At 40.4% G+C, this 497710-nt stretch overlaps 11 protein-coding genes across 21 annotated transcripts; 7 read left to right on the top strand and 4 right to left on the bottom strand.

The window, feature by feature from the left end:
* The first annotated feature begins 40512 nt into the window (after window positions 1-40512).
* On the top strand, window positions 40513-41601 carry LOC146652174 (uncharacterized). The gene has a single exon (XM_085382220.1). The coding sequence runs from the start codon at window positions 40582-40584 to the stop codon at window positions 41593-41595; it is 1014 nt and encodes a 337-aa protein (XP_085238346.1). The 5' UTR covers window positions 40513-40581; the 3' UTR covers window positions 41596-41601.
* A 32317-nt stretch (window positions 41602-73918) lies between these two features.
* sash1a (SAM and SH3 domain containing 1a) lies at window positions 73919-248398 on the top strand. Of its 4 annotated transcripts, none has more exons than XM_085383033.1 (20): window positions 73919-75415; window positions 205251-205379; window positions 215487-215537; window positions 215738-215787; window positions 220258-220298; window positions 221170-221259; window positions 221350-221462; window positions 222552-222650; window positions 227415-227550; window positions 227825-228801; window positions 231348-231422; window positions 231616-231759; window positions 233350-233482; window positions 234273-234442; window positions 235393-235602; window positions 237645-237795; window positions 238621-238749; window positions 242796-243814; window positions 245200-245331; window positions 245715-248398. In XM_085383033.1, exons 1-20 carry the CDS (start codon window positions 74915-74917, stop codon window positions 245973-245975), a joined length of 4611 nt encoding a protein of 1536 aa, XP_085239159.1. In that variant the 5' UTR covers window positions 73919-74914; the 3' UTR covers window positions 245976-248398. The 4 variants fall into 4 exon arrangements, with proteins under 4 accessions (XP_085239159.1, XP_085239160.1, XP_085239161.1 ...); XM_085383034.1 differs by having other exon boundaries at window positions 73928-75415; window positions 227825-228246; window positions 245715-248395; XM_085383036.1 differs by lacking the exon at window positions 73919-75415 and adding an exon at window positions 195417-196079 and having other exon boundaries at window positions 227825-228246; window positions 245715-248392.
* Window positions 117476-120751, top strand: LOC146652173 (retrovirus-related Pol polyprotein from type-1 retrotransposable element R1). The gene has a single exon (XM_085383037.1). It carries the CDS (start codon window positions 117805-117807, stop codon window positions 120637-120639), a length of 2835 nt encoding a protein of 944 aa, XP_085239163.1. The 5' UTR covers window positions 117476-117804; the 3' UTR covers window positions 120640-120751.
* Window positions 248399-252001: 3603 nt separating the features above from the next.
* On the top strand, window positions 252002-309338 carry usta (uronyl 2-sulfotransferase a). Of its 2 annotated transcripts, XM_085383301.1 has the most exons (9): window positions 252002-252478; window positions 276136-276252; window positions 282104-282147; window positions 287092-287247; window positions 296209-296288; window positions 296402-296555; window positions 305531-305628; window positions 305744-305901; window positions 306764-309338. In XM_085383301.1, the coding sequence occupies exons 1-9, from the start codon at window positions 252250-252252 to the stop codon at window positions 307054-307056; spliced, it is 1329 nt and encodes a 442-aa protein (XP_085239427.1). In that variant the 5' UTR covers window positions 252002-252249; the 3' UTR covers window positions 307057-309338. The 2 variants fall into 2 exon arrangements, with proteins under 2 accessions (XP_085239427.1, XP_085239428.1); XM_085383302.1 differs by lacking the exon at window positions 276136-276252 and having other exon boundaries at window positions 252004-252478.
* A 239-nt stretch (window positions 309339-309577) lies between these two features.
* On the bottom strand, window positions 309578-329710 carry slc22a16 (solute carrier family 22 member 16). Of its 2 annotated transcripts, XR_014907725.1 has the most exons (9): window positions 329539-329710; window positions 318877-319353; window positions 317876-317993; window positions 315126-315687; window positions 313666-313793; window positions 312351-312460; window positions 311885-311984; window positions 311515-311746; window positions 309578-310209 (listed from the first exon to the last, which is right to left on the bottom strand). XR_014907725.1 is itself a non-coding variant. In XM_085383300.1 (8 exons), the coding sequence occupies exons 1-8, from the start codon at window positions 329580-329582 to the stop codon at window positions 311579-311581; spliced, it is 1707 nt and encodes a 568-aa protein (XP_085239426.1). In that variant the 5' UTR covers window positions 329583-329709; the 3' UTR covers window positions 309578-311578. The 2 variants fall into 2 exon arrangements, 1 of the variants encoding a protein (XP_085239426.1); XM_085383300.1 differs by having other exon boundaries at window positions 309578-311746; window positions 329539-329709.
* A 4482-nt stretch (window positions 329711-334192) lies between these two features.
* On the top strand, window positions 334193-380288 carry mettl24 (methyltransferase like 24). The gene is made up of 5 exons (XM_085381568.1): window positions 334193-334812; window positions 357874-357972; window positions 363100-363233; window positions 373586-373811; window positions 379314-380288. The coding sequence occupies exons 1-5, from the start codon at window positions 334471-334473 to the stop codon at window positions 379656-379658; spliced, it is 1146 nt and encodes a 381-aa protein (XP_085237694.1). The 5' UTR covers window positions 334193-334470; the 3' UTR covers window positions 379659-380288.
* Window positions 367935-369725, bottom strand: LOC146652169 (zinc finger MYM-type protein 1-like). Its single transcript, XM_085383207.1, has one exon. The coding sequence runs from the start codon at window positions 369720-369722 to the stop codon at window positions 367950-367952; it is 1773 nt and encodes a 590-aa protein (XP_085239333.1). The 5' UTR covers window positions 369723-369725; the 3' UTR covers window positions 367935-367949.
* A 254-nt stretch (window positions 380289-380542) lies between the features above and the next one.
* On the bottom strand, window positions 380543-397755 carry cdc40 (cell division cycle 40 homolog (S. cerevisiae)). The gene is made up of 15 exons (XM_085381567.1): window positions 397538-397755; window positions 397037-397123; window positions 395943-396072; window positions 395766-395852; window positions 395504-395643; window positions 395048-395144; window positions 392949-393088; window positions 391959-392033; window positions 391725-391770; window positions 390289-390390; window positions 389036-389151; window positions 387880-388013; window positions 385321-385397; window positions 381690-381834; window positions 380543-381130 (listed from the first exon to the last, which is right to left on the bottom strand). The coding sequence occupies exons 1-15, from the start codon at window positions 397727-397729 to the stop codon at window positions 380953-380955; spliced, it is 1746 nt and encodes a 581-aa protein (XP_085237693.1). The 5' UTR covers window positions 397730-397755; the 3' UTR covers window positions 380543-380952.
* Window positions 397756-398265: 510 nt separating this feature from the next.
* wasf1 (WASP family member 1) lies at window positions 398266-465388 on the top strand. 6 transcript variants are annotated; one of them, XM_085381509.1, is made up of 12 exons: window positions 398362-398739; window positions 416088-416181; window positions 433094-433248; window positions 434688-434822; window positions 444157-444310; window positions 448852-448969; window positions 453731-453814; window positions 457244-457300; window positions 458015-458178; window positions 460229-460408; window positions 462402-462970; window positions 463696-465388. In XM_085381509.1, exons 3-12 carry the CDS (start codon window positions 433116-433118, stop codon window positions 463851-463853), a joined length of 1752 nt encoding a protein of 583 aa, XP_085237635.1. In that variant the 5' UTR covers window positions 398362-398739; window positions 416088-416181; window positions 433094-433115; the 3' UTR covers window positions 463854-465388. The 6 variants fall into 6 exon arrangements, with proteins under 6 accessions (XP_085237636.1, XP_085237635.1, XP_085237634.1 ...); XM_085381510.1 differs by lacking the exons at window positions 398362-398739; window positions 416088-416181 and adding an exon at window positions 398266-398353; XM_085381508.1 differs by lacking the exon at window positions 416088-416181 and having other exon boundaries at window positions 398363-398739.
* Window positions 465389-467189: 1801 nt separating this feature from the next.
* On the bottom strand, window positions 467190-478470 carry kif25 (kinesin family member 25). Its single transcript, XM_085382990.1, has 15 exons — window positions 478163-478470; window positions 477950-478015; window positions 476227-476349; window positions 474566-474707; window positions 473487-473590; window positions 473316-473401; window positions 473179-473218; window positions 473031-473098; window positions 472862-472936; window positions 472533-472679; window positions 472238-472414; window positions 470337-470491; window positions 469997-470242; window positions 468343-468498; window positions 467190-468156 (listed from the first exon to the last, which is right to left on the bottom strand). Exons 1-15 carry the CDS (start codon window positions 478229-478231, stop codon window positions 468005-468007), a joined length of 1806 nt encoding a protein of 601 aa, XP_085239116.1. The 5' UTR covers window positions 478232-478470; the 3' UTR covers window positions 467190-468004.
* A 126-nt stretch (window positions 478471-478596) lies between these two features.
* ccdc167 (coiled-coil domain containing 167) lies at window positions 478597-481356 on the top strand. The gene is made up of 4 exons (XM_085382991.1): window positions 478597-478753; window positions 478931-479025; window positions 479816-479868; window positions 480339-481356. Exons 1-4 carry the CDS (start codon window positions 478703-478705, stop codon window positions 480455-480457), a joined length of 318 nt encoding a protein of 105 aa, XP_085239117.1. The 5' UTR covers window positions 478597-478702; the 3' UTR covers window positions 480458-481356.
* Window positions 481357-497710: the final 16354 nt, after the last annotated feature.

The raw sequence follows: 497710 nt of genomic DNA, 5'->3' as shown, positions 1-497710 counted from the left end.
CTCGTAAGTAATTTAATAATAATAATAATAATGGATTGGGTTTATATAGCGCTTTCCAAGGCACCCAAAGCGCTGTACGATACCACTATTCATTCACTCCCACATTCACACACTGGTGGAGGCAGCTACGGTTGTAGCCAGGCTGCCATATCGTGCCATCGGCCCCTCTGGCCAACACCAGTAGGCGGTAGGGTAGATCTATCATATGACACTATATTGTCCAATATCATATGGCATTATATTATATTATAATATGTTATATTATATCCCCTTTCACATTAGAGCCACAACAGGACCCACAAGAACATGGGAACAAGTAAAAGTGGAATACAGGAGTATTCTACAGAATGGTAATATTTATCTCTTAGATTGCTTTTCGTCTCTTGGCAAGGTAATACTGGCCTGTAATACTCTGTTAGTTTGTTCATAACAGCAACCAAGAAAAGGGCAGAGGAAAAAAAGACAGGTGGTGGTCCTGCACCCCCTCGTCAACAAGTTGGTTAAGTAAATAATACCCTCACGGGAATATCGATATCTCTCAATGAGCACACTGTCGCGCTGAGCTAAAGGATCCTGTCTATCCCGCAATATACGCTGAATTCTGAGGACTCTCCTTATCAATCTTGCACCTTCCGCAATGGGTTGGTCGCGTATACGGACAGGACATGGCTGCGACAGGCTTCCCAAATCCACCTTCGCTTTTATAGCCGTGGTCTCTCATCTTGATTACACGAAGTAATTTACAATTACTACTCTGAAATATGAATTACATCTGTAATAATCACATACATGTAATAGAATGTTAATAGTTCATTTCCCTTTTTTAGGAAATGACCTGTATGTATCTGTGTGACATCAATAAAAGGATCAAGTGCTGCATTATCTTTAGTTACACTGATAATATTTATTTATGGTGAAACAGTGGTGGAATATCGCTGTTGCTTTCGTATAAATGAAGCGGACATACCTGCGTGGCCGCGATCTAATCCTGTTTACATAAAGTAAACCTGCTCCCGAGCAGGTTTACGCTTACGGCTCTGTTGCTATGACAGCAAGTCCCGGATGAGCTTCGGGGAACCGAACGATCCAGGATCACGCAAAATCGTCAACAATCTAATCCAGCTAACTTACTTAGCGAGGTACGAAGAACAGGCCCCTGGATGACACAGAGAACAAACAATCCAAACCACTATCAGGAAATTGTAAGACTTCAAACATAAATTCTCACAAAAACTAAGGATACTCTTATCTAAGAATAAGGAGTTGCAGCATGGGTCGAAAATCAAGCACCATGACAAATACTCACAGGTATCTGATAGGTGTCACCAGAGCTAGTTCCCAAACTAAACATCTTTGATATTTGAGGTGTTTGTGTTTCTGGCATATTCAACATCTGCAAAACAACGTGGCTTGTGTGTGCAATTTGTGTGCTTGATTTTACTAATCTTACTGGGCTGCCCAAGAAGACTTTAAAAAATAGTCTTATTTACTCTTCAAATTACTATTTAAAGAGCTGCCTTGCTGCAATTACGTCCAGTTAAGGGATATTGTAACATTAGCTGCGTCTCTCAATCACACTGAATGTGCTTGGAAACAAAATAAATGAACAAAAAATTAAGTGACATAATCGTGTTTCATTTGAACATTTTAATATGTTATATTTATCTTACACATGATTTTCTTAAAATGTATGATAATAATAAGCTCCAGGATGGACCCTGTGGTTAGACTTCTTTAACGAACACCAACTGTCATCCTTTAATGTGGAATCGCTGTTGTTTGTACACAGAGAGTCTTTCTACTTCTATTTGCTTGAGTAGCACACAGGGTCTAATTAACATGTCTGGTCAGTAAATTGCCTTGTTCTCCCACCACAGCAGTGATTTAAAAAGCAAAAAAAAAAGAAAAGCCAGAATGAACCGACTCAGCTGCTCAGCATACTGGCTGCACAAACAAGGAAGATGGTCTCGAGCATAAAAGCACTCCATAAAACACAAACCACTAAATACACAGCTAAGTCCCGTTTCCTCGTTTAATTTTCCTTTGTGTCATTTGAGATTACACAAGATAATCATTTAATGTGCAGTTTAAGAAAACGAGGTGCTATGCACAACAGATTAGCAGTTTGTGGCGATGGATGCGTGCATGTGTCTCTGGCAAAGGGTATTCCCACCACTGGAATTTTCACAAAATTAGGCACCTCATTTTGGAATTTTTAAATGACTGCCTGGCAGCTGCTGGTGTTTCCAAGGCAACTGTGTGAATCTGAATGGTCGCTGTCAGCGAGGAAAATTGAGTGCTGCCACAGGGATACGTTTTACCCTGTGAGAGTTTACGTTAAATGTGGGTCAATCATAAGCTTCTATTAAGTCTTCACCCTGGTGAGGCATATTAATTTGAATTTTGCTTGCCTCGTCTGTATTCCATTAAGAGTCGTGCGCTGCGTGCTGGTTTGAGATGCAGTGTAACATGTGATGAATGTGTGGCAGTTTGAAGCAAGGGAGAAATAAAGATCTTTCACTGCTTGCGGGCTAATGGAAGCAGATGTCATCCTGCACTTTGCTTGCCTTTTGAGTTCTATTGTTGTTATTATTATTTTGATCAGGCAGCTCATTTAACGAGGATTTTTATGGGCTATACAAGGAATGAACAGTAATTAAGTAAAAAAAATGACAATAGTTTGTATTAAAGCATCCTTCCAGAACATGCAAATAGGGATTTTATTCAAAATTGTTAGTGCTTTATTTATAGCTGTAGTGTGACAGCAGTGTGAATTTATCTCATCTTAAAATTAAACAGTACAAAGCATCAGATTATAAGACTTATAGGTTTAAAATTCCAATTAGCTATAGGTTTGGCTAATTTACTACCCAAACTGTCATTCAGATTATCAGCCCGGAGCACGAAGTCACACTTCTGTGACTGGCTGTTTTTCAATTTGTGTGTGCTCAAATGATCTAAGCTACTGATTCATTTATATGGTTAGGTTCAAATATAGTATAACTTTCACCAAAACATATTCAAGTTACTTTTAAATAATGAACATGGGTTTAAAGTACAAGTTCTGGGCAAAGTGAGGTAAGTTTTGAGGAACTGAGCTTGATTACCGCCCAATTTTTTTCAGAGGACCAAAGCTAATTGGACAATACATTTAAAAGCTGCTTCATGTGGTAAAATGTCTGAAGTTCAATCCAGCTGTAGCATTTTCATTTGAAAACAGTGATTATGAACCCACTCCATGCAATTAAAGGAGCTCTCAGTGCAAGTGAATCAGGCCACGCTTGGACTAAAACAAATCAAAATCTCTTTCAGGAAATCAAGCCCACTGAAGAAATTAGGCAAGCATGTGATTATTCAAGTCCAGCATAAAGCATAGACTTCATCAAAGACCCTATAAAGGTCCAAAACAGGCTAGACAACTTCTTGGACAGCTCATGGACAGATGAATGTCATATCGATCTGCTCCTGAATTCCGGAAAGAAAATGTGGAAAGGGTTCACAGGTGCTGATCAAAAGCAAATCTCATCTGTAACCTAGTTGGTGTCAATGGTGCTGGTTTAAAAGTGTTTAATGATTATGTGACAGAAGCAGCTGGGTTTATAAAATGATGGTTTCAGCTCAGATTCAGCCAAAGTTGAATAAAGAGGGCTTCACAGTGCAGATGGCCAGTGACCCAAAATATACTGCAAAATCAAGTCAGGAACTGTTTTTTTTTTCTTCTAACTTAATCAAGCTTTATTTCACTTGTTGAAGACCAAATTAAAGTTGGAAAGAGCAGGGCAGCTGCAGTCAAGCCTTGGTTCGGCTTCACAGCGCAGGAAATGTATTGTTTACAATGCCTGTGAGCCCCAGATTTTAATCAGTCGCTGTATTCAAAGGATTAAAAGTGAGCATTTTATTTATTAGTATGCTAATTAATGCAGTTTGAACCTCTGAAAATGTGCATAAAATATATATAATTCCTAAATGCAATTCCCCCTAATCATGTATTTTTGTTCAACCTGTTGATTTAACGCTGAACGCCTGTGCTTCTGTTGTGCATTGAATGGTTTGCTTCATCAATTGTGGTCACGTACAGAAGCCTTGGGTAATATCTCTCATAGAATAAACTACTCTGTAAAGTACAGACAGGCTTCTCGCTCTGTAAAAAAGCCACTTATGTGATGTTTGCAATAAGCAATATTCAGCTGTAATGCCCTGTCTTTAACCAGAGATGGCGAACCAATAACTAACAGTGCCATTTGTTTTATAGTTGTGCCATTATTATCATATCTCTGTGAGAAGTATTGTCAAATAAAGCGAGTGCTGATTCACAGCGTTTTGGCAAATGCATTAAAGTATACTGAGATAAGTTATCAGACTGACGTTCTCATCCAACTTTTAGTGAAATTTGGCCCACTTGTCTTGACTTTGCACTTGCATTTGGCTTTATAGTCTTTTTTTTTTTCTATTCGAACATCTCACTGCTCCTCAGCCCAATCAGCAAAGACAACAAATCCTAGACAAATGGAGGGTAGAATAGGGTGGCTCTTTGCCCGATGCATGAAACCTAGAGTCCTGTGGAGGAGAGGACAGAAACTAGTGTGACACTAATTGACATAATGACTCTATCACACACTTGATATGGACCATGAGTACATAACAGCTGCTAGAATTACTTATCGTGCAGCTGCATATGTAACAAGTAACTAGAAATGTGCACGTACACTGAGGTTTCTTTCAAATTTTTCTCTTGGGGGAGCATGCCAGCAGATTCACTTGCTGTGGTTTCACGTCAACACAATAGTATGACCCTTTATTTATTTATTTTAATACCCCCTTTTTTGCATCCCTGCTCAATGAGCATGGCTGTATGCCATTAACTGTAAATTGGGTCGGGCATATGTACCAGCTCTTAGACACAATATTTACTGTCTCATAATTTGCATCTAAATGCATGTTGTTGTTGTTTTTTATTATTATTGTAGTAGCATATAGTAGGGCATTGTTCATGGAATGCATAATTTCATCTAGAAATAAAAATGCTTACCACTCATCCAGAAAGCACAATTGTATATTGTATCATTCTTAAGCCACAGAGAAAGGCCTCAATAAATGAAAAACACTGAGGGGAAAAACACAATTGTAAGAATTAAAAAAACAAAACAAAAACCAAGAAGCTTGTTTTGCTGTTGAGATGTTGCCATCCTGTTTTGTGTATTGAATATGTGCAGGATTTGTTCACTTATGCATGTCCTAAAACTTAGTATGTGTAGAAACATTTGCATGTGTCACAGATGCACAAGTCTGCAACTATCATCCTACACATTGGTCTGTGAACTAGGGTTATTAGTGCAGTAGAAACTGTCTGCATCCCAAACACGATTACTACCAGATTTCAACTGAAACGTAACTTTGGAAATATTAATTAAAATGAAATTCAAGGAATTTAAAGTCACTTAAAATCTATATTTAATTGAAAATTCCACATAAACACAATTCACAGCTGCACTGGGGAATTTGGAGCCTATCCCAGCTGTCATATGTCAAGAGGCAGGGTACACTAGCAGGTAAATATTAATGAATTCCCCAACTTTTTGGAAGCAGGTTTGCTCATCTCAAGCCTTTGAGTTTATTGATCATTGCAAGTTAAACTTTATGGTTACATGCATTCTTGAAAACAAAATTCCCATTGATTCAGCCTCGCATAGATGCCAAACTAGGACCATCATTATTTCCACCAATTCTTTTCAAAGGGCCTACTTGTGGGGTGGAATTTCAGCACAGTGAAATTCAGTATTTCCAACAGATTCAAATATTGTTGAAAAACTGTGTTTTGCAACGTGGCGAGATCTGCTGACAGAAGAAATGCTGGTTTTGTGGTTGCATCATTGCCTATAAAATTGTACCGAGACTCCGAGTCTACATCTCAATCTGTTGGAGTGACCTGAAATAGCCCGAGGATGTGTGACAACCACTGAACCCTGGCCCAGTTCAACCATTATTGGATCTGAATGGAGCCACAAAGAAGATGAATCTGAAAGCATAATGGCTCCGGGATGTAACAAACACATAGAGAAGAAAGAAGGGAGATAAATGTTTTAAAAGACCAAATTAGATCAATGGGGTGGTTTGTTAAAAAATGAAAGCAACGGATTGAGGAAAGCGCCACGATTCTTACATCTTATTCTACTTTGTAATTACTGCCTGTTTCCCTCACACATAATACGAGTTTTGACCTCATTCAAGGGAGAGGCTGCAGTTGACACAGTTGGCGGCTTACAACTTGAATCAAACAAAAGAAAGAGAAGACTATGTGTGTGTGAAACAGAGGAAACAATGCCTCCAAAGTAGGAAAACCCTTAAATATATGGCAGTGCACTTCCCTGCAGCTGCCTGGCAGCTGTCCACATCAACATGAGTGGTGGAAACCAGTGCTCAGATCTGAAGGAATTTTCTTGATCACTAATAAAAGCTGCAAACGTTGTGCTACCTAATCATTCTTTTCTTAACATTATTTAAATGCATCTTATTTCTATAAAGAAAATACTACAGCTAGTGGAGGTTAGCATGTGTTAACCTTTAGTTGACCTCAGAGTCACTTGGTTAATCTGTTGTTTTCAAGCATCATAATTTGCTGGACCCAAACTGCCCTACTTTTTGTCCGTGGTAAAGCAGCTCCTCATTAGCCAAAAGGCTACTACACAAACTAATTATAACTTACTTATAATTAACTGTTATGCTCAGTCTTGCCTCAGCGTAACATTTGGGGAAACCATACACCGGCTGTTACAAAACAGCACGAGCTCAGTTTCATTTTCCCTCCTTATTTCACTTAATTATTAAAATCCTTGCTGGTTCGCGTTGAGAATCCATTTGCACAAATTAAAGCAGGTATAAATAAGCTACAATAGAGGAAAAAAATACCACTAACTATCTATCCCACTTGCCTCCTCATCACTGACAACAGCCATTTTCCATTCTCATAAATGCTTCCTAAATGGATCATGCAAATCAGGCTATAAATTAGCGGGAGGGATCATGATGATGTGTTATCCATCTGTGGCATTGCATGTCCCTGATCCCACGTCTATAATTGACGATCACTGTCACTGTACCGCATTTTTAAATGAGGTTCAGAGTTGGCCCCAGTTGCATAAATTAATACACATGCTGTTACCTAATTGCTCTGATTAGCATGAGCTATGTGGCAAAGCAGCGACGCTAATCATAGCAGAAAGTCTGTGCTGACTCAATTCAGTAAAATTATCATCAGTGGTTAAATATTAGACAAAGTGGTAAATGTTTACTGCCTTCCTATAATGTATCACACCATCTTTTGTCTTAGAATGGGATAGAATAGTGCTTTGTTGTCATTGTACATGTACAACGAAATTGTGGGTGCTCCACACAAACTGTGCTGCAATAAAATATAAATAGTAGTCAGCAGCAATGAAAAGCAAACAGGAAAAAGGGATATACACAAAACTAGAGAAATATATACAAATTTAAGGAAAAGACACAGATTAGAGAACAAGTTGCAAAGTGCAAAGATTGGTGGGGTGTGGGGGGGATAGTGTTTGTTAACGGTCCGAATAACCCAGGGGAAGAAGCTGTTTATGAGCCTGGAGGTGTGGGACCTGATGTGGGAGTCACAGACCAGAGGACAGTGGGTCAAACATGTGGTGGGCCTGCCTCCAGGGGTGGCAGAGGGTGAGGTGGGGGCCGAGTCAGACTGATTGAGGCAGGTTGGTGAGGAAGTCTCAAGGAGCAGGTGGCAGGGAATCTGAAGGCGGTCCAGTATGGTGGTGAGGATGTCTGGGATTATGGTGTTGACCCCGGAGCTGTAGTCCACGAAGAGCATTCTCATGTAGCTCTTCCTGTTCTGCAGGTGCTTCAGCGCTCTGTGAAGGGTGATGGCATCCTCTGTCGACTGATTTGCTCTGTATACGCAAACTAGTGGGGGTCAAGGGAGGGTGGTAGACAGTCTTTGATGTGCTGAGACCAAATGCGCTCAAAACACTTCAGACGTGAGGGCTATAGGTCTGTAGTCATTGAGGCTGTCTATTCAAGTCTTTTTGGGGATGGGAATGATAGTGGAGGCCTTCAGACAGGTGGGAATGGTGGCATCAGTCAGGGAGAGGTTGAACAGCCTGGTGAGGATTCCTGCCAGTTTGCGTACGCAAGCTTTAACCACAGTCTCTGGGCTGGCAGCTCTCCTGAGGTTCACTGCTCCTAGTCTTCTCTTGACCTCGTGTTCCTGGAGGGAGGGAGGGGGGCTTGGATCAAGGAAACCCTGTATTGTCCTCCTGTAGGCCTCCTTTGCCTGTTTGATGCCCCTCCTCAGATTGACTCTGGCAGTGCTGTACAGAGAGCTGTCACTCAGCCCTGGAGGCTGAGTTCTAATCGGAGCCTGTACTTCACTCCTCATCCAAGGTGTTCGGTTAGGAAAAACCCGTATGGTTTAAGTCACTGTCACATTCTCTACTCAGCACACATAGCAAAGGACAGGATGATTGAAAGTCTCCAGGTCCTGTGTTTAAAAACAGTGATTTACATTTGCATCAAACAGTGGCTTGAACTATAATTACATTTACATGAGAAATAGAGAAGAAAAAATGTAAATCTGCCCAATTCCTAATAAACAAAAGTTTCATTATATACAGTCAATAAAAGTTATGTTTATAAGTAATTGATAGTAGTATTAATATCTAATGACCCAATTCCTTCCTTTTTTTCAGTTATTCTAATGTATTTGTAGATATATTTTCCATATACCCTGTATTTTTGTTTGTTTTTGTGAAATAGTAAAAATAAAGAAGTTTGACAACTTTATTTAGTATTAATATTACTTGGGGATTTAAATTGAAGGTCAACTGATCAGCTGCTTTAATGCCAAAGTGAACTAACCGGTTTTGTTTTTAATTTTATGGTATATTTTCTATTTAAACATTTTGTCCTGAATGATATCAGTACAGAAATCCAATTACTGGTGATAATAACTTTATTTTGCCAAATTTTCGAGATAAACTAGATTGTGTTACCACTATATAGGCAGTTATTGAGTAATGTGGATTTGATAGCATCTTAAAAGAAACCTGCACTGCAAACAGGAGCAATTAATTACAGACACAAAGGACTGTCGATTAGCAGCAAATCCACTGATATACTGGCCCTGATTACTTATCTCATATATAAGCTACTTTCATTATTGTCACGATCCTGGGTCTTAGGACCCAGTGTTTTGAGTTTTAGTTCATTTTGATGTTTATAGTATGTTAAGCTCATCAGGTCTCCTATGTTCATTTGCTTATTAGTTCCCTCTTGTGTTTTCAACCCCTGTGAAGTCTCCCTTGCCCTTCGTGTGTTTCATGTCTGTTGTCTTATGTTGTCATGTCTGCCTCTCATGTTTCCTGTTTCATTTTGGAGAGATCTCGTGTTTTTATATTATGGATTATGTTTTGAGTCCTTTGTGGTACTGTTTCGTGTTTCCCTAGATCTGTTATGGTTATCTTAGGTTTTGCTCTTTGGCTTTGTCATATGGCTTCCCTGTGTTCCATGTTATGTCTCCCCTGTTGCTGTTAAGTTTGCATGTTTAGAATTCAGTCAGTGTGTTTCCTGTTTTACTTTGTAGGTCCATGCCTCATGTGAGTGTTTCTAGTTTTGCGTCTCTGTCTCGTCCAGCCTGATTGCTCCCCTTCTGTGTCTCATTCCCTCGTTATCCCTCTGTGTATTTAAGCCTTGTGTTTCTCTTTGTCAGTGTCGTAGTCTCCATCATAGCTGTGTGATTTTTCCCTGTGGCTCTTTGTGCTTTAGTTTTCCCAGTTTAGTTTATTTTGTATTGTTTTTCGTGTCCCACTTCACGCCAGCAATAAAGCTGTGTTTTTTGAGTTTACCTTTTGTCTCTGTGAGTTTGCGTTTGGGTCCTCTCCTGCCTGCCACACAGCCGAAACATGACAATTATACTCTGTATGTGTTATTTTAAACACATCCTGACCTGCTCAGACGTGACCAGCTGACAGACAGAAGAGGAAGTTGATATTGGCTCAATTTAATGTTACAAATTAATCTAAAGCAACTTTGCAATTCATAAATTACTTTTTACATCAAAGAAATTCAGCCGAAACCCTTCAGCCAGAGTAGAATGGACCAATGAATAAATTTTCATGGGAATAAAGCAGATACAGCAATATCATGAGTGGTCCATGTCTGCTTCTTTAGCTGAACCCTTGCTAATGCATGACTCTCTTATTGATGGTATCAGTTCATGCATACCTTCAGTAATTCATTCAAAGTCTTTTCTCTGGTGCAGAAGCTAGACCATGTTTTGCTAGCTTAACATGCTACTGAAGTGCAGCTATGACATTAAATGACTAGGGATTCTGTGGTTAGTGGATAAAGATGGAAGCTCATCACCAGGCCTATCAAAACCACCCCAACAGATCAGACATAAGCCGGTTGTTAGGTGTAAAGTTCGTTAAGGTGACTGTTAAATAAAGCTAGAGGTGCAGTTCTACAGTTAGCCGCTACTATGTCAACATCTCTCACACAACCATAAAATACATTTCATGCAAAGCTATCCCAGGCCTTATTTTATAGGTTTGCATTAACAGATTACTCATAATATGTAGTGTAAATATGCTAAAAATGCAGTGTTAGATCAGAACAACATACCTAATATCTAAAATAAAACAATAGTACACCAAAATGAACAGTCATAGTTGGACTACTGTAAATGTAGGACACACATGTGCAAACCTGAAATATTGTTGGTTTGTTACAATGGTAACTAACCACAAAGTATGAGCGAGTGCCTGAGTGCTAAATGAGACATTGACCCGTGTTTTGGGTAAATTTGCCAGTCATGGGGTCATTACATATCATATGATATTATTGCACGGAGACAGTAATAACAGCTGGTGAAGCCTTTGTTCATCAAATCCACCATGAAAGATTCAATTTCACCATCCCGTGTCATCAGTGAGGAACATGCTCCAGCTTCCTCTATCACAGCAAGACACAAACCCAGCTTTTGTGCTCAGTTGCAGAAAGGGAGCGATCAACACCCTAACCCATTGTGCTGTGATGCCAATCCAAAGATGTGCATTTCGGTATGTGCGCGTGTGACATTCGCCCGATTAAATTCAGCCATGACCCAACAAGCAGAATCCAGCAGCTGCAGACATCAGCAGCTGGGCAAGACAGCAAATTTCACTGACAGCAGGAATGAGCTGACAAGGGCCAACTCTGTGTTTATAGACAAGACATACACCATAATCCAACTCACATGAGACAGCTGAAAGATAAGGAGAGAAATAGCAGATGGCAGTTCTCTATTACAAAAACTTCACAAATAGAGAATTTGTTTTGCGCCAGGGATGTCATGTTACTATAATATTGGAATGGATGCTGAAGTTTGAAGTTCATTTGATAAGAATCGGTCCTGGCTGACGCCGTATTTCCAAGGGGTTAGAAAAATTAGTAATGATAATAGAACAGACCTTAAATTAATATAAGTCAATTAAAAGTAAAAGCAGATAAAATAAGAAATAAATAGATAATGATATATTAGCACGGTTGCCATACAGCAAGAAGGCCCTGAGTTCAGCGCCCCCCGTGACCCTGAAAAGAAGTGAATGGATGGATAATTTAGGAGATTAAAAAAAGAGTGATTTTTGGCAAATAACATTCAGCTAAAAAAATAAATAAATCAAAAGATGACTCCTTTAATTACATCATTTTAGTTGTATTCAAGTTGGCATCACCACATTTTTTAACCTTCTAATTTTCTTTGAGTGCAAAAGTGTCTTTTTAAAGAAAATTTACATATGAAGTGTTGGAGCACTCGTGTCAGACAAACAGTTATTCTTTAAAAGGACTTTCTACGGCTGCCTGATGCGCCGGTGCTCTTTTCCCCAGCGAAAAATCAGACATGCAAGCTGTCAAACGTTCAATACAAAAATGACAACCCGCACTGTACCTTAAAACTCATGTGTTGGTTCCTTTCTCTGACAAACACTCTCACCCGAGATTTTCTTTTCTTTTTTCGGTCCGCCTGCCTGGAAGGAACTGCCAGCGGTGCCAAAGAGCTTCACAGTGATTTGAATGCCTCTTTCCTTTAGAAATGTAATTTGGATAGACAGGTTTTATTTTTTAGGTTTTTTTTTAGTCATGTAAAAAAAAAAAACACATCAAAAATTAAAAAAATAACCAAGTTTTGAAGCGATGCCAGCACACATATAGTTTGTCAAGTTGTTCGATGTTCGAAGTGGCAGAAGTAACACATAAAAGGCACTTTCATATGATGTAAGAGCATTTTTTTGTAGTTAAAAAAGTGTTTATTTTGCCCCATGTGTTCAAGACTTATACATATTCACAGTTTTTACATGGTTTTCCTAATTAAATAAACTTTGTTGCTTAATTTTAGCAACAATTAAACAAGACGGACTGTTCTGTAATTAAATACTACTGGGCAATATTGTTGAACTGATGTCTCTGTGACACTATCGCCGACCTACTGTATACAGTACCCTTAAAAGAGGCTTTTTACAGAGAAAAGATGACAATTTGGTGATGTTCAGCCTGGTTTAATCGAAACTCATTCTCAGTTTTTAACAAAGCCGCTTGAACCATTATTAAATAAATAGAAGTGTTACACTGGGCCTGCCAAAACTGTGTTTTAGGTACCAGCATGTTAAAGAGGCCTGCTACCCATCACTATTTTATCACTTAAGTGTTGAGACTGCACTCATGAATGTTTCTTGTTTTATGAGAACTGAAAATGTCCTTTCAGCAAGACATCCAAAGTTATTTTTGTTATCTTTGGAGGAATGTAATGGAAATGTAAGACTATGCTGCTTCTCTGTGTCAAGTTAACCACACTGAATGAAAAGCTCCACATTGTCTTGTTTTCTATCTATCTATCTTTTAGATATACCACATGTTGATGTACGAGTTTATTACGCAGTGATTTCTGTGGCAGATATAAAACAAAAATTCTAGGCTTGCAATCCTTTTTTGGCAAAAACTGTGCAGACTGCTATCTGACTGCTATCATGCAGGCTGCACTGACGTTTAACCACCTTGCAAAGGACAACCTGTCAAAAACAGATTCTTCATGTTTGTTTGCAAAAATCTAAATGTAAATATCAGCCAGGCTAAAGGCAGACGGTTGCAAAACTTACACAGTACATTTGGGTTCATTATGAGGTCATCCCCCCAAGGCTGAGGGATTACATTTTGAGGTATTAGCGTGATCAATTTCTGTCAGCCTGGATTTGTACAACCATTTCTCACCATTGAGAAATCAAATAGGAAGCTTTTATCAAATAATTGCTCCACACTGAATCCCCTGTTTCCTACAGTGGTTCTGTGTTCCAACTTATTAAAGATGCCTGAGTTGTGTGTCAAAGCACAATGTCATTTTGAATGCTGCACAAATATTTTCATCACCATCTCCGGATAGAACTTCAAATGAGGAAGAAATATTTTTAATTTCTTCCTCCTTTTAACTGTACAGTAAGTTCTGGTATCTGCCGAGTACTCTGGATTATGAAATTGTTTAATTAAAACAGACAAAATGTAAAGGAGACTATCACATTTCAAGCCCAAGCTGAACACAGCTGCAAACACAAAAAGAAGCATGTTTTTCCATGTCCAAATGCCTCTCCCTGGAGAGCGTTTTGTTAGCATGGGTTGTGCGTGTGCACAAAGGTCTGATTCTCCTTCTGATGTTGTATTGAGGTCGAGACGCTTACGCTTACAAATTGTACATATTGCACCTGTACATGCACCTGAAAATACATCAGTGGTTCATGTTTTTGGCAAATTAAATTATTGTTATTGCTCCAGTAATGTAATTTTAGCCAATGACAAGGCCATTGAGTTTCTGGAGAATGCAATGGGATTGTTGCTACAGCTGGACTTAACCTGTTGCATTGCTGCATTGCATTACTTTCCATTGTGTGCTGTACTTGTCTAACAAAGTTGAAGGGACTTTACTTTGAAAATCTGAGATATTATTTTAGCATTGTGATAATTGTGTAAAATATACAATTAACAAGAGATTTTATTTAACATAATTAAAGCATTGCAGTGACGTCCAACAAATAATTGCAGGCTTTTATTTGATAAACAAACAAAAATAAACAAGCAAAACATTCAGTTTCCCCAGGCTTTTATTTATAAAATTCCACATTTTTTTTTGTACAGTATACCGTTCTTTCAATGAGAACAGTGTACTTTATTTTGAAAATCTAACATACATTAGCATGTTTATTGCCTACTTTTTCATCAGTATAAATGTGTGAGGAAGAGGCAGACAAGAGCAGCTTTAAATTGTTTATATACTTGTGTCTAGGTATATAAACAAGTACATATGTGTATATTTTTTTACAGCTTCAACATTATATATACTTGCTTTCTTTTGTCCATACAGTCAGAGACACTGACAGACAGATGATAAGTTGCTTTATGTCAATTTCAGGGAATGCGCTTACAATGCTTGTGCTTGTCATTCTCACAGAAAACAGAGTATTAGATGTGAACACACATGACAGGTATCAACCAATCACAGAGAGGGAGAGAGAGAATCAACCCGGATGATAATATTGAAAAGAATCGGTGTGTTAGGCTGTCAATTTGAATACGTCTATAAAAAAAATACATAAATACATTTTTATAAAACCCCAAATCCCTAAAGCTGTTAAATTTATTCATCAAAGTAATAACTACTTACATGCCAGTGTCTTTCTCAACTAAAGCGCTCCCTGATAAGAATAGAATTCCCATTGTTACAACTAAATTAATTTTAATTCTGAATCCTAACCCCTTGATATAAATTTTTTTTATTTTTTTAACTGTGTCAGTCTTCCCATTTATGTTATGGTTTTTAATTTAAGCTTTATAAAAGCTGACATTTTAATCGCTATTAGGTTTTGAAAAAGGAGATAGAATTCTCCAGTGAGCAGCAGTGTAAAGAAAAAGAGAGTACTGCAATACTTGTTGGGGTGAATTTGAAATTATAGTACAACAATGGCATGTTTTTACTGGGGACGAGTAGACAATGATTGTCTTGACTATCTGAGCAGTTCCTTTGTTGCCTCCCTTTCCACCCAATAACTGTAGTTCTTATTGTTCACTTGACAGACTTACAGATAGTTTTGCATCAACTCGTTCTGAAACAGAAGCCATCTCTGAAATGTGGTCCAAGGTCACATTTCATAAACCTCCATCCAGCACTGGGTAAAATGTTCAACATAGAGCACAAATGTCTAATTTGCATGATTCATTTAGACATTTAGACATGTATGAGAGCAGAAGAACAATACACAGACTTATAATTAACTTGGTTGTGAATTACACATTGGATAAATTGCTGTCAGTCATTCCAAGGCTATGAAGTTTTCACGAATCCAAATGCTGTTTCGTGCAGAAGAAGATATAAAGAATAGAAACGGGAGATTATCTTGAAGAGACAAGATGGTAAAATTTATATTGTCTTCAGCAAATTCAAGTCAGCATAAGTAAATACTGTGATCCTATATTTTAACCATGCTGGTGTTGTATGAATATAGCTATTTAGATCTCATGTTTTGTGTTTAAAAAGAATACACGTTAAGTTGCTCATTAGTAGGCCTAGGAGAAGATCTTATACTTATTTAAAATGTTGTAATTGCAGCTTTTAGCTAATTTTCTGTGAGTTGAGGTATCTGTTGGTTATTATTATTTGTTTAGTACAAGGATAAAAGCAACACAAAAAATTCAACACAAAGGCTTTTTATTGCAAAATGTACTGAAAACCTGTACTGCCTCTTTATAACTGGAAATCCAACCTTGCCCTGTCCATGAATAGCAGCAGTGGATCCATGGCTCAGCTGGCTTGTGCTTTCTTCCTGGATTAGTGCTGAGGTAAGCAGACTGGCTCTTTACTGGCCCATATTCACTGGGGAGAAAGTTTTAGCCTGTGTGAAGAGCTCATGCTGGGAGACACACACACACACCCACATAAACTGCTCATTTATAATCGTTTCTCTAGGGACACTATTTAGAGAAACAGATAGTTAATCATTACCAGAAGTGTTGATGCTTGTGGGACTTGTGTTTGTGGGACTGTCTGCACTCTGTGTGCGTACACGCAGAGCTCCTGTTAGCACTGTTAAATGTGTTTCCAGACCTTCCTTGTCAGTGATTTATCCTGATCAGCCAAAAAATAAAATAAATCACTTACTTCTGTGTTATAACTATGCTACGCATATACTAACCACAAACCCTTTTGTAACCTTATGGCATAACCTGACATGAACCAACACAGCGCACACAGGTATAAATGCTGCCAGTGGCACTTGCGTGGGCTCTACTTTTCAAAAGCATAATTAAGGGATTACACTTAAATGTTTCACAATCTTAATAACAGTGTTGGAGTAGTTACTCAAAAAAAGTCATGTATCACACATAACTTGTTACTTTTCATAAAAGTAATGAATACAAAAATTATTTGCTGAAGAAAGTAATTTATCACCCTACTTGTTATATTACTTTCTCGTTACTCAGTAAAATAACCTGAAATGTGTTGTCTCATAATTACCAGTTAACAATATAAACCTATAGGCTACAACGAAACCCTATCCTAATGGGGACACATCACACTTTTGTTCTATGTGCAATAAAAATAAAAGTAATGTTACTCCACTCTTAAAGGCTGTAGACCACTGTATGTATGGTAATGGATATACAGTAATGTGTTACTTTGTAACCCTTTACACCCAACACTGGTCAGTAAATACATCAATGTTACTATCTGATAGTCAAAAAAACTGTACAAAGAATCCTAAATATTAGCCTAAACATTTCAAATCAAATACATATTGTCAAGAACAATGTTGCTTAGCCAGTTAGTCAGGTTAGTCAGTCAACTCTCTTATTTACATGTTTTAAAATAAAAAATCATGTTAAAAACACATTTTCTTAAGAGCCTTAATGAAAATGTATAAGCTAAAAGTGCTCCAAAGTTTTCATGTGACGTGTTTAAAAACTTTTTGACAGTCATATTAATTTGAGAAGCCTTTTGGTGACAAAAAAACTATCCAGATGCTATATTAGTTCTTGAAAAGCGTGTCTATTTAACAGATGTAGAAGCACGACCGTGCGCATACACGCAGGGAGTTACATCAGAGCTGATGTGTGAAGAGGAGCACCTTCTAATGTGTTGATTTTTGCACATCTGATGCTATAATAGAGCTGTAACATCACATTCTCTGCTGTTGCATAACTAGTGTTAATGCGTTTTATTTTCTCATGCCTCTTTTGCGCTCGGTGTTGCCTTTAATATAGAAGCACACTGAGAAACATGATGTAGTGTAAAAGAAAGGGAAAATATATTGATTCAAGTATATATTTATATTCTTTCCATTTTCTGAAAAACTTATTTAGCAGGAATTTATTATAGCCTACCCTTATGGAATGAATTATGGTCCCAAGACCTTTCTCTTTCATTCCATGGTTCATCTTTTTTTTGTAATGACTGATGTATGTGTAATGGAAATGCAAACTCTGCCAGCAAATATTATTGGCTTTCCTTACCTGAACTACTACTGGACTTTCAATATTAACTGGGAGAGTTTTTATTCCATTGCGTGATTTGTAAGGTAAAGGTAAGAGTTTTTACATGTATTAAAATTATAAGTTTAAGCATTGTTGGACACATGAGAATAATAGAAGCACATAAGATATATAGTATAACTCTTCCTGGTCTTACTGATTGATGACTTGTCCAGGGTGTACCCAGTCTCTCGCCTGGTGATGGCTAAGATAGCTCAACTAACCCTGACCCTAAATGGGATAAGTAGAATAAAATGGAAGAATAGTTGGTTATAACACAATATATTCAAATTCACATATATAATACTGTGCAAAAGTGTTGAACCACCACTCAGTTGTTTATATTTTGCCTCCAAATAGCAAGTCTCCCTTCTTGCTTTTTAAAGTGGTGTTAAAGAGTAGTTCTCCAGGGCAGTGTTGTGTCTACACATAACAAACAACTTAGCAAATAATCAATTTTCAATTCTGTATCTTTAGGCATTTTGTTACTAGCAGCCTATTGAAGGAAGACAATTTGTTCTCTCTTGTTTAGCTAATACGGTTTGTCAGGCATAACATAGTTTTTTTTGGCAGCAACACCCTGAATGAGCTATTAGCCAAAAATGTGGCATATCTCAGCATGGTCTGCTGTGTATCCTTAAAGATTTGAGGCTAATAGACAAGTGGAGGATAAAGGGAAATGTGGGAGGCCTAAAAAACTATCTCCAGCATATGAATTGTTTCTATAAAAAAAAAGAAAAAAGAAGAAAAAACTGAGGGGAATATCCAGCAAAAACCTGACACAAGACTTGAGAAATACACTTGGGCCTTACGCTAATCCATCTACTGTTTGCCAGAGGCTCATCAGAGATGGTCTCAATGGAAGGGCGGCTATGAAGAAACCATTCTTAAGGAAGGGAAACAAGGAGAAAAGGCTGGGGTATGTCAAATTACACAAGAATTGGACTGAAAATATGTGGCAGTAGGTTTTATGGAGTGATAAATTCCAAATTTGCTTCAACATTATTTAAGCAGTGTGGCATCATCTTGACAAAGACACACCAAAAGGCAGCCAACATCCAAGAAAGAGCTTAGAGTCCTTCAAGAAACCTGGAGAACTATTCCTGAAGACTAAAGAAATTACAAAAAAGTAGTACAAAATGTTTTTGTCTTTCATTTCCACGTCTGTGGGGACGGTTTTCAATAAATTTCCACACCTATTTCACATTTTCCTGGAAATCTAAAGAAATTAGGGGTGATTTAAGACTTTTGCACAACACAGTAACTTCAACCATTCAATAAAAAATCAGTCCAAATATAAATGATGTTATAAAAATACAGATCTCTGTATTGGCACTGTCAGTCACTAGACTACATAGTGCACTCTGTGTTCAAACATTGCCATTATATAGTCTTCTAAAGCGCTGAGCTTACACATACCTCTGAATCTCTGTCGTGCTGAGAGCATTTTACAAACTAGTATACTTAAATTCTTCTGCCATCAAGATCATATCCAGTCAGCACTTTTACTTTCAAGATGAATATCTCCCTGACTTGGGGATTTCAAAGACTCAAGACAGAATAACGACAGGTAGGATGAGAAGGATAAAGAGCTCAAGCTTAAGAATAGGGAGTGGGAGCAAAGGGATAACAAGGCAAAGGGCATTTCGCCGGCCAAACGGCTGGTTGAGCAAGAACAGATAGTGTGGCTGTGGCTCAGAGGGCGCACAAAGCATTTTTGAAAGCATTTTGTCATGTAGAGTGCCCAGAGAAAGGAGTTCCATAAATCTCTTTGATATATTAAAGTATAGATATATCTGCCACCATGCTATTGAACCTTGTGCACATGCTTCAGTGCAACATCCTGACCAATTTTTATGGTTTCCACCTCAGCCACTATAAAGTAGATGATTGGCTGTTTGGTGGAAGGGCTGGGACAATCCAGCATCTTCGGCATAATTAAATGTATATTAAGCACCTTGGGAAAACTGTTGTTGTCAGCTGGCACTCTATAAATAGGAATGAGTTGAATTAAGTTGATTTTAGCCACCATCTTTATACCCCTTTGAGATGTAATCAGCAGACTGCCGTGCTGCTCTCCTGTTGGAAAAGAACCAATTTTAAGTACATAACTTGGATATTACAGCCTTTTAAGGCTAAACCAGGATGAAACCTACTTAAAATTAAGGTAAAGGCTCTTAGATATGGAGGGCCTTAGGTGCCAAAATGAATTAACTTCCCCAAAAATCAACTACAACTAATTGTTTGAATAATAACTCGGGCCGGGAGCAAAGTGCAAATGACTCCTGTTTTAAAGACCTCACGGTGGTTGTGTGTAAGTATCTGTATTTATTTTAAAATCCTTTTACTTCTCAAGAATGTATAACCCATTTCTTAGGTCCCGTGGCATGAGTTTTTCTAGGTAGCAAGACAAGGTTTTAATTTTCTAGTTTTCTGTATTCAAGGTTTATTGAACACTTCTAAAGCATATTAAAATCACAGTAAAGTGTGCAGAAGCTACTATACAAAAAGACTTTGGCCAGTTGGTGCGATTAGAACCACGTCAGTCAGTCAACTTGCTAAGAATGAGCACCAGTGGTCCAAAAAAAATCCTGACATTAATATCCCGTAGAAAGGCATGCAGTGACCCCCTCTCTTTCTGTTACACAGCCATTCCTCAGCTGCACCACATAGTGCAAAGAACACATGCCTCTGCTGTGTCCCGGTGTCATATACATCTATACCTACTACATATTAATTACACTTGTGCACACTGTTTGGTACCAGATGTACATTTTTTGCATTTGCATTTCAATCACAAGGCTAAAACCAGTTCCATATTCTGCACTAATCCCAGTATAGACTATGTATGCTTCCCCGTCCAGCTGCTGCAGTTGTCCAGCCATCCATGCAATGGATCTGTCTCTGCTCCTTGGATGAGAATGCCACGAAAAGAAGTCTATATTTAGACTGAAAACATAAATGAAATAAACGAGACCCACAGCTATTTAGATGTGAAACTGTATTGCATGTTACTTCTCCATTTATTGCCACAGCAAATTTCCCCCTCATAACAAGTCGGAATTCTGCACTGACTTAACTAAATGTGATCTAAAAATTGAGGCCTCGGCTCTGTGACTGATTCAAATTGGTGTTTCTGATGGGCCAAAGAGATGTATTTGTATTGCTTGTTTGCTATGCCAGTGTAATGGGCATAGCAATTAAGCCCATCTGCTGACTTTGGGAGCGAGATCTGGTAAATGGAGAGCTTGTCAGTCAGTCAAGGCTTACAGTAGGACACGACCATTCATGCTCACATACAGGTCTACCCAATAGTTCCTATGTTTTATATTTTATGCACATTCACTTGCTTCTGATAAGAGTGTTTTTATGTACTGCATAGTAAATGTCATAAAACATTTTTATTTTTGTTTCATATATGTATATTTTATATATAATTTTTAATTATTCATAATATGATAGTATGTGATAGTGCCACCAATGCCATTGAGAGGGCACTGATGCTGCTAAACACTAAACTAAATGACTAATGTGTGCTGATATAGCTAGTAAATGGAAAATTAATTTTTAAAGACATCAGATTTTTTTTTGCGTACATTTATCACATACAGTTTACTTACTTTGCAGTCGGACGCGATTACTCACAGGCTATGCAGTGACACCCTGAGCGCTGAGTAACCTTAATGAATCTTCTGATGCACAAACAAAAGAGCACATGAAAAAATGGAAATGTTGCTTACAGATGATTTGATTTGAGTTCCCTGTGTTTATTATTCCGTCGCCAGAAAGGTTATTGTATTCAAATGGCCTAGATGTTACGCCTAATAATATTAGCAGGGGCGACACACACACACACACACACACACACACACACACACACACACACACACACACACACACACACACACACACACACACACACACACACAGAGCACCAACTGTAGCCTACGGACGTTGCAGTTGCTCATTGCATGAGCCACTAACAACAATTAATCCCACCACTTCAGTTCCCTCCAAAAAAATTACATGCTTGTATTATTTTGATGTACTGTAACATACTAGCTTTCCGTACTTCCTTGTTCTGAAAATGAGGCATCTGACTCAGAATGTGCTTTCATCTAAGAAGACTGTTTATGTTGGTGATGTCACTTTCAATTGCACTGCCTTTCCCTCTGCAATTATCTACGGCTGTGGCCTTTGTTTCTGTGTTTAATTCCTCCATTCATTTGAATCAGACCTCCGTCTGCTGCTTTCTGCAGAGTCCTTATTGAAGAAAATGAATGGATTGGAGGTTTTAATTAGGAAAGAACAGACATTGGATTAGGTCACCATTAGTCTTTTCCTGTCTGCCCTACCATTTCTTACTGCTGTAAATAGAGCTCGGTGAAATGGCCCAAAAATGTAATCTTTTTTTTTTTCCTTTGTCACATGATGATTTATGACTTCAGTTAGGTTCAGTCATTTTACAGTGAGTCTTTATACAGCATTACTCTTTTTTGGGTGGAGGCTCAGAATCAATTGGACCAACTAACTTAATTTTAAACATAAGGATTGCTTTTAATACTTGGATAAAAATCCTTTCACTCAGTGAATACTTGGACGGCACCGCATGCACTTCCATTGAGATAGATTAGATTCTTTAGTTCTTCGAAATCGTTCACTGTCTTTCTGAGAACAATGTGTTTTCTTTAGCCTAATGATGGCCTCACGCACTTGCATCACCATTTCTTTGGGCTTTCAGATTTTAGTGCGGCAAAAGAAGCCGCAGGCGCCAACCTGCTCGCTGCTGGTTTAGTCAGTCCTTCAGCTCACAAACGTTATCAGGATCAAACCAGAGGAAAGACCGACTTGACCGGCTTAAAATTACAATGAAAGACTATAAAAAGTTTATTAAAAACCTGGAATCAGCTTCAGATATTTCTACTTCACCTTCAAGAATGGGGGGTTATACAGTTTAGAAGCCATGGAACCAGGCCTCAACTGGCCACCAAACTTTTGAGTGTCAAACAAATTTTCAGCCTCTGAAAACGGGGGAGTGTTTCTGTTCTATTTTCACCGTTTAAATTTTAAACTGTTATGCTATTTCTGCTAATGCCAGCTATATCTTTTGGTGCTCATAACTTTTATGCTTTTTAAAATATTAAGCTTTTGAACATCTCTACTCGTCATATCTCCTAAACCGTGGACTCCAGAGACATGAGCCTTGTGCCAATATATCTTCAGACACTCACAGCGAAATAATTTTTTGATACCGCTTACCCATGAATTACGTTTGTTTCAGGATAGGAAATCTATCCTCTGAGATTTCAAACTCTGGAATTAAAGCCGTTTTTTCTATCGTCGTATCTTTCTTTGGGATGAATGCCGGTTTGGCTCACTGAGATTAGCGGGCACCCTGATGCGGAAACGGGTGGTTTGAATCCCACTCGTTGCCACATGTCTTTCCCACTCTTGCACCTTCTGCTTTCTTGTCGCTCTTCAGTGTAACCTTTCAAAAAAAGTCATCTTCAGCAGATAGTTCTACTTCTTCAGCTGTTTTCGGCGCACGATTTCTGCTACATAGCATTCACCCCACATTCTCGCAGGAAATGCAACTTTTTCTAGTGTCTATTGGATGTTTAGATGATATCAGGTCTAGCCTACTTTGAGTAGTTTCTACAATTGTCTATAAGATGAGAGGCTCTAATTTATCATCACTTTCAAATTCACTTTCCCCCGTTGCAGCTGTCACTTTAATGACTACCATTCCTTAAAGACTATCCTTAAACACTAAGTATTATTTGGTACAGGAGTTTCTTTTATTTTTCAGTTTTGTTGTCATTCTGTTTTTGTTCATGGGTTAATTGGGGTTATCATACAGATGCTTTGACTTCATCCAAAGCCTTTTCATTTCAAGGAAAAACGTAATTATCTCTTGAAAAACATTTATTGTGTTTCCTGGAGAAAAATAATCCTGCAGAACTTTGAACTCTAACCACCTCTGCAGAGACCTGGAACACCATGTTTGGCGCTGTTTATTTGTTTTGACAGCAGTGGAGATGTTTGGGGTCATAGATGTGGGCCAGACCCTCCACTCACATCCTAAAAATGTTAGCTAGATAACCCCTTCTCCTGACCTCTGCTTGTCAAAAGCTTTTAGTGTTGCTTATTTGCAAACGCATGCCCGCTGAAGATATTCGCTGTGCACAAACGGCCGGGACCAGAGGCTTATTTGTGTATGAGACAGAGTTGAAAAGTTCAGCTTAAAGACACGACCTTAACTAACACTGTTATTATTTAAAGGGAGGTTAAAACAGTGCAGTTGTACAATGCAGTCTGGGAAGAAGCCAATCAATATACAGAGATCCGCCTGTAGATCCGCCACGTGGATGCCATCTAACGCTGCCAAAAATGGAAGGATAACGCTGTTCAGTTGTGAGACAAATTGTTTATACTGATGGCATAAATACACTATAAACCTTAACAAAATGCTCCTTTCACTCAACTTCTTGTGTGTATTCTTTTGGACCAAATAAGAAAATCTTAACCACAAGTCAGAAAGTATTTCATTATTGTTATCATGGGTCATGTCTGGTTCTTTGCCTACTCAGTGTTTAGAGGGGAGCCAGACAGCCGATTTACATTCCAGCTTGATTCACTGTGAACTAAAAAGGCAGTAAAGGTCAAAATCAGCTATCTGGAGCTCCCAATGTGTTAGCAGGAATTTGCCTTTTACAAGTTCCTTCAAAAGTATAGACTCTTTAGACGTCTCCCTCTTCGTTGAATGAAAAGTAAACTCTGATAGCTGACTGTATATTTGTAAGGGCAGATGTACGCAGGGATTTTTAAATGAATGATTATCGCTGCCCCCGATTAACCCCCATTTTATGTGAGTGAGTGGTTTTTGTTCAGTTTCATGTTTCAGAGGTTCAGTTGTGTGGTCCTGTAAAGAGCTCTCACCAGTCTTATCTGGCAGGTTAAGTAAACACAACAAGACAGTTTGGAAAGTTTATGTGAGTGGGCTAAAAAGGTGACCTTGTTTCCTCTGGCTCTAGTTCAGATTTTTAGGACTGTGTTTATAGCTACACGGTATATTAATCCTTTAGTAGAAACCTTGGTATCATCTGCCAACTCATTATGCACAGAGCTCCCAGAAGAGATTGTCCCTTGTTTTTATGCATGCTGTTCAGCTGTGATTGTTTACTTTCTTTGTTGGGACATTCCCACCTGAGCACACACAAGCACTTTAATACCAATGTATTCCATACAGATAGGAACGAGAAAGCGTTATATCATTTAAAAGCCAAAAATCAAACATGGTTTGGTCTACATGAGACTGCAGACTGCAAACTGCAACGATAATACCTTTCGCATATTTAAGTGATGAAAATTCTCTAATCCTGTAAATAAAAGCTACTTTTATTTTATATTAACCCAACATTCTCAAAAAGAAGCACTCCAAAGGGACGTGTGACTGCCTGAACAATGAGGCTGGCAGAGCTTGTCTGCTCATTCATTTTATCATATAGCCCGGATAAAATAAATGGACAGACAAGTTGAATTACATCCTTTAGGAAATGGGCTCAGAGATTATTAAGGGAACAGGATGGGTCATGTTATCTGTAATGTTATCAGTTAAATGTTCAGCAGAGCTGATGTCTGATTAATGAGTTTCAGGAAATATTGCCAGCTGGGTCTGGGACGTTAAGATAATCAGATTTCTGCAGTAAGCATCCAAAAATCTGTTGATGGGAAGGAAAGTTAAAGAAAACTTGAGATATGTGTATATATATATATATATATATATATATATATATATATAGTAGCACGGAGGGAGATTAGCCAACTAACGGAGTTGCAGAAAGGTGCGACAAAGAAGGTGCATAAGAAATACAGCAAGCTGTCCATACCTGAGGCCTTAGAAACTGCCAAGCAAAGACTCACAGCCTTGGCCAGCCGCTTGAGAAGGTACACCAGAGAGATAGAAGGCAGGAGAATAAACCAGCTGTTCTCCACAGAACCAGCAAAGGTGTACTCTCAGTGGCAAGGGAACAATAAGAGAACAGCACCACCAAGGCTGGAGACCGAGCAATACTGGAAGAGCATATGGGAGAAGGACGCAACCCATAACGGCAATGCTCAGTGGCTAGTGGATCTGAGGGCAGACCACAGCAACCTCCCCGAACAGGATCCAGTAACCATCACAGTGGCAGATATCCAAGAAAGGGTCTCCAGTATGAAGAGTTGGACAGCACCAGGGCCCGACATGGTTCACGCCTACTGGCTAAAGAAGCTGACTGCACTCCACGAGCGTCTAGCAGCACAAATGAACCAGCTGCTAGTTAACGAGAGACACCCGGAATGGCTAACCGAAGGTCGGACGGTCCTGATCCCCAAGGACCCCAAGAAGGGACCGGTCCCCTCCAACTACCGACCAATAACCTGCCTCAGTACTACATGGAAGCTCCTGTCAGGCATCATATCGGCTAAGATGAACAGGCACATGGGTCAATACATGAGCGGGACACAGAAAGGAATTGGCAAGAATACCAGAGGCGCAAAACACCAGCTACTGGTAGACAGAACAGTCAGCCGAGACTGCAAGACCAGACTGACCAACCTGTGCACTGCCTGGATTGATTACAAGAAGGCCTATGACTCAATGCCCCACAGCTGGATACTGGAATGCCTAGAATTGTACAAGATCAATGGGACCCTAAGAGCCTTCATCAGGAACTCAATGGGGATGTGGCGTACAACACTAGAGGCCAACTCCAAGCCCATAGCACAAGTCACCATCAAGTGCGGGATCTACCAAGGAGATGCTCTGTCCCCACTGCTGTTCTGCATAGGCCTGAACCCCCTCAGTGAGATCATTAACAAGACTGGCTACGGATACCGACTACGGAACGGAGCAGTTGTCAGCCACCTCCTGTACATGGATGACATCAAGCTGTATGCCAAGAGTGAACGAGACATCGATTCACTGATCCACACTACCAGGCTATACAGCAATGACATTGGAATGTCGTTCGGACTGGAGAAGTGTAGTCGGATGGTAACAAAGAGAGGGAAGGTAGTCAGAACTGAGGGGATTGAACTACCAGAAGGCAACATTGCAGACATAGAGGACAGTTACAAGTACCTGGGGATCCCGCAGGCAAATGGGAACCATGAAGAGGCCGCTAGAAAGGCTGCAACCACCAAGTACCTGCAGAGGGTCAGGCAAGTCCTGAGGAGTCAGCTGAATGGTAAGAACAAGATCCGGGCCATCAACACATACGCCCTGCCCGTGATCAGGTACCCTGCTGGGGTAATAGGCTGGCCAAAGGAGGAGATAGAAGCCACTGACATAAAGACAAGAAAGCTCCTTACCATGCATGGAGGGTTTCACCCCAAGTCCAGCACCCTGAGGCTGTACGCTAAGCGGAAGGAAGGGGGCCGGGGACTGGTGAGTGTCAGCACCACAGTCCAGGATGAGACAACGAACATCCAAGAATACATTGGGAAGATGGCCCCAACTGACCGAGTGCTCAGTGAATACCTCAGGCAGCAGAAACCCAAGAAAGAGGAGGGAGACGAGGAACCATCATGGAAGGACAGGCCCCTGCACGGTATGTACCACCGGCAGATAGAGGGGGTGGCTGATATCCAGAAATCCTACCAGTGGCTGGACAAAGCTGGACTGAAAGACAGCACAGAGGCACTAATCATGGCAGCACAAGAACAAGCTCTGAGCACAAGATCCATAGAGGCTGGGGTCTATCACACCAGGCAAGACCCCAGGTGCAGGCTGTGTAAAGATGCCCCAGAGACAATCCAGCACATAACAGCAGGGTGCAAGATGCTAGCAGGCAAGGCATACATGGAACGCCATAACCAAGTGGCCGGCATAGTGTACAGGAACATCTGTGCCGAGTATAACCTGGAAGTCCCGAGGTCAAAATGGGAGATGCCCCCAAGGGTGGTGGAGAATGACCGAGCTAAGATCCTGTGGGACTTCCAGATACAGACGGACAAAATGGTGGTGGCTAACCAACCGGACATAGTGGTGGTAGACAAACAGAAGAAGACGGCCGTAGTGATCGATGTAGCGGTTCCGAATGACAGCAATATCAGGAAGAAGGAACACGAGAAGCTGGAGAAATACCAAGGGCTCAGAGAAGAGCTCGAGAGGATGTGGAGGGTGAAGGTAACGGTGGTCCCCGTGGTAATCGGAGCACTAGGTGCGGTGACTCCCAAGCTAGGCGAGTGGCTCCAGCAGATCCCGGGAACAACATCGGAGATCTCTGTCCAGAAGAGCGCAGTCCTGGGAACAGCTAAGATACTGCGCAGGACCCTCAAGCTCCCAGGCCTCTGGTAGAGGACCCGAGCTTGAAGGATAAACCGCCCGCAGGGGCGTGCTGGGTGTTTTTTTTTTTTTTTTAATATATATATATATATATATACACATATCTCAAGTTTTATATGAGTTATATAGTGGATCAGTCCTTAAGACCATTCCTATAGCACTTAATGTGTCTACATTAATGTGGCAGCACCACAAGGTGATTGCTTTTGTAATAGTAAAACATATGAGGAATTGCAAATTCATATTAGTATAATTTGCTTTTTATGTGCATGCATAGTTGAATCCAGCTATTTGTCCTCCTTTGGGTACTTGTTTATATACTCCATAACTCAAATACTTCTGAAACAGGAATATTGTTAAATGTGGGTTTCCTGGTCTCCCGCAGACCACTGAGCAGTCACCAGCTCTGTGCCCCTTATTTAAAGCGTTAAATCACATTTACATACTGGCTAACTGGAGCTACATGGCTCTCATGGTAATTTCTCTCTCTATATATAGGAAAACACAAATTCTGTTTTCACAAACAGATGCTCGCAAACTTTTATTTCCATTATTGATAAGTTGGAGATGAAATACATGTGAAATGTTACCTGGCACACAATGAGTACCCTTCATGCATCTCGGTATCCCAATTTCTATCCCGACAGATTCTATTCTATTCCATGTTATTGGGAGAAGCTGAGCACCTTGGACATTTGCAGAGTAGAGCCGCTGCTCAAGTCTGGGCACTTCCCACCGCTTTTCTAGGTACACACAACCCAAAGATATTATATCTTCCAAGACCTGGGAATGCTTTAGGATACATTTGAAGGACTAGGAAAGCTTTGCTGAGAATAAGACTGTCTGGAATGCCACTCCCCTAACCTAAATTTACACACACACACACACACACACACACACACACACACACACACACACACACACACACACACACACACACACACACACACACACACACACACACACACAGAGGAATGCAGCTGAGCCTCTTTGAGCACCAACAGCTGTAATGGTGTGATAAGGTAGCAAAAATCCAACGCTGGGTTTTATTTCTTTAGGCATGGTCAGAATCCCAGTGTGACAGAGGTTTTTGCACTGCAGAGTTACATGGCTACCAAGCCCATATTTATCATTCCTCAAACCTTTGTGTCCTTCTAAATGGAGACCAGTAACATTGGCTGAAATATTTTCCACAGGGCCTCCAATCAAAGAACATCTAGATAAGAGACAGGAAAGAAAGAGAGAACGATGTAGGGAAAATAGTGTGTTAAAAAATCCTGACGAAGGCCCATTTCCATTTCCACCACGGTGACAGTGATCTATGTTTCCTAGCGGGCAATACAGTTTTTCTCCTTCTGTCCTTTATCTCAGATAGACTATACAGATAGTGAATACATCAGTTCACGGAATGAAGGATGAGCCCCCACCCCTACACCACCTGAAAAAAACCCCCACACTGAGCCACTGCTGCTCTGGCAATGCTCTGGACGATTATGGACCGAGCTTGCCACACCCACCTACTGATTCAAGGTTTGACACATAACTACTATACAATAAGGCCTCGGCGTAATGCCGAGAAAGGCCATTTGATAGTAGCTTTGATCAGAAATACATATTACTGTAAGCATATACGAGTTGCATTCATAAAAAGTTAACAAAAAATAATTTAACCATGTTAGCTTTTCTTAAAGCAATTGGAGAATTTTCTTGAAAGTAGATATCACTTTTTACTTTGCGGCACACTCGGGAGGTAGAGGATACAACAAGCTTTAATCTGTGTGATTTGTTTATGTCTTCAACCTGTCAGGGCTGTTACTAGCTGTTATTAAAATAATAAAGGTGACATACTTTTGAAGATCATTCAGATGTAGATAAAACAACTGCAGGTGGGATGTGGGATGATCAAAAGTGTCAGTGTATGACAAAACATCAAAATGCTGGGTACTTTGTTGTACAGATGCTAGATCCACAATGTCACGACGTAAACGGTTATTCTTCAAGTTCCTTTTGCTATTTTTACATCTATTAATGAACTGATATGTTAATGAGGGGGGAAAAGGGGAATTTCAGTAACTTAATGTGGTGGTGCTTCCTAAAACCTTGTATTATCTCAACTGAGCTTTCAAGTAAATGTTTCAGAAGCATTTTTTGCCATAAAACCTCAGTCACCTCATGTTTGACCTGTGCAAAAGTAGTGCCATAATTTCCTCTTGACGCAACATGTAATTTTCTAGTTTACCCGACATAAGAGGTGCCAGCCTCTTATGGAACATTAAGCTATATGCTAGCGATTAAATAGCAGTACCCTGCAGGGTCAAACTCCAAGATAGCTGTAATTACACAAATATTTCACTGGACACATATGTTTTTATGAAAGACATGCACACACAAAGATGCACAGGAAACACAGTGCTTCCTTGCAAGTGTCAAGCCTCCCTGTCTCAATCTTAGGCCTTAATGTTCCTCCAATTACCGCCAATTACCGCTCTCACCACCGGCGGATAGCAAAAAGATTAACACTGAAATGCCAAAGTCATTGGGCTGCTTATTGAATGCAACACTCTTCTATCCCGGCGTGCTGTTCTTATATTGATTTTCAAAAGGCGACGCTGCTTATCCATGAAGGCAACATGGTGGCATATATTAGAGCCATTTGAGCCAATTAGAGTGATGTATGTCTCGGCAGCCAGTGGTGCCATAGTCAGCGACACACTTGAATGAAGACGCCCTCCGTCATTTTTCAGAGTAATTAGAAAAACATCACATGCCATGAGTAGAGTATGCACAGACACACAAATACCAAGGGAGAAAGAGAGACGACTAACGGCAAACACGATTTAATTTTGATTTATGCTGCAGATTTTGCCCGAATAACTCGCATCACTTATCTTCATTTAGAGAGGATAGACATCTTATTTACAAGTCAAATCATGGATGATTTACCTGGCAATATTTAGCAAGAGTACCTCCACAGCTAGTTGAGTTAGAACACCAAGCTTTACATCACATCTGTAGACCTGCAGCTGCAGGTCCCTGGAAGTTGCAGTACAGACTAAAAGGAGTTTAACTCAAGCAGCCAAGCTTGCTGGGCCTATTTCAGAGAAAATTAGGGTGTGTAACAGTTGTGTGTGCGTGTGGTACATACATCCTATTTTTCTCTTCAGTGCTTCCCTTGACATGATCATTTTTGCCCACTTAAATCCTCACCTACAGTGTCATACACAAACAGCAGCTCGCTGCTACATCCCTGTGTTCTTTATGCATGGCTGTGCATACGCACATGTGTGTATACTCAGGGTGAGCTGGTCAGGTCAGTCGCCTGAAACCACTGCAGAATGATAAGTACACACATGAAGATAGTGGAAAGGCAGAAAGGTGGGACTGGTGGTGAAGTCAAAACCAAGGATTGCTGTGTAAGATCCCAACAGGAAATAAAAGCAGGTACTAGAGTTCTAGGCAAATTTGGTACATGTCAAGACCGCGGCACTAGAATGACAAAAACTACACCTGTACCTGTATGTTTCTTTCACTGATTGGTCTCTATAGACTCAGGAACAGGAGGATCATCAACAGATCCAAGAGGAGGATAGACAGAAGCCAACTATGGAACTGGCTAAGGAACAGGGAATGCCTTGGTTGACCTACCTGGAAACAGATTTTGAAACATGGCAAGTATTGACAAGCCCAGAAACAGAGGACTTGTTAGTCTATCCAGGTAAAGCAGACGGTTCAGCCGAGCAGCTGAGGTTAGAATAAACCCAACAGGCCAACTCAGGGGGACTTAACAGAGTGATGTGAAGGCTTATGGTAACCACACGTATCTGGTATGCTGGCAGGGGGGCTCATTGCTTTGGTATAAAAACAGACAGGAGGCTAGTAGGCCAGTTTGTTTCCAAGTTATCAGGGAGATTAACTTGGAGTTAGTGAGCCAAAGGCTGGCAGACATATGAGCTGAAACAGGCACAGAAATAGCAGGCTGGAATATGGACAGTGGTCTGCTAAAGGCCTGTTACCTCATCTTAAGATTAGCAACCTCAAATGATTTGTCATCTATGGAGTGGCATGGTTCTCTGTTCAGTGTCGGCGTGGTGCTTTAGAATATAATGCATAGGGCTCAAACCCACTAGACTACTGGACTTGAGTCAAGGCCTGGAGTGATAGAGTAACAAGACAGCATTTAAAACACACAGCTTAAAAAGAAACACACAGGAAAGAGTCTATTTTCAAAATAAAATGGGCAATAACACTAAGAATGATCACACTAATTCAGCTAGACAATATACACCCAGGCCTAACACCACAATTGCAACTTCATCTACTTTTGTGAAGATTTCAGTAGTGTGTAACGCTGTACTTTAAGAGTGGTGTACATATAATGACCGTGTTGGATTAGAGTTGTCTGTGTCTGTATCCTCAAATAATAAACATGCATAAAGAGAGAGAAGACAAGAGGAACGGACACATGAAAATAATGTGGAACAAAAGCAGGCCCCTCATATGATGAGTGGACCTGTGTTTTCTATGAATAACAAATTGAATTAGAGCAATGTCCTCAGCTCTAATAGGGTATCTGTGTCCTGTTATATCTATTTACCTGTATCTGGTTCTGTTTTACTGCTTATAGAACTTGAGGCTACTTGGTACTGCTTTTATCAGCCTCAGGTCAAACTGCTGGATATTAAGGTTAACTGGAAAGTTGCTGTTTTTTTTTTAAGAGCTACAGTCCTGGAAGTTTACATTAATTTCTACAAATGATATTTATATCCTTAGATCCTTTATATCCTTAGAGTAGTTCTAAACAGGTTCCAGCTGTTGCTGTAAATGTAACTTGCGGCTGTTGTCCTCTTAATGCAAGAGGTCTTTAAGTGATAGAGGACAGGAGCAGGATCTTTCTGTATGAAATTAGAAAAATATAACAACTTTAATATACTGGCTTCATACTATATGTGCAAAGTTACTGCCCCTCCATGTGCATAGGCATGGGTTTTAATTCCCCCTTATTTTTTCCCCACCATTTTTAAGCTCTCATGACTTCTTAGGTGAAATAACCTAGCCACATGAATTTTTTAGTATTGAGAATACATTTAGGCCCTTACCAGCTGAAACATCTAGTGTTCCAGTGGTTGGTTCTATTACTCTCTGTCATAGACATGAGTTTAGCTATGGAAACTATGGTATATCCCTTGTTATTGCTGAAAGTTGCTAAAGTTTTGCATAGCCTCATTAAATATGGTGTGGTTATTCTACAGAAAAATCCAGCTGAATCTGAGAGTGTCAGGTGGGAGGTATCTCATTAATTTTTGTCATGGAATTGCCCATTTGACAACCCATCCATCCATCCATCCATCCAATTGCTCACTAGTGCTTATCTGGATGGTAGCAGCCTAAGTAGAGATGTCCAGACCCCTCCCTCTCAAAAGCCACACTTCCATCTCAGTTGGGTGAAGACTGAGGCATTTTCAAGCCAGCTAAGAGGTGTAATCGCTCTTCAGCATGTCATGGGTCTACCTCAGGTCAGTCTCTCAGTAGAACACGACTGAAACACCTCATCCAGGAGGCCCCGAGGATACACTGATGTCAAGAAACAGTGGTTCTAATCTGAGACCCTCCTGAATGACTGAGCTCATCGACCTGTCTTTAAGGGTGACCCCAGACGCCCTATGGAAGTAGCTCATTTTCACTGCCTGTATCTGCAATTTCATTCTTTCGCTTACTAACCACACAGGTCACGGCCTCAGATGAAGGTGGGAACATAAATATACCGATAAATCATCAGCTTGTCTTTCACGTTCAGCTCTCTCTTCAATATCACCGCAGACAGAGCACTAATCCATCTGTCAGTCTCCCCCTCCACGCTGCAATCACTTATGAATAAGACCCTGAGATACCTGAAATCAGTGGGCACAGCATCTTTTTGCAGGTAAGAAACATGGCCTCAGATATGGACGTTTTCATTCCCATCCTAGCTGATATTTTCTCCTTTAACCTCACCGCGTCACCTCTCTCGTTTGAAAGAATTGGTTCAAATGACAAAAACTGACTAGTATTTTCTTAAAAATGTAATTTATTTGATAACTCATAGAGCTGCAACCAACCCTACAGTAACCCTTTTTCTTCATTGTCCTCGTTCTCACTGCAGTTGGTTGTTGAAAACCAGCAACCCTCGTAATCCACTGGGTCTTCTTCATTTGCTTTACTGCCAAGATTATATAAAAGGCTTGCATTATCAGCATGTTATATTTGGAGTATTTTTACTACTTTTCCTGTCTGTCAGACTGTTATTACTAAGATTAACCTGACATTGTTATAGTATATTGCTCTCATTTAGTGATTTGTGTCATTTTTGCAACACTGATACTTCGATTAATCTTTTGAAACAACAAAGTCACACAAGACCGCAAAGCAACACGGGGCTTTAGAGCAAATTTTAACATCTCATATGCAATGTTAAAAATCACATTGTTGCTGTAACTGTGGTGGATCATAAATTTGATTAGTTTTGAAGTTGTACATCTCTGTTCCTTATATTTCATGTGATGCCCTTATTAATGTTTTATTTGTTGCTTTGACTGTTTTCGAATAGAATATGCAGTGGGAATATAGAGGGAGATAAGCAGTGAAAGTTTTGCCTGGGTTGATTGTGCGTCGATCCATTGTTAATGCCTCAGGGCTCCAGTAGGTGGGTTCGCGCGCTGCCTCCTTCACTCAATACAGACGAGTGAGAGTGAGAGCTGCGTGTCTGTGCCGTTCTTTCACCTCTCCTCACTATTTCCCCTGTTTAAGGTAACTGTCATGCACAAATCTGTATAAATGTGTGTTACTGTTGATTATTACATTGTTATCATTGTTCATTGTAGCGGAAGATGTGAATTGCAGACTATTTTGCTGAGAAGTTCCAGTTAATCTCTGTTGCTGCGTATGCTAGTTTTCGCTATTGCTCCGCCATATTGTGTGAAGATTTTTCTGTTATTATCTGTATAAGTTAACTACTGGAAGACATGCAGTACTTAAAGTATTATTTCATTGCTGTGGAAAGTTAGTGACTGTGTCAGCTAACACGTGCGAGTTAAAAAGATGTTTTTGCCTAATGCTACAGTTCATGTTATCTAAAGTATTCTCATCAGCTAATGCAGCGAACAATAGTGACTTAGTTTGGATACAGTTGTCCTGAGACTGAGTGCATCCATAAGAATATTGTTTTGGTTGTATTGCTTCTGAAACTCAATACAGACGAGTGAGAGTGAGAGCTGCGTGTCTGTGCCGTTCTTTCACCTCTCCTCACTATTTCTCCTGTTTAAGGGCACAACATTTGGAGGCACCGCTGGGATGATTGATTCGAGGACCATCCCTGACCTGTAAGAGAAATCCTCTCGTTGATCATCCCCCCCAGACGACCCAGGTATCAGAAAGGAGCATAGTAAAGCAGCAGAGACATCGCTAGACCTACGTTGGTATCTGTATCCTGAAGTGAAAAAGTGGCCACTAGGGGGCAGTAAAAGCCAACTAAGTCTGATCATTTCTCAACTGACTGCTTGTGCTAACTCCTCTGACAACATGGAGTCTGAATTAGAAAAGCTTCAGCTGGAGATTAAAGGAACACTGTATCAACTGACTTTAGAGCAGCTGACTAAATTATGTGATGTACTTCAAATCTCAGGACCAGGAAAAGAGTTTGTGATTAATAGAACGCGCAGTCAGCTAGTCTCGCATTTAGTTAAGCACCTTGAACGCACCGAGCTGGCTACCCGAGAGGATGAAGGTATGTCAGAACTTCTTAATGTCCAGGACATTATAAGTGACATACAAATGGATAAAAAACAAGGTGTGAATGAAACAGTGGATCCAGCTGTTCAGGACCAGGAAAGTAGCCAGGAGGAGTTAGAGACATTAAGACTGCTCTTACAACAAAAAGAGGGTGAAATGCATGACTTGATGAGGAATAGCATGAATCCTGCCTTAAGTCCTCGCACCCCAGTGAGAAACATTGTTCCAACAGCACCAAACAGTTCCATGTGGCGCAAAGATTTTAAGATATCAGGCCAAATAGGAGAGCCGGGGCAAAAAGACAGGCTAACATTCTCCAGTCTGGCCAGACAAATTGAAAGCGGGATCAATAGAGGCTACCCAGAATCAGAAATCACTGATGCTGTAATTCGTGCTATCACGCCAGGCTTGCAGCTAAGGAGTTATCTTGAAGGAAAAGAAAACCTCACATTACCTGCTCTTAGGAGAATCCTCAGGTCTCATTACCAGGAGAAAGGTGCCACAGAGTTATACAAACAACTTACCTCTGAGGTTCAGAGTAGTAAAGAGACACCCCAAAATTTCTTGATCAGGACAATGGACTTGAGACAGAAAATCCTGTTTGCTTCTCAGGAAGTTGAGTCCAGTCTGAAGTATGATCCAGCACTAGTCCAGAGCCTTTTTATGCATACTGTCCTGACTGGTCTTCAGAATGACAATATTAAAAGTGACCTGCAACCTTACCTCCTGCAAACAAATACTTCAGATGAGTTGTTGCTCGAGAAGGTAAATATTGCAGTCGCAAATGAAAAGGAAAGACAGGACAAAAAGAAACATGCTGCTCCATCACGAGTAACAGCTGTAAATACTGTCCAGTCTAATGATTCCCCAGTGGGAAAGAGAAGCACAGCTCAAGAGAAACCAGCCCCTCCACCCCCTGATCTTCTAACAGAAATAAAGGAAATGCGTGCTGACATGGTGCTGCTGAAAGACTTGAGGGCTGAAGTTTCCCAAATCAGAGAAACCATTCAAAAGACAACCCCAGCACCTCAGCAGCCTTTCCCCATTAAGGCTGAACAAAACTGCATGCCATTTTACCACCAGCACCCTCCTGCAGCAGCACAGGAATACCACTCAGCATATGGACCTGGGCATGTGCATGGGACAGCACAGTTTCAACAAAGATTCGCACCACAGCGATATTATCCCTCACCAAGTCACCGTCCCAGATGTTTTGCATGTGTGCAGGCAGGTGAGGCATATTGCCAGCATTGTTTTAGGTGTGGGAGTAGTGAGCATTTCCGTGCAGGTTGTAAAGCACCTAGACTGACAAAATCAGATAAAGGGAGCCCTTTAAACTAAGGGAGGTTGCTCCCACGGGACATGGGGCAACCGACAGCATTGAAAAGTCCCAATATTGTGCTAACTGTGAGGGAAAGGAAGAGAGTATGAAGTTAAAATGTTGTTCTGTTTGTAAAATAACATTGTACTGCTCAAAAGACTGTCAAGAGACACACTGGTCTGTGCACAGAAGGTACTGTAAGCCACATACATGTTCATCTATTAAGAAACAGGAAACACAGTCAAGTTGCAAACCAAAGTGTAGGAAAAGAAGTAATCCAGTGAAGACGCCTACTGTAAAAGAGCTTGTAGGAGAGAAATGTCTCATTCAGTGCTTTCTGCACAACCAAAGAATCCAGGCACTTTGGGACACAGGTTCACAAATTTGTGCTGTAGATGCGGCCTGGAAACAGACCCATTTGCCTGATGTCCAACTAAGAGATATAGCAGAACTAGTAGACCCACTTGAACCACTGCAACTTGAAGCAGCCAATGGGACGGAAATACCATATATTGGTTGGCTCGAGGTAAGCTTCAGACTTGCTGCTAATGATAAAGATCTGCTAATACCTGTGTTAGTGTTAAAAGGCAACCAACAGTCATGCCCCATAATTGGCTTCAATGTGATTTCACACCTAGTTGCAAACAGAGTACAGGATAAGACAAACAATAAGAATAAAGAGAAACTCATGAAAACAGTAAAAGTAGCTTTTCCTCACCTCAGAAAGAGTAGGGCAAGAGCTTTTGTTAATGCAGTGACAGTGGGACAGCCATGTGAGCACAGTGTAAGAACAACAAATGAGAGAGTTGAAGTGCCTAAACAGAGCTCCGTCCAAATAGAGTGTCGAGTGCAAGCCCCACCTTTCAAAGAAGATAGAACCCTGATCTTCGAGCCTCATGAGAACCCACAGTGGCCTGAAGGACTCGAGTTCTGTGATACCCTTGTTTTAGTAAAGACTGGTATGACACCAAAAATTGTCATTAGTGTACAAAATCCCACCAGCCATGACATCACACTGCCAAGTAGGACTGTTATTGGAACTGTGCAGTCTGTTGCATCAATATATCCTACTAATGTATTCAAAACTGACTGCCTCCCTACTGCATCAGTCCGTCCCATCCAGGCTAAGAGCTCAGGTGAGAACACACCTAAAAGTGAACAATGGGACCCACCTGTCGACTTGACTCACCTGAATGACCACCAGAGACAAGCTGTTAGTCAGATGTTAAGAGAAGAGTCAGAGTCATTCTCTAAATCTGATGACGACATAGGCTGTGTTGAAAACTTGCAAATGAACATTTCGTTGAAAGATAATGAGCCAGTCACACGGACTTATCTCTCTGTACCAAAACCCTTGTATCAGGAAATGAAAAACTACCTACAGGACCTAATAGCTCAGGGGTGGGTGGAAAAATCAAACTCATCTTACTCCTCTCCAGTAGTCTGTGTGAGGAAAAAAGACGGTACATTGCGCTTGTGTATTGACTACCGAGAGCTGAATAGGAAGACTCACCCAGACCGCCACCCTATTCCCAGAGTACAAGACATCATGGACAACTTAGGTGGCAACACTCTCTTTTCTCTACTGGACCAGGGTAAAGCATACCACCAGGGGTTCATGGGCAAAGACAGTAAACACCTAACAGCTTTTGTGACCCCCTGGGGCCTGTATGAGTGGGTCAGAATCCCATTTGGACTGATGAATGCTCCGGCAGCATTTCAACGCTGCATGGAGGAGTGCTTAGAAGGGTTAAGGGATGAAATATGTGTGCCTTACCTCGATGATGTCCTTGTCTTTAGCAGAACGTTTGAGGATCATGTTGAGGATGTCAGGAAAGTGCTGCGCCGACTCAGGGAGTACAGAATCAAACTCAAACCAAGGAAGTGTGACCTGTTTAGGACAGAAGTGAGGTACCTTGGCAGGACTGTGTCAGCAGAGGGAAGCAGGATAGACCCCGCAGACACTGCTGCTGTAACAGCTTTGAAAAACAAACGGCCAGGTACTGTTGGTGAACTAAGAGCAATGTTGGGCCTACTAAGTTATTACAGACAATACATCAAGGATTTTGCCAGAATTGCAAATCCTCTGTATGACTTGCTCAAGGGACCTGCAGATGCTGAAACCCAGCGAAACACAAGATTAAAGTGGCAAACAAAGCGAAACAGGTGTAGTGTCCCTTCGAGTACACCTATTGAGTGGACCGACATGCACCAGTTAGCACTAGAGCAGCTGATAGACTGTCTAACTCAGCCCCCTGTTCTAGGCTTTCCAGAATTTTCACAGCCATTCACCCTTCACACTGATGCGTCAAACCAGGGATTAGGTGCCGTGTTGTACCAAAAGCAGAATGGAAAGCTTCGTGTGATTGCTTATGGTTCCCGCACTTTAACTGCAGCTGAGAAGAATTACCATCTGCATTCAGGCAAGTTAGAGTTTCTTGCTCTCAAGTGGGCTATCACAGAAAAATTCCGTGATTACCTATATTATGCACCATTCTTCACCGTGTACACCGACAATAATCCACTTACCTATGTACTGTCCACTGCCAAACTGAATGCAACAGGGTGTCGATGGGTAGCAGAACTGGCAGATTTTCACTTCACAATTAAATATCGCCCTGGTAAAGAAAATGTGGACGCAGACAGCCTCTCCAGGATGCCGGTAGACATGGAAACGTTTATGAATGAATGCACAGAGGAAATGGCATACGATGTAATTGGAGCAACCACACAGGCAGTGGAAAGGCAGGATGACTCCAATGTGTCATGGTCCATGGGTGTCTCAGTCAGGTGTTCAGCCATGGCCACAGATGTTTCCATCATTCCACTGACAAAAGGCCAGATCAAACAGGACCAGAGAAGTGATCCGACTATTGGACCTGTAACTCAGTGTAAACTAACACAGGAAAAACCATCACGTTCAGAACTAAGAAAACTCAGCCCACAGGTCATATGTCTCCTGAGGGAGTGGAACAAATTGGAGATGGATGAGAATGGGATCTTGCACAGAAAAACAGCAAACAGAAAACAGTTGGTCCTACCAGAAATACACAAAAGTACTGTACTAAAGGAGCTACATGATGAAATGGGCCATCAAGGTGTAGAGAGAACATTGTCACTGATACGGGACCGGTTTTACTGGCCCTATATGCAACGGGAAGTAGAGGATTATGTGACCAGAAGGTGTGTTTGCATAAAACAGAAGAAGCCGTGTTATGAGAGCAAAGCACCACTGACTAATATTGTCACTACTCACCCATTTGAACTTGTCTCAATTGATTTCCTGCACCTTGACAAGTGCAAAGGGGGTTATGAATACATCCTTGTAGTCATTGACCATTTCACACGCTTCGCCCAAGCGTATGCCACAACTTCCAAATCAGGTAAAACGGCTGCAGACAAAATCTTTAATGACTATGCTTTAAGATTTGGCTTTCCAGCACGAATACATCATGATCAAGGTGCTGAATTTGAAAATCATCTGTTTACACAACTGAAAAACTACTGTGGAGTTGCTGGGTCCAGGACTACTCCCTACCATCCCCAAGGGAATGGACAAGTGGAGCGGTTTAATAGGACACTACTCCAGATGCTGAAAACACTCTCAGAGAGTCAGAAAACTAACTGGAAGGACTCTCTTAACAAACTGATTTATGCCTATAATTGTACCCGCAGCGAGGTAACTGGATTTTCCCCTTTTTACTTGTTATATGGACGCTCCCCACGATTGCCAATCGACATGCTGTTCAGCTTGACCTCAGAACAAGGAGATGGCAATCATCATGACTACATGGTAAAATGGAAACAAGGCATGGAAGAAGCATATGAGATCACGAGAGAAAATGCTCATAAAGCAGCTGTAAGAAGTAAAAGACATTATGACAGCAAGGTGAAGAGCTCAGTATTACAGCCAGGTGATCGTGTTTTAATAAGGAACATGACACCTCGAGGAGGTCCAGGCAAGCTGAGGAACCACTGGGAGGATGTGGTTCACACAGTCGTTCGTCAGGTCAGCAGAGATATCCCAGTTTATGAACTCAGACCTGAGAAAGCAAAAGGGAGATCAAGGATATTGCATCGCAATCTTCTTCTGCCATGTGACCATCTGCCTGTTGAAACTGAAGTGCGACCACGAACAAGAAAAAGAGCCGTGGAGACAAGTGAGGAAGTGGAACAAGCTGAGGAAGAGGATGACGATGATGAGTACTATCCAGTGTCATCTCAGCAGCCATTTGAGCCACTTTACCCTCCGACACTGAATCCTATGAGCACTGATGAACCAGCCAAACACCTTCAAACAGTGGAAAACATGTCATCTGAGCCAGAGAATGAACATGAAGTACTGAACCAATGTGAACAACTACCCGACCAAGAGGAAAATTATGTCGAGGAACCATCAGTGGAGGAACCTGTTCCTGCACCTGTTCCAGACAAACACAGCAGGACCTGTGAGCAAGAGCATCAGCGACCGAGTAGAGAGCGCAAGCCACCAAAGATCTTCACATATGATCGGCTTGGTTCACCAGCTTGTTATAACCTGAGAACACCATCACATCATACACACTTCATGGTTCCACGGACTGTTCAGGCATACTGCCACTGATAACTGTATGGACTTGAGTGAAAAGAAACATTGTGATCACACACGAAACACATTACTGAACAGAGACAATGTACTTACACTCCACACCAACCACAAGGAAATGGACTGTTTAACACAGAATTCATATTCAAAGTGACTTTTGGACATTGAACTGATTCATATTGTGCTTGCAGCTTAACAGACACATCCAAAGCACACCACATGGCTACGGCCACTTGTATCACTCTCATGGACATTTGTCAAAGGAGAGAGTGACTGCTTTGACAAGCTGCACTAAAATGACTTTGTTCTCAAGCCAGCAGCAGACTGTGTTAATGTAACTGCATGGACACTGTAATTCCTACAGACTGTATGAGAACACTGAAAGACTTTGGGTAATAACCCACACTAAAGAATGTATGAAAAGAGTTCCAGCTTGTGAAACTATTTTTGTAGAGTACATATAAGGTACAAGAAACAATTATAGTATGCAATGGTTTATTGTATGTGGTTTTGGTGATATTAATGGTCATAACTCCACGTTTGTGCTAAATGTTAAACATTTGGATGTTGAGGACAACATCTATTCTGAGGGGGAGTATGTGGTGGATCATAAATTTGATTAGTTTTGAAGTTGTACATCTCTGTTCCTTATATTTCATGTGATGCCCTTATTAATGTTTTATTTGTTGCTTTGACTGTTTTCGAATAGAATATGCAGTGGGAATATAGAGGGAGATAAGCAGTGAAAGTTTTGCCTGGGTTGATTGTGCGTCGATCCATTGTTAATGCCTCAGGGCTCCAGTAGGTGGGTTCGCGCGCTGCCTCCTTCACTCAATACAGACGAGTGAGAGTGAGAGCTGCGTGTCTGTGCCGTTCTTTCACCTCTCCTCACTATTTCCCCTGTTTAAGGTAACTGTCATGCACAAATCTGTATAAATGTGTGTTACTGTTGATTATTACATTGTTATCATTGTTCATTGTAGCGGAAGATGTGAATTGCAGACTATTTTGCTGAGAAGTTCCAGTTAATCTCTGTTGCTGCGTATGCTAGTTTTCGCTATTGCTCCGCCATATTGTGTGAAGATTTTTCTGTTATTATCTGTATAAGTTAACTACTGGAAGACATGCAGTACTTAAAGTATTATTTCATTGCTGTGGAAAGTTAGTGACTGTGTCAGCTAACACGTGCGAGTTAAAAAGATGTTTTTGCCTAATGCTACAGTTCATGTTATCTAAAGTATTCTCATCAGCTAATGCAGCGAACAATAGTGACTTAGTTTGGATACAGTTGTCCTGAGACTGAGTGCATCCATAAGAATATTGTTTTGGTTGTATTGCTTCTGAAACTCAATACAGACGAGTGAGAGTGAGAGCTGCGTGTCTGTGCCGTTCTTTCACCTCTCCTCACTATTTCTCCTGTTTAAGGGCACAACATAACTACCCTCTATTAATAAGTCTAGAGGTATACATCTATTGGGCACAGATGCAGGACCTGACTCTCAGACCTGCACAAAATCCTTCTAATAAGCTATAGCTTTTTAAAGGAGATAATATTCATTTTTATCACAAATGTTACTAGATATTAATGTCAATTTATGTTTTTTTAACATTATTGTTGATTTTCCCTTAATGTAAGTAAATTCAAAAATCCACTTTGAAATTCACTGCCTTGCTCCGTGCTCCTTCATGCTCTTCTTAACCTAGACAGACCTTGTGTCTCTTAAAACAGAACACCAAAAGAGCTTTTAATCATTGGTAATTGAAGACCCTGCTGGGAGTAAATGAGCCTTAATCTGACAGCTGAGTGCATACCATTAGCACCAGGGGCTTAGGCATTTGGATGGCACATTCAGTGCGATGCAGATAGAAGCAGGATTTATAGAAGTGTCAGTAACTGTGCAGCTGTGTTCGCAAGTTCCTCCACTTGTTTTGTAGGATTTCTCCCTGTGGGAATTTTACCTCAGGCTTAACCTACTTGTTTTTATGCAACTCTGTCCTCAGATGCACTTCTGTAATTTAACTGGTAAGATTGTAAAACAGATCTTTCTGTTGATCTACCTCATAAATCACATCTCATAATTTAGATTCTCCGTTTCCTTCACTCTCCATGGAAAAAAAATACATACATATATTCAGATAATGCATTTTCAGTTCAGAAGTTGTACCTATCTATTTTCCCCACATGCACGGTATGAAGGAAAAAATCTTTCTGACTTGCATCCAATTTGGCTGATAAGCTCAGGCTGTTTTTTTTCCTCAGATGAGAACTGTCCCTCAGTCAACTTAGGAAGCAGTGGGATTGAAGAGCAAGTGTGAATTAAAAGATAAGATAAAATTCATACGATAATGTTTATTTCATTTTCAAAACATTTTAAAAAGGTCATGACAAAGACAAACCTGTTATATCTGAAATGATAACATATCTGAAGTAGAGGTTAAAATATGGACAAGTTTACCTGGTACATAACTAATAATAGAAAACAAAATTCACTGATCACATATAGTAAATTCATATAAACACCTCGATCTCTTAGGTTGGTTTTCCTCAAGCCTGTAATGGAAATAAGAGTGGCAACACTTGCAACATGTAAGTGTGCTTGCTTGCTTGCTTGGTTCCACATGGCTGCTTGTGTTGGGGTAAAAGCTTTACAACAAAAAATGGTCATTTTTGCTATTTTTTGTCAAGTTCCATGTGACAAAGTAAAAACAGCTCCTCGATGGATTCCTCGAAGGTTAACTGGAGCTGCTGGGAAATGGAGACTTAAAAGAAAGGACACTCTGTGCGTGAGAAGTGAATTGTAGTGTATTTGCACATATAAAGAATGAATGAATACGCTACTGTTCAGCTGATCATCTCTTTAATCCCATTGTAGCAATAGGTACAAAATGATACGTATTTCTGATGATATCCAGCACCTACTGTTGGTAGAAATCAGCTTTCAAACCACTCAGGTAAGGCCAGATTTATTGAACCTTGAGAAGATGTTGTTAGGCTCTCTGTGGAGACTCGGCAGTCCCTAATATGCAAGCAGGACAAAATGAAATGCAAACAATTTGACCATAATGATGTTTTATAAGGTTAAGGGTAAATAGCCTAAATAGAGCCTAAATATAAAGAGAAAGCTTTTATGTTTTATGTAGAATGATTCGTTTTGCATTTTAGTCTTAGGATTCTGCCTGACTGGATAGGATTTTATTTAAAAGATAAAAACAGTTTCTGAAATTTTACAGTTGTTGAGCTAATACAAGAAAACATTTTGTGTTTTACTGAAAGCTACACTGCTTTGTTGGAGGCAGTAAAGCACAAAAAGCTAGGGTGGATTTGAGTGACAAAGACCTTTGAACATAAAGAAAAGAAAAGAAACAACAAATTGTGTAATGGTTTTATAATTATTGATTTATGTAAGTAATACGAACCATGCAACAGACTGGTGAGCTGTCCATGGTGTACCCTGACTCTTGGCCTATGAGAGCTGGGTTAAGGACCAACCCCACTGCAACCCTGAACTGGATAACCAGAAGATAATGGATGGATGGATGGATGGATGGATATTGATATTTTCAGTTTGGTAAAGAAAAAAAAGTCAAAACAATTTCCTCCCTCTCCATGACTTCTGCAGCCCCCGTAGTGTTGGAGGTTCTGACCTGGCGGTGGATTAGCAGGTTCTTAGTCAGCTCGACTACAGTTTGGGATTGACTTGGTACTCTGACCCATCCTCTTACTGCTAATTGGTTAACCCTCTAATCCAGTTCGCAGTCAGCTATAACACCCATTCAAAGGCAGCTTGACTGTTTGGCTAAAGCTCAGCGTGCTACACCAAGAAACTGCTGGCAGTCAGACTCAGTGTCAGTTCATTAACAATGAGTAGTGAGAATACACAGATACTTGGTTGACATATTTGTGTGGGAGGACTGTTATAAACAGTAAACTTGTACTCGGATTAAGTGACAGATGGAAATGTGGAGCCTGTGTAATGACTTCTTTTGAAGTCAGATCACCTTCTCTGATCTTTCAGATCTGTTATCCAGATCCTGTGATTATTGTTCAAGACATCAATATATAAACTTTGATTTTTATTCTACTCATACTTTATTTTTAGAAAATCATTAAAACACAAAAGCTGTTGAAAGAAATGCATTTTGTTTAGAACATGAAGAAAAGTCATTTTTAAGCACTCCATATTAGAACATTCCTATTATAGTTTTGGTGGGAAAGATTTTGCAGGATACAGACATTTAATAAGAAACTTACATAAGTGAAACACAGGATGGAACCTGTTATGATCGAGTTCACTCAGCTATCTAAAAATGCAAACAAATGTAGTATATAAGGGTTTTACTTGGCAGAATTCTGTCAAAAATGAAATTAATACTTCCATCCATTTAGAGAACAATTAAAGCTGCAGAAGATCAACATCTGGAATGCAGCTCTCGTATTGCAGTTCTCACATCTCTGTGGTACAGGCTTACCGCCAAACAAACAAAGGCACATGTGTTTACTCTTCATATGAACTAAAGCTTTAAGGTGAAAACAGAAGGGAATTCCTGCTTCAATAGTTTTAGCTATTGAAGCAATTTTGTAGAGCGTAGAGTGTTTTTAGAGCAGTAGATTTGTTGTGTATAGTAATATACTGTCCTCACATTTTATATGCAGCTTTTCTAGACTTATTCACTCTCAAAGTACTTTAGACTGCAATCTTAAGAGTTTAACAATGCAGAAGTATTCTATACAACTCACCTATTGCACATCCACAGCTAATTTAGAATCATCAGTTAACTCCACGTGGATGTCTTCGAAAAACAGGGAAAACAAACTCCACACAGACAGGTCTGAGCCAGGGTTTGAACCAGAAACCGTCTTGTTGTGAGGCAACAGTGCTAACCACTCCAACAGTAGGTTTTTGGAGTTGAGAAGGTTATAGATCAGCACTGCCATTATCAGCACTGACAGTCTTATTGTTGGAAATGTGCATGGCTATTTACATAGTGAAAACTATGAAAAACTGTTGTGTTTTCTGAAGCAGGTTAACAATAATGTGTTCGCCTCCAGCAATAATAAAGAGAAAAGCAGAAAAGGGAGAATGAGGCTAACACTGACAGCTGAAATAGATAAAGTCATAATTGGCTTACAAAAGACACCCTTGATGAACTGATTAGCAAGAAAAGACATCAGAAGTAATGGGATGGCCGTCTTTGAGCCAAAACCCCAAGTGTAAGAAATCACACTGGACAGGTAATCTTAATGAAGATAAACCAGTTGCTCGGGGGTCTTAATTACTTCATGTGTAATCTTGTTGTATTGCCATGCACAATCTGCCAGTCTTTCAATTTATACTAACAGCATTCTGCTCAAGGAGAACAAGATACCATATGTGCATGTTGAAGCTGTCAACTCAAATCGAAAAGATCTGAGCAACTGAGTTCTCCTTTCTCTCCATTTGTGTCAGGTATTTCCCCCCTATGGCAAAATGGAACAAATGCTAAGGCAAATTGATCCAACTAATGAAATGGCTGTGCCGGAGACTGAGGTCATAAGCACCCATCAGAATTACAGATTTGCTTATACTACAAGGCAGGAACGATGGCTGAATAAGAGGGGGATAAATGAGTGGTCAAGGACTAATTAATTGATCTGATGAGTTGTGCAACATAGCTGTGTGTGTGCGCAAGTGTGTTTCCATGGCCATTTGGATGCAAGTCTCTGGCCCAAATGTAGGTATGATGGCTGATGGGATAGATTTGTGAGAGGGGAAGTTACAGTAAGTGGTTCCTTAATGGACAGCTGTGGCCTCATCTGTCAACTCTGGACAGAACCTTTAACTGAGGCATGACATGGACTCACACACATGCACCGTGTTGTTTGAAATGTCCTCTTTTTGGATGTGCTGACACAGCTATTCAATTAACCAATTTTTCAGTGACTACCAGTTCTGATCATTGATTACTCTGGTCAGTTATTTGACTAAAATGCCAATTGTTCAGTGGATTGAAGCTTGTTAAATGTGTGTTTGCTTCTTTACTCTGGTTCATGTCATCATACATTTATTGTATTTTCATTTTGGAATATTTTATAATATAAATAATTTGTCATCTTAATTTTAATTAGAGTGCATTTATAAACTTGACTTTCTGTTCTGTCAAGATGAAATTATTTTATCAAAACATGAGCAATAATGGTGCAAGTTGACCTAAACCCAACCCATAAAATCAGCTTCATTAATATTAATGACAATATCTGTAATCTATATCAGACACTGGCAACTTGATAACTACTTCCTGGCTTCCAAGCCAGTGAGAACAGGATTAAGATAAGGAGCATTATTGGTTTATCTTTACTTAACCAAACTGTTTTGCACCTTGTGTCTCTTGGGCACAGTGTTTGAAAGCTATGCCGTTTGCTCTGCCCCATAATGGAACATTCCATTAGCAAGTATGTCGTATGCCCCTTTGTCTCTTTTTGTTTGTGCATGTTTGTATGTCAAGAGTTGAAATAAAACTCGAGTGAAATAAAACTGTGCTGATAAATGTGCCTCCTGCAGACCCCCCAAGGTGCATTAAAGTGCTGCTCTACCAGGAGACCATTTGTCTCTGAGTGGTAAATACACAGTGGAGGCAGAGAAGCAATGGCACGGCAAGCTGTGTGGTCTCTGTCTCTGCTGGGGAAACTGTGCATGAGGTGGGAGGTGTTTTTTTTATTGTGGTGTGTGAGTGTGAGCCTATTTGGCTGTATGTTCACAGATTCTCACTTTCTAATTTTCTCTACTGAATAATGTGCTTCATTTGAATCCAAGGTCACGCTGCTTCTATTAAAACAGAGTCAAATATCTGGAGCCTGGTCAATATTAGCTGGAATTAAAAGAATTCAAATGTCAGGGGGTGAAACGGATTTCAGACTGTAACCTATTCTCCGTAGACGTGGTTTAATGTGGTAAACATCTGTCCTGGCTCCACTGAGCACAAGCTCTCAGTCATAGTATTGCTCATAAAAAGCAGAATAGCTTTCTTTCATGTGAGGTCAGGAATCCAATGTTTAGACTTTTAATTTCTATTAATATTGACAGCACATGTTTCTGCACTGACTATGAAACTACAAGCAGCAAATGATTATTTTTGCTTAGTACTTAGACAGGAAGCTGCAGGAAATCACCACCCTCACTCTAGACCAGGGGTGCCCAATCCCGGTCCTCGAGAGCTACCGTCCTGCAGCTTTTAGATGCATCCTTGTTCCCACACACCTGAATCAAATGAATGGCTTGTTATCAGGCCTTTGCCAAACATGATGGCATGCTGAAGAGATCAAACCATTTGATTCAGCTGTGTTGGAGTAGGGATGCATCTAAAAGCTGCAGGATAGTAGCTCTCGAGGACCGGGATTGGGCACCCCTGCTCTAGACCAACTTAAACTGTAACATAATTGAAATAATAATGTAATATTTATCTATATTTTTATCTTTATAACTCTTCACACAGAGCCGCACTAGTTCCCTTGCTTCTATGAAAATATACTGAGCTAAGCTAACTGTCTTGGAGCTGCAAGATCATGTTTAACAGATTTGGAGGCCTGTTATTAATTTTATTCAGCTCCTGCCAAGAAAGCCAGTTCTCTCTGCTTCTGCTCCCTGTGTTAAGCAGCCTTAACTCCTGTGTTGTGTTTCCTATATGCTACGTCAGGCCTTTACACTTGCTTGTTTGCATATCTCCCTGCCTTCAGTTTTATCTCCAGTATCTCGTCTACTTGGTTGAGGTGACTGACTTGGCCATTGGAGTATATCTCATTTCTTTGCCTTGAGAAACTCTTGGATTGCTTTTTCTTTGGATCATTATCCATTTGCACTGTGAAGTGGTGTTCGATCAGTTTTGCTGCATTTGGCTGAATCTGAGCAGAGAGTATAGCTGTGTACATTTCACAAGTCATTCTGTTACTTTTATCAGCAGTCACATCATCAATAAACACTAGTGGCCCGGTTCCACTGGCAGCAACATTGCCTCCATGTCTGACAGATAATGTGGTATGCATCTCTCCTTCTCCATACTTTTCTCTTCCCATCATTTTGCTGCAGGTTAATCTTAGATTTGAAATGTCCAAAGAAATTATTTTTCAGCACTTCGCAGAACCTTTTAGATATTTTGTGATAAAGTCTAATCTGGCCTCCTTGCTCTTGTATGTAACCAGTGGTTTGCACCTTGCTGTAAACCATCTATAGATCCATTCATTCATAGCAGACTTTGACAATAATATGCCTAACTCATTGAGCGTTTTCTTGACTTTGTTAGATGTTGCGAAGTAGTTTTTTCTGAGTTACTGAAAGGATTCTATCATTATCCTTTTTAGTCTTTCAGCCCTTTTGGTGTTACTGAGCTGGGCAGTGCATTCACTCTTTTTAAGAATGTACCAGATTGGCAATTTCTAAAGGGTTTTCTTACAGTAAGTTACAGTAAAAAGCTATAAGATAAAAAATTCAACGCTCTGAATAAACTTCAGACATTATCTCTGCTTTATTTGTCAAGGGATCAGGCCTCACCTGTCTATAATAAACTGTGTGTCTGCACTGAATCCACTTTGGTGGTGTACAGAGGTAACATTTATAAAGTTTGACCTTTTCTTATTAAATAAATTATTTGTTTGCCATACCAATCACTTATTATTAATGTGCACTGATGTGCAGAATCAGACCCACCAATGATGATTATGATGAAATCCTGCAAGTAACCTAACCTTTAGTAATTTCTCCATCATATTGTTTTGGTGCTACTAATAAATCTTTGTTTCCTTGGGAAACTTTAGTTCTTAGTACAATTTTACCTAATTGCTGTTCTTCAAATTATCATCACATGTCTAATGACATATTTTCCAAAATCAGAAGTAAACCATGACAGCTAATGGACAAACTTGATCCTGTGGGTCATTACTGTATAGCAAGAAGCTACTCAACAAGCTTTGCACACCACACTCGGAGACCCTCGCACAAACATACACACGCTTCTAATAATAATAGGGTGCGACTCCTGAGGAATGTGTCCATGCAAGCAAAAACACTCTGCTGCTGGTTTGGCAGAAACATACTTCCAAGACTTTTAATTTGCCCTCCTACTATTTTCTCCCTCTTGTGCAATCAGGGTTTTGTGCATTTCTATGTATAGCAGGAGACAAGACAACGAGCAGAGCCTATTTATTTACCAGTTGTTTCTTTCAGGGGTTGTTGGTGCTTGACTGGGAGAAGCACTCTGGAGACAGTGCTGACTAAAGCAGACATGGTGTGTGGATTCAGCTTAGCTGTAGCCAGGATTCTGTCAGTGGCAAAACCACAATACAAAATGAGTCCTTGTTTTCTAATAACAGTAGAATGCTGCAGAATAAAAGAACAGATAAAGTCCATGTAGCTGCAATATCAGCACACGGCTCGAATACTGTGTAATACTTCACAGAGTATGCTAATCTATGAAAGGCATGTTTAAACAAAGACTAATATTAAATCCAGGGACAAAAATGGGAGCCAAAATCCACTTTGTCTATTCAGGGAGTGCTCATGATATGTCATTGTCCCAAGGCCACCCATTTGACCCTTCTGTAGCCACAACACAATTGTTAACCCTGCCACACCTTTCCATACCGCACACATGGAAATGGGCGGATATACAGAAGAATTTAGGTTTGTGTATAATTCACCTAACTGTAACATTATTTTCCTTTCCTGTCAGAATGAGAGGGGGAAATACTTTTAGTTGTGTTACACCCCCAGATGAAAACAGACTTTCTTTCCTTTCATTTTCGAGCTTGGACAAGGAAAATTCATTCTTGTCAGTTCAGTTCAATGCTTTTTGTATTGAGAGTAGCGCAATTTATTGGAAAGGAGTGTGCTGTCAGAAAATGACAAATTGCTCAAAATATGCTCCAAAATATGCTATTACATTGTCAATTTCCTGTCCAGTCGTGGTGTTTTTGAGCTGTGGTGAAAATGGGCCCGGACAGTTTAATTTGTCTGGTCTACTCCTCATCAGTTTTTATGGGCAGCTTTTATATTGTTTGTCTGTTTGTCTTTTTTTTTTCTAGCTTCTATCTCATAGATGTTTTCAGCATGCATCCTTTCTTTGGGCCGTGGTCGGCTGCACACATCAACACCTTTGAGCTGTCCTGTGTAAAAACAGCTTGGGACTGAGCATTCAAGGCCATTGCAAGTGTAGCTTAATGATAGTTGTTGAGAGAGAGGAGACCATTACCCCACCACTCTAACCACCCAGGTTGTTTCAAAATGGGCTTTTGGGATGGGGAACTCTGAACCTAGGGATCTTTCACATTGTGGCATGAATCCATAAATTGTTTTTTATATCACTGGAACAACACAGCGAAATATACCTTTGTTTGTACAAGTTCTTTTTTTTGGCATAAAGTGTATAATACCTTAAATGTAAAGCAATAACACAAAAACATTACTTGCTACATTACTTGCTTATGTGACTTTCAAACTGCTCAGTCAAAATACAGGTGAGGAAACTAGCTAGCTAGCTAGCAAAAAATAATGCTAAACTCAGTTGAGATAAATTGTAGCATTTGGGTATTATTTAAATGCTTAAATAATACCTTAAATGTAAAGGAATACTTCAAAAAACAAACAAACACTTGCTTGTGAGACTTGTGAAGTGCTCAATCAAAATAAAGACAGGAAACTAGCTAACTTAAAAAAAACAAAACAGCTAAGCCTGGTAGAGATAAACTGTAAATTATAAACTCGTTTTATTCAACAGTCAGGTAAATTCAGGTTTTCGTATTCTATATTGTACTTACCAAAACGTAGCTAATTCTCATTAGCAATGCTTCTTCACTAGAGAAGATCTATCAGCTTAACCTCGTATGACTCATTTTAATCACAGCTTATGTAGCACAGTGGCCTTTGCCCACCATCACTGCTCTCACCACAACCACAGAGGTCCCAACTCCTTTCTCTTAGTGGTCGTTTATCATTCAGACAAAAACTAATGGCCTGTGCTCTTCCATTGTCTGCTGCACTGAGGAATTCTGGGAACTTTCTCCCGTCCCAGTCATCATGCTCAGCAGGACAGGTGCTGGCGTTAGCTTAAAGCTAGCTGAATCATTATGATCAATAATCCATTAATAGCGTTAATGTACTTGTTGTTGGCCTCGGGGTAAGTGCAGGTAACTGAAGAGCAGCGGTGCACAATGGAGTTAGAAAGCTTGTGGAGTGAAAGGTGCTGAGTAGTGCAAGATATATGATGTGTCCTAAAATCAGATGTACTGATGACACTGCAGCTGGAAGTCCACTTAACATTAAAAGACTACTGAAATCGTCTTATGGTGTGTTCACACCGAACGCGATATACGCGGACAGAGCGTCAGGTTTACATGTAAAGTCAATGAGAAAGCGTGATGACCCGCGATTGCGGCTCCCGTAACGGTGTGTTCACACGCGTTCGGTGTGAACACACCGTTAGAGAGTATCAGTAGAGAATTTGAAGGCATAAAGAAGGTTTAGAAGTAAAATAAAATCTAAAACTTGTAACCTACAATATTAGTCTGTTTTTTGTTTTTTGTTTTTTTAAAAAGGTTTGTTGTTGTTGTCTTGGTTGAGTATAGAGTCTGAGTGCTCTTATGAGTTGCTATAAATGTTGAAACATGTCTTATCACACATCACACATAACTGGTTGAGGTTCAGAATCTAACTGATTTATTATAAAACATGCTTTTCTGTTGTTTTTATTCTTTTGATTAATACACAGCATCTCAATTTGTGTAAGGATGTGTTTATTAACGATGCTCATTAGGATTATCCCAGTTTTCTGTTGATAACCATTTTTGATAACCATTTTGATACCTTCTATGGGTTAAATAGAAGTAAAGCTGATTTGCATTGCGGAACTTCTTGAGTCCTAGAGTTTGGTCTAGAAGGTAAATGTCTTTTTTTGGCACCCGCTACATCACAATTTCTGATTTTCCCCTATTCTTATTTTGCATAATTACCATGCTGTTTCAACTGGTCATGATGCTTGCTCAGAGTTGGGATCCCAGCTCTGTCTCCACAAAGTGGGACAACAATTGTAGTCACGGTAGGGACATAAAGCACGAGATGTTCGCCGCTTTTGGACATACGCCGTGGTAAACCACAACTAGTGCACTCCTGAGTTCTTGGCATTTTTGTAGCCCTCCTTGTGTCTTCCTGACGTCATGCCCAGGCAGTGTTGAATGCCATCTGTTGTCATTGAGGCAGGAAAATCTTTAGGAGTCCAGTGCATGTCCCGCACCCAGCCTCTTTTAGGCACTGCAGGTAAAACCACAGTGTATGGTCATGTATCAACAGGTATTTATAATTCAGTCTAATTAAAAAGATAAAAGAAAGAAATTCTTGTTCCTTGCAAGAAAAGAAAAGGAAAAACTGGCAGGTTTGATTGATTTGCTTCTGGCCTCTGTCCTTCATTTTTAAGCAAGGCCATGCATCTCCCCTTCTTCTCCTGCACTCTCTTTCCATTCTCTGGGAGAATATCTAATGTTGTTGCCCTTGCTGTCTGTATAGATTGTGAATTCCAGTTATGGCACATCTGATTCATTGGTATTCAGAGTGCAGGACACAAGTGTCGGGTATGCTGGGCAGAATCGACATGTACGGGTTTATTGAAATACACTCCTCGTCCTACCGGTAATTGCTCTTAGTCTTTCCTGTGCTCGTCTGCTTCCATCTTTCTCTCTGTCTCCCTACACTGCGTCTCTCAATTCCTCTCATCTTATTCCTTGTTCCTTGTCGTTTGTCTTGTATGTCTTCCACCATTTACGGCATCCCTTGTTACTCCCTCCACTAGCCCTATTTCATCATCTTCTTTATCCACTTTGTTTCTGTTACCTTTCTCTCTCTCTCCCTCACTCGCTTGCTTCCTCCTCTATTTTCATCTTCATTGCCATTCTCCCCACTCTAACCTCACTGTTCCTTTTTTCACCTGTAGGATTTGAGTGCAGGATAACTGAGTTTCCATCACGGTTCTCATGAATAGGTTATGCAGATGTCACAGACACCACTACCCCTCATAAATACCCAACTTATACATACTTCTCTCTCCAGCACACGCATAATACCTGATGTTCATCTTGCCTAATTAGCTGTCTCTTTAAATATGTGAAATTTATGCAGTATGCATGACATTCAGTGGAACAATGCAGCAAATGTATGCAAATCACATCTTCTGTTTACCTGTGCTGGATGTCATCATTGCTCATGTGTTTGTCTTTGAGAGTAGGTAGCTTGTAAATCCCCTTTCTCTTTCACTGTGCTGCTTTCAGCTCTGTGTCTTCCACAGCCTTAGCCAATACAAACGTGAGTCGGTGCAGAAGAAGAAAAACAGTTCTTGTTGTTCCTTTTCTCTATTTCATGCGTTCCGCCTTGTCTTTTCTGCTCATACTACTCATAGTGTTTGCACAGGAGCTCTTGGATTCTCACTGACTCGCTTATATTTTCTCTAGTTGTGTCTAGTTTTCTCCCCTCTCTCTATGGCTGTCCCAGAGGGACTAGGCACCATGTGTATATGCACTTTTCAGCACCAAAATGCTTGTGTAGTGGTATGTGTAGATATCAAATACCTAGTGTACTTAACATTGCTCTTTTTATGGCCTTCAAGCAGCAGAGGCAGTGATATAGAGTTCGTTTTAGGATTATAGGTCTGGCTGGGTTATGAGTGTGGGTCTGGTGGCACACTAGGGCTGTTAACAAAGACAGAATTATGAACACCATTTCCTTTTGCAAACAGCAGGAGGCTGAGTATTACCCTGATCTGTTTAACCCTCCTGCCATCCTTTAAAAAACTCACACCCATCACCCTAGGGACCATTCTCAGCCACGCCATAAAAAGACCATATATCCATATTTTATTCCACTTTAAATTAGCCAACCTTGTAAGACTACTTCTCCCTGAAATATTCATGTAAAGTTTTAATTATATTTTCGTTGTTTTAACCCTTCAAATCCCAGTGTTATTACATGAGCGCCCTGTGTTATAAGCCCCAAAAACCAAAAAACGAAACTAAATATTTCCACAAAAAACCAGTTGAAGTAATATGTGATTGTCATTATAAGTAGGCCTTTAGATGGACCAAAGATTGGCACCAACATACATTTTGACCTGCCATTATTTTTTTTGCATTTTTTTTGCAATTTAAAAATTAAAACTTCAAGGCCCTGAGTCTTCATTGACATCCAAGAAAAGAAGAAAAAATAAAATCATATGATGATAATTTGGGGTTGAAAAATAGCGTTTATAATGGAAGTCAATGGGCAGAAAATGGTCCCCAGGGTGATGGGTGTGGGGATTTCTGCTGCTCAGCCATTTTAGGCTGATTTAAGGAATTCACACTGGAATATTAACATTGACAGGTAAAAACTATCCTGTGGCAAGTTTGGTTATATTCCACTGAACACAGTGGAAATGGCAGCCATTTAACACATAGCAGTGGCACAAAAAGGTCCCAAGAAGGCAAGAGGGTTAACCTCGTAATCAGCTGTGGAGGACTGTGGAAAATCCTCCTCTTTATGCCAGTGTCCTTTGTGCTAAGCAGGAGCAGGAGATAAGGAAAAAGGAAGAGGTGGAGTGAGAGCACATTTGCTTGTGCATGTCAGTGATTTGTCAACATGAATACAATGTATCCTGCTTTCAACATGACAGAAATAATCCAGAGAGTCATTGTGCTCAATTTGAGGCGCAGGGGCATTGCTTTAGGATAAATAAAGATCACTTCATGTTATATAGGAGAGGATGCCTCATTATATGGTAGGGGTCATCTCCAGATGGCTGAACGCCGAAACACAGTGGGACTTGGCTTTGCTCAACCATGTATGTAAGACACGTTGACCACCAGTGTGATCATCTGACCTTGCATCCCACTGCTTTGTTTGTGTCACTGAATACTCAGGACAGACTACAGTGTGAGCTTTGTCACTGTTAATTTACAATTAGCTGTATTAAGCTTCCACTAGCAGCACCGATGCACGATTGGCTGCTATGGAAAGGGTGCTAAGCATGCACAATATCAGGATGAACTTGCTATCCAGTTGCTTTCCCCTACACTTTCTTTGTTTTCTAAGGCTTGGGCAATCTGTTACTTTATCTGCACCTCCCCCTTCCCACTGCTAAAGAGGTAGAGGAATAAGAGCTTCATTTGGGTCTTTCATGTCAGACGATTTTCTAATCTGCTGGATCAGACATCATATTCTTGTTGGAGTCTCTTCACTTTGTAAATAGGGGGTAATGAGGTGGGAAACTGGCTGAGGGTAGGTAACGCAGGTGTCCAGAGGGAGGGCATTAGCAACAAAGAACATGATGGAGGTGGAGGAAGAATACAGCGTGATTGATGGCTGATGGATACACGAAGGAAGTGCGTCAAGGGGTGTGGAGGGAGAGTGCAGGGGCTCTGTCTGCCTGCTGACTCTCCCCATAGGAACAGCTGTCTTTCAGACTGTAGCAGATGTAGATTCACAGACGGGGGGAACATGGCCTGACAACTCCTTTGGTCTTTTCTCCAACCCCCTTCTCTTCTTAAATAAAGTATATGTCTGTGTTACTAAATTAACTTTGAGGGTACAACATGGAGCTCTGCTTTTTACTCTTCTTTTATACGCTCATCAAAGCATTACAAGAGCCTCCCTGCCAGCTCGATTTTCCGCTATTTACGTCACTTCTCTATTTCACACTTAAGTGGTCAATGCTGTTGTATACCTTATCTACAGCCCGCCATAACATAGTCCCCTCTGTGTGCTGTGCAAAGTGGAACACACTCTAATGAAGAATTTAAATTCAATCAGAACGAAGCCTGTCTGCAGGAAAGAGATGTTTTCAATTACCCCGCTTCTTTTTGTTTACCTCCCGAAGGCTTCAGCAGGGTAATATATTTAAGATGGTGAGAAATGGTAAAAGATTGCCCCAGTTTGCTTGATTTGTTCAGATTAAATGGTGGATGTGGAGGAACGAGAATCAAATGAATTGTTGCTATTACTTTTAAAAGATATACGGGGACTAATATTGTAACCGTTCTGTATGCATAACTGTGGCGCAGGTGATGGAGTTAGTTCTCTGGTATTATTCACACTATATTCCCACCTCCACATGCTAGACTGTCTTTGAGTAGGACACTTAAATCCCACTGCCACTGGCAGGCACCCTACATGGCACTATGTCACCACTGGTGTGTGGCACAGAGAGAGCGAGAGGAAGCGAAAGACTCAGAGAGAGAACGATTAAATGAAGCAAAGCGTTTTAAAGCTTTTTGTTCAATGCCGAGGTAAAAAAGTGCAAAAAAAATGCTTTAAAGGTGAGACAGTTTGTTTGAGAAAGTGGAGAATGGTGATTTAGAATGACATTGTTACGTGTTATATTTTGCATTTAATAGCCATTATAATATTAAATCAACCAACATGGAATACTTCAAATTGTTATCAATCTAAGAGTTTAAAAGACGAAGTGTATTTGGCAAGTAGAGAATCAGTTAATTAATTTATAGTGAAATTAAAATAGCCTTTCTAAGCTATATAGATCTTATTGGTTACATGCTAACTTCTAGCATTTATTGTAGATTCGAGCACAGAACCCAGTTTTTGACTTGGCTTCATATATCAAGCTTAAACTAGAGGAGAATTTGTATGGAATTATGCATATAATGCTGACAGTTTAAGACACCTTTATCTGATTTCCCATGATACATGTGTGATGTAATGTAGAAAGATGAGTACAATTATACTTTGCAACTACTTAAAGGCAAATTTGAGGGAACATAAGATTTCAAGTGGTAAAATGAAATGCTTAGCTGTCCTTTCCAAAAGTCTCATGAACTGATTCTCATCTCTAGCTGCATGCTGAGATTCAAGACCTTTTGTTTAAAAAGTGTCAAATCCCACATGCTTCCCTGCTGATGCTTCTAACCTACTTTTGGGTTCAGCTGCAGAAATTCTGCTTCACTTTCTGGCCCCATTTGGGGTTCATTTGAAGGCTAGTGTGAATTTATGTGTGTGTGTATGTAGCGTACAAGAGTAAACCCGTTTGTGACTTCATGTGTGTTTTCTCCCATTGTAGCAAATTATCTTCTTCATTAATTTTGACATAAAAGGAAATTAGCCTGTTCTTTCCTCGAGGCTACACCTAAATTAGAACAACTGAGGTAATCCAGAGATTTCAAGGGCTTGAGAGACTGAGCCTACTCTCGGCTCAAATAGTCAAACTGAAAAAAAAAAGGCTGACACTTCTAAGTGACATTTCTGATTTATCTCGTACAAGGTTATCTGCCAGCTTTTCGTGGTTGTTCGACCGCCTGGGGGTCACAGGGTGATTTTTCTGTTGTCATTTATATTTTCGGTATCTCTGTGTCTTTTTCATACTGACCTCTCTGAGTTCAATCTATGAAACCGATGAATTCTGTGCAAGCACAATTCTTGAACATGTTTGTCTTACACTGCTCAGGTAAGCACCGTCACCCCACCCCCCATCTCTGCTCAAGAACCTATGTCAGTTCTTCATTTTCCCATCTGTCATCCTTTCCATTGTTCAGTTTGACTGTGTTTGTCAAGCGGGGAGGCAATCTCGGGAAAACAGGCAGACTCTCCAGAGAGCCGATGGCAGATTCCAAACACGAGGCATTTGACTTGGGTGTCAGAGGATGCACGCTCAGATACTGCTGATCTGCCCACCCAGAGGCCTGTCTTAGCAGCAGTCAAGCAGACACAATGCAGCATCAGAGAGGAGGAAGGAGGAAAGGGAGAGAAGGAGGAGGTTAACAGCTGAGACAACCATGTACTGTACAGTATCCTGCCCTATGGGAGGTCTTTGAATGAAAGAGCTCTGTGCCTGAGTGATTTTCATTTGGTAGTCTGCTGAACACAAGCACTTTGTTGCATTTCAGTTTGTTTCTTTTTGTTTTAATTGTGACATATGTGATTCTTATTTATTTTTTTCCGACTTAAGTGTCAGAGTCTTAAGTCTTTGTACCGCAGCCTTGCAAGATTCGGCATTCTCATCGATTCTCGGTTCTTTCTGCAGGTCTTCACGTTACCTAGGGTCAGTTTTGGAGCACATTTTTACTGCAGGTTATCCCTGTTATAAAAACAGGTCTGTTATCTGTGATGTCTCACTGCTTCCCTGAGTTACAGTACATTGTTTGTTTTGACAGTTTAACTCACACATGTCATGGAAGTTTAACATCAAGGCTATGGAATGAGGACAATTGCATTGCTCAAACATGGTCATCAGATGATTGTAGTGCGGTACCGCGTCTCGCTTACGGTTGGGACCGAGAGAAGAAAGGTTGCATTATAAAATCAACAGATCCTGAGTGCCAACAATGCTGATGATGTCAGCTAAAACTTTGGAAACATGGTATTAAAGGCTGGCCAAAAATAAAATGAGGAGTCTTGAAATGATGGACATTGAGTTACCTTGAAAATGCAATGAGCACAAGAGTTTTGATTTAATTTTGATAGTCTGTAACCATAAGCTACTGAGCAGCAGCTTTAACTTCCTCTTGCTCTTGTTATACCCTTTGTTCAGTTGCTTTCTTATAATTGAAATTATAATTTGGAACAATTTATACAGTTCTGTGCAAAAGTCTTGCGTCGCTACTCGTTTCTTTATATTTTCCTAGGGAAATGGAAAACTGATGCAGAGTTTTATTGACATGAGCAAACATACACGGAAATGCAGTATGTATGGTAAAATCATAGTTTGCACAAGTCTGATTTTGAGGCTGAAAGTCAGTATTTAGTGTAACCACCTTTATTCTTCAGTGTAACCTGAACTCTGTTTCTTGGACATTCTTTAAGTCGCCTTCAGGAATATTTCAGCAAACTTCATGAAGGGCATTTCAAAGCTCTTCTTTGGATGTTGGCTGCCTTCTGTTTCATTCTTTGTCAATATAATTTGCAATATGCCTTCCTCTTATAATAACTGTTGCCACTGACTTGCGGTCCGGTTCTTGTGTAGTTTGCTATAGTTTAGCATTTTCTCTGTGTTTCCTTTCCTTAAGAATGGCTTCTTGATAGCCACCCTTGCACTGAGCCCAGTGCTGATGAGGTTTCGGCGAACAGCAGACAGATCAGCTGAAGAAGCAGATGCATCTCCTGTGTTAGGCTTTTGCTGAATTTTCTCCTGTTTCTTAAAGAAATGACTTTGAAATACTATTTTAGACAGTAGTTTAGACCTGCCACTTTTTCTTTTGTCCTCCACTTGTCCAGGTTCCTCAAATAGTTTAACCGACTGCACACCATGATGAGACATGCCAAGTTTTCTATTAGCTCTTTGGGAATCATCTTGTTGGTGCAGAAATGCCTTCTCATGCCTGTCAAAGTATTAGCTTTGGCATTTTTTTTAGATTCGGCAAAAGAAATGGGAAGAAATTATGTGTTTTTACCAGCTGTTAGTAACAAAGACTGATAAATAAACCAGATTATATGCATCTTTCTCAAGATCTGTTATTTTTTTGTCTCCTGAACATAGCTTCCCTGTTTTCAGTTGATATTGCTGCACTCTTTCTTCTAGATAACCCTGAAGTATAAACTAGTCATTTATTTGATATTGTTCTCACTCTAAGCCATTATATCTATATGTTCTGCTATTTTGGGCAGTAGAGGACAGCAACATAAACCAATTGGATCTAGCTACAGGAATCTATCATCAACCAATGGATGTCTCTGAGCCACTGTGCTTTGGAGACCTCAGGCTAACTAGTCTGTATAGAGGATGGAAAAACTTTTGATGAAAGAAAACCAGCCCATCCATCTCTAACTGTTATTATAACTGTGATTTACTATAATTTGCACTGGAGTTTGTTCCTTTTATTTTCCTTTTATTATTTTCACATTCGTCTTGTGAATTTGGGGTACGTAACCACTATTGTGCTCTATCTTTGCTTTTTCTCTTTTTACTTACAAATTAAAGAGACACTTGGATATGAAAAGTTTTAAAGTTGAGGCATTGTCAGACTCGTCTCAACTGTCACAAAGTCCAGGAAAGTTTAATTAGTTTTTTCTTAAGAGTGAATTATGTTCACCATTGTGAGCATTCGGCAAATATCGTTTATTGCCTCTGAAAACATTTTGAATTTAAAATCAAGTCTTTGTCACTGACAATTCCTTACCGAGCAGAAAGCGAAACGAGCGGTGCGGCTGATGCATTTTTCACAGAGCTCAAAGCATCGCTCCTCGGCTGAACCCCTTCTTTAAAAAAGAAGCCAAAGAGTGGAAATGCAAAGATTTCCACTCTGTTCCTTCGAGCTGTCAGTTGTTCAGTGATGCCTTTGATTTCTACAATGATGGTAATAAAAAAAGAAAGAGTTTCATGCTAGCGTACACCGTTGGTGAGAAGAGCTTCTTCTAGTTTACACTGTGTTGTCTGGTGTGTCTGCTGTAAAGGAAAGATGTTAAATCATAAATATTCACCCCCAAACAGGCAAAAAATTCATGAATCTCATCTCAACTTCATGCTGGTTATTCATGTCCCTCTTTTTGTTGTTGTTGTTGTTTGTCTTTACCACAAGATAATCCCAGAGCTACTCATTAGAGATGACCTTTCTTCCCAGTGGTGTTCCGGGACTCCTAACCCATGACTGCTGTGTTGTTCAAGCAGAGCTACTCTCGGCTAACCATCCCACCAGGGACAGGGAACTTGAAAGTGTGGGCCCCTCACAGCACTTCAAGTCATACTGAAAGCAACGGGGACATGAAATAACGAGAGTTGAACAGTGTCTCAGCTAAATCAATGAGAAATCAATACTACAGACTGTATTCTGTGGCCTTTGTCTTAGCAGATATACCTCTATGGTTTGCTCAAGTCTACATATTTACATTAACCCTCATAAAGAGCTGAGAAATAATACTTAAATCTTATATTTTTATGATAATACACATAATTCTTGAAAGTATATGGATTATGTGGCTGTATGACAAATAAAATATTTAGTGTGCAGGAATATGGTCACAAATACTAAGACGTACAGCATCCTGGTTCTTTTCCTTCCCTCCTTATATTTGAGCTCGGTGCTATATATTTATTTCGTGTCTTGTTGGAATGCGAGGTCATGATCTTTTCTTGTTTTTGCATTTTTCTCTTCACTCGTACTGTGTGTGTTTATTGTATCGGTGCTCTCACATCTTGGAGATGAAAACACTTTTCCTGCTGCTTCCCAAAAACCACATCAGAACCTTTCATCTCGCTGAAATTACGACGCGTCCATTGAGTATAAGTTATTTTTAGCATGTTCTCGGGCTAGCCTGTGATCAGAATGTTTTGGATTCAAATGAGTTCGGCTATGCCAACGCCAGTCTTTCGCAGCCTTTTCATGCAGTGCAGCTGCGACTTGAAGTGCCTGAGATTGAACAGATCTTAGAGATAAACAAGTTTAATGTGCTAATTTACAAAAAAAAGACTACGCAGTCAGGCAGACAAGGCAATGTACTGAATGCTCAACGTCTTAAACATTTCATCCCACGGTCCCCTCCTCCTTTCTCCCTGCAGTTTGAAGGTGCTGCTATTGTTTCATTTCAAATGAACAACTCAAACGGCAATTACAGCAAATGCCAGCAGTATCATTTGTATGTAAATTTCCTCTTTTATTTATTCCAGGTCAGATTCTAGCCTAACCCCAACCCTGAATCTATGTTTTAGTTTATTGCTTATCAGCCTATGCGTGCAGCACTACCTGATAAGCTGCTTATTTGTTCTATTAAACACTGGATTTTATTTGTAAAGTAGCGACCTATTTTAACTGGACATGGTGAAATCTTTTTATGGCACTGTTTGTACAGCTGATGTGAGTTTAGATGAAATCGAGTGTATTCTAGCCCTCTGTTTTCCTGCCTTTTTGTTGTTTCTAAGTAACACAGCAGCAGTAGCGTTTCTGTGCCTGCAAATTTCGGCGCTCTTAGAATACCAATTCGTGTATTTGTACGTAGCACTAAACACGTTCCTCTAAATCTCTAGAATACATCCATTTCTTTCTCTAATCCGCCCCGAAGAGATGAGGATTTTCTTCTGTGTGACTCTGCATGCCTCAGCCCCCTCCACATGAAGCCAGTTATTTGCTGTAAATAGCTGGCCCTCTCCAGGGAATGGTTTATGGCCTGTGACAGCCGGGATGGTTGCTGTACTTTACAGTCTACTAGTGGCCTCCTCTTTAATCTGCCTGCAAAACGTTTGCTTGTTTTTGCTTTTTTAAACTGCTAGATTAAAAGATATTCTGTACTGTACTACATGTACAGCATAAATCATACTTATCTCGCAACGAGGTATGTCTGTGTATGAAGTAAAAAATAGCTTTTTGTATTTGCTATAACAGATTATCTTCTAATAGTGGCATACTCAATAAAATGCAGTACAAAATATGTCAGCGTGGCAGTAAAGGATATATAAAGAAAACCTGGAGTTTGATGTAAATAAAGATGCGCATACTATGAAAATAAAATGTGTTAAGGGCAGCGAATGAGCCTTGACAGAGGGATAAAGCTTTGTTCGAGATCTGCACTGAGATACAACTGAGTCATGAAGCCGAGGTGATGTGTAACTCTCAACCTGAGGCTAGTAGATGACTCACTCATTTGGCTTTGAAAAGTATTTGAAAGTGCTGACTTTCATTACTCATAATTTATTCTGCTCTGCTCACATTCCACACAGAACTAGCTGTAAAAAAAAAAAAAAAAGAAGAATGCATGCACTTAGTTGTAATTGTACCAAGGATGCACAACAAGCCTCGGGTGCTTGTATTCCACGGCCTCTTTGCACAAACACAGCTGCAGGAGCAATAAAAGCAGCTTTAGCAGGTAGAAGCTTAGACATAAAATGGGCTTGGGGGATGTTCGCCGCGCTTTCTAAGCAACGTTTCAACATATGGAACGGGACCGGTGCTCTGACTTTTTGATGCAGACGGAGAAACACAACAATGCGCTGGGGTGAAGGAGTATGAAATTGTTTGTGTGAAAGCATCCTACAACTCCTGACAGGAAAATGAGTTTTCTTATCAGAGTGAGAGTGGGAAGTGTTGCCCTCAGCAAGCGACCTTGTTTATGCGTGAGCTGTTCGGTGTAGTCTACGGACTTACAGCAAATTAACTTCAAGCTGTTCAACTTTGCGTTCACGTGGTACTTTATGGATTTCTTTAACTCGAAGATTCCTTGAAAAATCACCGACATGCATTTCGCTGTGTGCAAATATAACCACTGAGAATATCTGCACAGCAATCAGAGCACGAATGAAACTCCTGTATAAATGCATCGCTGCTACAAAAACATTTGTTCATGCATTTAAATAGGAATATTATTTTAATGATGGGCACGTTCCACTTGTAGTTTCTGTTATTGCGCCTGTCTGTTACTTTCTCTTTCTGTGTCACTGAGTATTAATCTATAATTCTTTGAATAGCGTTAGGGTCTTTAAAAAAAATGAGCTTAGACATTTGACCCCTTGCCGCTCTCACTTTGCTCACCCGCTGTTGTAGTTCACGAGGATTCCAGTCTCCCTCTCCCACTCATCTAAACACTATCAAAATGAGAAATTTAACTTTATAGTATGCTGCAGTCTGTCAGGATTTAACAAAAAGTTAGATGCCTTTGAGGCAGAAGAAAGGGTGAAGGATTAGAATTTGGGACCACACACCTCTCCAGTCTTTGTGAGCTGGTTTTTCATTCTTCCTTTGCGTATGAACGTTCATGTGGTAGTCACAGAAAGCGGCTCAATTCTAGACTTTTTACGTCTTTCAGATATTTTTACTTGAATGTCATTGAACTTTTTTCAGCCCTTATGACAGACATGACAGGCAGATGACAGAAGAGAGTGACAAGAAAGTAGGAAAAGAGCAAAGGAAATCACATGTAGGAAGTGGTCAGGGAGGAGTCAAACCCAGGCTCCTGCAGACTTTATAACATGTGGGCCACCTGCTCAACCAGGTGAACTTTAGCAACAATCCGTCAAGAAACTTTTTATATTTCAGCTAAAATAAAATGGAAATATTAGTCACACCCACAAGCTTGGAAAAAGACACTGGTTGCAGATTTGAATCTTACGCTAAAATTAGATTCAGTCCTAAACTTATAGCTTCATGAGGTATGTATTCCCACATCGACAAGACTGCTAAAGTTGAAGCAGGCTACTCTGTGGTCTGACTGCATTGCAGAGCCAGAAGCTGAGAACACATTACATGTGCTCTGAACTCCTACACTGATTCCTTGTTACTTTTTATATTGATTTTAAAATTCTTTCCATCATCTGGCTATGTAGTACAGGTCCTCGGTGTTACAGTAAGTCTGCTAGTTGCCTGATGAAAAGCTTTAGTGAGGCTGTCACAGGATCTTGGAGGTGATGAAATACCTTGGAATAAGTATGATTTTTACTGTTGTAGTCTAGTATCTTATTATAATCTTATTGAGGTATTTGAGACTTCATATTTTAATCACTTGTGTATTAATGTTTTATTCTTTTTAATCTAGAATTTCTCCTTTTTACCTGTCATCCATCAAAGAAGCATCACCTTACATGGCAAGTCCTTTAAAGCTACTTTCAATTGCTCTGCTTGTGGGTCACCACAAACAGAGGCACCTCTGCAAGTCAGAGTTGGACAGATGCCCTTTCTGACACTACCCTTAAGGGAATCTGTATCATTGGCTGGAGGTGAACCAGCAACCTTTCACATACCAAGAGAATGTGGGAATCATTAAACTACAGAGGCACATGATGAGAGTTTAAAGTGAGTTCTTTTAAGTAAAGAAGAAAAAAAAACTCAGTTTCAGCTTCTCATCTATCCAAAAAGCTTTCGCAGACCAAAAGAGAAAAGCGTCTTCCTGAGATCAAACAGCATTTGTGAGACTCTAGAGCCAAACCAGACCACGATGCACTACTATAAAACTCTGGGCTTGGAATTCAAGTGTGTGTGTGTATGTGCACGTGCATGTCTGGAAGTACAGGTGCTTTGTGGTGCTTGCAGGCAGCAAGGTGAAACTTTCAGGGTCCCTGGGGGTCTCTGCAGTAGATCAAATGTAGTAGAGCCATTCCTTTGCTTAATTGTGTAGCATGTTTGAAGGAGCTTACTTGAGCAGAAAATTGAATATAAAACACTTGAGTCATCAGACTCATACATTATCTTGCGAGCGCAGAGGGGGGGTTGGGTAAAAGGAGGGCTTCTGTGGAGATGAGAGAGAGATTACACTGGGCGTGTGTGTGTGTTTTGAGGAATGTCATCCTATTGTCAGCAGACAAAGGCAGTTTATATTTGCTCATTGTAAATCAATCTAGTGTGCATAGTTTACTCAAAAGAATAATCAATATTTAAGCATGTCTGTACACGAGGGGGAAAAAAAAATCAGCTACCACATTTTCCATGCCATTTTTCAACTTCAGTTGAAGCTGGTTGACATTTGTATGAATAAACCTACAACATATCGCAAGGGTTTATTTGTGGCTCCAAAAGGATTAAAGCTAACTTCTTTGCAAGAAATTGTGAATGACCCTTCACCATGAGACCAATACAATGTTCTTACAAAATCAATTTGTGTTTAATTCAATGGAAAGAGGAAAGTGGGAGATATAATTCCATCCATCAAATACTACAGCTATCAGACTAACCGTCATCTTTGAACATCAGTTTTCTTTACCTTGAATAAAAGGTTGTTCGTATTGAAGGTGAGTATATGGCTCCTAATTTTATCAACTCAATTGCTTTATAGCAAAATGACCTAGTTTCTTTTTTATATTGTAATGAAGTAAAATGCTAGCAGTGGACCATAACTGAAGAGGTGATCATCCCGAGGCTGAGCTCACTGTGAGACATTGAACCTTATTGATTTGTCATTCCCTTGTTGGGAAATTGTTTGGGTTATGACAGAGTCTTCATCCACAGCCATCATTGTCACTCATAATGACCCCTGCACCTTTATTCCTTCCATCTGTCTTCTCTGTCTCACTGCACAGACTGAACCCCGTGTTCGATAACCCATTTATTTTACCTCATTTTTCACTTTTTTGTAATGTCATTCCTCTCTGCAGTGAAGTGTAATAGCTAAGACCTAATGAGATTATTTGAATTATTCCAGTTTTAAGATATTTTCATCCAGTGCTCATCTTCTGTATGATCTCTGCTTTGCACCAACATTATAAGTCTATGTCATCTCCATGGACCTCAAGGATGGGTCAGATATATACGGGTTATATAGTAATAAAACATATTAACAAACCTGGGCTCACAGCCATCATCTTCCCATCCAATCGAGAATAGATTTATTATAATGAGACTGATGGTGCTGTGTCTAATTGCTCTTTTGTCTGTTCAGTTCTCTGAGGTACAGATAGAGGGAGAGGGTTGACCCATAGCTTCTTAAATAAATCCTTTCACTCCAAAAATTAGAGCCACTGCAGTCATCCTAAATGACACTGTTTTACATATTTTCTAAATATATTACCAAACTCAAGTTCATCATTCAGTAGCTCTATAATAAGAAGCCTAGTAAGGCTAATCCTTGGTGTTTCTCCTAAGAGATAAACCTATCTTTCTATCTAGCACAGGGCAAGAGTATATATATCTATATATATAAATTCTGTGCCTTGTATATTTTGTCAGAAGCTCCTTTTCCATTATTCATTTTTTTTCAATTGCCTTTTTTTAATTAAGAAAGAAATAGAAGTTTCTAATGAAAAGAACTGATCTTTATTAATTGGGCTCACTGCTCCGCTGCTTTGCTGAGGGGGCTGTTATAAAACGTTCTCCGGAGTCACCTGACGCTTCATTTATCATCAGCTGGAAACCTTCCCTTTAGGGCACAGAGCAACTCACACGCACTCAAACACACACTCAGATGCACACAAGCGACTGCAATGCCGATGTCATCGCAGTCTTGTCATAGATGCGATACGTTTCTCCATCTGTCTAAAGCCTTGTCTGTCTTGGTCTCTCGGGATTTGATCACAAGTCGGGTGCAATGCTCACCAATGAACTAGTCTCAAAGGGACCTTCTGAATGTTCAGGTCAGCAGTAATCGCTCATGTAGCCACCTGGTTTGGTGGTTAAGCTTTATACCTCTGGGTGCCATTGTGCTCTGAGGTGAGCTTTAAATCACAAGGTGATGTGCCTAGCTGGAAGTGCCTTCAGTCAATATCTGCCAGAGATCCTTTAGTTGGACTCTCACCTCTCCAGATTATCCTTGTATCTTTAATTAATGTCAACTGTGGAAAGGAGAAGGACTATTCTTGGGTAGTCAGTAGGTAGACTGACTGACCAAATTATGTATATTTCTTTATCTCAAGCATTCAATCAACAGGTATGTAAAGGAGACTTACGGTTCCTGACTTTGGGTATGTGTGTTTGCAAGATTTGTTTTGTCTTTTCACTCTAACGTCTATATTTTTAATTAGCTGTCAGCTAATAAACAAATGTTTTTAACTGTGTGTGTGCCAGTGTTCCAGGGTTACATTACAAGTCACCCAATGCCAAAGAAAAATATGTCACAATTTTATTTTCACTCGCAGCTCCATGTCTCAAATCGGCATTGGCCAAAAACGTTTGCATATATACATAATCCACTTATGCTCCTGTGCTTGGTCTCTGCATTGCTGTCCATACTAATTATAAGCACTCTGGTTCACTGTGGTGGCATATCAGGCCAGCTGACTGGGAATTAAGTGGGGGTTCCTGTGGGTATGTCTATGCCCTTTGAGTCGCTAAATCTCCTCTACAACCGCCTCTCCTGCTGCAAACGCAGGTCACAGGTTTGCTGGGTCTTATTAAAGTATCGCCACAGGCAATAAAAGAACTCATATTGCCTGATAATGCTCTCCTGGAAAATCCTGGGTCTCCGTGATAGCGGCTTAAGACTACAAAGCAACTTCATTTCTTAGGTTACTTGCTTTGGCAGAAAAGACACTCTTGCCTTTTTTTTCATTGTTTGTTTTGCTGTGTTGAATAGAGTTTAACACAAAGACGCTTTGCACATCAGGTAAAGTTTGAAGGCAGCCTGAACCATTTACATTAAATTATTTTATTACCTGTTATGAAAAGGGTTTGTCTCCATGTATGTCTAAATGTTTTCTGCTCATTAGCTCACTGTGTAAGTTTTTTTTAATACTTGGCACAATAAATACAATTCATTTGAGCTGCTGCTTGCAACACGAGTGATTTTAATTAGCAATGCTTTTATTGCAGTGGGCTTTGCACTTCCACTGTGCAAACTTTATCTCTTTTATGTGCCTCCTGCTTTGTGTCTTGCTAAAGATTTTCAGCTATTAAGCTATATTGCCTGTTTACAATCATGTTTTAAGCAGATAAAACAGGATGGCAATGTTTTCACTTCTTTGCAATCGGTGGGGACAAAGAGCTGTATCGCTGTTCTGCAGCGATCCATCCACATTGCTCCGTCCACCTTCTCTTGCTTATCCAATTCGGGGTCAGGGGGGAGGGGCTGGAGCCTATCCCAGCTGTCATAGGGCGAGAGACAGGGCACACCCTGGGTAGGTTGCCAGTCTGTCACAGGGCCAACACAGAGAGAGAGACGACCGTTCACTCTCACATTCACACCTACAGCCAATTTAGAATTGACAGTTAACCAGACCTGTGTGTTTGCATGGGTCTGTGGAAGGAAGCCAGAGTACCTGGAGGGAACCCACACAGACATAGGGAGAACATGGAAATTCCACACAGAAAAGCCCTAAACTGGATCCGAACCCAGGACCTTCTCGCTGTACTAACCACTGCACCAGCACACCACCCTCCCATTGCTCCATCTAATGTTAATATGGAGTGAAAAAGGCTTCAGGAGTGTAGGAGCTGATCTAAAAAGAAGTCTGCACTCAGCCTGCAATCATCACCACTGTCTGATCGGAGAGCCGTCCATCACCACCCGCAGCTCTTATTGAACCAGACCCCAGGAGAAGTTAAGACGCTCCCTCCAGCAGCAGCCCAGAGTGGCGGTCTGAGTTATGCCGTCACTGTTATTGCTCCACTGGGATTGCTAACATAGACAACTGACCTGTTCCTTATACTGACAGATCTGGTCTGGTGATTGGCAGGTGCCTGTAGCTGATGTGTTTAGATATTCAACCGTTGCATTGAACTGATCCTGACCACCCCCTACCCCCACCCCCACTCCCGGTGGGCCTGGGGATGTTCAGGTTGATATTGAGCTGTCAGCCGAGTGGCAGCTGGTCCTGACATGTCTGCTTCACCCTCTAGTCTCTGGAGGCCGCAGCCCAGCCAGCCATTTGTAATTAAAAGCGTATAAAGGCAGATCAAGCTCCTTCCTTCTCTCTCCATTTAAAATGCCAGAAGGCTGAAAAGGAATCCACTAGATTCCCAGGACCACCAGCCTCCCTGGAGAGTGCTTTCATTTTTAAAACCTGAAACAAAAATTTCACGATTAGCCCTTAATTGTGTCCCAGGAGAGCAAACATTGAACACAATTTATACACATTCTCTCTTAAAACCATCCACAGTTCTAATATGTGTGTGTGTGTGTGTATATATATATATATATATGGTACCAAATATTACATTTATGTTGGTAATTAGAAAGCCAGATCTGACGTGTCCCCTAAAGAATCGTCGTCAACCGACTCGCAAAGACATTTCTGGGTGTTTTGCGTTTTAATTTTAATTACAGATTTTTCATTTAGCACTGATTTAAACTTGTGAAAATGGATGGTAAAGCCGAGCTCTAAAAGCTGAAGTGAATAACTTCGAAAAGGAAAATCTGTGCAGCAACACGGGTCAGAGATAGCTGACATGCTTACCTAAATCTACTGCAGGACCGCATTCAATTCGAAGCATGAACTCAAATTTATGAATTTGTTTTTCCATCTCGGCTGTGTCAATACCAAAGTACTCTACATATCTATCAGGGACTGACAGATAGCCACACCAACACAGAAAGCCTCGATCTAGATCTAGAACCCACCATCCATGACCTTCATGGTGCTTTTGCATTTAGGTGGACAGAAGCCATTCTCTGCTTCAAAGGATTTTAAAATTGAGGTCTTCAAAGGTGCAACGTAGATGTCTGAGGCCCAAAGAGACCCTAAAATTTCATCCAGCAGAAATCCCTACTTTCTAATACCCACGTCTTCCCTGTCAGAGTGAAACATGAGCCCACCGCTATTAGCATAGAGAAAGCTTGGCTGTCTCCAGAGCTGCTATTGTCTGTCTGACTGTGACTATCTCCTCTCATCTACCTGCTGGAACTCTTCGTCCCTCCACTTGCTGCAGTCACACGCTTTCACTCAACGCAGTCAAACTGGCCTCATATACATATTCACCAGGAGCGATGTTAACGTGCGCTCTCATTGCCACAGAGTCACATTTGCCAGTGGTAATGCTTCTATATTTCAGATTTTATTAAGACACTGAGGTGTTATTGATGTGGCAGCTGCTCTCTGGCTCCAGGGCAGTACTGCTACACTCAGTAAGAAGAGTGCTTCTGTTGCCTAAAACGGACACGCACTGCCTTTTTATGTATCTACTACACATTATGTAATACAATACTGTATCACATATGACGATGCACTTAACACAATTAAAGAAAGTCTTCAAGCAGTTTATAAAATCTCTAAATGAGTTCTACAACACTCTGTAGTAGATCAGAATTTCAGAATTTCCCAGAGGAACCCACCCGAGGGATTAATAAAGTTTTATCTTATCTTATCTTATCATTTCTACTTATTAGTTGAACCAGTAAGAATGGATCATTTTTTATGTTGCAGTCTGGCAAACCATAATCTATAGAATAATCTTGAGAAAATAACACCAAGTCCCAGTCATTAAATAGCATCCTCTCACGAATGACCACCACATTCCTGAGTGCGTGTACGTGAACGTCATCGTTATTCCTGTGTTTTTCCATGCAGCTTACAGAACGCTCGTGCAAAGGCGCCCTCCCTTGCCTGTGTCGAAGCCCCTCTGGTCACTTACCATCGCGCAGGGCAGCAGAGTGGAAACACAGCAATCCTGGCACTGCCAATACGCACTCTGAGTTCATTCACCGTAGAGCGCACCAGTCTCCCTGTTCCATCTGTCACTCTTCTCTCGTAATCCTCTGCTCCGGTAAGCGATCGTACTGGAGCAGGAGACGCATCTTTGCTCAAAACATTGTGAGCACTTGGAAAAAAAAACACTGCAATAGGTTTGTGTTTATAGTGACTGAAAGGGTAATACCAGTATTTATCAAGCTTGTGGCAGTCATGAGTTCTCCAAAGCCTGCAGACAGTCTCTTTAAACTGAGACATTAGAGGCGATTTTCTTGTCTACCCTCTGGTATTTTAACAGTTTCTTTTTATTGTGTTTATTATTTCTATATGATCATGAGTGTGCATTGTTATGAGTCCAATTTAGCTTTATCTTATTTACTTTTACCAGTGGTGCTTGTCTTTGTGGTGAAGTCGAGCATTTTAACACTGGTGTCTGACTTTCTTGCTTTTCTGGAAACCTCAGATGGCCATTGTAGCCCTGTAGTGTGCAACTTGATTTAGTAGTATTTGTATATTGAACATTCACCATACATGATAATGTCACTATGCTGTGTGCAGGCTAAATATAAACTCCAATTTATCATATCATGCTGTTCTCATTTGGGGTTTTATTGCTCACAGCAGCTAAACCCCTTTTTATATGGTTTATTTATTTATTTGCAAAGTATAGGGGGACAATAGAGCATTCTGAAGTAATTACACTGACAGCAACAGACATGTAAATCAGACGAGATGCTAACCCACTCAAGTCTGATTGGACTGGAAACATCTCCCCTTGCTTACATCTCTGACATTCTGACATGCATTTGGCAGATTTGTGATGCAGCTTCCCCAAAAACAATGCTTTTCTCACTCCTCCCTGACTCGTGTACTTGTTCTCTCGCACTGCCATATGTCATAATAGGCTGAGGCAAATCACTTCCAGCTTAGAGCAGATATAGTGATTGTATCAAAATGACCCCTAACAAGCTGTCAGCTCACATTTCATAAAGCATGCATCAGCACTGGGCAGCCTGGCATCCGTTTGGACAGTCCAGACAGGTCCTACTCAAGCCGTGTTATTTCTCTTAGTTGTCTGCCTCTCCGTGTTTCCCTGACAGTTTGACTTGTTGTCTCATACTAAATGATCGAGTGGTTTAGCAGTTTGATAGGGACTCAAGTGCAGTGTTGGACAGTCAGGAGATGTCTGCTCATTTCATCATGGACAAACAAGCCTCTCCCTCTCTCTTTATTTCTCTCTTTTCTGGTTATTAAGTCGGATCCTGCTGCTGAAATCTTCAGTTCCATAGTTACCACGTAGAGGGAGCCCGTGCGTGTTGAGAAACCAAAGCGTGGAAATGCTGAATGAGTGAGAGTGTGTGTATGAGAGAGAGAGGGAGAGAGAGAGGTGGACGAAATCAAATCGTAGGGGAGTAATAATGTCAAACAAACCAGCAGCAAGATAATCCATTCGGACTGTGCGCCAGGTTTAACAGACTCTCTTTTCGTTTTGGAGCAACTTCGGACAACTCGATGGGAACCTGATGACCCGCTGACTGCTCGGAGCTGCGCGACAAGTTGCTGTTGGGGGGGTTTAAAAAGAAGGCTCACTATTTTTAAATGGGTACAGAGAAATTTCGGGGGGCGTGGACGTGAGAGGAGCAGAAGCAGCAGCAGAGCAGCATGTTGGCTCTTGGCTCCAGTTCCAGTGTGGTGATGTGCCGCCTGGAAGAAGAAGAAGTGGTCTGCGCGTAGACGGAGCGGTTGGACGCGGAGCCCTGTGATTGTCAGGCGTCGGCTGCGGACTTTCTGTCATTTTGAAGATCTTTTGGTATTATTTGGATTTCGCTTGCTGCCGTTTTGGCGACAGAAAAGGACTTAAGGGGAAGGAGCAAGAGCTGTTAAAGGCTGCCCCGCGTAAGGAATGAAATCTGGCCACGCTACTGCTTCAATGACAGTTTCTTTTTTAAATATATTTGTTTAATGGAAACGTAATTATTGGTTAAGTGGCTGCACATAGTAAGTCACCGTGGGCTGGTAAAATCGATGATCAAGTAACGTGGCTTGAAAGCTGCCCTCAAGTAATCCCCAAGGGTTCTTCATTTGTAGTCTAAATACTGACAGGTGTTTGTCATTCAGACCGTGTCAGAAAAAGTGTTTTATTCAGTCGTTTTTTTCAGGATTTCATCCACATCCGACTTGGTTATGGTAACCAGACCTTTGGAATGGCTCGTGCACAATTATTTTGATCCAGTTATTTGCGCCTCTCACGCTCAAAGGAAACACGCGTTATATTTGACCACCTTACAATGCGTTTGAAACGCGGAATGGGAAAGCAACGATCACTTTAGCGTCTTCTTGCTCTTGAGTTGTAGCCGATTTGGCAACAGGCAAAATGACAAGCAACGGACCTGTCATCGTCTACGAGTGGCTGAAGACCCTCCAGCTTTCCCAGTATGTCGAGTCCTTTGTGGATAATGGATATGACGACCTCGAGGTTTGCAAACAAATAGGAGACCCCGACCTGGATGCCATCGGCGTCTATATCCCTCATCACAGGCAGAGGATTCACGATGCTGTGCGGAGGCTGAAGGAGGAAGCCAAAGAGACAGCCAGTGGACTGTATTTCACCCTTGAACCCATGCCACCCGCGGCCGAAATTTATAGCGGGCACCTGGTGGAGTGCGAGTCTAAACTGCGGGGATCCAAGTCTTGGACCGAGCCCATCAGTGACCGGGTTGGGCGAAACGGCGGGTACATTGGGGCGCAGAGGAACCTGACCCTGGGCAACAGGAGGGAGCTGATGATTTACCCCAAGCTCAAGCTGAAGATCATGATCAGGGATAAACTCATCAGAGATGGCATCAACCTCGCCAAGCCGCCCTACTCTAATAAGGTAAGAGGAACGCCGGTGAACTCTGTGACCTCATCAAATCAGTTAATGAAAGCACAAGATATACAGGCAATTATGCAAACACATACTTTAAATTAACCCACTTAACAAGCAATTTAGTAGGATGACCACTAAAATGTAAGCTTTTCCGTTTTTGCGCCTAAATAAGTCTTATTGAATTTTGCTTCATTGCCATTATCAGGTGAAAAATTACAGCAGATTTAAGAAACTGTTCACAACAAGAGTCAAAGAAATCAGCCAAAGCCGAAAGAGTAAAGCTTTTTAAACTAAACATGGAATAAATCCTTTCCGAAAGGGTTGTTTTGTAGTGTGCCTGAGATGCTTGTGGCAAGGAAGGTCTGTCACATGTTCACATAATCTATCATTCGGTTGAAAGATTGCCCTCTGTCAGCTAAAAGGTGTTTATCATATTTCAGTGACGTGTTCAACGTCATCTAAAGAGCTGAGTCACAGGCAAATGTCAGTGTGATGCCTAAACATTTTCAGGACCATTGCACTTTGCAGAAGTGTGAGTACTTGCTGTCATTGTGAATGATGGGAGTGAAGTTGCTGCGGATCGATAAGAAGAGAGTAGAGCCTGAGGAGCTTTCACCCTGTCTGCAATTCCTTGTGGGGAGGAATTTACACCCTGATTATTAATCCACTCTGACCTCACCTGTCCCCCGACTTGCTTCGACATTCAGTGTGGGTGGATCAGCCAGACCCATGGGGCTCAGGCCTAGCTCTTTGCCTTGATGAATTGGCAGCGGGCTGTCGATTGCAGGTGCAGTAAATGAAGAGAGCCCAGCTGGGTAGGCTATTGCTGTCCGGTGAGGAGCCAGACTGAGAGGGCCTCTTATTTTCACAGCACTGATAGTGACCTTTCTTCAGAAGTGTTTGAATCATATGCCTTACCAGCTGAGAGGCCTCCACTGAATTACTGCTGTTTTCATAGAGCAGGGCTTTTTTGAGAGGAGCCACTGAAAAGGAGCAGGTCATGTGATCTGTATTCTTTTTCTGTCTAAGGCTCTGAACAGCTAAGAACTGACCTGACACTGCACAGGCATCTTTAGAGGTCTGTTCCGTCGTAACATCAGGCTTGTTAACTTGTCAGCAGAACAGGCAAATCAGATGCTCGCTGCTGAACTATTACAACTGAATTATTTATCTTTGTGGTCGCCAGGGACTTCCACACTTGATTTAGCCACTTTTGAGCCTGTTGATTAAGTATTTTGAGATGTTGAGTGAGCCTGAAGAATTAAGGCAGAAACAAGTGCAATGAGTTTGCTCTGAAAATGTGTGGATTTGTAGTAAGTCTTCATGCTTCTAAGGGCCTCTGTATTTCTAAAAATCCTGGTCATGGCTTGCAAATTTATTTGAGGGTGTGTTCCCAATAACGTTTTTTATTATCTAGTTCCAGTCAGACTGAAAATAATCCTGAAGCTACAGAGTTGTGAAAATGTTGATGACTATTTCTGGCTTAACACATGCGTCTACCGTTTATTTTGTAGGATCTAAACTTTGGTATCATGCTTGGTATTCAGTATTTGCTCGCTCCCAAATTGGCTTTTTGAAATTGACAACAGTTTTGTATTTTGCATGCTTTGTAAGCTCATTTTGTCCGTTTAACCATTTTGGCTAACTGCGAATCCCACAGAGATTTGGGATTTGTGAGGGATTAACTGTCAGACTCGGCCTGAAACAAAGTGTCGATTCCAGAGGGTTAAACTATCTTTCCATTTGAAGGCTGTATTTATTTAGAGCCGGAGCTCTGGCATTGAAGCTTTTGAGGGGAATGGGCAGGTCAAGGTCTTTCTGCTTCCCTCACTCTTTCTGTGTGTGCGCGTGTCTATGTGCATATGTGTAGCCCTGCAGTTTCGAGTTGGCTCCAGCACAGTTCTTTTTTTCTTTTTTCTTTTTTTTTTCCCTCCTCCACATGAGGAGTGAGAGGAGTGTGGGACATGGAGCTGTGACCAGCTGATAGAGTTTGACTGACTGAGCTGTGATTGGTCTGTAGATATCTCTCCTCGCCCTGCCCTTGAGATGAGATGTCATCCCCAGTGGAGACTGAGACCAGCGATACAGACATAGGGCAATTACAGGACACACAATGTCAATCTCAAGGGATGGTCATTGTGTAGCATAACCAAGATCTCCATCCACATTTAAACCGTCCTCGGATTTTCATGAACCATGGCCCGTGGGTACTTTGCAAGCAAAACCATAGGCGATATAGGCACCGAGATTCATAAATCCTCTCTAGTGTGTGCTGAATGTTTTCGTGGGAGACAACCCATTATCAAACAATTCACTGTAAGGGCTCTGCTGGGTGTAATAAATACCCGTGATCCTTATCAAGGCCGCGGAGACCTCTTGTCTGAGAGAGAGAATATTATTTCTTATGATGTAAACAAACACTTGTGCCGTCGGTTGCACATTTCTCGATTTCTCATCGGGGAACAAAGCAAGCGGCGAAGATGCTGCCGCCAGTTTTCTGGTTGTTGAATGCACAGCAGTTATGGAGTTAATGTTCATTGTTTTGGTTGAAAGATTGTGAGACGTTGATGGAATAATACAGATTATCATTTCTGATGATCTGACTTGTACGTGTTTAATTGCTGCTTTGTTTTGCTTCCAGTAAGGGGCGCAGCACATGTGGACAGGATACAGGCAGCTGACATGCTTACATCCATACAGCTGTAATACCAAAACGGGGGGAGGTGTGTGTGTGTGTGTGTGTGTGTGTGTGTGTGTGTGTGTGTGTGTGTGTGTGTGTGTGTGTGTGGGTGGGGGGGGGGGGGGGGGGGTGCATTGATGTACAACTACAGTATTTGAGGACATTTGAAGATTTTGTTTACCTGTTCTTTTTCCTTTTTGCACAAGAAAAATAATTGCAGTAAGCAAATACAGTATTTACCTAAATTTCCCCCATTGTGTCCAGTTGCTCTATTTTCTAATCCAGTTCTTTTAACATAATTTCTTAAATTTCTCAACCATACTGGATATTTCGTGTTGAAGCGTATGGCGCCTTTTCAGCAAGAAAATTTTTCAATATTGATGTACCGGCCGCTCGGTGCCAAGTTATGAAGATGTGTTCTCATGCTGATCTCATCCAGAGGCTGCTGCTTTCAGCATCAGCAGACATAGTCAGTCATAATAGCGCCTCTTTGTTAGCGCTGTGTGTCAGGAGGAAGCAGAAGCTAAACACTGGGAGATTCTCCATTGTTTGTATGGAAGCTGATGGAGCCACATGTCCTTTCACTACTGGTCTGTTTTGCATTCCCAATTTCCGTCCATTGAAACAAACTGCGGAGGCAAGTGTCCAGCATTGTGCTGATGGGTGGATGATTTTAAAAAATACAAAAAAAACCTTGGTATCATTCAGAGAAAGATAGTTGTAAATAGATGGGCACATTGTTTTTGAATTCTGGTGAAGGCTTGGTGGGCGTTTTTTGGTCAGGAACGGGCTGACAAGTTGTGGGGGAAAGTTAGCTCTGTCTGACCCCACAGAACAGCTGATCACATGTAGCGGGTGCCACAAGTGACAGGCCTGCAGCCTAACTGGCCTTAAGAATGTAAGAGAGGCAGCAGGCCATTAGAGGTGTGGGGTGGTGCTAAAGAAAAAAGAGAGATGGCCTTTAAGAGGAAGTTCATCTTACATGACAAACACTCACCTCACTTCCTGTTTCTGTACTCTTATCTCTGTTATTATCCCAACACTCTCACACAGCAGGAAATTTGAGTTCTGTTTAAGGTGACTGCCTGTTGGCCCGCTGTGGCCGTTGATGGCCCTCGGGCTTCACTGGAAAGGTGCCAAGATCTGGTGGGAAAAAAAAACTAAAACAATTTTAATGAATCATCAGCGCTGTCAGATCATATACATTTACCGGCCAACTGCCAAATGCGGTTAAGACACAGAATTTGGCTTGCATAAAGAAAAGAAAAAAAAAAAAACTGGCACAGATTTCCAGTTAAGCTCCCATGCTATGTAGCTGCTACTCTATCCCATAATGAAAAATATGTGCAAGGAAAACTATTAATTTGACATTTTTCCCAAATGAGGACCCTTTTCATCACACAAGTGAATGCTTTTGTAGTTTTTGTTTTTTTCCCTGCGGAATACTTTCAATCTTTGTTCATCAGGCTAAGACAGGCTTTTTCCCGCAATGAAGGCGAAAGCCTCGGGTTTGTCTGTGTTCTGCTGAAAGCACTGTTTGCTCAGTTCTTATTAAAAGCTCCTTAAAGGCATAATCAACCAAGGACTCATAAAGGGGAAGTCATAAAGAAGTCAAGGACCCACTCTATTGTCCTGAGAGGACAGAGAAAGTTAATTAGCAGAGTGAGTTCCTCTTAACATTATATAGCGTGTCAGGGTTATATGATTGCTCACATTCCCAGCAGAGTGAAAAGGACTTATATGCACTCCTATAGTTGCTCCTTTTGTAAACAACTCATGTTTGGAGACCTCTATAAGAGTCTATGTAAAGCTTAAACTGAACGCATCACTTTCAGTTCCTCTTCAAATCAGTTTGATAAGCAGATTGATGGCCATCACACAGACCTTTTCACCTCACAGTGTGTGCCCTGCTGGATCAAAACACAAAGCTGTCATGTTGATCTCGTCTAGACGATAAAACAGGCTGCACACCTCGAGTCTTCTTCTGGATCTTGCAGTCGAGTAGTCTTCTTTTTTCCTCATCTTGTATTTTAGACGGCCTATTGATTCAAGCTCATGTGATCATCTTCCCATTTGTAAAAACTGCTGTGTGCAATAACTCATGAGAAATTTAGCACATCGTACGGTCTTGCTCTGCCATTCAGCCAAAAGCAATACCTGCAAAAGCAGTTCAGTCCAGTATTTTGAGAAACGTTATCACTGCAAAGAGATATCCGTTCGCTGGATGGGTTTCACCTTTTTGTACTGTGAGTCAGAGAGCTTCTGTCTGTCCCTCTGTCAGAAATGCTGAACCACCCATCTCCTGGGAGCATGAGCAAATGTGGGAAAGCAGAATTTACACTATATATGCAGCTGGCAGTCTCATTTTAGCAGGAAGGAGCGAGAAGAGCTTGTTCCTACTGTGCCGTTTCTCACATGATCAGCTAAATTTTAAGCCACTTTTTTCCCTCTCTCTCCAGCTACATGAACTTGATGTAAGCTTGAGACTTACAATTCAACAGAAACACACTGAACATTCTCCAATTAACAGGAGTCGTCATCAATGATAATCTCAACATTTAGACCTTCAGTTGGTGTTGAAGGATTGGATTTCTGTCCTCTGCTTTAAGGCCCTCCTCTTCAGTCTTCTGAGATGTGTTGTATTTAAGTAACATGTGGAGATGTGCAGTATATATGTATCACTTAAAGTTATGCAGTCATGGTAACAGCTTTAAATAAAGCAGGCCTCGCTGCCATCAGGGCCATTTCATTTTCCACAGTGTGCTGGGGAACGGGTCCTGATGACACACATTCATGACAGATGCATTATCGGAGCTATTCTGGTCCAAGGTTCAGCTTCCCAACAGCATGTCCAGATGACATGCATACTATGTTACCTGCATCGGGAAAAGATTGCCAGCTGCATTATAAATACTAAAGTATGTTTGGCTTCTTTTTAGACTCCACTTTCTACCTTTTAGTTTGCACGTTTGCAAACTTACTGATTTCGTATACTTAATTTTTGCTTTTAGCGTCAATAAAAGTCTTACTGCTTGAGTCTAATGGGAGTGTTAAAACTGCATTTTTAGCTGTACTGCAGAAACCTCATTAATAGTGACTGTTTAAGCCAGGTGGGAGAAAGAGACTTTATTTACATGCAAAGTTTGACTTGGGGATTAAAAGAAAATGTCTTAGCACTTTTGGATCCAAGCCTTTAAAGCTTCCATATAATTTATGGTTTTGTGCACATAAGGCAGATTCATTGTCAGCCACAGCAAACAGAAACTACATGCTCGGTTACTACTGTAACACATTTCTTCTCCACGTCTTTCTCGGTGCTGTGCAAATGCAAAATGCACTAACAGCTTCTTGCTTGCATCCAAAACGTGTGCAGAAGCATAAAGGAAATCCTAACGTAAGAGCACCCTGTTGTGTTTGCAGTATATGTGCACAATAAATGACCCCGTAGTCCTGACAATGAAGATATCAAGCCCCCCCCATCTCCCCAACAGGATGGCATGACAAGAGAGCAGGCCGGAGCATCTGTCTGTGTCAGGATCCAGATTGCACTCGCTTGCAAATCAACATGAGCGCACATGTTTTCTATCCCTCTACATCTCTATTTTCCACACACTCATTACTACAATCAAAGTGGTTGCCTCACAAGGGGTGAATTTTCTTATAAAAAGTGACAAATTTTACTAGAAATGCACAACCACACTGTTGGATATTAAGTGCAATCTAGGGCTGTCACTCATCTCAAGTACTGATTTTTACTGTAATGTCCTAGGTGGTCGTGTGTGACCTATAGTCCTTGGAAAAAGAGCTAATTATCCAGGACTCCCACACAACTACGAACCAGAAGATCACACACTAAAAGAGCTGTGTTAAAAAGTTACTATGGAGACTAACAGAATGATATTTAAACATTAAACCAGATGTTTCATCCTGTAATCTCTGTAATACATTGCCAGGAATGGCAGGTTTAAATGGCAAACACAGAGGTTGGGATTATCACAGTAATGCAATAATTCTATCTGCAAAACGAGCGCTCCATATATTTAAATGTTGCTCAAGCTTTTGGTTAAGCTGCTTTCTCGTAACACTGGTGTTTCTGAAAGTTAAAATTCATAAAGCTGAAGGGGGGCAGTTCAGCAATGAATAAGCTACAGTTTGGTAAATCTGTATTTTATCAACTGGTTCCTAGAAGTTAAATCTAATGGAGAATTATGATAGGAGTCCCAGTAATGACTATTTTTAAAGTTTGCCACTGCAGTAGCTTGCTTTGCCCAATCAGCAGTCCGTAATCCAAACATCACATTTAAAATTCCAAAAAGCTGCAAATCCTTTCTTTAGAGAAACTGAACATAGAAAAATGGATTTTAGATAAATGGATAACTGCCAGCTAATGATTCATATCACATGTGCTTATTATTTTCAGTTCATGGCTTAGTCATTTTCATCAAATAGTGAATCCCGACCTCTTTCAGCAGTGATTTCAGATGTTGACTGTTTCAGTTTTAGAAAGGAGTTAAATCAATCTGTTGATAAAACTGTCAGTTTTTAATCAATTTATTTGCAGTTTTTTTTTTTTTTAAATTGGCTCATCAAATTCAAATAGCAGTTTTCAACTAACCTTTATCAGTGCTGATAATCTGGATGGGTGTGCATATGAGCTGCAACAGTGGGGGGGGGGGGGGGAAGAGACTTGGACATGAAATTTCTTTTCATGAGCCCTGCTCTGCTCCTTTAGAACATGTGACATAGGGCAACACGACTACAATGTTCTAACTGGATAAAATAATCCTCTTTCCTATGAAGAAGAAGCTGTTAAGGATGAACAATGACTGTATTCCTTGCTAAGCACGTGGCTCAGACGTGCATCATAAATCAGAATGATGAAGGTTGAGAAATGTGGTATCTTACTAATGTTAACTGCATCTTAGTGGGTGGATTTCCTTAAGTAGGGTGCAGTTTTGGGTGGGTTAAAGCCCTACTACCTGCAACAGAGCTTAATTGTCTCACATGTAGCTACAGCTTGGCTCATGTCAGCCCATATTATCTTGGACTGTGTTTAAAGGATGTAATGCAGGGGTGTAGAGAGACAAGTAAGGCATGATAGCAGTGACTGTGAGTGTTAGAGAGACAGACAGGAGTGTGTATAATTACCTTGTCTGAAGCTGCTGCCAGCTAGGTGTATGGAACGCAGCGCAACCAACCCTCAGTCACCCTCCCCTCACCCCTCTACCTCTAATTGGTCCATTTCCAAGGCATGAGGGCAGGGCTGTGCTGAAAGCTTTGATCACGGAGACCACACCAGTGTAGATACGTCCCTACCTGAGTGCTTTTGTAGTGGCTGTGCCTGGCAGGGGATTAAGCCATTCTGAACCCACTGAGTGTCTGTCTGCCTGTCTTGCTCTGGCTTCCCTGCGGCTTTACATACCTGAATCTGAACTCTAATTACCTGGCATTTTACTACATTCCTACATTCCTCAAATACACCCACGCAAGGACACTCAAATGCGTACTGTGTATTGTAGCTCTTGTTTTAACACCCCCCCCCCTATGTACCTATGAAAAAAATTTCATAGGTACACTCTAGTCTTGTGTGCTTTGCTGCTTTTGATATTGAAAGCACTTGTGGCTTTTACAGCACATTCTGAAACGAATGAGTCTGGCTTTTGTGTAATTGTTCTTTTTCTTTGCCTATATAAACAGAGCTCAGTTTCCGAGAAATTGTCCTATGCATGTGTTGTTTCTTACAGGAGACTAAACAACAAAGCATTCTGATGTGTAGAAAACTAACATATACAATTAATATGCCATTAATTAGTGCATGAAGCAACATTTTCTTTGCTGTTTAATTAATTTTCATTGAGCGAAGGTTAAGCTGACTCTAGCAGTTCTGCCCAAATGGGATGCTGCCAACTAGTCAAACTCATTAGTACGTCAATCCAGACATGCTCGGTAAGGAAGAGTTCATCACACTAATTGTTGGTTTTTGACCTCCGTGTGCGTTAGAGTTAATAGTTCTATTCATTAAGTGTCAATCACTTGCATGGAAAGAAGACATTCCACTGTAGCGTCTTACAGGCAGTTTACACTCACCATTGTTGTCCTTGTGCACGTTGCACATGCCAGAAGTTACGTCATCACTGTTGGCGCATGGTGCTGTTTCAGCTTGTTGCACACTTTTCAGCTTTTGTATTCTGCAGCAAGACTGGAGGCACGAGTCTGCCATTAGGTCAGTTTGTATAAGGAGTACAGGGGTTTTTGGATTGCAAAAAGAGACTGATAGAACAGTCGTGGTCAGACGTCATCCATTGGTTTCTGATGTTTCGTTCTGGAGCCTCAGCATTTTCACTGTCACCATCTTGGTTTAGAAAAATAAAACCAAAACTGTAACAAGGAGGGGCAGGTCTGACTGTAAAACTTGGTGGTTTCAGAAATGAGGATTGCTCATTGGCTAACAACTTCTGACTGGCAAGTCATTAGCCAATGAGCAAGATTTACAAGCTATAATTCAATAGACTCAAAAATGAGTGCCTGAGTGCATCGCCAGAAAAGTGTTTAGAGGTCCAGTCAGAAAAGAAGTTTCTCAGACTTCAAAAGGATCTGAAGTTTTTTGGCACTTGGTGGCCTTCTGTCACAGGGCGAGAGGCGGGGTACGACCTGGACAGGTCGCCAGTCTATCTCAGGGCTAACACAGAGACAGACAATGATTCGCACTTTACATGCTTTGCAAGATGTTGCATTTTAAGTTTCTGCAAAGAGAAATGTGCAGATTCAATCCTGTCATTTTAATCTTGCACCAAAAGAGGGTTAACTCTACACGTAGGTATTTATTGTGCGTGAAAAGTATTTTTGTGAAATGGCTTAACATTCTGGTTTTTCCTTAACCTTATCAGAGTAAATCATGTTCCCAAGGAATATTTTTCTCTCATTTTGATGCTGCTGATGATGCCTTTTTGCCTGACGTGCACTCTAATGGGAGCTTCATGTGCTGTGGGTCAACAGCATAACCACAGTTTTCTTGTTAGCAGCTCTTTTAAAGAAGGCTTTGCCAAACCAACCACTGTTTACTTTAATAGCCCTTCAGAATTCTTTCCAAAAAAGAACCATGCCTCAGTGTTCACCGATCCTGCTGTATTTTAGGTGAGTTAATGGGGTTGACATTCAGAGGTTGGTCCCATCATCTGAAGAGCTAAGAACATTCTAACCTCAGCTTAACTCTGTAAAAGGTAAACGTGGTCTTAAGTCTTCTATGAACAAAGTTAGGAGAAAACTTGCCTTAACTTGATTTAGCTTCATTTTTAAATGCATCCATCTGAAACCATGTCTTTATTGCAGCTGACCTGATGTGGCTGCTACTGAAAGGCAAAAGCTTGTGTAACCAGTCAGCTTTCTGATAGTCAGCTTTGTTTTAAAGAGGATTAGACTCGTTTTTTTTCCCAACACGGAGGACTTTGAAGAAATATTACAACACAGAAGCTTGTGGAGAGCATTTGAATAATGGAGTTTTATAGCAAGAAAAGTACAGACTAATGAGAAGGAGAGCCAAAGACGGGATGGATATGAATATTTCCAGATTCCTCTCACGACACTGACCCCTGTGTGGTAACAGCAGACTGATAATGTGCCCCGAACGGGCAGCAATCACAGCGGCATGAGAAACGGTCATCAATCTGGTATCTTACCTCTTTGCTGTGAATCAGTGCTGATGTCATACACAAAAGCCAAACAATAAACAGGCCAACTGACAAGTCCTCATCCAAACCTAAGTGCTGGGGTCATGCATCGCACGTTTTCTCTGCTCCGCCAAACATCCTCACCCAGTTTCACTTCATTCTCACTTTCTTTCAGACAGTGCAGACAGGCTGAAATACAAATAGACAGACTGGCAGATCTGTCAAACCAAAAGAGAGGAAGAGATAAAGACAGACAGTTGGTCTGACAGGCGGACAAACCGGCACTTTTAGACCGACAGAAAAACTGGAATATACAGAGAGACAAGCTTGATTGACAGGGAGCTAAAATATGTGATGGGCATCTTGAGTCATTAAGAGTATTCTCTCATTTGAGACTTTTTAATGGAACCCCACTGCTCTCCTACCCATGCATATAACAAATTATATTTACAAGAAACTGTATTCATCAGCATTTGCAGCTTTGAGTATGAGGCAGTTACACTGATTTCATACAAAAATGAGTGCTGAAGTTAGAATTTATGGTGAATGAGGGAAGTGTTTATCTATCAGAGAACAAAGTTATTAGTGTGGAAACGGCATGTTTTACATAATTTTGTCACCTGATTTAAAAAAAACATTTTCAGATGGGGAAATGTAGCACCGTTACCCCCCCCCCCACCCCCACCCCCACCCCCACCCCCTTTGGGACCATACACCTACTCTCCCTCAGATTTTCATATGGTAGTAATTGTGAGCCTGTAGGAAATGTATGCTTTGGATTACATCGCAGCATGGGAACATTTTGTTTTGATCGGTTCTCAGGCGAACGGTATTGTGATGTCAGTGTTATGGTCACTTAGCTTTGTCCGCGGCCTAGAGAAGAAACTGCCCCCCCCCCCCCCCACTTATGAGAACACACTGCCAGTTCAGAACAATGGACTTCAAGATTGGGGTTTATTCTCCCAGCAGCCTCTGCATCTCTAATCCCTGTCCACTCCATTTATGAGACTGCTAAATGCGAGTCCACCCACCTACCCCTCAAGTGCTCCTGACCCTCCCTCCCCTAAAACGAGCGATGCCACAACTTCACCTGGTTTTGGTAAAACTTAGGAACAAAACCTGCAGGAATTTTAAGTGTCAGCTACTTACTAGGAACTTCTGTCCTTCAGATCTTTATGTGAAACAGGTACATTATAAGATTAGATTACATTGCTAATACTTCCCAGAACATGACAAAAAGCCTTTACTGATTCCAGTGGCAGTCACTCTTTGGCTTGTTTGGAAGGAAGACTACAATGCTGCACTGGAAGTTTAGGGTAGGGATTATGTGTGGAGGCTGCCTTCATTGTCATGCAGGAATCCCACAGCCTAAGTTTATATCAATTGTTATGTAAAGCGGCCATTGAAATTGTATAATCTGCTTTCAATCGAGTTTCTGATTTGGACATTATGTTGAAATGATACAGAGAAAAGTTAAAGGAAGACATGTGAAAGTATGTTACCATTTTCCCCCATCCTTTGAGTACAATGCACTTGCACACAAACTACCCCTTCCTTTCTTTTCCATCATCAGATGTATACTTCTGTAGAAGAAGCCATTCTTGTCCCGCCCCCACAACAGATAAATGCAGGGCAGTCTTAAACATGTTTGTCTAGAAATCAAAGCCACTTTTCACTTCCATGATCATTACCCTGCAAAATCACAACAGAGTGCACAAAGATCAAGCATTCTTGTTGATTACGACGAGGCGTCTCCTGTAATTCTAATCAGGATATTGATGATGAGCCCTCTTCACTTAGGAGGCTTGAAGAGGGTTTTGTCTTGAAATGGCATTATGTCTTCAGAGGCTCAGACTCGGATGCATTCTGCACACTGCAGTCACGCTAGCAATGTTTTTATACCTCAAGGGAGAACATTTAAAAACTGTTCTGTACTGATTTTAGTAACTTTACTAGAAATTCTGATTGATTTTGTTGTCTTTTTCTTGATTAAGTTCTGTAATGACTACTTCTGTAGACAGAATAATAGTAATTAATATTCAATTCAATTCCATTTTAGTTAAATAGCACCAATTCACACCAATTTCTCATCTCTAGGTGCTTTTATATTGTAAGGTAAAGATCTTACAACATCATAAAGAAACCTCAACACAATCCCCTCTGAACAAACCTCCTGCAAAACCAGGCACAGGGAGGGGCAGCCAGCAGAGAGAACTGGAGTTTAATAATTGGTAATGATTAAATACAGTACAAGTCTAAACAGAGTGAAAAGACACTGTATATTAAGAAAAGGAAATATAGTAATGTCATATATGAAATACTGATAATTTGTATAATTGCATTTCATGTTTTCCTAATGCAAAATTTTCTCATTAGGAAACAAACACTGCAGTTAGAAATTGGCACATAAGACTAATGGCTATTTCGATGCTCTGGCTTTTTATGACTGTCTCTGTTAGACATTTAAAACACTGCTGACCCAGTTTTAGTCTGAGAACTCCTGGTTTGTATTTCAGTCCAGATGGGCAAAAGCAGAGTCTTTGGAAACGGAGAAAAAGAGACACCTTATTTCAGACACAGACTCCCACATTCACCTCCTGACTGGGCCTCTTAGGTCACCGTGTGCTGTTCCCTTATTCATCATGCCCTTATCACATGGCCCTTTTTCGGGAATTAAACAAAGACATCAGTACCAGTGGTTAATTCAACATGGATAATGAATTACAGGTGTTTCTGACCTTGCTGTCAATGCTGCACACTTTAATTTATGCATCTACTGTCTACACTGACAGGTTCTTATTACCAGTGATGTGACAATTCCCATATCAGGTGTACATACTGTATGCACTATATGGACAAAAGTACTGGGCCACCTACACGCTACACCTACAGGAGCTGCTCTACCATGTCGACACGTGCCATGAAGCTCCCAGCGCACAGTTTTCGTGCAGATGTTAATGCCAGTGGAGGTTTTTAACTGACTGTTGGTGACTTTTACGCACTCAGCAAGCCCATTCTGTAACTTTAAACCATCTACCATTTCATAGCAAGGTTGCTGTGGTTAAAGAGATTAATAATAACTAATGATTAAATGCACAGTTGTGTATGAACAAATAGTGAGTGAAAAAGGTGACTGAAGAAGAACACTAAGTGCATCGTGTTCCCACGATGCATCATTCCTGAGGTGGGAGTCGGGGCTGGATCAGGTGACCCTAACTATGATATCAAAAAGGAAACCTAATCTTAAAAGTAGAGGGGTGTTTTTCTCCCGAATCCAAACTGGAAGCTGGTTCTGCAGAATGGTGTATATGCATTTTTAGCCATGTTTGTAATATGGATGATTTCTAAAACGGTGCTAAAATACTCATCTCATCTTTCTCAAATGAAAACATGTTATTATGGACATAACCTCTTGAGAGTGAATCAGGATCCAAGACCAGTTGAGACCGGAAGATTATGGAGCCATCCACAAAGTCATAGACAATGAACAGCTCATTAATGGAATCGGAGGCTCCGCAAGACATTTTACATGAGCTATCAAGCCATCAAATGAGCCATCAGCCTCTACAATAAAAAGAACCACAAGCTTTCTTTTCAGGTTAACACAACACAACGTTAAAGAGGAAATGGCATCAGAGTACCACCAAAGTAGCTGCAATAGCGACTGCCTACTTTGGTTTATTATTACCACTCATTAAAAGATGGTAACTGGAAGCACTCGGTAGGCACAAAGCGCAAGCTATTAGACGAGACACAAAATAATCACTCAAGATAACCTCGCAGTATGTGTTAAATTTGGGTTGGTATGAGGGCTGGGCAATATGACCTCAGCATCACATTAACTGAACATTTTACATCAATTACGACTAATGAACGATTGTCATTATTATTTGGGTTCTTGCCTTCATAGTTCACTGACGAGGTCTGAAAGAGGTTTGTACTTTTAATATTCTGGCGTCATTCTAGGTAATGCGATTGTGCTCCAAGTGTTGAAACAGAATGGTTGGTTGTATTACCTTTGGTTGCTGAAACTGTTTTTCTTCAGTTTTTACATGTGACTTCCTTTTTAGTTAATGTCCTCTTTACAAAATGTGTGCAAATGATGGACATGGATGGGGCAGTCACGTTACAACTCAAGCAGTAGTACGTTTTTAAGGGGACAGTACATGAACACGTACTGGGAGAGAAGTATTACCAGAGTGAAAAACCACAAAAAAGTAACAACATGGTAAGACTCTGTGGACTTAAAGGTTCTGAATGTCAGTTTTGGAAATTGGCTTAGTTCTTGTTAATATGTACAATATAATCAGTTCATGTAGAGCTTTAGATTCAGATTACATAGTTTGTATAAAGGCTTTATGTCTTTGTATTTAAAAATAACTTAATAAAAGGTTCATTTTCTGCAGTTTACTCTCCTTTATTGCTGCAATTTTCCCTAAATCTTAAATTCATTACTTCCATTCAACCAAAAGATCATTCTAAATAACGAATTAGAAAACATTTTTACTTATTAGTGTTCCCCTCAAATATTCAGCAGCCTTCTTTTTCCAGCTTCACAAATACACAAGGTCGCCCCGATTTTTGTCAGCCCCTCCAATCAGAGGAAGCAGCATTTTTATTTATTTCTTTCTTTTTTTGATCTAGCTGTAATGGCTGTCTCATCCCTTCCATGTCATGCCTGCTGTGAAACCGATCTTTGCCATAGATACACATCATTGTGAGTGCTGCATGAGAAACTAGACATGCATCTCAGCACGGGTTAGAATCTCCCTCGTCCGCAGGGGTCTCTGAAATCAACTACTCGATATCTACGAGGCTCTGGGGTTGTCAGAGTCTGATGAGACTAATTTGGCTTGATGTTTATTTTCTCTCTGGGAGTTTGCCGGTGTGCTACAGACTGAATCGGGAGATGAATAGAAACATGTGAACTGATATCACTGCCTCTGCTAGCTGTGAGAGGATAACACTTCACAATCTGTGGGGGGGGCAACAAAATGCATATTTAGTTACATTTTTTAAAAATTGATCATTTTTCTAAATATGCAGTCTGCACAGATTCACTTTTTTGGGTCACCTTAATAGTAAAAATCGTGTTCTATATCTAGCATTTTTGTACCTATATAGTTCAGTGGCTGAGTAAAAACCATCTGAGCCAAGGACACTTCCAATGGAGTCAGCACTCTGAGTCTCCAGAGATGAGATGGAAAACTGCAGTGGATGTAAAACACAAGCAGAAGTGACAATGCTCTTTTTTTCGTGGAAGCCATGTGCTGAAGCTGTGTGTGTCTGTGCACACGCGTGCATATACAAGCGTGCATGTACAAGCACATACTCAAATGGCTCAGTTTGATTACTGCCAACCAGGATCCTTTTCCCTCGTGCACTTACACAGATGGCTGCACTGTGAACTACATTAACACTGCAATGCACCTGAACTCCACTATAGAGCATCAAAATATTGTATGCGTTTAAAGCCTCTTCATATTTGGCTGTCCCCTGTGACAACATCTCCTCTGGGTATCTCCTGTTTCTAAAAGTGAGCATGAAGCCTGGGTTATTTATGTTGACAGTCCCCACAGCCATGAGTGAAACCCCCCATTGAACCCCATTCACAGCCAGCTCATTTTGCGATGTCAAGTCTGCCATCTTTCCTCTTTTCCAAGTATTTTTTTCCAACTCTAATAGGTTACCAAGGCAACATTTAGGAACACCGCTGAGGGTTTTTGGTGCTATGTTCTCCTGTGATCGCGTGGACAATAAGCCCAGTGACAGGCGTCGCTGATATGCCTGCTACAGTAATCATAATGACCGAGATCAGGGCTTGCTACCCAGTTAGAGCTGTCAGGGTGTCATTTATTGACAGGAAGTAGGGGATTTAAGCCTGTGCTGTAATTCCCTCAACTGCTTCATTTGATTTTCATTTAGCATATCACTCCTCAGGGGTGCAAGCCAAAGCTAAAGAAGTAGGTCACTATGTGTTGAAAACTGAGTGACTGTGTGAGTATATGTGGAAGCACTGTGGCAAGCTCCTGCCCTTAAACCCCATTCTGCTAAATATCAACTCCTTGGAAGAATGCATTACTATAGATGAAGATCCTTGGCCATTCAATCCTAAAGCGTTGGACTGAGGCATGTCCTGTAGGAATAGCCTGAGTCAGCCAATCGTGGCATGCCTGCGGGCTCTCAGCTGCTAATGCGCTCCTAACTGCATGTCACGTATCCCCCTACTGAAGGTCAGAGGTTTAGTGGAATCATTCATCTGGTCTTCACAAAGGCGGAAAAGGCACTGGCAAAGAGGGAAATGTGGCTTGTGCAGGGTGACAAGTGCCGCTCAGGGGCCTGGAACATGCCAACCCCCTATTTTCCACACAAGCAGGAGGTTATTATTAATATTCCGCTTATCTAGAGAGAGGAAAAGGGTGGGTGGAAAGAAGGGCTTTTCTTTTTCTTTTTCTTTTTTTCCCACATTTCAGATCATACTTTGATTTTTTTTTTTTTACTTATTTATTCGTATGTATATTTTTGGGATGGGGGCAAAATTTTTTGGTCTGATCCCTTGATCAGGATTGAGTCACAAATGCTAAATGAATTCCATATTGTGGTGGTATTCCAGCTTTTACCAGAGTGGCTTGTTTGAGCAGTATTGGAATACTGAAATTCTCCAATAAGATTCGATGGGAATTTGCATGTGCAAATTAAAAAAAAAAAAAAAAAAAAAAAATCCAAAATGTATTGCATTTATTCCCATATGGCATGTTTTAATGCTATGAAATACTTCTGATTAGCATAAAAAGTTACACCACGACTCATTAGTCAGGAAACAGAAACTGCATTAAAAATTTTGACATATTTTTATGTCCTTGAAGAAGGATGTGCTATCTAAGTGACCGTTCAGTTTTTGCTTTCCTTTTTTCTTTTGGGTGCAAAATATGATTGAAACATATTCTCACATAGCTCGAGTAGTCTCTTTTTAATATTTTCATGTGCCTGCATGATCAGTGCTCCCATTCTGGCTTGAGTTAAGGCATAAGACTCCACTACCTCCTTTTAGCTCCACTCTGTAAATAAGAAAAACACCCATAGGCACATCATGACTTTGGTTTGAGCTGCCAAAAGCATTGTGGGTCAAGCACAAAGAAACCATGTACAACATTTAAAAAGTCAACTAGCACCGCGAATATGACCAGCTAAGTTACAAAACACAGTGCTCGATTCATTTGTAAATGTACGGATGTAGATTCATCTCAAGAGATGTTGGTTTGCAGCCGGAACATTAGTTATGCAAGTCTTTGCTTTTTGTGTTTGTGCTTTGTTTATTTCTTACACTTTTACCACGAGTTGCTTCCTCATTCTAAGTTCAGAAAGGTTACATAGGAACAGAGTGGCTTCATCTATTGTGTGTATGTCTTCTCCATGTCTGTCGTGTCTGCCTGTCTCCCCTTTTTGTCTCAGAGGAAAACTCGCTGACAGAGGCTCTTTGTTAATGGAGGGGAGAGCGAGATGAGAATAGGTCATTCAGGCAGATTAGTGCTCGCTGAAATCCTATAGGAGGGGTCATCCACACAGTGCTGCTGGAATCCACTTGTGACCTTATTCGTGAACCTATTCAAAATCCTGGCCACATCCACTTATGTCTGACACTGTTTTGTAAACAAATACTGAGCATGCTATTTTTTTTTTTTTTTCCATGTATGTCATTTTTATGCGGTTCTGGCACTGGAGCGTTGGGCAAACCTGTCTGGAAGCCGACTTTTTTTTTTCTTTCTTTCTTTAAATGTTTCACTCTTCTGTGATCTTCACTTTAAGGCGTTTCGGGTGAGCCGGGCACATTTTTCAGCATCAATGCTCAGTGTTGTCAAGTTCTTCAGACTGCCGAGGCCGACAGAAGGATTTTGTCTGGTAATGTTATTTGCCTTTAAATAAGGGTAAGAATGCGAAATGACTAGTGCTACTGTTATGAGCATTTGAGAAAAATCCCTATAGTCTATATCCACAAAAAAGATTCCTCATTTTCAGAACTTCTATTGGATTTCTTACAGCTATTACAACTTGTTAGTAAATAGAAAAAAACGTATTGCTTGATTAAACTAATAGAATTAATTGGCAAATTTTCCTGTGCAAATGCAATCAACCTGCATCGACCCGTTTAATATGCGTTCATTTATAAGGAAAATATGATTTTTATGAGAGTACAAAGCTAACCTTCACAGCTGAACTAAAGCAAGCTGATGAAAATGATTGGCTCAAGTCGTGTGATGCTTTAGAAAATTTCCACAATATGGAGACCGCCAAACGAGAAATGGTTTTGAACAAAAATGAATAAAAATTCAAGAAGCAGAGCTGACAAAAAAAATGTAATCCATCTAATATTTTAGATTATCAATCAGCAGCACAGCAAAGAGAGGAGAACCTCAAATCAACGTTTCAAGTGCTTCAGTTTTACCATGGCAACAATTACCATTGAAGATCTTCCAGATGTTTCTTTCACATTTCCCTTTTGCCAAAATTCTTTGTGTTGCCAAATATTTGTCGTTACTGTGCTTTGTTGTCTAAACTGTTTGCATGTTGTGTTGCTATACAAGTGTTAATTGTGCATTATTCGCCTCCTTCCTTCCTCTTTAAGGGATAAATGGGAGCAGGCTAAATCACTGAAGGGCAAATACAGTCTGCACTTTTGTCAAGGCAAATAAAGCTCAAGATTACTCGGGGTTGGGAGGCAACACCAAGTGAGAGAAAGCAACCAAAGAGAAAAAAAAAAGAAGCATTCACATGTTTTCTATTTGTGTTGCATTGGCAAAAGTTGCTGTTTTCCAATTTTAACATCTGTGTGCCTGAAGTCAGAGAGAACTGTGCTAAAATCACTTAAGAAAATATATAAATGCAGTAAAGGGTTATTCAAATGAGTGTTCTGGGAGAGACTTTACTCATAGCAGCTGTTTCACTTAGCTTTAGTACCTGCTTTTCTACCTTATGATACATGACAAATGTAATTTGACTGTACTTGGAGGAATTTCTCCCTCGTGGCTGCAGGTATCTGTACGCAACTCGGTAATGCATGCATTCTGCTTCCTTATCACAGTGTGACATTTCATCACTGTTCCAAAGTAGTCACCGTAAGATTTTCTACAGGTGGAATCTCTCGAGCGTTTGCTTTAATTTTGTTTGCGTGCACTGTGATGAATTAGATAAGTGTTTGTGCATGGCGAGGTAAGATTCTCTGCTCGCAAAACAGCGGGGCGCTGTATCACTTGTGGAATTGTTGCTGCATTGTGTGTTGTGTAGCTGTTCGCGTATCGATTGACTCTAGCTTGCATCAGGTGCATTAATGCAAATGCATGCATGGAGCACCTGCACACGATGCCCATGCTGGATGAGGCGACAGCAGACGACCACCACTAGAAATCGAGATAGGGAAGAACAGATTGCATGCTTGTCTGACCCAACCTGTCTGTGTTTGTCTCTCACACACACAACAAAGGTGGGAGCTTTTTGAAATTAGATGCTGGGCTAGTGAAAAAACAGACAAGCATTTCCAGTCAAATTAATATGACAGCAGGGAAGCAGGGGAACAGCCTGACCTTATGAGAAAAGCTTGAGTGGTGTTGAGCCAGGGGGGGTTAAACGACAGCTCATTATGTAGGCGACCTCCCTGATTGTTGCAAAAATGTTGTCATTTTTATTTTTTTTTTAAGATATTTGTAATAATGTGATTTTACGCTCCAGTCACACAGGCCTAGAGATCAGTTGGCTACACCCTGGCAACCACTGCTTGCTGGGGGGGGGAAGAGTATTCCTGGACTGGTTGCTGTGAATAGATTACTTAAAAAGGCAGTCACACAGGGCTTAGACTCCCTTGTAACCACAGGTCACAGGGGAAAAATGTGTTTTTGCTGTTGCCTATTGTTTACAATAAAGACACCAATTTATCACTGGCTAAATACTCATCAAGAGTGGGCAAACTATAAAAAGGCCAAAGCAAACCAGAAACGGTATGCTTGCCTTTAAAGTAAAAATTAGTTAAATCTGGCTTATTTACTGCTTTTAAGTACTTAACTAGTGTTTGCAGATCTTCCATGCAAACCGCAGCCAAACGTTGCATATGCTAGCAACCAAACCACTGTACACCAATAAAAAAATTAAATAGATTCACAATAAATTCACTACAGGACAGCAAGCTAACCTCTTTACCCCATTTAAAAACTACAGAGTATTTTCATGCAACATTTGAATTATACAAAGTTGGTGTGTTTGTTTGTTCTGCAGGAAGTTTTACAATAAGAAATGCATAATCTACCAAAACACTTCATATACAGAGCGAATATTTGATTAAAAATGAAAACGCATCACTGAGCAAGTGCTTAACTTTAAGTATAACCTCTCTTCTTCCTCTCCTGTCTGGTCTTTCTTGTCTTTGTCCATCTCTGAGTGAACTTATCAGGCTCTTTTCTGATAAGAAATACAGCAGCTGTACCTTTTAGCTAGGAAAACACTGTGCAACAAACTGGACACAAACAGTTTGTGTGTTTGCTGGTGTTTTCTGACCAGGTTCCCTGGAGGTGGCCAACCACTTTCTAGGCCTGCATGAGTAACACAGAATCCTGTGATAGGGTCTATTTTTAGCCGAATCCCTTTCTTTTACTAAACTTATCCAAGTAGATCTGGTAAAACAAACCAAACATTGGTTTCACTTCACATGTGGAGTATGACAATGTGTTGCATAATCCAAAAGCATATATATTTTATAAACTAATCTCTGCAGTGTTCAGAAGACTGCCAAACGGAAAAAAAAATAAAGCTGCTATTTTTGCCATTACGTGCTATTTTGCTCAATAACGAGCAACTGCGCTTTCTGTTTATGTCAATTATTGAAATAGTGAAGACATTCTTTAGATGTCGTTAATATATTCACAGTAGAACTCCCTGCAAGGTTCCCCACTGCTCAACTTTTGCCTTCTGTATTGCAAACACCAGACATTCATAATAATACATTCAAATGACAGCAGCTCATACCACTTCTAAGTGACACGATCCTTATAAAACTGCAGGGATCTGTTATATTGCCTGTCAAAGTAAAAGTAGCTATTTTTTGTAATTGTCTGCACGCAAAAATAATGTGCACATTCATCTAAAGCTTATAATTATCACTCTCGTTTTAGCATTACAAGAAATACAAAAAAATGGTTAAAAGCATATGATTACAAAAAAGTAGTGACATGCTAAAACAAGAACCTGATTATTCTTTGAATGTTTCCAAAGTACTGAGATCTGAGTACTGAGATTTGTTTTTCTTGAACAAGTCCCTCACACTGATACTCATTTAGAGCTAATGATAGCCGTGGCACCAAAATGCTATTATCATTATCTTGCATGAATAGCTGGTCTCAGAACTCGTCATTACCCTCCTCTGTGAAAAGCTGCTAATGGTGCCTCTGTGATGGCAGCGGCCACACGGTCACGCACTGGCACCAAGCGCAGTATTTACCTGACGGTTGGGTGTAGAGCTCTGCTCACACACTTTATGCTCAGGCGCTGCAATTAAGTGAAGCTGCTAAAATAATTAATGAGGATTAAAGGATTAAGGAAGAAGCTGTCAATCTATTTTTTTCAGTCGTTTGTTGTGAAGATTTTACATCCCGAATTGATTTCTGTCTTCTGTTCTTTACCATGAACCGTCTGCTTTCTTGAATACACAGCCTTAATGTTTAGAAGACCCCACTTTCAGTAGACTAGGAAGAGCCTGTAAAGTCATGCAGTTCTGCTGTATGTACATCATTAGACACACACCATGACTAACTTTAGAGCATTTTTTTAAAAAATGCTAAATGGCATCTGGCCAATTCATAGCAGACTAGCTAATGTTCTATGAATCCTAGATGGAAAATACTGTTCAAAAGTTTTAAGCCATTCCTCATATCTTTGTATTCTGCTTCCATCAAGCCACACTTTCTTCTGCTTTTATTAAAGTGTTCTTGAGCAATAGTTCTCCAGGCTTTCTGAAGGTCTTTTAAAGCATTTATTTTGACACTTTGTTACTTATTTTCAGTCCAGTTCTTGTACCTGACCATTTTCAGAGGAATGTTCTGTTTTTGTTTTGTTTTAGGCCACTTAACAGTGACCAATGAATTATTCAGGCATAAAAAAGGCTAACAAAAGAGATGTACCAGTGCTGTCAACCAGTGACTTGCATATCTTGGCAAAAAAACATAAATTAATTAACCCTTTCATGCATAGTGGTCACTACAGTGGGCAGCTATTCAAAGGCTGTTTTCCTGATGATACACTTGCACATAAACCACTACACTGGACACTGATGGGTCACTCCATACCCTGCGCACCCACTGGTTGTTTAATGTTACTATAGATGTATAACTTGTTTCATTGTAATTATTGTTATTTAACCCTGTCATGCATGAATTATGACAACCTCAATCAGGATTTTTTTCTTAAGTGTTTTTTATTAATCTTGTCATGCCTAAAGATGAATAAAGATACTTATAAAATCCTGATCGAGGTTGTCATAGTTCATGCATGACAGGGTTAAAAAAAAAAAAAAAAAAGAAAAGGGGCGCTGTAAAATTAAAGGACAGGGGAAGTGGCAGACCTAAAAAAAAATGTGTGTGGGCCTAAAGGTGTTACACAGTACTGTACATACTGTAAAATAACTTTTATATGCTCTTGATATCTTATTGAGATCTTTAAAATGATTTGTATTTGCAGCATTAGTTTAATGCGCCAAATGTAAAAATAATTCTAAATGTTTCTGGGTGTTTACATTTTTGACAAATTTATTATTTTTCTATTTTCAGTGCATAGTATTTATTTTTTCTTATTCAAATCAAGTACCGTATTTCCCGGACTACAAAGCGCACCTGAATATTAGCCGCACAAGCTAAAATCAGGGGGAAATCCTGTTTTGTACATACATTAGCCGCACCTGACTAAAAGCCGCAGGTGTTTCAATGTTGACTTATCATATGTAAGAGAATATGCACAAAGGGAATTGTCAGGAAAGAGATGGCTGTTTGGAGACACACCCCTTTTATTAATATTTTGAAAAACAAGTTATGGGTACATATTTGCACATGTAGTACATAACAGTAACCTACAGCACACCAGAAAAATAGATTCGGACTACCTTTTAGGCTCAGGTGCAGTGACACGGTTTTAACAAGAAGAAAAGTCAGTCATTCACCATCTTTCTCTTCTTCCTGCGCTCTAAAACCACCAAAGTCCTCTTCTCCAATGTCGGAAACGAACAGGCTCAGGATGGCTTCGTCATCCACTCTCCGCTTCTCTCCTTCGTTGTCACTTTCAAAACCAAAGAAATCCTCGTTGTCAGTGTCAGAGTCGAACACCCTCAGAAGGGCCGTGGCGGTGTCCTCCTCTCCATCATGCAGCAGTCCAGCCCTTCAAAATCCGTTGGTGATCGTGGATGTTTTCGCACTTTTCCACGCTGTCAGAATCCACCGGTGGAGTTGAGCATAACTTGCTTTTCGCAAGTTTATCGCCGCTCGTCATCCACGCCTCCCGCTGAATGCGTAGCGCTACTTTGAAGTTTGTTTTTCGCGCTACTTCGTACGGCACTACGTTGCCTGGCGGACGGACATGTGACTAACATACCACTCTTGAACCCCGATCCTTCCGCCAGGCAACGTAGTGCCGTACAACAGCGGAACAAACAAAACAAATCGTCTTACGATATCACAAAAATCATGGAAAATCCATAGAAAAGCCGCACCTGACTAAAAGCCGCAGGGTTCAAAGCTTGTGCAAAAAGTAGCGGCTTATAGTCCGACAATTACGGTAATAAAATGTAATTGGGCAAATAATTGATCATGTAAATAAGTATTGGCTGGAGCCCCATTTGATTTAATTACATTTGACAATAACTTTTACATTTGATTAGTTGACGCAAGTCCTGCAGGTCATCTCTGGGGCGGGTCATGAGCTTGTGGTTTGAAAAGGTTAATTTATCCTCTTGAGGGTCACACAATAGCCATGAATATTTTTCTTAGCCAAGAATTGAGTAATGACTTTGATTAGTCAACTCAAGGGTGTGCTATTGGGTTATTGGTTGGGCTGTTTGTGCTATGACATGCCTCTGTTACACCCACACCTCTTCATAGATGAGCTTGAAAACAAAGTAGGAGCAATTCATGGGTTTTAGTAGGAGTTTATGCATAAGATGATGATGGTAGGAAGAGTTTGGTCCTTATTGAAATGACCCGGGTGATAAGCTCCATGAAGAGTAGGAAGCTGGCCTCAACAGGTATACTAACCATCTGCCAGTATTTGATGTCTTATTACCACTGAGCAAAGAGAATTTGGTTAATAGAGATGAGCCCAGTGGCGCAAATTAGCCCATAGCTTTCTTGGGGTTGATCATTCAGGGACTGTGTGTTTGCGCAGAGGTGGTCATTAACTTGGCAGGATTGAGTAGCCGTGGCAACAGAGGTGCTGCTGCTCCATTGTGAGGCTTGTTAATCAGATACAGTAAATAGCATTCATTTTGAGATGACAAGTAATGAGAGGGTGTTTACAGGGAGCGTGATGCTGTTATACTAATGCTCAGAAGGACTCAGACAAGAGCTGCCTTGCTACACAAGTTGGCAAAGGTTAAATAACCAGCGCTCTTGTTCTCACCAAACTTGGCTAAGCCACACAGCAGTTTTTAATAGGATACCTACGGTAAATATGGTGTAATTGTGGATAAGGAGATTTAAGGGTCTTGAGCAGAGACCCAACTTCAAACCCTTCAGTGCTTAACATGGTTATTATGTTAACTCAGGCCACGCTTTAGTTCTGTGGAGGTTTTGCAAGCATGCTTACTCAATAGCTGAGGGGGAAAAATTAAGTATTTTCAAAAGGCACTATAACCCAAGAAGGCGAATGTTTTGTGACATAACCATCAAACCATGACACACAAATTTGCATAATTCATGAAATTTATCCACTCTATCATTGCCGAGCTGTTTAATCTTCGGTCGCAGTGTGTAGTTCAAAGCTATTTTAAATTTCATCTGCGAAATTTTGAATGTGTTTTTAATATATCTAATCGCTGACTTTCTAGTTACTTGTGCTGAGGGCTAATCAGAAACATATTTGGAAGTCTAGACTCTGCTTTGCCACACACTGATTATTAGAAGCATATGCTGTGTAAATTGCATCTGGTGTGGGGGGTCTCTAATTTTGAGGACGCTCTTATAGTTTCTTAGTGAAGGTTCCCTGTGTTGCTACATAAACTGCTGTCTCTTGTGTTTAAACCACCAATATTGAAGGCAATTGTGACAATAACAGTCCTTTAAAACAAAAATAAACTGGTATTGGCCAGTTGCTCAGATTCTGATTATGGTGCAGTTATGTTTGCTTTGTTCAGAAATTTATTCTTTTCTGTCATCATGTCCAGTTTATGAGATGTGCAAAGGGAATTACAGACCGACCCTCCCCTAATTTGGGCTGTAACCCAGCAGAAAGCATGAGAAATGGATTGGGAGCTTGCAGAAGAAAATGTGCTCAGCTGCTGCCTTATGTATTGCACAGAGCTTTAATTAGTCTATTACAGCAGGGCAGTAGCAATGGGTTATATGATCCACTGCTATTAGAGCACTTAAAGTCAGCGTGTCTCCTGCTCATTTAACCCCGCTGAGCCATTAAGGCGGATGGTCTGCACGGACTCTTTATCAAATTGTCTCGTCTGAAATGAAATGCCAGAAAAACCCACGCAAACCGCAGTGGTTGAAATATCTCGTTACATGTTGTGCATGATGTGCTCCACGTGGTTTGTTTTCCATTGTTGCAATGGATATTTATGCCACTGTTTTGACTTTATTGACACGTGGCAGCCTGAACAGTGGCGCATACATTAGCCGTTGTACAACACCAAGCAATAAGTGAAACCACGGGCCTCATTGCTGCTACAGCCATCTGTCTAGTACAGAGTAAATCTGAGTGTGTGTGTTTTTTTTTTTTTGTTTTTTTTTTTTAAACCTACGTTACAGACTTGCAGTGTTGTAATTGGAAGTTCTCTTTGATCCAAGCAAGAGAAAATTGGCTTTGTTTGAATTCTTGCCTCCTTTGCTGAAAGTAAGGTTACAGTGAGAGTAAGAAGCAATTGCGTATCTGTTGGTGTGATAGTGTATTTCAATTATTTGTATCTACGGTGATACAATCAGCAAGTAGGGAGCTTATAGCTGTCACTCATACTTTGTATGCTAACCAACCAGCTTTGATGGTAATTACTTACTAGCGGCTCTGTTAGCCTTCGCTGCAGGAGAAGCTGACTGCTCGAGCTGTATTTTAAAACAGACTGCTCTCTGGCAAATTATGTTTGGTACGTCTAATCAGCAGAGAAATAAGGCCTAGGTTGCTGCAGTGACATGAGGGAAAGATGCTGAGGCTGAGGCAGGATACTGGCAAACATGCAAGGAATCGCTAAGCAGTCTGAGTAATTATTTCTAAATCAATATTTTGACAAGCAAAGCTCTGGAGTGCCAAATTCCAGCCCGTCAGATTTGAGCGAACTTATCCCTGTGGAATCTCCAGCGCTCAGTGCTGCTGTCGTGATTGATTCCCACATGATACCTTTCACATGATGGCCATCTGCAATGTTAACAGGGCGATCCCCATCGATCGGGGTCCTCAACGGAATATATTTGAGGCTCGCTGCAGACCAGGCTGCACTTTGTGTGATCTGAACGTTAGTGTGATCTAATATTACAGCCTTTAATTAAGCCCTGTTTTCGTTTAATTAAAATGTTTTTGTTAAAGTAATTATGTCATTGTTAACACTTTTGGTAAATTCATGCTCGGGTGGCTGGAATAAGCGCACATGGACCATATATAACCGCACACACACACTCGCGCATAAATTGTAAACAGAAGCAAGAAGGGCTTGACAGATGAGGCTATACATATTCATTAATGAGTCATTTAACTCCAGCCTTTGAACCAGCCTCTACTGGCTGTGCACCCAACTTGGTACTATATTAGCCTAGACAAATTCTTACACGGCCATTTATTTCTGCCTTGTTCTGCAAATTCCTCTTCAAAGGATAAATGTTTAACTGTAGCCTGGCTGCTGTATAACGAATTGTATTCTTTGAAAATGAATAAAAAGTGAATGTTAAGGTTTTATAGGCACAGAATCTTTTCACTGACTGTGACACTAATGAAGCAGGTAGGAAAACACAGCCTGCGCATTTTAGTTACATTTGTAAATTTGTACATTTAACATTTACAATAGGAAGAAAAGGATTGCCCATAACTGGGGGGTTATTTCAAAAGCTGGTGGAAAAGAAAAGACCGGACTTTTACAACATTTTGATTCTTGTGTTTATTAACCAACCCTATCTGACAACCTCAATATATACGCAACCGTGTGTGCGTGCATTATATATAGACACATGTTTACAGTTGTCACACATTTTCCCTATTTTCATTTTCCCTGTACATCGTCCAATCTCTATCCACCATTTTTTTTCCTACTTCTTAGTAGTGTGACACAAATTTCCTCACACCTATCAGTTCAGCCTCACACTTCCTGACAAACCACATTATCTCTGCACTGCTTCGTCCAGTGAACAACCCTACTCTCGGCCCCCTACATGCAGACACACAGAGTAACGTCTCTCAGATGAAGGCCAGCATATGGCAACATGGAATCTTTTAATAACACCTCTTGAGTACTTGTTCTGGGCCAGATCTGCTCTCAGAATGTCACGCTGTTGCTCTCACGATTCACAAAAAGATGTTCGTCCATTTAATGGAAAAGTCTTGAATCTAAAATGCTTCACTGACAGCTAAATAATTATAGCAGTGTATGATCAGCAATAGAAATTTACTGAGCTTTGCATTTGTCTAATGCTACAGTTATACGAAGTAAAATAGTGGTTGGAGACTGCAGCACAACCAAAATTATTGCAATCTGCAATGAACATGCAATCCTTTAAAACTGTTGCTTTGACAGGAACCATGTCTGTGACACCTCAGTCAGCTGCCGTCTTCAAAGCAACTTCAGTCCATCGAGACGATGATGAAACAACAATAAGATGAAGTCGGGTTGCCATCAGTTTTTGATCAAATGGGGTCAAGTTGGAACTTACATGCTATCTGTTTGTAATAATATGGCGTTTAACTGTGATAAATCACTGAAAGTCACAAATCTGCTGCCCTCCACTTCACTGCTATTCAAGAGTCCAACCAGACTCCAAAAATAGTGCTTTCACTGCAAAATGACATAAGCGCTCAGCAACCTTGCTTATATATAGGAAAACAACCAGAATACAACCAGTTGGCAGTTTGTTGCACATACCTGTGCGTTAAGATCTATGTTTCCTTTTGTTGAAGCAAGACAGATTATGCGATGGAGAAACAATAATACGTGACCGTGCTTCCACTAAATGACTACTCCAATTACTCATAGGTTATTGTTAATAAGTGGACATTTATGTTTAATTGAGTGCATTTTGTTTAAGATGAATTTCCTGGCTGTGGCTGGAAACGCCTCGTGTAGTCAGTGGATAAGCAATAACACAATGGGTCAAGTCTCTTTCAAGACAATGGTATCCAAATGACTGGGCATTTAATAACAAGTAACATGCTTTTTCAGTGTTCTTGAAATAGGTTTCAAAATCAAGATAAGCTTAAGATTTTAAGTAGGGTTATTCAAGTTAGTCAAAGAGACCAAGACACCTCCCACGTGGTATGTTGGCATCGCAAGTCAAAATACTCTTGCTTTGGCATCCATTCCATTATGGGAAAAGGTTTGTGGTAAAGTTAATGTGGCTATTTGCTAATGAGGCTAATTCCACAAGAAGGGCTGTGGCCAGATTTTGTACCAACAGACGGATGGGGGAGAGAAGCGATAGAGGAAAAAGATTAAAGCTTTACTGATAAATTCCAGAATAATGAAAAAGCAGCACCTCAGTTCCCATCCTCATTCTTCTTCCCTCCGTGCTCTTTGCATTAAGGATAACTAATGTCCCCGTTCCCGCTGTTTGCTTAAATTGTGTATTCTAGTTGTGTGTCATTTTTAGTTAACATGCAAAGCACATTGAACCAGGTGGCTGTGGGGCACAGAGCTGTGATTTCCCTCAGCAGGAGTCAGGTTTTAGAAAAGAGCTAACAATGAGCAAACGTCTTGAATGGAGAAGGATGTTTTTAAGTAAAGGCGGATAGGAGCTTTTCATCTAGCTGTATGCTATTTTTTTCTTCCTTTTTGCATTTAACTGGGGTTGAGGAGCCTGCCTTGAATTCCATCCGGGATAATAAAAACACGAGTCACCCACAGCTTTATAAGAAACCGGAGACTATTGCTGCCTGCAGTTATTATCACACGATATTTTGCTTCAGATTAATAACCATCGGGAGTTTTAAAAGTAGTGAGCTATACTGTGTAAATATGAATCAATGATTTTATCCAGTAGCAGCAGCAAAAATATATTGCTAGTTTTGGATAAAATAGCTGCTAAAGCATCCAATGCATTATCAATGCTTGGACACATGTATTCTTGACATATTGATAGCCGATAGCATATCCTGAACAGGGTTATTAGTAACCTAGGGGCTTTTTCCCCCCCCCCCCACCCGGTCCCACAAGATATCCTTCTCAGCTGACATCCTACGCGTGATTGGCTGAGTGGGCAGTTGGCATATTTTACTGGCTTTCCTTGTAGTCTTACTTGATTCCCTTTGGCTGTGTTAGGGGTGATGTACAGTTCACTTTCAACTTGCATCCTAGCTGCTGGGTCGGTGGTAAAGCTTGTGTGTTAGCAAAGAGAAATCTTCTTAACTCTAGATGGAGAAAAGTAGCTGGTGAGGAGAATTCAAGAATTCAGCCCAGCTTTTTGTAAATCGGTGAGGAGAGAAAATAATGTTGATCAATTTGATGACAATTAGAGGAGGCACAGTATAAATATCCTAAATATTGTTAAATTAAAATTAAAGAGTGAGAGAGGGAGATGAGGAAAGCACAGCGGACGGCTAGATGGATTGACCTTTTTGTCTCAGATACCCAATCCACCTATTTGACAGAGTTTCCAATACAAGTATTGGATGGTTGCATCCCTGAAGAAAATGTGTAACGTAATTATTCTCCAAATCAACGAGCCAACCCAAATCTGCTGCTGATGCTTTCTGTGCGTTGATTTTTAATCACTGGAGCGTGTATGCTTCTGTGTGTGTCTATGCATATTTGTAAATACGTCTGCATGTGTGGATTTCTGGGTGGGTGTACTCTGACATATGCCTGCAGGTTTGCACCACTCTGAGGGAGAAATGGAAGCTTTTCACAATGACACCCAATACTTGACACGTCCAACCGTGAATCTACAATCAATACAGCAGCACATATTAGACTTTAGTGCAGAGTTGTTCTTTTTCCCCCCACCCCTGTTCTCTGACTGTGATCGATTCGAAATTACAAACCCTGCCTAGGTCCTACAGTTGCATCTTGCTTTGAAGTTTTTCAAAGGATTAACATGAGCCAGCTAGCTGAGATTTCTGGCACACATTACAGTACATGTAGCCATGTATTTTCTGTCTTCCAATAATAGTCCAAGTCCAATTCGAGCAAAGATCCCAAATGTTAGTGGGAAATGAACAGTGCTGCAAGTCATGTTCACACACTGTCTCCATGCATACAAGGTGGTGTAGTATATGTCAGTGTAGCAACACTATTCACCACCCTCTAAAGTCCATTTATCATTTTCCAGTCAGCATAGACACCTCTAGACAATAGATACTTAAGCGTTTAGACATGTTCCATATTTAAATCAAGCAGCTACTAGGTTTAAGTGATTTTTATGAATGTGTGTCCCCCTGTCACCGATGCTCTCTGACCTTTCCTCCTGACCTTGTACTGTCTAGTCACCACCTGGCTCCAGGGGAAATGTGGTGTGACACAGGACGCACACAGTCTGCCTCACACGTACCTGACAAAGATTAATGGCACCTCAGATATTCATCATTATTCTCCCTAACAGCAGTCGGATATGGCCCTGGGCCAGATCTCTGCCATCAAAACCCACCGTTGTAAAATATTTCTTTTCACTGCTCAGCTGAAACCTGGCCAAAGCCGCGTAGTACTTTACAGCTTCCTAAACATTTTTTAAATGCAGGATTACACAAATGAAGATTCACCAGGGTGCCAAAAATATGCCATTGCTACCAGAGTAAACAACCGTTTCTTTGACTGTTAAGTGGCCTTTTACAATCCCTTGCTGTCTGTACGTCCTGCGAGCAAGCAGTAGGCCTCCAACCTCTTGTTATCCATCCTAATTGTCTGGAAACGAGAGTCGATGAAGCTCATACAAAGGACTGCTGGAGGGAGAGGTGGTGGTGCTTGGATGGCGTGGGGGGTGGGCGGGCTATTGTTGCTGTCGGATAGATAGAGAGGTAATCATATGGGGAATGGAGGGTGGAGGTTGCTCTATCTGCCTGCTGCCTCTCCTCATAGGAACATCTGCCTCTCAGACTGCAACAGATGCAGAGGCACACAGGGAACGATGGCGGGCGATGGTGCTGCTGGGAGCTGATGCATCCTGCCAGGTTGTTGCGGGGAGATTCAGCACCAGTGTGGTTTTTAAGTATATTAGTTGTCTCTGTTGGCACTTCATAGCTGATCATTTTTAATCGGTCATCATTCACGAAGCAAGGAAAAGGCAGCAGCCAGCAATGTTCAAAACCATACGTTGTGCAAAGTTCTAATGCATGAGCTAAAATGGTAATGCTGTTAAAACACACAATAGATTAAATCAGTAACTGAGAAGAAAAAGTTGCTAATTAAGGAAAGGCTAACCGCAAAGCAGGTAAGAATGCAGAAAATCACACCTACCTATTAGAGAGTGCTGGGTGTGCACTTTTGGCATCATTCTGTGCATTGCCAACCAGATTTCTGTAAATTGTCTCAAATAGGCTGAGATTTGTTATTTGTCAAAAAGCGCCTTCCATTATACATGGTACATTTAAATAGGATTCCAATTATTTGATGCCACGTTACCTCAGATTGGCCTCTGAATGGCTCCACACACCATCTGGTGTGTAGGCTAGAATCGTTCGCACTGTATGGTCCTAAAATACACTTACAATACACACAAGCTCACGCTCATCCGCTCGCTCAGTCGTTCACTCGCCCGGACTAGTGCCTATCTGTGATGCGGTAGCACACCTCGACTGATAGCCTGCTGTTAAATCTCAATGAGCCAATTTTCTTCTTCCAATGAGATTCACCCAATTACAGTTCTGCGTATTGGTATACCACAGGACAGCTGCTACTGCTGCTGCTGGGAAATGGATTGTGGTTTGGTAAAGATTGGCTTCAGCTCCTGCTAGATTTGTTTTAATCACATGTTTGATTAAATAACCGTAGCTCAAAGTTAGCTGTGAACATTAAAGGAAAGAGACACAGATTTTACTCTAAACCAAACTTCTTTTTTTCTTCCTGCAGAATCTCTGTCTCCTCTTTGTTTCTCTGGAGTTCTGCATTGTCAGTAATTTGGGGACATGCTTGATCTCAGGAGGGCTCACAGGCTCAGGCAGAAAGAATTTGACTTTAGTGTCAGAGGTGTCTCAGATGTTTCAGGAAAGCAGCTCCCCAAAGACCTCAATATAAATACACATATCGCAGGTATGTGAGCCACACTTGTTCAGCAAGGGGTTACAAACATGACTCTGTGACATTAATTCAGCAAAGATTTGGTTTAGAGGACCGAGCGGTGCCTTACAGATGCAATCTATCCGACCTTGTCATTTCTACTTCAGTGAAGAAAAGGGCAGTTTTTTTCCCAGTGAGCCTGAGGCCAGCTATTTTTAAAACTTATGTGGAGGAATCAGCTACTGTTTTGGATCCCAGGCAGATTCTTACTTATTAGGTTAAATCCATGACTTTGCTTTTTACTCTACTTTTCTTTTAAATCCCACTTTAGTTTTTTTTTATTTTTATCATTACTTCCATCTGTTTCACGTGAAGGTCTTGTAAGGATGTAAGGTCTTATCTGTTACCAGAGGTCTGGTGTGGACAGTGATGTGCCAGCAGACCACCGAGCCTGTAGCCGTGCTTATCAGCCTGTACTGGTGGCACCGGCCTGGACCGCTCTTTATCTCTTATCTCTAACACAGGATGTAGAGCAACACGGATCCTGGCTCAGCAGCAGCTAAGCAGGATATCAGGGGGGCTGCTTGCTAGCTGGCTTATTGTCGAAAAGATATCAGAGAGATTATTAACTCTCACATTTGATGATTGTGTGTCTGTGCGTATGCGCGCGTTTTGAAAGAAATTTTATGCAGTGTCTAACCTGATATTTGTATGAAAGGTGATTATAGTTATTTTTTTCAGCGTGCAGGTTTTTGGCATTGTGTCTGTTCATTTTCAAAATGACAAAGTCCAAAATTATGCAGTATTCATGTAACACTGTTCATGTTACACTAAGATGCTGAGATCACTATCTAAAAAGGTAATCGGCACTCAGATAACACATCCTCTACAGATTTTTAAGAATTATATCAACTTTACAAAGCCAGTGTTTGCTTCATGGTTGCTGGTTTGTATTGGATTACACAAGTTTTGCCAAAAATACTGTTTACCTACCTCCATGTAGCACAGGGTGGTGCTCCTAACTACACAAAATCTCTAGCACTTTTTCTGTTGTGGACTTATAACAGAGAACTTCTTCCTACGACCTCTGGGTGTATTCATGTCTACAATAAAGTAAAATCAATGTTAAGTAGAACAATTTGAGTCCATGTTACAAGCAGTTCAGATATCAATACTAACATTTCTTCCTCTCCTCATTCCTGTTTGCATTAATGGTAACAGCAGGGTGAAAAGAATTGAATTAATGCTGATATGCTGCTTATGAGTCACATATAGTATTACCATATTTATGTATGTTAATTAATTCACATACTCTTTGAATCATCGCATGCTTTGAGTTTCATTTTTGACGTTCTCTAACTTAGGGCAGCTTTACAGGGCGACCTTCTCATTTCGCTCACAGGCTTTGCCGATGCTGACCACAAAGTGTTTGTTATGACAAGCATGATTAACATGTCACTGAGTGAAGACTCTTGCCAGGCATTTAAACTGATTCAGGGGAAAGCCAGGATGCCAGGGGGTAGAAAGAAGCCCCTGGATGAGTCTCACTGAACTCTGTTAAATCAAATGTTACACATTTTAAATACCAGGCTTCTTCTGTATTTAGCATGAAAGATATCTGTGACGTGCATATTTTCTCTAATATCATGTATTTTATTTAGGTTTTAAAAATGCCAAATTGAAAATGAAATCGGGGTGTGGGTATTTTCCCTGTGTGCTAATAAATGGGTGTGCTTAAGTGCTCAATAACTAAAGTAACAGATCATTTAAATTATTGATGAGTGACTTGGAGTAAAGACCCTGGGGGCAAACTGCCCTGCCAGTTGACCTTTCTGCTGTGAACTTTGATCCATTCTGCACACGACTCATTACAGAACCTGCTACAATTCTTGACCTTTTGCAAGATGCATGGGAAGTTCCAAATGTCAGTACCAACCTTCGGCAACGTTGCCTACAGGCTGTGAGATTTTTATGAACAAAAAAGGCCAGAAGTCTTATTTGCGCTTTATAACAAGAGAAAAGCTGATTAACTACTATATTATACAATGAGGAATATGCAGTAAACCCCTTACTGTCCATTTTGCCTAGCAGCAGTGACTGATTGAATGGATGTCATGGCAAATGCCACAGCGCTGCTTTACATAGCGGGGTGACGATGGCTTACACCATGAGGAACAAAGCATCTTTAATAGTCAGCTATAACCCATCATTCTTTCAGGTTCAACATAAACAGAGTCACTCCTCCACTCATTTACAGTGTATATCACCCTCATGACTGAACACATTAAATCAATAACAGGTACATTCATTCTCGGGATTCACTGGTTTCCATTTCTCAGAAAGAAAAAGCCTCGTCCAACATTTTATTGAAGCAGTATATTTCAAACCTGGGCAGAAGAGCCTGTTATTAGCTAGTTAATGTGTTTAATGCTGTTGCTTTACAGCCTTTCAGCTCGACAGGCTAATGGCATGTCCCGGCTTAACCTTGATCTTTAGGGTGCCTGCATGCTGAATCATTGCGTGCAACAAAGGATATTTTTAGGCAGACTAGGACAACCAGGTTCAAATCAGTTGTTACCAATCAGAGTGTGTGTTCTCCTACTCTAACATAATTATGATCAAACGCATCCGCGACCACCCATCGCACAGTTCCTGATACGGGATTAAATTTAGCACATACCTTAGGGTGGAAACATCTCTGTGAGCCCTGCTGAGACCCACAAAAACAATATTGCTGATCCTCCAGACCTCCCACTCCCACACAATGCACCACTAAGCTGCAGAAAGTGTTGGGTATAACTGCAGCACTTTTTGCTGTGGGATAGATTAGTGCATGCACAATTAAAATGGGTCATTCCACCAGCCACTGCCAGTAAGGTATTTTTATTGTTGGGAGTATCCCATTGGATTAGCCCCATGTTACGTCCTGCCTGCTGCATTTTTTTTTCCCCACAAAAAAGAAAGGGGGGGAAGAGGGGGGCAGAAGTTAGTAGGGAACAAATGTCACCCTTTAATAGTACAGCATTTACTTGGCTAATCATAGAAGAAGGAAAAAAAGAGCAGTTTTAGGGATTTCGTATCAAGAATAGACAGTTTTGTGTATACTCCACACCTGTGCACGTCTGCAACCATCTGTGTGTTAATTTGGGTTTTGGGGAGGAGTCAATATGGCTAATCCCTGTAAAAGCCACATTTTTGCCTCCTCTGTTTTCAGAGTGCCCTAACCTGTGGCTTATCATCACCTCAGAAGCTTAAAGCTCTCAGAGCTCCGTCAAGGGATGTGAAAAGATAGCTGGAGGGAGCGCAGGCCCGAATCAAGTTGCTGCACAAATCATCTGTTGCTGGAGGGCTGCGGCTGTCAGTGGCACCCTGTCAGATGGCTGGAGCGAGGGAATGAGAAAGTGTAACACTGCTAGAAGAGTTGAGGTCGGCAGCTGCCCTTTCCTTAATATGATCATTTGAATTCAAAGCTGTCACTGATCTGATTGCTGGCATGCTTCGAATTTATATTCCATGACCGCTAGGCTTTACGAGGAGTTGTGAATGGAACACAGAGGTGGCATACATACACACTCATTTCCTGGCTTAGTCGCCCATGTGTAGCGTGCTGGTTTGCATTGATTTATTGTCTTTTTAGTTCAGACTTGACAACTTAGTGCTGAAAATTAAAATGCAGAAAAGAGTTTGTTACAGCAATGCTTCACACTATGACGTCGTTTTCTGGTAGCAGAGTAAAAATAGGGCAGGAACTTAGGATAAATCAGTGGTTGCAATACATTTTTTTTTTTCACGTTTGATGACAGGATAGTGAGTAGATGCCCCGACCAACTGGTAATCCAATGATTTAGGGTGTTTCACACCTTCAATAACAAGGTATGGGTCACCTGGTGGGAGGCAACCTCTCACCAAACAATTGCAGTCTGCCTTGGACTGACTAAACCCTGTGAATGTTTGCACATAATTTCCAGCATGCTGCATTCAGTCATTCAGGCAACTGACTGTGTCATCACAGACATGATTACCATCTTTTTCCTTTTTTTCCCTTTAAAGTAACCATCATGATTGGAAGTTTATTGCACGAGGTTCATTGCAGGTTTGGCAGTGCTGCAGTTGCCCACCATTGTCTTTGTGTGACTGCAGCATTAAGTGCATTAATGCATCAATTAATTCAGCAACAGTTATAAAATATAACTGTGGTACTTGCATCATTAAAATGTGATTGGTCTATGAGATTGGTGGCATGTCCTTGAAAAGCCCCATGCGCTATAATAAAATAAAGACAAACATTCATCTGGTGTTTGTGTCTGCATAGTTCCCTACCTGTGCAAGTGAAGCATTATGGGAAATCCACAAGCTGCATGCTTGTGAACAGTCCTCACCAAGCACTAGCACCTAGCCTGTGTGCTAAATGCAAAGGTCAATTTTAACTATGTACAAGGTTAGCTTGAACCGGAAAGGGAATCACTGTGAAAAGTTTGGTTTTAGTCCATCATAAAAAAAACATTCTTGCTACCGGATATCCTCTATCATTTTCTGTAGCTGGAGAAAAATGAAAGACCAATAGCAGCCCGAACATGGACAAAAGTAGTCTACATTAGCAGCGGTTTCAAGTGGTCTCTACAACATGCATGCATCTGCAAAGTTTGGTGTGGCACCAAGATATTACCACTGATATATGATGCAGGATCTGGTTCTTATTGGGTCCTCTTTCACACCAAGAAGGCTTTCTGCACCTCCTAAAGGGTTATCTTTCATGGCATCATGTTCAGAACTGTTCACTCTCAGTATTTGTTAAACAGACAGGAAAGCGGTGTCAAGCCTGAAGCCTCACTGACCACATATGTGTTTGTGTGTCTGACTGCAGTCCTTTCCAATCGAAGCATCTTTCATACCTCCCTTCTCTAAACCAAAGAGCATATTTGGGTGAATTTATGTGTTGGTGTAAGATGAGATACAAATCCCATTACATTCCTAATCAGAGAAGGATGCTGAGTTGGCAAAATTCAGACAACTGTGAGCAGAAGTGTGTTGATGCTTCTAACCCTGAGATGTCTGGAATCCACAGACTTTCTCCCCTGCTTCTACAGATTTATCAAAGTCCTCCTGTGTAATTTCTATACTAAATTACAGAACAGAAACTAATATCACAAAGCATGAAGATCAGCACTTTTTCTTTGGCCTGTATGCCATTCCTTTTTTGACGAAGTGTCTTGATGTGATTTCTCATCCAGTCTAGTGTCAGAGTATAGTAAAATGAAGCCATCTCAGTTATTATTTAAATGAATAAAATATAACAGCACAGCAAAGTCAGTATTCTAGTTTTTCATAAATGAAAAATACATTACAAACCCCCACACTGAATACAAGAACTCTATCAAGAGGGAAATTAGTGTCACAGTGTACTGATTATTCTTTTATTTTGGTTCTTTTTGGCTAGAAAACTGAGGGATTGCTAGTTATCGCCATGTCTATATTTTGCAGCTCCATATAATGAACATAGCCATAAGCAGAGTTAAATCTGTGAAGTGTTGAGATCCAGTGTGGAATGTACAGAGTCAGTCAGAGGGGCCTATTGGTCTGGAAGGCTGCTGACAGACAGATTGATGTAGTGCTCACTCCTTTGAGAGATGATGAATGACTTTCTGTGGTGCTTAGAGTTGCCAACTCCCCTCCAGCGGGAGAAATGTTGGCCCTAGAGACTGGAATATAGATTCTGGTGGCAAAAGCGGAAGAGTGGTGGTGCCAAACAAGCTGACGTTCAAGATGGTTTAGGTTGCGCATGGAGCACGATGAGGTTTATAACCCTCACTTTAATTTAACCCTGGAAAATCCTCTGATGGAATTAAAGGCAGTTCCCTTTTTTTAATGTGTGTTTGTGCATACTGTGTCTCAACAATCTGAGGTCACTGAAAACATTTTCATCTTTTTGTTTAGAGAAACTGCCAAATTATTGCAGGAGGCAGCTGAAATTAAGGTCAAGCACTAAATAAATAAAATAATTTCAAACTAAATGTATTAACACACAGATCCACAAGGTTATAATTTTCATGACTGCCATTAGCTGTCTAAACATTATTATTGTTGAAGTAATGTAATTTTTGAAATACTCAGTCACTTGATTCACCTTTCCCGTCCATTCTGATGCTCAGCTTGAACTTCAGTAGGCTGTCTGGACCATGTCTATAAGCCTAACTACATGGAGTTGCTACATTGTAATTGGCTGACTAGATACTCACATTAACAAGAAGCTTAACACGTGTAGCTACTAAAATGCAATGTATTTGCCTTCATCACAGTGCTTTCATTCATGTGATAGATTACAAACTCAGACTGAAGTCTTCTGGGTTCACGTGTAGGTGAAAGTTGTCTGGATGTGCGTTTCTCTGGGTGGCAAACGAATGTTTGTATTTAAAATTCAAAGAAAAACAAGGGGGAAAAAATAACACGCAGTAGTTTTACTTATCAGCTGCTGACAGCATGCCTTGTCTCTACTTGTCAGCGGTCCCACTCAGTCACGACGGTGCTAATTCAACCCTGCTGCATTTCCTATATATTTTTGATAACTGCAGTTATCCATGGAGTGCTTTTATTATGCAAACATCGCACACAAGCAGCTGGAGAGCAGATTTTAATTCAGAGGGCCTCGTCTCAGCCAAATGCCGAGGAACCCTGTGATGTTAGGCTGATTAACAGCGTACATTGGCGTGTTCTTGCTGTTGGCTTTGTAGGTCAGGCAAATTAAATCTGAGCTTTTTCACTTAGATATTGTAGTGCCTGCACACAGTTTTAACAGCAGGTCGCATGTCACCAGTAAAGTGCCTGTCAAGAAACCCTGACAGGACTTCGTTATGCGAATATGGCTGTTTCATACTGTTATAAATGACAATATAGGGAATTACTGTCAGCTTGGCTTTTTAGAGTCCACTCTGCTCTTGCTAGAAGATAAAGCACCTTTATTGAAATTTCAAATAGCTGTCATGCTAATTTGTGCATTTTGCTTGTGGCAATTTTTTTTTCTCTTTTTTTTTTTTTTTTTTTTTTTTTTTTAGAGAGAGTTTCTTGTACCGTCTGCAAACCTCTTTGGCCTCCTCTTTAGTTGGCATTGCTTAAGGCCTGTCTCTGCCTGCTGTAAAACCAGCGCATTAGGCCCTCTGTCATCGAGGAGATGGATGGACAGTGGCTTCTCAGCTGGCGCGTAGATAGCATTGCAGTTTCACGGGCGACTCTTTCAACAGGGGAGACATGCCAGCAGCAGGGAGGATGGATGGAGAGGTTGGATGTTGGGGGAGAGTGTGGATTAATGAGGGGCGTCTGGTGACGGATGGGGCAACATCAGTAGATGGCTGTTTCAATTTCAGCCTCCCACTCTACTTCCTGCCTATATTATTCATCGGGCCGAAGTACAGAAACTCCTTCGCTGCTAAACTTAAAGCAGTTATTGCTTTTTTTCCCCCCTTCCTTTTTTTCTTCTCAAGTCTTTTATTCCCATTTGGCCGATCAACTTTTCAACAGTAAAGCCATGCATTGTCATATATGTAAAATTTCCCTATAATTTTCATCTTGAAAGTGCTTGTTTTTTTGTTGTTGTTTTTTTCAATGTCAGTAGGAAGAAATTTAAGCAGACATATGAGCCTCACACTCAAGTTAACAAGTCCCATGATGCTGGGTCATAAATTGTGTCCACCATTCCCTCCAGGTCCCCCTCCTTGCCCTCTCTCCTTATTCATCCTATCCAACCTCCCCAGTGGGACCATTATAATGAGTATGTTAGTATGTGTTTGTATTCTCTGAAGTTGGGGGGGCTTTTAGAGGAGAAGCCATGAGCAGCAGAACGGGGGGGGGGGAGGGGAAAAGGCTTTAGATGAAAGATGAGAGGAGGAACTGAGCTATGAGGAGAAAGGGAATCAGAGGAGAAGTGGGGGAGGGGGGAGGGACACAAGGACTACATTAACTATTTATGGGTATGCTCCGATGGCTAATGGGAATTACATCTGTTTTAATTATTGATGCCCTAACCGTCTGTCTTTAGAATCATCTCCTCTGGGGATTGAACTGCCTGACAGATTCTATTGTTGTTGTTTACGTATGATATGGAGGCATATGTAGATTGCGTTCCACTAATAATATTTAAGATTAATATGGCGGATGTAGCAGGTGGTGGTGCAGACGTAGCTCCGACTTTCAAACGGTCACGATTAAAACCAGAGATATATAAAACAACTGATGGAAGGGTATTTGTAGAGGATGAACTACTTAATTTCCTTGCTGTAAAAATCAAAACTTTAAGTCAGGATGAAATTGTGTTGTTGGCCACGAACACATTTGAATCCGAGGGGATTGAAGCCTCCAAGAAAGTTTTGTTTGAGCTCTGCCCCACTACCTCACAGCGGTGCGTTGGATATAAAGGACAGCATAAAGACGCCAACAATATTAAACTCTGTCTTAAAGTGCTGAATGAGTGTGGGGAGAATATCCCAAGATTTGTCTCTCATCACCTGGACGATTTGCCGCCTGTTACATACTCCAGCATGGATGTGTGTTGTCTACTACGGCGAATGGACCAGCTGTGTGCTGAGGTGGGTGCTTTAAAACATGTAGTTAAACTACAGGCGGATGTCTGCGAGCAAGTTATGACCAATGCTGTGGAGGTCGACCAACGTGTGACTGTTCTTGAGTGTCAGCCTGAGGTACCGGCTGAGCCTGTTATGCTGAATGCTCAGGGGTCGGGGACCGCTTCCCACTTTCCCCTGGGGAAACACGCAGAGGAGCGGTGGGGGAATCGAAGTAAAGGCGGCCCGCGCGGAAGGCAGGGAGCCGGAGCTTTGGCTGCTTCAAGGACTGGGACAACAAGCACAGTGTCAGCGTTTTGTCCGGAGATGTTGCTATGTGGTCAAGATCGGGCTCCGACGACAGCCCGAGGCCGTAATATGGAAACTACAGCAACAACGGAGGATCCCGTTGAGACAGTGCTTTCTACATGCTCTCCACAATGGAGTAAAGTTGTGAAAAATGGCAAGCCTCGTCTCAAGCTGGAGAAGGTTAATTCAGGTTCAGGAATGCATGCTGCTACCACTGGACACAATAAGAGGCCTGGACCTGTATCGATTATCGGCACTGGAGCTGTGAGTACAATCAGAACTGTGAAAACTAAATTGGTGAGCGTGTTTGCCACTAAATTTGCCCTGGATGTAGATGCAGAAACTCTTGCTCTGTATTTGAGAGAGAAACTTAAAAGAGATGTGACCTGTCAAAAAATTGCTAGTAAACGTAGCAGGTTCAGCTCTTTCAAGGTTACTGCTGAATGTAATGATGTGGGTGAAATGTACAATCCTGAACTCTGGCCTGAAGGGGCTCTGGTCCGGCGTTTTTATGAACCTCGTAAGCCCGGTACGGTGGTGCCAAGCTCAGTGGATCCAGCAGGGGAGATAACTGCGCCTTTTGGTACCAACGTATCAACATGAAGATGTCTATTCGGGTATTATCTTACAACTGTCGTGGTCTACGTTTGGGACAGAGTGCAGGGGACAAAGCTCGACGGATTGTTGTGGACAGTCTGCTTGCAGAATGTGACATTTTATGCTTGCAGGAGACATGGTTGTCCAAACAGGACCTGGGAAAACTTAACTGTCTAAATGCAAGTTTTTTGGGAGTGGGGGAATCAACAACTGATCTCAGCACAGCTATAGTCAGAGGCAGAATACCTGGAGGGGTTGCTGTGCTTTGGGACAAAAAAATAGACCCTGTGATAAAGCCCATTAGACTGGATGTAGACTGGTGTATTGGTATACAATATACACAGAACAATAGTAGTTTTATCATTCTTAATATTTATACTCCCTATGAATCTTGTCAAAATGAGCAAGAATACCTCAGTAGGCTGGCTTTTATTAATGCATTTATTCAAGACAATGATACTTACAGCATATATGTTTTGGGTGATTTTAATGCTGATCTCACAGACAGCAGTTCTCAGTTTGCTGACCACTTAACTCATTTTTGTCAAGTTAATAATCTTATCTTGTCTACCAAAGTGTTACTGCCTGCAGATAGCTATACATACATAAGTGAAGCCTGGTATAGTACATCATGGCTGGACCACTGTATCTGTACAGCTGATGGACATGCAGCTTTAGCAAACATGACTATTAGGTATGAGGTAACTGTGTCAGATCATATACCTTTTGGTTTTACTGTGAATGTGGAACAAATGCCAGCAACAACTGGAAACAATATTGCTAATATTGCTACCAGTGTAAAATTAGACTGGTCAGCTTGTAGTGAAGATGATTTCTTAGCTTATCATAGTAATACCGATATACATCTGAACAACATTTCTTTGCCGAAAGAAGCTATTTTGTGCAAGGATGTCAACTGTAAGAATGCTGTGCATAAACATTTACTCTGCTCCATGTATGATGATATAGTGACTGCTCTGCATGAAAGTGGTACACTGCTTGATAAACAATATAAGCATAAGAAACCTAACATCAGACCTGGCTGGAAAGAACATGTATCCATGTACCATGATGAAGCTCGCATAGCTTATAAATGTTGGGCCATGGCTGGAAGACCTAAACAAGGCCCAGAATTTGAACAGAAAAAATGTGCGAATGCCAGATATAAGTACGCTGTTCGCTTTATAACTAAAAATGAGCAAATGCTGAGAGCAGATTCTTTGGCCAGGAAAATGTTGTGTAATAATATGGCAGATTTTTGGAAAGAGGTGAAAGCTCTTAATAACTGTAAACCATCTCTACCATCAACTGTTGAAGGTGTTTCTGGGGCAGATAACATTGCAGCATTATGGAGACAGCATTACAGTGCGTTGTTTAACTGTATAAAAAGTGATCCATATGAGGACAATCTTGACATGAGTAATGACACAATAAGTGTAAGGACACATGAAGTATATGAAGCCATTCATAGGTTGTCTGATAATAAATCCTCTGGTTTGGATCACATCACTGCAGAACATTTAAAACATGCTAGTTTAAGGCTAGCTCCTCTTTTAGCACTCTGTTTCACTGGGTTTATGATTCATGGCATATTACCAGACTCAATGCTGTGTGTTTTACTGGTACCAGTTATGAAAGACAAAGCTGCAAAAGTGAGCTGTTTGGATAATTACAGGCCGATTGCACTAGCCAGTATTTTATCTAAGGTGTTAGAAAGAATCCTGTTTGATAGAGTTAGTGTGTTCATCTCTTCTCTGGATAATCAGTTTGGCTTTAAACCAAAGCACGGCACTGACATGTGCATATATGCACTCAAGGAAATAGTCAGGTTGTATAGGGCTAAAAATTCATCTGTCCTCATGTGTTTCATTGATGCCTCTAAGGCTTTTGATCGAGTGAACCACAGAAAACTTTTTGATAAATTGAAGACACGGGGAGTTCCTCAATACATCGTGAGGATTCTCTCTTACTGGTACGCTCATCAGAACATGCAGGTTAAATGGGGAAGCAGTATTTCTGCCCCCTTTGGTGTCAGCAATGGTGTCAGACAGGGTGGGATTTTGTCTCCAATTTTATTTAATTTATATGTCGATGATTTGTCCATACAGCTGAGAGCCTGTAACACTGGGTGTATATTAGGTGAAGCACTGATAAATCATCTTATGTATGCAGATGACCTGGTTGTTTTTAGTCCAAGCAGTGCTGGGTTACAGGATCTTCTTAATGTCTGTACTGAATATGGTGTGCAATATGACATTGAGTACAATGCTGCTAAAAGTGCTGTTTTGATATGTAGAACCAAGCAGGATAAACAGCTAAATTTCCCTTTGTTTAAACTGGCACAAAAAACTCTTGAAGTTCATAAAAAGGTGAAATACCTCGGTCACTTTATTACTGAGCAAATGAATGATGATGATGACATATACAGACAACGATGTAAGCTCTATGTGCAGGCAAATACTATTGCACGCAAATTCAGCTTTTGTTCACTTCCAGTTAAAGTGGCTTTGTTTAAAGCGTATTGCACACCGCTATATACTGCCCCCTTGTGGTCATCCTACAAACAATGTAGCATGCAGAAGCTGCATGTTGCATATAATGATGCGATGAGAATCCTTTGCAGGATACCTAGAAGTGGTAGTGCCAGTCAGATGTTTGTAGCTGTGGGTGTCTGGACTTTTAAAGCACTTTTAAGAAAGTTAATGTTCAGTTTTAGAGAACGACTGGATGGTTCGAGTAACAGTATAATTTTAGCACTTACAGATCCGACAGTGAGTGGTTCCCGTTACTCATCCAGTCTCAGAAAGCACTGGTTAAAGTGTTTGTGTATTTATTGATTTATTTTAAGTAATTGTGTTTTATGTATATTATGGTTTTATATTTTTACAAATGCTTTATATACTTATTTATATACATATATATATTTAATGGTATACCTTGTGTTGTGTGTGTGTGTGTGGGGGGGGGGGAGTTGTGTGTGTGTGTGTGTGTGTTTCTTGTCTTGTTTTTATGGACATGTAGTCTGCCAATAAAGATTGAATTGAATTGAATTTGGTTGCGAGTAATGGTCCCTAAATTAATTTTTTTTTCTGTTCCTTCCTTTCATTTTAACAACTTAATTCAATTATGGTTTTGCGTGGGGACTTGAAATAAGACATAGAAACTCAATCGCCTTTTCTACAATTGATGCCTTTTTGTGTGTCCTGCCTGAGGCTTGTGTAGGAAGCAAACTCATAATGATAATCTAATCGTGGTTTTCACAGGCAAAGTATGAGCATTGGCAGGTATTATAAGCTGGAAATAGCGCAATGTCTAGAAGGACAGGTCTTTGGAAATCGAACCGGTCCACCTGCATGTCTACGTTAAAGGCCTTCTTTTTAAGGAATCTCTTATCTTTCAAGGGGAACAGATTTAATGTTTGCTCAAACTTGGCCACCTTGAGTTTCTGCGTTTTTCTCTTGCCAGTTATCTCTCGAGTTTTGCTCTGCTTAGATTGGTTGCCAACTGGCCCTTAGTCAGCTCTGCTGTGAGAAGGTATTGGTGTAGCAGATGGCACTGGTAAAGCCTGAGGTGTCTTCAGAAAACAGAGGTCCTGGCTTTGCTGCAAGTTAGACGAAGATTATTTTCACTCAAGATGAACTGTTTGGGTTTGCGTATGTGTATTTGCTTCGTATTTCTGTGTTAGGGGTCTCACTCCTGCTACAAACACTACTCCATAATGTCACTGTATTTATAGAGAAGTGAACTTTCTCTGTGCTCGTCTAAGAACTGCTACTGAAAGACACAGAGTAGTCTCAAGCAGTTATCAGCACCTGCCTCATGCTAGCCATTGTTAACATCACCACCGCACCAAGTATTAATTACTTCTCACTGCTAGGCTTGTCTGACTTGGACAATATCGTAAGAGACCCAAAATACACCAAATTTTATATAAAACTTTATTGTTCCAGGGTGTCCTGAGCTGTCCAGTCATGTCCATGTTCAGATGTGATGATGCATGGTAGCACTTTCTTATTGCCAAAGATGCTGAATTACAGTCTGGCCTTTTGTGGATGACTCCGCTGATTAATGGGCCCTATTAAAACCCGTCTGCTCGACGTGCTTGGTGGGGGGAGGCGGCAGAGACGAGTATCGGGGATGGGAAAGGGCCCATCCTCCCTCTAATGGATGGTCTCAGAAATGGTCCTTACCACATGTGTCATACAGCATCAGAAGATGTATTGATGTGCTAAAGCGGAGGGCTGCTAGAACTGTTACAGCTGGTTGCATCAAGCAAGAAAGCATATCAAACACAAAAAAGGCTCGAATGCAGAAATTCCTTTGCTCTTAAGTGCAAAAAGGATAATGGCAGACACAGAGTGACAGTTGTTCAACTCAGCAAGTCAATATAGTGAAATATGCTAATCAACCAACTGACAATTACTAATAGGGTGACGAGAGGATCTAAATAAATCGTAGTGGTCCAGTACCTCGCGCTGAGGTGTTATCTTACTAACGGTGCAGTATCATCCTCATTAGAGCGTGTCCCATGGTTAATTATTGATCAGCTATGCAGAGATAAGTCACTCACCGAAGGCCACATGCTGGGTTTTGAGGCTCAACACTTCTCCCTGCTGGGCAGCGATGCACACGCGTGCGTGCACACATGCGTTTAAAAACTGTTAATCACGGTTTACTCTCACACCCATCTGTCTCAGTCCCAGTGTTAATGTACGTTTAATATGTTTACTAAGCACCCCTCACTTTTTAGTTTAATAGAATGCTGAACTCTGGAGACCATGTGGCTTATTAATGCACTAACGGCAATTAGGGTCAGACATGTTTGAAGAAGAAAAATGGCATGAAGCTTTTCTTAATTAAATGACACTTTTTTTTTTTTGCCAACTTTGCTTTAATATGAAATGTGTAAAACAAAACATCCAGCTCTCCCTCTATTGTTCAACTTGTGTTCCCATTAAATATATATCAGCTGTGTCTTGTTTTTAGCCCCTTGCCTGTGTTAGCGGATCATTACTGTGGTTGCCTTTTGTCCTGGAATTGTTGGTGTCAATTCTTCCACATTTATGGATCTTGTTCTGCATCTTGTTGTCATGAAGACGGGGGGGAGTGGGTTTTTTCTAGGAAATCTTGGTCAACTGAAATCAACCAACTGTCACATTGGAAGAAAAATCTGCACATTATCTCTAAAACTAAATTGGCACAGCACTGAATGTAATCTCTCAAAACGAGTCATATTTATAGCTCGCCCCTGCCATAGTCACATGTTTCTAAAAATAAAATTCTATCAACTGGCAGCACAGGCACAAGGACTAAGGTGGTCAAAATGGACCACTTTTTTACTGGTAGTCTCCTCCTGGTGCCACGTGGATCAATCTTGGCTGGCTATTGATTGGCTATTCTTTCATCATTATAAAAGAAAAATGATTGAAAGTTCAGATGCTTCATCGCAGGATTTCTGCTAATGCTTAAAAGCATCAGATATCAGTGCTGATAGCTGCCCTGCTGTCAGATATGTGCAAAAATATATCACTTGCAGTCTTGGACCTGCCTGTGATGGTGTGCAGAGATTTGATCAGTACAATAAGTACTAACAGTGCGTAATAGTAGGACAGGCAGATAGTAAGAAATGTAACATGATGAATCTAGCTATTCTCAAGGTAATTTACAATAGCTTTGTTCCATGCCATTTGTTTCCTAGTGTTTACATTGGATTTCCGTCACTCTATATTTGACAAATAGGCATTCATATCTTGCTGTATGGTATCACGATTGAAAGAGCAGACTCAAGGTTATAAAAGGGTCCTTGTCCTTTATGGTATAATAAAGGCAAAGCCATTTTATTAGCAAATAATAAATGGGAGTAGTCTCATCCTTAGCTTGAGTGCACCTTGTCCTATGCTAAGGAACATGTTTTGTATTGGCTTTTACAGTTTTAGTTATTAAGTAACAAGTGTAAATATCAATAAGCTACCACATGCAGTATATTGTGACAATATGGTGTGTTTTTTGTTTTTTGTTTTCTCCCCTGGAGCAATCAAAAGGAGCATTTCCTTGGTATCATGTGACATAATTGAGTGCGTAGTCATTGATTTTCTTGTCTCTCCTCTCTTGCAGGTAAGTGGATGAGTTTTGCCGCGAGGGGTCCACGGGGCTGTGGGGTGGTAAGTGCAGAATCATTTTGAACACAGAGTCATTTCTCAGCTCAGGACACGAGCCCATTCCTCCCGGTATTCAGACACGCTGAATGAACAGCTGCTCACCTTAAAAGCCGTGCTTTTGCTTTAAGCTGTTCTCCGGATCACCCTCAGTTCGCAGCGTAACGCGAACAGACACACAATTGATTAGCTTTACCTCAAGAAACGTTGCTGTGCAGATAAGCAAAGGGCAACAAGAAAAACACACGGATCCTATAAATGTGGAAGTAGAGCATTGTGGACACATCTCTACAGGCGCGTGGCCCTGCAGCCACCACGCAGCACATACACATCAATGTTTTAAAGCTCCGATGCATTTTTGATCGATGACGGTGTGGAACTGTGGAAACAATTATTTGTTGCTTAATGCTGAGAAATGAGCAGCATTATTTGTCTTGTAGTTTAGTATATTTATTTCTTGTTCATTTCCTGGTTTCTTGAAAGTTTAGACCTCCAGTTGCCAGCACAACATTTAGAATCACTTTATTGTTAAATATTATAACTACTATTTCCCTGGCAGAATCTTCTTTCCTCAATTATCCAATAAAAGTAATCACCTCCAGGTTGTTTTGAGGTTGTAATCTGCAGCATATTAAATGTTTTCTAATGAAGGTCAGGATAATAACTGCAGTGGATGTGATATGGTTTTGCACACTGTGAATGCAGCTAATTCAGTAGCACAGCATCGGGATTTCAGTTTGAGCGCAGGGGGAGTATCGTTTCATTTTAGTAATTGACCTTTTTTAATTGATTCCATCTCCCGTTGCACAGGTGTCGCAAATATCAAGACATTCAGAAAAACAGTTAACCTTCACACGGCGCGATTTACATATTTTAATCATCTACATCGATTAAAAGAAGCCCATTTCTCATGATTTGAAAATGAACCGCTCCTTTTTAAAACATTTTTTATATACAATCTTAGGTTTAGGTTAAATTTTGGGTATCTGTCATATCTCAGCGTTTGAGTTACTCTTTTTTTTTTTTTTTTTTTTTTTTTTTTTTTGGCTGCCAAAATTACTTCAAATAAATCAAAAATAGTCTGGATGTTTAAATTGCAGAACCTTTGCACAGGTCCCTTAATGTTAACCTCAGATCTTTTCAAATATAATAATCTGTTACAACTTTCCAAAGCTTGAGCCGTAAATACTCGCACACAGCAACTCATTTTCTTCTGACATGTGCCTCTAGCAAACTATGATTGTTAATCACTTGTCAGTAATCTTATTTGGCATAAGAGCACATACTCTACTCCATCGTATCATTTTCAAAAAGGATTGCACGCTGTGTAAAATGTAAATAACAACAGAAAGCAATTATTTGCAAGTGATTTAAATCACATCTCATTAAAAATGGGACATAGACAACATGTTGAATGCTTTATGTGCTCATTTTGACTTTGATGGTAGCAGCACATAATCATCAGGACAGGATAATCAAAAGCCTTTTAAGACAAAAAGTGACAAGGGAGGGGATAACCACCCTGTTAAGAGTGGATCGACAGATGGTTCAACAAATTAAGAATAAGAGTTCTGAGGATAAAACTGCAACACATTTGTGGATTTCATCACCCTCATCATATACAGACTCCATTTAGTACTAGTAATCACTCCATGTAGACAGCCATTGTCAGTTAACACAGTTCATTGCAGCAACAACTGCAAGGCAAAACTCTATCCTGCCCCAAAACATCCAGATCTGTGCAACCTTTTCCTGCCGTTTTCTACCTTTTTAATTCTTTCCCACTTAAAGAAGACCTCTGATAACCCTCCCCTCTACCCTTAATCACGAGCTTTGACACATATATAAAAGATGTGGTTTGGCCATTAGAATATATTCTGGAGTTTTCCTAAGGTAGCTTCATAGGCAACCTCTCTAACTTCTGAAAAACAACCAATCATTTTGATTTAGAAGCAGGCCTAAAGTATGACAGAGCTTCAAGGATTACTTCTAGTCGACTTTCAAGGGGTAACGAGTTAAGATGTCTTGAGGTAAACTGGAGAACTGTCCAAGATATCTTACGAATCAAAACTTCCATCCATCCATTCGCTACCGCTTACCCTTTTCAGGGTCGCGAGGGGCGCTGGAGCCAATCCCAGCTGTCATAGGGCGAGAGGCGGGGTACACCCTGGACAGGTCGCCAGTCTGTCGCAGGGCTAACGCACAAGGACAGACAACCATTCGCACTCACATTCACTCGCACATTCACACCTAGTGGCAATTTGGATTATTCAATTAACCTATCCCCACAAACTGCATGTCTTTGGACGGTGGGAGGAAGCCGGAGTACCCGGAGGGAACCCACGCAGACACGGGGAGAACATGTAAACACCACGAATCAAAACTAAAAACTTAAAATTGTTTTATAAGAGATTTAGATGCATACTATATCTTCTTAGCTTAAAAAAAAAAAAAAGGGTCTATGTGTGCCTCAGCATTTTGTCAGTACAGTTCAAAACCCACCATCCCTGAGGACATGGGTACTTTTCACATTTGTTAAGGCCACATTGATGCTGAATGTGCTGAAATTAAATAAAATAAATCAAATGAGAACTTGGATCTCAAAATGTAGGGATCTCAAGGTGTTGACCAGTTGAAATGTGAGGTCAAGAAGAAAATCCTGAAATCTTTGCTTTTCAACCTACAGCATCTGGTCTCCCAGCTCCTCAGTGCTTACAAAGTGCTGTTAATAGAGGCAACGCAGTGGTAAACATGTTTCTGCCCCAACGTTTTTTGCAAACATACTCTGAGTGGATTAGAATTTGGTTAGTTAGGCGTCCAGAACAAAAACACACTACTGAGAGGCCATGTGTCCCAAATTAGCTCTTGCTGAGTCACTAAGTGATTTCAAATTTCAAATGAAATAACTCTGCTGCACTCAGTGTCAGGGGGAATGTATCGAGTTTCTCTGTAAAACCTCTCCGGTCACAGTCTTACCCCATTAGCAATCAATTAACTGTATATGGCATCTTTAAAGTTAAAAATGCTTTTTAGAAATAGGAACTGTTAATCTGTGTTTATGTTTCTTAACTCAAAGTCCTCACACGTTACTGCATTATGTCACACGATCCATTGTGGGGCCTTATTCGCCAGGAACGAAAGTGCTTCATGAATGAGAGTGTAGTCTGCGAAAACTGCGGTGAGAAAAACCTCATCAGGATTCAAAGAGCACACAAAGCCACATGTTTGACAATAAAGCCCCGGAATCTCTAAGCGTGGCAGTGAGGAATGCATGCCACAGTGAATGTATCGTGTTCAAATGGCTTGTAGCTGACATGACAGTTCACTAAGCCTCTTAAGCCAACCTTCCACCAGGACTGTGTTGTGATGACATTATCTATGGCAGGAAGCTGCACCAGTGTTCACTGCATTGTCCATTTTCAATCATACACCCCTCATCCAGTAGCAATGATCTTGTTTTGGCTTTTTAGTAAGGCGAGGCACTGAGATATTGGTTCTATAATATGCGTTCTCTATATATATATATATATATATATATATATATATATATATATATATATATATATATATATAAATATAAATAGAATTCAACTTTATTGTCATTGCACAGGTACAGGGCAACGAAATGCAGTTTGCATCCATCCAGAAGTGCTTTAGTGATATAGATATATTACAATATATATTAGCAATAATATAGATATGTGAGTATATTACAGAAATGGGTCTATTATGGTATGTTATAATGTACACGGTATGAAGTATGTTGTGAATATTCTATAACTATAAGTATGTACAGGCTGTAGTGAGTACAAGCTATGAACAGGATATAAATATGAAAAACTATACAGAATATGAAATAAATAACTTTACAGAATCTGGGATATACAGCTATACAGAAATGGGAACTATGCAAGTTGTAAACAGTTGTAGGATTAAAGATTATTGAATGTACAGAATGATTATTTACACAGAGCTATACAGTAGTGCAGTTAAGATAAGTGAGGGTGTAGATAGTTTCTACAGAGGCTATATAAAGTGCTAGTGGTTGTGAGTGGTGGTTCAGTCCATGTTATTATTGTGTTTGAGGGTACAGTTGTCCATTGTGGGTGTGTGTATGTTCAGTCCATGAGTTTAACGTGGGTCAGATGTCAGGAGGCAGAGTTCAGGAGTCTGACAGCTGTGGGGAAGAAGCTGTTCCGGTACCTGGTGGTCTTAGTCCGGAGGCTCCTGTGGCGCCTCCCAGAGGGCAGGAGGGTGAAGAGTCCATGTGATGGGTGACTGGGGTCTTTGATGATTTTCCCAGCCCTTTTCAGACACCGCTTCCTGTAGATGTCTTTTATGGCAGGAAGTGGTGCTCCGGCGATGCGCTGGGCAGTTTTCACGACCCTCTGCAACGCCTTCCGGTCCGAGGCAGAGCAGTTCCCGTACCAGACTGTTATACAGTTGGTCAGGATGCTCTCGATGGTGCAGCGATAGAAGTTCACCAGGATGTCTGAGGACAGGTGGTTCTTCCTCAGAGTCCTCAAGAAGAAGAGGCGCTGGTGAGCCTTCTTGACCAGCTTGGAGCAGTTGGTCGTCCAGGTGAGATCCTCGGAGATGTGGACTCCCAGGAACTTGAAGCTGCTCACACGCTCTACAGCCGTCCCCTTAATGTGGATGGGTGGATGTGGGTCAGCATTCCTCCTGTAGTCCACGATGAGCTCCTTGGTCTTCTCGGTGTTAAGCAGCAGGTTGTTTCTGTCGCACCACTCAGCCAGACGATCCACCTCCTCCCTGTAGGCGGCCTCATCGTTGTCACTGATGAGGCCAATCACCGTGGTGTCATCTGCAAACTTAATGATGGTGTTGGAACCATCAGCAGGTCTGCAGTCGTGGGTGAAGAGGGAGTAGAGGAAAGGGCTCATCACACAGCCTTGTGGTACACCGGTGTTCATTGTGATGGTAGATGAGCAGCGGTTATCCAGCCGGACATGTTGGGGGCGGTTGGTCAGGAAGTCCAGTAACCATTTGCAGATGAGGGAACTGATGCCCAGGTCTGTCAGTTTCCTGATGAGTTGTGAGGGGTGGATTGTATTGAACGCTGAACTGAAGTCTATAAACAGCATTCTGGCGTAGGTGTTGTTGTTGTCCAGGTGTGAGAGGACAGAGTGCATTGCGATGGAGACTGCATCCTCTGTGCTCCTGTTCCGGCGGTATGCGAATTGGTGGGGGTCCAGGGTGGGGGGGAGACAGGATTTGAAGTGTGCTAGGACCAGTCGCTCTAAGCACTTAGTGATGATGGGGGTGAGTGCTACTGGGCGGTAATCATTGAGGCAAGATGGGTTGGAGTTTTTGGGTATCGGGACGATGGAGGTGGATTTGAAGCAGGCCGGTACCACAGCGTGGGCTAAGGACAGATTGAATATGTCTGTGAGCACTCCTGCAAGCTCCTGCAAGCTATATAAAAAAACACCCAGCACGCCCCTGCGGGCGGTTTATCCTTCAAGCTCGGGTCCTCTACCAGAGGCCTGGGAGCTTGAGGGTCCTGCGCAGTATCTTAGCTGTTCCCAGGACTGCGCTCTTCTGGACAGAGATCTCCGATGTTATTCCCGGGATCTGCTGGAGCCACTCGCCTAGCTTGGGAGTCACCGCACCTAGTGCTCCGATTACCACGGGGACCACCGTTACCTTCACCCTCCACATCCTCTCGAGCTCTTCTCTGAGCCCTTGGTATTTCTCCAGCTTCTCGTGTTCCTTCTTCCTGATATTGCTGTCATTCGGAACCGCTACATCGATCACTACGGCCGTCTTCTTCTGTTTGTCTACCACCACTATGTCCGGTTGGTTAGCCACCACCATTTTGTCCGTCTGTATCTGGAAGTCCCACAGGATCTTAGCTCGGTCATTCTCCACCACCCTTGGGGGCATCTCCCATTTTGACCTCGGGACTTCTAGGTTATACTCGGCACAGATGTTCCTGTACACTATGCCGGCCACTTGGTTATGGCGTTCCATGTATGCCTTGCCTGCTAGCATCTTGCACCCTGCTGTTATGTGCTGGATTGTCTCTGGGGCATCTTTACACAGCCTGCACCTGGGGTCTTGCCTGGTGTGATAGACCCCAGCCTCTATGGATCTTGTACTCAGAGCTTGTTCTTGTGCTGCCATGATTAGTGCCTCTGTGCTGTCTTTCAGTCCAGCTTTGTCCAGCCACTGGTAGGATTTCTGGATATCAGCCACCTCCTCTATCTGCCGGTGGTACATACCGTGCAGGGGCCTGTCCTTCCATGATGGTTCCTCGTCTCCCTCCTCTTTCTTGGGTTTCTGCTGCCTGAGGTATTCACTGAGCACTCGGTCAGTTGGGGCCATCTTCCCAATGTATTCTTGGATGTTCCTTGTCTCATCCTGGACTGTGGTGCTGACACTCACCAGTCCCCGGCCCCCTTCCTTCCGCTTAGCGTACAGCCTCAGGGTGCTGGACTTGGGGTGAAACCCTCCATGCATGGTAAGGAGCTTTCTTGTCTTTATGTCAGTGGCTTCTATCTCCTCCTTTGGCCAGCCTATTACCCCAGCAGGGTACCTGATCACGGGCAGGGCGTACGTGTTGATGGCCCGGATCTTGTTCTTACCATTCAGCTGACTCCTCAGGACTTGCCTGACCCTCTGCAGGTACTTGGTGGTTGCAGCCTTTCTAGCGGCCTCTTCATGGTTCCCATTTGCCTGCGGGATCCCCAGGTACTTGTAACTGTCCTCTATGTCTGCAATGTTGCCTTCTGGTAGTTCAATCCCCTCAGTTCTGACTACCTTCCCTCTCTTTGATACCATCCGACTACACTTCTCCAGTCCGAACGACATTCCAATGTCATTGCTGTATAGCCTGGTAGTGTGGATCAGTGAATCGATGTCTCGTTCACTCTTGGCATACAGCTTGATGTCATCCATGTACAGGAGGTGGCTGACAACTGCTCCGTTCCGTAGTCGGTATCCGTAGCCAGTCTTGTTAATGATCTCACTGAGGGGGTTCAGGCCTATGCAGAACAGCAGTGGGGACAGAGCATCTCCTTGGTAGATCCCGCACTTGATGGTGACTTGTGCTATGGGCTTGGAGTTGGCCTCTAGTGTTGTACGCCACATCCCCATTGAGTTCCTGATGAAGGCTCTTAGGGTCCCATTGATCTTGTACAATTCTAGGCATTCCAGTATCCAGCTGTGGGGCATTGAGTCATAGGCCTTCTTGTAATCAATCCAGGCAGTGCACAGGTTGGTCAGTCTGATCTTGCATTCGTGCACTGGCATTTGTACAAATTACAGCATGTTTAATGAGATAATACTTGATTTGCATATTAAAACATAGCATTTAAGGAAAAATGAAACATAATTATTTTAAAATAATAACTCGTTGAGGTGTTTTTCATGGTGATGTGTTTTTATTTTTTTAAATTGTGGAAAGAAAATTTCTTTGGTTTTTTTTCCTAAATTTTCTTTTCTCATACGCTAAGCCAGAAATCTCACATCTACCAACTTTTGTAATTTTATTCCCGTGTATGTTCTGAGCCCGTTCTCATTCCGACCACGTAATATACAGACAATTTGTCCCTCATGAACGTGAAAGGTAACCCTCCGTGTTCCTATGATACACACTGGGTTGTGGATGGAATCCAATAGATTGACGCTCCCAGTGGTAATACACGTTCCAGCCGTGTATTACAGCCCTAAACCCAACCTTAATCCTAACCCCAACCATAACTTTATCTCTAACCCTAACCACCACCTTAATCGTGTTAGATAGTGTTTTCCAAAGCGATTAAAGTAAAATAAACTTAAATGTGTAGATTGATTCCAAACAGTTCTCATGGTTCCTCTTTTTTTTTTTTTCCCCGAACTAGTAATATTGGGGCGTGTTGGATGGCCTAAAGCGTAACATACAGAAGATTTGTCATCCTATGTGTTGATATTCTATCATACTTTTACACATAATAGATAACTAAATCCAAAAAAACATGAAAAAACAAGAAACATGACAAACTTGGTTATTTTTCTAGTTTCCAAAATCCCCACCCCCTCAGAATAATCCTGCCATAATGATACCAGAATTTTGAAGATGGCGTCTAATGTTCACATTTCTGCCCATATTTAGTCACATAATGCCTCATTTACATGTTTCTTTTTTCCCCCGTTGACCTGTAGTGTCTCCTTAAGGGTGTCATCTGTGATTCGAGGTTTGCAGTATTGCACATAAATCGTCAGTCTGCCCTTTAGTCTTTTGAGGTTTTGCATAATTGCAAAGGCACAGGTGCATCTTTGTGTTTTTATTTGCATGTGATGCACGGGCCCACATCTATTGGCCCATGTCAGGACTCCAGCCAATCATTTTAGTCCCAGGTAGCTTTCACTTAAACTGGGGAATGGGACTGGAAGACCAAAAAAACTACAGCACATTTGAAGTAGCTGTTTTGGGGTTTTTTGTTCAGTGTTTCCCAAACCATGGCTTTGGTATCCTTATCAAAGCTTTGCAGTGGCCGTGAGGCTAGATTAGTATTTCCTTTTCACGCACAAACCTGCTGCTAATAGATTCACTATCTGATTGGTAAAGCTGTCAAACGTGACTAATTAAGTCTTTGCCGTGCAGTCCATCATACCAGTCCGGTTAGTAACAAAGAACGAGGGCTACAATTCATGCACAAGCAACCATGTAATAAAGTTTGGGACTCTTGTCATTTAGCACTATAAAGGGGGAAAAAAAGAACGTGATTATCCACAGCGGACGAATATCTAAAGAAAACGAATATTTGATGTGACTTAAGTGAAACCAGCACAGCAGCCACAAAAGCATTTGCATATCTTACACCTGTCCAAACTGCCAAAACTGTCACGATCAAATGGGGTACAGTGGTGCCGGAATGTAAGTATTAAAATAGGGAGGACGTAGAGGCCTTCTTTAGATGAAGAGGATGACAGAGAAAGAGGTATTTGTGCTGTGTTGAAAATCTTGCAGATAAGCATCTTTTGTTATGGTAATTAGATGACGCGGTGGATGACAGCCATTGGTTGTGGCAGTGAAGAGTGCTCTTCAGGAGCCAATGGCTTTTGTTATCGGTGGCTGGCAGCTGGAAAACCCATAAAGAAATGAAAGCCTACAAGAGGCACTGGGCCCTGAAACAGATTTTATGTGGGACTCATTTTGCCAACTAGAGTGAAAGAAGAGAGAGATGCGGTTGTCTGCAAAATGGCCTCAAGAGCACCACTAAATTTCCTGAGAAGAAATGGTAGTCATTATTAGTACCTCGTTCAGAGTGGGATCGTCTTTTTTTTTTAATGCTATTTCTGGCTTGATCCTAGATGTCTAAGGGTTTACTGCTACATTTAATATGTTTTATATTAACGTGCTGGACAAAGTAATGATGTTTTTGCTATATTTAATGCTTCTTTTTAGTTGGTGTAAACTGGTAAATCTCTGTGGGGCTTTAGTAGGTTTACAAGTCTGTGAATTCATTTCTCAGCTCTAAGTAGGTGTTGTGCTACTCCATTGCTCTTTGTATTTATTTATCTCCGTGCTGACTGCGTTCACATTCAAAGACTTTAGAGATAATTTTACTCGCAACACTTTTGACTTGGGAAAATGTGCTTGTATTATATGCACTGTGCATACTAGTGTGTGAATGTGTGCGTGAATGGGTGGATGACTGGATATGTAAAGCGCTTTGGGGTCCTTAGGGACTAGTAAAGCGCTGTATAAATACAGGCCATTTACCATTTACCATTACTATATATGCTAGTGTTTTGTGCAGATGGATTAAAGCCTGAAAATGACTTTACAGCCTTGCTTTTAACATATACAGACTGAAAGCTACCATAGCCATATATTGACTGAGTACTAACATTAAAATGCTTCATTTTTTATTGTTGTCTGCAACTGTGTCATGGTCATTTTTATTTTATTTTTTAAATTTCCTCCTACTTTGTCCTCCACACTAAAGATAGGGGGTGTTTCTCTCCTGATTCACAGGACGCCGGCATTGCTAATAACTTCTGGAATCAACTACTATTTCTGGCAATCACAGATCCCAAGTCTGATCAATAGGACAGGCAGAGACAGCAGGCTGCCATCCAGCCCAGCCCTGATAGCTGCTATTAAGAGTCCCCTTAACCACTAATACCCGAGCCACATACCATCTCTGTGTGGTTTCTTCCTCCCATAATTCACTGACGGATGACTAATAGACCTGTGATTATGACCCAAAATAGAAGTTTGTTTATTTCTCCAGAGAAGTTCAAGGTTAGGTGGTTGTTTATAATAAGTTACAGGGCTTCACTATAATACACTGTTTTCGAGCCTGTTGTTTGCGCACTCTCTTTGTCTAAAAGCATTGCCGCTTCCCACAGTGTCGAGAAATCTGACATACATCCCGAGGTCATTAGAGTTCAGTCATGTCCAAGGGAAGCTTTGCTTACTGATACAGATTGCCAACTGGAAGTGCTTCCTAGTGAGATAAAGGAATCAATATCACAAAGTCTTACCACATTTAACAAAAAAGTAGCTTGTACTTGAGCTCCTTACTGCTACGTCTGACTTTAATTTTTGTTACATAATCCATGTATGGCTCTGCTGGAAAGCCAGAAAGAAATCTAAGTGAAAAAGGGGAGGCAATCAGTGATTTTCATACACCGAGGTCAGCCAAGGTAAGTAGAGGGTGGTGTGGATTTTTATGTTTGCAGCAGAGGGAAAAATATATGCTGGGCAGGCTTGTATGTGTAGATGTGACCTTTTACTGGCTTGGATGCCCAACCCCTGTTTGCCAAGACAAACAGCATCTTCGTTATAAACTATAAATTGAGTTAAAGCAACACAGAGTGCACTGATTAAACGTCATTTTGAAGGAGAGACGAGAACAATTTTATTATTAAATGTAGGCTTATTTGTAGAATAGATTCAATTGTGCAATTTTTATTTTGGAATTCCATTCCATTCCACGCCCTTTATTGTGTTTGCATGTTATCTGTAAATCTGAAGCAGTGCAGGAATTTATTCTAATACCTAAATGAATACTATACATCTGATTACAAAGGGGATTTTGCTCAAATATAGTAAAAGGACTTAGATTAAAGCTGAGTACCTAATCCCTCTCCAGCCCATAGCTGAGCCTTATTGATGGATCATTCTCTCTTGAGAGGTAGAGGGGATCGATGGGCAAATGGCATCATTGATCCTGGCTGCTTTGAAGTCATGCCTGTCCCAGTCAGAGATCTCCATCTCTCAGATCCCCGCTGCCCCTCGCTGCCTTGTCTGGTTAATGGTTGTCATAAAACAGCCCGTTTTCAGAATATGTGGCTGTGCATAAGGTAGGGAGACATCAGTCAATGTGTTTCAAATTCATTTGATCGATTTGTATCAGTCCTGATTTAATTGTTCATCTGTCTCATTAAAATATCAAAAAGTTATTGATACAATGATAACTGTAGACTAGATGTCCAGAACTGTGTCCATGATTGCAGGATTAGGATATAAGATGAAGCTCAGTGATGAAGTATGAAGTCCTAAAATCCCTCATTTTCACCACATTAACATGTCCCAGATGTGCAAACAGCACTCTGGGTAAAGTCTCACCAGTGACATCATCATCGTGGTCCAGACAGACATAGGCATTCCTCCAATGAACAGGCAACCATACTATTATGTGGTTCTCTGCAGGACTTTGCTGTCTCTCTTAAAACTATTTGTAACACAGAGAGAATCAATTTACTCGAGGTGTGGAAATCCAATTTTTCCAGCAAAGGCTACAGATAGTGATCGTTTGTCTTAGAGAAATGCAACAAAGCAAGCCAAGACATTTTTTTTATTTATTTTATTTGTTTCACTAAAATCGATCCCTTCAGCTCTGTCTAAAAGTTTTTTTTCTTTTATAGAAAACCCTATCCCTCTGCCTGCCACAATGTGCTTGCATAAGCAGTTATCACAGCGCCCAATAATGTGAGTGTTCTCACTGGTGAGCACAATGAAAGGCTTTGGGAAGTCTTGCCAAATCTCTGTATTTTACAACAATGGGTTACAATGGAGGGGACACGTTTGGATTGTAGAATTAACAAGAGACTATCTTGTGATGATGCCACTGAGTTCTCTGCCTGGATTCATGTTTAAAACTACAACCTCAATTCGTACAAATGGGGACAAAATGTAAAACAGAATGTCAATTAAAAAAATGATTGCAGTGATTTGTAAATCTCACAAACCCATATCAAATGTTTAAACTAAGATTTTATTCTTTAATTAAAAATATTAGCTGTCTTTGAATTTCATTGGGACAGAGGCAACAAAAGGCTGAAGAAGCAAGTGTTTGGGTTATTCGTAACAGGCTGGTATTGTAATCGGGTATAAAAAGAACATCTTAAAAAAGCTGAGTTTCTCAGAAGCAAGATTGGGCAGGTTGACCCATCTGCAAAAATAAAAGTTTCCAAATTACGGGACAATTTCTGAATGTTTTCTTAACCTTAAAAAAGTGTTTGGCTCTATCTACAGTACACGATCCTATCAAAAGATGCCAGGGTACTGGAGAAACTGGTACAAGATCAGTATTGGATGACCGTGATCTTTTGGCCCTTTAGACGACACTGCATTTAAAAACAAGCATGATTATGTCATGGGAATTTCGACACGGGAACACTTCTGAGCCCAAGTGTGTTAAAGTGGGAAATATTATCTTTTTTGGTGGGAAACATGAATGCCATATCTTCCAGCCTGAAAAGGAGCGGGCCCATCTAACTTATTAGCAGTTTCTAATTTCTACTTTATTTTTTTGTCTATTTTATGGTTGCAAAAGATTTTGTGAAATACAGACATGAAGGGTCAAAAAGTAACAGCAATACCAGCAATGATGTTACAGTCAGTCATACTCTTAGATTAAGAACATGCCTGTAAGTGTATATATTCTTGTTTATAGGCCATTTGATCAGATCCAAATGCCATAACGAGAACCAGGAAGATGTAGGTGTAATACTTGTATTCTGGGTGTTTTCAAAAGACCCGCGGCCATATGCTGTATGTTAGATGTCATGGCTATATCAAACATTTGGAGTGCTGTCATGTCTGTTTTCTTCCCCTGTACATGCTGACAGGGAGAGAAGCCAAAACAGCCCTGAGCTCAGCTCATTAAGATAGCTCCGTACTATTCCCTGTCAGCCTCACTCTGCCAAGGTATATGATGTTCATTTCCTCTGAGAAGGGAAGAGACAGCATAGAAGTTGAAGAAATGCTCTGTGGATTTCTGAAAAAGAAAGAGGAAATGGTAGACCTGACTGGAATAGATGAGTCAAAAGAAAATCACAGTTTTAGGTAATATTATATGCCGTGGCACCATTATTACCAGCTGCTGCAGCATGGCTGGTATTGTTTTCACCTTGTTTGTCTGTGTGTGTTATAGTGCAGTTGTTAAACTTTAATATAATTGTAAGCTTCAGCTTATATGTAAACAGTATTTAGTAGTACTTTCTACATACATTTGTTTGAATTTGGCCTGATGAGTTCTGCGACACACAAGTCAAACTTCAGTGTCAAGCCATAAAAGCAAGTGTTTAAGCCCCCACTTATCAAATTCTAATATACAGCAGACCTGCTATCAGTGCTCGGTATAGTTGTTAAAGAATGTATGTCCCCTGTTGCTTAGAATGGAGGCGCGCACATTAATTTTGTTTGTTTGTGCAGATACAGACATCTTTCTCTACAGCCTTCCACAGTACAAGCGTGTTTCATGCCCCCATTATTCTGCTTGTGGCAACTAACACCGGCAATCCCAGCCTGTAGGGAGTTGTTTGTTTGGAGGAGGCGGTCGATGGCACAGATTGCCCAGTGAGGCTGTAATTACACTGAAATCTAAAATGGCAGCAGTTGGAAAAGGATGAACTGGTCAATAAGTCACACTCCAGCCTTCCAGCATGAACTCCGCGCACACATCTGGTAATTTTCACCCCTCGGCACAATTAATACTTGCGGAGAGCAGACGGCAACGATTGATTGTAGTGTTAACTGAAATATAAAGTCGTGTTAGAAATCGATGGAAGCGTTTGTCAGTGTCGCGGCAATCGCTCATATTTCCTTGGGTGTTTATTTGAGAAGGAAGTTAATTGGGGATTGAGGTTGTGCGCGTGTGTGTGTGTGTGTGTGTGTGTGTGTGTGTGTGTGTGTGTGTGTGTGTGTGTGTGTGTGTGTGTTTTTTTTTTTTTTTTTTTTTTTGTTTTTTTTTTTTTGGTGTGGTACAACCGAGATGAGAGAGGACAATCAAAAAGGTTTACTTCAACATGCGCGTAGTCCAGGAGACATGTGCCTGATTTATGCCTTTCATTTTTTTTTACACAAACTCAAATATCGTTTATCAGTATTTATTTATTTATCTTTTATTATATATCATGTTTTGTGTTCTCGGCAAAAAATATTGATAGGGAAACTTGAGGAACATTTTTACAGCTATGCCTATTTCAGCATATTTATTGCAAAAATATTATTTAGGAATTTTTACAGTGTAAACCAGTGAGGACTAGTGTTTTAAGGCCTCAGAAGCAGAAGATCAACATCCAAGAAGCACCTGGTTGCTCAGTGCTATAACAATAGCAAATGAAGGAAGAAAGCTACTATCGAAACTGGAGATCCAGGTGCAACAGCACAGGGTGACCAGTTGTGAGCGGCAGCTGATGCTTAAACTGAACAAGATGAGGTCCAACCATCTCCAATGACAGAGCTGAGGGCACATCTCAAAGTGTTGTCAGGGGGAGATGCTTGCAGATATGAACACTGACTAAAATGAGCTCATGTATGCCACTGCCACAGTAATCTTAGAAACACTTGGGTATAAGGTCAAGAATGCATGGAATCCCCCCACCCGGCCCCCCCACCCAGTGGAGAAAAAAAGGCCAGATACCAAAATCAAAGAAGCTTCCCCTGCAAGTGTAATTCTTCAGACGGATGCAGATACAGACGCCCTCAAACAAATACGCAAACAGGTACTTGAACGGCTCCTTGATTGGCCTCACGTGGCTTCTCTGAGCACCAATTACTGCCACTCCGCGTGATACTGCATTTGTGTGCTGAACAGCAGATGCCAGTAAAACCAGGGCACTGACGTTACCAGCCAACGCTGGCCTCCCATTCCCCTTGTCTTCACTCCTCCCCCCGCTGCTTCTCTTCTCACCACTGAAGACAACTAGGACAAAATCTGCCTCCCAGATACAAAAGTGGTCTGGAGAGATGGACCTTTTATCTCGCTCTCCCCCTGTGAGCATGCTCAGAGCAGCATGCTCTCTCTCACTCTCTCTCTCTCTGTCTTCTTTTTGAAAATTATTTTTTTAATCTAAGTGAGTCTCCTACTGTGTTAAATTAAAGAATATAGGGGACATGTGTACGTGCCCTCCTCCAAAATGCTTTCATACCTCAAATCCAACTTTATTTTCAGTATTGTACTGTAAGTCCTCTGGGAATGTGAATGCACGCATTATGATTTTAATGAGTTTAGCAGTCATCCGTTGCTTGCACAGAGTCTCTGTGGTTTTTAACCTGCTTATTATTCATGAGGTCTTGGTAATTGTGATTATGCTTTGCTGCTGCCCAGATTTGATGTTGCTATTGCTTTACTGTGTGAAAGAATGAATTCAGGCTTGTATTATGTGCATATGTTTAAAAAAACAAAAACCCAAAACAAGCTGCTATTAAAGCAGCATCTTCTGGATATCGCTTTTCTCTAGCCCGACCTTTACAAAACTCCTTTTTTTTTTCTTTTTTTTTTCTTTTTTTTTACCGAGGTCGACCTTGTCCTTGTATCTCGGTTACTTCAGTGACACTGGCACATTGTTACAGGAGCACAGATGTCTGTTGAAAGAGCTGGAGGGCAAAAGCGAGGGAGCGTCATAAAATGGAAAGGTTTATTTATTTATTTGCCTGTTTATTTATTTTCTCTGTCACTGGCATGTTGTCTGGGAGTGGAACATGGCTGCAGTGGCCCCAGGGAGTGGAAGAAGATTTGTGGACAAGAATGGTAGAATTCTATAGCGGCAGGCAGGCCGTCTTGTTCCTGACCTCTTTGGCACCCACTGTATACCCAAAAGAAACAAAACATTAAGTGTGTGTGTGTGTGTGGATGGGTATTAAGATCTTTGTGGGGACCAAACTATACTTGTGGGGACCGACAGCTCTTGTGGGGGACAAAATCCCAGTCCCCACGAGTTTGAAGGCATTTTTGAGACTCAAAATGTGGTTTTAGTTTCAGGGTTACAATTGGGTTATGGTTAAGGTTAGGGTAATTAGCTAGGGAAACCATTATGTCAATGACATGTCCCCACAAGGATATAAATACACGTGTGTGTGTGTGTGTGTGTGTGTGTGTGTGCGTGTGTGCGTGCGTGCGCGCGTCTTTTAACGATTGGCAGTTGTTGTCGTTTTCCTATATTTCCACTGTTAACTGTCTAGTCCACTTCATCTACATATTTAAAGGCGACTCTGGTGAGAAATTAAAGAGCAGCAGATGGTAATGTCACCTGGAGTGTATGCATAATGACAGATGGCCACCTGCACTGGGTTCTTCTTACAAAACAAGTTTCAGCTTTGTATTGTGTGTTACAGATTGGAACTGTGAGTGAAATTGGCTAAAGCCGCTCCAATATACTCTTTCTAGTTGCTAAGGCCATTGCTGAGCCAAATCTAGTCGAGCTGTTGATCAAATGTGCCTGCTGCGTGGAAAAACAGACATTTGAAAATCACTTCAGTCGAAGAGCCAAGGGATAATCCTTGTAAGGTGATGCTACAAATAGAAGCTTACAAACTTGTAGGCTTTGGAAATGTTATTAATCCCACTGTCGTTACATGGAAGTGCATCAGTTAGTTCTTACTGTATTTTACTTTTTTTTTTTTTTTTTTTTTTTTTTGAGGGAGCATCTCCATCAACCTAACAATTACTTTCGGTAATCTGTTGGATGTAAATAAGATTGCTGGAGTTGTATGAGAAAACACACAGAAGGCTTAAGTAATCTATAACTTCAGTCCTAGCAAAACAACGTTCTGATTCTCTCAAAATAAAACCTGCTCAGAAAAGGTCAGAATAGGATGAGAAAGTAAATATCTAATGATTTGAAATAATCACTGGATTTTGGGGGGCTTAAAAAAAGATGACAATAAGTTGAAATGGTGACAGGAAAAACTACGTAAAATATTCACCATCCTGAAACAATAGATTTCATAAATGGCCTGCAGTTGATACTCCCAGGAAAATGTGTTAATAGGAGTTCCTGTTGTAGCCTGTGACTATTTACATATACTGAATTAAAGCTTCAAATGCACTTATTGCATTAATATACTCTCCTCCCAAACTCAGTGCTTCAAAAAAAAAAGAAACTGCAGATTATATATACCCCTCCGTTCCTCCAGCTTCCCTTTATTGTCTCTCTCAAATAGGGAGGGGGGCTCCTTAGAGAGCTGTCAACCATTGCCATCTATTATCTCTCTGGCTAGCCTTGGATGGTTGAGCACTGTTAGCCTGTGGAGCACAGTGGGACTCGGGGTTAGCAGGGCTCCCAGTCAAGACGTTTCTCTTGCACCTTGCGGGACTCCCAGCGGATGGCACCATGCTGATGAAAAGATCTAACCCGCCTTCTTTTTCACCTCTTTCAACCTCACAACCAGCAGTTTACACACTGTGGTTTGTGTCCTTTGCCGCCGTGTATTAAACTGTGAAGTTGAGTTAAATTATGGTCCCATTTTGGATTCCTTTCAGTTCAGCTGGCCTGAAGATGTAATTTTATTTGCTGACAATTATTATAATGTTCTCAGTATTCGATATTGCTGTTTTGAGTTATGTTTATAGTGGAATCAAACGCTGTGATCTTTCTGCACAGATTATTATAAACTCTGGGTGGGTCTAGGGTAAAGCTGTGTAAGGTTAGATGCTACTTGTGCTTAAATAGTTTAAACGCATGCACTGTGTTACTGTTTAGATAACCATAAAATTGAGTCCTTTTTGACAAACACCTTGCATATCCACTTTAAAAAAATTGTATCTTTATGCTTATTATGCCTCACTGTAATTACTGCACAGCCGAAATAATTTTCCATGGAAAACTCCTTCAGGACTTTAATGAAGTGAGTGGCACTCCTGGGAATGGAAGGCTGGATGTAGCAAGGAATGCATGATTAATCCTTAAAATGCCTCTGGAATGTGACTCTTTGGTCTCAATCCAGTTTTGGATCAAAGAAAAAGAAAAACACTCATCTTGTTCCAACAGTATTATTTCCTTTGATATGATTCATCGTTTAATATAAGAGAAACCACATGTTTTAATGATATTGTTTTGGTGGGATTGTGTTTATGACAGGGAAGCAAGTAATTAACACTTGAGAAACATTGCTTAATATCAGAGCAGAATACTTTCCTTAACATTACTAACCAGCAACTGAGGTTCCAGTTGCAAACTGTACCAACACGTTCCTTATTAATTTACTTTCATAGAAACTGTAAATTGTTTCCACTCACTAGTTTATATTTAAGTCAAAGGTTTGGGTGGCCAACAAAGTGCAGTGATGGTTAGCACTGTTTCTTGCTTAACCGCAAGACAGTCCAAGGATTCTTATCCACCAGCTGGCTGGGGCCTTTCTGTGTGGAGTTTCCTTGTTCTCCCCCGGGTTCTCTTTGGGTACTCCGGCTTCCTCCCACAATCCAAAGGATGTGAATGTCTCTGTGTGAGCCTTGTGACAGAATGGTGACCTGTCCAGGATGTACCCTGCCTCCAACACTATGGTAGCTGGGATAGGCTACCCTCAATTCGATAAGCAGAATGATGGATGAATGGCTGTTTTAGTTTCTCTCTCAAATAGGAATGTTGTTTACACATTCAGTAAAAAGTTTTAAAAGTATAGGGGTGGCCTGTAATATTACATCACCTCCATGTTTGATGATATGACCTCAGGGTGTGATCTGATTTGTTGTTGTTGTTGTATTTATTTTATATCAGAGAAGGCCTTTCCTATCTCAGTAAGATGAAGCAATTGCCAAATCTAAAGCATGCAATGCACCGATTACTGCTATTGCAACACCATTATGCTATAACAAAAGTAATGATGCCAAACTGGTCTTCCTGCTGTATAGACTTGTTGCCCAATAAAACAATTTGGTGCATCATGGAGAAAGTTCCTGAATTTTTTTTTTTTTCCCCTGGTGTCCAATTCAAAATGAATTCATATTATAAGTGCAAGAAAATGTCATATTGTCATTTTCATTTTAAATATTGTATTATATTTAAATAGTTTAGCCAATTATTTCATTCTTGCACTGCAACATGCAGCCAAGTTTTAAAAATTGTAATTTGTCATTCTTTGTAATCAGTTATTCCCTTTTGGTATGGCGTTAACATGTAGCCTTTCCTCTTTAGATAGAACTTTGTAGTCATCAGTATGTGTCCCAATGATCAGAGCTTTGAACTGTGAAAATGTGTAAAAGGAATGGTGATGAAATATTCATCATCAGCGCCACAACTTGAGATTGTAAGTATATGGCCGCTATGCTCAGAAGTTTACAGTGTAAATTAATCTTATACATTTTTTTCCTCTCTGCTCGACATTTTAAGTGGGTCAGCCAGAACATGCTTCTTACATTGTTAACTAATTACAGTTCAATCAGAGTTTCATTATGACAATATGCAGAGACATAGAACAAAAACTTTCACAGGCCTGCATGTTTGGGTTTTTTTTTTTTTTTTTTTGGGGGGGGGGGGTCTTTGTTGTGTGCTGAGAGGAAAAAAGAACTTTCTCCCAAATTGCACTCCTTATTTCCAAAACTAATAGAGAAACTAAGAGAAAGGTATTTTAGACTGAAGCATTTGTTGGTCTTAAGAATCCCGAATTCCATGATTTAATGGTGTGTATGTGTGTTTATGTATATATTTGTGTATATATTTGTATTTATGTATGGTTTCAGTCATTATGCAAATGTACTGTTTATAAGATTGGGGAAACCTGCAGTCAGCTGAGACTGAAGAAGTCACTTGGATGAGTGACGAAGAGTTTCTCCCACAAAACGCTACGTCCAGATGAACAGAATCAACTCTTTAGAGAGTTATGTATTAATATTATTAATATATTAGTGCCTAATCAATGTATTAGCCACCATCTAATCTAATGTTTATGCCACAGCTGCCCTGAATTCGTAGTACTGCTAATTACCAAAATAATTTGTCTAGTGGTTGTTTGTGCAAGGTCTTTAATCAAAAATAGTATAAAACATTTTTTTTTATTAAGAGACCAGATTAGTTATTTACTTGCATTATGAACAAAAAAAAGTTTCTAGTGGTTGATGGTTAATTTGGCTATAAAAATATGAATTCATTTTTAGTTTTAAAGAATTACTGTACTTTTCTAATATATTTCTTTTATTGTTTTCTGGGAAATGATCTAATACACTTCTTAAGCATTGTAAGTCTTTTGCTCGCTAACAAACTGGGAGACATGGTGACTGGTTAAAGTGACATCTAGTGTACACAGCTGTAACTCCGTGGCTGAGAAAGGAGCTGCTCGACTGTTTTGTTTCCATTACACTATTCTGAGGAATTGTCATAGCAAGAATAAAGAAAAAAACATTATAATGACTTCAAAGTTCAACGTCGATCCTAACAATGTGTGCAGCTGTTGTAAATGTTGTTAACAATGTGGCAATTCTTTTTACTATTTCAGATGAATTATGGAGAAACCAGGGAAGGGCTGAGTAGCAGTAATTGTGATATATTTTACACTCTGTTATTTCTGAGGCATAGCTATTGTTCATGAAACAAAGTCACATCTGCAAGGTCAAGAGGACACATCGAAACTGGACCGGGGCTAACATCTGATTATTGTCGTGAGTGACGACTTTCTGGTCAGGGTTCGGTTTTGTCCCGATGGAATATTTTCCACTGAGAGGATTTCTGTCACATGATCCTTAACTGGTGATGGTCTATACGTCAGGTGTGACAATTCACTTGACAGTTGTTATCTTTGTCATGGCTTTAAATGGGTCTTGGTGTCTCTGATAGTGGTGTGCTCGGTCTGTGGTTTGAAAAGCCAGACATAGACACGCACATTAAAGAATGTAGACCTCCAGTACTAAGGTGACTCACAAACCACAGGTATAGCCAAGCTCACTTGCACAAGCAGGCACACATTTTCCAAATATTTGCCAAGTACTTACTAAGCTGAATCTGTTTTGTTTTTTCCTTGAGAATAGTTGCAGTTTATTTGCAAAGATTCACACTTTTCACTTAAATCAGACACTGATGTATTATTGGTCTCCTGATGGAGAAGGATTGCATGACTGTAATCCGCACTCATGATTCCAGACTAGGCCAAATAGTTTTAATGATTGGCTTCATCTGTGTTCCTTTCATGTTGCGCTGAATTGCAATCCTCAAAGCAACAACAGAACAATAATGAGCCCGCATGCACCAATTTCTTTCCTGTGGGGTAATTCGCATGTCGTGCCATTTAGGGACAATAAAGAACATTTACCTTACAAGTTGGGGTTTTCTCAAATACGTGAAAAGCTCTGGATGGTATTTTAATGTTGCACATTTTTAATCCAAGACTGCAACATTGTTTTTTATTTTTATTTTTTCAGTCCAAAAGCTTAAACTAAAAACTTACAGTAGAAGAAAACATAATAGGAATACAAAATTTAAGAAAGCACTTGTGTTATAAAGAAGAAAAATTCTACGATCCTTTGAGGCTTTTATTTCCAAGCAGCACCCTGAATTGCAGTCTTGGGCTTTGGACTCTCATTGGAATAGTCGTCTTTCTTTGTAACAACTCCAAGAGCAGAGTCATATTTGTTGTTTTGTCCCTGTCATCTGAAAGTGATCCATTTAGGCCTTTACATATGTGTGTTTCCCAATTTTAAATATTGTATCAGGTGAGGTAGCTAGGTAGCCATTTCTAGTGGAAAATGCTCTCTTTTTGAAAACAATGTGTAGAAAAGGTCAATGAGTGTTACGCCTCTGAGAAGTTTGAGTTGATTGTGTTAACTTCTACTCTCCATTTAGCAATCCCTGCTTTTTGATTGGCTGTGCAATTGGCCAGAAAGTTGACCTAAAAGGACTCTGGTTCTCGAGTCTGTTTTTGGAGTTAACAGCAGGCCTCTAAGCTTGTTCCAGCAGGCACTTTAAGAAGACTCATTCCTCTGACCACTGAGTTCATCCTATTCACAGCTTGATGAATGTGTCAGGAAGTTTAATTACAGTTTGTATTCTTAATATCACCTCCATGTTTGATGATATTACCTCAGGGTGTGATCTGATTATAAACTGCTTTGATACGTGATGAAATGTTACTTCTCCGACGAGGCCGATGGGTAACAAGCGTTCCCATAAGACAGCTCATTGATCACGGTGTTAACTTTATGACTGAACCAATTCCAGGCAGTTGCAATTCAGAAAAGGCTTGGAGGAACATAGAGCTGCCAGGCTGTCTGTCACATGTCCAACATTCTTGGCCAGCAGAAAAGTGATAGACAGACAGCTGGTCCATAGCTTGTCAAACATGTTATCATTACGGATTTTTGCCTCTTTTTTTTTTTTTTTTTTTTTTTTTTTTTTTTTGCCAGTATAGTAATGTTACTGGTGTAATAAAAGTGTTGTATGTGGACAAAGATGTTTGGGTTTTTTTGTTTTTCAGTGTTGAAGAAGGAAGACAAACCACCCACTTGTTTATTTCTGCAAGACTGACAGCTTGTCTTGTCATTCTGACATTTTTGGTTTGTCTTCAACGCACTGCATGATTTCAGTTTTTAATATAGTCCTGTTTTATGTTCAGGGTCCTTTTGTTTAACTCTAATCAAATCGAGAACTATGCTGAAGCTATTTTAAGACATTTTCCACTGGGAGTCAGATGAAAACTTTTTCAGAGGCAAGATGTGTTGACAGTGGTAGAGCCAGCTATCAAATGGGTATGCTGCCATTAAAATATGTGTATGTGTTTATACACGTTACAGTAGAGCTCTCTTCTTTGCGCACGAAGCTAGTGCTCGCAGCTGAAAGTGCCGCAGCCTGACTCGGGTCATAGATCAGCACAGATACAGTCTGACAGCTGGAGTTTTGTGGGCCGGCGCCTTTTCTTTGATGTGTCATTGTTGTGGGTTGAACATGATGGGCCTTGTCTTCTGCCAGCTCATCTCGAACCACTCTTCTTTATCTCAAAGCCTCATGCTGGGAACGGCTGAATAAAAACAACAAATTATTCAGCTGCAGAAACCAAGAGCTGATGAGAGAAGTATTATGCCTGTGATGTCGCCTTTGTCAGGATACACAATGTATAAATAAGAGAATACCAATTGTTTTTGCCATCGTCTTGGAAAGAGAGACTGGTTTGAAAGTGTCTTTCTAGTTGTAATGACAGCAGACACGTAACCTTGGATGAATGTAATTGTTTGCCTGTGTTGCTGGCATTTTAATGCTGGAGGTGGGAGACAGTTAAAGACCTTGAAGGACTAAAAAGTGTGTTAAAGCCTTAATAGGATAAAACCATCTATGTCTTTCATAGACAGCGAAGACATTGCACGCATAAACACACACACACCAATGTTCAGTTTACTTTTTTACAAACATTTACCCGACCACTTTATTGTCCCTGGAAAGTACACGCACACATTCATGCACACATCCATCACCTGTCTGTACAGTGCAAGTGTGATATGATGATGGATGGTTGGATGTTTCGACAGTGCAGAGGATGCCGGTACACTTTGAACCCATGTTCCCGGAGGGCTTTGCTGTTTTTTGCCTCAGGTGATACCGCCATCCTGAGGGTTAATTGTCAGAGTCAGTCAGCATTAAAAAGCCTCATAAAAGTTACACGTGTAAATGTGCAGTTATGGCTCAGCTGTAAAATGACATCCCAAACGACATGGAAGTGCAACAGAGCACCACCATATCTATTCTGCTGGGAATAATCTGCATTGATCGTGTTTGCTCGGGCCAGCAATTCATGTTAAGCACAGGTTTTTAAAGAGAAACAGCCCAGTTTTATCCTGTAATTTTGGGCATTTTAACGCAGAAAGCTGGAGGCCGTTTAGAGCAGACCTTTTGGGGGAACTGCAGGTTTTGGCACCTCAACAGCGGCTTGTAATTTTCAGCCCTGGAGGTTGCCACTTGGTTAAGGTATGCCTTCCTTTTTATTCTCTGTTTTAAATTTTCATCACACTGTTTTTCTCATGAAGTGCAGCAGTTGTCTCCGGGTGGTGAGGTGTGAAGGTCATTCTGACAGTGTACCCCCTCCCCCCACACCTGTACTGGGAAAACACAGTACCCATCCTATGCCAGTGTAGACTACAGTGTCACCCTGCAGGTGCTAGCCAGCAACCAGTGTGACCTCAAACAAGGCTGTGGTTGCGCGCCGCTTGGCGCTGCCCTTTTCCACCCTTATACAGGCTTTTCTTCTCCTGGTGCTGCCATATGTTTTGCCATTGACTGTCATACATAGAGGTCAAAGGTGAGAGATGCCCAGCGGTATCATTTCAGCAGAGTGCACCACCCCATCGGGGAATTGGTCACATGGTCATACTTCTGTATCATGGTGTAGCATATTATTTTGACAGGAAGTTTGTTTTGGCTTTCAGATTCACAGCATGATTTCTTAATATTTGACTCTTTAGCCTTATCTGTCTAGTAAAGCCAATCCTCAAGCTATTTCTTCCTAAGTTTTTTGCCCATTTTACATTTAAAGTAGATTTTTAAGCAGATTCTGTTGAATGTCAGTCAGAGTCTGTCTCAGCAGTTACTAACTTTTTTTTGTTGTCACTTCCCTCTTACGAACACATTATTTAGCAGTTAAACCTCGCACAGTCAGGAGTGAAGGAGTGCTACTACAGATACGGAGGTAGCGTTTCCTGGTAAATTAACCCTCCTTGGTGCTTTATCTTTCCGCTTCCTCTCTGTGGAAGAAAATAGGACGATCATGGTGGCCTATGGAGAGAAAAATGGAAAAGCTCCATGGAATCCTGGGGAGAAGGGGACACTTATTATTGTCAAACACAGAAATAACAATTTCTATAATAACGGGGAAAAAAACATTGGTGTGTTGCTCTGTTATTTCAAACATTGTGAGAATAAATACAATTGTTGATGGATGTCCAAGACCTTTGGCCTCCGTGCAGCTAGCATGTGATGTTTGGGAATTTCAGCTGTGTTTAACATTCCCTAAGGCTTGTGGCTTTGTGCTGTAGCAGTTATGGCAGATATGTCAAACTACTCCATGTGATAGCTATAGAGAAGAAACAGGAGGATTTATTTGATCCAGATTATACGGCAAATAGTGACTGCACGGTATTAGAGGCGCTGTCCGGTTATGTAATTTCTTCATTTTATCTACATATTGTTTCTCAGCTGTATTTTGTTACACTTAAGCCTTGGCTGTCCAAGTAAATGTTTGACAGCATTAGTTACTGTTCCTCAAACTGAAGTTCTAAGGGATCACCAACTCTTACACTCTTGGTTGCCACTTTCCCACAATTATTTTTTAAATGTAAATTTTTATTTTAAAATAAATAAATGGCTAGAAATAATGTGAATGCTAGTATTGATATAGAATGTCATTTTGTGGGCTGATGTAGAAAATGACTTTCTGAATTCAGTTGCATTATCTCTGAAAATCGTAGACTGTTCCCACTGTGACCTACAGGGAATCTATGCGAGGGGAAAAACATATCTGTGCATCTAGCCACACTGCAGAACTCTTCACACAAGGTCCTTTAGCAAAATAGCAGTCCATGCATTTAAATAGGAATATTATTATAATGACAGACTGTCAAATTATGTGTGTATGTGTGTGTACGCCTGAGTGTCACACCAGGTTTTGCAGAGGGGAGTTTAGGCCGTAAAGCATGTCTACAGTCTGACAGGTTCGAGACTTCTAGTGGAGACATGCCTGAACAATTGACCTCATGGCTTGGTCTTCTTGTTAATGCCTGAGAATTTATTATCAACCAGCTTAGGCCTTGGGGGTACTAGTGATTAAATTTATGAGTCTAGCAGGACAAAAATCACAGTGGCAGTATATTTATTCTCTCCTTTTTTTGTTCCTGTAAGTAAAAATGCTGCAGTTTGCAGTGACAGTTTCGGGGGGGAACTGGGTATGAGATGAACTGCAAAAGAGATTCGAATTTGGACTGTTTCATTGTTATGAGTCAGTCATGCTGTATGTTACCTAGAAACAGGTGACATAACCATGATGATTTGTTGGGTGTTTAACAAATGGCATTCAATAGATGTTTTGGTGCTGTTATAAATGTAAGTTTGAAGAGTTTAAGTAGCAGTCAGGTGCTGCTAATCAAAAGCAACTGATCATCAGTGAGCGTGATTGCAGCGTAAAAGCAGAGGTTTTGGCAGTTTCTGATCTGGAGCACTCAGGTGTGTGTTAACAAAATGCTGCAATCTTCACTGAAGTGGATATCTGAGCAATTTCACCCCAAGCTCAGACTGTGCAATGAAAGAAATTGCTAAAGACCAATGAGCTACATCTCAGACTCTACAGGCCTCAGTTAGCATGCTAAATGTTAAAGTTCAAGACAGTGCAATTAGAAAAAGACTGAACAAGTATGGATTGTTTGGAAAGATTGCCACAACAAAGCCTCTTCTCTCTTAAAAAAAGAGCATGGTCACATCTTGAGTTTCATCTGACTAAACCACAAGACTCCTGGAGCAATGTCTTTTGACAAAGGAAAAGAGCAAGCAGAGCATATCAACAGTAACTGTTAAACACAGTAGTGTTAATAAGTGTTGTAGTGATAATTTGGTGATTATCACTCCTTATCAAGCCGCAGGACCTGGCCAGCTTCCAGTCATTGAGCTGATAAATTCCTCTAGGTAAACATTGCATACCAAAGAGTCAAAAAAACACAGGACCTATGCAATGCTATTGTGAGGCCATCTGTCAAACAGCTAAAGCTTAGCCAAAACTAGCTTATGCAACACGACGATGATCTCAAGTACAGCAGCAAATCAATGACAATTTTTTTTTTTTTTTTTTTTAAACGAATGGCCTATCAATTTCAGACATGAACCCAATTAAAACACTGTGGTCCGTAAAGGTTATGAATGTCTGCAAACCTCAATGAACTGATCCAACGTTGTAAAGAAGGAACGGACAAAATTCTTCCACAACAATGTGAGAGACTGAGAAAGTCATACAGTAAATGACTATTTCAAGTTTTTGGTGATTAAAGTGATTTTGCAAGCTATTGAGTAATGAGGCGGACTTTCACAGGACTCTGGGGGATGTAAATATTTGAAGCGGTAAGAGGATAGATGTTTTAAGTAACTAACAGTTAATAGTGAACACTCCCTGCTCATGTTTTACATCTATCTCAACACTTTTTATCAACATCTTTTGAAGTGCAGTGAAAGGGCCACAGTGGCTTGCAAAAGTATTCGGTCCCCTTGAACTGTTCCGGACAAAGCGGATGAAAATGGATGGATGGATGGATGGATAGCCACAAACATGAATCAATTTTATTGGAATTCCACGTGAAAGACCAATACAAAGTGGTGTACACGTGAGAAGTGGAACGAAAATCATACATGATTCCAAACATTTTTTACAAATAAATAACTGAAATGTGGGGTGTGCGTAATTATTCAGCCCCCTGAGTCAATATTTTGTAGAACCACCTTTTGCTGCAATTACAGCTGCCAGTCTTTTAGGGTGTGTCTCTACTAGCTTTGCACATCTAGAGACTGAAATCCTTGCCCATTCTTCTTTGCAAAACAGCTCCAGCTCAGTCAGATTAGATGGACAGCATTTGTGAACAGCAGTTTTCAGATCTTGCCACAGATTCTCGATTGGATTTAGATCTGGACTTTGACTGGGCCATTCTAACACATAGATATGTTTTGTTTTAAACCATTCCATTGTTGCCCTGGCTTTATGTTTAGGGTCGTTGTCCTGCTGGAAGGTGAACCTCCGCCCCAGTCTCAAGTCTTTTGCAGACTCCTAGAGGTTTTCCATGATTGCCCTGTGTTTGGCTCCATCCATCTTCCCATCAACTCTGACCAGCTTCCCTGTCCCTGCTGAAGAGAAGCACCCCCAGAGCATGATGCTGCCACCACCATATTTGACAGTGGGGATGGTGTGTTCAGAGTGAAGTGCAGTGTTAGTTTTCCGCCACACATAGCGTTTTGCATTTTGGCCAAAAAGTTCCATTTTGGTCTCATCTGACCAGAGCACCTTCTTCCACATGTTTGCTGTGTCCCCCACATGGCTTGTGGCAAACTGCAAACGGGACTTCTTATGGTTTTCTGTTAACAGTGGCTTTCTTCTTGCCACTCTTCCATAAAGGCCAACTTTGTGCAGTGCACAACTGATAGTTGTCCTATGGACAGATTCCCCCACCTGAGCTGTAGATCTCTGCAGCTCGTCCAGGAGTCACCATGGGCCTCTTGGCTGCATTTCTGATCAGCGCTCTCCTTGTTCGGCCTGCGAGTTTAGGTGGACGGCCTTGTCTTGGTAGGTTTACAGTTGTGCCATACTCCTTCCATTTCTTTTTTTCTTTTTTTTCTTTGGCCTGTCCCGTTTGGCTCTTTTGCCATCAGAATTGTTGTCTAAAGGCAAAGAAAGATGCCCAACGGATTTACTTTACCAAACTGACCATCCCAGCCTTGCCGTAATGGTCCATTTGATTCACCTTTTATTGTTTATTTTATTTTCACTTACTGAATACGGGACAGACTTGACTGGGGGAAAGAAGGGGAGAAAGAAAGAGGGAAAGAGAAACAGCTGAGAAGAGGGACGGGGGAGAAGGGCAAAAGACAAAAACCAACAGAACAGGCAGAGAAAAAAAAATGCATATATCAATCACCTGGATCACCTGCTGAGAAAGAAAAAAGAAAGCAAGCAGAAGAGAACAAGAGTAATAGAATAAACAACATCACAATGATATATGGGAATATGACAGTAAATACTAAATGTTAAACATTATTGTGCAGCACATAAGATCAACAGAACACAGTGTGCTTTGAGGTAGGAGCCAAAAAGGGTGTAGTTTGTGGGTGTGATCACCCGTGTGTACACCTGTGAGCATGGACGCGCTTGTTTTTTTAAAAGGTTCCTTCATGTAATGATCTGCTAGAGGGTGTGGGGGGGCCACAGCCCCGTCCTCCAGGGCGTGAAGCAGGTGTGGAGGAGATCAAAACTCCAGACATCCAGAGGCCCCCAGAACACAAGAGACCAAGGAAGACCAACAGAGGGGCAACTGCGCCACTGTCCCGGAAAGAGCTGAGGAGAGTCCCAGATGAGGGCTCACTCAGCAGCCGCGGAGCAGAAGCCAGGGGGAGTTGCAGTGACGCGCCCGTGAGCTCCGCCGGCAGCCAGCTGCGCCTGAGTGACCGAGCCCCAGGCTGAGAGGCCGGGGGCACCCCACCTCCGAAGTGGCCCGAGCGAGCCCCAGGCTCCAGGCCCCAATAAGCGGCCGCCAAGGAGTGAGCCGGTGTGTACCTGGACGCCCATCCCCGGACACAAAGAACCACCAACGCACCGATGTCTGAGGGGGTCCGCCACTGGCAGGGGAAGTGGTGGTAGGGGGAGATAGGCCTCCAAACCTTGGAGGGCCTGAGATGTCCCCAGAGATGTCCAAACCTCCCTCCACCCGCTCATCTGAATGATGGCTTGAACAGTGCTCCGTGGGATGTTCAAGGCTTGGGAAATCTTTTTGTAGCCTAAGCCTGCTTTAAATTTCTCAATAACTTTATCCCTGACCTGTCTGGTGTGTTCTTGGGACTTTATGGTGCCTCTGAGGCCGTCACAGAGCAGCTGTATTTGTACTGACATTAGATTACACACAGGTGCACTCTATTTAGTTATTAGCACTCATTAGGCAATGTCTATGGGCAACTGACTGCACTCAGACCAAAGGGGGCTGAATAATTATGCACACCCCACTTTTCAGTTATTTATTTGTAAAAAAATGTTTGGAATCCTGTATGATTTTCATTCCACTTCTCACGTGTACACCACTTTGTGTTGGTCTTTCAGGTGAAATTCCAATAAAATTGATTCATGTTTGTGGCTGCAATGTGACAAAATGTGGGAAAGTTCAAGGGGGCCGAATACTTTTGCAAGCCACTGTATGTAGGTCACTCGATCACTTACATGGGAAATGCTCACTGACACTTGAAGCTTACATATCTATCCATCAATCTATCCAGGTTGGATTCACAGGGGGGCTGGAGTCTATCCGAAAAGTTATGGTGCGATAGGTGGGATACACCCTGGAAAGGGTCATCAGTCTATCGCAGGGCTAACTCGGAGAGAGCAGCACATAAGCGCACCACCGTGCTTCCCAAAACCATGTTAATTTTCTTTGCTTAAGGCTTAGATTAGATTAAACTGCTCGAAGTTTGATACATGATAGAAAAAAAGATCCAAAAATTAACACTGAATTAGTTTGTCAGTTTTTGGTTTCTTCTAAAATAAAATCAGAAGATAATTATATTTGGTTTAAAAAAATATGTTTAAAAATTGTTTCCTGTGAGAGAGAGTTTGAAAACCACAACTGTACCGTGGGCTGAGCCAGCGCCAACTGTAATTCAGCGTAAACCTCCAGCTCCAGCCAGCAGGCTGTAGAGAACATTTCAGTGCACGGGGAGTAATAACTTGTGTGTTATTGCAAACAGGAGGCTGTATTTCTCCTGGTGATCAGTCTTGCTGAGGGCAGCTCCTAGAGTAGCAAAAAAGAGTATGAAAAATAAATGAAAGGTTTTCCTTGAATATGAGCCTTCCCACACTGACAGCATTAAATTGTTAGCTGTAACTGAGCAAACGCCTCAAGCAATTTACCTCCGCAGAGTGCAAAAGAATGTCTTTTTTTCCCCCCTCTCATTCACTTTGTTAAGCAGATCACAGAAGCTCACAACGCGTCATTTGGCTGCCAGAGTAGATCTGGTGACATCTGCATGTCTGTAAAATGAAAACAGCGATACCTCATTAAATATTTGATACTGGCTCGCACTGTGCTTGGCCCGCTTCGACACTTCACTCAAATCCGTTCCAAGCACTTATAAAATGTGGTGAGTGTTTTGCTTGTCAGCTGTCCCACGCCTTGAGGTGGGACCCGGACCAGATGGGTACAGTAACGGCGAACTGAGCTGTAATACTGAACTGCTGCTGAACCCCTGTTCGCAGTGTAGTTCCTCGTCGCGACTATATTGACACACCTGACTTAAGAGTAATTGCTGCAGTTTACTTAAATCAATTAGTAATCCCAAGCATCATTAGCTGCTTATACTTTGCACCGGGCGATATCTCTCATTCAAATCACAGTGCTGATTCCTAACTCTGTAATGACTGGTTAAATGTCTTAATGATGCAATATGGTGATTAAATGACTTAGAGGATGGTGGTTTTGGAGTATTTGTACTGAAATACAATGTTTCCTCTGTTTCTTCCATGCACTTTCTGTGGACCCTGCCTGTAATGACTTCTTCCATTGCTTTCAGGTAAGAGTAATTCCCTGAATCCCCTGCGCTGGCTTTTATAATACATTCAGACAGATGTGCAACTACAGCAAAAGTGTGGACATCATTGTTTTTATTATACCTTTGTTATCACCTTGCATGTGCTCTAACACTGTCTCATTTTGTTCTTGTCTGCTGATTCTGCCACAATGCAACTAACCTAATTCAGTGAACCTAATTTTGTCATAGTTTAGTTTGCTTCACTGCCTGTGGGAGTCCAGTAAAAGAAACACACGGATGTTTCTGGTGAATTTCACCGAACAGCTCACTGAACCGTGAAACAAAATGACTTCCTAGAATGTTTTTTTTTCTTTTCTCCCTTTTTTTTCATTTCGCTATGTGTCCACCTCTCTAATTCTCCACACATTTAGTCAAATAAGATGAAAGGGGAATTTAATAAAGTATCGCAGACACATGTAATTGGATAGACAAAGGCCTTCGGAAAGAAGCTCCACAGGAAAAAAAAAAAGACCCCAACAAGGTCACCCCATTCTTCTTCTGAGCACCCATTGAGCAGTTGAGAATAGGAACAGGAGAAGTGTGCGTGAGACAAGATAACACACAAGAATGGCATAGCGTAATTGAGATATCAATCAAGGAGGTTATTTCAGGGGTAATTGCTGAGGTCCTTTGGTTTGTGTTTGTGTGAGTGTGTGTGAGAGTGAGAGAGAGCAGATTCAGTGGTGGAGGGGAAAAACCAGTGGATAGTCTTTATAATCCATCATTCATCTTGGTAGAATAGTCTGTATATTTATTCCTGTTTTTCTCTGCTTATTTTTTTCATGTTCCAAGGTTGAGAGATTTTTCGCATTAACAAAATAAATAAATAAATCTGCTTCCTGTTTACTCTTAGAATAATAGCTTAGTTTTTGTTATGGCTACGAGAGTCTCTAGGCCTAGTTTTATATTTTTATTTATTTATTTGTTTAGTTTTAATCCACAAGTCTGAGAGAGGTAATTTAAGAAATGCGTGCACTTATTTTTGGTCTATCTGTAGTCTGACGGATGACAGTAGATGACAAATAAAATTTGCTTGTGGGTTGCACTTGTCATGCTTTGCTAATATAGATGCATGTCTTTTCTCTAACTGGCACCTTATTTTGAAATGGAGCTCTTCTGTGACATTCATACAGTACTTTATGTTTATGCATGTGGAATGTTTCATTTTATTAAATGCCAATCCGCTCTTGCATTTGTATGGATGGCCATTTGAGACTTTTTGAGAGGCATCGAGCTTTGTTTTAAGGGCATCACAGTGCTCATGAATATTCCATTTCCTCATGAGATTACTTCCTGTAATAACACTGCTGCTCGGCTCCTCAAGGACATACCACTACAGAAGCTACAGCCTCTGCTTCGGGCACACACACTTGTACACACTTTTTTCCTTAAAAATGCCACCGGCTTTCCTTGCATACATCCCCCATGTAAAAAAAACACACACACACACACACACACACACACACACACACACACACACACACACACACACACACACACACACATATCCAGGTAGATTATGTCTATCTTGGCATATGAATGTTCATTTTTAATTTGCCATTTTCTGCACAAGTGCTCTCTGATAATACTCCCTGCATGGTTAAGTTTGAGAATAAGCTTTTATAATATATACTATATTACGTGATTATTTATAATATCAGTGACATAGTTGCTCAAGTATGGTGAAGAAAGCAAAAGTACGCAGGCTCTCAGCAACCTTGCTTTTACATAGGAATATAACCCGAATACAACCAGTAGGAAATCATTTGAGTTGAGTTTTGCAATTGCAAAGAAAATGCATCACAGATAAGTCGCAGTCGTCAAAGCAGACTGGCTTCGATTGATTGCAACATGTATGCAATTTTATAAATCTGCAATTCATAAATTAGAAGGAGGTTATTTGCAAACTGATCTGTCGGCGAATGAGTATGGTCACTCTGAATTGGAAACTGGTTGTCCCCCATCAGATGACCATGCCGTTGAAAGTGGTTTCTGCAGGTACTTGCAACTATTCAGTTGGTCGTTGCAGCTACTTGCAATCTGTCTTTTAGTAAATTAATTCAATGCAGTCACCAGTCAAATACTGTTTTTGGTGAGTTTTTGTTGTTGTTGTTTTCCCCTCTTTTCCTGGATGCAAGAAGGTTGCCGTCCTAATTTTACTCTGTGACTGAGCCATAATCCACAGACACAAAAGGGTGGGGGGTGTTGGTTCACTAAGTATTATGTATTTCACAAACTTATTAGCTTATCTTGAAGACACCACTTGATTCCTTTTGATCAGAGATGGAAAATGTAAAGTAAAATCTCCAGCGTTATTCCAACGTTGAAGTTTATCAGTATTTTTGGAGGAGCAAAGGAAAGCGCTAATTTTTCTTTTTGCTAGATGTTGTCAAAAGTAGCTTTACAAAAATGGAAGTACAAAGCTGTGCAAACGCCACACAGAAAGATCCCAACCAGATGGAGTCAAACTTGGGACCTTATTGCTGTGAGGGAACCACCGTGCTACCCTAAAATTGCAAAACTGGCTGTACATTAGAGCCATGTGGATAGATCAAAATATCGATACCAGTGCTGTTGTTGGTATCAGATTGCTACTAGCGTGACTGGAACAGTTTCTGTCCTGTAAACTCAGTATGTAGCCCACTGAATTGTGTTAAATTAAGAATTCTTTTGTAACCGAAAAGAAAATACTCAAACATGCACTATGAAAAATATCAGAACCTTCTTTTGTCTGTTATTTATACCCTATAGCACATTTAAACTGCAGAAGTTGGTCCTTCAGAGACGGGCACAATTAATACTCTGCCCCCCAAATACCCAAGTTTAGAGCACATGAAAGCTGAAAGGTGTGTTTTGTTGTGTTAACTAATTATTGTGGAAACTAAAAATTACAGTGATTTAGAGGTCATTAAAATGTGCTCTGGAAAGTGATGATTCATCCCATAAGTAATGACACACTGCCTACATAAGCTCTCTTACATAAGCTGCCTTATTAAGTTAAAAGTATTGGTATCAATATTAATGTCAATATAGTGGCCCTGTATTTACTTTGTGTAGCGCAGCACAAGGGCCTACTGCTGAAAAGTTAAGCTTTTTTATAATGCTACTGGTTTTATATCACACAAGATGGTAACTTTGGAGCATTGTTTAGGTCTTTGAAATTTTTGAAAGAATGTCTTTGTCTAATCTGTCTGCTAGCAAAGTCAGTGTAGAGACATGGATTGTTTTCCTCTCTGGTCATCACATCTGTCCTTGAGCACTGCAAAATTGGATTCTTTCCAGTTATTATTTTGGTGTGTCTTAAAAGTTAACACAAAAAGATGGATAACCTACAGGAGACACAACTACAGATGAATAAGAGAAAAATGTGTTCTTTAATATTTGTTCTTTAACATCTGCAGCATATGGGAGGGTGTTTGCTGCAGATATTACATTTTTGGTAAATCTAAAAGTGAAAGTCCAAGACCAGGTTTTTACTTCTCTTTATTTTATTTAATCAATACCATTTTATCTTTGGCATTTTGGTATCTTCTTCCAAATCCATTTCTCATTACCCTTAAAATCCCATTCTCTGCCACTCCTTTGAAAGCAGCCATGTTATTAATGACACACAACTTCACTATCAACCCTTCATTGGCAAAACCCTGTGCATGTTCACACCATTCAGCGATCACTTGACAGACATGCGAAACATCCAATTATTGGCTACCAGCAAACAATTATTCGCATTATTCGCCCAATCATCACCGAAGACCGGCAATTAATCTTGGCTCCAGCCAGCCATGAAACAGACATGATGGGCACATTAGAAGAGCAGTCCAGGGTGGTGATGTGGTGAAGGAGGAGGATGTTTGAGCATGTTGTCAACAGGCCTGAGATGTGGATGACAAATGGCCAGTGCTGGTTTCTCATCAAACTGATGTCTGTGTTATTCGTGGCTCAGTGTTTGATTAGATAATGCAGTTTCAAAAGAGAGCAAAAAGATTAAAGGCACCTTTTATGTGGAATTAGACACCCCCACCCCCAGAATCAGCATATTGATCAGGGGGTTATCAATCAATCAATCTATATATTGGTTAGTCACCATCAACGGCCTTGATCTGTGATTGCTTTCATCCTTGAACATGTCAAGATTTTATTTTCCGTGTGTGCCCCAGTTTCTTCTTTCTTTGATCGCTATCTCTTTGTACCATAGCAAAGAACCATCAAAGTTCAGCACCTGTACTGTGTTTAATGTGATTTACTGAGATTTACTGAATAAAGACAACACCAGTCAGCTAGCTGGAGGTTGTAGTTAACAATCTGCTTCAGATTCTTTGGAAAAATTGGCTTTAAGTTTGATCTTTAATTTGGGATTTTTTGTCCTCTTTGAAATAAGTCTCTTTTTTTCTTGCATTGTCTTACTATGTATTCCGTTTTAATTAAATATGTTTATGAGTACAGCCCTTTCTCATTCATGAATGCTGAGAGGAAAGGGAAACATTAAAAAAAAAATAGCTGTGCTGTTTCATAAATTGCTTGCTGCCTATGGGACATGAAAAAGACTTTGACTAGGCTGGCTGATGCTGACATAAAAGCTGTCTGGTGCTTTTGAAGGCGCAAGCCTTTGAGAACTGACGCTCTGAATCTGCACTTTGTCTGAGCTACTGGAACTGTGCTGCTGCTGCTGGGGACCAAATACAAGGCAATATTTAATCAAATGGAATTGAAAAATACAGTTCTGTCCACTGAGATGTTGTTAGATTGACAAGTATTTATCAAAATTCCCATTATTGAATGTCTCTCAAAGTGTGTTTCAGGCTTTTCTGTCGAGAACGCTCACATGTACATTCGCACGTAGGCTAATGCCTGGTATAGAAGGAATTGCTGCATTAAAGACTAACAGCTTGCCTATTAAATGCAATTCCGGTGTATTTTTAAAGAGAGAGAGACATGCAAGCTGGCGGAAAAGTGAGACGGAGACACAGAGGGCAAGAAAGGAAAATCACAGATAGTCATCATTATCTAGCTCCAGTCCACCCAGCAGTGGAGCAGATCAATACAGTGTACCCAGCATGGCTCTGCAGTGGAACCAGCTCCACAAAACCTCTCATTACTGCCCACACTCTCATTACTACACACACAAACCCACACACTTTCAGTCACAGGGCTGCAAGTGCATGCACACACATGCACTGTTCGCACTTGCGAACATGCCTATGCATATTGTGTTTATGTGTCACTCTTAGGCAGTCCTTCAGCAAACGTTGCCCACACATTACACATCTGAATAAACATGTGCTTTGATTTTCCCTTGTTTCAGATGTTGCAGCGCTTGGTTAACTGGTTGTAAAGAATTTGAATGAATCCAGAGTGGTGGCCTTTTTGTGAGTGTGCATTAGGGTGCGGTTTATTGAGTAGTATCCCATAGATTGGTTTTGTTACAGTAAAGCGTAAATCCCATTAACGTGTCAGCCCTTATAGTTTCACATGCACACTTCCAATTATTCCAAATCCCAATCTCAGTGAAATTAGGTCATGATATTTACTGTGTTAACGAGTTTCTATTTTTGCATAATTATCATGGAGTTGGTGGGATTGGAGGAGGGAATTGAGTCTCAATATAATCCTCCATGCCTCTAGTGAATGTATTGTATGTAAGGCAAGTTGATCTGTGCTCTGGGTTGGTTGTAGGAAGATCTATCAGCCTCCTTATTTGACTCTTTGATTGAGAATTTTTTTTTTTTCTCTTTCTTTTTTTAGAGATGGAACAAGGTTTTGGGATATCTTTTTACTCACTGTTGTATACATTTAATATATTTGTTTAAAAAAAATGTCAAGTGCATCTGCCCTTCTTGAAGAGCAGTATGCATTTATGTGAGCTCTCCAGTACTTTGGAGCACCCCAAGGGTCCTCAAGCTCTGTTTTGCATTCACCATGAAGTTCAACAAGCCAAAGGATGCCGACACCAAACTGTAGCACAGAGCTCTGTTTTTCTCACTCTTAATCAAATCAAGGACAGGCTGTTTGTACAGCAGTTTGCAGACTTTCATTGCATTCATTTTCCCCTTGTGACTCTTGATGCATGTAAAATGAAGTTGGTGGTGCTCAGGGGACTGGAAGGCGCTAGACAGTCACTCTGGCAGAGTGGAAATCTGATCCAGAAAATACAGCTGTGCGTATCGGTGTGTTTTGTGTCATTTCCTCACACACACAGGAACACCAGATGTTCTTCTGTATTTTATTGCTAGCTGCCCCAGGAGAGAGTAGAGCCACCTGCTGGATGAGCTCTGCTGCTGGTGCACCATGACCTTGTATATGTATAGAAGCTTCCATCTGCTTCCTTTGCACACCATACAGCTGTGGCTTACTCATAAGGATTGCCACCTCATAAAGACTAAACTAAGTTCAAAGAAGGAAGAGCATGATTTTCTTTTTGATTTAATAAATGAAATGTATCCTGTGTGTGGTTTAAATAATGTATGTGGCTGTGGAGTCTACACAGTGAGCCTGTCAGCACATGTTTTTTTTATTAATAGTGCAGAATTTGAATGTGTAAGTTGAATGAAAAGTTGGTTTACTTATTAATGCACCACAATTGTAACTCTAGGATTCATCTTACTCAATCAAGGAATTTTGGTGAATGCTTCCTTTGTGGAAGCGTGTATAACCAAGCTCATATGAGACTGACTTGTGCATCGATGTTTTCCCCATGTTATCTTTTCAACCTGTCATGACTTAGTGATACAAAATCAGCGTGATCGGCTGTCACCCTCTGAATGCATTAGTTTGAAGCCAAATCAAAAGAGAGAGACGCATTATGTATTTAAGCTCCTTTCATCTTACTCTCACATTCCCAGCCTTCATATTTCAGTGAAAATTGCCATGGCAACGTGTCTGTAAGGCATCGGTGCGAGAGTTTAAGGGACGGAGAAAAGACTGAGCAAAAAATAGAAAAACCAAAAAACATAGCAGCTTTGGGCAGAGAAAAGCAGGCAGCAAAAGAAGGAAGGTGTTTCTCTTTCAGTGGGTTTACAAATGCAGCGCCTTAGTATGGTTGTAGTCAACCAAAGAACATCTTGATCGGCTAAAATCGTATTCTCTCTTCAGCCAGTGGATTTATCATGGAAGGGTGCAATATCTCTAGATTAACTAGAGTGCACCTTTAGCCTCATAAGCCTAAATAATCAACATAATGAACTATCACTTAAAACTCTGCAACTTTTTACCTGAACAACAACAACAGATTCTGAGCCCACACAGTCCTCCATCATTTTAATACTTAAATGATAAGTAAATAAAATGATCAGTAGACCAAACATAATAAAATATGCCAGTTCTGATATGTTGACAAAAATCCCCAAAGTTTAAACATGAAAGCTGCTGGAGCATTTTAGCATTAAGGAAGAGGATTAGGCTACTAAAAAAAATCTTTAGGACCTTTTTCATTATTATTAGTATTATTATTATTATTATTATTATTATTATTATTATTCCGTATGAATAATTTATTCCCATGACAAAATGCAAACTTCTTAAGTTTATAATCAACTTTTTGGCCATCAACTAAGTTCAGTATCAGTATACAATAAATAGGTTTGACATAGGAATCTCCTAATAGTTTGGGTAACTCACCCTGATTTGCCTCTTGTAGCCTGTTTGTTAGGGGGGGAAAAACAAACCTTTTTTTTAATGTGACTACAGCCCTATTAGTTTGTCCAGTTTAAAAAAAAACAAAAAAAAAAAAACAAAAACAATCTATAATCTGATGGCTGGATTATTAAGTGAATATTTGATATCAAGAAACACCTGGATTCACTCAATATGGCTCTTTCCTTCCTGGCTGAAGGCTTCCTGTGTGACCAGAATGCCGTGGGCCTCTGGTGCAGTTTCAGTACAAAGTACAGTGCGGTTGAGAAGAACTTGAAACAATCCTATGGTAAAAGGATTATTCTAGTTTAGGTGGTAACATTTTTTTTTCATGGGCCTTTAAAGTATTTTCAGACTAAGTATCTGATTGGGAAAGTAATATACCCTGCAAAAAAGCCCAATGTTTTGTTATTTGTAATTTTATTCTGGGCACCCAGGTAACTTTTGCTGATCGTAAACAGAATCATTAGACCTGATAAGATTGTACACATTTTGCAGAGACGTACTGTCAATCCATAACAGCAGTCTTAGGTAAATTTCATGTTAATAAGTAAAATTGGGAGATATATCCTTTGGCTTTATTTTATAAATATTAAAGTCACTGTTATTGTTGCACTCAATATCCCATTTCATTCTTTAATGAAGTAGAATAAACCTACTGAAGCCAGCACAATTTTTTTTCTTTTTGTGTGTGTGTGTGTGTGTGTGTGTGTGTGTGTGTGTGTGTGTGTGTGTACTCGTTGTGCTGCGCTCATTCACACAGCCTAAGGAAGAGAGGGTTACAGTAGGAGTATTTTCAGTTTTCCCAGTGCTCTCAGTAAAGGAACTGATCTAAGCTGTTTCCCATTGGCATTAAATATGCATTAGTCCCAGCCTTTCATGTGGGCGCTGAGCTGTGTTTTGTGTAAGAAGTCCTGAGGATATTTTCTGATACTTGGAGCCCACCAATTTTTTATCTCCATCTTTTAATTAAGGAGGAGAATGAGGTCTGTAAGAAAGCAAGCTAATCTTTATTAAATGGAATTTCTGGGACACTGATTTGCTTCAGGGCTAGTTACAAAACATCCTGCCAACAAACACTACAAACCCCCAGCACTAAAATCTATTCTCATCAATTAACCTTGAGAAACCAAGGGAAAAGACCACACTGACATTATACGGCATGGTATTAACATTGCCTAATAATCATCTCTACCCCTTACCTGTTATTTCATTCATTCTCTTTGAATAATGTCATCCGAGGGTCTAGTCCCTGACAGAATCCCACGTTCACCCTGTCAGTAAGCTATCACCAGCTCAGGCGTTGTGCACAGCTTGTGGGCCTCGAGCTTGGTTCTTTCTTGTATAAAGACACGGTAATCAATCTTTTTTTGACAGGCTTTAATGGAAGGGTAGGGGGTCTATGCCCACGTTGGGCATTCCCAGAAAGGGGTGATTCTTAATCCCAACATTGTGCTGGCTGGTGTGGCCACCTCTGGTTGCCCTTATTTCCCCTCTACTGGCAGGTTGGCCCTCCGCTGTTCTATTATCCCTCTATCTGTAATTAAACGCAGCCAAAGGGAACTGAGATGGAGCGAGAAAGGGGAAGAGCTCAGGCTGGGTGTCCATGTTTCACACAAAGGATTTCTGACAGGAAGGATCTGCGGCTTTCCATGACCCGAGGTGTGTGTGTGTGTGTGTGTGTGTGTGTGTGTGTGTGTGTGTGTGTGTGTGTGTGTGTGTGTGTGTGTGTGTGTGTGTGTGTGTGTTAACGTTAAGTCCTCATACCGTAAAGGTTAGAAAGGGATTACTGTAACGTTAGCCAAAATAATAAAGCTGGAGAATTGATCAACTGTCCATCAGATACAGCGCACAAACCTTTAAAATCGCACAATTTGGACATACAGCCTGTCTTGTGCAATAACTAATGCTGTCCATTCCCTCCGGAGACCTAATTTTGTCATGAAAGCCATAAGCTCACCTTAGAACGAGTGCAGAAGCCTGCACCCCTATCTCATTCTTTGTGGGGGTTGTAGGTGTGGGTAAATAATGGTGATACTCAACAATTCTCACCAGCACACTCTATGACTGTAATTTCACACAATTTAAGCACGCTCTATTCACACTCATAAATCTCAAACTTCTCCCCATTTCTTCCCCCCATCTTTCCTCTGGAGACCTGCAAATGTTAATGCCAGTGTTTTGTGAGTGTAACCCCTTGCCAAGGCTCTATCTGTGGGCCCACGCTGGCTAGAATTGGACAAGATTGGAACCTGTCGCAGTAATGGGGTCTCTGACCCAGTAGGGCCATCACAGACCGTCTTTCTGTGTATAGGTGTGTAGAGGTTCATATACACAGGTCTGTGCATGTGCTGTGATTTATAGGGACACAAACCTTCCAATAGAGCCTGAAGGGCATGGCTGGGCTTCCATAAATAAGCAGCCTTGGTTATCAGCAAGGTAGGAAATATTGATTATTTTAAATGGCTATCGCATTACTCTCATAAATATGCATCGATTGCACATCATCGGGTTGATGTCCTTCGATTTGGTTTTGAAAAATGCGAAACCGTTAGCAGCTCATGAAATAAACAGCCATTTGTAAAATCTTATTTATCTCCTGAAGGCTCCTTTGAGAAAACGTTGTTTACGAACAGGCTATCCCGACTGAATTACTGAATTCAAGGATGAAAAAAAAAAAAAAGGACAGACTATACCCACAGTCGTATAAATTGCTGCAGGATAACTATCATTTATCTTATAACCCCAAACCATACAAAACGGAGAAACCTCTACTTTTCCAGGAACCTTTGGAATCATTTCCTAGTAGTGTTATCCATCAGTCGTGTTACAGCCCATTGAAAGAAAACAAAATGTCAGTCGCCCCAGAATAGACCCCATGAACCATCATCTCCATGTTCCACTACAGTTTAAACCACCATACCTTCCAGATACAAGACTTTACCAAAGTACAATCACAGTGTCTGCAAAATATACAACACATCATTAACTGTGGTCTACCTCTGGTTATTTAATACACTGTTTCTTCTCTCTGCGAACCTCCCCCCGGTGGAAAAGCCTCAGGAGTATAGATGGTTCGTGGATACCACTGCCAACACAGGAATTTTGAAACCCAAGTCAGCACTCATTCTAAGATGAACTGCGCTTTACCTCTTGCCTCTTTCTTCTGTGCATTAACTCCGGAGAATTTTGGCTGTCGGCTTTTCCCTCGTTTCCTCCAGTAGCTGCTGAGAAGGGGTGATCACTTTGACGTCGCTGAGCCTTGCTCACCGTGGGTGTAAATAATCAGATTTGTGACAAGAAGGGCCGCTAGTCAGAGGAGGTGAGAATTGAATTTTTGAACTCTCATCTTATTGTTCTGGTATGAATCATCTTCAGCCGATAAAACAGCATGCCTCCGCTGTTCTCATGAAGAGAAACTGAATTACTCGTTTGAAACTGAGGCGAGCAGCGATTAAAGCTGATTCGGCGACTGGCAAAGGGACTCGTGCAGCGTGCCAAGATGCATCTATGCATCCCATCTTTGATAGATTTGGCTACTGTATTAAATAAGTGAAAGCTTCTTACATTAATCAGAATGCTTTGTTTGGGGAAAAAAAATTGTTGGAAACCCCAGAGAATAACTCAAAAAGCAATATTGTTTTACACACCCACCCAAATTAGGGAATGTAAGTTGTCACCATGTCAAGTAAGATAATTAAGATGCTTTCCAACGGCATTGTTGACAGAGTTGTAAAAAACAAACAAACACGAAAACACTTGTATGTCTCGTGCATCTTTGTTGTTTGAATCACCACAAAAATGGTGAGACAAGTGTGTGCTGACAGGCTGAATTTTGTGAAGCCTACACAAACGCAAGAGTTAAATGTGATGGTGAAAAAGAAAAAGAGGGAAAGACCACTGACCCGAGTTCAACATGCTGTTGCTCACTGCTCTGTGGCCTGGATGGAGAATCCAACTTTATTATGTAACACCAGTGACTGTAAGCTCAACAAACAGGGTTGAGGTTGGGCTGGAGCCCATCCCAGCTGTCAAAGGGCAAGAGGCGGGGTACGCCACTGACGGGTTGCCAAGTATCACGAGGAGATCTTAGGAGAACTTAACATGCTTATCTTTGTACTGTGGGAGGAAGTGGAAGTAACCAGAGAGAACATGCAAGCTCCAGCCAGCAGATTCAAACCCAGCACCTATTTGTTGTGAAGCAGTAGTGCTAACCACCACACCCACGTGCCTGTGTGATACACAGTGCGTAAAATAAAGAATGATCCCTTTTCAAAAGGCATAGATATAGAAGCTTACGGTAAATTTTGAAATGCTTAGCTGAATATAAAGTTTAACATAGCAAAACTTACAACGTGTCCCCTTCATGACACGTGGATTATGCTTATATGATTTTCAAACATGCCCCATATAATTCTGAGCCTGTTTGGAGCCACTGCAGCCACTGCTGCTGTTGTGCTGCCTACCGGCAACCACGTGAAACTTGCGAATCCCCTATTTAACAGTACATGGGACTGGTGAGTGGCTGGGGAATTAAAGCCCTTAAAAATAGGATTATTCTTTTTCATACACCCTGTATGTTAATATAATATCATACTTTTTCAAATGCAAGTGTCCTTCATACCCAAAGTGTAAATTTTTACTAATCGGTCATCAAATAGCTTGACAGTCATTACTTTTCTGTAAAGGATAGAATTGTAGCGCTTTGCCTCCATTCAATTTATTTTTCCCCACCATTTATCAACCTCTAAACTAAATTCTCTCCATGGCTGAAGCCTGTGGATGAGATTTTATTCATAATTTTCCTCAAAATAAAAGTTTTAAACACGTTAATAAATGAGTTCCCTGGAGCCTGACCGAGCAGGACATGAGCAGATTCAGCCTGGAGGCAAGGCCTTGAATAGAAAGAGCAGCGGAGAGCTTGATCTGTCTTTATGCGCTTTTAATTACACACGGCCGGATGGCCTTCAATCCCCAGAGAGCTGAGGTGAAGCTCACGTCAAGACCAGAAAGAGACGGGGAGAGGGGAAGGATCACCTGCACCTCTGAGGGCAGCGCGAGGTTAATTCAGCAGACACATTACAAGAGCCACAGGCGGCTGTCAATCATTCCACAGTATTTTGACTGACATGTAGTGAAAAAAACTGTCAGTTAGCAGTAGACTCACAACCCTTACTCTACATGGATTTACTGCCCGTGTTTTAGAACACGTATGCATATTTCCCCAGGAAGGAAAACCCTCTTTACGTTTCCAGTTTGTAGAGAAACCTCAGCTGAGTTAATGTGCTTAGCTTTTTGCAAAAATGTAATGTTTCATTTTAATGATCAACTGGCAGGTAGCTAGTGCTCTGTAGTGGGTAATGTGAGAAGACATATGGTTTGTAAAACTGACTGATCAGAAAGACAACAGATAAGATCAAGTTAAGGCTAGTTTGTGTGTATTTGTGTGTGTCTGCTGCCCATATTCACATTAGACTGAATATGCTCATTCACGTGCAGCTATCAACAATTGCACGTCCACATAGATTCTCTGTTGAGTCCAATTTTTCCCATTACAGTATCCCAAATTGCAAATTCTCCCTGGTGGGCTTTACCATCTATACTGTTCTTTCTCGCTGTTTTCTCTCACACATTTACTTTCAAACACATTTTGTCAACACACATTCCAACAGTTCAGAGCACGCTGAACAGCAAGATCAGAGGGAATAAAACACTCACACAGAGAGAGCTTTTATGTATCGGAAACCCTTTTCATTCTTATGAATCTCACCTCCCAGAACTGTACTTTTCTACGAAATGAGTGCTATAACCTCAAGGCAATGTCAAGGTGAAGGAAACGTGTCAGCGCCTCCCTGTTGAGCTTTTTCTCGCTCCGGCTCTCTCCAGTTAATGACTCGAGTGTGGAGAGTGTTACCCTAGCTAGGCCTGGCCAGATGAGCCCAGAGGAGATGGCCAGACTGTAATCACAGGCAATCATCAGCTCTCTTCCTAGATCTCTGCTACTCTGGACTGAACGGTATGGTCCTAAACCCGTGATTTGAGCCGTAAGGTGAGTGAGACCGAAGGAAAGGGGAGGGAGAGGATAAACAATAAAGGTTTACACTATGAAGTATGCACAATTGAGAGATTATAGTGATGTTCATGGTCTTTATTTGGTGTGTTAACATGCTAAAACACAAATTTTATTTGAAGACAGGTATTTAAATGTGGTTACATTTTGACTGGAGGGGGGGGTTACATGAAAAAGTCCTTATCACCAAGACACGAAATTCTTTAAAATCTATTAAATATTGCCTAGAGAGCAGTAGGCCTGGGTTTGAGTCTGACCTGTGGCCCTTTGTCTTCCCCTTTCTGTCATCACTTTCCCATCTATCTACAATGTGTCTACCCAATAAAGGCTAGAAGGCCAAAAAAATCATCTTAAAAAAAAAATAAGAAAAGAAAATCCATTTAAGAGTTGCTCAGACTTTTATAGTAAATCTGGGACGAGTGAATGCCAAGGAAACACCAACATGGTGTGAATTCACAACGATGCGTATCTGTCTGAAATTTCCTGGCAGTCAGTTCAAAGGTGTCTGTAGTGGTAGACCGATCAGTTAACCAACAGATCAATAAAAAGCTGTATGAGTAAGTAAGACAGTCTGGGGAAAAAAAATGAGGGTTGCAGTGCAAGTATGAGAAAATGTCCATAATAATTAGTCATCGTAGCTGCAATTTGACTCAATCTTGGTTGGTCCACCGCTGATAACTGCGAAAACTTCAATCGTAATGACATTGGCCTTCTTCTGACTTTCTCTAGTGCAGAGAATTCACAGCACCTGAGTGGGTGTAAAATAAACAATCCACCCCTCATTCAAGAAATCTTCAAACTCCACACAAACAAAAAAAAAAAAAGATCCACAAGCATGTCTCACTGCAGGTCAGTAAGAAGACTACAGAAGGTAACCCTATTAAAAAAATAAATAAATAAAATCATGCAGCTTGACGTGGTGGGTCCAGGGACTGTGACTTCAAAATCCTCGAGGCTAAAACTAATGGAGTTCTGCTTCTTCCAGCTTGTCTGTCTCTCTTCATCAAAACACAACAACCCCCACATAGCCTGCAGCACTGATAGTAATATGCGATACAGAATGGTTGTTCGTTTAATTTTACAGCCAGGCATGCTGGTGTCACTCAAAAAAAAAAAACCCTGAAAAAATAGTCTAATCTACCTGGACTGATGGACAGAAAGAGCCATGTTTTTGCAGTCATGCCAGCTCTGTCTTTGGAGCTGTAAACTTTTACATGTCAGTGGTGCTGTGTGAGAGAAAAGCCTTGGACTTTTTGTCTCCTACCCTCAATCCTACGTGCTCTGCGGTTGAGTCTGGTTGTCTGCTTTCTGCTGTGGTCTTTCATCACGTTCACTCCCCATTCTGGCATGCCTACTAGTATCTGTGTGGTTGTGTGTGTGTGGTTGTGTGTGGGGGGGATAAGACAAGAACTTTACTGCCATCTAGTGGCAACAAAACCACTGCCCTTCCTGTGGGGTCAAGGAGATCAAGAAAAAGAAATGCATGGAAAACAGTGGTGTGGAGTGTTGTCTAAACACTGTTCATATACATCTCTCATGTGTCTTTGTGGTGGTTGATGCTGGTACTTCATTAATGGGAGTCCATATTAGTGTAGCAGGTCAAGTTAAGTCAATGAGCAAGTGCTAATTCCTCTGCAGTCCTGTAGTGCACAGGACTGCAGAGGAATTAGCACTTGCTCATTGACTTAACTTGACGAGTGGCAGTGCGCCACTCGTCACACATTTGCATATAAATTGCTTTAAACGTGATGTTGCTCCTAAATTCCTTAACCACCACTTGTTTAAAATTCATGAATGCTTTTGAATTTTGTCAGGCATGGTTGAGCTGTCAAAAAAACCTTTGATACGTTTAAAAAAAAAAAACCCTGCAGGTGTGCATGCGCACAGGCATTTGGTCTGAGATTTTGTGAAATTCTCTCCTATTTTGTCTGTGAAAAGCTCTGGAAGCTCCCTCTGTCTCAAGCCGTCTCTCTCTTTATTTCTTTGTGTGTTTGTCCCCGCACGCGTGTGTGTATTCAGACTCATTACCCAGTCTTGGCTGGTGAAGAGAGCCTTGTCTCTGTGGGCATCGATGTGTTAATGTACACTGTCTAGTTATCTCTGGTTACCATAATCAGTATTCAGAAACAGTCTCTGCTGGAAGTGCAAATATTTTGTTAATTTTCAAACTGGGACTTGCAAAAACATGCATGTGAAACACTTTTTTTCCCCTGTAGATTTTAGATGTTTTGCACCACAGCTAACCTATTTCTAACCTTTTAATCAACATGAACAAACCAAGGTAGAACAATTAAAATTGGGCATGTCACAAATTGTTTTGGGCACAGGATACACCCATGCTCTGATGCTGCCTATCTATTGCTAGCGGGGGATCGGATTTTAGACAAATTCTCTTGTTCAGAGTTAATTTGTGTCTGCTGTTTGATTGTTTGCCTCAGGAGGAACAAGGATAGTGCTTAAAGTAATTGAATGGCCCATTTACATTCTACTAATTGATTGTGAGGGTTTCAATGAGGGTTTTTTTTTCCTGTGTTGCCCTGTATAAGACAGAGTAGAGTCCAGCAAGAAGCAGCAAATGAAACCTTTACAATCAAACAATAAACAGATCAAGTAATTGTAATATGAAAATATATTGGGTTTTTTCCAAGATTTCGAAAAAATGTATATATTAGGCCATAATGTAGTGGATTACACATTCACCTGACAAACAAAAGTTCCCTGGGAGGAGAGACAAATCTATTCTTGTTAAAAAAAAATCTACCAAATCAGAAATGCAGAAATGGATGTGGTGACCCCTTGTGACAAGAGAGCAGCTTTATTTGCTTTGGGCTACATAAATTAAACAGTCAGCCTTAATAAATCCTGATCAAAAGCTATACTTCATAAACACTAGACACTAGAAAGGACTGCTCTTTAGGTCATCAAAGTATATCTGTTTGTCATAACTACAGTGACCTGCAAGTTCATGCAGTCAAAGCCAGCTCAGCAACAGTGGAATGTCTTTGATGTACCTGTACCTGCTTGTGCAGCTTCTTTCGAGTATGCGTGGCTATTTTACAGCATGCCCCTTTGAACTGTTTTGGGGTTTTGTTTTGTTTTTTTAATTTTTCAATTGCAGTGGCCATGCTCATTGGGTTTGTATCTAGCTTGCTAGCTGAAATTAAAAGAATACAAATCATTGCCTCTTGTTCATGCATTAGAAGGTTTTATGAGCTGTATTAAAGGCTGGAGCTTCGTGCTGCTTTTGTTATAACTGACTGATCTGAACTGAAGGTGTAATACGCAACATTGGGAACTGCCTCGTCTAGCGGCTAAAAAACACTAAAAATATTTAACTTCATCTGCAGGAAATGTGCTGTCTAACCACTTGAACAAAGAATGTTGACCACATTTTCTCAGTCTGCCTTCATCTGTATGTGTATACACTCCTAAAGACAGCCTGTTTATGTTCCCTGGTCTCTGCACATCCCTGAGATTCACTTGTGTGATTTATTTATTTTTCTTCTTTTCTTCTTCTTCCTTTTTTTTTTTTTTTTTTTGCAAGTCCTTCGCTGCGCATTTACATGACCCCTTGCACTTTGTTTGCTTCTCTAAACGTTGTGATGGCAGGTCTAAACAGGATGCAGGTCAGCTGAAATGGTTTACACAGGAGATCCTGATGCATTTATTGCGTTGAGACAAAGCTGCACTGCTACACTTCAAACATCTACATGTAGCAGGAGTTGCAATGAGTTGCTGCACAGCTTGTCTTTACAGTTGAGCTATACATCTCGCCTCAGGCTCTCCAGCCCATCTTTACCAGCTTTGGAAACGCAGATGAAAATGCAAGCTGACCAAATAGACTTCCTCCTTTGTAGTTACAAGTTTTTAGCAGCTGCACATCACCTCTAGATATGGCTTCACAGTGTTTTGAGCTTCAGTTGCTTAAATAATGTGCACTGTTTCTGATTTGCCAGCATGTCATTGTCTGCTCACCATCACCCTCGCGTCTGAAAGAGTGGCGTACCCTATGCTATTTGGTTGTGTCAGCAACACTGACTTTGGTGAGCCATCTCCTGGCGAGTGGATGTAGGACATTTCTCTGGTACCTATCCAAGCCTATGTCTGCCCCGCCATTCCATTCCTCACTGTTACTATCTGTCATCCCCTCAGTTTCTCCTTCCTCCTCTCCCATGACCTCAAGGAGTCCTCAGGAGGTAAAGTTTTCCAAAATGGGAAGATTGTTTTTTTTTTCCCTTCCTCCCCATCTGTCTCTTTGGTCTCGTTTTCCCTCTCACAAATTAGCATAGAAAAAGAAGAAAAAACACCCCAAACCTCAATGCTGAGTGACTCATTCAAATAATTGTTGCTTTAACTGTATCAAGTTACTCTTTTCTCTGACTCCCTTTTTACTTTTCTTCCTTTCCCCAGTACAGTGCGGTATCTGGGCCACTTGTGAATTGGGGCCTTTCAGTGAAAAGGCAGGAAAAAAACGAGTGACATCAGAGAGAGAAAGAGAGGGATCTAAAGTCGCCCTGTAATTTTCTGTTCTGTTTCTGTGATTGCATATATGACCATAACAGACAACCGGTTAGCTGGTTCACTTTGTACATGTACGTGTATATTACATTAGTAAAGATCCCCCATGTGTCTGTGTTTTATTTTAGCATGTTTGCGCTGCTTGTGTGTCTAGGTGGAGCTTGACATTGTTGACTTTTACAGCAAAACAGTTTTACAGGAGGGCTGTTCATAACCGAATAACAGAAAACAAAGAGACCCTCGCGTGTGTGTGAGTGTGTGTCTGTGTGTGTGCAATGAAAAGACAGTAAGAACAAAGAGACAAGAGATGGCGAAAGAAAAGGGGAGTGTACGGAGAAAGAGGAAGGCCAGAAAAAAACTCCACTTTTGAGAAGGAGAAGAAATTTGAGACATGTTGAAACATTTTTGGATAGAGGAGAGGAAAAGGGCAAGACATGCGGAGTGAAGGATGAGATCCCTCCCCCTGCCAAACTCGAGTTATACTCTTGACTATTCTATAGCTAACCCTTCCTCTTTTCCCCTCCTCTCCACGTCCCATGTGAGCAGCAGCCCGATGACTGGACCTCTGTGTGTCTCCACTCTGCTTACGCTTTGCTGCGCTCTGGCAGACATGCATTGTTCTCCACTGTACACTACTTGTTGCTCCCGTTCTTAAAGAGTTAGTCGGTGTTAGCTCGGCAGAAAGAGTGGGAGGAAAATACTCAGCGACAGCCTCGCGGTGAGTACTGACATTTTAATTTTTTAGAGAGGAATATTCTTGTCTCATTCATTTGTGGTGCCTGTCAAAAGGTTTTCAGTAGCATAACAAGTTTTTCTGAGGGATATCTTCAGTGGAAGATTTTTAAATAAGACAATCAGTTTGGCATGCCATGTAAAGAACATAATTCATTAGTTTTTTTTTCATTGAGTAAGTTGGTGAAAGACATGCTCTGGTAGTGAGAGCCCTTTTAGCTCGGCTCTTGTTTCTTTTGCTGACTCACTCTATTAACTTATTTCATATGGCTCCGTGGTGTGTAGAAGTGTGTTGTGTGCATGTGTTTGCCATTGTGTATAGTTTCTTAAGGAATTCTGTACAGATGCACGTGTATATGTCATTTAAATGTAATTATCAGCCCCTGGCCCTACCTGATGGTGTAAATGTGAGAATTTAACAAAGATGGAGGGAGCAAAACATAGGGGGGGGGGATGCTGGCATACAGCTGTTACTCACTGTTTGCTTCGCTCTCTCAGGTCTGTATTGATTTCCTTCTCTCTCCCCACTAAACGAGAACAATAGCTTCATGCCTGGCCAAGACCCCCCAGTAAATAACTCAGCTAAATATCTACAGCAAATCTCCAGCAAGATGTTGTTCATTGATTGCTTTGTCATCAGATGTGCACACACAAACACACACACATACATACGGAGGAGAAATACACAAACACTCAATCGGGCCTTGTCGTCTAGAGGGACTTCATTGTTTGGTGTGCATAATTGTTTGTGTGTATGTGTCTGTAAAGGCCTTGTCCAAAAAGGTCTTGGACAATGAAGTCTGTCACCGGGGGATGTGGATTTCTATCTCCCTCTCCTTCCCTCTCTCCCTTTGCTTTTCCTGTCCCAGTCTCCCTTCACATCTGGATCTCCCCACCAGCTGACAAGGAACAAGGGAGCGGATGGAGGGAGGAAAAAGGCATGGGATGGGGGGGGGGGGGAGAGAAAGAGAAGGTTAGAAATTGGAGGAAGGGGAGTGTATTTGAGCCAAAGTTCCCTCCATGCAGGAAGAGCAAACTTCACAATGTTATTGTGATTGTCTGATGTATGGGAGGAAGCGCAAACACTGCATGTGCGTAAACACACACACACACACACACACACACACACACACACACACACACACACACACACACACACACACACACACACAGTCCTTCACACGCAGGACTTAAGTTCACATGCGTGCAAATACAGTAAATGAACATGGGCAAATGTACACACATTTAAACACATGCAATACACATTTAAAGGACTGTGAAGCCAGCGTTAAGCCGATTGAAGTGACACTCATGCGGCGTCACTATTTAGGCTCAGAGAAAAACTGGTGCCGGTGCTTGTTGGAGGGCTTTGGCCTTACCATGTGTCAAGTTTTTAATAGGAAATTTTGCACAAGGCTTTAGCTGTCGAAGCAAGTCCTTTTCCCTCTCGGTCTCTTTACTCTACTGCCTTCCAGCTCATTAGCCCATTGCTAAGCTATACTTGAAATTAAATCCGTTTCCTGGATTGAAATTGGAAGTAAAAAAAATATATATATATCTGCCAGAAGAAGCCGTGCAGGCCAACTGTTGCAATGTTCTGTCAAAGCTGGTCAACCTTCGCCTGTTTATCCATACCAGGGCAGAGCCATGTGCCATGGCAACAGGTGTATGCTGATTATTAATATTAGGCAACAGGCGAGGCTGCGTGAATGCACGATGATTTAAAGGGGTAAACGTCCCCCTTACATCTGCTTTAGCGGATTCTGTGCAGCACACACGATTGGGGGAGGTAAAGATTGGGGACATTGATAAAACACGAGCAGTTATTTCCTCCACAGCCTCCCAGGAATTGTTTGACTATGCAGTTTCTGCCATATGTGCATGTGTAATTCAGCCATCTCCCTCTGTCAGTGCAGCTGGTCTGCGTCTGCCCGTATCGCTACTTTTCATATTACTTATGGCCTTTAGTCAAGCCTGCATCATTGTGCGAAATATAGGCAAGAGGGATGATGTTACAGTGCAGGTGGCATGAGTAAGACTGAGGTCACTGCTGAATGGGTTTACAGTGTGAATAGCTTCTCTTTGTGACTTGACATCACTGTGAATACTATAATTTTAGGGTGTATGAGTTTTTGCTTTTCATAGTAAGCATGTTTTGATATATAAAACATATACAGCATAACAGTGATGGACTGGAAAAGTGGCCCTGTTTTGGCTTTGTAATCCGTATAGTTCTTATACTGTGGTAGTGGATGTCGACCAAGTGTGTATGTTTTACATCATGATGTCACTAAGCGGACTGAGGGCTACAGCCAATGATGTAGTGTCACTTGGCACAAGTGACACTACATCGCACTGTCTGTGTGCCAACCAACAATCAGCCAGGAGAAAAGTGACATGTGTTGAGCTGCGTTAAAAAGCCCTGATTTGTTTTGGTCTGTGTAATAACATTCATTCAGCAGTGGTGTCAGTGCATCGTGTACAACGATCTTTCTCATATTTATGGAACAAGACCAAAAAAACTGACTGATGTCAAAGAAACTGACAAAAAGGGACTAAATGGATAATGATAAAGTCAGTGTGGATAAATACAAGGAGAAACCAAAGTACTGGAAGCGAACATAAAGGTTATTTGCATTCTTTGTGTTTTATTCAAACCAGCCAAATCTGGTTGAGCATATCAGTAGGTCTTCAGATATTCAGACGGGTGGATGGGCGAAAGTAGGCTACATGGCAACCATCAAATAAGAGTAGAACTCGAGTTTGGTTCTGCTCTTATCTCGGCTCATGTGCAATACATCACACTTTCTGTGGCCTTAAATGAGAGATTTGCCAGAGTAACTTCACTTTGGCAAATCTCTTATTAGTAGAGGAGGATATGTTTGCTATATACATGTGTGCGCACATGTGTAAAGTGCACACATTACTACTTGCATGTTGTGGTACTGTGTTGTAGTGTTTTATGTCTACAGTTAAATAATTATAAATAATTTTAGTAAATTTTCCAGTTTACAAACAATATGGATGAACTTTGTGACTTTAGGCATTCTTTGCTGCAGCTGCTTGCAGAGAGGCACTCAATCCCTTGTTAGACATTCCTGAATTTATTTTTTGGATTTCACGCAGTCTTTGTTTTTCTTCCCATGAATACAACTGTGGCAGGGTCTAATGACAGACCAATGGCTGCACACAGAGCTTCACGGCTGATGTCCAAAGTAATCTGCTCCCTGACTAGTACTTGTGACAGTCTTATAATAAAGGCAAATATGTTCAAAGTGACACATGTATGTATGTTTAATATTATGCTTAGCAATAATAATTATGCTGCGTGCAAGAGAGGTAATAGAATTTAAACTAAACTCTGTTTTTCACCTTAATTGTTTTTCAGAAGGTATACGAATGATGCTAATACTCTGTGTAGACTGACCGGGCATTTATGTAGCAAACCAAATGTCTTTATCGTTGCAAGTAATCTGCAATCTGCTAAAAAATCTCTTCATTTTCACAGCCTAATTGCTTTTTGGTGTGCTTGCAGCTTTGCCACAATAGTTTATTCTACAGTCTGTGAAGCAGAAGATTTGCAGGTAGATTCTTTTCCCCCCATTTGTATTTTTTCAAAAAATTCAATCAGTCGTATCTTTTTTTTTTTTTTTTTTTTTTTTTTTTTTGTGCCAGTTTCGTCTTTCATCTGGAACAAGATATCTGTGTGTGTTTGTGCACGTGTGTGTGTGTGCACGCATGCTTCTGTCTGAATGAGTCCTGGCAAATTTAATTAAAATTTTGCTAATAACCAACACTGAAGTCTTTGTTTTAGGCATATAATGAGTGAAGGAATCAGAAGTCACTGCATCGACCATCAGTTTTATTAGTTGTCACATTGAATACATCTATAGTATATATTACTATCAAAAGAATTTGTGGGTATGCATACACGTGGTAGTTGCATATACTCAGAGGGTCCTGCACGCTTGATTCTCTGTAGGTATTCTTCAAAGGGCTGTGCATTGCTGAGCTTATCCCTGAAGATTATCGCTATTCTTCCACCCTGTCATTTTTTCTTCTGTAGCTCTGGCTGCTGTAATTCTATGGTTCAGCAATTATTATGAAAGCTGGCTTTGAAAGCTCATTAAATCTATTTTGAAACAAGGTGGAGGCCAGGTATAAATCGCCTGCAAAAATCCAAGTTTTGAGCAGGTTACACATCATATTGAGATGAGAGGATTACAGCTATTATTGTTTAAAGAACATTCCCTGATTATAGCTCGCCCCTGTGTGTGGATACAAAGAGTTCTGATTACTGCTGGCACTGCCGCCTCACTTCCCAAGAGTCTAAGCATTGACTGGCACAGCAGGGGGTGCAGGAAAGGCGGCAGGCATACACGCACACTCACACACATAGATGTACCAACACAAAGGCAAACATGCAGAGACACATTAAACACATGTTAACATCATGTTTTAATGAAAAGCACAGTCTTTTCTTGAAAAGAATTGCACAGCTATTTTCATAATGTGTATTTAATACAGATTTCACCTATAATAAACACGCAGAACAGCTGCAGGCATTTGGATCAGAGCTAATATTGAAATATATTAAATGGTTTTTTTTTATTTTTATGGATGATAGGCTTTTTTGCACGATTGTGTATAACACATCATTCGTCACTCAGTACACCATTGGAGTTTAATGGTCTTATTTAACAACAAGCGTTCACACACACACATGCTTTTTCCTGTTTGTGTTGCCTGTGGCAACGGTTTGGCAAGGATCAGTGGTGATGTCAGCAGTGATGTACGAGTGTTGGAGTGCGAGGAATGACCTCAGCAGAGGGGAAGTCCCGGGAGACTCATATCAGCTGCAGCCAGTGTTCGCCTTCAGAACTTTCTCACACTACAGCTTTGCCGACCCCCCGAAGCCCCTCCTTCTGATCCTTCACAGGCATCACAAATCACCAGCATCCAACATGGCAAAGAGCTCTGACATGCACACAAGAAAGCCCTACTCCCAAAGCCAATGCTGAGAGTACATAGAAGAGGAATAGGCAAATTAACTGTTACTGCCTAGTGGGGAAAAGCCATTCCTTTGACAATATTTTTTTTTCTCTAAAATGTTTTGTTTTTCCTTTTACCGACTCCTTTTGTGTCAGTTAGTTTTAAAGTCTTATAGTGCAGTAAGAAGCATGCAGTCTCTCCCCCCCAGCTTCCCAAAAGTGAGAATTTTATCTCGGGAAGCAATTAATCAGCAATTGAACTGATAGTTAAAATATGATGAACTGGCTTAAAATGAGTCACGTCCATGTTTATATGCTTTATACATCCTAACACTGTAAAGCCAGACTAATATACAAGCTGGAAAATATTATTAGCAGATATGTCTTCATATAATAAACTGTATGAACATATTTTGTTTGGTCACAACTAAACTGCATTACTTGAAACAGTCTCATTACATAGTTTCACTCAGACTCTATTGTTTACAATACTCTTAGCACTGTTAGCACATGCAGCAGAGTATGTATCAGAGCGAGCCAAAGGATGTCTTGATGCTAACTAGTTTGTGAAATGTATTGCAGGAAAACTGGTAAACAATGATCACAGGCTTTAGCCTTCATAGTATATCTGTGACAGAGCATGTGTATAAATGGGTTCGTCTATCAGAAATATATTGGCCAATATATCAGTACTCCATTTTTTTTACTGCTTAAAATTTGTAAGTGGCATTGGTCATATTGCTAATGTGGTTTAAACAGTGACAGCGTATTAGTTCTCTCACTGTACGGTATAAAAACACTTCAAAAAGGCTGGGAGTAAGCTTTGGAAATGTTGAGTTATTGAAGAGAGCAGTTTTCTTTGAGAAAATCAGTCTTTCTCTTGTGCTCATCACCGCATTCTTCTTCGAGAGATTAATGTGTGAAACTGATAAATGTTCTTTCCATTTATCTGTGATTCACTGCAAAATATCAAAAATTGCACGAGACTTTCTACTTGGCAACCTTTTTTTTCGTGATTTTATGTTTATTTAAAGTTGGTAACAAGAAAAATATTCCAACTCAAATGTAACTTTTTTTTTTACATGTGCAGCAAACATTCTTTGCATGTCTATCCAATCCATGCTTGATGACTCTTGCTAAATTTTAGTGAATTTCGGTAGTACTAATGTGTAAAATAAATACCAGAGAGCATTATTTAGTGTATGCAATGCAGATTTTCCATGCATTTGTGAGAGTGTTTTGAAAAGATCCGTTTTGTGTGCTGTAATTTAAATAATAATGAAAGCATTTCCTGTAAGTAAACCTAGTAGTTATACTGATGAACCTTATTTTGAGACCTGCACGCATCCCATTGCCTTTTTAGTGGTAGTAACCTCATCATCTATGCCTATGTTGTGGGCTGTTGTTGGCGTACACATATTGTTATCGGATATTTAAACCCATTACGTCCTCCTGCTTTTAAACACACCAGCTGCATCACTGCGGTGACATCTAGCATGTGAACACAGCTTGCGCCCTCCCTCCAGAGTGGTTTTCTGTCCAGATTGCTGAACTACAGTCCAGGCTTTGCTCTTGATTCAAGCAACAGTCAGTTCATAAATGAATGGTTGCCTCTTCCTAGGACAGCTGTGTTACCAGGCATGAATGGGGAAAAATGATCACAAGAGTACCAACCGCATTCGTGAACCGCATACTGTGTGTGTGTTTTCTAAGCCAAGTACACGGTGCCTGTGCTCATTTGCAAGCACACGTGTGCTCATGAACCTGTTGGTGTGTGAATGAGTCGTGAACTATGAAACATCGAGGGATCAACTGCCACTAATGAATCAATGGGTGAATTATTTATCGTGTTTGCATTTGCCTTGATTGATGTGTCATTCGAAGGTGGGTGTGTAATGGCTGCTGGCTGGTAAACGCATAAAACAGTATGTTGAGAGTGTGGCGAGAACAGAGGAAAGTACAAATCAGTACAACCCAATTTCCACAAAAAAATTAGGCGCTATTATTTTGAACTTATGATGTGCAGAAACTACAAATATCATGTACTTGCCCTGTATGCTGTCAAAACAGCCTACCCTTTGGGGTATGGGGCCTTTTGTGGGATCTGGCATAGGACGCTGGCACTGGATGCCTTGGGTCCTGTGGGTTCCGGGTGGGGCTTCTATGGACAGGGCTTGGCCCAACACATCATGCAGATGCTAGTTTAGATTCACATCTACAGTCAGCATCTACATTTTTAGTCCATGTCAGTGCATGTCACCTAAAGCACTGACATGGTGCTGTAGAGAAGCGTACATTTCTCCTTTATTGGCTTCTTTTCACGGGCTCCCTGTTAAATCCAGAATCAAATTTAAAATCCTGCTCCTCACATACAAGGTCTTGAATAATCAGGCCCAATCTTATCTTAATGACCTTATAGTGCCATTTCACTCCATTAGAGCTCTTCACTTTCAGACTGTGAGCTTATTTGTGGTTTCTAGAGTATTTAAAAGTAGAATGGGAGGCAGAGCCTTTGATTTCCCCCCTGGTTCTTCCACTGGAGGTTCCTGTTAAAAGGGAGTTTTTCCTTCCTGCTATCGCCAAAGCGCGTGCTCACAGGGAGTCATAAGATTGTTGGAGTTTTCTCTGTTTTCCTTGTATTATTATTAACCTATTATGTAGGTTCTTTACCTTACAATATAAAGCGCCTTAAGGCAACTGTTGTTGTGATTTGGCCCTGTATAAATAAAATTGAATTGAACTGAACATGTGAAAATAATAGACACTTGAATGCCAGAGCCCAAGCTTTCTCAGGAGGACATGGAATATATTGATGTTATTCAGTTCTCAGTGGTTTATTCTCATGGCTAATTGTATGGCTCAACGTAACTTGACCTAGAAATTCTAAAGCATTATCAGTGCTTTGCCCCAGGGGGAGCTGTTGCTCCAGCTGTGTGTTGTCCTACCTTGGTCCTTCCTACCCCCTGGACCCATGAAACATCCTCTTTTAACCTCCCCGTTTTGTTCTATCCACTTCTCAATCAATGTTTTCTATTTACGTTCCTATTTAAATCGTTTGCTCTCATCATGGTTTACCAAAAACGTCCCTATTTTCAAGTCACGGACAAAGGCAAACTTTTCCCCACCTTTCTCTTTGCCATTACATCATAGCCCAAACCGAGGCCACAGCTGTAAACATGTTTCCACCACATGTCCATGGGTTTCTAATGCCAGTCATTTGCGTGCATAAACAGACTGAATCAGACGTCTAGCTGAGGTTATGACTGAGCTAAACGTTGGAGAAAATCGAAGCAGACTTTGTTCCAGCTCCAGTTAAAGTAAAGTGCAGTGTTGGGCACTTCTGATTTTATCCTTGGAGATCTTTTCCTTCTTTTCCTGTTTCTGTGAGTAAATCTGTTCCTTTAGATATTTAACACCCATATAGTGTAAGTACCATGCATGCTTAAATTGTTTGTCTCAGTAACTAAAGTAAATGTTTTGTCACCAGGTACATATGTATGCTGTTATATTATTTGGTGGCCTCTTAATTTGGTAATTAGTGGAAAAACCTTGCATTTCATTATGCTTATATTTTGTATCATAATAAATTATAGTATTTATAGGTTGTTTGCTGTGCTATACATTCTACCCCATATTTACTGAATTTCAAACACAACATATCAAACTTTAATGCTAAATAAAATAAGTATATGCTCATTTTAAATTTGATGCCACACATTTTAAGGTTAGAAAAGGTTTACGTTTCTGTGTGTGTGTGTTTTATCGCCCAGTCTTTTATGAAACCAACTGTGTAATTACAATTTTAAACTAGTTGAAATAATAATATCTGTACAATAGTGCGTAAACAGGAGAGGGACCATCCAGCTTGTTCAGCATCTGTGTTGACATGGAGGTGCATTCACACACATGGCATTGGTGACTTGCCCATCTGTGAAGGCACCATTAATGCAGTAGGATGTATGCAGGTTTTGGGGCATCACATACTGCCATTCAAGCGAAATATATTTTACAGACTGAAACACACAGCAATTAAGTCCAAAATAAGAGGTTGTTTTGTTACCTAAAATGTTAAGTTATGCTCTTTTTTGTTTGTTTTTTTCAGACAACACATAGATGTATATGTGTAAATGTGATGCCATAAAGCGATATAATTGTCAGAGGACGGTGGTAGGAATCACATGCAACTAAGAAGGAAATCAAAGGAGTTAAATTAGCTGTGGTCAAGGCTCTTGATGTCAGTAGGAGTGCTTAATGTGCTCTGACCAATCCACATGCACTACATGTTTTCAGACCACAGTTGAATCTAGAGAGCAGGGTGAGGTATACAAGAGCCAGTCGGCAATTTACTCTGTGGTACCTGGAGAACAGAGATACCTCAACATGGCTCATTTATTTCTAATTATAGTGACATGTGAATTACCTGAATGAAGTTGGAGTTTATTTATCTGTGGTCACAAGACAAAATGAGCCAGATGACAAATTAAAGGAAAAAAACAACATAAGTTTCTAAGCCATCATTTTTACTTTTCTTTTTTTCTTTTGCTCACGTCAGGTCTGTGCTTTATAGACCATGTGTGCTTATGTTTTGGGGGTTTTTTTTTTCCTTTGAGATCATCTGGATCAGATCATCTTGCAGCTGTCCTTCAATATATTCCAGGCTTTGACACGAAGAGGAAAAATTGTGTGTATAAGGAAAGCAAGGGAGAGAAAATAATTAAAACTGAGGTGTCACTGTTTGAGCATATGTGCTCACATGTGTGTGCCTTTGGATTGGGATTTGGTAATGATATTTCATGTCATTTGCCTCTTGGTGTGTCCATTTTTATATCGAACTACTTCTAGGTTTATACAACTGATCAAAAACAGAGTGGTATGAAGTTTTGTTTTGGTATGGTATGGTTGGTATGTTTTGTTTTGTTTAAATGTTCTAGAAACTGACAACACGGTGCAAGAAACAAAATTCTGTATAATCAAAGAGTGGTCTCGGCTAAATGCCAGGTAAGCGCCACAGGGTATGGATCTCTTTTTAGCCAGCATGGGCTCAGAACCAAACCCTGCGGCACAAAATGTCTTTGCCAACTCAGGCCTCCTGTGAGCGCATATATGTGTGTTTGGATGTCCCCCGGGGGATCTCATCCCTCTGACCATCAGTGCCTTGCCACATTCTTTATCTTGCTTCTACATATTTTGAAACCTACTAGATCGACCAGGGTTTCTTTTTTCTTCTCCCCCCCCCCCCCCCCCCCCCCCCCTTTCCGCAAATATGGGCCAAGTTTTGATCATGGCACCTTTACAGGAAACATTTTTTGGTGATAATAAAAATAATGAAAATATTATTAATAACAAAATCACTTAAAAACTAATAACTGTCCCATTTTTGGATTGCCTGTTTCTTTTTATAGCATCTTTTACTTATCAGTAAGGAAACCTACTATCTATTCAAAAGCAGCAACTATTATTAGAAACATGTCTTTACTCGAGGCAAATTAATCTGTAGCCAAACCTCTACTTTAACCGACATGAACTTTATCTCCATGGGGTTCTTAACCTTTATCCTGCTTCTGGTCCCGCTGAGTTGTGTTGGCTTCAGAGAAGATTCACTCTTCCAGAAGGGAGAGTGGGCAAAGGAGCAGGCCTTTTACTGGTGCATTGGCTGGCCTCTAACCCAGACAGGAAGGACAACCATTTAAGCCACAAAGCTAATGACCACCGACTGTTTCGTTTGTGTCATTTATTACCGTGGATGTGGGGTTTTTGTTCTTGCTGTTTGTGTTTGTAAGTTGGCAGGTTGCACGCTGATTAGATCTGCAGGGACTTGGATAACGGAGAGTGACGAAGGAATCGAGTCAGATTTAGAAAGGTGTGTTTAATTAGGTCTGAGTGACCGTCTGGGCCAGAGATTTCAGACAGGACTCCCCACCAGCCCATAATGAGGTCTCGTCAGGTCGAAACGAGCATCAACACAGGTTTGTCAAACATCGGGCCATCACTATGGTAACCTAAGTCACTTTACCATCTCAGAGGTTTTGTTTCAATGAGGCAGCTACAGAACAAAAATGTGGTTTAAAAACATTCAGGCAGCAAAGGTGACAGTTGTGTTTTTCAATTATTGGTTGTAGTGATTTATGGAATAATTATGGTTATAGATGGCAGAAGGGAAAGGGGATTTTGAAAAGAACTAATTCCTGCCATGCATCTCTATGCGCTATACACAAAGATGAGAAGGTGGCTCGGATGTTGGCATGTTTGTTGGCAAGGTGAAAATATAGAGGTGAAATTGAGATTTGTCAATTTTTCCTAAAGATTTTTGTAGACACCCCGTTTTTAATTGGGAGTATTTGGCAATGGATTTCAAAAAGGTACTAAAGGTATCGGTATGTTTCTATAACAAAAACTTATTTATGATATCAGCACTTGTATAGAGGCATCCTTAATGTTACATCCAGTGAAGTCCATTCATATACTTTGGTAATGGTTAAAAACACACACATCGCTTTACAGTTTTGAAACTAAAGGCTTTACTGAACAGAAGCAGATTACTGAGAACAGGAAAACTGTGTCTGTGAGCATTGAAAGTACTTGCTTGACAGCAAAATCCACAAGTTTGACCAGTGCTTTGTACATCACCATGTGAACCCCTTTAAGTCATTGGGAAAATATACATGTTTTGTTTTGTGTTTTTTGTGGCTCAATGCTGCCACTGGGTTCATATTTTGTCGGTGTAAGCAGGATCCTCTGGGCCGAAATAGGGGGAAATTCCTGTGAAAGTGGAGGGCTGCAGTGGTTGAGCTGAGTTTGCATTATGTTTGTGTGTTGTGTGGTTGAGTTTTGAGTAGACAGCCAGACAGACAGAGACGGATTGAAACTGCTACATGTTACTCTTAGACAAAGAGAAGTCTTTTTTTCTCTTTTTTTTTTTTTTTTTTTTTTTTTTTTTTTAAAACAGTTGGTATAGTGATTATCCTGCTTGACAATCAACTATGCTGCTTCGTAAGAAAATGGAATTATGTTGCTCAAATTGTGATTTATTAAATTAAACATCAAAGTGTATCTACACAAAAATCCACTTTAAATTCTGATGTTCATGTCAGCCGTTAAGTCTCTTTATTTGAGATACTGGTTGCTTGAAACACATACATGTGCAAGCATAAACCTCGATGTCCCACCAGGATGCATAAGGAAATATAAATGGACAGTGGATAGACAAACGACAAGTAGGACTCAGAAAATGTTGGAAAGGAAATGTGAAAGCGCTGTGGTGAAGTATAGACTGCTAACCGAACTAGCCGCTGGTGTCAGTGGGGATGTCTTATGTAATGTGCTCTAACCAATCCACATACTGTACATGCTGTCAGACCACAGTTAAATGTGGAAAGCAAAGTGAGGTGTACAGAATTACACATTTACTCTGAAGAACAGAGGCCACGGTTTATAACTTTTCACACTAGTAGATTATTAGTTTATGGTCACTTAACGAAACATCGAAATTAATGGAAAAACATCTACCAAGTCACTTTGAGGTGTTGAGCCACAATGCGACAACGGCTTCAGTGGTCGTGGAACCGACTCTCCAAATTTCGGAAACTCTTACTGGAGGGATTAACTCCATTCTTTCAAAACATATCCCCTCATTGGGTGTTTTGATTATGGTAGCAGAGAGCACCGTCCAAATCTCCAGAAGGTGTTCAGTATCCATGGAGACCAGGGGGACTGCAAAAAGCCACAGCATCTGATTCACATCACTTTCATTTGACAAAACTATTCACTTACTAGTTAAGCTCTATGAATGTGGACATTGTCATCTTGGTAGAGAAGCTTTCCTTCAATCCTTTCGTTTAAGGGGACAAATGGATCCAAACCATACCAGCAAAGCCCTGCTTAACTTAACAGAGCCAATGGACTGTGGGCTTTGAAGCTTAAGGTTTTTAATTTGTGCCCATCTGTAATTTAATCTATTATTAAACAGTAGTTTTGTTCTCCTTTTCTCAGATTTCATGTCTATCTTATTAGCAAGAAAAATCTAAAAATGTATTTCTATGTAGTTTATTGATTAGAGGCCTCACCAGAGAATTTGTGATTTAATACTGAGAAATAAATGTGGTAATAAAGTGTTTATAGTTGAATTATTCAGTTTGAAAATTGAAAACATAAGAAAATGAATCAGATTGTGAGCAAAGCAGCAGAGGTTTTAAATCCCATTATCTCTGTTTAAATAGAGGTTTTGTCACACAAGCGAGGGAACAAAAAAAATTATTTTATTTTTTTCCATTTTTGACTCCTGAAATTAAATATTAGTTTTGGGAAAATATTCAACTGTGGTACTGGTCGAGTGCATACCAATATCTTTACCAGTAAGACTTTAACAGCAGAGAGCATTAGGGCACATGTTTGTGTTGAAAAGCACTCTGCGCTGAGGTTTTGATATCCATCCACCAGTGCGAGTCAGCATGTATTTCAACATGGCTGTTTATTTTCCTTTAATGTGCAAATGGACAAATATGTGTGACAGATCGTGTGCTGCGGGTTGTGTGCGTGTGAGATATATGATGGCTGCGTGAATGCTGACAGTAATTACAGAAGGGTGTACCACAGCAGCCTGGAGCTGGCTGACTAACAAGTTATTATAACATCTACATAACCAAATGTCAGCCATCTCTGTTTGCTGCTTGCAAAGTGATATAAATCTAGAGGGATAGTGAAGGAAGCTGTAAATGCTTGTGATGCATAGCTAACTGAAAAGATGATAAATCTGGGCTTGAGGTATTTTAGATTTGATTTGCAGATTGCGTGCTGCTTCTTATTTTGACAGTTAGTGCGCTGTGTGTGTGTGTGTGTGTGTGTGTGTGTGTGTGTGTGTGTGTGTGTGTGTGTGTGTGTGTGTGTGTGTGTGTGTGTGTGTGCGCGCGCGCCAGGGATAATGTGGCATCTCTAGAACAGGAACTCTTCTCCGCGCCATACACATAAAAGCGCCGTCTCTCTGTGCTCCTGCAGGACCTGAATGTTCTGTCTTCTAGTTTCCACTAACAGGCCTTTTTCACATCAGCTGCTTTGCCATGAAATACTCACTAAATGCAAGAATTACCAGTCACATTAATGAAGGCTCACATCTAAATGGACCTGAACCTTCATTTGTAACTCCCATCTCCCCTAATTCATGTCAGAGTGGTTGCTGTGAAAAAGGTCCATGAAATGGGCTCTCTAAATAATACACACCTAGTTTTTACAGCCCAGATTTTAAAGAAGTATCTATTTCACTGCAGGCAGTGCTCAGTAATTGAATGTTGGACCAATATTTGTTCTTCCTGTGGTGTTTAAATTCTCACTAACATCAGATGCAACAACAGGTGAGAGTACTTGGGCAGAGAAACACAGCAGAGACAGACCCATGAAATCTTTATTGAGCCCCACTGGCTACTGTCTTGTTAGCATTTGGATTTGTATAGTAAAGGAAAAGCTATGTTATCGTTTCCCCTCTCTGGTTGCGTAAGCTTCAGTGTGCATGCATGTCTCTGCTCCTCAGTGTGTATTTGAGTCCCATAAACCTGAAGCCAGTACTATAAAACTGATTTTTGGATAAAACTGCAGGGGATAATTATGCAGCGTGTTCACAGCACACATGGTCATTAATAACATTGGGGGCCAAGCCTATTTTTACTGTATCTAGCTTTGAGGCTAACATATGGCAGCCTGGCTGATTTGACATAAAAATATGTGCAAGAGCATTTAACAGTCCAGTGTCTTGCATGGAGGAGAGGGCGAGGAGGGCATGCGCACTGTGGCTTGTAAATATATAAGGCAACAGCAGGGGGACCCACTATGTCCCATATTCACTCTCGCATAAAGGCACGTGGAAGAATATGAAGAGGGTGAAAGTTGTTTTTTTAAGTTTTAATAAATCTAACAAATGTGAGGAATTCAATTTCAAAAAATCATGTTAAAGTATTTATATTTAATGAAACGTCCTTTTTATTTTGCCTCAATTCATTATACACATTATAGACGTTAAAGTAGTTGCCCACCAGATAACAGTTAACAAGCATCCATGTAGACAGTGAATGACACCCTGTGGCTGTACTCGTATCAGTCTAGTATAATTTATTATAAAACTGCACTGATGAAAATATTTGCTGAAAATGTTTATTCTAAAGTTATTTAATTTTAATCATTTGTGTACATGTATATATTTGCATAGTGATACGTCAGCACAAGTATAATTTATTTTGTGGGACTTTGTGTTCAGTTCTGGATTTCTCCCATTCTCTAAAACTAGCCTGTCGCAGTGCATCTAGTGCAGACCCCCAGTACACAGAGTGAGATGACTCACTGGACATTAGCAGTCACCCTGGCAGTGCCACCCTGACACCGACGCAGCTGCCGGCCGAGCTTCATGACCTCCATCTCTAGCGAGACCAGCCCGTCGCCTCCACCTGCACCCGTGGACTCAAACAAGCTAGCTTACTTTTTTCCCAGCACTCCTGCGGACACCATTTTGACACAGATGCAGCACACTCTTCTTCCATGGCCTTTAGTCTTTCCCACATACATACATCCAAATGATCACTAAGCTCACGCACGCTAAACACCGGCTGCTCTGTGCTGCTCGTACCTTTTGGAATTTGCTCACATCAAAAACAACATCTGTCCTTTCAGTCGGGCCTGATTAAAACGCGCTGGAATCTCAGTCACACACGCACAATGGCGTAACTTAATCAGCTACCACATGGCCACAGAGGCTTGCACTGCATGGAGAATGTGGGAATCCAGGGCTTAGCGGAAATATGCTTTGTTTTTATATTACACAAAGCACAATAAAGGGGCCTGCAATTGCAAGTGCATTACTGAAAGCATGGATGAAGACTTGCGAATGCTACTCGCATATGCATGTGGCCATCGGTGATATTATTTATCGTGTAGACATTTTCAGTGGTATGCATGCTTAAGTGGCGGGAGTCTTACAACTTAATTCCCTTAAATGAAACATGAGGAGGGGGCAAAATGAGCACCAAGAGCGATTCCAAAGAAAATGCTTTGTCTTTTTTTCCTTTTTTATCAACAGTGTTAGAAGGTCATGTTGTAACACTGAGAACTTCCTGCTTCATTCCAGACTTTTTCTTCTTTCCACATCTCAGTGACACAAACTTTCTCCTTTTCCCTGAATTCCTGCATCTCATTAAAGCACATAATATTATCCAGTAGGATCTGTGTGTACAGAGTTGGCATTTTTTTGACAGCACTATCCAGACTGTTTTTACTGACATACCAGACACTGTATGAGTCTTCTGAGAAGTTTTTCTTTTTTTTTTCCCAGTGTGCTCAATGCTATGCACAGCTGGTTATCACATGCGCCTCATACCCCAGGCAGACCATCTCCTTTTTTTTTTTCTATATCTGTTTGTTGTTGTTCTCAGTATTCTCCCTGTTGCCCATGCATATCACTCGGTGTGCTTATTTCACACACTCTCAGCTGTCATCCTCTTTCTTTCTGCTTTCTGCCTCACTCTAGCCCAGAGGTAATTCCTGTGTTGATATTTGAAGCTAACATTTTCTCAGCTTTCAAAAGGCTCCAGTGTTATGGTTGACCGCCCTATGAAAAGTAATACCTAGAACACATAAATAGCAAGTGGCAGGCGATCATTATTACTCCCTCAAAGCATTGTTTTCAGACCAGAGTGTTGATTTAATTTAATGAGTTAGCTTAGCTGAGGGAGGGGACCAAGGAAACAGTAATTAGTTGTCATGCTAATTGGGTCTGTGTGGGAGTTATCGCTTGTCTGCATGATAACTCTCACGTGCATGTGAAGCACACTGGGGCTGGCCTGCCTCTCTGTTCATCTCACGCACACATTTTTTTTTTTTGTACATTGAAATGCACATAAGCATGCATGTATATGCACACACACACACACACACACACCGATAAATAGGAAAGGCAAACGTTCACATTCTGAACAGCTCACAGAAAATGCCAAGGGACTGTCAGGCCTTTGACCCATCAACTAAGAAGAATTAATGATGCGAAAATCTTGATCCCAATTATTTATCAAGAGAAAGCAGCCTGAGAGCTAAGGGATAAGGGTTCAAGACTTTGGATCAAATTAGCTTTGAGTGTAAACTTAAATACGTTAACTTGAACAAAGGAGGAAAATATAGCAGTGCAGGGTGAGAAGAGGTGATGATGAGTCATGTCATGCTCGTATAACAGGACTGGATGTCATCCTGTCGGCTCCACTAATTGCTTTATGAAGAGCTGATTTTTATGCGTTCCAGCCTGTTTTAGAAGGGCAAAACTAACAAAATGTCACCAGACTTTTACTGATTTATACCTTTAATTCTGAAAAGATGAATGCTGTAAACTGAGTAATCATATTCTTTTTGATCTAACAGAATATACATGTAATTATTATTTTGTCATCTGTGGCATCACTCAAGTATGGTGGCCTTAATGTCTTTCCACCATATTTATGAACATCTGTCCCCACCCTGCCAGTGGGGTTTGTGACTCCCTGTGGAGCTATTTTTAAAGCCCCGAGGTCTAGTGACCTCCAGGAAGGGTCACACTCGCTATCAGCGGAGGTCCAGCCCTGCTTTGCTTTAACATGATATGCATTCTTTTTTTGTCTATCTTCATTCCTTCCTTAGAGCTGCCGTCTCCATCCCTTATTCCTCTCTTCATCACTCCACTGAGGAATCCTAACAACTCGGTGTTGAAAGTGAAAAAGCGATGACCTATCTTAACCTCGACTTTTCAGCAGTTCTGTACTTATTACAGTTACGTACTTTCAGCCGAGTCGCAATGATTCCTCTCATCTCCTGTGAGTTTGTTTAGACATGCTGTCTGTTTTTCACCATGGCGAATGAGAACTTTTGTATATGAGTCTCTCAATTCATGCCTGTATTGATAGCTGCAGGACACGTGATTCTCTTTCCAGAAAGTGGAACTTTTTTAGCAGTATTGGTCCCATTCTCATCACAATGTCTAGTTCTAAGCCCTAATCATGCTTTAATTGAAGGTAATTTGGGGCAGTTTATAGAGTACAAAGCACGAATAAGGGTATTTCTTATTTGGAAAGTAAACATTTTAGGCAGTGTTTTAGTTGTCAGACTATTAGCCCTGACCAGCTTCTGCTAATAAGCAAACAATCAGCAAATAATCTCACACACATGAAGAACTGAGTTTCAGGATTCCTAATGTAAATTAAATCCTAGTGACGGTGCAATTTTCTAACTGTGCCACAATTCACCAGGATCAGAAAATAATATTAAAATGAGGTTTAATAAGATATTAAAATGATTATTACTGAGAATTAAAACATGGGAAAAGATGAAAGACGGGGAAGATGTCGACATAAGTACAGCAATTGACACCGATCAATCACAGTCAAGCCCCAAGGCTTTCAAGAGGTCTGTTCAAAATATGCTATCTGAGCAATTTATGTTCATGACATCACCCTTTTCCTGACGGAGCCATCTATATATTTTGAGAACCATCAAATACATTCTTCCATTCCTCTCAACAGATTTCCACCGTGAATTGCTTGCAGGTGTATCCTCTGCACGTTCATATGTTACACATTTTATCCTCATTTCTGACCAAATGTTCACTCTGAATCTTTTCCAAAGAGCCTGTCGAGAGAGAAAAGACTGTTAACATGTGCAATTAGCATCTGCGAAGTAAGTTTTATTTCCTCTTGTCTGGCAACATGACACCTTGAATAGTGGTTAGTGTGAAAAGAGTAAAACTCGGCAGCTACACACAGAGACAACACACCAGCAGTGTTTGATAAGTCAACAGATGCCCTCCTCTCATTAATAGTTTGACCCCTCTGTTTGCAGCAACTCCAGGTGGGGGTCACACTTTCTTGTCTTTGAGTAAAGGGAGTTCCAGCATGTGTTTGTACATACTGAGCGATATGTGCGCTTGTGTGTCTGTGTGTTTAAGGGCATGACTCCAAAGAGCTCAATCCAACTGAAAATAATAGGGAAATCAGGGTGGTGCTCTGAAATCACACCTACAAATCAAACATAGTTAGCATTCTGTAGCAACAAAGGAGAGCTGATGGGCAGAGCAATGACGCAATGCCATTATAAACACTAGTAGTCCTGCCACTTGCTGCTGCTGCTGCCACCCCAAGGTTACAAATACGAGTCAGTAGTGCAGAGCCCCGCACTTTCAGCATGTCATCCAACAAAGCTGCTCTTGTTTGAACGTGTGTTCTGTGTGTTTAGACTGTAAGCAGGACACTGTTGAGCAGCTGCCACTCATCCAAAGCCATTGCTCACCGACACAAATTTAAAACCGCGATATTGTATATAAAGGAATTAACAGTCCCAGAAGAGAAGCAAAATCAAATTCTTTTTTTTAGCTACACAAACAGTGCTGTGTTGTGGAGTCCAACATTTTAGTCTAGACTGAAATCATTTCACAGATTACTTTTTAATCTTGTGTAACAGACCTTTAGTCTTAATCCTGTGGACTTGAATGGACTCTACTTATATATCACTTTTCTACTCAGTTTGAGCACCAAAAGTGCTTTCTTATCACAAGCCTCTTTCACCCTTTCACACAAACATTCATACAGTTACTTTTTTCCATGCCTAAGCTCTTTGCCGAACATTCACACACCAACTCTGATGGATACATCACGGACAACTTGTGGTTTAGTATCTAGTCCAAGGATATTTCAACATGCAGGCTATCTGAGCCAGGAATTGAACTGCCAACCTTCCAGTTGGTAGATGACCTGCTTATCAACATCTTGACATCCTCTTTTTTTTGTATCTGCTGCTTTTAATCACTTTCAAGGACCACAGTCTCAACTGTTTTTTGATAATGATATGATGATTAAAAGAAGACACTGCAGTTTGGGGAAGGCCTTACTGATATGAAATAAACAGCTTATAAACAAAGTAAAATCTGGGAGCCTTTTGCATAATTGACAGCAGTTCTCGAAGCAAAACTGCAGCTTTATGGATTATTGTGTAACTGTTTTCATGTTTGCGCAAAAGATTGTGGGGTTGACAAATTTTCTGTCTGCTATCTCATCTTTGGTTATGCTGCTTTTGAATAAATTTGTCCTGGTGTGGCAGAGTTATGTGGTAAACAGCAGCTAAGGCAGCATTTTATGCTGACTTGAAACTACAGGGATTGGAGCTTAGTGTGAACTGAAAATTTCAATTTTACTCTTAATTTCCGTTATTTCTGGCAGCTGTAGCTGCTCATAGAAAATATGCTCTTGACAACAACAGGGAGAGCCAGAGTGTTTCAGGACTTCATTACAAAAGAGAAGCCTGCCTGCTGGTAGAGCATAACAAACAGCTGATCAGACAGGGTAGCTGTGCAATTTCATGCTTATGCATAAAGTATCTCTCTCCCACTTTTATTCAAATAGCATCTGCGGCACAAAAAAAGAAAAAAAAATCACATAGCTGTTGGACTATATGTAAATCAAGTTAGAATCTTATGGTTCAATAAAAGTCTAGTGTTTCGGTGTCATTGTCCAGCGTTTTGTACAGATTTACGAGGGCATAGGGCACCACATGCATGAACCTCTTAAAAACATTTTTTTCCCATAGGCTTTTTTGTTTTTCTAACAATTGTGTGGAGAATGTGCTTTGTTCACGTTCCCTATTCACTAGGCTGCAGAGATGTATTGGTGGAAGGCATGTCAGCATGTGATTAAAGCGATTTCTCTGACCGAATCCCTTAAATGAACTCAGTTTTAGCAAAACTCTAAAGTCTAGATTCAAATATATTCACAGAAAGCAATAGACAGATAAAAATGATTATTAACTGGGCATTGCAAAGTTGTCAGTGACTAGCAGATGATTGAAATTTGAGGGGAGGGTTAAACAAAGTCTGTTTTTAAGGTTACAGTGAAGTTGGTTACTCAATCAAATGCAACAGACTCATTTGGAGGGAAAAATGTATCGATCATGTGAATAATTGGTCACTAGTGTGCGCTAATTCCGGGACATTGTACTCCTGATGCTGGGAGGGGTGTGTAGGGGGAAGGAAAGTGAGGGAGTGAGAGGAGCAGGGGTGAAGAGAGGGGGAGGCGCCTTGTTTGGAGGCTTTGCTGTGTGTTCCGGGCGTTCTCTCACTCGAATTTTTAATGGAAATACGATTGAGTGTGCTCTCTGTTGCAGTGTTGAAAGTTTTGTGACACTTACTGGGGGATTTTGTGAACTTTTCGGAAACTTTTGCCCCATTTCGACGACTTCTTCTTCCTCAGTTGTGGGGTTTGGTTTATACCCTGGGGCACCGGATCCGTGCATTGCAGACTGTGGAGCAGGGGACACCGCGCTTGAGAGTTTTCAGACGAATGACCGGGTGTGGGTTTACATAATTCAAGGCCGACTTTCTTTACCTTTGGTCTCTCTCTCGGAGTTTTGCTAAACATGTCGGGACGCAGTTTGCGCACTAAACTTCAAATCGTGCCAAGCAATGCTGGAGCATTTCACCAGTGCGTCAAGGGCAACTGTCTGTGAAACAGCCTTGGCACCGATATCTTGTTTACTGCTGGGGATTAAGGTTCCTGCCTGTGGGCTTGGAAGCAAGCTACAAAATACTGGTGTGACTCTGAACAAAGTTTTCTAACATTATGGAAGGTGATCAGGGGACCGGTGCGCCTTCCGATGAGCCTCAGGCAGATAGCGCTGCTGCTTCCGACAGTTTCTCCCAACTGTGGTCGGACGTTATGGGGATGCTGGTAAGTTTGGGGGGGAGGGGTGACGTGATAATTGGTTGACATCACAGACTCCCAACTAACTGAAATTGTTTCCTTTAACACTTGTATTGCGAAATGAGTGTTTGTTTCGCCGAATTATAGGCGTATGCAAATTACGCATCAGCTCTCTCCAACAGGCCCATGTTCCAAATCCATCGGTGCTCTGCGTGTAGCCTTGTATTCTACTGGAGTTGGCTCTAGGCTGCCAATGATGAGCTCATACAGCCAAGTCAGTCCGAGATCAAAGCAAACAGGAGTTGATTGTGTGTGGTGTGTTATGCACCGAAAAGTTACCCTTTATGGGTTATATAGTTTTGAGATTCCTGTTGTCTTTGTAAACTGCTGTTATCTCATTCAAGTGAAGTTTAGTGTATGTTACAGGTTTATGCTTTGAAATCGTTATCACTTCAGAGTTGTTCTGTGTTGAGGAAACCAAATTCCTGAAGCAATGTTTTGTGTGGCTTTCAATGCATTCTTTATTTTACTGCCTACATGGGATGTAATAGATCTGTTATCTATTGACACTGGAGTCCCTTTGGTCTGATACTGAGGATGTGTGTATGGTGTACAGAACTGTGTGTATATGGGGAAGGAGAATGCTGACACTAGACCTGGCTCCCAGCCACGCAATTTATCTAGATTTATTGCCTCTGGAGGCATATGTCTGATAGGCTGCTCTCTTTTGTTGGTTTTTTCACCTTGAATGGAATCACGCATACAGGGAAAAGCAACAAGTTTTGCTAAAGTGCATTGCATACACTCCAATGTTTTACCATCATTTTGAAGTCTTCCCCCCCCCCCAGATTGCTTCAAACACGATAACAGTGAAAATAAAATCCTATCCTTGGAAAGTTTTTTTTTTTTGTTTTGTTTTTTTGACAACATTGTTGTTTTTGTTTTGTTTTTTTACCTTGAATTCCAAGTAGTTGGCCATCTAATGAAGAAACAGCCTGAAGGACACTGAAAAAGAACAACAAAGAAACAACCCAATGTCACTGACCTCAGCTTTGTTGCTGTTTTTTCCCATATTAGTTTGTCGTTTTAGATCATCTTATTTTCCTATTTTGCTGTGCAAGAAATTTCAGAAATGTGAACGAATGTAGATTGGCCTCCTCCAGCTTCTGAAAACTAGTGTCTTTAGCAGAATCGGCAAGCCCATAACTGATTTAACGACCGTGATGAAAGAAAAGAACGAACATAACATAACATCTGGCGCGTAGGGCTATGAGATATTACTTTGTTTGTTCTGCAAACTTAAACAGAAATGTCCCTTCATTCCAGGCCAGTATTTCTTTGCTTTTGTTTAATTTGCTTACATGATTCAGTTTCTGCTCGTTTAGAATGCTGCACTTAACTACAGTGTTTCTTTACGTATTGGAAAACATTTCTAAATTGTTAACATTTAACTAAATCATTTCACGGGGAACCTTGAGCTTAACACTTTGCTCACGCTCATATCTCTAAACACATCGTGAGATTCTGAACACAATGAACACCGCGCTCTCCTTCAGCAAAATGGATGCTATATATAACCAACCCACTATGGATTTCAATGCCTTTTGTTTTGCTTGAGAGCTTGCCCTTTGAATTGGGATTTGGTCTTAGCTTGTTGACCCAACTTAGCTCACTGTTGCACATGTGCCTGATCTTTGGTCTTTGCACGTGGAAACAGGCCTAAATACCTCTTTAGAGATAGTTTTCTATCATGATAAAGATCTGGTCAGACTTCTTACTGTTCTCCATCTTCCACAGATTACCGTATGTTTCAGCACACATACCAAACTTGGAAAGTACTCTTAAACTTTAAGCAACCGTTCAGATAAACACCAAAATGCTCCACAGCAAAGTGTTTGTCCTTTGAAAATAGGTTTTCATAATGCTTTAACTGTAAATCAAATGCTGTTTCAATCTGCTTTATATTTTCCCGTCTCTGAGGTTAACCATCCACAGTGACGTGTGGTGCAATGTGTTTAATAAGAATACCTTAGAAAGCCATTCATTTATGTGCGGTTTAAGCTCAGTAAATAGCTCTTGAAGTAATTAAAACTCAAAGGCAGTTTAGGACAGTGTGGCGTAGGAGCTGTGAATTGTTTTAAGTGGTTGGATTTACACATGTCTGAAAAGGGAATTTGCTTCTGCTTGGCCCGCCCCACGTCTGGAGATATGGGGGTGTCCCTCAGAACAGAACTTCACTAGCTTTTAAATTAATCTGAGTTTAAACACAAATGTGCTTTATGAATTTGTACGGAGGCGGTCTAGATTTCAGTTCCTTTTCATTGGATCCCATTTGGGAAATATCCTGTGGGATTTGACTTTAACTGGAATAACTGCTGCTTCACTGCTGCTTATGTAGAGGAGAGACAGAACAGAGATTTCAGATATGCAGTGGCCTAAGGCAAGCTTTCAATTGTACCCCCTCACCGTATAGGAAGGTATGCTCACTAACCTGGACAGCTGACAGTCACTCCCTCTTTCCTTCTCTCCAGAAATTTCTCCTCTGTTTTTTGCTTGAAAGGCCATCTGAATCCACAGCCGTGGTAATATTTTATTTGCCTGCAGGGAGTCCTTGTTGTCTTTTGAAAGGAGTTTTGTGGTGTTTTACACAGTGTGGGTGGTAGTTTGTCCATTTGGAAAACTGATTATGTAGGAGACAGTGCTCCATCTTTAAACCTAAGAATGTGATTCTGCTCTTGAGACGTGATTATTGATTGTGTCTGGGAAATATATGGCTAGATGATGTGACCCCTAGGTGCTTCCTCCCACATAGCATTTTATACATAGTGGCAGCATGTCCTTCAGTTGTCTGCTTTCACTTAAAGCATGGTTAGCTGGGCCAGTTTGTCTTTGCCAACAGTGTTCTCAACACAGTCTATAATAGCTGGATTTAGTCTATTGGTGCCAAGTCCAACTCTGGTCACTTCTCCTTTGCTACCCCTCCCTGACCAGACTCATTATTGAGGTCACTCGGAGATCTGGCAGGTTTCCTCTGCTGCGATGGCAGAGTACTGTTCTGCTCAAGCCACGGATATCCTGAGGAAGCTCTCTAAAAGACTGAGTTGTGGCCCCTGGCCTTACCCTCCTTAACAGTCTTCCTCTACTGGCCTGAAGGCCAACTTTTAGTCAGATGTCTCCTGGTTTGGGGATTTGTTTCGTGCTCACCTGCAGCACTTTTAACATTTGTAAGAATTGCAGCCGGCTGATGCAACACCCAGTGATGTTTTTATCAAATAGTTTTTTGTCAAATGTATATTTTGTGTTATACTGTTAACAGATGGCATGTTCTCTTTCATGTTATTTGTTACCAATAGAATGGTATTAATCCAGAGAAGCAGGGCGGGATTAGTTTATGGAGGCGTTTGAGGAACTAAGTAGATTGATGGATGTAGTAACAACTGGCTAATTTATCTTATGATGTTTGGACTATTGGAGAGGTGATGTATTGTTAGTGTTGGTGACTCAAGAGATTCACTTATAAAAACATTAGTACAGTGCACCACAATGCAACCCAGCTGGCAGCAGTTTCAGTCTGCCAGTCCTGTCCTGAGTTTGCTTAGCAAGTGAAAGTGATCACGCTGCTAACCTTCTAGCATTACATCAGACGGCTCTTTTGTCATCCATTGTCATTGTTCTCGAACACACAAAATGGGTAGACACAAGGGCGTGATTGTAACAATGGTTAATACCATCTACACTTCTATTCAGCCCATGTAAAACTAAACACCGGTATGATAAATGGAGGAATTTGACGTTAAAGGTTGAAACAGAACAAAAATATTTGATTTTTTTTTACGTATTATATACTGGCTTTTCTTCAGCTAATAAACAAGCAAGCTTTTGTTTAGATATTCTGTAACATGATGTGAAGAAGATAAACTGAGTGAAGCTCCAGCCTTAGCAGATATTCTTCTCATGTCACCGATATACCAAGAAAGCGCTTTTGAGCAGATGTTCCCAAGGTTGCAAGTTATCAGTGCCTTGCATGCTAGTTGTGTGAATTACCTTCATTGGGTGCCTTTCACATAGTTTTGACTTTTCCCTCTTAAAGAAACTGTCACTTCAACAGTGCACTGCCTCTTTTGAAAGGACTGATCAGCCCTTTATGTATTCTGTTATATGAAACGCTCAAGCAAAAGTGTTAAATCCTGGGGAATTTCCTCTCCAGATTTATATCATATTTAATTTAAAATACTATATTTAATATGTGCTTGATGTTGGTTACTTGAGTATAAAGCGCTTACTTGGTTTCATTTTCATAATGTAACAGTGGGGGTGCATGTCAATATATATATTTTGTAATTATATTACTTTATTTTTTGGCAATAAATTCATGATTTAAAAAAAAGAGCCTGAAATTGAAGCTGCTGAAGTTTAGCGCACAGGCATGCCTCATGATTAAAGTGATGCTTCTCCAAATTGACTTTCTGAATGTCTGTAGAGGAACCCTGTGTCAGTAAGAATGCAAGGAATTCCATGGCCAATTGACCCGAGGCTACTAAACCTTCATGCTGTTTCCCTTCTCTGTGCAACCTTTGCATACAAAGCATATGCATGTATATCTTTACTTTTTAATATCTAAAATAAAGCAGATTATACGTGATTTGTGTAGAAATACATATTGACTTCATTTTTATTTCTGCCATAGATGTAAATCATCTCTTTTGAAGCAATTGTAAAGGAACTTTAGGTACCGCAAATCATTCAGCATTAATAAGCGCTGTTAATTTCTATTTTGATGGTGGCGCAACATGTCAGCCATTAATTTGCAGTGGTCTTCACACAAACGAGTGATTTGTTAATTTTGTTTTTTTTAAACAAAACGGAAATTTTTCATCTTGAAATTAGAAGTACCCATCGTAATGGAATGATGAGCTTTTGTGACACTTGCACACTCTTTACTAGGGCTGAACGATATATCGCATTTGCGATAATATCGCGACATGATCAAGTGCAATTTTCTAACCGCAAAGGCTGCGATTATACTCTGGACATGTCCAAATTCATGGGCTGCATCCTCCTGAGGCCGCATTTGTAGACCGATTACGTCACAGCGACGCGCCGAAGGCTGTCCAAATTACTACCATATCCCAGAATTCATAGCGCGGCCCAGCCAAACTCCAGTTTCCAGCAATGGCGGCCGCTACTAAGTTTTAAAATTACTCATACTAATCTTTCTGGGTCACAAAATAAACTTTTAACATATTTTCAGGCGAGAAAGTAGTTGTGTAAACATCAAATATCTGCTCGGTTTATCAAGATATCCCATATTTGCAAAAGTGCTTCGACGTTTTCAGAGGCGTCTGCTACCCACCAGCTCGACAGCTAGCCGGGAGCTCGAGGGTTACTGATGCGGCCGAGAACGGCACAACTCCCGGCACATCATTTTCAGATCACCGCGGAGTTTCGCTGCTCGGGTTAAACGTAATATATAAGTCACTTAGACAACCTAAAAATGTTATTGTTGGGCTTTTTTCAGTGTTTTGTTTGTTCGTGAGTAAATCGGTTTGGCTGAGATTAAAGTTATTAGATTAGATAAAATAAAACTTTATTAATCCCCCGGGTGGGTTCCTCCTTGGTTTTCACACAGCTGACTAAACGTCAAACAGAAAACTTATTAAACAGAAGTATGAGACAGTCGAGAATTTACACCAGTGTCTGGTTATATTTTAGATAGCAAGAAGCAGACGGCCGATTTTATTAAACTCCACCGAGACAGCGGTGACGCTAATCAGAACTAGCCTTCTGATTAGCTAATCAGAAGGCTAGACCGTCCAATTTCACGCCTTTAAATTTTAAAGGCGTGTTTGTGTGTGTGTTTATACAATTGCTATTATGTTTGCACTTTATGTGTAATGTTACTGACTGCAGAGATCAGTAAGATGTGTGTATTTTTTATTTATTAGTTTTATTTATTTAATATTATTTTTTAATTGAATGACTGTCTAGTAGTTCACAGATGTCGAAAAACTGAGTGTGGTAAAGCCACTGATTTTGTTTATGTATATTTCTGCAATCTGCACATTGTACTGACTTTCATTTTAATGTTTACACCAGGGTTCCTTGTCAGCACTTTATGCTCAGATGTTTGTAAGCTAAAAATAAACTATTGTGTATGTTCAAATATACTGTTGTGATTGAAGAAGTTAAATAAAAATGTCAGTCATCAATTCATGCATCACCTCATGTCAGCATAACAGAGGTCTGTCTTCCAGGAAAGAACAGTTTAAAATTAATGTAATATAGTATTGGCCATACTATATGATGTATTGCTTGTCTTTGTTTAATAATACAGAAGACAAAGACCTTAAAAAATAATCTCATATCGCATCGCAATCGCAATATTGGGGCAAAAAATTGCAATTAGATTATTTTCCATAATCGTTCAGCCCTACTCTTTACTCTGATTTCATACAAGCGACCTCACCCATTCTTGCTTGGGTGGAGTTTTTGGTACGACTATTGTTGCTATTGTTCAAGTTTAAATGGGGAGTTGGCCTCCTTCACATCGAGGGTGGAGTAGCTGTTACATCACGTACATCGGCACACAGTCATGAAACTAGATGTGTTTATAGTTCTATATGTGCGCATGTAAAGCGGCTTCAGAGTAAGCGTTTTACAGTAAGGATCTTTTGAGACTTATTGCCAACAGAGCCTGTTTTGTTTTAGGTTACATAATGACTTATGCGTTAGAGTCTCTTACCAAATGAAGGATCTCTGTTATCAGATTACAGCGGTTTTATTCTCTTCTCACCAAACAGCTGCCCTGGTTTGTAATCCACAGACTATCCCTTTTCCAGCATCAATGCCTACCCTCCTGCCAAATTTCCAAACAATACTACCACATTTTCACTTCCACTTTGACAGATTTACTCTAAAATGTGGACAAAGCACTTGTTCGTGCGATGACATGACCAGCCATTATGAGAAAACAGCTGGTTTACCTTTTCTTAAGGCTGTGATTCACCCAAAAGCATCTGGAGTCATTATACAACAGAACATGTGAATGTGTCACTGTACAAAGTGACGGTGGAAGTGAAGGCTCGAGGTTCAGCTGTGTCGAGCGCCTATGAGGTAATCCCACTGGTGAATCAGAGGAATCTCAGTCATCTCTGCACACACACGGGGCTTGGGGGGGGGGGGGGCTGTTTTAGCAGTCTATCTGAAAACATCAAAATATATGCAGCTTTACCTGTCCACAGCTGAGAGATAGTACTGCAAGTGGAGACAAAAGACTTGAAAACGTAAATAATTCTTCTGCAAAAAGAAAAAAGAAAAATCCATCACTGTTTAAAAATAAATTGGAGTCGTCGTCTAAAAAAATGATTTGTGCAACTTTAAAACGGGCATTAGTCTTTCTATCTGGATGTTGCAAATATATGTGCACAGTCTTGATGTCTGATTGTAACATTTTGGCATTCTCTAATGAGTGTGCGCTTTCAGTCAATGTGAGGAATGAAGGCGAAAACATGTGTCTGCTTGGGGAGTGTTTCCACTGGGATCCTCAGTCAGCTCAAACCACATGTCTGGCCAAAACAGGATTTCTCAAGAAAAAATGCTGGGAGGACAGATCACAGCAAGCCAAAGTGTGCATTTGAGACAAAGCAATTGTGTGTTTTTTGTTGTTTTATTTTCAGTAATGTGCTCATCTTACAATTAATAAATCATAACTCTGTCTCACCGAGCTGTGTTTGTGATTGGCTTAACTCAGTTTGTTTTGGTCTGATGCTTTTGAAATCCCCAGCATGCAATGTGTGCGCATACTAATGTGTGTTCTCCCCGACTAGACACCTAGGTCTGAAGAAGACCTGTGTGTGTATGCACGGGTGTGCGTGTGACACCTTACTCACAGTGATCCATTCATTTGTGGCCTGGCACCCAGATAGGGAGTCCAGTTGAGAAAGACAGAGACTGAGGGAGACTGTTTGGACCCTGCACAGTGACTCAATGCTAGCTGTCTGCCTGGCACAGATTAGATCAACACTGATGAATATTCAACTGTGGGCCATCGCTGCCAGAATGGCCTAGATTTTAACCAAGGCAAGACGCAGGAGATGAGCTTCTCTCCCACAAAAGTTATACAAAAGTTGCTTTATGTCCTGCAAAGAAATATCAATGACTTAATTCAAGAAAGTAATTAATATTTAAGTGCTTTTTTTCTTCCTTTTTTTTTAAGCCTTGAGAAAATAATTAAGATATTCTAAATCTGAAAGGTGGGCCGACATAAACACAAGTCACCCTAATTAACTTCATAGATTGCTTTATAACCGGCCCCTTTATGTTGACAGTTTATGTTCAGCTACGCATTTCAATAAAACCTGAATTTAAAATGTGCTCGACTACCTCATAGTGTTATCTTCTTTTTGGTAAGCTCTTTAATGTTTGGAGCAGAACTTCCTCCATTATTCCTAAACAGATCTTCCTCACAAAGGCAGGAACTGTGCTAATGTAAACTGAAGCTTGCCGGAAAAAGTGTGTTTGGGTTGGAGCTTGGTGAATGTCTGAGGAGGTAAAGGGCATCTTGAAATAAAGACAAAAACCCAGGAACAAACCAAGGCCTGCCAGTGACACTGAATGGAACCTGATAAGAATGAATAAATGGGCCTAAAGCCCTTTTACCGGGGGTATTTTTAGGGTTTTTTTTGTTTGTGTGGCGTAGTTTGCCGCAGCGTGGTCTCAGTTTGAACGGTAGTTGACATTTTGAAATTAGTGGCATCGCTAAGAAGAATGCATATAAAGAATAATATTGTTTCTACTTATCCAAGAAAATATTTAGTTTATCCAAAACTGCGTAGGAGTGAGAGGGAATGTCTGTGTTAGGCATACAAAAATGCATCCTAGTTAACTTCTATTTGCCACTAATTGTAAGTGTATGTTACATTGGTTATACAAAGTTTTGAGGGGATGTGAATGTCACGCAGTGTGCTAACTCGTTTAGGCTTTTTCCTTTCCCTGCAGTACTGGTGGAATATTGTGAAGTGCAGTTATATGAAAGCGTGTAAAGGAAAGACCAAGTGCAGAAAGTAAATCGAAACAAAGCAGTTGAGTGTTCATAATTCATGCAAAGAGTTTTTCCAGTGGGAGCATTGTCAGCGAAATTATCAGTGGTTTTAGTGGTTTTAGTATTCTGGCTAAAACTATGCCTCTTCTTCTCCTCAGGATGGTTCTCTGGGCAACATAGATGACCTTGCACAGGAATACTCTGAGTACTACAATACCTGCTTTAGTGACGTCAACGACCGCATGGAGGAGCTACGCAAACGACGAGTCTCCCAGGAACTCGACATGGTAAATACACACTCACCCATGTAATTACCTCGCCTAATGAAATCATGTGAACGGCTATTCATGCACAGCATTTTCTTTGCCTCGCTTCTGAACTTGCATGCTTGATTTTTTTTTTTTTACGCTCTTTACTAACTGCCAGACAAAGAATAGCAGAGACTGAACAAACAAGATGAATTTGTGTTAATGTCCAAGTCTTTCCCCGAGGCCAGTGTGCCTGAACACCACTACAAGTCTTTTTCAGAGAGATGTAGGATACCAAGACACTTCTTTGGTTGCCAAGTTGCAAGTAAATCTATGATGGAATGCTGCTGGTGCTGCTGCAGAGGGCCTAGCTTTGTGCAGCATGCAACCCAATGGGTCCACATGCTTGCAAGAGCAAGTATAAGATGAATTCAGTAAGTCCCTGTAAATAGAACTTGGGCAAATAAATTCTCAAACACACACAAAAACAAATGGTCAATTCTGTTTTTCTGCTAAGCTAGCTGCCGCTCTCCACCACATTTGCTAGAAAGTCAGACATAGTAGTGTTATTGCCTGATAAAACAGCGATTCAGTTCTCCATCCACAGACTTTGCACACATTGTTGTCACGTTGGACTTTCTTATTTTAGACCTTGTGCCGATTGTCTCCCCATTTTTCCGCATGTTTTTCTGTCATCACGTTTCCAGTTTAATAGGCGGCCCCTCTTGCTCCAAGGCGACCATGTGGCTCAGCTTGCATTGAAAGGCACAGCTGATTTATTGTGCTGTGCATTTAATGATTTCAGACATCCAGTTGTCACCGCTTTCATGATAGACTGTAAATGCATTTTGCATCTTATTATAGATTAAGTGCTGTCTCTTTGGCTGCAGACTTTGATCTGTGCTTACCTTTCGGGCATTTTTTTTTGTTAGTTTTGAAGGGAAGCTCTCCTTCTGAGTTCTTAAAACAGGGGAAAAGGAAGCTGTGAAGGCTCAGGGGAGGGGTTGGGGGTTGTGCTGAGTGGGACCTGAGCCTGAAGCCCAGTGCAGGAGGAGGCTAACGACATGAATAGTGGAAGAATGAGAAGGAAGGAGGATGAGGGGAATGAAGAGGAGGAGTGGAGTATGTGAGAGCCTGCAGCTGTCCTGCCACTCTGCAGAGTTTGGCAGCAAAATATAGAAGAAAAGAAGAAAAATACATGGAGGAGGGGATATAGGTCAGACAACACCTTATCAAGAGCTCTCAAATGTGCAGTATCAACCCACACTATATGGATTTAACCTTGCCTTGCGTTTGAGTGCAGGCCTTTTTCTAAAATTAGTTTTGGGTGCTGTTCAAGTCCAGAACAGTCTTTTCTTTACCAACCCTTCTAGGATGCAATGGATTAAGACAAACTTTTCTTCTCTTAGACAATATTGTTAAGAGGCATTGTGAAAGTAATACACAAGGCGTGTACTGAGACAGAGCACAGGACACTAAATGAACTGAGAATGAGCTTAGACAGAGCGACGGACACCCAGTCAGAAAGAGAGTAACAAAATGACTGTTACAGCTTTTGAAGTGTGTCCAGAAGTCAGTGGCTGCAAGCCAGCGTCATGCAGTCGTCACCCCTGGGACCAGTGCCAGATGGTTAGGCAAGGTCATAAGAGCCACATTAATAGAGACAGATTTTATTAGTGGAGGTGGATGGTAAAGCAGACAGGACTCCATAAGGCTCACCTCTCTTTAGCCATTGTCTTAATTTTCATGCGTTTCATAATGTCAGATTTATAGATCAGTTATTGATTTAAATTATTATTATTTTTACTAGTACTTAACTTGTTTCTTCAGATCTCTCCTACTATATGCTTTTCAGTTCAGATCTGATCTATGTAGTAGAGATTTTAGGGTAAAAGTCACCTAAGCTTTGACCTTTCTTGGTTTGCAATGCTGTACTAGAGAAGGCTGAAGTTTAGATAAATGTGGTATCGGAGAAGACGCCATGAAAGCTGTCTGGTTGCCAGTAAATCTGTGATGGAAGTCCTCATACTCCAGGTTAAATATAACTTGAGGAAAACACTGACTGGATATTTGCTACTGGAAAATTCCCATGCGAAAGCCCCACTGTCTAAAGTGTTGCTGTGGTCAACATTATAACACCAAAAAGTAAGAAGAAGGCCTTTTTAAGTTTCTGTTCTCCAAAGCATTCTCAACTTGACTCTTGGTACGGCGAGTTTGCTCATGATGGGAACCATTCAGCTTCTCTTTCGGGGTTTTGGGGGCTTTTTGGTTTTTTTGGGCTCTTTTCCTTAAAGTAACGAGAAATGTAACATTTGGATTTTTTTTTTCCACTTGCACAATATTATTAGCCTGCTCTTGCATTGTGCCCCTTTTAACATAGTGATGGCTGTCTGTGTTGTTGCAAAGCAAGGGGCTCTCTCTATTAAGAGTTGATGACGGAAGCTCTCGCTTAGATGGCTATCGATGCACCTCCTTTCTGCGTGGCTTCCTCTCAGTTGTTTCTGTGACTCTGTAGTTTTATGAGTTAGTGGGATACAAAGGGTTAAATAAACATCCTCTTTGGGAATGTGGATATGGATTAGCACGACGGCCTCGCAGTTTCCCAGCACTCTTATACATTAACGTTCGGATGCTGCGTGAGGATTTTTATTATTGGAGTGACAGGAAATGCTGGAAAAGAGCAATATATTCAGCAGTTTTAATAAAGTGTGTTGTCTCTAATAACGGGTCAGTAAAAGGTCAGGTCAGAAGGATAAATTATTATTATTTTTTTTTTGCCTGGGATTCAGTTACATTTTAGTCTTCAGTGTTCTAATTCTTAGCTAAATAAAAAAGAATTTAGTTATATTTTAGAATAAAGTAGATGCATTTGACCGTCCTAATGTATCTTACATCTGTAACCATAAACATGATTTGTTTTTCAGTGTCCCTTTTCAAAATAGGTGCTTCACAGTAGTTTATTTTTACGATAATTTTTAAAAAGTGAGTTTTAAATTTCAGCATAGCAACGAAAATTTGCTTGGCCCAATGTTGAAAACAGTGATGTCGGTGGCTATGGTAGAGGTTACCTCAAATAAAAAACAAAACAATGATTGGCAGCCCACAGATTCCAGGAAATGATCCCAATTTTGGTTAGTAACACAATTCAATCACTGGTTTGCAGATCTGTTTTAGATGTGGACGGATTCTTAAAAGGCACCAAGGCAGAAGTTTGTAAAGGTTTTAACCAGTGGCTTTGAAGTAGCATAAATTATCATTGCATATTATCATTGCTAACAACTGCAATATATGACATTCTTTGGTTTCTGAAGCGGATGATGATCATTTTAAATACTGCTCCATAGAAGTCATCTGAAGTTGAAGTAAATACATTTAGTTAACTTTTGTCTTTTTCTTCTTGTTTCTTCAACATCAAGGCAGTTGGAAAAGTTATTCAAGCTATCTCCATGAGCAGCCACAAAGTCACGCTACAGTTATGTCAGTGCAAGTTTAGTTTAATTCAAAGGGAAGAAAAAAAAGTGCCGAAACGCAGACATAAAACACCAGAGGAGGGATCCCTTAAACATGCAGGGACTGGTTGTTGGATGACTAATCTTGTCTGGCCAAGGGAGAGAAATACCAAACTCTACTTTGACATCACTTTCTAACCATAGCACAATAGTATAAATGAAGTACGCTAAATATAAATCAAGAGAGCTCATTTTGGCGTTTGTGGTTGTTGGGCAAACATTTTAACACTTGCTGTTAACCATAATGAGACATTGCACTGCTGTGTGTGGTAATATCTTTGAGGATAATTTTAGATAATTGCATAAACAAAGCATCCTATCAATCATAAATCTGTTCATCGTAACCTGCTAACTCAACGAAGGCGTTTTATTTGTTTTATACCTGAATTGCCTGACAGCCGTGGGTCAAGACTCAGGCACGGACTTGTGTTTTTGTTTTACCGTGAGACGAGGAACCATGTGGTTAATGCCCACATGAAGTTAAACCATCAAAGTGCGTCAGTTCAGCTGGGTTAAAACTACAGTGTAGAGGAAAGACAAACCGTGTTGTGAACTCTGCTGCTTATTTATCCTTTCTACTCTCAGATTTTTGCCTAGAAACATAGCAAAGTCAAACGCTCAAACAGCAGAGACTTTGTTGCTGTAAGATTGCTTTCAAAGGACGTTCGTGCCGCTGTGTTTTTTTTATTATTGGCAAAACCCTTGTGGAAAGCAAGTGGTATATTTAAATGTATTTTGTGATTTATTTGTCACTAATGGGACATCGGTTGTAATAACTTTGGTATTTGTTTTGAAATACCAAAGCTGAGGAGGATTCTCAAAGCTGAGGAATGCTCCACGCGCTATAAAAGAATGCAGCCCTGTGCGGCGAGCACGTACACACACTCTCCCAGACGTCCTTGGAAGGAAGAGGATGGAGATGTTGGTGTGCTAATGTATTTCTTGTAAAAAACATTTAGGCAAGCGGCAGCTTGATTGGTGTGGCGTGGTTGAATTTCAGAAAACACAAGTGTGGGTTTTGTGTGTGTGTGTGTGTGTGTGTGTGTGTGTGTGTGTGGATTTTCCAGAACAGCCAGTCCCGCAGGTTTTGCACTGTGCTGTACTAGTTCCACCTCTAACGTCTTTTTCAGGGATTGCAGTAGGTACCTGTTCCACTACATATCTTTCTACAGGGCTACTTACAGTTGCCCACCCAGGTTCACTCAGCCATGCCAGCTGGCCTACCTCTACTGCGCCACCTGGTCTTTTTGCTACACATACACCTTTTTTTCCATCTGAGGTTGGGAGTAATTTTGGTGAAGTAAAAGTGACTTCAACAGGCTTTTGCAGTGAATGGAATATGTGTTTAGCACTCATCTGTATTTTGAAGCTTTCCCTTTAATTAAAAAAATATATCTGGATCTCCTGTTGCGCAGCTAAACTTTGTTGTAGTTTCCAGGTTAATGATGGAAAGCACTGTGGTTTTTGGAAGTAAAGTCACTTTTCAGTAGCGCTTGTGTGTTAGGGTTTAGTCGTTTCCGATGCCAGTTTCCCTGTGCTCAGACATCGTGATCCTCATTAGTCAGAGCTCTCCCTTCTTTCTCCCTTTCATTTTAACTTAATTCAGTCATGCTTAACCAATCATTCTCCCATCACAATTGCACGCACATACACACTAAGCGAACCATGCACAAGCAACGCCTTTGGACATCTAAGGGGAAAAACGCATGCACGTTCACACGCTTACATGCCACTTTTAGGTAAGTAGGGCAGCATCTTGAGATTTTTCTGCAAAGTTCGTGTAAAGGATAGCCTGCCGCCTCTGGGGGGGGATGCATTGTGGGATCTATGCTTTATACACACACATGCTCGTAGGCACCGCCTCAAACACAGATTGCCTTGATATTCTCTTTCAAGTAACCGTGTCAGCAAGTTATTCATCGTTTAACTGTGTGTCTGAGAGAAATGGAGATTTACTTTTGGAACCATTTACTGTTTGTCTCATCACATCCTGCTCTGTGACAGATTAATCCCACAGATCTCTAGCGGAGAGTGAACAACATGTAGGTTTTGTTTGTTTTTCACTCATCTTTTCAGCTTTTCACTCTCTTTCCATGTCAGAGATGGCACGCACAGACAGGAAATAAAGGGAAGCTGAGGATGAGTAGGAGGAACAGAGAGCCACATTGTGTCTTATAGGTCTTTTAGTGTGTGTGAAAGTGGGGGCGAGATGTGTGAATGTGTGTAGATGTTCCTTGAACTGGGTTTATGTCTGTGGTGGAATGAATGTGGCGATGCCAGGGTCAGTGTCCGGCTGTATTTTTGTGTTTATCCAATATCCAAGCAGTACAGAGACATTGTACATTAAAATCACTTTTACAACGAGCTGGCATGGTGCTTACAGTTACCCACTGGTGAAACTGGTATCTGTCCTGTAGCTGCTGTCCGGAGAAGCCGCAAAGAGGATCTGATAGCAAAACCAGCCAACCACTACCTTTTAGAAAGCGTTTGTGCACTGTGTTTGCATGGGAGTATACTCCTCATTCACAGCCTCCCTCTTAACGTGGGTCCACAATATTCTGCACAATTCATTTGTTTAAATAGAGCTGCCAAAGTGGTGCTTGCTTAAGGGATGAATGTGTTGTGTCTTTGTCTCTCGTAATCTCTGCCTTTGCAAGAAAAAAGACAAACAGTCCTTTCCGAGATTTTCCTTACGTGCAGCTTGGTGACTGTAGAAACAAGCTTCCACGACTGTAGATGTGTACCTGCTCTTTGACTTATGGGAATCCCCATATTCCCTGGGATGTACAAATTAAATGGTCTTCCGACATGACTTGATTTACTTCACGAAGAAGCTTCCAGTCACATGTCTCTGTCTCGTTGATTGAAGTAACAGACAAATACACAAATGGCCAGTAGGACTTGTGTTGAGCAAAAATTAGGGCTGAACGATTATGGAAAATAATCTAATTGCGATTTTTTTTGCCCCAATATTGCGATTGCGATGCGATATGCGATTATTTTTTAAGGTCTTTGTCTTCTGTATTATTAAACAAAGACAAGCAATACATCATATAGTATGGCCAATACTATATTACATTAATTTTAAACTGTTCTTTCCTGGAAGACAGACCTCTGTTATGATGACATGAGGTGATGCATGAATTGATGACTGACATTTTTATTTAACTTCTTCAATCACAACAGTATATTTGAACATACACAATAGTTTATTTTTAGCTTACAAACATCTGAGCATAAAGTGCTGACAAGGAACCCTGGTGTAAACATTAAAATGAAAGTCAGTACAATGTGCAGATTGCAGAAATATACATAAAAAAAATCAGTGGCTTTACCACACTCAGTTTTTCGACATCTGTGAACTACTAGACAGTCATTCAATTAAAAAATAATATTAAATAAATAAAACTAATAAATAAAAAATACACACATCTTACTGATCTCTGCAGTCAGTAACATTACACATAAAGTGCAAACATAATAGCAATTGTATAAACACACACACAAACACGCCTTTAAAATTTAAAGGCGTGAAATTGGACGGTCTAGTTCTGATTAGCGTCACCGCTGTCTCGGTGGAGTTTAATAAACTCGGCCGTCTGCTTCTTGCTATCTAAAATATAACCAGACACTGGTGTAAATTCTCGACTGTCTCATACTTCTGTTTAATAAGTTTTCTGTTTGACGTTTAGTCAGCTGTGTGAAAACCAAGGAGGAACCCACCCGGGGGATTAATAAAGTTTTATTTTATCTAATCTAATAACTTTAATCTCAGCCAAACCGATTTACTCACGAACAAACAAAACACTGAAAAAAGCCCAACAATAACATTTTTAGGTTGTCTAAGTGACTTATATATTACGTTTAACCCGAGCAGCGAAACTCCGCGGTGATCTGAAAATGATGTGCCGGGAGTTGTGCCGTTCTCGGCCGCATCAGTAACCCTCGAGCTCCCGGCTAGCTGTCGAGCTGGTGGGTAGCAGACGCCTCTGAAAACGTCGAAGCACTTTTGCAAATATGGGATATCTTGATAAACCGAGCAGATATTTGATGTTTACACAACTACTTTCTCGCCTGAAAATATGTTAAAAGTTTATTTCGTGACCCAGAAAGATTAGTATGAGTAATTTTAAAACTTAGTAGCGGCCGCCATTGCTGGAAACTGGAGTTTGGCTGGGCCGCGCTATGAATTCTGGGATATGGTAGTAATTTGGACAGCCTTCGGCGCGTCGCTGTGACGTAATCGGTCTACAAATGCGGCCTCAGGAGGATGCAGCCCATGAATTTGGACATGTCCAGAGTATAATCGCAGCCTTTGCGGTTAGAAAATTGCACTTGATCATGTCGCGATATTATCGCAAATGCGATATATCGTTCAGCCCTAGCAAAAATGATTGTTTAATGACTGTCTCGCTAAAATCCTTACAGCCACCTCTCAGTTGTGTGTGGTTATTGTGGGACTTGGGCTAATTTAGAGGTTTTAAGCCACTTTAGCACTTCAGGTCCTCTGCTCATTTGACTTGCAACTTACGGTTGTTCCAAAGTTCCAAAGAACGCTTAAAGGTAGTTATGTCACTCCTGACTAATACACTTGCTCATGCCTTACTCATGTTCATGGGGCAACAGTGTGGAAGGATTGCACTCCCTCAACCATTATATGAATATAAAAAGGTTAAACTGGAGGTCGTCCAGATTAGGAAGCGTGACTCTCTTAACTGTAGGAAACTGTCTGTGTTATGCTTCCCGTGACTGCTGTCCTACAGCTTAATACCTGGGTGTGGAGATGCAGGATGAGGATGCCAATTTCCTTTCCCGCTCTCCATTTCGGGGAAATTCTAGATTACATTTGTCTTTTGTTAATGGGCTTATAATAGAGAATTTTTTACTGATTGTAGAAGTCAAGACAGTCCAAGTAACCCTCAACCATCCCCTATATCGTGTTTGTTATCCTGCAGCGAGAGAGCCAGTGAAACGGAAAGCTTAGAGTTCTGTAGAAAGATGGGGAAATAGTTTTTAATTTTAGATGTGTTAAGAAATCCTGGACAATTTCAATATAATAGGACAGACAAAATAACCAAAAATAAAAATGTAATATCAGCATTTACATCGGGACTTGTTTCCTGTAATTCTTCATGAACTGCTAAATAATAAAGGTCAGACAGAAAGAAAGTGGAAGTGCGAACTTGTCTTAGATTTTGGTTTCTATTCTTAGGCGGACCTGATAAATCTCATAAATGTTGCTGACAGTGACCCAAACCAAAGGGGTCTTCACGAGGGTCTTCACCTTTTTTGTAATTCGATGACCCATCTGGTTGAAGACCCCCAAACCCAAGCCCTGCATACTCTGATCATTTATTAGTGCTTCATTAGTAGTTTTAGCAATGTTATAATTCACATTTTCTTACATATGTTGCAAATTAAGGCAACTAATGGGGTCTTTTCCAGTCTTGCTTACTCACATGATAGAAGGGATGACAACAAATTAAGAGTGAAGTCACATAATGATAACTGTGCAACGAGTAGGGGTATGACCTTCAGCAAATAAGAGCTTTGTCCTGATGTTAACCTCAGATGTTGGGTCTTCAAGCCTGAGAGCCTTTGGAAAAAATATGCTCACCAGCCTTAAGCAAGTTGTTGACTGTGTCTGTTTCTGTGCTGGTTAGTGGCCTGAAGTTTAAAAACAGTGGTAGCACTGGGCAAGTCTCAGTATAGGGAGTCATGATATCTCCTGCTTGACAGTTCAAAAGGACACAAGAGTGCCGCCAGAACTATGTAGTCAGCCATTCCCTCAAGGAGTCTAATTGGCTATTAATACTCACACGCTGCAAGTTAAAATCTTGTTGCAGACTCGCTGTGATGGTATCTGCCTCAGTGTCTGCCTTTATTCAGCACTTTATTCAAGACACATCTGTATCTGGAGTTGTTATAAATGCACCTGCTTCAGACACATTCATTAGCTCCAGCCAAGTAGTGCAAACACACTGACAGTGAGTTTAAAAGCTGGAAAAACTTGGCAACATTTTGTGTATAAAGAGAGTTTAAAAATAAATGCGATTTATATTGTTTTCATACAGTTGTAGTGAAAGCCACCGTTAAATTTACGAGCAAAGCTCAGCCAGGTCTGGATGTCTGTTTTGCATGTCTGCCTGTGCAGTTAGTCAAATATGGCATGTTGTATTCTAATGTAAGATAAGAGGCAAACTAGCAGGTGTTTGTCTTGAGTGAAGCGAGTTTACTGATGTAATTGTCATTACAAAATCAGATGCACGGAGCCAGTTTTGCAGGTGCAGAGTTACATTTCAGAACTGTTCACGCAGACTGGGGCGCCTGAAGCAAGTCATGACTTGCCCAGCAGCAGTTGTTGGTGTACACACACATGCTTGTGTTTGTTTTGACGCCTTTTCAAGTATGTCTGACTCTGACAATAATATAAAAAAAAAACCGTCTGTACATGCATGAGTGCACTGTGAAGCATTCCCTCCACTGTTGCTGTATTTTTTATTTTTTATTTTTTTTTATCCTTTCGTCTTTAACTTTCTTTAAAGAACTATTTTACTTTCCCGGTGTTGTGATTTGCTCCTTTGCCTCTTGGATTGTGATGCTTGACCTTCTCACTCCTCCCCATCTAATTTTTCAGGAGAAACAAGACCCAAGCAGCACCTCTCTGCAGCTCCGTAATGAGATCCAGGTAGGCGAAGACACCTGCATAAGAGTAGCACTTGTGAAATACCGTCAATTCAATTCAATTCAATTTTATTTATATAGCGCCAAATCACAACAAAAGTCGCCTCAAGGCGCTTCATAGATACAGAGAAATCAGATGTCAGATGTCATTGTTACCAAAAGTCTGACACGTGCCTCCACCCCCTTCCTTGTCTCTCTCTCCAGGAATCTTTAGGCTTCAGCAGCGAGGTGTCCACTCCTGAAACGGACAGAAAGTAAGTTTCCATTTTTGTCCCTGATAAAATGTGACTGTAGCAAATGCGCATCTGTGAAGTATGCTTGGATTGAGATGTCTGTCTGCTGCATTTCCAAACAATTTGCAGCCTGTGTCTGGCTCATATCAAGTTGTGCATGCCTGCACACAAAATCTTTCTTCATGTCCACGGCTAAATATGGAGAGAAATACACACAGCTTCAGACACAGCTAATGTGTTTGGTAGATCTATTATGTGGAACCTTGTTTTGTTTTTTTTGTTTGTTTTTTTTAAAGCAGAAGATGCTAGTTTACGTGTGCATATTTGCTCTAATGATGGTAATAAAACATTACCCACTGACTATTTAGAAGGTCATTTTCAAGAGAGTTTAAAGTTAAGGAGCAATCTGCACTAATGGACGTCTCGAAAAAGATGTAGTTGGTCTTCCATGCCTCTCTGCTCACATTGCTGCTGCAGTTAAAGGAAACCCAGTGACTGCTTCCTCTGGCTGACTTGCTTGGACCAGCAGCCATTCTCTATTCTCCAGGCCGTCTATACTTCCTTCCTGCCTTTGTGTTCTGCGATGTACAGGGGGGGGAGACGGAGAGGGTGATGGCCAAAAGATTAGAGCAAAAGAGCATGAACGAAAGAGCAGGATGGAACTGGGCATGGGTGGGGTTCCTTTTTACTGGATCCTGTTACACAAAAGTATGTTCTTTTTTTTGAATACCACTGTATTTTGCTTGCATAAAATTTCTAGGTCGTAGCCCACCATGAGGTCACTGTTATACAATGCTATGCAAATTTAAAGCGATCCAAGTTGGCTAAATGGCCTGATCGCACACACACGGTCGCTTTATGGCCACGTATGTTTGATAAATGAGACGGCATGTTAAGAATATATTTGTTTCCTCATGACGAGTTGTCTAGTAAAGACCTCGTTACAAAATAAGCTCCTTGGGCAGTGTTGGTCATTGGTAGTGATAAAGAAAACCCCCAAATTTTAGGAAAGTAATCAGCCCCGGTGGAGCTGCCATCTTCACGTGATGACCAGTGAAGTGCATACCGCAGACATGATCTCTATTCCCATGGCTTTATATGTTGCACAGACAAATGCAGAAGATGATGGGATCCAGATGCCAAAATGACGTCTCTCTACTGTTTGAAAGAGACCCTAAAAGAGCCCCTAACTGTACTATATTATCCATTTTCTTACTGTCAGTCTGGTTTCTTTCTCATGCGTTGCATGGTTTCTCTTTCCCTTACCATCACCAATAAATATATTTATATATATATATGTGTGTGTATAATATAACTTGTAAACCTACCATTCTCTGAGTTTTTATTCTTAAATTACAAAACTTCCCACATCGCACTTGTAATAACCCTCTTTGTTTTAATCTATCATTCACTGGCAGCCTGTCTGCTCCCACTCACCCCAGTTCTCTTCTCTATTAAGTTGTCCATTGTCCACTTTCCACCATGGTGAATGGATTTCAGGTGGAGTGATTAATCATGTGCAGGCAGACTGATAGGCATGCCCCGTGCATTCCTGGGACCCGATTCCTTACAGCCGCACAAAAGGCACGCTTGCACGTTCATGCGCACAAGCACGGGTACCCCACTGTCGCCTCTTTGCGGGACAATAGCAGGCAGATAAGATTTCCCAGTCTTCATCCAGGGGCTGGAGTCACCCTTCTTTTCCCTGTTTCTATGTCACTTTGTTGGCAAGACGTGGGCACAGCTCTGATTGTGCCGGGTTTACAAGTGGTGTTGACAGAGAGCTCCCAGAAGGCTGAAAGATTCAAGTTTGCAACATCCTGTTTTTGGAAGCTGATTGGTTGGTGGATATTGCTGTGCAGAATGGGCACCTTGCTTATCAGTAAGGTTAAAAAAAAAAAAAGAGGTAAATGGATTTTGATGAAAACGCACATGCAGAAACAGAATATACGAATTGGCGGCTCCAACTGGGTTTGAAAATGCTAGTGCGCTTAGAGGCATCTGTGCTGCTGGAAAGCGCAATAATCAGATGGAAGAATCGGTTTCAGAACAAGCACCACGTTGGGAAACTAAAGCACCTTGTCAGCACATTTACCTTGTGCTGGTGAGTATTGTAGCCTTAAGTTGAACAAAGTAGATGGCAAGTTGAACGACAGGAAAGTGCGCTCGTAGTTGATATCCACGTACTTTTTCAGCTAAGCGCATAATTTTCTATTTTCCTGCCTTCCCTTTTGCAGTGACCTCTCTGACTCCCTAAAGAGGTCGTCCCTCTGTTCTTCCTGTGGACACTGCTACCGTCATACTGTCACCTCTCATTGTTTCGTCAAGAACACCGGGGATTGCTTTGCTCCAGGTGGCCAACCTTGTAACCACACAAAAAACACAGTGTCTGTGTACAAACATGCGTCCATTCCCGTAATTTCACCTGAGCGCAGTGCAAAAAAATGGCAGTAAGATGCCATTAAACATGAGCTCACACAGCTGTGTTCAAATCTTCCCATGTGCTGGTTTATCATCATCTGCTCTAGACAGCACCTCTGTCACACAGCATATGAGCTATATTACATATCTGCAGTAGTTTCAAAGCCCTGTACTGTAACACAAATGGTACTTGCAGCTTATCATTTTGAAAATTACTCATGCTGTTCATCCCAGCTAGGAATAGTGCTCACAAACATATCATTTTCAGAGCGCAAAGCAAGCATTCACGCATAGTGAATATGGGCTTAAATAAGCAAACACATGGTAACTTTAATTTTCATATTGTACACACATCATGAGAAGCAACCTGTGCTTGTCCTGGACAGGTTCAACCCATAGTAGAGATACTGTATGTTATACAGTACCTCTGTTAGCAGTTACATGTTCCCTTCTCACTGCAGAGAGGAGAATTGAAATAGGAAGGCATGCCAAAGATTTAAGGTTAAACCAATTAAGTTGCCTAGCCACACTATGCTGGGTTAACACACTTTTGGAAGACATTCAGGCTCTTTTAGCAAGCGGATGTGTGCGCGTGAGTGCATGTCTCTGTGCGCTGCATGGGAGGTTAATTTATAGAGCATGAAGGTGGGGTGGGGGGTGACGATGCCGCTACAGAAAAGCTTCTATTGAGGGAGTTCTTTTAGCATTAGCTTTGGCCCTAGCCTGTCTGGGAGGGGGAGCAGAGGAGTAAACCATACAGGCATCCATTCAATTAGCATCTCATTACGTTGCCATGGCAGCCGGGCTTTAAGCCGTGCAAAGATTTCCCATTGCACCTAGACAAGGGCTACCATATTTGAACAAATGTACGTGGTCGCATGCGCGCGCATACAGGGCCGTGTACCAACTGGAGAGGAAAAGTGACCTGTTCATCTTGTTTTGATCCCGTCACTCTCTTTCATGATGCTTCAGCGACAACCACCTGTCTTTGTGTGTGACTCAGCAGCTGTATGCACGTGCGCAGTTGGCTGAATTCACAGACGGGTGTGTGAAAACCGGCCGGTAAGAGACGGTAAAAGAGCGAGACATGCCTTTAGAAGAGAGATTAGCTTAATAAGTCTCTTAGGTTATCAGCTGGATAAATTTAAAGTACTCTGTTCCCCCTGTGATTTATTTCCATTTAACTGAAAGAACAGCTTACAGTGTGCAGCCACCACCACTCATTATCACTCCCACACTATTATACATGAAAACTCAATATTTTTGCTTTATCCACAACTTTTAAGACCAAAATAGAGTTCTTGATGTGGTTTGTCAACTTCTGCATAACCAGGGAGTCAGCTGAGATCCAACATGCTGCTGAACTTTCGAGAAAATGGCAAGAGGTTGCTCATACATGGCTTTTTCATCAGAACACCGCAGTTCATGTTTTACCAGAGGCTTTTACTTCTTTTTTTTTTTTTGAGACAGATTTATGCGCACATTGGGGTATTTGTTTTTACTCACACATTTTCCATTTCTATCTCTCTCTATGCCCTTAGTTTCAGTCTCCCATCTCTCTTCCTCGTGACTGTCTATCCTGTGGAGGGAAGTGGAAACACAAACAGGCTGAGTCTGCCCTGTGGTTTCTCCTCCTCCTCCTACCCCATCTGTCTCCTTCTGTTTCTCTATTCCTCAGTTCCTTACTTTCCCTCTTCAATCTGCGCACCACTGTTAAATGGTTGTTCTTCCATTCGTCTTGTTGACCTTCCTGCTTTCTGTACTGCTCCTTAAACACTTCTGTATTACTGCCATCTTCATCTTACCCACTTGTTTTTGCAGCAGGGGTGTTGTTACCCACATCTCTTTTCCTCCCTCTCCCTCTCAAGCCTCAGGAGCCTGGTCTAAATCACTAAAGTACCATCACTGACCCCAAGTGGTGGATACACAGAAATGCAGACCCACTCCCTGAACGTGTATAATTGTCGCTGAGCATCAGTGTTCTTTTTATGTGGTTCACTGAGATTAGAAGAGACACTGTAAATTTTTCTTTTTTTTTTTAAACAGTGATATTTTTCTGTTTTCTTTCAGAATGTCTCTACACAAGTCCAGCTCTGAAGATGGATCTGGAGGTAAATAGATTTCAAGTCAATATACAATTATGCCACCTTGAACCCAGCTGGACTTCCAGTAACGGTGCAAAGTGTCTGGGCTAAATTGCCTATTTTTGACACTATCTGTGGGATAGTCACTACGTTTTGATGCTCTTTTAGGGTAATCATAATCTCCTTGCTGTTTTTAATCTGTTTAGATTTTGGTTGCGTAGGTGAGGCAAAATAACTGTTTATGTAAACCTCCAATATCATTTTACATGTCCTACATCAAGCAGGGTGGAAGCATAAGTGGGTACCCTGTGTGGTTTAACCTCAGGATCTCTCACACCTAAAACCAGCATCATACTCACATCTTTATTCACACCTTCTCAGGTCTGGACGATGAGGCAGCAGAAGTTTGAATGAAGTGTAATATTGCATTTTAGTTTTACATTAATTAATTTAGTAAACATATAAAATTTTAGAGTGAAACACATTCCAGTCATGGGTAGAGATCTTATGAAAACAGTTATATTTTGTCTCCTGTGCTCAGGAGAAGGTTTGTTAGATTTGAGAAGTAAAATCCTGATGATGTCATAGTGGGATCGTCAATTTTGCCTTTGATATAAACTCAAGCTGTGGTTTAAAAGACACTGACATTTATCAGACAGAGTAATTCTAATGAAATCCCATTACAGGATTAACCATTGTAGAGTACATACTAGTGTTTAATAACTGAGTTGTTTTGACTGACCTAGTTTTCGTGTTTAAAGCACTGAAACACTGAACCGAACAGTTTCTTTCCTGTATTCCTGAAACAGCAAAGTGCATAACCCGGTTTAGTGTATTTCTCATGCTCATTGTGTTTTCTTGCTTGTGTGTAACCTCGTCTTTTATTTCCTCCCTTAAGGTAAATGGGACAGTAAGAAGAAGAACAAATCTTTTTGGCAGAACTTCCGCAAATCTCAGCACAAACCCGTTGTACGACAGACGTCCAAAGGTTTGTGCGGCTCTATTGTACACATTAGGTTCACCAGATATTTGTTGCTTCGTGTTTTCCTTTTTGCTCATTGGTCTTTACCACAATCAGGAGAAGATATTGGCTACGTGGCCAGCGAGATCACCATGAGCGATGAGGAGCGGATCCAGCTGATGATGATGGTGAAAGAGAAGATGATCACCGTAGAAGAAGCTCTGGCTCGGGTAGGAACCTCCCTCATTGTCTCTTGCACTTTATCCCCTCCCTCATCGACCCTCATGCCCCAACGACTGATGGGCTGTAATCTTCTTTAAACCCTCCCTTTCTTCATACTCCCTCAGCAGCTCTGGCTTTCTAAAACGACTTACTCTTACTAACCAACCCCCTCCCTTTTTACCCTACATATATATATATATATATATATATATATATATATATATATATATATATATATATATATATATATATATATATTTTTTTTTTTTTTTTTATATTTATTTTTTTTTTTTTTGCGCCTGCATTGTCCTCTTTACACACACAGCACACACATAACTCCAGACTTAATGGTGTCTCCAGAGGTTGAGGAGTCCAGGGATTTTGGAGTGTGAGCTCTTGGAGTGTGTGGGTGTGTTGTTCAGCTCATACTTGCGAGGTTGACGGTCATAGTAGCTCAATAGCCCCATCTGTTGGAGGGATTCTGTGGTGCATTGTGGTCTTTCTCTTTAGTTGGACATGGTGGATATTCATTTGGCTGTCCTATCCATTTTTTTCCCCAATGCACTTTCATTTTGATCTGACTCTCAATCAATATCTGTTGATTGGTTTGTGACTTTTCTGTCGTCTGTTTTTTTTTCTTCATCTCCTCCCCTTCTGTCAATTTCAATTTATGGTGCTTTTCTCCTGGGTAGCATGCCGGGCCATCAGAGTTAGAAGACTGGATTGCTCTCCCAAAGGCAGATGTTAATTTTCCTTTTACATGTCTTTTTATTTTCTTCCAGGATATTAATTTTAAATTGGAGGACTTTACCTGTCTTATGATTGACATTCTGTCAAACCAATCATAGAATCTGAAAAAGAAAAAAAAATGGTGAAAGGATGCAGAGACCTGTTTATAAAATCAGTAACCTTGCTAATTTCCCTCATGGTCACCGGCTTCAGCCGTCAGTTCACAAACTATAGTAGCCATTCTATCCTCGTGAATGCACACTGCTGATGTTTTCCAGTCTAGTATATAGTGAGACATAGCATGCTGGGTGAGAGTGGGTGGTCCCGCCCTGTTCCTCTGCCTCTCTGACCTCTTCTTCTCCACGTAGCTGAAGGAGTATGAGCGCAGCAGACAGTCCAGCAGTACTGACACTGCAGAGTGGGCTGACGGATCTGCACCCAATCTAAACCAGTCCTCAAACTGCAACGTAAGTACACCCTCACCCCTGCCCCTTCCTCCGTTACCCAAGCCTATCAAAGCCTTGATCTGTTCCCTTTTACTCTCCCTCTTCTTAACACTCTCACCTCAGCCACTCTCACTTTGAGTTTAAACTTTCACAGGAGAAGGATGGGATGTAGAACAGCGACATTGAGTTGATTATATATGTGAATGTGTTTATCCAAATGTGAATGATTCAACTTTACTCTTGAATTTCCTTTTTTTTCTTCCTTTATATTTCGCTCTCTGTTCTGCATTCGATAGCCAAACTACAACATAACTGCCTCTGCATATGCATTCTCTCCACCATGTCAAGTGCATCCTAGTAGTATTGATGTTGCCTCTGAACATTTCAGTTCATTGCTCAACTCTGGTTTTCCTTAGGCTCTGCTCATTCTTTCTTTTTGGCAGTCAGAACAAGAACTGTGCAATTTTCTGAAAGTCCTCTTCCATATTTTAGTCATCAGTTTAATCCTCGCCTGGGCATCTCATTAGAAAATTGTCCCACCAAACGTCATAATTGGCTGCTGCAGTGACAGGGAAATTGTCTTGTGGAAATTTAGGGCAGGTCTGTTTACATCAGTTGGTTATAATTGTAACTTTTGGAAAGCCAAGTGGAGAGGCACACAAAATCCACTCCAAAACTTTTGCAGCATTCAGCATTGAGGATACTTGATGTTCGAAAGTCAGCTGCATAACGGCGGCTATGTGTTCAGAGGTAGGAGCGCCGACAATCACCTCTTTGTTGGCCGCTGTTTGGATTTTGATGACAATCAGTCGGTTCTTTTCTTGTGTATTATTATGTGCTGCTACGTGTGTGTGTTTTGCTTGAGTGTTTTTTTTTTTTTAAATGGAGGTCAGCCTTGATGCAGAATCGAGACTTGCAGTGGTCAGGGCAGTTGTATGTGAACACGCAGATTATAAAGAATGTACTGTATGGCATCGCTTGGGAATAGCATGCAAAGTTTTATGCGTGACCCACTTTTTTTTCTTTGCAGGAAGTGAATTTATACAAACACAAAAATTCCAAGCTCTCTGAAAATAACTCCCACACACGTATGTTGTTTTGAAAAGAAAATGCCATCGGTTCTTCACCAGAGTCTCAGTTACCTGTCCTGTTTCTCCCCTTTATCCACCTAATTGAATGAACATGCGTTTGGTGGTCTTATTGTTAAAGTTGACCCCATGTTCTGCAGACAAATACAGATTTCAGTCCAAGCAGAGTTTGAGTACCATAATCTTTCATTTAAGTGAATGAACATGCTTCGGTGACTAATGCTCTAGACTTTTGCACATTCACCCAGTGTGACTCCTCAGCTTAAGTAACGATTGCATTCATATGGAAATCAGATCTGCATTGCCGTTTCTTTATATGACTGAATCAGTAACTTTATGAATGAAGACCCATGCCAAACAGTTTTCTCACACCATCAAGGGGCTCCATTATTTATTCTTCTGGGTAATGATTGATGATATCCATTCACATGGAAAAATAGGTCAATTATGCCATGCATAACCTGTATCTGTTATCTGGTTCTTTGATGTAGTGCAGTATGCTGATCAGCTTGTCAGTCTCCTGAAACTTTCTGTTGTTAGCGGCTCACTTCCTGTGGGAAGATGGTTGATCATTTGGGGGATTTTACAGACTTGAGAGAAGACGGAAGAGTTACAGTACTGAAGGATTATTGTGTAGCAGAACACACAGTTTGGCCCTTGGAGGCAAATGCTGGAAGCCGAGAGGAAACTAGGGAGACAGAGACTTAAGATAAAGACTCAGCCCCCAAGGCCAGGAAAGGGGGAGCTATGCATCTCCCTTTGCCCCATGTTCCAGAATTGGCCATTACAGGAAATATTACTTCTCTGCTGGGGCCTCTATTGGTGTCACATACTGCCCTTTCTCCTCTCTAGTGAATAGAATTAGGTTAATTCCAAGATCAGTAGATTTGCTCGTCCGTGCATTCCTGTATGCTATATACGGACACAAATATACAGCTGATGGTTGTAGCTGAAATGTTTGCAATAAACCTTTTTTTGGTTGCTCTGTGACTTTTTCCGTCCTGATGCTGTTTTTCTATGGTCTTTTTTGCCCCGGCAACGGAACCTGCATTCCAGGGCTGGCCATTAGCGATTTGGGGGCCAAGGCAGGTCAGAGGGGCTCAAACGCTGGGATTGTTCTCCATGCACAACATGCCTTTTCTCTGCTAGCCATGAAGCACGACCCTTCCAAACAGTCCCTCATTCCTCTGAGCTAAATAGGCTGCGTTTGTGTCTGCCTGCATGTGCACAGGGGCACAGATATTATTTTGGATTGTGCATGCGAGGGAATGTGCTCAGGGCACTACGGATTTGATGATCCTGCTTGATTGAATTATGGAATATTAACACAGGAAGTGCTGCCCTGCTTTTTCCAATATAGTGGTAAGTTCTATTGGTTTTCTGAGCTCACTGTTAGATTTTCTTGTAAATGCTCTTTTTCTGTATTTGCAGAGAAATTTTCGTGTGCCTGAAAAGGACGTTCAGTCGTAGCTTTTGTTTATAGATGTTTGTAAAGTCACCGTTTGCATTTTTACTTTTCCCATGTTTTAAATGGCAGCCTTTTGGCCAGCTTGATTTATGTCCTCATTTTGCTAGGCTTTCTTTCTGAGTTTGTCCCCATTCCCCTGTTTATGTGGTCATTCAAATGGATAGTGCCTCTTGGGAATGGGTTGGGATTTATGTCACTATCTCCTCTAAATCTTCTATTCATTAGAATAGAAGAAGAATCACATCATTCAACCCTGACGTTGCTAGGGCATTAGCGCTGCACATAGTTCTTAATATGATAAAATGACTTTTTTCCAGTTTTTTAAACTAAGACTCTCTTTACATTGAATTTAACGAAACTAATGCACTCAAACATCACCCAGGGTGAATGGCAAGTAGAAAAAGCTATCATAGCAGTCAGACCAACATGGTTAAGTTGTTGGAGGGACAGTGGAGTGGGGTTTCTTAGCCTGTTTCTGCAGGTTTGTCATCCGCCAAACGAGTGGTCTGGTGTTCTGGGCAGACATGGCAGAAGACTACAGTTTCAAAAAAGGAAATATCCTGCACACTGCTCAAGCTCAGTATAAAAATGTATTGATCGGACCCTTGGGGCCTTCATTGTATTCGTGCAGAGGTGCAGGACAGTTGTTTTCCTGTGGGAGTTTCATTCAGTGATTTAATGTTAAATGCACAGTCTATCACAATATCCACATATATGAAAAATATGATCATGTGTGACATGTGTTATCTATTAATAAGAAGGGTTACATCAGACCTAAAATGTAGCTCTGAAAGCAATGATGAAGTGGAAAGCACGGACTTACTCAATGACACTTTTAGGAATGATGTGTAGTTTTTCCCTTTTCACGTTGGCAACAGTTAAGGTTTGTACTTGCATACCTGCAGAAAATGAAAAGTCATCATGTTGTTGTGGCCTTGGTGTGGTGTTGTCTGGGATTTGTGGTCACTGTCAAATGTTTGCTCAAACTGAGCCACAGTTGTTAACATCATCCTGACTATATGTCAACAGCCTCTGCGCCAAGCTGTGGTCTGTTTTTAGGGTGGCGGGAAAGCCTTTTTTTTTTTTTCTTCTTTTTTCCTCTTTCAGATACATAAAACTGCGTGTTAACGTAAAGGCAGAAATGTGCATGCATATTATTCTTGTCAGATTTAGAAGCGTGTGCATGCTTTTCTAATCTCAAACACTGACAAAAAAAAAATGGTTAAAAAATGACTACATTAGTACAACAAAAGCAAATGTTAATATTCTGTGTTTTGGGGACAAGAAAATTGTAATAGGATTGTGAGTTTTCTTCCCACTTGACCACATGAGGGTTAATTTACTCAAAAAAGTGTGTATGCAAAGTATTTGACTTTTTTTTTTTTTTTTTTTTTTTTTAAAGATATGGTTGTTTATGTGTAGGAAAAGATAAATACACTTTTGTCCTTTTGCAAAAGATGTTCCCATGAATGTGAGCTGGGAGCATGTTTCCATGACAGTGACAACAAAAAGCTTTATCTGTTCTCGCAGCAGTCGAAACATCACCACTACAAAACAATGAAATCGCAGTGAAAGTAATGACGCTAATAAAGATGTAAAAAAAAATTTATAACACTGAAAACAATATATAAAAAGTAAAATTAAATAGAAATTGGAGTAAAAAAAAAGTCGTGTCTGTCTGTGTGTGTTGTTTAAATAGTGGTTTCCTCTGAAACAAAGTCTTTGAAGGCAACATAACTCAAGATAACCTATTTTAAAAAAAAAATACTGATTGATTACATCATTTGGTTGTCACTTCCTCCAGATCACATGCCACCTGGTTTGTTGTTTTAGTGCATTTCATGTCTCAACTGAATATGACCTTCACACAATGCAGTGTGCCACCATCCCTCCAATCCTCCATCCCTCACCTCACTAACTTTGCCGCCATCCTAAACAGAGCTCCACAATCTGTCGCGTTGTAAAAGATCTCTTAAAATCTCAAAGCATATTCATCCAAGTGTTATACCTTCTCTGCCTAATCATTTTAAACCACCTGTTTCTGTTACAACTGCAACCATGAATTGTTATGCTGAACTGGAAAGAAATTTTCAGTGTTAGCTTTTTTTTTTCTTTATGTATTTATTTAATTCTTTATTAATTTTTTTTTTTTGCTTTTTATTGACCCTAGCTACCTTTTCTCGTCTTCTTCTTTGTAATATCAGCCCTCTCTCACTCTCTCTCCACCAGTCTCGTGAACAGTCAGATGATGAGCAATCAGAGGACTCTGTGAAATTCAAAAGGCTTCACAAATTGGTTAACTCGACACGCCGGGTCAGGAAAAAACTCATCAAGGTGGAGGAGGGCAAGAAACATGCCTCCGAAGGTTTGTGATTCTGTCTGGCAGCAATATATTCATTTGATTACTTGATTATCTTTATGATTTATTACACACTCCAACCAGCTAAATAATGTTAATGTAATTGGATTTACATTAATTTCAACGAATAACTGCTGTAGGCGTTTTAATGTTTTTGGGGTTTCCCGATTCTCAGATTTTAAGAATGTAAATTTTTTGATGGGTAGCTAACTCAGGCAGACTTTCCTGTCTAACCCTCCTGAGTAACAAACTTTCTAACTGACTGTTTGTGTTTCTTTAGATTTTATGAATCTGGAGACACCTCCCACCTGTGAAGACAACACCGCTCTGTACACTGGGGTTCTAAAGAAGCCCCTTTTAAACCAGGAGGCGTCTCTGCCCTCACTCACCCATGACCAGCTTTCTCTGGATGGAGACACAGATGGCCTGACGACCTCCCCTTCCTCCAGCAGTTTGGACACCTGGTCTGGACACAAGCTGGTGAAAACGTTCAATAAGTCTTCTAGTACCCACGGTCTTATCCGGCCCCCCAGGAGGACCCCAGCAGGCTCCAGTGCCCTGGGAGGCTCTATTCCTGGTGTGACAGGTAGTGGCTCCTCCTTCTCAGAGCTCGATGGCTGTGGATTGGACGATGATGGAAAGCTGTCACGCTCCACAACTGATGGCGAGATGAGGAAGGCCCTGAACTCCATCTCCCATGGGGTAAGTAGCAACGAGGCCCTGTATGCTTTCTATGGCCTGACTAAACCTCGCCCCAAACCCCATTCCCAGTCCCGCCTTCTGATCTCCCTGGATGACGGTCCGCAAGGCAGCCCCAAACATCAACCTGCCAGCCGGCACCACGGCAGCTGGACGCACCGGAAACCTGATCCCAACTATGCATACTCCACCAAGCACCTCCTGTACCAGCGCTCGCGCAATGCTAAGTCCCCCGTTTCTCCCCTGTCAGTCACCCCATCCTCCCCCGTCCGCTGTGATGTATCCAAATCAAAGGTTTTTGGAAGTGGGGGAGGGGGCTGGGTGTTCCCCTCTCGCAGGCTGCGTGGGCGAACAGCAGTCAGTGAGCTCAACATCACCTATGTGGTAGAGCGGAGCCTGTACGGTCACCTCAACTGGGCACAGCTGGTCCGCCCGGTTACACTCAGCCGCGCTGAGCGGCGCTGTCTATTGGAGGAGGACCGTGAGGCGGACAGGAAGTGGGCGGCCAGCGTGGACCGCTGCACCAAGCGTGTGCTCTTGCGCATCCAGCAGAAGTCTGTGAGTTTAGGTCTACAGGTTTAAATCGGCCGCCTCGTGTGAGAAGGACTCAGTGTGCTTCAAAGTTGCAGAATAGCCCAGAGGTTTATAGGTGACTGTCGCACAAACATACACAAATAAGATAACAGGTCAGCTGTTACATACCCTATATTAAACGTACCCATTTAATATAGTGTGTGTGGAAACATGCAGGTATTGCACAAGTTCTTTTATCTTGAAAACATCAAAAGCTGGCATATCAGTGTCAGACCTAACTGCCCTTATAAGAATGCCATCTTCGGTGACCTTTAAGCGAATGCCTTTGCCTTCAAGCCTTTTTATTTTAGCTGAATATAAAATGATTATGGAAAGCGCAGTGCCCTACTTGGGAGGTTAAGTTACAGCAGAGGTTTTATAAGTGCCTTTTATAAATGTCAGATCCCTGAGGAACGCATGCACTTACAGATCAGTAGTCGCACTGATCCCTGTGGGTGCAGGGGATGTTGTACAAGCTCGGAGCTGCTCATCCTCATAATAACTGCAGCACATAACACTCAAAGACTTATTGAATGGGTTGACTCGTTAGGTGAACTTCAGTGACATAATAGTCGCCATGCTTATTGTCTTGCACATTTATAAGGCTGTGAATAGCAACAAAATGATGGAAAGGTCAGAAAACCTTAATCATCATACAGTGATTGTAAAAAGCCAGTAATGACTTTTTTGACTTTAACCCAAATGAAAGTAGTCTGGTGGAATTTTAAATATTTTAGTTCTTTTTGGCAAACCTTCCCTATAGAGGTTTGTCATGTGAGGTTATGAGGTTATTTGCACGTTGATCGAAAGTTGTCCACCATATTGGACATGATACACCACCAGTTATTCCCCAACTGGTTGGAGAGTGGTTGCAGAGTTCCACACTGTCACTAAGCTGAAATTGCTCGCAAAAAGGGTGCTGCATTGATTGCAGTTGCCTGCAGTTTACATAAGAAATGCCACCTTGTTTGCAAACACTTGCTAACTGCTAACCAAAGCAGCAGTAAAACTTACCACGAAAACCAGAAAAGTAAAAGTTCTGCCTTTGTGCTGCAGTCAGCTTGTTTCAGAAGATGAAATGTTTAATATGAAGGCCTTTGGTTTCCAGTTTGTGTCACAGTTTCACTGCCGTGCAACCTACAGGCGGAAATCAGCTAGTGACCAAAAAAAGGTTGTTGCCAACCAGATGGGGAATACTAATTTTGCCCTGACGACCGATGGTTACCAGATGGTTGTGGTCTCTAGGCTTGTGTGACTCGGGCCTTATTGACTTGACTCTGCATTGTCACCATAACCCTGTCACATGTCGAAAATGGTGGACAATTTAAAGTCACGTTGCTAGTAGTGATGTGTCTCAATAATCTGTGTATACCAGCAGAAATAGTGACACATAGAGGTAAAGACATAGTAGAGCTATCCTGCAGCTTTGAGGGTACCTGAATCCTATCGTGTTCTAGTGACGTCACTGGAGGTCGTTCTCATCCAAAAACTTTGAATTCACTTATTTCTGTTTTTGCTTTTCGTCTTCTTTTTTGGCCCGTGCCTCTATTGCAGATGTGATTTTTATTTTTCTTCTCTTTCTCTGTAATTATCTCCAAGAAACATCTTTTTTTTTTTTTTTTATCTGGGTGCATGTCCATTCCATTGAACACCATCATCACATTCAGGCTTATTTATGAGCATCTTTGCAACAGGTTATGTTTCCTGGAAAGCTGTGGCGTTGATCGCAGCATTAAACGTAAAGTAGAAAGGCCATTTTCTTAATGTGCACCGCTCACCCACTTGTTCAGGGTTGAGCTGAGCAGTTTTGTAATTGCTCAGAAAGCAAAAGGGAAATGCCATCACGTGCCCCACTTGAACTGTGAGCGTTGTTGGCAGATGCTTTGTGTGCATGTCCGTGTCTCCATCTTTGTGTTTAGAGTTTAACTTAGCAATTCGAATGAAAGAATTTATTTTTTCTTTACGTGTCGAAGTTCTCTGTTGTGTCTGCCTTTATTTAGTTTTTGATCTTGAGAAAAAAAATCCACATTTCTCTGTCCTCTCAGCAGAAACAGTTGGCTCTTTCTGAAAATGTTTCTGGCGAGACTAATATATTGTTGGCTCTATATGTTGTGCATGTTTGCTAACCATGGCCAACTGCATTGGGTTGAGATGCAAGGACTATATATATCCACATGTAAAAGTAGCTTAGCCACATCAAGAAAAACTTAATGTTGTCCGAGCATATCAGGGACCTTTCGGAGCCGACAATATAACAGCTCATTTGACTGGGACCAAGCAATAACTCGCAATTTTAAAGAGGAGCTAGTATAAAAGTTTGTTACATCATGTCTGTTGGCTGTCTGCAGTCCCATATGACATCATGCCCTCGCATATATGCGAACCATACATCCATGCGCATTAATCAAACTGCTGCCGTGTTGTGCCGAGCATGAATCACTGTGAGTTGACTCGTTGGGTGTGGAAGGGGAAGTTCTGTAACGTGGCCTGGTGAGTGTGACTCATTTGATTGTGTTTTGGCTCTCCCTCAGAGAACATGCAGCTTTGGAGGCTTTGACCTGTCCAACCGTTCCCTCCATGTGGTCAACGCAGGCAATGAGGCCAATGTAAGTGGTAATAAAACAGAAGAGCACGAGCTAAACTCTCCTGCTACGCTTAATCGCGCTGATTTCCCTTTTGTTTTTGTGATCTCTCTTGGTCCTAGTCGTACCCTGTGCAATCTGTAACGTCTCATTCCCATCTCCTCTCATCTGTCTTTCTGTCTTTTTCTGCTCTCGCTTTTCTATCTTGTGATCACAGAGTAAAGAGCAGGAGGCAATATACAGAGAAGTGGTCAAATCCCCCACTACGTCTCGGATTTCACTGGGCAAGAAAGTCAAGTCAGTGAAAGAGACGATGAGGAAGCGCATGTCGAAGAAGTACAGCAGCTCTCCTTCTGAGCAGGTTTGACATAAATATAACATGGATGCAGACGTGGATGCAGTTTTTGAATGCTTCATTTGTCCCTATCTTGGCCTTATTTTTCCTAGTATTTAAAATAAGGCTTTAAAAAAACAGTCCTATCGTGTACACATCTAAAGGATGTTTGCAGAGTAAGCTGCATATTCTGTCCATCAGCTGTGGCTGGGTTGGGAGTATTTATGTTGGTTACAAGATAAACAGAGAGCACTACGTCACATTCACATTTGGATTTCTCTCTCTGCTGTTCCCCTCCTGGACTAAGTGTCTTGGGTGGGGTGTTTGCTTCAAGTTGAGCTCAGGGAGTGATGCAAACCTCCCACAGGCCAGCACTTAGGAGATGGAGAGTTAAAGTATGCGAGTCTAAAAGGATCGTCTCCTTTGCACTGACCTAATTTTTCTGGGCATCTTCTCACTTTACCAGTGGCCTGTCCAGCTCCACAGTTTGATGTCACCTCATAGGACGTGTCATTAACATGCAGTCGGCCATCTGCTTGCCATGGTGGTCAAAGTGACCCAGATATCCTCACATGAGTCATGGAGATGCTGGTTGAGGAGGAGTGAAGAAAGATGAATTGCTATGTTACAGTTTGTCAGCTATTTGATAAACCACAGTGCCACCTAGTGGATTTATGAGACACGAACAGCAAATGTTGACCTGTCACTATATAAAAATATATATCACTGCTCCAAAGTTTACCTTCATTTCTCCAAAAGTTGATTCTGTTCATCTGGGCATAGCGTCTCCCACAAAACGCTATGTCCAGATGAACAGAATCAACTTTTGGAGATTTACTTACCTGGATGATTGAGCATACATCAATATGTTTACCTTCATTTAGAAATCCGTTTGATTTTCAAAGAAATTTTAATCATCTCATAAAGCCTGATGTTTGACCTGCACTAAGGTAAAGGAAGAACATAATAAACTTTATCAAGTAGCACAGTGTGACACTTGGGAGCATGGGAGTGATGCCAGCTGAAAATGGGTCTTCGTACATGTGCTCTTAAAAATCATAAATGACTAAAGCTAAGAACGAGCGGTTAATATTTACATCTTTCTAATCTGTTTTCTTTCAAAAAGAAACAGCACTAAACATTTGACCGACTGTCAATAAAAAGATGTCATGTTTTTATTGTTTTTAGACATTCAAAGCTTAGCTGAGAAGACTTGACCAATAATCAAAGGTTTTTCATCTAGTTGTTACTAATGTGTTCCTCATTTGCTATTCTCATTATGTTTAATGATTTGATTATGGTGTGAATAAATTAATGGGTTCATACTGTTTTTGTTTTTTGCCTCACGCACGCAAATGTTTAACCCCTAATCCTGCTAGCTGGTAAAAAATTTGATTAATGGCTTAAACAAAAAATGCTGACATTCCCTGTCATACCCTCACCTGCATTTTAACCAAGCTATGATTGTCTCCCTTACGTAATTTTCTTTTTTTTTTCTTGTTGTTATACGTCCACCTGCTGTTTATCACATGCTTTCGTCTCTTGAATGCAAAATCATTTGTGCCTTTCTCTTCCTTCGTTACACATCTGGATCTCTCCTTTCCATTTGTCTTTTAGTCCAGTCCAGATGCAGCCCCTGGTTCTCCACAATCCCCTCTGCCTGACACAGACTCTCTCGAGAAACCGAAGCTTAAGGCCGGAGGTTCTGTGGAAAGCCTGCGCAGTTCACTCAGCGGACAGAGTTCAATGAGTAAGACTTCTTTTAAAAGAACCTTTATTCAGACAAGGGTTTGACTGTGCAAACAGCTGCTTTCATATTTTTCCTACCCGATTCTGAATAAAAACTGTATTTAGGTTCTTTCAAATCAACAAATAATAAGGACAATTTATGCATTTGCATAGATTTAAACAAAAAAAATAGTTGTTTTGAGGCAGCCACAACACTAGATGGTGCTTATAGCATTTGCTGCTGGCTGGTTCTTCTCTGCTTCAGTTATGATTTTTGTGGCATGATTATACCCAGACCTACCACCTGATCCTTGTGTTATGGCCTTGGAGTCTTCAATTTTTTTTTTCTTTTAATCTCTTTAGCTATTTCATTTAATTACATTATTTGGAGTCTTCAACCTTGTGTTTTTTTGTGGAAAAAAAAAAATACACTGCATCACTTCAAGCTGTGGCTGAAATGAAGACTTGGCCAAGTTTCAGTGAGCCACAGAGCAGACACACAGGCCAGCATATGGTAATGATTAGACAGGAAGTCTTAGCTCTCATATTCCCACACGTCGACATGATTTCAACACACTTTACTCAGAATCAGAGGGAATGTGTTGTTTTTCCCAATAGTTTGTAATACAAGTGATGAAAACCCAGTTTTAAAGTTTCAATCACTGTAAAAAGTAAAGCTACCTGTTACCTATTGTCATGGTTATTGATGTAGAGTGTAATGGAAGGCCTGCACTTTTATTTCGAGAAGTTTAGTAATGGATTTATAGGCAACTATTTTGTAGCTTTTAACTATTTTGCCTCTCTATGCTCAGGTGGTCAGACGGTGAGCACCACCGACTCATCAACCAGTAACAGAGAAAGCGTGAAGTCGGAGGACGGCGATGACGAGGAGCCTCCTTATAGAGGACCATTCTGTGGCCGTGCCAGAGTCCATACAGACTTCACTCCTAGCCCCTACGATACGGACTCCCTCAAACTGAAGGTATTATTGGACACTGACAGTAGTGTGCAAAAGTTTTGAGCCACCCTTCATATCTCTGTTTTTCTACTGTGGAGCCAGATTTTCTTTTCATTTTTTACAGTGGTCTTGGGCAATAGTTCTCCAAACTGTCTGAAGGTGTTTCTTTGGACAGAATGAGTGGCTGTTTTTTTCACTCCTTTTGAGTCCAGTGTTAGTCTAGTTATTGTTGGTTGTTTTACAACTTAACACTGACTTATCGATCACCTGAGCATAAAAATGCTCCTAACTCAAGGCATGAGCCAGTCTAACAGCCTGTCACAATAACCCATAATGTGTTCCCATTTCTGTAGCGGACTCTCAGTAATAATAACAAAATAATATTTTTACCCAAACAAGCTGATTCTCAAAGCGTTATTATCTTGGCATAACCCGGCATGGTGTGCAGTGTTCCCCTAAAAAATTGGAGGAAATTCCTCAAGCGGAGGACACAAGAAATGGTGAAACTAAATAAAATATCTAGCGCAGATGAACAGTATCGGAAAGTCGTTTCTTTAAGAAATAGGAAAGAATCCAGCAAAGATCTGGCACTGCACATCTGTAAGGTGCGATGATTTGGGACTGCATTTTAGCCGGCGGTGCTTGGCATCATGTCTCAACTGATGGAATTATGCACGCAGAAAACTGCAGCCCTATTCTGACTTATCAGAAAAGCATCTGCTCTATTTTCAGCATGAGAATGAGCACGAACAAAACACACAATGGATGGATGGCTCAAGACTTTTGCACAATACTGTATGCTGCCTTGTAACTCTGAAAGTTTTTCTACTATAATCTATTTACAGATGTAATAATAGGCTTTCAGCATATTCCTTGCCCTCACAGAGACATTGAATCCTCTATCAGCCAAAGCGGTTTGAAACCTCAGGGTCAAATTTAAAATGTCATGCTCAGCTAACTTATCTTTTCTCCAGCGTGGGGATGTGATTGACATCATCAGCAAGCCTCCAATGGGAACGTGGATGGGCCTGCTGAACAACAAAGTAGGCACCTTCAAGTTCATCTATGTGGATGTGCTGACTGAAGAAGAGGAGAAGCCCAAAAGGCCAGTTCGGAGGAGGAGGAAGGGCCGGCCACCCAAACCCACTTCAGTGGAGGAGCTACTGGATCGTATCGATCTCAAGGTACATTACCAGCCAGATTTTGCCATGTATTGAAAGTGAAGTGGCTTTAATGTAAAAAGTTACGTTCGCTGGTTGCAATCAGTCGGCTGTCTTAACTGGATAATAAGCCCACCCATCTGGCACTTCGGTAAAAGCAAACAAATGCTTTGAAGCAAATGAAAATATTGTGTTAGGCAAATATCTCAAGCACATTTGCAGACAAGCGGAGATAAATATAGTATATCTAATTACAGGCTGCACAGCTTTGGATGTTTGATTTGCCACTGACGCATAAACATTAACACCCACACTGTGACTGCCACACCCCGACAAATAGTTCGCATCTTTCATCAAAACCTACACATCACTGTGAGCGTGATATCATTTCCTCCCACCCGGGCAGCCAGCAGGCCTCACTTCCCCAAATAGAGAGAGAAGTTTTGTGTGTTGTCTCTTTCATCCCATTCCAATTTGGTGGCCAAGCCGCAGATTAAAGATTAATGCTACTAAGCTGTGAATCTGGCTCTTATAAGTGCATCAGAGTGCTCATGTCCTCCCAGATTTGTGCAGTGGGGAACGGATGTTATACATGATATACAACCACAGTGCATTCATTTTTTCAGGTGGTTTAAATGGCAAAGAAAACGTGAGAAATAACTTCAAGCTCAACATTTTTCTCGATCTCTCCTTTTAGCCTGCCATGTCATCTTGAGCCCAGTAGCTAGAAACCTAAAAAGTGAAAGTTGGTTAGTGAATAAGGAAAAAAGACAAAATAATCCATTATCTTCAGATCATTTTTGGCTACCTCAGTGGCAGTTTTATACTAGATGTAAATCAATTGTAGTGAATGCCTCAGTAATCTTTTATAGTTCCAGCCTTTCTCAGGTTTTCCTCCGTTGCAGTATCCATCCCAGCAGGATAAGCTATCTAAGCACTAAATATTCTAAAATTGAGCTGTCACAGGCCAAAGTAGTAGTATTACTTTGTGTTTTTGGAACTTCTAGGCCAACATTTGGTTACACTGGAAAATCAGATTTCAACAGGGCCTCTCTGTAACTGAAGTGTAAATCTCCTCACCCCTGTTGTTTTCCACCAGTGGACTCTGCCAAATAGTCTTCGGATGTGGAGCGTGTTTACATATTTCAGCTGGCACAAAAACACAAAAAAATTGGTGAATGAGAGGAGCCAGCTGCCTGTGTTTGTGTTAGTTGGTGGTCCTTTGTTTAGTCCCGCATCATCCAGCAGAAACGGGACAGACCAACCTAGTTCTCTGCCCTGGACTCCAGCGCTGTAATTGATGGTCTTGCTCATGACACACGGTCTCAATATTTGTCCAACAAAAACGTGTGGGTCGCACAGGCGTGGAACCGAGCGATATTCAAAGTGGAAGCGGTCGCTGTGTTGCTGTCAGTGGACTTTGCGCTCACACGGGGTGTATCCCAAAATAAAATCAAAAAAACTTTCATTGTGTCACTTCAGATAACACAGTGGTTTGAGTGACTTGCTTTAGTGTGTGTTTGTGTTGGTGGGTAATACATTGACATCTGTGGTTGAGAAGTATTTTGATGAAACTCTTTGAACCCTCACTTGTTCCCACGTGTGTTGGTTTCCTTTTCAAAATCTTGCTTGCCATTTTGGTCACAGCCAGCTGTGGCCATGTTCTCCACGATGGTGATGCTAGCTCGCTCGTTTATTATTATTTTTGGCCTCATATATCTGTCACCATTTCAAAAGTTGCGCTACATTAAAATGTGTCGACAGATTAGCAGCCATAACAGAATTAGCTGTGGCGTAATGTGATTACATGGCACCAAAAATATCAAAATAGTAGTTCAGATGTTGCCCTGCAGTTTAAAAATGGAGACAGGAAATTATGAGCAGATGAAAAGTATCTGTTGTACAGAAGTTCTTCTTTTTGTTTTTGTTTTTTTAACCTGGTGAATTTTATGCTTCTGCTCCTGGTCGTGTGACTGAGATCAGTGTATTTTTCTTTAGTCTGCTGCATTTATTTTATTTGGTCTTTAAACAGCCTCGAGCTTAGCTTGTTGCTTTCTCTTGAATAGGATTACATGCCCACTTTCTTGTTCAATGGCTACGAGGACCTGGACACGTTCAAGTTGCTGGAAGAAGAGGACTTGGATGAACTGAACATCAGCGATCCTCAGCACAGAGCTGTACTGCTCACTGCAGTGGAGCTGCTGCAGGAGTATGACAGTAAGTAGACCGTTTAGACTGTTTCCATGAGTTTATGTTTTTGATTGTGGTTTTTTTATATAAGGACATCTTCATGTAACCTCAAAATATTGTTGTGTGCCAGAGTTTTTAGGATAACAGTGAAGGAAACCTGACAAACTGAAATATAAATTTAGATTTATGCAGCAGCAGATTACAGGAGCCAAACAGGGAAAGGGAAATCTGAAGGAAGTGACTAAAAAGTGGTCCCTCGTTTATCGCGGGAGTTACGTTCTAAAAATAACCCGCGATAGGTGAAATCCGCGAAGTAGCCAATTATTATAGATGTTTTAAGGCTGTAAAACCCCTCACTACACACTTTATACAGTTTTCTCAGACAGACATGAACATTTTCACACTTTTCTCTCTTGCTTAAACACTCTGAAAGTTCAAACCTTCGTAGAAAAATAAGTCCAGTATTATAGAATGAAACCAAAACATTTCGTCGACATTGTTGTTTGTTGGGGAGAAAACTTAAATACAACATACACTACAGCACTTCAGAGTCACACTGCCAGCGATCGAAGACTTATGTAAACTTGACAAGCTGAACGCATTCTGTACTGTATAGGAGACACGGCACGAGATTGATTGACAATGGTCTGCAGCCAATCAGGACACAGAACACAATGCACTGTTAAAAAAAAAAAGGCATTCAAAATTGCACAAAAAAAAAATCAGCAAAACAGTGAAAGGTGAACTGTGTTATAGCGAGGGACCACTGTATGTATTATGTATATATTATGAGAAAATAATACTTTAAAGTACAAGGAAATCATTTGCCTTTCTGTGACTTTCTGTGAGCAGGTAGCAGCGATCCAGAGCGCAGTGGAATGTCAGGTTCCCAGGAAAAGCTGCTGCTGGAGGGTCGGAGCATAGTGGGAGACTCCCCACGGGATTCTGGGTGCTACGAGAGCAATGAGAACCTGGAGAATGGTAACGCTTGCTTTACTTAGTTTATGCCACCATTACCCAAAGCCCACTGGGTATTAGGCTAACTAAGGCCTATTCTTGTTCTACTCTAGTCCTAGTACCACAGTGACTCCTTTGCCCTTTTCCTGTCTGGACCTTCACCTCTCTCCATCACTTGTATTGCACTGCATCTTAACACCCTGACCATGTCACTCCTTTGAATTAGCATCTTCCTAAAAGCTCATCTTTCCATCTGCCTTACCTTCCCCCAATCTTTACAAAGCCCTTATTCACTTCAGACACTTTTACTGTGCTTGCACTCTACTTTCTTCACCACTCTTTTCATCTTATAGGCATTCTTTATCATCAGTGCCTAAGTCCAGTTGTAACTGAGAAGGAGCCAAGCCCCAGACCACTAAGCCTAGTCCACCCCACAATACTGGGAACACAGAGGGGGACGCGCTCCCCAATGCACAAAACCGTTCTGAAGAGAACAAAATCACTGCCCACTCATGGACTCTGCTTCCCAACTGTCTCACCTGTGGGCGCAAGGCCTGTAGGTGGATACGAGGAAGACGCTTGTGAGCTCAGAGAATATTTCTGTTGAGTGTTTCTAATCCAGATATAAACTTGCAGAGTAGTTTGCCAGTGCACGCTTGAGCTTTCTTGCAGTGCTGATTCTCTCAGCCGATTGAAATTTAGACAAATTTAACAGTCAGATGTCAGATCACAGCTAGCAGCTCATCTTATCATCACCGATTCATTGTTTTATTTGTTTTGTTTATAGCGACCATATTGCACAGTCATATACAGTATGTGCCTAAAATGATGTGGATGAAAACATTTTCAAACTATAGTGCAGTTTTGTTGTTTTTCTTAGAGGTTTGGGGTCTTATTTTTCCAATCGATTGTGTACGTGTTGAGACTGGTCTCTGTATTCTTCCTCCACACGTAGGATCATTTTAACAGCTCAAACACTCACCGATTACTGCTTTTTTTCTGTATCTGTATGGCCCCAGTGTAACTACTGGTTTCCCTTTTATGTACATATATGTTGTTAAGGCTGAAGAGCAAAGCAAAGCTTAAATCTCTACTCTTGCAGTCTGCAAGAGTAGAGATTTAAGCTGTGGAATAAAACCACTTCTCTGATTAAAAAAGGACTCTGGTGCTGCTTGTTTGATTTCTGTTTCGCCTTTTTTGTCTGTTTTTCCTTTCATGCCTCTAAACGCTGTTCACAAACTAGCTCCTTAACAATTAGTAAACACTCTGCATTTCTTCTTGTGCTTTCAGGGCTCCACAGCTGTTCTCTCGGTACAAATCAGTAAGGGAAAAGTAGTCATTTTGTATTATTAGTATTGTGTAATCTAATGCAATTATTATTATTAATTTAAGATTTAGACCTGATACTAGATTTTCATATTTTCTCATGCAACATGCAATACTGTGCTAAAGTTTTGAGCCACACGCTTGTTTTTTGTTTTAAATATTTTGCCAGGAAATAGATGCTGTGATTTATAGAAATATGTGCAAACATATGTGGAAATACAGTTTTTGCCTTATATAATTCTAAAAAGCTTTAAAGTGAATTTGATATGGCTGCTTTTATTCTTAAACACAGCCTGAACTCTCTTAGACAAGCTGTTCCTGTCATTACTGTCAGTCTTCAATAGTTCTCCAGCCTTCTTGAAAGACATTAAAAGCTCTTCTTTGGATGTTCGCTGCCTTTTGTTCCAGTCTTGTTAAGATGATCCCACACTGCTTCAGTAATGTTAAGGTCTGGGCTCTGGGGATGCCAATCCATGATTGATAGCGTTTCATTGGGTGTGTTTGCAATCACTAAAATGCTGAAAAATGAAGCTGTTGCCTAAACCTGACAGTACTTTTAACCATTCATAGTTCCATCATTTTTGACAAGATCCCTGATGCATCTCTTAGTTCCTGTGTCGGGTCTTTGCTGGATATCTTAAGGACATGAGTTTCAGATGCTATTCATCTGCTGTACATATTCTTTTGGGCCTACCACTTCTTGTGTCTTCCACTTGTCCGGTTTCCTTATTTTTAAGGACACACTGCATTCAATGCTGAGATACATTTGATTTCCTGCCTATCAAACTTTTATCTTTGAAGTTCCTGTTGAATCTGCAAAACATTTACACAGGCCCGTTTAAAATTGGTTCTTTCTCAGTTGTCAGTTATGTGTAGACACAACACTAGTTCATGCTTTGAGTCGGGTGCCTTTTTGTGCTCGTCTGACTCACTAAACTCAAAAAAAATCTGAACCTGGTCAGGTATTGAAAAAGCAGTCAATGTCCAAAGAAAAAATATGCCCCAAAATCTGGAGAGCGATTGCTCAAGGCCATTTTTAAAAGCTATAAGAATGTCTGGCTCCTTCAGGGCAAAATATAAAAATAAAAGTGGTGGCTCAAGACTTTTGCAAAGTACCGTAATTAAAACAATTAAATCTGAATCTGGTAAATTTTGAGAAAAATGTGAATGAATACTTTTTAGGAGTAAATAATAGTATCCGGCATGTTATCTGGTATTTTATGACTTTTTATATCAAAATAAACTTGGTAGTAGTTACTATTAGAGGGAATGGGAAAGGCTTCCATTTCTTTTAAAGGATGTTTCCAACGTAAAGAATAGATTCATTAATATGCTATTGTATATTAATGAGTATTTCTGAATATTTATTTATCTAGAGTATTGGCAAAGGGCAGCATGAATTTTTATAATGGAAGATAACTCAAAACCAACCAACAGATGTCATTTAAACTTTATAATTTTGGGGAAAACGTCACTGTAGAGCCCTGAATGTCTGCTCTTCTTTAACATTCTGATTCCTCTGTATAGATGCAGCAGATCTTCCTCCAATCATTAAATAACTCGGTTATTAAAATACTCCTTTAATGCATTAATTAATGCTGGCTAAAAATATTATTTATAATATGTAATGTGTGTGTGTATGTGTATCATGAGTGCACACAGAACTTTTTTTTAACTGTATTTTTTTTATTAAACAAATCTTTTTGGGGGCATCAATGCAGTCCATTAAGGTATTTTCCCCCAAAAATGACTGAATGCCCAAACACATTTTCAGCTTATATTTCATTTATAATCTGAAAGATGCTAAATTAGTCACAGAACAGAGTTCAGCCAGTTACCTGTTTCCCATCTGTGTGCCGCTGTCACAGCAAAGTATAGTATCCTGACTAAAGAAATAATTAAATTTAGAGATTGTAATTAAGAGTGATGCAACGGTATGTGCATAATTATGCAATTATGTATTTAAAGGTATAGCTTACCATCCTTTTTAACCTTCGTAGTCAGTCAACAAACTTTTCTGATACACATGAGAACTGTTGAAGCATTTCTTGGGATTTCATCTATTGAACTCCTTCCTGTCATTCCACTGTTGAGTTGCACTATATGGCTCTCATCCATTTCATTCATCCATTTTGCTCTGTAAACCAAAGGATATATGGTAAGTTACTTCATACTTTTGTTCCAAGGCTTTTGAAGTCCCCCGTTCAGGCAGCTTTCTTTGGGGTTATTTCTATAGTGCCAACAAAAGTTCATGAATCAGAACACTTATCTTCATATCTCATCTTTAGAAGCCCTGTCTGCTTTTGACTGGCTAATGTTGTAAGGATATGATGTTTCTATCAGTTTTGTTTTTTTTATTTAGTTTTCAGACCCACAGGAAAGTGAGTATTGGTGTTAATTCATTTTTTTCCTCTAATAAATTTTTCTTCATTTTTGCAAAAAGTCATCACAGAGGACAGCAAATGTCTGTGGTGCAATAAATGGACAAATTGGAGTCCTGCAGTGTGCAAGCTGCTGAATTTTTACAGACATAAAAATGTAAAACAGTTGGGAGGAAAGGCAACCAAGACAGTAAAGAACACTCATGCTGAGTCATGCACGGTATTTGCATGAATAGAGTATTTATATTAGCGCAAGTCTTTCCATGAGAAGTGGAAGAGTGAGAAACGTATTCACTGTAAAGAGGGAGAAACCTTGGAAACTATCTAGAGTTCAAAGCTAAGAGAATTTTTTTTATTTTCCAGGTAAAAGCAGGAAAGCAACCAGTCATTTTTCAGCAGGACACCAGTCTCCAGATTACCCAACACTGCCCATGACTCTTTCTACAGAGGCTCTTCAGCAGAACAGCAAAAATCAGCGCACAAAGTTTCCAAAAAGTTTCTTCATCAAGCCCTCCCTTAAGGGCTTCAACCTGCTCGGGCTGCGAAAAGCCCAAAGACGGTCTCCAATCCCAGCCAGCCGCAGCTGCGAGGACCTTGATGGTCCCCCGCAGCCCACCGGACCCTGGAAGCGCTCCCACTCTCTGGGAGATCTGCAGAACTTTGAGCAGAAGAACGATCTCAGTGTGGAGCTTAAGCTTAGTAAGGAAATACCCAAATCAGGCAAAACTAGCCCCATCAAGCCCTGTAGAGACGCCGTTTCTCCAGCTCAAAATGGGACTCCAACGGTTAGTCCTAAAGGAAGGGCTGATAGGCCGCCAGTACCCTCACAGCTTCGCCTACGCTCTTCTTGTCCAACATCAATGTCCTCCAACCCTCCAGAGCCCCTTTCCAGCCCCACTCCAAGTCCTCCTGATTCTAGTGCTAGTGGGGAGAGGGTGATGCGGACTCACCCCAAAAAGCCTCCCATCCCTCCCCCTGTACCTGCAAAGAAATCTAGAGAGAGACTAGCCAATGGCCTTCGTCACCCCCCTCTCTCCCTTCCCTCCTCGCCATCCCCTACCGCCTCGCCTACCCACTCCTTCAATCGCTCTCAACCCAGCAGCCCTATAATCCGCAGCCCTGGCCTGAGTGCCCCTGCTCTGCCTCCCAAGACCCCAAGTACTCCAGCCAGTCCATGTGCCACCTCATCAGCCTCATCCATGGGCGAGGAATCCGGCACTCCACCAGCGGTGCACCCTCCCTGGCTCTCAGATCTTGGAGGCAAGATGGCTGTTACGAGGAAACTTTCCCATACCAAGATAGGTCCTGATCTTTTTACCCTCCTGGAGCAACGGCTGCAGAGTGAGGGCATTGATCTTACCGAGGAGCCCTACTCTGACAAGGTTAGTTAAGCATCATCTAAAACATGAAAAGTTACCTCATATTTTACATTACAAATTACATTTTACTTTCACTGGTGATAGATGAATTTATAACCAGTTCAGATACCATTAAAATGAAGGGTGACAGTTTAACATTGAATCATTAAAAAGCTTAAAACTGGTTTCCTTCAGTAACTGTTTGTTCTTGAAGCAGAAGTTTTTGTGCTGAAAAATAGATGTACACACACAGATAGGATATTTGGTTTTTAAAAAGAATCACATCCTTTTCAGTGCTCAAGAAAAATATTTGATTTATAAAAATCCAAACCACCTTCAGGCCATACTTTTCTGGCGTCAGGGTCTTTTGGTTCAGCATTGTAACATGCCTAACTTAACTCAGTCATAATTTTACCGAAGCTCTGATCCAAATAATTTTGTGTTCAGGGCAAAAACATGAGCAGCTTGCTTTTGGAACTTGGTTTAAAAATAGACGCTAATAGAGTCTAGAGTCTGTGTGTTTCTCATTGTGTGCGCATGCCGTTTTATATCTAAAGGCATTTATTTGTGAGTGTGTGTGTGTGTGTGTGTGTGCATGCGCAATAATAAATATGCTGGAGCTGAGAAGGAAAGACTGTGGCTTGAGTCTCACTATGATGCGGTTCAGACTGTTAAGTTTATGGGCTGAATCTTACTGAAGGCAGACGGGGTTATAAAACCTCCTGGCTCTTGCCAGACCCCAGGCTGGGCCCCTTGAACATGTTGGAGCCCCCAGCACTGGCAAGAAAACAACACATATGCAAACAGAGGCATCAAGTGATGAGGTGAGAAGTGGGGCCCTCGACCACAGCAGAGCTCTGCTGGATTCCTGTTAGTCATAAGTGGACTGGCAGAGACATGAGAGGCGCATTGTCTTACTAGCAACGTGTGCCAGTGCGCCTTGAGGCTTCACTCTGGCTGTCAGAAGTCAGTTAGGTAACTTAATGAATGATTTAGATTATGAGTGAATCAGTATCTACAGATTTCAGTGAAGGAGGGCGTTAGGGCATGGCTAGTAGAGATTGTAGGGGGGGGGGGAAAGAAGATGAAAGTGTTTTGCGATTTGATGGAGCAGCATAGCAAAGTTTTGAATGAAGGTAGGAAATAGGACAGGACCCAGGGGTTCATACATTCCTGGTGAAGGAGCAGATGGACACTTTTGGATGACACTGATGTTGGAAATGGGGAGGAGGTGATTTGCATGAATAGCTGTCTAAAAGGTCAAATGAAAGAATAGACGTTTCAAAGAACAGGAACGCATTTGCTTATTGATTTTAGAAGGCGTTTAATGATACTAGCTTTAAGTGGTTTCAAAGTGTTGTTCTCTCCTAGCCATATTCAATGTCTTTCTCACAACTTTCCTCCTTCAGCACGGCCGATGCGGCATCCCCCACCCGCTGGTACAGCGTTACTCCGAGGATCTGGAGCAGCCAGTCAAAGACGTGGCGTCTACCATAGACCAGCTCAGAGTCAAAGAGCTCCGTAAACAACACCGCATGGCTGTAAGGGAACAATAATTATCCTGAGTGTTTCGATAGAGTCCACTTTTGGGCAATTTTATGCATTTTAGTGTGAGATAAATGCTGTGAGGCTTTTCTGAAATGTAACAATGAAGCCTGGAAAATTGGTCAGTTCGAAGGACCAAAAGCCATTGTTGGGGTGAAGTGCAAATTACGGTTGTTTGGCTATCTAATGGTCCAGCTAAATGTGGAAATAATAAAGGGAATGGCTATGTAATTACTGTTATGAAACAACAGTAAAAGCACTAAAGATGTTAATAGAGCCTCATGAGTTGTTCAGAAACAGAGCTTTCGGGCCAAAGTTGCCTACAAAATGCACCATCATCCTGTGAAACTAATGATTTTTAAACCACTGTGTCACTCAGATCCCCTCTGGAGGTTTGACGGAGATGTGCCGAAAGCCTCCCACCTTAGGAAACATCAGCACAGTCTCCGATTGGCTCATCTCCATCGGCCTACCCATGTACTCCACAACTCTGGCAACAGCAGGGATTGACACGCTGAGCCGCGTGGCCTTGTTAACCGAGAGCAGTGCGTGGGAAGCTGGGGTGCGGGACGAACGTCACGTCCGCCGCCTGATCTGTGAGGCGCGATCGGTCCACGCACACAGAGAGGTTCAGTCGTAATCATGCTGGTGGAGTCGAGTCGCATCAACTCACTGATCCGCACCATCTCGTGGTCAGTAGGTGGCCTTGGGTAAATTGGCCCTCGCGGCACTACAGCGTTTCTTCTCGCACATGTTAAAGACATATCCTGCTCTCTGATTTTTTTTTTCCTTTCTCTTTTATCACGCTGTCTTTTTTCCAAATGTTTACGACATCGAGGAGTTCCTCCAAACAGCCAAGACAAGATATCAGATGCCTTTAAAAGAAAAAAGACAAAAAAGACTGTAGACTCACTGTGTGGGATGACTTCCATTCTGAAGACATCTCCCAAAGTCTTAAAATAAAGACTTGGATCTGCCTTTAAGGAAGATAGCACACAGGGTTTTTTTTTTGTTTTTTTGTTTTTTTAAGGATGGATTTTTTTTTTAAAAAGAAAACCAAGAAAGACTATTTTCTGCATATTTCATAAGTGCTTCATTTTTCATCTGTCGTGTGGCAGAGGCAACTTAATCTGAGGGTCATTTAAGGAAGTAGCTCAGCCAAAGCGACATAATTCGATGTTTGCTTCCCACTAATAGTTTCACGATGACGCGACACATTTAATATCTGGACTGTTAATCGACTAAATACACACACCAAACAATGGCTTCGAGGTGGCTTATTTTGTGTCATGCTTATATATTGTAGCATAGTGCACATCTTAATTTCAAAATGACTCGTGTTAAAATTTGTGTTTTGCGTTTTGATCGTTGCGGGCTTACTTCGAGCCCACCCTGTCATTTTATAGTTCTGTATTTTATACTTTACCCTTTCACAACAATATCCTGGATGGGCACTTTGCTCTTATATAACGTCTTAAAGAAAGCTCTGTTTTGCTGTAGAATTTACAATCACCTCTTGCTGAAATAATACATTCCCTGGTGTGTCAACGGACCTTTTAAGTTGCCTTACCATTATGATTGAGGAGCTACAAAGACTGAGACTGAACTGTGGCATATATCCTATACTATACATATTATACATGCATTCTCAACTAGATCATTTCACTGATATACATGGATGTGGAGCCCAGAACATGTTTCTAAGTGATTGAAGTGTTCATTCCAGTGAAGCCAGGCTAATACCACAACACCACAGGCTTGCCACAGGCATGACCATTGCTTGCTGAACATCTCTGGACCATATTAAAACACACTGACTGTACGCGTTACAGAGGGGTTATGGAACCGGGAAGCACGAAGACACAGCTGACGTCTGGGCTGTCAGGTCCCGAATTTACTGGACTGTCGACAATGGCTGCAGCGTTGAGGAATTTAAATCATAGCAGAACAATAAGCTGTGTGGGATGTATTTTCTTTTCTTCAAATCAATGCTAGTATGAGTTGTCAAACAGTTAAAAGGAATGGTCGATGCAAGCTGTCACATCAGGTGAAAAGCTGACCTCCGTGTTCAGAAAAACAAGTTTTAAAATTCAGGGAAATGCTGAGCGAGGTCGGCCTGAGGGGGGAGGGAATCTTGGGATCAAAAACACAACTGAAACTATCCAGAATCTCATTAGTCTTTCGTTTGCGCACGCTAAATGAAACTGAACAAATAAATATTATTTCTCTCCCTCCCTTTTTATTTCTAACAGTTATAACTTTTGTAGCCAGAATCAAGCTGATGACTTACTTCATTTCATTAATCGAAATTCTGAACAACAGTTACTCCAAAATTTAGAGGTTATGTTTTGCAGTGGGCACTTGGCAGGCAGATGGATCGATGGATATACGATGCCTTTTTTCCTCTCAATCAAAGTGGTGCTCTGGGCTAAGTGAGGAGAGGGGGTCGTTAGTAGAAGACCCGAAAAGTGTTTTGTAAAGATTGAAAATACTGACACTGTAAATGCACTTTAGATGGTCTAACTGTTTTATAGGCAAAAATTGGCTACATTTTGTTCACAGGTCCATTAATGGACAACTTTGTCAGGTAATGTAAAGAGTTTCAAAGGGGTTATGCTGGTATTTTAATGTAGTATTGAGTTCCCAATGCCAAGTTTAATTCAACTGAGTTCCAGTTACTCACTTCCAGTTTGTTTTGCAACCTAAATTCTTAATTACATATATGAAATGCTTAGCAGAAGTTGCACATTCTGTATATGTAATTGATATTTAAATAACTTATTTTTTGCTTTTTTTTTTTCATGTCATCTTGTAATTAGCTGTATTATATGAATAGCAATACCTTCCTGCGTAATGCATATTGCTTTAGCCAGTAAGGAGCGACAGTATGTATTGTAAAATATGTGTACAAATAATTTTATTTGGTTTTCATCTACCTAATGATTGTCCATACAGATTTGCCTGTGTATTGAAACAACAAAAGCAATGTCCATAACTATTTGTCATTCTGAAATATAATAAACTGTTTCTTGCAATGACTGTGGCCTGCTCATTGCAACTATACAGCTGTACCCACAAAGGCAAAGTAGTGGAAAGCTATGTGTAAGCTATACACTGGCTTTGGGCCTGTGTGCTGGACTGTTGAGATCTGTTTTAAATATATATTAAAACAATAACCTAAAAAAACCAAAGACCCAAGACTTGCACTGTACTGAGCGCATTTTGTTTTTAGAGAACTTGCTTGTGCCACAGAAAACTAATAAAGAGGCAAGAGATGATCTGTTATCATGTTTGGAATTGGCAGATCTGAATAACCTCATGTAGATACTATAATGCCAAAGGCTCAGTTGGCAGAACTCTGTAAAGACAAGGAGCTTAGAAACAGTGTCTTTTGTCTGGCTCATAATGCCTCATTTCAAAAACTATACACACATCAGCTCATGACAACAAGATCCAAAGCAAATTTGTTCTGCAGGCAGTCTGTCTAGCCTTTGTTGCAGTGCAGCTGTTGACAGCGAAAGCGCACTGAGGTTTTCCAGTCTTAGTGTTGAGTCACAAATGGATAAAGAGCAGAGTGTAAACCCCGGTTTGGTTATATGTCCCCCCCCCATCCCTGTCGATGACTGCATGCGTCATTTGGGAGTCGATTTTACTTGCATGGCAGTCATCTCGGCTCATGTCTATCTTTCTTCGGAGTGAAAACGCAGCTAAACAAGCATTTCCTTCAAGATGGATAAGATCAAAAATATGTGATGGCTGCAAAAGAAACCCTCCAACAAATAAGCAGCAACAGTTCAACAATCTCTTATAGTTTTATAGTCTTATAGTTATACTTTATGCCTACCCGACTCAATGTCAGAAAGAACCACTGCTCATTGAAACTGACATATTTCAGGGGGAAAGGTTTACAGTGAACCTTGTCTGCTTTAGCTGATTTGCCATTATTCTGAATCACTTCTCTTTCCAAGCTTTTGAATGGATGCTGTATAACTTCATCTTGCCACAGCCTATAATGAAAGCTCCCTAAGATCCTGAGGGATTCTTGATAGAACAATCCACCATACATGATACCTCATTGGCCATTTTATTAGGTACACATCTAACCATGCACTTATGCGTCAGCATATCAATGTATTTAGGTGTGCAGTATTCAGAAATTGCTGCTCTACTGGGATTTTTTCACATAACCATCAATAGGTCCTAATAATAGAAAATATCCGGTGAGCAGAGTTCTCTGGGTAAAAATGTCTTGTTTAGGTCAGAGGATAGCCAGACTGCTTTGGGCTGATAAGTAGAAACTGTTAAAGTGCAGAAGACCATCTCTGAACAGACAACATGTGTAAGACCAACTGAGTGTCATTTCTGTCAGCTAAGATCAAGAAATCCAGGCCACAATTCACACACGTTCACCAAAAATTGGCTGATCTGATGATTCTTGATTTAAAGTAAACATAAAACCATGGCTCCGTCATGCCTTGTATCAACAGTTCAGGCTGCTGCTGGTGGTGTAATGGTGTAGGGCAGGGGAACTCCAGGCCTCAAGGGGCTGGTGTCCTGCAGGTTTTAGATGTGTCCTTGATCCAACACAGCTGGATTAAATGGTTAAATTACCTCCTCAACATGTCTTGAAGTTCTTCAGAGACCTGGTAATAAACTAATGATTTGATTCAGGTGTGTTGACCCAGGGTGATATCTAAAACCTGCAGGACACCAGCCCCTTGAGGCCTGGAGTTCCCCACCCCTGGTGTAGGGAATACTTCCTTGGCACTCTTTGAGCCTTTTGGTACTATTTTAGCATTCTTTAAAAGCCACAGCCGACATGAGTATCATTACTCACCACAGCGTACCCATCTTCTGATGGCTACTTCCAGCATGGTAACATGCTATTACACGAAGCTCAAATCATCTTAAACTGGTTTCTTGAACATGAGAATGAGTTCACTTCACTCTAATGGCCTCCACAGTCACAAGATCTAAATCCAGTAGATCACCTTTGGAATGTGGTGGAATGGAGGATTCACATGATGGATGTGTAGCTGGCATGTCTGCAACTGTGCTATTCTAGGAGCTTGGAAAGAAAGCAACTCGTCTTTAAGTTTTTTGAAAGTTCAAGAAACTTCAAAAGGTCCAGTCGCTTTCTTTCCAAGCTCCTTAGACTACCACGACCTGGATGACTGAGAACTGACATGAAGAAATCAGATGTGTGATTTCCTCATGCCAGTATAGACCAAAATCTCTGAGGTGTGTTTTGAACTTTGGAGGTGCAAGGGGTGCAAGTCAGTATTAGCAAGGTTTACATAATAAAGTGACCAACGAGTGTGACTGGATCATTGTGGACTTCATCAAAAGCAGGAACCACCAGCAAATTTAGTCCCATGAGACTGAGAGGTGTCCTCATTATCCCAAGATTCTACAAAACACAGTGATACATTGAAGACAATGCAATACTTTAATCCATCATTAAATTTGTTTGCACCGTTTATCCCATAAAAGAGGTCGATATTGATTTAAATAACTCCACCACCACAAGGTTTGTTGTGCAAAACTGAAGTTCATTTTCTGTTCCTCTTGGTATTTTTCAAGCTTTTACTAATCTGTATAGTTCACACAAATCTTTGAGGAGTCACAGCTTGGTTCGCAGATGCACAGTGCATCTATGTTAAAGCGCAAACTCAAAGAAACGTCAGTAGTACTACAGTCCAAAGATATTACTGACCAACACAGAGTTGGTCAGTAATATCTTTATAGTATCTTCATAGTAGTCTTTTAAAGTTAAGATGGCTTAAAAGTAAACACATCTAAATGACCAACATCTGAAACATTCGCAGTGGCCTTGCAGACTATGAGCTTCCTCTTGGTGCATGTGAGACTTGAAACACATCAAAAGGAGAAGACTTTTGGAGCCATGTCCAGTAATTCTAATTAGACTACGCCTGAGGTACTGTGGTGTCCTCAGTGCTTTCCATACTGTAGTACCATGAAATAAACTTCTGTGCTGTATGGCAGATTTTGACTAAATTCCTTATTTTTGTGTCTAGCTTGCATTATGCTGTTCATTTCAGTGTGCGCACAGTTTTTTCTCTATTCCTCTTTATTACATTTGCCCTGTGGAGTCAAATTGTTGTCACAGCTCCTGTGTAGCTGTCAAGGAAATAGTTACTGTTTTGAATGGCCTCCTAAGTACAGGTGTAGTGTAATGGTGGGTTCTGGCTGTGCTGTGGAAAGCAAAGCTTCTAACAACAGGCCTGAGGGGGAAAGAGAAAGTTACGACATACACACACACGAGGGGTGAGCAGATAAACTTACTCGGTAGCTTCTTTTTAACATTTATCAGACAAATACTTCCTTTTCATTTGGTGATAAGACAATTTTAAGCTTTTTCCGAGTAATGACCGTTTTATCAGAGAATATAAACTTTTCCGTCTGTTTTTTAAAGCCTTTTTTTTTTCAAAATTTTCTGTAAACACAAATTACAGAACTACGATTATTTTTTTTTTTTTTAAAGCTGCTGCATGATAATTGACTCGTTTCCACCGATATCATATGAGAGTCCGCTCCCTGGCCTTTAGGCGACGCTGTTTTACGCACTGCAATCCAAACCAAATCCTGTGTGAAGTGGAAGTTTTTCTGATTTCCACGTTTAGTAATCTGACACCCAGACTCTGAGCAGAAGGATGGACCCTTAACTCGGCTGGGAGGACGGAAGGAAGGAGCAGTCATCCAGCGAGCAGGAGCGAGCAGAAGCGAAACGCTGTACGCAAAAAACAGCCCCGTGGCTCCAGCAGCGGAGAAGATCTGGGTGCCAGCGCGTCTCCAGTTAACTGTCCGTCTCACTCAAATGATCTCAAAGCGACAAGTTTCACTTTCCGCATGCGAATGGGTGACTTTCCGCAGCGCTTTGTGAGGAGAAGAGGATGAAGAATTTCAACAGCAGTGCCCTTCACAGCCATAGCCAGTCTACCAACCACATTAGAGAGCGAAACAGCAGAAAGTACAGCTTACTCTCTGTTTTACCGTTGCGATTTTCTCTCCGAGGTTATGGGGTCTGCATGGCTACGCTGTTTCTCTTCTGTTTCGGCTCCCTATTTTACCAGCTGAACGGAGGACCTCCTAAAATCCTGCTAGACATCAGACAGTATCTCGGTAAGAACTTTTCCTTAAAAAAACCCTCCTTCCTGAAGGTCGTTATCAAAATAATAGTAAGAAGTTGCTCTCCGCGTCTGGACATTTTTTTTTATCGGTAGGAGTTATTAAGAAACGTTTATCAAAAATGGAAAGGGTCTCTTTCATGAAACCCACCGGAGGCCACATCGTCTCCTCAACCTCATTCAGCCCAGGTGGACGAAACCGATTTTCTCTCGTGCTAATTTCTAAGTGTTAATTTATCCATGTGAAGTTTGTTTTAAACCCAAAAAGACCCCCACATTTTAATATCAATGCAGACACTAACTATTGCATATACACAGCTGTGTATCATCCCGAGTCAATATCATCCCGTCAGTCTACAAAGATGTGTGAAAAAATGTGAAGTTTTTTCACTCATTTTGTTTAACCACCTAAACCTGGGGTATTTATCGTCACTTTTACGCCGCTGTGAGTTCTAAGAGCATGATTGAGAGGTGTTATGGCAACTAGAACTTAGCAACTGTTAGGATTCATGCTGAAGACTGACGCCTCTTCTTGTACAGCCAGCTGGTGCGCTCCAGCCGCGCAGCTCTCATTACGCACGGCTTGCACCGGTTGAACGAGGGGTGAAAGGCTGAATTTATGCGGTTATTTAAAGCCTAGAGTGCATCTGTGGTTGTTTTAATAAAAAGCACGCTACAGTGTTGCCAGTTTTTTAATGTCAGGCAGGTTTCCAATTTAAAATATTCTGGCCTGAAGGGATTATTTTTAAATATTTATATAGATATATTTTAACATTACTTGGCAGCTATATTTCTGTCATTACAGTGCACTGGATCTTAACTACGGTAAAGTGGATAAAGTCTACTGTGTGTGTGAAAAAGAGCCCATTTGTGGCCACATCTGCCATAGACATATGTCTGAGTGTCAGCCTCTAGGATAAGATCTGTCAAGAGTCAAAAGGCAGTGTCTGCTTGTACAAGTCTGATCTTGTGACTTCAACCTCTAAACAGAATCAGATGCAAAGGTGATTTTCCAGCGAGAACACGGCCTGTGTCTTGAAAAAATTAGGTTGCATTTCTACCTATTTCTCACAGGGGGCTAACCTTTTATCACGTGATAAACATCTGGAACAGAATGAGAGTCACTTTCCAGGTCAGCTACTAATCCCCTGGGTCAGATTGGTTTCCTGTAGACACACACAAGCACACAGTCTAACCGACTGGCATACAAATACATAGGCAGACTAAAGCTGCACAATATTGTCAAAAATAACTTGGATTTCATTCAAAGCATAAGCACAGATTCCTAAAATAGAACGTTTTACCTTTTTTTTTTGAAGAGTGCTAAAATATTAAAAGTTCACACTGCAGAACATTCAACTTTGGAGCCTAATAATGCAATCTAGAAATCATGGCAGTCAACACCAGTTTATTTTATTTTAAAGTACTTGCACAAAGCTAATGCATGCATGGTGAGATAGCTTCCTTACTGCAGTACTGCTTCTAAGAAGTGCTCTATTCTGAACAAATACACTGATATGCCTAGGCTGATGATGGGGCAGATGTATGTGCTATTACCACAGACGAGCAAGCAAGAAAATTACATCAAAACACCATTAGGAAAAAAGAAATGTATAATTTGGTCCACAAGGCTGAGTGTTAATGGCTTATAGGGCATAAGCCATTGACACTCAGCCTTGTGGACCAGGATGAGGAATCCCTCTAGAAAATCTAGTCTCTGCTCCCACCTCCACGATTGATCTCCACAGCATCTCTACACAGAGACCCTGTGGACCTGAGCCTTGTTAAACAGTGACTCCACTGTAGTGTATGGAGTTCGGGAGGGTTTTTCTTTATGTAACAGCGCCACAGTGTAGCACCTCAACTGGGATGTGGATGACTAATCGTCTGCATTTATTATGATGCTGAGGCAATGAAGAACGACTTTGTAGCTGAAAGTTGTGACAGGGTCAAATCGATCATATAAAGTTAAAGCCTTTTTTGATGTTGTTTTGTTTCCTGAGTCTGAGTCAGCAGGTTTGTGACACATTTCAGGTAACTTTGTTGCATGTAAAACAGCTGTAGAAAGAGAAATCCAGTTGGGCTGGTGTGTGAAAGAGCTTGAGATGTGGTCTGCTCATTGTCTCTGTTCTGAAGTGTGAGTGGTCTTGAGGGAGAGACCGTGGAAGGAAGAAATCTAGGATAAAGGAGGGACGGTACAAAATACTCCTGTGATTGGGACTGCTTTGAACAGGTTCATAGGAAAGTCATTTTCACAAAGAGCTCACACAGTCTTCACTCTTAGTTTGTTGTGTCTGTTATTCAGAACCCAGATGCAAGCTCCAAAAACTGTATAAGGGGAAACTTCACAAATCACCAGAATTATGAGGAGAAGCAGACCTTTAAAATAAATGCCTCCTTCTAGTGAATAAAATAAATCAATTACTTTTAATATAATAGCTCTAAGCCTGGCGTTGGCATTTCTAACTAATGCACCACATTTTCTCTGATGAAGAGATACTTTATGTCTGTTGCTGTGCCTCGTTAAACACACGTGTGACCTAACTTGTGTTACTTTTGGCTGCGCTGTGCCAAGATGAAGGTGAGGAATCCTGTTGAGGTGGGTGAGTGTGGGCGTGCACGTGGAGGTTGGCAGCTTGATTTAGTGTGATTGTGTGATAGGTGTGTGGGTTTCTCTCAGTCAGATGTTGCCGGTAGGGAACAGACCTTGTTTTGTTTGGCTCGGTGGGGAGGTCGGTGGATGAGGATGTCACTCAACATGCCGTATAGTCGCAGTAACTAAACTGCCGTGCAGACCTTTAAACCTGCTGAATTTACAGCCTGCTCACCACTGTGCGTTCACACTCGCTGACCTTGTCTAACACTTTCTCGTGTCTGTCTTTCCCTCCTTTGCTCATAAACTGTATGCTGACCCAGCTACCTTGCCAGAAAATGCCTCTTCTTGCCAGGGGGTGTATGGACACGTCTGTGTGGCAAAAATCTGTATATAAATGAAAAGTTACAACAAAGTTTCAATGACTGGGAAAGAAGCGTTCTTCATATTTTATGCCATATTTTTAAGTGCTTGGAGCTGAGACAGCAAAACAGAGCGAAGCAAAATGTCCTCTTTAACTGTGCTCTTACTCAATACATGGTGCACTTACTCCTTTAACATATATTTCGATTTAATGGACTTTTAAGCAACATTTAAGTATGCACGTCTTTCTAAGTGTTTGTGTGTTGTTATAGCCCCCAGTCTTCTTGCCATGAATCATAAATGCTGAACTTGATGTGGCTGGGAGTCTTTCACCACTAACTTTGCTCTGCTTCTCAAAAGAACCCTTTAACCTTTTTAAAACACACACACGTAAATTTAACTTTTCAGAAACGGGCCAGTAAAGTGTCCAAGTTGGAGACTCTGGGGCGGTATTAGGGATTAGACAAGTATGCGTAGACACAGAAGAAGCTTTAGGGTCGCTCGGCCTCCCTTCAGTTTGTGTCATGTTTGCACCTTTGCTGGCCAGGAAGTGGTTCAAAGCAAACTTTTTAAGTGAATTCAAATAAAGTTTAGTTTGGCTGGTCAACGCTTAGTAGGTGTAGTGACACAAACTTTATATGTATATAATAAATTCAGGGAGGATGAGTTGGGAATTGCTGCAGAGAGAGAAAGGGAAGAACACATACTGTTCCTCGACCTCCTACAGACTCATGAATAATACACAACGAGTATAACACTGTGTCTTACATACCTTAACAGGGCTGAAACCGCTAATGTAGAGGTGCTTAAACTGTGGGGTGGACCAGACTAGTGTGGGTGATAACAAAGTTAAACTAAACTGAATTAATTAGATTCTAGTACGGGAAATAAACAAATAGCAGTTTGGTGATATATTGTGCTTACCTTTATTTTCTATTGCTCTACTTATATTATTGTATGCTTATTATTTTCTAAAATAAATGATGGAGTTTGAGGTGTGAATCCATTAATGGAGTAATTGTTGTAAGTAAGTCTGGAAGTTAATGAGATGGCGAGGCCTCTGTCGTCCATCAGTGTGTCTATCCATCCATCCCTCCCTCCACAATTCACAAAATTAGCTACTTTTCTTAGAGCGCTGAGCAGATTTTAGCGAAGATTGAACACAATGACCAACTAATGGATCCTTTTTCCAATTTTTATGCTCTTCTCCTCACTGAGTATTGCTCAGATTGCAGTGAAATTAGATTAATTTGTTTTGAATATGTCTAATTGAGAGGCTTCCTGCCTTCTTCATGGATTTTAATTCTCATTGGTTTGTACAGCGAACCAATGACAGCTTACAACTTTCTTTTTGTGCTTCACGTACTATATTAACCTGCCAGATGAGCTACTACATCATTGATATTCTGGTGGTCAAAGATCAGATGCATTAAACTGCTCATCATTCCTTTATTTCACATCAGAATTAGGGCTGCCACGATTTGTCGACTAGTCACGATTACGTCGACTATCAAAATCGTCGACGACTGATTTAATAGTCGACGCGTCGTTTGAAACTTTGTACGATCACAAAAGACGCAGGAATAAGTGGCAGGATTTAAGAGTGTAATAACGGACTGAAACAGAAGATGGCAGCATTGCATGTACAAGGATGTCAGCTACCGTTAAACCCCGAAGAAGAAGAAGAAGAAGAAGCAGCTGTGTCCCAGAATTCATAGCGCGGCCCAGCGCAGTTTCCAACAATGGCGGCAGCTAGTTAGTTTTAATGTTACTCTTATTATTCTTTCTGGGTCACAAAATAAACGTTTAACATGTTTTCAGGCGAGAATGTAGCTGTGTAAACCTCAAATATCTGCTCAGTTTATCAGGACACCACATATTTTCAAAAGCGCTCCGACGTTTTCGGAGACATCTGTTACCCACTAGCTCGTTAGCGAGCCGGGGGCTAGGCTCACTAGCGCCGTGAGAACACCGGACTCCCCGCAAATCGTTTTCAAACCCACCGCCGTCTTTCGCTACTCTGGTTAAATATATATGAGTCACTTAGATAACTTAAAATGTTATTGTTTGGCTTTTTTTTTTAGTATTTTATTTGTTCCTGAGTAAATCAGTTTGTCTGAGATTAAAGTTATAGTTTTTACACAGCTGAATAAACCTCAAGCAGACAGCTGATTATCAGAAGTGTGAGATGCTCCAGAATATACTCCAGTGTCCTGTTATATTTTAGATAGCAAGGAGTTTATTAAACTTCACCGAAACAATCTGCAAATTTCATTAAAATTTAATAAACTATCATCTTGTCTTTATTTTTAGTTAGCACAGACCTTAAACACTTAAAGCTGTAAGCTAATGATAGTTATATAAGAGCAGATGCTGCTGGTGCAATAAGCTGTAGTTTTACGTCTAATGGATGATGATCTGATTAGTCGACTAATCGCAAAAATAATCGGTGACTAGTCGACTATCAAAATAATCGTTTGTGGCAGCCCTAATCAGAATAACCTTTTCGCTTTACCTTTTGCACCGGTGACCTTTACAGACCTCTAACTTCAAATCTCACCTTCTGCTTGAATTTAAATATTTTATAGTTCACAGTTAATAGTATATATTTTATGCACATGCATGCACATTTATGTTTACACTCATACTGAAAAAGCTGACAAGTTAGTCACATTAAAAAGCTTTTTTTGAATGAGGCAGTCATGTAAGTGTGAATTCTGGAGCAAACTCGCCACTGTAGTCACACAAATACACCCACTTCCTATTAAAGGATATTAAAAACAAGCTCTTTTTAAAATTTAAATCATATTTTGCACTTTTAAATGACAGATTTATTGGCACTGACTCTTTGCCCAAAGTGACAGTCTCCAGGCTTCATGGCAGTATACCAAATGTCACATAGAGTGAAAATCAGGCCAGTGCTGGTCAAGCTGTCAGTCAGCATTTTCAGCTGCCTAACAGGGTTGCCAGATGTGCACTTTGAGCCTAAGTGAAATCGGTGATGTGGAAAGGTGCTTGAGCTCCCGGTTTAATTCTTTACTTAACACCTTTTCATTTTTGTTATTGACTTGTGCAGCAGATAAGCAGAGGTTACCAACCCAAGCACAGACATACATTTATTTTTAATGCTAAAGACTCAAAATAATCCAATATTTAGAATAATATTTTGCATCCATCCAGCACCTCCACCTGACAAGCCTCATTAGGAAGTGAAGGCAGGACAGCTTGGTCTACTTACTCTGTATTCCTTCTAACTGCAGGACTCAAGTGTTGAGAAAAACTACACATTACTTCCACTAGACCCCAAAATAACCCCTAACTGGCAGCACATCCAACTTAAATGCCAAAACAATCAGATGGCCCATAATTTTCTTAGGGTTGGTAAAACAAGCAGCCTTGCCTGCTGAGTAGAGTATTTACCTGCTTTGTAACACGCCAGATTCTAACTGAGTTTAAGGGTCAATAAAGGATAATCGGCTTTTTTTACTGAATGGAAACCAAAGGGGAAAAGCTTCAGTGCTTCAAATTAGAGGGGTTCGCAATGAAGACATGCAGTCATTAAGTTATTATTTTATGATTGTTACAAGTACTCCGTTAGGCATGCATTGATGATAATCTATTATCTTTTTTTGTGTGTTTTGAATTTTCAGGATAGGAAATCATTTGAAAAAAATATTTGTGTTGACCCTGTCATTACATAATGGAAGCAATTAGCATTACCAATTAGCATCTCCACGCTTGAGAGACTGCTCTCCCTCTCCAGAGAGACAGGCAAACACTAAAACAACACAGGGTAATTATCTTTCATTAGTGCATTTGTTTTTGCCACATGAAAAGAGAGCAGATGGAAAGAACATTACAAATGTACCAGTGCTGTTAAACTGCAACTGCTGTTCAAGGCTTGCTGAGCAATGATGGTTATAACCGAAGAGAAATCCCAGATGAATTTGTGGGCAATGGTTTGTGATCGGGTTTTTGCGCGGCGCTACTGAACGTACAGTGCTTCTTCTTTTTGCATGTCACTGAAGAAAAACATGAAATTTGTTCTACAAACTTGGGATGTGTCCAGTTAAACTGTTTCTGTAATGCTGTTTTCAGTGATGTTTCAGTAAATTGAGCGGGTATTTTGCAGTTGCTTTCCTGCTTTTTCTGCATATATCATGCAGCAATTAGTGCATGCTACTAACTTTAGTCTTCAATTGTATGAACCCTTTCCCCATGGTTTGTAAAACTAGACGATATTTTCTGATTATTGAGCCGTAAATGTGCTGGCACTCACGCTTGTCACTAGAGTGGCATTTTTAGGCCTGTCAGTGGCGTTTGTCATGCATATCCAAAGTTTTGGTAACCCGATGTGCACAGCATGCCTGACTCATATGCTAAATGAAAGAGCTGGAGGACCTACTGGCTTTAACTAGCCTTCACTGAAGTCTCCCTCATGCAAACGACAAAAGGGCCACCATCATTTGTGCCAGCTCAAAGGAAAATTCCCTCCTCCTTGATCTGCTGCATCTCATTTATGTTTCATCGGAGTAGCATACTTTCTGTATGTTGCCTCTTCTTCTTCTGCTTTGCTTAGCAGCAAGTATAAAAGGGCTGTCAAGGGCCACATCCCCAACACCACTGTCAAGGGCCACGTGCTTCAAGCATATCTGCGGCTTCCCGGGAGGAAATTCAAACCAAACCCCTTTGGGGTTGCATCAGGAAGGGCATCTAGTGCAAAAATCTGCCAAATCAAAACATGTGGAGCTACCCATATGGAAAAGCTATTTATAAATCTTATAAAGTTTGTATCTGTCTTGTGTGAAACTTGTATGAAAAGCATATACGAGTGAAAATAGATATAAGATCACTTGAAAAATTATATAATGAAACTTGTATGTTTTGGATACTTACTAAAACAATGTATGAAAGTAATGAGAAAGTGGCCACTTTCATGAGTAAATCATGTAAGCCTTATATGATTTACTCATGAAAGTGGCCACTTTCATGAGTAATCACATATAAGTTTTTACTATTTCTTTTCCATATGGGTACCCACTTGTGAATTAAGGAGCAGCCGAAAGTAGTTTTTAGTTCTACCTTCTTAGTTATTGATGTGTTGTGGTGTTAGTAGATGGATTCGCTGTCATATAAAGAGTCTAGCTAGCTGTCTCCCCCCATTCACAGAGCGTCTAGGAAGCTAAGCAAAGTGGTTGCTTCAAGTTTATTAAGTTTATGATGTGAAAATACCCCATAAGCATTTATAAAACGGACTCTGTTTGTTTCACTTGTTTGTATGCTGTGTAGTCAAGAATACATCATCTCAAAAAAGCTTTGTCTTGTTTTAAAGGGTTGCCAAGTCACTGATGACGGCTGGCTGTGTTGACTTTTATGGTAGTGCTTGTGGTGATGTGTGAATGGGTGGGTGGCTCAAGGCCCGGAGCCACTGGGTGGTACCCAGGCTCATGCTTTTGAAAAAAGGTGACTACACACAGCATATCCCATAATTTAAAACATCATTGACCAAATAAATAGAGGTCCTGTGAGAGAATTAAGTGTCTGCTTACAGCGTGTAAACTGAGCTCCCGGCTTTAATCAACTCCTCCCTGTTCATTCAGAAAGAAAAGACCTTTAATCTGAATCCAAGTCCTTTCATGTCAAAAATAGAAATACAATAATTGCACCCTGCTACATGAGAATTTTTTAAGCTGCACCCTTCCTCATATCTCTGTGTCCTGGTGTTGTTAGCCATTTGGGAAGTCTCTTTGTTTACTTTGGCGAGTGGTAAATAACCCCACATTCCCCAGTTTATTGCCACAGATCATCTGAAATGTTGAGGACTTGTTTCTGCCAGCTGGCCACATACGTTTCCGATCAAACAGCAGGTCCGTCAGGTCACTAAAGTCAAGCAATTATCTTCCAGTTTTATCAAGCAACTGGACTGAGAGTGTGAAACACATTACCAGAAGCAACAGGACTTGTTAAAGAGAAACATATTTGCCCGGTGGTCAGTGAGATCAAGGAAGCCTGGTTAACTTTTCTCAGAGTGAACTTACCACATCTTGGTCAGCCCACCCTCATTTCATGGAAGTGAAAAAGTAAGAAGTAGTTTAAAATAGCTGACTTAAATATATAGCAGGGGAGATATAGTGGGAGGGCCCAGCCCATGTTCTTGAAACCACTACATGCACTTTTGGGGAACTGCATTGCAAGTTTTATGGAGCCTGTTTCCCTTTTTAGGTTCAGCGGAGTTAAACTGGTTTTTCTGTTTTCTAGATTCAGTTTATTTGCAAAAGTCATCTTTGAGTATATTTGAGACTTCAAAGCTGCACTTATTAATACGTCTATAATAACGATGTACTACAGGCAGCTGAAGGATTTAGTGAGAATTTACTTCTTTCGTAAAGCACAATTTAGCCTTTTCTATAACCTCTAGCTTTTAAGATTGTAGGAAGTCTTTCATCTACTTCAAAACCCTGACACAAAGATAAAGCTGATATTATTACAGTTACTGGTTACATACAGTACTTAACAAATTTACGTAAGGTTTTTTGTCACAACCACCCTAAATTAACAATAGTGGTAGCTACCTGCCGTTTATTACTGCCCTGTGGACTCTGCTGCTGTAGCAATGGGAATTTCCCAACTCTGGGATTATTAAACAATATGTTATTGTATCTTACCAAAATCATTTTTAATTGTGTTTTCACTGTATTGCCACAGGTGGTCTAATACATTACAAATTAAAGTGCCTTGAGGTGACCGATGTTGTCCAGTCCAGTGTACAAGTTCAAATTTGGATATAAAAACATGAATTCTGTCATTTTTATTTTTTATCAAACTTTTTTAAAGTAGTATTCCTAAAATATTTGCGTGTTCTTATTTTTACAGATGGTCTAATACATTTGTTAGGCACTGTATATAAACAGGTGAGGGTGTCCTACACATATGCACAAAAACCCACACGTCACGTAGACGATGCCGTTATTTCACTGCTGTGCAAGTGGTGCAAATATTGACTTTATCGATTTCATTCCACTTCACGGCCCAGCAGCTTCTCCCTTTCTTTAATATGAGCTTTTCTCCCTCTATATTCTTGATATTTGAAAAAAAAAAAAAACCACTCCTCACAGAAACTAGAAAAAAATATATATTTGTGATGAGTATTAAAAAAAATTTTTTAGAGCGAGACTCCATACCTTAATGCACAAGCAAGCACTTCTAGTAACAACCTCCACTCCCCACCCGAACAAAGCTTTAGGTAGCTGGTTTATATTTCAATTTGTCACTTTGTATCAGAGACACGAGACTGAAATAGACAGACAACCACAAGCACAAACTTTGACACATTTTGGTCATAGAAGTTGTTATTGTTACACAGCGCAGTTTGTTACCACTGAAACAGCTCGAAGTGAAACCTGTGTGTTCTGCTTTCAGTGGGCTATTATAGAATCGCACATTTTAATGCTCACATTATTACATTTACTTTCGTTTTTGCAAATTGTTGGACACTCTCAGCTGTTTTTCTTTTTTTAAACCTCGTAACAGGTGAAATAAATGCGATAATGTGTCCAGTTATCATCCTAAGAAAATACAATTATTTTAGAGCATTTGAAGGATCATAGCCCGAAAAGCATTCTCAATATGGAATGTGGTTGTCCCCAGCGAAAAGCAAACATCACCTGTGCCAAATCTCACACCTCTGTCTCAGAATGTGTTCTCCTCTGAAACCCACCTCTGTCCCAGTGTCCCTCATTACATTTTTGTTTCTTTCAACACCCTCCCTGCCGCTTATATGAAGTCAAGTGTACAAAAAAAATTACAGCTAACTTCTCATCAAACAATTCCAAAAAAGTTGGACGTTATAGGAGTCGACGCTTTTGTCGCTGTTGTCACGTTTACCCTCAAAACAACAGCTTTTTCAAGTACTAAAGCAGAGATGTACTGTAGCAGTGTAGCTGTAACCCTGTACAAATGTTCTGCTCCGCTGGGGAAACCGCATTTTCCAGATGTTTTAAAAAGACATCTTGAGTGAAAGCAACACAAAGTTAACAAAGTCTTTATCCAAGAACGCGTAGCGTCCAAGAAGTTGTTCTTTTTCCCGTCCAGTTTTACAGTCCAGACTGAGGTTGAGTCCCTATTCTTCCCACAGAATTGCTTCTACAAAGCAATCAGCAGGTGTGGTTAGAGGTGTTAATTACAGGGTTGGAGAGGGATGATTTGTATCTGACTAGTGTTTGTGTGTCTGTGTGCAAAAGAGAAAGTGATGGGCTAAATTGTAATAGTTTATACGGTGTCTACTTTTTAAAACCAGTCAGAGAGGTTTCGGATGTATCCAGTATGAAGTTAAATGGGTTGCTGTTCATAATTTAGTGTTACTTCTTACAATTACTGTGTTGGTACATCCCTTAAAAAGCCATCACTTGTCTGGCCTGGTTCATTGGCACAGATCCTGGTTGTGTAGCATTTCCACTGACCTGCCCAGAACAACTTGCCTGTCTTTTGGCCCACCACCACTCTGCTGCTGCACCCGTCTGGTTTAGACTGTACTGAATTTGTGCCAGCTGGACCTGCCATTCCTTTGAATCCATCCATCAATCTGTAAAAACTCTAATCTTTTCACCCAAATTTTCACCAGAGGTATTGCAACACTCAAATCCTGCTTTGCTTTTTCCATTTTCTTACATTTCTGGCCTCCATCTTAATGTTATGTATCACTCCAAGTCCCCACTCACCCCTCTTCTGGTGGAAGTGTTTGCATAAACCTTCCATCTAAATTCTTTCCTGGACAGCAAACAGATGCAACTTCTGTGTTGTAGTGCACACTGCAGTAGACATGTGCGACACAAACAAATGTGCCACTGGGTATACCGGCCGTGCGATCTTGCCAGCTGGAACATTTGCCCCTAATCACTATGTGCAATTCCATTACATCCTCAACCACGCAATTTCAAAACCTCTCTTGTATCCTCTATTCAGTCGCTTGCCTGTTCATCTGCGTGTGTTACTGTTTATTCATGTTTTTTTTAAAGATTTGTCTGTGTGTGTCTACAGAAAGTCAAGAAGTGTCATCATGTCCACAATTTTGCAAATGCACTTGCGTATATTTATGTCTGGGTTCGGAGCACAAAAGATATGTTTGAGCCTCTTTGCTCGACAGCGAAGACGACCCTCAAAAATTTTCTGTCTCTCACTTGTGCGTTTCATAACAGGTTGTTTCACATTTACCATGGAGCTTAGTGTCATCTTTTCTATAATTAGCCATTCAATTCTAATGAGGTGTTTTTGAAGGGCTGAAGAAAACCACTCACCACCAGCTAGCGTAGCTCAGCCCACATTGCCAAATTAAAGAGAAGCTTGATCTTTAAGGCCAGGCTTAGCCTGAGCCAGCACTCACAGATGGTAGGCTAGTGCACTTTAGTGAGTGGTAAACATAGAAAACATTGTGGAAAAAAAGTGGAAGTGCAGGACCAAGTACGTTTGCTTTATCTTTGGCATTACATCGGAGTTACACAGCATTGTGTCTGAGTTATTTTACATATGAGCCAAAAACGCGCGTTACTGAAAACATGCAGGTTAACTTTTGCCCTTTTTTGTCCTCTCATGTCTTGTAACGTAGAGAGGAGTACTGGAAGTCTAGGGCTGCGGCAAAATGAGAGGTGCCAAAGGCTTTTACTCAGGTGTGTGTGTGAGGGTGGACACTGATGAAGAAGAAGATGACTTGTATCAATTGGCTAGACAGAGATCGAGCTGGAAAAGATGGGCAGCAGGTTAGGATGATTAAAGATATAGATGGAAATGTACTAACAAGTGAAGAGAGTGAGCTGAGAAGATGGAAGGAGTGCTTTGATGAGTGGGGAAAATGAAAGAGAGGAGGATGGAGAGAGGAAAGTAAATGAATGAGGAAGTGCAGAGGATTAGCAAAGAGGAAGTGAGGTCAGCTCTGAGATGGTTTGGACATGTGCAGAGGAGGGATAGTGGATATACTGAGCGAAGGATGTTAAATATGCAGGAGGTAAACCACAGAGAAAGTTTGTTTGACAGTACAAAGGATAGGATGAGATGGTGGCAGATGATCACATGATCTGCTGTGCTTTTAGACAGCCATCATTAGCTTACCTACTAGTTTGAGTAGTTTCCGTTTTAGTATTATGACTAATTTGGAGCCATAATTAGCCGTTTGAGGAAATGCCATTTTTGACACTTAACTTCGACTTCATTTTTTTTCAATCATGATAGTTCCTGTTTAACTCTTTTTTTTGCCACCAACTGGTGAAAGTATTATTCAGAGCTTGTACAGGACATTATTAGTATACAGTATTCAGTAGTATCCAGTATAAAAGATTTTTGCCTTTACAGTTACGTGCAACAGTTTTATTCTATTTTGTTCCAGGTTTTTAATCAGTTGTAGTGTTTTATGTATGCTGCAGCTGTCAGATAAATGTAGTGTTGTAGAAAGGGGGATCGTTCTTTTCAGAAGAAACCTAAAAATGCTCCATTACAGTATGAGGACCTCAAAATAAAATGAGGTAATAAATGTACACAGTTAATACCACACCAGTGATTCGGCTGCGGACAATCTGTACCAAATGTGCATTAATGGAGAGGTACCCATTGCTTAATCACACGCTATGCTGTACAAGCTGGTGCCGTGCCAGTCTATTTATAAGAGTAGAGGATCCCTCTGGGTTGGTGTAAATAAAGGGGGTGAAGGACCAGCTCAAACTGGACTCATGTGGGTTATTCTCTTCAAAAAACAATTCAAGCTTCCCCGGCTGTGTTGCTCTGCAGAGATAGAAGCCACGCCCCTCGAGTCGAGCTTTAAAAGGGTTTGTGCGATCCGGTCGATGTTTATGCTGTGGAATATTAAGTGCTTTTCAGGGTACCGGATGGAAATGTATGGCGTCCCGCTTGGCACTATATCCTCATTTGCCAGATGTCCTTTACTTTACTGCTTCCTTTATCTCTTCTCTCCCTCTGTTTTCTCCTTCTGAAATCCCTCTGACAGTGCCACCTCCCAGACTAGAATCTTAATGAGTCAGACAGATTCCTGCCTTTATATTTATAGGGCGAGCTACAAGCATTTGCCTGCACAAAATCTCACAACTGACACAGCAATTACAGGTCTGTGCAGACTGTCTGCGTTTTTGAACCGTGACCAGGAGGATGTGACCAAAAAAGACCACGACCTGCTCGGAGTTGCAGTTAGACACATGGAGGAGCACCGCTGTTGTGCGGCTTGGTCCTGATGTTTCCTAAATAGAGTACATGTATTGAGGTGAGAATATAACTAGGATCCAGACAACGCTGACTAAGCCAATAGTTCAGAAATTGGGTAAGGATGCAATGTTCAGTAGTTTTACGGCCCATATCAACTCATTACTCAGTACCGGGTTCAGTTTTCAACATGTTTTTAAGCCGCATGCCAGTCACAGACCATGAATGAATGCCAGCCATTCACAACCAAACAGCCTAGCCACAATTAAGAGCTAATTGTCCTAGCTGCCCTCAAATGACAACAAGCTGACCGTCAGATGGTGTTTATGAATGAAGGCTAGTTATTTCTTGCTGCAGTTCTCTGACTTAATATTTGGCCTGAATTTGAAGGCATGCCCGTGTTTCCAACAGGCCAGTCGAGGGTAAGAGAGTTTCTCTCACCTTAAGGCCTTGCTGCTCCACCACTGCGCATAAATCAACAGCGTCGGCGGGTCGATGCCGTGTTTGTTTGCCTCTGCCTTGCATGCCTGTGTACAGTAGTGATATGTGTGTGTGTGAGAGTGAGCGAGATCTGTCAGACTAAGCAGTGTCCCTGCTGGGAAGGTGGATACAGTACAAGGTTTTAGTGTGCCGCCTCTAACCTAGTTGTGATAAAGGCCAAAATGTGACCACGCCTTAACACGGCACAGCACATTTAGCACTTGTAAGCCTTTCTAATGCCCTTTCCCTCTGCCCCTGATGACAACCAGAGAAGGAGTACTCTTGGCAATCCACTGTTAATACAAGGGAACCCACTTTATGACGAAAATTATGTTCTAATGACTCATAATAGCCATATATTTCTTCACTGCTTCTCCTTAAAGCTTGTGGTTTGGGTTTCATTGACAGAGAAGTGCTGAAGTAAGAAGGCATGGTAAAAAAGGGAAATGACTAAAATATACTCAGAAGCTAACAATACCACGTGTATTATCAAAGATTCTTTATCATAACCAGTTAAATGTAATATAACGTGGTAACTGTTAGCTATTGTTGAAATCCAATGTGATATTTGTCTTTTTACACTAATTACTAAAAGAAGGTTAATTATAAATGAATGTAAAACTTAAAGCCCTGTCAACTCACAGAAAGTTCCTGGGCTTAAGACATCCTGGTTTTCTGGAGCCTTTCTGGAGTTCTCCGTGTGCCTGCCAAGGTTTTCTCACCGTTCAAGGGGAATGTATATTAAGTTTTTTTTGTTATTCAAAATTGGCCATAAGTGTGGATGTGAGCATAAACGGTTGTCTGTCTCTTTGTGTTAGTCCTGCGACAGATTGGCGACTTGTCTGGGATCTACCCCGCCTTGTCTAACTCTGAATTGGATAAGCGGAAGTATGTGGATGAATGGATTAGCGATTGACCATGTGACTGTGCATATGAACATAAACAGCTGTCTTGCTTTGTGAGCCTTTTCATAGACTGCTGACTGGTATTGTCACTACTGCGCAATCTGAGCAGGGGTCTATGCTCCAAGATCTCCATGCACTTCTTATTTTATCTCTAATTGGACAGACATTAATAGAATCATAGTCAGAGTCTCTATAATGGTAAAAGTGAGTTTGGACACTGGGCCAGAAACCAAGTTTTAGAAAAAAATCCACCTATGATGAAGACACCATTTAATTGAGAGTTGGAGTAGCTCTGCTGGAACTGAACTATCTAAAAAATCTTTTCTATACCAACCGAAGCATCCGTTTTGTTATTATGCCAAAAATGTTGGCGCTCATCGCGAAAACTGTACTTGGAATTCAAAGAATGTGATCAGTACTATTACAGCCCATTCTTTAATATGACTGTCAGCTGAGTGAACTACAGTTCATAAAGTGAGCCTTATACGACAGTTTTACCTCAAATACCAGCCTTGTTTAGTGGATAATTACACTTATGTCAAATATTTAAATGACCACAAAATACATAAATGCATCAGCTTGTAAACACTACAAACTGGTTAATGTTTGGGATTTGCCGTTAAATCTGATTCCTAGACTTTGAAATTCCCCAATTTTAACTGCAGTGAGGAGCCTGTTCGGAGGCCTTCATCTACAAACACTGCTTTGCTGTTCTTGGAAGTGCGAGCTACCATCTGTTGTTTATTGTTCAGTTGTTGCTCTTTACTCTCTTTCTGGCCACTGTGGTCCATTCAGGCACCAAATGCCTGTCACTGCATTTTAACCAAACTGTTCAAACATTGTCACTCCATTTCACTTTAGTTGATTACACAGTTTTTTAATCTCCATATTAAAAAGTTGTTCAACTCGACTGATTTGCCGTGAACATGTTTTTGATTACACAAGCGCGATATCTGATTTCTCAAGTGTTCTTCAACAAGTGTGTTAAAGTTCTCTTCTTCACTGGCTCAGATCAGCGTCACCAACATGTGGTCCACACATGGCAAGTGCGCTTTATTTGGCACCTGATGAGAATACGGAAAAAATAGCGCGTATTGAGAAGCGAGCGTCCCTGCCTGTGTGCGTGGAGCGTCAGGAGGCAATGGAATGATGTCATGTGGTACAAGGTGGTCTGCTGCAGACGCACATCCTGTGGCTTCTGTTACCAAAACTGCAAAATGTCCTTGACTTGCATTTTAAAATACGCAAGCATTTTTCCTTTTTTTCATACGCTGTGAAACACACTCACACAGACGCATGCACTTTCTTTTTTTTGTGCCCCCTAACTTCCACATTCACTTACATGCATATATACCCCGAGACAAGAGAGCCCAAAACAAGGGAGTGGCCATGTCCTGATCCAGCAGTGGTTTAACCTGGCACTGACCAGTTCTCTAGACCGATGGAAGCTGACAGCAGTTTCCTTCAAATGAGTATTTATGTAACAGATGATGCATGCTTAGAGGTCAGGGCCCTGCCACCATCTACTGTGTGATTAGTGAGTGGTTTGGGGTTTCGGTGACACATGCGAATACACACACGTGCATAAAGGCACTCATCGCATACATGTGAAGCTGACACATGTATGTCTATGAAATTTCAATTGCTGTAGTTATGTTTAAGATTTATTTTTATGACTTATTTTTACAATACTTTGCAAAAGTGTTGAGTTTACCCCTCATTTTTTTTTTAATATTTCGCTTGCAAGTAGCCCGACTTTATTTGTCATTTTTAAAAAAATGGTCTTGAGCAATAGTTCTCCTGGCTTTCTGAAGCTCTTTCAAAGTTTTTCTGTGGACACTGACTGCCCGTTCACATATTTTTAGACCAGTCCTCTTGCCTGCCCATTTTCAGAGGACATACTATCTTAATATTTTTTTGTTAAACCACTTAACACTTACCTGTGAATCATTCAAGCATGAAAAAAGCTCTTAACTTAAACGATTAGCCAGTGTTGTGTCTGCCCATAACAGAAAACTTATCAACAAACCCATTTAAAATAGTATCTTTAAAGTACCATGTTGTGTAACTGTATTCGCTTCATGTAAGACAGGTTGACAGGCAGAAAATGTTATTTTTGCACCAACACGTTATTTCCAAAGTGCTATTGGCTGAAAACCTGGCATATCTCAACACACTGTGCAGTGTGTCTATTTTAAAAAAATCTGATGAAGCTGGACAAGTAGAGGACAAATGAATAAGTGACAAGCCTAAAAGAAACGATCTATATAAAATGAGCATTATCTGAAAGTCACGTCCTTATGAAATCCAGCAAAGACACGAAAGAGGACCTGAGAGATGGATCTGGCCCCTAATCCAACTGCTGTTCGCTGAAGCCTCATCAAAAATGATCTCAGTGGAAGGGTGGCTGTCAAGAAGCTATTTTTAAGGAAGGGGAACGGGGAGAAAAGGCTGAGGTATGCCAACTTCATAGGTTTTGGACTGGAAATAAGTGGCAACAGGTCTTGTAGAGTGATGAATCTAAATTCAAGTCAAATCGTTGACAGTATGAAATCAGGAGAGAGATACAAAAGAGTGTCTACAGTCATCTTTAAAACATGTTAGAGGATCTTTCATGATTCTGATCTACTTTTCAGCCAGTAATATTGGGGATATTTTCAAACTGTATGGAATAATGACTGTAGAAAAGTACAGTCAGGTTTTAAACCACTGTACAATGCCATGTGAAAAGTATCTGATTGCTAACAGGTTCTTTTTTTTAGAAGGATCTATGACAATGATCCCAAACACATTGTCAGTATAGTAAAAGTATACCTGAATAGAAAAACCCAACATGGAACACTATCAGTCGTGGTTTGGCCTCCTCAGAGCCGGGATCTTAATGTTATTGAAGCCGTGTGGGATCATTTTGATAGAGTAAAAGCAGCTGACAAAGAAGAGCTTTGAATGCCCTTCTAGAACGCTGGAGAACTATTCCTGAAGACTAGTTACACAAATTAGAAAAACAGCGCTTGCTTTTTTTTTCTTGACGAATAAGCAGATATGAATAGTGGATAAACTTGCTCACATGGCTAACTGACCATTACATATCGTTAGCTTCATAGCATAATTGCCTAAGTCATTTGACTAAGTCAATGACTTAGGCACTTATGCTATGAAGCTAACGATATGTCAGTAGTGTACCTTATATCTGGAATGGATCACGTCTGTGCTGAAATCACACCTCTCTGTGTCAAACAGAGCACTGTAAAAGTCCTATAAAGGTCTTTTGTTGGGGCCCATGAGAAAAGTCGCATGCTTCAGTTGACCACAGTCACATACTGTGTAGGGCTCTCACTTTTTTCCCCCCCTCTGGAAATATTTTATGACATGGTCTCAGTTTTGACAAGGCATCCAAAAAGCTATTACAAGAACCAAACTTTTTCTGCACTATAAGTCTCTTATTCCATTTCATCATTTCGCTGTGCATTGCTGTTACATCTACCTCCGTCTCATCATTCTTTGAAAAGCCTTTATGTTTCTCTCTTCTTCTCTCTTCTGCCCCTCACTTCAGTGTGAGACTTAGCACCACACAGGGGTGCTTTATGCAGTCTGTTTGTTCTGCAGGACCAAGCGTCAGCTCTATCCCGGCCTTGCTGGTGAGCGAAGTCTGATGAGAAATGCTGCTACTGCGAGAGATAGACAGCTACTAGATATTAGATCTGAGACTCGAGCGGTTCTGTGCGTGTGCGCGAATGCTTGACAGACGTACGCCGACACACATGGACACACAAATTGTTATTATTAAAGTGCTGTCGTAGCTTATAAAAATATAAAGAGGAATGCATGTATCTCTCGCCATCGCTGAAAAGACGATGATTTTTTTTCACAGCTGGATGAATTTCTGAGCCAGCACATCTGTCAAGAAGCAATAAAGCACCATCACACTCCCTATCCTATATACTTTTTAATCATTAGATCCATCAGGTATCATTTTAGATAACTCATGAATGAGTTCCTAATTTTCATTAACATTCAGATAAGTACATATGTACTCGTATCTAGGGGCTGCTGTAACAGTGTGTGTGTACGTGCATGAGTGCACTTCCTGGTGGAATCTGTATGCTTTTCTCTGTTGAAGGCACTTTGCAAAGGTCATTGGAAAACCCCTAGATTTCAAATATTGCAATTCATCTTCTTCTGCTGACCTCCAGAAAGGGCTCACAAACTGATTGGGTAATAATTTCTTCCTGTTCACTGTCTCCCACTCCACCCCTCTTGATCCTTCCTCCTGACTTTCTTTTCATTTCCTGTGTGCTGTATAGTATAACACCTGCTTTTCCTGAATCTGTTTTGTGCCACACAACGAAATGTAATAAATCACAAACTCCCTCTCATTCCTCCTTTATATAGCTTTTTTTCTTACCCTTTCTCTTACATCCCATTCTAGCATTTTCCTATTTTTCCATCCAGAACTTTATCCAACCCCCCAAACACCCCCATAGGGCACGTGGCAGAAGGCGATTTACATAGCACACCACAGACATTCATGGATTTTTGTCTGAGAGCTTGCATGCTCTGTTTTTCTCCTTTCAGGGTTTAAGAGACCATAATATGATATGTGGTTGAAGAGAGTACATTGACATTTGGGAAAATGCACATTTGTTTTCTTGCCAAGAGTTGGATAAGAAAATCGATACCACTGTTGTGTTTATGTGTGAGCTTCAGCCAGTGGCTGACTTGCTTAGCTTATCATAAAACAGGAAACAGTGACAGGAAATAGGAAAACAGCTAGTCCGGCTCTGTCAAAAGATAATAAAATCTGTTGATGTGCATCTCTAAATCTACTAAGTGAGATTCAGATGGACTAAAAGTGTTTGGGGCTTTTTTCACCCTTGATTAAAGCAAGGCCTTCTGTTTCCCATTGCTTTCACGCTATACATTAATCTAAACTAACTGTTTCCTGGCTCAAATTCAGACTTCCCGTAACTTACAGACTGGGAACTTGTAATAGTTTTCGTATCGTTGAGTGTGACAGTGTTTAATTTTCCCTGCATTTTTGAGTCAATCTTCTCGAGCGTTCAGACACTTTTCCTGATTCTCTTTCAGATCCTTTCAAGCTAGCTGTTCTGTGCATCTATAAATCTTCAAGGCTTTCTTGGTGGCTACACGCACATCCGAGCATAAAACCTAAAGCAAACAGATAGCCGGCACTCTGTGAAAACACACCCAGTAGGAGAAAATTCTTCAGGTTTAGACTCATGAGCCATTTTTGAAATTCTGTGCGACACTTACATGTATGTAGCAAAGTTCCTTGGCATTTATAAGCAGCTGTTTCTCTGGCTTAAGGCTGCTTTTCTAGTTTGATCAGTGGCTATGTGGGAAAAGAACTCTTCATGACTAACAGCATGACATGCCAAGAAAAACAGAAAAAACACTAGATGTTTTTATTATGTACAGGAAGGCATGAGTACGCACCCAGCTCTTTGTCTTTTGACATGTTTATCTATGCTATGCCTCAAACAAGATTCAGAAGCATCACCACTGATCCCAAAAAGATGTGTGTAGGATGTTTAAAGCTTCAGCAGCTGCATGGTTGCAATAACGTATGCGTATATTTTTTAAAAAAGTGTGTTAATGAAAAATATTCAAGGGGACCAATTATGCCCCTCATTCCAGCTTCTACCTTTATTCTTTATCAGAGCAGTTATGCATGATTCATAGTGCAAAATATTCCTTTTTCATCTTATTCTATTCCTTAGGGGATGAACTGAAGGCTTGTACTATCTGAAAGAAGCTGTCTTAGCACCTTTTATTGTCTGGTAATTTTTCCTTTAAGCCAACTTAATTTTGATTGGTTCCTTCTTATAAACAGAAGATTTGAACCGCAGGTGGGTGAAGCTACTGAAACCGAATGATTACGACAGTCTGAAGCCCGAGCTGTTGTCTCACAGAAATAACTTGGTCATGTGCAGGCCTGATGGTCTGAAACTTTGACCATGTTTAATATGAGCATTCCAGCAGTGTGCATGTAAGAAAATGAACAAGAGCTTAAGACTCATAACTGGTTGTTCACAAAAATTCACTTTTTCTGTTTTGTTTTTTGCTTATGTTTCCCACATATCACCAGGAAAACCATTATCGGCGCAGGGATATACAAGATAAGCACAGCAGCAGGCCACCAAGCCACAAACAAGCAGTTGCATGTTGGGAAAAAAAATGTGCTCTTTTTTTCAAAAACTGTTTTAGCTTGGTCTAGGCTCAAGGCCAAGGGAGCTGTATTGTAAACAAACAATTAAAGCAGGGTGTTTTTGTGTCTTTTCGTAGCTTCAAGCAGAACCTTGTGTCCCCAGAGAAAATGTTGTGGTAAATTTAAAGAGTAATAATTGTGATCTTGCCGAAAAACACTGTAATAAAGCAAACGAAACAAGGTATTTTTTGCTTGAATAGTACAAGAAAAAGCAACTGTTTTTTTTTCTTCTGTTTCCTGAATAACAAAGCCCTAATTTCACAGTTACAGTGAAAACACTTAGTAACAGTTTTGTTTTTAACGATAAAAAGACCAGTTTGAAGCCAGATGCTAGACAAAACCATGTGTATTTATAGGATCTTAGTGCTCACAACAAGGCAATTGTTTAATTGAGTAATGAAACTATGATCTTTCAGTCATTTCCAGCTGTGTATCGCTCAGTTGTCACCAGTTTTGTGTTGGTGTAGCAGTGGGGAACAGCCCTTTGTGCAAGATGCATTTCCACATCTGGTGTGTGTTTATGAGTCTAAGCTGGTGCAAAGTAACAAAGGGTGAGTAGTTACCCTGCTTGCGGTTGGCTTTTAATAGGATAGTTGGTGTTGTTGCTGTTGTACATATGGGTGTACCAATATTTGTATCTAAAAATCGTAAGAAATTTGAAGGACTTTTAAGACATTTTCATTACCAACTAATATGCAGTTCAGTCCAATATATAATATATATATGACTCAAACAGTGATTGAGTTATGGAGACAGGAACATCTTCACTTTTCACCATGATAGTGATCCAAAACACACTGCCAATGCAGTAAAAGCAAAGCTGAATAAAGAAAAAACACAGAATGGATGAGTATCAGTCATGGATTGGCCTCCCCACAGTCTAGACCTTTTTTGCACCACGGACAGGTTTATGTTTGTGGGCCGGACTTTAAGGTGTCGTGGATAAATACAACAAAATAAAACCAGTACCAATACCAAAAAAAGAAGATTTATTAAAAACACAAGGGAAAAGACCCAGGGAAACTGAGTTAACGATAAAGAAATAACGCTAAAAAATGATAAAAACCCTGAAAACTATGATTTTCACACCTGAGCCTCAACTCTCGCGGGCCGGTGCCAAACGACTCACGGACTGGTCCATGGCCCGGGGGTTGGGGACCGCTGGTCAAGACCTCAACATTATCGAAGCAGTGTGGGATCATCTTGACAGGGAATGAAGCAAAAGTCAGTCAAAATCTAAAAAGAAGAGCTTTTCAAGAAGCCTGAGGAACTATTCCTGGAGAGTATTCAAAAGATGACAAGAAAGCTTCCCCTAGAGGAGGGGTCCCCAATCCCAGTCCACGAGGGCTGGTTTCCCTGCAGGTTTTAGATCTCACCCTAGGTCAACACACCCGAATCACATGATTAGTTCATTACCAGGCCTCTGGAGAACTTCAAGACATGTTGAGAAGGTAATTTATCAATTTAAATCCACTGCGATGGATCAAGGACTCATCTAAAACCTGCAGGGACACCGGCCCTCGTGGACTGGGATTGGGGACCCCTGCCGTAGAGAGTTCAGGCTATATTGAAGCACAAAGTGGATCATTCCAAATATTGACTTTCAAGCTCTCTAGAATTTTACAGCCTTGTATACTGCATTTCCATTTATATTTGCACATTTCAATAAATTTCTGCAACTCTTTCCCATTTTCCTGGCAAAATATTTAAAATAAAAGAAATGCACTATATATTTATATATAGCTTTTGTTCACATCTGTAGTCTTACACCAACAACTATGTTTTTATATGATGCCCCCCTTGGCCCCAATGGCTATTTTTGTTCAATTAAACAATCTAGAAGTCAGACTTAAAAGGTCCCCTCCATTTGACTTCTTTTGTAGGGTTATGTGGAAAAAATCACTGGTCAGTCAAACTGGCCCCCAGCAGGCTCTTTATCCATAAGGACAGGGTAGCAAGACATCTGGTGTCGTGCCTACATGACTGCAAGAGGAGAAAAGGTATGTACAAACTGCACAAGCACGAGTGCCCTTTAATAAGAATTATCCAAAATTGGCTGACAAAGCATTCAGATTATGAGAAATCCTCGAGCGCATCACATCTGTGACGCGCCAGTACTTTGTGTCTCTTGCCGTTGCGCAAATACTAACATCACCCACAGAAAATCCCAGAGAAAGAAGAACATTGTTCCTCGCATCACTTCTTCACTAGCTGATGAGGATGATTACGCTGCTGACTTTGACTGTGTGGCGTCAGACTTGTCCAATTTTCTACTTCACGCTTCATTTCTTCATTTCAAAGCCACCTCATTTCGAAGCGCGTTCAGCGCTCGTAAACTCTGTGATAGCCTGCCGGATAGACTAAGGTCTCACACGGTCACGATGCATACCTAAGAAAAATATTTCAATTCGTTTACTCATAACAGGCAGATGGAGAGTAGTCTTTGCTGTGAAATTTGGTTCTGAAAGGGCAGCGAGTCCCTCAGTCCAAAAAACCCCCAAACAGATTTAAAATACAAGAGTGCAGCAGCAACGTGGCTTTGGGGCTCTAAGAAGTGAATGCATATCTGCTCATCGCTTTGCTTGATTAAATTGCCTCACTTGATTGGATGACTGCTTCTAGTCCTCTCCAAGTTTGGAGACATGAAATGGCCTGCTGGGGGTCCCGTAAATCAATTGATTTTGACAACTGTAAAATCTACTGATGATAGTTTGGGAGAAACAGCTCAAAGTGTATTATTTGTAACGTCAATTTTAGCTGCACTAATGTGCTGATCAACCACCCAAACATCAGAGAAGCGCGACCGTAAGAGTTGTGTTCTTCAGTTCAAAAACCAGTTATCATCTCTGTCAGTTATACTCCTCTTTTTTTATTATTAATTCTTGAGTCAGATGTCTTTGTTCTGTGTTTAACATAAATCACTGGAAATGTTTCAGCTTTACCTCTTCTTGTTCTGTAAATTATCTGTTTTATTTTGGGCTTTCTTGGCATTCCCAGCTGCACAGCCACTAAAGTCAACACTGCTTTGCTGGGTCACCAATTTACTGGTACTTCCCTGTCATACAATATACATGGTGGCAACCACTGGTGCCTGCAAATCATATACCAACAGTCATGCTGAACGCTCCCATCCCCTGCACATCTGCATGCCCATGTATATGTTCTTACTATATTTCAGCAACCAAAATTTTAAGGGAGCATCAAGTCCACAAATTAGGCTGCCGACCAGGGTTTGGTCTTTGGGCACCTGGAATAACAGAGCAGTGGCTCTGCCTTTCTATTTATATCACAAACTTGTCTGATCATTGTTGATTCTCAAGTGACTGTGGGATTGAGCTGAAGCAGGGCGAAGTGGGTGGAGACCCTGACCCTCAGCTTAGCTTCCTCCTGTAATTAGCGACATGGGTCGCGATTCTCGTCTTAATGGAGAGCGACTCCCACATGTCGGATCAAAGGGTCGGGTGACCGCACACCCTCATTTCACAAGCAAACACACATAGAAAAGCCTGTACTGTATCTAACTCCTGCACACTCACTTTGTTTGCTTGTGCAGACAATAGTGACACAAGTGTTTAGTGAGGGCTGTAACAATAGACGTGTGGAGAATCTAACTGGGTGTGTTTTTACACAGATTGGTCAGGCTGGAGTTATGTCACTTTTGACTGGACTGAGGAACATCACGTGATCTCTGTATCTAACAGTCCTGCGTTTTCTTTTCTCTGCTTGAGTTTCAGCACGCCGACACCTTTAATAGTCGTTTCCGTCTGGTATAGAGAAACTACAGCAGGATGTGGTTACACATGAAAGAGCTTAGTCTTCACAACATGGGGAACCTGTAATCTGGTTTCACACACTTGTAGAACATTCCATGGCAGCAGCTCTGTAACCTTCCATCAGCGCTTTCAGTCGCGTCCCACAGCAAAGCTAGAGGACTCTTAACTCCAACCCTGTGCCTGTCCTTTTGGCCTTGCTCTCAGCAGCCATTCCTGTGTGGTTTCCCACTCCCACCTCTGCCTATTCTGGGACGTGTTCTTTCCTAAGCTCTACTTAGCCATGCTGCCAGCTTCGCAAAGCAAATGAAATGGTCTACGCTCTAAATACATGTTTATAAAATTCCCAAACTTACTGTAGCATTCCTGGAGTAGGCCAACAACAACGGAAAATTCCAGAGTCTGAAGGACTGATTCTGGGCTTTGTTGACAGAATACAATCCTAAAGACCAAAATTTCCTTCAAACGCTTTTTTCCTCCAGCTATGTTGGCGTTCCACCTGTGTGTTTTGTAGTACCTAACCTCCAAATGTCTGTCCACATCTTAGATTTTTATTTTGTTTGCTTAGGAATTTGAATACGGAGGTCTATACTTGTGCCTGTTTTAGCTGTGGGCGCGACAATAAAGCCAGTCTTAGCTTTGTTGTTTGAAGTAATCACGATAGAAACATCAGATGGATGCACTTTTACCTTTCTTCTTTTCTTTTTTTTATACCTGAACTTTTTGATTTAACAACAAGTGACTTTTTTCTTCCACTGAAGAAAAACAAATCAGTTCAGCTAATGAGGTGATTAATTGATGTGCATGGTCACTTGGTTTAAGAAGTTCCTGAACAGGGGCAGCTGCTGGCCTGGTGTGTGTGTGTGCTTGTATTAAAATGTAACTGAATGTTGTTGGTTTTGGTGTGAGTTTTAGACATTAATATTCTTAAACTTCTTGAAGATTGTGAGGCTGGGCTGTGATTCCCCTCAACACATTTCCATTACTCTTATTAGTTCTTGTGGGCTTCTTAATCAGTGCAGAAAACAGCATCTTGTGCATTAATGAATTTCACATTTTCTTTGCTGCATCAATCCTGTTGCGTACTATCTCAGCTTGAAGCTGTACGATACTTACTTTTTTCTTTTTTTTTAATTTGTTGGGGACAAAATCTTTTGAAAATCTGTTTTGGGAGACGATGTAACAGTAATTTACAGAATGCTGGCATCCCCGCATGGCACAGTTCCCTCTAGGCCATTTAGGCTCTGTTGTTTTATTGGTTTTGTGCATTTTTAAATTAGCTTTGCACTTGTGAGTATAATATGTTTCATATTTTCGGTGATTAAAACTTAAAATCACTGCTGCTTTATGCTGCCCATGATGTGGTATTGATTAATTGGAGTTGGAAATAGTAATGCAGCTGTTCTTAACAACAAGTCCATGGATCTTGTGACTCAGTAATCCAATTAACCATTTAGCTACATACCAATGCAAACCCACACTCCATTAGTTTCCTTGTCAATCAGCCATTGACACAAACACACACACGAACTCACAAAATACAACCATTAACCTGACGATATGCTCAAATGTGAGATTAGTTTAGATTAAATTTGTAAATTTGCTCTTCCTGTAACCTAATAGTTTCTCTACTTGACCTTTCTTGACCCATGTGTCATTGGGACCCACATTCAGCCTTTAGCCTAACAAAAGCTGTCAGAGCAACTTCACTGATCTTTGAAATCTATGGCCCTGGAGTTTTCCTCATGTTAGTGATGGGATTGTTGATTTTAAATCAACCTATTGATCCACAAATTCCCTTGTGAGCATGGGAGAAATCATAAGAGACATAACAGCAGCACTGTGTATTGTTTCCAATTAACTTGCATTCCTTTCGCTAGTTTTTAAAGGACATTCCTTTATGGGCTGTTTTGGGCTACATGTGTTAAGTCATTCTTATCAGATTATTTAGTGGAAAAGAATTATGTCCAGGGCAGTCATAAAAAGTCAGTTTGGGAATTAAAATATTTATTACTCAAGTCCCATTAGACTGTCATTGTCGTCTCTGATATTTGGCATAGGCTCACAGCACAATCAGGTCAATGAGTACAGTTTGTACAGTGGCTCTTTAAGTTGATTTTCCTCTCTCTGTAGGCGGTGGGGGCGGAGGGAAGCTGTCAGCTTTTGCGAGCCTCGTACCCTGGAAAAAATTAGTTCCGATCCTCTATCCAAAACGCTAATGAGAAGCACACACAGGAGGCAGTGAGGGGTTGGAGGTCGCGGTGGTGGCAGGTGGGGGGGTGGTTGTCTATGATGGATGACAGAGGAAGGAACAGAGTCTGTCTGCGTCTCTGCATCCTCACCCTGCCGTGACCTGAAATGCCTCGGAGTAGAGGTGCAAATGTGCGCTTGCCGCTGCATTCCTCAGGAAAACTGTGTAATGCCACGAAAGCGCTACAAAGACGGATGAAAAGATAGAACGAGACTAAGAAACACCTGAGGGTGAGCAGAGTGCAGCTGTATTTATACATCCAGTGCCCGATGAATTAATGAGCCGCGACATCAAACTGAATCCAAGCAAGTCTTATATATAGTAACTACTGTGTGTGTGTGTGGGAAAGCAAGACAGTCAGGCAGATTTTATGTCAGTGTAAGACTAATTACCCAAAGCTTACACACCACTATCTAAAGTGTAAACAGTATTTACAAAGCTATGAACTTCCAGCAGAGTAACATCTACAAGCATGTGCCAAGTGGGAAACTTTGGCCTGAAATAAAACAACGTGTGTGTTCACGCATCATTTCTTTCTTCTTCTGGATCACATTTCAGAGACAAAAGGAGAGATTGTTCTGTTATGTAATATTTCCTCAGTTTATTACTTTACTCAGACTCCACCCATGCACGCTCGCCAGCTTGTCTTTTCCCTTTCTTTCTTGCAGTCTAAGTGCTGTAAATGTGATGGGCAGCCTTTGTGTCTGAACAGGTGATGAAAGAAAAGGTCGCTGTCATAGGCTTGGGCTTGCATTTGGAGCGTGGGCCGAAAGACGGGCACAGATCCTCAGTGTAGGAACAGCCTTCAATGAACACCATTATTCTGTTCCATAAACAGCTACGAATGGAGCTACTTCGACTAGAGCTCTCGTCACAACATCTTCACCTTTAACACTGAAGAGCCATGTGTGGTTTCGACGAATGATGTAGAGTTGGGTCGAGCTGCGCCGTGTGATGCAGGCTTTCACGTGGTTAGATGCGGCAGGGTTTTGAAGCATTTCGGTAGAGGAAGTGGTTAAAGGAAGAAGGGTTTAAAAGATAGGCGTTCGCATCAGTAAAACATATCAGTGGAAACTAAAATGTGATGATTGATGTCACTGATTTCGTACTTTTTATGTTCATGATAGCGATATTTCAGTGTGTTGACAAGTTGATGATCAAAATTTGCTGCAATGGGTTAGTGGCATTGCATGTAATTTTTTCTCCTTGTTACTATTACCTTTCTACAATTTTTAAACAACAACTATGACTTCTGAGAAGTCTTTCACTGCCTGAAAAACTCCAAACGGCCAAAAATAAACATACAGAGTCATAAAAGGGAGAAAGTTCAAACATTCACAGCATAGCTGGGAAACATGAACCCTTGGGTCTGCTGGCATCAGCAAAAACTAATTAGAGCCAGTAGTTTGCAAACCTGGAAACCAGTCAGTGACAAAAATCGAGGCGTGCGATAGGACCGCTTTGATCAACTCAACTCCAGAATAGTTTCAGTATATGCACGAGCCTAGGAAGAGAATAGATGATAACAAAAAATGTAGAGATACTCTGGAATGACCTTAATAAAAAAGAAACATCCGATATCAGATCTAAGAATGTGGCTGAACTAAAGCATTCGTGTAGACAATACAGCTCAGGTGTTTTTCTATTTTGATATAAATGAGTCATTTTTACCCTCATGTTATTTATTGATTAGTTTACTTCTTATTTCGTTATAAAATATAATCTCTCCATATATATATATATATATATATATATATATATATATATATATATATATATATATATAATATGATGTTTTCAGTATTTCAACTTGGATACTTGCTTTTGCAGGTGGATCCACGTATCTGGATGATCACGGACAGCCTGCTCCAAGAGTGAGTCACTGTTATCATGTCTCAGTGTCACTGTGCTTCTTCTCCTGTTTTGTCTAATTTTCCTTTTTTTTTTTTTTCTTTTTTTTTTTGTCCTGCATTCTCACCTCCCCATCTCCTCACAGTTGCAGTTAAGTGCAGTTAGGATAATGGTTTGGTCTGTGCAAGGGAGCTGCGTGCAAACGCACTCGAAATACCAGCTAGACCTGGCTTCAGTGCTACAGTAATGCTTTGAACGCAGTCTCTCTCGTACACAGAGTGCCGACACAGGGGCCTTGTATTCATCCAGCTGCATGTCTACGGGACTATCTCTCCTCTGTGCTCCCTTTTTCTCTCCTTGCCAACTTGTTTCTGTCTCCGTCGGCCCCTTGTTTATTATCTGCTTCTATAGTCAATCACCTCATTTTCACCTCATTGAATCCCTTTCTTAATTGCTTTATTCACTTTTTAGTTAAAGGAGTCACTGGTGTTTATATTGCCGGGCACAGGATTTATTGCATTGCTAACTTGAGGCTTTATCAAGTATGGTTACGAGGTTTGCTTGTGGCCGATGTGAGCAGCTGTTTGGATTTGGTTAGATCACATCTGGCCTTTGTGAGTTGTGTGTTTCAAACTCGTTTTGGCCACTCAGACAAACCTGGCAGCTGCTGTGTTTGTTTCGTAAAGAGAACAGTGGGGTCTTATTTACAGTACGTGAAACAAACTGTGGCTGACTGGAACACAGTGGAAAGATTGTCGTAATTTCCTTTATGCGGTTTTATTTTTTAACACGGTACTGTTATCTGAAAGAAACTTTTTTTTTTTACTTAGAGCAAGACCCCACAAGTATTCTTAGTCTCTAAACTGCATAGTGCAGGGTTGATGTCAAGCTTTCAATGTCATATAGGATATTGCAGAAAATGAATTTCAAGTAGGCCTAATAAATTACAAATCGCTTCCATAAGTTTCTCCTGAAGAATGAATAGAGTTGGACAGCTTAAATATGTCCCGAGGCATCTTATTATAATATTTATTATGCAAACACAGAAGCTCTGGAATTCATTTGACATAGAAAAGTGTGAAAAGGGGGAATATTTTTAACTTTTGAAAACAACAAGAGATCATTTAAGAATTGAATCTGTTACTTTATGTCTAAATATATTACCAGATATTATTAAATATCATTAAAGATGTGTACTGTGTCTATAACTAACTTGATATCACAATTTTGCTCACTTTCTAGTTGTAGGTGTTTTACAACAATAAAATCTAAAGCATAGACTGTACATAAAAGATGAACATCTCTGGTTTAACATCTCATGTTGTTTTTCTTTTAGAGCCAATGATGGTGTTCTTGGTAGCTTGGTTATCACGGTGCAGCTTTAAACCGTGTGGATGCATCATAGACACGGACACCCACTCGGTAGACTGTTCATACATTGATTTAACAGAAGTATAAGTATAGGACACTTCTTTCTTGTTTTTTTAGGCTTCATTATCATTATCATTACTATTATTTTCTTAATTTGGCGGTGGTTTATTTCTAAAGTTCCCACCAAGTTCCTAGATTTTTCACTCGGGCTCTGACTTCAAATTAGATGACAGTTGCCATGTGCAACCACTGTAGCAGCTTTGATAACTAAATACAGCCTCCAAATATATAAACTAGGTTGAGTAGTCTGCGCATCTGGAGGCACAGACTAGTGATTATATGTTATTTGCTTGCATTGACTGATTCCATATCTTCTGTCATCTCTTCCCAGACAGATGATGCAACTGCCATGTCAGTGGCAAGCAGTACATGAGCCTCATCTCTCATTATCGTTTTAACATCCCCCTAGAGTTACAGTTGATCTGCACCTTCAGCAGAGGTCTGACATTCCGTAGCATGCGTGTGCAGAAGGTCGAGCTTTGGGTAAATGTGGGGAAAGATTAGAAATCGAGTTGAAAGCTCAGCATGAATGAGGGTGTATGGAAAAACCACGCAGCTCTCAGAATAGAGTTATGAGCCTTTGTGTGTGCAAGCACTACAAGAATGTCCTCTCTACAATTTTTGCACATGTGTGAAATGTATATCCGTCACTTTATGAAACACACTTTGCAGCACTTTTCAATATAATTACATAGTTTATTTAATTGTTAGAATTGTTAGGAGAAGCCATCTGCCCTTAAGCTTTGATGAATTTGTTATTGTATAGATTTGGGGGGGGGGCTCAGATATATGCTAGAGGGGACCTCATTATGCTCCATCAAACACAACATGGTGCTTATGAACTTCTGCTCTGGAAGTGCAAAAATGGCATGTTTACTGAAAAGCATAATCTCTTGTTGACACTATTTTAATTGAATTCAATTTTATTTACATAGCGTCGCAACAATAGTTCCCTCAAGCATAATCCTAAAGGGCTGTTCAGCACAAGTATCTTATATTAATTTCTCTTACTATCCGAGTTATTATTTATCGGGCTTCCACAGCTTTCTTTTGTCCTGGTTCCCTCCTCCAAAGGCAGATGGCTGCACCTTCCTGAGCCTTGTCCTGCCAGATGCTTCTTCATGTTATAAAATGGAGCTTTTCCTCCCTACTGTTGCCATGTGCTTGCTCAGAGTCGGTCATCTGATTGTTAAGGTCTTCTCTGTATTAATGTAGGGTCATAACCTTATGATATAAAACGCCTTTAGGCAACTGTTGTTGTGATTCGGCATCATATGATTAAAACTGAGTTGAATTATTCTTGTCTCACTTGTTAAGGCACAAATCAAGTCATTGTTCATTTCAACTAATGTAAAGCATTAGTGGTGCTTATTTAGATACTTTGAAACTCCACTTTTACTGCTACTGAGTGCAGTAAGACTCCCTTTCTCCTCTTTTGGATGAGAGTGAAGAAGAATGGATTGGTCAGTATTTAGAGGAAGTTGCTGAGAATGTCGACTGCACCCTAACACTAATTGCCACCCCTCACTTAGCGATAAATGAGCCGTTGATACTAAGGAGCACTGAACCCAAATCAGTCCTAAATAAAACCAGGGTGAACACAAACAAAGGGCAGGTTAGCAGCATATCGGTGTGTGGCTTTCCTGGAGCAGCTGCAAAAGACAGATGAGTGTGTGTGCTGTGGTCGTAACGCGCAGCCGACCGGGACATTTTCTCAAACTTCCTGTTAGATGATTGAAGATTGAGAAAAATGACCGCTAATCATATTCATATCAGAGATGGCCGGTCCAGCCATGAGAAACTCATAATAATTTATGTGTGTTTTTTGAACTAATGACACATTTCAAACTGTGCAAAAGAAAAAGAAACTCGATACTTTTTTTTTGTGTGAATGTGTGGGAAGAATTGTGGAATAGCAAGTAAGAGAGGGGGAAAAGGAGAATAGGAAAGTGGACTGCTCATCTCCGAGTCTGCTTGATATAAGCTAGAGATTAAAAAACCCCATAACAACATGAATATTAACAGGAAAAAGTGTCATTCTCTAACATGATGGGAAACAGCATGGTTACATAATACTTTCTGACAGAATCTTTACTGGCAGACCCTGTGGACATTTCTCCCAGCGTGTATCAGAAACCAAGCTCTACAGAGTGGGAACAACAATAGCACAAGCTGAAAGCTTGCCCTTTCTGTGTTGTCAGTGCCAGCGGGAGATTTGGACTTTTGAAGGCATGTCTGCTGTTATTCCTGTTAGTCAGCAGCAGGATGTTAGAAGTCTGACAGTCATTTGTCATGATATGCTGTCCTGTGAAACACTGAATGTATTTCAGCCTGTAGTTACTTGGCAAACACTGTGGAAAGTTGAACTGCTGTCCAAGAGATCTATTTCCTGTCAGCTCAAAAACTTTTCCCAAATGTAATGATATCGCTCTTTTTCTTTCTTTCTTTTTCATATTTTTGTTAGAATAACAAACTTTTCTTGTTAGGTAATAAAAAAACAATCTCTAAACTTGTATAATCTTATCCTAACTGAAGCTATGTTGTCATTTCAGTTCTTTACCTCTTTATCTGAGGGCGTGTTCTCGTGTATTTGCATCAAACGTATTCACTTGCTAATGAAATCCAGGAACAGGCTTTGATTCTGGGACGTATATGCGGGAAGTGATATTGATACGGTGGTGTCATCTTTCCCTTCTGGCCCTCTCATCATTTCTTTCTCCCTCCTTGAACGCTTCAACATCAGTCCTATTGTTTTCTCTGCTTTTCCACTAAATTCTGGCAAATAGTCCGAGAGGCCTTCACTGTTTGTACGGATTCTATGCTGGGGTGGGGCTGCTCTTAGCGGAGAATCAGAAAAATAAGGCTTTGTGTGTGTGTGTCAGGGAGGGGAGGGGGGTGTTCTCACTGATAAATTTTCTCAGAGTGCTTTCATTCTTTAGGGGCCACTTGTGTAAGCCTTGTGAACTCTTAGAGATAAATGCCAAATTAGTGCATTCTTGCTGACCTTGTGCTTAAATGTGTTTCATATTTAAATTACACATCAGCGATAACCTTCCAATGTAAATCATTAGTCAATTTCTTGGAAATGAAATAGACTGGTATCGACAGTTTTAAGTTTGTGAATCATGGATGAGCTAATTGGTGAGTCATGTGTGAACTTCCAAGTGATTTTGCCTCAGTATCGTTTTGACTAAGTTCTGTGGAGGAGCTTAAGGGGAGAACAGTGAAGCACTGTATACTCATATTAGGTCTTTGTGTCTGTTATTTTTAATGTACTATTAATGTGTTGTCAAGGCAGTTTAGTTCAGCTCTAGAGAGAGTAGGTTATAACTAGAGGTCAAAGTTCAGACACAAAGTTACAGGAGAATGTCGTAAGAATTTAATACATTTCCTCATTTCCCTTTTTCTGCTTTTTTCACAATATTTTTTCCTTAGCTGCTTTTTTATAGTCAAAATGGCACAGAGTAAATGCACATTTCACTTATCAACAGTGAAAGTAAAATACAGAATACATGTGTGCGTTTCTGTCCTCGCAGGTACTCCCCTTCCCAAGCCAGGTGATCTATAATCGTGTGGGAAAGTGCGGCAGCCGGACGGTGGTCATCTTACTGAGGTTACTCGCTGAGAAACACCAGTTCAACCTGGTCTCCTCTGACATCCACAACAAAACACGGCTCACTAAGCATGAACAGGTAAGGTAGCCCAGATCGCACTGTGATGCATGGATTTAAAAGACTGGTAGAAGATTATGGGGAAGATCTAACATGTCATAACACATTATATTGTGGAACAACAGAAAGAACCAAAAAACTGAATGGAAACAAAAGAGAAAGCACAAAATATAGCAAAATCTATCTTTTTCGTATTATATTTTGTGTGTGTACATGTTTAGATGTTAAGACATCTTTGTGAGGACAGAACATTGTCATGCTACTATACTTGTGAGGACCAACAGTCATTTATGGGGACAATATGCTCTTCCCAAGAGTTTGAAGGCATTTCTGAGGCTCAAAATGTGGTTTTAGTGTCAGGGTTACAATGAGGTTATGGATAGGTTTAGGTTGAAGGTTGGGATTAGGCATTCATTTTTGATGATTAGGGTTATGGTAAGCGGTTAGGGAAAGCATTATGGCAATGAGATGTCCTCGATAAGATATGAAAACGTGTGTGTGTGTGTGTGTGTGTGTGTGTGTGTGTGTGTGTGTGTGTGTGTGTGTGTGTGTGTGTGTGTGTGTGTGTGTGTGTGTGTGTGTGTGTGTGTGTACAATTCAGAATTGTATAAAATTATGTTGAAAATCTCTTTGGGGTCTTGGAAGCTCTAAATAAGTCTACGGTCAGTGAAAGCCCCAAACAATATCCTAGTTCATCCTAAAAAATCATTTGCAGTTCAGCTATGAAAAAAAACGTCCTTTTAATAGTTCATCAAAAGAAGAAAAAAGAGGCACAAGGCTTTAAAATCTGCCAGCTGCTCTTCAGAGCAGTAGATGCAAGCTTAGTACCAAAAATAAGGTTCGCCGAAGCACTACATCTCACATGTAAAACAATACAACAAGTGTACTGTACATTACACAAAAAGATAGCCGAACTATCAAAAGTCTACATTGGAGTCCCTTAATAGCAGTTTTGGATCATTTAAAACAATCTAAACTTAGTTTGCCATGGAAATGTAACTTTTTTTTTTCTTCTCTTCCCTTTTACTTGGACAATTTAATCATCCTGGAAAATATGGGGGAAAAAATGACACTAAAAAATAATTTCTTTCATGTGAGGGTTTGTGGTCTTCAAATCCGTCAACTTTAAACTGTTTCCTAACTCATTCATCATTTGTTTTTATATGAGTGTAGTTAAACAGGTCTAAATCATTTCACTGTTAAACAGCCAGATGATATTGTCACATCCTTCGAGTAGCAGCGTGTGTCCCCCAGGTGAAGCTAAAGCAACTGTGCATTGTTCAAATAACTGTGTGGTCAGTGTCAAATTAACAGCAGCAGTTTATTCAGTGCTTGTTTTTGTAGTTATTGTGAGAAAAAGACTGAAGGATCATGAATCTTCTTTTATTATTTCCTGGAATATCTTGAGGACATGAGCATTGGGTTTACAGAGGAAAAACTGCTTTCCTTTAAAAATACCACAGCTTTTTAAGACGTAGTGCTCAGCCATGCTAGTAGGAATAAGAGTGAAAATGCTAAGGTGTATAAATAATGCCCTTTCTTAAATCTTTTTCTAATTGATATATGCAGTACTGTGCAAAAGTCTTGATCCACCCATCATTTCTATAGATTTTGCTAGGAAAAATTGAAGTTTTTGTAGCTAAAGGGAAAAACAGAGTATGTACAATTCTGAAAATCAGCATTGACAACCTTCATCCTTCAATAGACCCTGAACTCTCTTAGGCAAACTTTCTTGTAATTTCTGTAAATAGTCTTCAGGAATAGTTCTTCAGGCTTTTTGAAGGACCTTCAAAGCTCTTCTTTAGATGTTGGCTGCCTTTTGTTCCATTTCCTGTCAAGATGATCCCACACTGTTCTAGTATTGTTGAGGTCTAGGCTCTGAGGAGGTCAATCTATAACTGTTTTTCTATCTAGGTATGGTTTTAATAAACTGGGAGTGTGATTGGGATAATTGAATCAATTTGCAGTGAGTCCTCCAAGTGAAAGGATGAGCCATTATTGCTCAAAAAAATACAGCTAACTTATTGAAAGTGTTTTACCCTAATGATGCTCGCGGTCCAAGACCAGGAAAATCAAGTTATTATTATTCTAGTCTGACCCCACTACAGCATCAGTATCCTTTCCACTTGCCCATTCAGCAAGGTTAATCTTTGAGCAGCAATGAGCCTCTACCTTCAAGAACATAGTTCGTGGCATCGTTTTCAGCACCATCCTTTCATTACTTCCACAGTTAGCACCAGGATGCCAGTTTCCGTTTCTTCTATCTTACTTTTTCAACATACTTCAGTATGTTGAAAAAGTTGCAGGCAGCGGGGTTGCCAGATGCAATTTCTCTGTCCTACTTGTTATATTTATCTACTCCAACTTCTAGGACCAGGTTGCCAAATCTTTCTCCATCCCCACAGTTGACCATTCTCCTGGGTTGCGTTTAGCCTCGATAAAACATAGCAACGAGATGCTATCATATACAAGTATTGCCTCAAATGGGATTACGGTGGTCTGTGGCGTACTCTGTCATTTAATACAGCAAGGTGTATTACTGCTGACTGGGTACACTTGTGACAATCATTCCTCATAGTTCAATCAAGAAACTATAGGAAACTGATGCAAATGAAATTGCTCTTAAGTGCCCTTGGCTCATCTTTGGCACCAGGATGCCAGTTGATGTCCCATCATTTCAAGTCTCTTTGGGGCTGCGTTCAAAGAATCTGCATTCTCTGCACCAGCTGGTCTTGTTCCTTTTCTTGCAATAACAAATACATATATGCAGGGAAAACAGATAGATCAAGCATTCCATCTATTAATGACAAGCCAGTGTTGCGCTATGTTTTTGTCCAGCAGGGTTTACAGGCACGCTGTGTTAAGTTAAACATCCAGTGCTTGTCAAACCCATTAACACTCTTTACTCTCTAAACCATTCCTGTCAGAAACCACTGACGACATTTACAAATTAAAAATCTTCTGTACCTCTCTCTGGCACATCAGTCTCACTATATGGCTTTTAAGTGTTGGCAAACTGATGCACTGATTAATTAACAATTCAACCTGCTTCTTCATCAACTTTCTTAGCATAAGTTGCCAGATGTAAATACTGCTTATTGCATTTTCATCATCTGGCTACATTTTAGCTACTGGTTGCTATGTCCTTGAACTACTGAGAGCCAATTCTCCGTTCTACGGATGCCAGCTCTATAAAGTCTGGTAGTGGATCCACATCGATAATAACAAAAAGTGACAACATCCTCCAAGTTCCTCATGCCATGGCAGGAACCATCTAATTCTTACTCTGTGAAACTCAGCAGCATCAGTCTGATAGTCCTCCTCACAAAATGTTCTTCTTACCCTTTCCTGCCCCAATTTGCTCCCTCTTCTGGCACTTGATACTAGCCCTGTGCATCATCTTTCTTGACCAGTCATTCATTGTCACTCTCTCGCTGCATCATTTACACCCTTGCTTATCAGCATAATTACCCATGACAGCTCCTCTAAATCACAAATGTGCCTTCGGTGACCCCGCTTGTGAGTTTAAATGGTATCTTCTTTTAGGAACTTGACATTTAAGATGTCCTCCAACACAAATTAACTCTACACAGATGCCACTCCTTTCACTGGTATTGGGGGGTTTTGCAGGAACTCCAAAGAAGAACCAGTAAGAATTCAAAGAATTGGTCAATATCACTAAACTCTTTCATGTCAGTTCTTAGCTGCCTTTAAATTTGTTCTGTAGTAACTGCAGCTCTGCGTTGGAGGCATAAAGCAAATTGATAAATCCATTTTCATTCATGCAGACAACCTAGCCTTGGTAGAAATATCTATGTGAAGAAGAAACTGCCATCTTTGCTTTTATCTAATGGACCTAAATTGTCAAACTTTCAACAGCTGTCCTGAATTTTCATTGTTGCTACTTCATCTCCTATGCCCATCTTTTCCTGTGCATTAAAATAGCAAATGTTACAGTAAATGTTGTCTTATTGGCATCGATGTCATATAAATTAGACACCATTTCAACCGTGTCTACTCATCACAAGCCTTCAGCATCAAATGCATCTTTATCGCTGTCTATCGTTAACTTCTGATCTCCTCTCCCGCAGCATCAAACTTTATTCAAAATATGCTCGCAATCATCCATCATGTATGCATCAATTATGCTCCTGGAGGTTAGGGTCTCCTTTGCGAGCTGCCAGTCCTTACCTTTGTGTGGTCTTACTTCTCTCTTTTTTGTATTGTGGGTTGGAGTAATTTAGAATTATTGTATCATATACCAGTCACATGTACTTTTTAGATTTCACTTTTTCAGTAATGCAATGCTCTTTTAAGCCATCTGGGCAAAAAAGAAATTTAATCATGTGGTTGTGTGGGAGTGCTGCAGTAGTGACTCACATTTGCAGCCTTCTTTCGAAGTAAGGTACTGCTAACCACTTCTGAATGGTCAGCAGACACTAAATATATATAACCATTACTGACCAAACTGATGTAAATATTACACTAATATTGAAACAGTTACTTGTTTGCCCATTCATCAATCTCTGAATGCTGGCTGCACAGACAGTGGCAGAACACGGTTAGTCTCATTAATTCACGGGGTATAAAACATCTTTTTAGAAAGACTGTGCACATTCAAGGGGGGTCCGGTTAAGAGTGTAAGTCTGTGCTTGTGTTTGTGTGTTCTTCTCGCATGTGTACTTCTGTGTTGACTTACGCAGATCCAGACGCATGTCACCTAAGTTTAGAAATGCTGGTCTCATCAGTTGTGGTTCTGGCTCTGGACTGCAGTTTTGGATGGGTTTCCTGCTGGCACTCCCAGTAGTGCTTTAATGGGTTTGCCCAGGGTCGATGCCTTGTTTGCTGATTACCAAAAGTGATGGTGCCATGTTTCTCTGGAACTTTGCAAAGCTGCTATGGGCTTTGAGGCACACAGTATCGTGAACTATCTGTGCACCAGAACAGGCTTAGTGAAAGAGATTTGTGGCATTTCCTGAATAATAATTATAAAAAATAAACGTAAGACCTTTAAAAAACAAGGAGAAAAATTCTTTACCATCCATTTGTCTGCCATCAAAGTCATGATTCCTACCACTGTCTGGCCAAAGATAAGAGTGTGTACCTTACCACACTTACTGATTATTTAGGCTTATAACAAGTTGATTGTGATATAAAGGCAAACTGAACCCAGGGCAGCAGTCAAATCTTTCTGTGGTTCCCCCTTCGTTTCCCCTGATGAGCCCTGTGAGGACACCACCAGAGCTGTGGGGAGGAGGTAGTAGGGGCTCGCAGGGTTGCAGGTATGCCTGGAATCTCAGACCGTCCTCTACTTTCTTTCTGGTGAATGAAAGTGAGATCTGGCCAGACGGACTAAAGGGGTGGGGCTGAAAAACACACAAACACAGCAAACGTGCTAAATGCATTCAGTGCCTGCATGTTAACCTGGGCGCGGGGGTGGGAACATCAGGGGAAAATGTTTTTTAAAATGTACGTTTATATGCGTAATTCAAGTAAAGTAATAAATGCTGTAGAGTGGCTTAACAAATTCCACAGTGCTAATGAAACTCTTACATTTTTTTACTTTTCTAGCAGGAGAGATCCACAGAAGGGGAAGCAGAGTGAGTGGAAATGTACTGAGCCCAAATCTGATTGGGGCCTCAGATTAACCACTCTCCGTACATAAACAAGTATACATATTACTGTTGCTATCCAAACAGTAAGTCTATGACATAACAGCTGCCTGTATGTAGTTTTTTAAGAGCAGGTCATTCAAACTGTTACTTAACCGATCGGTTCATTTGACTGAGAGCATTTTAAATAAAGACCGAAACTGTAACGACAGGGAACATGACCGTTATAAGTAAGATTTGAGAATCGGCCCCAGTTTTACAGACGTGTTGAGAGTATTAAGAAACTGTTTATGCCAATTACCGTAATCTTTATTCTGCGACAATGACAATACTTTACGTCTTAAAGTGAAACCCAACTTACCAAGACTTACTTTTCACTTGTATTTTAAGATTTACTCTTGACGTCATGGATCATGGGAAACAGAAAGAAGGAAAAGTAACGCATTAAAGCAACTTTAACAAACACAAACACTTGAGTCCCAAACTTTTCTTAGCCTTACCTGATGGATGTGAGGAAAGGGTCTTTGCACCTTTCTGCAGGTCATGTATTCAAAAATAAAGTCTTGAAAGAAATTTCATGTAATCGACCTTTCTTTGCCTTGCATTTAGTTTGCTGCTGCTGGTAACCTCTGAAATAACTGTGCTTGGTCTCTCCTGGAGCTTGTTGATGGACACACAAACTCATCACTGAGAGAGTCTTGGCTCATTGACATCTAGCCGCTGTAACCTGGAAGCCAAGATTAAAAAAGAAACTTTCCAACTTGTTAAGGATTTGCCTGCAGCGACATTTTCTTAATGTGCCCATTATTCCCTTGTAATGCATAATTCACCTCCGCTGTCCTTCTGCTGTGCAGTAGTGGAGAATTTTAAATGTGCCAAGTTGGTGTCCTCTTCTCCTGCTGCAGCTTTATAGATTTTCGTTTTCTTCTACAAAGACTGTGTTTTTCTTTTGAAGGGTTTTGTGTGTACTCGTTGCGATAATGATCTAACAGCAGGCACCTCTCCCGGTAGAGTCATGCTCTGTGTATTGCCACTGGATGAAAAAAGGAGGACATGGACCAATGCAGAACACAAAGAAGCCCTTTCAGCCACTCTTTTTTAAAATAAATGAATGAAACCTTGCATGGAATGTAAAAAAAACCCACAACCCAACGACAACAAAAAACCACAAATAAAAACAGACTGATTTATTGAGATTATATTGTTGAAGTTCTCTTGCTCTTTTTCTGCACCTCTATAAAAGGTAGATCTCAACAATCCAGATTCCGCTAGATATGCAAGATGTGGGTTTAAGGTGCTAGAGTCACGTCTTACAGATCCTCATTACCCAAGCACACCATGCTGTTGAATTTGCAGCAATGTAGAATTGCAGATTGTAGACAGAAATGACTATGGCTCTCTGTAGCAACAATATTGTTATTCAGAGGTGACAGTGACAGCATCTGATAAGTGTGGAGTATGGAAGGCATTACAAGAAGAACCAATTATATCTAAATCTATTATATCCAACGCAATGGACAGTCCACAAGAGAGGTGAAGACGAGTGCAGGCAAGGTAGAGTGGGTGGAGATGAGTGTCAGGATTGTGATTTGTAACAGAAGAATAGTGGCAGGGGTGAAAGAGAAGGTTTACAAGCTGTAATGTATGGTTTGAAGATGGCAGCACTGATGAATAGACATTAGGCCATGCTGGAGGTGACAGTTGAAAATGTTAAGGTTTTCTGGGAGTGACTAGGATGAACTGACTTAGAAACGAGTATGTCAGAGGTACAGCTCAGGCTGAGCGGTTTGGAGACAAAGAGAGACAAAGGTTGAGATGGTTTGGGCAGAGGGGGGGAAACTGGGTAGAGTGGAATTGCAAGGAAGGAGGAAAGGAGGATAATCACAGAGAAGATTCACGGATAGTAAAGTTGGATGTGCAGAGGGTTGGTGTGAAAGAAGAGGATGCTAGGGATAGGGTGAGATGACAGATGATTCGCTGTGTCGACAATAAAGGCCCGTCTTCTGCAGTTAATTTTGTGGGTTAGCCTTGCCTCTCAGTACAGTCCTCAGCCTCTATCTCTCTGTCGAAACTGATGGGCAAAGTCACACGCAGACACACAAACACACCTTTTGACTTAAACTTCACATGAATATGACCTCGAGCTGTAATGTGCGGTCTGTTTCCTGGCTTTGCAGTGCTGATTCCTGCTCACTGGTCGAAAGGGCTTTGATATAGAGAAATAGGATGAACTTTATTGCAGTTTTATCACTGGTAAAATGAAAAGAAAAAGTTCCTGAAAACAATGTGTCATGTAATTAAAAGTGACTCTGGTGCAGGAGAAAAGGTCTCCGTAATTTGAGAGACTAAATGAAAGAAAATTAAAGTAAGACGAGACAAATGGGTAACAGAAGCTACTTGGACTTGAGGTACATTCATCTTTGGACTCAAAGTACCAGTGTTTTTTAACTTCCCCTGTGGCCATACTGAAAGACTGGGCCTATAATCTCTTTTACACTTATCTTCTGTCTTTAAAGGCTCAGCTAAATGAACTTGCCAAAGTTAAACTACACAACAGAGACTGGAATGAAGAAAGGCAAATGAGTAAGGGGAAAATAAATTCACAGCTTGCATACAAATAGACAAATGCAGCTTAGTATATTTCAAACTGGAAAAGAGCGCTGCACTCTCACATCTTAAAGTAAAAGCCACTCAAAGTACTTAAATGTCGCTACAAGCTAGCCAATATTTTGAGTCATTGTTCTGTGTTTTTATTATTTTTAAATTAGGCATACTGCATCATTTTCTGATGCAGAGACATAACTTGAATTAAACTAACTTTTTACATGTGTGACTTTGATAACTGGATCTTACATAGTGAATTACTCCAATATGGAACCTTTTATGTGAGGAATGACTAAGATTTTGGATCCAGTTGCTTAGTATTTATGCTATTCTGCACTCTGTAGTTGTACTTTTTGCTTGCCTCTCCATGCAGACCTGGAAGCCCAGTGGGAATCTTTTTATTTCATTTTCTTAATTGATTTATTTGTTCATTCTGCAGAGGGTGGAGAAACTTTGAATAACAGCTTTAGAGGTGTTGGCAAAATCTTGGCTAAAGATCCAAGATGTTGAGGTGATGAACATTGTGAGATGAACAAAACAGTGATATTACATTCTGATTCTTTATTGTGAATCCAGGCCGCCCCATAGCTATTTACATAATGACTTGTTTATTTTATGAGAGGTTATTTGAGGTCAAATATTTAACTAATTCAGATGGGAATTTTTGATTTCTCTTTAAAAAACAAAAATTAAAGATGCTGTTTTGTCTAAATTGCCCGTATTCATTGCAGATGTTTGATTTTATGCATATTCATTTTTTCCCCAGGTGGATCTAATGAAAAATATCAGCAGTATTCCTCAGCCATTCCTTTATACCAGACACGTTCACTTCCTCAACTTTACAAGGTAATGTCTACAAAAGTATTTCATGAGTGTTGGCTAAAATGTGGGGTTGTTTTTTTTTTGTTTGGGTTTCTTTTTTTGGTTCTTACTGAGTGCTTTTTATTTATCTGTGTCAGGTTCAAGATAGAGCAGCCTGTGTATATCAACATAATCCGGGATCCCATCAATCGCTTCCTCTCCAACTATTTCTTCCGTCGCTTTGGTGACTGGAGGGGCGAGCAGAACCACCTAATCCGAACTCCAGGGATGAAAGATGACGAGAGATACCTGGTGAGAAGCTTTTCTGCAGAGATACATTTTATTTTTGAAAAGCCTTAAGTGCACATGGACTTACTTGCTTAAAGTTCTCGTAGATATGCGTCTTATGCTTTGGGTTTTTGGGCTTTCGTTTTTTTCTCTCCTTGTTGTAAATGAAACAACAAGAAACCAAGCTGGTGAATAAATGTATTGCTTTTCTTATAAACAAAGAGGTTTGAACTCACCACAGCCTCGGAGACTAACAAAAAGGAATCATTACCAGAGCGGCAAAAACTGCGGTTCTTCAAAGCTGTTTGCTACTTGAGGCTGGCTGCAAAAGCAAAAGAGTTCCCATAAACTCCAGTGTCGAAATGGTCAACTTTACAGGAGAAACATGTTTACGGCATAGTACAAAAAATAGTTTTGGCCTCTCGTGTTACGCTTCAGTTCACTAGAAGGCACCACATCCTCAATTTGATTTGATGGTGATTCTTAACAGAGAATGACAAGTGGCATAAGGATAGACCGAAGTTTGAGACAGCAGTTTGTGGAAGGCCTCAGTGAGGAGTGGTGGCTGCTCCCAGGCCTGGCAAATCCCCAAATACTAATGAGAGGCGTGAGAGCTGAGAAAAGTGGGGAAGGGTGGGGCACAAAATCGTGAACTAACTTATAGTGTAGGAAGGTTTATATAGCCGTGGAACCAGAAGGGGAGTGTATGAGGTGTGATCCCGAACCTGAAATTCAGATAAATAATCTAAAAGACAGTTGTTGAAGAGGTCATTCCTAACTGTTCAATTCAGTTCGGCCCCAACGATCAGATAACCCCCTGTGAGCAAGCACTTGGCGACAGCGGGAAGGAAAACCTCCCCTTTAACAGGAAGCAACTAGTTTGGGGGGTATTTGATCTGAACCTCTATTGTGGTTTAAGTCTCTTAGAATGGTTTTAATGCAGTTTTTGTTCACAAAATAAAGTAGGTCAATGGTAATAAACATGCTGCCTAAGTAGTCTGTGCTCAAGTTGTTTTTTTTTAAAGATCTTATTAATATGGTAGACCTTTATCACAAACTGGGCCACATGGCCATGACTAAAAAAGGGAGATGCACACAAATGCCAATTAAAAGACTGTTTTTTCATTTATAACAAACAAGTAAAGAACTTCATGCTGTGTTTAGTCAGTATGATAAGAAGTGTAAATAAGTGCATTGGCAAAGAAATGGTGTATGCAGTGTCAGTTAGTGCAAAAAACCCAGAGTCTACCTGCTGTCAGTCACAAACGGTAAGTTGCTTAAAACATTTGCCAGTCCCCAACAATTATTTGTTCACCGATTTAATAACCCCAGTAAAACTCGCTCCTCCAGCAAAACTTACCAAACCCAGCCAAGTATTTTGCAAGTCTATCTTGCTTGTTGCTCATGTTGCATTTGCTCAACTGTCCTTTGTTTAACAACCTCCAGCTTGTCCTTTTCCATTTCCAGCTTTTGCCTCTCAATCTCCAGCTTTGTTTTTCCTTTTCATATGTCATTTGCAACAAAGTGAGTCATTTACATAATTTCCTTAGGGGTTAATAAATTATTCTGACTCTGATGATTCTGATTCTGCTGTTCAAAAGCCAGGTTTCCTGGTGTAACCACACGTGACAGTATTGATGTGTGATCAGCTCTCATTTGCACAGCCACTAACTCTCCTATTTCAGTCAGCTGCAAGTTACTCTCAGAGTTTGTGTTTTCTTTATGACAGTTATCACCAAGACCAGTCAAATCAAGTTCATAATTGTCTGTAAATATCAGAAGGTGAACTTTTGTACAACAATCCAGAAAACCGTCTAATGGTGATGCAACAAATTCCTCCATCCCTGCCATGATTCAGTCTAAGACCCAGGAAGAGAGGGGAAAAAAACAAAGCCAGCAAACAGCATTGCCCCAGGTCGGTTAGTACATGAAAGATACAACATGTCCCTGAACCAAAGCGGAAAAGCCTCCTTCTGCTTACCTACTTTATGAACCCTAGTCTTCATTGAAATTAGAGGTGAGCCATATAAACAGCAGCAAGCTGGTGACTCACCTGACACAACCAAAACAAAAAACCTACAACTAGCACAAATGGGCCACATTGATATGCACCTACTATACTAGAGAACCATGCAATCACTGCTAATAGCTCACACCTGCCCAGGTGTCCACACACACACACACATACACACACACACACACACACACACACACACACACACACACACACACACACACACACACACACAGCAGTAGCTGTAGGATCAAAAACTTACCAGACAGACACAGTTCAAATTAACCAAACAAGTCAAATTCAAACAACTCAGTTCTGACTCACAATATATTTCCTGGACACAAGTTGCAGCAAACACAATGCATATTGCATGCTTCACACAAAACATAATGTAATGGCAACAACCCAAACAACAAAACAAAACAGCCACAAACAAATTCATTTAAATAGATAAGGTCGTACTTGTAACAAACAAGTGGGGAAGATGCACACAAATGCCAATGAAAAGACTATTTTAAATAAAATAAAAAACAAGGAAAGAAATCATCTGTGGCGTGTGCAGTCAGGGTGAAAAAATGGCATATGGAACATTTATTGCAAAACCCAAAAAATGAACAAAATCCAAAAGGTTATTTCAGATAGGAGAGCCTCCACTCTGCAACTTCGATGGCTTTTAGAAAGCATTGCCACACTGGGCCCAGGTGTTGACAGTGTTATTGATGGAAAATGGGACACAACAGCTCTCCAATGCCAGCAGATAATACCTACACCACAAACAGGCCAACAGGAAGGCAACGTGGAGTGGGTCATCACACTTAACTCACAGATACTAACCAAACTGGCTAAGGTTAGCTAAAAACTCACCACAATGAGGTCTATGTGGTCATAATTATAGTCCACAAACCACTTTGCAAAAATCTGATGTTCGCATGTTCAAATTCAATAACCAAATCAGAGAAGCTCTCAACAATAAGAAAACACACTCGTAACAGCAGGTGACGCTGTGACTTTTGAGGGGGCAAGACATCTGGTCGCCATGGTGTTGTGATCCCACAATATCCAGTGCCCACAAACTATAACAGTATTATTTAATGGGTCAAACAAATACTGAACCTTTTTCCTCTTTTTCCTAATGCTGGTCCGAGTGCCCCAAACCCATTTGCTCTCATATTGACATTTGCTAAATCAGTGACAGAGATGCTTGTGATTTGAAATATGAATGCATTAGAAGTGTTTGACAAGCTAACACACTTAGTTGCTATGCGTGAATCACTGGTTGGCCAGTAACAGTGCATTAAATTTGAATAACTTTGGTTGCAGGCTCACTATTTTCGCAACGTGATGCTCAGTAGAGACATGAACTGAAATGTTGCATAATGAAGTCTTATTCTGGTGTTTCCATGATGTAGACTTTAATTACAGGGGCATGTATATTGAGGAATGTTTATACATGCTCTACATATATGTAGTAATGATACTATACACTGCACTGTAATTAGCCTGTAGGATCTCTTTAAAAAATGTTAAGAAGAGATGATCCTCCTGACGTTAATATTCTGCTTTAGCCCTTTTCTTCTGTATTTCTGTTTGTTGCTGTCTCAAGACAAATTTTAACTTCCTAAATTCAAAAATATAAGCAATATATTAAAACCACACTCTACTCTCTTTGAAGATGTTCCACATGTGGTGTTGCTCCAGGGTGGATGGCAAATTGTAAACTCATGGCAGTCTGACGCTAACCCAATATATAAATCTGATTAGGATTCGAATTAAAGACTCGATTTACCACATCAGAAACTTGATATCCTACATCTGCCTCACAGAGTTGTTTATCCCTGTAGCACCAGATTGAAGTCACTGCATACCATTTTTTTTAACTCTACCTACCATTTGGAAGCATACTGTAATTTTCAAGCTACTATTTTTTGATCTTTGTGTTCACTCCATTCCCTTATATACTTTTTAAGCAGATGACAGTTAAAAGTTAAAAGTGAGATGAAGCATCTGATCGGAGGTCGGAAACCCCCCTGAAGTGAGACGCCCAAGCCTCATATAAAATTTAGGGGGAATCCAACAAAAACGGAAAACAGTGTGTCAAAACAAAAGTGAGGTCAAAACAAAATCGTATTAATATTTGTTTAAGATTAGGCACAAACTCTTCTCATTCTTTCCTCCCACAGTAAGTGCTATGAGAGACCTAAAGGGTTCAGGAGGCTGTTCTGAGAAGCTAACAAGAGGAGCGAATGTCATTCTGGCTTGAGTCTGACTCGCTGTAATTAAGTATTGCACTGTTTGCCCTGCAGTTTTGGACCATGTGAGTTGAGTTATTAAAGTATGCAGACCACAGGGGCCCCTTGCTACAGTTAAAGGAGAGGGGAAGGCTGTGTTGTCATCGACTAGCCTACCTGTGTGTGCATTTAGCTTTAGATACACTTATGAGGAGAAAGTATTCCAGAAATGGTAAAGAAAAGTAAATTTTAGATTATTATAACCATGGTGCTTAATCCTTTAATTGAGTATAGTTTAGGAATGCTGTGTTGTACTTAAATCACTAGAGTGTCTTATAAGGTTTGAAGTAACTGACCAAAAGCTCTGAAAATATCAGGAATTAATATGTTGATGGTGTTCCACAGATTTTGTCTTACTGTACTGGCATAAAGTGTCTCGTGGCACTTTAGTGTTTCCTACTTTGCTTTTTATGTTACACAGTTGTTGCGAAAATATGCCTTCCATCTGCACGGTGTACACGGCTGCTGAAAACAGTACACACTGCAGAATATGCACAGAAATGTATTATATGCAAAAAGATACATTTAGGGCTTCATGTATCAATTGATCAATCAAATATTTATTTCACACATATAAGCAACAAATTAATAAACAAGAAAAACGAAGAATATCAAATCAGTGAAGAGCATCATATTCACACGACCATTTCCTTTTGGAAAAGAGGAGGATGACTGCATTGATTCTTGGCAAGTCACCTCTATAGGGAGATTAAGTAGGTCTTTCATGGTTAAAGTTTCATTGACAGTATTGGGAAGATGAATGTCCACACTATAAGTACAAATTCAAGTATGTACGGAAAGAGTACCCCTAATGTTAAGAATCACCCCTCAGACTGGGCATGGCTGTATCCTCCACCTGGTGTGCTTCAGCCTGCTTGCCCTGTGTTGGTTTTGTATGTGAGGTGTTGATGAAAGAGCGCTGTCAGTTGCTAGCCGGGGCCGAGGGAGCCTGATGCACGTGTTACTGAGACATTCCTGTGGTCGGCTTGGATTTTCCGTCAGTGCCCACACCCCCTTTTACATACACACATGCTACTTTATACAAAGGCATGCACTGGTCAGTTGAACATAGCACGCACACACTTAATCACACTCAGACACACATGATATTTACCACATTTGCAGTTATTTTGTGAACCATTATGCAAATTTAAGTTGCTTTAAAATGCCAACTTGGAATGATGTGGTTGGATAATTTATATTGTATTGAGCTGAGTTTTTGACTGTTTTGTGTGTGTGCATGTGCATGTTTTTTAATGAATTAAAACAAAATACAGATGCATCCGCTGACAGTACTAAATCAACCTCTGTCTTGCCGCAAAGTACAAAGTGCATGCGTGGCAGCCTACATATGAATACGCTTGCAAACACTTATAAAAAAAGAGTGTCTGTCCTCACTGAACCTAAAAGGCCCAGCTTTTTCTCAAGACTTGGAAATACTGGTTCGATCAGATGAGATTCCCACAGTAATTTGACATAATCCAACATTTAAAATGACAAGTAGACTTATTAAATAAATACACAAATCATATTAGAGGGTTTACTGGCACCAGTCTTGCCTTAGCCTGCCTTCACTACAATAACAGACAGTTGGTGTGTCACACTGTTGGCCGAAGGCACAACGAACACATAAGGTTCACTCATTACAGATTTTTTTTTTTAATGAATTTCTGTGGTTTGTGTAACATAACTATAATCAGTGTTTTGATACTGAGGAAAACCATGAGTGCAAAGCATAGGTCCTCACTCTTTTAATAATTAAAACCTAATTTGGCTTGCTGCCTTAAATTTCTTTAAGGACACACTGCAAACTATGCCAAGATATGTCAAACTTAGTCAACTTTGGCATTTTAACAGATTCGACTAAAGACATGGGAACAGATTCTGTTTTCTTGTGACAGGCTGCGCGTAAAAAGTGCCTAAAGGTAAAGTTTTAAATAGTTTCTTTGCTATTTTGTCTGTTTTATGTAGACACGACGCTGGTTCATCCCTTGAGTTAGATGCCTTTTCCTGCTTGAATGATTCATAGGTCAGTGTTAAGTGGATTACCAACATTAAATATTAAATTCAGTCAGGAAGCCTCAAGACCATTTTGTAAAATTACCAGAAAAATAAATGGAATGGTTAAGCCCAAAATAGGCCTAAAACTTAAAGAATATTAAAATTACAGTTATTACCTCTAATCTTTACTAGAAATGCTGATGTACCTGTTTAAAAGGCACCCACTTGCTCATGTGTTCAAAAGATTAACTCAAAAAGCGAAAGCGTCTTTCCACTGCCTCCAGATAGCAAATACAAACAAAAAGTTCTTTTTTTGTTTTCTCAAATTTGAATGCAAAACGTCCCATGGGAAAGGTTAACATCATCAATTACCCCTGATTTAATTTATGTCTACATTCCATTCAGTGAAATGGGAGACCATTGTACAGATTAGTGCCTATTTTGCTACAGTTTCTGTGAATGCTCTGTTGGCATAATCCACAGTGAGAAAAGGAACAATGAGCTTGAGTGTGCACACAGGAACTGTCTTTGAAATACTAATAAGGCTTTCTAAAGAGAGTGCGTATTGTCTGCGCGTGTGTGTGTGTACGTGTGTGCGTTGTTGTATACAAGCTGTGGCTGGATTCCCAGAAATCGCCTAAATGTTGACGCATGAGGGTCTCTGTCAGCGAATGTGCCACTTCCTGTCTGTTTTTGTTTGTTTTAGTGTATATGGCTTTTGCATCTTTTACCATCAAAGAACATACTCATAATTGATGAAACTGGATCCACTCACATCACCATTCTTTAAATAGAATGGCGCTTCATAAACCTGTCATTAGTACCTGGGGATCTGCCCAGTCCGCGAGCTGCCTTCCAGTCCTCACTGAGGCCTTCACCAAAACCGCTGTCTAGATCTCCATTCCTGGATCTAGCTTTATTCCACCTACCGTTTTCCTTCAAGAAACAATGTCTTGAAGATGTGGTCCGTGCTAGTGAAATGAAAAATGAAAGAAAAACATGGCAAACTTTACGCAAGTCTGCACAAGACTTGTACACTAACAATAGTACAGTGCTGAACTTTTCTTTTTTTCCCTGAAGGTTCCTCTGGGGTATTGTTGTGGTTCCCTTTGAAGGGTTTTCCAGTCTTTTGCTTCACTGATCACCAATAAGTCCTGTTCCCAGTGCACAGCTGAGAGGAGTCACTCATAAAGTTCAAACACACCCTGCAGCCACTCTGTGAATCAGAGGCACAATTGTACCACAGTTTTCAGCCGCAAGAAAAATCTAACTAATCAGGTGAATAATTTATTTCATTCCAGCGCATGCTGCACAAGGCTTCATCTTGTGATTGCAGCTTAGATAGATGCTAAAATGATATCACTATTTCAAATATCAAGTCCATGATGTTGTAGTTGAGTCTTTTCTCCGTTTGGAGCCTTTAAGTCATTTTACTTGCAAGTATTTCAGACTTTATGCAACATCTACTGCAATCCTGCCCCTCCTACAGAGGATCCAGGATCTTTCTTGCATTTGTTTTAACAGGCTTTTGGGTTCAGTTTTTCTTTATGTAGTCTGAGAACAAAGGTTGTACAACCTTAGAAAAAGATGTTTGAGACTGTATGAAAAACCCTGAGCAGACCTGATGGCAACATTTTTCAATGAGGGATTCTCGTAAGGCTTTCATGCCAGAAAATACAACTGGAAATAAATAAGTCGAGGCTAATAGAAACATTAGCAATGAGTGTGCAAATGTCTCCAAGACACATAAACACTTAAGCATATAAACATGCTCTTCTACACATGATTTATGCCTTTTTCTATGTTTACACTCCAGTCAGCATCTCTGTTTCAAGCTTCCTATTGCACTCAGATGATTTCTTATGCCACACCTGCAGCAGCAGGAGCAGCAGCTTGGATCCTTCGTGAGGCTCTCTGACTTTTGTCCTGTCGGACTTGTCCATTTTTGTGATGATCCATGTTAGGCTTAGACTATTTTTGCCAAATTGCTGTTTAAGTTAGTCATTACAGAGCCATTATGGTATAAATCTAAACAACAACCTATGACAAAATGTTCTAAATTTGCCTCATGCATGTAGTCTGGTCCTACTGTAGGTGACATATTTGAGCGCAAGCCTTGTGCACACATGTGCCTGCTGCTGTGTGTGGATGTGAGCCATGCTTCGTGGAGTGTTTTGTTGCTCAGGACTTGTTGCTATCCCTGAGGCTTACGTCACCTGACATGGATTTGACTGCTGTTTCCGTGGCACTCAGTCGCTGGCCAGCTTCACTCCTGCAACTGTCTTTTTTCCATTCATTACTCAATAGCTTTTCAGATAAGTGGTTTTTCAAGTTTCACAACTCTGGTCTCATTATCTTAATCGTGACATCTTTAAGTTAAACACGAATTCATTTGAAAATACTTTCTCTTCCTATGTGGTATCATAGCCTATGAGATCAACTGAGATGAGAGGGAAGAGCTTATCTTTGTGCACAAGATGTGGTTTGACAAAGCACTTTGGCTTGTGGGGTAATGACAGGCAAGCAGTCCAGGTTCACGGCAGTGCAAGTGAATAGCTTCCTCTAGTGGTAAAAAGAAATAATTGCAATTCTGATTGAGATCAAATTCACTGCAAGTAGAATAAAAATTTTTTAAAAAGCATAAATTATTAGTAAAGCAAAAATATAAAGACTCATATGTGCTTGTCTGCTTTCAGGACATCAATGTTTGCATCCTAGAGAATTACCCTGAGTGCTCCAACCCAAGGGTTTTCTACATCATCCCCTACTTCTGTGGACAGCATCCTCAGTGCAGGTATTTATGAGATTTTGTCAAGTTGCATTACAAAAGCTTGGTAATATTTCTTTCCAAGTAATGCTACTCTAGTGCAAACTTTCTCTTGGTCTTATTTTCCTTCTGTCTCACACAGAGAGCCAGGAGTATGGGCTTTGGAGAGGGCCAAACAGAATGTGCTGGAGAACTACCTCCTTGTGGGGATATTGGAAGAGCTGGAGGACGTTCTGCTCCTGCTAGAGAGGCTCTTACCTCATTACTTTACTGGAGTACTCAACATCTACAAGAGCCCTGGTAGCTGCACCTTGTGATATAGAATGTTTTATGCTGTCAGAGTATCGAGTGAATGTTTTCCTATACAAGACAATAAAAAAGTCTTTAGCATGGTAACGTGATCAACGTAATTAGAATGTGAATAGTTTTGCGGGTATTTTGTCACAAATTTGCATAGCCTGGTAGTGACCGTTAAAATGCTCTAACTTCCACACAGGACAGAGTTAGTTCTCATGATTTGATTTATCCATACCTTTTTTTTAATGAGGTTCTGATCACAAGATACAGTTTATCTGTTTATTTTGAATGTCATAAAAATGTGCTATTACATGATTTGGGGTGATCTTTATTACGAGAAATATTTAGTGACTTCATACAAAAGGTAGCAACACCTTTTGTATGTGATTTATCAAAAATATCACCTTTATAAGAGCTGCAATAAGAGTTAGGTAGCACTCTTAGCACTCATATGGATAGTAGTCAAGATCCTGTGACTTCCAGATACAGACAAACAAACTGGTGATGGCTAACCAACAGGGCATAGTAGTGGTGGACAAGCAGAGCAAGAAGGCCATAGTGACAGATATAGCTAGGAAGAAATACCAAGAGCTGCATGTTATTTTTGTCCAGCTTAGCGAACCGCTTGTCATGATGACTTAGTAGCAAGATATCTAAATAGATGAGGTGATATATGAATCATTCACATTAAACAGCAATCACGTGCTACTTAACTGGAAAAATAAGTGGCTTAAGATGATGATATATGATATAGTTATTAAGTAATTTCCTGTCTAAATAAATGTGCTTGAAACTTTTTCTAAAACATTTTGATTTTAGTCTTTGCTGAACTTTGTTTTTTTGTCTCTCCATCATTTTGTTGCAGATTATAGGAAAATGGGAAACATGACAGGCACCGTGCGTAAACAAACCCCCACTTTAGAGGCCCTGCAGGTGCTGTATCACCGCATGCGCTATGAGTACGAGTTTTACAACTTCGTCCGTGACCAGTTCCACCTCACGAAGAAAAAAATCGGCCTGAAGTCTGTTTCCAAACCCCCCGCCTATTCAAATGATTTCCTGCAGCAACTGGCCCTTCGAACCCCAGAGCCTCTGGATGAAGACGAGGAACTGGAAACGGATCTGGAGGATGCAAATAGCTGGCTGGTTCATCCCTAAGGGATGCTCGATGAACATTAGACGCAGCCACGTAACGGCTGCTTAGCTAGGACTGGCTAAAGAAAACTGTACCCTGAGGACAAAGGGGAGGAGTTTCAATCTTTCAGCGTCACCCAGAGAATTGAGGTGCAACTCCCAAACTGACAGGCTCAGCACTGAAAACTGTAGAGTTGAGAAACTGGATGGACAAAATGCTCTATTTATAAATTGACCAAGGGCAATGGGAAATAATATTCAACTCAATCTGCTTGACTCAAGTTTTCCTTTTTATAATTTGGGCTTCTTTTTGGGTTCGTTTAAAAACCGTACTGTCGCTGTCATCTCCAGGGAGAGATTAGTGCAAGATCTGGACAGCTAACTGTGATTGGAAATGTGCTAAATGTTATCGCCAGGTTGTTTACTATAGGAGAGGAATTAAAGGCATTTCCCAAGACAGATTACTACTTTATGAGAGGTTTGATGTCCTGAAAGCTGGATGTTGTTGTGAATTTTAAAAAGTGCCATAAGCCTTTTAGGTATATTAGTCTTCCAGGACTGTTGTCAGACCTTACTAAGGGTTCTGGGATTTGTGTGGCAGAAAGTTCTGTGCACAGCTGGCAGAGTTGTGACATAGTCAGTTCATTTGTTTTAGTATTGGTTTATAACATTTTGTGTAATTTTGTGTAATTTGTTAAATACTATTAGGTGTAAATGAGGGTTAAACTGCGAGCACTCAAGTATGAATTCAGAGAATTCCAAAAGTGTGCATGAATGATTGAGTTTGACCAAACAAGCTGTGTATTTTAGCAAAGATTTATTATTTGGGACAGGCTATATGTTGATACTGTAGAGTGAGTTAAAAGCCTTTATGAAGCCTAATTTGTATTCCAAAGTTTAAAAGATTGAGCTTGCCAAATAGCAGTTTTTTTTGCAAAACTGTATGAATACACTGCACTTTGTGTTAGGTGACATTTCCTTAACATCTGCAGCAAAATGAGGGATTTGGTCACAACTGAATGCTGATTTGCCTGTCATTTCAACTCAGATTATTTGTTGTTTAAGGGTTTTCTGTATATTAATGTTATCATCAAAGTGTGTGAAGTGTTACCAAGCCCAGTTAATACTTATTTCTAATTATCCAGCAGCTCCACAGTGCTTTTTCATCACAGATGTTTAAAAAAAACAATTAACCATAAGCTATAACGTGACTAAACATTTCACTCTACCATCTTAATCTCTGTTCTGCGTATCTTCATCATTATGTTCCATGTTTTGTTTTTTGCTAGTTTTATTTATTGTTTTCTATTCATTTGCATTCCATATAAAATTCTCAGGAAGATAAAAAAAAACAATGTTTAACGCTCACATTTTTTTTTGTTGTTGTTTATGCTGGTGGCTATAAAACAATTTTCGGCATTTAAGGGTGTCTAGAATGAACAATGGACAATGAATGAACAACTAACAAAGACCGTCAATAAATGTCCTCTTACTATTGCAGCTATTGCCCCTGTTTTACTTAAAAATGGTTTTGATACAGAAAAAAACGTACTTTTTACAGACTTATTATGGTGACTCCATTCGGGGAATTGCTAACTATATGTATATATATATAATATGTAGGCATTTTTTCCAAGAACCTTTGTTTAAGAGAGGGCATTCACTCACTGACCACTTTAAAAAAAGTGGCCCTTAAAGACAGAAAGGTAATTTTGGGGACGTTGAGGCATGTTGTTGGTACCATGATGTTTTGGGATTTTTCCCACACCACCACAGGGTTAACAGAGTAGAGTCAGAAGAAAATGGAAAATATCCACTTGGCAGCATTTCTCTGGGTGACAATGCCATGCTGATGTCGGAGGTCAGAAGAGAATGGCCATACCACTTCAAGCTAAGTAACTGTGTAACTCGGGGCATGAGTTACTATACATACCTAGCATGCAGCTCTGTATGCACAAGAGTATTTATTCTGGCATGTCAAATCTTGAAGCAGATGGCCTAAAGCAGCCACACCAGGTGCCACTCCTTTGAGCTAAGAGCAGGAAACTGTGGCTACAATTCAACAGGATATTGGAAGAATGTTGCCCGATATCTTGAATTCTGCTCAGACATTTATGCTAGGACGTAAACATCATGAAAACCATCATGATCTATACCGACTTATATCAATGGTTCAGGCCACAGATGGTGTTTAAATGGGGTGTGGGACATTTTCTTGCCGTATTCTGGGACCTGAACAGTGTTTAAATGCCACATCTTACCACTGCTTTATGAGCACAATGTGAATGTGTGAATATTTCCAGCACCTTGTTGAATATATGCCACAAATAACTAAAGCTGTTCTGAACACAACAGGTGCTCCAACCGAATACTAGCAAGGTGCACTCAATAAAGCGTAAATAGTCATCACTCATTGTAATACTCAAATGTTTTTTTATTTAAATCTTGAAAAATTTGAGTGACAAAATGTTTTTGGAAATATCCACAAACATTCATTACATTTTCAGAATTTTGGCACATCGTCAACAACAGGAGATAATCACTTACATGAAGCAGATTGATAACAACATCCTTACATCCTTACTCGCTCCATTTAGCCCAGTAATAGCCCCCACTCTATTTGAGGCACCAGTATCACGCCAGAACTGGAAGTTCACGTTAGAAGAACTCATGTTTAGTACTTTTCCATACACATAAGCACACACACATAAAAACTGGTAGTTTTCTCCTGAAAAGTTGAACACAGAGGACCTTTATGTATTCGGTAATGGCGATGGGAATGTCACTGTGGCTGTGGGACTTCCCCTTCACCATCAAACACAAAGCTGTTAATGTATATAGGCACCGTATCCTCAGACCTGCTGTATTATTTTTGCATTTCCAGCACCAAGTTCAAACTTTCCTTATTGACAAATGGAAGGAATTCACTTGCTCCTTTACCGAGGTTTATAAAGTCTCTTTCTGTATCACTGTAAAACTGTGCTAACTAAAGCCAGTTCATATGAACAGAATGAAAAAGCCATAAACCCCAGTGTCAATCCTCTGCATATTTATTGTAAATCAAAATAAGACGAGGATGCTATTAATGGAAAAGTCCATACTGTTGATTGCAGACCAGTCACCAGTTTTAGAACACCAGCCGCTGTTCTTTTTCTCCTTTGGATTAATGCACCATAACTGTAACATAATATTGTAAATCAGGTATATACAGTACATCTCCACAGTGTTGTGGTCCATCCCTGTATTTGGTCCAAACATCTGGAGATCATATTTGACTCTTGAAGACTCTGTAAGGTACTATTATGCTTCTTTTCTTAATCTGCCTAGCGTCTGATTGCATATAAGCGCATATAAAAAAAATCTTAACTTGACTGTTCTACTCAGTTATACCCACACATGCACACAGATTAGATAACAAAGGCATAGTAAAGCTCAGCAATGGCATCTTAGACAAGATGAGCAATTAAAAAACTCCTGCACACTGTTATTGTGATCGCCGTAATGTTTATGGGTAATTAGAAAATTCATTAACCTTTAATAAAGGTCACAATAATAGGAAGAAGAAGAACTAATAAAGGTCTAACAATGGTGTGCAAAACTTTGCTCTTTTGTTACCTTTAAATATTTGATCTTTAACAAGAGGCAGTTGAGGATAAATCCAGTGATAGATTCACAGCAAAACTGATGTCCTGAGATTAAAAGAAAGCCTTAAAAGGCAAGTTGAAGGCACTTATTTAATATTAGAATAATACATTCTAGATACACGACATACGATTTATTATGGTATAAAATAACCAAGGCACTGCCATGATCTGGTCAGATGGTCGGAGATGCCAAAAAATGTGCAGCAGTTTAGCTTTGATAACTTTGTTTTAAAGGATGACTTGGTTCAGTACAGCTGGAGTCTGATTTTAATAGTTTTGGTCATCACTTCTTGTCGGTAATATAAACACTGTGGTAAGAGCAGGAGGATACCCGCTGAAACACTGCTTGAAAGAAGCCCAACAGGGCAAGAAACACCTGACGACCTAACATAAAAATCTGCTTTTGTTCTGCCTATAACTACAAAAACTTCATTTGATTTAAAAATAAATAAAGTCTTTCTATTGTCTGTCATGTCTGTCTTATTTGTAGCTGTGTTCCAAGAAATTTTGAAAAAATTTTTAAGTACAAAGTTAAAATCAGTAATAGAAATTATGATCGAAACTACAAAAAAGACTCAAAGTATGCTTTCACAAATTACCACACATGGCACATGATTTTCATTGTTTTGTGGTGTTTACATGATAGAGCAGAAGATTGTGAGGAAGTTCTCAGGCCTCCTAAAATATCAAGCTGTTGGTCACTTTACAGAACAAAATGTCAACAAAAAAGTCACTTCACAAGTTATCATAAAAACGTATCTTTTCTTGTTTTTCACTTTTTTCCAACCATCCTATTAATCTATGTCGTTTTTGTTTCCAGGTATTTAACTGTTGTTACCTCGTCTCTCTTCCACAGCTTGTCTCCTTGTGTGTAGATCTCTGTGTTCCCTGAAGTGTACGGCTCAAGCTTTTGCTCCATGCTGGTTCAGCTCCAGTCTGTCGTTCATCTTGCTGGGCTTACGTCCCAGAGATTCAGCCTCTTCCAAGGTGGTTGTCAGAGGTTTGCCAAGGGTCTCAGGCAGAAACAGTGCGAGTACTCCAAAAATTAATGCCAGGATTCCTACAATAAGCTAAACACAGGTTGTGATTGAGAAAAAGGGGGGAAATTTTTTAATTTAGCAGTGCTGCCAGGGTAAACTTAGAAATAAACTATGATAAATGAGAACAAATGGAAGTTGACAGCTAAAACATTAAATGCATTTCTATACCTGAGGTAGGTAGATCCAGATGTCAGCCAGGTAGACACAGAAAGGGGCCACCACACTGCCGACACGGCACATCATACTGCCACTACCTACTGCCAAAGACCTGGAGGAAGAGCAGCATTACTCCCTCTGTTAGAATTAATTAAAAGTCGGAATATTACATTGATTTCAGTTTTTAAATTTAGTTCACAGGTCTAGCTAGTTCTAAAGTGGAAGATTCAAACATGAAACTTTGCCCTTAATATAGCAGCAAAGTACAAACCCCTATTCCAGTAAAGCTCTCAAGAACAGAATGCAATGATTTCCAAATCAAATCAACTTTAACCTGAAATTATGGTTGTATATGAATGCATGAATTTTCTGTTTCACGTATAAAGAGTTCTTTAGTTTTTGCAATATGAAAAAAATAATAGTTTTAGCAGTTTTAGCAAACCCTTAAAACAAAAACAAAACTCTTTAGCGTGCTTACCTGATGATAGTCGGGTAAAGCTCGCAGGTGTAGAGGTAGATGAGACCAAAGGCAATTGCAATAGCAAACTTTCCTATCATACTCAGAACAATAGTTAGGATCTCTATGTCCTGTAGAAATGAAGAGAGAAAGAAAAACAAAGAGAAAGACAAAGATTTCAATTCAATTTAGCTTTAATCACGTAGCACCAAATAACAAAACTAAATTCCAGGTGCATATACTACTTTTAAAAACTCAAGAAAGCACAAGTAAGTACTTGTACTTAAGTACTTGTACACCTGATTGCCCTTGCTCATCAGAGACTTAACGAACTTAATAAGTGTTGCTCTGTCAGTCACTATAATTTAATTCATTATTATACTTTCTGACAAGTTCTGATTGTGTGTCAAACATGCCCTTGACTTAAAACATCCATAAAAACATACATGTTAATATATGGTAACTAAGTGAAGAATAAGCTTGAATGTAAAATGAAATGTATTTGATTATTAATTCCCATTGACTACAAAGCAGTGTATAAACTGTATACAGCCAAGCTATCGTGTGGTTTCTATTAAGAAGTGCTGGAAACAAACTGGAACTTAATGAGACTGCAACTGGATTCATGACAGCTGGAATGAACAGGTGTGAGTAAAAGGGTCGCTACTGCCGTGTCAGCAGGGTTGCGACACAGAACTTTAGACGTGTCCCCTGTCTCCATGCTGCTATTTTTTTTCCATCTTTCACTGTTTGCGTGGCTCCTAAGATCAAAGGTCATATTTATTTAAAAATGAAGTACCAGCTGTTTGCCAGCTCATCCATGAACAGTGCTAATTTGGGTCAGAGCTCAGAACACATGTTGGGAGCTTCAAGTGTCGGATCTCATTAGTACTGGTCAGTGATCACAAAATACATCGCAATAACAGTCGAGTTCATTAGAGTACAAGTACTTTAAGTAACTCTATGCTATATTTATTCTATCTTGTAAGCAGTAGCATCACTGTCACATGTGTAAAGCTCCACATGCAGTTAGGATGCAGGATTACAAGCATGGCTCATTTGTAAGAGTTACCAAGACGAAGCCTCTTCCCTCCAAAAAAGACATGGCGGTATAGCTTAGGATTGCAAAGTTGCCTCAGAACTTAACACATGTTAGAGAGAGTTTCTTAAAGTACATGTACTTGTACAGTTTGGACTGTCTGATTTATCGCCTTGTCACTGGGCTGGTACTGTTGAACTCTGACACTTGCACCTAAAGATGACTGCAGATTTCTGTGAACAGCTGAACTTTTTTTTGGTGGTGGGGGGTGGGGGTAGGGTGCATCTCTGTACGTACAGCAGGTACCACAATAATGAGAAAACAGGCGACCGCAGCCAGGAGCAGAGATGGGGCACACGTCTTCTTCCTTCCAATCCGATCCATTGCAAAACAGCCAACCAGATAAGAGGGGAGCTCCACTGCACCTGGAAACAACCAACCACAGCCGCTCTCTGTCAGGGGTTATCACTGGCACTGACAGTGACATTCTATCTGGAGGACCTAAATAACCATCTGAAAAGCTGCCTCCCAGATATGCTCTTCACTGTGCCTCTAATGGAAGTAAATGGGGATCACTCACTAAATATTCCTCTGGCAATTAAATGATCAAGATTAAAAATACACTTTCCGTTGAGCGTGAAGATACAAGACAATTCATTTAAAACAATTACTTTGTGACTTGAATTAACATAATTTACAATTATATTTCTAAGCAGTCATCCTGAAACACATTTCAGCAGTCATTTTGATGTTAACCTCAATTTCAGTGATGACCTAGACATCCAATCTGCATGTTAAGAATCAACAGTCAAATCTGAAAAAAACCTTCAAGTTTACTGTCCTGAATGGAAATCTACTGGAGAGTTGTGAAATGCAAAAAAACCCCAATAAAAAACCCAAAAACAAGCCAAACAACATCATTATCCAATCATGCTTCTAGACTCATGACAGTTTTAAGGGAGAGGTGGCAGAAATATTCTTCTACTCGACCTCTAGGTAAAGATGGAGGTAAGTGGACTTTTTCTTGGTCGACTTGGTTACACATTTGGTTATCTGCCACAATCTTTACTCTTATCTAATGTCAACAATTTCCCTTGTGGGATTAATAATCTACCTACCTACCTAAGTCACAGCTAGTAATAAATTCTGCAAACTTATTTTATAATTAAGTGATCGTACTGTTACATCCCCCAGGAGGATGTCTCTTCTCCCTATTAACCTTTTGTTTTGTCCAGGCTCCACCTCCTCTGTCCTGAGTCAAAGGTTAAATAAAATCCCGTGTTTTCAAATAGCATTACATGAACACTATATCAGTTCAACTAAAAGATGTTTGTTAGACTGTAAATCCTATTTTCTCAATCAGACAGAAAACCACGAGGAAGCCATTTAGCTTAAAGATGGAGCGCTGCTATTTTTGTTGAGTCCTCGCAGTCTGATTTCACTCTCGGTTACATATACAGAGCACTAAACAAAGCAAAGTAGAGGAACATATCATTTTTACTGTGTTTGAAATTTCCACATAAGGTTCTGCTCAACTTAGAAGTAGCAAGAGTTGTTTTTAGATTAAACAGGTGAACTAAATCATCTCCAGACTCACTGGAAACACTCTGAAGTAGAGTAAGAAGCAGAGACACTATTCTACATCTGACACCAAAGGTAAAAAAAAAAAAAAGTGCCAATATGATCACAATATTAAATACATGTTTATAGTTTTGCAATCTCAGTACCAAATTCACACTCATGTGACAATCACTTACCAGCAAGGAAGAGGTTAACATACTGGTTTCCTCCCAGATTTACTGAGCCCAGAGAGAAGACGTAGTAGCCCAGACTGCCGATGAACCAGATGGCCCACACTGTGCATGTACGACCGGCCATCCTCCAGCTGCCAAACAGGTCCACGATGGTCAGCTTCTTCTCAGGCTTGGATGACTGCTCGTCTGTGTCTCCCTTCAGCAGACTTTTGCCATCTTCTCTCTTCCCTGGCTCCAGGAGATCCTCAGCTTTCAGCCTGCATTCAAGGCCGTTGACGCGGGCAATCACATTCAGCAGTTTCTCAGTTTCCTCATAGCGGCCCTTGGCCATCAAGTAAAAGGGAGTCTCGGGAAACTTCCAGCAAAAGAGCAAGAAAGGTGCGGTGCATACGGAGAGGACTATCTGGTAGATCCACCACACCCGCACCAGGTAACCAGTCAGAGCCACCATCATGACGCCAACAGCAAAGGCTGCATGCACATGCATCGATGTCCATGTGCGTACCTTGTTGCCAGTGAACTCTGTTACATAGACAAAGACCACCACCAGATAGCCACTAGACACCTGTCAAAAGCAAAGATGAGAAATAGGAACTAGTCATTTTAATAGCAGTTTAATAGCAGTTTTCCACAGAAAACAGATAAAGTGGCCAAGAAATGAAAATGTAAAAAAATAAAATAAGAGATGGACAAAATGCCCTTCTAACATGTTACAGATGTTGATGTTGTATATAGTACTGTGCAAAAGTCTTGAGTCATCCATCATTTCTTAATATTTGGTTTCCAAGGAGCTAGACTTTCTTAAGATTTTTAAAGTGCACTTGAGAAACAGGCCTTCTGAAGTTTTTCTTTGGACATTGGCTGCTTTTTCACTCATTTTCAGTCCAGACTTTTTACCTGACCTGGTGGCTGAAATTTTTTGCTTTTGTTTAATTTGTCTTTGGGAGGTTTGTGGTTTTTGTTTCTTTGTTTGTTAAGCCACTTAACACTGACCTATGAATCATTCAGGGATAAACTGGGGGGAAAAGACAGCAAAGATCTGAAAGATAGATCTGGTCAATCAGTTGATCCATTTACTGTTGGTTACAGCCTCACCAGAAACGGTCTGAGTGGAAAGGTGGCTGTCAAGAAGGCATTCTTATGAAAGGGAAATGGGAGAAAAGGCAGAGGTATGCCAAATTATAGAAGACTTGAACTGAATTTGAGTGGGAACAGATCTTATGGAGTAATGAATCGAAATTTAAATTTTTTGGTTTAAGTCATCATCAATATTTACAGAGGATGTCAGTTCAGTGGTACAATAGCGACTGTCTGCAGCCATCTTTAAAACACAGTGTCGTGGTTTGGGGTGGCGTTTCAACCAGTGATGTTGGGGATCTTGTCAAAATTGATGGATATTTGAACACCATCAGATTTTGATCCACCATGCAATACCGTTAGGAAATAATGTAATTGCACTTCATTTTTCATATTGGCAATAATCCTAAACCCATTTACACCTGGACAGAAAAAAAAATCACAGTGGAACACTATTAGTCGTGGATTGGCTTCCCCAGAGTGCTATGGGATCATCTTGATAGAGAACAGAACATAAGACAGCCAACATACATAGAAGAGCTTTGAATGTCCTTCACGCTGCATGGAGAACTATTCCTGTAGACAACTTAAAGAAATTACTAAAAAGTGAGAGTTCAGGGTCTGTCAAAGAATAAAGGTGGTCATACCAAATATTCCCTAAAAACTTGTTAGACCTTTGCAGAATCTGTCCTATTTATTGTATTTCCTTGTATGTTAGCTCATGTTTCAATAAACAGCTGCAAATGCTGAGTGAGAGGTGGCTTGAGACTTTTGCACAGTACCATAATTTGTCCACAAGATGGCACTCTGCAGCTTCCCTGCTGGCAACCGTGTTTGAAACGCCCAACAACCAGCTAATCCCAACAGAGTCGGACAGAGTATAAACAAATAAGCAAATAACTACACATAACAAATGTTAGGGAAATCTGTTTTGGAAAATATCGGTCGATATATTGGAATATCAGATTTTTAAATCAGCAAATATCTGTATTAGTCTTTTAAAACTTATGTTCCTCAGACTTTAAATATAAGGTTATGATCATGCTAGTAAACCTGAAGTATATCCTTTGTGTTCAACCTTATGAACTTATGAACAAAGAGAAACTGACTGCATGCTCTTGTTGTACACAGTACCAGCACACAACAAATTTATAGTTCATAGTAATGATTTGGGGATATGTCTTTGTAGGTTTGCCGTGTGGTTTCATAGTGTAGCTGTGCAGTATCAGTGTACAAGGGCCTGACTCTATGTGAAAAACAACAGCTGTAACTGAGGAGGACTGGGGGGGGGGGGGATGGTAGAAGACGGAAAGGAGTGAAATAGTTTAAGCAGATATGAAATAATCTGCATCTAAAGCAAACAAACCCATGTTTAAATATAAAGACAGAAACTAAACCTGTTTGTCACTGTTTGTGTCACATTTCCTTAAATTACATATTTAAGGAGTATTTTTGGTTTGCATGTTGGCTTAGCTGCAATATGCCTACAGGGGGTGTATTCAAGTATATTACCTGAGAACATTAGGGACTGGACAAGAGGTTGTTTAGCTGAGAAACATCCACTGGTGGCTGTTTGCAAGAAGAACATTGCAAATATGCCACTTCTCTTGTCCCACGTTGGCTTTTTATAAAACACACGCACGCACAGGTACGTAACCATTCACAACCGTACCCACCATAGCAAGGAGAAAGCGGAGCACCACAAAGAAATAGTAGTTTCCGGAGAATGCTACAGCTACTCCGAACCCAAACTGACAAACGCTGGTGAGCATCAGAATCTTCACACGCCCAACTCTGGTGGAGAGAAAGAAAACTATGTGAAAAAGAATTACAGAGACAAGCAGACCAATAAAGGAAGAGAAAAGAGCTTGTATATTCAGTTAAGGAATCGATTAAAAGGGGCTTATAAAGTTGTCACAGTCGCACGTGGTTTTAAATCATTTCGACAGGAGTGCTTGACAGGAATATGATACTTGTGCATGAAGTTACGGAGAAGACTGACTGCTTTCTGCTAAAATTTACTGCTGTAAATGGTAAATGGCCTGATTCTTATATAGTGCTTTTCTACTCTCCCGAAGCTCTTTATATAACAAGCCTCATTCACCCATTCATGCAAGCATTTTTTTCACTTTTTTGCTCAAGTGCTTTCTATCTAACAATCAAACGAATTCGCATTCGGAGAGCAACTGGGGTTTAGTTTCTTGCCAGAGGATATTTGGCAAACAGACTGGAGCAACCATGGATCGTACCACCAATCTTTCGATTAGTAGGTGACCTGCGCTACCTCCTGAGCTACAGCCACCCCTGCACATGTAAATGCTAACCACTCAAATCTGGCTTTGCATTCTGCTCCAGTCATTACCTTCCACTTCTTTTTCCCCCAATCTACATCAACTATGCTTTCACTTGTCCTGCCTCATTTTCACTATAATAATTTCTTTCCACTACCTTCTTGACCTAATGTGAAGCCATACATCCTGAAATTACAACTACATGAATTACAACTACTTTGGCAAGTTCCTTTTTTTTTTTTAAACATATAGTCTATGCCAGGACAGCCCTTCCTGTTTAAAACTTAACTCAAAAAGTGTCACATGGTAACATTTAACCCCTGTCTTTGACTCTACATGTTGCCTGAAAATAACCTTGACCTCATCTTACAGCAGCCCCTGCTTACCTGTCAGCAACGTCCCCAAACACCAGCGCTCCAATCAGCACCCCGAGCATGAATGTGGGCTGGCACAGCTTGGCCAGCCACTCTTTATCACATACCAAGTCCCAGTCGGTCACAATGCTTTGGTAAACTTCGGTGTGGTCATAAACAAAGTTCCCTGTACATTCTTTCACTGTTTTGTTGCCATCGAAGTCATACGAAAAGTGTGTTGGGTTGATGCGAAGGGTGCAGCGGCACCGGCTTAGCTCCCACTGTTCTCCTTCTGCTGTCTTCACCACCAGTGGTCCACTACCTGATTTGAAGACTGGTAAGATTTCTTCCAGGCTGCTTGCCGTCACGTTACCATACAGAACGTCGGTGATGTTGCCGGGCACGCTAGACACAAAAATTGGAGTTTCCACCAGAAAAACTGAGGCCAGGTAGTGGATTCCACAAGCTATGGCCTGGAAGACTGCTGCAAAGTACAGACATGCCTGAAATCTGGACAGAAGGAGAATACAGGAAAATTATTGTGGTGATTTTACAGTATCACCAACAAAAACAAAAAACTTCTACAAAGGCAACCTTAATAGTTCAACTTTTAATGGAATCTAAAAGACATTTCCAGGTATCCAACAGCATTATCGTTTCAAGACAATTGCTTTGAATGTAGTAATTTATTCAGAAAACAAGTCTATATCCAGTGTTGGGGAGTAACGGAATACATGTACCGCCGTTACGTATTTAAAATACAAAATATGAGTACATGTAAAAAAGGTGGTATTCAGAATACAGTTACTTTGTTGAAATAAGTGGATTACACGGCGGTACTTTCCTGTTTCATATTAGGGTTGCCAACCGTCCCTTAAAATACGGAATCGTCCCGTATTTCGAAACAAAAGTACACGTCCCGTATTGAGCTAATAAGGGACGCACTTTGTCCCGTAATACAGTGAGAATCAAAAGTAGTCTATAACTTTTAATGGAATTAACGCTTTGTTTGAAAACATAATTCCCAGCCCCTCTCCTGCTTTGTGACCAATGAGCTGACAGCACACTTACGAGTATGACAATTCAGATTACCGCTCATCTCATTGGTCAAGGAAAGGTCGCTTACGGAGAAAATACCGGAAGACAACAGATGACCACAACAAGAAGCATGGCCAACAGGGAAACAAACGCCGACACTGCGGTGCAAGTCTCGGACGACAGTACACCTAAAGCTGGGCAAACACTGTGCGATTTTTTCAGTCACGTTATTCAGCTCCTGCTCAAACTGCACGATTGACTCGCAGGGGTTAGAAGTTGGTAGGTCACGATGCAGGTCTCACACTATACCGCCCGATGCTCTGATGCGACCTGAGTGCTCACACTGTGCCTCCATAACATGAAGGTTATAACTAGGGTTGCCAACTCCCTGAAAAATAAATAAGGGACACCTCGTGGCCAGGGCCGGGCAACCCAGTTGTCTTCACCCTTCCCAGTGTGGTAGCTCTTTTTTTGTGTGTGAAATTATTTTTTAACCATTTGACTTGAACTTGATTTAAGCAGATGCATATTCTTTGTGATATGACCATATGGGAAACAAATGATCATTTAGCCATTTATTTTTAGCTCACAATGACAACATTAACACAGTAAAACAGGTCTCTTTCAGAAGCCTGTCATGCTTAACTTTTGAGAATATAAGTAAATCTTTCTTTAAAAGAACTCTGTCCTACTTAACTTAAAATTATATAAATTAATAGAAAACAATAGAACAAAATCATTCTTGTAACAGTGCACATTTAGTGCATTTAGTACAGTTGGCTTCAGTTGAGGTATTATTTCAGCTTTTCTAAAGCTAATCAGCTGCTCCTGTTTGTAAACCCACTTGTTCCCATGATTACGCATCTTAACTCATCATCATTATTCATCTATGTATTACTTTTATGTATTAGTGATCTATTTGTTGTAATCATCTATCCTTGCAGTTGTTTATTACACAAAATAAATTATATTATCACACTTCTGGCCACATAGCCCTGATATTCACCGCACATGCCCATATTAACCTTAACCAGAGGGTTTAAAAAAAACAAACCAGTGTTTACATACCATATCTGCTTCTGCCGTGGCCTGGCGGACAAAAAATTGGTAAAGGGTTCCCCGAGCTTTCATGCCCCTCGTGTTCTTCATGTGCCCACCAATAGAAGCATGCCTATGGAAAAAGTGCGCCGGCACACAGTGCAGTGCGCTTTATAGTGCACTTTTCCAGCCAGGTGTTTTCCTTTTCCCATTCCTCCCTGTACTTTTGCAGCCTTTTTTTTTTCTTTCTCTGAGCGAACAAACATTGCTGCTCTAATGCTGGGCTCACACTGTGCGATTTTTGGCCCATTTTGAGCCGATTTTTGAGTCGTGCGACCGATTTGGTGATCAGCCCGATTTTGGCCTTCATCGTGCGTCGTGTAGTATACGTGGGGTAACGAGAAGTGATTAACACCTCACGACCAGCTCCCGATCATCAATCGCTCGTGAGGGTGTCACCGCAGCTGCTCACGCGCAAACACGTAAACGTCGGTGAAAAAGACGTTGCAGCACAGCTGTGCAGCGTGTGATCTGGACACAAGCGATGGAGGCACAACTTGTAGAACTTTGGAAAGCTCATCCGAGCCTTTTCCATGTGGCATCACAAAATTATCACGACCACAACAACCGTGAAAATAGTTGGATTTACACTGCTGCTCAATCACAGCCTGATCAATGTTTTTCATTAGCAATTTAGCAAAGTTGATGTGGTGGTGTGTCTGTGTGAGTGAAAGACAGAGAGAGCGAGCGACAGATTTTCTGTTATAACCTTCATTTTATGGAGGCACAGTGTGCCGTCCGAGACTTGCACCGCAGTGTCGGCGTTTGTTTCCCTGTTGGCCATGCTTGTTGTTGTGGTCATCGGTTGTCTTCCGGTATTTTCTCCGTAAGCGACCTTTCCTCAACCAATGAGATGAGCGGTAATCTGACTTGTCATACTCGAATTGTCATAAGTGTGCTGTCAGCTCATTGGTCACAAAGCAGGAGAGGGGCTGGGAATTATGTTTTCAAACAAAGCGTTAATTCCATTAAAAGTTATAGACTACTTTTGATTCTCACTGTATTACGGGACAAAGTGCGTCCCTTATTAGCTCAATACGGGACGTGTACTTTTGTTTCGAAATACGGGACGATTCCGTATTTTAAGGGACGGTTGGCAACCCTAGTTATAACAGAAAATCTGTCGCGCTCTCTCTCTCCGTCTTTCACTCACACAGACACGCACACCACCACCATCAACTTTGCTAAATTGCTAATGAAAAACATTGATCGGGCAGCTGTGATTGAGCAGCAGTGTAGATCCAACTATTTTCACGGTTGTTGTGTCGTGATAATTTCTGAGGCCACATCGAAAAGGCTCGGATGAGCTTTCCAAAGTTCTACAAGTTGTACCTCCATCGCTTGTGTCCAGATCACACGTAGGGTTGCCAACTCCCTGAAAAATAAATAAGGGACACCTCGTGGCCAGGGCCGCGCAACCTAGTTGTCTTCACCCTTCCCAGTGTGGTAGCTCTTTTTTGTGTGTGTGAAATTATTTTTTAACCATTTGACTTGAATTTGATTTAAGCAGATGCATATTCTTTGTGATATGACCATATGGGAAACAAATGATCATTTAGCCATTTATTTTTAGCTCACAATGACAACATTAACACAGTAAAACAGGTCTCTTTCTTAAACAGAAGCCTGTCATGCTTAACTTTTGAGAATATAAGTAAATCTTTCTTTAAAAGAACTCTGTCCTGCTTAACTTAAAATTATATAAATTAATAGAAAGCAATAGAACGAAAAATATTCTTGTAACTGTGCACATTTAGTGCATTTAGTACAATTGGCTTCAGCTGAGGTATTATTTCAGCTTTTCTAAAGCTAATCAGCTGCTCCTGTTTGTAAACCCGCTTGTTCCCATGATTACGCATCTTAACTCATCATCATTATTCATCTATGTATTACTTTTATGTATTAGTCATCTATTTGTTGTAATCATCTATCCTTGCAGTTGTTTATTACACAAAATAAATTATATTATCACACTTCTGGCCACATAGCCCTGATATTCACTGCACATGCCCATATTAACCTTAACCAGAGGGTTTAAAAAAAACAAACCAGTGTTTACATACCATATCTGCTTCTGCCGTGGCCTGGTGGACAAAAAATTGGTTAAGGGTTCCCCGAGCTTTCACGCCCCTCATGTTCTTCATGTGCCCACCATTAGAAGCATGCCTATGGAAAAAGTGCGCCGGCACACAGTGCAGTGCGCTTTATAGGTGTTATGGTGACCTTTTCCAGCCAGGTGTTTCCCTTTTCCCATTCCTCCCTGTGCTTTTGCAGCCTTTTTTTTCCTTTCTCTGAGCGAACAAACATTGCTGCTCTAATGCTGGGCTCACACTGTGCGATTTTTGGCATATTTTGAGACGATTTTTGAGTCGTGCGACCGATTTGGTGATCGGCCCAATTTTGGCCTTCATCGTGCATCGTGTAGTATACGTGGGGTAACGAGAAGCGATTAACACCTCGAGCAGCTCCCGATCATCAATCGCTCGTGAGCCGCTCACACTACTCACGCGCAAACACGTAAACGTCGGTGAAAAAGACGGAGCAGCACGGCTGTGCAGCGTGTGATCTGGACACAAGCGATGGAGGCACAACTTGTAGAACTTTGGAAAGCTCATCCGAGCCTTTTCGATGTGGCATCACAAAATTATCACGACCACAACAACCGTGAAAATAGTTGGATTTACATCGCTGCTCATTCACAGCCTGATCAATGTTTTTCATTAGCAATTTAGCAAAGTTGATGGTGGTGTGTCTGTGTGAGTGAAAGACAGAGAGAGAGAGCGACAGATTTTCTGTTATAACCTTCATGTTATGGAGGCACAGTGTGAGCACTCAGGTCGCATCAGAGCATCGGGCGGTATAGTGTGAGACCTGCATCGTGACCTACCAACTTCTAACCCCTGCGAGTCAATCGTGCAGTTTGAGCAGGAGCTGAATAACGTGACTGAAAAAATCGCACAGTGTTTGCCCAGCTTTAGGTGTACTGTCGTCCGAGACTTGCACCGCAGTGTCGGCGTTTGTTTCCCTGTTGGCCATGCTTCTTGTTGTGGTCATCTGTTGTCTTCCGGTATTTTCTCCGCAAGCGACCTTTCCTCGACCAATGAGATGAGCGGTAATCTGAATTGTCATACTCGTAAGTGTGCTGTCAGCTCATTGGTCACAAAGCAGGAGAGGGGCTGGGAATTATGTTTTCAAACAAAGCGTTAATTCCATTAAAAGTTATAGACTACTTTTGATTCTCACTGTATTACGGGACAAAGTGCGTCCCTTATTAGCTCAATACGGGACGTGTACTTTTGTTTCGAAATACGGGACGATTCCGTTTTTTAAGGGACGGTTGGCAACCCTAATCACACGCTGCACAGCCGTGCTGCTCCATCTTTTTCGCCGACATTTGTGTTTGCGCGTGAGCAGTGTGACAAACTGCGGTGACACCCTCCCGACCAAGCGATTGATGATCGGGAGCTGGTCGTGAGGTGTTAATCGCGTCTCGTTACCCCACGTATACTACACGATACACGACGCACGATGAAGGCCAAAATCGGGCCGATCGCCAAAACGGTCGCACGACTCAAAAATCGGCTCAAAATGGGCCAAAAATCGCACAGTGTAAGCCCAGCATTACACTCACACAGACACACACACCACCACCATCAACTTTGCTAAATTGCTAATGAAAAACATTGATCGGGCAGCTGTGACTGAGCAGCAATGTAAATCCAACTATTTTCACGGTTGTGTGCCTCCATCGCTTGTGTCCAGATCACACGCTGCACAGCCGTGCTGCTCCATCTTTTACACCAACGTTTACGTGTTTGCGCGCGAGCAGTGTGAGCGGCTGTGGTGAGACCCTCACGAGCGATTGATGATCGGGAGTTGGTCGTGAGGTGTTAATCACTTCTCGTTACCCCACGTATACTACACGAGGCACGATGAAGGCCAAAATCGGTCCGATCACTCAAAAATCGGCTCAAAATGGGCCTAAAACCGCACAGTGTAAGCCCAGCATTAGAGCAGCAATGTTTGTTCAGAGAAAGGGAAAAATGGGAAAAGGAAAACACCTGGCTGGAAAAAGTTAATATGGGCATGTGCAGTGAATATCAGTGCTATGTGGCCAGAAGTGTGATAATATAATTTATTTTGTGTAATAAACAACTGTAAGGATAGATGATTACAACAAATAGATGACTAATACATAAAAGTAATACATAGATGAATAATGATGATGAGTTAAGATGCGTAATCATGGGAACAAGCGGGTTTACAAACAGGAGCAGCTGATTAGCATTAAGCCAATTGTACTAAATGCACTAAATGTGCACTGTTACAAGAATGTTTTTCTTTCTATTGTTTTCTATTATTTTAAGTTAAGTAGGACAGAGTTCTTTTAAAGAAAGATTTACTTATATTCTCAAAAGTTAAGCATGACAGGCTTCTGTTTAAGAAGGAGACCTGTTTTACTGTGTTAATGTTGTCATTTTGAGCTAAAAATAAATGGCTAAATGATCATTTGTTTCACATGTGTTCATATCACAAAGAATACACATCTACTTAAATCAAATTCAAGTCAAATGGTTAAAAAAATAATTTCACACACAAAAAAAGAGCTAGAAAATTCACCACACTGGGAAGGGTGAAGACAACTGGGTCGCCCGGCCCTGGCCACGAGGTGTCCCTTATTTATTTTTCAGGGAGTTGGCAACCCTATTTCATATTGTCGCGGGTCAGGACTGTTTGGGTTTTGTTTGACAGCTATGTTCTGTTGTTCCAGGCGTTACGGTTGCCATGGTTACAGGGTGACGCTCTCTCTCTGCGTGTTTCCTGGGTGAGAGAGCACTTTTTGTTGTTGTTGTGCTAAGCTAATAGGCAGAATGCTACAGGTATAGCTCTAAAGAATGTAGCATCATAGGCAGTGTAGTCCGTGCTCAGTGTTGGGAAGGTTACTTTTAAAATGTATTCCATTACAGATTACAGTCAAAGGAGCTTGCAAAGAAAAGCGTCTGGACTTCTTTAAGTTGCTTGAAGACGTTTCACCTCTCACCTGAGAAGCTTCTTTAGTTCTAAGGTCAAATGGTGGAGAGTCCCAGATATAAACCTAGTGGGAGTGACCCCCCACAGAGGGAGAACTGAAGAAGCTTCTCGGATGAGAGGTGAAACGTCTTCAAGCAACTTAAAGAAGTCCAGACGCTTTTCTTTGCAAGCTCCTTTGACTACGATGACCTGGATGACTGAGAACCTTCACAGACATATTACAGATTACAGAATACATGCCCCAAAATGTATTCGTATTCCGTTACATTACTCAATGAGAGTAACGTATTCTGAATACTTTGGATTACTTAATATATTATCATGCTGTTTACAACTACGTGAATGTACTATTGCTGTGTGATTTATTACTGTTACTGAAGGTCTGCGGCTCCGAACCATAGTAAAGGGACCTCTGGCTAATATGGTGGGTTCTGTGTCGGGCTCTTAGCCGAAAAATAGCTTTACTTTGTTGTGTGGGTCAACTTTGCTTGCGAGAGACAGAGAGAGGCGTTGAAAGGCTGCTCCAACGGAACTTATTGTTTTCAGAGGAACACGGTGTGCAGTCAAGTCTTAATAGCTTACTTACAACTGGGCTCTTCAGGCACTCTTCTTGGCTAGGGTTGCCAACCGTCCCTTAAAAAACGGAATCGTCCCGTATTTAGAAACAAAAGTACACGTCCCGTATTGAGCTAATAAGGGACGCACTTTGTCCCGTAATACAGTGAGAATCAAAAGTAGTCTATAACTTTTAATGGAATTAACACTTTGTTTGAAAACATAATTCCCAGCCCCTCTCCTGCTTTGTGACCAATGAGCTGACAGCACACTTATGACAATTCGAGTATGACAAGTCAGATTACCGCTCATCTCATTGGTTGAGGAAAGGTCGCTTACGGAGAAAATACCGGAAGACAACCGATGACCACAACAACAAGCATGGCCAACAGGGAAACAAACGCCGACACTGCGGTGCAAGTCTCGGACGGCACACTGTGCGTCCATAAAATGAAGGTTATAACAGAAAATCTGTCGCTCGCTCTCTCTGTCTTTCACTCACACAGACACACCACCACCATCAACTTTGCTAAATTGCTAATGAAAAACATTGATCGGGCAGCTGTGATTGAGCAGCAGTGTAAATCCAACTATTTTCACGGTTGTTGTGGTCGTGATAATTTTGTGATGCCACATGGAAAAGGCTCGGATGAGCTTTCCAAAGTTCTACAAGTTGTGCCTCCATCGCTTGTGTCCAGATCACACGCTGCACAGCTGTGCTGCAACGTCTTTTTCACCGACGTTTACGTGTTTGCGCGTGAGCAGCTGCGGTGACACCCTCACGAGCGATTGATGATCGGGAGCTGGTCGTGAGGTGTTAATCGCTTCTCGTTACCCCACGTATACTACACGACGCACGATGAAGGCCAAAATCGGGCTGATCACCAAATCGGTCGCACGACTCAAAAATCGGCTCAAAATGGGCCAAAAATCGCACAGTGTGAGCCCAGCATTAGAGCAGCAATGTTTGTTCGCTCAGAGAAAGAAAAAAAAAGGCTGCAAAAGTACAGGGAGGAATGGGAAAAGGAAAACACCTGGCTGGAAAAGTGCACTATAAAGCGCACTGCACTGTGTGCTGGCGCACTTTTTCCATAGGCATGCTTCTATTGGTGGGCACATGAAGAACATGAGGGGCATGAAAGCTCGGGGAACCCTTTACCAATTTTTTGTCCGCCAGGCCACGGCAGAAGCAGATATGGTATGTAAACACTGGTTTGTTTTTTTAAACCCTCTGGTTAAGGTTAATATGGGCATGTGCAGTGAATATCAGGGCTATGTGGCCAGAAGTGTAATAATATAATTTATTTTGTGTAATAAACAACTGCAAGGATAGATGATTACAACAAATAGATCACTAATACATAAAAGTAATACATAGATGAATAATGATGATGAGTTAAGATGCGTAATCATGGGAACAAGTGGGTTTACAAACAGGAGCAGCTGATTAGCTTTAGAAAAGCTGAAATAATACCTCAACTGAAGCCAACTGTACTAAATGCACTAAATGTGCACTGTTACAAGAATATTTTTCGTTCTATTGCTTTCTATTAATTTATATAATTTTAAGTTAAGTAGGACAGAGTTCTTTTAAAGAAAGATTTACTTATATTCTCAAAAGTTAAGCATGACAGGCTTCTGTTTAAGAAGGAGACCTGTTTTATTGTGTTAATGTTGTCATTGTGAGCTAAAAATAAATGGCTAAATGATCATTTGTTTCCCATATGGTCATATCACAAAGAATATGCATCTGCTTAAATCAAGTTCAAGTCAAATGGTTAAAAAATAATTTCACACACAAAAAAAGAGCTACCACACTGGGAAGGGTGAAGACAACTGGGTTGCCCGGCCCTGGCCACGAGGTGTCCCTTATTTATTTTTCAGGGAGTTGGCAACCCTATTCTTGGCTGCAGTGGTTATTATTATATTTACATGCTTCAGCTCCTGTTTTTGCTCGATGACAGCTCGTACTTTTCCTTTTTCTCCCTCCCTCGCTTGATGAACCAGCATGATAATATATTAAGTAATCCAAAGTATTCAGAATACGTTACTCTCATTGAGTAACGTAACGGAATACGTTACAGAATACATTTTGGGGCATGTATTCTGTAATCTGTAATGGAATACATTTTAAAAGTAACCTTCCCAACACTGGACATATCATAGACAGCATCTTGAGACACCCCTCATGCCTCGGTTTTCTTCCAAGGAGTCAGACTTTCTTGTCATTTTTAAAGTGACTTCGTGCAATAGTTGTCTGGGCTTTCTGAAAATCTATCCATGTTCTTCTTTGGACACTGGCTGCCTTTTTTTTTTTTTTTTTACTGATTTTCAATCCAACCCTTGCTCCTCCATCTTCAAAATATAAAGAAATTAATGGTGACTCGCGATTTTAGCAGTGTACCCAACCTGTGTGGAAAGGTAAAACTTTTTTACCAGCTTTTTAATAAAACCCTAAACGTTTTTAGGTTAAAAAGTGGGAAAACAACTTGACTGATGGAGAGGTAGTCAGGTAAAACCAACCCGCACAGAAAGAAATAATTCTAGGTGTGTTTATTAAGTCATTTTGAAAAAGCCTACTAAAAACGAATATATAAACTTTATAGTTTAAATACATTAACCATGTGTCTCCTAAAGATACACAGGCCCATTTCTAACTGTAATTAGTTATTTTTCAAAATTACAAAGAGGTGACAGAAGTTTCTCTAAGCGAATGTCCCCCCCCTTTTTGAAACATGGATATATCTGTATAGATAAAAAAAAAATACCGTATCATTGCTGTAAAACAAATTACGTCATCTCCCACTTTCAATAGTGTTTGTTTTCAAAATAGCAATGTGAAGTGGGATGTGTAATATTTACGGTTCTAAAGTTGGTGCCTCCTACCACAAAATTCCCCCCACTCGAATAAAGAATAAAGAAAATGTAAAGTTACAACTGACTATAGAGAAAACATGCCAATCCTCACGGTACCTTTTGAAATGTCCGAGCTCGTCGAATACTTTCTCCACAGACATTTTCTGACGGCGCGTTTGTGTGCGGTGGCTCCCGGTGCGTCTCTCCCTGGCGGGCAGCAGCTCCTGAGCGGATCAGCACCAAATAATGAACAGAGGCCTTCACGAAAGCAGGGTGGGAGGGGCAGACACATACACACGGCTATTGACAGACTCGAGCTCCTGGGGCAACTACCTTATAAGCGAGACGCTGGTGTTAAAAAAAAAACGCCCTCTCTTCTCTTCCCAGATATAATGAAATAGACAACTGCCCCAAATCTTTTTAATTTTTATTTTTAAACTAAGCGAGCCGCCCTCAAATCTGGACACATGCTCTCTACAGAGTGCAACACCTCAGCGATACTAAAATGAAAAAGTCAGCACAACACTTTTCCAGAATTGCGTCTTCATAATTGGTAACACGTGACTGGGTGGTTTTAATAAATAGACTGGTGTCTTTCCAACTTCAGATTCACTTAAAACCCCCAAATGAGCTGGGAAAATCACTGGTGATGATGATGACGTTTTGGAAACTTAAAGGTCTGTATGATGACTTAACATTTGTTTGATGACATCACCTCTTTGATTACATTAGTTTTATCAGTCTAATTTGAACTTTTTGTTGTGGAAATGGCACCTATGATGTATCCAAGGGCTTTTTTTCACATTTTGATACAAAGTGAAGTAGTGATGAGAGTTGTTTGCTTTGATACACCTGTGACTATACCTATCTGCAAACTGAAGATCTTGTGATGTAGTGTGATGTGATGTGTAGAAGTATTAGATCTGTTTATTCTGTTGTTAACTGGTTATCCTTGCATAACGTCCACGTGTAAAGTTTAACCCCTATCAGGGTCAACATAAACAAGCGGCCACTGAAACAACTAGTTACTCTAAATGTGCCTGGTGTTTACAGTTTAAGCAAAGCAGTAATGAGCTGCTGGGTTCATAATAATCTCAAGGTCCTGTCTCTGCACCAGCAATCATTCCCTCTTTCTATTTGGCTAGCTCACTCAAAATTGTGGCAACAGCAACAATGGCTATTTTAATTGCTTATTTAAGTAAGCATTTAACATTTTAAGAAGTAAGAAATAACTAGAAATGCCCAGACTCCAAAGTAGCATCCTCACATGGCTCTAATGAACTATCCAAACTTCCAAAATGTATAGTTTGCTTCGAATTAAAACAAGCAAAACAGCTGTAACCATAAACACATAGCTGGCCTGGGTAGTGTTTGTATACGCAGCAATGGATTACAGACCAAGTCCTTACTTCTGTGAAAGTGTGCATTTTATTTGATTTTAGTTTGAGCGACTAAAAAAACATTTAATGAATGCATTTAATCTTCTTCACCACATTTTTGTGGGGTGAGATCACAGGTTATTCACGTCTGTGCAAGACCCACATTTAGAACTTAAAAGCCCGTTCTGTGTCTCTGCTTCTCCAAGTGCTCCTAACGAATCCTTTGATTAATGATTGATACGTTCAGCCGTTGTGTTTGTATTGACTCACTGCATCTTGTCTTGGCTGGATTCAGCAGGAATACGAATACAAACTATAAACTAAACAGCGTTTGCTTTTGCCATCACACTGACTTGCTTTCACTCCACCTTCTCATCTGGGAAATAAAACGGGAGAAGGATCATTGAAATAGGTTGTACGTGCTGACTGTGGCAATTTGTTAAACAGCGTGTTACCGTGAAATTAACTGCAGGTCTGCTTTGAAAGTCATCAGGTTTAACATTTAGACATTAAAAAGTAATTGACACATTACTAGCAAGACTGCATGTTGCATTTGTGTCAATTGCATTTCACAAATGTGTTTGTTTTATGTAAAAGGGTAAGATTTTATGACACAAACAGATGGTCAGCTATAAATCGTCTTCCACATCTAAGTGAGGCTGTATGGCGTTAATATGGTGTGGAATATAAGCAACTATATCTTATATTCTTACATCTATGTCAGTCCAGTTAATAGGTTTGATCGTTTATCCCAGTTTTTGAAGTGTTGCTAACTTTCACAGCTTTTTCTGTATGTATGCATATGTATATCATGCGGTCTCTCGGGGTAGAAGGTGCTTATCTTTGCCACTGGTTGCTGTGCAATCATTTATTGAGGTGTGGAAAAAAGGTCAAACAGGTTTATTTTATTGCCTCAGATGTGTAACCTTGTAACATATTGACCCTTTTAATGCTTATTATTAAACCAGTATGTGAGCATGTTACCGTTGTTGTAAATAAAAAGCTAAAAATATACGTTAAGATCATTATTATTATTTTATTATTATTATTTTTTTTTTATTATTTTTTTATTTTTTATTTTTTTATTTGATGATCCAGTTAATCTTGATTGTGCAATGTGTACATATTAGATGAGACTACACAAATGTACACAAAAATCCCAACTGTTGAATTATTACTTAAGGTCATTAACTACAAGCTTATTATAACAATATTATTATAACAATACGTTTATTCTGCAGTCACGTGAGTTGAAAAAACGTAACATAGGGGTGTGTCATTTTTCAAGGCAACTTAGACCATTTACACAATTATCTCACAAGGCTCAAGAGTAGTGAGCTGAGACCCTTGCCAGCTATTTATTATGTATTTACAGTGCTTACAGTGTTTTGAGGACCTGAATCTTATAAAACAATCAAGTTATTATTATGTGTGTGTGTGTGTGTGTGTGTGTGTGTGTGTGTGTGTGTGTGTGTGTGTGTGTGTGTGTGTGTGTGTGTGTGTCATTTTGGACCCCAGTTGAAAGTAAACACACGGTAACCTTCACCTCTTCCTGATACAACTGGCCACTTCCCACTGTGCAAAACTTCAGCAGTTCATCCAGACATCGGTGTGTTTCCCAAAATAGAAGAAGCACATTGATCTTATGGTGCAGATTGACCTGTATTAGTCCAGCTTGTTCCAGTTTTCCTGCTTTTTGTGTTAGGAAACCTGTATTTGCCACTGCAGATATCAGACCAGCTGCTGTTTACAAAATACCATGGAGTAAATTCCACTTGCAAGCAACTTCGACAGTTTATCTTATCTAACCATGAAAAGAGATTTTCATTTCTAGATATTTTTTTTGTAACCTATAATTAGCAAAATGAGCCCTTTTGGGTTTACTCTCGCCCTCTTAGAGCTTACTGTGTGGTTATAAGCCTTGCCGCTATCAAATTTATCCAGCAGGCATTTTTGCCTTTGCTTCATTAGCAGGTGGTCTATCGGTCTGTGATATCAGGCCCCATATTGAGACACTGCTTTTAAAGTATATGTGAGTAGATAGAGCTTAAACGGCCTCTCTCTGTCTCTCTGGGCCCTGTTTTGTTGGAGGATATGAAAAAAAAAGGGGGGGGGGGGGCAGCCAGAAACAAACGCATTGCACGTAGCAGCTGATTTTGACCAGATCTGGACAAATCATTCCAATATGAATAATGCTGTCTGCAGAGAGAGAGCGAGAGAGAGAGAGAGAGAGAAGTCTCCTGCATCTCACAAAAGAAACATTGTTTTGCTACATGTTTGATACAAAACACACGTCTAAAATTTAGAGTTTTTCCAACTTCTTTTGAGGTAAAAGCTGGACGCTTTTATGTGTAATCACACAGAAGAAACAGTAATCAGTTCCATATGCAGCTGTTTAGAATTAACCACTAGGTGGCAGCAGAGATCGTCTTACTGTACCCGACATCCTTTATTCTCTCTGGTTCTCCCGATCTAATTTATTTGATTCACTGTAATTGGCTTGTGTGCCGAAGCTGGTATTTAGAGGAGTGTTGTTTGTACTTCAAAGGGGGGCAGCAGAGAATTATTTGTAGGCTCAAAAAGGCTGTAACTGATTCCAAACAGTAGGTGGGAGATCAGCTCTCTTATTATCTGCCTCTTCTTACATTTAGCAGTGCCACGTCAAGCAAATTCTAATTCTCAAGTTTTGTTGTAAGGTCTAATCCTCCCCCACCCCTAAAAAAGACAAAAAAGGAAGCTTGAAAACACCAGATGAATGTTCTCTTCTTGTCCAAAATATCAAATATGCCCTCATTAAATCAGGAATCGAGAGAAGTATGGAATTTATGTGAAAAAACCCACACATTTTCTTAAATTTGTACAATAACAGAGAAAAATATAGGAATTGATATAGTATTTTTTTTTAGAACATGTGCACACAGACAAAATTCAAGAGTAATGACTTCAAATAAATGAGTAAAAACAAAAAGTTCTTAGAAACTTATCACTCTAACAAAATGTTTGCATTGGAGCACCTCAAATGACTTTTCACAAATACTTAAACTTTCATTCGTGTATGAATGTCGCTGCTGTTTCCAGAGAGAGCCCAACAGATGCTGAGAGGAAATCTTGCATGGACCCGTTATGGAGCTGGAGACACAGCCCATAACTGGAGCTACACCGTAACATGAGATTCTGCTGGGCGGGATGAAGCAGCACCAAGGAGGGGGAAGAACAACAGAGTGGTGTGTGTGTCTGTGTGTGTGAGTGTGAGTGTGATGTGAACCTCAGAAAGAAAAAGAAAGCAAATTAAAGGGGCGTGTGTTTGGGTTAAAAAAAAAGAGAGAAAGAAAGAGACTTACAAGTGTGAGGAGGGAGTTTCCAAAGTTTTCAAAGAGGGTGGCATATTCTGCACTTCACTCTCAGCTTCCAAAGCCTCAGCACTTACACAGCCTCACAGCCTTGCAGGAAGCACAAATATGTGTGCGTGTGTGCTGGTTTATGAGCAACGGTGGAAATGTTTGCATTTCATTAACTTACCGCTGTTGGTGTAAAGGTGGATTTTAACCTTGAGACAAAGGGGAAGAGAAGAGAACTTCCAAAATGGGATAGAAAAAGCAATCAAACTGACACCTTGAGTTGAGACACTGGATTTGGGTGAGTCAGAGAGACAGGGAGGACAAAACAGTGGATGGATATGGGCAGAGAGCGACTCACTCTGGGACTGCTGCTGCGTTTGGGCATCCTGTTCACTGCTGTGTGTGTGTGCATTCATCTTTACCTGGAGAGAGGTTGGCAGGGTGCCTCAGCACCCTTGGCTTTGAGACGTCCAACTAAATCTAATCAAAAGTGGGGTGAACAGAGTAAAATGAAACAGGTGTCTGCAGAAGAAGCAGAGGAGCTGGGCAAAAGCATTAAAAGGAGAATTTCTTATGTTCACAAACTGAAGAAGGACAGTCTAGTTAGGAAGACTGAGGGAGACACAGAGGGCCCCTCACCACGATGCTGCCCGCCTCTGCAACTACACAGAAAGGTATGTTTGATATACCATCAACTTCTTAGCTCTTAATTGTTGTGTTTAAGATTTTTGTCAGGTTTATCTGATTCCTAGATCAGTGGTTTCTTACTGAGTAAGAACTACTGAGTTAATGCTCGGTAAATCCCAGAAGGGTGATGATGGAAGAACAGGCAGCAGAATTGATGCATGTTCAACGAGTGCCTCTGAAATGCTTTGATGTCAAAGAAGAGAGGGTTTGCCACTCAGATTTCTGGCGGTACAGGACTGCATTTATTTTTCTGAGACAAGTGAACAAGTGTTGGCCTAACACACAATGACAAATCAAGCACTCCCTTAGTGCATCAGCTGCAAATCTAAGACAGTCAGCTCTAACAAAGAAACACTTCATTTGTGTGTTCTAAAGTGTAAAGTAAAGTGTAAAGTGTGCGTGTTAGTCCCCATAGGGAAATAGTTCCTCTGCATTTAACCCATTCACCCAGTGAAGCAGTGGGCAGCCACCAGTGCAGCGCCCGGGGAGCGTTGTGTAGGGACAGTACCTTGCTCAGGGGTACCTCAGGGTAGCCGTTCAGTGGAGTCGAACCCCCGACCTTCCGATCATAAGATAAGATAAGATAACCTTTATTAGTCCCACACGTGGGAAATTTGTTTTGTCACAGCAGGAGTGGACAGTGCAAAAGTTATGAGGCAAAAATTAGAATACAATAAGAATAAATACAGTACACAGCTGTACAGAATAGAATAGAATAATATACTATATACAGTAGAATAAAATAAAATAAATATACAATAAGATAAGAATAGAATACAAATACAAATACTATATACAACTGAGTAAAAATACAACGATGACAGAAAGGATTATTGCACTTAGTATTATTGCATATGTATGGATGTGTGTGCTTGATCAGTTAAAGTCTTTATTATGGAGTCTGACAGCAGTGGGGAGGAAAGACCTGCGAAATCTCTCCGTCCCACACCGTGGGTGCCGCAGTCTCCCACTGAAGGAGCTGCTCAGTGCTGTCACAGTCTGCTGCATGGGGTGGGAGATGTTGTCCATCAGGGATGACAGCTTAGCCGCCGTTCTCCTGTCACTCACCACCTCCACTGGGTCCAGAGGGCATCCTAGAACAGAGCTGGCCCTTCGGATCACCCTGTTCAGTCTCTTCCTGTCCCCAGCAGAGATGCTGTCGCCCCAGCAGACCACGCCATAAAAGATAGCAGAAGCCACAACAGAGTCATAGAATTTCTTCAGGAGTGGGCCCTCCACTCCAAACGACCTGCGTCTCCGCAGCAGGTACAGCCTGCTCTGCCCTTTCCTGTAGAGGGCGTCTGAGTTATGAGTCCAGTCCAGTCTATTGTTCAGATGAACACCAAGGTACCTGTAGCTGTCCACAGCCTCAATGTCCATACCTTGGATGTTCAGTGGTTGCAGTGGAGAATGCTTGTGCCTGCGGAAGTCTACCACCAGTTCCTTGGTTTTACTGGCGTTGATCTGGAGGTAGTTCAGCTGGCACCAGTCCACAAAGTCTTGGGTCAGACCTCTGTACTCCTTGTCGTCCCCATCAGTGATGAGGCCGACTATTGCAGAGTCATCAGAGAACTTCTGCAGGAAGCACTGGGTGGAATTGTGGGAGAAGTCTGCAGTGTAGATGGTGAAGAGGAACGGAGCCAGAACCGTTCCCTGTGGGGCCCCCGTACTGCAGACGACCCTGTCCGACACACAGCCCTGAGTCCTCACATACTGTGGTCGGTCGGTGAGGTAGTCCAGGATCCAGGTAGTGAGGTGATGGTCCACTCCAGAGTTCACCAGCTTGTCCTTTAGAACCGAGGGAAGAATAGTGTTGAAGGCACTGGAGAAATCAAAGAACATGATTCTCACAGTGCTTCCAGCGGTCTCCAGGTGAGCGAGGGAACGATGTAGGAGGTGAATGACGGCATCATCCGCTCCAATGCCAGGCTGGTAGGCAAACTGAAGTGGGTCCAGTGATGAGCTTATTAGGCGCCGAAGCTGAGCCAGGACCAACCGCTCCAGGGTCTTCATCAGGTGGGATGTCAGAGCCACCGGCCTGTAGCTGTTGAGGTCCTTGGGGCGTGAAGTCTTTGGCACTGGTACAACACAGGAGGTTTTCCAGAGCTGTGGGACTCTTCCCAACCTCAGGCTCAGGTTGAAGAGGTGCTCCATCACCCCACACAGTTGGTCATCATGGGGCCACCACTCTACCTACTGAGCTATCCCTGCCCCTTTTTTTTTTTTTTTTTTTCTGGAGCAAACATTACTTTACACACACTCAAACACACACATGCATGAACTCCAGAAGCTTGACCCTGTGACCCATGAAGGGTGTGTTAGTGCAGCAGCTTAACAACCCTCCACTTCCCTCCCCTCTGCTGTCTCTTCATGCATTTCTCTTTGATTCATTTCTGCTCTCCGCCGTTGCCTTCATGTTGTCATTTGATCTTCCCATCCATCATTCTTCCTTTTGTTCCCCTTTCACTGCCAATTTCTGTCAACCCTCCCACCAGCAACACACACACGGTGAGCTCTTTCCACCCTACTTTAGTTTCTCATTCTGTTACATTGGGATAATAAATGCTTCTTCGCTTTTCTGTCTTTAAATCTTTAATGACCTAAACTAGAGACAAAGAAGCCTCAGCACAAGAGTTTTAAATGCCGTGAAAAATCACTGCAGGGCTATCATTCCATGCCTTGAGATGGGCACTTGTGCACCATCAATATTACATAGCACCATATGCTCACTCCACCTAATTTCTAACATAAAATTTGTCTCCTAAGATGCCCCGGAGGTGCCCAGATAAAATTTTCTGTGTCATGCGCTGCTGCTATTTAGCTCTCTCGCTTCCTCTCTACCTAGACTGTGCTTTTCTTTCCTTTCCCTCTCATCTCGAAGACGTGTGTTAACGCTTTTGCTCTGTCATGTTACCTTGTCCCTCTCATGCTCCGTTTTGCTTCCTCATCTCTGCTGTCTGAATCACTTTAAAACTTCAAACCCGCCTTCCACTTTCTCTAACCTGTCTTTCTCTTATGTTCTCTCTTTTCCTTGAACATCGCTCTCTTGCTGTCTCACTAGCATACTGCTTTCTTCTCCCTGAACATATTCATGCAACTCAGATAAAATAAAATAAAAAGCTGCAGGCTGCCGTAAGGAAAATTACATTTTAAAACCTAATTTCCGGTGAGGCTTTGTAAAGCATTGTGCTTTTATAAGCGCTCACTGATTTAGGAATTTATGTACTGAATGATTTGTTCAGTTCAGCATTTCCTGGTACTGTAAAAATGAGAGCATGTAGACCTTATCCCAGTCCACCTTTCTATGCCATTTAAAAGATCTGGGTATCAGTTAAGGCACCACGGCGGCACAAAGCCTGGGGCCTTTCTGTGTGGCGTTTGCATGTTGTTTGTGGGTACTCTGGCTACCTGTCATACTCCAAAGACATGCACTTAGTGGGGTTAGGTTAATTAGTTATTCTGAAATGCCCATAGGTGTGAATGTGAGTGCAAATGGTTGTCTCTCTCTGTGTTAGGCATGCAACAAACTGGCAATCTGACCAAGCTGCACTCTTCTTTGCACCCTATGGCTGTTGGGATAGTCTCCAGCTGATGCTAAATTGGGTAAGCAGAAGAAGATGGATGGTATTAATGCCACTATTGTGGAAAGTGTTACACCTACCATGAACACAACTGGTTTCATTCACACTTTTACCTCCTTGTGAGCTGCGGTGAAGGTAATTGATAATTAGTAAAGATAATCGTACTTTTATACCTCTTCATATGGCTGGATGATCTTCACGAATTACATAAAAGAAGGGGCATGTGACTGCATCTATGTTACAGATGACTCATGAAACTAAACAGCTCTGACCAGACAATTGATAACATGTACGTGAGGCAGTATTCAGACTGAGGTGCATTAATAAACCCCATACAAATAGACTAGAGTATCAGTTGTTGTGTTCAGATTCTAAAAATCTGTAACAGATCTGCTGAAAATGCTACAAGCAACAGCTGAACACGAGTCTTGAGAAGGGAAACAACATTTGACAAAACAATTCAGCATGTCACATAACGTTTATTACCAGATGGCTGACTTGAAGTTATTTGATTACATGTAAATTTTCCGTGCAGTGTTGTTACAGAAGTGCAACGTAAAACATCAGGTCAAATGAAATTGACATGACTGGTATGGATTCCATTTATACAAAGCAAATTATCCTAAATTTGTAGTTATTTGAATAAATAAATCTTTGATTTTATAGATTTCAGATTCATTTTACTTAAAACTATTGCTTTGTGTTTGCAAGAGAAAATAATGTTTGAGTGCAGATACTTATATATGCAGTTTTGGTTCGCACTTTAAGGCCCTCTTAGCTACATTTTAAGCCTTTTACAGTAATTGTGGTCTCCAGGTCTTCTCATTGCACATATATGATAAAGAAGCAAGTCATTAGATCACAAAATATTCAAGCACTGAACAAAGTAGGTGGCTGCACAGTTTCCTCATAGCAAGGAAGTCAGGGTTCAAATCCACCGGTCAAATTTCTAAGAGTTTCTGTGTCCTGTGCCTCTCTGAGTAATCTGGCTTCATCCCCCTACCAAAAGATGTTAATTTGTAAATAGAGGATAGGTTTGAAAGGTTATCAGGTTATACCTGGGATAGATTCCCAGATGGATGGATAAAGTAGTGGTCATCCATTTAATCAAAAATGCACAAGGCCTAACAGTTTTTAGGTTCTTCTGAGCAAAAGCGAATAAAAGTAAAAGATAATTGAAGAACAAAATAAAGCCTGTGTTTAGTAATTAGGGCTTAATGATACACAGATCTAATGTATAGCTGTCTGTACAAATCCATATACAATATTTTCTCTTTCACATTAGCTGCTTGGTCGATGATATTGCTACTGCACACCAGCAACTTAAGTACAACAGCTTTATAAACACAGCACTTGCTGATCTGTCATCTTTGCTACACTTTGAAAATGTCAGACATTAACGATTTTCAGCTTTGAGGCATTTTCTGAGCAAGATGAAGTGAGAGGTCATTAGAAAAGGCAAATCTCATTTTAAAACTCATTCAAGAGGGTAAAGCACAGGAGAGGTTGCTACTGTACCACACTTTACCACCTTGAATAACAGACGGTTGCTGACACATTCTGTCTCCCTTAATAAACTGTACAGGTATGAGTGTGAATTAGAGCCTCAGGGTCTTTTTTATAACCAATCTAAAGGAAATGTAATCTCTTGGCTGTCACACATCCACGTTAAAACACACACACACACACACACACACACACACACACACACACACACACACACACACACACACACACACACGCGTGAGTCTTCTTGAATCATTTACCTCATGCAGTCTTTCTTCCCCACTGGGAAAGGAGCAGAGGGGTGAGTTGGTAAATTATAGACACATATAAAATGTGCTGGTCAAAACAACAGCAGCGGGGGTGGAAGGGGAAACACGGGCAAACCAGTGTCTGAATGGCAGAATTCTGTCACATTTAACACATTTACAGGGATAGCAATGTTACATATCCAATGTTTGAAAAGGGCTAAAGAAAGAAAGACAGAAGAGAGCCAACACAGCAGGGCTCTGGTGACTCAGCCCCCTGACTTTAACAGCAATAAACAGACTGCTGGCCTTTTCTCACAGTGACGCACACACAAAATATATAACCTACACACTCCAACGCAGGTCCATCTCCCAAGCTGAAATGCTGGCGACTTGCAAAGTCACGAGAAGTCACCATATTATATCTGCTAATTTAAGCAACTATTCTTTCTATGCGGATTCTGCTTTGACCTACTATCCTCCCATTGGTTAGAGAGGAAGGGCCGCCACTGCCATAACTGGATAATAGTAACAAATACCATCATTGTATAATGTAGCCATAATAAGGTTAAAAGGTTTGCAACAAAAAAAGTGGTAACAATATATCCTGATGTGTAGCAGTTGTAGTGGTGCAACAAATTGTCAGTATTAGGAGTCTGTATGTAATCTCAATTTTTCCCTGTATGGTCCATATAATATAATTACACAATGCACATGCATGATGAAGTTTCTGGCACACAGTTTTTATGCTGATGTTAAGGCGAGAGGAAGCACTCAGGTCGGATATCAACTTTTTCTGAGTTGGGCATCAAAGTTTTGTTGCATCTGTTGTGAAGACTAAACATCTTGTTATCTTTAAAGCTTTGCATGACTAAGAAGTAGTTTAGTGCCCTGTCCAATTTTGTGTACAGTATGGTTTTTGATGCTAATAGGTTTTTGTATTAACAGCTCACCTGCACTACCAGTGATCAATACTTCAGTGCTGTCTTTGCTGTACATTTACAAATGTACATTTACAAATGTACAGCAAACCTAACAATACAACAATCAATGTAGATTGTCCATCTCAAGAGTCTTCTAGATAAATAATCTTTATAAAAAGCATAAAAAGATGTAGTATGTTGTAAAGAAATGTTAATCCCCTGACCCCTGGATGTTTTGAGGTTGTATAAACTGAAAAGACAAATTACTGTGTTGTTTAAAATTCTTTAGCTGAGCGTAGCAGAGCATTCAGAATTAAGAGGTGTATCTGTAGTAATATTGTTTTAAGAAAGTTTTCAGCTGTGTTACAGAAAGACACTTCTGGCACTGAGGAAAATGGATAACACTGAAATGTAACATTAAATAGAGCTTATGCTTTTTAAAGTATTGACTTGTAATCATTTACTGCTTAAACGCAGTTAAATTCAGCAGCAACAACAGCATGCATCATACTGATCAATCTTAATACAGTGATGTTGTTTCAGTCCACAATTTTGCTATGAAGCAAGAGGAAGAAATCTGTGCTTGGAGCAACTTTCTTTAATTTAAGGACACTTTCTACTCAGTCTGACTGCTTCCTGTTAAAAAAAGACATTACTGATTGTTACTACTGCATTTACTCTCTGTAATGAACTCTAAAATCTAAAACCAACCTTGCCATCACTTAATATTAAAACATCATCATCATCATCATCATCATCATCATCAAAATTCATATAGAAATGGAGTACTATTCATAAATTGCTACTTGTACCAGAAATCACTTCATAGCTATCTTCTCAAGTCTCCCTTCCATATCCACAGTGTCCTATTTCACACTGTGAATGTATTTTGAGAGTCTGCGACCTGTAAAGCTTTTACTCGGGAATTCAGTGGCAGCATTATTCAGAGATTACTTGTAGATAGGTCGGCTGCCAATCACATGTCAAACACACTGAACCTCAAAGCCCACAGACAGGCTGTAAATACAGTAAATCACTAGTGAAAAGCAAAGATGAACCATGGATTCTCTTTTCATTTTAGACTATTTTACCAGTGGTGTTCCATCAGGACAAGCAAGGCAGGCACTGCTTGCCTTGTCAAATCTAAAAACAGATATAAGTGAAAATGTACCAAAGCAAATTGACCTCTCTCCTTTCATCTCAGACAGTCCTGTCATAAAGCTTGTCGCATGCCAATTAATATGTGCATCCATCCTTTACATTACTGCCGTCTTGTGGCTGCAGTCAGATGTTGTCGTTGTCGCTATTGTGCTTCTTGCAGTCTTGTAGAAAACTGCATATTTGTCGACAACATGTAGGGAACGATATTGGCATACAGGCTTTCTAAATATCACGCTATTTGCCATTCTTTCAAGTTGTTCCCAAAATATGTTATATCTTTAAAGAAAGCATTGTCAAGAGAAAGAGAACGAGCTGTCTACCTAGTTAGAAATGTTATATTATAATATTAAGCTCAAGTTACTCGTGTCCAGTTATTATCCATTACCTGCTACCTACATAATGTTTGTGGAATCACAGTAAACATTGGTCATGCTACCCTTGCCTGATTTTTACTGCACTATAAAGAAAACAAAAGGAATATATGCAAAATACATTATGATTCCCTTAAAAGTAAATTTAGAGTATAGAGTGAGGTCTCCAGAGGTTTTTGGCTCTTGGGGGTTTTTTTTTTTTTTTTCAACCACTGCATTTGTTTAGTTTTTTTTTAACATTTTTTATGTGATGGGACTGCTCCAACTCCAGCTTCAAATGACATCTAAAGACAAATGCTCCAAAATCTAATTCACATTATCTGTAGCCTTGAGTCAAAATGAATCAATTTACATCTGTGAGAGACAAAAACAGTGATCGTGTCAAACTTTTTCTCATGAGAGTAAATCAAACCACTAAAGTGAAAGATGATCAAAATTGCAAACTACATGCTTGTTGTCTGTAGGAATAGAATAAACGCTACTATATGGCCTCAAAACCTATAATTATAATATTCAAAAACAACCAACAAGCCAAAGCAGTCTCCAGTTTAATTCAAATGATCCTTTTAATTAGCTGAGACACAAATTCATTCATTGCAAGGCAATTTTTAATTACTTTTGTTCAAATGGGTAACAGCTTGATTATCAATGAACACTATGCTTCTGAGCATTGATTAGTTCAGAGTTAGGATAAAGTGAGAACAGAAAAAAATCAATCCTGCTTCAATCTCTGCCAGGCGGTATCAGGTCCCATAGATTTTCTTAAGCAGACACCCGATGACCTTCCTTATGTCACGGAAAACTGAAAGATTTGCCTCTGCAGACAGAGAGAGCAAGATAAAAGACTGCTGAAAAGAAGAAAAGAGGTTGACCTTGTATAATCCCAAAGGTGTGACTCAAGTCAGATCACTGGCACCCTTAAGCACCAACTGAGATGCTCAGAGAACTAAGAAGTCACAAGAACTAAGTGCTAAGAAAGCTGGTACATTACCTGCCTGGTCTTAAGCTAAAAATTCCATATCCATTAGCAACACTGCATGTTGCAGATAAAATATTTACATCTCTATATGAACTCCACAAAAACGTATATAATCTTATAATGACAAATTTGTAACACATGAGCTGAGTAGTCACTGTACATTTTCTTATGTTTAATAAGAGAGCTTTATTTTTCTCTTCAGTCACTTGTCAGAAATGTCAATATAAACTTTAGCTAATCTGACACACCTGCCAAAAATAAATATAAATATAGATAAAAGTGCCTGAGAAACTTCTCAGTATGCACAGTAGTGATGGGATTTCCGGCTCTTTTTAGAGAACCGGCTCTTTTGGCTCGGCTCACTAAAAAGACAAGCTTTATGACAGGACTCTTTCGGCTCCCAACCGGCAACTCAGGTTGTTGTGTTGCTTTAATTAATTTATTATCAACAACAATATAAAATTATGCACAAAAGGAGTTACTAATGTAAAAAAAAAAAGTGGTTTTATTTATATATGTTTATATATGAATATATGCAGTGGCCCTTGGGGACAAGGCACGTACAAACTCCAAAATGCATTTCTAGCGTTAACTGAACTTCCAAAACAGAGCTACCTAGATCACTTAAATTACACAATTGAAAGCATATGTGTATTGTTTGTGTATTTATACACAAGCACTCATATATATTCAAATAATTAAAAAAAAAAATCATTTACCTGTTACTACCACACACCAAATCCAGTTATTGGTACTTCCTGGCTAGTGTAGCCACTAGGTAACAAAAAGCTCAACACTGCCCCCTAGCATCCTGGAGCATTCTGTTGTGTTTGTACGTGCTTCGGAGTTTGTACGTGCTTTGTCTCTAGGGGCCATCGTAAATATACTTTTATTTATTCACTCCACATAAAATGTAATAAATCAATCATATAATACAAAAACCAACTATTTACATTTCAACTTTTAACTATTTAAATTTTCAGCTTTTTCCTTTTAAACAAATTTAAAGTGAAACAACACAAAACACTGCAAACCACAACACAATCAAATATAAATATGAAAAAATTTGAAAACAAAAAGAAGATACACATTCTCTGTCAGCCCTGCGACAGACTGGCGACCTGTCCAGGGTGTACCCTGCCTCTCGCCCTATGACAGCTGGGATAGGCTCCAGCGCCCCCCGCGACCCTGAAAAGGATAAGCGGAAGCGAATGGATGGATGGACATTCTCTGTCATATGGGCCTGCATGAATAAACTTTCTGAATCCTTTATCATCCGCAACTGAAAATAGTTGTGGATGATTACTATACCTTTCTAATGTGATGTTGTTGTCCCTGGCTCTCTTTCTCTCTCTTTCCCTCCGGCTCTGTTCCTGTGCTACTGCGAGTGTAACTACCGGCCCTCCCCCCTCTTCCCAGCGCAAAGCACGAGGCTCGCGTGCGGAGTGAAGCGGAAAAAAAAGTTAGAGAGAGAGGGTGAGAGAAAGAAAAAGAAAAAAAACACGGCTCGCATCGTTCACTTCAAAGAGTCGGCTCTAAGATCCGTTTCGTTTGCGACCGACACATCACTAATGCACAGTCTATGAAGCTTTAAAGAACCATACCAGTGGCTTGGTATGTTTTTAGCACATTTACTACCCTATACCTAAACCCTATAGCATTACATCAGAGTGTACTCCATCAAAGTGACCATCAAGTCTGCATTACTTTTAAAAAAATAATGCAATTGCCATGCAATTCTGCAGATGAACTGTGCATAAATAATGTATTGAGTAAAGGCTATGCAGACACTATCTTCACTTAGTCACTTTACAAAGCAAAGATTTAATCATAAATCTTTTTGTTTGTTTAGTGTTTTTCACCAATCTAAACTCACAATTTGAAACCTGTTCTTTTTTTTGGGGGGGGGGGGGCAATTGACTAAACTAAAGTCGAATATTTATAAAGTCAAATGCAAAGCAAATGCATCTGCAAACTATAAACTTTTAAGAAAGCATCTAGGTTTTGTTGTTAATTCATTGAAACTTGCAAGCGCACTGCTGTGGCATTTCAGGTTTGCATTTGCCACACTGAGTGCAAAACCGACTTTATTTAAGTGATCTTTCTTAGAGAACAGCACAAGCAGAATAATCCGCTTTTACCGCAGGATCACAAGCACCTCACAAGCAGGCTACATAGGAAGTTGTGCATTAACCGCAGGCAGAAAAATCACAGAAAGGGGTGTAAATATGTTTAGACATACAAAACCTTTGATTTTCTCAACTTTTGGATCATATTGCTGCAGTGACATTGCAGCACAGATTATGCGTAGACCATCCCCTAGAAAAACAAACAGCTCTAGACAGGCACGTAGCTTTTTTTTCTCAATATGAGATTAGTATCAAAGTCCAGCCAAAAGAAAACAAGCTACTACGTGGTTGTGCCAAGTTATGTCAGGGAGAGCACAAAGAGAGCTTTCAGATAATCAATTACCTATTTTCTTAAGAGTTTATAGAAATATGACTATTTTACTTTCATGAGCAAGCTATCTGCACTTTTTTTTTAAACCATGAGAAACAACTGAGAGCACATGGCCTAGTGCAGCCAAGGCTATATTAATACTCTTTTGATTTGTCAAACTGTTAAGATAACAGCTGGGAGCTTTCACTCTCAACTTTTAAATGTGTTATTTTGTACAAACCCAACCTCCAACCACATGTTGCTGGAGGAAAGTCACAAATCACTCAGTGCACTTTATGTTACAGTGAGTCTGCTTTGTGTGCTAGCTGCCATCACACAAAGACGCCCAATGGAGGACAGAGGGCGTTCAGTGTCAGGATCTGAGTCCAATGTCCTGATCGCACAATACTCCCTTCAGACTTGTCTGGAACATTCCAGAAAGTTCTCAGCCTCCATCCAAACCGTCATGAATAAGTGCATTGACCTCTGAAACTGGACACCCTCACTCCCATCTTTGCTGCTCACCTTCAATGCCCATCTATGAATGCATGCACACACAGGTTGCGAATTCAGCTTTCAAGCTAGCAGTGCTTAGAATGTCAGCAAAACACTTGCTTGTTAATGAAGCAGAAATTTCAGTAGCACCATGCTAATATGGCAGCAGACACCACTCAGCAGCAGAGAAGGCCAATGAACCTCAAGAACAATCATTTAAAGAGAATGCAGCTGCTTTGAGACTCATTTAAATCGGTGCTATCTCTGTTTGGAAAGGAAGTTTCTGCCTTAAAGTCTTTCACTCTATAAAAGTTATGTTAATGACAAACAAATGTGAAATGAGAATGAGAATGGGAAACACAAAGGAAAAAAAAACAATTATACATGAATATCACAAAAAGGATTATCGTTAAAATTACAGCCCTGTGCAAAAGTCTTGAGCCACCCCATGTTCTATGCAAGAGAGAACATCAACTTTTTAGACACCAGTGAATCTCTTGTTGAAGTATAATCACATTTTTTACAGTGCTGTCAAGGAGTAAGAGGTAAAGTGGTCTCCCTGAGCAATAGTTCTCCAGGCTTTCTGGAGGTCTCACAGGCTGTCTTTGGTCATTGGCTGCTTTTTCACTCATTTTCAGTCCAGTCCTTGTACCTGACCATTTTCGAGGAATTTCGTTTGCTCCTTAAGCCATTTTACATATATGAACCATTCAAGCACAAAAAGTGTTGTGTCTAGACATAACAGACAACTTGACAAAGAAAAAACTTTATTGCTTAAAAAGAGAATTCCTGTTGCAGAAACAAAATTTGTTCCTATGTCTTTAGTCGAATCCATGAAAGATGCCAAGGATAACACATTTTGACAAATATATTATTTTTGCTCCAACAAACTGATTCCCAAAGCATTATTAGCCAAAAAAATCTTTAATATCTCAGCATTATGTGCAGTGTGTACTTAAAAAAAATTAGGAAACTGCACATGTGAAGGACACAAGAGTGTCAGACCTAAAAAACTAGAGAAGATGAAAAATATCTGAAAGTCCTGTCCTTTAAAAACAGGGAAAAAATCCAGCCTGTCCAACCTGAGAGAGGGTCTGAAAGATACATCAACTAAAGGTTCAGAAGTATCTACTCTTCTTCAAACAGTAGATGGCTGTAAACAAGCCATTCGTAAAAAAGGGAAACAATTTCAACTTTCAGTATGACATTGATCCCAAACAAACTGCCACTCAAGTAAAACTATATTCAGGTAGAAAAACACACAATGGCAAACTATCAGTCATGAACTGCCCCCCTCAGAGCCCAAACCTCTATATTCTTGAAGAAATGAGGGATCAATTTGACTTAGAACAGAAGAAACGTTGGCTAACTTTCAAAGTCTGTTTTTGCCTCATATGCAACATTTCCATGTATGTTTGCACATGTTAATGTCAAAAAATCTTTGTACTATTTTGTATTTTAATAAGAAAGGATGACGAAATGAGGGGTAGCTCAAGATATCTGTATACTGCTATATGATATAGCCATCTTTTTTTTCATTTCTGTACTGCAATTATTTACACAAAAGACACAAACGGACTAATAGATGAATAAAGGAAGAAAGAAAATGAGGAAGAGCCAAGAGTGGAAACTGCTGCCTCCATGTGTCTGTCTTAGTTTCCCTGTTTGTTTGTTTTTTGGGGTTTTTTTCCAACTCCATCTTCGGAAGAAAGTGTCATATGGTGCTCAGCATGCTCCCTCTGCTCTTCCCAACCAGACATCAAACATAAATCTCAGATCTAGGATATTGTCCAGGAAGATCGCCTCACATACACGCACACACACACACAGACATGCACACAAAGAGATTGTAACTGCAAACAATGAGGCCCCATCTGTCTCCTGAGATGCTGGCCAAGAGGGCCCAATTCAAACACAACACAATCCAGACAGAAGACGGGGTATTTTCAGCAGTGTCACTCTGTTTTTTTTCTATTATGCAAAATAGCTATATATGAAATATTTCAGTCCATGGGAGCACCTATACCTGTGTTGAGTTTATGAATGCATGCATGAGCAAAATTACCATGATGTGACTGGAAGGCGTTTCCAAGGCAACAGCCGGTTCCTATAGAAGTTAATAGCATGTGTCATGACAAGCCAAACGACTGCACAAACCACACACAGGTCTCAAATATGCACGCTTGTGTGTGTACATGAAATAGGGAGGACAGTGATCAGCTTCTGTTCTGACAAGAGCCGCTTCTTAACCCGGTGGATGTGCTGAGTGTTAACTGGAAACCACAATTGGCTGATAGGAATCTATCAAACCAAGTCAGACACCACTGCCTTTCCTTTCTCTAACAGCCGCTGTGGCTTTGAAAAAGATTGAGCTTTAATGGCAAAGAAACAAGCTCTTGTTGTGGAGTGCCTCGATTTCTCCTTTCCCATTCAGAGTTGCAAATATTGAGCTGAAAATGGTCAGCAATCGCAACCGAGTTCTTGATAGGTTTTCTAACATTGTTCCTCGACACTTAAAGGAAACTATCCTGTTCTTTTATGTCTTGGTGAACTGATGCTTTATATAACTAGTTAAGTTCAATTTCTGTTATTTATTCTCCTGCTATGTTACTCCTGAAATTCAAGGCTGCAAAGACTCATGGATCCAGCACAGTTTATTGAGTGTGCTTGTGATACACCTGCAAAAAAGGAAATGTAGCTCTTTGTTACCCAAAACACTTGGGTGCTGCTTGCAGATATGTTTCGGTTTAAACTAGACGGACACAAAATGCTGCTGCCATGCAATTGATGACAAAATGCAGAGTCAAAATGGACATGTGCCGGTGTTCGACCAGCTTTGGTCTACAGCACGGGGGCGGTTAATTCTGCTGCCAGCAGCAATATCTGTGATGTAACACATTGTGTTGCGCATGAATGCAAAACCTCAAAGTCAAGCAAAACAGTTTTCTGGGATCGACCGGGTGCATTGTATTCCAGTTAGAGCTTCTCTCTTTTTCACCCACATGATTCATACGTTACAGTCTCTCTTTTACAGTAAACGCATTCCAGATGTGGCTTCGTAGACTTCTGCAAATGAGAAACAGCGTGGATACAAAGACGATCTTCACGTTCCCTCCTCACCGTCTGTGCCTCAACCTCCAATTTCTTGCTTTCTCTTCGTCATTCATCCAAACGCTTTGCTTCAGCCCTCCTCCTCGTGTATCCCTCCACTCCTCTGCAGCCTTCCACTGCCTTCGAGATGAAGGCTCAAGTCTTCTGAGATTACTGCCTTTATTAAAAAAGATCAGTGTAATCCTCCACTTTAATTCTGTTATACCCTCCCTGTCTCTCACTGTACGCTGTCAGTGAGCTGGGATTGGCCGATGAGCCGGGCCTGCCAGAGGAATAGAGATGACTGTATATGGTCTATATCCAAGTCTCACAATATCCCAGATTAGTCAGAATGATAGAGCTTAGTGAGGATCATTCTTTGAGATTATCCTCTATTAGAGATGGACCGATCCGATATTACGTATCGGTATCGGTCCGATACTGACCTAAATTACTGGATCGGATATCGGAGAAAAATAAAAAATGTAATCCGATCCATTAAATATCACGAAAGCACCTCACAAAACTTGCAACACGCCGTAACTCACCTCAGAACGTTAGCAGTCGGAGCAGTATGCATCACGTGATAGAGCGGCTGTGGCATGCGGGACCTGTCGGTGGTCTGGATAGCATGTGGAGCTTCGCTAGCAACCTGGCATTTCATCTCCGACAAAGTTATCCCCGAGAGAAGTAAAGCAAGTGTGTAAGTCCATCTCTGAATGTTTGTAAAGCATTCCCACGTTAAGCTTAACAAGCGACTGCCTCTCGCTCTCCGGCTGCTACTTCAATCATGAAACTGCTTAATGATCAGCTGATCGGCTTTTCTGTCGCGAGTCCGTCTCTCTGGTTTGTTTTTGGCCCACTTTGCACCAGAAAGAGGAAACCAGCGGCTGAACAACAGCAGCACGTTTAAGCTTGATAAGCTGTTGTTAGAATTTATTTAATATTTCTTTCTACTCGAGGATCTTTTTCTACGTAGCTGACGGCTGGTAACTGTGCAGGGGCGGATCTAGCAAAGTTTAGCCAGGGGGGCCGATAGGGCATGAACAGGGAAAAGGGGGCACAAAGACATACTTTTCTTTCTTATTCTCATTTAAAATGTCGAGCTTTTAATAAATAATTATCTGACACCCAAAGTTTTAATTTGATGTAAAATGAATAGAAGTCAATTACTGTATATAGTGACTATTAAGTCTAATATATACCCTAGTAAGCTATAGTACTTTTTACTTTGGGAAGGTACCATCTGTGCAGTCTGCAATTCTGTTGAAGAAAGATGTTGAATCTATTTAATATTTCTTGAAAAATAATTGATTTCTGTGCATTTTTTTTCACACTGCATCAAATTAAGGTTGATTACGTCGATTAAGCATCATGAGGTGGCGCGTGAGGGGTGGTTCCCTATTTTTTATTTATTTATTTTTGTTGTTGCTGGGAGTTGGAACCCTATTAGTTAGGTTGCTTAATATTTACGCTAAGTACTCTTTAAAATACCAGAACAGGGAGGATGGTGTAGGTCTAAGTTTATTAGATTGATCAGTATTGCTGAACTATGAAATATTTTTTTTGTATACAGGTATAACAGAATAGCTTTAGTGTAGTTGTTGTTTTAAACTTGAGTATGAATTTGCAGACTTGCAAAATGCAGCAAGATATTTTAAAAAACAGTTTTGTTGATTAAAAAACACTATATCGGATTCATATCGGTATCGGCAGATATCCAAATTTATGATATCGGTATCGGTATCGGACATAAAAAAGTGGTATCGTGCCATCTCTATCCTCTATATACCATTCAGAACAGTCACGTCGTATTGAAAGACTATCAGTTCTGTAAATAGATGATTGATTTTGCTCTTAATATAATAATTTTGGCCGTCCATCTCCTCTAAATAACCCAAGTATACATGGATACCTATGGAATCCGACCATTACAATTAGCAGCAATGTACGTAAGACCGTAGGATCAGAATTCATTGTATCTCAAATTAAAATCAGCATGTGGGATCTACTAATGTACATATCTTACACTCTATACCAGCTTAACCGAGACAAGTGCAGGCCTCGGTTATGTCAGTTAAGCTCAGTGTTCATTATTGAACAATAAGAAAGAGATTGTGTATAAATAGAGTCTATGGGAAAGTTCCATGGTGAAAACAGTTGACTAAAGAGAACATAAGGGGTCATTTTGCAAACCCCCCCCCAAAAAACATCTTGATGATCAGCAAGAAAATAGTCTATGAACTGACGAGATAAAAGTTAAACTCTTTGAATCTGGCGTAAAAACGAAAAGTGAGTATACCATTATGAGGTTTAGCCTTTTTTCACATAGGGCCAGGTATGGTTGGATAAGTTTTCATCATCAAAAACTATATTTACTTGGGTTTGTCTTTGCGTAAAATTAACATTTGCTTTATTAACTAAAACATGTAAGTGTCACAAATGTCCAAAAAAAACCAAAACCCTAAGAAATCTGGAAGGGGAAACTATTTTTCACTCTCAGAAATGTCCCCATCTGCCACTGAAGTCATGTGTGTACTATGTAGATTTGTTTGTCTTTAGTAACAGGCTTCATAGTAGTTACAGATTTTAATTTAAAAGAAATCAAGCTTCGTCGTGTGATAAATGTTGCATTGCACCAGTGTTTACAACACCATTAAAAATCAGAATCTTTCTGCATTTTCCCTGAACCACATTAACACAACCCTGTGGGACATAAATCTCTGATATGATCTCACACCTGGGTTCACCACCCACTCAGAAACAGAGGGAGGTTAATGTGAATCAGCCACCAGCTGTTTCATTAAACTGCAGATTCTCTGTCTGCCCACTTGCCCGTTTCACGTCTTGACCTTCGCTTGCCATTGGATACTGTTGGGTTTCCGTCCAAGCTGTCAGAAAAATACACCTCGTCAAAGACCATTTTTTGAACTTTAGGACAGTTCATGGTGTTAAAAAACAGTCCACATGCTGTTGAACTAAAAGCTTTGACCTCCTAACTGTATAGCCTGGTGATATTTTTCTGAAGTGTCTGGACTCTGATGAGAGCAATAGCTTAAAATGAGCAGCAGGTCTGACACTCAGCCACCCTGGCACTCTACCAGTGGATAGGAGTGACTTGGCAGCATTCACTCTGACACCTTATGTTTTCGAAATAGGCAGACCCAACCCACCTGTGGCTTGGTCCTGCATGACATTTGATACACTAATGAGAATTTGTTTATCCAAGCGGTGATTGTGCCGTGTCCTCTCAGACACTCTGCCCACACTGTCAGCGATCGCTACATACACAGACTTAATTCATTCTTGTTGTAAAGGCAATTAAAAAAAAAAAAAAAAAGTGTAACTCATCCTTTTTTTCTCATTTTTCCACAATTTGTGTGTTTGTTGTCAGCTCCACCCAATGTTATTTACCTCCCACCTCTCCATTCTTTTTTACCGCCTTCATTGTTCTGGCAGACAGTCCTCTCTTGCTTTATCCAGTCATCTCTTGTTCACCCATCCATCCTGTTCTCCCCAAGGGATTATTCATGCTTGGCCTGGCTGCTCACACCTCTCTCCCAGGCTGAGAGGCACCGATCCAATAACACACCCAGCTCCCAGGCTGTGGAGAAGGGCAAATTCCATCTTTGTTTGATTTTTTTTTTTTTTTTTTTTTTTTTTTTTGGTGGATGGGGGGTTAACGCAAGAAGAAGGAAATACAAAAACCCCTCAAATCTTTATTTCATGGAAAGTGTAAACATTAACAGTAGTTTGTGCAGATATTTGAGCACCTCATAATAAAAGCTGCCAGTGATGGTGTTTCGGGTATGTCTCGGATCTGTTTCATTATTTGAGTGCATGACATTTTCATCCAGAATTTGCTGACATTTAAAGATATCCCGTCTTCCTGCTATCTGTGCCAATGACTGCCAAAAACCCTAAAGTAAAGTATTTCCCACCCACCTGGTTAGCAGCAGGCAAGGTGCTCTTTTAAATTAATGCTGCTCATTTTTTGCCAGAGAGCTCAGTCTTTACTTTATGTACTCAAATCATTTTGTTTCCATAGTCACTACTCCCGTGACCACAAACCCTTCCTGCAGCTTCTCTTCCATACCAGGGGTTTGGTTTTCCTACCTGCCAGGGAAAAGTAGAATTTTCTTGGAACATTTTCTGGGATTTTATGGTGATAAAAATAAAAATGTGTGTTCTGCATATATTTTTAGTTCTAACTTCAAAGATCAACAATACGTATTAGTTTTTTTATACCTGCATGTTCATCTCCTGTCAGCAGCTGAAGTTTAGCTAAATCTGATCTGATACTTCTGCTTGTCTCAGCATTTGTGCTTCAGCTTCATGCGGCTCGCCAGGCTTAAACTGAAGCACATATCAGCACTTCTTCCACCATTTCATTGGATTTTTAATTGAAGTGATACTTCAACTTAACTGAGCTCTCACACCGAAATCGGCAAGCAGTCTCCTTCATCATTTTTATTTAATGTCTTAAATGCTTCTTGATTTTAATTTCAGCTGCCACATACTTTGAAATATTTTGTGAGAAATCTTTTTTTTTCTTTAAATTCAGACTTTCCGCAGCAAGCCTCTGGAAAGCTTTACAGTTCCTGTTGTCATTCCACTGACAAAGTTTGGCTGACACACTTGAACTGACACTAATTTCTCTCAGCTCCTCCACTCTAACTCACCCTTCAACCTTAATTCATCACTTACACTTACGCAGACATTTCCACTCGTTTCAGTGCTCGAGGGTAAAACTGAATCTTTAAGTGTTTTCAGCACTTCCAATTCACCTGATGCTTCAACCTCACTCAGTTCACACACTTAATCGGACGCTGTAATTGTATTTCGGCTGCTGCTTTCCTCAATAGACATGCTTTTCTTGTTATAATGTTTCATGTACATTTTTTTTTCAGATTAACGAACCCCCTATTTAATTCATTTCCACTGACCATGTCATCTATGTAAAGGCAACAACCTTAAAATCTCTTGCTGAGGACAGAATTATGTCTAATTTCACAGGACTAAGGCTGCATCGCTGATGAGTGATGTTCTCTCTGTCTACCTTAGGTGCTGATGACTTGTTGTTGCTTGACTGAACACATAGTTTAGCACTAATCGCATCACTGCTCAGCAATAATCACCAGTTGGAAAAAAAAATCCTGATAGGTATGCACAGTGTAGAACCTGCACAAACCCATAGTCTCTATTTTGCACTTTAAGCCTATTGATTAAAGATTGAATTTATTTTAATTTCCCATTAAGGCAAAAATCATTTTAACTTCTGAGGGAAGTATAAACACACTAGATTTAAACTTGCACTGTACAAGTCAGGCTGGCTATTCCAGTTCAGCACTGCCATAAAGTCTCAAAGTAGCCATAAAATCTTTGACAGACACCTCCTCCCTTGGCAAATGCTTCCAAATATTTCCATTTCTTCTCTGCTGTAAAGTGCTGGATCACTCGTGCTTGTGTGAGCACTTTGGAACCTCCCATTGTCCTTTTCCTCTTCCATTTCTATTCAACCGCAGCTTACAGCACATACTGCAACCTCCCAGAGACTTCATTGTCCCAGATATCTGCCCTCTGATCAGTACCCTAGTCCCAACCTGTACCAGGGTGATGTATGGGGCCTGACAGCTGAGTTGTTCAGGGAGGACTGGGTAAGGAGATGAAAAGGGCAGCTCACAGACAGAGAGCTCTGGGAGTCCCCGGGATGCAGAAAGGTAGATGTTATTTGTACACGTGTAAATGTACTTCAAATGCCGTTTTTCTGTCTCTGTAAAACCCTCCTGGCTTCAATACTGCAGTTTAGGAACAATGTTAATTAGAAGTGGCATTTTATTTTCTTCTTTTTGTCAGGGGCTGTTTGTCAGACTGGGGGCTTTGCCAGAGAGATTTTTTTTTATGGCCTGAGTTAAAATTATATGGTGGAATCTAAACAACAAATACTCCACGAGTTAAAAATCAAAAGACAGACAGCCCAATGATTGTTAACACTCATAGCATCTGATATTAAATAAACACAAAATCTGTGCAGCCCTGCTGTACATTAATGATGATGGTTTATGCTTAAATAGCTTTAAATTTATTGAATTGAGCTCTTTTTGTTGAGAAGCTGCATATTTCCACTGGAGATGTTTTGTCCAGAAGTAAATATATGACTATACCAATTAACCAGTTTATGTTCAAGACACTTCAGACATATGCTTTACCATGGGTTTAATGCCAATATGACTATTTACCTTGACTCTTCGAATCTTCAACCCATCACTCATAGCTGCCACTATAGCACTCAAATTATCTCATAATGCGCAAGCATATTTGTCAGATAATGATCTCTTCTGTGCTTGATACACATACAGATTTTAAAAACAAAACCTGTTCTGTTTTCAGTGTCTGTTATCGCATTTTTCTTTATATAAACATGTATTAGAGATGGACATTTTCAGCATTAATACTCAGGATGTAGGATGTGGCATTTCATAAATGCTTAACTTGTACTAATGAGCCATTACACACATACATCACCAGCCTGAATCTTTAATACTAATGCGGATGGATTCATGCTTTCATGATGTTTACACCAATTTCTGATCCAAATACTGCATCAGATATTGAGACTCGTGCAGGCAGCATTTTTCTAATCTTTTTTTGTGCAATTTTGGAAAGGAAACGCAAACTTTAGCCGTAGCTTCCTGTTCTTAGCTGATAGAAGTGTGACCCAGTGTGGTCTTCTGCTACAGTAGCCAGTCGCCTTCAAGGTTTGATGTCATGTGCACTGTTTGTAACGAGTGGTCACTACTACTTTCTTAACAGCTCGAAGGAGTCTGGCTGTTCACCTCTGACCTCTGGCCTTAACAAAGTGGCCGGTGAGTGTCTGTGGGTCCTGAGTGCCTTTTTAACTACGAAGCTGAGGTCAGTGATAGAGACCAGCAGAAAGCAGAAGTAAACAATCAATGGGGACGCAGGATGTTAGAAGAAAGAAAAAACAGGCAATGAAAAGAGCAACAGGATATTAGAAGACCGAGAAAGACAAAAGAAAACAGAAGCCATGATATAAAAGGAAGCAGAGAAAAGAACGGATGGGTTGAGGCAAGGCAAGCATTCGGATGTTTTGACACTCTGTAAATCGATTGAAGGCTTGATGCCAAACACTGAAAAGTGTTGTGTGGATCAAGCTCTGCAGCCATTAAAGCAAAAGCAGATTTTTTGTATGTTGGCAGGTCCAGGATCTGCCTCAGTGGAGAAGAAAATAACACATATGGTGTTGTCAGATAACATATTAGCAGAGTGGTGTGGGGTTACGTACAGACCTGTAAAAAGTCAAGCAAAGTGTGCACTGTATAGACTCAAGTATATATTTTTTTAAATATATGTATAAGCTCTAGTGTGTGTACATGTGCAATGAAGATTAAAAGAAGGATCAGTTAGTGAAAGTGTCAAATGTCTTAGTTATAGTCCTCTGTGTTGAGGCCACGTTAACCATGAGAGAACCATGCCACACGTGTCCACAGCAACAAACCTAAACACGATCTTGTCAGTAAAGACAGCCTAATCTAATTTGCACAGCTATGGGAAATTATGAAATAAACTGCAGTGCCCATACACAGGAGCGCCCTAGGCAGGGACGTGCACTCTCATCAAACCACAGCAGATAATTTGTTCCAGGGCTGCTAATGAACACTTGGCTGTGGTGTTTGACCCAAGAAATGATTGTACAAGCAACGAATACATCATCACAGAGCCGTCTCTGTCGCCCTCTGTACTGCATACTCTTTAACCCTCCTCTAATCACAAACAGGCGCATTCCTGTAGCATGGAAGCAGGCTTTAAAGCAAGGTTCTGCCACGTTTCAGGAATGCAGCACAGAGCTAAAGCTGCTAAAGCCCCCTGATGAAGGGGTCTAAGATCTTATTCTTCCACTTTCAAACAAAGCTCAATCCATACCTTCCAGCAAAGCATACACGTGAGTAAATAGGCTAGCAGTCCCCATTTTACTAAAATAACAACAGAAATGAACTTTAGCTGTTTGTCGCTAACACGTGTGTGTGGGGGAAATTTTCCTCAGAGCACACTGTGACCTAGTTCTATCAGTGGCTATACACAAGAGGGTTATAATACCTGAAAGAATAAAGCTCCCTTTATTGTTGTCCTTGCACTGGATTTCTTGTGAGTGGCCTACTTTGATGTTAGTGAGTTGCTCATTTTCATATTATTTCCATTGTAACTGTTCATGTATATGCGTATGTTCCCCTATTCAGACTCCACGGTGGCATATAGACCTGGAGCCCTGGGCCAGTGAGAGTCAGTCACTGGAGGATGAAGCTAAAAGGTTCCTCAGCTACATCACAACTCAGCAAGTGAGATTTTTTTTTAAATTTCATTTGCTACCGAAATGTATTTTTGATTATTATTCATTTAAAATGCCAACATTAAAACCACTGACAGATTAAGTGTAAATGGACTGGTTCTTATACAGGGAGTGCAGAATTATTAGGCAAATGAGTATTTTGTCCACATCATCCTCTTCATGCATGTTGTCTTACTCCAAGCTGTATAGGCTCGAAAGCCTACTACCAATTAAGCATATTAGGTGATGTGCATCTCTGTAATGAGAAGGGGTGTGGTCTAATGACATCAACACCCTCTATCAGGTGTGCATAATTATTAGGCAACGTCCTTTCCTTTGCCAAAATGGGTCAAAAGAAGGACTTGACAGGCTCAGAAAAGTCAAAAATAGTGAGATATCTTGCAGAGGGATGCAGCAGTCTCAAAATTGCAAAGCTTCTGAAGCGTGATCATCGAACAATCAAGCGTTTCATTCAAAATAGTCAACAGGGTCGCAAGAAGCGTGTGGAAAAACCAAGGCGCAAAATAACTGCCCATGAACTGAGAAAAGTCAAGCGTGCAGCTGCCAAGATGCCACTTGCCACCAGTTTGGCCATATTTCAGAGCTGCAACATCACTGGAGTGCCCAAAAGCACAAGGTGTGCAATACTCAGAGACATGGCCAAGGTAAGAAAGGCTGAAAGACGACCACCACTGAACAAGACACACAAGCTGAAACGTCAAGACTGGGCCAAGAAATATCTCAAGACTGGTTTTTCTAAGGTTTTATGGACTGATGAAATGAGAGTGAGTCTTGATGGGCCAGATGGATGGGCCCGTGGCTGGATTGGTAAAGGGCAGAGAGCTCCAGTCCGACTCAGACGGCAGCAAGGTGGAGGTGGAGTACTGGTTTGGGCTGGTCAAGCTCAACTCCCAGTCCTACTGCCAGTTTCTGGAAGACACCTTTAAGCAGTGGTACACGAAGAAGTCTGCATCCTTCAAGAAAAACATGATTTTCATGCAGGACAATGCTCCATCACACGCATCCAAGTACTCCACAGCGTGGCTGGCAAGAAAGGGTATAAAAGAAGAAAAACTAATGACATGGCCTCCTTGTTCACCTGATCTGAACCCCATTGAGAACCTGTGGTCCATCATCAAATGTGAGATTTACAAGGAGGGAAAACAGTACACCTCTCTGAACAGTGTCTGGGAGGCTGTGGTTGCTGCTGCACGCAATGTTGATGGTGAACAGATCAAAACACTGACAGAATCCATGGATGGCAGGCTTTTGAGTGTCCTTGCAAAGAAAGGTGGCTATATTGGTCGCTGATTTGTTTTTGTTTTGTTTTTGAATGTCAGAAATGTATATTTGTGAATGTGGAGATGTTATATTGGTGTCACTGGTAAAAATAAATAATTGAAATGGGTATATATTTGTTTTTTGTTAAGTTGCCTAATAATTATGCACAGTAATAGTCACCTGCACACACAGATATCCCCCTAAAATAGCTAAAACTAAAACCAAACTAAAAACTACTTCCAAAAACATTCAGCTTTGATATTAATGAGTTTTTTGGGTTCATTGAGAACATGGTTGTTGTTCAATAATAAAATTATTCCTCAGAAATACAACTTGACTAATAATTCTGCACTCCCTATATAGTGCTTTACTACTCTACCTGAGCGCTCAAAGCACTTTATACATCATTCACACTCATTCTCACAAGCTGTTTTCTATGCTGTTTCTATAAAAGTGCTTTTTATTTAACATTCACACACATGCATACACTGATGGATGCGTTGGAGAGCAACTTGAGGTTAGTATCTTGCCCGGGGATATTTGGCATGCTTACTGGAGCAGCCAGGGATCAAACCACCAACCTTCTGATTAGTAGGTAACCTGATCGACCCCCTGTTGGTTCTTTTTGTTTTTATGAATATTTTCTAATATAATTTTTTTAATTGAGGTCTAGGTCTGTTTTCTGAGCTCATTAAAAGCACTTTTAATATTATTTTTAGATATCTGGTCATGACAGGACACACAACATAGCCAGAGCACAGAGTACCAATCTCCAAATGACTAAGCATCACTCAGTCTGTCTTTCACAAAGCAGAAATTTAGTTCATTATGAATTAGTGCTGGGATGTGCGTGTGTGTGTGTTTAGGTACTTTTGGATTTTTGTGCGTGAGGAAGGAAGGGACAAGGACAGGAACAGAGAGAAAGAGATCTTGTGAGCATGTGTGTACAAGTGTGTGTTTGTGAGGAGCTGTGGAAGGGAACTGTCTGTCATTGACAGTGACAGGCGAGGGTGGAGGGAGCTGGTGTGGGGATAGCAGCATCCTCTGCTGTAATGCTGACTGACATAGTGCCTGGTGGAACTGTTACTAAGAGAGATGGCCTGCGACACAACTGTCCAATCAATACCAGTCAGCAGCTTTCACGTGTTCATGCACAGATAAGAGTAAGTCTATATAAAAATATTAATAATACTACTAATAATAGTGTGAAAGAATAAGGCAGCAGGAGCATGGGATCAATTTCTGATTAGCTTATCAACAATAAGAATGAACTTCTCATTCACGCTCAGTGAATGTTCTCGGTTTTACAGCTCAGTATTCTTTGTAGCTTTGTTCAGCTCTCAGCAGCTCAATGCAACTGATATGTCTTTAGATGTGAAGTGGCAAAATAATCAAGAGTGATTTCGCATTTAATTTTCCACAGTGCATTGTATGCAGATAAACGCTTTCAACTCGAACGCATTAACGATGACAGACATTGTGGAGAATGTTCAATATGTAAGAATTGGTTTAAATAGAGAGCAACAAAGACACATCGGGCAACTTTTGTCCTTTGTCAGATGGTGACACTGCACTTCAGTGATTCAGTTGGTTCCTTCCTGCGTGACCTGTCACAGAATGATCTCATTAAAATGGGCGATTTATACAAAAGCCACAGTAAGAAATTACGCCTAAGAGGTTCTTTTGAAACTGTGCAAATCCAGCTTGCCAAAAAAGGGAAGGCTGGCAATGTAAACACGGCTAATGAACAGTTTCAAATGTAAATTTCTTCTATTTTAGGAACAGTAAGTGGATTTATAAGAGGCTGGGACATAGTACATTTCTTCTTACACATTCGCTTGGCTGCAAAACGTCTGCCATCTGTGTCTTTTTACCTGAGTTAGGATCTAGAAAGTATTTCTTATTCACCATTGAATGTAAATGAAAGATGGATATAGCCGTCACCTACTAGTTATCAAAGTGCCATTTTGAAAATTTAGGCTGAGTGTTTTAAATGTGTTGTGTTTGGAAAGCAGACATTATAGCAAATGGGAGATTGATTAGGAAATAAAGAAAGCTGCGAAAGCAATTTGATTTTATCAATCAGGGGAGATAAAAGCTCATTTCAATACAGAGTTCTAAACACTCAGATTTCATTTTGCAGCCAGAAGATATGTAATGGTAATCAGCATACTTTCACATTAGGCTCTCTTTTTAGACTAGAAGTTTGTGGAAGCTGCTGTGCAAGGTGGATGCCTTTTATTGGGAATAATATAAGTTTTGGTCTCTTGCTCAAGGAGATTTTAGCTTTTTTAAAGACTGGTGAGAAATCCCCGGGCAACTTCTGATCACTAGGAAAAAATATGCACTCCCCGACTAGATGGTGAGTGGTTGCTGGCTGTTTGTTGGTGAAATTAGTCGCAAAGAGGATGCTAAAAACCTCCTTGTGGCTTTGTTTGCTAGCAAATTGCTGAAGTCACCTGTAGTTTGCATAGAAAATGCTAACTTGTCTGCCAACCACTCAATAAGCGGTTGCCAAAAGTGACGCAAACCGAAAATGCTTGCTTTGCTTTCAAATTAAGAGTTGCCCCTTGCTGCTGCAACTAAGACATTTAAAAGGGCGCAACTTTCACTTTTGAAGGCAAATATTCTCATCACAAAATGTTCTCTCTGCACACAGTTTCACTGCCACGGAGAGGGTAGTTTGCAGACAAATCAGCATCTTTATGTAAGAGTGGCAATCTGCTGGCAACCAAAGCAACTGCATGGAGGTTTTCAGTGCACCACTGTATACGTCATTGCAAATGATTTTACCTAGCAACTCTCTAGCTGTGATAAGATGCAGTAGCACAAACAAAGTGTAGCTGTGAACATGCTACTTTGGACTTGAATGGTGTAGTACAGTAAAGCCAGACATTTGATGTCTGAGCCAATATTGTTTCTTCCCTTGCAAAGTTAATCTCGGCATCAGACAGAATGTGGAGAAACCGCACAGCAAACATTTGAGCAGTTGCTCCTGCTCTGTACTGGTATATGCAGGTGTGTATACAGCATTTTTGCAAATGTTGGTCCTTGGAGTCTTGGTTGAAATTGATTATGAAAGCTGTATTTTTAAGGTTGAAAAATATAATCCACAACATTGTAGAACAATACACTGTTATTGTACAGTACTGAAAAAATATTTTTGTTAAAGATATGGCAGGATCCAAAGACTTTTATATGGAAGCAGCTAAAAGGATACTGTGTTTTAAATCCAACAAATTTTGTGGATTAAAGGGGGTAAAAGTACAATCTTAATCATAAATGAAGGATTTAAAGTCCTCGTTTTTAGTTTCTTTCTGCCAACCCAGTGACACTCGGCAGTGCATCAGCACCAGCTGTGCATCATGTCTGAGTCTGAGTTGTAGAACTCACCTAAAGAAATCAGGATATATCAGAGTGTCAACTATGCTGCCACATTTGACTCGTGTTTGCTTGAAATCCCTAGGACTCCATTTATTGTACAGAATGAAATCTCACTCGTTTGGTTGGAGTAATGCTGTCAAAGAGTAATGCGCTCTTACACATGAAATGCCCGCTTCTCAGAAGATTTATCTCACCACAACCCCCTGCCCAGTTAACGACTAGTTCACTTTCACATTCAGTGACCAGTCTTGAATGTCCAGCATACAGACACAGACACTTATTTTTGCTTTGCGAATCGAGTCGATGTGGTTCTGTTGCTCTGTCATTCATTTCTTGTTCCATTTATATTTGCAATACAGGACTCCCACTGTGTCAGATAACATGGCTGTCTTGACAATAAGTTCTGCTCCTTGTTCCTGGAAAAATGGCTGTTATTATGTCTTGCTTTGTGTTTACATTTATGTTTGTCCAGGTGTCATGTGCGTCACTTCGAGGCAAGAAAGCAGACCAGGAAGGGTCCATTGGGGCATGGGCTGTGTGCCTAGATCCCAATTATAAACTGATCCGCAGGATAGAGAGCAGACACTGTAGGGTGTACTCTTTTGGGTGAGTATTGTTTGTTAGACACTCACACATAATTTTGTTTTTGCTAAATGTGTGTTCCCCTAACAAGGAATTGTCCAATATATAGGGAATGGAGTCAACTGTAGTCGCTTACACGGAAACAAACAGTGACGGAATTATCTGCAGGTGACACAATTATTCAGAACATCTCGTTCTGAGACAGGCTGTGAGATATCTGCTGGTTATCAAAATTGCCACAGCTGTTAGTAAACTTTATAGTAAAGTAAAGTTTATTCTGTATCATAAAAATATATTCAATGTCTATTTTCACACACAATAAATGAAGTGCGTGTCTTTCTCCACCTTCCTTGTTAGCCTCATCTTTTCATGTCCTCGGCGACTAATTGTACACTGAGTATGATTTTATTTTGTCTTTATGTCTTTCTTCTTACATTGCTTTTGTCTTCGTGCAGTTCCATTTTCACTCTGCACATTTTCCTTTAATTTGTTGTCTTTTGTTAAACTTCAAACGTCATAACTATTCTACCTTTGGTTCCTTTAACTGGATTGGCATGTAACCTTGACTTCAGTCAGCCAGACCACCAAGGCGTTTGACCTTCTTAAGCCCAGGCTGTCATTCACTCTTAGCTTTGTGCCATGGATCGGCTCAGTCTAAGTCTGCTCGGCCAATGCTGAGGTGCAGCAATGGTTGAAGGGATTTTTCTGCTGGGAGAGAAGGCTTATTAGTTTGACCGTTGAGAGACAGCACAGGTGTGCTGGCATCAAGGCAAGCGAGGCGCAGATAGGTGTGGGAGAGTGGCAGGAGGGGCGGGGAGGTCAAAAGGGTGTCAGAGGCCAAATAGACAGGAGAAAAAAACATCTGATATCCTCTGGCTGACTGCAACGGCACTCTGTGCAGACAAGCTACATGGACACGCACTAAAATTCAAATGAGTTTTATCAAACATCTCAGAGATTGATACAAACATTTTGATATTTGGCTTGAATATCGGCTTGGAAAATGTGACTCAGATCTAATTTTTCAAATCAATGAAAGCTACTTGGCGATCTCTTCCTATCTAACTGATCACTTAATACCTCTGGAATTAAATCAGTTTACACTACGTCAACTCAACTCTGTCGAATACAGTAAAAGCGAGTCCCAAAAAGACATTAAATTCTTTAAAAAAAATTAAACTTCCCGAGTAACAAAATAAATTTCCTAGAATCTCACGGAGAGAGTTAATCAAGTCAGCCTGCAAACTGCTCTCTGAAGTTCCTCCCCATGTCCCCTATCTGACCTACATTCATTACACACACACACACACGCGCGCGCGTGCATACACGTACACATGCTCTCACACACACTTCTTGGTCATACTCTTGCCTCTTTGCCAGGTATGTTGAGCATCCTACTCTCAGGAGAGTTTCTCTGACTTGCAAAGCCCTCAACTGTAGTCAACTGCAGAAGATTAAAAGGGATTTAATAGAAAAGCCAAATGCTTTTAGTACGCCTCTGTATGTGCCTTTGAACTCAGCACATTATGTAGGTACACTTTCGTGTGTTTTGCTGAACGTGTGCAGCTGATACATCTCATTTGCATGATGTGCAACGAGCCGGGGATGGCTGTGCCTGGGAAGGATGAGCAGCTGTTCACTGATTGGTCTGTCACATGTTGGTGTATAGGGGGGGACGCAGGATGTTTTTCCACATGAAAGACCAATTATCCACCTTTTCCACTGCTGTAAAAACAGCCCACATTCTGCTCAAATTAAAGCAGGCTTTGTTTAAACTTGTATCCCTTGTCTTCCGTGTATTCTTCAGTATTTGTATAATTAGTCCATCTGCCTCCGGTGGAAAGAACTTGAGATCGAATATTGAGGTCCAGCATTTTTAATACGCTACATAAATAAAGTGACTTGACTTTTAACATAAATGTGGGCATGTGAGATGCTGCTAGTGGATAACAGCATTAATACCTGCAGTATAGCTAGTAGCAACGGTGGCTCTGGCTTCTCATGCTTTGTTTCCTTTAGCTCCCCTTCTGGGCAAAATTAAGAAAATATGATAATCAGCCATCTCATCACCATTACCTATTGTTCTTCCCAGAGTAAAGGCTGTTTGGTGATTTTTAGGAAGTTAACCAAGCATTATTCTATGAGTGATGGCTTTAGTATGAACTAAATGAGTGTAACAAAACCCCCACAACCAGTTAATAACCATAGGTTTTATATAGAAGCTGGACGAAGATAGATGTGAAGCCAAGCCCTGCAACAGACTGGCAACCTGACAGGGTTCTAAGAGACAGTGCTAAGAAATTCAGTGCTAAATATATACACAACACATATACTCTTATTTCACTCATCAAAACTGTAGCACAGGCTTATTAAAAAAGGCCAATTGAGATTTCCAAATCAGTGTATTTGCAGATGTCTATTAGACATTTCTTCCTGTGTTGGCAGCAACCCATCAGTCACAATAACCTGATAATAATCTAAATTTTTTAAAAAAAACAAGCTTAACATGAACAGTGTTGCGAAAAATGGTTAAATTAGCCTGTAAGGACCTTTTTTAATGAGGCTGTCAAGATGTTTACTTCTGATTAAGAGGATTTCTGCTGTAAAGTTGGGCATTTAAACATTAGTCAAGTGACCACTGGACAAACTGTAAGTTTTGGATTTTTACTGTTTTTAATGACATCAGCGATCAGTAATCCATTAGTGTGACAGTGAGCCTGAAACCATAACCATAACCATAACCTTGAAATTGAAGCAGCAACAGCAGTGTTAATTTAATTATTTACACCTGTCATTTTCCTGCGAGATGCTGAAAAGTTTGTCGTTAAAATTTGTCGTTGACTACACCTCCACATTTTCTATTTCGCAGGTAAAACTTTGGAGGGGCAACATTCAAGTTCACAGATAATATTGAAAATGTTTGCTCAGATCATACTGTCTCATTTTTAGTCAACATTCAAGGAGACAGAACTGTGAAGTCATGTTGGATTTGCACATGAAGGGCAGAAAAGATTTCTGCTCTATGAAACTGGTCTAAACTTGACAAGTTACCTGTAGAATGAATGACACAACTTTAGAGCATCAACACAGGCTAATGGACATGAGGGTGAAAAAAAACCCCAACAAACAAACAAAAAAACCTTTTCACATTTAAAGGACATGTTTATTCATGTCCTTTGGAGACAAATATTGTCATAAAATTGGGTTTTGTTCCTTAACTCTGAGTTTTTCTATTAGTATTTGGACTGCAATGGGTTTTATTCCTCTTATTGCTTTATTTCTAGTCCATTAGGATTCCTGTGTTTATGGTGTTTTGTAGTTTTACTATTTTCATGTCGTTATCTTCTTGATTATATTTTCAGTTTGGCCTTTAGGTTTCCTAGTAACTCTAAATTGACTGGTATAGAGCCCCTTTCTTCTCTACGTGGACCCTCAAAGAAACAATACACATCTTGTTTCTTTGCCTAAGTGAAATCAATATAACAATCAGACCCTGATGAATATGTCACAAGTAACTCGGGGTTCAGTATCTTGTCCGAAGATAGTGGAGCCAGGGGTCGAACTGCTATACCTGTGCCTGAGGCAGTGGTTATGGTTTTCTGCCACCAATTCCCTTGTATCTTGTCCAAGTGTGAAATTTAAAGTGAGAGACAGACAGTGACAGAGGCCAGAATGAGAAAAAACTGGCACAAACTGGGACAGTTTCTCGACCCACCAAGGGTTTGTTAATCAGCCCCAGACTTCACCACACCCAGACAGGCTGCTGACATAATGGGTCAGGTGGATTCATAGCTCTTTATTACATTTACAATCCTCTGGGAGTTTGTGACCAAGAATCTAAACAATCACAGATCTTCATATTTGGTTACATCAACAGCAGTCTCCTTACAGCCTCTATAAAGAATGTGTATGAAGTAAATTTCTTTCTAGAACACCCACATTTATGTAGCCATTCATCCATTATGTTACCCCTCCTGCTCTCATGAGAGACCTAGTAGAGACCCTCCTTTATGAACATTGTTATTCTGAAGGGCATGTGATGCACTGTGACTCCCCCCTTTTGCTCCTGCCGCCTCATGAGTCATCCCCGATCCCCGTAGTTTCGCTGCACTGATTCTCAGCCGCTCACCAAAACCTCACCAGAGAATGAAAAACTCTCAATGAAATATTTAGTGCTTTAAAAAGAGACATCTAGTTGCATCTCAATCCCTCACATATGCTCATTTCTCATCTTCCCACCAGCGTGATGCATTTGGGGACCCGGTGCCTCATCTGTAAAAGACGCGTACTGTGAAATCTACTCCCTTTGTCACGATTACAGAATACAGCCGCCGCGCAAACAAGACACAGGGGAATGCAGATGCAGAGACAGTGACAGGAAGAAAAGGAGAAAATTGTGGAATTAGAGAAGGGAGGGGTGGAATAAACAGTGAACAGCAGTGAGAGAGGCAGGGGTGTCACTAGGTTTTAAGGACAGGGGGGGCTTAGCCCCCAAGAGATGCACACGACATGAACGAACGTAGTGAATGAGCACAAAATTTCACAAACAGAAAACAAAGACTGAGAAATTGTTTTCCTACTTTTTTGGACAGATTAAACATCCTAGGCCACCAATAGATCTATTGTTTTATTTCAGTCTGCTTTATAATACAGTACAACAAAAAAACAGAGGAAATGTGTTTGCTGCATCAATAACAAGAAAAAAACTGAAAATAAAAAAGTACATTTTTCTGGCTGCAATCACCAGTTGGTGGGTGGAAGCATCAAAGAATGACGTCTGTTTTTAAGAGTGGCAAATCGGTCAATCACTCTGTTGTGACTCAGATGCTGAAGCGTGTCTTTTTCAATAGACATGACTGCAAGACTGTGAAGTCTTTTCTGACCCATTGTTTGACGCAGCCAGGAGTGCAGCCGACGCAGTGCACTAAAGGACCGTTCGCACGAGCAGCTGCTGACAGGCACTGTTAGGGCAACTTGGATGGTTGCCTTCAGAGAGGGAAACATGTCTGAATCAAGGAGGTTGTACACAGACAACATATTTTTGGGTGGACATCCAGCCTCTGTTTTCCGGGTAAGAAAGTTTCTGGCCACCAGAACCTCCTCTTTTTTCAGGTCAAGTCTGTAGTGCTTTGCAAGTTCATTCAAGTGTGGTTCACTCAAGAAGTTCTCAGATTTAGGACTGCATGCCTGGACGCCTTTTAGCAGCCCTGCATCTACACTGCAAAATCTTTGATCAAGCTCGCCAACCATCCGATCCACACAAGGGAAAAGTAACTCTCTTTTCAATGTGTCTGAGTTGTTCAATTCAGTGCGTGAACCCACAGTTGCCTCCAGGACAAAATCCTCCATTTTCCTCTGTTTGTGCCTTGTCTTGGCACCTGGTTCAGGGATACTGTGGGTGTTACACAGGGCCTTGGTTTTCTCATACAGCTCTGTAGCAAATGCATCTGAGTGTTTGCCCTTAAGTGTGTCACACACAGCTTGTTTGCAGATAAAAGCTTCTGCCAGGTCTAAAGTCTCTTTCTGCAGGAATTTGTGGAGTCCTTCGGTTACAGACAGAATCGACTGAAACATCAGTAGTGCATAGACTGCTGAGAACTTGTAGAGCTTTGCTCTGAGACCAACAGCTATGGGGGATCCAATTGCAGATAGGCACTCCAAAATGGCAGGCAATGTCTCAAGAACTGCACTGATTGATCGCAACTGACATGCCCAGCGAGTGTTTGAAAGTTGCACAAGCTCAGTTTTTGTCAATCCAAGCTTTGCCTGAGTCTCCATGAACTTATGATGATTGACTAGGGAGGTGCTGAAGAAAGAATACACACACTCCAACAAGCTGAAAAGCTCCACAGCCTCTGGGACAGCCTTGCAAGTATTGCACAAAACCAGGTTGAGTTGATGAGCATAACAATGCACATAGATAGCCTCAGGATGGAGCCTTCTAAAATGTGCTTGTACACCTCCAGTGGAGCCACTCATAACGGCTGCACCATCATATGTTTGTGCTACACACTTAAGCTCTGCAAGACCATAGTTTTGGATCTGCTGCTGAATCTCATTTGCAATGGACTGGGCATCAAATGATTTTATCTCTGCAAGTGCAAGGAAACGCTCCTTCACTGCCCCCTCTGACACGTACCTGACACAAACAGCTAACTGCTCTGCCTTTTTATCCCTTGCCTCATCCACCATGATGGAATAGACTTTAGACTTTGTCATTTCAGATACAATGACACTAGTAACTTCCTGGGCACAACAGTCAATCATGTCATTCTGGGATGTTGGTGAGATATACTGTGCATTTGATGGGGGATTATGTTTTTGAAGAAAAGGATCAAACTCCTTCAAAAGCTCCATGCACGCAAGAAAATTCCCTCTGTTTGGGCTGTCTTCACCTTCATCATGACCACGAAAAGGGAGTCCCTGTCTCCCTAACATAGAGGTGACTGCAACAATTCGTCTGAGATACTCTCTTCTTTCGACTATCTCACTCACATTTGCAGTTGCTATCATCTGTGCAACGTTTCCCTGTTTGCTAGTTCCCTGGTAGCTTTTCCATGTAACAACACTGTCCTTATGCGTTTGTGCCATCTCATGCTTGCCAAAGATGACTAAAGCTTTCTTCCAGGTCTTGCAACCGTTACTGACCAAACTATCATGTTTGATGTTTTTGCCAAACACTCTACATGGGAAGCAGAAAGCTGCATTCTGGTTGACTGAATATTCTAACCAGTTGTGCTTTTCAAACCAGCTGTGGTTAAATGCTCGCTTCTGTGTACCAAAAGTATCATGTGGATAGCTCTTCAGCTTCACCTGTCTGGGCCCTGTGTCTTTGTCACCTAAATCAAACCCTGTAGTAGAATGAGTTGCTGCAGCTGCTTCATCATTTTCCCTCTCTTGGCCTGTTTGCTCTCCTCTCTCTGTAATAACTTGATCTTCCTCTGCCTCTCGATCCATTTGCTGCAGCTCCTCTGTCTCTCCTTGCTCTCTCTGACTTGAACTTGCCTGTTGACCTTTTTCTCCCTCAGCCACTCCTTCTGCCTCACCCTTCAAGATACATTAAAACATACTGAATTGTAATGTAAATTGCTAATATCATGACTTCTGCTCCCGCTCCACAGTAGGGGAGAGCGGGGTAAGTTGTCACACTCTTCACACTGACTAACTTTTACTGAGCACCATACATCACAACGTAATAAATGTTTCACCAAATGAAAGACGGAAGTCTCGGGCACATATGATGTATTGATTACATTTTCATATCTTATCTCATTACGGAGTTGTAGACTGTTGAAAGGAGAATGTGCACTTGTGACAATTTGCCCCATCGGCAGGTAAGTTGTCACACTAGATTATCTTAAAATATGAACACAAATACTTAATTATGATTATTGATTTTAATTGTTAAATTCAAACCAAAACTGGAAATTTGAACAATTATGCCAAGAGAATTTGGAAAAAAACAATTATTTCAATCCAATACACATTTTAATCAAAACATTAAGTAGAAAGAAAACTTTAGTTTGAACTTTAAACTCAAATGTTCTCTGGCTTGCACATAAATCCATCATAACTGAATGGAATGCTGCAAATAATTTGCTTTACTTAACATGTTTATACTCTGAACAAAACAGATGCCTTATTTCTGATTAATCAGACTCAACTTCATAGTCACAATTCACATGTGACGACTTGCCCCAAAGTTAATGAGACAACTTGCCCCAAACTGACATTTATGCTAATTTTGGCTAAATGTCAGGGTTAGCTCAACATAGCAAATCAGCTGAAGTATCAAAAGACACGTTAATGTCTCCTCTATTTTGTGTAAAATAATAATCTGTAACATCTATACCTAACAAAGTTGTACTGAAGAAAATTTAAAGTGATTTATTTTTCCTTTTAGGTCAAAAAAATAAAAAAGATGTGCTCACCTCAGATTAGAGCAGTCTTGACCACATGTGAACAGGAGGTTGACTATAGAAGAAGAAGTCACACAAAGTGGCTATTTCATTTTTGAGATAGAGCCTCTAGTGTTGGAGTTATGAACAGTGTGACAACTTACCCGTGTGACAACTTACCCCGCTCTCCCCTAATTTGTTGCTCCCAAATATTTTGAAGTTACAAACATTATATTTTGAGCACGCATGTGACTAAAATGGTTGCAATTTAAAGCCCTGAAAAATATTACTAAATTACTTGAATTGAAGTAATATTAAAATAGAACCCTCAAAAATATGTGAGTCAGGCTAATTTGACTTATATACATATCTCTCTCTTTGCTCTCTCCACTTTCTAACCTTGACTCTCCTAAATAAAAGCTCAAGTTAAACAGGTCTTATATGTTGTACCGTGACTGAAATGTTTCATATTTCATATCCATATTGAGTCCCATAAAATTCTAATCAGACTGTCTCCATCACAAATGACTCCATCCTTTGACTCACCTCTCCAGCAGACGTCTCTCCCCTCTGCCTCTCTGTGCTCCTCTGCCCTGACTCCTACAGGTTAATGGGGATGGAGTGATTATTATTATTTCCACTGATGATAACCATACCTGAATGAGCTCAGCTGGATTTTTCAGAGCTAAAACGAGTGACAGAAATTAACATTATGCTAACAATTTAACTTAGTGCGCTAGCCTTGTTTTTATTTACAAAATGGGGAGCACCTGGTTCATTATTTACATGGGACTCTCTGCTGTTAGCTGGAGCTAACTAATTGTTACTACCAGCCAGTGATGAAGACTTACTTTCTTGAAAAACTTGCGTATATCCATGATTTCTTGCCGTTTGCCACATGCACGCTAGTGTGTCCGCAGGTGTATACGAGCGGAGTGTAAAGTAGCAGTGAAAACGAGGACTGGATTTTCAGTCATGTGGATGTCCCCTGTGAACAACTGGAAGGGATTGGATAACGAAGCACTGACGCTACCTTAACAATGTAAAGCGAAAGGGACCAACCGAGTTATGATCATATTTGTGTGAATAGCGACAGGTTTATATTATTATTTCTTTAAACTCATATTCCTGCATCTTTATATTGAATTTGTCTGCAAGTTCTGTTAAAAAAAAAATCGAATAAGTTAAAAAAAAAAAAAAAAAAAAAAAAAAACCCACCAAATTATTTAGGGGGGCTTAAGAATATTTTAGGGAGGCTTCAGCACCCCTAAAATAGGCCTAACGACGCCACTGGAGAGAGGTTAGTGAAAAAGTGCGGGGAGAAGGGAGAGAAGGCATGAAAGAGACAGAGACACGAGGGAACGTGTCTGTCTGCTTAGATTTACACATTTTAAAATAGAGAAGCAGGCCACTTGTAGGAAAAGAGATGTGGAGAGCAAAGGAGAGAAACATGAAACAAAGGAGACATAAGAGAGAAACACAAGCGTCAAGTATCTCCTGGCTAAAATCTTTATTCCCTTCATTTGAATTATTGATTCTTTTCTGGCTTGGAGGCCAAGTAAGATCACAGTGACGCCGTGGTGTTATCTTGTCTGTATCCTTTTATCAGTTTTACTCGCTCTGTTGCATTTGACACGTCTAAGGTGTTGTTTCATGTCACAAAACCGATCTTTGGGTCTTTGATCAAATGTTTTCGCTTTAGTGGCGCCTCAGAGCACATTTTTAAAGTTTTAGATCACTGGAATACAACAGAAGGGCTTCATCCTGCGTTGTTCCCCATATGGAAAAGAAATAGTAAAAACATATATGATTTACTCATGAAAGTGGCCACTTTCTCATTACTTTCATATATTTTTTTAGTAAGTATATAAAACATACAAGTTTCATTATATAATTTTTCAAGGGATCTTATATGTGTTTTCACTCCTGTATGCTTTTCATACAAGTTTCATACAAGACAGATAAAAACTTTATAAGATTTATATATATCTTTTCCATATGGGTCTCATAAGCACTTGGCCCTATCAAATGATGGAGCAACAATAAAGACGATGGTTTTATAGTAGGCGACCAATTTCTAATGAAATCCAACCCTGCATGAAATAAACACGCATTGAAGTTATACAGCTGCATTCATGCAAACATCCCTCTCTAATGATGGCTATTTTTAGAAAGTTTTTAATACCTGTGTTTTCCTACCTGACTGTCTGTACCTGTACCACACTTTGACTTCCTTAAAAATGTGCACAAGGGGTGAGATTGTATGAAATTCAATAGCTAGTTGCCATATAACTTTGTCAAAATATCATAATTTGGGCCACTCGTACCACTTAGTCTTCATGTGTCCCATGAAGAATCTCTTCATCTCGTCATTGGAACATTTCACACAAATGAAGTCAAGACGATGAAATATGCATTCCTGTAAATGGAGCTGACTCTCACATATTCGCCCTGTCTGTATTTTTGTGTGTTTTCTAGGTTAGGAGTGGATGACCGGTCCCTGGAAAGTTCTCTCGCCCAATCAGGCTGTGAAGTTCACTGTTTTGATCCCAGCCTTAAGCAGCCTCACCTGCAACAAGCTGAAATGTGGCTCCATCGTCTTTCTGTAGATTGGAGGGATCCCAGCCCGGCCGTTGTTGCCCAGCGTCAGTATGCCAGCACGAAGAAACTAGCCACCATACTTAATGACTTTGGACACAGAGAGGTAAGAGATAGAGAATAGGCCACTGAGGCTCTAGATAGGCATGCTCATGGCATGCACAGCAAGACTGGGGTCTTCCTGAGTGGAGTTTGCATGTTCTCCCAGTGTTGGCATGGGTTCTCTCCAGTTTCCTCCCAAAGGGGGCACATACAACCAGTGTAATAATCTAACACCAACAACAACAACAAAAATAACATGCTAGGCTACTCTGCTAGCCAAATTAGCCAAAGATCTAACTAAAAAAAGAACTAACATGATGATAGTGGAAGTCATTCAACTGCCTGCCCTCCACAGTTAAGGCTAGGCTAGCCGCGTTTAGTTATTTAGCATTTTATTTAATGCTCCGCTCACCTCTAACTTGCTTTTCTCCTCTTTCTTTTTTCTTTTCTTTCCTTTTTTTCTCTGTGGTTTTTCAGTTTGTTTAAACAGAATCATGCATACATAAGTGAGTGGAGTCAGGTGGAGCCCACTTAGGGAGGTCAGGTCAATCCTAGTGACATTTCATACTGCAAGCTTGTCAGCTCTCAGCGGTCCCACAGCGGTCTAGGTCCCCTAACAGTTGCCTGCCCATGACCCTGAATTTGGATAAGCAGAATAAAATGGATAAATGGTTGTAGATTCTGCCTTAAACCTGATGAAGGTGTTCCTTTATCAACGTCGGCATTATTCATGCATAGCAAGCAAGGGCAGGTTTGCTCCTGCGCGCCTCAACATAAAACAGCTCATTATGATTAATTCCTCTGTCTGTCTTAAACTCCAGGTGAATATCTTCACGTATATGTGACTTTTTTTCTTGTAAATATGACTGTGCTGGATGTATTACCTCCCCAAAACTCCTCAGGGTTTGTGTTTCACCTCATCAGATAGGGATCTGCATTCACATTCAATCATAAACACACGCACCAAGCCCAGTCATAGCATGCATGCTAATAAACACAGTTATAGAGCCAACAAGCATGCCTGAATAGGAAGGCTAAATGGTAATTCAAGGTCAAGGAAGCCATGCTTCTCTAAAGAGGTAATTAAATCATGACTTAAAGGCATCAAGGCTCTCTTCTTGTAATATATCCACTTCACCGGGTAACTTTAATAGTTACGGTTACAGAACACTGATTAAAGACAGAGCATTCAGTTTGGTACATAAATGCCTTGATACCATTAAGGATCCAATATGTAATTTTTTGTTTGTTTGCTTGTTTTTTAAAAGCCATTATTGTCACTTCCCTCAGCCACCTTTTCTGATTATCCTCCTTTTTCCTGTTAGAGGAGTCATAGATATGAGTGATTCCACAGTATTGTGTTTCACACATTTGCCTAACATGTGCGGTATTCTCGGTTTGAGTTCAGGAAGAGGTACAAATACCTCAGAGCCAAATCTGTGGCAACTGCTCATAAGTAAGGGAGCAGCTGAAAGAAGCCTACAGGCACCTGCTAACAGTGCAAATGGCTGTGTTGTGCCACTAATTCTGCACATACACACACACACACAAAACAGGAATATAACCAATTTCTACCTTGGTTCAAGGAATGTGTGTCATATCTGTAAGTCAGCATGAACTAAAAATATGAAACGGGGTTCAGCATGCAGCTTCCAGCAAAACACAGCTGAATCAGGTACTTCTCAGCTTGCGGACAACAAACTTTCAAAGGACAGGAAGGACTAAAGTGCACTCGTTAATAAAACTGCCAGTGAAGACACAGTGAAGTTGAAACATTTGTGCAGCTGAAGGCTCTTTTGCTGAAAAATGTGAAAGTTCCCAGCAGAAATTGTTCTGTACGTGTAGTGTTGCTGGAAGTATAGCTGCTCTGCAGTACTAGCTTTTACAGTACAGCGAGCTTTATGATGCTGCACAATAAGCCAAATCCTTTTCCCTGAGACTCTGTGGTCACATATGGGTTTAGTGTAAACGGTCATGTTCGCTGATGTGTCCCCCACAGGGACATAACAAGAATCAGTTCAGGGTGCGGCGACCCTGTTTCATGTTATCCCTTTCGCCTTTCACATATGGTTTGGTCCTGCTGATATTATGAGTGGATTATATATATATATATATATATGTTGCATTTTCTGAACAAATGTGGTGTTTTACTGGCAACAGATTATGATATATTTATGAAATCTGAACAACAGTGGGCATCTGGATAGCTTGGAGACGTGACAAAAGCAGGTGTAAACGCAGATGTGTTCTAGCTGACGTAAACACCCATGATGCATTTAAATCCAACTGTTAAAGGGTGTGGGTGGCTTTTAATTATTGTGAACACAATTTGATAGTCAAGTTCCTGCTTATTTGTTTTCTTTGAATTTCACTGGTGTATGAAAAAACCAAAGAAAACCAAACTGATTCATGAAATTTGGGCTCCCACTCCACCCTCAGGATAAAGTGTGTGTTTTACACAGAGGTTATCCTTTTTTCTGTTTTTTTTTTTTTTTTCTTGAGGTGAGCTTTGCAGAGCATCTGTATCACCCTCCAGGGCAAAATCTTTTTTTTTTGCATCACTACTGTTAACACTCTAAAGTTTATTCCACTAACCCTCTCTCCTATAATAAAGTGAACATTTCAGTTAATATATATTGATTGCTAGCTGGGCTTATCATTGTTTTTTGTTTTAAATAGACTAAATTTAAATTAGACTAAAGCAGAATCCCTGGCGAAGAAACCAGGTGCTTTGCTTTAACTGATTTAAGCTGAGCGGTTCGAGTTGTTAAACCCTTTTCTGCAGGTAAAAAGCAAACACGCAAATCATAGAAGGTATTTGCAAAGATATGAAGATGTCGGTGTGTGACGAGATATGAACAAATAAGGGCTGGCGTGTTTACAGTATGTGTGGGTGGGTTTGTACACCATGCTGCGTTATAGATAACACACCTCACCTGTTTTAAATGCAGAGCCACACATGCATTCTTGTAATGAGGTTTTAATGTGAGTACACAGTGTGCAGGAGGAGCAAGCAGCAAACAGCAGGAGAACTGTTTCTTCTCCAATCCTCGGCGACAGGAAAGGCAGCAATCAAGAGACGGGAGTCGCTCTGAAAGGTCAAAATATGCATTTGTGCGGCACTTCTTATCTCCGTTAGTTAAAAAAGAAACACACACACACACACAGATGACTCATTCACACAGCTCTAGTGACCAGCTGACACAGCGCACACACTGTCACGGCGGGTGCAAATGTCAGTAGCAGGAAGTCACATCTCATTTAGCGAAAAAGAGCTGCACATTGGACAATCGATCATGACAGTAATTGCGTAACACTGCCCAGAGATGCTACCATACGGGATTTAATTAGCCTAAGCAGAAAAACTTACATCTAACAATCTTTGGACTAAGAATGTGCTTTTTGTGCCTAAACGATGCACTGAAATAATTAGAGAAAAAAATGTTACACTCACGCATTTTTGCTTGCTTTTTAAACGGTTGCAGAAATAGCCCAAAGAGAGGTTAATGCAGCTGTTGAAGTGTTTTCACCAACCTTTTAGATTCTAGTAAAATTAATATTTGGAAGTATGATCTGCTCTTTGGTGGCATAGTCACCAATAAAGGCACACATTCCTAGTAATAATGTCAGGATTTGTGTCCTGTTTGGCTGGTCAGTTGAGGTATTCTGTGTGCAATAAAAAGAAAAAATAAAGACTGGGTAATAGCTAGGATTTATCTCAAATAAATACATTTCCATTTAATTAACAAGCCCGAATGTAAACTCCCATTTTGCTGTTCTGCTCTCAAATCAGCAAACTTGTTTGTTTACACAGACTCAGACAACTTTTTATCAAAAGCCTCTCTAAAATGAAAATGTGTTCCAATGCCTAATGCTGAGATTGCTGTACAGAAGTAATCACATACATTATGACTCACTGGAAGCAGAGGAACTCATTGCTCATTGGCTAAAACCGTTTACAGCAGTCTCACATTAATATCTCTGTTAGGGAGGGCAGGAATTTCACAGCGTGCAAAGTCATTTGACATAAAATTGTCTATGGAAGCTATCCACCGGGGCTGATCAGCTTCATTATTGCAGAGTCAATTTTTCTTTGTGTTTTGTGTGTGTTTCAAATCTAATCCTGAGTTCTAAATGAATTTTAATAAGACAGCCACTGAAATGCATGCTTTTTGATTTGCTGGCACAGTTTAAAATTCAAATGAAGCTTAAAAGATAAAAGTTAACATTGTTAAATATAATAAAATATAAAATACAAACAGATCGGGATTGCTCGTGGTGATATGGCCATAAGCGTACTATCGTGAGTGAATTCACAGATGTACATAATGGTTGTCTGTCACCCCCATGACCTCCTTTTTTTGAACCTGACTGCATTTCTTTGCTTAGTTTAAATGTTGTCCCTGTGCTAGTGTGGCTTTTCTCCAGATACTCTGGCTTCCTCCCACAGTCTGAAAATGTGCATGTTGGGTTAACTGGATTGACATAATGTGAGTGTGAATGTTTATCTGCCTCTCTGTGTTGGACCTGTGCTAGACTGTTGACCAGTTCAGTGAGTACACTCCATTTAGAAGACATGAAAATAAAAATGCTCGCTTGTCTGCAGTTAAACATGAAGCCAAAGGAAATCAGAATATTTGAACAGAAATAACCCCCATGCTCCACCCATAGACATGGATATGGGACCACAAAGGCAAAAAGGCCATTTCTGGGAAGTCCACGGAAGAGAAAAATGACGACAGATAGAGTGAAGCTGTGTGATCATCTATAATCCTTACAACACAACACAATGTACACACACATAAGCAGATAGAAATTACATTAGCATTAGTTTTCAGCGATGTCTCATCATTTTCCATCACGTGATTTTTGTCCAATCAAAAAAAACAACATGTTTCTGCTTGTGGGAGTGAGGGACAATGGTGGGGAGGACAGAGGACGATATTTTGCCACAGTTGTTTTTGAATCCTGTTCAGTTACACTAATGAGGTCTGGGGATATTGTGCGGTGTCAAATGCATCAATTGGAGAGGAGCTTGTTTAATATATATGCTGCCATACCACCCGACACCTAGTTTAGCTCAAGAAATGTTATCAGCCTATTTGTTTAGTTTTTTTTTTTGTAGGAAAGACTATTTAATGCACTAATCCCTGATATTTTCTTTGGTTAATGTATTATTGACTATGGCTACATGATGGACTTCCTGAGAAAATTACGAGATACTGGTGAGCCTGAAAGACTCTGCTATACTAGACCTGAGAGGAAACCCAGTGTCCTGAGGATATGCATTAAACTTTGAGCATGCATGAATGTCCTTACATGAATATGACCTAAGGGTGCTATTAACATTCATCTTCTGAAAATTTCCTCCCTGCTCTATCACAGCAAGTCTTGTCAGGCTGCTCTTTCACTCAATCCATCATCAAGATCCCCGGCGCAGAACAAAATCAAGCTTCACTTTTCATCTTTTAATAGCTTTTGCATGTAAGAACTCCATGCAGCTTGGTGTCATTTATTACCTAAACAAGATGCATTTAAATCGGAAGTTTTTCTGGTTGTGTTTCAGGTGGATGTACTGAAGGCAGACATGGAGAGTGCAGAATGGAAGATTTTGGAAAATTTGATCCTCGAAAGAGTTCTGGATTCAGTGGGACAGCTGCTGCTGGAGCTTCACCTGCACTGGGCAGGCTTTGAGGTGGGTGGCGATGAGCCATCTGTGGTGCGGTACTGGTACAGCCTGCTGAAGGAGCTTGAGCGCTCCGGCTTCCACCTCTTCCACATCCACAGCGATCCTGCTAAACCTCACATTTTTCTACAGAAGAATGTGCTTAATGCCAGCAGTGCTTACACCTTGAGCTGGGTGAATACTCAGTGGAAGCCTTTAGGGAAACCAGATAGAACTCAAAAATAACTTTTTACCGTCGCTGATAACTGGAAATCTGAATGTGTAACATGGACTTTCTGGGGCACAGCTCTCTTCAAATACACTGCTCTTATCTGGCCCGACCTTTGAAAAAAAAAGAAAAAAAAAAGTAAAAATCTCTGCTCCTACTTATCCTCCCGCTCATCCTCTGCTGGCCTGCGATGACCTAAGCCAAGTAAAGGAGCAGCATAATTACCTCCAGAGGCTCTGTGTTCTACCTCATAGTGGCTGTATTATTGGCTGCAGGAAAGTCACAGTCAAAATCATCAAGGTCCTATCTAAGCCTGGCCCAAAGCCAGGCAGTCCTACCTGATAGTAGACAGCAGAAGTCCATAGACTACGCAGCTCACGAGCTAAATTATGAATTCAAGGAAGCGGATACAGCGTTACAGGGTCACCGACAGTGAGTGAATATTTTAAGGAGGCGGGAAAGAGACGGGATCTGCTCCCGAAGAAGTAGTTTCCATGCATCACCACAGCATGACAATGTGAAAAAATGGGACTGTACACTTGTACAGAGTTTGCTTGTTGGCTATTTAAACGTGGATATTTGTGCAAGTAAGAGAAAAACAACTGTAATTCCAGTTTCTGGAATTATAATAGAATAACCCCCCCCCCCCCCAAAAAAAACCTTCACACATAAGAATTTTACACCATCAGTTCCCTTCCTCGTGTTCAGCTGGCGTTTGTCTGTTCAGCACCGCAACACTGCCAACAATCAGGAAAAGTAACACTTTAAAATAACAACATTGTTCAGTTATTGAAATTTACCAAACCTTTTGATGATGAACCGAATTTCTCCTCATGATTTTGATTTTAAAGAATAAACACTTTGGGGGGGGGTTTTTCCCCCCAAAGGAAGGAGTGCTTCATTTTTTGAAAAGGTAGACTTTAGGTTGTTTATTTCCACAAAGAGATGGCCATACAGCTGAAAACAAAGAATATATTTTATCAAGAATATGAAAGGTATACTACCAGAACATTGGAAAATACAGTAACAAAAAAAAGAAACATTAAGAATAACAAGGTACCCCCTGTAATACTTCTTCTGCAGTAGAACCAATACTTTGAAAGTTCTTGTTTGTACAGATATTACATGACTAAGTATTTTGATCCTACACAGGGTAAAAAAACAAATACACCTGTACAATCAGACTGGATGCCAGTCTTTTGGCTTCGACTCAAAAACAGTTCCAGACCATGAGACAATTGGCCTCCTCCTTTTTATTGAACCAGTCAGGTCATGTCCATTATTTCCAGAAACCCGTCCTCAGGGACAGATCTAATCCCAGAGTTTTATCTGTCCATCCCAGCCACAGGTGATGACCTTGGAGGTTTCATGTGGATGCCACAGGGCGCTGATGCACACCTTGTCATGAGCCTTGATCCTGTGATAAAGCTTGGTGGTTTTCCAGTCCCAGATGTTCAGCTTTCCATCTGCATCTCCTGACACCACATAACTGGTAGAAAGAAACGTGTTTCATAATTAGCACATGGTTATAAAAAATAAAGAAATAACTTCTATCTTCACTTCAGCAGCCAAAAGGTGGGAGTTGGAATTTTTGGTATTTAATCTAGGCAGGGGTTGCAATGTTGCCATGGATACTGAAAGGAAGTGAGGGCACCTGCTCACAGTCGTGGGTGGTGGGTGAGAAGAGGGACAAAAAAGGGTCTTAATGGGCGTTTTGTGTAAAAATAGGAAGATGTCCTGTGAGCTCTCCTAGCGATAGCTGTATGTTTTTTTTTCACCAAGAGTGCTTCATTACCTGGATGCATTTTAAAGCTCAGGATGAGAAACAGCTTACAGAATACAAGCAAAGATATCTCAATATACTGATCATCTGCACAATGGTGCATTTGGACTCAGTTTTTAATTCACCCATTACACTAATAGCAAATTTTTATTCATAAGTACTGTTTAGTATTTACTAGTGGAATATTCTAAAGCTTTAAGCATCTCTACTTTGTGGTTTCTGTCAGAATAAAACTGCCCTTCAGAGTGACATTGTGAAGGCTTACCTCATGTCTGGGGAGAAGTCCACTTGGCATGCATAGCCAGCTACCATGTGACCCTTGAAGACTTTCTTTTTGTTTAGTCTGAAGCGGTTTTGGGCTCCAAAGATCAAAATCTGGTTGTCCATGGACTGACAGGCGAGCCATTTACCTTAAAAAACAAAACAATAAACCATTGGCCAACTATGCTGCAAAGCACTTGTGCCCTTGATAACACAATACACATTTCTTGCAAAAAAAAAATCAAAGAGAAAACAAAAGCATTTTTGGTTGTTCACATTGAAATTTCAAGGTAATGTTTGAATTCAAATTCAAACGCATATAAACTTTAAAAGTTGTCCCCAAACCTTTTAAATGTATTATTTGCATGATTCTGTACAGCCAAGTGTTTAACAAGCAGACCCTCAGATCTTCAGTGCGGTATTTTGATGACACTGCTAGCATGCGCTAAACCTGACAGTGCAAAAACTGTGATCTGGAGGGACATTAACTAACAGCAGCTACACAGTAAATGGTAGAAACTGCCTCATGGCCAAAATTCTTCAAAACAGCAAAACTGGAAATTTGGATTGAAGTGGACAGCCCTTTGAAAAGGGCATGAACTCATCATTCTGCCATCAGTGAATTGGAAAGATTGAGGCAATTTAGGGAAAAAAAATAAAACGAGGTTTTGCATCAGTGGCTGCTCAGCAGAGATCTGCTTTAGAGAGCATTTCAGCCCCTGACAATCCAACAGTTTCAACATCACTGCACGATGGTGAGAGGCAGTGCTTTAGTGTCAAAGCATTATACAATTCTCCGCACTTTTTAAAAGTGTACATGAGGAAATTACTAATTCGATCTGAGAAAGAAATGTAGTTCTGATATGTGTGTCCTCTTTTTACACCACTTCCAGAAAACTTGTCAGCAAATGTCAAATAGAATAAGTGCAGGAGAATGAAAACAACTTGACCAATTTCAGCAGCGCACTGGAGCCCTGTCTGCTTAGTCAACATGAAAAAGAGATGGGGAAGAGCGGGGGGGGTGTTGTATATATGGTGCCAAGTGGGGCTGGGCGCCATTTAGGCTTGAGAGAAAACTGAATGGTCTCCCACTGAGAGCTCATTCATTATTCACATGCTAAAGATAAACAAACCACGCTGGAACAAATACGAATATTGCCCAAAGGAAGAAGGCAAGTACGAAGAGAACAGGAGGAGAGAAAAAATTTAAAACTGGGGGGGGGAAATGTAGAAAGGAAAAGAACAAATGAGGACAAAAAAAGGTTTTTGTAGGTTGCCTACAGAGATATTACATAAATTACAATGGAGATGTTTCCATGGATACAAAATGGTAGTGTAATATACTTGGGTGGGGGGCAGATTCTCCTCTGCTAGGTTCTGCTCCATGTGTGGGGAAGAGCTTTACACACAGAACACACGCATTCAAGCAGACACACAGGATGAAACTGGGAGCAGTGGAGAGAAGCAGCTCAACCAAGGACAGTCCTGGAAACTAATGACTACCAGCCAAAGTTAATCCTGTACTAACAGGCCAGCTTCAACAAGCTATGCTTCATCTGTTAAATTTTGTGATCATGCGTCTACATCCCTACAACAAGCCCAGGCATGAGGGCTAGAGCACATGTTTATGCTCATATGTTTTGGTTATGTCCCAAATTATCCAATTGCTCATGTCCAATACATAAGAAGTTTTCTAAATTTATTGGAAAATAATAGTTCATTGTTACCCCAAATGCAGCCTTTTGTGGCAGGAAGGTTCATCTTCACAAATGACATCAGATACTTTTTACAACTTGGGGAGGGGAAAAAGATGCACTGCTTAAAAAAGGATCTATTAAATGGTTTTCTGTCTTTGGTGTCAAATATAGAAGCAAAAGATCTGTGATGAATAAGTGGCTTTTAAAATTCATTTTCTTTTCTTTTGTGTGATCTGACTGTTATGCTTTTTTTCTTTTATCCTGTGATCAGAGCACATTTTTGGTTATATGTGATCACTTTTATATTATAAAAACAAATAAATGCCTTGATCAAGAAAAAAAAAATCACAGTGGAAAATATTACTTTGGCTACTTTTGTGGTAATACTTGATCCATGTTGTATCTCCTATTACACTATGCTGCTGGCACCATGTAGTAATAGATTTACTAAATTCTTTCATCAATGGCTGTAGCTCATATCGAAAAAACAAAGATGAAAAATGCCCTTTATTTAGTTTGCACTACAAACGCTACTGCCTGCAATCACAGATAAAATGTTACAATTAAAAAAAAATCCTGAGTAATTTTCAGAAAAATTCTCTTATGAAGTGAGACCACAGCAATAACATTACAAATTTTCTTGATATAATTGTGATTTAATTTTGAGGCTTTTATTGCCCACTCCTATTATGTAATCTAAAATTTGTTAACTGGGTCTAATCAACATAACATTTCCTGGCTGCAGCTTATTTACAGTACAGGTAAGAGTACCATAACCTCGGTAATTGGTAAGAATATGAATGGATATATGGATCTCACAGAGTGATACTGCTCTGAAATCTGGCGGCACTGCATGAAGGCATGGTAAAGGTACTTTACACAAAAAGAAATGTAAAATTCAGCAATTACAAAAAAATTACAGGCTTATAACGGAGTCCTACAACCCTGACCTAAATCTCTACTATCAAAGAAGTAAAAGCTTTGCTCGTGTGGAGAAAGACATCAACAATCAACAATCACATTTTTGCTCCCCATCAGTTTGGAAGGGTTATAAGGCCAAATTGATTTGAAGTCCATAATTCCACAATGAAAAAGTGGAAAACATTACAGTGCCATTAGAAAGAGGGACTGAACAAGTGTGGCTTGCTTGGAAGGGCTGCCCGAAGAAAGACTTGTCTCTAAAATAAACATGGCAGCTGCACTGAGTCCTATGTGTACAAAAGGCCAGCCAGTCGGCAGAACTCACGAACGGAGCCACATCTGCTGAGTAAGATATCAGCATACTGCTGCCGTTTAGCCAATGAGCGGTGAGGCAACCCATTCTCGTGACCTCCTCCATTACACTATGAAAACCCTCTTTTTTACACGACGGTATGCTAACTGACAGTATACAGTCATACAGCTGTTCATCTTAAAAATAAATAGCATTGGGTGCCAGTGTAGCTCACTGATGGAGCAGTCAACAGGTCCTAGGTTTGAGTCCGACCCATGGCCCTGTGTGTCTTCTCTTGTTCCCTCGCCCCACTTCCCTGTCTAATCTTACTGCTCCAGTGTCCAAAAGGCAAAATTGCTCAAATATTAAACATTTGTTTTGACATCAAATGTACACAGTTTAAGTCACTCAAGTGTCCAAATATTTCTGTTATCCAACAGTTAATGCATTATCTGTGACGATTAAACAGCCAGAGCTAAACACAGAACTGGAAACACAGACAGCTGACATGTATTGATAGAAAATCTGGATCTCGTGGCAAGCAGAAATCTCCACGTACAACAAACTTACTACACTGAGAATATCTGTTTTTCCCACCTTGCCTGAGCGATGGCAAATCTCAGAAGGTGTGACTCTACTTCAGTGTGGTAATGCAGGTTTTACTCCCTCAAGTCGCCTGTCCTTGACTGTGTTTATGAGTGTTTGGCCATGATTAGTTTACTTACCATTGGGGGAGAGAGTCACAGCTGGCATGGAGTGCATACTGGGCTCAGCAATGTACTTAAAGTCCACAGGGATGTCCCTGAAAAAGGCACAAAACACTGTGAGTACACTTGAAGACGGGTTAAACAGTGGATGAGAACAACGTGAGAAGGCCCTTAGCAATAACAGCTCTATGGGAAAACATCGACAGAGCTGTTGTTTGTTTGACATTGAAGGTGCTTATGCCAGCTCAAAACTGCTTATTTACTAGAGAGAGAAGAGCTGTGGTGGAGGTAAAGAAGGAAAAAAAAACAGGCTGTATCACCATTAGTGCTACAGTAAATAAATAAATCTTGTAAATAATGTGAAAGATGCTTTTGATGCTGCACCAGCCACCAATTATTTATGAAACCCTCCTTTGCTCCTTCACCCGGCCTCGCTGTTCTTTTATGCTCTGCTATGTCTCTCTGCTTTGGGAGAAACAGCAAACTTGGCTATTTGATCTTAACTTGTCTGAAGAAGATCATTCAAATGTACAGTGCATGTATGTGTGTCTGTCAGGATGACAGCGTGCCAATTTGCTGAGACTTGCTGTAAAATAAAGCAAAGTCCTAAACTCAACTTGCCATCAGCTTTACTAAAACCACGTCCTTGTTTCTTTCTGTGACGAGTGACAGCTGGGGCTGCACGACCGTCACACGGTCAGAGATTAAGGAGCTTCTGTGTTTGTTCAAGCCAGAATCTGCAGTCAAGCCAAACTAAACTCCATAACTAAGAACCCACACTTTGTTTTTAGACACACTACTTCAGTGGGTCTGAAATTAAGATTTCTATAATATAATTTATCTCATTATATGTGCTAATTTGAAACGAAGGATGGTTTCACAAAACAAGCACTGACAGATTTAATTCATTTATTCATTTGTTTCCTTTTCAAATTATTCTAAGAACATTCCGATTTGGGAGTTTTATTAAGCTGAGATAAATCGATCGCTTCTAAAAAAGCAGGCTTTTTAAGAAATCAAGTTCTGGGGAGGTTTAGCAGTTCTTTGACCATCCTGAGTGATTCCTACAATATGCTTCCACAGTCTCCACCACTTATCTCCCGCTATCCTTTTCCTTCTCATTTTATTATCATTCCAAGTGTCCCCGTGGGCTTCATCGCTCTCTACATGATGTCTTTATGATCAAGAGTTAATTCCCCTTGTTTTGTGCAGTTTGGTACATTTCGAATCAATTGTAATCCTCCTGGAAAGCATTCACAGACTCTCCTGATGACAAACCTATGCTATAGATAAAGTAGTCAATCCTGGGAACACTATGTGTGAGAACGTGGACAGAATTTAAATTGCGTGTAGGCGTTTTCACTATGACGCGAATGGCTTGTGGATTTGCTGCCTCGCAGTCTATTCTGCGTGCTCTCAACATGCCCCTCTCTGCTAGACGCCGCTTCTATTCTTGCAACATGAGACTATTCTTGTAAATTCAGCCTAATGCAGCTCTCACAGGGAGAGTGGGGCAGGGGGACTAGAGCCAGGTGGTATCCATGGGAGAAAGCGGGACCGTCAAGTCACTTTTTGGCCTGACATACCACTTGCCCGCTTACTCCCACGCTGCACTAAAAAAAAAGCTCATGGGAGCCCGAAGTTTGCCCAAAGCAGACTCTTAGGATTTAATTCTTTAGCTTGTTGTTGTTGTTGTGTTTATCTTTAATTCTGTCTTTCACATTGACTTAAAGTGTGCAAAAAACTTTTTTAAGCAGATAATCCATCTCACAAGCTCATGAGGAAGTTTTGACAATTAAACCAAACTAAATACAAATGGCTGCCCTTGATACAAAACCTCCCCTTGAAGCATTCCATGGAAAGCTCTGTTTATCTGGTGGTTTTTAAATATTTATTATCTATAAACAGCAAATAGCTGAGTTTGTTTACCATGACAGGGCACCCCAGACAGTGTACAAGCCCTTCCCGGTGGTCTTTTGGTTGTCCAAACAATTATAAACAGCAGGATATGGACATTTTTAATTTTGTTATTAAAATTCATGTTCGCGTTTTCTTTCACCATCCCCAAAAGTGGGATTTAAACCTTCCAGTCATCCCAACACATACACATTACAAATCATTTCATTCACATCGTTTTAGTTAGTTACACTCGTATATAAAAGGAATCTCGTAAAACACTATAATCTGTATCCTGCTCATCACAGAAGAACAATAATATATAAAAGCACTTGATGTGCCCAAGGTGCATCTTAACAAGCCTATAACAAAGTTAAAAAAATACAATCCAGAGCTAATACTTGCACAGCTCAAAATTACACTGAATACCCAGCTGTCTGTAACTCCTGATTGTTTCGTTTTTTAATTATAGTCCACACTGGTTCACTTCCTTCTTGCTTTACATTCATATTGTTGATTGATTTCTCCAAGCCAATATCAGCTACAGTCTTCTGTTATTAAACGCAGAGCATTAGGGAGGAGGATTACATGACTTGCTTGGAAGAACGGCAGCAACAACTACAGCGGCACTCTCAAGTTTCAACTATGGCATAAGCAGTTCAGGCTGCACTCGGCACTTACCACTCCCAAACTCGAAGACTCTTGTCGTCTGATGTGCTGACAAACCGACGGTTCTCGTCAACAAAGGTGATGGTGTTGACGGCGCCCAGGTGACGATCGTACTCCTGAACCACCTCGCCTGTCCTGATGTCCCACTTTTAGAGACACAAAGAGGCACAGACAGCACAGCAGACAGAAGGGAGGTAAACAAATGTATCCCATGAGTCGAAAAGTGGAGTACTAAAATGAATTCACAATCCCTCCAACACTTGTTCCACTGCGCCTTGCTATATTCGCATGGAGTGATGATTACCAAAATAAATACAGCTCGTCTCAATCGCACTGCAAAAACAGAGAATATGGCTCACTGTGGGAGACTCCCTATGAGAGCAGCTATAAACTGTACCGATGTTATGAACCTTTTAAATTGCCTTAATGTAATCACAGCGATTAGCAATCAAACAGACTTTAGTCCTAAAAATTAATATTTTGAGAGAAAACAGCATGTACAAATTAAAATATAAAAGGCAACCACACAGAAACCCCTCCAGGGACAGCAAACAAATAAATAAATAAAATGAAGCTCGTCTGTTCGGATGGCTTTCACACCAAGTTCCATTTTTTCCCCACCCTTGGGGTGAACAGCCATCTGTTCTCATAACCCGAAAAGGGGACCTGCATGATTTAACGCTAACCCTGATTATTGTGCCAGATTGTGACTGACAATTACAACTCAACATTTTTTCCCCTATTAGCTAATCTCCCAGAATTAAAATGTCTTTCTAGAGATTTCCAAACATCCATTGCTCTGAAATGTCGAAAATAAAAACTATATCACACTTGAGCTGTCCTTTCAGCATGTTGAGAGGTTCGCATGACTCGTTCTAAAAACGTGATAGTGTATTTATAGATTTCCTACTTTTATCACATATTGTTCTCTTTCCTTCGCCTCTTGTTTACCCTAATGCTTCTTGTGATTAATGAGTTGCTCTAGTCCTGTCAGCCACTGAACCTCTTACAACTCCCACACAACTACACACACTAGCGCTGGAGGATGAGACAGGAGTATATTTCACGGTCCTGCGGGCACAGGGAGTAAACAGAGAAATTCATGTGTGCAACCTGCTTGGCCAACATGATCGACTTTTCTTGCGGTGGAAGAAATGGTCAGCTTTACCTGAACAATCTTCTTATCTGACATGCCAGCCACAAGAAGGTTCTGTTTGTCCTCATCTGGGTTGAACTTCACACAGTATGGTACCTTCCTGTTGGTGAAGTGGGAGATACACTGGCCTGTGGTGGGAAGCAAATTGAAAGTCAGAGCTCCAGAATAATCCACAGTGGCTCCCTCACAAAGGCACACTGAAGTTGCTTTAAAATTTAAGGACACACTCTACAACTTTCAATGCTGTATGCTCCATATCCCTGCAGGTGGTGACAACTCAGCTGTAACACACAAAAATTTCCTAGTGTTCATTCGGTAAAGGTGAATCATCACAGGGATGATGCTCCAACTACTGCTACAACCAAGGAAACAGGAAATTGAAATGACTGAAAACACTGAGAGGCACTTGTATGCTAAAATAGCACGCTTTTTATATTACTGCTATAATATAGGAAGAAACAATCCCCAGAAAAACAAAACACAACAACTAGTTGTGTGAAAAAAGTAAGCAATGCTTTTCATTTGACAAATCTAACTCAAGCAAATCAACTTTTAGGAGAAGTATTTGGATGATGTGTCCTCCACTGATATCAACAAGTGGGGGATTTAATGCTTTTCTGCCCTCTGCTGGAGCGGCACTCTTGAGCTGAAAGGGGTAAAAATGTGACAGATGAGCCAAGTGGGTTCTTTTTTAAAGGGAAACCATGGGCCCAACTTCTAGAGGGAGCACAGACTGACACAGATCGAGCAGATCAACTAAAATTTGGTTTTACTAGCAGACTTCACCTCCACAATAAAGGTGTGTTAGACATCATGTCATTCATCCTAATTGATCTATTATGTTAACCGGGTATAACCATTTTTAAATCAGTTAACCTGTAAATTATTTTTTTTGCATCCGATATAAATTACTGAAAGAAAAAAGAAATCCAAATCCTGGATTACAGTATTGGTAGTTTTGCTTAAAAAAAATTAAATGATTAATTATTAAAATCTCTGTTGATTAATTGGTTTTAGCGTTAGTGATAAAATTCATGTGATCTTGGACTGAAAACAAGTTTATATTACTAAAAAGTTCGTGCAGAGAAAATATTTATCATCTAGGAATATATATGGTTAATTAAATCATTCATCTTCAAGATAATCATTTATATATTTCTCTATTTAATTATTTCTTTGAAGTTTTATTGATTTGGTCACTTTAAGATTTAAAAAGGAGCCGTACGCCTACATAAAGAACGTATTGCTGTCAGTGGCCCACGTACCTGTCTCAGAGTCCCACAGTTTAATGTAGCGGTCATATGCAGCGCTGAGGAACTGGGTCCCGGTGTTGTTGAAACAAATGTCTCGCACTGCTTTGCTGTGACCTAACACAGACACAGATCACACATATATTACAGACAAATAAATACATCCTCTAAAATTCATTTTCCTGCATTCCCCAATCTTGTTACCAAGAATCCCCCAGCTGTCCTCCTTTGAAAGCAAAATCATTTGAGAAATATGAAATTTGGTTAAGGGGAATAAAAGATGCTGAATAAAGGAATTAAAAAAGGGAGATGAATAAAGGAAGATGAAGTGGAATCTGGGAAAATGGAGGAAACGGAATCTTAAAATGAGCCTGTAAAACAGGGTGGTGAAAAAAGACACACCTTCTTATTGTCTCCTAATATCAGTCTATGTAATCCTTTGGGTTTTCCCCCTCATACAGTAGAGGTGATGAGAGGTCCCTGTGGGCCTCATGCAAGCAAAGGCTTACCACATTGAAAAAGTCTTTAAGCAGGGCTGTACTGTTTTTACAGCATTAACGGAGCCCACTGAGGCCACACAGACTGCAATTAAAACTACGGAAACAGGCGCACACAACCAAGCAAGTGCTGATCACTGCTTAGTTTGGTAGACATTACAAACAACATCACCTTATAAACAGCTATGTGCAAATTCCTCTAGAAAATTAAAAAAAAAAACACAAAAAACCCCAGAAATATTTCTTTAAGCTGTTGGAGAAAATATGAATATGAATATCAGTCTGAGGGTTCTGTCCACAAGGCATAGCCAATAACTCTAACACACATCATATTTAGCTCTGCTGTTTCTCCTACTCACTACTTTCTAAGCTAGTCAATCTCTGTCAGTTTATTCACTCCTAAACTGTGTTCTCTCCTTCTGTATCTTCTCGTGTCTTGTGCCCTCCCTTGCCCCTCATTCCCCCCGGCCTCTGAGCTGCTGAATTATGCATATTCAGTGAAGGAGCTGACAAGCAGAACCACAGCTGCAAACAATCTCTATTCTGACAGCGTGCCATCTCTGGAAAGAGTGTAAGAGAGTCCTGCATGCATTAGCCTAACCTGCCCCCAGACTCCAAATACGCATATATCTGTATATTAAAAAAATAAATAAAAAATCCCAAATCCCCCCGCGCTCTGTCAGCGGTCAGCAGACATGTCATTAGTCCTCCAGTAATGCTGAGCTCACAATGTGTCACTGCTTTGTATTTCCCAAAAGGCTGAGCGCACTTCATACCTTGACCATATTTTAATGTCAGCATCTTTGCTGATGATCCATTATTATTTATAAAAGGATTTACTTGAATAAACGACACAATTCAATTTTATACAGCGAATTATTAACCGACACCAACACTTATCATGTACCACATCATTATGATAGATGATGTAGGATGAGCATTTTGCACACTTACCAATAAAAGTCCGAAGACACCTCCTTTCACCATACACCTCCCACAGCTGTGAAGACGAGAGCACAGTTACAAAAGAGAAAAAAACTTATTTATACTTTGTCGTATTTAAAATACGGGGTAACAGGCTACTTTATTGCTACAGAGATTATTACACAATCATAAAGATCACATCTTAGATAAATGTGTATACACCCCCACCCCCCTTTTCTCCAGAAACCTTATTAGCTTATTTACCTTGATCTTGCAGTCCATGGAGCAGGAGAGCAGCAGATGACCAGAGTTTGGAAACAATCGGATTGCACTGACACCCTAGAACATACACGGGATGAGAAATTTATATTTAACCAAGACTCTTTATTTTGAGTATCCCAGTCACTGTTACAGCTTATGGCTGATTTACAGTAAAAGCAAGCTGTTTTGTAAATTTTGATATTGTGCTTATCTGTTTTCTGGGGGTCTTTTTCTGTTTTGTTTGGGGGTTTTTTTACTCTTGGCTGAAGCACAGAAAAATATTCTAGCAGAAGGAAAATGCTGCAATGTATATCATATAAATGTGACTTGAAATCACAAAGCCATGGCCAGGCTATTGCTATTCAAAGATTTTTAAGTTGGACACACCGGCCAAAACAATAATGCATGCAGGACAGCATGTGTGCAGACTCTTTATTATCATCTTAATTCTGTAATAGTTATCGAAAATATCCATGATTTTCTGCAACATACCAAAGTTTCAAAGTGTCACAAAACTTTGGTGACACCACGAGCCACTCTCCAACTATTATCTCAACATCAGCACTTCCACACACTTATCCTTTTCAAATTTCTTTGTATTCAAATTAGACTCTGAAGTCTGTAACTTTCTGCACAAAGCAGAAAGGAGCCAATTTAAAACTTGAGTGATTTCCTCTCCCTGAAGCGCACTGGCAGATCAGACACTTGAATCACATCTTTCTTGGAATAACCCAGTGTTTGCCTTTATATGTGAATTATAAAGACATGGCTTTGAATCAAACAAAATAATCTCAGATATGTCGGTGCGAAGCAGCTGGTATATGCCCGTGTTATCACCGTGTTCAGAAATACCTACAAGGTTTTATGGATTTTCTCAGACATTTTACAAGGATTGGATAATGAAATATGTATACACAAATGCCCATGTTTCACTGCTCTCAAAATCATTAAAACAAATACTTTTAGAACTTTTTTCCCCCGCCTCAAACTGACCTTGGTGTGTCCAGACCAGACATGAATCTGTTTCTTTGGCAGGTAACATTTGTCTGGAGCATCCGCAGAACGCAGATTGATGCCCACATCCTGTGGGACATGAAGGTACGACCTGCCCTGGTAATCATACATGTCTTTAACTGTGGGAGAGAACAAAAGAAACAGACAAAATGTGATGTAAAAGAATCCTGCAGTATTTGGATCTATGCCGGACAAAGGAACTACCTGACATATTAAGTACTTGAGAACAGAAATGAGTAAACTTTGTGAAATATCTTTACGACCTGTTCCCAAAAAGGTTGATACTGTTCATCTGGACGTAGCGTTTTCAGTGGGAGAAACGTTTCGTCACTCATCCAAGCGACTTCTTCAGTCTCAGCTGACTTCAGGTTTCCCCAGTCTTATAAACAGTACATTTGCACAATGACTGAAACTAGCACCACTGAGGCAACAATGGGCTGTGAGGTCAGTTCCTTGATCATTAATATGCAAATTGTCATGACCATTGATCAACAACCACTGATCAAAGCTCATTGATCATTGATCAAAGACCGCTGATCAATGGCCATGAATACTATTCACAGAGAGTTGGGGAATGGCTGCAATCACAGCATTGTAAGATGGCGAAAGATGTACCCTTAGGCGCCCTCCTCGATTCAGAGATGGTCTTTCCGTTTTCACGTAAATGGCCTCCTTGACTCCGCGCTCAAACCAGCGTTCCTCCCAGTTCCTCCCTGGCAATTCTCCCAACATTTCACAGCGTACACTACATTACTCTGTTTATGTTGGGGGACCCGATCCTTTGGGCGGACCAATTTTTTATCAAAGCGCGGTGTGGGGTTTAAAAGCCACAGAGATGCGGTGTTTAGAAAAAATACCTCTCAACTGTTCTGATAGTCCTGACATATAAGGACTCACAGAAACTTTGAGACGTTATGGGTGACTGAGTTGGTCCTACAGACAAATGGTCTTAAAGGTACACCCTTCAGTAAACCATACAGACTTGGTGTAGATTTCCGTGGGTAAAGCCTGTGGTATGAGGTCCAGTCAGTGGACTCGTTTCAGTCATTGTGCAAATGTACTGTTTATAAGGTTGGGGAAACCTGCAGTCAGCTGAGACTGAAGAAATCACTTGGATGTAGGGCTGTGCGATATGACCAAAATCTCATATCCCGATATAAGACATCTATCGTCCCAATAACGATATAAATCACAAAAATTTAACATTTTCTGTAAATTCTGTGAATCTCGAGCAGCTCGTCTTGCGTGAAGCGTTTCCAGCTGCGCGTCCTGTAGCTGGAGTCGAGTGTTTTAACTGATGCATGAAACAATGCATTTTTAGACATAAGTTGTAAAGGCCGCCGTTTTCTTTGTGAGTATTTATTACACGGCGTGCTGCGGGGAAAAGCCTGTTCTAATGTTTGAGTCTAAGGTTTATCTTTTAGCACCTGGCGGCTCTTTTTTACTTCTCATCCGTAAACACTCTGCATACTCTTTCACGTGATTCAGTTTATTTTGAAAAGTCTCAACAGGATCTTGAGCTTTATTGTGAAAGGTTTATGTGGAAGATAAACAAGCGGACACACGATGGTTTTACCGTCATTATTGCTAACGACAACACATAAAAACAGGCGCTTGTCCGTCCATAGTGTGGTTATATTAAATATAAGAGAAAGAGAGAAAGAAGAAATTAATATAGCCACTACAGTGACCATCAAAATGATGAAAAAATATTGCCGTAAACAGTTTATTTTGTGACACCACGAAACAAACAATAGTGTAAAATGAAACGATAGACGTTTTTATATCGTCATCCGATCTATATCGTTATATCGAACAGCCCTACTTGGACGAGTGCCGAAATGTTTCTCCCACTGAAAACGCTACGTCCAGATGAACAGAATCAACTATTTGGAATTTACTTACCTGGATGATTGAGCATGCATCAAGACATTTATGACCTGTTGTTTCTGTATGCTGTTTATAACAGCACAAAATATAATTTCAAAAATAAATAAATAAATAGGCTCGTTTAGGCTACATTTTCAATCATGTCTCTAATTGCCACAGCCGATCAAAATTAACAAAAAAGTCAGTACCATGGAGAATAGTCTTCTCTTCTGAAGGAGCATCATCCTCATTCCTTCCCTTCTTCTGCCTCTTGGCTGTAATTTCATCCAGCTCCTTCTGCTCATCCTGTACAATAACAATAATCACAACCAGGGGATTACTTCACACTTACTGCCTTTTATATAATTATGAAAACAAATACAGCGAACTGAAATGGATTTCATCTAAGATGTAAAAAGGAAATGTGAGTAATAATCAGCATTTGGCCAGTTGTGCATGTCATCTATTAAAGTCTAGTACACAACTACATAACTTAAACAAAATATGTTCCATTGCATCACCTGCACTATGGAAGATTAAAAAAATTTGTCTTTAGAGGACGTTAACTGCATTATGGCAAAATATATGAATATAAATAAAGTATTTAAAAAATGCCTTTCAGGATAACAAATAGATTAATCACACGGAGAAGCAGTCAAAATTACCTCTGTTGGTTTGGCCACATCTTTCTCATCTGCATATTTTGCCCATGGTCCAAGGTAATTGTCAATTTCTCCTGCATCTCCACCTTTGACCTTTTTCCTCTTCTGTGACTTCTTCAGACCGCTCTCAAACACAGTCAGACCTGTAGGAGAAGCCATATGGTACTAGAATCACAAACTTCCCCTAAACTAAATAACTGAAAAGCTTTTTGAACATATCAGTAGATCTTAACACTCAAACATATTGAATATAAATAATATTTACCTTTATGTTTCTCAGCCTCTTCCACTGCACCAATGTAGGTATTAGAGGATGACTCGTGTGTATCAACAGATGGATCTAAAGCATAACCTTTAAGCAAAGAAGGGAGAATTGTAAAGTCATTAAAATTTAAACAGCATCAATACACTGCATCATCCAAACCCAAATCACTAGGCTTACCATATGAGGAGAAAGTCCTCCTTTGCTGTTCAAACATAAAATCATTGACGTGAGCAGGTTCTGCATAGCCAGATAACATGTTCCTGGGGGCAGCCATCTGCTGGCTTTTAAAAGGGTTCATTGGGCCAAACTATGAAGAAAAAAAATATAAAATCATTAGCAATGCTACAGATAAACTTCTGTGGATCCTCATAAAAAACTAATTTATTTTTTCACAAGCCCTCTCATACATGTAGATCTTAAAAAAACAAAAAAAAAACCACAACATCAATAACAACTGATACAGTGATCAATGTACCAGCAGTTAGACTGATAGGCTGCAGGAGCAATTAAGAGCAATTACCGTAAGCAGCCTTAAGTATCTGTTTTACAAAAAAAAAAAAAAAAATCAATGAATAACATAAAATACTCAGGTTAGGGACACTGCAGTGGTATGACAACAATCATGAATAATTTAACATTAATAACCATTAACAGCAATAAATACTCTGATTCATAAACTTAAAAATCACTCCCATCTGGTCACAATTTGAAACAAAATAACCATAAGAAGGTAAACAATAATTTACTTGTTTACCTTCTTATATGATTTTATTCTGATACTGACAAATTCTGGCAAATCTTCTGCAAAACCTACCCTAAAAAAAGTAAGTACACATTCATGTTACTAGTTTGGGTTGCAGTGCAACTGAAATGTTGCAGGGGGTCTTGAAACAGGCAGGAATCGGACAAAAATCTTGCATTGAAGTGATTCTGCACATAAGATGGTCAAGGCTTTCAGCAAACTATTTTTTTAAAGTTATTTCTGACAATAATACAATACATTCTAAGGGCAAGGCTAATTTACCTTTTCCATATTAGAATATTATGTCAGTTGATGAAATGTCTTTTAAGGATGAATAATTGAAATAACTTTCTAATTTCTCTGTCATGTTGCTCATATATGTATCACCTTTATCGTTTAGTGCCGTTTAAAAATAATTAAATATATGTATTTCACACAACTGCATAACAAAGTGATCAAATGCCACTCATGTTATATTATCAGTTAACTAACTATATGTGTAACCCAGCTCACAAATATTCAGACTTACCTCGGGTGCAAACATGGTTTCATATGTTGGGTTATAAGTGACTTCTTTCAGAGCAGGGTCCAGGTGTATGCCCGTCTCAACAGCCTCCTAAAATCGGGATTCGAACAATGAGCAAACGAGCTTCTTGATAAAGGAGACATGCTCTAGGTTGGTAATTCGCATGTTTTGTTTTACACAAGCACACGTTAACTAGTACAGTGTAAGATACATGTAGTTGGACCTTAAGTTACACAGAGCTCAATCAGTGTGTATTTTTTTTAGAATTAGCTCAGGAGTAATTCCGCAAAGATTACAACACACTTTGCGGAATCTTTCCCGCTTAGTACTACTAGAACAAATCTGTAATTTTAGAGAATAAATAACTTCTAATTACAACACCACCTTTCCACAGTAATTTGAATAACCTTTATTATTATCAGCATAACAAGTAAGTAAGCCAGAGTTACTCCCAATAATCTAATTATAAAGTGAGGTTAACGTTAGCTGCTTAGCTTAGCTTACCTTGACAGCGACCTCAGGGGCGGAATTTAAAACAGCCAGAGACATACTGCTCTCTGACTGCAACGGTTTAAGGTGAGCCGTAGCGTCCGTATCGACTGGGTTCACTTTTTCAACACTTGTATTAGATTCAGACTCATTTTCTGAATCGGAATCACTGCCGTATGAAACGAGGGAAGCTATGGCGGCAGACATCTTGGATGTTGTGAATGTGGCGGAAGCAGAAGGGCGGTACTTCCGTTATAGAAATGAAGAAAGAATTTATAGATAATTTATTATTCTCTAGGATTGAGAATTTAAAGAACTATAGCATTGAATCTTATACGTATGACCGGAATTATTAACTTAAAATTATTAATTCATTACATTCATTAAATATAAATGTATTAATTTATATATTTTGAAGACATTCATAAAACAGATATTTCAGTTGGCTAGAATATTACTCATTTAAATATTACTTTGCTAGAATTAGAATTATTACAATTAACACTTTTAGGCAAAACTACCAAAATTATGGCGGCAGTTTGTAAAATGAGACGAAATACTAACGAGGCAGTATTTTGTTTTTCAAGATAAGCTGTCAGTATGTTGTTTAATGTGTTGTTGTGAATATATTGATTCACTGTGTGATTTTATTTTCTCTTCAACTGTAATGTTTGAAATAATCCAAATCAGTGTGTCCCTCCCTGAAATCGATTGGACAGCACAACACCAAGGTTTGAGATAATAAGCCAATACCGCGAACGCGCACGAGCCTCCCACGAGTACACTTCAGCAGCAGCATGGGACGTTTTCTCGCGCCCCAACAATAGAGTGGTACGTACCATTATTACCGATTTCAATGGGGACGTTTTCTTGTGGATATACGTAATTTCACACTACTTCTCTTAGAAAGAAAACAAATGTCGCATACGGGTAAAAATCAAAGTGGTTTTATGACGTGAAACCTGATGTAATCTTAACCGGACTAGCTTTATTGCCAATTTCATCAACATTTGCCCAGAGAATCCCTTTGGAAAAAAAGTGGCTGGATTCATCTCCGCCGCCGCCTCTTCCAGCAGGAGTACATTTGATTACGGAGACAGTACAACCATGGATCCGACCCGGGGATTTAAATTTTTGGACACGGTGGCACACTCTGCTGCTCAGTAAGGATGGAGAGAAAATAAGAGGGTTTTTTTTTCTTCTTACAAACGTATCAGGTAAATAATTTCTTTTTAAATTTTGCACTGCAGTGCATCATGCAAAATGGGACTTTAGTAACGTTATGTTATCGCTATTAGCACAGCGGCAACTTACCGTCATAAAACCGAGTCACCGTGTTGTAACATTAGACTTCAACTGGAGCTGCTCGACTAATAACGGTCTTGGTAATTTAAAACTGCCTGGCCATCACTGACTCCCACGTTTACCCGGTGTACAGTTGACAAATGTGGCAATGAGAACAACGTTAGGCTACCAAAGTGGTCAAAATCCCACAAAGTAGCCTACCTACCAGTAGCATTTTTATTTTTGAATGACTAAAGGAGGAATTGGTAATGGGACCGCTGGGTGATAAATTGCAGCTGCACATCTGCATGAGATCCCGCTGCAGCGTCTTGACATAGTGAGTCTGAAGAATATCACACTAGTGAGAAAAGCAGAGAGCAAATATTTGCAATGCTCCCCAATTAACCCAACGTGCATAAACAAATAAATAAAAAGACGTAGAGTGTGTTTTATTTGTTAGCGAGTTTGTGGAGTGGGCAGTTTGCTACAGTGTCATGAAGGGAACCACGGGCAGTTAATTTTATAAGAATGCATTGATTTGCCTCTGCGAGGCAGAGGAGAAGGAGGACAGGGGTTGGGGTCTATTCCAGCCAGCTTCGTTTGCAGTCATGGGGGGATGGTAAGCCTTCAGCCCAGTGAAAATCATGCTCTGTGAAATCCGAAACCTTCTTTGTACTACTTCAAGTGCAACAAGAAAAGTGGGCACGAGGGGCATCGTCGTTTTGTGACCGCTGTGCAGTAATCAGCTTTTATATGTAGTGACAGCACGAATATGTTCTTTGATACACAGGAGGCCGGCTAATATGGGCTTTGCACTTCATCAAAGTGAGCATATCTTTTCTACAGTCTGTCCAGTTGAGACAAACTAAGAGTTGGGTCTTTGGATTGCTGCAGGTAACTATTGCCTGCTGAGTGGCCAGCAGCATATTTCATGGTTTGCCTCTTTTAAAAATGCAATAGTAAATGTAAGAACAGCCTGTAGTGACAGTGTGGGTTCAGCTTCGTGGTTGATAATGAATGAATCACCTTTAGAAACATCAGCTGCAGAGCTATTGCTAAAAATCCATGTATGCCACTGTGGATGCTGCTTCTGACAGTGGATTAGTGTGCCTCTGATGTGTTAAAATAACAAATACAGAGCGAGGTAAACTAGGGTTTACATGTGATGGCAGGAATTTAATAATTATTCTTTTTTTTTCTAATAAATAGTGAGGTTAAAAAAAAGAAAGAAGCTATTTATCCTACAAGGCTAGACATCTTGTCCAAATCAACAAATGCAGAGCTCTGTACACTCACATTGCCTTGGCTGTGATTCAGTGGAATGCATAAATAAGACTTAATTCCTCGATTTGATCAGAAGCTGCATTAATAATTAATGCAGATAGAGAAGATGTTGACTCTTTCCAGATGACCTTAAATATTTACCTGTTATATCAAATTAGCCCACATCAAACACACACACACACACACACACACACACACACACACACACACACACACACACACACACACACACATATATATATATATATATATATATATATATATATATATATATATATATATATATATATATATATATATTTACCTGTTATATCAAATTAGCCCACATCAAACACACACACACACATATATATATATATATATATATATATATATATATATATATATATATATATATATATATATATATATATATATATATATAATTATTTGGCTACAACCACTGAATACCCACCTAGTTCCACCTGAAAAAGACTTTGTGGGCCGAGAAGATCTGTCATGGTCCTGTATGATGGCTGGAGCAGAAGAACTCAACTTCAAGGGAAATACTACTTTAGTCTTGTTCTGATCAACTGTATGTGACCTGAACTGCAGATGAGTAAAATTTACAGTAGTGCAGTGAATGTCACCAAGACTCCAGATGAATGGATATCTTTTAAAAACGTTTAAAAAAAAAAATCTGTAGGTTAAGAGCATATGGCAGAAACAAAATGGTCTGTGGGCCATTGCAGCTGTTAAATATATCAGCCTGCAGGAGTGGCCTCCAAACTATCACATGACTGAGAACTATAGCCTAGCTTTCATAAGCGCTCAGATGGATCATGCAGGGACCATTTGTCATATTGTTTGGATTCAGAGCTGGCTTGAGGACATAATCCAGAGACTGTCCCCTAACCACCGGTCTGATTCAGCCTCAGTGGACATGTCTTAAAGGATGTCTGATGTGGTCCAGACAAGAGGCAGTAGTTCAGTTTGAGGCAACTTCTTTTTAAAGCAGGCGACTTTCTGACCTTTATGTTATATGCATGTCTTTTTTGGTCCTGAAAAACGTCATGCCAAGGTGACAAATACACAGTTGAGGGCTCTGTTCACATTGGCCGCTCTTTGATACATGAATATATACAAAAGTTTCTCAGTTTTGCTACAGGTGTCTCCTCAGAATAGAATCGAGCCTATTGCCATTTTATGTTATGCTGTTTGTGAACTTTTTGCTGTGAGGGATGACATTTTTTATTTATTTATTTATTTAAATGTGTTTCATAGGCCCTCATGACTGAACAGCCTCCTGTGGAGGCTTTTGGAAGTCTATTATTTGTTGACAGTGCTCTGATCCTCTGCCAGTCTTTGACTTTCTCATGCTAGCAAGAAATCTCTTTCTCCTCTGCTGTCTTTTTTTAGGGTCTTTCTTTTTGGTCTTTCTCCTCAGAGGAGGAGAAGGGTGATAGGGGGACGCAGAATGACAGGGGTCATAAGGAAAGAGTGTGTAGAAAGAGAAAGGAGGGGAATAGATGAGAGTTAAGTGAGTGATGGGTGCCTGGCATGAAGAGGCGAGAGGAGGTGGTGGGAGGAAGGTGGGCTAGGGATTCTGGGAAAGGCAGAGAGCGCAAAAATGAATGCGAGTGTGCGTAATGTGTAATGCCAGCTTACGTGCCATTTAGTTGAGCTACAGGCAGCCCTCCTATCTCCCAGCTGTTAGGATCCTCCAGAGGGCCCAGCACACAGGAGCTATTGTTCTTCTTGGCCAGGCCCACAGCTCTATAATACTGCTTCTGTCTGCAGTGTGAACTGGTCTGACAGAGAGACACCAGTGCACGGTTAAGCCTCCCTGACTGGTGCTCCTTGTGTCTTACTACCACTGCCTCCACCACTTCCAAGAGTTTACACCAACTGCCTCACTGTATTTCTTTAACCATTTCTTTTTAACTTGCTTTTCTTCAGTAGGGGATGCTGTCCACGTTCTCTCCTTTATTAATTTTTTGCTTTGCTTCCATGTCTTAATCCAGTCCTCGGTCAAACTCCAGGGATGGAAGTTGTCATAGTGTGCCTTAACTCAGGACTTACTGTTGTGCCTCATGGCAGATAATGTTTTGCTTTCTTTCAGTGATGCCACCCTGGAACAAAGGTAGAACGCCATTTTCAGAAATAAAATACATTACTTCTATTGAGAAGAAAGGCTTAATATCTCCAAAGATATATAAAATCCAAAATTTTGATCACAGAGCACCATAACTTGATCTTTAGTCTTAAAAATCTGCTATACCATGTCTTTTATAAATCTGGCATAGTAAGTAACTCTCTGCCTTTTGTCTTTTATCTTCACACAAGGGAGGAGAGGGTGTTGACAGGCTTTCTTAGAGTTGACAAGGTAACTCTGAAAAAGACTTGCCTGATAGTGCCAGAGGGACAGTCAACTGGACAAAAAGAAAGATATCACAACTGAGTTTAAGGGTACCCCTTTCCCATCTGTAACGATCTGTTATCTGTCTTTCCGTCATCTAAAGCTGAATGGAACACAAGGCGTTATTCCCTTCAGTTTATTTGCCTTCGTTATATCTACACAGCACGCTGTTGCTGCCACAGCTGCACAGTGTTTAAACACATGCAAGAGTTCTCTCATTCACTACATCACTTGAGGCTCTGACGAGTTTTAGAAAGGATTTGTCTTGAGTTGAGACTGTATTTCATATCTGTCAGATGCAGCTTGAGGAATAGGAAGTGTATGTACGTGCTGTCTTAGCAGTCTATGGTACAGAGCTGATTTTTAAAAAAAAAAAACAAGCAAGTAAATAAATAAAAATATAAGGAAAAAAGGTTGAAGGCTTGAAATTCTGGCTAAAAATATTTTGTCAACTTCCAGCTCATAGAATAACAATCATGAGGTCTTTTCTGGGCTCACATGCTTCAAATTTAATAAAGAATCCTCTTTGGACTTGACATAATAGGCACGCATTTGGGAAATGGAGCACCATGGTGTCCCATGACTGACCTGGCTTATTCTGCCAGCTGAAAGCCAAAATCGCTACACAATGGGGTAAACTGTGGACGGTTGAAGCCACTCCCCTGGTGTCAAGTGTATGTTTGGAAGGTAAATGTAGTCTGATCCCTTTCTCGGCACAATGTAGGCTTCATCTGCTTTAGGAGCAAACTGGATACACGGTTCTCCCTGGGAACTTTAGGCTCAGAGACTAACAGTGTTTGTATTTGTGCGTATATGATGTCCAGAGTTGGGGGTTTTCTAGGCGTTTATATTGGCAAAGCAGTTAAATTGTAAGTTGCCTTTTCTCAATTTAGATCACCATTTATTTTTTTCTGCCTTGTTTGCTACCATTAGTCAGTGCTGCTTTCTGACTTCAAAACGATCTCCTCAGCTGCACTTAGAGCATGTGCATATTTGAATGCATTTGAATATTCAAAGTTAGGCAAAATAGAGCCATAATGTTTCGCACAGAGTAAAAATATAATCTCTTCTGTTTTACCCGTCTTCCTCATTTTGAATACGTGTGTTCTTTTTCTGTCTTGATTTCAGCCATATCTTCAGTCTCCTATTTTTGCCCATTTCACTGATTGGTTCTTATTGAGCTGGAATGGCTGATGCCCTGGTCATTGTGATCATGTGCGATGATTGATGGAGGCTGAAAAATGGAAAGCAAAAGCACCTTTATCACAGCCACAGCTTGAATCTCTCTTGTCAAGACTTAGTATGTCTGTGTTCAATTACAGATGCACCGAATTTTCATCAGGATTTTCATAAGCACTCATTTTTCTTCTCTGTTTCTCTCCCTGTGGTGGAGCAGGGAATACGTTACCATCAAGAATAACGAAGAAAATAAGAGATGCAGATGAGATTTTCTCTTGGGCGTATTATGTTTTACACAATTTCTTTAGATCTAGTTCAGGATTATTGTTACCCTGAAGACTACCATGTTTGTTAGAAGTGCTGCTGCTATAAAAGATCTTAATATTATAAAATGTTATTTAAATAGTAGTCTTTAAAAGAGGAAAACAAAGCCATGGCTAATAAAAAAATGCAAAAAGGGATGGAGGAAAATGGTGGGAAAAGAGGACACAAATGGAGCAGTAACCTTAGTGTACACCTTCAGTGTGTTTGTCCACTGTTTCACAGCAGGGGTGCCTGTGCACACAGGCAACTGCTGCTTTCAATTAGAAGCCAATATTTGGCTGTTCATTTACAGCTCGCAGCAAGGATCCAGCTCTGCTTTGATTTGCATGAGGCCCAAGTACAAGGCTTGTCTGATTTGCACTGGATGGAAGCCCAGCAGAGGCTGTGAGTGTAAGCTGCTCTTCCCTCTCAGATGGGACGATCGGAAGTGGAGGCTCGCCTTTCCTTTTGTCTCTGATGGTTAGCAGCAAATGCCAAATTCAATTAAATCCTCTGCAAGAAACCTCCTATTCAGTAACCACTTCATCTTTTTTTCTTTCTTTTTTTTAAATACATGCTTATCATAAAGCGATTCTGTCAGTCCTCCAGCACAAAAACTGCTCCAGAGCAGGGGTCAGATGGAGTTTAGGCATTTGTTACTGGCTGTAGGATAGGGCGTCAATGTGTGAAGGTTTTGCTTCAGTAGAATCCTATATGCTGTAATTTTCCTGTAAATCAGAATCAGAATCAGAATACTTTATTGATCCCTGGGGGAAATTATTTTTTGTTACAGTGCTCCATTTTAAACCAACATTAAGACAAGACAGACAATACGCTAACTAAGAATAGTACAATATATACATATATATATACATACATACATACATACATACATACATACATACATACATAAGTCACTTATAAATAAATATTTGGAAAAGAAACATGTGTAGTTGTAGCAGCAAACAGTGTGTTAAGTGGATGCGTTGTACAGGGAGATGGCCACAGGCAGGAATGATTTCCTGTGTCGTTCAGTGGTGCTTTTCGGTAATCTCAGTCTCTCACTGAACGAGCTCCTGTGACTGACCAACATGTCATGGAGTGGGTGGGAGGTGTTATCCAACATTGTCTTTATCTTGGACAGCATCCGCCTCTCCGACACCACCTTGAGGGAGTCCAGCTCCATCCCCACAACATTGCTGGCCTTACGGATCAGTTTATTAAGTCTGTTGGCATCTGCGACCCTCAGCCTGCTCCCCCAGCATGCAACAGCATAGAGGATCGCACTGGCCACCACAGACTCATAGAAAATCCTCAGCATTTTCTGGCAGATGTTGAAGGACCTCAGTCGCCTCAAAAAATAGAGACGACTCTGGCCCTTCCTGTAAAGTGCTGTGGTGTTTTTAGCCCAGTCCAGTTTATTGTCAATGTGTACTCCAAGGTATTTATAGTCCTCCACAATGTCAACACTGACCCCCTGGATTGAAACAGGGGTCAAGTGTTTCCTGGTCTTCCTGAAGTCCACGATCAGTTCCTTGGTCTTTGCCACGTTGAGCTGCAGATGATTCTGCTCATACCACGTGACAAAGGAGTCGACCACAGCCCGGTACTCTGTCTCATCATCCCTGCTGATGCATCCAACCACCGCAGAGTCATCAGAAAACTTCTGAAGATGGCAGGTCTCTGTGCAGTGGCTGAAGTCTGTGGTGTAGAGGGTGAAGAGGAAGGGGGAGAGGACAGTCCCCTGTGGTGCCCCTGTGTTGCTAATCACCTTGTCAGACACACACTGTGGGAGACGTACATATTGTGGTCTTCCTGTCAGGTAATCAACAATCCAGGACACCAGAGAAGCATCCACCTGCATCGCTGCTAACTTATCACCCAGGAGGGTCGGCCTGATGGTGTTGAAAGCACTGGAAAAGTCAAAAAACATGACCCTCACAGTGCTCACAGTAAAATTCATTGCTGTGGCCGGAGGAAATATGGAGGTAGTTATTGATTGTGATTATCTACTGTCAGGCCTCTCTAAAGTAGAGTAAAATGTATCTGATATGATGCTGAATCAAAGTCATTCTAAACTGCCAAGCCATGGGAATGGTCTGAGATGCAGCAGTTGCTTACATAACAGTCTTTCATTTATAGACACATGCCCACAGCTAAGAGCGTGTCTAGGCTCACTGTTATGTAAGAAAGAGAAAAATCCTCTGTGTTCATATACATTAGAGATGATACATCTTGAGATAACAGTTATGTTTCTAGACTAACATTACCAGTATGGATTATTTATTAGTTGTACATCTAGAGCAATAGGTGGGGGATCAATGTGTGTGTTTTTTGCTTGTGTATCACACCTGACATCACGCATATCCTGGTGCATTTTTATTTATTTATTTTTAAACATTTAGTGCTGTTGAGTGGGTCACAAGATGGCCGATGTGTGAATGTGATTCATTGCCTCAGAGGTCAGAGTGTAGCCAGCCAGTGAGCTGTAACTGTGAACTGTCATCCGCTTGACATAGCCACTTACTACTCCGCTGTTTTTATGATGCAGGACACTGATGGCTATGGTCTGCCCATTGCAGAATTAGTTTGAGCTGAGAACACAAAAATGCAAATAGGACTGTGGCAAAAAGAATACTGATGACAGTTATTTCAGTCGGTACTTTAAGCTGAAACCTCTAATGTGTTCTAGTTCCACGCCATTAATATAGTGAATGACATAACAGATTGTGCTAGCTCACCACGGCAGGAAATTCTGCTCTTTTCCTGCTGCAGAGAAATGTTAATTTTGTTTGTCGTGTTGCAACTGGCTGGTTGACAGTTCCTAACTTTATCAGTACAGTATGCATTTCTATTCAAAATTACTTGCTCTGTCAGTTGCGTTTCCATTGCATACCAATATCAATAGAATACAGTCAACATGGCAGTCAGTAAATCTGCCATTTACACAGGTATAAAGTAAGTTCTTAGAAGGTACTTGCATATTACACCTGAATCCCAACTCTCTTCTGCTATAGCTTTATTAAAAACAAAACAAAACATAATTCTAGCACCACACCTCCCCATTACATGAATAAAGGCTCTTTGAAGACCTTAAAGGCTACCTTTTATCCCTTCCTATATTTTCTGTGATATGTATACTATTAAGGTTATTTACATTTATATTTGGATTAAACATGGCCAAAGTTTCAGATAAACTGAGGGAACACCATGCACACCATGGATAAGGTAAATAAGAATTATTTTGAACTGTGAATCATGCAAAGCTGCCCTAAAAGTATCCAGAATAAAATGATGGGACTAGAAATTAGATCAATGGGTTCACTTTAGCAACTTTATTTTTTTTTTTCCCCCATAAGTGCACAATGAAAATAAAATGCATTCACTTTATCTTGCCATCTAGGGTGTAGATGCAGTGTACACCCCAGATGGCAGGTGTTCAGGCTAGTGCACCAGTTGGATAAATAACATACATATATCTGGAAGGTTTTTGTTGCCGCCTGAAATTTTACTCCCAAATTTAAAGACGTTTGCGTGCCTTTATTCCAACCTATTGGTGCAAGGTGTAAATTCAAATTCAGTAGCACAATGGTCACATTTAAAAACTGTCACAGAAATACATACGGACCACATGAAACATCCGTGATAACCTGGAAAAGTTAGTTCTGTGAACGGTGGCATGTGGACTGCAGTAATAATGGTCCTGTTGTTTTGCAGGAAAGGTTATTCAGCCCTTGTTTAGGCTCTAAAGCAATCCATAATGGCAAGAGCCAAAAAAAAGAGTCAATCGCTGGGATGGTGGGTGATCACTTAAGGTGCTCTCTGAGTATTAAATTTGATGAAGATTTTCTGTCATAATCTGCACTCCCTTCTGAGCTGCAGATTATGACATATAGGAGATGGGTATTCACCAAAGAATGTTGTCTGCTTGTGTTTGCTTAATCAGCCTTATAGCTGGTTAAATGCCAGGTCATTATTTGGATTAGCATAGCGTGAGCTGCCTGGAGGAAAGCCATCCTCCTCTATCTAAAGAGTAAAGAGGCAGCCCACATAGGTCCTTCCTGGAGTGTAGGATAAGGTCAAAGAACCATTTTACTTTAGTGTGTTTGGTTGTATAAATGCTAGCGGCATCTTGAGGCAGAAGTCTAGTTTGCGTAGCCTCAGGAGGACAGATGGGTGCTGACAGACAGACCTGGCCTCGGCACTTGGCCTGCTGGAAAGCTTTTTTTCTTTTTTCTTTTTTTCCCTTAGTTTGTCTCGCCTTCTTCATTACAAGCTTCCTGTGTGCTTCCTGTCTCACTCACACCTCTCATCCACTGCCTCTCACATATATATTATATTCCTCTCTGTCGTGTCCTACTTTACATAAGCAGAAGCTGCACATTCACTGCTGACTGCTTTCGGTGAAGCTCATGATTGCTGGTTTTGCGGTCAACATTAAGTCATAGTTGTACATCAGCCATGTCTGAAGGATTGATCAGATTTAAAGTGAGTGCAAGGAAAGGTGACAGAGAGTAACGGTAACAGAGAGGAAGCAGAAGAAACAAGGGCACATGTTGCCTAGAGCTTTATATATAATTTTCCCAATGCATAATTAATTAAAAAAAAAAAAAGAATATTTGTAGTTTTTTTTTTTTTTTTTCAGCCAATTGAGCTATTTAATTCGTTTAAGTTATTTAATTTAAAAGCTTATTTTAAATTGCCACTATACTACCATCAAGGTCTTAGTCTAAAGCAGGGGTGTCAAACTCAAATACACAGTGGGCCAAAATTCAAAACTGGAACAAAGTCGCGGGCTAACTTTAATATTTATTGAAAATAAGAATGAATCTTTTCTTATGGACTCAAATAAGTTTTGCTGGAAAACTGAATATGGAACAAGCAAAGCTTAATACTAAACAAATATATATATATATATATATATATATATATATATATATATATATATATATATATTAGCTGTATAATACCAGTAGGCCAGCTTTAATAGTAATTTGGTATGGCTTCGCGGGCCAAATGTAATTAGGCTGCGGGTCAAATTTGGCCCACGGGCCAGAGTTTGACACCTATGGTCTAAAGCATGACTAGTTTAATTGCCTTCATTAGAACCTACATGCTTACTTGGTGAGTTGTTTATTGTATTTAGCTGTTGCAAACACCTGACAGTTACCTTCTCACTTTCTATAGACACCTGCAACAAGCAGGGGGGAATCAAATTTATTTCACGGTTTTCATAACATTATTTTTCTGATTTAAATTAAATAAAATTAGTTCCTATATAAGTTAAACCATATTAATCTTTAAAAATGTATTTAATTAATTCAAGTTATCAAATTTAAAAGATAAGTTTATATTGTCAGTGTATTACTATCACGGTTTGATTCTAAAAGAGTCACTGGTTTCATTGCTTTCCTTAACACTAACATGCTTACTTCATGAGTTGTTGTATTTTGTTGTTGCAAACCTGTCACCCTTAGGTTTATCATTCATTGACAAGGTCAAAAATCCCATTTCCTGATTTATTTATTTATTTTAATTTTTAATATCAAAAAAGAGAGTGGAAACATAGTTGTTCACACCTTATTATTGTTATTGTTATTATTGGTTTTTTTTTCAATGTTCAGATTTTTTTTCCTTGCAACTGAAACAGAGAGCATATTAGAGATTGGAATCGAGAAGCGGTTCTTGTAGAAAACCAGTTCATAGTAGTTCAATTCCTTTGAATCATTAGCCTGCCTGTCTATTGATCCTGCTTATCAGTTCTTGCACTCTCACTATAATCAGCTGTTTTCAGTTCGAAAGTCAGAGGAGGAAAATAGCGAGGCAGTCTAGAGCATGGATATGCACGTTTATGTTTATTGCACAAAAGGGCGAGATAAATGGTAACGTGGTAAAGTAGAAAACTGCATCCAGGAAAGAAACGACCGCATTATGCTGCTAACACAAGTTTGTTTTTTTGCAAGCATCTACTAGGTCGGCATGCTAAGCTAAGCTAGGCAAGAACCCAGAGTAAAAGCTTAGTGATTGCCGACCCCAGCAGCCAGACCCTTAACTTAACAAGTAACAAACAGATGAGCAGTCAGGCTGTAGCCTCTCTTTCTACCTGTTCCCTTTTCTAAAGCAGATTCAATGTGACGGTTGCTTTTTTGTGCTTGTTTTCATCTTTGCTTTGTGCGGTTAGGTTTGTATTCTACCAGGAGAAAGATCTTCGAGATGTGTGTACTCATTAGGAATTTGTGTTGGTCAGTGCGGTTGTAGCCTCAGGTTTAAATGGCGATTATGAGATGGCGTGTTTCAGCTGTTTTAAAGAGTAACATGAAAGAGCAACATGAAAGTAATTTAACAAGTACTATAACAAATTACATTTTCCCAGGAGTAGTTAAGTGACGTACTGCATTACCCTTAAGAAAAGCGTTTTGTGTAATATGTGTAATGATGACTTTTTTTGAGTAACGACTCTAACAGTGATCACAACAAACAGGGGAAATACCTCAACAAACATGCAAACCTTTGACGCACAGCATGCAACTAATTTGCATGAATATAATTTCCTTATTGCTGCTTGGCAACGGTGGTTATTCTCAAAATGGAGCCGGTGAGAACTTAGTTTGGAATCAGTTGCCAGTGTTCTCGGCTCTTACTGGTGACTGGCCAGTCAGCCTCCCTGATCTTCTCTTTCATGCATGTGCAATATGGGCACAGCACCATAAGCTCGCTCACAGCCACATGCTAACATGCTAGCATGTGTTAGCATTTTCTTCACTGTAAAAAGGCACAAAATTTGCCAAAGTAAACACAGGCAGTAGTTGGTGCCGTTCTAGAAAATTTTCCACTAACCATCAAGCTGTTCAGTCGAAATGCTGTTGAGAGAGTGCATTAACTTGAATGTCTTATTATTCCTTGCAAATACCCAAATTTTGCTTAGTTATAGAAAATAGAAGAAACTTATTTCCCCGGGCTTTGATTTGGATCACAAATTATTAAAATGCATTGGGGAGTTTAACGAACCTTGTTCCTGAGTCTGAGCTTACTTGATTAATATATGTAGTGTATTTACTGCAAGGGGCCTCTTTTCCTGAATTTCTCCTGCATATCTGTTAAGGGGCGGAAGACACTTCTATGTTTGCAAAGTGAAGGGCTCTTATGTGTGGGAGGGAGAGCTGGACTATTAGTTTAGCTTAGGAAGTGCTTATCTAGTAGCAGAGGAGCATCGAGAGCTCTGGGTTGTCGAATGATGCAGTGGTGACTATGATTGACAAGGGCAGGGTGTCTCAGATATCCTAACACACACACACTCTCAGGGGTGCAGTGATGAGGAGGGTGGCAGAGAAGCCAAAGTTTGACCAACCGTAATAGATAACAAAGAATCGTGTGGGAGCAGAGATAACGGCTACTATAGATTATGTCTCTTTCTTATTCGTCTGTTACTTTTGCCTGTGTAGAGACAGACACACACACACACACACACACACACACACACACACACACACACGCAAGCCTCACTTATTGCGGCTGAGGAGACTAGAGGCTTGAAATATGCCCACCGATAAGAAGAGAAAAAAACCCCAGAAGCAAACAGGTAGAGGGAATACGCAAGTCAGGGGCTTTCTACCTGTCGGAAGAATTGGATTTTGCTTCCCTTTCAAGATGTGCCAACAGGAGACGAGCAGAGAGCCTCACAATGCCTGGTGACAGCCAAAAGAAAGAGGGAGAAAAGGGACCAAGAGGTGCTTTGTCTCCCTCATCTTTGTACCATTGTCACCCGTATTGCTTTCTCTAGAGACAAGAAACTGGATTTTTTTTTTTTTTGATCTAATGATCAAATCTATATGGATGACTTGTGTGTGTATGTGTGTCCATGTGTGTGGATGCAGATGGAAGACAGGATTGTGTCTGTAGACCAGCATGCACACAAGCGCTCCTATTCACTGAATATAGTGAACTGAATCATGCAGACACCTTAAGTAACAGTCTGCCATAATATAAAAATGTCTTCTCATTGCTTGGAAAAACTGCCTGGTAAGCCTGGAGATTACCATTATTCAATGTAATGACAGAGTAAGTGAATGACCAAAGCCTTAATTGAGTCAAATCTTCTATAGTACTGTTAATACAAGCCTGTTAGACCACATTTTATAATTTGCTTTAGCTTCTTTTTTTTTTTTCTGTAGAGATTCATTCTTTCCTCCCACCCAGTTGTCTAGATTAGCATCTACCATTTTGACTTGCAGAGGGATTTTAAAATCGTCCAGGATTAAATGTGTGCGTGTGCATAAGGTGGAGGAAGCCAGTGTGGTGGTCATGAGATATCAGAAGGCACAGGTCAAAAAATGCCTGCGGCTGACCTGTTGACCCCTAATGAGCAAACTGTTTCTATATATGGAAAAGGGCCTAAAGGGCAGTGACTGGCCTCTGCCTTCTTGGCTGCTACTGTAGGACCACCTATTACTATCATTTTTTAGGTTTAAGATATGTATTTGATACTGTAGTTTATTATATCCTTTTGTTTTACATCTGTTTAATGACTAGTTACACTTTCAAGGTGCTCAATTAGTGTTTGACCCAAGTCATACTGACCCATGTGGCTCTTTGTCGTTGTTTACACAAATGCAAGTCAGCAGTGAGAAACAGAGATGGGCAGTAATCCGATTACTTTTTCAAGTAACAAGTAAAGTAAGGGATTACTATTGCAAAAAAGGTAATTAGATTACTGCCACTTTCCCGTAAGCACGCTGCATTACTAAAACCGTGATGATTTTTTATTTTTTATTTTTTGCAAGTGTCTCTCATGACAGTGACGTAAGCGAGTGCGATTTTCATGGCAACAGCTGTGTGCAGATCAACAACGGATAATATATCGAGTGCGGGAGAGAGTATGAGCGTGCAGCATTTAAAGCGTGGAAGTACTGACCTTACTTTGAGTTTGATTCCGTAAAAAGTGACAAAAACATTAGCGTCCGCTGTTCACTGCGTGGGAAGAAAACTTATTTTTACAGCTAAAAAAAACCCTAAATGTCCGAGCAAGCACAGAGTACGCTGCCACGGAGTGGGAAATTCACAGACAAACTCGCGGATTCTTCAGTAATTAGTTACTGATTACTTTTTTCAAGTAATGTGACCAACACTGGTGAGAAATGCATTATGTTACGGTGTCAAGTAACTTGACACTTCTTTTTGGTAAGTCAGTTAAATTATATTTAAACACTGATTATTTATTTCTAAGTCACAATTAGACTGACAGTAGGGGTGGACTCAAAATTATATCAAGATATTTAAAGGAAATGTGCAATATTGATATTCATGATGAAATTTTAAAAAATGGTGATGTTTTATTGGGGAATGCAGTTGTCAAGCAGAAGCATTTATTTGTGCAAGCAAAATGAAGTGTATTTTCCAGAGCTGTTGGAGAAGTATGTTGCAAATTTGCATTACAAACAACTCAGTTTGAGACTGGCAGGAGACACAGGGTTGTGTTGGGAAGGGCATCAATTCAATAAATTTTGTTTATATAGTGCCAAATCAGTCATCTCAACACCCTTTATATTGTAAGGTAAAGACCCTACAGTGATACAGAGAAAACCCCAACAACCAGATGACCCGCTATGAGAACGCACTTGGTGACAGTGCATTCTCATAATGGGAAGAAAGCTCTGGAAGAGCCAGGATGAGGAAGGCAACATGCTGCAACATGCCTGATCTCAGACATCCCTGGCTCATCTCATTGTTTGTACTGGAGGACGTGAACACTTGGGGTCGCAATGTCATTGCTGTGACACTTTTATTTCACATATAAATTTGATATGACATGGCACAACACTAGTTGACCGTCCCTGGTTTTGGTAAGCTACAGTGTGAACAAAGAGGATGCAGCTCATGGCATGCTTGCTTGAGGAATGTATCATTAGAAAATGTTATAGTTAGCTGAATCAGTTAGAGCTTGCTCAAATGAGCACTTGATATCACCCCAGTGGTCAGCCCTGCTGTTCTGTACCACTGGTGCCGCCTTAAGCCTCCTCACAGCAAAGGCATCTTCACTAACCATCATTGTTCTGGTCTCCAGGCGCCATATTCTCAGAATCATCTCTCATGCACAGATACAAACACTGACATTGCACACAGCCACAAGACAGCCCATGAGAGGTCTGCACAGCTGCTCTGGGCACTGTCTGATCGGTCTAGTTTAGACCACAAATCTGCCTTGATTTCCCTCTTGCTTCTCTCATATAACCATTTCGCAATTCCTGCCAAATGCTACTGGGTTCGTTGAATGGTCTTGAATGGATGTTGCTATTGTTGTATTCACAAACACATTGGTTCATGGTAGGTGTGCCTTGTGCGTGCATGTCTCAGGTTGTCTCAACATATGAAATTTGCATAGGAAAAAAATTATGGAACTGGTTGTTTTGTTTGGTTTTTATTATGTAAATTTAAAAAAATTATTTATATAAACTTTGGAAGTTAAAGACTTTTTTTTTTGGCCTTATTTAAACACATCTCACTGTACTCAAGGCAGTGGTGCAGGAGAGACTGACTGAAATACACTTTGCCTCCAAGCTGTTTTACAAACCTCCTCTCGTCTTTTCAGTCTCAGACCATGATGCATTCTTAGATGTAGATCAAAGGGAATTGACAGAAGAACAGTTCAACTATAGTGTGCTGAATTTGGACTTTTGCACCAGAGGTAGGTAGATAGAGGTGTGATGCAGTGATCAACATGAAAATGTGAGTGCTTAAGGCGCAGGCGCAGCATAGCAGGGTGCCATATCTTGTGATTCATGTCACTTTATTTTGAGAATAACTGCTTCTGACTTGTTCTCCCCCTGGGGTATTTATTTCAGTCAAATGAATGTGAATTGGTATGTTGTACAGTACTGAATAACAATGCCTACTGTACTGCAATATATGAGAAAAATTGCAGTATCAATGAAATATTAGCTTCTACTGTCCAGATTTTTTTTTTTTACTTCTCCTCTCTGCCCTAGAACACAGAGGCCCTGTTGTAGACTCAGGGATTGATCTCAATGAGAAAAGATGATCTCTCTCCTTCTCCCCTGATACCACCCACACAGCTTTTTCTTTTTTCTGCCGCAAGCATCCCCCTCTCAGCCCACCTCATATTCCCCCCTTTTTCTCTTTCTCTGGAGACCCTCTATTTCTGAACAGAGCTCAGAAAACTTTAAACTTGCAGAAGAAGTTATGGTTCTTCTGTGAAAGTCTGTCCAATTTTATTCATAAAGAAGATACCTTAAAAAGGGTACACCGCTATACATGAGCTATACATTGCGTGGTACTGTGTACAGTACTCTGCAAAGGTCTTGAGACATCCATTTTCCTAGAATAGCAGCAGTGAATTATTGAAACATGTGAAAACATAAATGGATTTATGGTATATAAGGCAAAAACAGTTTGAACAATTCTAATAAGCTTAAGAGTGAATATTTGGCATGACCACCGTTATTCTTCAACTCAGTTTGAACTCTCTTAGACAAACTTTTTTATATTTTCTTTAAGTATTCATCAAGGCTTTCTCCAGGCTTCTTGAAGGACATTCAAAGATGATCGCACACTGCTTTAATAATGTTGAAGTCCAGGCTTTAGGAAAGGCAACTCATGGCATATGTTTTTTTTTCTGTTCAGGTAAGTTTTTAATCCATAGGCATCATTGTCATTCTGAAAAATAAAGTTGTTGCCAGTCAGACACTTTGGCATTGTATGAATGATCAAAGAAGATCCTGTTTTGTTTTGTTTTGTTTTTTTGTTCAAAGTCCAAAGAAAAACTTTGAAAGACCCTCAAAGTCTAGAGAACTATTTCTCAAGACCAAATGAAAAAGTCTGCCTCCTTGGAAGCAACATATAAAGATAGGAGGTTCGGCTCAAAACTTTTGCACAATATTGTTTTTAAAGAAACCATGTCAGTCTTCTTTCACAAAGAATCTTCAAAACAAAACTATGAATAGTGAAGATGGAGTAAATATAATGACTTGGCATACATTTTTTTAAAAAAAAAATATAACAACATGACAAAATGCACAAAAAATAAAACTATTTTTCAAATTTGTCATGACTTTATTTCTTAGAAAGCTAATGTATGACCTTTTTAATTTTTTTTTTCTAAAGAGATTTGGATTTGCCATTTGAGAGACAGTCTTGCTCTCCCATTCCACAAATTGTGCAGACGTCAAGGACGACGCCATAGCAGATGTTACCATCAGTGAGTGATTTCATTGTCTGAAACTGAAACATAAAAAGACTGTAAAAGAATATTAAAATTATGTCTTTAGTACAAGAAGAAGAGTTCAAGAAGTCACAAAAAGAATGAGACCAACACTAGAGAAGATGAGAATAAGCCTTGGTGTTACAATGACATGCTGAAAAGAAATAAAGCAGCACCTGGGTTTCTGAACCGAAGGGAACTGCTTTACTTGACCAGTAATCTAGTAAAGCAAGAATCTGTTGGGTGGGTGGGTGTCTCTGTTCTTCACTTTTCCCAACAATTGATCCATTTCTCACTTGGCATCTGTCTTGCTTTTGATCCAAGGAAGTGCGATGTCGAGTTTGAAGTTGTTTGGATGTCTATATTTTGGCTAAATGTTGTTTACTGTGACACTTTTACAACAGTCAGAGATGCAGCTTGTGAAATGGCATGACACTCAACCGTATGGCACACCAGCCCGTAAGGGGACCTCCAAGGGCTGTCAGACTTCACCCCACAGCATTGTGTATCGAAATGTGACAACCAAACTGAGCCCGAGGTGCCAAAAGTAGTCCAAATGCGTGCTGTGTGAGAATAAATGTTAGCCTATGTGTGGAAAACCAGGCCAGATAATGTTTTATATCTGGATTGTAGTTCAAGAGTGTTGAGGATTCCAACCAAATATTGGTAGGTCTAATCAGTGGTGTGTTTTGTTGACAGCTGGACTGTTCTGATCTAGCTTTTTCTTGAACGAGAGCTGCACTAGTGAAACATAAAACAACAGCTCTTGCTAGGTGTTGATTATTTTTTATGTCATTGTCATCTTATTGCAACATCACTGTTATTATTTAGGAAATCATAGAGTTAGTCACTCCTACAGAGCTGAGCCTATCATCACTAAAATGTGACGTTTGGAGACCATCCAAACAGATGAGAATTGATAAGAATGTTGCGATTCCAATTCCATTGTTGATATAATTTATCAGTCACCACCATCTCTACGCAGCACATCAAAGACATTACATTGTTACACTGATACAACTTATGTGTCGCTTAGTCGAATGTTTGTGCATGTTAGAGGTATTTCCCCTCTTTGTTGTGATGTGTGGGGTCATTACTCAAAAAAGGTAAAGTAAAAAAGGTATTACACATATACAGAACACTTAAAAGTAATACAGTACATTACTTAATTACACCAGGAGAAAGACATTCGTTATATGACTCGTTACGTTACTTTTATGTTACTCTGTAAAATGATCTGAAACACACTGTCTCATAATAACCATTTAACAATATAAACCTACAGGCTACAGCCCCACACACCAACACAAATCCCTATCCGCATGAGAACATGTATATCTTTCTCTTAGTATTTAAGTATGAACCCAAAGCCAAGAGCATAAATCAAAAATTAAAACCAGCACAAAGGGACTTCAAAGTGTCGTCACGGTGATTCGACTGTAGAAACATGACCAGGTAGAAACAGAGGCTGCAGTCTGACTGATCATTAGTTTATTACGTGTTGAAGTTCAGCAGTGGCTGGCTTCACCGTGAATGGCGGTTCAGCATTTACTCAGCTTTAACTTCACTTGGCTAGCTTAGCGTTTGCGTGCTAGCTGTGCAGGTGCTCCTGCTTTACCAAGGCACTTGTCCTTTTTTGCAATTAAATTAAAAGTAATCTCCATATCCACACTGTAAACTGTGCCACTATTTTCCTCCGTCACAGAGGAGCAAGATCGTAGCAAGAGTGCAAGAACCGATAAGAGAGATTGAGAGGCAGGCAGACTAACGGTTCCAAGGAATCGGACTACAGGGAAGTGGATCTCTACAGGAACTGGCTACCTACTAATGGCCAGTCAATATTAAGGCAACAAAAACGTAAAATTAATCGGGTCAAATGCCTTTTATTTTAATGTCTAACGTTTTCTCACTCTCCAAAGTGAGAAAATGGTTTTGATTTATTTATTTTGCCCTCCCAACCAGCTTTTAAGCTGGATCAAATATATCTACTCTGTGTTGGGCTTGTAAATTTGTATGTGTTTCTAGTTTTTGGTAATTTTTTCTTTCTTTTTTTTCCTTTTTAAATGTTAGTGTTTTTAGTTTTAAGTTGACTGGGGTGGCTGCTCTGGTAACTGTGTGTGCATGTCCTTCACGTCTGTATGAACAACAAGGGAGTTAGTATAATGAAATTTCCCTCACAGGCCAAACAAGCGCAGCTGCACAGTGCAAGCATGCAGACATTTATAATTGAGCAGCGGGCTTTCATTATTCATACCAGTGGGTTTCTGTGCACTCAGCAGATAAACTTCTTTGAGTCTATTTGTTCATCAGACACTTTACTCATTGACGCTGGCACACAGATGTCCATGAATATTTAGTTGTGCACGTCTTACAGTAGGATAAAGCATGTTTGCTAAATGAACGTCCGAAGGGATCAAATCTCTTTGTAACCAATCACAATGTGGCCTGTGTCCAGCTGCTCAGTCAGTGTAAGGTTCTTCATTGAATAAGATTTTGAATGTAAAGAATAGTGGACGGAAACTCACTGTTGAGTCAGTGACTTCTCTTCACAAGCGCACCGACAGATAACGCTTGATGACAGGAACGTTTCGGTTCTTTGCTATCCTCTAGGGGCAGTTGTGATTGAGGTCTTAGAGCGGGCTAGAACGAGTTCCCTTTAATTGCATCATTGGCAGGCGAACAACTTGCACAGCTGTGTGTGTGTGTGTGTGTGTGTGTGTGTGTGTGTGTGTGTGTGTGTGTGTGTGTGTGTGTGTGTGTGTGTGTGTGTGTGTGTGTGTGTGGCGGATTAAGGAACCCATTATACAGCCGCTATTTTGTAAAGGGAGTAGTACATGCCAAAACCAATGAAACAACAAAATCTGGAGGGTTTTTTTGGGCCTATGTGCATATTCAAGATTAGAAATTGTTTATGCTTGACGATTCAATTACTTATTGATTATTATCAAGACCTTTACAATCAATTCAATGTTATATTAGATGGAAATTGTTAATTCTTAACAAACACAAACTGCAGTTTTTTGTTGTTGTTTGAAACAACTCTTGAAAATTGTTCACAGCTACCAGGCAGCATCAGTACAGCTCAGAAAGTCAGCCAGCGAGTGGATATGTATCATTTGAATACCAGTGTTCCAAGATGCTTACCTTGATCAAAAGGATATGCAGGGCATCATGGTAAATGACTGCCTTGCTTAAGTGTACATGAAAAAAGTCCACAGATTGACCCGGGGTCCAAACAGCTGAGCTCAGATGAGGGAAAACCACCAAGGAAGCCTTCAGTTTGAAATAAAGTTTGCACCACTATGGAGGAAAAGCTTTTGTTTATCTGCAAGTAATACAGCATATCAGACAGGATAACATGAGAAATGGTGCAGTCAGAAATTCAGTTATTGAGACGAGGAAATAAGCTTATTATCTTCCCTTATCCCTTGCCACAAGCACTCTAAAGTTTCCCACTACCAGCAAACCTAGTTAGCATAGCTGTGTGAGCCAAAAGTGACAGCACTGGTGCTGCAGGTGTATTTATAGCCCGACAACAAGAGGTCTCTATGTGTCTGTGTGTTATAGCACCATGCTGGTGAGGGCCTGCAAGGTGACAACTCACCCCAGAAGGGGGATGGGGGTCTGCTGATGCATAATTTTAATTGGGAGGATGACACACTGGCGCATGCCATGATATATTCTGCCAACGTGATCTGCTGTGATGGGTGAGTTGAAGAATTGAGGGTGGGGAGCAGGGGCTGATGCATGTATGCGGTTATTCTTGTGATGCGGGCCTGCTATTTGAATACATGCTTTGATGAGAAACTCCACCGGTCTCGTAGGTTGCTGTCAGAAGATTGCAACATCATCAGGGTATTTGTGCATTTTGTTTCATTTTGTACATATGATCGCTCCTCTGGCTACTCACCTCATCTGTCAGGCTTGACAGTCTGTTCCCACCAACTGCAGCAAAGCTTTAATAGGGGGTTGCTTGAACAGGCACTCTTTTTATAAGTCTGTAGGCATCTTGCATCAGACTCGCTGGTTTTTCTGTTTCAGAATGTCACAAAAGTTGTCTGAAGCAGGCTCTTAACCCCAAGATTTGATTCTCTATAATCTGATAAGCACTTTCTTTGAAGCATATTAAACCCTGGACACTCTGGCTAAAGGGGAGGTGTCCGGCTTAGATAGGTCACCTAATAAATCCTCAGTGGTATTGATTTTAACATTAGGCCCTCTTTCCTTCAGTATTTTATCACTGATTTGAAAAAAATCTGTCTTTTTGTTCCATCTCTGTACCCTCTGATTTACTTTACTGCCTAAAGAACAAAGTGAATTCAGAATTTTATTCTTTATGTTAAAAATGTAACAACATTTCAGCTGCTTTAAAATGTGTTGCAAAGAGAATTTCAGTCACAACAAATGGCATTTAAAAAATTAATAGCTGGATGATGAGCCAGATATAGTACTGCTCCTGTTAACCTCTGCAGCTGTTAAAAATGTTTTTTGTTTTTTTAAATAGGCTAAAGGAAGAAACAGACCTGTTGATAGAGCTTGAGCTCAGCTTTGCCCAGTTATTTTATTTGCCTATGTTTTCTTTGGAAAATGAACTGCAGTAGCTTTCTTGCACTGCAAATCTGCATTACTGACTTAAACCAGCTGTTATTAAGCGTTGCCAGTTTGAACTCCTAACCCAGTGCCATTGGCTTGCTGAGGCTGTGCCAGCTTCACTGATTATATGCCCGTGTTTTATGTTTGCAGCTGTTCTTAGTTCATAGAGAACTCTAAGAATACAGCTGTAGTTCCCAGAGTCACTGAACAAAGGACAAAATGTTCAGGCTAATTTGACACAGAAAATGCATTAATTTTTAAGCTGTAAGAATCAAAATGCTCTGAAGCTGCATTTTTAAATCCCAAGGGCTGGTTGCAGTGACTGGTCTATCTATTAAGACTTGTCTACAGACTTTATGAGCTGCACCAACCAAACTTGTAGCTAGTTTTAAACACACCTGGTCATGACCATTCATTCAAATGCTCATGTCACTATGGCTGTTGCTTAGCAGCACACTCTGTCTTGCTAATTTGTCATTTTTAATTTGCAGCAGGATCAATGCAAAAAGAAAGTAAGATGTCACTGACACAGAAATCGTAGATCTGTGCAGTGAGCACGAGAAATCCCTCATTATACTTCCTGTGCAAAGTAGTGCCTTAACTGGCAAAGATCCTCCCTGGAAACATCAGTACACAGGAAATCTTCAAAACAGAGTCTAACAGATTGGTTCAGTTTGTCAGTATGAGAGTTTTGTTTTGTTTCCTAATAGATGGCACCATCTATAGGCGTACACCTATAGATGGTGCCAGTGGTATAACTATTATGCTGGATTTAGAACGCCAGATTCATTAGCTAAATTGTTGACCTCCACAGGTGACTGGATGTCAGCATGTAGATACTAACTCAATTGCAGTTTCTTTTCTGTGCATTTAATGTGATAGCACACAAATAGGATGGTCTGAAGAAGTACTGAATTATGTTGCTTCAGAAATAGAAAAGTGTTATGTGTAATGTACAGATGAAAGATGTTTTTTATTAGCATACTAGGAATGCAGAGGTTTCATCCGGTGCGTAGATTTTAATTATAGCTTGGATTTTACTCAATACCATGCTGTTACTGCAAGCTACAGTTCCAAGGATACTGATCACGTTAGGGCTGGGCGATATATCGAGTTTTTAAAAAATATCGATATATTTTCATACGAGATATAAGATGTGACAATATCATTTATATCGATATAGTCTATGTTATGTTATAATTATACTTGTGGAGCCGCAGGTTTGCCTCTCTTTCGTCCACTTTTGTCTCTACGCAATGTTACTCTGCCTCGCCTCTCATTCAATGAACACAACTCCGCCTCCCTCATTGCTTCACCTGCAGGCAATGACAAGATGAAAGCGGAAAATCTCCGTTAGCGAGTTACCGTGCGTGGGGCTGGACGGCGTCAACGTGTTAGCGAGCTAACCGCGCTAGCGAGCTAACCGCGCTAACGACATGCAGCCCGGAGGGGCTGCACGGCCTAAAATCCTTTCATTTTCTCAAAAATCGTCAGTGCGCCTTATGTATGAATTCTGGTTGTGCTTACTGACCGCGAACCGATTTTATGTGGTACACAGCGCTCAGCAATCTGTCAAAAAATGTTTTAATATGACTTTGCTAAGCTACGGAGCTGCACCGCTTGATGGATTGTCGGAGGATTACGGCTACCGGGGAGGAGCCTCGCGGAGTGATACGTACTGTGTGTGTATAAGGACCACAAATGGCACCTGTTCAGAGACGTGGTGCAGCTGTGAAATCTGTCTCTTTGTTATTATGCTCAGCGTCTATTAGTTTACATTTTGACTGCACAATTGTGAGTTTTTTGTTATGCACAAAAACAACATTGTTTTCTTTTATTTATGGACCATGATTATTTAATAAATGCTGATAATTTATTTTTAAGTAATTTCTTCATGTACATCTACGCTGTATGTAAATAAAAGTGCCCGTGTGACATCTGGGACACAGTGTGACTAAGAACTCTCTTTTTGTTCTCAACTTATGGCTTTAAAAAAAATATCAAGATATATATCTTATATCGCCATCCAGCTAAAAAATATCGAGATATGAATTTTGGGTCATATCGCCCAGCCCTAGATCACGTCATAGGGAAGTGTTAAGTTGAACGAAAGTAGAATGAACATTTTGTTTATCCACCCCCACCCCCCAAAAAACATCAACCAAAGTTCATACTAGCTCAGTCAAACTGTTAATCCTAGAAATCAACTGTTAAAAAATCTTTTTAACAAAGAGGATCCGAATATTTCTCTTTTCTTCGTACTTAGGTCAGTACGCTTGTGGATGAAATAGGAAATTGCATATTGTTTGGAAATTTCAAAAAAGTTACATTTAGAATCAGTGCATGAGCGCATGCAGACTCTCTATGTGTGCCTTGTGTTGGATTCTGTTTCATGGTGATCCAGCAGAAAAATCAGAGTTCAGACCATGAATTTTACATCACTTAATGATGAGATCTCTCTTGAGACCCAGGCAATTTGCTTTCCTTACCACTGGCTGGCTTCCTTATCGCAGCTTACTTTAGTCATCTTATGATTTTTATTTATTTATTTTTTAAAAATATTTCTTTTTTTTTTAAATATATATTTATTTTTTCCCCAAACTACTCTGATGCAGCTACTAATGGCAAACTAAGACTCAGCAAATTGGATCAACGCTGGATTTTTATTGTTTTTTTTGTAAAGAAATGCAAATTCTGTCTTATCTGAGGTTTCTTTGTATTCATTTAAAATTCCTTGTATAATTTACCAACACACAAAAATCATCTTGTTTTCTCTTACATTTTTATCCACTCTTATCTCATAGTGTATCTGATGGTGTAGTCTGGCAGTTCTGAAAACCCTCCACATAAAAGGTCTTTGACTAGCTCCACATTGAGGGGTCGGGAGCTATATTGTGCTGCAGTGTGAGTGAGTAAATACTCCATTAGGATTCATTAGAGCCTTCAGTTGGACTCATTGTTCGGGTGCAACGAGCTGCACCAGAGGAGGCCCCTAGCTCTCTCCTGGCATGTGCCGTCCCTCACCCCACTTTGTGCCTGTACACAATGGATGAGCAATCCCTGATCTCTGGCTTGTTCTCCCACTCATATTGCATTTATTCATCAAGTGCTATCGTTGTTGCGAAGTGTCACTGTGATCTTGACCCATTCACTTCCTCTTCCCTTTTCCTGCCCCCCGCCTAACGTGCGATATTATAAAGTGACCGATGACATCCCACTGCAGCTGTTGCTATGGTGATAGGTGACAGCGGGAAGCACCCCCCGCGCCCTCCCATCAAGATGAATGAGCCATAAAAGTAGTAGCAGAGTGCCAAAGGGTGTGCTGACAGGGATTGACTAGTCCGTAGATGGGATGGGGGGGGGAAAGTAAAATCACATGAATGTTAATTTGTTGTGTGCGTATATGTGTAGTAATCATCCCAATAGAGAAAAAGTATAGAGAGACCGTGGCACTCTCTCAAACACCTATCCAGTGTCTTCCTGATTGAATCAAGATAAAAGAGAAAATGGAGCAGTGTAATATTTCCTTAATATGAGCTGTCAGTTTTGTCATCTACATACGTTTCTTTCATTGAACAGCTATTGTGCAGCATTGTCAAAAATCTAAGAATACTTGTGTGAAAACTATTTCGATACTTTGATACTTAGACGTAAAAGTGAATCAAAGTCTAAGATAATTACAAGATTTTAGATTTTGCAACTCATTGTGCTTATGCCACACATTACAAAGACCAAATCTGAAACAGAAAAATGCATACACAATAATTTTTCTGTCATGTGAACTGTACTTTCTCCATAGAAATGATCTCTTCTGCTGAACCTACAATTTTGCCTTTCAGTTTTAGGACAATCATCTCCTCAGGGCTTGAATGACAACTAGAGCTGGGCGATAGAACGATAACGATATGTATCGCGATATAACTTTTACTCGATAGAGAAATTAAGCTATCGCGATAGACCTCGTCGCTCTTGTCCTCAAAAAAAAAAAAAAAAAGTCAGCCAATCCAAATTAAGTAACGCAGAGCCGAACCAATCACAGCCGCAGCGTCACGTCGCGTGACTTGTTACGTACAGCACAAGTGCCAAGCCGCACGTGTGTTTGTTTGGGAAGCAGCCAGCGGGTAATGGAGCCAGCGCGTAATGGAGGAAATGAGTGTGCCGACTAGAAAAATCAACCGAGCGTGACCGAAGAGAAAACAGATGATGGTTCCAATGGCGGAGAGATTGTCGAACGGAAGAGCCATAGAAGTTCCGTAGTGTGAAGGTATTTCGGCTATTTCAAGTCTGACAAAAAACAGAGTAGCGTGCACTGTAAATTGTGCCGAAAGCAAGTCTGGAAATACAATAAACTGGTGCATGCGCTACGTCCACACGTACCCGGGTATTTTTGAAAACGCAGATTTTTCTATGCGTTTGCACCTTTCGTCCACACGTAAACGGCGTTTTTGGTCACTGAAAACGAAGATTTTTAAAAACTCCGTTTTTGCATTTACGTGTGGACTAGAAAAACGGAGAAAACGCAGCGTCAAAGGTGTGCACATTTTTTGACGTCACACTGTGCGCCACGTTATTGTTTCGGTGAAATGAATTTCTACAATACTGTTACTGTTAATTCTCTCTGCAGTGTTTAAATGCTTACATATACACACAGTTACTGTCCCTCCACACATACGACTCGGTTCTGCTTCTATGCCCCAGCTTTGTTTACTTTTTCCCACCGAGGCTTCTAGACTTCTGATTGGCCAACATTTCTGCACGGTTAGGAATCTAGCGCCACCTGCTGCTTTGGCATGTTCATAGCAGCGTTTTCCTTCATGTGTGGACGGGATTATTTTTTAAAACGAAAACGGAAAATCTCAGTTTTCAAAAATACCCGTGTACGTGTGGACGTAGCCTCAGTCTCTGACTGGAAGCGCTAATTCGGCTTTTGTCAGACTAAAGTAACTGTTAAAACTGTTTGAAAAGCTCAGCTATACAACAAGGAGAGATCGAGAATTTCCTTTTAGTTCTCAGTTTATTTGATATTGACAAAAGTTAGTCAGTTTTGTCTGTTCTTCTGTAAAACAAACTAAGATTTATTTTTAGAATTAATATTTTGTTTCTAAGTGGAATTGACAATTTAGTCTGTTTTGTTTGTTCGTTCTATTTTGAAACTTAAACGCTTTAGCGGCTGCCTTTTGTGTAGTTTGCAATATTTGCCTTTATTTATCTGAAAAAGTCTCATGTTCCTTAAGTACATCTACCCTGTTGAACTTATTATGGAAAATGAATATTTAAATAAAAACAAGCTGCTGATTATTTCACATTTTACTTGTGAGCAACGGCACATTTAAATCTTACAAATATAGTTATTTGGCTTATATCGTGATAGATATCGTTATCGCCTGAAATGAAAAAAACATATCGTGATATGAAAAAATCTCATATCGCCCAGCTCTAATGACAACAAAATATACTGTATCCGTATGCCTATAGCATTTTATCCCACAAAATGCACACCGTTGACTCTCAGATTTGAAAATGCTTCAATCCTTTTCATAAGATTAACCATTCAAGATGAGCATTCATTATTTAACAGGGTGTTGAGCACTTCTTTGCTTTGTTTTGTATTGGTTTTTTTTGGGGGGGGGGGTGTTTCAATAAATTTCCTATTCGGTGGTTTGTCGTTAACGCAGCTGTTTTTATGGGCTCTGCTTGGGCCTGGGTGACGTAAATTTCACCCAGTGCAAGTCTCTGAGCAAGCATCCAGGTTGATTCATATGCTGAGATTTTACATTACATTACACTAACTATGCATGCGCCCTGCAGGCAAACTTCAGTCAGACTTTGAAGAACTATAACAAGAATAATTTGCTGTCTATGGTGTCTCTATACTCCAGAGTATAATCACCATGTTTGAGTTCTTTATTTAATCTGAATGTTAGTTTTGTGGCACACTTGGAAAAACTGCTTGGAGGCCACAGCATGACCATAATTACTGTGACCGTCTTTAATGAAATTGTGATCTCGTTGCCTTTGAAACTGGGTACCAGGTCTGCGACCACTTGCAGTCAGTTGCTATCTTTAAAGTGAGTTTGGTGAATCAAGACTGTAATGAACCCGCAATAGTATGAAGTCAGTCTACTATCAGTTTGTGATTGAATGAGGTCAAGCAGGATGCCATCTAATTTTTACTCTAGCGTGACCGACCTGTTATCAAACCCCTTATCTCATTCAGGACAATATTTATAGTTTTGTTAGTTTTCTAAATGTGAATATGTTTGAGCTTAGTGCCCTGCAGTTGTCCCGTCAGCCCTTCTTTGTTTTTCTTCTCTTATATTTTCCCAATTTATCTCTTGATCACAACCAAGATTGTATATCGTTAGCTTCATAGCATAATTGCCTAAGTCATTTGACTAAGTCAATGACTTAGGCACTTATGCTATGAAGCTAACGATATATGACTGAAGAAATTCTAACAGGAGCAAAGCTGTCATATACTTCATCATGCCACCATATAATATGGAAACGTGAGTGTAAAAACGCAGAATGAAAGTGTGTGCTAGCAGTTTGTGAGCAATCGTGTGTGGGTAGAGAATAGAGCAGGGCGATATGGCCAAAAATATTTATCACGATATATATTTGAAAATTTGCGATAACGATATAACCGACGATATAATTGATGCGAGACAAAATACAACTCCACAACATTACTAGCGCAAAAAGACAACCTTCCATTTATTTTCACTTAAACAAGAAGCTGGTTTTTATGTACATTAAAGCTTTATAAAAATGTAACAGTGCAAATGCAAATTCCTTGCTGAAAGTTTAACCAAAAGGCATTTCCAGTAGAAATGGGCTGACATATCCTGAGCATAACCATGTATAATATCCACTGAAGTTAAAAAGAGGTGCTTTGCAACATTAAACTGCAGTGTGCAGTACGTATTTTTCGGACCATAAGGTGCACGGGATTATAAGGCACATTAAGCGAAACAAAGCAGTCAGATAAATCAAACTTGATTAAACTCATTCTTCTTGCTTCCTCCACTTCTGTACCATTGATTCATTAATGTTGAATTCTCTGGCAGCTGCTCTATTCCCATGTTGCAGTATATTAATGACTAACCTCGTATTGTGGATGGATTATCTCAGTTGTTCTCCTGACTGAAGTTTGGTCCGTTTACAGCATCCTGCCATGCGATTGCATTTGTCTCTAACCATGAAGAACCTTCACGTTAACTTTTATAAGTGGAAAAGTGTTAGTGTTCGTCCTCCAGCTTCACTGTTTATGTTATGCTAACATAGCTGTGTCGCTAGCGATCACGTAGCACATCATTATATACCAGCTAGCCCAACTTCAGTAACCCTACAAACGTCACTGCTGTTTAGTTTCCTGTCTTCATTTATGTTGGAAGTGATAGCAGAGCTGTACGTTTGATTTTTTTCAGAAATCTCTCAGTCAGAACATGCTATATCATGCTTAGGTAACTAGCAAAACTAGCGAGCTAACTTCCGCTAGCTTCCTGCTAACTTCTAACTCCGTTAAATGTAATAACTTTTGTTTTCATGGATGCCTGGAAGTTAAACTTTATAGTTACACCTGGTAAAGCAGCAATGCTGATCGTTTTATTAAAGATGAAAGAATTTAGACAGTTTTTAACGCTCAGTGATGCTGCAGTGTTGTTTGACCTGAAGCATACGGAGTTTAGGACCCAGATTACTCCCAGATTTAAGAGCATCTTAGTCCGACAAATACGACAATAACGACGGCCGCTTGCATGTTCTGCAAAAAAATGTGCTTTGTCGTGTATCTGACGGACAAACACCCAATCAGTTCCACATCACTGAAGTTGCACCATTTTTACAAACCAATTCTGGTTCATCTGTTTCACTCGACAATCGGCCATGTGCGTATGAAAACAAAGGCACTGCGCATGCGCGTTTTACTCCCATTCTATCGCGATATTTCATTTTCCTATCGTTGCCTAACATTATACCGGTATTACCGTGAACGGTATAATATGGCCCAGCCCTAGTAGAGAATATCTTCCTCCATCATGGACGGCAGTCCTAAATTATTTCATATCCTGTCAGCAGGCAGTATGTACTGTATGCTGCAGTCATTCATCACAATCCAAGCTCATGCAGTGCGGCAAGACACTGACTGAAAAGCAAGGCAATGTGAAGTTAACTGTGTTTACTTACTAATGATGTGCCAACTTATTTTAAGTTAATGCAGTAACCTTGCCTGCCTGTACTAGATCAACACTCCTTCTGTCCGCGTTTATTGGAAAACAAGATTAAAGCTAGATAAGAGAAGTGAATCTCTTCATTGACTTTGATTTTTATTGGTGACTTTGAAACACTGAAATTCATAACCGCTTCAGTTTGACCAAATCGTTGAGCAGAGTATTTTTAAATCGTTCATAAATCTGTTTTTGAGAGCAAAGAAAACTGTTAGTGGCTACTATTTGAAATGCCCACACCAAGAAGGATCAGTATTATCACTTACAATCTATTTTTTTTTTTTGTGCTTTTTTTTGTGTGGTTTTATCTACTGCTGCTTTGTTTTCGATACAATCAAAATCAAGTCTGTCATCCTTGCCGTACTTGTTTAAAAAGGCAGATGAAAATAAAAGTACTAATATTGAGATTGTGCACGCCTCCCGCCTCTGCCAAAAATTGTTTGTTTCTCCTGTTTCTCATTGTTATTTCGCTGCTGTCTGGAAACTTAATATTCTGTCACTGTTTGCTTTTAATCCCCCCTTTAAACAAACCTGTTCTCTGTCAGCTTAAAAAAAACTAACTCTTGTGATTGGTTAGAAGGAAGGTTGTTAAAAGGACAACACATTCACTGTTTAAAAAAAAAAAAAAAAATCATATAGGCTCTTGGCCTTTTCTGATTTATTTAATATAAATTAACAGTTGTTTTAGTTTTGAGCAGCCCCTTGTTTATTCTTTATTCTTTTAGTGCCAGGAAAATTACTACAAGGGAATAAAATATATAAGGCAAAAACAGAATTTGTACTATTCTACCAAGCTTGAAAGTCAATATTTGATATGACCATCTCTATTCTTCAACTTCTTCAGCCTGAACTCTCTTAGGCAAGCTTTCTTGTCATTTATTTTAAGATGTCGTCAGGAATAGTTCGCCAGGCTTCTTGAAAGACGTTCAAATCTCTTCTTTGGCTGTTCAAGGAGATCCGACACTTTAGCAATGTTGAGTTTTGTGCTCTGGGAAGGCCAATTGAAGACTGTTGGTGTCCTATTGTTTTTTTGTTTTTTTTTTTATCCAGGTATGTATGTATTTTAAATTCATTGAATTTGTTTTTTTTCTCCCAGATTCATTTAACTCAGTATTTTTTATAATTTCACAGGTCATTTTAATAACTAAAAAAACGTATCTTTTTTAAACTCTTTTTTTTTACTAACTTCCCTTTTGAAATAAACCCACATGTTACAAAGTGTGTGTGTGTGTGTGTGCGCACGTCTGTGTGTGAGCGTGTCTGCCCATTTTCTCACTGAACCTCTCTGATATGCTGAGTATATACAATCTAAAGTGACTTACTTTGCACATAAACTAATTAAAGATAGATAGATAAATAAATGTGTTATTGATTTCTGATGTGAAAACTGCATAAGAGATGGAGTTATTTTTTTTAAGGAGCACAGCACTCATACTAAAGAGTTCTGACAAGGAACGTTTAGGGAGATGCAGCTTAATTTTCAGAAGAGACTATAAATTAAGATGACAAATATTACTGTTTTGGACATGAAGAGTTTGACATTTTGAAAAGTGGACTCATAGTCTTTACAAAGCTGCCAGCAGCAGCTGGGCAGCTTTACATAACACAAAGACCAGAAGCCGGGAGAAAGGCATGATCTGCCTAGCCCTATCAACACTTCTGAGCCTCTTAGCAATGAATTAATTCATTTATATTTTATGGCTCATTTGTTTAATCTTTAGTAAAGTAAAAAGCCTCAGACTAGGTGTTGAATTATTTGGGTTAGGTTTGAGCCAGTTGTCTGACAACCAGTAGAAGCTAAACAGAGTTGAATGTACATTCAAAATGTTCAAGTGGCAAATATTTTTCATATGAGAGTATAGTTTATGGCATGCGTTTCCCTTGGAAATGTGCATTTCAAGATGATCTTCCTACATGCTACTTTGGGTAGTACTGCTCTGCCTGCTTGTTAAAGGTCAACATGGTAACAGCTGGCAGGTAGATTTGATATTCTGAAGACATCTGGATTCTGACAAGTGTCCATTGTGTCAAGAGTTGTTCCCAGTGAGGGGAGGATGGTGAGTGTGTGTACACTCAAAGGATCTCTGAAGTGGAGAGGATCTCTTGTTATTTTAGTGGTGGGCAGAGATTGGCACCATGTTTGGGTTTGTGTCATTTTAACATCACTTCCACTCTTCTTTCAAACCATTTCAGCAACACATAAAAGAGGCACATGTTGTTGGTTTTTCCTTTTATGGACACTGATGCTCCCATTTAAGATGCTTCCTAGATGACTCACCTCAGCACAGTCTTTTCTGGACCTTCTCGCTCTCATCTTACCATCCTTAGCCAGGATACATTCTGGTCTTACATTTCTATGGTTACAGTGAAGAGTTGTGATTATTCCTCAATGATGGAAGCATTTCTAATAATATATTGGGGCACTGGAAACATCACATGTCAATCACTGTCCATACCAGGTCAGAGGGCCCGGTGGCGCCAGTGTCCGGCAACCTCGCCTCTGTCAGTGCGCCCCAGGGTGGCTGTGGCTACAATGTAGCTTGCCATCACCAGTGTGTGAATGTGTGTGTGAATGGGTGGATGACTGGATGTGTAAAGCGCTTTTGGGTCCTTGGGGACTAGTAAAGCGCTATACAAATACAGGCCATTTACCATACCTGTCAGTTGGTCCGCTGGTTCATCTGAGTACTTGATCTTTAAGAAATTGCACATATTGGTCACTAAGGGAGACATGCATTAAGCCCTCTTTACTTGCTATTGCTGGTCCTTGTTTCCTCCTTATTTTCATAACTCCTATATATGACAATTTGTATCATGCTAGCGAATGGCTATGTTTAGCTACTGGTCTCTTTTTTTATTACATGGAATACGATCAGTCATTGATTGGCTTCTCCAAAACCTGGACCTTAGCATTACTTAACCAGTGTGGGATCATCTTGAAAGAGAACGAAACAAAAAGCAGCCAAAAATCCAAAGAAGCGCTTTGAATGTCCTTCAAGAAACCTGGAGAGCTATTCTTGAAAATGACAACAAAGCTTGCCTAAGAGAGTTCAGGCTGTGCTGAAGACTAAAGGCGGTCATAAAAAATATTCAATCTTGTTAGAATTCTTCAAATTCTGTTTTTGCTGCATGCAGTGTACAGTATTTCCCAGTGTTTTTGAGAAAATCGTTGCTCCAAATTTTTCTAATTTTCCTAGCAAAAATATAAAGAAATGTAGGGTGTATCAAGACTTTTACCCAGCAGTGTTTCTATTAAATATAAAGAATAAAAAACAAAGTCAAACACCTGTCTGTGTTTGTAAAGATATAAACTTCAGTGAATGACTGCACTCATGCGCTTTAATAGTGAATGTATTAATAGGGAAATGAAATGACCTGGTTTGGGTGCAGCAGGAGGGGAGGGGCTGTTTGTGGGAGAAAACCTGGTCACCGGCAGGTTATGAGTCAAAAACAAACCAAGATAAACGGAGTGAACTTTAAGCATACTCCACGTGTTACACTTTATACCTTTGTACTGCTTAACACCTCTCGTATAGTTTTGGGGGTGAAAGGGTGTTTTAGGTGACACAACAGTGAGTAGTCGTGGGTGTGTATCATCGCTGTGTGTTCTGTGGTTTTACCCAGCTGTCCCTCTTTTTTGTGTTAGTTTGACAGGAGGAGATGTGAGCCTTAGCAGCTCTCAGTGCAGCCTTAATGCCATTAGCATGGTTGAGTGGGCAGACAAAGTGCTGAGGTGTGTTATGCAGGCTATGCATGATGAAAAGAACAAGACAGCGGGACGTCAGTGAAACAGATGAGGCAACATGGCTATTGGCAATGTCAAAACATTACTTGTGTCCTATTTTTCTGCATTTTCTATAACTTGAGAACCTTTTCCACAGTTATTTCCATTTCTATACGTGTCCTTTTTCATATTCACCCTGCAGCCCATCTCTCTCGTTCTCTCAGTCGGGGTGTGAGTGAAGACTGCGTTTTCTGTACCTCTTATATTTGAAGGTGTAATAAATAGCAAAAGTAGATTTATGACAAGAATTGATTCACTGAAGTTTTGTATTCTTTCTTTTTTCTGCCCCCCCTTCCTCTATCAGGTAGCAGTTTCTCAGCAGAAGGATGCCGCTGGTGAAGCGCACCATCGAGCCCAGGCACCTGTGCCACACGGTGCTGCCAAGAAACATCAAGAACGAGCTGGAATGTGTGACTAACATCTCCTTGGCCAACGTCATCCGCCAGCTCAGCAGCCTCAGTCAGTAACCTGAGGACACTCGTGTACAGACACATGTGTTCTTTCATAATTTAAACAGACACGGCACACTATACATACAGACTTGCTTCCTTTAAGTATAATAACTTTTATGAAATTTGTTTATATTGGCAGTGAGGTTGTTCCATAGTTAAAGAGTGAGATATTTGCACTGTACACAATTCTAGTTTAAGTAGTATGTGCTCTAAAAATCTACCAACATGCCTGAGTGTAAATCATCTCATTCGCAGTATATTTTGGTCGCCATAGTTTGTGATGAATTCATTCGTGCTGGGAAATTTGAGAAAACATTTTGCATATTGCAGCATATGTTTATGACTCACAGGCCATGGCATGAATCCACTTCATTTTATAGAAGCTAAAAAATTAATTCAGTGCATGAAATAAATGGTGGGTGATAATGTAAAGTCACTGCCTACATTTAGTAGGGCAGAAACTGGGATGTACGCTGATGTATAAGTGAACCTGGCTGAAATGTATTAGCATAAAGAAAATGTTGGCAGAAAGTAATAGTTTTATCATTCTGGCTTAATCTACACCATTTTTTCTTTCTTTCTTTTTTTTTTTTAATTAAATTTTGTTATCACACATCAATGCTTACGTCTCTTTCAAAGCAGTCAGGCAGCACCTTTATGTCCCTAATGGCTTTCCACCTCACCAGTGAGCCAGTGTTTCCCCTACTATCATTAACTGCACAGCTCAGGCAAAGGAAAGACGTCTGTCTGTCTGTCAGAAAAACTATGCAAAAGCTATGGTGCCAAATTCCATGAAAACTGGTAAAGCAGTTGAACAGAGACAAAGAGGGAATCCACTGAATTTTGGAGAAGATTTGCACATTTTTCTTTAAAATTGCAAAACAATCCATTGCCTTCAGTGGAAAATAGAGAATGGGGAAGAAAGATGATTTAAGTGAAAGGTGGTGTTGCTTTTGGTGCCAGATGGGCTGGTGCGAGCGTTTCAGAAACTGCAATTTTCCCACACAAACATCTCTAGGGTTTACGGAGAATGGTCCAAAAAAGAGAAATTAGCCAATGAGCGTCTGTTATCTGACTGTCAGAGGACAGTGACTGTTTTAAGCCAAAGGGAAAGAAACAGTACCTCAAATACCCACTCATTATAGCCACGGTATGCAGAAGACACACTCCAAGAAACTGAGTGTCATTTAAACACCACAGCCTATCTGAGTATTGTTGCTGATATTCTAATGGTTGTTTCCAGCAGCCGTGTCACAAAGTTTAAATCATCTCATCTGGTTTCTTAAGTGCAACAGGAAGTTCGCTTTACATAAAAATTACCTCCACAGCCACCAGTTGAATACCTTTCGGCTCTTAATATCTTTAAAATAAATATATTTAATCAAGCTACTCAGTCCATTTCAGTACTTATTTTCATCTCTGTTTTTCAATTCTGTGTGTGCCTAGGTAAATATGCAGAGGACCTGTTTGGAGAGCTCTTCAATGAAGCACACTCCTTTTCTTTCCGGGTCAACTCCCTGCAGGAGCGCGTGGACCGCCTCTCCATCAGTGTCACACAGCTGGACCCCAAAGAAGAGGAACGTGAGTGTTGTATCCACACGAGCCGTTTCACACACCACATCCCATTCTTTTTGAATTTCTGATTTTGTCTCTCTTACTTTGATTTGTGTGTCTGTAAGACAGCTCTGTGTATGTGTAAATGTGCCTGTTGGATGATTAAACTGAATCTCCTCCACTAATATTAAACACAAATTTTCCAACCCTCCCGGTGGTGAAAACCCAGGCCAGTAATAAAAAAAAGTTTCTTTACCCAATAAAGTTTTTATGTGAGGAGAAATCCAGTGGTTAGACTGTAGCTTCTGTTAGCAGTAACAAAAATGGAATGTGATCATCTGTGGGACTGTCAGGTAATCTAGGTTATCCTGAGAAAGGGTAGGCAGGATGACACAATAGGGTATCTAGTGGGGAATGCATTGCAAACTAAAAGGGGAGAGAATCATAGCTGTATAATACCATGCTCCAAGGCGCCATATCGATTTCCTGTGGGCCAGCGGTGTGTTTACGGCTTTGCACAATGCTACTGTAACTGCTGCCTTGTCACTGACAGAGACGGTAAAATGCTCACTCAGTTGTACTCACTTATAACTTTTCTGTGAATGCAACCAGAGACTTTTTTTTTTTTTTGTTAAACAAGGCAATGAATTGTTTCGTTTTTTGTGCAGAATTATAGGTTTTTATTTTAAACACAGATAGACGGTAGACTGCACATTCCAATCTTCACTTTGGTCTCTTTCTTTTCCCACTCGTGCAATGATACCTTGACATTAACCAAATCACTTTAAACTCTTCTTCTTTTTTTTTAATCAACACCATTTTCACCTTTTCCCTTCATCATCTCCTCACAGCTGTTCCCCATCCTGTCTGCACCCTTTATCCTGAGCATGTCCGCATATAATATCTGTGCTGAATGGATAATTGCAAGTGATCTAATTGTAGAAGCCTGTTGTGCAGGTCTTTGCTGGGAAGTGAGATGTTTTTGTGTGCAGAGGTTGGAGGGGAAACACGTGTGGGCTAACACGCACTCCTCAAAAGGTTCACTGTCTTAGCCTGCAGAGTATGAACTATAAATATTTATTATTTTAGAGACACATCTATGGATTTACTTTGGGAAATACCCAAGCAAAAACTAAGTCAATCTTTGTATCATTTAAGTAAAAGATTACTAGCTCCTGTTCATGTGATGTTACTGTGATTGAGTTGATAAATATGTGATTATGATTTTGTCTTTATTCGCTGTGTGCATGTGGTCCATGGTCTTATCTCCCCTCACATACAAGCCTGACTTATCCCCTTTTAGCTCAAAGTATTGGCTTGAGAGACAATGGATAAGAATCAGCTCAGTTGCAGTTTAAGTGTGTGGTGGTGGTGGTGGTGGGGGAGAGCTGGAGGGGTGGAGAGTAAGAAAAATGGAAGGATAGAGGGATGGGTGCATAATACAGGACACTGCAGCAAAAACCAGTGGTGTGTAAAAGGACTGTACCGCAGAATTTTCTGGGCCAGGTTGAAATGGCCTCCTCTGCAGGTTACAGAGATTTCCCACTCAGTTCAGCTCCTCGGTATTCATTTGTTACCAAGAGAAAGTTGTCTTTGAATCAAAAAGCCCACACTTACTGTTCTCTCGTAATATGTTAATAACTGATTAGTGAAATCAAGTTATAAACGGCAAACTAAGCGAGTATGCTGTGACTGCACAGGAGATGAACAGAAAGATGATCAGTTGTGCGAAGATTTTAGGGTTTTTGTAAACACGACCCTGCATTTACCACCTCCCTTTCCTCTTTCTTTACCCATTCATGGTCAAACACACACCACAGTTCAACTGTATGCTTTTAGAGTAAGCACATAGCTTGCTTTGTAATATGGCGAGTGTGTGTTTTCGCCTTGTGGTTGCCATGAGAAGGAGTTGTGAAGGAGAGGAGAATGAGTGCACAAAGGGATTGGACCATAAATCAGGACAGTGAAGGAATAAAGATAGGGTGGAGGATGGGGCACAGGCAAGGTAGAGGAGTGCACTTATATTTTACAGATGCTGTCCACAAAACCACAACAAGTTTCTGTGAGACAATTTAAAACCTTTTATGAGCTATTAGCAATTGGTGCTACTGAATTTAGTGCACACATACTGTAATTGGTGATTAAGTTATCATCATGTTCAGTGCTAATACTTTTAATTTGCCAGGCATAATCAGTGTTGCAGTAATTATTACAGGATTTGTAAATATGTGAAATATTGAGTTTTTCATATTAAAGTTTTCAGATCTTGAATTGTTTGTGATGGTTCTCAGGCACCCGGGTCAGGGTAGTCTATAGTGATGGTAGTCTAAATAATGAACCATCAAAGAGTCTAAGTTCTTAGACTCTTGATTTGAGGTTTAAACAATAAAAAAGTGTATGTTTAAAAAAAAAAAAAAAAATGTAAATCTCACATTAGCTTTACCAGAGGGGTCATGGTTAGCAATGATGCAGGGAAACACCATAAAAGTGTACTGTGGTAGGCATAACATATCATAATAAGCACTTCTGCCAACTCTGCCAATATACATAATCTGCACCTGACAGAAAGAGAATGACTGCTTTATGAAATAAATGGTGGGTGATAATGACTGCTCCCTGTTACCTTAATGGTGTTATAGCTGTACTTAAAATAAGATGAGATATTTGGAATTTGTTAGATTAGCACCTTTCACTGAATGATAATTGGTATTTTTACACCCAAGGGCTAAATTTAAACCTTTTGTGCACAGAGGATGGCAAGTGTTGGTTTAATAATACCTGTGACGAGCAGACACATCCTATTGTTTCTGTGTATATGTACATACGGAGCTTGTATGGGTCTAAATGAGCTTTGCCGCTTAAAGACATACAGTATAAATCGTAAGGAAAAGGGGTGAAGGAAAGTAGGGGACTTGAAAGAAGTTCAGCTGAAGGTCGCAGAGAAATGTGGGATGAAGGAATGGCCATAGTGATGTATGCAGTGCCACTGCTGGTGCAGTGGTTAAGGTCAAAGAGTTTTATATCACATGAATTTATATACAGTATGTTAAGTCTCACACACACGCGCACACACACACACCCATAGCTTGCCCACATCCTGCAGGCTTTTCAAAGGGTACTCTGCCCTTTAGACCTCAGTTGCCACTCCCCTTTTCGTCTCTGTCTGCATTGCCCCCTGCACCCCTCTGTCTTTGTTGTCCTCCTCACTCTCATCTCTCTGATTGATCTCTGCTCTTCCTCCATCTTGCGTGGATGCTATTTGTATGCTGTCAGGCTCTCTTCCCCCTATCACTGTAGCCAGCCAAACTAATGACCTGTATCCCCTATTTAATGGCCCCGTTATATCATTGCACTGGCTGCGGGCCATTATGGAAGGCCACAAAGCCACCCCAACTCCCTGTGCACTTTTCTTTATGTGGTGTCTTATTCCATTTCTCGCTTCCCCTATTAGTACTTCTCATCTGTTTACTTGTGTACCTATTTTATACATGGTTTATATTTCCTCTATCACCAGTTTTCTTTTCTAACATGATTTTTTTTTGATCGTTTTGTATTTGCTTTTCTCTCTTTTACTTCAGTTTTTTTCAGTTGCTTGATAACCTTCCCTGACTCCTCTCACTTTTCTTGTTCTTGCCTTTGATCTTTCCTCATATTTTTATCGTTTTATCTTTTACAAAGTACTACATGTGTACAGAGTATATAAAGGTAGAGCATTTAAAAAAAAAAAAAGGCTAAATTGTTTTCTCCCAAGCTCCGATTTGTTGTTGTTGTTTTTTTGTCTCCATTTCCCATTGTGACTGGAAAGCCCGAGATAGTAAGAGGAAGCATCTGTTTAAATGTGTTTAGTGTATCAAGTGGTCAGATCTATAGTATACACATCCCTGAGAATCGCAGGGAAAATAATGTTCAGATTGAGGTTTTTTTTTTTTTCCTCATTTATGTCCTCTTCTTTTGTTATGTATACATATTTATGTATCCCCCATGGTGGCACTTCTTGGCTCACAACAAGAAGGTTCTGGGTCTAATCCACCCTAGCTAGGACCTTTCGGTGTGGAGTTTGCATGTTCTCTTGGTGCTTGTGTGGTGCTCTCTATGTCTACTCTAGGTCAAATAGTTGAACAGCACTTTGTTTGAAAGCGCTTTATAAATAAAGTTATTATTATTATTATTACTCTAGGTTCGTCCCAAAGTTGAAAGATGTGCTTGCTTGGTGAATTGGTGAACCTAAATGTGAATGTGCTGTTGTTTGTCTCTCTTTGTTAACCCTGCGATGGGGTGTATCCCGCCTCTCATCCACGACAGTTAAGATGGTCTCATTGTGACCCTGAATTGGATAAGCGGATGGATGAATGGTTCTGTGAAGGAATGGATGATTTGAATAAAAGCCCTGGTAAAAGCTTACAGGAAAGCAAAAGTGCAGCCCTCAGCAGCTGAAAAGTGAGGGCTGATACACCGGGGGGAAAAAACAAAATAGAAAACAAGTAATAATGCAATAAAAATGGACATAATTACATGTATAATTTAATTATTAATTTTAATATAACATTATAGACATTTTTCTATAATTCTGTCAGTGTTTATGTTTTGTGTTGTTTTTGTGTTGAAAGTACTGTATTATGAAATGTTTTTATTTGCCAGGCATTCAATTTCTTACACTAGATGGTTTTTCTGGTCTGCCTCACCATTTATGTAGAAACCAGTGGGACATGGTCATGTGACAAAGTTTTTCTTCAGGCAGACTCAGACAATTATGCAGATGCTAAAAGAGCATTTGCACACCCAAAAGCATTATGAGTGATGACTAGCAAGCAGCCGTGATGAAAGCCTACTGAAGTCAACCCCAAACTGATAAGGTGACTTCAACAGTTTATACTTTCTTCTTAGTACACACTAGTTGACAGTGCAGTTGTGAATACTAACACGATGTCCCAGTACGAATTTCAGATGGTTGGCATGCACTTCGTGTGTCTTTTATTTGTTCTTCTTCTGCAACAGTCTGTCTCACTGCAGTACAAGACTCACTCTGTTTACTCTAAAACTGTGCATAACACTTGTAATTTATGAGGGTTTTCTATGCACATGGAAGAACTTCTAGATAAATTTGACTAAAGGACAAAATGAAAGACAGAGGACAAACAATAAACAAGCTTAGGCGGAGAGACGGAGCAAAAACCGAATCAGGGAAAGGAAAGAGTGTGAAGAACTGCGCAGAAGGGGAAATATAGGGCAACATTTGCATTGAAGTACAACAGCAGCGGGAGACGTGCCTGCATACTAAAAGACACTTTGGCCTGTGACTTTTCTTATCTAGTATTGCTGCGCATAGGACTGCATGTCTATGAGATAGGGGGATGAAATGAAGAAAGAGGGAAAACATAATTTTCGTGAAACTAGGAGGGGAGCTGAAGGGAGGGGTATGTGAACAACAAGAACTTCCTCACCTCTCTTTAGTTGAAGTGTTTTAGACAGATGCTATCTGTTTAAGAGAAGGATATGAGGGATAGAGATAAACTTTCCAGCACTGGCTTGCTGATAAGAAGCTTCACATCCTGAGATCAGAGTCTGCTGCACCTGGTGTTGCTTGACCTAACACACACATACACGTATACACACACTCTACTTATGCCTCTGCAAGGACCCCATATCCCAATTCCTACACGGACCCTAAAACCAAATCTTAACCCTCAAACAGTTCTTTCAAGGTTTGAGAGCATTTTGGCCACTCATCAATTGAGAGAGAGACACACACACACACACACACACACACTCTCGCTATATCTCTCACTAATTTACTTTCATTCTCCTATACATACACTCACATTTTTTCACATTAACTAAATGTCTTCGTTAAATGGGTCTAATTGGTAGTTCAGCTGAATAAATGACATTTTGTAATTAGGATGTAAATGCTCATGTTAAGAGATCCATCTGAGCACGCGTGTTTGTGTGCCTTGTGTTTCTCTGCCCGCATTGATTAGTGTAGTAATCTGCACTGAAGCTCTAGTATTGCTTTGTGGAGGTTTATAGCACCTCACGCTGCATCAAATGAGTCCTGGCACAGACTTGTGCGCTGCCTCTCACTTATTTGTCGCTTTTGCACCTACTTGTCACACCATCTGACAGCCTCATGCACTTCCCTTAATTCACAGGGGCAGCAGGGCACAGTGCTCTTGCTCAGCATACAACAATACCAAATTGGCACTCACCCTTTGACCACTGCTTGTACCTGGCCCTCACAGGCTGTTATGTGGCTATAAGAGTCCTTTCTGTGGGGTTTTTCTGTACATTTGCAAGCGGGGAGTGGGAGTACTGGCATCAGCTCATGGTGCACTTTCCTGACTTTCAGCCTAACCTTCCTGTGGAACAGGGGTAGTACAAAAAAGAAATGCCCTACAGGGATCACTAAAGTATAAAATAATAAAATATCACTTTAATGTTCATAACCCTTCCCACGTCTGTATCCCTTACCTTCTCCCTTTTCAGCTAGAGAAAAATGCACTTTAATTTCTTAGATCTCAACATTACTCCTACAATTATCCCTGGCTCTTCTCTGATCACTGTGGGCAGTCAAATTGTCATGCCACTGTAGCTCTGACTTTGATTTTTTTTTTGCCCTTATCATCCCTGGTGTGTCTGATCTTGGAGCGACTGAAGTATATTATTACACCCCCGGCACAAGCGCAAGTTAAAATCTTAAAGGATTAATCTCTCTTTCAGCATGGGTTCTTATTTTTCGAGCTCTGGAGATATGCGGAGGCTGATGACTGCAGCATCGCTGCAAACAAGTTAATACTAGCAGGCAGGCAACAATATTATATACACGAAAAAGCCCCACAAGTTAGACATACTCATATTTCTTTTTTTGAAGTTAACCGTTACGTCTGTAAATCATAAACATCCATTACATACTGACTTCCTGCTCTGACTCATGCTACTGCAGTTGTGTTCAGTGTTGTGTTCATTAAATTGCTTTTTTCAGCTGATCATCAAGTCTAACGTTGCTACATTGTTCCTAGATTTCAGTAGCAAGTACATGCCCATGTTTGGTCTGTGATTTTTAGTCTGTTCTTAGGTGGTTGCTAGGCAAGTTGATGGCATCATGCTATACCATGCATAATTCAAGTTTTATGGATAGAAATGCGATGTTATTGTTGTTATTTATTCCCACTTTCATGCCAGGAAAAAATGAGGAAATACAAAATACAACCTCAGCTCTTCATTGTCACCACAAAATTGATGTAAGAACACCCAAACTTTGAATTCAGAGACTAATCTCATCAGCCAATGCCTGGCTAACACGATGTTCTACTGATACATAGGTATATAAATCAGCGGAATCATCGTATTTGGTGTAGTACTTTATCATAAAGATGAGAAACTATTGTCAAAACTATGAACAAGGTTGTAATAAACCAAAATCATTATTTAAAAGTTTAATCAGGTTGCATAGACAAACACTAAATACATATAGAGTGCACTTTTAAATGCAAGCCAACAGGTCAGTGGGAATGTGTAAGGTACATGAGTTAATTTATATGGATAAACTTTAAAGCTACTTGTATTAGACATATAAGACAAAAATGACAGTTAAGTTGATCATGAGCTATGGGATCCCCCCCACCCAGGTGCTCCAAATGCTATGTGTATATGCATGCAGGTACACAGCACATTTTAAAATGCATGTAGTTTTTCCATAAATCTTGTAGCAGGAAGCCACAGAAGACAGATCAACCCCCTCAGTGTCACCTTGTAGCCTTTTCTGTTTAACTTGGGACAAAATGCTGTGTGCAGTATGTTTTATTTTCCCTCCTGTGTGTGTGTATCCAGTATAAATGGCTGTTAAAGCTTTTCCCTTGTGCTGTCTTTGAAGCTTAATCCACCCTCTGGCTCTGCTCAGGTTACTGTGCTTCTCTGGGTCCCGGGCTTCTGTGGGATATTTTCTGTTTTTCTTATTAATATCCTACTTGATGTGTTTATGTATCTTCTCTCTCCGTCTCTTTCTCTTTAATACGGCCCCCTCCTTCTCTTTCGCTGCACATTCCCATGTTAGTTTTAGGTCTTTTCTCTCTTCAAATTTCCTCTCTTTTCACCATTTGTTTGCCAGTATTTCTTACGAATGGTTCTTTCATGTCAGCTGCTGCTCTTTGTTTTACTGTTGGTACATCTTTTCTCCGTCTCTGTCTGTCCCCTGTTGCCATTATACCGGCTCTGGTGTGTCCAAGTCGTTTTATTATCTCCCTCTTGCATTCTATGGCCTCCTATCTCCCTTGCAGAGTGTTACTCATGAAAGCTCAGCTCCCTCATGGTGTTTGTTCATAATGATACTTCAGTGCCTCAGGTGGCTGGTATGTCACAACACTGACAGTCTGTGGAAGTCATTATCCAGCTGCATTGCTGCAATGTAGAGGACTGAATTGTGTTAGTAGACCCTTACTGGGCTTTATCTCATTTTGCTGAGGCAATGGTTAAATGACTGTAAGTGATTTCCTTGCAGTGTTTTTTAGATTGTACGTTCGTTCTGTCATGTTTGTTGGTCTGCCGTGCCATGACTTTTTTTTTTTTCTTTTTCTTTTCCTGAGCTTCTTCTGGGCACCATTAAAGTACATCCATTTGTCACTTCCTCATGTATAATTCAGATCTAGTTGCAACGTTCTAGATCTCTTTCCAAGACTTTCTGTTTACCAGATTGAGGGTTAGCATTGGTGTGTGTGTGTGTGTGTGTGTGTGTGTGTGTGTGTGTGTGTCCCATCTTCCCTTTAGCGCTTTCTCCAGCCTGTTTTTCTGTGAGCTTCGTCTGTACAGAATTGATTTTCTTCTGTTTTTTTTTTTTTTTTTTATTGCCCTCTGAAAATGTCAGTTATTCCCGGATGAAAGAAGGGCAATCATTTCTACGGTTTCTGAGAGACGACCTTAGCTTCGCCTAGCCTAGCTTATCTTGTTCATCATGTTGTTGTTTACTTTAAGCGACTTGAAGACGACCAGTTAGGACAGCAATGTAGCGTTAGCCTGAGGGAGGACGCTTAGTGGTTTATAATAGGTTTAGTCTGCTGTAATGTTGATTGTGACTGTTTGATTGATGATGTCAGATTGATGATGATAATGGGGAGACGGAACCAGATGCTAATTATTGTGTTCATCAATGACATGAGAGAGACAAAGAGCCTGTTGGTTGGGATGTGTGTGTGTGTTTTCTGAACATTGTTAGGCAGGTACAGTCAAACAGCAGTAAGCGTTGGTCTTAAAATGCTGTCTCTCCTTCTACCTTCATAGAGGTAGCAAACATACATGTGGCAGATGCTTCACAAAGAACCTGCTTTCTTCCCCTCTCTTCTCTTTTCTCCATCTGTCCCTCCTTTCCCAGTGTCTCTTCAGGACATCACCATGAGGAAGGCCTTCAGGAGTTCTACTGTTCAGGACCAGCAGCTGTTTGATCGCACGTCTCTGCCTGTCCCACTGCAGGAGACGTACCACACCTGCGAGCAGCCCCCACCGCTCAACATCCTCACACCCTACAGGTCTGAATCCAGCCAGTTTCACTGACTCTGGGATCCTTTTTGCAAACCATTGTAACTGGTTCTATTGTATTGGGGTTTTTACTTCTCAACCATGAAAGACTGATGGGGTAATGGGGTGTTGTCATCATCCCACCAAGTGGGCAAGCGGGTAGTGCATGGCTATTCAACTACGAAGTTAGTTTGGCCAGATTTTCAAACCGGGGAATTTATCTGGACCAGGTTTTTTTTTTTTTTTTTTTTTTTTTTTTTTTTTTTTTTTTTGAAGCCAGTAAGCAGCAGATCATGATCAATTTCAAACCCACACAACTGTACTGGAAAAACAAGTAATTTTTTTTATTCCTTTTCCCCTGTAAATCTGGTGACCTCTCACATCCAAAAAACAGACATATATGCACAACTGTGCATTATCAGTTTTCTTCAGGTCATTTAACAGCATTTCAAACTCGTCTGACGCCAGAACTTCAACTCTACGAATATTTGAACTGTCCTACAGGGGTACGTTTTTAATAGCAGATGTCACACTTACTTTAATTTTTTCATCACTTTTCACCGCATCCACCACGGCCAGCATGCAGTATTTCACTGTTTCAGAATCTGTGAAAGGCCTTTTCTTCTTTGCCAAGAAGCAAACACGAAGGAAAGATGCTGCAGCTCTCTCTTGGGCTGTACAGGACCCTCACCATGGTAGTACAACTCCGGTTGTAAGATTATTAAACTCGGTAAAATGAATAAGTATTTGTCAGTCCAGGCAGGGTTAAACCGACAGTTTTCATTGTCAATTTTGCGCTTTTGGAGTGAGAAAGACATGCTGTTGTCGCATCATATATTACGATGATTGTTTAATATGTTTACATCACGGTGCATTGTGGGTTAAATATTGCTAGGCTACTAGGAGTGTTGCATTCACAGTCTACACTACGCTGTGGGAATTTTAAATTTTTAAATTTTTTTAAAATTAATTAATGAATTAATTTTTTGCGTTTTCTCTGTGTTTCTGCCAGGACCACAGGCAGGGCCACTCGCAGGTTGCTTCTGGGCCGCATTTGGCCCGCGGGCCGCCATTTGAATAGGCTTGGGGTAGTGTGTGACACAACTTTGTGAACACGATAACTCAAGATTTTTAAATTAATACCATAGGTGCATTTCCTAAAAATCTCACACAAATATGAATATCAGTGATGTTGACCTCGAGTTTTCTGAAAATCTTATGAAAACATGTCACCTAAGATTTTCAAATTGATATCACAGGTGCATTTACTAGGAGTCTAAAGGGCGGGACTGGCAACCACCAGTATTTTTTATTTGTATTTTTTACAATTATAATACATGTTTAATTTAGCATTCTGGAAATGGTTTGCAAAAGAAGGGGTTGTTCCTACAATTGCATGTTTCCCGTTAATAGAAGTTTACCCTGTGTTTTCTGTCTCTGGAGAGCGGAAAACATTATTGCGCTCGTATTTTATTGATGGGCACCAGAAGAGGCTGATTGCACCCCACTGTGTCAGCAAAATGTACCCAAACGGTCCTCAATTACAGCTTTCATTCGGCCCATTCACTCGTATTACGGTTGTGCCTACCATTATAAAAGCTTTCATTAAACAAGACACTGATGCTTACAGTAAGCCATCACACAGAGCGATTAGAAAATGCACCCCGACTAAGATATCTGTAATCTCAAGTGGGTGGCAGTTTTACTTAAATTTAGAATGGATAAACAGTTAAACATTATTTTGTGTGGTTTGTGTCTGGACAGTTTTTTTGGGTTGGCTTTAAAGTGTAACTCAAGAGGACACTGTTTTGTTTTGTTTTTTTTATTATTACTGGCAGGCTTGTCAGTCCTTGACACCAGGCATCTCTCCTGGCTCTTGTGGACAAGTAGGGGGCGAAGAGAGCAAGAAGAGCGAGGCATTTAAAGATGAATAATCCATAAAAAGTTCTGCTGGGCAGCACTTTCTCTCTTCTATTTTATGACCTTCTCACTTTGTTCCTTTTTTTTTTTCATCCTCACTCTTCACTCACCTTTTCCCCTCCTTTTCTATCTAATGCTTTCCGCCTGACAGGGCCACTTGCAAAAAAGGTTAAAAGCCAAACATAATCTCTTTGTTGGTGGATGTGCTTATAGAGATGCGTGCACTGTAAGAGAGAGGTAGGCTGAGGTGTACAAACCTCGTCACTGCTGTGCTTTTAACCCATGGGCCTTGACGTGGCCTAGACCGGGGGAGAGCCGGGTACAGGTTTCTGCTTCGCTTAAGTGCTTTGCTGTCACGCTAGCAGAAAACGAATTCTCATTTATTCTCATTTATTATTTTCAGAGGTTAACAGCTAATGTTTGAAAAAATAATTTCAACTTTCCAGTAAGTGATAGGGTAGCTTTGGGCACATAGTCCAATAGTGTGTTCGATGTAACTGCCGTTATATAGAGAACAGTTTCTCTACTGGATGTTCCTTTGAGATAAAGACTGGCATCTACAGTCATTGGAGTCATCTGGAGCTGCTTTTATTTATTTATTTATCTTTTGTTCATCAGCACTGGCTTAATGATTAGGATTGTCATGGGTGGTGATTTCATTCTTCTGTTTAATTAATTAGAATCTGGCCATATTTTGGGATCTTTTGAATTTTCTTTGCTGTTAGATTTCTCCCTCCTCCTCTTGTCCTTCCTCCCCCACCCCCTTTTTTTCCTGTATTTATACTCTCTCTACTAAGAGGCTCCCTAGGATACTTCCTTATGCCGTTACTTCTCAGATCCACCCTGAAAAGAGCTTCTCTTTCTCATACACAACATAAACATGCACCTCAACTACACAAAAAAATAGCAGGCATAATAATTTACTTTAACTCTCAAAGAGGACCTGCAGTGCACACCGCAGAAGCTTTTCTTCCCTTTATTGTGTTGCATATCATTAAACTTTCCACTCTTGCCTTCTGAAGCCTCGCTTTTTCATGAACATGACATTGCCAAATAATTGACTCCCTAGGCGTGGGCAACAGCGGGTGAATGCAAGTGCTCACAGGTTCACCTTAGGACTACCGAACGGTCTGGACACACAGCCTCAGCCGACGCAGTTCCTGCTCCTGGTTTGGCCGAGGTTTAAAAGGTTAAAAATAAGAGTTCTCTTTTCAGCATTCACTCGGTATCTCATCATGGGGATACTCTCTCTTGAGTAGCCTTCAGAAGCTCATATTTCTTCTCTGGGTCTGTATCAATATCCGGACACATACTTTCACACGTGGAGGTTTTAACTCATCCGAATGAAGGACAAGCTAATTCTACAGCCAGGCATCTGTCATTTGTCTGTCTATCCTTATATAATTCACAAGGAACAGGTGATAGGTGATAATACGTAAATACAGCTTTGCCTTTGCTAGCGAGGAGAGAATGAAGAACAACATGATAAACGAAACCATAGTAATAGTAGTAGTAGTATTTAGTCATTGAGTCATTGGTGACTACATGCCAGAAAGATTCCATGTTTACTAGCAATCTACAAAAAAGGGCAGATGACAATAATCATTTATTTTAAAAACATTCTGGACGGATGAGTTAAACACCAGTGAAAGATTTTTTGAATTTATTTGGACAAAGACATCAGCAGAGCAAATTAGTCGTACCCCATACTGATATCAAATGGCATTTCCAGGCGGCATGTTGGGGGCACCTGTGTATGATTACTTCCTTGTCAAGAGGAAATGATATTATGTGATAACTATCTGCATCTGTCAGATGTCCCTTTATGTTTCCCTCCTTATACTCGCAGCACTGATCTCGTCCAGTCACCACGAGCCACCGTGCCCTTCTGTAATGCTACTGAGGAATTCAGAAAGAGAATGAGAGTTGAATTGGGAATGAATGATAACACACACCATTAGTTATTATTCATGACAAGTGCTTGTTTTCACAGGGAACAGAGACAAAGACGAGCAGGGGCACAAGCAAATAAACATTACCCTCCTTTTTCATCCTCTGCTCTTGAGTTTCAGTGATGTTCAACTTCTGCAGCTCCCGCATTTTTGGAAACTCTTCATTAAAAAAAAAAAGCAAATAAATCAGAATAATGACTTTTTGTTGCAGTTTGTCTTGTGCCTCCTCTCACTCTTGCCAGCCTACACTGTGAAGCACTGAAACAATTATTCAGGAGATATAAAAATAAAACCTGCAAGTATTTTGATATTTGGGTCACAGTTTTCAGGAATGGATGGCAAAATATTTTTTGGTTTTTAGCTCCTTAAACATTAGAATATTCTGCTTTAATTGGTCTTGTGTTGTCTTAGTAAAATTACGGGGAGGAAAACATTAAAAGCTGTCACTGTGTTTAATAGATCAAATGTTTAATCCAGTTATTAGCGAGCAGATTCGCTGAAAATGAAAATAAGTTTTAGGAGCAGTAAATGCTTAAAGAAAAGAAAGTGATGTTTCTTTTTTTTTTTTAAATGAAAGGTTACATACCCCAACAGGGATTCAGAGGAAAATAAATGAGCTTTAATTTGAAATTTGCTAATCACGAATCTCAGATTCCTTGGTTTCTTTTGCTCGTCTACAGAGACGATGGAAAGGAGGGTCTAAAGTTCTACACCAATCCATCCTATTTCTTTGACCTGTGGAGAGAAAAGATGCTTCAGGACACAGAGGACAAGAGGAAGGAGAGGCGGAAACAGAAGGTAAGTCTAGAAGAATTAAAAAGCACAGGTTCGGCTGCGTTTTTGCTTTTTCACACAGCAGCTTACGAGTGCACTGCCGTAGATGGAGGCGTTTATGACAGGCAGCAGCACACGGAGGTTAGCGAGTAGAAGAGCGAAGAGGCTTCACAGATACAGATTGATCTGTCCTGCTTGAAAAAACTGGCAGGGTGATTCACTAATAGATTCAGAGGTCTGGCTTTATACCACACATCCAAATGAGTTAATTAGTCACCACTCATAGATTATAAACTCTTCCCTCTGTCAACCCTCTTAGTTATTGCTTGTGTGATCATTACATCTAATTAATGGGAGCATCTGGTCTTCAGTTGCCCCTGCGCTGTGCGTCACGTCTCTTCTTCTCGACAAATAAACAGTCACTCGTAGCCTCATGAGGAATATCTATAAGCATTTGCATTCTGAGGTTGTTTTTATTTTTCAATGTATTTACACAGACAAATTAAATTATGTGGCTTTGGCTCTTCCTCGCCAAGTGCTGAGTTATGACCCCCCCCAACTCAAACCGAGGGGTTTCCCACCCTCAGCATCAGGAGCTCTAATCAGCACCAGCTTGCATTTTCCTGCATGGGAAGCGGTGCATGCTCCCCATTTTGCCCCCTCGCAGTCAATCAAAGCTCATTACAATCATGTCACTGAGGAGTAAAGAGATTTTCTGTTGAGGGTTTATGTGAACACTGAGGATATAATTTGCTGGTTATGAGGTTTTTAATGATTGTGGGAATGACGCACAGAGGACAAGTTTTGCTGAGAATTAGTTGGAGGATTGAGAGAATAAGAGTAACTGTAGTGATATTTGTGGTTGTTTACTAGTCTGTGTGCACTTTTTTTTTTTTTTTTTTTTTTAAGCAGTAAATGAAACAGAAAGCTACAACATGCAACATTAGGTAAAGCTTATTTGCTCCAGAGGGTTAGGCTGATATGACCGCTTGCAGCCAGAGCTCATTCCAATGATTTCCTTCTAATTAAAGCTCCGGGTGGGCTCAGCTTGTAAAGCCATGTTCATTTCCCTCTCACCACAATGGCACTTAGACAGACCCCATGGAAAGGCCTTAAAGATATTCACAGGGAGAACCGGATATATGGAGGAATAGAGCTATTACACAAACATATATGGTGGTTTGTGTAATCATCATGGTGGATACATGGTCACATGGAGAAACAAGACAAAGATGGCTCAAAGAAGGTGCACGTGCATACATGCGCGCTGGAAGCATGCAGAATCACTCATTGAAAAGATTAAGGATAGAAAAAGCACTCGCATATACACACATAAATTCCGGGTTTAGATCTTTGATAACTTTACACTTCATCAATTTGCTGATTGAGTGGTTCTGCCACATCATCTTAATGGCCCTCTCAGTCATGGGGTTCAGTGTGTGTGTGTGTGTGCGTGCTTATGCATTTGTAGCTGTAATTATGTTTACCATTGATACTTCATCTTATAATTTCAGAAGAAAATTCAGAAGTTTGCAGACGCTTTGCTCCTCCAAATTGAATTATTTTTTTCTGACAACATTAACATTAGCTGGGAAGCTTCAAGTTCATTTTTTATCACGGAGCAGGTTTTGTTCAAGATAATAGATCAACATGTACAAAGTGACCATAATTTGGGGCTGTGTGGATAATAAGAGGGTCTGTGGAGCTACAGACTGTGTAAATTGTTTTGCTTTCTATCATAAGCATCAGTTATTAGATAGAAACTTTATTAAGTGCTTCCTTTTTTTTTTTTTTTTTTCTTCCTTACTAGCTGCAAGCAACTGAAATATACAACAATTAAATAGCTTTTATCTATAGCTACCTAATCCTAAATCAAAAGGCACTAAACCTTAATAGGTCTCTCATTGGCCTTATAAAATATTTGTAAGTATTGTAAATATTTATTTTAACTTAATAGTTAAAATAATTTTCTTTACATCATTTAACACTGCAACTTAAGCCTAAAACTATTTTACACGCCAGAAGAATCCATCTAAATAACACATTTATTTAATGGATGCACAGTTTTAATTAAAGTCAGATATATTCTTAATGATGATGCCGAGATACTAAGACATTACGCTTATGCTTCTGGGCTCTGGCTGCAGCAGCTGTGTTGTTTATCTTGAATTATATTTTTAAATTCGTCTTATTTATTTAGTTTAGTTTTTTGTTTGATGGCTTTTCTTGTCACATATGTACTGCTCTAGACCTTAATGGTGATCTGGTGTGAACGCCATAGTTTTTAGTAAATCAAACTGGAGTAGCAGATGAAGTTGTACCGTGAAGAACAAAACTCTTAAACCTTAAACCTTTTTCTTTCTTTCTTTTTTTTTTTTAAACTGAACCTGCAAAAGTTCTAATTACATTTTTCATTTGACATTAATTTTAAATAACATATTATAATAACATAAAAACAGTATATCTAGGCTGCAGTCACACTAGTGAAGGTGGTGGTTGGAGACTAGGACAGCCAAAATTACTGCCACCAACCTTTGTCACTGTGTGGATGCACAATCTTGAGTCAGATTGAGACTGATTGCAGTGAAGGCAGGTTGCTTCACACTAGCAACCTGCCTTCACTGCAATTAGTCTCAAATTTGAAAAGAATTAAATGCAGTCCCCAGGCAGGTTGCTTATTTTTGCTCTGAGAATTAATCCACACAAAAAGTCAATAAATAATCATTTAGAAATATAGTTTTCGTTGCCATCACACATATTTAAACATAGAAGCTTTCTGATGCATATACTGTATAGTGGGTATTTTGAATTATTGTACTTTTCAAACAGAGACTCAGCTTAGCTGATTCGGTCACGTCTGCATTCTTTCTTAAACTACAAAAAATGAAAAAAATTACATATATTATTTCAGCTCACGATGTTGAAGGCTGGGAGTGAATAACTCCTTGAACAAAGTAACAACAAGGACATCCATCATAGATCAGTGGCCAGAATAATGAAACCGATATCAATGTTAAACACGCGCCTTAAGCAATACCTCTTTTTCTTTTCTTTTTTTCAAATTACATTTCTGATATTTATTAAAGTAAATGGTCAGTTTCTTGAGCAACCTTGATGTCTCCTGTTTTTAAAATGTCAGTGCTAGAATGAACTCAATTTGTAAGGGTTGTTATTAAGAATAATCAAAGAAGGAATCAAGACAAAGTTAAATAAGTCTTAAGTTTACTTGAAAGGTCACATTCACGGCCGTGGAAAATGTGGTAAGCATATGAAAGCTGAAGGAATGATTAAAGTAAGAATGAGGAAAACTGCCTGAAAGCTAAAAACTGAGGGTTTGGATAGTTTTTTTTCCCACTTTATAAATGATGATTTCATTAATTACCTACATTTTGTATTAAATCTGTTATCTTTAACTAATATTATAAATTAGTTTCATGATCTCAAACATGTAAGTGTTTCCCAGCACTGTATTTAATCTTCTTCATCCCCAAACTATTTTCTTACATGGTCACATCACTAATCATTAGACTGAAGCCACATTTAACAAATTGTGGTATTCACAGGCCCAGCCAGCTAGAAGCCAGTGATAAATGACAAGCAGCATATGGCAGAGAGAGGGGGGGAAGAAACCTGCAGTTTCCTAATCTCATTAGCCTCTGTGTTAGTCTACTGCTAATCCACTGAGGCTATGTGCTGAGCTAGTCAGAGGAAACGGAGGGTGAAAGTCTCAGCGAATGAGAAGAACATGAACAGAGAGAAAGACGTAAAATCGTGTGTTTCTCTTTGAGATCAGTGTTTGGGTCCACTAGGCATTGAGATCTCCAACATCTGAATCCCCTTTATGAAGAATCCCCTTTGCTCTTCCTCTGCTATTCCTGTCTCATTAAAGCACTCGTGGCTGGAGCAGATATCTATTGATGTTTTCCCCCCAATTTTAAATACTTCCCTATAAGCAGGAATACATTTTTTTCACATGGCTCCCAGTTCACCAGTGGGTGTTGGTTGTTTAATAGTGGGCAGTTCTAGCATTTGTTCCTGAGTGGGACTGGAATGGCTTTTTCTTTTCTTTTTTTTAAACACATGATATAGAAAAGTCACTTTCATGTCTCCACTGACAATGTCGTCCTTTACTTTTTTGCTCACCAACTGATAATGCAGCTGCAGATCTGTGACTGTTTTCAGGTTCTCATGAAGCTTAAGTCATCCCGAGTAAATGTAATGACTCTGAAACGACATTGCAGTCACTGTTGCATATATGCTAGAGAGCCTTAACTATCAAGATGTTTTGCTTTAGGAGACTGGTATGAGAAACTGTTTATTTCTAATCGAATTTCTGTGATACTACGGCACATGTAGAGGAGACATCTGCACCTACAACGCAAGGCATAATTCTGCCACCTGCCTCATAACAGTACACCTCCTTCTGTTGCTCTTATGGCTTGTTGCAGGCTAGTGGAGCTGTGTTAGTTTAATAGCTTGTTACTGCAATAGCAACGATGGCTAATAAGCAAAAAAGAGACAAGCAGACAGTGCAGTATTCTTATCCCAATTTACTAGCTATATTTATATGAACTCAGCTTGTCTACAGTCAATTTACAGCTTTTTGATTCCATTTTAGCTTAAATTTTGAGCTAAGTGCTAATACTATGTAAAGCATAAAGCAAGTAATGTTTTAACAGTAAAGTTCAGTCAAGATCCTGCTTCAGGATCTAGCTTCCACTGTCCTTGTTCTTCTCTACCATTGCTTTTACATTATTTTCTGAATCTTTATCTAACTCTGTGCAGCTGGAAATGCCTTATCTTGTGTGTCCCAAGAGCCTTATAAGAGTCCTCTCTGAAACCCCTCCTCCCTCCCTTACTCCCCCAGAGGTAAGAGCTTCTCCCTTGTCCTCTCTCCACCTCCACCAGAGCATCTGCTCTGCTTTGCAGTGGCCTGCAGCCCTCTCTATCCTCCCACTTCTCCACTCCCCCCTCTGGTTTGCTTTGGGCAAGTGAGCTGCCCACCTCAAGCCCATCACTAACAACCCTCTAACACTTACCTGCATCCCAGTTCTGTTTAAGAAAAGAAAAAAGGGGGGGGGGGCAAGAGCCCTTGATGTGCCTTTTACCAACAATCTACAAAAAAGGGCAGATGACAAAACTCAAGTTTTAAACATAGCCTGTGGTTACATGAGCTTTAAATACATACGGCTGTGGCTTTAACACACACAAAGTATGCTGCTCAGTAAAACATCTTTTGTGTGTTTCTAGATAATATACTCTAATAATAATATACTCTAATCTTCTAATAATACTTTATGTTTACGTCTTTAGTGCAGTCTAACGATGAGCAATGAACAATGACATAAAAAAAAAATGTGTACTGTTTGAGTTTAAATATGAATAATTTCAAGCCATACCTGTAGGCGTGTCAGTGCACACCTTTTGAAAATAAGGAATTTGGGATACAGCGCTGAGAACTCACTATACTAACTGCAAAACAACTCAGAGCAGTAACTTACCTGTGTGGTAGTTGGTAGTGCTTTTGACTTACCTCCACATGTCTTTTGATTTGTGGTTTGGTCAAACTAACACTAAAGGACATATGAAAGCGGGACGTCTTCTGCTTGGATTGTTACAAAAGCACACGTCAGAGTGCATTGTACAGGAAGACATTTGCTTTTGCTGCAGTAAAGGCATCAGTAACTTTTCATATTTCGTGCTATTTTTGAGCCTTCTTCACCTTGCTAGGACTTTATTTCAGTATTGACATGAGGCTTCATTAAGGATTTGCAACCAAATGGTTTATTTTACAAAGATCAGCAGCAGCAGCTATGTGTGCATATTGTGAGAGGTTAGCGTTATTGTCAGCAGTGGTTGAATGCCTCTGTGGGCATTCCTGTGATGGGGGTTGGGGAGGGGGGGGTTACATAGCCACGATTCTGCTGAGTCTGTCAGTTGAAACTATACGCACAAATGATCGCACAAATGATGCCTGTAGTGTGTATAACGGTCTGGACACAGGTGTGCACACAGGAATACAGTCTGTATATAAAATAAATCTATAACCACTGTGTTGCATATACACACTGTGCTTACACAGCGGCACTTCCTCTGCCAGTACCAGTCCATTCAGATGAAAGATGACGACCTAGCAGAGGCACACAGCCCATTGAAAATTAGCTACATATATAACAGCTGTGACTCACACATGCACGCTTACAAACACACGCTCACAGAAAAAAATGTCTCATTTTCTCTCTTGTACGAACACTATCTAATCTATTTTCCCCTCCATTAAAACAAAAACTTATTTTCACATTGATTGCTGCACTACAGCATTAAAGCCATCACTCAGACACTCTGTTTGATGGACGGTTTGTGTCACACTATACGTTTGACTGCCACCTGTCCTTCCTGCCAACCCTTCTTCTTATGTCATTAAAGCAAAAAATTCACTCATTATAGTCTATAGACCCATAGATGGAATTTTATAGTACATTAGCTTATTTTTATTTCAAGTGTTATTTAATGTTATATTGCCACGAGGCTAAAACTGAAAACCTTTCAGGAAGCCGAGTTTAGGAAAAGTAAAACTCATAACTGATTCGATGATTGCAGCTGGATTTTAGAGGCCCAGCGCAGCTTTGTCAAGACCTTTTACCGTGTCTATCTAATAAATAATAACGTTTTAGTTAAGATATATTAATGTGTTTAAGCAGAGGAGGAGGCGGTTGTGTGTCTGACTGTGTGTGTTTAAGCGGAGATGCTTTTCTTCAGTCGATGCCTCATCAGGGATAATAGGCCACGATGATTCAGAACCGAATCGATGTGCGTTACAGTTGGAATTTATTCTCTCAGCGAACAAAATCAGCATCATTTAACCAAACCAGAGAAGATGCTGTCCACAACCTGTCACCTCAGCCAACATGCTTCATCTGAGCGCACGCGCGCGCGCGCGCGCACACACACACACACACACACACACACACACACACACACACTCACTCTTGTTTGGTACGTCTACAGCTAGATATAATATTGGTATTGTTTGATACCCTAACTGAATATCGGCTTGTGTTGTAAATAGTTTTATTTGAAACGGATTGTGTTTTTATAATCAGCACAAATACGTCTTGTTAAATTACTAACACACAAGCATGTCTGTGCTTTCTTTTTTTGTCTTAATGTCAAAAAAAGGCACAAAAAATGCATCATAAAAGCATCCCACTAACAGGTATTGTCTGTGTAGCCTTAGAAAAAAACCAGTGTTCCTGTGCTGCAGTCCTCCCCCCTCTTCTTGTAAAACTCTTTAAATCACAGCCACATGATGCACTTGTACTGGCTGACATGATCCCTCGTTATCATGAACACAATTGCTCCCACATACTGTAAATATTCTCCAAAGTGCCAGCTGTGTATAGACCAGCAGCTGAAAAGAGTCCCTGAACCAATATGCTGTTCACTCTTAATTGCAAACTGAAGTTAATGGTGTATTGGTTAATATCTACGCTATACGCAGCTGTCGACTGTAAATATATTTGTGAAAATTTACATGCATGTCCTTAATAAAGCAAATAAGCTGAGCACCACAAGAAGATAGAAAGTAGAAACATAATATTTAAAGCCAAACTCACTTGTTTTATCCAGTTTTTGCAGAATAAATACGTTTTATTTTATTAGTTCGTAAGTTTGCTTTTATTACAGTTGTCTATGTTTAGCGTTGAGAATAATTTTTCACATTGATTTATATTGTTAGCTGGTTTAAGTTGACTAAAGATTGTAAAGTGTTTTCATGCATATCTTTATATTTAGATTGACTGTGAAAAGTCCCCTTTATGTTTTTATTGCCCTTCTTTAATATAATCTGCTCTCTCATTGTTTTGGGTTGGCTAGCACGAGTGTGTGCATTTTCTGTTTTGCATGTCATTCTCCAGTGTGGGTTGTTGCTGTGCATCGCATGTAGAAACACACCTTTGTAGATTTGCTCCCCCCATTCCAGTGAGATCTCTCCTTTTCTGCCTTAGTCTGTCTGTTTGGGATGAAGCGGCGCTCTGTTATATTCACCGTGGGTGTGTGTGGGTCTTTGCGTGCCATTGTGACGTCCCCCACGCTGTGCACGTTGTCATTTTTCAGTTTAACAGCACTTTTTTTCCCCCCTCTTTCCCTTTTGTCCTACTTCTCACCGCCCACTCTGTTTTTGTCCCCGTTGACTGTGTGCAGCAGCGCTGTGCTCAATCCTGTGCCGTGTTGATTATTTTGAACCCCGTCCCCTCACCCCTGGTGCTTCTCTTGTGGTTTTTGTTTTTGTTCTTGTAGTTGCAGGACCCCCGCATGTATGATCAGGTCTATAGGTACTTAGACCTTCCAGGGCAGGTATGTGAAAAAACAGCGATTATTTGATTTAAAAACAAAAAAAAGAACAAACTTCTACCTCAGCAGCTTGCTGCTGTTTTTTTTTCCCTCTGTTGCAAATCAGTCATGCTGAAATCTGGGAGTCAGGGATTGCTGTTTGACGATGGGCACGAGATTATCACAAAATATTACCCATCTTTCTTTATAGACTTTTAAGCTTTGGGAAAAAAAAAAATTTACCCACAATTTGATTCAGTCAGTCAATGAGCACTCCCTGCTCCCAAGCTTGTGTGATGCAGTATTTTCTGTGAAGCGCTACCCCTTTAAAAAAATGTGCTTTTAAGTTTAAGATGATTAGAAAGCACAGATATTGTTAAGACTGTTGTGGTAGGTTGATGTTTATTTGGCACCTTAAAGTAAATTACAAAGAGGGACAGTTTGGATCAGTTATTAAGTTTTGGATTTGGTTGTTTGAGTGTGTGAACGCTTCTTTCTACTTCTGCATTGATAAATCTTGACTGTAATTTTCAAGCTCTGTCGTTCAAATGTTTAACAATCCATCAGTTTTGGAAAATATATTTAATGGCTAATATTATTTTTTGTCTCCTGCTCTTCTCCTTCCACTCTCATCCTCATTGTCATCCCCAAAACACCTCATGTGGATTCATCCACCACTTCCCATTATTCCTTTTAACTATTCCATCCCCGTCACCATCTTCGCCTCCTCTTCTAAAGCTGAAGGCGATCGACCGTCCACACGAGCCGGAGAAGATACCGCGAGCACCTCACGATCGTAAGAAGGAGTGGCAGAAACTGGCACTGGGGGCAGAGCTCGCTCAGGACTTACCTGAAGACAAACACAGAGAGGCCAACGGATCGGCGGGTTATCACGACAACAGGTGAGTGAAGGTGGACGGCACTAGTTAGTCAGGTGTCACCTGGTGGAAATGACGTGCACATTACATCACGAGAGCTGAAAATCTGAAAAACTTGATAAAAACGGATTCATCTGCAGGATTAAATCAATCCTATGGACAAAAATAAATAGTGTCCTGTCCACAGAGAATCTGTTCACACAATTTACACTTCTGTGGCACTGGGGAAATGCAGCCACAAAAGGGATGATTAAGGTCCTTCAAAGTTGTGATTGCTTTTATTGTGCCTCAGAGCTGCAGTGCCACTCGTGTTCAGTAATTTCCCTGCCAGTCAATGTGATTAATAAGAAAACATTTTATGCAAATTGGTAGTTTTGTTGGATTTGTCAGTAGCGTGGATAGCTGACACAAAATTTTTTCTGCGAGCACTGATGAGAATAGATTTCAAGCAAATGGACCGTAGATGTGGTTGTCGGCATTTGATTTACAATGTTGTGGATAACAGTGTCTTTTGATGGGCACTCACCTAGACTGCAACGGCATTGTCAACAGAATAATTGTAGCAGAAATTCATTCTTGTGAATAAAAAATATTCTAAACTGCTGAGAAATGGAAACAGGAAGTGTATACTTTTGTGGCCTGTGAGAATACGTTTGTTTTATGAAAAGTGCCTCTTTACTTATTATTACTTACTTGTTTTTATGTGTATATGTATATTGTGTGACCAGATCTCTGTAATGGCCAGAAGAAACCATAAACATGACCTTAAAGAACATAATGAGCGCAGGTCTTGTGCCACACGTCGTTTTTTAAAAGTATTTTGCTTAAAAGAAGCCAGTCATCCTCATACATTTAAAAAAAAAAAAAAAAAAAAGGTCTTGCGCAATAGTTCTTCAGGCTTAGTGTCCTTAAAACGAGGAAACTAAACAAGTGGAGGAGAAATGAAGACGTGGTAGGCCTACAAAACTATTCCCAGCAGATGAAGAGTTAAAAATTGTTCTAAGAAAGAAATCCTGCAAAGACTGGACTCAGGACCTGAGAGATGGATCTAAACCCTCAGCTGGTCAAGAAGCCACTCACTGCTGAGGTATGCCAACTGAACAACAAGTTTCATGTGGTGACGATTCCACATTTTTCGATGATTTTCGAATCATCATCGGTGTGGAGATCAGGAGAGAGGCACAGCAGACATCTGTAAAACACAGTGGAGGCTCTGTCATGATTTAGGGCTGCGTTTCAGCCAGTGTTGTTGGAGATCTTGTCAAAATTGATGGAATTATGAACACAGAAATGTACCATCAGATTTTGATCCCCCATACAAGACCATCTAGATGGTCTCTGAGTGAAAACATTAATTTGTCATTTTTCTGCATGAAAATGATTCCAAACACGCTGCCAGTACAGTAAAAGCATACTGGTCCGTGACCTCAGCATTATTAAGGCAATGTGGGATCTTCTTGACAAAGAACAGAACAAAAGGCAGCTAACATCTGAAGAAGAGCTCTGAATGTCCTTCAAGAAGCCTGGAGAACTATTCCTGAAGACGACTTAAAGAAATGACAAGAAAGGTTCAGGCTGTAGTGGAGAATAAAGGTGCTCATACTAAATATTGGCTTTCAATATTTGTGTTGCTGGCTACGATTACTGGACTCTGTGAATTCCATGACCCAATTACTACATAATTTCTGATCATCAAAAAGTCTTAGTGCTGTGTTTAATCAAACACAAACTCCACAGTAAATATAATTAGTATATCAGTATTAGTATATCTTCTGTTTTTTGTGTGTGAGTTTGCTTTGTGTTTGTTTTTCTTGTTTGTTTTTGTTTAATCCTTTACAAATATTCTACACACACAAGGTAAAATGATTGGGAACATACCTCAGTTCTATATACAGCACCTCCACCTACCCAGAATATGTAAGGTTTTGTTTAAGTGACATGATTTAAGTTCTGACAGATGAGCTTTATGCGGGTAAGAATAGTAAGTGCAAAGAACACAAAACTGCACACACACACAAAGACTCACAGCTGAACCAAACACAGTGTGAATGAATGACTGGGTTTCTCTGCTCAGGACTCATTTGTACATGGAGCATTTGGACGGGCCCTTCTCACTGGCGGCGCTGCCCTACACTCAGATGAACGAACTGCTTAACCGTACAGGGGACAGAATGTATTCCCGACCTCACGACCCTCCACCGCCGCCACCTCCTATGCACCCACTGGGAGAGATAAAGCCACCTTCTGTGATCAGGTGAGTCATCAGCCTCAGTTTTCACTTTGTTGTTCTACCTACACCTAAAACATAAATGTGTGTTTCAAGCAGTTTAAAAAAGTGCTAAGGAATTATCTGTAACTACTGCGATTCCCTCCCCATCTCTTAGCCTTGTTTATCTCATTTTCTCATACACATCTGTCAGTATCATAGACCGACCTTCAATTACTGGTTCTGAAGAGGTTGATGAATGTGTGGTTTGAGAGTGTGTGGAACAAAGATGAAGTAAAATAAGAAAAAGGCTTGTTGAAGGGCAGGATCAGCTGTTTGTTAAGGCCACTGAACATATTACAGGTTGTTTTTCTGCTGCACATATTGGCCGCTTATGTAGCTGTTTTTGAAAGGATGAAGAGATCAGAGGGAATGATTAAGGTAACACTGGAGAAATCTTGCATTGATTTTTTTTTTTTTTTGCACTTGCCCTTGCATCTGCCTTCTCCTCTTGCTCTTTTATTTACTTTATTCTGACCTTTAATTCGTGCTGATTTTCCTTTTTTTTTGCCATTTTAAAAGTTCCCGTCACCATGTTCCATTGTATCTCATTTTCTCGCTTCACCTCCTCTGAAAACTTTCCTTTACTACAGCACATTAAGTAGCACTGCTGTCCTGAGAGGAAACACTCCACACTTTATTTTTTCCTCCGTCTTCTCTTCCTCCTGCTGTGCCTTTTTTTTCCCCTTCTCCTTCACCACAGGAGGAGGATTGATTGTGGACACATTCCTCTGTGTCGCAGTGTTAGCGGTGTACCAACCCCCGCAGGTTTGGCATCAGTGAACGGCCACTGTTATTCACACTCTTGTCTTTAATGTGCAAGTTACAATAAGCCGGTTGCTCAGTGATCTTTAACCTCTAATTTATTGAACTGACAGTGAAGTGGAAATACTTTGGCCTCGTCACTCTATCCATGCTCCTGTGACAACTCTGCAGTTTCACAAAGCAGCTGTATTTATGGTTACTTCCACACTCCCAGCAGCTGCTTCTGACGCATTGCTGCACATTTTTAATTGAAAAGATAAGAACGAAACAAACTCGGCTCTTGACATGCACCTTTTGTGAACAGGCAGTTTCTGTCGTTACAATAGTCAGGCTTTCCGTTTTACTTGGCACACGTGCATTTGTGGGTGACAGATTTAAAAATTCAGACAGATGATAGAGATAATTTTGGAGTTATGGGGGGGTTTTATTATGCATGATGTGCTACAGATGGTCTGAGGCTAAAAAGGTGGATGTCATGGATATAAATAAGCAGCTATGTTCTTCTTTCGCAGTCTGAGTCAAATTAGTTTCATAGAAAGTTTAATTGGGAAAATGCAAAGCCTGGTGTTAGACTGTCCCTGCCAGGTGGAATGTGCTCTTCTGCTGATCACACTCAGCGCTGCAAAATGTGGAGCAAATATTAGTCAATTTTGAGGCTTGACTAAGCTGCTAGTTCAATGGTTTTTTGTTAAACTGTTCTCCTCGTACCAGATATCCTCTCTCCTCTCTTCCCCATTCTAATGCTCAGATTGAACTTCACCAGATCATCTTGATCTCGTCTGCATACACTCGTTCAATGCACTTTTAAATGATCAAGATTACCAAAGGAAAACTAGACAATTTGCAGACAGCTGGAACCATAATATTTTGGCATGTTTACATTTCATAACCTCTATCGCTATATACAGTTTTCATGTATTTTGTCAAACTATTAATTAAAAAAAAAAAAAACTAGTAACTGAAGTGCACATGTATATACAAGCTGTTTTGTTGTGTTTTGAGAGAATTTATGGCATATAACAATCTTCCCAAGTGGAAAAAGTTGAAGTTACCTCAATTATCTCTCAAATTTTGCACATGAAGCACATGGTGACCAAAGTCCAGCCTCCTTTTTACCTGTTGGTGAGCGTTTTCTCAGGTACTCTGAAAGGCTTAAAGAGCCGCAGCAGTGCACCACCACTGCCTCCACCTCATTCGTGTTTCTTCTTCCCTCCAGCTCCAGCTCGGGCTTTTCCGACAGCAGACCCCAGTCTCCAGCCCGGACAGCAGGCCACAACTCCAACACTCCTCCTCCTCCGCCTCCCCCTCTGCCCCCTCCTCCTCCACCCTTACCCTCCACAGGCTTGCGCGGCACTCCTCCTCCTATTCCTCCTCTACCAGTCCAGCAGCATCCCCCAGCCATCCCGCCTCCCCCCGCTCCCCTCCAGATAGCCCCGGGTGTTCTCCATCCAGCCCCTCCACCCGTGGCACCTCCCCTCCACTCCTCATCTCCAGCTCGTTTCCAGCAGGTCCTGGACAAAGGTCCATCCTCGGGTTCTGGTATTCAGTCAGACAGCACCATCCTGCCTCCTCCACCGCCACCACCTCCCCTGCCCCTCCCAGGAGCGCGGAGCTCATCACCGTGCCTATCAGGGCCACCACCTGTGCCCGCCTTCCCTTCAGCAGGAGCCATGGCCTCCCCTCCCCCCCACGCCATCCACGACATGGGGACCAAGAGGCACCATCCAGCCAATCTGCCACCCATCAGCGATGCACGCAGTGTCCTGTTGGAGGCTATCAGAAAAGGTGAAGTGTTTGTAAATGCATGTGCAAATAGTTCTTTAAAACCATGTTGTGACCACTTTTTCATAGTAGCAGCTTAACTGCCTCCAAATCTTGAAAAGATTGTGTAATGCCAGCTCTGCATGTGATGATAAGAGAATATATTCAGATATTTTTAAGCCTGTCTTGAAGCAAAACTTCCTCCAATCTTTGCTGCTTTTCTCGTCTTACATCATAGATAACTGTATTTTTGTAAATCTGTAAAAGAAGGCCGTGAAATAACTTTGAAGATGCCACTCTTTTGTTTACCGCCCTTTTCATTACTCTTCTAGGACCATAGGATTCATTTTTCACACTAAATGGTTAGAGAAAAGAACACCTAGCTTGGTCTCTATTAGATTAGCTTTGCATTCAGTTTCATCTACTGTATAAAACAAGCCTCTCATTCTTAGCTCTCCTACCCCTTTAAGCAAGCTTTCTTCTGATTGGCTGGCACTTGCAAACAGATTTAAATAGCAAGTGGGAGCAGGTGCTGCGCACATAGTGTCACGCTGTGTCTATAAGATCCAGCTTCATTCAGATTAATCAAATCGGAGACCAGTTTTTAATATTTCACATAAATACATTTTAATAAAGCAGGATAAATACACATCTATATCCAAGTTATTGTTGCTGTAGTCGTTATAATCCTAATCGGGAGTTTCAGGAGCGATGATATGTAATCATCTTTCTCCGTTTCCCTGCTGCAGGCATACAGCTGCGAAAAGTGGAGGAGCAGCGAGAACAAGAGGCTAAGCACGAGCGAGTGGGTAATGATGTGGCCACCATCCTGTCACGCCGCATCGCCGTGGAATACTCCGACTCCGAGGACGAGTCCGAGTTTGACGAAGGAGACTGGATGGAATGACGGCGGCGAGGGAGAGAACAGAAGGAATACCGGGAGGATGGAGGTGCCCCACCCTCCAGCAGTATCGCATCCCTGCACTCCACACCTCGACATCAAAGAACCGAAACACCGTTACGACCACCTTTCCTCTCTCTTTTTTTTTTTTTTTTGTTTATATCTTGTCATATGTCTGTCTCGTTGTGGTTTGTGTTCAGTGGAGGGACTCCACGTCGCCGTTGTCGGTCTTTCTAGTGTTCCAAGAGTTGTTTTTCTCTCTCTCTCTCTTTTTTCGAATTCATTCTTCTGCACCTACCACGCGACTTTGTTTCGGCTGGATTTCTTGTGATGAAATCCCTCATGTTTACTATCGGTATACACGAAGATAACTTTTTTGAAGAGCCACTTGTTTTCGTTTCTTATCTGTACCTTGATGTTGGGGAAAAACAAAAACAAAGAAGAAATTTGAAAAGAACAAATGAAGGCATGTTGCATCTATCTTTAGTTCTCCAATATGGTTTTGCTGAACATGGCATTGAGTGAATGCTGCTTTATTTTAATCATCTTTTATTTACCTAGTACAACTGAAACACTTGTTTTAACAGGCCAGTAGTATCAAACCCTGACCACAGGCTGGGTTGTCGTCACCCCCCCACACACTTTTTTTTTGTTATCAGGAATGACTTTACCACTAAGGACAAGCAAAAGATTGTGTTGCTGTGTCATGTGATAAATATTGTATGGCTGAAATGATGGGGGAAACCATATGGCTGCTTTGGTCACATGTGTGCATATCCATCCACTTACATTTAACCTTTACCCCAGGGAAATGTATGCCTAGATACTGAGCTGTCTGGGTTCAGAGGAGCCATTTCTGCTATTGTTGACATCAGGCGCTGTCAAAGAGAAACACTAAGCCATTGTTTATATCGAGCTCCCTTCATTTTCTCACGCTTGTTGCCGCAGAAATGGACGGTGGAAGCAACTTGATTCTGTAGATAAACATCAGAATTCCTGCCTCTCTTATTATCCCTGATTTATTTAAAAAAAAAAAAAAATACAGCGTACAGAGAGAAACTTTTTCGAGTTTTGGGAATCTGACTGACACCAGATGCAAACCAACAAATCAACGTCACTGATGGCAGCTTCTCTCAGATGCCCTTTACTGTTTAACTGCTCACTAACGGGAAGCCTTACCTCGTTTGGGACTACAGCTCTGCGTAGTACTGCCGTTTGAGGCGTAAGACAAGAAGCTTACATTCTGCCTTGTTTTGGCTCATTTGAAAGGAAATGTCTGCCATCCTTTTCCGTTCGTTCGTTTTGTTTTTTTCTTCTACTTGCCTTATTGTTCGTACAAAACGTATCGTTGAGTTGATGAATGTATTGTGCTGTTACTACTTACTTGCCTGCGCTTGTATGAATTCGCTGTTTCTATGTTTGGCTGGGGGGGAGGGAGTTGAAAGGAGGAAAAAAAAAGATTGGATCAATACTGTATACCATGTAACTTATGTAACTGTTTACTGTAACAGTTTGCTTGAATTAATAAAAATCTAATGTTATGTTTCAGGGTTTGTTGTTGTTGTTGTTGAGGTTGCTTGATCGGAGTCCTGTTCTCTGTAAAACAATAACCGAGTTAGCTTAATTTGATTACGGTTGAACACAAGCCATGATTTCTCAGTGTGCTACACAGATTAAAAATGAAATTAATAAGAGCAGCGGCCCCTAAACCTCCAAAAGTGCAGATTTATTCACAAGTAACTGGATCATGGCCAAGACCTCGAACCAGTTGCTTTTAGAGACGAGTTGCTCCTTTCATTAAGCTGGTGCAATTTTGCTTTTATAATTATGACATGAATTAAATACTTAAATATAGTGGAAAAACCTACAAATATCTGTTCATTAAGAAAAAAGAGACAACTCAAATTTAATTTGGGAGATTGTAAGGTATTTCCAGTATTTGGGGGGAATTGAAGGAAATATTTCCAGCTGACATGAACCAAATAAAGGCTGATTGCTAAACTTGATTGCCAGCAAGCCAGCTGAGCCAACAGATGGGTTTGAGGAGATATTTGGTGATATTTGGCTTTCCTGGCTCGCCATAATCTGCTGAGAGACCAAAGCACTCAGAACGAGGTTTTTGGTTTTTTTGCAACCAATTTCACCAAGCAACTGCAAGCAACCACTAACCAATATATTTTCCTAGCAAACTGTGGTTGTTAGGGAGGGTCACTGACCAGTCTGTAGATCTGCATGACTGGGGCTTAAGCAACATGTTTCGCAGTGACTCCCTGCCACCTCCAACAAACACTAACCAACCGGCTGGGAAATACACATTCTTACCTATCAATCTGTTTCCAGGTAATCTATGTGTAAAGGAGAATTTCAACAGATGATCCATATCCTGAACGCTGTACAAAAACTCATCCTGTTAGAAACATAATAACGCAGATAAAGAGTGAAGGTTGAAGTAAAAGTTCAGTTACATGTGCTTTCACACTCTTATGTTCCTTCATTCCTGTTTCTCTCTCAGCTCATTTTCACATTTCCTCTCGTCTGTCACCTCCCTAAACACTCCTGTAGTTTCCTTGTTTATTATCTTCTCACTTCTGTTCAAGTCATAGTTTTGTTTTCTTCTGTCACTCTTTATCCTCTAAGCCTGCTGTTTTCAAAAGACAAAACAAAAGATAAAACAAAAAAAAAAAAACCCACTTTGGGCCTTTCAGTTTTCCTGTCAGGGTGGCACATGACATGCGTACCTCAATAGCATGCCAGCTTTGGGACTGCACGGATTAGAGAATCACAACATTTCGCAGTTTGCAGCCTGCTGGTAGGAGGAAGCCTTATTAATAAGTGCGAGTGTGTGGAACTAAGGGGAGCTGATGAAAAAGAGATTTAATTACCAGATACAGTGTGTTATTCTATTCGTGCTGGGAAGATGTCCAACTGGTTCACTTCAGAGGGAATTGTGTGATTTTTCTTCCCAGCATTAAACTGGAGTCAACCGACCTGAAACTGCATTTGCAAATAATCATTAGGGTGTGTATTTTAGGATCACACTGATGCATTATGTCGCATTGGGCTAATAACTTTATAGCTCCCTACCTGCACGTGCATGGATCCCCCCGTGTTATCTACACAGAAGTGAGAGCTTAGTGGAACTACAGCCCACTGTAATTTGTATATAAAGCGTGAGCCATAAACTTTAAATGATTTGTCTTTTTTTATTTATAGGATTCTTAAGACTGATTACACAAGAACAGGCATGTCAGCTGTTTATTTCTAATACGGATACACTTTTCTACTTCATCAAATATTTAGAAAGATTTTTAATATGTAACCAAAAATGTGTATAAATACTGTGTAAACATAAATGCTGGGGTGGAAAACCAAAACAAAAGAGAAGGCAAAGCAGGGGTAGGTAGTGTTGAAATGAATTTACAGCAGAATGCCTTAGGATTAAAACAGCTTTTGTTTTTCCATATATAGTGCAGTTCTGTTTGCTGTTGGCATGTTTTCTATTTTAGCTTTAATCAATTTAATAAAGTGCTAATAAAGTCTTCTCACATGTACTAAGTTTGTATATCATGAACTACACATGCAGTGCAAGAATGTCATTGCACACAGCATTCCTAAGAATCAGTAGTTTCAGAAAACTTTAAGACATTAAATTCTAAGTAAATGCATATATGTATGTTTCTTAAAAGATGCCTGCATAATTATTAGTAAGGAAAACAGTACTGTGGAAAGGGTGAAATGTGATCTGCTTCCAGCACAAAGTAACCAAACTTCCAATAACTGCAAAATCAAAAATACTCTTATACTAGTTAAGGCTAGAACAGTGGTTCTTAACCTTGTTGGCGGTACCGAACCCCACCAGTTTCATATGCGCATTCACTGAACCCCTCTTTAGTGAAAAATAAAATATGATTTTTTTCAAATTCAAGACATAGATATGTTTTTTATTGGTGCACAAAATGAGCGGTGCATGTCACGGTGGAGGCTCTGCCGAACCCCTGAGACCGACTCACCGAACCCCTAGGGTTCGATCGAACCCAGGTTAAGAACCACTGGGCTAGAATATAAGGGTGAATGTTGTGCCCCTATTATAACACTCGCCCTTCTATCTGTTGTAATGACTCATAAAGGATCTATGTTAAAGATCTTCCTTTGCTTTCTTATTTAACTTTGAGGCTATTATTTTTTCTTCGGGGTGGCTCCTTCTGTACCTGCCGTGCCCGCGTGCCAAAACCAAGAGACTGCAGGGACTCTGTGATGAAGCGCTGCGTCGGGGAGACACAGAGCATCACTAGCAGCTTGGCATCACCACCTGGTGGATGAAATGAGAGGTACATAAGGTGGAAGACAGATGGGTTTTTCCTGTCATTTTTGGGCACAAATTTCAACCCTGGATTTGGTTATTGTGGAGCTGAGTTAATCTTTTCCAGAAGACCCGGACACGGGAAATAGTGAGTCACTGGACATAAAAAGAATAAATAATGTGTGTGTGACTCACCTATGGCATCCTGCAGCAGATGAGTGAGTTTGCTGTTCCTGTAAGGGATGTGTGGTCTGTGTTCAGCCAGAGCTCCAAGGACATCGGACAGAGCCGAGAGACTACGGTTTATACATGATGACTCCCAGAGAGCTGCACCTGAAACTCCAGACATACCTGGGACACATTTAGACGGCCTAAAGTTAGATAATGTGCTCTCTAACTGAGGTTATTGTAGTCAGCCCTAAAAATCTTAGAAACATGGTGTCTAACCACATACTTCTGGATGGAATTATCTTGGCCTCCAGTAACACTGTGAGCAATCACTTATAACCAGGATGTGTCCTTTACTGTGCATATTATAGCAATATGCAGGACTGCTTTCCCGCATTTGGGCAATTTCTCTAAAATTAGAAACATCCTGCCACAGAGTGATGCTGCAAAACTAGTTCATGCATTTATTACTTCTAGGATGGACTATTATAATTCATTATTATCAGGATGCCCTTAAAATGCCCTCAAAAGTCTTGAGTTGATCCAAAATAATGCAGCGAGAGTACTGACAGGGACTAGAAAGAGAATCTCTGGCTGTCTTTCACAGGATAACTTTGGTCCTGTCTCCCACCCCTCGCCAGAGCTGGTTACATCAGATGGCTGTCCTCCCCGAGCCTGGTTCTGCTGGAGGTTTCTTCCTGTTTAAAGGTAATTTTTCCTTCCCACTGTTGCCAAGTGCTTGCTCAAAGGGCATTTTTTGATTGTTGGGGTTTCCTCTCCATTACTGTAGGGCTTTACCTTACAATATAAAGCGCTCTGTGGCGACAGTTGTTGTGATTTGGCAGTATAACAAAAAGAAATTGAACTGAATTGTTTTACTTTTGTTTTCTTGAATAACATTGCACCCAGTTACCTCACTGACCTCCTCAATCTGTACACTCCTTGTCGTGCATTAAGATCATCAAGTCAATTACTCCTGGCCCAACCTAAGTTTAGACTGAAGACCAGAGGCGATCGTGCCTTTGCTTCAGCTGCACCCAACCTTTGGAATAGCCTCCCTGCTTCTATTCGAGCCTTGGACTTTATCCAATCCTTTAAATCAAGATTGAAAGCATATCTATTTGACTTGGCTTTCATGACCAGTTAATACCCTTTTAAATCTTTTAAACTTTAAACTTTTAAATCGTTTACATTTTTTATTACATTTTATTAAATTTATTATTTTATTATTAATTTTACTGCTGTTTTTGTCTTCTTAGTGGATTTTGTATTTATCTAAATCTTCTGGTCTGTTAGTGCCTCTATCCTGTCTGTGCTAGTGCCTGATCTGTACCCTGTTATTGACTTATGTTGATTCTCCATATTACTGTGGAGCACTTTGGTGTGCCTTCGGGTTTTAAATATGCTATATAAATAAAACTGTATTGTATTGTATTGTACTTTGAAGCCCAACCTTTTGATTAATTATTTTGTAGTTCCTAGTCCAGGCTCTGACTGGAAAAAAGAAACTTCTAAACTGCATATTTAGCTCAAACAGACTAAAAAATAGTCATGGAAAACTAAGCACTAGGCAGATTTGTCATGTCTCGAGTCTCCGGTTTCCCAGTAAATTATTGCACCATAAACCACTTCCCAGAATGCCAACCTTTTCAAAGAATGTCCTCCTGCACGGAGCACCTACCAGCACACTCGCTGCCAGCCAGGTCCACCAGCTGAAGCTTTGTCCTGAATGGAGTCTGAGTGATGCTGTGTCTCGGGGAGGGGCAGGGAGAAAGGGACGGGGTCGAGCAGGGAGAGGACGCGGGGCTTGCAGAGGTTTCGTCCGCTGAGTGGTGGGCGGCGAGGTTGGCACGGCGACAGCGTGGACTCCACCACTCCTTCTGGGTGGAGCGCCGCATGTCCATCTTGGCACTCTGTAGCCTGCGGGCTGATTGGAAGAGCGAAAGGGTTACGATGCAAGAACGTGTGAACGGCAGGTCACTGAAAGAGGTCCTCAATGAATTCCCAGACATGCATCTCACCCAGGGCCACTGCATTGGGACTCTTGGAGGAAACCGTGAGGGTCACAATGAGGTGAGAGCGTGATGAGTCCGCGTGGACAAGGGTGGGACAGTGAGCTCTGAGCTTCAGAACGCTGCTAATAATCTGCATCACCTCAGAGGCATTACTCACGGGCCTGAAAAACATAAAGGGAAAGTCCTTAAAATACAAAAAAAAAAGATTACATTATTAAAACTGTTTTCAGTATTTTTAGATTTCTTTATTATATTATCAGTCAAATCTGCAGTTCTTCTTCGCTCTGTGGAGTCTGCTGGTTTTATTCTTGGATTCTTGGATTCTTGGATACACATCAGAGGCATTCTTAAAAATTCACAATCAGCTTTAAAAGGCGACAACAATGCTTGTTCATTTAATTGTAAAACACTCGATATCTAGAGGAACAACAACCTTTCTACTAAATTTCACTGCCATATGTAATCAGATTAGACTTGTTTGCATTCTTTGACAGCTCCACTTTCTTAGTTTCTATATTACCTTCCTGTCCCAGTGTGCCTGTCCGCTTTGGGCAATCAGCTGTGAGGGTCCCAGGGGCTTTGTGTCAAACTAGGAGACATCTGTAGCACAGCTGAGGGCGCTTTAGAGGATGTCTTTGTCTGCATATATTGTATGCTTTTATGTTGAAATGCTTGTTCCATGTACGTGTATGGGAATATCACGTGATTTCAATCCAGCCTCAATAATGAGTAAGAAAAATTGATGGAGAGATGGATGTTGTCATAATTGGCACATGAATTCTTGAGTTATATAACAGATCCTCAACAGTGAGCTGGTCTGTGGTAAAACACATGGCAAACTTAGCTTTGCTGCAGCAAGCTGGCTGTCACCAGTGTTTAGACGTTTAATGGCTAGAGGAATACGAGACAATTTAAACCTGTTTTTTAGTAAACAAAGCGAAGCAATAGTGCCAGGGATATGGAGAGGTGGTGATTACACAGATCTGCTTTGCTGCTGGGCTGAAAATGTGTCTGTAGCATGCATATTTGAAGCATGTACACTATATACAGTGCTGTGAAAAGGTATTTCCCCACTTCCTGATTTTTGTTGTTGTTGCATATTTGTCGCACTTACACGCTTCAGATCATCAAACTAATTTTAATATTAAAAACATAACCCGGATAAATACAAAAATGGAGTTTTAAAATGATCGTTTTATTTATTATGGGGAAAGAAGCTATCCAGACCATCAAAAATGACCTCACAAACAGGGACCTCTATCTTAAGGGCTTCTGTTTAGATGAGGCACGACCTGTATGGGTGGAAATATGTGTTCGTTGGGCTGGCAAAGGCAAACTACTGTGAAGCAATAATGATTGTTAGCTGACGTTAAAATGTTCTACTACAACCACATTTTTTCAACTCTGCTGCTGAAAAAAGTGAAACTTTCCAGTTTTATGAAGTTGCTAAGGGTAAAAACCTTTCAAGCAATTGAGAGCTCATCAGGAGTCAGGAGTCACCCTTTTGCTTTCCTTTAGCTTCATTTTCACCACTTTTCAATTCGGAGCTGAATTTCTGGCGTCTTATCTTTTTAAAGCTTCATAAACATGCGTTCATAGATTAGCTCGGAGTGGGCTGAGCTTCTTTTCTCTGCCCACTACATCCAGAAACGTGGCCAAGAGCAGAATTCCTGTCTGTGTGATCAAGAACTAAATAAAGTCTGAAAAACCAGAGGAGGACAGCTTGTAATTCCATGTGGGCCCAACGGTATACATGCCCTCTTTTTTATGAATGGTGATGATGATGATTGGTACACTGGTCTTAGTATTTTTATGAAAAGCCTTCTAGTATATTGCTCTTCTAGTATGTAGACCAGTCATACAAAAGCCCACATAAACTGCTGTATCTTAGCTCTGGCTCTACTCACTCAGATGTGAGGGAGGGGACCTGGCTGGCACCGGAGGAGGAGGTGATGACATCCCGTCTCTGGCCAGCTGCATTGCTGTGCTCATCCCTGGCCAGCAGGTCAAACACCTCATTGTTGTACACCTCCATCACTGACACTTCCACTGTGTGACTTTCTGCAGGCTTCTCAGAGATCAGCCTGGGCATCACATGGTAACAGAAAGGAAAGAAGCAAAACAAAGTAGATATTATGCTTTCTTGTGGATCAAACTACTAAAAAAGACTTGAGAAACACATCCAACCCTTTTTTCTCTCACCGAAAGAGCTCAGCAGCAGCCTTTGGGATAATACCCTGCTGTGCCTCCTGCTGTGTCCCTGAGAGCTCATCCAGGAACTGGGATCCCATCATGGTGTGAGTCTTCCCACTGCCTGTCTGCCCATATGCCATGATACACACATTATAGCTGAAAGGCAGGAAGCAAGGTGACATTCAATTACTGTCGAAGCCATGCAGTCATATTATGCTGCTCAGTTTGCTCCGCTCATTCACGCACCAGAGTGTTAAATGAAGACAGTTGAATTAATCCATCGGAATAACATTTGACTTGATATAGAGCTCTTTTTTTCCGCATAGTTTCATGCTCACCCATCCAGCAGAGATGTTAGAAGTGACTTGACTTCTTCAAACACAGCCTCCTGGGAATCCTCTGGTCCGTGTACCCTGAAAGAAGTGCGCATTGCCACAGTCACTAACAACTGAAAAATAATTGGAGAAATGTCGTCCATTGTATGGTGATGCCAGCATATTGTTTTACCTCTCAAACTCAAACATTTTGTTTTGCACCAGCATCCCCGCCTTCATGCAATTCACCATCACTGTATCCTAAATAAAAAGAGGGATTAAAGTAAAGGCAGGTATGCAGCAATCAATGAAAATCATTTGTAAGAGTCGGCAACACTGACATCACTGACTGCTTGGATTACTTCCTCTGATGATGCAGACCTGATGGAGAAAACACTGGGTTATCTTAAGTTCTCTCATTTTTAACAACTTTTCTTCATTTAATTGTGTATTCATGTTGCATTGCCTGTTCACTCACCCTGATCCGGAAGTTGAGGACTGGATCTGGTCAAAAGGAAGAACTGGACGCACCCTGCAGTGAACCCGAATGTTCCCTCTGAGCTCCTGAAGTGAAACAAACATCAGTGATTAAAAGATTCAGTACAGCTCTTTCTTTTTATTCCATCATCTAACACTTTTGTCTTCTTACCACCAGTGTGTTGTGAAGTTCTTTCCGCTTCCGCCTCTCTGCCCTGCAGTTCTCCCTTTCTTCCTCCAGAGAGTGCTCCAGGGCTGCAACACGAACCTGCAAATCTGCACATGGTGTGCACATTTTTCAGTCAGAACTAAGGTTCAGTGTATCACACAAATATTCAACATCATGCTGTCCTCTTTTTAGCAACATATCCAGTCATGGTAAAAAGAAAGTGCACCCTGTGTTAATTCTAAACTTCTACATATCAGGTAAACAACACAACCTCAGATGAACGCCAACATTTACACCAACTAACATACTAACTGATGCCTGTAGAGTTTGAGTTGTAGCTCTTGGGTTTTTTGCAGTTTCTCTGATCATTGCACAGCTTGACTTTGGGCTGAATTTGCTGGGATGATGCCACCTAAATGCTTCAGACCAGTAAATCATGTTATTTTTTTAATTATATTTTGATATGTAAAACCTTAGAATTTGAAAAGGATGCCATTTGATTTTTATCATGACTGTAAAAATGAACTGTGAAAGGCCACAACTTTGTCTCTGTGTTTAAACCTTATTTGAAACTATAAGAAAATACTTTTATTTTATTGGGGAAGCTTTGAGAAAATGGACTAGACTTTAATATAAAGGATATCGTCTCAGAAAGCTGACACTAATATACAGTAAAAGGCATGGATATTAAGGTATTCATATATCAAAGTGCACCTAGTTTTAATCAACTTACAGCATCGTATTTTTTGGCAGGTTTACCTGAACATTATCTAATATCCTTCTGTCTTTGTGATCAGCTGGTGACATCTGCAGCAGAACCTTTTAACATATTAAACTTCTGAATACTGTTATTGTCAGCCTAAAAATAATTTTATGTGAAATTTTAGTCAATCAAATGAAATCCTAAAGTCAGAGTCCACATGCTTTAAGATGTGCCTCCTCTAACTGCTGCTTCACTGTTTCGGGATGCATTGCAGTTTTCACATTTTAAACAAAAAAGGTTTCAAAACACCAAAAGTATCACCGTCACTGCCTACAGATGCTACTTTAATATTAACCTGAGGTTCCATTCAGATACTTACTCTGAAATCCATCCTCACTGTGACCGTTCAGAGATGAGTTGGCTTGCTCTACTTTCTCCAGGAGCTGCTTGCTCTGCTCCTCCAACTCGGTGGCAAAACTCACATACACTGCAAACAACTCACTCAGGTCATGCTTCACAGCCTGCCACAAACACACAGAGTGGACAAATGAAGGGAGTGTTTACACAAAGCCTTCCTAACTATACATATTCTCCTAAGAACCGAGGAAAAAAGGACCTTCCCCTTCAACTTTTTTGTGATTTCCTGCCTCTTTGGAGCTAAAAGAGGCCACCCAAACACATGAAATATCAATGGAAAGCCCAGGATGTCCTCTATTTAGTACATCAGGACTTAGTATGGTAGCTCAAATAAGTAAAAAGATATAGACAAAAAACAAATTACACAGGATATAAATGAATAGGCTGGTTCTCAGGAGGATATACATATAGCTTTTACTTTAGCCTTTACTTGACCCAACTGACTTACCGGTAGCTAATTATACACCAATCTCCAGCACTGAAATGTAAACATTTCTTGAAAGCCTAGTTTCAAACAGCTAACTTATAGTTTGCAGAGGGATAGTTTCTTTGAGGAGTTAGAGTACATTGTAGCACAGAAACAGCCTTTGACAGTGGACTCATGTCTATGTTTGTCCTGTTAGAGATCAGGGCAGCGTTCGATAACAATAATTTAATACAGAGATTAGAACAAACTATTGGCATTAAAGGAACTGGGCTGCTGGGGTTTGAATCATATCTGTCTGATAGACTCCAATTTGTTCATGTAAATGTGGAATTTTCTTCACATGCAGAAGTTAGTCATGGAGTTCCACAGGGCGCTCTGCTGGGACCAGTACTATATACATTATACATGCTTCTCTTCTACAATAATATTAGAAAACACTGCATATATTTTCATTGCTATGAAGATGATACTCAGTTATATCTAAACCCGACCTAAACAGATCAGTTAAACCAAAACACTGCAGCTAGACTAATGACAGGGACAAGAAAAGGAGACCAGATTTTTCCTATTCTGGGTTCTCCTCATTGGTTCCTTTACAAATCCAGAACTGAATTTAAAATCCATGATCATCATGACTGACATAATCTTGAACAATCAGGCCCCACCAAGTTATCCTATTGTTGAATTTCTAAAAGTAGAACGGGAGGCAGAGCCTTCATCGTCACGTTCCTCCTCTGTGGAAACAGCTTCCAATTTAGATTCAGAAGACAGACACTGTCTAATTTTAAGATTTAAGGTAAATTTTATAGTTAAGGTTGCATCAGGTGACTCTAAAGCCTCCTTTAGTTATGCTGCTATAAGCTCAGACTGGTGCTGACTGCACCACTGTCTTTTCAGTCAACACATGTTAATACAACACTGCAGCATGCCTTTGTCTTCTTCCTCTCTTAGTCTGTGTTTTGTCTCTTTATGCTCTCTTATTTATTTTCTCTTCTCTCCCCTCTCACTCCCAACCTGTCGTGGCTTCCCACTTCCCACTATCCTAAAGTGTTTGCTCACAGGGAGTTGCCTGATTGTTGGGGTTTTTTTTTCTAATTTGCTACTATATAAATAAACAATTGAACTGAATTGAAGTAAAGTGAACTGAACCCAAGTTACTATCTACCACATATACACACATCTCAATATATTTTTACCTGAACCCCTGAGAGAAGCTTGATGAGGGCTGATTGGGTTATCTTCCGTGTACTACTCTGAAGCTGATGATCGTTCACAGCCTTGGTTCCCTCATCATGGTCCCGGCGCTGTCTACCCGAACACTGAAAATCAAACGTGCAAAAGTGAGTCATCAAAATTTCTCTTTTATATGAAGTTAAAACGTAGTTCAACATCAACAATTCAATTCAATTCAACCGGTCGCAGCAGATGGCTGCCCCTCCCTGAGCCTGGTTCTGCCGGAGGTTTCTTCCTATTAAAAGGGAGTTTTTCCTTCCCACTGTCGCCAAAGTGCTTGCTCATAGGAAGTCATATGATTGTTGGGTTTTTCTCTGTATCTATGAAGCGCCTTGAGGCGACTTTTGTTGTGATTTGGCGCTATATAAATAAAATTGAATTGAATTGAATTGAATTGAAAAACTTACCACATCACTTTTAAGGTCTGCGATCAATGAATGGAAATACAGAGGGTTAACAACAAGCTGCACACCACTGGTTACACTAGAACAACAAGGCCAGATTAGGCTTTGCCAGAAAACATCAAAATGAGTCTGCACAGTTTTGAAAAACTTCTTTGGACGGATGAAACCAAGATTACGTAAAAGTATGGAGAAGGAGAAAATCAGCTCAAGATCTCAAGGACGCTGCGTGATCTGTCACACACGTTGGCAGTTGTGTGATGACATTGGGCTGCTAATGTGACTGCCGATAGAAGCAGCAGGATGAAGTGTACAGACCTATACTCTCTGCTCACATTCAGACAAATGCTGCAAAACTGATCGAACAGCACTCATTATCCAGCAAATGGATAATGATCCAAAGGAAAAGCAATCCAAGATTTCCTTAAGGCAAAGAAATATGATATGCTTTAGTGGCCAAGTCATTCACCTGATGTCAACCTGAGAGAATGTGGTTTTTATTTATTGAAGAAAAAACTGAAGTCAAATAGAAGCAAAACATCATCATCCATGTAACAAAAAGAATCCTTATATTTAAAATTATGTTCGGTTGTCCAATTCATAGCCTCTGAAGGTGGTGGATTGTGTATAAAAATAGCTGTAAGTCCTAAAAAGTTACTGCCAAATTCTTGTAAAAACACTTAATTTAAGCTGAAAGTTTGCACTTCAATCACTTCTTGATTGTTTGCCTTTGTACTGTGGTGTACAAAATAAAATGTGCCTTTGCCCAATAAATTATGGATCTAAGTCTTAGAGAGTGGAAGGGAAACAAACAAATGAGGATGAAGTGATCTGTAAAGTACAGTGAAGGGGGTAACAGTCATTTGCACATAATTCTGGTGCATTTGAGCTACATGCCTAACTAATGAAACAGCTTGATAGAAATTATGATCCATTTTGTCCCAATGTGCCATTTAGATACACATTCAGTTAACCATCCATTTAAAGCACTCAAATAGAGACCGATTCAAATGTTCCCGCACATAGCGTGAGTACTAAGGTGTAATAAACCTCATGCATTTAAAGTAAGTGCACAAGCACACTCCAACGCCTATTGGCACTAAAAATAATTTAGAAAAGAAAGAAAGAAAGAAAGAAGTTATGCACACAAAAGCTGTGCCTGAGGTCCATAAAAAACCATGATAAATAAGGTGCAGACAGGAAAATACTAGAATAAAATGATCAAAATCTACTTTTTGGCTAAAGATAAGCCTATATGTGTGTTAGATGTCAAAAGTATTCTCACCTCTGCAAGTCTTAAATGAAGAAGGGCATTCTCGGTCTCCAGTTCAAGTATTCTCTCCTCTTTACTCTGAAATACGAAGAAATGTGTCCTGAAGGATTTGGGATGCAGTTTGCACAACTCATGTTCAGTAACTTGTAAAAAAAAATCTAATAAACCAATAATAAACCAATAATAATCTAATAAACCATTCCCTAATGTCTAACAATGACTCACCCTTAATTTGTGCTCCAGCAGGTGTACCTGATGAGCAAATATTTGGTCTCGGTTTATAAAGAGAGGCATTTTGTAGAAGGAAGGAAGCAAGTATAGAGCAGCTTGCCTGGCCTCGTCCCTTTTCTTTCTCAGCTGATCATGTGTTGTCCTCTCAGGTCACATAATCAGATTAGCAACGCTCAGCAGCAACTCTCTCAGTTCTGTTTTACCTGTCTGTGTTTGGCAGGTGCAGACTACAGTATGTTGCCTTCATACTGGCATGAGAACAATAACCGTTTAATTGTGATTTGAGCATGACAGCATTTTTTTTAATGACTTGGCTTTCTTCACTTTCAGGTGTTGGGAGTTATTTGTGTTTATGCGGCCAAGTGTTTGTCACTTTCCACCGACAGAGGGCAGCAAAGTGCGCGAAGAGCGGTTCGTCAAAAGGAAGACGTAAACATTACGAAGAAGAAAAATAGTTCCGCATAGTCACAGGTTTTTCTTTCCCCTGTCAGGCAGGAGACTCACTACACTGTGGTTCTCCGGTTTGGTCACAACATGGCAAGGCTAAAAGAGAAAAGGCGAGAGAAAATCAGCGTCGCCTCCGAGGTACAGTGTTTTAGCGTTTGTCTCACATTTCCCATCTATCTCTCTGTTTAGCTGACGTCTGATAGGTGCTGTAGCTTTCCCCGTGTACATTCTTAAAATTCATTCGTTTAGGTCGCTCCCTGCCTCTGTGTTTTGAACGTTGACCTCTCCGTGTGTCACACCTGTAAAATCCTACAGATTGATCGTCTGGAGGAGCAGCGGGTGCGTTGCCAGGACAACTTAGAGAGGGCGGAGTTCAAGAGCAGGAAGGAGAAGCTCTCTGAAAAGCAGAGGTGAGGCTGAAGGAGATGATGAAGACTCCACGTTAGTGTGTATACCTCCCACTGGCATTTCAAGGCAACTTTGGCCTTGGGACTGGGACTGTTGTGGAGGAAACTCCCTGCAAGACTGTCCTTGTTAAAATATATACTTGTTATTTATTCCTGCTTAAAGCACGTTATTATTTATTATACCTGTTTTCAGTGATATCAACTTTTGGTGCCCCTCGTGGAGGGCTACACCAATAAGCTGAACTCAGTTGGTGCAGCCCTCCACAACAGTCCCAGTTTCTCATGCGGCTCTTTGGGAAAATGAATTGCCCATCCATCACATTTGAGGAATTCAGGAAGCGTGTCTGTCAAAATCAGCCAAGCTTCCTGCTTTTGAAACCCCTTGTGAATAAGGAAATAACCAAAAGTAGCTATTAATACAAAAAACAATATTTTAATGAGTTGAACACTAATCTGAAGTCTAAATAAAGTGTATGAGTTGAGAATATAGATTTTAAAAAGGGATTGAAATAAACGATGAACATAAGGGAACAAATGAATGTGTTGTTCTGTTGCATGAGGTGTGAAGGATTTGTGTTGGATTTGCTCTTGCATGTCTTTGGCTTTCCTGTTTGTGGCTGTTTTGTGGTAGTTGCAGGTCTGCGTGGCTCTTTAGTGAGCAAGAACTCATGAAAAGGCATCTTGTGCCACTTAGAGATTAAAAAAAAAGAAAGAAAGAATGTAAAAACTTCACCCAACAGTGATGTTTCTCCTTAATATTGCCTTTTTTTCTTTCTTTTAAAAAAAAAATCAGACAAGATCTGGAGGATGAAATGACCATCATGAATGAGAGGGTGCAGAAGCTAGGTGAGCCTTAATATTAAAATTCTTGTTCATGTGTATTCACTGTGTGTTCTTACTTTTCCTGTGTATTTGTAATATTTATTGAGCGCTCGAGGACCACATAGTCCCGTTTTCACTAAGGGTTAATTGACAAACTGATTAGCAAACTAATCAACATGTCATATTTAGTCATCCTGAAAGGTGCATTTTAAAAAGAAAGCAGGTGAAAGTAAAATTTTATTGATGACACATTTAAGGAAACTGAAGAATGTCGTGCTTTTTGAGTGTAGTATACAAAATATTTGTCTTCTGTCTTCTTTTGACTGAGCCAGCTTTCCCATATAAAAAAACAAAAATAGTTTCAGTATGTTGTAAACTGGCCCCAGGCTGCGACAGCAGATCATTTGCTGGTTTTGCTCGTGCCAGAGGACTAAAAATAAATAGAAAGTGATGGCTGCTGCATATTTTATACAGTTTTTCTTTTGCTTTTCCAGACAAGGAGCTGGAGATGTTACGAGGTGAAAACCGGAGGAACATGTTGCTGTCAGTCGCTCTGCTGGCTATCAGTGCTTTCTTCTACTACGGGTTTTTCTACAACACAGACAAGTCATAAAACCACACTAAAAATGGGACCCATGATTCTGCAAAGAGCATCAAACTCAAAGCCATCTTGGTACAGGGACACGGTTGTGAACACATGAAAAGGCCCAGCAGACAAAGAAAATGAATTCTGGTTATGCCTTTATATATTTGACCTCTGTACACTTGTAACACTATTCTTCATCTGAATGTTTACCTTATGCTGCCTTCCATTTGCCTCAGATGTCCGAGCTGGGAGTGACATCAACCCTGAGTTAGTAAGGTAACAAAAGTAAGGAAATGTGGGATTTGTTTTGCCTTTTAGCACTTAAAAAAACATTGCTCTGCATGTGACTTTTTTAGCAAGTCGCAGAAACATAATAGTAATAGTACAAATTACAAGTGTTGCAGTTTTGGTTGCGGATGCTTCGACTTTCTAAGTCTGACAGGAAACATCAAATGAAAGCAGCATCGTGCTCCTAACAAACCACCATGTACTTGCTGTATTTTGCGCAACATGTCAAATAGATACTTTATCAAGCAGTGCCGGACAAGTCTGCTTTTCAGACTTTTCAGTAAGTGTTTGTATGCATGGTACACAGTATTTGTGCAGTTAAATGCATGAAAATATTTGATATTTGTGCCCTTTGTATTGTCATTAAGTCAAAGGCCGAGCCTGGAGATTTTTTTCTTTCCTTTTATCGATACTCATGCTGGTCGTACACCTACCTCCTAATAACTGCGCTTCCAGAAATGGCCAACATGCTCACAAATGTCCTTTGAAATATGACTGTACACAGTTATGCTCTGAAATTTGGATTTTTTTAAATAATTGATCTGTTTAAATGCTTTTTTTTTTTTTGCCATTTGTGCGTATGTCTTTTAAATCCATATAATAAATGCTTTGTGCCAAATTCAATGCATATTGTTTACTGTTTATGTACTATTTGTAATGTGCTAGGGTTTTTTTTTTAGTGACACCTTTATTTATTTTTTTATTTATTTAGATAACTTATCCATTCATTCTTCCTGAAAGTAGCAGACTAGGATTTATCATGTTCTGAGAGAACATGTAGGAGATTTTTTTTTATAATTTCACAGGTACAGAAGGCGTGATCTCTTCAGGAAACATATTGTTAGTGTCAGAGGTGACATTTTTCACCCAGTCACACAGCCATTGCAGGATTTTTGTGGCAGGGTGGGGAAGTCTGATTTAAAAAGTCTTAAGGCCTTCCTATAGTTCTGAGAATGTAATGATTAAAGCAGCATTCCTGTGTCTTATTTGTATCGACATCTGTTTAGCCTGTCCTTTTTCATCAGCAACATTCACATGAGGGACTAAAACCACCAAAATATGATCTGCATTTTGTTTTTGTTTTTTTATTGTTATCGTGAGAAGCATTACAACAGTCAGCAAGTCAGAAGTTTTTAAATCGTACTCTTTTAATATTGTACACTTTACTTATATGTGATCTGACCTTATAGATGAGCTGGACAGCTGTAAAAAGCAATATCAGTGTACGGTTATGACAGCACTGTAATCCATCGCAGTGTGAGATTTTTTAAATGCATTTATTTATAGGTTGTTTAAGATCTTCAAACTAGTTTTAATATTAGACCAAAAAAACATGATAAATATAAAAGGTACATTTTTAAATGATGATATCATGTCACAATCTAAAGTCATTGATATCTATCAGTCTGGAAAGGGTTGCAAAGCCATTTATAAGGCTTTGGGATGCCAGTGAGCAACAATGAGGGCCAGAGTTAAATATTTAACAATGAGAAACAGACTGGGCAAAAATGGCATCCACGGGAGAGTTCCAAGGAGAAAAGCTCTGCTAACCAAAAAGAACAAAAAGACTCGTCTCACATTTACCAAAAACACACTTACTGTTTGTAAGAACGTCTTACAAACAGTCAGACATGGTGGTGGTAGTGTGATGGTTTTCGCTGCTTCAGGATCTGGACGTGAATTCATGAAACTATGATCTCTACCAGAAAATCCTGAAGAAGAAAGTTCAGCCGTAAGTTCATGCTCTGAAGTTCAAGAGGGCTTGCAGCAGGACAGTCATCCAAAACAACTCCACAAACGAACAAACCAAATAGAATAAATATAAATAAAAATTAGTGCCCCAGTGAAAGATGCTTTGGAATGATCTTAAACAGGCTGAATGAATTACAATTCTTCAAAGAAGACTGGGCCAATGTAGAAGACTCATTACCAGTCACCACAAAGGTTTGATTGCAGCTCTTGCAGCCAAGGGTGGCACAACTAGTTATTAGTTAACTAGTTGTTAACTGCTTTTTCACACAAAAAAAGAAAAATATATATTTTGGTGACGTTAGCCAAATATTAAACTTTGATTATCTGAAACTTGTGCCTTATTACCACGTTTAGACAACTTAAAAAAGGACAGCAAGTCCTTTAAATAGATCTTCAGATGTTCCACAAGGAGCGGGTGGGTTATTTCTTGATATGGTGTTAACAGACAACAACAACAAAGAGAAAGAGAGAGAGAAATTAAAGGTCATTAAGGAAGCCAACTATCAACCTCTGCTAGTTCTATAACCTGACTTTCACCATTGCGTGATCAGTAATCACCCTTTTTGTGGACTTACTCTTAAAGCTCATTTCTTCATGTCCAATATTTATGGAAATCAGACAGGAAATAAAATTCTTTGTGTCTAGGTTGTTGGGTTAGGCACACTTTACCTTGCACTTTTCCCAAACTGTAAAACAAAAGCATTTCATCTTGCTTTCATGTTAAATGTGAAGCAGTGGACAGCTACCAATCCAGCACTCAGGGAGCAGTGTGTAGAGACGGTAGAGACGGTGTGTGTGTTTTATTTCAACAGATGTTTTATGATTATAATACATTTCTATACGGCTTTTCCTCCTTTCCTGAACCTTGCATAATTTTTGTACAAACAGTGAGGCTATTTCGAGCCACAGATGACAACAAATTTTAAATGCTCAAGTAAGTATTTTTGGAAAAGCGGGGGGATGTGTTGCCCAATCAGGAAGTGGACTGAACGATGTTTGTTTTTTGTTTTGGTTTTTTTCCACGCAGAAAAACTTAAGATGCATTTTTTTGCTTGCCCTATTTGCTACTTGGCATTGGTTACAGTAAAAAACAAACAAACAAAAAACAACTATATAACATAACCACACCTTACCAAACAAATGTGTGTGTGTGCCCTACCTCCCACGCTGTCTATTATCACCGACTCAGTCCTCGTCAGACCTACGCACACTCATTCTCTCAGCCCCAGATAAAATAAATGTAAACAAGCCTATTATGCAACACGACTGTGGGGTTTAATTGGTGACTGCAGTCTCTGAATATTCATTTTCACCTTGTATTTGATTTTATTGCTCATTTAAAATAATTGGTTTTATAAAATAAAAACTTCTTGAATTAGAAATAAATCAATAACAAATACTCCCATGCAAAAAAACCCCAAAAAACTTTTTAGCTTTACTTTTGGTCAGCTGTTACCATGTGCTTCCTGCACATTCAGCCTTTGCTTGCTCCTCCTGCAGTCAGCGAGTGACCTTGTGTTCACTTTCATATTTCATGCCACACCGTGTTAAGTCTCCTGAAGTCATGAAAGTACATGACTTAAAAACAATGAAATAACTGAAAAAAAGAGGTCTGTTTGAGCATGAAAATGCCAGATGTCACTTTGAATTCTTTTGTTTCTAACACAGAACGATGTTTGAGCTGCAGTGAAGGCCCAGCATCTCCACCTGGGTCAGATGTCATTACATAAGTTTTTTTGGACGCTGTCCCTTTTGGTCAGCTCACCTAAAGTCTGTTTACATTTTACTCGACAGACTCACATCCACACCTACATTTAAACATGTTAGCTAGTTTTCTTTATTATAGTATTAAAATATAAAAGTACTCACTTTGCAAAAATGTTCATTGTTTATTTTATATTGGCCACATTGCAGACACTCAGCCCCTTATTTCACCTGCTTTTTGAAACAGGCATCTATAGTTCCTCTTACAAGCAGAAGGTTTGAACAGCAGGTTGAAGGAGCTGCTGCTTGGTGCCTGAGATGACCATGTTACTATGTTAAGGATAGCTAAAGCGTAACGTATTCAAGGATGAAACAATCAATTAATTCATTATCTGGGAATTATACATTGCTACCACAAAGGATTGCTAATCAGGAGATAAATTCACCAGTAAACACGGAATACAAAACACACTTCACAGAGCAGGACATTGATCCAGAACTGAACTTTTTTAACATCAAAAATACCTGCTACTATCATACTGAAGAACAATTCAACAAAACTGTCAAGGTCGACGGCAAAATATCTATAATCCACTTTAATAGTAGAAGTTTATATGCAAATTTTCACAAAATAAGGGAATATTTAAGCAAATTTACACATCCATTCAGTGTGATTGCAGTATCTGAAACATGGATTAATAAACAGAAAGGAGAGGACTTTGTAATAGATGGATATGAATTAAATCTTACAAATAGAAAGAATAAGAATGGCGGTGGTGTGGCCTTGTTTGTGGATAAAAATTTAAAATACAAGGTGGTAGAAAAAATGACGATGGCGGTAGATAATATATTAGAGTGTGTAACAATAGAAATTAGTATGGGAAAAGAGAAAAATGTCATTGTAAGCTGTATATATAGAACACCAGGTTCTAATATTGAAATTTTTAAGGAGTGGGTAGATAAAACATTCATTAGGACAAATCAAAAAGTCATGTTCATTTGTGGGGATTTTAACATAGATCTACTAAATCCAAACAAGCAGAGAGCGACAGAGGAATTTATTAATACAATGTATAGCTTGGGACTTTTTCCAGTGATCACTAAGCCCAGCAGGATTACAGCACAGTCGGCAACCCTAATAGACAATATATTTACTAATGAAATAGAAAATAGAACCATAAGTGGTCTCCTAATTAATGACATCAGTGATCATCTACCTGTTTTTATAGTGTATAACAGCAATTACAGGAAGGTTAAACAGCAAAACACAATAAAATACAAACGAGTGAGAACAGAAGAGTCAATAAACGCATTCAAAAGTGATTTACTCAAGCAAGAATGGGAGATGCTGTATAAGGAAAAAAATATTGATAAAGCTTATGAGATTTTTTTAGGAAAATTTAAACTGTTATATAATAGTCATTGCCCAGTAAAGAAATATAGTAAAAAACAAAAATATGCAGAGTGCCCATGGATTACAAAAGGATTGCAAAATGCATGTAAGAAGAAAAATGCCTTATACAGAGAATTTATAATGAACAGAAGTACAGAAGCTGAAAATAAATACAAGAAATATAAAAATAAATTAACGAGTATTTTAAGGTCATGTAAAAAGGAATACTATGAAAAATTACTGATTATGAATAAAAATAATATTAAAGGGATCTGGAAAACATTAAATACCATCATCAAAAAGGGCTCGGGGCAGGCAGACTATCCTTCGTATTTCACAAATAATGATAGAAACATTACTAATATGAGCGATGTGGTAAATGATTTCAACAAATTCTTTGTAAGTGTTGGGCCAGACTTGGCTGAAACAATTCCTGATATAACAGATTCTGTAGAGAAAGAAACTAGACTCATTGACCGCAATCCTCATTCAATGTTCTTAACGGTGGTGGAAGAAATGGAAATCATTGATATTGTTGGGAAATCACAAACAAAAAACTCTACAGACTCTGACGACATTGATATGGAAATCGTTAAGAGAGTGATAGAGGGCATTTCCAAACCCTTAACACACATTTGCAATTTGTCCTTACAAACTGGTACATTCCCAAAACAAATGAAAACAGCTAAAGTAACACCACTGTTTAAAAATGGTGACAGACACCAATTCACAAATTATAGGCCTGTCTCTCTACTTTCTCAATTTTCAAAAATACTGGAAAAAGTCTTTAGTAATAGACTTGACAAATTTATAGATAAACACAAAATAATAATGGATAGTCAGTATGGTTTCAGATCAAATAGATCAACATCATTGGCATTAATGGAACTGATCGAAAATATCACCAACAATATAGATAAAAGACAATGTATAGTTAGTGTATTCATTGACCTAAAAAAAGCTTTTGACACAATTAATCATGACATATTACTTGATAAACTGGAGTACTACGGCATTAGAGGAGTGGTGTTAGAATGGGTAAAGAGTTATTTGAGAGACAGGCAGCAATTTGTGAAAATTGGGGAATATCAATCAGAGTGTATGGACATTGTTTGTGGAGTTCCGCAGGGGTCAGTATTGGGACCAAAGCTGTTTATCCTCTATATCAATGATATATGCAGAACATCAGATATACTACAGTTTATTCTATTTGCAGATGATACAAATATTTTTTGTACTGGAGAGAACTTACAGCAGCTTTTGGAAATTGTCACACAAGAAATGATTAAACTGAAAACATGGTTTGATAGAAATAAGCTATCATTAAATTTGGAAAAAACTACATTTATGTTATTCGGAAATTGTAAAAAAGATGCAGGAGCAAAATTATTAGTAAACAATGTTGAAATAGAGCAAGTTTCGGATACAAAATTTCTGGGTGTGATAATAGATAACAAAATCTGCTGGAAACCTCACATAAAGCATATACAAGCCAAACTGTCAAGAAGCATCTCCGTACTAAGTAAAGTTAAATATTTTTTGCCTTCCAAATCACTCCAGGTACTTTATTGTTCACTTATATTGCCATATTTGGAATACTGTGTGGAAATTTGGGGAAACACATATAAAACTGCACTTCAACCAATATGTAAAATTCAAAAAAAAGCAATCAGGATGATTAAACATGGCTAATGTTTCAAATAATGAGGAGTGTATGTGCAAGTAATCCTTGTGTGCCGAGAATTCTTGGCTTCGGGCTGTTTTTAATGTTGTCGGCTGCTATCAGTGAGAGCAGATATTGTATTGTATTGTATTGTATTGTATCTTTATTTGTTTCAGACATATAAAACAAAAAACAATATATACACACTACATATATTTTCATTTACAGATACGAATATATATGTAGATATACACACACACACACGTATGTGTTCAGATAAACAAAATATATAATGAAATAAAACAAAATCGTCTGACATAATGTAACAATGTTTGGTCTGAAAAGGAGTAGGAAGAAGTATGAACATACTTATTAATTCCTACCCCTGCTCAACATCTTATTGATCCCACATAATTCACCTAATTCCCATCATCACATACTCCACACGATACACGAGGAGAACCTATATAAACTTGGCTGCCGTGATTGATATAATTTGGATATAATTTGATATTTTTATACATACAATGGGTGATCATCTTTATCGGTATCATATTCTTCCAAAATCAGTTTTCGAAGTATTTTCATGAACTTACTAATTCCTGAGCATTGCTGTAGATCTATAGTAAAACTATTCCACAGTTTTACCCCATAAATAGTGACACAAAAGGTTTTAACCTTTGACCGTGCTTTAAGAATCCTTAGATTCAATTTCCCCCTCAATTCATAGTCTCCTTCTCTGTCATAGAACATCCTCTGTATATTTCCTGGTAACATATTGTATCTGGCCTTGTACATAATTTTTGCAGTTTTATATTTTATAAGATCCATAAACTTCAGTATTTTTAATTTCAAAAACATGATGTTAGTATGGTCTCTAAATCCTGCTTTATTAATACAGGCGTCCACTATATTAACAGTAAGTATATGAGAGAAGATAAGAGAAAAAGCCTAATATTTCACCCTTCAACACGAGAGCTTATCAAAGCAAAGCCTAATGCAGAGATGGTAGAGTTGTTAAATCTATACCAAAGCATCACGTTTTATTAGACAATGATGTTTTACATGCAAATTATTTCCAAAGCTCAAATGCACATCTGTGCCCAATTCAACTTCAAGTGGGCTGGGCAAAAACAAACACCCCCGTTTATTTATTTATTTATTTCAGTGTAAAAATGTAAAAGTATTCAAAAAACTGATTATTAAATAGATTATGAACAACCTGAGATATCTTAATTAAAAAATAAAGGTGATTTGAACAATTTGAAGCAGTGCGTCTAGATTCAGTCTGTGATCAGGAGATATTTTATTTTGTATTCTCATAATCAGTTATAATTGATTAATCATTTACCATTGTTGAATCTGTTGACAGTATAATCTTTTAATTACATCTGTGTTACTTTGAGCAAATATTAATGCACACTGACTGTTTATATAAAGTTGTTGCACTTTAGTGCAGTCACACTATTTAGACCCACCAGTCCTGTTGGGCCCGGCCTGCCTGCGTGTAGTTCTGCACGTACGCCGGCCTCTAGTCACATGCACGCACTTATGTAACACACACGCACGTTTACCTACACACTTAGTAATAATAGGAGGGTCATCTGAGGACAGTTTTCTGATAGATACACTTTCACAAAATGCACAATGTAATACACACTTGTTTTTCTCTTAAGAGTAGCAGTTGATGTCTATATAAGGGAAAACTTTGTGATAGGCGGGGAATTGTTATCATTTGAGATCATTTCCAGTAAAGATCCAACTGTGATGTCATAATGGCAATATAAGGAGACTGATGCTTCAGTTGACGAGAGGATTCGATTGCAAATTGTCTTTTCCCACACTTAGTGCACAGAGTGTGTAATAAAGATCACTATTTTTGACACCTACTTCGACTTGGGCTTGCTTTCTTCTCTTCCCTAACTCGAACCAACCTTAACAAGTCACTCTTCTGTCCAAAAATTGAGGCCTTCTTCTCACTCTGCTCCTCCTGCAGTTTTTCTCACTTTACAACACATCTACTTGGAGACTCAGCAGGGAGCCAGTTCTTGCACTCCTGACTTAATTAATGTTACAAATGCCATTTTTTTACACTTTCTTCTGAGATTTGATGACATTACAAATCAAACTGCATTGAATTACTGGATGGATTGATATATTAAACAAGTCCTGAATGATGCATAAAAGCATCCAAAGCATATTTCTTGTAAATTGCCATCCTTAAAAGCAGCTAATCATTACGGGTTCAGTCATCATGTCTGGAAAAGACTATGTCTTATTCCTGAAATCTACATCTGCATGGCTAAATAAATCCCCTCCATACTTATTTTCTCTGTTAGTCATCATTGCTGTGCTCATAGTGGTGACATATCACCTAATTAGTAATTAGTTCATGCTGAAAAAGAAGATGAGACCTGAGGCAGGTAAATATTAAAGTCAGGACGATGACGGGCGTAATCGTGTCGTGCTGGGGAGGTAGCGTGTGTCACAACAGTGTCTTTGAAGCGTTAAGCTGTAAGGCTGTGATGGTTACTCTGGGGTAGGAGGGTTCACTCGGTGTGAGGAAGAGGACATGAGCATCATACACGGTGAGTTGATGGGAGGTAATGGGTCAGGATGAAAGGTGTGAGTAAATGAGAGCTGGATCCAAAGACAGAAGTGCCTGCAGTGTCACCACATCCAAAAACCACACAATCATCCGTAGAAGTGTGAGCTACCTCATTATTTGGCTTTATATCTTGAGGACAAGTTGACCTGCAGCGCATTAAAGACTTTCCCCCGCATTATACTTCCTCACCTTGCTTGAACCACTGTAATGAACTGTAAAATTACCTATTTATACCATACATATCCAGTTCAGAACATAGCTGAGCCCCTGGCATGTTTACATAATTGATCAAAATCACTGAGATAATGTTTCGGTCAATTTGATCTGGCTGCAGAAATGAAGCTTTAGTGGGAATTGAGTTATAGCCATAAGGTGTTTGATTTTTTATTAGTTGCTTCATGCACACAAACACACTCCCCTCCTTCTGTTTTTCCTCCTCAACAGTAAATTACAAACATATACAGCGCCTCAGCTTACACGATGATCTCCTCCAAGAAACTGGCACTGACCATGTGGAATTATTAACACTGCCATGTCTGTATTGTACAGTAGATCTTATACCACACGCGATCCAATCTGAATACTTCATCTTTTCTTTCGACTGCTTCCTTTAGACATCACCATAAAGTACCATCTTCCTGCATCTCACCCTATCCATAGCATGCCCCTCTCTCACCCCTCTGTCCTCCTCCACTAAATCTATGAACCTCCTCTGTGGTTTCCCTCTTCTCCCCCTGCCTGACAGCTCCATCTTCCTGCTGTCACAAGTTGGACAGCACTGGCTTGCTACCAGCAGTATCAGTGCCTGCAAGCACACAGAAATTGCTGCACAGCTGCAGTCACCGGATCATTAACTGCAACACTTCCTCTTGTTACTTTATTTTAAGGAACTATTTTAAGAATTTAAATGTTTTCTTAACTCCTTTCTACAGAAAAGCTAAAGAAAGGCTGATGGCTCAACTAATCAGTCTTCAGTGTTTTCAAATACTTCAAAGACATCTACTATAATTCTCCAAATACTCAAGCAGTAGCTTGTTATCAAGGTTATGGAGAACCAGCAAAATTATCCATCATGGAAAACCAGTAGAGCCTGAAAATGTTAATTATTCGATGGTTTATTATTTTTCTGTTACAGTAATCGAGTTAGATAATACGCTAAGAATGTTTCCGCATTTAATGGACACATTAAAAATGGCTGTTTTTTGCTGAAGTTAAGCAAAGATTGTTCATCCGTATGCAAAAGCGTTTCCTGGAATTGAAACCAAATTGATCATGCAGTGATTTGTTTACTGTGCGCTCTTGCAGCCGTGTAACGCATATCACTTTAGAGGCAGCACACTGATATACAGAGAAATCTGCACGTTGTTGTTTATGTGCTTCAGACAGCTGCTGTATATGCAGTAACAGTCAACTCTGCAAAAAGCTGTGATCAAACTTTAAAACCAATCACATGATCATACTTCAATCAGGCGAAAAACATTCGACTCTCTAAAATGGGATCTACTCTATCTATAAATATTGCAAGGATCATCTATTCATAGGGGACATTCGGTCCTTTTTATGTGTTTAACTTCTAGAGCAAACATTGTTAGGCGCCGCAGGTACAAAGCTTAAATGTCAAACAGTTGCTGAGTGTCCACAACACTTACTACTGAGCTCATTGTACCTTGAAAAATGTCCCTTAGTTACACTCAACACGTCACGTAGTGTTATTCTGAGAAGGAAGAGCTTTAGGGCTGGCGTCTCTTTCCTGAACGCACTCTCATCCATTTATAATCCTTCATCGAACACGCATGGACAATCTACAGCAGAGACTACAGACAGCATACATACTGCACATGTACAGTCGCCCACAGGCAATCTGGTAATTTAGCCATGACAATTGCGTTCACAAAAACACAAGTGGCGTGTACTTTATTTTAAAGAAAACTTTCATCTAGCTGGGATGGGATTGTCTTTGCTTACCCAGGTAACATGTTTGCACGTGCGTCTAACAATCACCATTATTGGATTATCACCAAGCTCACATTGGAGAATAAGATAACATGTTACTGACACTTTTTGCTGTCTGTCAACCATTCTTACAGCATCACTTTCATCTAAATATGAAAAGACAACCCTGAGAGAAGAAAGGTGGAAAAGTTTGCGTGATTACACAATCAATAGTACTAAAGCATTTTCCATCAAGCTAATGGCTAACTCAGTAACGGTGGTGTTTCTGTGGAGAGCATTTGCTACACTGCTGTAATTAATGTTATTAGTGATGGAATCATTCAACTGTGGACTTGTGCGCAGGTCTGCACGGATCAAGCATTACATAATTCAAGCACTTCTGCTATCCTGTATTGGGTCTAATGGATGTAATATTTAAGTGAAGGGCCGTGGGTGAATTTCAGTGCACTTTCACGGTGTTGTGCAGAAGTCTTGAGTCACAACTCATTTCTTTAGATTTTGCTTTTAAGGAGCCAATCAGGATTTGGTCCACGATACAATACCAACTGGAACATGTCTGATTGAGAAAGGTGGCCGACATCCAAAGTAGACCTCAAGGAATCTGGAGAAGTATTTCTGAATTTAAAGAAATTGCAAGGAAGCTTGCCAAAGAGAGTTCATGCTGTGTTGAAGAATAAAGGTGGTTATACCAAGTATTGATTGACTTTTAATTAATAAAAATATGGTTGTTTTTTTTCACACTGCATGATCTGCCCGTTGTAATGACAAGCACTACAGTTAGGTCCGTAAACACACCAACACAGTGTATTTTAAATCTAACAATTTTTATGTGATTGAAGTGCAGAAGTTAAATTCAGTACATTTTACAGCAACTTTGCATTAACTCTTTGGGGGTAACAGACCTTTACGTCACCTATGTTCAGCAGATCAAAATCAATTGGAGAAATGACCGAGCAGCAGTTTCATGGCAGTGAGAGTTATCCATTTCTTCAATCATTCCAAATGAAGCAGACATAATATATGTAGTTAATTGTGTTGAATTTGTATGCTTTTTAATGTAATTTTAAACATGAAGCTCAAAGAGATGTCAGTGTAAGAGCAGGACGTCATCATTAGTCACATAAACCTATGAAAGACATCAAAAGCTTTAGAAGACAAAATCCATTGCATTTAAAAAAAACTGAACTTGACAGAAGACAAGTAAAGTGCACGATGACAGAATGATTTCTTTGGTTAAAATAAACACAAGAAAGTGAAATCCACCAGTTTATCCACAGGTTTGAAGGAGTGATCTGAATGTGCCGTGTTAAATGTGATTGATACCAGTAGGTTGTTGCAAGTGGAACATTAAAAATTACATTTAAGAAAATAACTTGATAAACACATATTCTTTGCACCATGACAGGAAGAATAAATCTATATAACAACTAATGCAAACTACCCGTCCAAAACACACTGGAATCACTTCACGGTTTTTACAAAAATGAACCCCCCCCCCCCAAAAAAAAAAGAAAGAAGAAAGAGAAGAAACAGTGGAGAAATCCGAATCTCTTTCCAAGAGATTTAATGTAGCCTGTGAGCTGGATCTTAGAAATGTAACATTTTAGAAATCGAAGGCCTAAAAAGTACATGAGCACTTTTAGACTGTTGCCACAGGTTTACTTTCTAAGCCCTGCGAACAAACAGGTGGTTGCCTGATTTGGTGAGTGACCGAAAGCAACATCTGTTAAGGCAGAAAAAAAAACAAGTTGAACAAACATCTCCTGCTCTCAAAGCGGCCAGTCTTCTTCATGCAGCGCATTAGCGGCCCTCAGCATCCTTCACCTTTACCCCACTTTGTGATCAGCCCTAAACTGACTGAAGGCTCCACTGCTTTCAGAGTGGTGACTGATAAAGTTGATAGCTTTTACGAGGAGCAAACACACTGACCTTTGTGGTGTTGTTGTGTAAGAGCTATTATTGGGACAAAGTAAGAGGCAGGAACAGTAGCACACATACAGTACTTGTGAATGCCAGCAGAAATGGCAAGCAAGTCTAAGTCTGTGTCGAAATTTAGCTTGCAAGAAAATACTCTGTAAAAGCAACTACTTGTTCCATGCAGAGCTGTTTTTTCTCTTAAACAAGTATAAAGAATAGGCTGCGTATGCACCAATCAGACTGCTATCAGCGAATCAAGAGCAGAAAAGATGGAGGGAAGGATAGAAACCTAAAAACAAGAAAAAACGAAGATGGATTTAGTTGGAATTTCCTCGGATACTATCGTGTCCTTTGGGAGAAATCCAAAGCTCATGATGATCACAGATCTCTCAGAAACTGTTAAGGTTGTCATCAACTGAAACTAAACTGACGAATAAAAGTGGGAGTGAAAAAAACACTTTTCACTTGGCTGAAATTAAAACTGGACGAGAAAAACAACTGTGTGCTATTTGCTTAAAAGAATTAATTAAAAATGAAAGAACAGTACAGAGAATGTTTCTACTCCCGACCTTTGCCAGTGTAGTCTAAAATATGCAACTAAATTCAAAGTTCACGCATAATTTGACGACTAAAATATGTATTATCTGGTGCAGACATTTAAAAACACAACAACGAGAACAAAAAAAAGTCAAACAAATTCTGTCTGGAAAAAAATTAACTGAATTAATGACTTCCTGTTGAAAAGGTGGGCAGTGGTTATCACTCTTTGCCTCACAACAAGTAGTTCCTGGGTTCAGATCCACCATCTGGAGTTTGCATGTTCTCCCTGTGCCTGTGTGGGTTCTCTCTGGGTAATCTGGCTTCCTCCCACAGTCCAAAGACATGCAGTTAAAGTGCCAATAGGTGTGAATAGTTGTTTGTATTAGCCCTGTGAGACAATAGTGACCTGTCCAGGGCGTACCCTGCTTCTCACCCTATTGCAGGCTCTGAGCTCGCAATATCCTCAACACATTTCTGTTTTTTCTGCAGTTTTCGAGTACCATGATGGTTTAAAACTAGCTGCACGAGCTGCAGAATGACTGGTTTTTAGTTTCAATGAGGTATGAGAAGCGCTTCCCAAAGTGTGACCTGAATAGGCCCACCTGCTCAGTGGCCTTCTCGGACATGCTGGTTACCACGACTACTGCAGAACCGAATAATTAAACTGAGCTGATGCTGCAACGATTTATCTGCAATGTGGGTGTTTAAGTGTTTCATCACGAAACAGAATTTAGCTGCGGTGGGAACAGTGACTTTATTTAGTGGGCTGTATGTGGACTTCTTGGAGAAGATCAGCAAAAGCAGTAAATGGCTTCTATGAATGCCTCTGCCAACAACAGGAGACTCTAAAGCACAGAGGCCAACATCCATGAAGATGAAAGATATACTATACATTACTCACAGGGAGTTGTGTATATAAAGTATATCTTAGGAAAAGGCACTACCATTAGATTCTGCAGTTTCCAGAGGAGCAGGCTTAAGGGGCACACAGAGAAATGTTCACTTGGGATGACATGTGTTGAGGACAAACCCCTACTAAGAAAGGCTCCGTGCAGATTGCACAGATTAGATTGCACCTCAGTGCCACTGATGTGATAAAGTTGTCCGAGGTCTCTCGACAGGAGAGGCTCAGCCTGACATGAAGCTTTTGAGATTTCAAGCATCTTCTGCAGGTACAAGTTAGTTGCAAAGATACAGCGCTTACAATTATCGAGTCAGTTCTAGAGCTTCCAATCATTTCATTTTACTGGCATGCTGGTCAGCATCAATTAGAGCTTGTATTTTTGAATTTATTAAAGATTTAACTGTGCATGTAGGTTTGTTCTCAGTAATTAAATAGTGTTTCAATGCTCAGTAATTTCATTTTAAAGAACTAATGATGCAGTCATCAAAGTAGCTTTCACCTAGGTTAAAGCTGGGTATTGCAAGCTGTATATGCTGTATTTTCAATTAAGAAAAAGTAAGGAATGTGAAGTATTGTGTAAAAGCAGGATGTGGAAGAAGAAGTTATTGAAGGAGAGGAGAAAAGCTTAAGTTTCCTGGTCTACAAAGTTATCTTCATTCCTGCGAGGCTCTGAAAACCACGGCAGATAAACGGCTGCATCAGTCGCTCCGCAGGCTGCCGGGTTTACTTTGTGTTTAACAGGTGACACGGACCCATTATGATCATTCTTCTCACTTTGTCACACACCCGTACACGTGCATTCAGCTGCTCTACTCTTGAATCATAACTAGAGATGTCGATGGGATGAAGCAAGATAAGGTCCAGACAACCTTTCTCATTTCCTGCGCTACCAAGACAGAGTGCATCATATATTTTCAATGCGAACGCATACCAAGGCCAGCAGTGGCTGCGAATGTTACGTAGGGGTTAGTAAATTACGTGAAAGAAATGCTGATTTGACTTCCGCAGCCTTATGTCTCACCTGCTAAAGCTGGAGGGGAGGCAATCACAGCTAAGTAGCCAAGATCACGTGGCTCATGTTTTTACACGTTTGTGGTACCTCTGGGTTTTTCTTAACCACTCACAAGCACACATATACAGGGAGTGCAGAATTATTAGGCAAATGAGTATTTTGTCCACATCATCCTCTTCATGCATGTTGTCTTACTCCAAGCTGTATAGGCTCGAAAGCCTACTACCAATTAAGCATATTAGGTGATGTGCATCTCTGTAATGAGAAGGGGTGTGGTCTAATGACATCAACACCCTATATCAGGTGTGCATAATTATTAGGCAACGTCCTTTCCTTTGCCAAAATGGGTCAAAAGAAGGACTTGACAGGCTCAGAAAAGTCAAAAATAGTGAGATATCTTGCAGAGGGATGCAGCAGTCTCAAAATTGCAAAGCTTCTGAAGCGTGATCATCGAACAATCAAGCGTTTCATTCAAAATAGTCAACAGGGTCGCAAGAAGCGTGTGGAAAAACCAAGGCGCCAAATAACTGCCCATGAACTGAGAAAAGTCAAGCGTGCAGCTGCCAAGATGCCACTTGCCACCAGTTTGGCCATATTTCAGAGCTGCAACATCACAGGAGTGCCCAAAAGCACAAGGTGTGCAATACTCAGAGACATGGCCAAGGTAAGAAAGGCTGAAAGACGACCACCACTGAACAAGACACACAAGCTGAAACGTCAAGACTGGGCCAAGAAATATCTCAAGACTGATTTTTCTAAGGTTTTATGGACTGATGAAATGAGAGTGAGTCTTGATGGGCCAGATGGATGGGCCCGTGGCTGGATTGGTAAAGGGCAGAGAGCTCCAGTCCGACTCAGACGCCAGCAAAGTGGAGGTGGAGTACTGGTTTGGGCTGGTATCATCAAAGATGAGCTTGTGGGGCCTTTTCGGGTTGAGGATGGAGTCAAGCTCAACTCCCAGTCCTACTGCCAGTTTCTGGAAGACACCTTCTTCAAGCAGTGGTACAGGAAGAAGTCTGCATCCTTCAAGAAAAACATGATTTTCATGCAGGACAATGCTCCATCACACGCGTCCAAGTACTCCACAGCGTGGCTGGCAAGAAAGGGTATAAAAGAAGAAAAACTAATGACACGGCCTCCTTGTTCACCTGATCTGAACCCCATTGAGAACCTGTGGTCCATCATCAAATGTGAGATTTACAAGGAGGGAAAACAGTACACCTCTCTGAACAGTGTCTGGGAGGCTGTGGTTGCTGCTGCACGCAATGTTGATGGTGAACAGATCAAAACACTGACAGAATCCATGGATGGCAGGCTTTTGAGTGTCCTTGCAAAGAAAGGTGGCTATATTGGTCGCTGATTTGTTTTTGTTTTGTTTTTGAATGTCAGAAATGTATATTTGTGAATGTGGAGATGTTATATTGGTGTCACTGGTAAAAATAAATAATTGAAATGGGTATATATTTGTTTTTTGTTAAGTTGCCTAATAATTATGCACAGTAATAGTCACCTGCACACACAGATATCCCCCTAAAATAGCTAAAAC

The sequence above is a fragment of the Rhamphochromis longiceps genome, linkage group LG15 (assembly GCF_057381845.1).
Source record: "Rhamphochromis longiceps isolate RC_006_pf linkage group LG15, R_longiceps_female_GT1.1, whole genome shotgun sequence".
Taxonomy (NCBI): domain Eukaryota; kingdom Metazoa; phylum Chordata; class Actinopteri; order Cichliformes; family Cichlidae; genus Rhamphochromis; species Rhamphochromis longiceps.
Note: the sequence above shows the minus strand (reverse complement) of the source record. Positions and strands in the feature narration are given on the sequence as shown.

What these genes read in the sequence shown, in the direction of transcription:
- LOC146652174 (XM_085382220.1), top strand. Translation starts at nt 40,582, where the DNA reads ATGCTGAAAACACTCTCAGAGAGTCAGAAAACTAACTGGAAGGACTCT.
- sash1a (XM_085383033.1), top strand. Translation starts at nt 74,915, where the DNA reads ATGACAAGCAACGGACCTGTCATCGTCTACGAGTGGCTGAAGACCCTC. An exon ending in TGCGCATCCAGCAGAAGTCT is followed by an intron (nt 228,802 to 231,347) that starts GTGAGTTTAGGT and finishes GCTCTCCCTCAG; the next exon opens with AGAACATGCAGCTTTGGAGG. An exon ending in TGGATCGTATCGATCTCAAG is followed by an intron (nt 235,603 to 237,644) that starts GTACATTACCAG and finishes TCTCTTGAATAG; the next exon opens with GATTACATGCCCACTTTCTT.
- LOC146652173 (XM_085383037.1), top strand. Translation starts at nt 117,805, where the DNA reads ATGAAGATGTCTATTCGGGTATTATCTTACAACTGTCGTGGTCTACGT.
- usta (XM_085383301.1), top strand. Translation starts at nt 252,250, where the DNA reads ATGAAGAATTTCAACAGCAGTGCCCTTCACAGCCATAGCCAGTCTACC. An exon ending in TGACTGCAAGAGGAGAAAAG is followed by an intron (nt 276,253 to 282,103) that starts GTATGTACAAAC and finishes TTGCTTTTGCAG; the next exon opens with GTGGATCCACGTATCTGGAT. An exon ending in GGCTCACTAAGCATGAACAG is followed by an intron (nt 287,248 to 296,208) that starts GTAAGGTAGCCC and finishes TTTTTTCCCCAG; the next exon opens with GTGGATCTAATGAAAAATAT.
- slc22a16 (XM_085383300.1), bottom strand. Translation starts at nt 329,582, where the DNA reads ATGTCTGTGGAGAAAGTATTCGACGAGCTCGGACATTTCAAAAG. An exon ending in TCCGCTTTCTCCTTGCTATG is followed by an intron (nt 315,688 to 317,875) that starts GTGGGTACGGTT and finishes TGCTTTTGACAG; the next exon opens with GTGTCTAGTGGCTATCTGGT. An exon ending in TCATTATTGTGGTACCTGCT is followed by an intron (nt 312,461 to 313,665) that starts GTACGTACAGAG and finishes TCATTTCTACAG; the next exon opens with GACATAGAGATCCTAACTAT.
- mettl24 (XM_085381568.1), top strand. Translation starts at nt 334,471, where the DNA reads ATGGATATGGGCAGAGAGCGACTCACTCTGGGACTGCTGCTGCGTTTG. An exon ending in CTCTGCAACTACACAGAAAG is followed by an intron (nt 334,813 to 357,873) that starts GTATGTTTGATA and finishes TCCCCTATTCAG; the next exon opens with ACTCCACGGTGGCATATAGA. An exon ending in TGTAGGGTGTACTCTTTTGG is followed by an intron (nt 363,234 to 373,585) that starts GTGAGTATTGTT and finishes TGTGTTTTCTAG; the next exon opens with GTTAGGAGTGGATGACCGGT.
- LOC146652169 (XM_085383207.1), bottom strand. Translation starts at nt 369,722, where the DNA reads ATGATAGCAACTGCAAATGTGAGTGAGATAGTCGAAAGAAGAGAGTAT.
- cdc40 (XM_085381567.1), bottom strand. Translation starts at nt 397,729, where the DNA reads ATGTCTGCCGCCATAGCTTCCCTCGTTTCATACGGCAGTGATTCCGAT. An exon ending in CCCCTGAGGTCGCTGTCAAG is followed by an intron (nt 397,124 to 397,537) that starts GTAAGCTAAGCT and finishes TCCCGATTTTAG; the next exon opens with GAGGCTGTTGAGACGGGCAT. An exon ending in AGAGGCTGAGAAACATAAAG is followed by an intron (nt 395,644 to 395,765) that starts GTAAATATTATT and finishes CTTCTCCTACAG; the next exon opens with GTCTGACTGTGTTTGAGAGC.
- wasf1 (XM_085381510.1), top strand. Translation starts at nt 433,116, where the DNA reads ATGCCGCTGGTGAAGCGCACCATCGAGCCCAGGCACCTGTGCCACACG. An exon ending in CCGCCAGCTCAGCAGCCTCA is followed by an intron (nt 433,249 to 434,687) that starts GTCAGTAACCTG and finishes GTGTGTGCCTAG; the next exon opens with GTAAATATGCAGAGGACCTG. An exon ending in AAGCCACCTTCTGTGATCAG is followed by an intron (nt 460,409 to 462,401) that starts GTGAGTCATCAG and finishes TCTTCCCTCCAG; the next exon opens with CTCCAGCTCGGGCTTTTCCG.
- kif25 (XM_085382990.1), bottom strand. Translation starts at nt 478,231, where the DNA reads ATGCCTCTCTTTATAAACCGAGACCAAATATTTGCTCATCAGGTACAC. An exon ending in AGCTTCTCTCAGGGGTTCAG is followed by an intron (nt 474,708 to 476,226) that starts GTAAAAATATAT and finishes TGTTTGTGGCAG; the next exon opens with GCTGTGAAGCATGACCTGAG. An exon ending in TCTGCTGCAGGATGCCATAG is followed by an intron (nt 468,157 to 468,342) that starts GTGAGTCACACA and finishes TTCATCCACCAG; the next exon opens with GTGGTGATGCCAAGCTGCTA.
- ccdc167 (XM_085382991.1), top strand. Translation starts at nt 478,703, where the DNA reads ATGGCAAGGCTAAAAGAGAAAAGGCGAGAGAAAATCAGCGTCGCCTCC. An exon ending in AAATCAGCGTCGCCTCCGAG is followed by an intron (nt 478,754 to 478,930) that starts GTACAGTGTTTT and finishes AAAATCCTACAG; the next exon opens with ATTGATCGTCTGGAGGAGCA. An exon ending in TGAGAGGGTGCAGAAGCTAG is followed by an intron (nt 479,869 to 480,338) that starts GTGAGCCTTAAT and finishes TTGCTTTTCCAG; the next exon opens with ACAAGGAGCTGGAGATGTTA.